The sequence below is a fragment of the Sceloporus occidentalis genome, unplaced genomic scaffold (assembly GCF_023333645.1).
Source record: "Sceloporus occidentalis isolate IW3139 unplaced genomic scaffold, rSceOcc1.0.p SCAF_10, whole genome shotgun sequence".
Lineage (NCBI taxonomy): Eukaryota > Metazoa > Chordata > Lepidosauria > Squamata > Phrynosomatidae > Sceloporus > Sceloporus occidentalis.
The window spans coordinates 14,207,288-14,777,500 of NW_028316990.1; the positions used below are offsets into that span (position 1 = coordinate 14,207,288).

At 42.1% G+C, this 570,213-nt stretch overlaps 24 protein-coding genes across 68 annotated transcripts; 16 read left to right on the top strand and 8 right to left on the bottom strand.

Annotated features, from left to right (window-relative positions):
* Positions 1-6,857: 6,857 nt before the first annotated feature.
* Positions 6,858-91,172, top strand: RIPOR1 (RHO family interacting cell polarization regulator 1). 9 transcript variants are annotated; one of them, XR_016271716.1, is made up of 23 exons: positions 44,913-44,977; positions 63,316-63,442; positions 66,315-66,467; positions 67,492-67,570; positions 68,251-68,274; positions 69,888-69,941; positions 71,045-71,197; positions 71,297-71,360; positions 71,718-71,761; positions 72,053-72,178; positions 72,275-72,423; positions 73,299-73,428; positions 76,907-77,620; positions 78,011-78,126; positions 81,376-81,556; positions 83,041-83,176; positions 83,307-83,468; positions 84,246-84,404; positions 84,975-85,171; positions 85,384-85,467; positions 85,919-86,009; positions 88,049-88,154; positions 89,553-89,629. XR_016271716.1 is itself a non-coding variant. In XM_089476849.1 (23 exons), exons 1-22 carry the CDS (start codon positions 44,959-44,961, stop codon positions 86,598-86,600), a joined length of 2,985 nt encoding a protein of 994 aa, XP_089332975.1. In that variant the 5' UTR covers positions 44,913-44,958; the 3' UTR covers positions 86,601-86,640; positions 89,553-89,638. The 9 variants fall into 9 exon arrangements, 8 of the variants coding, with proteins under 8 accessions (XP_089332973.1, XP_089332971.1, XP_089332975.1 ...); XM_089476849.1 differs by lacking the exon at positions 88,049-88,154 and adding an exon at positions 86,578-86,640 and having other exon boundaries at positions 89,553-89,638; XM_089476850.1 differs by lacking the exon at positions 89,553-89,629 and adding an exon at positions 86,578-86,640 and having other exon boundaries at positions 88,049-88,094.
* A 3,269-nt stretch (positions 91,173-94,441) lies between these two features.
* On the top strand, positions 94,442-118,751 carry CTCF (CCCTC-binding factor). 5 transcript variants are annotated; one of them, XM_089477017.1, is made up of 13 exons: positions 94,465-94,517; positions 103,662-103,808; positions 104,928-105,003; positions 106,932-107,721; positions 108,293-108,463; positions 109,231-109,364; positions 110,455-110,575; positions 111,053-111,202; positions 111,725-111,885; positions 111,990-112,172; positions 113,032-113,167; positions 115,753-115,923; positions 117,201-118,751. In XM_089477017.1, exons 3-13 carry the CDS (start codon positions 104,953-104,955, stop codon positions 117,380-117,382), a joined length of 2,250 nt encoding a protein of 749 aa, XP_089333143.1. In that variant the 5' UTR covers positions 94,465-94,517; positions 103,662-103,808; positions 104,928-104,952; the 3' UTR covers positions 117,383-118,751. The 5 variants fall into 5 exon arrangements, with proteins under 5 accessions (XP_089333144.1, XP_089333143.1, XP_089333146.1 ...); XM_089477016.1 differs by lacking the exon at positions 94,465-94,517 and adding an exon at positions 101,488-102,101; XM_089477019.1 differs by lacking the exons at positions 94,465-94,517; positions 104,928-105,003 and adding an exon at positions 101,487-102,101.
* A 6,455-nt stretch (positions 118,752-125,206) lies between these two features.
* On the top strand, positions 125,207-179,688 carry CARMIL2 (capping protein regulator and myosin 1 linker 2). Its single transcript, XM_089540800.1, has 36 exons — positions 125,207-125,312; positions 130,275-130,369; positions 131,525-131,575; positions 132,532-132,591; positions 133,530-133,651; positions 134,619-134,716; positions 136,604-136,674; positions 139,801-139,874; positions 140,598-140,673; positions 141,405-141,493; positions 141,913-142,007; positions 143,402-143,488; positions 144,029-144,138; positions 145,406-145,483; positions 146,598-146,674; positions 147,304-147,408; positions 148,725-148,794; positions 149,599-149,680; positions 150,323-150,419; positions 150,886-150,943; positions 152,096-152,271; positions 153,099-153,167; positions 154,018-154,111; positions 154,342-154,437; positions 154,815-154,937; positions 160,910-160,976; positions 163,679-163,950; positions 168,909-169,012; positions 169,990-170,395; positions 171,591-171,710; positions 172,944-172,980; positions 174,628-174,707; positions 175,277-175,625; positions 175,870-175,977; positions 176,751-176,855; positions 177,160-179,688. The coding sequence occupies exons 1-36, from the start codon at positions 125,207-125,209 to the stop codon at positions 177,321-177,323; spliced, it is 4,071 nt and encodes a 1,356-aa protein (XP_089396926.1). The 3' UTR covers positions 177,324-179,688.
* A 2,459-nt stretch (positions 179,689-182,147) lies between these two features.
* ACD (ACD shelterin complex subunit and telomerase recruitment factor) lies at positions 182,148-205,929 on the bottom strand. 4 transcript variants are annotated; one of them, XM_089476891.1, is made up of 14 exons: positions 205,718-205,929; positions 203,830-203,959; positions 203,249-203,373; positions 200,849-200,939; positions 195,704-195,783; positions 194,338-194,382; positions 192,675-192,709; positions 191,969-192,141; positions 191,559-191,646; positions 188,284-188,358; positions 186,579-186,656; positions 183,298-184,106; positions 182,907-182,986; positions 182,148-182,498 (listed from the first exon to the last, which is right to left on the bottom strand). In XM_089476891.1, the coding sequence occupies exons 1-14, from the start codon at positions 205,753-205,755 to the stop codon at positions 182,438-182,440; spliced, it is 1,908 nt and encodes a 635-aa protein (XP_089333017.1). In that variant the 5' UTR covers positions 205,756-205,929; the 3' UTR covers positions 182,148-182,437. The 4 variants fall into 4 exon arrangements, with proteins under 4 accessions (XP_089333017.1, XP_089333018.1, XP_089333019.1 ...); XM_089476892.1 differs by lacking the exon at positions 188,284-188,358; XM_089476893.1 differs by lacking the exon at positions 186,579-186,656.
* Positions 203,357-233,278, top strand: PARD6A (par-6 family cell polarity regulator alpha). 5 transcript variants are annotated; one of them, XM_089476899.1, is made up of 3 exons: positions 203,357-203,398; positions 222,785-223,007; positions 232,058-233,278. In XM_089476899.1, the coding sequence occupies exons 2-3, from the start codon at positions 222,812-222,814 to the stop codon at positions 232,849-232,851; spliced, it is 990 nt and encodes a 329-aa protein (XP_089333025.1). In that variant the 5' UTR covers positions 203,357-203,398; positions 222,785-222,811; the 3' UTR covers positions 232,852-233,278. The 5 variants fall into 5 exon arrangements, with proteins under 5 accessions (XP_089333025.1, XP_089333022.1, XP_089333021.1 ...); XM_089476896.1 differs by lacking the exon at positions 203,357-203,398 and adding an exon at positions 216,816-216,948 and having other exon boundaries at positions 232,061-233,278; XM_089476895.1 differs by lacking the exon at positions 203,357-203,398 and adding an exon at positions 216,817-216,948.
* Positions 233,279-237,451: 4,173 nt separating this feature from the next.
* On the bottom strand, positions 237,452-246,249 carry ENKD1 (enkurin domain containing 1). Of its 2 annotated transcripts, XM_089540801.1 has the most exons (9): positions 246,142-246,249; positions 244,932-245,105; positions 243,083-243,264; positions 242,455-242,679; positions 242,180-242,352; positions 241,768-241,932; positions 240,815-240,984; positions 240,220-240,356; positions 237,452-239,218 (listed from the first exon to the last, which is right to left on the bottom strand). In XM_089540801.1, exons 3-9 carry the CDS (start codon positions 243,165-243,167, stop codon positions 239,058-239,060), a joined length of 1,116 nt encoding a protein of 371 aa, XP_089396927.1. In that variant the 5' UTR covers positions 243,168-243,264; positions 244,932-245,105; positions 246,142-246,249; the 3' UTR covers positions 237,452-239,057. The 2 variants fall into 2 exon arrangements, with proteins under 2 accessions (XP_089396927.1, XP_089396928.1); XM_089540802.1 differs by lacking the exon at positions 244,932-245,105.
* Positions 246,250-246,332: 83 nt separating this feature from the next.
* CUNH16orf86 (chromosome unknown C16orf86 homolog) lies at positions 246,333-253,343 on the top strand. Of its 3 annotated transcripts, none has more exons than XM_089540474.1 (6): positions 246,333-246,403; positions 249,301-249,420; positions 249,880-250,037; positions 251,075-251,283; positions 252,093-252,254; positions 253,013-253,343. In XM_089540474.1, exons 2-6 carry the CDS (start codon positions 249,304-249,306, stop codon positions 253,171-253,173), a joined length of 807 nt encoding a protein of 268 aa, XP_089396600.1. In that variant the 5' UTR covers positions 246,333-246,403; positions 249,301-249,303; the 3' UTR covers positions 253,174-253,343. The 3 variants fall into 3 exon arrangements, with proteins under 3 accessions (XP_089396600.1, XP_089396599.1, XP_089396602.1); XM_089540473.1 differs by lacking the exon at positions 246,333-246,403 and adding an exon at positions 247,631-247,722; XM_089540476.1 differs by lacking the exons at positions 246,333-246,403; positions 252,093-252,254 and adding an exon at positions 247,631-247,722.
* A 983-nt stretch (positions 253,344-254,326) lies between these two features.
* Positions 254,327-261,067, bottom strand: GFOD2 (Gfo/Idh/MocA-like oxidoreductase domain containing 2). Of its 3 annotated transcripts, none has more exons than XM_089540470.1 (3): positions 260,982-261,067; positions 259,336-259,680; positions 254,327-256,102 (listed from the first exon to the last, which is right to left on the bottom strand). In XM_089540470.1, exons 2-3 carry the CDS (start codon positions 259,592-259,594, stop codon positions 255,204-255,206), a joined length of 1,158 nt encoding a protein of 385 aa, XP_089396596.1. In that variant the 5' UTR covers positions 259,595-259,680; positions 260,982-261,067; the 3' UTR covers positions 254,327-255,203. The 3 variants fall into 3 exon arrangements, with proteins under 3 accessions (XP_089396596.1, XP_089396597.1, XP_089396598.1); XM_089540471.1 differs by lacking the exon at positions 260,982-261,067 and adding an exon at positions 260,658-260,724; XM_089540472.1 differs by lacking the exons at positions 259,336-259,680; positions 260,982-261,067 and adding an exon at positions 257,178-257,271.
* Positions 261,068-263,290: 2,223 nt separating this feature from the next.
* RANBP10 (RAN binding protein 10) lies at positions 263,291-305,006 on the bottom strand. The gene is made up of 14 exons (XM_089539803.1): positions 304,757-305,006; positions 304,407-304,518; positions 295,369-295,421; positions 288,024-288,191; positions 281,114-281,136; positions 276,952-277,136; positions 275,627-275,739; positions 274,447-274,555; positions 272,949-273,097; positions 271,426-271,621; positions 270,780-270,904; positions 269,990-270,135; positions 268,240-268,351; positions 263,291-267,503 (listed from the first exon to the last, which is right to left on the bottom strand). Exons 1-14 carry the CDS (start codon positions 305,004-305,006, stop codon positions 267,373-267,375), a joined length of 1,872 nt encoding a protein of 623 aa, XP_089395929.1. The 3' UTR covers positions 263,291-267,372.
* Positions 305,007-306,161: 1,155 nt separating this feature from the next.
* On the top strand, positions 306,162-320,399 carry TSNAXIP1 (translin associated factor X interacting protein 1). Of its 3 annotated transcripts, XM_089539829.1 has the most exons (17): positions 306,162-306,262; positions 306,909-306,941; positions 307,277-307,382; positions 308,433-308,530; positions 309,192-309,321; positions 310,510-310,603; positions 311,136-311,332; positions 311,677-311,812; positions 312,322-312,491; positions 313,404-313,563; positions 313,827-313,957; positions 314,338-314,466; positions 315,431-315,592; positions 316,637-316,746; positions 317,066-317,183; positions 317,929-318,035; positions 319,393-320,399. In XM_089539829.1, exons 1-17 carry the CDS (start codon positions 306,234-306,236, stop codon positions 319,652-319,654), a joined length of 2,172 nt encoding a protein of 723 aa, XP_089395955.1. In that variant the 5' UTR covers positions 306,162-306,233; the 3' UTR covers positions 319,655-320,399. The 3 variants fall into 3 exon arrangements, with proteins under 3 accessions (XP_089395955.1, XP_089395957.1, XP_089395956.1); XM_089539831.1 differs by lacking the exons at positions 306,162-306,262; positions 306,909-306,941; positions 308,433-308,530 and having other exon boundaries at positions 307,304-307,382; XM_089539830.1 differs by lacking the exons at positions 306,162-306,262; positions 306,909-306,941; positions 307,277-307,382; positions 308,433-308,530; positions 309,192-309,321 and adding an exon at positions 309,357-309,464.
* An 11-nt stretch (positions 320,400-320,410) lies between these two features.
* On the bottom strand, positions 320,411-330,803 carry CENPT (centromere protein T). Of its 3 annotated transcripts, none has more exons than XM_089539833.1 (13): positions 330,565-330,803; positions 329,982-330,072; positions 329,538-329,631; positions 328,391-328,524; positions 327,047-327,080; positions 326,115-326,260; positions 325,374-325,901; positions 324,830-325,051; positions 324,448-324,681; positions 323,900-323,996; positions 322,929-323,093; positions 322,422-322,526; positions 320,411-320,956 (listed from the first exon to the last, which is right to left on the bottom strand). In XM_089539833.1, exons 1-13 carry the CDS (start codon positions 330,637-330,639, stop codon positions 320,827-320,829), a joined length of 2,055 nt encoding a protein of 684 aa, XP_089395959.1. In that variant the 5' UTR covers positions 330,640-330,803; the 3' UTR covers positions 320,411-320,826. The 3 variants fall into 3 exon arrangements, with proteins under 3 accessions (XP_089395959.1, XP_089395958.1, XP_089395960.1); XM_089539832.1 differs by having other exon boundaries at positions 325,374-325,904; XM_089539834.1 differs by having other exon boundaries at positions 325,374-325,904; positions 329,982-330,124; positions 330,565-330,801.
* A 507-nt stretch (positions 330,804-331,310) lies between these two features.
* On the top strand, positions 331,311-335,470 carry THAP11 (THAP domain containing 11). Its single transcript, XM_089540441.1, has one exon. It carries the CDS (start codon positions 331,468-331,470, stop codon positions 332,311-332,313), a length of 846 nt encoding a protein of 281 aa, XP_089396567.1. The 5' UTR covers positions 331,311-331,467; the 3' UTR covers positions 332,314-335,470.
* A 2,373-nt stretch (positions 335,471-337,843) lies between these two features.
* On the top strand, positions 337,844-351,007 carry NUTF2 (nuclear transport factor 2). 3 transcript variants are annotated; one of them, XM_089540411.1, is made up of 6 exons: positions 337,844-337,952; positions 341,299-341,423; positions 344,133-344,204; positions 345,648-345,746; positions 348,548-348,701; positions 350,462-350,635. In XM_089540411.1, the coding sequence occupies exons 2-5, from the start codon at positions 341,325-341,327 to the stop codon at positions 348,656-348,658; spliced, it is 381 nt and encodes a 126-aa protein (XP_089396537.1). In that variant the 5' UTR covers positions 337,844-337,952; positions 341,299-341,324; the 3' UTR covers positions 348,659-348,701; positions 350,462-350,635. The 3 variants fall into 3 exon arrangements, with proteins under 3 accessions (XP_089396537.1, XP_089396536.1, XP_089396538.1); XM_089540410.1 differs by lacking the exon at positions 348,548-348,701 and having other exon boundaries at positions 337,845-337,952; positions 350,462-351,007; XM_089540412.1 differs by lacking the exons at positions 337,844-337,952; positions 348,548-348,701 and adding an exon at positions 343,171-343,291 and having other exon boundaries at positions 341,335-341,423; positions 350,462-351,007.
* A 5,132-nt stretch (positions 351,008-356,139) lies between these two features.
* On the top strand, positions 356,140-386,090 carry EDC4 (enhancer of mRNA decapping 4). 2 transcript variants are annotated; one of them, XM_089539502.1, is made up of 29 exons: positions 356,140-356,305; positions 359,389-359,545; positions 360,145-360,256; positions 360,901-361,000; positions 361,156-361,345; positions 361,915-362,062; positions 362,500-362,604; positions 363,214-363,323; positions 363,461-363,544; positions 364,090-364,185; positions 365,274-365,376; positions 365,728-365,908; positions 367,063-367,135; positions 368,405-368,496; positions 369,345-369,541; positions 371,109-371,197; positions 372,745-372,898; positions 373,752-374,215; positions 375,121-375,219; positions 376,606-376,758; positions 378,135-378,177; positions 378,993-379,173; positions 380,047-380,202; positions 380,837-380,952; positions 381,278-381,443; positions 382,003-382,189; positions 382,934-383,153; positions 384,521-384,684; positions 385,215-386,090. In XM_089539502.1, exons 1-29 carry the CDS (start codon positions 356,230-356,232, stop codon positions 385,405-385,407), a joined length of 4,209 nt encoding a protein of 1,402 aa, XP_089395628.1. In that variant the 5' UTR covers positions 356,140-356,229; the 3' UTR covers positions 385,408-386,090. The 2 variants fall into 2 exon arrangements, with proteins under 2 accessions (XP_089395628.1, XP_089395629.1); XM_089539503.1 differs by lacking the exon at positions 375,121-375,219.
* A 3,774-nt stretch (positions 386,091-389,864) lies between these two features.
* On the top strand, positions 389,865-406,151 carry NRN1L (neuritin 1 like). The gene is made up of 3 exons (XM_089540815.1): positions 389,865-389,965; positions 401,947-402,112; positions 403,944-406,151. Exons 1-3 carry the CDS (start codon positions 389,902-389,904, stop codon positions 404,227-404,229), a joined length of 516 nt encoding a protein of 171 aa, XP_089396941.1. The 5' UTR covers positions 389,865-389,901; the 3' UTR covers positions 404,230-406,151.
* An 8,773-nt stretch (positions 406,152-414,924) lies between these two features.
* PSKH1 (protein serine kinase H1) lies at positions 414,925-441,871 on the top strand. Of its 3 annotated transcripts, none has more exons than XM_089540218.1 (3): positions 414,925-414,972; positions 419,950-420,968; positions 435,207-441,871. In XM_089540218.1, the coding sequence occupies exons 2-3, from the start codon at positions 420,048-420,050 to the stop codon at positions 435,522-435,524; spliced, it is 1,239 nt and encodes a 412-aa protein (XP_089396344.1). In that variant the 5' UTR covers positions 414,925-414,972; positions 419,950-420,047; the 3' UTR covers positions 435,525-441,871. The 3 variants fall into 3 exon arrangements, with proteins under 3 accessions (XP_089396344.1, XP_089396345.1, XP_089396346.1); XM_089540219.1 differs by lacking the exon at positions 414,925-414,972 and adding an exon at positions 417,016-417,086; XM_089540220.1 differs by lacking the exon at positions 414,925-414,972 and adding an exon at positions 418,605-418,656.
* A 4,089-nt stretch (positions 441,872-445,960) lies between these two features.
* EXOC3L1 (exocyst complex component 3 like 1) lies at positions 445,961-460,222 on the bottom strand. Of its 5 annotated transcripts, none has more exons than XM_089539573.1 (13): positions 458,583-460,222; positions 456,151-456,311; positions 454,074-454,155; positions 453,169-453,844; positions 452,726-452,843; positions 451,497-451,622; positions 451,235-451,335; positions 450,015-450,125; positions 449,770-449,911; positions 449,030-449,164; positions 448,191-448,346; positions 447,643-447,767; positions 445,961-446,460 (listed from the first exon to the last, which is right to left on the bottom strand). In XM_089539573.1, the coding sequence occupies exons 1-13, from the start codon at positions 458,623-458,625 to the stop codon at positions 446,274-446,276; spliced, it is 2,163 nt and encodes a 720-aa protein (XP_089395699.1). In that variant the 5' UTR covers positions 458,626-460,222; the 3' UTR covers positions 445,961-446,273. The 5 variants fall into 5 exon arrangements, with proteins under 5 accessions (XP_089395699.1, XP_089395698.1, XP_089395697.1 ...); XM_089539572.1 differs by having other exon boundaries at positions 449,030-449,149; positions 454,074-454,293; XM_089539571.1 differs by having other exon boundaries at positions 449,039-449,164; positions 454,074-454,293.
* A 1,393-nt stretch (positions 460,223-461,615) lies between these two features.
* Positions 461,616-473,237, top strand: LOC149305956 (transcription factor E2F4-like). Its single transcript, XM_089539575.1, has 10 exons — positions 461,616-461,833; positions 463,571-463,680; positions 464,440-464,597; positions 464,932-464,979; positions 466,723-466,784; positions 467,932-468,214; positions 469,240-469,431; positions 469,932-469,979; positions 470,890-470,934; positions 471,234-473,237. Exons 1-10 carry the CDS (start codon positions 461,705-461,707, stop codon positions 471,347-471,349), a joined length of 1,191 nt encoding a protein of 396 aa, XP_089395701.1. The 5' UTR covers positions 461,616-461,704; the 3' UTR covers positions 471,350-473,237.
* Positions 473,238-474,587: 1,350 nt separating this feature from the next.
* LOC149305957 (engulfment and cell motility protein 3-like) lies at positions 474,588-500,086 on the top strand. Of its 2 annotated transcripts, XM_089539880.1 has the most exons (21): positions 474,588-474,712; positions 476,470-476,583; positions 476,997-477,037; positions 477,315-477,387; positions 478,186-478,236; positions 480,825-480,994; positions 482,277-482,376; positions 482,947-483,098; positions 484,640-484,718; positions 485,922-485,972; positions 486,399-486,521; positions 487,493-487,624; positions 488,597-488,701; positions 489,314-489,422; positions 490,401-490,537; positions 491,616-491,779; positions 492,789-492,901; positions 494,308-494,412; positions 494,950-495,032; positions 496,718-496,795; positions 497,209-500,086. In XM_089539880.1, the coding sequence occupies exons 2-21, from the start codon at positions 476,506-476,508 to the stop codon at positions 497,419-497,421; spliced, it is 2,157 nt and encodes a 718-aa protein (XP_089396006.1). In that variant the 5' UTR covers positions 474,588-474,712; positions 476,470-476,505; the 3' UTR covers positions 497,422-500,086. The 2 variants fall into 2 exon arrangements, with proteins under 2 accessions (XP_089396006.1, XP_089396007.1); XM_089539881.1 differs by lacking the exons at positions 474,588-474,712; positions 476,470-476,583; positions 476,997-477,037; positions 477,315-477,387 and adding an exon at positions 479,348-479,486 and having other exon boundaries at positions 478,189-478,236.
* Positions 500,087-501,794: 1,708 nt separating this feature from the next.
* On the bottom strand, positions 501,795-511,127 carry LOC149305958 (putative RNA-binding protein EEED8.10). The gene is made up of 7 exons (XM_089540660.1): positions 510,991-511,127; positions 508,176-508,277; positions 506,119-507,102; positions 505,503-505,718; positions 504,774-504,986; positions 502,897-503,114; positions 501,795-502,734 (listed from the first exon to the last, which is right to left on the bottom strand). Exons 1-7 carry the CDS (start codon positions 511,009-511,011, stop codon positions 502,560-502,562), a joined length of 1,929 nt encoding a protein of 642 aa, XP_089396786.1. The 5' UTR covers positions 511,012-511,127; the 3' UTR covers positions 501,795-502,559.
* Positions 511,128-514,062: 2,935 nt separating this feature from the next.
* LOC149305959 (uncharacterized) lies at positions 514,063-523,637 on the bottom strand. Of its 2 annotated transcripts, none has more exons than XM_089540965.1 (7): positions 523,527-523,637; positions 520,819-520,920; positions 518,540-519,517; positions 517,567-517,782; positions 515,991-516,185; positions 514,612-514,829; positions 514,063-514,449 (listed from the first exon to the last, which is right to left on the bottom strand). In XM_089540965.1, exons 1-7 carry the CDS (start codon positions 523,545-523,547, stop codon positions 514,200-514,202), a joined length of 1,980 nt encoding a protein of 659 aa, XP_089397091.1. In that variant the 5' UTR covers positions 523,548-523,637; the 3' UTR covers positions 514,063-514,199. The 2 variants fall into 2 exon arrangements, with proteins under 2 accessions (XP_089397091.1, XP_089397092.1); XM_089540966.1 differs by lacking the exon at positions 523,527-523,637 and adding an exon at positions 519,999-520,139 and having other exon boundaries at positions 520,819-520,900.
* A 72-nt stretch (positions 523,638-523,709) lies between these two features.
* On the top strand, positions 523,710-531,447 carry LOC149305960 (transmembrane protein 208-like). Its single transcript, XM_089539644.1, has 6 exons — positions 523,710-523,787; positions 525,197-525,292; positions 526,586-526,645; positions 528,214-528,350; positions 530,290-530,374; positions 530,954-531,447. The coding sequence occupies exons 1-6, from the start codon at positions 523,782-523,784 to the stop codon at positions 531,089-531,091; spliced, it is 522 nt and encodes a 173-aa protein (XP_089395770.1). The 5' UTR covers positions 523,710-523,781; the 3' UTR covers positions 531,092-531,447.
* Positions 531,448-532,858: 1,411 nt separating this feature from the next.
* ZDHHC1 (zDHHC palmitoyltransferase 1) lies at positions 532,859-548,209 on the top strand. Of its 3 annotated transcripts, none has more exons than XM_089539642.1 (13): positions 532,859-533,017; positions 535,498-535,597; positions 535,837-536,055; positions 536,538-536,713; positions 537,609-537,710; positions 538,357-538,481; positions 538,766-538,924; positions 540,447-540,559; positions 541,783-541,868; positions 544,171-544,264; positions 544,415-544,489; positions 545,266-545,386; positions 545,810-548,209. In XM_089539642.1, the coding sequence occupies exons 3-13, from the start codon at positions 535,837-535,839 to the stop codon at positions 546,346-546,348; spliced, it is 1,809 nt and encodes a 602-aa protein (XP_089395768.1). In that variant the 5' UTR covers positions 532,859-533,017; positions 535,498-535,597; the 3' UTR covers positions 546,349-548,209. The 3 variants fall into 3 exon arrangements, with proteins under 3 accessions (XP_089395768.1, XP_089395767.1, XP_089395769.1); XM_089539641.1 differs by lacking the exon at positions 532,859-533,017 and adding an exon at positions 533,780-533,939; XM_089539643.1 differs by lacking the exons at positions 532,859-533,017; positions 544,415-544,489 and adding an exon at positions 533,783-533,939.
* Positions 548,210-554,860: 6,651 nt separating this feature from the next.
* LOC149305962 (tubulin polymerization-promoting protein family member 3) lies at positions 554,861-567,584 on the top strand. Of its 4 annotated transcripts, XM_089539960.1 has the most exons (6): positions 554,862-555,017; positions 561,003-561,122; positions 561,538-561,601; positions 564,122-564,315; positions 565,798-565,951; positions 566,723-567,584. In XM_089539960.1, the coding sequence occupies exons 4-6, from the start codon at positions 564,128-564,130 to the stop codon at positions 566,909-566,911; spliced, it is 531 nt and encodes a 176-aa protein (XP_089396086.1). In that variant the 5' UTR covers positions 554,862-555,017; positions 561,003-561,122; positions 561,538-561,601; positions 564,122-564,127; the 3' UTR covers positions 566,912-567,584. The 4 variants fall into 4 exon arrangements, with proteins under 4 accessions (XP_089396088.1, XP_089396086.1, XP_089396085.1 ...); XM_089539959.1 differs by lacking the exon at positions 561,003-561,122; XM_089539962.1 differs by lacking the exons at positions 561,003-561,122; positions 561,538-561,601 and having other exon boundaries at positions 554,861-555,017.
* The last annotated feature ends 2,629 nt before the right edge of the window (positions 567,585-570,213 follow it).

A 570,213-nucleotide genomic window follows, 5' to 3' on the forward strand; every position in this document is an offset into this window, starting at 1 on the left:
AGAGTGTGTCTTGCCTAAAGTCATCCAATGGGTTTCCATGGCTGAGCGGGGATTCGAACAATGGTCTCCAGAGTCCTAGTCCAGCTCTCCAGCCACTATGCCATGCTAGCTCCAAATTTGTACAGTACTTCAATAAAGAATAGATAGATTCTGTAGCGTAAAACATAGTGGGAAACACCAAACCGATTTTGAATTAGTGCAGAGATGCTAAATAAATAAATTGAGCTACTTATAAATTAATTTTGAGCCAGGACTGTAGAGGTTGGGGGGGGGGATGAAGGAATGATAGCATTTACATAATATTTGTTTCCAAATAAATCGATTCAGCCCAAAAAAGCACCCCATTTTACCAGCATCTTTTTGACGAAGGTTAAATGGGTAAAAATGGGCAAAAAGCATGGCTTTCTGAATTGATTTCTAAAATTGGATTCAGTAGGAACCATGCCCATTTAACCCGGATCCCAATCCCAATTTAAACATAGTGGGAACAAGACCTAAATTAATTTAGAACTTGCTTCTGGAGATCTTTGGGTTTGGATTTGGAACAAATATACAAAATCTCAACTTTATGTTACCAAAGCTCTCTCAGTATTTCCCATTGAGCTAAATTAATTTCCCCATTGAATATAATTTGTGGGTGACCTCTTGGGACCCCCTGCAATTTATGGAACAAAGGTGTCCCCAAACAAGCGAAAACTATACAGGATTTGGTTGCCTACAAGTGAAGAGCTGAGGTGAACAGCCTTCAGAGAGTATATTGTGCCAAACAAGCCTCACCTGCAATTACATAAGCTTTGCACATAATCTTCCTGAGAAAATAAAGAAAATACAAAAGGAGAATTCTCAAGTGGTAACTATAAACCTCTCAGTGGTGTTTGTGGATGTATTTCAGAATATTTAATCTGAATTATTTCCAATATTATATGCGTCATGCAGTGTAAAATAATCTCTGCTCCCTAAATGAACCTCAGTTTGACGGGGATAAAAAAGAGCCCAAAGTACAATACACAAAGTACATTGATCTTTATTTAAGTATTCATCTTTACTTCAGTGAAAAAAAGATAAACAGGCTTCTTGAGACACCTTGACATGCCTGGGCCAAGTCTGCAAATTGTGACTTCTTCAGTCTTCCCTGCTAAACAAACTAATAAAAATATTCCCGCATCACTGTGAAATGGCAAGCTTTAAGGAGAAAGCAGAATTTGTGTTTGCAAATGATGAAGGGTCTGGAAACTATGCCTTATGAGGAGAGACTGAGGGAGCTGGGGATGTTTAGCCTGGAGAAGAGAAGGTTAAGAGGTGATATGAGAGCCCTGTTTAAATATTTGAAGGGGTGTCACATTGAGGAGAGAGCAAGCTTGTTTTCTGCTGCTCCAAAACAATGGAACAATGGATACAAGCTACAGGAAAAGCAGTTCCATTTAATATTAGGAAGAACTTCCAGCCACTCTGTTATGCTTTGGTCAGGCCCCACCTGGAATACTGTGTCCAGTTCTGGGCACCACAATTCAAGAAGGACATTGCGAAGCTGGAGCATTTCCAAAGCGGGGTGACTAAAGTGGTGAAGGGTCTTGAAACCATGATCTGAGAGAATATGACTTATCCAGTGGGTTTCCAGGAATTCAAACTCTGTTCTCCAGAGTCACAAACTAGTGCACTGCACTGGCTCTCTTCTTTTCTATACCTTTCAATATTGATCCTCCTTGTGTTTCCATAAATTTGTGGGATTTACCTGCTCTCTTTGCCATCTGACATATCAGATTCCAACTGAGCTAATCCTGGCCTTACTCTTCAGTTTCAAAAGAAGAACCTTTTTCAATGGTTTAAGCTTAAATGTAGCCCACGCTTTCAAAGTCTGCAACTAATGCTACTGCATACAGAAACGTTCAAATTGCTACGTCCTGCATGCTAAGTCAGTTCTAAACTTGGCTCTCTTTAAATGTTTAATCTTTTTGCCAGGTGTGGAAAGATTGGCCTGAAAGTAGAACTAGTTTCCTGGGTAAAAATCCTGGGTAAAGCATCTGAATAAGAGAGGGGAAAATTGGAGACCAGAAAAAAGAGCAAGCCACCTTGAAGGCTGTTTGTGTTAATAAAATGTTAAGATGCCGTCTACAAACTCGCCACATGGTGGCACCAAAGTATTATTTTTATAGATCCCCCAAATAAAACCCATTTCACTAACTTGGGCAGTTACTCTGTATACTTGACTATAATTCGACCTCATGTATAAGCCGAGGACAGGTTTTGGGCCCAAAATTATGGATCTTGTGGATAAGTGGAGAGTAAAACTTAGAGGTATGTAACAAAGGATCTAAAGGATGAAGCAAAAGAAAACAATGCCAAAGAATGTACAACATTCTTGTGTTCACACTAAAGGCTGGATGGATGAGAGAGTAGAAGGCATCAGTGCTTTCAGGATCAATTATACCAGGGGTTGGCAAACTACGGCCCATGGGCCAAATCCGGCCCGCCGAGGTCTTGGGACCGGCCCCAGCCCGGTCCTGCCGCTAATTACTGCCCCGCCGCAGCTTCAGCGCCATTCCGGGCACCTGCGGGGCCTCGCTGCCCTCCTCCTCCTCCACCACGCATGGCCGCGCGGGGGAGGCGGAGGAAGAGGAGGGCAGCGAGGCCTAGGGTGGAGGAGGCGAAGGTGGAGGCAATGCCTGCTGCGTGCAGCCGCGCCACCCTCCCCGCCTCCCCACTGCCCCCTCCCTCCTTCTTGGCGGTCTCCTCCCTCCGTTTCAGCCTCTGTGGAGGCCGAAGCCTCCGCAGAAGCCAGGAAGGAGTGTGAGGGGCTGCCGGCGATCACCGCGATCACCGGCAGCCTCCTCCCTCCTTCTCAGCCTCTGTGGAGGCCGAAGCCTCCTCAGAGGCCGGGAAGGAGCCTACAGGGCCACCACCCCCGGCCTCCTCCCTTCTTCTTGGCCTCTATGGAGGCCGAAGCCTCCGCAGAGGCCGGGAAGCAGCGTGCGGGGCTGCTGGCGATCGCCAGCGGCCTCCTCCCTCCTTCTCGGCCTCTGTGGAGGTTGAAGCCTCCGCAGAGGCCGAGAAAGAGCCTGCAGGGCCACCGCCGACGGCCTCCTCCCTCCTTCTCGGCCTTGTGGAAGTCGAAACCTCCGCAGAGGCCGAGAAGGAGCATGCGGGGCCGCCGGCGATCGTCGCGATCGCTGGTGGCCTCCTCCCTCCTTATTTAATTATTTATTTTTTGGCTTCGGCTCACCAGTTGTCTGAGGGACAGCAACCCGGCCCCCGGCTCAAAAAGGTTGCCCACCCCTGAATTATACTCTTCCCTTTCACCAGGGAATGGTTCCTTTTTTTAAAGAGTTAATAAGGTACAGCACTTTCATTGACCTGTGGATAAGTTGACTCATGTTTTTTGGGGTCAATTTTTTGACCAAAATTTATAGACATGAATATGTACAATAATTCCTTGTCAAGGTTTTTGTTTTTGTTTTGTGTCTGGAAATTCTGAGTTCAAAGCGGCAGTAGGAGACTGTTTTTAGAGAAATAATAATTTCCAAAGGTCTTTGTGTTCATCCAGCTTTCTCTGCAGATGCTGCTTTGGGACCTGCCAGGGTGCCTATGAAGCTGCTCATGTCCACTACCTTCCTGTTCTCTTTACCCCCAGAATGCCATCAGCAGCAGCAGCCTTTATTGCAGCTAACAAATCATAAGGCCAAACAAAATCATTAAAATACATTTTAAAAATAGAATTATCATGTATACTTAACTATAAATCAACCTTCTATATAAGTTGAGGGAAGGTTTTGAGGACAAAATTATGGATTTTGATATGAACCATAGATATGTCAAGGGTAAAACCTAGGGGCATGTAACATATAAAGAGGGGGAAATAAAATGAACAAATATAATAACATGGCCAACCATTAGCTAGTAGTAAGATGATGCTCTGGTTCCTAGAGCATCATCTTACTGCCTTCAAGTCACCTGTCTACTTATGGTGACCCCCATTAATTTCATATAGTTTTCTTAGGCAAGGAATACTCAGTGTTCTGTGATTTAAAACTGTGTATGTGAACAAATGACATGCTGATGCTGTCTGTAACTTATTGGGAGTAAGATGATGCTCTAGGAACATTACTAACACATAGATTGTGACTTCCTGAACTTCCCAGTCTAGACCTGCCTCTTTATTGCTTTAGAAATTTTTCATTTTCATTCATATTGGTTCATTTTAGAAGGAAAGGTTAGGGCATTGCCTGTGAGTTCATCACTACTTTGATTCAGTCCAGCAAGTCATGGAAATGGATCTAAGCACCAAAGAGGAGCCATTGCTGCCAAAGCCCTCTGCTTCTCCTCTCTCTCAGATTCCTCCTATCAAGGCAGTAGGCTGGCTTGGTCTCAGCTGGAGAATAGATGGCATGAACTCTTGGTTCTTCTGGTATCTTTGGGTGATGAACTTTCCAAAAATTCCTTTTGAGGCCGTTTTATCCATCCATCCATCCTCTATGTCAGGAATTGATGCTTAAACATACCCAGTTCTCCACACCGCCGGCAGTCCTCCTTGCTTGCAATAGCTACATGTTGTCACTGGGGACTTTCCCATCAGAGGCCAGGCTGTTGCTTATAGCCAGGGCCAGCTGTCAATTGTTTTTGCCATCCGAAAAGCTGGAGCGGAAATGGCTCTATTGTTTGCGGAACTGGAAAAGCAGCTTCCCGCAGGACTTGATCTTTTCTGTGTACAAAATGGTCAGAAGATTTATACAGTTGGCCCTCCGCATCCACAAATTCAACCATCCACACCTTAAAAATATATTTTATTAAAATATTCAAACATGGTAAGCATCTCTAAACTTGAAGAAGAGGTCTGGAGAACCTTGACAATTCATATTTGTTCATTTTAACATACACATACCCAAAGAAACCCTATTACTGTAAGATAGCAGTGGGAAATATGGGCCTAAATACTTTTTAGAAGCTAACCAAGCTCAACTTGGTTAGTACTCAGATAGGAGACTACCAACAAATAGCAAGTGCTGAAAGTTACAATTTCGAGGAAGGAACCGGCAAAACAACTTCTGCATATTCCCTGCCTAAGAAAACTATATGAAATTAATAGGGGTCACCATAAGTAGCCAGGTGACTTGAAGGCGCATACAAATTACTGGGCCTTATTCAACTTTGAGTTTTGTTCCTAATGGTCACACATTCATAATTTTCAAGGGCTGTTTGTATTTTAAGAGATCACACTACATTTTAGTCTTGTTAGAACGTTTCTTCCCACTTCTGTGGTTTAAAACTGTGCATGTGAACAAATGTCAGTCTATATAGCCTTCAGGATTTTTTTTTAAATGTTTTTGGAACATAAGGGTACATGAAGATATCCAAGGGCTCAGCAAACATTATTTTGGGGGGAAATTTCAAATAACACTAGGTACAATGGCATCACTAGGGGGATGCAGGGGGTTCAAACTGCACCAGGTGACACCCTGAGTGAAGGTGACACCACTGCTCCTGAAACACCTGTGCATCCATCTGCTTCCCTTTAAAATGTTTTAAGAGATGGTGGGAGTGGGGTGAAGCTCAGTGGGAGGAGAAAGGAAAGGCCCCAGGTTTCTTTAAAAAAATAAAATTAAAAATTAAAAAAGTATTTTTAATTTTTTAATTTTTTTTTAAAATTGCAATTAAAGAGGACTTATCCTGGGAAGAACCAGGAATGCTCCAGCAACAAATCATTCACGGGATTTCCTTGTGAATGATTTGTTGCTGGAGCATTCCTAGTTCTTCTTGGGATAAGTTATACTTATCCCAATACACTGGGGATATTGTATTGTATCTTGATGTTGATGTGCAATTTTAGCAGAAGGAGGGAGGGTTAAGGGGATTAGGGAAATGTTATTATTGTCTGTATATCTGTTTTATTGGACTGTTGTTACCTGCCTAGATCCCGGAAGGGAGAGGCAGGATATAAATAAATATTGTTTTATTTTATTTTATAAGTTCTCTTTAATTGCGACTTTGTGGGAACATCCTTCCCACAATTGCGTGAATGTCCCAGGAAAATGCCTGTTCAAATCCCCAGTTTCCCCTGTGTGATAAAGTCCTATGCCTGACAAGAGGGCCAACCTTGCAACCAGTACAGTTGGACCTCCACATTTGCAGCTTTGGTTAGTTGCCGTTTTGATTAATATGTTCTCTCTAGGAATCTCTTGATCCTCCAGTGCAGTTCTGCTGGAAATTGACCACAGAGTTGTGCTGGAGAAACTAGAAGTTCCTATAGGAAAACCCTTCTTTAGGGTCCTCCAGCATGGTTCTGTGATCAACGTCTGGCAGATTTGCGCTGGAGGATGTGGAGATTACTAGAGAGATGTTCTCTTAGGTTAAAAGAATAGTGTTGTTTTTCACTTGCGGTTTTTCCACATTCATGGGGGGCCCTTCTCCCCTAACTCCAGCAAATGTGGAGTGATCACTGTAACCCTAGTAGAAGGCATGGCTCTCTGCAAGCCATATTTTTTCCTGCCTTCTCTGGTTATCCCCTTTATGTGTAATAAATAGACTTGTGTACTACAAGCATTAAAAATCTGTATCTGACATGCGTTCTAATAAGTTAAATCTGCTTTGAGGAACAATCTGTAATAAAGCTTGATGAAGACTGTTATCAGTTGTTGTGCGGTGGTGTTGTCGTTGTTGTTTTAAAGGGATGGAAAAAATGTGGCCTACTTCATGCACCGTCCTGGGAGGAAATGTCCCTTTGATTTTAACACAGTTGTAGCTAAAACTACTCTGTGGGAGGTGGAGCATCAAGTGAGAGGCAGGTCATAAGTGATCAGAGAGAGAGTAAGGAAACTCTGAGCCTGCCCAGTTTAAGCAGGAGAGGCGAATTCTTCACTAACACACCCAGCTGGAGAAAGAGTTTCAGCTGGGCAGCCAAGGCAGCTGATCAAGGTCAGATCAAACTGGATTTCCAGCCTCTGGACTGAACTTTGGGGATTGGTGAGTATGTGGCTAAAGGTGCTGAGTCTGAGACCCCCCTGGACAGGGAGTACATTGTGAAGCTGAAGTCTTTCATGGCCAGCATCCATAGTTTTTTGTGGGGTTTTTGGGCTATGTGGCCATGTTCTAGAAGAGTTTATTCCTAACGTTTCATCAGCATCTGTGGTTGGCATCTTGAGCTGAAGATGACATACTTTGGCTTTCCTCCTGGCCTTTTTAGCATTTTTTTAACCTCATGAGGTGGGTCAGGGCAAAGGTCCCACACTGTGGAGACTTGAAGCTAAAGCTAAATCGAAAATCTAAATTGAAACTCCCAGCCCAGCATGTAACCACTAAAGTACAGTTGCTCTTGTTTTCTTTGCCAAATGTTGGTATATATTTGAGAGCATGCCCTGAGCTTGAACTCAGCTCCGGTAAATTCACCATGCTGTCAACTATACTGCCCCAGTTTTATGGCTGAAGAGAGGTCCCTACTCTCCAACATTTCAAAGATGAACATTGGGATACATATGGCCAAGCAACCTCAGGTTGGTCAAGATGCTGGTAGTCAATGAGTGGTCCATTCAGTCATGGTCAAGAGTGGTCAATGCTGTTCGGTGCTGAAAGTTATTAAAGGGAAGAACAAACAATGTAGGAGCGGCTGCAGCAATTTACCTGATTCTACTGGAAAGGCAAAATTTTGCCCCTCCTCACTTTCATCCCTTGTCAAATGAGTGCAAACTACTTTTGCAGTTTGAACTTATAAGGCCCCATTTGCACTACGAAAATAATCCAGGATGAATCTGGATTGAATCCTTGTTGTTCACACACATCCTGAATGCACTCGATGCACTTTTGGGGATGCTGGCAAAAACATTTATCCCAGGATATTCAATACTGTTTTTTCTCCCTGGGTTTTCCTTAAAGATCTGCATCGATCCACATCTTTGGCAGTGTGAATGAGCTTCCGAATTGATTGGATCGCACTGTATCATTCAAAATGATAGCATGTGTGAATAACAAAGGCGTTACAATGGACTTTATCATACAGGGAAAATCGGAGGTTTAAACAGTGATTATCCTGTGCAAAATGCAATATCGTAATTAAGATTTTCACATGACATTGCTATTAGACAGGCAATAAATAGCAACAAATCATTCACAGGGAAATCCCGAAAATTATTTGCTGCTGTTTATTGCCTGCTTAATAGCAATGTGTATTAAAACATTAATTGCAATATTGCATTTTGCACAAGATAATTGCTGTTTAGACCCCTGATTTCCCCCGTGTGATAAGGTCCAATTACTCAAAGAGATTCGCAAACCCAAAACAAAATGGGAACGACAAACCCAATATCCATCAGCATGGCAATCCACATCTCCTCGGGACAAAAAGAATGAGTGTGAATGTAGGCAATAGAAATGCAGAGGTATGCCTCTAAGGCCTGTTACAGACTGCCAAAATAAAGCTGCTTCGGGTCTCTTTGGAGGTATGCTATTTAAATGATGCATGGGTCCTAAGAGTCCGGAGGTCGCGCCAAAACCACACTCCATTCCTAAGCACTGGAGTGCAGCTTTGGTGCAGCTTCCGGATTCTTAGGATGCATGCATCATTTAAACAGCATGCCTCCAAAGAGATCTGAAGCAGCTTTATTTTGGCAGTCTGTAACAGGCCTAAGTTTGCAGCAGTTGATGTATGCTGAGAACAAAGAGACTGGGAGGTGGAGAGAGAACTGGGACATTTTAAAAGACACAGAAAAAGTGGGACATCAGAGGGTTAACCAGGACATTTGGAAGATGTGCAGTTCTAGAGATGATATTTTTTTCATAAAAGGAAGCACAGGGTGTAAAAATGAACCTTTTTTTAAAACTACACCTCCTTGCTGGGAATGCTGGGGGTCTGGGAATTGTACTCCAACAAATAATTTATTTCCACGCTCTGAATCTGAAGTGTGTGTGAGTCCACCTGGCCTCCTCTATTGCAGTGCAAGGAGGGGCGGGAGTGTTAGAATGGTTGCCACAGCAGAAGTAGACCTTGGAGAGATTTGGCCTTGTTTGGGAGGAAGCACATCTTGAAATTTGCAGCCGCTGTAGATTGAGAGCCTGCCAAGGAGACCAAATGGGAATGGCAGATAATGTGGAGGCTTCCTTTTAGCTTGGCCTGGGTCACCCAGCCTCTATCTGCTGCCATGGATCCCACATGCAGTCCTCCTCCTTGTGGGGGTTTTATTATTGTTAGCTGAAAGGAAGTGTCTCATCAAATAACAAATTCCTTGCTCTCCCAAATGTTAACTCTGCCCTGCCCAGTTGCACAGAGAGGGAGAGAGAGGAGAAATATATGCACACCTCTGCATTTCTATTCCCCACATGCACAGAATTACATACTAGAAAGAAGTTGCAGAAGGTAAACATACCTTCAAACAATGCACAGATGAAAACCAGACAAAAAGTATTAATGAAGCTAGGAAAGGCTACAGCAGTTTGCTTTTGCTTGAGCCTACTTGGAAGGCTAGGATTCTGCCCTTCTCCTTGCAATAAGCAAGATTCAAACCTGAAATTTTTACAATTCAGACTTTATCTTCTTTACAATTGGGTACACGCCTTTAAGTCAGCTCCAACTTGTGGCAATATAGGGTTTTCTTGGCCAGATCTAGTCAGAGGACCTTTGCATTTGCCTTTCTCTGTGACTGAAACAGTGTGATTTGTCCAAGTCACTAGGGTTTTATAGCTGAGCTGGAATTTGAATCCTTTTCTCCTGGTTTACCAGTCCATTCGAATCTAGTCCTCTCAAACCACTACAGTACATCACAGTGGCCCTTTACTATTATGCCCTTTACTAGAACTACAGTTTTAGTCTTTTGCCGTAGCCACCTGGAAAATGCAGCTGAATATTCCCACCATCTCGATCTCAGTATTCACTGAGTGAAGTTTGTCACATTTGACTGTTGTCCACACCCGCAATATCTGATCTGCTTCCTGCTTTGAGAAGTCGAAGGCTTTCATGGCCAGCATCCATTGTTTTTTGTGGGCTCTTCAGGGCTATGTGGACATGTTCTAGAAGTTTATTCCTGATGTTTTGCCAGCATCTGTGGCTGGTGTCTTCAGAGAAAAATGCCAGCCACAGATGCTGGCGAAACGTCAGGAATAAACTCTTCTAGAACATGTCCACATAGCCCGAAAAACCCACAAAAAACAACAACAATGCTTCCTGCTTCATTGACCCACCTAGTGTTTTGGATACTTGCTTCTTCTCACTTGTTGAAAAACTATGCCTGAATTAATAATTCAGTTTGTAGCTATCCACAGAGCAAACAGTTCTTATGTGAAAACAAACTGATCTATGCAACTAGTGTTATCAGTATCAAGACCATGACTGAGCCTACAGTTGAAGATAGACTTTCTGTCCTTTTGATGCCTATGATAGCCTAATATGTCTGTAGGCATAAATATATTTGTGACGTAGGGAAGGGATTTTATCTGTCCCTCTTGATAAAATATTTCCCCCCAAAGCATACAGTGATTAATAAAACTGCAAGAACAAATTTAAAGAACAGCCATTTAAAGTCAATAAATTCCCAAAGGCAGTGAGAAATGTGTCCCAAGCAATACTGCAAAAAATTAACCATCAATTATAAAAAGTCTTCTAGAATGAAAAGGAAGCACACATACAATTATTTAGAGGTTGTAATAATTGAAAGAGGGTATTTTGGCAGACCTCTCTGGGAAAAGAACTCATCTGTGAGGCCACTGTTCAGAAGGCCTCATCCCTATGTTGGGGATCCTTTCATTACTTCTTTCTCCATTCATCTTATTGTGATGCTCTTCTCTGCTTACAACACAGCACCATGTTTTGAATTGTGGTATCATCATATATGATGACAATGGACTGCTAAATGACTCTACTTTTTAAAAGACACTTTAACCAAATAGGCCATCATCTAATGCAGTGGTTCACAAACGTAGGTTCCCAAATAATGATTGACTACAAAATCCTAAGGATTCTAGGAGTTGTAGTTCAACAACATCTGCAAAACTTAGCTTGGAAGCCACTGTATATATCATCTCCAACAGTGGTTTTGGATGTATCACATTGTACCACAGAAAAATAATGGGCTATGAACTTAATGCTATTTACTCTTCATATCTAGTGCTACTGGTCTAAGAAACTGAGGAGTTGCAGAAACATTTGACCATCTTGTAGCACTTTAAACCTAACATATTTGTTGAAGTATAAGCTTTCATGGACCAAATGCCATTTCATCAAAGCTCCTACAACAATAAATCTATTAGTCCTTGTTGGCTTTGCTATAACAGATACATTGAGGGTTTAACACATTGTTTTAAAGTCTTCTAGATTCATTTGAATATTTTAGTAGATCTGATCTTTGTTCTGATAAGGTTGTGATCTGCCTTGAACATTTATATTGTTTAATGTGGCTACTTTTCTGCTGAAAGACTATAACAAATGGAATAAAGATGTGTTTGAAATGTAAGTGCCTTAAACGAATGCAGTTAGTGACCAGTAGATAGTGAGAATTGTGTTTCTAGAAGAACAAAATGAGATGGAATTCAGTTTTCTCTGTTTTATAACATTTTCCCCCAATGAGAGACAATGCTGGAAAGCAGCAGGTGGCAGCATCTGCAATAATATTGAGATTCAAATGTTTATGGGTAGTAGTTCTCTAACAAAAGAGGACTTCTTAAAAATTCACCAGAGCTCTTCCCTGTACATCAAAGTGAACACATGTTGACTGTCTTTGCTTTCAACATTTAATTTTCCCCACATGAAAATTCAAGAGAACCTGTGAGCAAACCAGACTTCTTCATGAATAGTTGATACATAGAATCATAGACCTGGAAAGGGCCTCATAGTCCAATTCCTGCTAAACTGTTCAACTCCAGCCAGAGCACCCCCAGCTTACCAGCCTCTTTTCTGAAGACATCCAGAGAAAGAGACCCCATCACTTCTCTAGGTAACTGGTTCCATTGCTGCTTTTAATGTTCAGTCGAATCTATCAAGCTATTACTTAAAACCATTAGACCTGCTCCTACCCTCTGGGACAGCTGTCACTTTCTATGACAGCCTGTTAGATATTTAAAGAGTGCAATCATGTCTCTCAATCACCAGGGTGAACATACCTACCTTCTAAAGTAAATACACTGAATAATAATAATAATAATAATAGTTGTTGTTGTTGTTATTTTTGCTTAATGGTAACTAAAATGGGTTAACCCTTTGCTGTGAAATTTCCTGCCTTTGGGCAGAAGATGTCTTTTTATCACAGCAGCTTTCCAAGTGACTACATTGGAAAATAAACTCTGCAGAGCAGCTTCCCCAGTGGGTTGGGTGTATTTCATCTAGGGATATATAACTTACTTTTTGGCATGGTTAAAACAACCCACCCAAGCCATGCCAGACTGCGTGGAATCTGGATGGAACACATGGATTTCTCTCCCATGTTGTGAGCAGCCCAATTTGCACAAAGCATAACATTGTAGACTGGAAGAAACAGACCAGAGTGGAAATATAAAATATGGGACCTTGGGGATTGGGTGCATTTGCGCTGGGCTTAGTAATGTGCCAAGCAGCAAAAAGTTTTTTTCCCTCCATTGGTGATAGATGGAAATTTGCTAAAAATGAATGCAAACATTCATAGAGAGAGAGAGAGAGAGAGACTCTGAAGCAGGGTTCAATTCCCCACTTGACTATGGAAACCCACCTTGGGCAAGTCATACTCTCTCATCCTCAGAGGATTGCAATGGCAAACCTCTTCTGAACAAAGTTTGCAGAGAAAACGCACTTAGGGTTGCCATGAGTCAGAAACTACTTGAAGGCACCCAGCAGCAGGAGGAGCAGCAGCAGCAGGAGGAGGCCTAAGTTGTGTGTGTTTGTTCTAAGTAGAGTTGACCCACTGAATCAATAAGACTGACTGTTTGCTCCCCATCCAACAATTGATTAAACAGGTCCGTGTTAGCTGGGACGAACCAACAGGATTCCAGGTTAAAAACTGCTGAACTAAACAAAAACAGATAACCATGCCCTCTGGTTGTTAGAGTGCCAAGAGGTGGAAACTCCAGACCCACCTTATTAGGGATTGCACTACCTATTAATTTCATTCATGGGACTAACCCATCTTGCAGGAAGCAGTGGGGAGAAAGTTTATCTCTCAGCCAATGCCCCTGTTCTCTGCTCCTGCTGTTTAGTCTCATTCTTCTTGATTGCTCAGCCTCCTATCCTTGCAAGCTGCCCAGCTGTTATCCAGCTGACATAAATCTCTTTTGTTTTTCTTTCTAAACTGTCCATGCCAAAAGCTGCTGGGCATCCACATGTTAGGTTTTGTGTCTCCTAGAAGCTGTTTGGCTTACCATATAGCACATTCCACAAGCAGTGAGTTCATCCCAGCTGGACTCTGAAGTGCTCCAGGTGATGTGAGCCAAGGCAGGTCTGCGTTTTTTAGTCTTCCCCAACTGTACAACAGCATTCAGAGAGTTGGGCTTGCAAACTTTTTGCTTTGCAAGACCTAGTTTCTTCGTACGCCCTTCAGTACAGAAATGCATGCATGACAAGAAAAGTGTGGATACATACATGCACAACCCTATGGTGATGTACATGCTTGCATGCTCAATTATGCCATGCAAAAATATTTATTTAATAACACAGATTTCCTTTTTATTTTATTTTATTTTTTTAAAGATGCTAACAATCAGGTTTCCAGACTGAAAGCTGGAGAAGGCACCTGTACCTTTAATGGCTGTGTAGAAGAGGGAATTTCCAAGTACAAGCAACATCTGCTGAAACTTCCTCTTCTACACAACCTTTAAAGGTTCAGGAACCCACTCCGGTTTTTCCTCTGATAACCCTAGAAATTTGTGGTGGTGGGGCTGAAAAGTTACTTATTTGGATTGTAACTCCCCAAATCTCCCAGGGATTCTGGGGGCCATGTTCCAGCCCCACCAGAATCCCTGGGAGATTTGGGGAGTTACAATCCAAATAAGTAACTTTTCAATAGCTGCATGTACTTTATGGCAGTGTGCATTAAACTACAGCACACCGCATATGCACATACCCCACATGTAAAGAAATACTGTGATGTCTACATGTCTGTAGATGTATGTCCTGCAGCATTGTCCATGGAACATGCGCAGACTGTGAAATACAAAGCTGCTTTCAGACAAAATGATGGACCAACTGCCTATGCAACTGTCGGCAGAACCACTGGGCACAGCTGCTTCTGTCACTCTGATGTTGGGAAAGAACCACAGTATGGCCAGCAAAGGGGCTGAGTTAAGTAAGAGCGTGGGAAAGTCATTTTGGATTATGTTTTCCAGCCAGTGTAGCCTGACCATTGTGACTGGGCTTCATGAGCTTGCAGTCTCTCTCAAGCCCTAGGCCAAAAGAATTAAGTGAGCATGTTTTTGAATGTGCAGAAGCCATGCAACCTTCCAGGAGAGACTCATCTTGCATTCTAGCAGGGCTTCAGCACAGGAGGATTAGCAACAGCTTCCTTCCTGGCAAGGGCCTGTTTATTGATAGAACATCTCTGTCCAGTGTCCCTGCTGCTCCTGAAGCTCCCTGCCCTGGGGAGCAGCTGCAGTCCCAATGCTGCAGCTGCCAGGCGCTTATAACAAAGTTCAAAGAAGAAGAGACATTCCTGGAGGATTGACCTAGCCAATTTTCTTAGCCAAGACACGCAATATATACAACCTCCTGAACCCCCCCACCTCATTTGCTGGAATGGGCCTGTTGTTTCTCTGTACTGTACAGTACTTCTGAATCCAGTGCAGTATTCATCTCTGTTGTGCATCTTTTTGTAATGTGTAGTACCTGTTTAGTTTCCAATTTGCACACTTTTAAAAAATTTGTGAACTATCTTTGTTGTAATAGAAAATATTTTGCGGTTTGGTTTTGGAAGAGTATTTGAGATTTGTTAGCATTGCAAAATACTTGGTTATAGTGGAACTGGTCTGGTGATACAGATCAACAACATAGAGCGTGCATTTTTGGACCTGTGGATATTATCTTCACCATGCCATGATTACCATGCCAGGAAGGAAGCTGTTGCTAATCCTCCTGTGGGACTCTGGTGTTTCCCAGGCTTTTGATGTAGGGCACTGGCAATTTATTTTTTTTCCTACTCTGCCGGGGACTGGTACCATCTTTGTGCCCATTAACTACCACTGTTTCTTGCTTTCCTGTAAATTCATCAGGGACTGGCAGCCAGTGGCTTGTGGACTAGCACTGCTCCATGGACCATCCCTTTGTATAGCATTATTCTAGGGGACTGGAAGAGCCACTAGTTGCATAGAGGGGTACAGTCATTACATTGCAAAGTTGTTATTTCCACTATGCAGAGTTAAAGGTTGGCAGATCCCTAGCATTCTCAGTGCTGAGACTGATGGGGTGAGGAACACTGCTAACTCTTAAAAGGCACAATGGGTTGTGGCTTTGGCGTGGCTTCTGGACTCTTAAGACGCATGCAGCACTTAAACAGCATACCTCCAAAGTAGCCTGATGCCACTTTATTTTGGCCTGTCTGTATGGGGCTAAGGTGTTTTTGAAACCTTATTTAATAGATGTGTAAACTTCTTGTCCCATGGTTGCCTGCTGAGAATTAAAAGAAAGAAAAATGTCAAAGGAGAGCAAGAAAGGGAGCATGACTCATTCAGTTGGAGGAATGGGAATGGTAAATAAAAGGGTTGGAGGACTCAGAGGACAAAACAGAAAAAGAAGAAACACTGGATTGTGGAGGCAGAGAAACTCCTCCTTTCTAGAGAGAAGGAATTTATTCTCTGAGAGGAGTGAACTGCTAGCAAACAGCCTCCACATTTTCCATCCTAAGCGAGTGAAACAAAACTCAAATACCATGTACCAAATACCAAACGCAAATACCAAATACTATAAGGCAGCCTCATGTATAAGGCGAGGGCAGGTTTTGGTATAGGTTTTTGATATGGCCCATGGATAAGTTGATGGTAAAACTTAGGGGCATGTAACAAAGGATGTAAAGGACAAAGGAGAAGAAAAGGTTACAAAATTCTGGCAGGGATAAATGTTTGTGCTCACCCTAAAAGCTTGATGGATGAGAAGGAAATTGTGGCAAACTGTCTGTCGCTGTGCGATGTGTGAGGGAGGCAACTTCATTATAAGCTCTAAACAACAATTCACATGTTATTAGAAAATGCAAAAGTCTCTAAACGATGAAGTCTCTAGATAAGCTTTAAAGAAAAATCCAGCAGCCAGTTTTTAACTGGGTTCTGATAAGTCCATGAAAGAACCAAAGAAGAGCAAAAAAATCCCCTGCCCACTTTAAGTAATTTGTAAATGTACTTATCAGTTTTGATAAATCAAAAGTATCATAAATCACTTGAAATCACAGCTATAGCCAAGACAAAAATAAGTAAAGACACGATGTGCGGGAGAATGCGGATAGGAAACACTGGGAGGGATTGCTGGGACACCTGTTCCCGGGATAGTTGTTTCTACTCTCCATTGAGCTTAATGGCGGTTGCCTCTCTGCGGATTTTCAAGTCCGTGGATTTCAAGTCTGCAGACTTGGAGGGGCGACTGCTTATCGAAATGCATCTGAGGAAGTCGACTGAGGTCTAGCAAGGCTCCAGCTGCCAACTTCAATGAGTCTCAAAGGTGATAAAAGGTCTCTACAGTTATTATTATTGTTATTAGTGAATCTCCAAGGGGCTACAAGATCTCTCTCCATTATTATTATTACAGTGGATCCTTGTTATACGCTGGGGTTTGGTTCCAAGATCTCCCGTATATAACAAAATCCATGTATGCTCAAGTCCCATTACATATAATGACATAGCAAAATGGTGTCCCTTATAAAAAATGGAAAATCAAGGTAAATTTATACTTTTTTGTAACATTTTCAAACCGTGTATGCTTAAATCCGTGTATAAAAAATCTGTGTATAAGAAGGGCCGACTGTATTATTATTATTATACCCAAATGCATCTAAAGAAGTAGACTTTAGTCTGGGAAAGCTCCAGCTGCCAACTTCCTCCTTTTAGTGAGTCTCAAACATGCTACAAGATCTCTGTTATTGTTGTTGTTATTATTATATCCAGATGCATTTGAGGAAGTAGACTGAAGACTACAAAAGCTTCTGCTGCCAATTTCTTTCTTTCAGTGACTCTCAAAGGGGCTACAAGATTATCATCATCATCATCATCATCATCATTATATCCAAATGCATCTGAGGAAGTAGACTTCAGTCTAGGAAAGCTCATGCTGCCAACCTCTTTCTTTCAGTGAGCCTCAAAGGGGCTACAAGATCTCTCTAAATTATTATTATTATTATTATTATTATTACACCTAAGTCTGTGAAAGCCCCTGCTGCCAACTTCTTTCTTTCAATGAGTCTCAAAGCTCTCTTTTCCCCCTGAACCCAGCCTTGTTCTGAAGAGGCCTACACAGGCAACGTCTGAAAGGGCTGCTGCTAACGCGTGTCTGCCTCCCAAAAGGGAAGCCTGGGGCGCTGGAGGCCGGCCAGTCAGTCAGTCAGTCAGTCCCCTCCCAAAAAGAGGGAGAAGGAAGGGCGGCCTTAATCCCAGCCCAGCTCTGCCCCCTTCCTTCCTTCCCTCCTTCTCCTCCTCCTCCTCCTCCTCCTCTTTTCCCTCTGCTTTTGCCCGGAGAAGGAGGTGGGCGACATGTAAGTCCCGGGGCTCTTTGGGCTTCTTGTGGGTGTCTCTCTGGGGTTTCCTCCTCAGCGCCATTCTCCTTCCCCTCCATTTTGAGGGACCAGCTTCTGGAAAATGGGGGACAGAGCCACCCCTTTCCTCGCTCTTTTTGGGGGGGCTGAAAGGCTGAAGGTGCCCCCAAAGTGGCCCCATTGCTGCATCCAGACTGGAGAATTAACCCGGTTTGGTCCCGCTTTAATTCTTTTCTTACTCAAGGCTATGGGATTCTGGGAGTTGGAGTTTGTTGTGGGGCCCAGAGTGGAGCTTTGCTCCGCTCTGGGCCCCACAACAAACTCCAACTCCCAGAATTCCATAGCCTTGAGCCAGACAACAAAGTTAAAGCGGGGTCAAACCGGGTTAATTCTCCAGTCTGGATGCAGCCCAGGCTAACCTGCACAATTTGGGAAACAATCTGGGTTTGACACCGTTTTTAACTGCCTTGGCTCTCCATGCTGTGGAATTCTGGGAATAGTCCTGAACACACTGCAGGAATAATCCGGTTTGAAACCGCTTTAACTGCCCTGGCTCCATGCTAGAGAAACCTAGGAATGGCTATTTCAGTGATCCTGAACACACTGCAAGAATAATCCAGTTTGAGACCGCTTTTACTGTCCTGCTTCCATGCTATAGAATCCTAGGAATGGCAGCTTTAGTGGTCCCAAACCAGACTGCAGGAATAATCCAGTTTGAGACCGCTTTAACTGCCTTGGCTCAGTGCTAGGGAATCCTGGGAATTGTAGTTTATTGTGGTGCCAAAGCTCTTTGAGAGAGAAGGCTAAATGTCTCACAGAACTACAGTTCCCAGGATTCCCTAGCATTGAGCCAGGGCAGTTAAAGTGGTCTCAAACTAGATTATCTCTGCAGTGCATCTGAGGAAGTAGACTGAACTCTATGAAAGCTCCTGTTGCCAACTTCTTTCTTTCCGTTAGACTCAAAGGTGCTGCTAGATCTCTCTAAATACTGACCCTAAAGACTAACACGGCTATAGCTCTGAATTCTGTTTCTGCAGTGTGTTTTTTGGACCAAACTTGTCATTCCCAAACTTATTGTCTTCTACCATAAAGTCACAACAAAAACTGAAAACAAACTGTTGTGCTGAACACAGTGTGTCTGTGATAAGGAACAAGATAAAGTGCTATTTTGGAAACAAGACTGAATATATAATACATGTAAGTTGATGGGAACGAGAAACTGGGATGAGCATTTTTGCCCCCGAAAGTAGGGAGGTTTTATTCTTAACGTAGGAAGCTGAATTGTGTTTGAAATGTGATGCGTATAGAAAGACTACAGTGACTAAAGAAAGAATCACAGAATATAGTCAGCCCTCTTTATCCACAGACTTTTTATCCACGGATTCAAGCATCCATGGCTTGAAAATGCTTTTTTAAAAAAGGATAAATTCCAAATAGCAAACCTTGATTTTTCCATTTTATATAAGGGACACCATTTTACTATGCCATTCTATTTAATGAGACTTGAGCATCCATGGCTTTTGTTATCCACGGGAGATCCTGGAACCAAACCCCCACAGACAACATGGGCCCACTGTATGTGTCACTTTTGATGTTCTAGATTGGACTGCCATTCCCAAAATTCCATAGCACAGAAGTTAAAGTTATGTCAAACTGGATTATTTCTGTAGTGTGGGTGCAGTCCCAGTTCACCTTTCAGACGTCTCAATGGAGGAGGAGTACTCTCCCTGTCTCTTTCTCTCTCTATCTCCCAGTTGGAAACTGGGGTTGCCAGCATGCCAACTGGAGAAGGCTCTTGTCCTTGTGATGGCTGTATAGATGCTGCAGGCTCTCTTTCAAAACCACCTCTGAGGATTCCTGGCCTAAGAAACCCTCACAAAATTCCCAGGGTGGCCACCATAAGTCGGCAGAGGACTTGAAGTCCCATCCACACACACAAGAGGGAATTTCAGCAGGTGTTTTTTAGTACAGTGGTCCCTCCACTTTCTACCAGCTCTATGCATTTATGGTGTTTATAGATGTGGCGATGCAGTGTGTCCTTTTATAGCTGTGCTGAGTAGGGGAGAGAGGGCAGGAGCCCATCCTAGTAGCAAAAAGTTACCAAGCGGGCATTGACATTGTCACAGCAAGAAGAACTGAAAGGCTTTGCAGAGCTGGGGTTGTGGGTAATGATAGCCAGCATGTGAATGTAGGTTCTGGAATGTGAAAGAAGAGGCGTGCACATGCGCTAGGGAATGTGAACTACTGGCACAGTGATGTTTCCCACCCCCCTTTGCACCCATTTTTCTGGTCTGTTTGTTGTGGGCAGTCAGTGCCTTAGTAATACCAGGTAACCTTAGTGTTTTTCTTTCTTTCTCATTTCATGGCTGAATAGCCTTTCCCTGCAAAATGCCCGATTACATTTCCAATTCTTGAGTGCTCTCTCTCTCTGGTTCTCAATTGGCTGCGATTTGCCTGGCCACTACCGTCTGCAGTCCATTACACTATTTGTGTAATTTGCAGTGTGGGTTTCACAGCCGAGGATTTTAGCAGGGTGTAATTTTCAGATGAAAGCCTTCTGCTACCTGCCACTTGCCTTCCCAGCCCCAAAACTCATGCTGCTGAGGCTGTTTCTTTTCTCTCTCCTCTTATGCTTCTTCTATTAACTTTGGAATGGTGCAAGGAAAGGACTGCTTACTTTGGGAAAATGTCTGGCTGGGTAAGAAGGGGCAGCAGTTCCTTCCCTTCTAGGTTCCAGCATCTGAGACTGTTTTTCTTTTCCATTTTTGTTTCGATTTGTTATCCTGACTTATATCCTACCTTCCAGGGTTAAACTTCTCAAGGCAGTTTGCATATTAAAGCAGGTAAAACAAAAATCACTGCAGTATAATTAAGATCATATATGGAGATAGTAACAGAGACTAGTTTGTAGTTTATCCTGTGTTTGTTTTTACAAAGAATGAGTACTTAATATTTACATGATGGGAATTCAGGAGAAAGTGTGGTGGTTTGAAATGAAGAGAATACATGTTGACTTTGCACTGTTTGTGTATTCCCTAACCAGTATGCATTTCTTCACAAGATGGATTGTGTTCAGTGAAGTCATATGGGGTTATCCCAGAGTTCACTTCTCCTTTCTAGAGAGGAAGTGGCTTTTATTCTAGAGAGGAAGGGGCAGAATCGGCCTTGTGCTCATAATAGTTTCTGGTGCGAGCTGTTCAGTAATGGGTGGCACACTCTTCTGTGACGTGAAGTGTATGCTCCTGTGTCCTGTTCAGTTTAACTCTCTCTTTACTAACCAGCATTAAGGCTTGTTAAACTCCTTATCCAAACGTGGCTTTGACATCCACCCCTATGTCAATGGATGATGTGAATAATAATTTTTGCTATTATATTCTCCTCCCCCCCCCCCCCCCGCAACTGTCCTTCAAGGAGCTCAGAGAAATATACATTGGTGCAAAATATGGTAACTGTCGGGTTATTTAAGTTTCCTAAGGCTTCAACGTTTCTGAAGGAAACAAAAATATTTAAACACTGTACCAAAAATGTCACAGCCAAACCTGTTAGGGTCTAGCTTTAAATCAACAGAGTGGCAGAAATGTGTCTTTATCTAAGTGGGGTGAAACACACTGCCCTGAAGGGGTGGCTTGAAGCCACCCCTGACAAAGCCACATTGGGGCCATGGCATCCACACGCTTTGACCCCAATCTGCTGTGGTGCAGACCCAAAAAGGAACAGTCTTGAACACACCTTTTTTGACCATGGAAAAGATGCCTTTAGAGGCTCTTCCATGCCCCCACAGCAGCTTCCCTGCACGTTTGGGGCTTGCAGCATGTAACTGCCATGCCCCCAAGACACCAGAAGCTGGCCCGCTTGTGGGCAACCAGGCAGCTAGAAGCCGGCTTCCAAGTGGCTTCAGAGTATGGGACTTCAAAACGCTACACTATTAAGCCACTTGGATGGCAGCGCAAGGGGGCAGTCTGATTCGCCCCTATGCTTCCCTAAGAACTGAGACTGATTCAAAAACAACACAAGTAGCTTGAAATTCAAACAAAAGTTTACTAATGGCTTTAATCTACAGTGGAGCCTTGCCTTACGCAGGGATCTGTTCTGGATCCCCCCGCATAAGACAAATACTGTAAAAGCTCAAACTCGTGCTTGCGGCGGTGCATGTGCGTCATGGGTGCACATGTCATTCAGTAGATTGCAGCGCGGCTTCTGCGTAAACCGGAAGCCACATATGGTGCGCCCACGTATGATAATACAAGAGTGAGGCATGTCTGCTCCTCTGGACATGGTTGGACCGCATCTCTCATCATTCCTACTAACAAGGTCAGAGAAGTAGGATCATGGAACTGCAGACCAGCAAAATGTGGAGGGTCACCTTTTCCTCATCTCAAGTGTGTATTCCAGTCCCAAGAATGTATTCCACCCAGAAGTATACGTTGCAATAATATATTTCTTAAGTCCTTCACCTTTAATGTTCTAACTTCAATCTTTTATTGCAATGTAACTGAACAACTCTCTATGTGACATGCTGTGCTAAGCTTATTAATGACTTCAAACAGAAATACTAAAAGGCAAACAAGAGCCAGTGCAGCCTAATTCCTAAGCATATTTACTCAGAATTCAGTACTGCTAACTTCAACAGGGCTTATTCCTTTCTCAGCAGTTCAGGATTTCTGCAGCCTTAGAGCTAGATTTAATATGCATTAAAGAGATGGGAGATGGAGGCAGAAGGGCAAGATTGCATCACAGCTTGTTCTAAAACTTGGTTTATGAACTTATTTGGGGCTATTGTTCTCCAAGTGTTACTTGGAATTAAAGTGTGGCTGCTAAGGTAGACTAGTGTTTATATGGCTATCTCTCACATTTCAGAGAGAGAGAGAGAGAAATAGCAATAGCAGCAGCAGCAGCAGCTGTGGATAGATTTTCTCAAGTTCATTCTGTTGTCTGGAAAGTTTGCATGACTCCTAGGACTGGGCTTGCTACAGGAATGTGTGCACACAGCAAGGGGCAAGGTTTGTAAATGAATTCCATGAGAGTCTGTATCTCTTGTCTTACTTCTTTCTTGCTAAGCCAAATGTGGGAACTTACCGTATAAACTCACAAATAAGTTGAAAAAAATTGTTGAAAAATTGACCCCAAAAAACCTGGGTTGACTTATACACAAGTCAATATGGTATTTTCCACTGCCTGGCTGTCTCCTGAAGGGTCAGTGGGACTGGAGAGGAGGAGGCAGGGCAAGCACCCGTCCTCCAAGCCTTGTCCCTACCAGTGTGATAGACACAACAGTCAGTACAGTTTAATTCAAAAACCTCTCTGTCCACAAGGCAGCCCTACTGAGTTCAGTAGGAACTTCCTGCTTCTTTCAGAACCTGCTGCATTGTTGGAAACTTCTCCCATTTTTTTTAAATGTGTGGATTTTGTTCCATGACATCTTTCCTGATCACATGACTTCCTTCTGAGTCTGCATTCCAGGCATCTGCCATCAGAAGAAGCTGGAGGTTATTAAGAGCCACTTTGCATTGCGATGTTGCTCCTTGATTATCTGGTTGGAATGTATTCATTCACACATTTATAGCAGTTTGATGTCACTTTAACTGTCATGGCTCCATAATCTGGAATTCTGATATTTGTAGTTTATAGCATTTAGAATTCTCTGCTAGAGAGCTCGAGCCAATCACCCCTGAACTGCAGTTCTTTGTCGTGGTCTCTATGAATCACACAAATGGGTTTGCCTGCACCTGAGCAGAATAAATAACTAGGGAAGACTTTTTGGTGGTAGTCCCACCCAACCTATATATAACCCTAGCATTCCTGTTCTTTTCTCGCAGTTCCTTTTTGTCCACTGCACTAGCAGCAACAAAGGAACATTCTTAGAATTGCTCTTCAATTTGATTTATAACAGTTACTTGGCTTGGATATAGATTTTGGATGTTGGCTTTTCTACTTGGTTTTGGCATTGGCATGGTGTGTTTCTGGCTTTGGACTTAATTTGATCTTGATTACTCTCTGCTTTGTGATGTGGACGTTGTTTGATTTCCCGGACTTGACCTTGGATTGTTCTTTACGCTTACATCTTCAGTAAATATGGCCTCCCAATCCATGTCTTTTAAGCGATGTGATGAGTGTGGGGCAAAAATCCCATGGCAAGATAAACACCCCCTTTATTTGCTCTGCCTGGGTGAGGTTCATAATATGCAGACTTGTGCCCTTTGCAGAGCCTTTACCCCATAGGCCACGAAAAATCAGCTCTCCTGCCTTCGGTCTTTGTTATATGAATGGACTTCAAATCTCATGTGCTTCTGACTGCTATGGTCTTGGTGCCTCCACCGTCATCGTCTCGCAAAAGACCATCAATAACCGAATCGGGCCATCAGGGTGATACTGCTCACCTGAATCCCTTGACATCAAGCCATGAGCCCGCATCAACAAAGCGTCAACCCGAATCTGATGAAGCTGTGTCGACAAAATGTTGAACCGAACCCGGGCGTTGACTTACTTTCAAGGCCACCGAATCCAAGGATCCCCTTGCAAAAAAGTGAAAATCCTTGTAAACTATAACAGAGTCTACCTTCGAGTCCCTGCTTCAAAACTGAACAGTGCTGCTGCTCATGGACAACACCACAGTCATGTATTATCTCAACAAACAAGATGGCCCAAGGTCCCAAACGCTGCTCAACCTCACTCTTTGAGTCTGGGAGTGATGCATTGCATGGCACATCATTCTGCAAGCAATTCATTTACCAGGCGAAGAGAACGAACTGGTAGACCAACTCAGCCGGTCCTCGGATTCGTGCCACGAATGGAGGCTGCATTCCAACATGACAAGGAAACTATCCCATCATTAGGCCTAAATTGGCCCACAGGGTTTTCACAATGTTGTGGAAATGCACCATGGCCTCTAGTGGACATTTTGTATCATTTCAGGGCAAAAAAGATTCTTTTGAACAAATTTGTAAAAATTGTTTTAACTTTTGTGGGGCTGTGGAGTAATGTTCTGCACAGCCTAGACTACGTTTGGGGGCATTCTGGGGGGAATGAAAAAGAATTATGCAAAAAAAAAAACCCAAAAAACCTGGGGGTGCTGGAGGCCACAAAACAGCTCTGTGGGCTGGGGGTGTGATGTGGCCCACAGACCATACTTTATCCAGCTTCGGCTTAAAGTTTCTATGATCTTGGTTCAAAGCTTTTTCAGACAGAGTCAAAGTACTAGTTGGTCATTGTCTGGGGTGAATTTCATATGAAACTCCATTTGCACTAATTGAACACAAAATGGAAAGTACATATACATTGACGCACATGCTCCCCCCTCCATTCCTATTTCCTGGGTGCTTGTTGCATATGATTGCTTTGGAGCATCTCAGCTGTGTTCAGTTGGGAGGATTGTGTTGAGAAAGTTCCAGGAAGCCTGGAACGGCCTGTGCTCTCCAGGACAGACAGGCCTCCGCAGAGTTAATGTTTATCCAGCAAGAGTTGACAGCTCTGGAGGGGTCTGGCCCTGTTCATATGTGGTACAGTACTGGATTATTTGTGCATTGTGTTTTGGACCTAAGACTTCTTGCATGCAAAGCCTGTGCTCTATTACTGAACTTTATATGCTTATTTTAGTAGGATGATTAAGCCACACCAAAGATAAGTTTTTCCTTCTGATCAGGTGTAGCGCTGGATCAAAATAGCTATGTTCTTGAATCCTTTACATGTCCTCATATTTGAAGAGAGCTGCTAATTGCAAAAAGGGAGCAGCTTCAGTAATGCTGTACTGATGCCCACAGACTCCAGCTGCCACCGTCTATTCACAGGAACAGTGGGCACACTATAGCCTCCTCCAGAAATATGTTCAGCCAAAACTTAGCCAAAGTTTTAGGCAGTAGACTGCTCAAACTTTCAATTTAATTTTGCATATGTTTCAGATTGAAAAGAAAGAAATTAGCATTGGTCCTGTACAGAGGAGAGATGTATCATAAGAATTGGATTCTTCTCTTATTCAATAAGTAGTTTTTTGTTGCATTTATGTCTCCTCTTAAAAAGCTGAAGGGGTGTGCGTGGCTCTGGTCCTCTTTACCGTGTCTTCACAACAACACTGTGAGGTAGGTCAGACTGACAGACAGTGATTGGCCAAATTCATCTAGTGAATTTGGGTCTCCCCAGTCCCAGTCCTGTCTAGCCACTGTACCACATTGGTCTTTATCATTCTGTTATTACTCAACTTTGGTTACATCTGCACTACAGAAATAATGCAATCGTGACACTGCTTTAACTTCCATGGCTCAATGCTGTGGAATTCTACAACAACAAACTACAAATCATGGCAGCTAAAGCAGTGTAATTTCTGCAGTGTAGATGCAGCCTTTGTGCAAGTTGTTGAACTGATCTTTTCCTGGGTACATTTACTTGTTCCTCCAAGTCTCTGGGAAAAGAGAGGAAGGGGAAACCATACACACTCAAAATACTTTCACCCTGCAGTGAAGTAGCCCGTGTTCTTGGACTGAGAACAGCTTTGCACAGAAGCTCATTTTTAAATAATGGTATTATCATTACTCAGCCAAGCTCTGCATAAGGTAAATTGGAAAGTGTTTGCTGTGCCAATTGTTCTTATTGATTTTTCTCTCCTTTGTATGCCCTTAAAGATAGGTCAATGTGATAAATGAGAAAACTGTCCTTTCCCACAACATTGACCCAGCCTGGAGAATGCTTCGCAGGGAATAGGAACCAGGCTAACTTTCTTGAATATTGGGTACTCCCACACAAATTGGAGAATGTTGGTAGATTGCAACTCTCACCAGCCTGTGCCAGCTAACTATGAAAGACAGACGATGAGAGTTGCAATCCAGTAATAGCTGGAGAGCCTCATGCTCCCCATCTTTTCCTGAGTGGAATAGTGAAATGAGTTGTGCATGTGTGTGTATAGCAAGGTGAGAGGGACCCGTCATCAATCCTTTATTGCATCCTGCATGTAGCATTACTCCGGAGCCTCCTGGTATACATGGGTCTTAAGCTGATATCCAGACTGCAGTTATTTCTGGTTCTCAAATCTGTAGTTGCCTTTTTTTACTATATCAAAACTGTGGATAATACTCCAAAAAGGTTCCTCTTTTACTTCACAAATCCTAGTTTCCAATGTTGCTCTCACTTGATATGTCTGTAGTGAGAGTCTGCTTTATAAACACTCAGAGGGGAAGTGGGAAGGGCTCACCTTATTTGCGGGTTTTCCACATCCGCAGGAGTCTTGTTCCCCTAACCCCTGAGAATGTGGAGAGCCAACTGTAAATGCATCCCAAAGTTCCTACTGGTGTAATACCATTACTGGGTGAACCCATAGGTTAGAATGAATGTGCAACAGATTTCCACATCTCTTCATCTGACAAAGTATTACAAAAAGCAGGCAGGGGAGGCAGTAGTTAGAGGGGGGGAAGGAAATCTGGCTGGATATATTGTGTCAATTCTAGAGAAAACAGCTAGTCTGGGAGTACCTCACAAGGGAGAGGCAGACACTTAGGGAATGGGAAGAATGACCAAGTCATAGTGACTCATGGCAACATTGGGAATGATTATCCTGAGCCTTAGTCATGCTGCCTCCATGGTGTGTCTGTTCAGCTGCCCCAAACCTTTGCTGAGGATCTTTCGTAAGAAAGCAAGAAACTGAGGTGGGGGGATTGTATAGCCTTCTGCTTCTTTGCTAGACCTTTATTATTGTTGGCTCTATGGAAGCTTCTAAGCTTTTAGTGAATCAGAATGGCCCTTCTTTTAAAGGAATGCTTAGACCACTACACCTGAAAGATAGGAGGGAGCTAGGTCATGTATGGCTTTCAAAGTTAAAACAAGCAGTTTGTCCTCAATCCCCAAAAGGATAGGTAACCAATGAAAAGATCTCAAAAGTTAGGTGGTTCATTATTATTATTATTATTATTATGCTTTATTTATATAGCACTGTAGTTCAGTTTCATGTGTGTGAGAAAACATTTATTGGGTCAGTGCTATGCCTGATCTACCTTATAGGGTTGCTAGGGCAATGTGCAGAAGGTTAGTACGTGGCCTTGAGCTCCATGGACGAAAGATAGGATATAAATATATCTAATGGATACATAGCACCCATTAACCCTGCATGGCCCTGGTGCCTGCCCCAGATCTCTGCATACATTAAACACACAATAGGTGCACTACTGAGAAATTCTAATCATAATAATAATAATAATAATAATAATAATATAGTTTATTTATACCTCCTGTCTCTCCCATGGATCGAGGCGGGATTACAACCTTAAAAGACACTTAGTACAATTTACAATCAATACAAAAGTAAAATACTAACACTGAATTTACCAAGAATTCCTATTAGTTCCTATTAGATTGAATGTTTCAAAAGGAAGTAAGCCAAGTTACATGCTGTAGTTGAGAGGCCCCACCACCACCACCACCCCTGGGTTCAATTTGAGATGGCAGCACCTCAACCATCCATTGAGAATGGTCCATCTGACAAATCTCCAAAAGAAAACTTGGCTGCAATAGTGCCAAACAAACTCGTGTGCCTCAATAATGTGCCCAGATTTCTCTTGCATTGTTTTCCAGAGAGATGCAACGTGGGGTGTCAGATTGCCACAGCTGAAAGGACAGTTTGCCCAGTGGATGGTTAGGAGCCCTGCCTGCCTTTGTGTGAGATGGGGACCCACCTTACTGCAGCCTTCTATTGTTATGCCATTGGAGCTGTCACAACATGGGCACAGGCCCTCCCCTCGTCTCCTTCCCATGAAGATGGATGGGGAGGGATGTGGGAAGGAGGCACTTCCCCTTAGTTTCCTGTCTCAATCACATGGCTTCAGATGGTTTCCATGGCAAGGGCAAAAGAGGGAGGGTGGGCGCTCCAGAGCAAGCGCCTTGAAGACTTCAGTGTTTTTGCTCTGTCCATGGAGTGGAACAAAGGAAACACCGCAAGCCGGACACATTTTCTCTCCCTGCTTGTTCTGCACAGGCGCCTGGACATGTAAGTCCCCAGGGGCTCTGTGAACAGTTCTGATTGCTGAAACCTAAAAAGAGTGTGGCAGGCAGTTCTGGGATCGCAGAGTTCTTTGCCTCCTCTGCTCTGCTTTCATATCAGGCAAAAGAGGTGTGTGTGTGTGTGTATGTGTATGTATGTATACACAAACACACACATGTATATCCATAAAAATAAAGCTTGGAACAGGGCGGATTGAGATGCCGTTTCCAACTAGGCACAAGGGAAGGATGCTTACATCTGGGACCCCAAAGAAGCAGTTCCTAGAGCCCTGCTAGCTATATAGTCATGGGAAGAAGTGGCCAAGGGTTTCCCTTTTGTGAGACTGGACTGCTGCTGAGTGAAAGGCTTTGTTGTGCTCCTGATGGCTCTGGCAGGAGGGGGCGAGTTCTTCCTGGGTTTTTGCTAGCCAGGGACACAGTCAATTTTCCTTTGTGTTTGTTGTCTTCTAGGGCTTTGTGCTTGCACATGCTCCTGTAGCTAGTTTTCCACGGGAATCAAAGAACCTTGGTTTATGTTTTAAATCCAGTTTTGCAACCAGTGGGATTTTTATTAAAAATAGCATTCCTTTCTTCCCAGGTCGTTGTCTGCACTAGCTGGTGAACATGATTTATGTTTCACTAAAAGGCAGTACAGTTTTCAGTATTATTTTACTAACAGGTTGAATATGCCTTGGCTCACGTAGACTTCCCCGTTTTTTTTACTTGCTGTTGTGGCAGAAAATTGGCAAGACAAAGTTTTTTCTGTTTTCCCTATGACATGTCCGTGGGAGACGTGGTTTTTTGAACCAATGTGACTGTTCCTAAATTTTTATTTTTGTTTTTGGAAATTACTTTTTTCTCTCTTCTTCAGGGCAGTGAACTCAGGGTGATGTACATGAAGCTATTCCATTTTCTTTTCTCAGTAGTCTTTAGAGAAGGGTATTAAGATGACATACGGTTGTTTACCAAGAGACTTCCCTTTATTGAGTTCCATGGTGGCCTAGTGGGATTTAAACCCCAATCCTGATTAAAGAGTGTAGCCATGTTCACATGTTATGTATATTTTGTTATGGATGTGTTTAGGAGTCACTCAGGCTCATATGCTGCTCTTTCTGGTGTTTCTGCAGTTAAGCATTGAACACCCCCCTTTCTTCCCCCCCCCCCCCCCCCATTTTTCTTTTTGCTTAACCACAGCTTGTTGTGGTCTACAAGCTGACAAACTGTGATTAGTTCTAGCTGGTTTGTTTCAAACACGCTAACTTGAACCTAAGGCTCATATATGTCACATTAAACCATATATTAAGATGAACATGGCTTCCCTCTGTTGAGTCCAGTGGCTGTTGAGTCAGGCCTGGGGTACAGCAGAGCAAGGTTATGGCACTCTGAGGTGGCAGCATGGACTAGACCCATGTTTCTGGAATAAATAAAATAGGAACTACGAGGGGAGAACTAGTCGAATAGCATTTCCTATGACACTACCTTTTCTTTCTTTTTCTTTTTTTGCTTGCAAGAAGGATCTCCCTCCCCCCCCCCAAAAAAAAAAGACTGGGCAGCATTTAGAAATGACACATCCTATCTCCATTGTAAAGTGGTGCAGTCTACCTCACTACCCTTTCCCTTTTGCTGTGTTTGTAGATGGTGTAGTTTCCAGAGTGTAGTAGGATTATCTGGTTCAAAGAGTGTTGTCTGTGTTTGTGTATACAGTGGACCCCCATGTTCACTGGGGTTAGGGATGAAGGACCTCTGTGAATGTGGAAAACCCTCAAATAAAAAACACTACTATTTTTACCTGAGAGAACCCTTTTCTAGGAATCTCCAGGTCATCAGGTGCAACTCTGTGGTCAACATCTGCCAGAAGCTGATCATAGAATCATGCTGGAGGACCTAGAAATGTCTAGAAAAATGTTTTCTCTAGGAACTTGTAGGTTCTCCAGCACAACATTATGGTCAACTTCTGGCAGAGTTGCACTGGAGGACCTAGAGATCCTTAGATAGAGAAGGTGGAGGGCCAACTGTAATAGAAGTAAAAGGAATGGAAATAGATTATTTGGTTGAACCAAACTATGGAGCAGTAGAGCTGGGGTGGGTGGGTGGTGGATGTGTAGGGACCAACGAAAGTGTTGTGTTTTGGACATATACTGTTGAAGTCACACTTCAAAGTCAAGCTATAGCAAATTTTGGTAGGGAACAAAATCACCTTTCTGGCACAGTAGTCACAGGTATGCCAAAACAAATGCAAAAGCTACCAATCTCACTTGTGAGGAGCCGTCAGTCAGTTTTGATGATGATGTTTTGTGCCTTCAAGTCATTTGTGACTTACGGCAATCCTAAAATGAACCTATTCACAGGTTTTCTTGCCAAGATTTGTTCAGAGGGGGGGTTGCCTTTGCCTTTCTCTTGAGGCTGAGAAGATGTGATTTGCCCAAGGTCACCCAGTGGGTTTCCATGGCTGAGCAGGGATTCGAACTCTGGTTTCCCAGTCACCTTGCGGTTATATTTAAAACCTTTTTCATTTGACCCCAGCCTCTCAAATATAGAAAGACCTTCTGTCACTTTCTGTCAAAATTATGTTGATGGAGGGTGGGGAGGGGGAAAAGAGCATTCTGTTGGCAAAGGTTTGCTCTGCAGAAAATAAGACACAGATTTTCCGGACAAATTCTCTAAATCCAAGAAGGCATTGGATTTACAGTTTACAAAATCATGATAAAAGTACAGTCAGCCCTCCACATTTGCAGCTTTGACTTTTGTGGGTTTGATTATTTGCAGATTTGATGAAATTGTTCTCTCTAGGGATCTCTAGGTCTGCTGGAAGTTGACCATAAAGTTCAACTGGAGGACCTGGAGGTTCCTAGAGAGAACAGTTCTCCACAGAATCCTCAACACTCTTCTCCAGCTCCACATCTCAAATGAATTGATTTTCTTCTTAACCGCTTTCTTTACTGTCCAGCTCTTGCATCCATACTGGGTAATAGGGAATACAATGACATGTACGATTCTAACTTTTGTGCTCAGTTGTATATCTATACATTTTAGGATCTTTTCTAGTTCTTTCATAGTTGCCCTCCCCATTCTTAATCATCTTATGATTTCTTGACTGCGGTCCCTGCTATAATCAATATTTGATCCCAGGTATGAGAACTCTTTTACTATTTATTTTTCCTCATTGTCTAGGTTGAATTTGTAAAAATTCTTGATGGTATTATGGCTACAATGAATGTATTTGCTTTGGGGCAGAGCAAATGTTTCTAACACCCTTGGATTACATTTTGTCTCACTTTCTTTCTTTTGTTTGAGGTTGTTGATCGTAATACCAGCATACTCTGGACTCCTCTTTTGATGTTTTGCCTGACTATAGTTGTCTCACAACTCGTTTTGTTGATATAATGTGTTGCAGATGCCAAAAGAGATAACTTTCCAGCATTCTTACGTACACTGCTTGGCTTTGAAAGGGCTGATGCATTTTGAGGCTCCCCAAGAGAGGGGAACACAAAGGTTTCAGATGAGTTTGTCAAAGCCAAAGCTGGCTTAGCAGTGCTTCCAGTGAAACCCTTAATAATCCTGGTCTCAGGCATGTACACATTAAGGATCAGAAGAAGCCAGGGCATGGTTGTGTGTCAATAGAGCGCATGGAGGTAGGACAGGAAAAGTTTCTTTGGCGCATTACAGACGGGCCCATGGAGCGCCATCGTTACGTGCGAGGGGCAGTGCTTCCTGACGCGCCTTGCCCCTATACAGATGGGCGCCACCATTTTGACATCATGGACGCATAGCGTCCGGACGTCGCGCGGCGGAAGTAACGCCATGAGTGCGTGTCTCGCGCCTTGCGGTGCCACTTCCAGGGTGCAGAAAGAAGCGCCATTTTGGCGCTTCATTCTTGCTGCGCCTGGGAACCACGCGGTTTGGCTGCTGCGGTTCCCGGACACAGCAACCGGCAGCATGCCAAGACCGCCCGTTTTGGGTGATCTGTAATGCGTCTTTGTCTCATAAGTGGATTGGTAAAAACCATACAGTATTGCTAGTTTGTTGACCTCCTGTTCCACTGTAAGTTAAACACGTACAAAACATTCTGAGCTATGTTCCGAAACATCTTGACTTGTTTTGCTGATAAGATAACAGCTCGAACACTAAAATAAGATGCAAAGGACAATTGTGATATACATTATTTGGAAACAGTGTTTGCTCCTTATTGGGTTTATTTGGACAACTACGATAGACTTTTGTTGCTCAATTGCTGCCATTGTATATTTTTGTAAGAATTCTACATTTAGTTGGTCTAATTGCCCGCTCTGCTAGTTAACCCTGGGCTTCCAAGCCAGAATCCACACAGTGCTGCATCATGAAATAAACTGCTGAGTTCAGTCTACTACCATCCATTCACGAAACTTGAAAGGGTTAACAAAGAAATCCCCTTGAGCTGCTGTCAGGTTCCATGGATTTTGTTGTTCTTAAATAGGCTGATCAATTAATAAACCAATTGCATAATTCAGTCTTTTGAGATAGGTAGCAATTTAAAGTTAATATGCACCATAGATTGTGAAGCTCTTCTGTGAGTCTGAGGGGTGGAAGGGGGGAGATCTAAATACAGAGCAGTGCATGTGCTCAGATCCACTTTTCCTCTTGTGCTGTTTCTGATTGTGGGAGGAATTAAAAGGATAGACCTTGCTTTGTTCCTCAATTGGATTCTTCCTTACATGCCTGCCTGCCAAGAAGACAGCTGTGGGGGAAGCCGAGGGTTGGTTTGCCTGAGCAAATGTCTATTTCCAGTTAACCAGTTAAAAACAGTTAACCAGTTCGATCTCAAGTGACATAAGTCTGTCTCACACTGGTTGCAAAAGTAGGAGAGTTGTTGATAGAAGAGAAATTATTATCTGAAGCTTTGGGAAACGAATAACTCCCCCTCTAACAGCTGTTAGTGGAGAAAGGGTTTTGTGCATGTGTGTGTGTTTTGTTGTTTCATTTCAGTGTCTTCTGGATAACAGCCCAGTGAAGGTTGAAAGAGCACATACAGACATGCACACATACATCCGTCTGAAAAAAGTTGTTTTAATTATTATTTATTTAGAAAATGTGTTACTGCCTTTTGTAAGACACCAGTAATAAAACCCAGGTAATTTACTTTAATATAAAATTCTAGTGATAAATACAATGAAACTGAAGCATGGGTCTCCATTCATAACAAAATCCTTACAAATGTTTTTGTTAGGATAGCCATGGAGAGGTTTAGTTAGCTTGCCATGGAAGTGGAACAAAGAGCTGGGAGTGAGAGATCAAACCAGATATCAAGGAAAGGTTGTCCAGGCAAAGAGTAGTGTGTGCGACTTCCACAGGAAAGGAAGGGAGGAGACAACAAAAAACGCTAGAAGTGGTAACCCTCTATTCTGCTTCACATTGCAGGGGGCAGGATGGGAGGTTACATGATTCAGTGATCCACTTTTTGAAAATCACTGTGAATAGAAAACCATCATGTCAGGAAGAAGGCTGCCTATCATATTGCTCTTCTTGCCTATCGTACTGCAATTTACAAAACATTCTTTCCATATGGAAAATCTGATTTCAGGGATAACAGTCCTATTGTACCCTTCTCTCTGGCGCACTAACTTTCTAAAAGCATGGATTTCCTCTTAGATGGGTGTTTACTGTACACCACATCCACCCCAGAACCTTCCAGACACAGGTGTACCATTTCAGTGAGACATCAGCCTCTGTCTAAGGTGTTGGAAAGGATAAAAAGGTGAACCCTTTGGCTTATGTTTGTGTGTATAGGTTTAATCTGAATGTTCCAAGAGGGGCATGTCCCAATGATCTGGATAGGAAGAGGTCTGGATGAAGGGGAGCAATTGTTTACATAGGACAGTGATGGTGAACCTTTTAGAGACCCAGTGCCCAAACTGCAACCCAAAACCCATTTATTTATTGCAAAGTGCCATGTCCCTCTGGCTTTCTAGTAACAAACTCTGGCGCAAACTGTGCTGGGGTGATGGCACGTGTGCCTATAGAGAAGGCTCTGAGTGCCACCTCTGGAACACGTGCCATAGGTTCGCCATCACTGACATAGGAATACATGGACAAGTGTGGGCAAATACTGTACACTTGGCAGTCTGGATTTCAGTACATTTGGCAGCCTGGATAATTAAAGTTTGGACAACAGTGGTATATTACCAAATTGAATAACTAAACGAATAGGATCAACAGAAGTTTAATGCAGTTTTGGAGAAATTGTGCAACTGAGCAGAGACCATGATGATGTAATTGAAACTATTTTGTGTTTAATAGAGAAGGCCATCTGTTCTGTCTCTTGGCATCTTGAAGGCTGCTTTTAAGGGTTCTATTAATCTCTCCCCTCCTTAATGGGAGGTCTCTAGAATAATTAGGCTGCCGTCAGTTCCTGAGTCCTCAATAACAGACAATGCAGTTGCTGGCTGGTTATGTAGAAGAGCCACGTGGATTCTGCCAAATGACAGCCTTATTAGCTGGAATAATTGCAGCAAAGCTGTTTGTGGGCTGGGCTGGAAGTGGATACTGAAGTGAGCAGTTTGGGAAAGAAGAAACAATGTGTGCCTGTGTGGTTGTGTGCAGCACAAATTTGTATTTAGGTCAAGTTTTGTAGAGTTGTAAGCATTTCATAGTTGGATGATGCAGATCTGTAAAGTCTGTCTCTGTAGACTTGTTCCTATACCCATAAATAGTTTCATCAGGATTCATTCCTTTAAAAGAAGAAGAGACAAAATATTTTTGCACCCTCCCCCCGAAATTTATACTTATTCGTAGAGATTTTTTAAATTGCATACATTGCTCTACTGAATTGCCCACATCAATGTCTAAGCAGTGTCCTGCATACATTTGACAGTGCATATTTTTCTTGGTGCACTCAACAGATGTACACATTTTCCCCTGATGCATCCACAGCTCTCCTTCAGTGTGAGGAGTCCAGGATGCAAAATGTGTCTCACTTGTGGTCACTTAGGGAGAAACCTATCAAACATCAGGCTGAAATTAGATTCCTCATACTGCCTTTTAAAGCAGCGTCTCAGGTCTGTTCTCTGCAGGGTGTTCCAAATTAAAATGCTGTTTATTTTGTAGGTGCCAAGTCACTGAATGTGCTTCCAGGATATGGGCCACCTTAATTTCAGAGCGATGTTTTAGAAACTTGCTTGATGTTTACTTTCTCCTTGTGTCCCTCAGATCTGTTGTACTGCACCCAGGCAGAATGGAATGATGCTTAGTAATTATGGTTGTCTGTCACTGTGTGACGGATGTGTTACTTGTGGCAGTCATCTTGGGATCTTGGGGCTGCTGATAGGTTGCACTGGCAGCTAGCATTGACTCTGGTTCCAAATTCTGAGCAACCCCCCCCCCCCCCCAACGATAAACATTCTGCAATACAAGTCCTCAATGGACATAGCCCAGGTTAAGACCAGAAATAGCTTCCCAGCTGTTTTCATATACAGTATTTACCACGCCAAAATACAAGAACCATTTTCTTGATGATGGTGTGTAAGGAGCTTTCCTGTGCAGCTATTGCCAGCTATTAATTTAATTCGATTTGAGCTTTCTGTTCTTTCCAGAGCATTAGTGGCAATTTGGCTCAAGCAGCCCTGTTGTCCCTAGTTCCTTTGCCAAGAAGGCATCTTGCTTTTGGCAGAGTCAATGTTAATCAGTGTTTGGCAGAATGCAAAGACCCAGTGAGCTCATAAGCTTGCAGCCTGCCTACTGCGGACTTTGGGCATTGCAAAATCAGTCGTGTAGTTGAACCAGGGCTCCCAGCTTAGAGCTTTAGGACTTCTTGATTAGTAGGGGTGATGATATTATCTGCCACTTTGCTTGGGCTCCCTTGTTACCTCTGAGCAATCCTTACATTAGGTGGAAGTGAAATATTTTTCCAACCATGAGCTGTTGCTGTTCTGAAGAAAACAATTTAGGGATAGCTTGATCTTGAATGACTGCTGTGAACTCTTAACTTTGCAGAAGACCTGGTTCTGGTGGAACTGAAAGCTAGAACTGTTCTCTTGATATGAATCAGCACAGCTTCCTGAATTTGGGGGCTATCTTTGTGAGGGGGTAGCTGTTAGGATGAGCAGTTGCACCTCAAAAATTTCAACCATATCACTGTTCAAAAACGGTCTTGAATTACTCGCGGAAGCAATAGAAAGCCCCAGATTGCATGGAAACTGAGTAGGAACCTTTTTTAGTTGTGCAGAGTCATCAGATTTACGATTTACAAGTAACATTATTGCAAAAAAACTCAACAATGCATGACTAAGGATTCTGTAGGGTGTGAAATGGGAGGGTGACACCATGAGTTACTGCACCAGATGACAGCACTGTCCTGAAGCATTTTAAAGGGAAGCAGATGAATGCCATAGCCCCTTTCTACCAAAAGATAGGTGTTTGTGTAGATGTGGTGTCACCCCCCCCCCTTTAGGGTGTCACCTGGTGCGGTCTGCACCCCCCGCAGCCCCCTAATGACGCCACTGCCCTTACTGTATAGTGAGCTGGCTGGTCTTACACCAAGAGCACAACACTGGCTGAGGCTTTTGGGAGTTGTACTCCAACCCATCTGGAGGCTGTGGTCCCCAAGCTGTGCTCTTTAAGGGATTTTGGACTTCAGCTCCCAGAATCCCAGACTATTGGCCAACATGGCTGAGGCTTCTGGGAGCTGAAGTCCAAAATCTCCTGAAGGGCACAGTTTGGGGACCACTGAGGTAGAAGATGAATGCACTAAAAGCTCAGAACAGGAGGCAGGCGGAGAAACTGGGGAGGGGGCTGGGAAAGATTGCAGGACTCTCCTCATTTACCCATGAATAAAGCCTTTCTTACATTCACAGTGGAGTTTCCAATTGAAATGAAAGCTTTTAGCATCAAATGATTCTTCAGAGAGAAGTCTTTTTTGTGTGTGAGGGCTTCTGTGGAGTAGAGGAGGAGGAGGTCAGAGCCAAAGGCATTCTCAATTTAAAGGGTTGTCTCCCACTGAAGACAAGTTGGGAGGGAGCGGTGCAAGGCCAGAATGAGCCCATTAACCTTAGTTGCATCTTACAGAGGCACACACACGCTTGTCACTGTGTTCTCCGGGGAGAGATGGCATTTCCTGCTCCAGTTCGAGGCTGTATTCTGTGGTTGGTTGCAGTTGGAAGAGAGAATAGATTATAAAGTGCAGCATGAATAAATGGTTAATCAGTTGCTAGTCCAAGGAAGGCATGAACAAATTCGGCACTTAAAAATAAATTACGCAAATAGAAATGCTATATTGGCATCATTAGTTCTGATTTTAATTGTTGTGGTCTCCCCACCCGACCCTAATTTTTGTTAAGCCAAAAGAGGCTTTCAAAAGAGTAGTCCCTCCCCCTATTCTGCACTGATATTGTGTAGTTGGCTGGCTTTGGTTTGTTTTCTTTAAAGGTAAGGCTAATGAGTACTGGTAGATCAGATCCTATGCTGCCATCCTGTCTTAGCTTCCTTACTTGGGAATGAGTGCTGCTGAACTCAGCGGAGATGTAATAGCTGCATCATCTTGCTTTCCCATACCTTGGATCAAACATACAAAGGAGACTACAGTCAAGAAATAAGAAGACTAGGAATGGGAGGAGCAGTGATGAAAGAACTAGAAAGAGTACTAAAGAGTAAAGATATACAACAGAGTATCAAAGTTAGAATTGTCCAATCCTTTCTATTCCCCATCACCATATACAGATGTGAGAGCTTGACAGTGAAGAAAGTGGAAGGAAAGAAAAGCAACTCATTTGAAATGTGGTGCTGAAGAAGAGTGGTGAGAATACTGTGGACAACCAAAAAGACAAGTGGGTTCTAGAAGTCAAGATGATTAAACTGAGGCTGTTGTAATTTGGTTACATCATGAAAAGGAAGAACTCATCAGAAAAGACAATAATGCTAGAAAAGGTAAAAGACAGTAAGAGGATGACCACATGCCAGATATCTGGATTCTGTTAGGGAGGCCATGGGCCTAAATCTACAAGATCTAAGGAGAACAGTGGATGATGGGGGGGACTTGGAGATGTCTCATCCACAGGGTTGCCATGAGTCAAGGTCGGCTTGAGCACAGCTAACCAACAACCAAATAATTTTGTTTAAGACTGGACTGCTTATAATGAGTGGCCCACAGAAAGGATCATTCTGGAAGTAAAATCTTATATGGCAATATTTTATCACAGCCTTTCTAGGTTTGGAAGCCAGCCTTTAAACATTCCCCCCCCCCCCTCAAGAATAGGCTTCAAAACAGAAGAAGGAGGGGAGACAGGTTGCATTGTCAACCAGTTGATTACCTAGCAGAGCATGCTGTTTGTTAGACTGTTGGATATTAATTAAAATGAGGCTTCTCAAATTGGGCACTTCCTAGACACATCGGACAAAACTGCCATAATCACAGCCTGGTTGGATATGCTGGGTCCAGCACATTGGCAGAGGGCTCACTTGGACATTGATGAAACGCAACAGCATGCATATCAGCCTTCATCATGCTCTCTTCTGCCACATCTCCTGGGTCTCTTAACCATTCCCTTGATGGTTTCTCTAGACTGAGCAAAGTGGGATTTTGTGTGCCTTGATAGCTGTCCCTTTGACCATGCGTGACTTACTAAAATCGGTGAAGCTGATTTGTGGTTAAGTTTGAAAAAGATTTTGTATAATTGTAGAATTAATTACTGTAAGCTGCATTTGGGACACGATGGTTAAATGTAATTTCCATGTTCTATAATTTTGCTCTATAATGAGTGAGCAATACACAGAGGAGGCAGAGATGGACCACAGCACATGCTATCACTGGATTATTGAATACCAGCTTTTCCATCCATTATTATAATCCATTTTGACCTTCCATTTATCCAGGAAACGGTTTTGTTATTTCATGGTTTTGCTCTTGGAAATAGTGGTTTGTGTACATCCCTAAGTATTGAGAGAGAAGAAGGTACTACCATCTTGTATTTGGAAGTGTTGTAGCAGCTTGGCTTATCCAAACACTGCCCTCTAGTGCAAAACTTGGGTTTAACTCCATTTCTGGAGTTTAGGAACATAGGCTGTTGTATTGTACTACTCAGAACATTGTTTTATCTGTTTGATAGCTAAGTATTGTCTACAGTTACCATTGTGATTTGGGACAGATATATGTGCATTTAAACATTTAAATAAACTTTTGAGCCATGCATGTATGCAGAGGTACCTTGTTCCTCAATTCTGCAGTTGCATCCCTGGACAGAGGAGGGTTTTATACTTGGCTTTGATTATTGGATCTTGGTATTCTCATTGATCCCACAAGCCTTAAGTTTGCCTGCCTCTTATATACAGGACAAACAATTCTATGTATACAAAAGCCAGTGAGTCATAAGTGGTTAGAGAGATAGACTGGGGCTGAGAGATACAGGTTCAAGTGCTTACTCAGTCATGAAACTCACTGTGTGACCTTGTGCCAGTCAGTCTTTCCCAACCTATCAGGAATGTTTATGAGGAGGTGAGCCATGCATACCATGCATACCATGTTGTGTTTATCAATAGAAAGAGGGATATAAATGTAGCCAATAACTAATCATTCTAGTCACTCTAGAGTCATAAAAGTTGCATGGTTCTTGGGCCATTCAGCCTTGTGAGGATAAAATGGGGAGGAAAGCCATGTGCACTGCTTTGAACTCACCAGGAAGAAAAACAGGAAATAAATTTAAATAATAAATGAATAATAAATAAATGTTCTTTATAGACTAATGCATAGTGCTCTACCAGTTTAGGAAGTGAAGGTAAAAATAACCACCAACAAAGAAACATGACCAACTTGTCCATGAGTGTCTGATGCTGCAAGGCAACAATAGGCATCCCACCTTGATTCATCAACATGGACATTCAGAAAAACACAACTGAATTTTGATTTTTTATTTGGTCTATTAAGATACATCACATTACTTTCATCTTATTTCTTTACCTACTCATACCACTTCACCCTTAGACTGTTGGGGGTTGTTGTAGTCTGTCTTTTTCTTCACCAGCAGCATTCCCACTCACCTCTTCTCTCCCCCTGGCACTACTGCCACCATCAAAGAGAGAAGGAGAGTTCCTCAAATGTTTCAGGATGGCTTACCAAATCCGGATATAGGTGGTGGTCTCCAGGCTTTAGGGCTCCCTCCTTGATGTCATGTTATCAAGTGAAAACGCTTAAGTTCCAGCACCCTTTTGGAAACTGACTGCAAAGACTGTGCACCGTTTTGCTAATTCTATCGTGTTTTAATGAATATATTTTAAATGGTTTTAATGTAACAAATCAATTAATTAGATTTTGACAATTCTTATCTGTATGTTTTTATCTATTCTTTGTTTTAAGTTTTATAAGTTGTCCTGAGTTCTGAGGGGAAATGTGGGATACAAATGAACAGAACAAGAGCATAAATACAGCAAGCTTAGTATGCCTTATCCAAAATGCTTGGGGCTAGAAATGTTTCTGATTTTGGATTATTTTTATTTATTTATTTTGGAATATGTAGTGGAGATCTAATGCAACTAGGCCAAGAAGTGGTCCCAGAGCAGCAGTGGAGGCAGCAGCAAGTCTCAGCTTCCAGGAACATATTCTTTAGGCTTTCTCACCCGTGAGGAGCGCACCAGCTCCTTGTGAATGAACAAGCAGGAGCCCCACAGCTGCTGCCACAAAGGTGGAAGTGGATAAAAAAAATGTGCACCTGGTGGCTGGCGCTTATTGCCCCCTTTACTGCTGCCCTATGCAATTTTATATATAACGGTCTGTTGCATGCCTGTATTTTGACTGCAGCGCATTGCATGAGGTGAGGAAATCAAACATTTTGGATTTTTGGAGCATTTCAGATTTTAGATGTTCAGATACGGAATATTCAGCATGTTATAACTATTGCTTCTACTGCTACCTGTTATTGGTTGGCATCCTGATAGTAACATACACAAGTGCAAGTTAATCTTATGCATATGTGTGTGTGTGTGTGTGTGTGTGTGTGTGTGTGTGTGTATTGTTTGTGTGGAGGTTGGTTTTCCTTTTCTTATCCACAATGACCAAAGGGCATCCCACAAGCCCACTGTAGAGCTGCTGAAGTTCTCCAGCAGCTATTCTGCACCTGTTGGAGAGAAGGGAGAGGATCATATATAGGATTACATCAGCCACTGAGACCTTTGAAGGAGCCTAGTGGATCTCAATGCATGATATACTCACTTTACATCTGTCTACTGGGATGTAGCTGGATGCTGCTGTGATCCCTCCATTCTTTATCAGGCATGAAATAGCCATGGCTGGATGGGTGGGTAACAATTCTCAAATAGGTCTGGGGGATGATAAGTGGCACAAAATAAATGTAGTTCTGTATGGGGAGCTATTACATGACACTGAGTTGTGCAGGGTTGCCGCCATTCTCAGCTAAACAGGGCCAGACCTGCCATTAAGGAAAATGAAGCAACTGGCTGGCAGCAAATTCCAAAGGGATATTGAAGGCTTCTATGCCATGTGAGGCCAGAGTTTTCTCTACCCCCTAATGTAGTCTATGACCCTGAGGGAAGTAGAGGATGCAATTCAATCTCCGGTCTTGGTTCAGCCACCAGTCTGGTGAATAAAAAATGGAGGGGAGAGGAATGCATATCCTGTGTTCCACCTCAGGCATCAGAATATTAAGAGCAGATCCCACCTCCAAAGCCATTAAGTCCAGGGACTAAAATTATACATCTGCATCACCTCTCCTTTCCTTTCTTTTGTTTTGTCTAACAAAGATTTATTGAAAACGTGCTTGTGTGTTATTTCATTTTAGTCAGTCCTTTAAAGAGAGAGTGAAATGCTGCTGTTATGGCATCCAGCTGCCTAAAGATGGTGCCAAAAGAGAGAGAAGGAGTGTTCTTATCTCTGACACCTTCAAAGAGTTGGTTTGGGACTGCTTGAAATTGTCTGAATGCAGCTGTGTCACTTCCGGATGACAGTGTGGTTTCTGAAGCCTTCCACCCTATTCTGGGGGAGACCACTGTTCATAAACGCCGAGCTTGCACAGAAAAAGTCTGTGTTGTGGAAAAGGCACTAGTTGGCTACAGAATTCAAGACTGAGAGGTTTGTTGATGGTACTATACATACCAGCTCAACTGGAAACGTGGGACATGGGTGTGTTTGTGCATCTGTAGGGTGATGTGGGTTTCAGCTCAAAAGGAGCAGTCTGTGTTTTCTTCCGGTTTAGTGTACTGGACATTAACAGGGGTTGCTCTAAGCTCCAGGAGAGGCTTGCAGGCTTGCAGTTTCCTAACTGCAGAATAATTGCTCAGGGATATTTGTTGAAATTTTTGAGGGCAAGTATACAATTTCAACATTTGGAGGAAGGACCCACACCCCTGGAGGCACCACCAAGAGGAGGATGCAGTCACTGTCGCTGTATGTCAGGGGTGGGAATTTTGCAGCACTCCTGATGATGCTGAAGTGCAGTTCTGAGCATTCCTCAACATTGGCTAGGGGCTGCTGAGAGGTGCAGTCAGAAAACATCTGGAGGCCCACATGTTTCTCAAAGAGCCAGTATGGTGGTTAGAATGTTGAATTAGGACTCTGGGAGTCCAAGGTTCAAATTCCCACTTGGCCATGGACACGCAGTGGGTGACCTTGGTCAAGTCACATTCTCTCAAGCTCAGAGGATGGACAAATTTTACCAAGAAAACCCCATGAATAAGTTAGCCTTAGGGCCACCTTAAGTCACCTTAAATCAACACCATGATTTCTACCCCTGCTTTATGACATTCAGTTAGGAGCCTCCAGTGAATTGTTTCAGTAGTTCTTCCACATTATAGTATGCAGGATAGCAGGCAAGCAGGAAACCTTTTCCTTTTACAGAATGACAGAAGCTTCTACTTGAAAGCATTGGGTTGTGTGCCAGGAGGCATTTGCATGGTGGTATTCCCCCACCCCTTTCCCCCTTTTTGCTTTTGCTTTATGCCTGGGACAGAAGTGGAGCCCCTTGGCTTTTGTCCTTTCCCCATGAAAGCTACAGTTTTAACTGCATGTGTTTTTTGTTTTGCCTCATTGCAAAAAGACCACCTCTCCCCATGGTGCACCACAACCTCTTGAAGTCTTTTTAAAATCAACTGAGGGCACTGTTTTGAACAGTTCAGAATATAAAGCCTTTGACGTATAAAGCCTTGTAGGCCTTGGGCCCAGGTTATTTGACTGACAGTATCTCCCTGTATGAGTCCATTAGAGTACTAAAATCATCTGGAGAGCCCCTTCTTTCTGGGCTGCATCAATAGAAGTACAGTGTCGATCAAGGGAAGTGATAGTGCCACTCTATTTTGCTTTGGGCAGGTCTCACCTGGATTACCATGTTCAATTCTGGGCATCACAGACAAGACAAGATGGGGAACTTAAGTTGTGAACAGACAGGCTCTGGAACTCATATCTGGCTGGCTCCTGTGCTGTTTATCTGGATGCCCTGCCTCCCTGTTCAGGGTAAGGCAGGGGATGGAGAATCTGTGGCATTAGAGCTGTTGCTCTTTCATTTTTTTGCAAGAAGGTGTTTGCTTGGGGTTGTTCTTAAACTTTAAGTCTTTAAGACTTAAAGAAATGGAAGAGGAAGAGTTATCTGAGTACAAAATTGCTCTCTCTTTTAAATTATTGAGCAGAAGAGAATGTTGTGCTAGGTGTGGCTTTTTCAACCTTGTGTGACAAGACGCAAAACATTTTTAATGACACACACTGTTTTATGTAGCACTTTAAAATATAGCTTCTCTGCACAGCTTCAGGGGATGGGGATGGAATGCAGGGAGACAAAAAAAAACCACACACACCCAGGTATAATGTGGTAAGAAAAAATTGCTTTGACACCAGTATAGCAGTTTGGGAATAAAAGTAGGCATTGTGGCTAAAAAAGCAAAAGAAGCACTTCCTAGTCTTCAGTCCCAAGAAGCTGTTGGACTACAACTTCCAGAATCCTCACCCTATATTAGCAGTGGTCAAGGATTCTAGAGGTTTTAACCCAGTGGTATCCGGTGATCCAAGTTTGGAACAACTGGACCAAAGGCCTCAGATATTCTAGCTCAGTTGACCTTTAAAGGAAGAAGCATAGTTCAGCCGTAGACAGCGCTGGATGCCCTCGGGCAGCTTCCCTCTCTCTTTCTGAGGTCTCTGTCCTCTTTTTTCTCCCTCTCCCCAGCCAGAGACAGGGATCCCTCCTCTTTCCTCTCCACGGCTGTGTGGCTTTGACTCAGCCTGGGAGCAGCAGGAACTGATGTGGTGATCTCAAACAGCATGCAGGAGTGTGGGAGGAGACACACTGCCCTGTCTGGCTGGCTAGCTGGCTGAGGAACTGAAACTCTTGTCCCTGCCATAGACCATAAGGCAAGGATGAGAGTCAGAAGCACTGGCCACTGGCACTTGAGACTTTGCCTCACTCCTCTGAGAGAGTAATGCTCCAACTCCAGCTTCAGAATGAAAGGGAAATACAAAGGTAAGGTTGGTCTTTGTATATGGCTTCTAGATCGATGTGCTGGCATCTCTGGGATGCAGGTCTTGGAGAAGTGACTTCTGAGCTGTTGTGGCAGAAGGGCTTTGAGCTATTGAGTCCAGGAGGTTTTCCTGGTCCATACTTTACTTCTGCTGGGAACCTGGGAAGGCAGCCTTAGACAAAACATGGTGTTCCTAGTTGTCCCCAAATCTGCATAGTGGCATAAATATTGACCTGCTTGACACAATTCTCTTTTTCAGGCCCACTGCTGCGAAGTGTTAATACATACCATCCAAAGAGACTCCACCACTCCTCAAGGGAGTCTGTTCCAGTGTAAAACAGCTCTTACTGTCAGGAAAAGAGATTCCACCTCAACATCAGGAGGAACTTTCTGACATTAAGAGCTGTTTGACAGTGGGACATATTCCCTTGGAGACTGCCACAGTCTCTTCTTTGGAGGTTTTTAAACAGAGGCTGGATGGCCATTTGTTGGGGGTGCTTTGATTTTGTGTTTCTGCATGGCAGGGGGTTGGACCTGATGGCCTTGGTGGTCTATTCCAACTCTATGATTCTACTAAGTCAGGCACTTGAGCCTCAAATGAGGGCAGCTGGTGTGACATGAAGCTACTTGGCTTATTAAGGGGAAGAAAAGCTTTGAAAGCAGATGGGCTCTCTGCCATCCAGGATGTTCTGAGGACTTTGGGAAAAGATAGGGGGCTTTGTGGACTACCAGTTCCCCCCACTGCACAAAAGCTGGCTGCAGGATCCTCAGTGTTGTACCAAAAATACATTGACAGGGCCTTTTTAGTGATGTACAGTATCTTCAGTTCTAAAACTCACCTTTCCAGATTAGTTTCCTGGGTTTCAGTATGTTTGTATGCAGGATTATAGCATCACTTTTCATGGCATGCATGCTATTAACTTTGCTTAATGATTTGTGGATTTGTCATATTGTAACTTATTGTGTTTTAATTCCCCCCTCCAAGTTGCCCTGGGCTGAAAAAAGTGAGTATAAAATATTATAAAGATCAAACGGTCGGGGAGAAATAAGTTTAGGCCATGGGGAAATTCTACCATTTTCTCATTTGTGCACTCTGGATCTGGTGCTCAAAAACACTCATCTTAGTGTGAGACAAGGGATGGTCAGTCTGCTTAGACTTTTATTATTTTATAAGTACCATGACAAGAGAATACTAACACACACACACACACACAGAGTCCAGTAAGCAAACCTTAATTATGCCATATTATATAAGGGACACCATTTTACTATGCCATTGTATTTAATAGGACTTGAGCATTCACAGATTTTGGTATCCATGTGAGTCCTGGAACCAAGCCCTAGCAGATACCAAGGGCCCAATGTACTTGCTAGGGAGTCAGCCAATAGGTGTTGGATCATGTAGCAATGATAACAGAATGCGAGCGTGGCACTATTGAATAATAAATGTGTTGGTCTCTGAAATATGTCACAAGACATTGTCCAGTATTTTTTGCCTGATCTCTTTGTGTTATTCACTGCCTAAACTCTTTCCTCTCATCCTTCCTTAGTTATCTCTAGGGCAGCCTTCCCCTACCTGGTACCTTACACAGCTGCTTGATGGTTTCTGGGAGTCACAGTCCAAATCTTGCAGGCAGCAGGTTGGGGAAGGCTCCTGGATAGGTATGTAGCTGAGCTGCTTTGAAGTATCTTGGGAGTGATAGTGATACTAGCCAAGTCTCATGGCTGGTATTGTCAGATACCAGGCAGGTCACCTGGAAGGTTGCCAGATGCAAGGACTGATGAATGCAAGAAGGGGTGTGGCACTGTCCCGGAAATAGTTAGACAGGTGGATGTGCAGAAATGTAACAGTAGCAGAGTGGAAGAAGTCAAAGTGAGCCTTGCACTGTGTTGCAATTTATCCCCAGAGGCTTGGGTTCAAGTCAAAGTTTGGAAACTTACTTTTTAAAAAGTAACATGTCTCATTATTCATAAGGCTTTTAAAAACAGTTCATTGGTGGGTACTCATTGCAATGTTAAAAGAGTAAGTCATTGCATTCCTTATTGCATTGCTGTTTACTTTTATGCTAACTGTTCATTATACTTTTCTAAGATGTAAAATTGTGGATTGATAAATGAATGGCACAAAACTAGGAAAATCCCTATCAAAATATCTCTAACGATGCCTTTTATTACTCATTACACAAATAACCTTGTCCCCACTTTGCTGAAAATATACAGGGGTAGCTGTTTTGGCCATTTATCAAGTTCAAACAATAATCCACCAAACAGTGGTACCTTTATTGGCCAACCGTAACGCACAATATACTTGTTGCAAACTTTCGAAGCTCCACTGACTTCTTCGTCAGGCAAGATGTTACAAAACAAACAGGACAAAGAAATTGGAAATGTTAGTAAGATGCCTGCAATGTGTTGTTCCTGTACTTAGTTAAGATGGTACGAAGAGAGTCCCACTTGTTACCTTATTCTTGAAATATAAAGGGGGAGGCTTACGCCTTAGACAAATGTGGCACTTCCAAGTTCTGTTATAGGTCCCTGCTCAGTTTCAAAGCTGATTGGGTGGCCTTCAATACTTATCTTACAGGGCTATAAGAACAAAAATACACTTCCCTGAACTCTTGGGAGGAAGGGAGGGGTGCTAACGTAATAAATGAGTATTTTAAAGAACCATGGTGTATCATCTTGCACAGGAAACTGAGTGCCTTAGACTACCATAGTGTTTCTGGTGGCGAATGATGCCAGAAAAAGGGTGTGGGGCTGAACAGGATGTTAGGGAAGACAGGGCCTCTTACTAGTGTCAGCAGTGAATGGTGCCTGGTTTCTACAGAACATTTTTTTTTGTTTTTGCCTTTGCTCATTAGCTAACCCCTGGATACAGTTGGTATCCTTCCTGGATGCACAGATTGCTGTATGGAGCACAGAAGCCCTCTTACTAATAGAATCACAGCTTTCATTTGAAGAGAAGAGCAATTTTTTAGCCCAGAGCTAAGTGTGTGGCTTTCCAGTTGTTGTTGGGCTGCATCAGCCGTAGGAGGCATAACCATTGGTGAAGGTGGCTGGGAGCTGTAGTTCAAAAGCATCTGGCAGGTCATACATGCCAAACTCTGTTCTAGCCATTAAGATTGTTGAAAGGATGTTGCCAGCCTTTGGAGTCATTATGCCAAACATTTAACTCTGACTCCATTTCCTTTGTTTTTTACTATCCGACTCAGTCTCCTTTGTAAATGACAAATGTATATTAATGAGCGGTAATAGATTGTACTGTAGTAAAATGATAGCACAAGACGTTTCATCACCACAACCTGGATCACCAGGCTACTTAAATAGATAGAACATAAGATGTATTTATTTGATAAGTATAAAAAATATATGCAAATGATATATTTTCCATTTATATTATATTAATATAAGTTATTTTGGAGCTGCAGTCCGTACATATCTGCCCACTCTGGCTCCATCTAGAATTCCTTCCAGCTCCACAGCCCTGGGAGCTAGTGGTATTCAGAAACTGTTGAATTGTAGCTCCTGTTATCCCTTTATATTGGCTATTCTGGCTGGAGATGATGGGAACTGCAGTCCAATTACAAATGAAGGCTCTCGGGTTCTCCAGCCCTGGCATATAAGCAGTGCCCCATGATTTGTTGTGTGCCTTCAGGTTGTTTCCAACCTATGGTGACGTTAAGGCAAATCTATCATGTAGTTATCTTGACAAGATTTCTTCAGAGGGAGTTTGCCTTTGGCTTCCTCTGAGGCTGAGACTTGTTGAAGGTCACCCAGTGGATTTCCATAACCAAGTGGGGATTCAAACCATGGTTTCGAGAGTCCTAGTCAAACTCTCAAACTACTACAGCACACTAGTTCTTGTGTGTCATGATATTACACATTAAAAAGAAGGAAGTGCTTCATTGCCCTACATCTATTTATTTAGCATATTTTCATCTCACTGTTGGTGTGGAAGCTCCTCCAAGGTAGCTTACCAATGAATATTTTACCAATAACAATAATAATAATTCAGTGAGCCCTCCACATTCACTGGAGTTAGGGGTGCAGGACCCCTGTGAAAGTGAGAAAAGGTGCAACTAAAAAACATCTGAGAGAACACCTCTCTACGAATTTCTAGGTCCTCCAGCACAACTCTAAGGTCATTTTCTGGCAGAGGACTAGAAATTCCTAGAGAAAACATATTAATCAAATCCGTGAATAATCAAGTCTGTGAAATTCAGAGCCACAAATGTAGAGGGCCAACTGTGGAGTCATTATGCCACTCATTTAACTCTGACTCCATCTTCTTTGTTTTTCTACCGTCCGACTCTGCAGCAAAGCAGGAAGCACACTAAATAAGCATCAGCACCAGCACGGTAACATAAGATATGGCTACTACATTCTTACTGTGCTAACTTCACTGTGTAGGTGCAGGTATTGGGTAAGTGTTCAAAACCTTGAAGCATGAGTTTCACTTGACAAGTGACCCAGTGTTGACAGCAGGCAAGTGCACATGTTTTGAGGAGCACTGAAAAATATTCATAGTCAGCTAAAATCTGGGATGAACAAAATTAGAATTAGTATATCTTTCTTGGTGAGAGCAAGTGTGGTGTAATGGTTAGAGCAGTCCCTATGATTCTGGAGATCAGATTCAAACTCCACTTAGCCATGGAAACCTACAGGTTGACCTTGGCCAAATCACACTTTCTCAGGCTCAGAGGAAGTAAAAGACAAATCCCCTCTGAACAAATCTCGCTAAGAAAACCCCACTTTAGGATTGCCATAAATTAGCTCTTTTAAATTTCTTGGTCTTCCTTGTCATCACAGCTAGAGAAAAGAATGCAAAATTAGTATTTAACTTTTAAAAATTAATATTTTTAAAAGCTGTATAGTCTGGCCATTTATAGAGATTGTGGGATTCAGCTCTTCTTCAGATTTTTGACTTCATCTCTGTATATGAGAGAGAGAGGGAGAATGAACAAACAAACCCAGTCCTTGCTGTGCCCTTTCTTTGCTTTGCTTTTTAACCACAACCCTTCCTGCTGCCGCTTCTCTTGATCTCAAGCAGTGCTTGGTTTCAGCTCTCATGCTGCCAGTGCCAGCTGTTTGGTAATGACCAGTGTTGTACTTTTTGGCTCTGAACCTGTCTTCGGTCAAGTAACACATGCTCTCTTTCTCTCTCTCTCTGTTGGCACACAACCTGCTTTCAGGGTTAGAAGGAGGACTATGGCAGGGTCAACAATACATCCAGGCAAGTGGGAAAGTGATTTTCCTTAGTGCACCATCCCACATCTCTATTGCTTGCATTACCGGGTAATTCTTGTCTTCTGAGCTGATCTCTTTAAGGTTTCCTCCCTGCTACACTCCCACGGTTTTTCCATTTTAAATTGCTACTTACTGATAATAAGAACCCAGAAATAAACACTGCGGATGCAGAGCAGCTGAGGAGGCCTCTGCAAGGGTGCTTTAGCGCTGACTGCCTCTTTGGCAGGGATTTCTTAGGGCTTGTGCCCAGCCTGCCTGCAAGGGAGCCCAGCCAGCTTCCTTGCAAGGAAAGGCTGTGGTTAGTAGTTCCTGCCCAACTGCTACATATACAAAATCAGGTGTGCTTTAAAACATAACCAGATCCCTCTGGTAGAATTGAAAGACATAGCTGTGTTAGTCTGGAAAAATCAATATGCAAAGGGATCTTGCAGGATAGACCAAGTGAAAGAGAGAAGTTGGTAGGATGAGCTTTCGTAGACGTGAGCCTACTTTATTGGATGCATTTGGTGGAGTGGAAAGCCCAAGGACAGACCTATATAGCAGTCTTTGTGTGAGAATGTCCAATACATTGTGGTAGGGGAAGTTGCCCATGATAATTTACCAGTCTAGTTCAGAACTCTTGATAAAAGGATGGTTTGTATTTCAGTGGACCCTTAGTTTCTGTTGAGGTTTAGTTCCAGGACCCCCCCCCCCTCCCCGTGGATACCAAAATCCATGCTCACGTCCCATTATATGCAATGGAATAGTAAAAAGGTGTTATTTATTAAAAAATGGCAAAATGAAGGTTTGCTTTTTGAAATGTATATATTTTTAAAATATTTTCAAGCCATGGGTTGTTGAATCCATGGATAAAGACTCTGTGGATATGGAGGGCCAACTGTATTACAACAGTTAATCAAATTAAACATCAGTTCTGTTAAAAACAGTTTAAAATACCTTGAAAATACATTTTAAACATAATTAAAAGCATACAAAATAAAAACAGAGCACACTTTTCTGCCATATGATTAAGATCAGTCAAAGGCCTGCCTAAATAAAAAGGTCTTAACCTGCTGGTGGAAAGAGAGCAGGAAGGGAGAATTGTGAAGATATTATAGAAGTATAAGAGTGACTGTGCGGAATGGTGGTTTGAGTGTTGGACTAGCACTCCAGGAGACCAAGATTTGAATCCCTGCTCAGCCATGGAAACCCACTGGGTGACCTTGGGCAAGTCACAGTCTCTCAACCTCAGGAAGACAATGGCAACCTCCCCCCCCCCCCAACAAATCTTGCCAACACTGTGATAGGTTCACTTTAAGAGTATCATAAATCAGAAACGATGTGAAGGGACATAACAACAGTAACAAGGGTGATGGGATAATGTCCATGCAATGCTGTGAACATTTATTTTTAGGTCTTAGGAAGACACAAGCATTAAGCCCAGGAAATGAGAGTTTGTTTCCCAGTCAATAGAGGTATCTGAACTTGGAAGAGCAGTGGGATTGTGTACAGTACTACCCTGGGGAAATAATGGGGCTGGTGTCCAAAGGTTGTAATAACTCTTTTAGCTCTTTGTCCAAATTGCTTTGCAGTCTCTATTTCCTGCTTGCAACACCTGAGGCTGCTCATTGTTATTCTAATTTTAGGTATGGGGAAAATTTAACTGAGACAAAGAAGTAATGATGACTTAACTAAGAATCATTTGCTGAATTCCTGGCTGAACAGGAGTGCACCAATTCACCATCTGGGAGTTCAAATCTCCCTGGTGGAATTCATTTACTTTTGGTCTAAAACAAGGTAGTGTCTGGGAAAGTGGACTGCAGGAAAGAAACTTCAGCTAATAGAGCAGCTGGATCTAGCTGGTGTGACTATTGCTTGGCATGGCAGGAAAAGCCCGTCCCAGGCACTAGAACTCTGCACACCCTTCTTTGAAATGCTTGAGAGGTAAGCAACCGCTTCCTTCCATTGTTTCTGCTCTTCCTTGCAAGGATTTTGCCAGACAGGAAGGGGGAGGCTTCGCCCTTTTCTTTAAAAAGTGCAATCACTCCTCTTCTAAAAGCAGTCTTGCTTTTCCTCCAAGGCATTCAACCCATTTTGGTTTACCTTTATCAGTGATGTCACTGCCCAAAATACTGCTCTTTCAGGAAAATCAAATTTTGTGACTGGAAATGGTGATCTAGATAGTCTTGGATTTTCCCACATTCCAGCTCCAGAGTGCGGCTCCCATTATTTTCAGTCATTGACTGGAGCAGGGGAGAAGGATGCCAGAGCTCATAGGCAGCATAACCCATCATCCAGTATTACAAGCAAAGCATATGCATATTATCTAATATAGGGGTCCCTATATAGGCTGCTACCCCTTCCTCTTGAGTGATAATTCTAGGCCCCCATCTACTTCTTGATATTACCATGCTACTGAAAATTCAAAACAACCAATCTAACACTATAACATTAAAAAAAGTGTATGTATTTCACAAATAAAACTTAACTTTGTAAGACAATTTACAGTATTTAATATATTTATCTAAGAGCCCTGGTGGCACAGACAGAGGTTAAATGCTAGTACTGCAGTCACTGTTGTGAGTTTAATACCAGCCAAGTGCTCAGGGCTGACTCAGCCTTGCATCCTTCTGAGGTCACTAAAATGAGTACCCAGCTTGTTGGGGCAATTGTCTTACACATTTTAGACTGCTAGGGAGTGCTTAAGTGCACTGATAAGTGGTATAGAAATGTACTTGCTATTGCTATCTATTTGAAAAAAATACATTTACGTCTCAGTCTATAAAACATTGTCTTTATGGTTTTAATTGGATGGATGTGCTTTGGGCAAAGGTATTAGTTTTTCGGCATCAGCCTGGGATGCACTAAGGAGAAATTTGAGATCATATAATTTTAAGTCAGTTTCTTTGCTTGGAAAGAAGCTGGGCAACTGCATTGAATCCTTGCTCTAGTAAATATGATGTTGGGAAAGTAATACATTTTGATATTTGTTCTACATCATTTTAATGTTGTGTTCATTTTAACTTTGTGCTACAGATCATGGTAGTGGATATATTTTTTTAAAATCAAAAATCTTGATAATGAGTTTTTGAAATCTGGCCTCATATTCAGTGTTATTTTGGAGTGAAATCAGTTCTTCCTCCATTATTCCTATTTCCTCATTGCTAATATCTAGGAATGGATGGATCACCCACTCTGGTATTTCAAGCAAAATCAATCAATCAATCCTGAAATCTATCAGATATGTCTTTGTGCCGCTCATCCAAGGGTTCACAATAAACTAAGAGGTTATCATCTGATACATACTTAGAATCATAGAACTGGAAGAGACTGAAAGGGCCATCCCGTCCAACCTCCTGCCATGCAGAAATACACAGTTAAAGCACTCCCAACAGATTACTATCCAGCCTGTGTTTAAAAATCTCCAAAGGAGACTCCACCACACTCTGAGGCAATGTATTCCACTGTCAAAAAGCTCTTACCATTAGGAGGTTCTTCCTAATGTTGAAGTGGAATCTCTTTTCCTGTAGTTTGAATACATTGCTCCGTGTTCTAGTCTCTGGAGCAGTAGAAAACAAGCTTGTTCCAGTTTCAATACGACATCTTTTAAAAATGTAAACATGGTTATTGAACCTGATACAGAGATTACAGTTTCCCTGCAAATATTAGCAGGAGAAAAACAATCCTGTTCAGGGCCTCTGGGTGTAGGGTTGCCATAGCTGAGGACCTCCAAACCGGGACAAATGTAGGACAAGGTTTAAAAATGAAGGACCTTTTTTTAAATTTCCTGGCCAGGAAATTAAAAAAAAAAGTCCTACATTTTAAAACCTTGTCCTCCTTCTCCTTCCCGGCTTGGGAGCAAGCCTCGGCCTGCTCCCAGGCCGGGAAGGAGTGTGGGGGCCGCCTGTCATCGCGGCGATCGCGGCGATGGCAAGCGGCCTCCTCCTCCTCCCCGGCCTCGCGGAGGCCTTGGAGGACCCTGCGGCCGGAGCTCCAACTGCGGAGTCTTCCAAGGCCTCTCCGGGGCCTGGGAGACAGCGTCTCCCAAGCCCCACAGAGGTCTTGGGGGACTCCGTGGCCCTGGAGCCGCTTCCAAGGCCTCTCTGGGGGGGGGGGAATCCTGGGGGCGAGGCCAAACCGGGGCGGGACCGTGCGGACCCGCCCCAAACCAGGCAAGTCCCGCCCCCAGGCGGGATATGGCAAGCCTATCTGGGTGGGAAAGGTTTTAAACTACCGATACTCTCCCAATTCTAACCCTTAATGTCTATGGACAGGCTTACTCTCCATAACCCTGTATACTGTAGGATCAGTTGGGGTGGGTTAAGGGTGCAGGGAGAAATGTGTATGCCACACCACCCCAACAACCAGTATGGTATGTGATCATCAGGATCAAAAAGGTTGCCCATCTCTGCTGTAGAGTATGTCCATTTGCTGAGTGTGAGATTTTGTGTATTTCTTTCTCTCCACCCTCCCTGATTCAGTTTTTTATTCAGTCTTTCCATTTCTTTCTCTTGGGGCCTGTGGAGGGTGGAGTGTGTTTGCCTGAGTCAGCTTTGTTGGTATTGGGAGCTGATATGGGAAGCCCAGGATATGGGTGGAAATACACAGCTCAGTATTTCAATTTCACATGAATTTGCTATTATAGAAAGCTTTGTTCATCCCTCGTCCCATCCAGATATCCCTGAGTTGTGACTCATCACTTGACTTAGCAGAAACCTTGCCATATCCTATGAGCTGTTGAACCAGCTTGCTCTCTTTTAGAGGTTAGAGAATCAGCAATTAAACTTGGAACAGACTCTTTTGAATATCTTCAGATGGAGGGGGGGGTGCAATCTAACCCAATCAGATGTAGCTATTCCCTATTGAAATACTGTACCAATTTGGAGCCAGCATGGTGTAGTGGTTGAAGTGTTGTCGTAGGACTCTGGATACCATTGTTAGAATCCCTGCTCAGCCATGGAAACTCATCGGGTGACTCTAGGCAAGTCACAATCTTTCAATCTCAGAGGAAGGCAAAAGCAAACCTCTGAATAAATGTTGCCAAGAAGCCCCATGATAGGTTTGTCTTAGGTTTGTCCATAAATTCATAAATCAGAAATGACTTGAAAGCACATAACAACATCCAACTTGTTGGGAGGGCGACTTGTTTTCCCTCCTGGAGCTCATCTGAAACAGTCTTAACTTTGGAAACCTGAGCTGGATCTGCATATGAAGTGGCTGAGAATGTGTGCACATCCATATGTTGTTGGACTACCATTTCCATCAATCCTAGCCATTGATAAGGTATGATGGAAATTGCAATGAAATAGCATCTGGAGGACTGCACATTCTTCATCCCTTCTTTAAGCCAAAACCAATGTCAAGGAGAATGTATGTGTCAATGCAGGCTTTTCTTCATTTTACACTGAATATCTCTGTCCCCCTTATCCAATAATATGTTCAAGGTGACTCACAACATAACATTCATAAATGTATTTAAAAGATAAATCAATATAGCGTGAACAAGGAAGATGGAGGCAGAACAGGGGAAAGACAAATTGCTTAAAACCAGGGTTTTAAATATGCTATGCATCGTCAAAGCTTATAAAAAGGAAATTCTCCATCTTCTCAACATGTATCTTAATTTACAGTCAAGTTGTGTGTTGGTAAACACACCTTGCTGGTTTGACAGCATTCATTGTGAAAGGTGCTATTTGTCACTCCTCCTGATTTTTTGTTTGCAGTCCTCATGGAACAGGTTCTTTTAAACACTGTACAGGCTTTAGGTGTGCAATGACTTAATTTTTTTTTCATTTTGAAAAAACAATGTAATAAAAGAGTATGGAAGGTCTGCAGTTTCTCAGTTTTGAAACAAATAGTTAAGAATAATTGAAAGAAAAGCACATATAGGTTAAAGTCTCCCTTTTCTAAAATTCTTGGGACCAGAAGTGTTTATGGGTTTTTTTTTTAAAAAAATTGGTCTACCTGCATTTGCATATATGTACATGAGATATCTTGGAGATGGGACCCAAGTCTAAACACAGAATTCATTTATATTTCGTATATAGCTTATACTCATAGCCTGAAGGTAATTTTGTACAATATTTTAAAAAATTGTGTATGAAATAAAAATTTTGTACATTGAATCAACCGAAAGCAAAGGTGTCACTACCCCAGCCATCCATGAAATATTTTGTTTTTTTGAAGTATCATGGATTTCTGAATTCCAGATAAGGGAGGCTCATCCTGTAGCAGAAAACAGTAAAATGTTTCTAAGGTTCCAAGACCTCCGTGGATTATTAGGGTCTTATATTTAGGCTATATGTCAAAAACACACCTTTGGGGGGAGGAATTGCTGAGATAGTCCAAATTAATGATTTGAAAACTGACCTAAGAACAAATGGATGCCAAGCTCAGGAGAAAGGAGTCCATCTTGGATCACTGTAGTTTCTCCAACTATTGCAGTTTTAGAATATGGGAAAACCAGAATTTGATGAACTGGCTCCCTGAATGGGGAGAGGCTACTGCAATTGCATCAGGTTTCCCCTTCTTTGGCATCTCAATGTGAGTCCTGTAGAGTTATGTTTCTTGCCATTAAATGATAGAAGAGATGGTGGAAGAAAATGGTGGTGGTGGCTTCCTATGCCCAGCCTAACTGTTGAAAATGGAGCCCTGGTGGCGCAGTGGTTAAATGCCTGTACTGCAGCCATTCACTCAAGACCACAAGGTTGCGAGTTCAAGACCAGCAAAAGGGCCCAAGCTTGACTCAGGCTTGCATCCTTCCGAGGTCGCTAAAATGAGTACCCAGACTGTTGGGGGCAAATTAGCTTACTTGCTAATTAGCTTACTTGCTGTTCACCGCTTTGATCTTTGGAATAGCGGTATATAAATAAAACAAATTATTATTAAATTAAAATGAAGCTGAAACCATGGAATTTGTTTCTCTGTTAAAGGGCAATTCCCCTATCATCCTGGGTTACAGATGGCATTACCAGTACTTTAACTGCTTTTAACACAGAGGTTGCTGAGCAGTTTGAAAATGCCATTTTATAAAATGGGAAGAGTCCAAGCACATCTAGCAAAACTCACAAAGTCTCATAGACCTATTTTTAAATTACTTTCCCATAATGAAAACTCGCACATCATTGTTTTCTACTCATTTCCTGGGAAAGTACACATGACAGAAATATGACACTTTACCATGTTTGACCAAGGTATCAGCCCCATTCCTCCCTAGCATACTTCTGTTGCAAGTTGTGTTCCTGCTGTATTTGCTCACCTGCCTGTAGCCTGCCTGACAGCAGCACCTCGTGAACTCCCCGCCTCTGCTGTTGGCAGTACCAGTTGCTGATTATCTATGAAATGCCAGGAATGCAAGAGCAGAGCCCAGCCCTATAGGGAAAGCCCTGGGAAATGTTCTGGCTGCTATACAGTGAGTCCATTCCAAGTATTTTTCTAAACCTCAAGGACCTGAGCAAAACCACTGCACCCCTAGACCTTGTCCCTGAAGTGAGATTGATTTGGATTTTCAAATATTGCTTCTATTGCCTATGGCTCCAAGGATCTTGTTTTTCCCCCTCAGCACTCGGCCCTAACGTTGCTTTCCAGGTAGGTTCTTGGGATGGGCATTTCCCCTCTTATCCATACTTTTTGTTGTTGTTGTTGTTGTTATCCACCCTCGACCCATGGTGACCCTTGAAATATCTCCAAGACTCCCTATGCTCCACTGCTCTGCTCAGGTCTTGCAAATTCATACCCATTACCTCCTTAATAGAGTCCACCCATCTAGCATGCTGCCTTCCTCTCTTTCTCCTTCCCTCCACATTTTTTAGCATTATTGTTTTTTTCCAGTGGGTCGTGCCTCCTCATGATGTGTCCAAAGTATGACAGCCTCATTCTAGTCATCATGGCTTCCAGAGATTTCTGGTTTGATGCTCTAGGACCAATTTGTTTGACTTCTTGGTTGTCTGTCGTAACCTCAGCATTCTTCTCCAGCACCTCATCTCAAATTAATTAATCTACTTTCTTAACTGTCCAGTTAACTGTAAACTTGGTGTTTACATGGAATCAAAAGTCCCCATTTCATTCATCCACAAAGGTTGCATACAAGAAGATTGGTTCTTGGCTTTGTTACCTGGCCTTCTTTCTTGTGCCGGCCAGATGAGGGCATCCTTCTCCTAATTCCTGAGCAAGCCAGCCATCCAAACTGTGCCGACTTGGCAAGGGAGCTGTTGCCTTGTCACCCTAGCTTTCAATCCATAAATACCTGCTGAGGTCGGTGGGGGCAGCAAGACATGGCTCACTTGATGATCTGATTAAACAGCTCCAGCAGAGAAGAAGGTAATCTGCCAAGGCCCTTCTTGGGATTAGAGCTCCTTCGTAATGAGTTTAATTGGGCCAGTGTTGCCCTAGAAACCAGGGCTGAAGCTGAGAGAGAGAGTTAGGTCTGCCATTGTGGGGTTGGCTTCTAAACTGCATTGCGCAGTGCCTTGTACTTGTGTCTCGTGGACCTGGAGAACTCAGAGCACAGAGTTTGTCTTCTAGTGCCTGTAATTTTCTTCTGAGATGCTTATGGACCAGGACCCACCATAGAGAGGTTGGACATTGTGGCCACAATCCTGAGTGGCAGGGGAAATGCTGCGTTTCCTGTTGGCTGGAAGCTGACTCCCTAGATTGGCCATTGTTCAGGTCTGTGTAGTTTTAAGGGTAATGTGAAGAACTCAGGGTCTTTTCTATGGGTTGCTCTTTTGTCTTTTGCCTGTTATGCTGGCCAGCAAGGCGGCAGACAGGTGCGGACATACGGGCACGGTAATGAGTGTGTGCTTTTTGCTGTGTTCTCAGTTTCCTGCTTCCTCTCACTGGAAAGCATTTGTAAAGGAAATGGATATATAGGATTCCAAATGGTTCTTTGTATTACCTCTCCTTTCCAGCCAGATGTGTCAGTGGGGTTGCATGCTCTTGGAATCCACAAGAGGATCCTTCTGGCAGGAAAAATGTTTCATCTTATATTCCTCACTGGCAGTTTGCTATATTTTTCCCCACATCTCTGAAAATGTGTATGTCTTTTCCTGAATTAATAGCCTTTGTAGGTTGTTATGATGTCTGAAACTCTGCCTTGTTCCAGCCATGGAATGGAAAGTGTTTGGGGGATTTAACCAACATAGGACAGACTTCCTCCTCTGTTTCTGCTATAATCCTGTCAAATGCCAAACAATGATGCCAGTTCTGCCTATGTTTAACTAACTGAATTGGCCATGCTCCTTTTCTCTTTTTTCCCTATGATTACCAACTTTTCTTTTTTGTTCCTCTGACTAGCCATGGCCAACCAAGATGCAAAAAAGTGAGAAAGGGAGTTCTATACAAAGCTAGTTAAGAGCAACAAGTTAATTCAGTAGCAGCAGACTATTGGTTAACTAATATAATTGATGCACAGAATGTTGTTGTAAGCTGGTTAGCATACTTTCATAGTGTTTTCAGACTAGGATCAGCAATAAGCGCTTCAACTACATAGAACAGACAAAGGCTTCTCAAAGGACTGTGTTATTATCTGCGTCAAAGCTGGACACAGAATTTTATGGAATGTTATAGCCTCTGGAAACATATGTGAATATATTTTAATCCCTTTCAGTAGTATTATATTTAATTTTGTTGGATTTATCTTCTAGCTGAAGCAAATCTGGCACAGTGATCTTTTTATTGTTCTCTTGTCAGTTTAGTGCACATAATCAGGAAAGCATATTCTCAAGTGGATGCAAGAACTCTGCATATGTTTGCTAACATATATTGTGATGGCTCTGAGGAACGCACAGCACATGGTGTTGGATACAGAATCCAATTTAAAACAAAACAAATGTTTTTGTTAATTTTAGAGCCCCATGTTTGTAAAAATAAGTTTTCAGATGTGTGAGCAATGCCTTTGAAATCTCAGGATCCTGTCAGGTGGCTGAATAGCGTGTCCAGCAGTTGGAGGCAGGCCTTTAGTGTTCTCTCTCTTTCTTTTCCCAACTATATCATTCACAGTGTAGTAAATTGTGCAAAGTAAAATATTTAGGCAAACCTGTTCTTTTTCTATATTGTACAAAAGTTGCACAATTCAGCATAATCTGGTGCAGAAGTCAATGTTTCTCTATCTGTGTATGGCATAGATACACCTGGGTTCATAGAGTGCTAGAAAAGAACCGGTTACTGACAATCTGAAGCGATATATAAACCAATTATGGAAACAGCCACCATCTCTAGTCCTGGAGCCCCTGCCTTTGTGTGGCATGTTATCCCTGCCCATCTGTTCAGTGCCATCTGCTTCTTATGGATGTAGTAGTCCTACCTAGCAGATAGTCCTAGGAACAGTGGAAAAATCTAGAAATGTAGGAATGATGCTTGAGGTCAGCAAAGGGAAGATTGTTAGAAGTTCTTGGCTGCTTCTTCCCCAGACTACTCTTCAACCCCTTTAAATCTGAGTTTGCTGTCCAAAGTGAAAGTGTCTTTAGAGCTGGCAAAGTGTTTTCTCTTGAGCTTAGATCAACTTGGCATAGTATACCAATTTCCTCCCTGTTTCCAGTATCGTATTTTGTTGTATCACATTGTATCATATAGGCTTCAGCTACTGATGGTCACAGCCATGTTAGAAACAGCACTTTGGGATAAATGTGAGCAACTCTTAAGTCTTCACATTCAGTTTGTGCTCAGTATGTTGGTGTTTCCTTTCCATGAGTTGTCCCTCACTGTTAGACAAAATGAGGCAGCTATCTCAGGAAGCAAATACTCTCAGTGGTAGCATCTTGGCTATTCTTTGGTTGTTCCCCTCAGTTTAAAGGCAGAGTGAAGTTTGCTATCCAGCCTGCTTCTCATATGGTGGAGGACACTATCCCACTGCCAGTCTACAAGCGCACTCAACACTAGTGAGTGCCATCTTGTCCTTCATTTCAGGAAGCAAAATGTCATGGGCAAGCCATGTCCACTCCTTTACAGAAGATTTTCCTCTAATGTTGGGGGAGAATCAAACATGGCATCTATGCCACCACTTCAGAATTCAACCACTTCATGCAGCTGACTCTGTAAATCCAGCCCTAACCACATAGTTCATGGAGAGCAGTCTCAGTATGTGCATCTCTTGGTACTGAGCTAGACATCAGCAGTAGATTTGCGCAGGTCACACTCTCAGCCTCAGAGGAAAAGAATGGCAAACTCCCTCTGAACAAATCTTTTCAAGAAAAACCCAGATAGATTCACCTTAAACCAGAAATTATTTGAAGGCACACAACAACAAATGTTTATCGATTTAATTGTCCAGTCCTAGAAGCATTACACCAGAAGCACTTCCTAGTTTCGCAAATCCTTGCAAGGTAATCTGATAGTGTTCTAAATGTGTGGACATGGAGACTGAGAGTGCATATGTTCCTTACAGTATCATACATGAATTGAGACTTGAAATTATCCAGTGATTTTTCTCCTGCTGGTACATTCTTGAAAGACTGAACCAGTTTGAACTACCTACTCATTCTTAAAGGAAGAAGATCCCAGTATTCTTTGTTCTTGTTTTCACCTGTGATGGTTAAGAGAATCCAGTACCTCCTTGACCCTCCAGCAGGCCATGATATTGGGGTATCTAGCTCCTCATTTTTTGTATTGGTCTTTGATTTGCAGAGATTAAGAGCATTTTTTCCTGACTTGAAGATTCTGGGAATTCCAGTCCAAAAATTAATTTTTTTCAAAGCGTCCTCTGTGTATATGTATGTGAGAGTTTTACAACAACAAACTAAAGCACCTCTTGCTTTGAGAATTTGACACTATTGTGGGTGCTATTTTTGGCCAAGAATGAGATTTATAAATATTTAGATGAACTGGTTTGCAAGAAATAAGAATAGCTTTTGTGTGGGGCTAGGATTCTCAAAGGTGCAGTTATAATTAAATTAGAAAGCAAAGAATACGATATATTTTCCTCCCTATCTTTTTCCCCTCCCTGCTTTCAGGCATTTCAGTATGCCACAAATGATTAACACAGGCATATATAAATGAATGGGCCAGTAACTTTTGTGACTGATTTACAAGACTCGGTTAAAAATTGTTACTAGGATGAACAGGAGGATGGGTTTCCTCTCATTGACCCTAAAACCTACATTGTGTATTTTCTACAGCCACTGAAGGAATGTTTGGGTAGATTAATTCCTCAGTAATAGCCTTTTTCAAACCTTCATTCTATAGGCATTTTGTATACAATTCCCATCAGCCAAGCATGGCTAGTGGTCAGAGCTTATGGAATCTGTAATCCAAAACATCTAGAGGGAACCAAGTTGGGAGGCATAGAAGACAACTATAATGGAAGATGAGTTCCAACACAGACAATTTGGGAGTAGCTCTTACATGGGAAGTCTGTCTGTGTCGTCATTTCAGCAACAGAGCTCTAAAAGCCATTTCTTCTCAAGCCAATTGGATTGAAGAGGGACACCAATCTTTCAGTGAATTCCCATGTTTGATACTTTGGGACTGGGGGGCATCACTTGGGATGAATGTTTCACTTGTCTCAGTGGCTGTCATGACTGGGAAGGATATAATGTGCTGCTCAATGTCAAACTAGGGGATCTGTCTCTACTGTTCAACTTTGGTGTAAACATACACAATAGTAGAATGTGAGCTTGATATCTATGTGGTGCCAGCTTTAACTCCAAAGATGCTTAAGTAATGAACCCTGAAAAAATCTTTTCCCGAAATTGTAGAGGAATACTCCCAGTCAGAACAGATGATAGTCAGATAGGTGGAGTGAGGCTTTGATTTAGTAGAAGGCAAATATTGGAAAAGTTTGGACTGCATGCTGACTTGTAGTTTATTGGAGCTGTAGTTGAGAAAAATATTTTTCCAAGCACTGATATAAGGAAGACTTTTATGTTTTGATATTCAGGATTAGTAAGGAAAGTTGATATGGGGAAGTTACAGCGGAGCCCGGTGACTGTGTTCTCTCTTATTGGATCTTAACTGTGTGATCTCTGTTGCTTAATCAGTAAACAAAACTGTATTGGCATGTTGGAACTCAATTCTGCACTGACGTCCAGCTATTCATGTTGTGGACCATTAAACCCCACTCCTTAACCCTTGATGCTATATTCTGCCATGCAGCCTTACTCTGTTTTTCTCTTTACAGGGAGTCCCTCCCAGTGGAGTTCGATGATGTCGCTCTCAGTGCGGCCCCAGCGACGCAGTCTGATAGTCAGGATCAATAGGAGCCAATCTTTTGCTGGTGTCAACTCTACCCAGGACAAATCTTTCCGGTAGGCCCAGGAGATCTTGGTGGGAAAGGGGATTGGGATATATTTAGGATTTAGGTGCAGGGCTGTGTGATGATCCATTAGCTAGCTTTGCTATTACTTTTCTTTACCCACTCTCACTTTTCTTTACCCACTTCCTGCTTTAATTGAAACATTTGCAGCTTTAGTTATTGCGCATAATATATTTTGTTTCTATTGTTTATGAGGGAAATGACCAGGAATATCAGTCCCTCTGACAGATTTAAAGCCTTGCTCAACCTCTTCTCAGATTTCTAAGATGACTGTAGAGACTGATTGTTTCTTCTTGAGTGCCATCCCAAGAATTGTAAGAATCTGAAGTGTGTGCACGTGTGCGCATGTGTGTATGTGCATGTTCTTAAAATAAAGCAGGAACGTACATCTTTTTTGGTACAGCAGTGTGTTTGCCCTTCAAGAGCTGTTATGGGATTTTTAACTAGCAAGTGATCTGTATAATCACTCATTGCCTTTGCTCCATGAATCCCTCAAGAGGTGGTGCTCACTCTCCCACATTATCAGTGAAGATTACTGTTAGCACAGTGGTTTTCTATTCCTCCTTGTGGTCTTTCCCAGCCTTGTTTTCTCTGTCTTAATCTCCAGGGCATTCCTTCTTCAGTGTTCATAGTGGGAGACGTTGCTGTTGCTGTTATTGTTCAGGACTCAAAGCAGCTTACAACTGATTTTTTAAAATATCTAAAAATCCACAAAATACAAAAGTTAAAACAGGAGAGGGCCCTTCCCAGAGAAGTTAGATTGGCACCCTCCCTACTTTCTTTTTGTAGACAAGCAAATATTTTTCTCTTATTTCAACAGGCATTTGCTGAGTGATTATATACAGACAATCTTATCCAATGTGCTGGATAGTGCTAATTGTTGTGCTTTATGTGAGTCTGTGTGTGTTTTAATAATATGTTTTAATATGGTTTTAATTTTTTCTGATGATTTAATTGTATATTAACTTATGTATCTTGTGGATACTTTTTTAATCATTGTAAACTACTTAAAATCCCAATCTGGGGAAAGGTGGAATATTAATAAATAAATAGTGATTTAAGTAGTCAAAAAATATAAAACCAGTTTAAAACATAAACCGTTTAAAAATCACAACAAAGATTATAAATAAACTGCCTAGCACATTTTTAAGGTGGGATAGGCCTTGTATAATCAGTCTTCAAAGGCTTGTCAAAACAAAAAGGCCTTCACCTGCCTGTGGAAAAAGAGTCAAGAGAGTGCCAGTCTAGATTTTCTGGGAATGGTGTTCCAGAATTTAGGGACAACCACTAAGAAGCCCCTTTGCTGTGTTCTCAGTAGAGATACGGATGTCACAGAATCTTGAAACTTGGGATAATCTCTCGCACCATCTTCTGGTTTACGCCCTCCAGGAAGGAATGAAGCTGCTGTAAAACAGTTCCCCCAGGTCCCATCCTAGCAAAAGATACCATGGTCAATGTTGCTGAAAGCCACTGAGAGGTCCAGCAGAACCAATGAAGACACACTCCCCCTGTCTAGTTCCCAGGCCATCTACCAAAGCAAACAAGGCCACCTATGTCCCATATCAAGGCCTGAAACTAGATTGGAATGGATCTGGATAATCCATCTCATCCAGAAACCCCTGGAGCTAAGAAAAGAAGAAGAAAGGAAAGAAGAAGCAATATCTAAACAGCAAAGTCAGAGGAAAGAGGAGCATGGGGAGCAGAGGATCAACTCAGCAACACAGATCTGATAGTGAAGAGGATTTGTTGAAAGCTGATGCAGCTGTAAGGACCTCATCTGACTAGAACCGATTATGGATTACAAATTATTTCCTATAATATAAACAGAGCTAATGTTCCACAGAAGAAGAAAAACTTTCATTACTTACGAAAATTCATTTTGGATATAATTTGTTTATAAGAGACAAATCTTAGAAAAAAAGGATAGCAAATGTTTGCAGCACTAGAAATTAGGACAAGAGTTTATAGTGGAACATCAGAAGAAGAAAAATTGAGTGGTTTTGTATATTAATCCCAATTATTGCCCCTGAACTGATAATGGCCATAGTGGTTAGTATGTGGATATGCAGATTAATTTTCAAAGGGTTAAACATTGGTGGTTAGTATATATGCTCTATGTGAAAAAAGGGTGGCTTTTGGGTTGTTGTTTTTTTAACAGAACCTGGGGATAAATTGTTGGACCTGTCCTTTAACAATTGGTGTTTGATGGGTAATTAGAAGTAACAGGTATTCCCTGAAAAAGATAGAACTTTGCACAAAAAGATTGAGAATACTCTAGGTGAATTATCAAAGGTGTGCTTTCATTTAATGGAAAATTTAGGACTTGTAGATTCTTGGCTCCAAAACTATAGTCCAAAACTATACAGTGGCATAGTAAAATGGTGTTCCTTATATAAGATGTCAAAATCAAGGTTTGCTTTCTAGAGAGAGAGGGGGGGGGGCACCATGGATAGCTGAATCCATGGATGCAGAGGGCCTATGGTAGAAGGAGACTTCCAAACACCATTGTACACAGCTGCTGGTGCTGGATTGATCCCCACCACAACCACCATTGACTTTGTTAATTCCTGGCAGCCCACACTACGAAGGGGAGTCAATTCAAGCAATCTGTGTGAAGTCTGAAGCATAAGAAAATGTCTTCTCTGTACTGAGAAGACTTGAGAGCATTCTTCCTTGCTTTCAGTTTTACCACTACAGCAGTAATGTAGAAAGCTGCCCACTAAGAGCATGTGTTTCTGTGGTAGTTGCTCTGAACAGTGAGTCAGAGATCTTTCCCCAATCCCCCCACTCTCCAATTATTAAATATCAGCTCATTCTACCAGGTTCTTAACATCTTCCTTTATATGGGGATTTTTTGGGGATAGGAATTTTCCTGCATTCAGCACACCAACTGTCTCCAGGAAGTCTGGCTCCAGAGTCAGTAGGATGTTTTCGATGTCTCACAAGTCCCCTCCACCCAAGGTGCCCCAGCCAGAACGACTTGATGAAGTATATGAAGCGCTGAAGAAGGGACTAACGTAAGTAGTGATGCTGCCACTCACCCAACTGCCTTGGATTTGGGGGGGGGGGGTATTTCTGAGGAAATAGACTTAAATCTATGAAAGCTTATACTACCTACGTCTTTCTTTCTTTCAGTCTCAAAGGTGCTGCAAGATCCCTTTGTTTCTGATTGTTCATTCAAAATATTTAAAATCCCACTGTTCTACCATAGATTATTTCAGGATAGGGGGTGGGGACTGTAATGTATTTAAATGGTATGCAAAAGGATCATGTAGAACCTTTAAGACTACTGGTAACTGAAAGAAACTGAGAGCATAAGCTTTGTAGGCTAAATCTATTTCATCAGTATTTAATTGGTCAATTCCTGCTTTTGGAAGCTTCCAGAAAAAATAATTCACCCTAACTTTTCTGGCCAGAAAAAGGGCAGTGCAAGATAGTCTGAAAAGAATTTGTGAAATGAAGCCTTGGGGCACATGTGGCCGAAGGCTACACTTTGCCAAGCCCAACAGTAAGGGCTTCCAGGAACAGTAGCCCAAAACATCCGGCTTACCAAAGATTCTTCACCCGTGGACTAGGATAGTCTTAATGCTTCCTGTACTGTATAGCAGTATTTCTTTCCATAGTTTGGTGCACTATATGCCTACATTACCCTCTAGCTCCCTGGCCCTCCACAATCTCTTTTGGTTGAGTGAAGGCACATTTAGGGAGTTAGCACAGTATGTTTGCTTATGGTCTGGTCTCTACACCAGCTGCATTATCATAGAATCATAGAGTTGGAAGAGACCACAAGGGCCGTCAGTTAAGCCTGTGAACCAAAAGCTTAGAAAGATGCATCTCTCTTTGTTGTCATGCGCTGGGAAGCTGGAGAATTGAGCAGCATTTTATTCCTTGAAACCATACTGTCAAAGACAACATCATGCAGGATCTGCAGTTTGAATAGATGGCAGGGATACTGCCTACCTAAATTTCCACAGTAAGGGGAGAGAGAGGCTGGAGAGAGAGAGTGGCTTCTTGTTTGCTCAGCACAGTTTCTCTCTATAGGGCTTACGTAGAAGTGCACCAGGTGGAGCTTGACAAGCTGACCACTCAGATCCGTGAGTCCAAGAGGAATTCTCGTTTGGTGAGTAAAGCGTTGATGCCAACCACAACCACTGTATCTATGATTAACTTTCCCCAGAGTGTAGGACTAGTGACTGCAGAAAAAACAGCATAAGCTTGTGGATGGAGGGAGCAGTCTGATGAGAAGGGCTGGCCCTGCCATCAGGCAGAATGAGACAGGCAGCTCAAGTAGCAGGTGCTTAGAGCAGGATCCAGTCCTGTTGACAAGGGCCACAGGGCTTCTGCTTAGCGATAACTTCTGCCCTGTTGGTACTCCTGCAGTATCTCTGACCTTGTGGGCATTTTCCATGTAGCACTGTACTAGCATTATACAGTCCCCTCCAACACTCAACGGGCTCTTGCCTTGTGCATGGCCTTGAGTGATAATTATACAGAAGCTGTTAGAGTCACTGTGGTGTAGAAGTTTGAGTGTTGGGACAATGACTCTAAGGAACCAGGGTTCGATTCCCAGCTCAGCCATGAAACCTGCTGAGTGACCTTGGGCAAGTCACACTCTCTCAGCCTCAAGGCATTGGCAAGTCTCCTCTGAACAGCTCTTGCCAAGAAAACCCCATGACTTCAAGGCACACAATAACAACACAACAATGTTGGTGGTGTACAAGATGGCATCATACACTTAGTAATAATTTCCTGTTTCTGAGCCCAACCTAACACTCACTATCCTGCTTCTTTCTTTTCTAGGGCTTTCTTTATGATCTTGATAAGGTAAGGTGTGATGGGATGGCATTTGGGTGAGATTGGTTTGACTGTCTACTTCATTTTCTGTCTTGGCTGACACAGAAGGCCAAGTTAGCTGGTTTCAGTTGTGCTGCCCAATAACACTGCTGCTTTCCTTGTGATTACATCCAGGGTTCTTTGTTTCCCTGACCAAATGCATGAGACAGAATCTAAAGGCAAACACAATATGGCTTTTTAAAAATTGAAAACATCCCATGGATGAATCTCTGCAGTGAGACAAAATAGTTGGAAGAAAGGGGACCATTTTGACCTATTTTTAAATGGTAAAAGGCTAGAGGGTCAAATAGCTCCTCACCACTGGCCCTTCAATGCAAAGGAGCCTGACAGCCTCTCAGGCTGCTTGTATTATTTAAAAAGAAGAAAGAAAATGCTGAAATGTAGAGTAGCTTATTCCCTTTCTCAGAAGGGTTGAAGATTGTTCAAGAGATATATCACTGCTCATCTGTTTGCTTATCTCACTTTTTTGCATCTAGAAAACAGGTTGTGGAAGTTTTTGTATTGTTTTGAAAACATGCAAAACGTGTTCAGTCAGACGTGACAGTGGGAAAAAGGAAATAGTTGAATGCTATAGGAAGCTTCTCTTAATCAACTTGCAGCTCTTTTATTAAAAAAAACACAACCATTGTCTATTGGTTGAAGTTCAGCTGCTGTACACCAGTTAGACAGAGTTAGATCAGGGGAAACCAACCCTTGACTACCTATATAGTCTTCTGTGACATTTTTGACTCAACAGTCGTTTGGACCTTTGAAGAGTGTGTATGGCTCTATAACAAGCCAGATGCAGAAAGATCATGATGTTGGTTTCAGATGGATGAAACTCATTGGGGTTGGGAGCTGTTTTTTCTCCTGTTTGAAATCTACTCATGAAGCTAGATTTCATATGTGTGCCATAACCTGCCATAATCAGTGAAAATCATAGAAAATAATATTTTCTTAGGGCTGCCTTTGCCTAGCTGAAAGGTTAATAGACATATAAGCGATTTTGAAATTTGCAGTATAGGAGAGCCCTTCAAGACCTTCATTTTCTTCACATGAGATGTTGTTATTTTTCCTAAATATCCCTTTCAAAAGGACAGAGAAGTCAGGCAACATGGACTTCGTAGCATAAAATAGCATCTGTGTAATAAGCAGTCCAACTCTATTCTGTTGATAACAGGAGCAAACAAGTCAGCTTTTAATCTGGTGTATAAAGGAATGCATCTGTGCCAATTCCCTTTTCAGCACTAAACAACTTTTACCCTCAAAATAGCAATGAAATGGGAAGAATCTGGCCAGATGCCCAATGCTGCTTTATGATCAAACAGATCTAAGCTTTGGTTCCCTGGTTAAAATCTTTTCCTTATACCAACAAAGATTCAAGTCAGAAATTTGTCCCTTCAGACCAGATCAGCAGAAGAGTCTGATACATTTGTGAACATTTGTGCAAGCTTTTGCCATCTATATCAAATGAGGTTTAGTGAACCTTCCCTTACATAGACAGACAGGGAGCATGGAGAACTTAAAATGTCTTTAATCTTTTTGTCCAGTTGGATTTCTGCTTCTAATCTAATGTAGTTTTCTTTTTTAAAATTATTTCACAGCAAGTCAAGTCAATTGAACGATTCCTACGCCGTCTGGAGTTTCATGCCAGCAAGGTACCTGCTACTCCCGGAACTGGGCATGAAAAGGGGATTTTTGCAGCAAAAAATACAGCACTCTTTGGAGGCCTTTGCAAATTATATACAGTTGGCCTTACACATTCATGGAGGTTAGGGGCTCCTGAAAGAGCATCCAGAGATGGAAAAAAACACTTCTCTAGGCCCCCAAAAAATCTACAAAAATTAAACCTGTGAAAGTCAAAGTTCAGTTGTAGCTAGAACAGATTTTCATATGTATATTTGTTATAGCTTAGCCAAAGGGCAGGCAGCTACTCTGGAAACAGGACTTCAATCTGGACCTCTAGGTTGGCAGAGGACAACTTCACCTCTGACTTCTTAGGCATCACAAGCAGAAATTTAAACCATAAGTGCTAGAAATCTTTCTTTTTAAAAATTAGTGGGAGGAGGGTAAATTAAATTCTGGGAATTGTCACTGTTCTAATTTCTGCTCTTGCATGGTACAGTTGTGAATCTATACAGCAGTTCCTTTTCTCACTCTCTAGCTTTGTTCAGGGTCCATTAAATGAAAGTGCATATTTCCCCCATATATTCTAGTTCTAGCATTGTGAAACCAGGGTATTTTAAAATTTCTTATCCAAATTCCTAACCATCATAGGCAGGTCAATCATCTTTATTATAATTATAATTTGTTGTGCCTGTATATGTGTGTGTATACGCACACACCTTATTTTCTTGGGAAGAAAGAAATTCATACAGTGTAAAGGAGGAAATGCTGAAGAACATAAGAAGCTATTCTTTTACCAGGTCAGGCTATTTGTTCATCAAATGTTCTTGATGCTCCTTGAGTCACCCAAGATTGAACCTGGGGGCTTCTGCATACACAATGCATGCAGGTGCTGTTGAGTTCTGGGCCCTCCTCAAAGAGAAGCGGGGAACAGAAGAGACGAGAAGAACTGAACAAGACAGGGAGATTGGCCTTGCAGGGAAAGTGGCCTATTTTGTTCAGTGACTTACCATGTGGCATGAAGACAACATGGCCCTGATGAATGCTTCAGTTGTTATGGGTCTAGGACCACCAGCTTTCTGCTAAATTCTTCCTAGAATCTCTCACCGTAGCTCTCTGTGCCTCTTTTTAACAGATAGATGAGCTCTATGAGGCTTACTGCATCCAGCGACGGCTCCGGGATGGAGCCCACAACATGGTTAAGGCCTACACAGCCGGATCACCTGGTAGCAAGGAAGCACGTGAGAGCTTGGCCGAAGCTGGCAAGGGCTACAAGGAGTACACAGAGGTGGGTCTGGATGGTCTGGTACTCATGAAGAGGCAGTGCAGGGGAAGTAGGTTTCTTTGTTGGTGCTATTGACAGGTTATTGTTGGATTTCTCTTCTAGAATATGTGTCTATTGGAGAATGAACTTGAGAGCCAGTTGGGAGAATTCCACATCAAGATGAAAGGTACCAAGGGGCAAAACTACATTTACAAAAGCCTGCATAAGGTAGCTCTGGTTGCCATTTTTAGAACTGAAAAGAAGCTGTGAGAGGCTAGATTTTAAGCGGGAGAAAGGGAGAAAAGAAAAGTGGGTAGAAGGCTGCTTAACCCTTTCCCAGCCTACTGATCTTTTGCTCTATAGGAGCTCTCCTAGGAAGTCCTCAAAGCAAGTTTACTTCAAAAGACATGCACCTGGAACCACATGGGTGGAAATTGGCTTGGATCCACTCCTACTTCCTGTTATATATGTGCATCAGCAAAACCAAGGTGGTTCTGGTAGATCATGAAATAGACACCTACATTGACTCTTGTTTCTCCTGCAGGATTGGCTGGCTTTGCTAGGCTGTGTGCTGGGGACCAATATGAGGTTTGTGATGGGGTCATATCATTTTGCTTCATGGTTTGGGGAAAGGGGAGGGGACTTGGGTTCAAGAGTTTGGGGGGAGCAGACCAGAAGACTGGGCTTGGCTGATGTCTGAATTAATGGGGGGTGTCACTGGTAATGTTAGTATGTCATTCCTTCTCTTGGTCTTCTCTCTCACATGGCCCCCACTTGCTTCCTGAGAAAAATTTCAGGAGCTGAGCTGTCTGAAAGTGAGACACATCTTGTGGGTGTCCATCCAGTCAATAGTGACATTATCTTAATTCCGCCTGACAGATCTTCATGAGGTATGGTCGCCAGCGATGGAAGCTGCGGGGTCGCATTGAGGCAAACAGCAAGCAAGTGTGGGACAGTGAAGAAATGATCTTCCTGCCTCTCATTACAGAATTCCTGTCTATCAAGGTAACTGAAGCCACCCTGACTAGTAGCCCACCTTCACAGGAAAGACCAGGTCTTTCCTTTCCATTCACTGGCCTGTCTTCTTCATTCTCCTTGCAGGTGACAGAGCTCAAGAGCTTGGCCAGTCATGTGGTGGTGGGGAATGTCTCCTGTGAGACCAAGGACCTTTTTGCAGCACTCCCCCAAGTGGTGGCAGTGGATATTAATGATCTGGGCACCATCAAGCTGAGCCTGGAGGTGAACTGGAAGTGAGTGATTACTTATTTGTAGCTCACCTTTTCTCTAGTGTGGTCAAGGTGGTGTTTCCCTGCTGCCTTCTTTTATCCTGACAATAACTCTGTGCAGTAAGTCAAGGTGGGAGAGGGGAGTTGCCCAAGGTTACACAGGGTGTTTCATGGGTCTGTATGAATAAGCCCAACACTATAACCACTCCACTCCAGTGTTCTCTGGCTTGAAGCTTGTTAAAATTTTGCTTTGGATTTTTTGTTTTGTTTTGATTTGATTTTTCGTCGTGAAGTCATGTAGAAGGCTTTGAGAAAGGTATGATTATTACAAATGAGATCTGTGATTCTTGACTTTGGACTGTCAGATGTCATTGGACTATAATTCTATGATCACAATCCAGCATGGTCATTGTTCAGGAATGTTCAGTGTTCACAAACTCCAACATGCACAAAGGCTCCATATATCAATACACCATCAGTTTCTCTACAAATAATGCAAGAAACATAAGAACTTACAAAACATGTGATAGGTTCATAATAAAATAACAGTATTACACAAATAATATTTTATTATTAATACATAGGATGTTTTATAATACATGTTTCTTGCAGTATTTTTTGAGGAAATTGATCATTGCTTGCACTGGTTTGGGGTCTCAGTGAATGTTGGATTTTGTGCATTTCTAGGACTCACTGCGGTTGGGCTTGCGGTGGTTGTGAATGACAGAGATTGCAGTTGAATAGCATCTGGTGACCTAAAGGTGGAGACCACTGCTCTAGGTGTCACCTCTCCAGGAGAGTTAAGGAAAATGTAGCCTGCCTTTTTCCTAGGCTTTGTCATATATCACCAAACAGAAAGAGTTCACTGTTTGTCATGACTCCTGTGCATTTCTTGCCAGCCCATTTGACAAAGAGGACCAGCCATCATCAGCCAGCACTGTAAATAAGACATCCACAGTCAACAAGAGATTTTCTACATACAACCAGAGTCCACCCGACACACCTTCCATGCGGGAACAGGCGTTTTATGTGAGTGTTCTTTTGAGATTATTAAAATATGGGAGTAAGATAGGGTTTTATTTTGTCACCAATCCATTCAAGGAGATATATTCAAGGATATAAATTAATGTGGCTATTTTAGGCTATTTTAGCACACTTGTGATCCATTCTTCAGCAATGAACTTACTTTATGTTTCCTCTAAATTCTTAAATGTAGTAGAGCCAGCCCTCCTTAATGCCTCAGGAACTTCCAGATTATTCTACAATGGGAACATTTTCAAATATAGTTAGTTAAATTAGTTGGTATTACTTCTTCTTGGATCGCAATAGCAATAAAACTGTAGAATAAGTCAAGCAAAATATCACAGAAGACTTTTGAATTGACTTCATCAGATTAGAAGATACAAGGAAATTGAGGTGCAGTAGAATAACAAAAATAGGACAAATGCTGTGGACATGAAGTCTGTATTTTAAAATAATCATGATCTGACTTTAGCCATGGTTTATTGTTCAGAGAATAAGCCTTGTGCAATCCCTCCTCTCTTCTCTCTTGTACCTTTAATTACTTCTTGGTTTATTTCACTGGTTTCTTGTTTCATCCTAACTGGAGAAACCAAATGTAAGGCCTTGAACTCCTAGCTTTCAAACCTGATGTAATACAGGTGACTCCTGAATTACATTTTCTTGATTTGAGTGTCACAGAAGACTGGTTTAACAAACCTTAAAAATATCACATTAAGCATGTAAGAAAAGAGAACGGGTGCAAAAAGTCCATGGGCTCAATATTTGTTCCAGTAGGCAACTGTGGTGGATGCAGGAGGCATTTTCTACTTCTGGGGCCCTCTTGACTGCCAAACACACATGCACGCACGCACACACACATTACCCCAAAATTAAAGAGACCAGGAAATGACCAGAAGTCTACTTCTGGCTTTGAAAAATTGACTTTTTCACAGGGTAGAAGGTTGCAACCTCTTTAAAAGATTAATTCTAAGTTTCCAAACCAGATAATTCCCCCCACCTTTTTTTTTTTTAAAAGGATAGGGTTAAAAGTTGCAAAAACTGGTTGGGGAGGGGGGAGTGCAGAATGCTGTAGGACCACACTTTTCCATCTCTGTAATGAACCTTGGTTTTCCAAACTGAGATGTTACATCTGAATTAGTCCTCTGTCTAAGAAACTAAAGAAATTAAGGAAGGAGGGAGAGGTATCTAGAGCTGTTGGTGAGATCAAGATCCTGACCTGTTTGCCAGGGAGGCTGGAGAGGAGTGATCTGCCTGACTGCCTGCAAAACAAGTGGCATGAACAAATGATCAAACCGGAACACTAGCCGGTGATGGTGAACCCTCAGTGTTGATAAATGCCTCTTTCTCTGCTCAAGAGCCTACCACAGAAGGCTGCCCCCAAACACAGATGGGCCTTGCTGGACATTTTCCGGGAGACATTCCTGGAGAGGCTGCCACGGAGCTGCTCATGCAGCGACGTGTCCTCGGTGCAGCTTGGGACAAGGGCACCTCGGGGCTGTGTAAGTGCTGGCTCCATAGATTAGCCTAGTCTGCTGAGGTAGAGGTAGCTGCATTCTGTCTCCTGTACACTTGTCCGTGACCCGTTTTTCAAAGCTTGATCCAGAACTGGGGCAAGACATGTAAAGTAACAGAGACTTCTTGCATATCCATTCTGTGGCCATTTGGCAGTAGTGAGCAATGGGTTTCCTTTGCTGTGCTAGTTTGTGGTGTTCCATAGTGGTTATGTATTTGCTTTATGCTGCCTTTATAGGCAGTTTAGGATATTAAAAGCTTTTTGTATCTACTGTATTCCTTTTTGTATCTGTAGGTATGTTGCCCATGCTGGTTTGTGTTTTTTTTTTTAATTTTTCATGTGTTTCATACCTTTCATATCCAGAGTTTAGCCTATATTCATAACATCGTTGGGGTATGCAGTAGTGTTTTGAGAGCTGCCCAGGGTATAGAACTTCTGGCATTATATCTGCTGTTGAACTGCAAATCCTATTGTCCCCTGCTGTAGTCTTTGCAGGTTATGGATAATGTTGATGTTCAATAGCATCAGGAAGGCCACAGGTTACTCATCCTTTCTGTAGGCCTTGCCAAGCAGACTTTGAAATTCATGTGAGAATGGACATGTAATAGTAACTAACAGAACTAAAGCATTACTTGATATATTTATTTCCACACTACAATCAGCATCTTAAGGTGTATGCTATAAATTGCACACTCTTGCACATTTGTCCATCTAAAATGGGGGTGGGGAACTACGGCCCTCCAATTTCAGGCAAACTACCATTCCCATCGTGCCTCACCACCAGCCAAGTTGAAGGAAGTTTTAGCCAGGCTCATGAGGGCTGGGTTGTAGCTCTTCCCCTTATGGTGATGCTTATGAGTCCTGTGCTATTTATTTATTTATTTATTTATTTATTTATTTATTTATTTATTTATTTACTTACAGTTTTTATACCCCACTCTTCAGCTGTAAAGGCTCTCAGAGCGGCTTACAGATAGTTATTCAACATCTTTATCGATGACTTGGATGAAATAATAGAGGGAATGCTTATAAATTTTGCAGATGACACCAAATTGGGAGGGGTAGCTAATACCCCAGGGAGAGGATCAAAATTCAAAATGACCTTAATAGATTAGAAAGCTGGGCCAAAATTGACAAAATGAATTTCAACATGGAGAAATGTAAGATATTACACTTAGGGAGAAAATAGTGCCATTCTGTTCTGCTTTGGTCAGGCCTCACCTGGAATACTACATCTAGTTCTGGGCACCACAATTCAAAAAGGATGTTGAGAAGCTGGAGCGTGTCCAAAGGAGGGCCACCAGTGGTGAAGGGTCTGCAAACCCTATGAGAAGTGACTCAGGGAGCTGATTATGTTTAGCCTGGAGGAGAGAAGGTTAAGAGGTGATATGATAGCCCTCTTTAAATATTTGAATGGATGTCTTATTGAGGATGGAGTAAGTTTGTTTTCTGCTGCTCTAGAGACTAGAACATGGAGTAGTGGATGCAAATTACAGGGGAAAATATTCCACCTCAACATTAGGAGGAACTTCCTGATAGTAAGAGCTGTTCAACAGTAGAACACATTCCCTTAGAGTGTGGTGGAGTCTCCTTCTTTGGAAGTTTTTAAATAGCCATCAGGATCAGGGGAAGAAACAGCCCTTCAGTGGAATTGTATAACAATGGGAGTGCATTACAATATGTCTTCAGGGGGCAGTGTCACAGAGACATTTCAATATGTTGTCTGGAGAGAGAACAAGGTTGGGGGGCATGGGAAGAAGTGTGTGTGTATGTGTGTAAGCAAGAGTTTTCCATTCATAGCATCGAAAAATTCCCTTTCTGGAGTACAGCTCCTTGGATGCCCCAACCAGCAGTGCCAGTGGCCATGCTGGTTGGGTGATTCTAGTACTTGTAGCCCCCAAAGTAATTTTTACAGGCTATGGCAACTCATTGTAGCCCAATTGTGTCTCATCTGTGCTTTATGCTTTCCAGAACATGCTGCGGCAACAGGAGGAGCTGGAGAACGGGGCAGCATGGTCCATCTCTTCAGAGTCATCAGATGATTCCTCCAGCCCTCAGCTGTCAGGAAGTGCCCGCCACTCCTTGCCAAGGTCAATTGTGCAACCTGCTGTGCAGGCCACTGCACCCGCCATAGAAATTGCCTTTACTCAGCCTCAGGACAAAGAGCCACCAGTCCTTCAAGAGGAGGTGGCTGTGGCTGTGGCCAATGGGCATGTGCCCTATGCCCGGACTCTTAGCCAGATCAGCGAAGCCAGCGTGGACCTGCCTGTGGCTGAGGATGGGGAATGCCTTGTCCCCAGAGACTTTAATCCTAGGGAGCTGCCTCCCATGGAGACGAACTCTTTGCCTCAAAGTGTGGCCTTGATGCTTAATGCTCAGATCAGTGAAGGTGGGGAGCAAGAGGCTGACACAAATAAGGCCAACCCTGTTGCAGAGCAGAGTGAAGAGACAGCCTGTCTGGCCCAGGATGTTCAGCAGCCCAAGTCCTCATTGACACTCCCAGCAACCCCAAGGGAGCTTCAGCCAACAGGAGTCTCAGAGGCACCAAGACCCAAGCCTGTAGTAGATTCTGGACTGGAGGAAGCTATCAGCTCACTGGCCTCTGCTCTGGATGACTACCGAGGACAGTTCCCAGAGCTGCAGACCCTAGAACAGGAGCTCAAACATCTAGAGGAGATTCTTCTGGTAAGTGTGCAGGGAAGGGTCCCCTGCAGCCTGGTAAACAGATGGTATTCTCAAAGCTTTGTATACTTGGTGCTGAAATAAATATTGTAATCATATTGCACCAATGTAGTGAAGACTCTTAGATGCCAGAATACAGCCAACCAAATTTCTGAGAATCTGTACATACTGTAGCTTGCTTTAAGTTTTTGTTTGCCCCCCTTCCCCCAGTTTTTGCCAGTGTTGGGACAAAATGTCAGGTGAGCTCTTGAAATCCCACTTCCTGACCATTGAAATGATAAGAGAATGCTAATATGACTCTACAGGAGATTGCCTTGTAGAGAAAAGGCAACAACTCTGAGCGGACAGAGAAAGGGTATCTGTGTGATGTTTTTTCCCTCTCTTTCCCTACAGCAAAAGCAGGGTGTATGCCTGAGCCGGGCTTCCAGCACTAGCCTGACAGTGGAGCATGCCCTTGAAAGTTTTAGCTTCCTCAATGCTTCTGATACTGAGGATTCAGATGATGACGGGTGAGTGAAGCTGGAACACACTGAGGCAGTTCACCGGGGATGTGATGGTAAAATACTGAAATCTGAGCTAGAGAAAAATGAGAAATTACCTTAGGGCACCTGCCTTGAATCCCATTGTGGGAGAAAGGTGGGATATAAATCCTTGAAAAAATATTAGTAGTAGTAGTAGTAGTAATAGTAGTAGTAGGACAGGACAGACAGCTTCACAGCATTAAAAACAGTACAATTAAAAACATAGATAGATAGATAGATAGATAGATAGATAGATAGATAGATAGATGATAGATAGATAGATAGATAGATAGGTAGGAGTGGAATACTACTACTATTACTACTACTACTACTAATAATAATAATAATAATAATACATTTGCATAAAGTGGCTTATAGCTTCACACAGGACAATTATTTTTAACATCCATACCTGAAGAAGCAGTCTGTGAGCTTCAAAAGCTTGTATAAGGCATTTTGTGATTGGTTTATATTTTTGGCTGGCCTAATAAAAGGTATCACTACAATATATTTTTTGGCTTTTCCTGTGTTTTCCTTCATGACCACCATGGCTACCCCTTACATATATTTACTAACAGGTAGCAACTCTCTGGCATTTCAGGAAGAATTCTTTCCTATTCTTGCCTGGAGATGCCAGGAGCTAAAGCCTTTTACGTGCAAAGCAGTAGTTCCATTGCTGAGCTCTAGCCCTGCTGTTCATAATCGCAAAGCTTTAGCATTAAGATCTAAGAAAGAACACAGGTGTCTACAGCCCAACATGAAGATAGTGTGGGAATAGTGAGAATTTTCCTAGTAGCTGCTATCAGGTTGTGGAACTATGTTGCCAAAGAGACCAGGATGAACCTTTCCCTGTTGTCCTTCCACCAACAGGCAGAACTTTTCATTCAGGTGGGCTTTTGACAGCTGACTAACTGCTGCGTAGGGTTTGTTTTAAGGTGGTATTGCATGTTTTTATTGCTGTCCTTTTAAGCAGCTTTTAATTCAGTTTTTTAACATTTTAATTTGTTTAATTCTATATTAGGAATTTTGTTGTTAACTCTTGTTGAGTTGGCTTCAACCCATGATGTCCGTATGAATGAGAGACCTCTAGGTCATCTTGTCATAAACTGCCCTACTCAGATGTTGCCCTGCTCATAGACATAGCTTGATTGAATCTACCCATCTGACGTGTGATCTTCCTCTTTTCCTGCTGCCCTCTAACTTTCCAAACATTAATGTCTTTCCTGGTTAGTCCTGTGTTCTCATGATACAGTCAAAGTTTGACAGTCTCAGTTTAGTCATCCTGGCTTCTAAAGACAGTTCAAGAACCTATTTCTTCGTCTTTTTACAGCATGCAAAGTTGCTATATATCCCAACAGGGTATGATATTTTTGGCATACAAATTAAGCAGATAGGTTGACAACATGCAACCTTTCCTTACTCCTCTATTAATTGGAAACCATTCAATTTCTCCTTAACAAGACAATAAAATGTTGTGGCACATGAAAAATGAAGAGAGCCAGCATGGTATAGCAGTTTGAATGTTGGACTAGGACTCCAGGAGACCAGGGTTTGAATCTCCTTGCTCTGCTATGGAAACCCACTGGTTGGCCTTGGGCAAGTCACACTCTCTCAGCCTCAGAGGATGCTGGTGGCATTCTCTGACATCTTGCCAAGAAAATCCCATGATAGGTTTGCGTTCAGGTTGCCAGAAGTCAGAAACAATTTGAAAGCACACATAGAAGCAGCAGCTACAAAAACAAAGATTGTTTTGGAAGAGCAAAATGTATGTTAGATATATAGATAGACAGAAACATAAATCTTTGTGTCACAACTCTTTGGAAATCTTTTCTATTTATAAGGAAACCTTTTTTTGTTTTAAGTGTCCATATTAATTAAATTTTGGGCTGGCTGTTTCCTGTTAGTGTCAGCTTAGAATAATAGAATCATAGATTTGGAAGAGACCCCAAGGCCCATCCAGTCCAACCCCTGCCATGCAGGAACACAAAATCAAAGCACTCCCAAGAGATGGCCATCCGACCTGTTTAAAAAAACCCAAAGGCGGAGACTCCACCACTCTCCAATTGGTGTCAAACAGTTCTTACTGTCAGTTGTGTTTTCTTGATATAACTTCAGATACCTTTTACAAAGGCCTGTTACAGACTGCCAAAATAAAGCTGCTTCGAGTCTCTTTGGAGGTATGCTATTTAAATGATGCATGCATCCTAAGAATCTGGAAGCTGCACCAAAGCTGCACTCCAGTACTTAGGAATGGAGTGTGGCTTTGGCGCGACCTCCGGACTCTTAGGACCCATGCATCATTTAAATAGCATACCTTCAAAGAGACCTGAAGCAGCTTTATTTTGGCAGTCTGTAACAGGCCACAGCAATTATTATTATTATTATTATTATTGAAGAGTTCACTTTTTTAAAGCCTGCTTTATTCTTTAAGGGAGAGTGACGGGGCAGCTCTGGTCACACGTCTATGCCAGAATGAAAGGGAGGCTGGTCTTGCCCTGTGCCTACATCTCTCGGGCTTTCTTCCATTTCAGTTTACATCTGTACCTATTTCTAGCATTAATTTAAAAAAGAGCTAGAAGGAAACGTAGAGGCATGTTACTTCAGGGTAACCACTGATGGTTTTTCACTGGCTCCTGTGTCTGGCTGGGGTTTTATGTTTGCTCCAGGAGAATGTCTTTGCCTGGCACGCTAGGAGATGCAGATGGCCTTTCCCAGAATCCTGGTGCAGCAGCTGCTGCCAGAAAGACACATCAGACCTTGTGCCTGGCCTGGCAGGTGGCTCCCAACAGGATGTGCTGCAGCACTGCCACTTGGTGGCCAGTGGCTGGTATTGCCTCCAGTCCTTGCCCTCCCTTTCTGCTAGCCCAAAGTTACCCAGTGAGTTTTATGGCTCAGTGGGAACTAGGACCTTGCTCTTTCAAGTTCCAGTCCAGCACTTTTAGCCACTATACCACACTGGCTCTCTGAGATCTGAGTGTTACTGGTAAGCCCAACTAGAGTAGGCCCATAGAATCACTTGTTGCATCTGGAGTCAACACATAGGTAAATCCCACTGATTGAATGGTTTAATCTCTTTCTGGTACTACCAACATAATGTAGGCCTCTATGTTGACATACTGCATATGTGTTTACATACTGCCCTTGCTATGTATCATGTTCATCGCTACAGTTGAAGAAATGTCAGCTCACAAAAGACTAAATGCTTTCTTGTATCTTGCTTACTGCTTCTCTTCACAGGAGGACAAGCAATGTCCAATCTGCATCCTCAAGTAGATTTCCAGCTACTGGAGAGACTGTTGCTGAAGAGACCGCAGGGTCCGTGAATTTAGAGGAGGGCTCAGAGCCCATGAGTACTGGCAATGAGTTCCTTGACCAGGCCTTAGTCCTGCATCTCAAGCACTGCAACCATTTGCTGCTGGTGAGTGGAAAATGAAGAGTTATAGCCTAGGCTGGGTATACTTTTATTCATTTAAAAGGATTTGTTGTTTAATAGCCTTACTTTTCCAGTGAAAAAAGATGTGTGACACATAACAATAAAAATGCTAACAGTACAGAACAAGGAATAACACTAAAATGCAATATGTACGGTCCAGTGATGGCAAATCTATGGCATGCGTGCCAGAGGTGGCACTCAGAGTCCTCTCTGTGGGCACACACGTTGTCACCCTAGCACAGAATTTTCCAGAGTTTCTTACTAGAAAGCCAGAGGGACATGACACTTTGCAATGAATAAGTGGGGTCTGGGTTGCAGTTTGGGCACTCGGTCTGTAAAAGGTTGGCCATCACTATGCATTCAGAAGCAGTAATATAAACAAATGAAGGTAGAGTAATGCAACATCCAACAGACTTCCACAATTAGAATTCACCAAAGATTTTACTAAATACATCATTATTTTTTTTACTTCCCATCTGAAAGAACTCCCAGGAAAATATTGGGAGAGGATCTTCTACAATGAGAGCACCACCAAAAAAGATACCCTAGTAGATAAACAGCAGGTGGTCAAGCTGTGCTTTAGTAGATACACTCACTAAATGGGCAGCCCTTCAGTATTTAGGTTATTTAGGGTTTGTAGCCTAATCTAGCCTAGTACAGTACTCTGAATGTATTTATTTATTGTATTTATACCCCACTCTTCAGACATCCTCTCAGAGTAGCTTACAAATAAGTAATTAAGGCAGTTCCCTGCCATCAGACTTAAAATCTCAAGACACAACATGCAAGGAAAGGGGATGGCAGTGGGGAAGGGGATTTAGTCCAGCAGAAACTGCCTCTTATTCTCTCCCTCCAAGGCTAGGGTGATGGCAATTGGAATGGAGGGAATGCCTTTCTTCTGCCTCTGGACTAGGCATGGTGGAGCTGTGCCTGCTTCTTATAATTTCCCTCTGAGGCCAGGACAATGGCACTTGGAATGGAGGGCCTTTGCACTTGAAATCAAATTGTAATCCTGAAACCGTTTACTAACCCTGATCTGTCTGTCACAGTGATAGAGAATATAGACCCTTTGAATATTGTTGGACAGCAGCTGCCATCAGCCCTAGCCAGAAAAAGTGGGAGTTGCAGTCCAGCAACATGTGGAGAACCACAGGTTCACATCCATGCTGTCCTGGAAACCTAGGAATTGGCCCTTTCCTTGCCTTGTATTGCTTTCTCTTTCCCACTTATACCTTTCCACCTTCTTTACGTTTTGCCTTCCTGACTGTCATGGCAGTTTGATCTCACTTTAAAGTTGGTTACTTTGCTCCCCATCCTGCCTCCCTTGTGCTTCATGCTACCTTGACCTGTTGGAGTAGCCACTTATTCTGCCATCCTAGTTTAGAAATACCTCCCTAAATACTTTGTACAGTATGAAGTGATGTCATATCCCCTCCCAAGACTCTTTGCCATGTGTATTTGACTTCTAGAAGCTGGGCAATTTTGGACCTCTCCGCTGCCGGGAGATGTATGCACTTGACAGGCTGGCAAGGGAAGTGCAGGTCCTGGAGGTGGTTTGTCGCCTGGTGGAGGAGCAAGCAAGGACAGCCAACTCTGTCGAAGAAGGTAGGAAAGAAGGCATCCCAAGGTTGGCACTAATCGAATCCTAGCAGAGAGTGATCGAGAGCAAAATCCTCTCTTCAATTTGGCAGTGGTAACTTGAACTCTAAATTGACACTGTGTACTCTGTTCTCAGTGGTCCAGTTTTCCACATGGAAAGAGGGAGTACTGCCTTTCTGGGACAGTTGTGTCACCACCCCTAACGTGTACACCTGCCCTGTAGAAAAGTTCCTGCAGACTCTTGGTTCCCAGTATGGAGCACGAATCAATGAACGGCAGCAAGGCCTAGCAGATCCAGGTGTGTGCTTTTCATTTCTACCGTGTTTTATTATCGTATTTATTTCATTCCATTTATATCCTCCCTTTGGGACTTCTATGAACTAAAGCACAAAACAACTAGAAGTTGAGAGCCACTACTCTAAGGCACTTTGGGGCTATTTTTGCTTAAACGTGGCTCAATATTCTTGTATTGAGACTCCTTCAAGACTGGCTTCCTTCACAGAACAGTGATGATCTTCTCTCCAACCAATGTCTGTGCCTTCATTTATTTTGTTGGTGGCTATTATTGGCCCTTCTTTTGTTGGACTGGATTACTTCTGAGGCATAAGAACACACCATACTGTCACCCTTTCAAAGTTTTTATCCTAAGAGAAGCCATTCTACCACAAGACTGTTTCTTTTCTTCCAATCATCATTATCATCCAATCCCATATAGAAGACCAAGCGTGGCTGCAAGAAATCTTTTTGTTGATGTACTATTTGGAAGTGCCCCCCCCCCCCCCAAAAATGGTCATTTAAAAGAAAGTGAGAATCAGATAAAATGGTTACCAGTTGTCTTGGAGACTCACATTAGTGCTAATGTGAATTTATTGTTGGCAATTCTGAGTGTTTATATCTGATGTCTGTAACATCATGAGTTAATGTTTGTAATGCCTTTCTTGCTATATTTTGTATACTCTACACTTTTATATATCTTTAATGTATTTATCATGGCCTTTGACTGGTACAATAAACTCATGTATTTAGAAGTGTTTGGAAGCCATTATAACATGTTCTGTCCCCCTCACCCCAACAGTATGTGTGAAACTGGCAGAGGAGCTTCTACAGCGCAGGCTACCCAGACGCCAGGGGAGCTGCCAATCTGAACAAGTCACCCTCTTCCAGTACTGGAGCCACTTTGAGGTTCTGCCCATCTTAACACTGGACTCATATATCTTGGAGTTGGCAGAAGAAGGTATGTGATACAACTGAGAACACAGGGAGTGTGTCCACACAGGGACAGCTTAACCATTAAGTAGAGTGAGGCAGCTGTTCCAGGGCGCAGATGCAGGGGTCAACAGTGGATGTTGCCAGCCTATTTTTCCTGAGATTTCCACAACTCCTTTCCTCTCTTGGAGGACAGAGCTGTGCTTGTATGTCATATGGCCTGTGCTGATCCCAATCATGTTATCCTCCATTGTGATAGAGGATGCTGTCCTATCCCTAGTATTGAAGTGAAACACAGTTGCCATTCCACTCAGCCTTTCTATGTATTATATATGACACTAGATGGATGCTTTGTCAAGTGATGACTTCCATGTATTAACAGCTATCACAGATCAAAGGACAGAGGGGGGTGCTATCACCACTCTGCATCTTCTCCAGAGTGTCATTTTTAATACTGGAAAAATAAAAGCTTTTCAAAAGGCATTTTAAAGGGACCCTTAACTGGCTTTCCCCAGTTGGAATACCATTTTCCCCTGCTGAAAATGGCACTGTTGCTAACAGCAGTGCTTTGTTCTGTTATCCCATCCCTGCCCACCAGTTTTGCTAGCACAGAACCTGAACTCTGATGACCAAGATGTGGTATTGAAAGCCCTGAAGCGTGTTCCTGAGAGCCGGCTCCGCAAAGATGGAATGAAAGCTTTAAGCCTGCTTCTTGTTGAAGGAAACAGCAAAGTTGTTGGGGCTGTGTCAGCACAGCTGCGAAGCCTGTCAGAGAACCCTGGCTTCAGGGAGCGGGTAAGTACCTACTAAGCCTTTGAGAGCTTGGGGGATGGCAGGGGCATGTATGAGTGTGCTTTGACTCACAACTAAGATATAGATTTTTAAATATTTTGGAACCACTTTTACATTCTTTGATTTCCACCAAAGAATTCTGGTAGTTGTGGAATACAGAAGGGTGTACAATCTTCTATTAGGTACTGGCAAGCTGACAGATTTGTCTTCCTCAGGCCCTGCTTTGCTATCTTGAGCAGCTGGAGGATGAAGAGGTGCAAACACGGATTGCTGCTTGTGCAGCCTTGGGATGTCTGAAGGTGAGGCCTGGTTATTTGGATAAAATTAAATGAAACTCTTTTCCAAGGTGGCTATTTTTGCCATATCTACTGGCATTTCAGAAACTTCCAGACATGACTTTCACTCTGTGCCTACAAAAAATTATTGAATTCAGGAAAATACCTGAAGACAGACATACTCCTGAATCCTACTGAATTCTAGTTACTGTAGACCTACTGAATCAATGGGGTTTACCTCTCTGATTGTGTTGACTTACCATTTGTCAATTGATTCATAAGGTCTACTCTGGTTGGGATGCACCAACAGGATTCCAGCTGTGTTCTCCACCTGCAGTGGGTTTCAAGACTTTGTATTTCTTTTTTAATCTTTGAGCTTGTGCTATCATTGTAGTTTGAGGTTTTAAGGTTCAGTAAAGAAAAGAAGCTAGAATCTCATAATGCAAGCTTCTTTTACGTTTCTCATCCAAAATAGGCCAAGGAGAGTATTGAGCAGCTGGTGTACCTGTGCCAAACTGACAAAGAGGCTGTGCGAGAGGCAGCCAAACAGAGCCTCATGCTGTGTGGTAGGTGTCTGGTTTTTGTCCCTATCCCAAATGGGGTTTTCACCTTGCCTTGCAAATGGCTCCCTTTATGCTTTGCCGGAAGTGGGTTATGTTCATGGAATGCTGCATAAAGGTCCCTTTATTTAGGTATCCAGGCAAAGCTTCAGCTTGCTTGTCTCAGCCTGGGGTATAAAAAGATTTGCTCTGAATTTTGTTGTTGTATGCTTCAGGACATTTCCAATTTGTGGCGATCCTAAGGCCATGGGGTTTTCTTGGCAAGATTTCCTCAGAGATTTGCCATTGCTTTCGCCTGAAGCTGCGAGTGTGCCTTGCCCAAGGTCACTCGGTGGGTTTCATGGCCAAGTGGGGAATCGGACCCTGGTCTCCAGAGTCATAGTCTTAACACCCTAACCACTATGCCACAATGGCTTACCCCACGGCTTGTCTCTTGATGTCTGCTGGTATACAATGCTGAGAGAACAGGATTTGGTCTGGAATTTTTCAGACCTTACTTTTCTATCTCAAAATATGCACACATTTAAGAGAGTAAAGTGTAAAGCCATTGTTGTTGTTTATTATCCTTTGTTAGATGGCACTGAGAGAACCATCTGATTGGCTAACTAGACTTCGGTTCATGACAGCAGCTATACAGGTTGGGATTTGTTAGTCAGTCTGTTTTTCCCCCTCCCCATCCTGCTGCATGTCTTGCCAATGTCTTTTTTGTCCTGGACCGTTAGCCTTTTATGTTATTGGATTTTTGTCTAAATTGTGGCAACTCCCCACTAGTGCACTTGTTTCTGGCTGCATGTGTCTATGTCACTATGACAAAAGGAATGGCATTCCTGTCGAGGGGCTATGTTATGAAAAAACATTGTCCATCTAGCTCAGTATTGTCTATTCTGACTCACAGCAACTCTTTGAGATGTTAAGCAATAAGAAGTCTTTCCCCTTCACCTTCTTTCTGCCTTGAAGGCAACAGAGACTAAACCTGGGCCATTCTGCATGCAATACATGTTACTGTTTTCTCCACACCAAACCCTTTTGTTCTGGAATTTTGCAGACCTTACATTTTGATCTCAAGATATGCATATATCAAAACAAGGTTAGCTGTGTTAATCAGTGAACACATCTTTATTAGGGTTTGCTAAATTTCCACAATAGCGTGAAAGTTTTTGATTCTCTAGAACTCTTCATCAGGTTAGGCTCTTCAAAAAGAAGTACATGGAAGTACAAACATTTGGCCAGATGATGTAGCTGTGAAGTCAGCAATTAAACTCAGTCCCAAGATGAAGAGTGCAGTACCAAGACATATTGGGACAGAAAGGAAATGGTAGGGTCCCCATCTCAGGAAACTTAAGATAGGCTTTCCACTAAATGATAACCTGTTTTACCCGCTCTATTAGTTTTGCATTTTTAAGAAATCTGGAACTTTTGGCAGATTAAGGACTCTTCAGGGGCACTCTATCCACGTTTCTCTTACAGAATCATAGAGATGGAAAACTAACGTCTTAAGACCTAAAGGATCTACTGTACACCCTACTGTAGAGTGATGACCACTTGACCCAATTTGACCAGTGTAATATATTGATGAGTGTTCATGAAAAAGACAGCTTCCTCCTTTGTACTGCACCCTCTGATAGCAAAGGCTGGGATGTAGGAGTAGAGTTACAGGGATACTCTTCACTGAAGATCAGGGAACCAGCAACTGTCCAGTTTTTGCAACCAAGCAACATGGCTTGACTTTTTCCACTGGCTTGGCTTCTTCATATGTGAGAATGGCAGATACTTCAAAGCAGGAAAACAGTAGTTCCAGAGGAAAGTTGAAGCAAACAACACAGGCTGTTACCACTAGGACTACTGCAGAGCTAACTGTATTTGTTGTGCAGAGGGTAGTTTCCATATGATCTGCTATGTAAGTTTGTAAAGCTTAACTTTCAGCCCAACTCTAGTTCTAATAAATTAATTTTTTCTGTGCTTAATACTATTTGACTATTCAGTTTGATTAATGGTTGTACTTTAACCAGATAGCAGTTTTAAATTGTGACTCCCTTTCATCTTAGGATTTGCCATCTCTATGATCAACTGGCTCCTGGCCTAATGATGACCACAACTCTTTTTAAAGTATCCCACATCCCAAGGACCAAAGACATCTGCTAATGCATCTTGGTGCTGCACAGTTCTATGCAGAGGGGTTATGGGGGTTGGAGTCATTGGCAGCTTCAAATGTCATACTTTTCCTATCACTAGCCTATTCCTAGTGACAGCTAGGAGATCATTGTGGTTGGCATACTGGGTCATAGCAAGTGCCAAAGGATGGCTGCATGAAGCTTACTTTCGTTCATGCTGCAGTTCGCCCTATCTATACGCTTATGGGGAAAAACACATAAGCTCAAACCCCATTGGCTGCAATGGAGGAGCGCTTCCGCGTTTGGCACGTCTGCGCCATGGGCGCACACACCATTCATCACCCAGCGGCTTAACCCGCGTAAGGTTAAAGCCGCGTATGGCACATCCGCAGACGGCATGGGCACGCTGTACTTCTTGCATTACTGGTTGTGTTCTAAAATATTCAGAAACTGCTATCTGGGCAAAGCTTGAGAAATCAGTGAAAACTGGACAGTTGCCTACAAGGCAGCCCAAAGACACCTTATCCCAACCGCCACACATCATTCATCCCTGCCTTTCAACTTTTCTGATTGGAGAAGATTCAGTGTTTAATATGGCCATCAAGATGTCTACAGAGTTCTGTGTGGCAGCAGAATGAGTTAGCTTTTACATAGTAAGCATTGCTTTTCCCAGGGATGGGCAAGGGCTGGCCCTGTAACCCCAACCTCCAATTTTTAAAAAACTGAGCATAATTTTGGGGGGCCCTTTGCCCCAAATCATGCCAAAAGCCCCCCAAATGTTCAAGGACACACAAATACCCACACAAGGACTTCACAGTTCCTCTCAAAATGGCAACAGTGAGTGAATTTCCAACATCTCCTGTTGCCATTTTGAGAGAGTTTGCAAAGGAAAATGGATGTTTTGGACTTGCTGTGGGAGGTGAAGCCCACAAAGAGCTCTGTCAGGCAGAATTGGCCCCAGGCTCCCACAGTTGCCCACCCCAACTTATCTCTAAGCAGCTAATGTTCATATAATGAATAAACTAGCAACTTGGTTTATATCAAGGAATCAGTATCCAAACCCAAATAGTTCAAAAACTATTACTTGAACTCACCATTCCCAGGATGAATGTAATAGTTATTATTCAATAGGAATCTGGGGACCTAATTCCAGGAATGCTTAACTGCGCAGCATCAGATAGTGTTATTGATTACAGATTGGGCTGAGAAGGCTATAAACAGTCATACGATAGCTACTCGCCAGGTTTTCCTTTGCAAGTGACAACCACCCATAAGCAGTAAAGCCTTGAAACTTGATGATAGCTGGTGTTTTCCCTCCCATATTAGTCTACCGTGTGTTGCCAGTGTAAATTTTGTGGCCTAACCTTTGTTGACTTGCATGCACCGTTGTGGGCAAACAGTATTCTAATTGGCAGCTACTTGTTATTTGTGTTTGCAGGGGAAGATGGGAAATCTGCTCACCGGCGGTTGGAAGAGTCCCTCGACAGTTTGCCACGGATCTTTGCCCCAGGGAGCATGGCCAGCACTGCATTCTGAAGCGTGTTGTATTGATCTGTCTGCAAATCCTTTGAGGGCATAAACTGTGCATGTCACAGATCTTTCAACTAGCTCACACAGACTGGGTTCAAATCAGTGTGCCACAGACTGGGCAGCTTTTACCTCTCAGCGCATGGACACACAGCAGTATTAGTACCGCCCACACACTGCCTTATGCAAAGGATGCCTTTTTCCAAGCCCCGCTGGCTGCTGCACTCTTGAAGTTGATGTGGGCACAAAAGCATTGAGAGAGTCTCCTGGTTTTTGTTTTGTTTTGTAGGAATTTGGGCTTCTTGTCATTCATTCGCAGAACTAACATGCCCCTGTTGAGAGGGAAGAAGATGGCAACAAATGAGTGCATAAAAGCTGTAGCAGATCAATTTTAGTTGCAAAGGCCGTCTCTTATTTGAAAGAAAGCTTGGAAAAACTCTTGTGTGTTTGAAATCCCAATTTAATGTTTAGCTTGTTCTCATCTTACCCATGCCACTTTCTGGGCATATTGTGAATACTGCAGAAAATTGGGGCCAAGGTATATTCTGCTAGTGACAGATTGCCAATAGCTCTATTGTTCGTGAGCAAAAGCAGGCACAAAGACTATAGGAGTAAGTTCTGGTTCTCCCAGCGGGGTGGAGGAAGAAATAGTTTTTAATGTGATGCTGTGGAGAAGACAGAAGTCACATTGGATAGGCAGAAGCTGCCACCTTTTGAGCTATTTTATTATTTTTTATTTACACATTTGTGTGTGCGAGGAAGGGGAAGCTGGAGACAAAGCAAAATGTCCCTTTTCTATAAAATATCTATAAATTTATCTGTATATCTACATATATATATATAAATATAAATATATATAATGTAATTATCAAGAGGTTTGGCTCATTTTGACTTTAAGCCTGAAATTAAAAAAAAAAAAAAAGTTGGAACAAGTGAAGTTTTTGTGTGCCATTTTGTACATTGCTGCTGTGGAATTTCCCTCACCAGCTGGGAAGTGAAATATATTGAATTCTAAAGTCTAAAAAGCTCAAAGCCACCTTGGATGAGTCAGGTTCAACAAAGCACAGCACTGAGCCTTGGGAAGTTTTATTTCATTGTTAGGAAAGGAAAGATATGAAAAGCAAAGCAGTACAGGGTAACATGAAAAGGATTGTTTTTAAGTGTTATAATATAAAACATTAAATAATACACAATAGTAAAAGCAAAAAAACAAAAAAAGCAACCATTTTAGATTTTAGAAATTAATGAGAGGACTGAACAACACAAGTATGAGAACCTAAATAGGGTTGCTGAAATAAAACATCCTTTACTACCCATCAACAAGTGGTCTTCCATTGCTGTTCCGGGTCTGAAAAAGGCTTCGATGCAAAAGAGATGCTGGGAAGTTGAGTGATTGCGTTTGACAGGCTCATAAAGAAGGTGATTCTTGAGATATCTCAGATGAAAATTCTTTGTGGATGGATCCTAAAATCGGGGGCACATTAGTACCTGAGAAGACCATGAAGGGCTGCACCACTCCCCCAATCAATCAATCAATCAATCAATGTTTTGCCCCAAAATGCTTCTAGGGGGCATTTTCAACATGTTTTGGTTTTCAAAAACAAACTGGCTAAAGTGGCCCAGGGAGCCTGCAAAATGTGGAAATGCATCCCCTGCACTCTAGTGAACATTTTGGAGCATTTCAGGAAAAAAAACCATTCTGAAAAACATTGCAAAACTTGTTTTTGACCCTGATGGGACACAAGGGGGCTCTAAATATGGTGAACATGCCCTCCATACCCTTTAGAGTGCATTTCTGGGCATTCTGCAGCAAAAACACATGGGGGGGGCACAAAAATAACCCTCGGCTACCGTATGCAGCCTGTGAGATGAGCTTTGACACTCCTGCATTATCATTGCCTCTCTTGTAGATGCAAATGCACACTGACTTAATAAAAATACCTATGTGCCAGTGACATCCCCTGTGCCATCTGTAATTCTTGAAAAGCTTCTGCTCTGCAAAACTAGCATGAACAAGAAGGACTAGATTGCATTTTCCGTGGCACTTTGACCAAGTAGATGGCAGAATCCCCTTGAGCTACTACTGCTCTTTTTTACTGTTCTGCTGATTCAGAATACTCTGAGTTGTGGACCTCCTTGAATCCTTACAAAATACTGAAGAGACAGAGTCATTTGGCTCTGTCTAGGATTTTCAGCAGCATTTCTTTGACTACATGAATCTTATTTTAATTTAGGGCAAAACAAGTAGATTAAGCAAATCATGGGATATGCTGGCATTAGACTAGAAAATGCTAAAGACTTGCACATACACAAATCAAGAAGGGTGCTCCTAAACAGACTACCCCTGAGTTTGCCATATCAGGATGGTGATGTTTTAGGAATCTCAATTTGAATAGCCAGTAGAGAACCTTTACTTCTAAAGGTTTGAGACTCAAATTCCAGAATGCCCAAACAGCAGGGACAATGATAAAGGATTATGGGTGTTGCGGACTAAATAATCAAAGTTTCCCTATTTCTGGTGTAGAATCTTTTCCTCGAGCGAAAGATCCAGCCACTCTCATATGGTGGAGATAAGAATTCCAGCAGCCCTAGCCAATGGTGAAGAATACTGGAAGTTGTAGTCTAGCAACATTTGGAGATACTTGATACGCACTCCGGAGTTAATTGGTAGCAGTTAGGACATATTCTTTGTGTTTTGTGATATGATAGCCCTGTTTAAGTATTTGAAGGGATGTCATATTGAGGAGGGAGCAAGCTTGTTTTTTGTTGCTCCAGAGAACAGGTCCCAGAACAATGGATGCAAGCTACAGGAAAAGAGATTCCACATCAACATTAGGGGGAACTCCCTGACAGTAAGAGACATTGGAACACACTCCTTTCTCGGAGTGTAATGGAGTCTCCCTCCTTGGAGGTCTTTAAACAGAGGCTGGATGGCCATCTGTCAGGGGTGCTTTGAGAGTTCCTGCATGGCAGAATAAAGGGGTTGGACTGGATTGCCCTTGGGATTCTATGAAATTAATTTCAACAGGGAGAAATGGAGGCCTTCCAACTGGGGCTGGATGGCTATCTGTGGGTGTACTTTAATGGTGAGTTCCTGCATGACAGGGTTGGACTGGATGGCCCTTGAGGTCTCTTCCAACTCCTATGATTTTATGAAGTGCTTCGTTGGAAGCTAGACTAGCAATGTGCTCCACAAATACTCACTGACAACTGGACAGCATGCGAGAGAAGAAGCAAAGCAAGATGTGAACATCATTGCTGCTGCCTACCTTTACAGTTTGAAAATGGACCACAGATATTTGCTGCTTGAGGCAGAGCATTAAATGGCACCCCACACTCACCCACCAGCCCAAGTCAAGGTACAAAGCACACAAGCCAAGCACTGGAGGTAGGAGAGCCCATAGACATTTCTCCCTCTCCCTGGGAATCAAAATACAATGGTAGCATTCAGTGACCAGCAAGTTGTGCCCATGTCCTGAAACCTTAAATCTGCTTGAGGCAATGGTAAATTTAAAGGGTCAGAAAAGGCAAGCAACTCTCTGCCTAAGCAATTTGAGAGAGAGTGCAGTGTAGTTGGTGGTTTGATCATAGGACTACAAATTTGAAGACCAGATTTCAAATCCCAATGAAGGCATGGAAACCCTCCAGTTGATCTTGGGCAAATCACAGTCTTTCCGCTTCAAAGGGTGGCAAAAGCAACCCCCTCCTGAACAAATCTTACCAAGGAAAACTCATAATAGGGTCGCCATATATCAGAAATGGCAATGATAAGCCTGGCCCTGTGATTTGTGATTTCCATGAGACCCAGCAAAGATAATCTGGGCACACAGCAGCAGATTTAGAAGCAGATTTGGGAGAATTGCTTTGAACAATGCAAAAGCTAAGTATTACGGCCTGCGCTCAACATCTACGTTTTTAACTGTACTGGACCCTTTAATACTGCCAGCCGCTCTGAGTCCCAGTTCTGGAGAAAGAGTGGGGTATTTATTATTATTATTATTATTATTAGAAGAAGAAGTAATGTCTAGAGAAGTCTTTTCTCTATCAATCTCTATGTCCTCCAGTGCGATTCCATGGCCAACTTTTGCCAGAAGCTGCACTGGAAGACCTAGCAGTTCCTAGAAAAAATGCCTCTCTAGGCACTTCTAGGTCCTCCAACACAATACTATGGTCAACATCCAGCAGATGTTGACCACAGAGTTGCTCTGGAGGAGCTGGAGGTTCCTAGAGAGAGGTGTCCTCTCAAGTAAAGAGTGTTTGTTTTTATTTATGGTTATTCCCACATTTATTTATTGTTGTTGTTTATTGTTTTATTGGTTATGGTGGGTGGGTTTATGGGGTCTTGTATTTTACTGCATTTTAATGCTTTTTAATACTGTTGTAAGCCGCCTGGAGCTCCTTCTTCTCCCTTGAACCTCAGTGAATGTGGAAGAGCACTGCTTTCCTTCCCAGGGCAGAAGTGGGCTGCATTTCCAGCTCCGCCTGAAGGGGGAGCCCGCGCGCACAGAGAGGGAGAGCGAGCGGGGGGGCCGTGACGTCACCGCCCAGCGGTCTCAGCAGCAGCAGCCTCCTCCTCCATTTGAAGTTGGCGCCCAGCGGCTCTTCCCATGATGCCCCGCGCGGCGGCGGCTTCTCCCGCTCCCTCCCTCCCTCTTTCCGCTCTGCCGCCGGGGCTCCGCGCAGGCGCACTGGCCTCCCCGTCCGCCATTTTGTGTCCGAGGCGGCTGTGGGAGCGATTAAACCGCGAGCCGGAGCTGGGCGCTGGCGGCCGGCGCTAGCGGCGAGGAGGCGGCGGCGGAGGCGTGGGGAGCGTCGCGGGGCCCGTCCGGGGCGGGTCTCGGGGACGGAGGGAGGCCCGGAGGCGCCCCCGGGGCAGGTGAGCCGCGTGGGGGGTTTGCAGTCGCTTTCTCCGGCCTCTAGGTGTCACGATGGGGCTCGGCGGCGGCGGCGATGACGACGAGGAGGAGGAGGACGGGAGCGGAGAAGGCGGCGGCGGCGGAGGAGAAGGGGCTTTGTCTCCCTCTACCGCCGCCCCGAGGCCCAGGGAACGCCGCGCCCGGCCCTCGCGGCGCCCCAGGGAGGGCCTCCCTGGCGGAAGGGCTGCTTCCTCCCTCCTCCTCCTCTTCGGGCGCCATTTCGGGCCTACAGAGAACCCCTTCGGAGGCCGAAATGCAGCCCTTGAGGCGCGGTCCCCAGCGAGGCCTTTCCTCCCCAGACTCCTGGGCCTCCTCCCCCTTCCCTGGGCTCTCCTCCTCTGCTCTGCCTACCGCAGCTCCCGGGCCTCGCTCCGTCTCCGCCGCTGCCTCCCTCCCTCCGTCCAGCCGCCTGCCTGCCTGCCTCTCGCTGGCGGTGCGCGCTGCGGACTGAGAGAGAGCAGAGGAGGCGCAAGCAGAGCGGGACTCGAGCTCCCTCTTGCAAGGCGAACGGCGAGCTGCAGCAGAAGCAGCAGCAGAGGCGCCAGGCGGGGACGCCCCCGAGCTCCCTCCCTCCCTCCCTTCCTCAGGGAAGGCGAGAGTCGGAAGAGACCCTCCAAGGGCCACCCAGCCCCAGCCCCTTCTGCCATGCAGGGACTCCGTCAGAGCAGCCTCCCCACAGATGGATCCAGCCTCTGTTTGGAGACCTCCAGGTTGCCTGGCAAATACCTCGAATCCCAAAGGCCCGTTGCATTTAGACACACATAGGATCATAGAGGGGCCACAAAGGCCATCCAGCCCAACCCCCCTTCTGCCATGCAGGGACTCCCCATCAAAGCACCCCATTGACAGATGGCCCCCAGCCTCTGCTTCAAGGCCTCCGAAGAAGGAGACTGACTGCCCCACTCACTCTCCAAGGGAGTGTCTTCCGCTGTCAAACAGCTCTTGCTGTCAGGAAGTTGCTCCTAGTGTTGCGCTGGGATCTCTTCTCTTGTGCTTTGAATCCACTGCCATGCCTTGTATTCAGACTTGTTTTCAAAACAGGTGCTTTCTCTCCTTCCTTCTCACAAGGATGCCGCCGTCTTCGGTTTGCATTGTGACTTTATGGCGGAGGGCCAAAAGTTTGGAATGACAGTCTGGCCCAAAAGACGAAATAAACCCACTGGAGACCTCTTTCGCTGCCCTGGCTCAGTGCTAAGGGACTCTGGGAACTGTAGTTTTGTGAGACATTTAGTCTTCTCTGTCAGAGAGCCCAATAAACAACAGTTCCCAGGATTCCCTAGCGCTGAGCCAGGGCAGTTAAAGCGGTCTCAGGATGGATTATTTCTGCAGTGTGTTTTGGACCCCAGCGGTTGTCCATGATGGAGTCAGGATTCGAACCCTGGTCTCCAAAAGTCCAACACTCAAAACCTCTCTTCTGACTCATGAACCAACCCGTTTCTTTGGGTAATGCTATTTCTCTTTAAGAGCAGAGTACCATCTGTTCTCCTTCGCCCTGTCATTATTCGTGCTCATTGCCTTCTTCTTCCATCTTTCCTCTGGGCATTTCTAGAAAATTCAATGGGGTTTTGGGGTTTCTTTTTCCCAGCACCTGTGAAGGCATTGTGTTGTTGTTGTTGTTGTTGTTGTGGAGGACGATGGGCTCTCCTAGTTCTACAAGAGAAGATCCTGCTGTAGGACCGTCTGCTTTTATTTCAAGGGAGCAGAGTGACCTGAATCATAACATTAAGCCACCAGAAATTCAGGTTTTTGTTTTGAATCTCCTGCTTTACAGTACCATTCCTTTGGGATCTGTACACAGTGGTGCCTCCACATTTGCTGGGTTAGGGATGGAAGACCTCTGTGAATGTGGAAAATAAAAGACATCATTCTTTATACCTGAGAGAACGCCTCTCTAGGAATCTCCAGGTTCTCCAGTGCAACTCTGTGGTCAACATCTGCCAGAAGTTGATCATCGAATCATGTTGGGGGAGAGTTTCTGGCAGAGTTTCACTGGAGGACCTAAAGATTCCTAGAGAAAACATCTTAGTCCAAACAGCAAATAATCAGATCTGCAAAAGTCAGAGCTGCAATGTGGAAGGCCAACTGTATAGGAAACAGGCCCCAAGAAAAGGAGCTATGTCACTGCCATACAAAATTTCAACCAGAGAATTTCACCTAGAGAACATATTAGTCAAAGCCATGTACTAATAATCTAAAGCGCAAATGTGGAGGGACAACTGTACAGTAGTGACAGTTCAGAAGAGAGCATATGCTAGCCGTCTTTCTAGCTGGCCATGTAAAGTTGGTAGGCCTATTAGCTGTACCTCTCCCAAGTAGGCCAGGCCAAAGGGGGAGAGAGTCAGTTTTCTAAAGCCACCCTTTTTAATCCTAGTCGATCAGCAATACTTAAGCTTTTTCATGCATTCATTGAATCACACCAGTGAACTGCCTCATCCAGAAAGGGAAATTGGGGTGGGACTTTTTTCCTCCCCTCTTTAACAGTCACCTACATGGCAGGACAGCTGAAATCCTGAACCTTTGCTGTTACTTTTAGAATGAAGTGCTCCATTTTGAGGTACAGTGGGCCCTCCACATTCACTGGGGTTAGGGGCACAGGACCCCCATGAAAGTGGAAAAACCACATACATACATACATACATACATATTAACCTGAGAGAACACCTCTCTGGGAACCTCTAGGTCTTCCAGCACAACTCTGTGGTCAACATCTGTCAGTCAACTCTCCACATTTGTGGCTTTGATTAATATGTTCTGTCTAGGAATCTCTGGGTCCTCCAGTTGACCAAAGAGTCATGCTAGGGGAGCCAGAGAGTAATCAAATATGTGAATTAAGCCACAAATGTGAAGGGGCGACTGTAATTCTAAGTAGAATTCTATACCATTTTACATTGAATATATTCTCCTACCCCATAGTTGGCCACTGTTGCCGTTTTCCCTTAATGTTAAAAATTACACATGTAGTTTTGAAACTGTAATAGGTTCTCCTTGCATTAGAATTTTATAGAATACAGCCATGGTTTCAAACCCTGCCATGGAAACACTCTGGGCAAGTCATATTCTCAGAAGAAGGCAAGGGCAAACTCCCTCTCAAACAAATTCTGCCAAGAAAACCCACTAATAGGGTCGCAAAAGATGACAGTCCTGAAGTATCACCCGCTTGTGGTCTGTTTTCCTGTGCCACCATCTACTTACAATTCATCACCGAATGACCACATTAACTGTTGGTTTTGTTTCAGGCTCTCTTACTACTTTTTAAACTCTTTGCTGCTGTGAAAACAGGTGGTTGTCATGTGCCTCTTGCATTACTCTTCTGCAGCCTTTGGTCTCAGTGGTAAACTGAGAAAGGCACAAGGAAACAAAGAGCATTTTAGAGTAGCTCAGCCTAGACTGCTTTTATATATATTTGTAGATACGGTTTTAGAAAAGTGAAATTTATTTGATTCCTGTATTGAAACTGGTGGAATTTAACTGGGCACTGTGTTTCTGTTGGTTTTTGTGGGGCTTAATTTTGACTACATTTTGCCAAATTGTCCCCAGTTATCAGATGGATTTCTTCCAACAACCTGATGCTAGGAGAATAACATGTAGATGTGACAATTGTTTGTCCCATATATTTTTTTGCTGTGCCAGCAGACTTCAGCTTTATATCTTGAACTTTCAGTTCTGAGTTTTTATAATCTTAAACTGCTTCTGATGTTTGGGATGGGTGCATTAACCATGACTTTAAGCGATCCATCCCCTATCTTCAGAGGTCTGGATATGTCTTGTATCAGCTGTTACAGTTATGTTGGCTGCATAGTACTGCTAGGGACTGGATATACTCTCACTGCTTTGAACAAAGTTGGGCCAAAAGAAGAGATTTAGGAATTGCTTTGTAAATATAGTGCATGCCTTGACTGCCAAGTCAGATGAAATGTTGTAGTTTAAAAGATTTGTAATCTGTAAATCTCTGGTACCTGAGGAATTACTTTTTATGCATCTCACCTTTCCTATTGTATGACATAGAGGCCACTGCAAGCCTGAAGAACTTGAGACCATGTCAAACTCAAGATTTTTGTTGAGGTTAAGATGAGATCGAGAGTAGCCTCATTAATCAGCTACAGCTGTCCCTCTATATTTGCAGCTTTGCCTTTTGTGGATTGGATTATTTGCGGTTTTGATTAATGTGTTCTCTCTAAGAATCTCTTAAGTCCACCAACACAATTCTGCCGGACGTTGACCATAGAGTTGTGCTGAAGAACCTAGAAGTTCCTAGAGAAAACACTTGCCTGGCATTTGTAGGTCCTCCAGCATGATTCTATGATCAACTTCTGGCAGATGTTGACCACAGAGTTGCACTGGAGAACCTGGAGATTCCTAGAGATGTTCTCTTAAGTATAAAGAATAGCATTTTTATTTGTGGTTTTTCCACATTCACGGGGGTCCTTTACCCCAGTAAATATGGAGGGACCAGTTTATTTACAGCTGTAATTACAGCCATGATTCTAACATTTGATGTAATTGGAGCATCTACGATAGAACTTTTGAACTGCCCCACAAGCTGCTAGCCCTCGTAACTGGTGAAATACACGATGCCATATATTCACATTATATGATCATATAAGCCATGAATTTCCCTAGTGTTTTAGTTTTTTGTTGTATTTTGTTGGTTGTGTAGTTTTATTAAATCTGGTTAGTTTAGGCTTGAATGATTTTTTTTTGGGAGGGGGGTGGTAAAGTTTGATCCCTTCCATGCTTTTGAAATTTAAAAAAATATTTATTTAAGGATTGTTCAAAGTGTTTAGTTTTTTTCACTGATAGACTTGAAAGACATGGCCGCTGCATGCACACTTCTGTTGAGAGATGCTTTTTGTAGTGATCTGAGTGGCAACTCGGGATGTCTCCTTTTAGCTGTAAAACATGGCCATGGGTAAGTCAGGCTCTAACTAACACATCTAACAAGTTATTGAAAGTTAGACAACTGTTCTGAATTTTCAGCAGAAAAAAGTAAGACACAAATGCAGTCTCACAATTTGTGCCCTGACACAGTGTTGCAATTGTTTGCAATAATAGCTTGACAAAAGATAAAAATCACTTTCCAGATTTTAATTTTAGACTGCAGATAAAAAATTGTTCTGTCTCTCTCCATAAGTGTGTCTGACAGTCATGTGAATTGTGTTGACCTTATTACTTCCCTAATGCAGTTTGGTGTAATTAGTGTTGCCGAAAACAACTTGGTATGTAATCTTGCCCTTACATATATTCCGTGGAACTGTCCTCTGAACAAGCCTATGAAGGATTGAACTGGGAAGAACATAGGAAGATGGCTTATTTTTGCTCTCTTTCAGTATTGTACTCCAGTTGGCAGGAGCTTTCCAGAATCTTAGGTCAAGGTTCTTCCCATCTGTTGACTCTAGAGTTATTTAAATGCAGGTGACAGGAATGAAACTGAGCTGTGAATCCTTATGTGGCTTTTGAGTCTAATTAAATAAGGATGACTTTGGAACCTCACTAGTGTGAAATCTTCAAAACTTCTTACTTAAATAATCTATCCCTATAAGTTAACCTAAAACTCTTCTCCAAAGTTGTCCCTTTGCTGATTCAAAGTGTGACTAAGAACCGGAACAGACTTGAACTAAAAGCTAGCTTCCTGATGGCTTGAGAGTGTGGTGTTTATACACCGCACACCCCCAAGTCATCTTGAAGTTGCCCAGCTGTTTACAAGTGGGTGGCTTCAAGACATTTTTACACCATGCGCCACCAGAGCACCTCCCAGATGCTGCAGGGTGTGAAAAGCTGGCTTTTTGCCAGAAGAAAAAAGAGCAGATCTTTGCTGGTTCTTTTTCAGCCAGGGAAAAGGTGGGTTGGGGCAGCAGTGTGTGTTTGCCACAGTCTCAATCCATCTTCGGAAGGGGCAGCTTCAAGCTGCCCTTTCTGCCCATTTATTTTGCCCCAGTCTGTATTTTGTCATCTACCTTGACATCATTAGTACTTGCTGATAAGTGGCTTAAGCACCAAGATCTCATGAAAATTTGAGATTTTAATTTTAAAAAGTGCTGTGGCCTCTCATTTCTCCTCCCACTGAGCTTCCCCTGCTCCCTCCCTCTCTTCTAGACTTGTCGCAAATCCTGGAGATGGCAGATTTAACTGTTGAAAATACTGCTTTACTATTTAACATGTATGCATGGAAGAATGTATCTGATGCATATATCTCTGTTTCTCTGGATGTATGTAGAAATTCAAGTTTTAGAAGTACTTTTTCTTTTTTCTTTTTTTTTAATTTTTTTATTAAGCAAACAATATAAACACATATAACATTCATTTATACAACAACTCACCTTACATATAACAATTCATTCCCCTCCCACCCCCCATATCCGGCCCCCATCACTCTCGTAGTCATACTTTCCTTCTTCCTTCCCTATCTTCAGTCATTCGACAAATTAAAAAGATTTCCAAAGCAAACCCAAACTGTTTCATTATCTTAATGTTTCCTTTCCACTTTTCCTTCTTTATTTACTTTAAATATCTGTAATTTCCAATTATCTATTTGATACCATAACTTGTATATCCATAATACCCAGTAGCTTAATTGTGATATTTACCTAAACTGTCTTTTCTTATTTTATTTTATTTTCCTTTAAGGAAATTATTATATCAATTTGATTGGATATACATAATCAGTTCTCTTTCAAAAAGCCTTTGTCAATTTTATTTTGGATGTTTGGCCATTTCTCAGAAATATAATTCTTTCCCAGTCTTCTTTTTCTACATTGCCTTCCTTTCTTTCCTGATCTGAATAATGTTGAGTGTATCCTCTGTCCTCCAATTTTTAGAAGTACTTTTTCTGAAAAGCACTGTTTCAATTCTAGCAAAAAGTCATAGCCCTTACTATCTATATTTGCATTTTCAGTCAGATCCATCACACATTTGTACTTGTGATAGGACAACAGTAAAGAAAACAAGAGGATAGGAAGCCATGCCTCTAGAAATAATTGTATGTTATTATTCAGTTATGAGAGCACTGTAAAACACAGTGTTTGTGCTGCAAAGTGATTGCAAAACTTTGACCTAGATCTGGAGGAGATCTGCATGTAGAAGTTCATATTTAATACATTTCATGCAGCTTTTACTTCAGAAATGGGGACTGTCTTCCCACACACACAAACATTTTGCTGTCTTTCATAGTTGTTTGTGGCTGTGTGTGTGTGTTTGTGTGGTGCTCATCAGTTGTGAACCCTGAACATTATTGGCTTGATGCTGTACCCAGCTGGTATATTCATCCTTTCTAAACTGTAAGGCACCCCACAGAACCAGCATGGTTTAGTAGTTTGATCATTGATCTATGATTCTCGAGACCAGGATTCAAATCCTCACTCAAGCATAAAACCCTGGGTGACCTTAGGCCTCAGAGGATAGCAGCAGCAAACCCTCTCTGAAGAAACTTGCCAAGAAAACCCTATGGGTTGCTGTAAGTCAAAATTGACTTTAAGGCATACAACAACAACACAACAGGCTACAAAATCTTCCCTAAACTTGGCTGAACAATAACCAAAGCTATGTTGGTATGTTTTGTTTTATTTTATTCTATTTGAGTCCTTACTGAGTTGGGAAAGTTATAGAATGAGGACAAACCTGGGAGGCAGTTATGTTTTAGCAAAGTGAAAGGAGTGGCCAGAATCACTCTTTGACTCAGTTGCATTCTCAACAAATGGTTGCTCCTGGACTTTTGTGTTGTGCCTAGGCTTGAGTGCCTTGTAAATGGATCATTAGCCATGCTTGAGCTGTATTATTTAAAGAACCAAACAGAAGTTGTGAAGACAACGTACTACTTTTAAGACTATGTACATCCGCAGTTTCTTGGGGGTTTGTATTAAAATACAGTTGTTATAAATCCATTTTGAGTCATTCAGTCTGCTTTTAATCAGTCTAACCTACTAATTGAGTAAATATTCCTGCCCAATTTCTTAAGAAAACAAAGGCAATTCATTGATGTCTCCTTTGGAGTTCAATGCCAACCTAAAAGTGCTTAAATTTGGCTGGAGGGTGCATTCTGTTACAGTAACCTGGAGGTGGGGAAGCTGTGTCCCTCTGGAGTTACTGGGCTCTAATTGATTTCAGCCAGTATGGACAGTGGTTGAGGATACCATTGTAACAGCATCTAGTAATCCATAGGTTCCCTTCCCTTGCTTTAACCAGTGTTCAGCCTGCCCATGTTCACCCCCCCCCCCCCCAATATGGACCTCCGCAAGGGTTAAGATCAGTCTGTGAGGCCTTGCTTCAAATTTTGTCTAGTTTGGGAGTCTAATTGGATTCCCAGGGAGCATTGTCTTTATGATTATAGTCCCAGAGGTCTGGAATAACCTTCAAAGAGCTGTCTGCATATCTCCCTCTTTAATGTCATCTTCTAAATAAGTGAAGATTGTTCTGCTGTCTTTTGCATCTGGAAATTAACACCTGCTACTATGTTTATTCTGTTCTTGCTTCTGTTGCCCAAATTGCTAGGCTACCAAGATGGTGCCACAAATTAATATATAATAAGGGAAATTTAATAGCTCAAGTCAATAGTAGTGAGAGGACTCCAGGTAACTTCAGAGATTCAAGATGCCAGTCTGTGTTTAACAGGTACTAGAACAAGTGCAAAGTGCAACCTAATTTTATTGATTAATAGCAAAGGGAAAAATCACCATTCACACAATAGCATTTTACATTCACATAAGAACTAATGAAAGTAAAGATAGTAGCTTGTAGCAAGGTTGAGGGAAGGCAATACCTTACCAGTCCAATCATTGGATGATGGAAGTCACAATAGCTCAACAACATTCCTGCCTGATTTAGACTGAGCCAACGTATCCGTGCCAAGGTAGACTTTTTATAGAGTCTTGAGGCAGTTGGGTGGATTTCCCAGGCATCTCAAAAGTAATGGGATCCCCAGCTAGTTGATGGTTTTAATTTCAGAATTACAAAAGGAATATTTTTGGTTGATAACAGTGACACTGATTTAATCAAGCAGAAATAAGATCAAGACAACCCCAGTCATAAAGGTCATCTGACTTTTCCAGGTTTGCTCTCTGTAACTGCTATTATAATAAAAGGTAACAAATCTCTTCCCTGCTCTGTTCCAGAAGTTATGAGCAGATGGCTGAAGTTGAAACCTGTTTGAAAGCATCCAATAATCTACATAACCTTAAAGTATTTCAGAAGGGACAGCTGTGTTAGTCTGCCTTTTGGAATCAGTGGGACTCCTGAAGTACATTTTGTTCCAGATCAGGGTACAAAATTTCTAATTCTTAATCATTCTGTTGATGAAATCTGTCTTGGGAGGCTGCGCAAAATGTGAGATAGTAATATAGCAATGCGATATAGTAATTTAGAGGGAATATGAAGTGGATGCATGATATATTTAATGCCAGGACACTTATGCATCAGGGTAGTAGGGTGAAAGCAGTTGTTTACATTCTTAACACAAAGAAAGCTATGATCCTCAAGGTTTGCTGGACTTGACTTTTCATCATCCCTGACCAACGATTATACTGGCTGCAGCTTCTTGAAAGTTGGAGTCCCAACAACATCTGGAGGGCTCCAGGTTCCTCATCATTGATTTACAACTCATTTAGTTAAATGCAAGATAGTGCTGCTCACTATCCCTGGCAGCCAATCTCACTGTTACCTCATTGAAAGAGACTAGGTGGATGATGCCAAGACGTAATGGTGGCCTGTAAAGGAGAAACCAGTGTCGTGTATACACTTGAATTAAGCCTCTAATTTACATATTTGTCATGATGTATTCTAAGGATTTAAGATTAATTAGTATGTTCAAAGCAAAACAGTAGTAAACCATAGTGCTCTAAAATATCCCCCCTTCCTCAGTGCCAGCTACCAAATAGTGGGTTTCCAGAACTTATTATTTCAGTGGTTCACAAAGACTCCTCCCTTTTTAATGAATGCAATGTTTGTCTTTTATAAGTAAATTGGAAGCATAACTCTGTTAACAAAATCTCTGACAGCAAAGGTCCCTTTTAGACAGTCTTTTAATGCCTCCCCACCTTCTTCTTCATCCTGAGTTTTATCAACATCAGGAGCATACTGATACAAAATTATAAGATCTGTAAGATTGGCCACCAAAATGGAAATCATAAGAAAAACAGAAGTTGGCAGAAGAAATACCGTAGTCAGTCCTGGGTGCATTTTGGAAGAAGGCCTCAAGTGGTCTCTAGAAGGTGCAAAACGTTTTTGTTTCCTTGTGGAAGATTTACCTGATCTTGTGGCTTAATTTCCCATGTGTGCTCTTTGGAATGAAAGATTTGTTGACTTATGTTGGAAGTGCTGATCTTCTTTTTGAGATACAGAAACCCATTTCCTTTGCTTTCTGTTTTCTTCCATGCCTCTAGGATCAGATTTTCTGTTAAAGCAGTAATGCCCGGAAACACAATACTCTTGTTAACTGAGGCCACTGAAGCCATGCAGGTTAGAGTTTTCTAGTATCTTAGGTATATAAAACAGTGACGGTAACTCTGAATCTCCTTTGCCTTCTGGATTCCTTCAATGACAGCAGTTGGACTAGGTGCCTTTCCAGGTACCTTCCAACGCTATGATTCTAAGATTCCTATTCTCTACTGTTTACAGAAAAGGTTGGCTCACTCCACTTATATTGTCAATATGTCATGAGCATAAGGGGCAAGAATTTCTTATATAGATTTATTTGCAGGACAAATCATTAAAATAACTCTGCTCAGACTTTCATATCCTGTTTTTTAAAAAAAGACTGTTCAAAAAAAACCAAAACCCTACAAGTGTCTAGGGTATTCTGACCTGGAACTGAAAATTGTAGAAATAAAGACAGTGTTTGAAATCTCCCCTGGACACCACTTTTCGACTGTTTGCTTTGGTCATTACATTGTGTGTTTTGTTTTTCTCCTTGGCCTGCCTTCTTGACCTCCACTTGCTTGTGAACAGGCATTTACTGAGTATTTATATAGAGAACATATGGTTTGTTTTCTCTCTGCCCTTGATTCACCCCTCCCCGAATAGCATGGAACGGACCTGTCTGGTCTCATCCCTCTGAGAGTGGCATGGGATGGTGGTTGACCTCTAGGCAGCTGCTTCCTTTCACAAGACAGGAAGAGACCTTAAATGAGAGGGAAGCTCTTGTAGTTCTGTAGGGAAGCCCTGCTCTTAAGTACTGTGGTATCACAGTAATGACCCCTAGTGGCTAGATTCTGTCCATGCAGAAAGCGTTGCACTCAGTAAATGCTTTTCTGCTGTGTTTTTATCTAGTTAGCAAAGCTATTAGAACATGAATCTATCCACAAGCATCCCTTCTTCCCTTACAGTAGTGAAGCTGCAGGAAAGTATAGTCCCCCCCCCCCATATTTTTGTATCCACGGATTCAAGCATCCATGGATCGAGAATATTAAAAAAAAAACATAAATTCCAAAAAGCAAACTTTCATTTTGCAGTTTTTATATAAGGGACACCATTTTACTATACCATTGTATATAATAGAACTTGAGCATCCACAGATTTTGCTATCCACGGGGGTTCCTGGAATCAAACCCCAGCGGATAACAAGGGCCCACCATATTGGATGTGCTGGGCAAAAGCTTGACTGGAATCTACTGGTAGATCTTTGCATAACTGATACTAGACCAGCAAGGTTTTCTGTCTTGCAGTTATTTAACATTTGCATTAAGAAAGCTGTGCATTATCTTTTGTTTGAGCCACTTGCAATCTCAGAAAGCCCAGTCAAGCTGGAGAGTCTGCCATCTCTGTTGAGTATCTTGCTTCTAACTTTTTTGGACAAGGGGATTGTGCTAGTCTCATGTGGTCCACAGATAGCTTATCTGAGATCAGCACATTTCTAGAGCTCTCTGGAAGGCCGCAAACATTGGGCCAGTTAGAATGGTGTATGCACAAATCCCTGCCTCTGTCCTTGCCCACCAGACCTTTAGAATTTAGGTATTCAAAAAGAAGCATAAAGTCCACCTGTCTTTTCAGCTCATTAATATACCTTAAATTCTACCTTAGAATAAACTGGATTTTTTTTCACATTCTGGGCCCACCAAGAATTAAGGGATTCATTCTGTTTTTCTCCATACTACCATGAAATGCTGCTTGAGATGAAAGTATGGTTTATAAATTCAGTTTATGAGAGAGGTATATATGTGTACACACATAAACATACAGATACACATAAAACTCTCATCTCTTGAATTTTTTATCAGTTCTATTACAAATCCAATTTGTCATATTTGTCTGATGAAATTGCTGAAGGGATGGAAATCTGTCCCATTTGATATCTTATAAGATCTTGTCATCTTGTAAGATGCCAAGATGTCTTCCTAAACAGAGTCTTTTTTTCCCCTCTCAATTTCTTTCTCTCTGTTTCCTACCAGAAAGGTGACATGGAAGGCGAAGCAGTTGAGGCTATTGGCGAAGAGTCTGAAACTTTTATTAAAGGCAAAGAAAGGAAAACCTATCAAAGGCGCCGGGAGGGTGGGCAGGAGGAAGATGCTTGCCCAATGCCTCCCAACCAGGCAGATGGAACTGAGGTAGTACAAGATGTAAATACTGGTGTACAGATGGTCATGATGGAGCAGCTAGATCCAACACTGCTTCAGATGAAGACAGAGGTCATGGAGGGTGCCGTGCAACAGGAAGCTGATGCTACTGTAGATGACACACAAATAATAACCTTGCAGGTTGTAAATATGGAAGAGCAGCCTATAAACCTTGGTGAACTCCAGCTTGTCCAGGTACCTGTTCCAGTGTCTGTACCTGTTGCTACCACTTCAGTGGAAGAACTTCAAGGGGCCTATGAAAATGAGGTCTCAAAAGGAGGCCTCCAAGAGGGGGAGCCCATGATTTGCCACACACTCCCTTTGCCGGAAGGCTTCCAAGTAGTAAAAGTTGGGGCAAATGGTGAGGTGGAGACTCTGGAGCAAGCTGAACTTCAACCCCAAGAGGATCCTAATTGGCAGAAGGACCCAGACTATCAGCCCCCAGCCAAAAAGACAAAGAAAACCAAAAAAAGCAAGCTCCGTTACACTGAAGAGGGGAAAGATGTGGATGTGTCAGTTTACGATTTTGAAGAGGAGCAGCAGGAAGGCTTGCTGTCAGAGGTCAATGCAGAGAAGGTGGTGGGCAACATGAAGCCTCCCAAGCCAACAAAAATTAAAAAGAAAGGTATGTAGTGCTGTAGATTTTGGGAGTTGTGGAATCTTTAAGAACTGTGCTCAATGTGAATTACTGCTGTATGTCTTCCTTGCACAAAGGATCTCATAGGTCTAAAAACAGGGCATGCTTAAGAAAGTGGCTAAACTGACCCACCAACACCAGAAATGACTTTTCACCCTCACACCTGAAAAATCTGGTATTGCTGCACACTAAGATATACATACGGGGTGTTTGTGAGATGAAATCCAGATTTGGCACTGGGCAAGTGTAAGACTGGCTCACTATCCAGACTGGGGGAATTGCCCTCCATTATATTGAATAGCTCAGTTGATAAAAATAAATGCAAATGGGTGAGATAAATGTCTATTCTTTGACTTTCATTGGTGCAGTACATTTTGTGTCTTCCCATCCACCCCCTTTTGGTAAGGTATGGGATGGGAGAATAATGTGGAGCCTCACTCAAAGTAGGGTGTTGGATTGGATTATGCTTTTTGGTACTCCTAGCCATATGTCTTGAGTGTGCGTTTATGTAGAAGAGCCGCCATTTTTAGACTTCTGAAGGGTCTTATTTTCTGAACAGGGGTGAAAAAGACATTCCAGTGTGAACTGTGCAGTTATACTTGCCCACGCCGATCAAACCTGGACCGTCATATGAAAAGCCACACTGATGAGAGGCCACACAAGTGCCACCTTTGTGGCAGAGCTTTCCGAACAGTCACGCTGCTGAGAAACCACCTCAACACTCATACAGGTACCATGCATGACTTATGTGTACACATAAGCATAGTTCCTGGCAAATGCTTTTATGTAACTTTTAGTTGGAGGGGGCACATTTTAAAGTTCATCCACCTGAGCTAGCATCAGTCCCAGATTCTGCAATTTGTAGCAATACTAAATGGCTTTCTTTTTTGGATGAGTCTTACTTCTTAAACTAAACTTTAGGGATACAGCTGTAAACAGTTGAGTCTAATAAGGATGGGGAAGGAATTAACTCCAAGGAAAGGGATCTAATATTTTTAAACTTCTGCAGAGTCCCAAACCATTTTTGCAGCCTTCATATTGTGACAGTTCCTTTTGTCGATGGGGACTAGAAACCTGGTTAATAGCCATACTATTATTATTAGATTTTTTGTTGCTGCTAACAAGTGTTCTTGCTTCCACTGAAGCTGAAGCTTCATAAAAATGCCATGCTTCAAAACAAACAAAAAAACCCTGAGACTTTCCATTTCTTCTGTGTGGGATAGTCACATCCATAATCAAGCAAGAAGTATTCCTTTACGGTCAGGAGGAAATATAAACTTGTACTTGTAACTATGTGTACCATATTTAGCTTTTTTAAGCATTGGAGCCCTTTGGCCTGGAATGTTTTGTTTTGAATTTTTCTTGGGATTTTTTATGATTCAAGTTTTCAAAAGAGATTTTGTTAGAGGTTGTTTCTTTAATTTTAAAGAATGACAAACACCAGCTGCTTACCAATTAGATAGTTCTTAAACATTCTTTGTCTGCTGGATTCTTCAGGTACTCGTCCTCACAAGTGTCCTGACTGTGACATGGCCTTTGTGACAAGTGGTGAGTTAGTTCGGCATCGTCGCTATAAACATACCCATGAAAAGCCATTCAAGTGTTCCATGTGCGACTACGCCAGTGTGGAGGTATGTTTTAACTCTATACTTGCTCTTAGCCAACATATTTTATTGGGCTCTCTGTTAGGAGTTTTAGAAAATGGCTGCTACTTCTAAGCATGCTTACTGCTGGAAACATTAGCCATGTCCTCCATCCTGTCTTGTCCTATAGCAGAAAGATGATGGTTATATAGTAGGGACTGAGGTTGATGTGTTAAGATGCCCATTTGCCTTTGAACAAAGTTCACCTTTCTGTAGCCTCTCCTCGGGACCTCTTTGTCACTTCCCATTCACTTAAAATCTGTTAAATGCCACTATTGGCCATCCAGTAGAGGAAGAGCTTTTTGCAATGTATGTATGGAGTAGAGAGAAATGGGGGAAGGAACATCCCAAGGTCCTTCTGGCCACATTTATGTATAGAATGTAGGTAGGTAGGTAAATGTGTATGTGCGTGTATATGATGTTTATATGTGTGTATGTATATGACATCTATTAATAAAATTTTAAAAAGAAAGAAATTACCACTATGGCCATGGTCCAAAGAAGTGAGCCACTAGTTCTGGATGCCTAGGAGAGCTTGTGTCAGTTTATCCTCAGTTTGCCCAATGTCACAAGGCAAAGTTGGGGAGGTTTTTTAAAAAATGGGTTGAAATCACAGTACTTACTTAAGAAACATATTTTACAGTAATTACAGTATACACCATTAAGTTTGGGCGCTAAATATTCTCAGTCCCCCGTGTTCTTTGCTTTTATGTAGCTGTCATACTACTACATCCTCTTCCTGCCTCAGGTCATCAAATTCAAAGACATGTCTCTTCTGAAATTAAAGCTTTGCAATTATTGTTTAATAAAGGATGGAACTCTGCTCTGAATTTGCAAAAGCAATTTGGGAGTTTGGTGCAGGAGGCCTGCTTTTCACAATGAAAACTAACATTGGACAGATACAGGAACTTTTGCACTCCAGCAAGCATTCCAGCATTTCTTCTTCTTCTTTTTCTATCTCATCATATAGTTCAAGAAGTGCATATATCAGAATAATAACATGGGTACTTGTGTGGGATATGGCTAGAAATTAACTTCAGAGCTATCTTTGCTAATCCAATCCTGCCTTGGGTTTCAGGTCAGCAAGTTGAAACGCCACATTCGCTCTCACACTGGAGAGCGTCCATTCCAGTGCAGCTTGTGTAGTTATGCCAGCAGAGACACTTACAAACTGAAGAGGCACATGAGGACCCATTCTGGTATGAACTGTTCTCTGGCCAAGGTGGTAGTATGTGCTTGGCATTCTTTTTGTATTGCTCCTTTGACATGAAAAACTTTTGCAGTTTCTGAATTGTTTTGGAAATATGGTGGATGGCTTCCACATTATTGCTTACTTGATTTTGGTAAAAAGTGGGATATTGTAAGATATGCTGTGTCTCTTAGCTGAACACCAAAAAGTGGATGTTCTCTGACAACATCTTCAGACAGCTCTATGGGTAATAGCAATTGCTTTGGTCAGAAGAAAGAAAACGAGATGCATTGACACTCACCCAAACAGAACCCTAGTTGTATCTGGTTTACAGCAGTTGGGGAATTTTGGTCTTTTCCCTAAATTCTCTTTATCTTATCTTTTGGCTTTAATGGGAGATAGTTTTTCCCAAATCTCCTCCTCTAACTTTGTTTCTTCCAACAACTGAGGCTCTTGAGCTTAATTGTCTCTTTCCCCATTCTGAAAGGTGAGAAGCCCTATGAGTGTTATATTTGCCACGCTCGCTTCACCCAGAGTGGGACTATGAAGATGCACATCTTGCAGAAGCACACAGAGAATGTGGCCAAGTTTCACTGCCCTCACTGTGACACTGTTATTGCACGGAAGAGTGACTTAGGTAAGTATCTTACGGTTTGAGGAGGAAAAATAATTTGATAAAATAGAACAAAAATGCAAAGTTAAATGGGTCATCATCGCCAGTTCCTTTTATGGGAGGCAACCTAGGAACCATATGGATTAAAACAGGTATAGATTCTACTTATTTGATTGCCCTTGTGGTCTGTCATCTTTCAACACAATCATGAAGGTTACAAATTAAAATGCAGGCTGTCTCAAAGTGTTTCAAGTATCATACTAGTTACAGTGCTGTGCAGATCTGTCTATATATTAATTTTAGCTCTTTATCTCAGAATGTCCTGAAGAAAGCTCGGAAAAAACAGCATTACTAAATGGAAGGAAAAATACAGAAGAGTTGAAATCTAGGATGCTGGGACTGAGAATGTTTGTTTAGCAAAGCAGAGTAAGAATCTGGCAGATTATTTTCATGCTAAAATAGTCTTCAGGAAAGAAGCTTGGAGTGTTTCAGCATATTCCACAAGCTATGTGACAAAAGCAGAGCATTCTTTGTTTCTGTTATCAGGTGTCCATTTGCGGAAGCAGCATTCCTACATTGAACAGGGCAAGAAGTGCCGTTACTGTGATGCTGTATTCCATGAGCGATATGCACTCATCCAACATCAGAAATCTCACAAGAATGAAAAGCGCTTCAAGTGTGACCAGTGTGACTATGCATGTCGACAGGTGAGGAAATAGAGTGAAAACTGTTGGTTATACAAAATCATTAAATGAGACTGCTGAGGCCTTCTTCCCTTTCTACTGATAACTTGTTCTTTGGCTTTTCCTAGGAGCGGCACATGATCATGCACAAGCGAACCCACACTGGAGAAAAGCCTTACGCCTGTAGCCATTGTGATAAAACTTTCCGTCAGAAGCAGTTGCTTGACATGCACTTCAAGCGCTACCATGACCCAAACTTTGTCCCGGCTGCCTTTGTCTGTTCCAAGTGTGGCAAAACATTCACACGCCGTGTAAGTTCATTTTTAGGCCTGTGGGATATACTTTGTTTCAGTAGAACCCTCAAATCTGTAAACTGGCGTGAGATGAAAAAGAGTAGCTCAGGCAGATGACCACTAACAAGGAAAAGGATGCCTGTGAACACATGTTTAGAGTATGTTACCACTACCAGGACCAAGGTCTCAAGTACTTCATGCAAAAAATCACACTTTGCAAGTGCTCTTTTCCAGCAGTCTAATAGGGCGAAGGAGTTTTTTATTGCTATTTGTAAGAAATGCAGGAGACAAAAAAATCTATGCTAATCTTCTGCTGATTTCTCAGATATCAAGTAGTAGATGTCTATCCCTAGTGCAATTGATCCAGAGTTGTTACATGGAGTACTGAGGCACAGATGTATAAAATAAAGTTTTGGATACAGCTCCTGACTGTTTACCTGTCAGTAGTTTGATGGTAACAACCCTAGGCCAGCCTGAATAGAGATTATTCTGCTAAAAAACAATATTCTGCTAGAAATGTATCCCATTAAATATGTGAACTGTTAGAAGCACTTCAAAATTTAATGAATTTGTTTTGCTCCATTAGTCCACAGAAAGTGTTTTGGAAACCAAGAATGGAAATCTGGCTGTATTAGATCCTGGAGTGTATGCTTTCCTCACCTTTGGGTAGATTTTTCAGGAAAGTTTTCTTAGTACACTTTGCTTATCAGCACTGGCTGAGAGAACGTAACTTGCCCATGGTCACCCAGTGGATTTCCATGGTCAAGCAGGGATTCAAACCCTGGTATCCAGAGTCCAACATCCAAACCATTACATCACACTGGCTCTCCATCGGATTGTGTTGATGTCTAATATTTGCTTTCCTTCCTCTAATCAGAACACTATGGCCAGACATGCGGATAACTGCACAGGACCTGGTGGTGTGGAAGGAGAAAATGGAGGGGAACCCAAGAAGGGGAAACGCGGTCGAAAGAGAAAGATGCGCTCCAAGAAGGAGGACTCCTCTGACAGTGGTAAGAAATGTGCAAATCATCTGGGAGATCCTAACTTTACATTTGAGCTTGCAAATCATTGCAGGTGCGCTATTGCATACTACATGGTTTACCTCCCCAACCTTGCACTTAGTTCAGAACAAGGACCTTGCTATTGGCCAAGAATTATGGCTGAATTATGGAAAATCCATCCACACTACAAATCTAAAATTAACTATTTCTACAAACTATACAAACTAACCACTGCAATAACAAGTGGGAAAGGGGAAACAAGAATGACTCCTAACTTGCCAGCTAACAGCTGTAATTATTAAATTATTTTGTTTCATACACACACATATCAACCAGTGGTCTTGTGAGGGGAATAGCTGGGACTTTCCACTTTGGTACATAAAATATTCTAGCAGCTGTAACCATATATACGACAGTTCACCCATGTTTCTTCACCTTCTGTTCATCCATCAAGTCCAATAGAAAAAAATTCTGGTTTCTATTAAAATTTAAAATGCAGAATGTCCTCCATCATAAAATGTGTCTGTGCCTTGTATTTTCTTGCTTTTAGTACAAATCCATCAGATATGACAAAAAAGTTCCTTCTTTTTTATTACATTTCCAGCCTATATTGCTGGTATTGTTGATCATCTTAGCAAGTTTTTCTGATGTCAGATACCATTGATATATAACATTGTAAAAGTTCTCCGTAATATTATGAGTTAAAGTAACTTTAAACACTTCATCCCCATTTTCTCTTACTGAGCCATCTGTATATTATAACCTATATGTTATCATATGTTCTTTTTACCTGTTGGACTTCCATTTCCATTTTCAGTAATAATGTATACATTTAATCAATTAAATGCTTAGCATCTGTACACAGTTGTATTTTAAATTCTGATTTTGTAAATTCCAAACCATATAAATTTCTCTCACTTAAATCACTCAAATATCTGTCTGTAAAAGTTCCATTAAAAATTATAGCCCTCTGACTCCAAATCTCCTCTTGTTTTCTTTTTATAATGCCCCTCTTTAAAGATCTAGATAAATTACCCATTTATCTCTGAATACTGTGGTCCAAAACACACTGCAGAAATAATCTAGTTGGAGAGCACTTTAACCACCCTTGCTCAGTGCTAGGGAATGCTGGAAATTATAGTTTATTGTGTCACCAGAGATCTCTGACAGAAGGCTAAATGTCTCACAAAACTACAGTTCCCATATTTCCCTAGCAGTGAGCCAGGGCGGTTAAAGCTGTCTCAAACTGAATTATTTCTGCAGTGTGTTTTGGACTTTTGTAAAGGAATCTTGTAGCACCTTTGAGAATAACTGAACAAAAGAAGTTGTAGCATAAAGTTTGGTAGACTTGGTCTAGCTCCTCAGACGCATGTGTGAACGGATTACCAGGAAGGACCTTTATAATCAGACTGTATGCCTAGCCATATAGTCTGTTTATAATGGTCCTTCCTAGGCATCAGTTCACTCCATGCATCCGAGGAATTTGACATAGGGACTGTTCACATGAATGAAAACAGTTTTGCCTCATTTTGAACCCTACCTGTTTAAATTATGTATGTGGCCTAAATGGGAGGAAACTGGAATGAAGTCATGCCCTGAGACTAAACATCAGAGCAAAGTAATCCCAGTTTGTTCCGAATCAATCCAGAAAGTGTGAACTATCACACCAACATGGAGAGTATGTGCCAGTGCAGAGATGACGGAAGGAACTAGTGAATCCCCAGCACCATTGCTGCCCGTAATTTTTTTTTGTTGCCTACCCCAAATTGATTGTACATACACACAAGAGGTCATCTGCAACATTGTCCCATTGCAACACCCCATGAAGCGAAATGGTGACAAACACAGCAGTTTGTCAACAATACCATGTATTTAATAAAAACATTAACAAACTGACTGGTTTGCAAGGGAGGAAAAGGGGTATGTGCAGTGGACCACAACAATTGTGCTATGCCAATAGCACACTGGGCACATGAATGCGCCGAATGTGCAAATGATCATTTGTACAATTGAATAGGCTGGCGCTGGGTGGGATGAGGGAAGTGATTGGTGGCTGCTGGCAGTGCACCTGTACACACACAATGTGTTTGGGGTGGAAGAGAAAAAAATAATGGTGTGATACAGCTTATACCCGTGAATAACCCGTTTTGGCCAGTCCTTCCTTGCAGAAGGGGGGACGGTGCAGACTGCCCATGGGTGTTCACCTTGTGGTAGCTAGTAGTGCAGTCAGCAGGTTTTCCCTTGAAATCAGGAGACCCCTGAGGTTAGCCAGCTTTTCTTCTCCATCCACTCAATGCCCAAGTCTACAGAAACCTATGCTAATTGGCTTAGTTATGCTTCTTTGGCTCACTTAGTCTCAAAGGTGATATTGTAGTATACTTTACATCCTGTTATTCCAGACTAACATGGCTGTGTTTGAACACTGTACCTCTTCTGTATAAAATGTCATGGTGCGAGATCCATAAAGACATTTTAGGCATAATCTCATTTTACATTTCTTCCATATTCTTCACAGAGATATTCAGGTTATTTTCCTTTTGTTGTCTTCAGTTATAATTGTCCTGAATTTACTGATTTATTTCTCTATATTGAAGAGGAAAATGCTGAGCCGGAGTTGGATGAAATCGAAGAGGAGGATGAGGAGGAGACAGCAGTTGAAATAGAGGCTGAACCTGAAGTGGAACCTGTGGCTCCAGCACCACCACCAGCTAAGAAGCGAAGAGGAAGGCCACCAGGCAAAGCCAATCAACCAAAACAGCCCCCATGTAAGTGTTGGTTTCAGGGTGGGGACAGGAATGGAAAATGTTGCATACCTTATTCAGGGGCTGGGTTTTATCAAAGTTGATAAGGAAGTGAGGAAGAAGTGAGAGCCCAGAATAAGATATAGAAACAAATTCAACTGGGAGTCGTGGGGAAGGAAGAATAGCCCATCAGGGCATGGCAGAATTCTTGGCATCTTTTGCAACATGTTTTCCAAATACAGTATCTTCTGTATAAATCTAGAAACTTGGTGGGACAAAATACGCTAAACTCATAGGGAATTTGCACCAGATAATAAATCCTAGGTGAAACATTGTGTCAAGGGAATTCTTGCTCAGTTTTCATCTGAAACTGAGTTTGTGTAATTTGATTAGTGGCCCCAAGACACATGAGCATCTTGATCATGTGAATTATTCAACTGTTCATATTCTAGGATTGGAAACCCTAAACCTCCTAGAAACATAGTTCAGGGATGTAGTGGGCAAGGATGCAGTTCCTATTCTAGGAAGTGATGAAGAACATTTCTCCCTGTAGACAGAGTTGATGAAGATGCAGGGAAGAGTTGTAGCTCTTTGCATGCTGATTTGAATACTGGTATCTCCAGGGTTGGGACTAGAAAAAGGCTTCAGTCCGAGATCCAGGACAGCCACTGACAGTCAATATAGACTGTATTGTATGAGTACCAACTGCAACTGTAAATTGTCACAAAATTCATTTGCTATTAGTCTAAGACTGATAGAAGCAAACCAACTTCAAAACCACAATACTTAATGAATAATCAGAATTGGAGATTCAAGTTCAGACACTATACGTGTCTTGTTAATAACATGATTGACCACTAAAACTGGGCCAGAGTTAGATGTTCCACCTTCCTTTGGTGATTTGAATTTACCCTTAGGCAGCCATCCTTAAAAAACATTTCCAAATGCAACTTAAAGAAGTGTGAGTAATACACATCAGTGTGCATTTTCTCTGATTTTGTGAGTAGGGCTCTATTTGCAATGCCTAGGCTGGCAGCCATTTTCCTTTCCCTGCCGTCAAGAAATGTATATTAGTTTGAAGAACCAAAGTCAGAAATCAGTTGAGCCTGGTCTCTTGGCAATTGTTAAATTTTAAGGAGGTCTTTACCAGATATTGCTGAACATTTATCAGTTGCTATATTCTCCAGCCTCTTCTACACTCTCAAAAATTCAGTTTTACTGTGATTTCTGTGGAAGGGGTTGAGCTACTTGGAAATGTTATCTCCATAAAGTTGTGACCTGTCCACATTCTCATTCCTTAGCAACAGCAATCATTCAGGTGGAAGACCAGAACACTGGTGCAATTGAAAACATTATAGTGGAAGTCAAGAAGGAGCCTGAAGCAGAGACTGTAGGAACTGCAGCAGGAGCCCAGCCAGCTGCAGTGGAAGCGCCCAACGGAGACCTCACCCCAGAGATGATTCTGAGCATGATGGACCGGTGATGGAGGAACAGTTGTGCTCTGACTTAATCTGACCTGGGCTCTTTGGACGTGACTCAATCCCTATTTTGTTGTTCTTTTTACTTTATTTTTGGCTTTGGAAAATACATCATTTTTTACACCATTTTACAAAACAAGCCAGGAAGCAAAACTTCAAATGATGTTAGAAAGTGATTTGCCTAGAACACTCTCTGTTTAATGTTAGCCTAACCGGATCATGGAACATGGGGCAATTTTTAAGTCTTCAAGGGTCGCCAGCAAGTCACTCGATTCAGTTAGCTCTGAACGGCGTAGTGACAGGCCATGGACAGCCTTCACACATACAGTGTCGGGGGAAGCAGAGGCCCAGACTCCAGTCTCCACCAACTGCTCTGGATCTGCTTGCACGTTCCTTGAAGCCCTCTAGCCTCGTTTCTCACTATAGAGATTTTTAATTGTAAATGCAGACTCGGGAGAGTTGTAAAACTTTTATTGCATTTTGGTTTTGCCTTTTTCTCTTCATCCCTCTCCTCACTGGCTCCCTGTCAGCACTATAGGTTCAGCATGCTCCAGCTGGTGTCTCTTTCCAGTTGCTTTGCTTTCTGCAGGGCATCTCTGTAATGATCAAGCTTGTAAATAACTCTTTTTTTACATTTTAATCTTTTTCCCCATTTGATTAAGAGGTTTGAAGGGTGGGGAGGGGAAAATGCAGTTTAAAAAAAAGAAAGCCCTGTTGTTTTAAACTATTACAAAATGAAATTATGCAGGAATTGGTATAGATATACTGGGAATTTATCAAGTTGGTGGAATAATGCTACCCAAGTGTTAGAAAATCCACATCCTAACTCGGTTTCTAAGGACATGGACATGGTCTTGTAATGTGTCATTTAAACTCTCTTCTTGAGTTTCACATTTTCACAGCTCTTGCTTTTCTTTGCTTTCATTTTTTGTGTTTATTAATTCTGTGTTAAAAGCCAAGGTGTTAATTTGTAATAGGGCTTCCATGCCCTGGAAACCTAGGGCAGGAAATTTTACTAGGTCAGTAATTATAAGATTTGGGATCTTTAATTAAAAAGAGAAAAAAAATAATAATGTGAAATACAAAAATGATGCCTGTATATGAACCATCACATGTTCAAAATGCGTAAGCTTTTTATAGAGCCTCAGTCTTGCTGATTTCAAAAAACCTTTCTTCTATGTATCGCTTTTAAGAGAGCTATCAGGTTAGCTATCCGATTCTAGGTTGATGCATTTTTGTACTTAGCTGTACTGTGTGATATTTTTCATTATTTTAGGAAACCAACATGAAATAAAATGTTATAAAGTACATAAGGGGGTTTGGACTCTGGGAAGGAGAATATACTGCTGTACAGCTAATAAATAATAATGATTATTCTGTGTGTGTGCTTTCTGCCTCCTCAAAACCTCCTGTAACTTGTGTGAAAATCCAAATGGAGAAGGCTTGAGAAGGGTTCCTCATTACTGTATCATCCAACTTTAATTGCATTGTTAGGCAGAACTTGTTCATGTGTTGTACAAGGGAGGCCAAGGTATATCTCCCAACAAAAGATTCATATTGTACGGAAGTGTTCTTATTGAATGTTACGCATGCCAAAGCCAGAGCCACAGAAGGAATAATTATTCTGTTTTCCTGTGTTGCTTATAATGGGTTCCTTGCTTGTTCTCTTTTGAGTCTTCTGTTGCTATATCCTTAGTTTATGTCCACATTCATTCAAGTAACCAAAGAAAAAAATTGAAGAAATGTGGTTTTCTTTAGAAATCTAGAACATTTTAAAAAAGCAAATGAAAGTCATGTTACATACGATCTATCTTCTAGTTATCCTGAATCCTGTTCACCTCAAGTATACTTTTCCTCTAACTGTTATTAGGAATCCATATCAGGCTCAAACTGGATAAGTTTTTTCACTGGTAATATCAGTTGTCTTCTGAAATACCATCAGTAGAGTACCATCCAATCCTTTGTGGTCTCTTGATTCAGACAAATGGGATGCCTGTGCCTATGCAGTGCCTCAATCAGAACATGCTAATGCATTTTGAAGCTGCCTTAAGAGAAACCATGTTTGCATCATGGATTGAGAGATTCCTTGGATTCATACTTTGTTGGCATTGGATCTAGAGCCACCCTGGCCCTCTGTCTTAATTTGTCTTAATTATTCATGGTTTGGTGAACCTCAGTGGCATCACTAGGGTTGGCATCACCTGGTGCAGTAACTCATGCAGTCATTCCCCCCTCCCCATTAACCTCCTCCCATCCCTCACCATAGAGAGTCCTTAGCATCCTTTTTGGTACTAATACTACTCATAAACTGTAATCTCTGTATATCACTAAATGTAACGGCAATAGTTGTGACATGACTAGCAAAATTAAAAGTATAACTTGAAACAAATACATTTCTATACCGCTTGGATTCAGAAGTCCCAGTTTTTCTTGCTCAGTTGGATCTTCTGGACTCCTGTCATCTGCTGGGCTGGTTTCATTCAATGTTGTTTAGCTTTGGATAGGTCCAAGAACAACAAGCAAAACAAGCTATCCCACTATATTTTCTGTATTGTGAGCTACCACATTGTAGCTGCAACAGGGGAGCCATGAAGAGTAGCCTGTGGACTGGGACTTCAACCAAGGTAAAACAATGTTGTTGTTCTTAAATTTGGACTGAATTTGCTTGTTTTACCTCTACATCACCAAAATGTTCCTTGATGGAAAAGATGGAGACTTCTTGAGGAATCCATTGTTCTCTGCCTACAAAGAGGCCCGTGACCTCACTGGAATGGAGACTTGTTGGATTGCAAAAGAGGGGTCCCTGTTGAATCGTAGAATAATAGAGACCCCAAGGGCCATCTAGTCCAACCCCCCTGCTGTGCAGGAACTCTCAATCAAAGCATCCCTGACAGGTGGCCATCCAGCCTCTGTTTAAAGACCTCCAAGGAAGGAGACCCCACTACACTCCCAGGGACTTTGTTACACTGATGAAAAGCCCTTACTGTCAGGAAGTTCCTCCTAATGTTAGCGTAGAATCTTCCTGTAGCTTGCATCTATTGTTCCGGGCAGAAGAAAACCAGCTTGCACCATCCTCAATATGACATCCCTTCAAATATATCACCTCTTACCAGTCTCTTCTCAAGACTAAACATACCCAGTTCCTTAAGTCTCTTCTCATAAGGCATGATTTCTGGACCCTTCACCATTTTGGTTGCCTTCCTTTGGACACACTCCAGTTTCTCAAGATCCTTTTTAAATTGTGGTGCCCAGAACTAGGTGAGGCCAGAGCAGAATAGAGTGGCACTATTACTTCCCTTGATCTAGACATTATACTTCTATTGATGCAGCCTAGAATCGCATTGGCCTTTTTAGCTGCCACATCACACTATTGACTCATGTTCAACTTGTGATCCACTAAGACTCCTAGATCCCTTTCAAACATATAAATCTCGTTCAGCCAGGTGTCGCCCATCCTATATCTATGCATTTCATTTTTTTTTTTTTTTTTTGCCTTAAGTGCAATACTTTACATTTCTCTGTGTTGAAATTCATTTTGTTATCTTTAGCCCAGCTTCCTGATCTATTAAAGTCATTCTGGAGTATTAGCTACTGCTCCTAATTTGTGTCATCCGCAAATTTGATGAGTATGCCCTCAATTTTGTCCTCCAAGTCATTGATAAAGATGTTGAAAAGCACTGGGCCCAGGACAGAGCCCTGTGGGACCCCAATGGTCACTTCTCTCCAGAATGAAAAAGAGCCATTGTTGAGCACCCTTTGACTTTGGTCAGTCAACCAATTACAAATCCATGTAACATTTACTTTTTCTAGCCCACATTTTACAAGCTTGTTTGCAAGAATATCATGGGGAACTTTGTCAAAGGCCTTACTGAAATCAAGATATACTATATCCACAGCATTCCCTTCATCTAATAAGCTGGTAATTTTATCAAAGAAAGGGATCAGATTTGTCTGGCATGACTTTTTTCTCTGAAACCCGTGTTGACTTTTTGTGATTATTGCATTCCCTTCTAAATGTTCTCAGACTCTCTGTTTAATGATCTGCTCTAGAATATTTCCTGGTATTGATGTCAGACTAACTGGACGATATTTGTTGGGATTCCTTTGCTAGACCCTGCGCCCTGAGGGGAAACGGTCTCTTCAACTGGGTACAAATTAATACCAATTTTATAATTTCCCTCAATGATTGTGCTGAATATTTACATGCAATGGGGGGGGGGGGGGAGATGCAAGGTGCTTCTGAGAGCAAAGAAATCCCAAAAGATTTCAAAAGAGAGACGACAAGAATCTTTCTGAAGTTTGGAAGGAAGAGGAGGTCCATTGGGAAGGGAAGGGATGGATTTGGGATAATGAGAGAGTTTGCAACAGAAGGAAACTGAGGACAAAGAGGGGAAGTGGAAAAGAAACCAGTGCATTATTAAATGCAGCTGTGGGACAGTGGGAAGTTAGCCGTTTGGAAGAAAAAACACAGCAAAGGGCATGAACACACAAGCTACTATTTAACATAACTGTTGATTATTATAAAAAGGCTAACAGTGATACAGTCTAAATATTAAAAATTACAGTAATAAACTCCACGATTGGATTCTCTGCTTTTGCTGGCCTTTGCCTCTTGGGAGCTGGTTCCTGCCATTCTCTGCAGGCTGCCAGGCGGAAGGAAGGAAGGAAGGAAGGAAGGAAGGAAGGAAGGAAGGAAGGGGACATTTCTTCCTGAAGCTGGGGCTGGCTGGTGCTGGATTGAAAAGGGAAGCCGCCTGGGCAAAGAGGATGGCAGCAGCAGTGTCAGGCCAGTCTCCTGAATTAGGAGCCCTCCTTTTCTATGGGGCTGGCTTTCATGGGGAGGGAGGGAAGGAGAGAAGGGGGAGGATGGGGGGAAGGAAAAAGGGAAGAGAAGGAGAAAGGGGAAAGGGAAGGAAGGAAGGAAGGAAGGAAGGAAGGAAGGAAGGAAGGAAGGAAAAGGGGAAGGAAGAGAAGGGAAGGTAGGAGGGAAGAAGGGAGGGAATAAGGGAGGAAGGAGAAAAGGAAGGAATGAAAGAGGGAAGGAAGGGAAAGGAAAAGAAAGAGGAAAGTCGGAAGGAAGGAAAGAAGGAAGGAAAGAAAAAAAAGAGGGGAGGAAGTAGGAAAGGAAGGAAGGAAAAAGGAAAAAAAGAAAGTGGAAAGGAGGGAGGGAGGGAATGGAAAGAAAAGGAAAAGAAGGAAAGAAGGAAAGAAAGAAAGAAAGAAAGAAAGAAAGAAAGAAAGAAAGAAAGAAAGAGGGAAGGTAGGGAAAAGGAACAGGCAGCTTGATCTGGAGGGGACGTTTTCACCCTGGGTGGAACTGGTGGGATTTTCCCGCCCCAAATGGGAAAATGTCCACACCTAATGTCCAAGTGGCAGTGTGGAAATGCAATGGAAGACAGGGCGCTATTTCATGCAGGCCATCATCTTGGATACCAGGTCCAGCCTCAGGAGGAGTGTTCTGCAGATATCAATTATTTCTCTGCAGAAAAGAGAGAGGAAGGCCAGAGATGGATGACAGAAACGATTATTGGTCCAGAAATTTGGATTCTTATATCTAGACCCCCTGGCAACCTCTGCCCCCAGCCCTCCTGTCTTTTAACCAACTTACCCTGGGACCGTGTATATTTTGAAGTGTGTGTCCATCCCCTCTTCCTTGGAATGGTTCACCAAGAAGTACATCAGCGCTGTCAAGATGTATGGGAGCCAATACTCCAGATGCTTGGTATCACTGTAGTCTGTTACAATGGCCTCAAGCCCTTTGACTGCCTTCACCTGAGAAGACAAGGAGATTTTCGCCTCAGCAAGAGGACCGCTCTTGTAGACAATCCGGAAAGAGGGAGGGTCACCCACAGATGGAAACCTACCTTGGATTCCTACCTTGTAGATGAGTCAGGTGAGGGTCAGCCCCTTACCTTGGCTAAAAGATGTTCCTTACTGCCCCGAAGCAGGCAAGAGCCTTCACTCATTTTGCCCAGGAAGCGATTTAGACATACTGTATGTCTAGTACAAGACCTCATGCATCAGCTCATCACAGACGCTACAGAAAGGGAAGGAAAGAGAGAAGTGGCATCCTTGCTGGGCTCTCAGCCCCTGAGAGCACAAATAGGCATGTGTGGGAGGAATCCACCTAATTTTCAGATGATTCCATGAAATGTTCCAACATCAGATACAAATGCTTGGATGCGATAGTCTCGACCATGTACCTCTCCTCTTTTTCAGACAAATCGGAAAACATCTTGCATAGACAATGCAACCCTTTCTTTGTCTGACACAAGGGAAAAAGAGAACAGGGGGAAATGAGATAATGCCACTTGCTGTATTATATGGTATTAACTGCCTTGGGTCCCACTTTGGGAGAAAGGTGGGACAAAAATAAAATAAATATGTAACAAGCCTTTAAAAAGTGTCAACGAGACTCTCTTTCCTCACCGGAAAAGAGTTGAATTCCCCCATGACAGATTCCTCAAAAGTGTCCTCCAAGTCAGGAAAGGTCCTCTAAGATGCTGGGACTCTGAAAGGGGACAGGAAAAGAACATTAAAGAAATGAGGCCAGGTTGATGCTATGGAAAAATCACTTGTGGGAACATGTGCCACTCATTCGGTCTGCTGTCAGGACCCAAGGTAGAAGAATTTACCTGTCTGTTCCAGGCCCAGGATGAAATTCAGCCTGTGTGGGACACATATCTCTGCCTAAATCCTATAAATGAATGAAGAGGGGTGAGAAGTGAAACAGGTACAAGCAGATGGTCTTGGGGTGACCCTTCTTTAAGAGAGGGGAGAAGGGAGGCCCTCCTTTCGCCTTTTTTTACCCATGAGTTCACAGAGCATTCATCATTCATCTCTTTCTCGTCTTTTTCATTTTCTCTAGCTCCTAAATGTGCTTCCTGAACTTCCTCAGAATCCTATTAAACGAAAAGAAGAAGGGATTTAGGCAGTCCTCCAATGAAAAAGACAAAAAAAAAAAAAAAGGGGGGGGGACTCTCTTTCATTACCATCAAACAGGGAATGTCCTCCTCCACAAGTGCCTCAGGGATTCCCTCCTCCACATGCGTTTTCTGCGGTCCTGGGAAACTGCAATATACACAAGAATATTGTTATTATTACTATTATTATTACTACTACTACTACTACTATTAATTATTACTATTACAGTGGGCCCTTCTTGTGGGCTGCCAGATCCAATGGGAGAGCAACAGCGAGGGTATGGGCTGGACTCTCTCTCTCACCTCCACCCAGACCAGGCCTGCACAAGATACATCCTGGGGGCTGCATGTGGCCCGCCAAAGGATTTCAGGTGGCCCACAAGGATGTGAGACAACTTCAAGGCTCCTCTGCCGCTCAGCCTCCTACTAAAGGCAGGGCCAGGTGGAGGAGGAGGAGGCGGACAGGCAAACACTCACCTTGCAAGGCTTCTCCACTGTGAAGGCCAGGCAGCAGAGGAAGAAGAGGGGCAAATGCTCACCCTTCAAGGCTTCTCTGCTGCTCAGCTTTCTCCAATGGAAGTAACTCCGTGGTTCCCATGGAGTGAGGAGGAGGCTGACCCCGAATCTCCCCAGTGCTGAGAGCCCTCAAGCCTCTTGGCCATAGCAAAGAGAAGAAGGCAAGGGAGGAAGAAAATAGGGACTTACCCTGGATCCTCGTCCTCCTCAATGGGGCACGTGCGACATGTGAAGAGCTTCTGGAAAGGTTTTTCATCCCCTGAAAATGTTTCTTCAACGCCTTACAAGGTTTCATGAGCCCCTACAAGCAAAGGAGAGAGAATGGATGGGTGCCGAGACCCATCAAAGCCAAAACTGATCTCTCACTCGCTTGACCTGTCCTCACTCACTATGAAGAAGAGCTTTGCCTTGCAAGACATAGTCAACGGAGGACCTGAGTGGGTGCCACCCAAGGAGCCTGCTGGAAACATATCTGACCACCAACTGGAGGGAGATGGTCAGCAACCACCAGCTACAAGGCTTCTGTTGGCTTTCAGAATGGGCTCTACATTCCAGAACAAAGATGGGACCTTTTGGAAGGTAAACAATGTTAGGATTCTCTTGGAATCTGGCCAAGTGGGCATGTACTTTCCTGTGGTATAATAGAGAAGAGGTGGATATACGGTTGTTGAAACAACAGGCATACCTCAGTTAACAAAGCCCTCTGACAAGCAAAGCTCCTTTGTGTATGTGTAAAAGCTTTCTTTTCCTGCACAGCTCTCCCTTTCCTTCCTTGCCATCTGACTAGCTGGAAGGTTTGTAGGAGCATGAGCTTTAGGAGGACTGGAGAAATAAAGAGTTTGGATGACAGGTTGCAGCACATAGTGCCATAAAGCTTGAGCTTGGAAAAGAATGGGGTCTGCTGGGGCCTAACCTAATGCGATCCTGTGTGTGCCTGCCTACAACAGGCAAGGTCAACAGCAGCTGTCTCCAGAATCCCTTACTGAGCGTGAACACAAATAAGGGAAAGGGGGGAAAGCAGATACCCCTGTCTCTCCAGACACCTTGCTTAAAAATGGGTACAGATTTGTAGTAATCATAAGAAAAGCGGAGGCTGGTAAAGAAGGGGGAAAAAAACCAAATAAATCCCTGGATGCATTCTGAAGGAAGCTTTTACACGATCTCTAGAAGGTTAAAATTTTTCTTCTTTACTTATGCTTGGCTTGCCTGAATTGGTTAGCTTACACATTGTAAACTGCTTAGGGAGTGCTTAAGTGCCGTGATGAGCGGTATAGAAATGTACTTGCTATTGCTTATTTCATTTTGTGTACACATCTTGTTAGTTTTGACTGTTCTTTTTTGTGGTACAGGAATCTATCTCTGCTCTTATCCTGTTAAATCTGCATCAGGTACAGGCTGAGTCTCCCCTATCCAAAAATCTGAAATATCCCAAAATCCCAAATCATCCACATCAGTGGCTGAGATAGTGACACCTTTGCTTTCTAATGGTTCATGCACAAAATCATTGAACGTATTGTGCATAAACTTACCTCCAGTCTATTTGTCTCAGGTGTAGATGAAACACAAATGGATTATGCTTAGACTTGGGATCCCAAACCCATTATGTATATGCAAACATTCCAAAATCTGAAAAACTCTGAAATCCAAAACACTTCTCGTCTCAAGCATTTCAGATGAGCAAGACTCAATTTCTGCTAAAGCCCAGGAATACATCTGCATTGTTAACTGAATTATACATGTAATGGCTTGAATTATGCGTTAATGATAAACCAGCTTTTTCTCACCCATCTATACTGTAGAAATAATGCAGTTTAACACCACTTTATGTGCTCATCGAAAGGAATCCTGGGATTTGTTTTGACTGCTCTTTTTTGAAGTGCAGGAACATAACTCCGTTCTTATCATGTCTTTAGCCTTCTCTGCCAAAGCACACTGGTGCCTGAGCAAACGACAAATCCCAGGACTTTGTACAATGGAGCCATGGCTGTGGTGTCAAACTGTATTATTATTTCTACAGTGTAGATGCACCCTTAGTGATAGGCCCTGAAATGTGGCACATCGATACGATGAGGCATCTTCTTTGGGAATGATGCCCATGTGGTTACCTGACTTGATGCCAGTTTCATTTCAGTGGGTGCTGAAAGTCTTCCCGGTCTCTCCAAGCCCCAGCTAATGGGGCCCATGGATCTTCTCACTGTGATGCTCATAAGAAGAGATTAGGGACCGTTCTTGGAGAGCCTTTGGAAACCAGAACCAAACAGCATCTAAGCACTCCATTTGGAGACTTTCTCATTGGCTGCGCCTTTCTTCCACAGCCCAATGGCTCATCCCTAAATCGCCCAAGCCAATGACGCCCACATTCCTTGGCAGGCAGCTCATGATGGCAGAGGCTGCAAAGGATATGCTGGATGGTTCGGAACACCTTAGGCTGCAAATCTTCACCGGGGATTCTGAGATCTGGAGTTCCCCAAAGTAACTTCTCCAGGAAGGTGCCCGGCCACATTGGCTCAACACTGATCTCAAAAATGCCCTTTAGTTTTAATGGGACACTAATAAGTGTGTTGTTGTTGTGTGCCTCCAAGTCATTTCTGACTTACAGAAGCCCTAAGGAGAACTTATCAAAGGGTTTTTCTTGTCCAGATTTGTTCAGATCATTTGCCTTCCCTTGAGGCTGAGAGAGTGTGACTTGCCCAAGGTCTTTCGGTCTTAGTAGGCGATAACAGACTGGGAAAATTGGACCCTCCGTGATTCAAATTCTGTTACAAGGAATTGGTATTATCTGAATAATGTGGTGTTGTTATGCACTTTCAAGTCCAAATTATGGTGACCCTAAGGTGGCAAACCTATTATGAGTTTTTCTTGGCAAATTCCTTCAGAAGGTATTTGCCATAATAAATATACACATGATTGGAAACCAAAGCCCTTTTGCTTCGCTTCCTGCGCAATCTTGATTGAGCATGCAGGCATCTGACTAACATCTCCAATTGTTGTTGTTTTTCTCCTGTTTGGCTTGTAACATCTTGCCTGATGAAGAAGCCCATGGAGCTTCGAAAGCTTGCAACAAGTATATTGTGCATTTCGGTTGGCCAAGAAAGGCATCACTGATGGATTTTTGTTTGTATTTGTTACCCAGCAAGCAAATGTTCAGTGCAAGTACTGAGCCATGCCCTTGGCTGCATGGGCTAGGCATTGGCCTTTTTTGTTTTTTCTTTCCTTCTTCTGCTTACTCAGTATATATTTCTTTTAGGTGGGTGGAAGGCAGGAAGAGGCACCTTGAGATGAAGAGGAGGTAGGAAACATGAGCAACCGCCACCTCAGTTGGTAACCTACAATGCTTAAATCTGATGTAAGCAAGGCTTTGTTCTAGCAGCGTTTGCAGAAAGCCTTGGGCTTCTGCCCAAGCAAAGTCCCAGAAGATGGCTGCTTTCATCAAAGGGAGTCCAGCAGCACTGCATGGTAAGCAAAGGCATCCATAGCACATGGTACTAGTCAGATTAGACAAAGAAACCCTTTGGGTCACCTCCGTTCTGGATATCATTTTTGACAACAGGATGCTTCTGTAGAAACTTCTCACCATTTCCTCAATGCCTCTGCATTTTTGCAGATATAGGATCCTGGTATGGTTTGAAGAATTCTCTCTCACCCCCCAAATTTTAAGACTTTACCCGTGATGATGGGGGAGAAATAAGACCATATAGCTGAGTCACTTGAGACTGATTTTCAATTAGCAGTGACTTTGACTTCAGTTGTATAACAGAAATGGTTATCAACTCCTTCTCTAGAATCACAAGGGATGATACAACTCTGTTTTTGAAAAAATAGGGATTTGCTGGGCTAAATCCAAACATTAGATCCATTGAGATGAATGGGATTTGTTAGTCGCAAATCTAACTGCAGGGATCTCAATGGGTCTACGTGAGGTAGGTTTAAAGTTGGATTTAGCCCACAAATTGCATAGACCTCCATCTTGTAGACAGTAATACAGTATTTCCCCCTCTTTCTAGCAGCTTCCATATGTAGGCATTCAAATGGGCAAAGTACAAAAGACCGGAGACAGACAGGAGCTCCAAAAGCTACCTTGAAATCCCAGATCAATCACATCTGAACAGAAAATGGTGTATGTCAATATAATAAGTAGCAGCTGACAAACGTCAGGGAGCACGGGAGTTTAATAAGTATGGTTTCCTTTGACCCGCAGTGGTTAGGATTTCCTTTAAATTTAACATTCAAACAACAAAACAAAACTAGCTACATTGAACAAGAGAATATATTTTCCAGCAAATTATATATATATATATATATTATGGAGCACATCACTGATGGTGATAATAAAGGAATTGTAACTGAAAGAATCGATAGATCAATCTGCAGGTAGCAGTCTTGCTTCTTCAGTCACCTTTCCTGTTACTTGCACAAACAAAAGGTGAAACTCGGCACTCAAAAAGAAGAGATTTTATTGCAGATATAATTATTACATTGGATCTGTGAGCCATATGAGATGTGATGTTACATGACTTCACATTTAATGTGCAGTTTTAAAAATTTTAAATAGCGACAGCTTGTGGAGAGATGGATAATCATTAGGACAGAAACAGATGTAGAGGGGAAATATAATACTATCTTCCCTCGCCGTGATACAAATAGAATTTGCATTAGATGTAACTGATGAAAGTGTTTCCATCTCATACAACAAATGTCTCCGTAAACAGTTTTTGTGTATAGTGAAACACTAAGTGTGCCAACTGGCCTCCTGAAGCCAAGAATTCCACAATCTTTTAATTTCAGTTGGGAAAAAATGCAAACATCACCTTGGTGCCATTTTCTACTTTCATGCCTACTGTGAAGCCAACCATTCATAGCAAGCCCAAGAGAATGTTATTTACATTCCCTAAAATGTGTAAATGACATATAAAGATGTACTTAACATAACACTACTTTGATTTTGTAAAGGGTTTATTTCTTGCTGGAAAGTTATCTTTGTTGAAGACAGTTTTAGCCAGTTCCCAATGCCCCTGGTCTCTACCCCTCCCACCCTTCCTCTTTCACAACAGATGTTTTCCTTTCTCATGTGTCTATGAGTAAAGGTTCTGGATGGATGCTCAAGTCCCGTTATATACAATGGCATAGCAAAATGGTGTTCCTTATATAAAATGGCACAAGCGATGTATGCTTTTTGGAATGTATATATTTTCAAACTGGATGGTCGAATCCATGGCTAAAGAATCAATGGACTGTATGACTGCTTAATTTTATTCAAGCACACAATTTGTAAATCTCCTAATCTGGTGGAATAAGACAGATTTCAGTAAAGATGAGACATGGTTATTTTGCTTATCATGGTCCTTTAGATGGCTGCAAAGACCGTCTTCCCTCTGAAGGGGCTATTGGAAGTGAATGGCTGGGGCCAGTCAATATCCACTCAGTCAATCCACTTATTCTATGCTGTCACTTTTTTCAGAAACCATCCGTGATTTCCTGGACCTAGGGACTCAGGAATGTGATTTACTGGATGCTCAACTCCACGTCAGATCTAAAGTTGAAGACATTGTCTTGGTATGTATCAGTGGCTCATTCCCACCACTTTGATGATTTTGCACATCGTGATCATGATGTTTCCCAGATCCCTTGCACACCAGATAACACTATGGTGCTTAAGGTCTCCTAGGCCACAAGTACATAAACATGTTGCAGTGCTTGCATTTTTTTTCTTGCTTTATAGTAACTACGTACACCCATATTTTTATATCACATGCTTGGAGACCAATCTAGTACTGTTGCGTGCTTGTTTCTGCACCCATGTAATAAGCTGTACATCTGCAACTAAACATATTATTACATAAATATTCAGTGCTCTTTCATCTATGAGGAAAGTGGTCCTGAAAAGCATATCCTGGAGCTAAGGAAGTACAAAGCAATAGCTACCTTTACACCCTTAATCTAAATATAGGAAGATAACACACATAGTATGCTCTTTGTTTTCTTCAATCTGACAGTCCCGGCAGGCTGACTTGTTATTTCCCCCTTATTGTGCTGTGGAGCATGCTCAGAACATTCCCTGAAGTTAGATAGTAACCTGGCATCATGATGCAGGACTTCCTCGGAGACAGTTCTGCATTTCTCGCTGGCCCACAAAGCTCTGAGCATCTTTCCACCGTTACAATGGTTTATTATGTGAGATGGGCACCCTTTATTTGACAATGGCGGAAACCCAGGCTTAGCTTATCTTGCATGAACTGTACAGTGGTACAAACAACAGAAGTAATTAAGGCTACTAACCCATATACACTCACCCATGTTGACTTTTTGTGATTATGGCATTCCCTTCTAAATGTTCACAGATTCTCTGTTTAATGATCTGCTCTAGAATCTTTCCTGCTATTGATGTCAGACTAACTGGGTGATAATTATTGGGGTCCCTCTCCCCCTTTTTTTGAAGATGGGGATGTTTGCCCTTCTCCAGTCTGCTGAGACTTCTCCTGTTCTCCAGTAAAGTAAAGCTGTTATTTTGGGGGGTTGCACCATTCTTTTTGAATCACATGATATCTGTCTGTCTGTCTGCCTGCCTGCCTGGTAGTATCTGCAGGAATAAGAATAATTTATTAATTTATATTTCACCCTTTCCCCAATATTGGGACTCAAGGCAACGAAACACAACTAGGCCTTAGCTTCCTCATGACTGCTGCTTCTTCTGTTTGTCTTTCTCTGCAGGTTTTGATGCCTTGGCGAGCACTTGTGATATTGGCAAAGCTCCCAGTCAAGGTAAGTCCTGTTCTGTCCATGGATCTTGTAAGCTCTTCAAACAGACCTGGAAATCCCAGCTAGCTATGGAAATGCTGAAACACTGGCTGGGATTAGGAATGGGTTGAATGAAGGCCAACCAAGTGGCAGGGCCATTGGGAACAGAGCTGTGAAACCTACCAAGAAATCCATGGGCAATAGTTTTTCCCTTATCTGAAGGGGCTGCATCCTCACAATGTTGGATGGCCTTCCTTCAGTTAAATCTTGGGGTGCTGAGGAAGAATATGCTGCTCTTGAAATTTACTGAGATATTTATATTTATGCCTGTGATGCAGTGTTGCTTTTGAAAGTGATGAATGAAAAAAGAGATGCAAAGAAAAGAACATTTCCAAGTAATTTTCTTTTTAAAAAGGTTAAACATTTTGCAGCTCTGTTTCTAACATTTTTGCAAGCATCCATTTTAATAATGAATGGGAGTTGTAGTCCAATTTGGGGGGGGGACTTTCCCAAAGTATCCTTTCAGTGGGCTGCTCCCTTTAACTAAATGTCCTTCACTGGCCACATTTATTTCCATAGTTGGGCTATCTCTCATCCCTAAATCATTATGGTGCTACTAATAACCAGGTATTTTGGTGAGAAAAGTCTTCCACAAGACAAGAGAATTCAAAGGAAAGTTCAGACTAAAGGCCAGAGTGTTCTATGAGAAGAAGGGGAACATATTATAAAACCAAGAAGAAATAATGAGATATTGGATACAATACACAGAAGAGCTATATAAAAGAGACGGGGGTTGAATGACACATAGAATGAAGAATCATACGAAGATGTACACAACATTCTACAAAATTAGAAGCTCCAATAAGAGAAATTGGGAAGAATAAATCACCAGGAACAGGTGATACCAAGGGCCCACTGTACCTAAATGCCTGATCTCTCCATCTAAAGAAGGAATTTATCATGCTTGCTTCTATCTTCAGGTACAAGTGAGCTTCAGCTTCCTGGCAATAAAGACTATCAGAATGGCAGAAGCAAACCAGGTGAGCACAAGACAGGTTGGGATCAGGCCAGATTATGTCCTTCTTGCTCCACATAGGCATCACACTCTCCTTTCATCCCCTCCATACAATTCTAGGGTCTAGCATCATCCTGGGACAGATCAACTTATCTCAAAGTTAATGCTGCAAAGATGTCACATGTAGACAAGGACCAAAAGGTCATATATCCCTGGTCCCAAATACTCATTTGTAATGAAATCCTTAAAACTAGAAAGGGGAATGTATATCCCTCCAATTGATGTTGCATTTCCTCCGCCATCATTTCTCACCATTGTCTATGCTGGATAGGGCTGATAGTGGTCAAAGTGCAACAATATCTATTGGAGGGTCACCCATTCTTCATTCCTATCTTAAAACTAATAAACAGTATTACGTGGTTCTCTTTTTGTTTGTGGGTTTTTATTAGTTCTGCTCCTGTGCATTTTACAACAACAACAAGAAATGGCCTGCAGAAACCAAGGAGAGGAAGTTGTTGGCAATAAATGTTGAAAATAAACTAATAGGAAATCTTTCATCTGCCTAATTTACGTGCATCAGACCATTGTAAAAGGCATAGGAGTGGGACCAGTACACCTGTTAATGGCCCTGACATTAAACAGTTAGTTGAATGTCATTAAATTATTTCTGTCCAGCAGTCAAAGGACAGTAGACAATCTCTCTTTGAATAAAATCCTGTTTCTGGTCACTGAGGGAATAAGGGAATTGAAAAACAGAAATAGCACCACCTTCTATTTATAATTTGGTTCATTAATATCTGGACAGTAGTCCCCATCTCCCAACCAATCCATAATTAAAATATGAAAGGAGCAACCTGAAATAAATTGGTTTTTAAAAGGATTTATCAACAATTAAAATGTTATCAACAAATAGAATGAAATATCTGTTCTCACATATTTTTCCATCTTCTCCAATCTTTCCAGTTTGTTATAGAAACAGATACATCTTGTTTTGAATTCAAGTTCTTCTCCCCGGATGATTTGGAGCATGTAGTCATCCACATGGTTGCATCTCTTAAAAAGATCTTTCCAGATTCTTCACCTGGGTAAGGAGATTATACAGTTCATAATACACTGAAGTGCACACTTGGCTTTAGAATAGGGATGGGATTAGTAAAGTCTTCCCGATCTTCAACTACAACTTCCAGCATTCCTCACCATTGGCTGTGCTGACTAGGGATGCTGGGATGTGCCGTCTAACATTTGGAGGGTGCCATGATTCCCACCCCTATCCTAAATGCCTTGTCCAGTAAAAAAATCAAAAACTACTCAATAATTTCTCCCTACAACAAATAATTTAGACTGCTGCTTGTTGTTCCTGATATAGAAGACAGTTATTCAAGCAGGCATAACCTTAATATCAGTCTTGTGCTGTAATTCCCAAAGAGATTGTACTACAGGTGGATTGATTCAGTTAAGCAAGCCGCAAGCCTAGATTTGAAATACTTGAACTGAGTTGATGACTGGGGCTTTGTCCAACTGCAAGTCCCAGCAACTCTAGCAATGATAGCCAATAGTGAAGAATTCTACTACTTGCAGTCCAACAAGAACTAGAGGACTGCAGGATTCCTGCCTTGCCATAAAACAGTGCTGCTCAAAATGGAGGTCTCTGGGCCAGTGCCATGAACCATCAGCTGCTGGACATTATGGAGTTTTCAGAAAAGAAAGAAGAATTGTAGCCAAAGGACACAAATATGGTACTAATCCCTGGCAGCCTGTTGGGGGGAAACTGCTGGTCTCCCACATCAGAGAGTTTAAAAATCACTGCAATAATGGGCATCTGGCACCACCAGGAATTCGCCCTGCAGGGCATTAGCCAACCGGGTCTAACTTTGCAAATACTCACAAAATTGTTCCATCAGAATTCTTCTCCCAGACAGTCTCTCCTTTAAGGAAGAAGTTCAAGTGTGAAAGATCTCTATAGTATTTTAAAAATAAATCTGTCTTCATCATGTTGTGTTTTTTATTAAATGCAGCAGTAGTTTAGCTGTTGTTGTTTTCTTTGTGTTGAAGAATTATACTCCAGAATGCATCACCCAGCTTGCTTGAGGAAATTCAAGGGACAACCGAGTCTTTGGAAGCGCTGCTAAGGGAAAACCAAGGCCCCTGTGGTAATCTCTCTCTCTCTTTCTCTGTATCAATGCAGGGGTTGGCAATGGAAACATGTTGTATTTATTGAGGCAAATTCCACTGGTGAAAGGCAAGAGTGTCATCTGTCTTGGAAGCACTGACCCCACTCCACTCTCTCATCCATCCAGCCTTTAGTATGAGCACAAACAGTTATGTCTGTTGCAGTTTTGTTCTTTGTTTTCCTTTGCTTCGTCCTTTACACCCTTTGTTACATGCCCCTAAGTTTTACCCTTGACCTATCCATGGGTCATAACAAAATCCATCATTTTTGGCCCCAGAATCTGCCCTCGACTTATCCATGAGGTCGACTTATAGTCGAGTATATACGGCGATTGTCAGTAAACTTGGCCTGTAAAAGATACATATCATACCTTACAGTTCTTGAGATTTTCACAGCTGTTCACAAAATGGAGATAATGAAATCAATTTTTAAGCATGTCGAAATACAACATAAAATTAAAAACAACAACACTAAAAGCCTCGCTCAGGCAGTAAAACAGGCGATAAAACTGCAGATAAAGCTAAGCAGCAGCATCCAATTAAAGCATAGGAAAAACACATTAGAGGCTTAAGCAAAGAGGCTGCTGTAGGCATGAGTTGCATATTTGATTATGCTGGTTGTGCATCTTTTAAGAGTGGTCCAATGCCAAGGAGGGTCGCTGTGTGCTGGTCCTTCTTAAGTAGCTCCACAGAAGATAACATTTTAGGAGCTATATTGTTTCTCCTGTTCTCATGACCAGAAGAACCATTATGGCACAATGAGTGAGAGTATTGAGTTAGATGTGGTGAGATTCTGGTTCACATGAATCTATACTTAGCTATCAAATTAACTGGATAACATTTGCCCACTCATATTAGTCAAATCAAATTAAATCAGTCTTTATTTACAGTCAGTAGACCCAGCGAGAGGCATGTCTGACGGTTCCCTTTTTTAAAAAGGAGATTAAACTGTAATAACTAAGCTGCTCCTTCATAAATTCACCCTTGTGTGTGCATATATATTAAGTTGCAGCCCTGCTTTCGATATGCTCATATGAGAAGATGGCCAAAGGCACACATGTTCAATAAGGGGTCATAACAACAACTTTAGTTCAAATATTTTCAAATGTTTCAGTAAATTCATTTGCAATGAATTCTGCTCAGTATGCTACTTTTTATGTAGGTGGTGTGTGGGTGTGTGCAGCAAGTACTATTGATTATCTTAATCAAAATATATCAAAATATATCATCTCGGCAAGTGATCCTCTATCTTGTAATTTTCCTGCCCTATATAAACTTCAGTGAATAATTGTTTCTATATGGTGCTTTCCTATCATGTTTTGGAGCTCAAAGAGCATCATATCTTCAAGGGTTGCCTTCATCTTGCCCCTGAGCCTTGAATTCCTGCACATTTTTCATCTCCTCAGTTTTATCTTCACAACAGGCCTGTAGTGTATGTTAGTCTAAGAAATTTTGATCTCTGATCACCCAATGAGCTTCATGGCTGGGAAGGGTGGCTTGAACACTGATCTTCCTAATCCTAGCGACTCACCTGAATGGTTTTATCCATGATGCTTTTTAATGAACAAAATATCTTCTTTTTCCTCAGGCTAGCTTTGTGAGGTAGGTTTCTATGATCCCCATTTTCCAAATAAAAAGGAGAGCTGGAGCTCTTAGAGTAAAATGTTTGCTATGCAATAACTCACAAGGGTGATGCTAGGATTTGAATCTTTATTTTCCTGGTTTGTTGGCCACTGGCTAAAACAGAACATCAGTCTTAACTACTTCTTTTTTTTAAGATTCATGTTCATGTTAGTAAATGCTATTTTTAAAAGATTTTACCCATCCCCTCCTATAATTTATCCACTAATACCCACTTGTGCTTATAGGTGGGTTTTCAGAGACATACGCTGCCCTCTGTGACTACAGTGGCCTCCCGTTCCAAGAGGAGATCCAGTGGGTAAGGCAGAACAGAAGGTAGAGATTAGTCATTCACAGCAAAGCAAGAAGCAGAAAAATAACCTGTGAGTCTTTGGAGCAGTCACTGTACTCCATCTAGCTGGTCTGTATGTCAGCATGCAATTCAAAGAAGGGCTGTTTTTGTTGAGAGATGGGAGTTTTGCTTTGGAAACCTTATTGCTAGTTTACTGATATATGCAATCCATTGTTTTGGTTGGAAAAGCCTTTGACTGAGAATGAGTGTCTGCTTCACTGGATGAGTCCTTTGGGAAAGTTTAGGAATGTAAGTGTGAAAGAAACTGAAGACAACAGGATGGTGAACAAAGATAGCCCAGTTACAGCCAGCAGTGCGTACTGTTGCATGCTCCCGATTTTACTGTCACAAGATGTTCCAGGGACAGTAACACTGTTTGGTTTCCTTTCAAATGACAAGACATTCAACACATAAAGTGTCATTGTAATACTTGATTAGTTGACAGATAGTCCAACCAATCACAAGTGGAGGCAAACAGCAAATTCCAGTGGAGATTGGTGACAACCTATGTCAAAGGGGTACGGGATCTGCTCCAGTGTTTATAGTCTACATTTTAAAAAAAGTTATACAGGGTACTGAACCTAAATAAGTTCAGCAACTTGGACAGTTTGATTAAAGCTACCAAACTCCAGAGGGAATTCTCTGCCTCACTATGTCCGGCTGCCACTAGCAAAACTACCATTCCACATCTGGTCCTCAGAGGCAGACCTGAGCCACTTTCATATCCAGTTCCAAATTGCAAAAATGACCTTCTATTGGATAGTGATTTGGAAACTCAGCCTTCCACATTTGTGGCTTTGACTTTTGTGGATTTGATTATTCATGGATTTGAATAATATGTTCTCTTGAGGAATCTCTAGATCCTCCAGCACAACCCTGCCAAATGTTGACCATAAAGTGACCAGTGGGGTCCCACAGGGCTCTGTCCTGGGCCTAGTGCTATTCAACATCTTTATCAATGACCTGGATGACAGAATTGGGAGCATACTTATCAAATTTGCAGATGACACCAAATTAGGGGGAATAGCTAATACCCCAGAGGACAGGATCAAGATTCAAAATGACCTGAATAGACTAGAAAGCTGAGCCAAAGCTAACAAAATGAAATTCAACACAGAGAAATGTAAGGTATTGCACTTAGGGCAGAAAAATAAAATGCACAGATATAGGATGGGTGACACCTGGCTGAAAGAAACTACGTGTGAAAGGGATCTAGGAGTCCAAGTAGACCACAAGTTGAACATGAGTGAACAGTGTGATGCGGCAGCTAAAAAGGCCAATGCTATTTTAGGCTGCATCAATAGAAGTATAGTGTCTAGATCAAGAGAAGTAATAGTGCCACTGTATTCTGCTTTGGTCAGGCCCCACCTAGAATATTGTGTCCAGTTCTGGGCACCACAATTCAAAAAGGACATTGAGAAACTGGAGCGTGTCCAAAGGAGGGCGACAAAAATGGTGAAGGGTCTGGAGACCATGCCCTATGAGGAACGACTTAGGGAGCTGGGGATGTTTAGCCTGGAGAAAAGAAGGTTAAGAGGTGATATGATAGCCCTGTTTAAATATTTGAAAGGATGTCATATTGAGGAGGGAGCAAGCTTGTTTTCTGCTGCTCCAGAGAACAGGACCCGGAACAATGGATGCAAGCTACAGGAAAAGAGATTCCACCTTAACATTAGGAGGAACTTCCTGACAGTAAGGGCTGTTCGGCAGTGGAATGCACTTCCTCGGAGGGTGATAGAGTCTCCTTCCTTGGAGGTCTTTAAACAGAGGCTGGATGGCCATCTGTCAGGGATGCTTTGATTTGAATTTCCTGCATGGCAGGGGGTTGGACTGGATGGCCCTAGTGGTCTCTTCCAACTCTAAGATTCTATGATTCTATGATTCTATGATGGAGGTCCTAGAGATTCCTAGAAAAATACTTCTCTGGGCATGTGTAGGTCCTCTAGCATGGTTCAATGGTTAACTGTGAGTGGATGTTGACCACAAAGTTGTCATGGGCCAAGGGCTGCAGGACTGTGACCTGGAGGAAGAGTCTGATGAAGAGGTGGAGGAAGGGACCCAGGCAAGTCTTCCAGGCAGGAAACATCCTGCAGCTCTCCTTGTTGCAGAGCAGCCAGCCCTCCCTGGTGAAGATCTTCAGCCAGCTCCTCCTGTGGAACTGCAACTTCAACCAGCAGGACAAGGGCAAGACTCACCTGCTGATGAGGCAGAAGACACAACTGGGGTCTTAAGTCCTCAATCAAGGAGGGACAGAAAGATCCAACAAAAGATAGAGCTAAGATGCTCAGCCAGGCTGCAGGCTAAACAGCAAGCAAGCAAGCTCTGATTAGAACCAGCTGGTGTCAGGCTATTGAAGAGCTGAGTTTGCTTAAGGAGTTACTGGGAGCAACTTGTCTGTTTCCTGGCCAGCATTCTTGTTTCCTAATTCCTGCATTTCCTATTTTGGATGTCTTGACCCTCGGACTGTGTTGATCTTGATTCCTGTTGCCTCCCTTGACTCGGACTGCTTGACCAATGCCTTTCTCTTAATGGACTCTCCCAGGCAAGGACGCTTTCTATCTGCTGGTGTTTAGCTGCCTCAACCTGCATTACCAGTCACACTCGGTTCCCTCTCAGCCAGTCTATGTGGGTGTTTGGTGAACCAGGACAAGAGGTGAATTGGAGGCCCTACAGATTCCTAGAGAGGTGTTTGCTCAGTTTAAAAAACAGTTTTTTAAAAAAATTGTGGTTTCTCCACTTTCATGAGGTTCCTGCACCCCTAACCCCAGTGAGTGTGGAGGGCCCACTGTAGTTGTCAGACACAGGTATTCCAAGAATCTGGGTCAGCATACTGATTTGCAGCCCCTTATAAGAGAGGCTTGCATTGTTAAGTAAATGCACTGCTCTGAGTTGCTGTTAACAATAAAAACATTAGACATGAGAAAATCAGGATGGCTGAGCTTCTCTATAAACAGTGTGCTTTTCTAGGGGAACACAAAGCAGACCTTGGAAAGGCCAGAGAGTGCTACTGTCTGACTAGCCTCTGTATAATTTTGTGAACCAACCAAATGATATCTCTCCTGCTCACAATGTGGCAATCTGTTTCTTTTGCAGGATGTGGACAATATTTATCACAACCAAGGATGCAGAGAGTTCGATTTACGGGATTTCAACCACCTGCCCAGCCAGTGAGTCTACAGAGAGGGATATAGTCTGTTTAGGGATAATGGGGAGTGAGCACACAGAAATCTGCACAATAGAGAAGTAACAAATGGAGATTTAGAGCTTCTGGGAAGGAGAGAACAACTGTATGTAGATCCAGTAGTGGTATGTCGTCTGGGAGCAATTCCAAACAACTTGACAAATAGCGTATTGTATATGCTCATGTATAAGTCTAGAAATTTAGATCAAAAACTGACCCAAAAAACCTGAGTCGACTTATCCATGGGTCAATGTAAGTACTGTATCTTAACTCTTATTTAAAAGAAGGATTCATCCCCTGGTGAAAAGCAAGAGCATAATCTGTGCTGGAAGCACTGGGTCCCTCTACTCTCTCATCCATCCAGCCTTAAGAGTGAGCACAAACAGTTATGTCTGATGGAATTTTGTAAGTTCTTTGACATTGTTTTGCTTTGCTTCATCCTTTAGGTCCTTTGCTATCTGCCCCTAAATTTTACCAGGCCTCGACCTATCCACAGGTCATAGCAAAAAACAAAATTTGCCCTCAACTTATACATGAGCTGCTGTTAACTTTGCCTATTGTAGACAAAGATATAGAGCTCCTGTAGGATCAGCTATGGTACAATCCCATTCTTCTCCTGCTCAAGTTTATTATATTGTTGACTGCAGATATACTGGTAGTGTTTTTTCCACACTGACTGTGACCACAGTGCTCCTTTGTTCTGTTGCAGGGATGTGGCTCTTAGTGTGGCTGTCTTGTCTTCTAATCAGTGGTTCACAGCCCTGAGTTGTAAGGACTGCAAACTGGTGAGTGCAGCAGAGTGAGGGGAAGAGACCAAGAATGCCCCAGTTGTGCTGGTTGCAGGTTTTGACAAAAATTGTTGTAATGTGTAAATGGTAAAAAGGAGCTGGTGTGAAGGGTAGGACTACTGGTGAGGGGGCAGATTATATGCTTTTCATGAAGAATAGTTCATATTAACCCCTGCTACCATTAAGTGAAAAGTTCTATGATTCCAACTCTATGATTCTATGATTCTAAGTGGAATGGCCCAATCTCTGCGTATTAATGGAAACTCCCATTAATACAAAGTGACGGGGCCATTCTACTTCACTGATGGGAGAAGGACAGGATAAGTGCAACATCGTCTGATAATCTTTGCGCAATTGTGCAATAAGGACAGCATAAAGATGGAATAATGACACAATAAGTGTGATGTTGTATGATAAAGTTTGTGTGGTTGCGCGATAAGGACAGGAGCAATCTGTTTCAGTCCCCTCCTTTTCACCGTGTGATAATCTCCCAAGAAAGAAAGGGAGAATAAAGAGGCAGAGATAGTATCTCATGCTGAGATTTACTGCAGGTTATTAACATTTTATATGGATTATTGCTTAACAAGAGGTCTATGGTTTATTATATTTTCAATAGCTATTTATCAGTAATTTGAGAAATGCCCATGTCTCTTTCCGTTATCTGAAGTAATGTTTCTACTTGAACCTATTCTTTCAAGGCTTGACAGTATCTTTTTCTCATGTTACAGAATCTGGATGTTCAGGAGCAGATCCTTCTTGTGCTCAGTCACTCAGTGACTTTGGAAGAGTTGGTGCTGGAAAACTGCAACTTGAAGTTGTAAGCAAAGGGCCCTGGTGTTTGATCTGTTTCTAAGGCACATTTATATCCTATACCTTTCTACCATGAGCTTTAGGTGGTCTTCATAGCTCTCTTTCTTCAGAATGAGATGAGATATCTCACAGACAGAGGAGCGTCTTTTATGCTGATTAGCCCAGAGGTCCATAACATATTGATACAGATTATGGTGGTAGGGTTCTGCTTTTATCCAGTGTAATTTGAAGGGATTTACAGCTGTAAAACTCAAAAGAGAACAGAGGTATCTCCTTGACAGCAGACTGTGCTTTAGAAATAAAGCGCAAGTAAGGGATTGATCCCTAGTAATCACAGAGTTGTGTTGAACCACAATATCTGTACCCTTTGTCTTGCACTTCCAGAGGGTGGTGGGGCTTATTGTATGACAACTTTTTCCCTTGCAGTGAGTTTGCTGAAGAGATGGCCCAGGCACTCCATGATCATCCAGACTCTGCCTTAAACACCATTAATCTCTCCAGAAATCTGCTGGAAGACCGAGGTAGTGCATTCTTGATCTGTCAGCCAATACTTCATGTAAATCGGTTCTCTATAATCATGAACTTGTTCTATTAGCCCTGTTAAAGCATTCAACCCACTCTTGACTAGAACCACGCGAAGGATGAAACAAGACCTATTCACACTTCTTCTGCGTTCACATTGGTTCTCCACATGTTGGAAGGCAAAGGTCTGCAGGAGAGAAGCTACTTATTTCTACTCAACTACTTGTGAAATATACCCAGCACCTACTCATATACAACCTAGAATCTTGTGCAAGCAGGGTTCAAATAAGTTGCAACAGGCATAGCAATTCCAAGTAGACCAGACTCCCTGCTGCAGATTCTACCTCTCCAGTGTGTGGGTGATAATGGAAGAAAGCAGAGGGAATACGATGGAAGGAGGAAGGGTTATCAAGCACAGTCCATATCTTTACATCATGTAATTCTGTTTCCATGGAGTTGGGTAAAAAATGCCCAAACAGGACTGTTTTTGTTCTGGGTTGATTCATTTCATCTCTATACCCTCTCGCTGTGGTTACCTAGGTGTGAACATCTTGCTTCTCTCTTTAGAACCTGCAGTTGCTAAAGCTGTTAAGTTCTGCCTTCAGAGATCTTTGCTCAATTGTTATATGATTGGTGGGAGGATAGGGAAATGGAATTTTTTAATCTTGATTGCTATTTTAACTGTCATGTGTTTTAAATATCTGCTGTAATCCACTTTGATTCCCATTGGGAAAAGGTGGAATAGAAATCAATTATTATTATTGTTATTATTGTTGTTGTTGTTGTATCACAGTTTGTTTTGTTTCTATTAGTATATATATCAGTTTCTATTTGTTAATAATTTATTTTTGAATTAGCACTCACTTCCCCCCCCCCATATATATCTGTAAAAAAATATTTTCCCAGTGGCACTTAATTAGAGAATGCGTTATCGAGTTTCTTTTAATTTTTTAAGTACCCATGGCCTTTTCAGTCACTGCCATTTTGAAAACATGTTATTCCCCCATCCCAATCACTTCTAATTAAAGTGTTCTTAATTTTTTTAAAAAAATGGAAATATTTATTTTAAACATTTTAAAAAAAACATGAAACCATCAGGCAGTCCCTTTTAAATAAATCAGCACTGTAGTGCAAATCAAATTATTGGGATGGCTCACATTTCCCCAACCATACGGCTATATCACATCCACTGGTGTGAATGATACATGAAGGATGTAGAAACAGGGAAAGTCAATTGCAATTTCACCATTAGTTTTCAAGGGAAGCATAATGTTAGGTAGCACTGGGAGCTGCCTAGCTGGAAAAATGTCAACAATGTTGGTGTATTTGTGATTTGGTTGCATCCCACAACTACTCAGGTTTGATTACTTTGGTTGCTTTATTCTCTCCTTAGGCATAATTGCTTTGAGCCAAAAGTTTGAGCAACAGATCAAGAGCCTCCAAAGCTTGAACCTTGCCAAGACCTCCTTGACTCCGAAAGGTACAGAAGAAATGACTGCTTGCATTCTGTAGAAGATTTGGGATGATAACACTGAACAAAAGTGACATGAAGTTGCAAAGAGGGCTGTCAGTTGGTGCAAAGCTGACATTTCAGATAACGGCTCCTTCACAGGGCTACCCAGCGATTGCTGGTAGCTCCTATGGCTGCATCCACACTGCAGAAATAATCCTGACTGACCCCACTTTAATTGCCATGGTTTACCCAGACCAGATGTCTAAGGTAGTATCCTCACTTTGGCTAATGGTGGAGTGGCTGGGGGAAGTTCTTGCTGGCCCAGTTAGCCTCTGACACCCATTGCTCATATATTTTGCCTGTGCCCATCTGTTTTCCTGCAATAGATGAAATGTTAGTTCTCTGCTACATACTGAATTTTATGAGCCAGAATACAAGCTAAGCAGGACCAATTCTGAAATGAAGGAGAGTGGCACTGCTCTGTATCTGTATGTCTCACTCTCTTGGACCTCCACATAACTTGGCATTTGCATCCCCTTCAATTCCATCTTCATTTCTCTTTCCCAGGAATGAATGCCCTTGGCCTTTCTTTAGCTTCCAATGGGTTATTCAGAACCACTCTGTGCCACCTGAACCTCTCTGGGAACCCAGGTAGCTTGACCACCGAAGGCACAAGTGTGAGTATAAATAACATTGAGGGGCCATCTAGTATGTATGTATGTAGGTATGTATGTATGGCTTCTGTGCTCCTTAGAGTCAGACACAGTCAGGGAGTCAAGGGCATACTCCTCAGTCTCAATACTGCTTGTCTTCCTAAAATGAGGCCTCCAGTTCGTCTTAATCTTTCCAACCATACGCTGCTCCAAAGTGCCATTCTTTACTTTGCAGAGAGACTTTTTAAATATTTTGTCTACTTCCTGTCCCAGAACTGACCTTATTTTGCTGCCTCCAAAACCCTGTCATGGTGGCCTGGTTTACCCATCAGTTGGTGGAGGTTACAAAGTTATTAACAGGTCAAAGTGTAAAGATTTAGTACCATTGTGAGCTTGTGAAGCTGCTTTAGTTGGTGGTGGTTCATGCCGCTAACCAAGAGCCACTTGGGATACTGAGGATGCCCAGTTAAATTCCATTCAGTTATTTAGAGCTAGTAATACAGATCTGGTCTACTTAATCAGAGCTGGATGTTCTCTAGATATTATATGTATATATTTAGAATGGAACTACATCTACCATATGAAAAATGTACAGAGAAGGGCAACAAAGATTATTAAAGGTCTGGACACCAACCTTATGAGGAACAACATATGGAGCTGAATATGCTTAGCTTTGAGAAGTTACATGATAGGCATCTTTAAATATCTGAAGGAAAGTCATGTAGAAGATGGAGTAAGCTTGTTTTCTGGGGATGAGAACATGAACCAATGGATTCAGATTATAAGAAAGAAGATTCCACTAAGACATACTCTGGTTTGCCTTCAGATTATATAACATTAGGGAGAACTTCTTCACTGTAAAAGCTGTTTGACAATAGAATGGATTGCCTCAAAGGGTGCTGCACTCTCCATCTTTGGAATCTTTTAGCCGAGGTTGGATGGGCATCTTTTAGGCGTAATAGTTTCTTTATGGTTGAGAGATTGCTTTGGTTGTATCCATAAAAACGGCAATCCCTTCAGTTCTTAAAGTACCCCCACCATAAACTATTTACAGCTTTAAAGGTAAGACAGAGCCTTGGACTGAGGTTAGAAGAGGAAAGATAACCAGTAAAGATCTAATAGGTATGGTATCACATACAACAATCTAGCAATGATCTTTTAGACCTGTAGAAGCTTCCATGTGCTTTTCAAAGTCAATTATAGGCTAGGGTGCATTATAGTAATCCTCATCATCTATGAGCCACACTAAATTTCCTCTCAACAAGCTGAAGGTCTATTGTCTCTTTTCCAGGGCTTGTTTTCTTTCCTGACTCACTCAAATGCTTTAGGTCACCTTGATCTTTCTGGGACAGGCTGTGCTTTGGATGTGGTGAGCATCTGGCAGAGGTTGCTTTCTTACACTTCTCAAACATTTGGCGGGGGGGGGGGGTAACTGACAAACACCTGGGTTTTAAATGTGGTAAGACTGTAACATTAAATCTATTAGACACCTGTATTTATCACCTATACATACCTGAAGGAGGCACTAGATCCAGTTTGATTTTGGACACTAAGCACATCAGACCTGGTTAGTACTTGGATGGGAGACCATCAAGGAATACTGATATATCACACACAGGGAATATCGATATATTACATGCTATATTTAACGGCTGACAATAGTATACTACTTTTGAACAACAATAATAATGTCAATACCAACAACATAACGATATCCTGGCTTTCCCCCCAAAAGTCAAGGACTCAAGGAGGTTTACCTTTTTTTAAAAAAAAGCTAAAACCACACCAAAAAGTGAACATTAAAATGGAATTAAAGTATTGACAGTATTAAAGTGATTTAAAACAAATCTTAACAGGAAACCCTTATGATAGAGCTGAAATAAGGTGATGTTGATTTTAAATAACATAACAAAAACAACAAATTTATCACCTGGCTGTTCTATGGGAGAGGGTCTTTTTGCCCCTCACTACAATACTTCTGGCTCCAAGGCTTGGATAGTTAATAAGGTAGGGGAGGAGTAAGTGTGTCTCTAGCACAGATAACATAATATTCATAGTTTTTTGTGGGTTTTTCAGGCTATGTGTCCATGTTCTAGAAGAGTTTATTCCTGACGTTTCACCAGCATCTGTGGCTGGAAAAACAACAGGAGTAAACTCTTCTAGAACATGGACACATAGCCCAAAAAACCACAAAAAACTATGGATGCCGCCCATGAAAGCCTTTGATTTCACAACATAATATTCCTTTGGAACTGCAAGAGAAGAGAGGCCCCAGGCAAACATCTCTTTCCCAAAGACATACTAGCTTAGAGCTTCTGGGAGTTGTAATACCCAAAAGTAACTTTTCCAGGCACATGATATGATGAAACGATGCTAATCTATTGGCTAGGTTTCTTATTTGAGCTGCTGCTTCGTTTACAGACTGAGGTTTGCTTGTTTCCTTCACCAACTTTACTTATGGCTGTTTCGTCTTCTGTTCCCAGATCTTTGATGCCTTGGCTAGTGGATGCTGCGAGAAACTTGTCCATCTCAACCTTTCCAAGAATGTTTACTCTCACAAGTAAGAGCTTGGAATCTTGAAACGTACTTCTTGGAGAGTGGTGGAGTCTCCTTCCTTGGAGGTCTTTAAACAGAGGCTGGATGGCCATCTGTAGGGGATGCTTTGATTGTGAGTTTCTGCAAGACAGATTGGGGTTGGACTGGATGGCCCTTATGGTCTCTTCCAGCTCTATGATACTATTAGCTTGCAGGCAGAAATTGTAAGTTCACTTACCTAGCCTAGCTACCTCCACCTCTTCTGCTTGTACTAGTGGGATCTGATCTTCATTGTACGTACTATGGTTCCCAAATAGGCACTGTCAAGTGAGTGGTTCAAGCCAAACATCATTTTGGACTCTTTGTCTTCATCCACTTTGAGGACCAGTTTGCAATTGTGGAGAGTCCAAGATTGGAGGGATAGGTCCAATGTAAGGGGGGGGGGCACGAAGGCCTCCCAATTTTTCTGGTACTTTGATTAGGAAATTGTCCTTGATGTGATTTGGGTGTTTCCTCTGTATGGCTTATCTCTCCTTGGTCCTGATTCATTCTGAGAGCTTTGGTGGAGTTATCTTTTAATAAACTGACCCATTTCCAGAAGTTATGTATCACAATACCTCCCTGCAATATTTAATAGCCTATCTCTCTTTTCAGGAAGAACAAGGTGGTTCCTCTTGCAATTAGCAATTTCTTCAGCAAGGTATCTGCCCTCCAATATGTTTCACTGGCTGGAACCAAACTACCACCTGAAGCTTTGAGGTAAGAATTGGAACAGACTTCCATGGGACATAAAGGGAGAGAGAGAAGAATAGGGATCTGGATGCAAGTCCCATCTTTGCCATGGTCTGATGGGGATATTTGTGAAAATAATTATCTTCTCAGCCTTTATTCCTTCTTCACGAGTGATCAGTCTCAAAGGGTTTCTTTGAGATTGTTTAATGAACAGAGAATTCATAAATGAAAATTAAGATACTGTATCAGATTATTTTTTAAAAAAAAATTAAAATGCCAGAATAGAAGTTTGCTTGCTAGACAACCAAGAAGGGTATCTATGGTGGGATACAGACCACCCAAAAAGGGTGGTCTCCCGCTGCCCTGGTTTGCTCCGTGGGTAAGCCGCAGCCTCCAGACCGCAGGGCTTCCCTGCGGAGCAAAAAAACCCCACAAAAAGCAGGTTCTTAATGCGGTGCGTTTGTGATGCCTCAATGCACCAATAGTGCACTTGCGGCATCAGACGCATCAAAATGGCGCCACCCATGTGTACAGGGCGTGGCCATTTTGGCTCCCCCATCACATGCTAGGGGTGAGGCCAATATGGGCAGTGCGCCCTCGGCCAACCCCTAGCAAGTGACGGGGGCGCCACAAAGGCCCATCTAGATCGAGCCCTTGACCGTCTCAAAATTGGGATGCACACAGGGAAGAAACCTTGTCAGGATGAGTTCCACAACCTGCGGCCCTAGGCTACATATAGCCCTTGTTTTGGCTATTTAACAAATATTTATTGCACTTCATAATGTCACATGTCAACTTGAGTTTCTTAGAAACAAAGAGCCGGCATTATCTATCATTATCAATGTTGGCTTTGGCTTTATTTATGACAAGATATACATGTGGTGCAGTGGTTCTCAACCTTTGGTCCTCCTAATGGTTTGCACTACTTCTCCCAGAAGTCCCAAACAGTATGGCCGATACTCAGGAATGGTGGAAGCCTCTGTGAATGCAGATCTTGGCAGAAAAAGCTGGCTCACTTCAACTTTGAGAAGCGACTGTTTGTCACTGAGCACCATTTACTGAAAGGCAACAATGGGGTGAGGGCCTTCATGCCTCATCTGCAGCCTTCCAAAGAGGCTCCTGGCTGGCTGGTATTAGACATTGATGCTTTACTAAATGATTGTTCACTCCAATCTAAAGAATACTGTGAATGTTTTAAGCATCCAAGGAGGCAGGATGATAAACTTCAAGGGTTGGTAGAGAGCATGTGAAAGAGATCTGAATTTTTCAGAGGGCTGCAGAGCCATTCTCCATCACTGGACTAAGGCTGACCCTGCACTCGCTATCTTTCTGGTTTATTACAGAGCCTTGCTTCAGGGTTTGGCATATAATGTCCAGTTGAGTGGCTTGAAGTTGGACCTCAGTAGCTGTGAGGTAAGAAGTGATTTTCCTGAAAGAGCGTCTAGTGTGTGTTGTCAGAGAACATGAAGGGGAAGGCACAGATATTGTGTCTGACATGACAGAAGTGTCCAGGCATTTTTGGCAAGGTTTAGCTACTTCAAGTTGAGAACAGGTGGAACTGTCCAAAGGGAAATACAGTATCTGATAACGTTGGTGTGAAGATCAGAGATGTGAGATTTCTGTTCGCAGGCAGCATTTTTCAGAACATAACACAAGAATGTTAAGCACCATATTTACGGTAGATGAATGGAAAAAGAAAATGAATTAAATGATGTTCATATAAGTTGCTTAAAAGTGCAAAAACATCATTAAACCTCGTATGTTTTTTAAACAAAGTTTGGACTTTATCACACAATCCTCATTCTCATCACATTTGCATCAATAAAGGCATACATACTGGACTGGGTGCACTTCATAGCATAAATGCCTTCATTAGTCCAATAGGACTGTTGCACCCTCTTCCCCCGCGTCCTTAGACCCACCTTTGTTCACTATGCCCTATCCAGCGTGTCTTGTGTGTATGTGCATTTGGTTTTTTAAATGCAATTTTGGAGTTGTATTAATGCAGTTTAACAACAAAAAAGGATAAGAAAGTAAAACAAAGGAAAACCTAGTTGTTCTGGAATAGCAGAGAGAGGAGGAGACATTGACGCCACATGTCTCAAGATCCTAAAGGAATCTGATTGTCCGTTGTGGGAAACAGGACTGTTGATATGATCTGACAGGGATCTTCCTGTGGTCTTACAGTTTAAAATATCTCTTGTCTTCTCTGCAAAGTTGCGATCGGCAGGTGCTCAGGTGATCCAGGATCTTGTGTCAGATGCCAGTTCAATCAGTGACTTGAATTTATGTGACAATGGTAAGTCTTTGCAGTTCCTTGTCATGACAGTTCAGCTTGATTTGGGAATAAGAGAGTCCATGAGCTGTCTAGCAGTTTCCAATCTGCTGAGCCATATCTGAATTTTTGGAACTAATATATACCTTGATTGGCCTGAAGATGGGATATTTACTTATTTAATTACTTGGTGAACTCATGAAGTCTGATGCATAGTGGGTGTAGTAAACATTTAAAAGGCTTGCCAAATGTGGGTCTAGGATTTCCAAAATCTGGCAGTTGTTATCCCAAATGTAACCTACCTTTGGAGAGCGGGATATAAATACCACAATAAAATAAAATAAAATAAAATAAAATAAAATAAAATAAAATAAAATAAAATAAATAAATAAAAATGTAAGCTCTACTAAACTTCTGCTATTCAAAGTGTCAGTTTGTAAGTCATTGGCCTCTAGTACTCAGTAACTGTTCAGGAAAGAATCAGTTCTAGCCAAGGGGAACACATACAGTACAATCCTAGACCCACGTTTGGCATGCCTTTTAAACATTTCTCTACCTTGTTGGAGGAGGGAGAATTGCCACTCTCCCACACCAAGTAGATTGAGAAACACTGGTATAAGATTATGCATGCATTGTAGTTCTTGCATGAACAATTGTTTTCTACAGGGTTTGATTCTGACATGGTGACATTGGTGTTGGCTGTCAGCAGAAGCAGGTCCATCAAACATGTTGCTCTAGGGAGGAACTTTAATATCCGCTCTAGGTAAGCATTTAACTCTCCATTGGCATTTTTTGAAAATCCACAAAGTTTTTTTTAAAAAAAAACCACAAATACAGTCAGCCCTCCATATCCATGGATATTTTTATCCATTGATCCAAGTATCCGTGGTTTGAAAATATCTTTAAAATATATACATTCCAAAGAGCAAATCTTGATTTTGCCATTTTATACAAGGGACATCATTTAAGGAGGCCCTTAAATTTGAGGGCAGAAACAAACCGGCTTCCAGAGCAGATTGCATAAGATTGGAATGATTTGTTCTAATTGCTTGGGCTCACTCAACAACATGAGGGTAGTATTCTGCAGCAGTTAAATTTTCTGTTTCATGTGTTTTGCATATGTCCAGTGAGCCACTATGAGGCAGCCATCAGGAACCCACTAACCAATTATATGAACCCAGATTTAAAATAGGAGAACCACTAGCCTCTCTAACTTCTTTCCCTTCTAGGGCCACCTTGGCTGATACTCTGCATCGGATTGTTCAGCTAACTCAGGATGATGACTGTGTAAGTATGAACTTCCAGAACAGCTTCAGCACCTGTGTTTCAGCCTGTCTGGGGCAAAATGGCTTCTCAAATCTCTTTGACAGCACACAGTTATAGCACATGTATCCCAGTTTAACTGCCATGGTTACAGAATATAAGGACTTGTAGTTTAGTGAGGCACTAGAGTTTTCTGGCAGAGAATTCTAAATACTGTATATACTTACGTATGAGTCTAGAAATTTTAGTTAAAAAATTAACCCCAAAAACCTGGGTTGACTTATCCACGGGTCAATGTATATCAGCACATAAGTACATGTATACAAGTATATAACTATGGAAGTACCGTACTTTAACTCTCTCTTTTTTTTAAGGAATTCTCTGAGTAGAGTGGCAAAAAGCAAGATCTCAGTCTGTCCTGGGACCACCTAAAAGAAGCACTGCCCTCCCTCTACTATCCCATCTATCCAGCCTTTATGGCGAATACAAACAGTTATGCCTGCCAAAACTTTGCAAGTTCTTTGGCATTATTTTCCCTTGCTTCATTATTTACATCCTTTGTTACAGGCCCCTAAGTTTTATCCTTGACGTATCCATGGGTCATATCCAAATTCATAATTTTGACTCCAAAACCTGCCCTCGGCATATTTGTGATGTCAATTTATAGTTGAGTATATACAGTACCTCACAAAATTACAAATCGCCAGCTTCCGTAGGATGGAGTCAGAACAGTTAAATGTGCTATACTGTTGGCCCTATCAATCCATGAATTCTGGATTAATGGATTAAACCATGAATTATATATAATTCCAATAAACCTTGATTTTGTCATTTTATATAAGCAACACCATTTTACTATACCATTGTATAAATATAATGGGACTTGAGCATCCACAGATGTTGGTATCCACAGGGGTCCAGGAACAAAACCCCAGCAAGTACCAAGGGCCCACTACAATTGGGCAATATGAAATACCACAGTTAACTGAAAAATAATGTTTTCTGTAGCTCAGTGGCACATCCCAATTGGCACTGATAATATCCTGGTGATCCTTCCAGAGTTTCTGTGTCTCAGCTTTAGCGCTGTGTGTCTGTGTTCCATACCCTCTGCGAATGACTGAGATTATGGTTGGCATGCGGAAATCCTCACTACGTTCTCTCCTGATTTTGTTTCAGTCTGTTGAATCTATATCGGTGGCAGATTCTCGCCTGAAACTGGGAACTGGCATCCTTCTAGATGGCTTGGGAAGCAAGAGCAGTTGCCTTGCTATGCTGGACATCAGTGGCAATGCTATGGGAGACTTGGGCGCTAAGATACTAGCAAAGGCTTTGTCAGTAAACACAACACTGAGGTGTGTAGGCCTTATTTATTTCCTCTTAATCACTTGTCTTTTTCTTTTTTGGAGGGAAGGAGTACCTGGCCTACACATTTCACTCTAAAATTAATGGGATACTGCTCAAAAGGGCTCCAATATTCTCAAAAATGTCACAGATGAAAACCGAGATACATGTAGCCAAGCAACATCAGCATGTGGTCAAGATGGCAAAAGTTATTAACATAGAAGAGCAGACAAAGTAGGAGAAGCTGCAGTAGATCGCTTTTGCATGAAACTACTCAAGTGCTGAGTTAATAGAGCGCAAACTGTTTTTGCACTCTGAAGTCAATCTGCTTCAATTAAAGTAAACTGAGAACAAAGGAGGAAAGTGGGGAGAGCAGGGAGAAACTGGGACATTTTGATTTCTAAAATTCCTTTGTCATTAAAAGGCAAGATTCAAGTATAACCAATGAAAAATAAAGATTACATGCACCAGGTTGGACCCTTCAGGAGACCTTGCAGAGCCACAACCCCCACTGCCTCACTTGCAAAAACAAATAAAACACCTGCTCTATATCATCATGTTTTTGGGGCTCCCATGGACCATTTTAGACCCAGGAAAATCCCTTTCTAGTAACTGGGAATTGTATCCTGTTTTAGAAAAAGGTGTGTCCTGGGCCTAAAATAGTGTGGGGTAGCCAAAACCATTGCAAAAATATTGCTGTGCTCCACAGAGGACATTTGGAGGGATTCTTGACCTGGGAGATACACATTGCTTAGCATTGACATAGAAATACTTACTGTCTATGTAACAGAACTGATATACTTTGACTGATGAATCCTTTTTTCTCATGTGTTCTCAGGACTTTAATTTGGGACCGGAATAACACAACATTGTGTGGATTTCTTGATTTTACACACGCTTTGGAGAGGTAAGTACTTCATTACTTTGGGTTGCAGCAGTGTGCCTGCAGTAAACAATGCAATAAAGCTTGACCTGGGAAACAATAGGTTTCACATGTCCATAGTAATAGTTTTGAATAAGAAGTTTGCTGCAACATGTAGAACTGAGTGGAGGGTTTTGTGATGTAGGAATCTATCCATATTTTTCCATGTTATTTCTACCTCTGGTACCCAGGAACATTTATACTTCATGAACTGAGGTATACTTGTAGTATGAGCCAGCATGGTGTATGTGGTTTGAGCACTGGACTGTGATTCTGGAGACCAGGGTTCAGTCCTTGTGCAGCTGTGGAAACTCACTTTGGCAAATCACATTCAGCCTCAGTGGAAAAGCAAATCCCTCTGAACAAATTTTGCTAATAAAACCCGTAATAGGTTCATTTTAGGGTCGCCATATGTCAGAAACAACTTGAAGGCACACAGCAATAACAATACCTGTAGTAAAGTTCTCAAATTTGAGGGAAAGAAGTGTGTGTGCTATAAATGTGTATGTCTGTGTGTAAAAGGTAGAGATTTCTAGGATTTCTATCTCAGTTCCTTTTCACCCTTGATACCTGGAAAATTATTTCCTCTGAACCCAGTATTAGGCATAAAGCATTATTATCACAAAAATGTGCTGTGCTTGCACTGGCGCTGCCAAAGCTGCTTCATATGCAATAATTATTTGCTACATACCACTCTCAACAGGGAGAAAAATGGCCCATTAACTGGGCATATATAGTTTCATGAGAGAAGCAAACATACTTCTTTCATGTGGAGTGGCCTGAAGAAACTACTGTAGCTGCAAACTGTTTCATGGAAGCAATGCCTGTTCCACAGGAATTTTACTCTAAAGGTGATGCCATTGCCAATGAGTGATGTGACCCAGGCTTGCCGAAGCCATCCAGAGAAAATGGAGGAGGTTGTGCACAAGGTATGAGAAGGGTGGGTTGGGAAGGGACAATCATTTGAGAAAAGCTTTTTTACTGAGCCATTGGGCTTTGGCCAAGAGACCTATTCAGCATGCATGAAAGTATGGTGCACATGCTGGTACATGCCAAGTATGTGTTAATTTGTTTCTGGCCAAATCATTGCAACCCTTTTCTTTTGGTGGTGATGGAAGTGGGAATTTTGCAAAGCTGTGTCTATTTTGGGTGCTTGCAGATACAATCTTACCTTGCGAGGAATCAGATTAAAGAGACGCTGGTCAAGGAGAGATATCACCTACCATCAAACTCTACACCCAACACTTCTGAACAGGTGAGGACATCTGGGTATCTTTGTTGCTCATGGTGAAGTATGCGGAATATATTAATTTGGTTTTGGTGCTGATGGTTGTGGATTTGGTACCCATCCATTTCCACCATCTTGTCTACCTGCCTCTTCCAAGGAGACACACTGGAGAGGATGGAAGGGCAAAATGCATCCTCTAAATCAGGAATTAAGCATTGTTGTCCTAAGGATAGATCCATCCTATGGGAAATTCCCATTCATTCCACTTGGTATTATCCCAGGCTCATTCCCATCCTTCTAAAGCCCACTCCGGCCAGGGTTTGTGCTACAAAAGGATCTCCTTCAGTGAGTTCAGGCTGAAATCATTGGGAATTCCATCCCATTTCTACCTCTTTCTGTGATAGGCAGCAGATACTTCCCAGTCTCTGCAGAGGTATACCAAGGGGCTGAACTCTGTCCAAGATGTGGATGTTAAAGCTGATATCTTGTGTGCAGAGGAAATCATCAAGGATGGTTTCTCAGCTGATGTGAGTTTTCTTCTTTCATATTCATATGAGTTAGTTACTCAATTATGTCAGCTAATAATTTCACTTTTCACTTGAGTATGTTTACTTATATCAGTGCTGCAAACCACGCAATATTTGCCAAAAGTAAGTATGTTCTGACTAAGATTGTATTCAGACACAGGACTCTGGTGTGTTTTTTTTAATGGGCATTCATTTTAATTTATTTCTATGGAAGTGCTCTTGATTTATCTGGACCCCTCTGAACCTGAACTAAGTTTACTTTTAACAGAGCAAAGAGATTTAAAACCAAAAGTGTTTTTGGTTTTCCCCACCATTACCTGCGGAGTTTCTGAAGTGAACCACCATCTCCCTGAACTCTGCATTCTTTTTTGCAGTTGGATTGTTCTTGTACATAACTCTAGGATGCATGTGCTATGATGCATGTGCTGTGAGAATGTTGATGTGATAGAAAGAGAAATCAAATGAGCATTCTAAAACAATATAGATTTTGGATTTGAATTATAGATTGAGTTTGTCTGGTTGATGACTGAACTGTGAAATGTCCTTTGGGGGCTCTCCCTTTCACCAGATTTTGCCCATTTTGTATGAAGCTGGAAGTAGTCCCCACCAGAATATCAACATTCAACAAAAAATTGAAAACCTCATTGAAGAAGTCTCTCAGACCTGTTGGAGGGAAATGCAGGTAGGACAGGATTCTGTAGTCAACAAATAGTGGGTGAGGACAAGGACCTTTCTCTGCTACCAGAGGTTTTGGAGAGCTTCTGGCCACACTTGGACTGTGGACAGATGTTCTGACTCAGTATTGGGCACTTTCCTATGAACCAGATTTGCAATCTTGTGTCATAAAAGCATTGAAATTGATACATCCCCAGATATTCTGCAAGAGATAGCTATGTCCTGGGGGTAGCTTGTCACAACAAACAAACAACACCTTAAAGACTAATAGATTTTATTTGACATAAGCTCTCATGGGCTGAAGCCTACTTACATCACATGAAATGGGTTGCAGCCATGAAATCTATTGCCAGAAACTATAGATACTATGCATTTATTTATTTATTTATTTTTAATATCCTTATTGTGGAAGGACTAAGCCCAAAATGTGTCTAGGGGATCCACGAGGTCCTTTGTTCTTGAAAGCTCATCTTGGTAAGTGGTGAGGCTCTGCAGGTCATGAACACCCTGACCATGACCTTAAAACTGAGTAAGTAATAGAACTGTAGGCAAATGCTTAATGGCCATAATTTATTAATATTGCTATTTTTAATAAGTGACTTTTGCCTATTCTCTCTCCTGCACTAAATGACCTCCAGTACATGTTACAGTAGTGCTGCAGTTTTGTTTGTTTGTTTTTGTTGTCTCCCTTCAAGTTGTCTTTGACTTACTATAAGGTTTTCTTGGTAACAAATGTTCAAAGAGGGTTTCCCATTGTTTTCCTCTAATGCTGAGGGTTACTTGCCCAAGGGTCACCCAGTGGATTTCCATGGCTGAGTTGGGTTTCGAATTCTGGAGCTAGTGCAACTAGTGCAGTGTTATAAGACAAATAGGAGATTTGAATTCTCCCCCTGGCATTCCTGTCCATTGGCTAGACTCAGGGCTGACAAAGGTTAGCATCATTGGCATTCACCCATGCCAATAGGCTTCAAAAATGGGTGTCCATTGCCAGCTGTTAGAACAGTGTTGGAAATAAGGTAGTCCTCTAGATTATTGTAACTCCCAGCAGCCCTAGCCAGCACTGCCAATAGAGAAGAGTGCTGGGAGGTGCAATCCAAAACCATCTGGGGGGCTGCATGATTCCAACTTCTGTCCTACAGTCACCTGGCTATGCCAGGGACTCTGGTCTTCACCAGCCCTCTCTAAGATTGTAAGCAGTGAGTAGAGCAAGGAAAAGGGCCAGTGTGGCATCCCTCTTAGCAGTGGTGTGAATTGGGCACTGAAAGACAGAGCAAGTAAATGGATAGTAGCAGCAGCAACAATGAAGAGGAGGTAGGGCTACTCAGGGAGTGTCTTTCTAGAGCCAACACAGCTTGTGTTTTCTTTGTAGTCCATCATGCAAGCGAAATTAGATGCCATGTGGAGCCTTTGCCCCCAAATCCTGCAGAAAGCTGACTTTGGGGACCATCTGATCTGCAACCTGCCAGAGAAGACTGTCCTGGACCAGTTGCTGACAGACATGAATGGCAAGCTCATGTGAGTGAGTGAATGACAGACTTAATCTGTGTCTTCAAGTCAAACCAAATTGCTTGTTTGGGTTGGAAGCAGCTGAAGGAGAACGCTTTGCTGCAGGCTGCATTTCTCCTTGAGTCTTCAGCTTGTCTGGTGTGCAGTGTCTCAGCAGAGAGACATGTAGAGGAGAGATGACATTCATTGTACTGTCATTTTGGGGTTTGTGTGACTGTACTATTGTTCAGCAATTTCAAATTTTATCTGTAAGATTCTCATTTTGTCTGGTGTACGGGCCAAGAGAATTTTCTCCAATGCTGTGGCAGATAAGACCTCTTCTCTGCCTACATGTAAGTCTCTTCTCTGCATATACAGCTTTTGACAGCTGTCTGTGCTCCTAGGGCATATCCACACCAAAGACTTAAAGTGATGTAACAGGCATTCCCTGTTCCCAAGTTTGGGACCATAGTTTGGAGAGGATCTGAGCATGTCAATGGGATTCTGTCACTGAACAAGAACTCTCAGCATGCTCTTGAAAAAGCAATTCTGTCTTCATTTTGTTTCTTATTGCTAATATTTTATCTAACTCATAATTTTCAAATTTTCATTAAATGTATTATATGACCATATTCCATTCTTCTATATTCTGCTTTCTAAAATATTTTGACTTGCATAGCCCTGATAATCTTTTGGAGGGATGAATATGGGGCTGTCTGCACAGGTTAAAATGTGCTGATGTATATTACTGTTTGTGTCAATGTATTTCAAGTGCATGTGTAGGTATGCTGGCCACATCCACTAGGGCTTTGAACTCATACATTACTAGCATGTGGACACTAAATTCTACACACACACACACACACACACACACACACACAGAGCATCGTATGCCTTTACAAAATAATGAATGGAGGAAAGAAGAGTTTTTCCTCCCATAATATTAGAAGTCAAGGTCACCCAGTGAAATTGATTCGTGGTTCATTCAAAACAGACAAGAGGCAGCACCTCTTTACACAGTGGGCAAGTAATGTGTAGATTTTGATGCTGTGAGATACAGCAATGGCTGTAGACTTGAATGGCTTTAAAATGGAGTCAGGCAAATTAATATAACAACAACAACAAAACACGACTTCTAACTGGAACTTGCAGGTTCAGAGGAGTCTGAGTTGCCAGGGTGACAAACAAGGACTCTTGCCTTCACATCCTATAAGAGGGCTTCCCAAGAAATATCTGACTGGACAGTCTGAGGATTTTATCACATGCAGATTCGAAACTGCAGTTGCAGCAACCTGACCCATTGCTTCTCTGCCTCTGAAGCATTCTTAGAGGGCATCTTTTCATTGACAGGAAAACCCGTCAATAAGTGGCCAATCGTGCTACCACCCCATTTCTGCACAAGTATGATAAGTGACAGATATAGATATAGAATGGCAGACATCTGGCTTAACAAAACTACATATGAATGTGATATAGGAGTCCTAATAGACCACAAGTTGAACATGAGTCAACAGTGTGATATGGCAGCTAAAAAGCCAATGTGATTCTAGGCTGCATCAATAGAAGTATAGTGTCTAGATCAAGGGAAGTAATAGTGCCACTCTGTTTGCATTTGGTCAGTTCTCACCTGGAATATTGTGTCCAGTTCTGGGCATTCAAAAGGGATGTTGACAAACTGGAGCATATCCAGAGGAGGGTGATCAAAATGGTGAAGGGTGTGGAAACCATGCCTTATGGGAAGAGGCTAAGGAAGCTGGGTATGTTTAGCTTGGAGAAGAGATGGTTAAGAGATGATATGATAGCCCTGAGCTTGGCTTCTTGCCTTCCATCTTCCCCACTTTTTACTAGCCAGCTTACCAGCATCAAAGTCTCCATTGACAATGGGAACCCTACAGTGATTGCTACCTTGCGCTGCTGTGGGATAACAGTCATGCTTTATCCCTTTACTTCTATAGGGAGATCCAACTGTCAGTCACTGAGGCTATGGCCCATGGTATCACTGACAAGGCTTTGAAAGAATTAACTACCATTGAAGACACGCTGGTGAGTGCCAGGAAGAAAGTTGGTCACCTTGCATAAACAAGCCTGATCCAAAAGAGGAGTTCTGTTACTGTGCTTCCTCGATATTTCTCTTTCCATTTATTTAACATGTTATTATCCTACTTTCTCACTATAGGTGTCAAAAGTCAGGCTGAGTACAGTATCTCTTTTAGCAGATGGTGTTCACAATGGATATGGTGTATAAATACTTTATTAGAATTTAAAGATATAGCCGTGTTGTCTGTCGAATCAGTACCTTTCTTGGGTACCCAAAACCCTTTCTAACTGCTACTCAGAGACTTCTGGAAGTCCATCAACTCAGACAAATGTTTCATGCAGCCGATCGGCCAAAACATCCAGAAATATCCACATTTGGGGGAGGCATGATATTGATGGGAGTTTATGCCAAAACATCCGGTAGGGACCAAGGATGGGGAAACCGCCTTTAGAGGGAATAATGGAATTTATATCCAGGCTGTTTTCTGAAATTCATTTCATGTCTGAGCACTGCGTTATACTGCTGGGCATAGTGGCTTTCTTGCTATGACATTGCCTTCATCTGACAAGACTTTTGAAAGAGCAGCAGTGAAAATTGCTTCTGATCTGTTGTTGACATTTATAAAATTAGGCTTACCAACTTGGTTCAATAGAACAAATGGAACTGTTAGACCTTGCCATTTATGTTTTCTTTCAGGAATAGTAGAGGTTTACTCTGCTTAAGCAGCTCAGTTCCATATAAATATCTGCCTCTGTTTTTGGATATTGCTTAAGGGCAGAGTGGAGTGGGGTGGAGTGGAGTAGGAAGCCAGTAGTGGTTTGAGCACTAGACTATGGCTGTGGAGATCAGGGTTCAAATTCCAACTCAGCCTTCAAAACCCACTGGGTGACCTTGGGTAAGTCACACACTCTCAGCCTCAGAGGGAGCCAAAGGCAAAAACCCTTTTGAACAAATCTTGCCAAGAATAATAAATAATAATATAAATAAAGTTTTTATTTATATACCGCTTTTCTAAAAATCAAAGCGGTTTACAGCATATACATAAACAACCATAAGAAAACCCAGGAAACCTTAGAGTCACCCTAAGTCAGAAACGACTTGAAAGTACACAACAACAACAACAACAACAACAAGGGCATATATTGACCACAGATTTAAAATAATTCCATAGTTGTTTCCTCCAGGAAACCCTGGGAGCTATAGTTTTCTGAGAGCAAGTAGTAATTAACCTTCAGAGTAGAGTTTTCAGTGTCTCACTGAACTGTAATTTGGGGACATTTTCAGAGAAGCTCTGACAGGTGGTATAAAATCAGGATAAGGTTGTCAAGGACGTGCAGGAATTGTGTAGAGTTCCAGATATTGTTGGACTACCAGTTCCTAGCAGGACTAGCCAGTACAGCCAATGGTGAGGAATGCTGGGAGTTGCAATCCAAGAATATCTAGAGAACTGCATGATTCCTACCCTATTGTAATGGGTTGCTCTGTTCATCCATCTCTTAATAGTCGAATGAGACCCTCTCTGGATGAAGTGAGATGTAAGATAGGTTCCTTCATCAGCACTACTTCCATATGAATATACTGTCCAAAAATGTTTTAAAAGGAGTGGAGATGGATCCCAGGTGTGAGGTCTAAGCAAAGAAGCAGCCAGGCATACTTCTCTCTGCAAAGACCCTACTTTGTGGTCTTTTCCCAGAGGGCTGCTTCGGCCTTGTACTTGTCTTTGAATTCATACAGCTCCATTGTGATTTGAAGTATTGTTTCCTCTCTCTTTAAGTATAAGATGGCTGTACAATGGAAACCCAGTAACTCTGTGAACATGCTGCTGACACCTGATCGAAACAGTAAGGCTTTACTATATCTAACATGTGGATTTGCAATTGATTGACTGGCTGAACCCAAAGGGTGCTCAGCAATGGCTCCTCTTTATCTTGGAAAGAAGTGACCAGTGGGGTGCCACAGGGTTCTATTCTGTGATTTTTCCCTTCCAACTCTATGATTCTGTGTATTTCTGACCTAAACCACACTGCTCCCGTTCTAAAATCTACAAGGCTGGAAAGTTTTTTAGCTGAAACAATTCTTTAAAAATCAGAATATGACAAACATGCTTTAAAGTAAACATTGTCATTTGGGAACTAGTGTCAAAGAGTTAGGATTGGATTTGCCTACCTGTTGAGTATACAGTTTGTGTATTGTGCCGAAATGTTTTGAATCAAATCCAAAGGAACTAAGGCAGGGTACAGACTGCCAGAAAGAGGTGCCAGGGAGGCGCCTCTCTTTGCTGCGCAGGAACACCTCAGCATACAAATTGTGCGGCACTGCTGCGCAGCAGAAAAGGAGCTCCAAAAAGCGGCTCCTTTTTGTGGCTCCACAAAGCGCCAGAGACGGCGCAGTTACGTCGCAGCTGTGCAGCACCGTTTAGAGGTGGTACAGCTGCGTTGTCATCGTTACATGCGCTGTTTGTATGGCGCTGCATAATGGCGCACGTGCACGATGTGCTAGGGTTGCGGGGTGTGTGCACGCACCGCCCCAAGGCAACCCTACCACGTCGTGGACACGCCGCAAAGGGCCCATCTGTACAGGGCCATTGTAACACAAAAACTACTGAAATTCATGGAGTCATAAATGAATCATGACTAACTTCAGTGGGGCTTGAGTTGACTAGTTCTCTCTGGATGTTGGCCAATGTTCTTTCATTCCTGTATACATCTATCTCAGAACTTGCTCGATTGACTGATTCATTGATTCCAATGCCCCCTTGGAAGTCCTGTTTGCTTACATAATTCTGTGTACATCAGTTGTAGAATATGTTTGGACACCCTAAACTAAAATCAGGACCAGCAGGGTGTAGTTGTTTGAGCATTGAATTAGGACTCTGGATCAGGGTTCAAATTCCTGCTCAGCCTTCAAAACCACAGGATGTCCATGAGCTTCTCAGCCTCAGGGTAAGGCAAAGGCAAACTGACTTTGAACAAATCTTACCCAGAAAGCCCCATGATAGGTTCACCATAAATTGGAAATGACTTGAAGGCACACACAACATACAAATGCACAAACTAAAATCACTGGTCTCTGTGTACTAGTGGTTCCCAAAGGGTGCCTGAGCACATCTGGAATAAGTGATACAAATCCACTCTTGCCTCTTAGTTTTTCCATGGCCAGTTTTGCAATAAAGAACCTCCTTCTTCTCCATAGATTATGGTCCAAAACACACTGCAGAAATAATCAAGTCTGAGACTGCTTTAACTGCCCTGGCTCAATGCTAGGGAATCCTGGAAACTATAGTTTTGTGGGACATTCAGCCTTCTCTGTCAGAAAGCTCTGGTGCCACAATGAACTACAATTCACAGGATTTCCCACCACTGAGCCAAGGTAGCTAAAGCAGTCTCAAAAACTGAACTATTTCTTCAGTGTGTTTTGGACCAACATAGACAATATCAACTTCTGACTTCATCCTTTATTTGTTTAGAAATTAAGAAAAAATATGGGATGCAAACATATACTTATTCATAAGGGCCCAGGTTCAAACCCTGCCATCTCCTGTTAAGAGTAACATGTGTGTGTGTGTTGTGTGCCATACCTATCTGAAATCTTGGAAAGCCAGTATCACAGTATTAGATGAGATGAACAGGTGGTCTGACCCTGACATTTTAAGCTGCTTGCTGCTTTCTTATGAGGAGTGGGTGGGATCTAGGGAAAGGTACTCTAGTGACTGGAATGGAGGTGGCAGCTAAAAAGGAAGGCAAGATCTGGACTCCACATGCCGCATGGGACTGAGTAACTGAAGCCGTAAGAAGAGGTGAGTGGGGAGTGATTGAATATACAATGCAGAACGTGGTATTGTAAGAACTGTCTCTTGCCTGTGTGAGTGGGTGGCTGGATTCAAGGAGTCAAAGCACATATTTGCTTGGTTCCTTTGCAAAAGAGAAGCCAGAGGAGATCGGTTGGAATCCTGCTTTCACCACCATCGCCTTGCACAAAAGCAGACACCCACATGACCAGATTTCCAGGCTCTGCACAGAACCACCCACCCGTGTCATTTTCATTTTCCAGAGTAGAAAATGAAATAAATCTGTCGTCACCCCAGCTCCAGTTCCTAAAAGCAAGAGCTGGCCAGGAAATAACACCCCGGCAGCTCTTCACCTGGTGTGTGTGTGTGTGTGTATATATATATATATATATGTGGATGCCAGTGGGTGCTGAGAGTAGGAGTCCTGTGCTGCGCAAGACCCACCAAATCAGTCCCAGCCAGCGGATGCACAACCAGCTCCTGCTCCTCCTCATCCTTCCTGAGGCAAGTTTGGTTTTTCCCATTGGTGGACCAGGAGCCCATGAACAGCAGTAGCCAAGTCGGCCTTGTCAGTTGAGTCGCCTGGTATGTAAGAGATCTGCCTGTGTGACAGGAGAGGCTGCTGTGCTGCACAGTGGGAGCCTGCTGTCCGCCTGGCAACGCTGAGCATCTTCTCTCTCCCTTCTCCTCCTCCTCCTCCTGCATCCTCCTCTTTCTCCCTCCTCCCACCCCTGCTACCCCCCTCCTCCTTTCCAGGTCTTTTGGACCTTGATGTGAAGGTAGAGGCAGAAGATAACAAGATTGGGGCTCCCCAGGCTGAGCTGTCACTCAGCTGTGCCTCCTCCGCAAAGTCACGCCCTGCCTCCACAAAGGATGCTGAGGCTGGGAGCAGGCTGCTTCCTTGCACAGAGCCTGCATCCCAGGAATCCCTTATGGACCTGCCGACTGCGGGAGAGAAATTGGAGCATTACACCCGAGACAGGCCCAGGCCCAACCGCAGGAACAGGCAGCCTCCCAGCAGGCCCAAGGTAAGGCATCCCTTGGCCTTTGTGCCAGTCCTTTCTGCAGATGCACCAGGCGTGTGTATGTGTGTGTGTGATGGGCAAAATGCCTTAGTGGGTGTTTATTGTAGCCCTGGAAGATGAAACCAACAGGGCAGCAGCTGTTCGATCATGCACTTGTCAGCTGGGCACCGGCCACCACTGCGTACAGGACAAGGCTGTTTATGTATGAGTAGATGCAGCATTTGGAGGAGCTGGAAGCAGATCTGGGCTGCCTGTGTTTATTTTCTGAGTGTTGGGGGATGGAAGGGGAGGGAATTCCTAGGGGTGCCTAATCTGGGGAGGAAAAATCGCTACAATCTACTGTGCCAATTCCCTCTACATGCATGCCTTGGCTTTCTTGTATATATTTCTCATCATTCAAGCATTTGTGAGGATTTGTAACTTGCACCCTGGTGCCTGGGCTATCTATTTGCCTTTTGATGAAAAGTGATGGGTTTGTTTGTTTGTTTATCCATTTGTTCGCTTCATTTTCACTGCTTATTTATCCCGAGGATCTCGTGGCATAATCCCTACCAAGCGAGGCCTTTGATTGTTGGACATTTGGGGGTATTTGATTTGTTTCCCAGGTGAAGGTGGAAGATGGGATTAGCTCCAGGAGATGGCATTTCATCAGGAAACGGTCCATTTATGGAATTATCGTTGAACCTCATGACTATATTGGGAAGTAAGACAAGAAAAAGCACTTTGTGGTGCAACCAAGCTGTATATTTGAGGATTAGATGGAAATCAGTGTTTGTTTCCAGCAGGGAGGGTACATGTGGGGTGTATTTCATGAACAGTATTTACCTGTGCATATAGCAATATAACGTCTCAGAAGATGTTAGGTGGAAAGTTAAGATTTGAGGCCCTGAAAAGGTGATCTTTATTTTATTTTTCTCAGAAACCATAGCCTTTGAAGAGTCAGGCTTGAAGGCCTTTTTATTTTTTGCCACTACTTTTGATTTAAAAAATGATAAACAGTGTAGCCAACACAAAGTGACCTTTGCGTGTGGTGCAGGTCTTATGAATTAGGTTTGATTGCTATTCACCGTATCCTTGTACATCTTTAAAATGTAGGTTGGACCAGGCAGTGATGGCGTGGGAGGTGTGATATCATGGCTTGATAATTAATATTTATACAAGTGAGCACTCGCAAGGAATTCCAAGGGGAATGGCATGGAGGAGCAGAAGGGACTGGATTTGTACTTTCACCTGCTTCCTTTTCTCGAATGATGAATCTGTTCCTCTTGGTGACTTGAGTGCCTGAGGGAATTCATTTATTTAATTTCTATCGTGCCTTTCTCCCAGCAAATGGGAGATTCCAAGGCAGGAGTAAATTTCCTTTTTGCTTCTGAGAGGACTAGCTCAGAAATAAGACTTTGGCTACTCTTTTCTGGCCATCTGGCACTTTTTACAAGGATGGAGATCTTGACTTACTCTGCCAGCCCTGACTGAAATACCCAGAGTACCACTTTTCTTCGCTGATTGTTATTTTTGTAACACATCAGCCTTGTCACATAACTTACTGATAAAAATTGTCATGAGAACTTGACAAAATAAAGTTGAAATATACAGTTACCCCTCCGTTCTTGGGCAATTGGGATCCGCGGTCCTGAATATTCACGGAGGGGTAACCTCCATTATTTTCACTGCCCCCCCCCCCCCGTGTCGCACACCTGGCATGCACCCCATTAAAGCCTATGGGTCTTGAATATCGGCAAGCCTCTGTTTTTGCCGGGGGAGTCTGGAACGGATTCCCTGTGAAAACGGAGGGCTGACTGTAGATATAGAATGGGGGACACCTGGTTTAACAAGACTGCATGTAAAAGGGATCTAGAAGTCCTAGTAGACCACAAGTTGAACATGAGTCAACTTGTGCTATTCATATGATCCACATATTAAAGATATTCGTTACTTTCACTTTTCACATACTGAATTCATGACTATCAGAGGCGGCAAACAGCAAGCAAAGTTGCTGTTTTGTTTGTTGTTGTGCCTCTGAATCATGTTTGACTTATGGCGACAGTATCATAGGGTTTTCTTGGCAAGTTTCTTCAGAGAGGGTTTGCCTTTGCCTCCCTTTGAGGATGAGAGAGTGTGACCTGACCAAGGTCACCCAGTGAGTTTTTATGCTCGAGCGGAGAATCAAACCCTTATCTCCAGAGTCATAGTCCAATACACAGTTCATCACATTAATTGAGATGGAGATTTGTGAACAACTGTTGCTCATGAGAGCCAAACAAAGCCTACATAGTTTAGAGACAATGTAATTTAGATTAATTTATTTATTTGATTTTTATCTCACCTTTCTCCCAAAACCTGGATTGAGGTCGGCTAACAATCATGCTAATACAGTACATAATTTAAAAATATATAATATTGAATCACTATTCAATTAAAAGCAATTGACCAGCACATCAACAAAAAAATATAATAGCCTTCTGTTAAGTCACTCTTCCTTAGCAGCCAGTGGCTTCTCCAAAATCTATCTACATTTTTTAAAAAGTATTTGTGGGCAATCTAAATTTTCCTTGGAAGGGAATTCCACAGTTGTTGTTGTTAACTGCCCTCAAGTTGGCCTCATGGTGATTCTGGGGTGAAATAGTTGGGCAAAATGAAGCAGTTTCCAGCCATTCTGGGGGGTTCAGAGGACACATGCCTTGAAAGTGGCTGGAAACTGGACCGAAGCTGTGCTCTGCGGCTAAAATCCGAGGCGCCAAGAAGCTGGGATAGTCCAACTCAAGGCGGAAAATGCATATCTTCGCTGCTGCATATAAACACCCCAATGTGAGTGCAAGTGTGAGGCAAAGCAAAGCAATGAAAGTGTGATAATACCAATGGATGTAATTACAACATACACAAACCTGCCAGTCCAACAAGGGGGCATGGGGTGAAGAGGGGCCCCTCTATGATTGTGCTTTGCCAATGAATCACTCGTACATCAATGGCCTGTACTAGTGGAGCATCACACATGCAACTGTGTGGCTGATCAAAGGGGCTGCCTTTCAATGGGATATCATCTGGGTGGACTTGGGAGGTACTTGGAGGTCGCAGGTTGTGTGTTTGTACAGCAGTGTTCATGTATGGTGGGGACATAGCAACAACAACAAATATCCAGCAGCACAGCTTGACAAGATCGGCCCGTGCTTCTTAGGTCCGCCTTGGAAATGGACCATGTGGACAGCGGGTTTTTCCCCCCACATCCATTTTGCCTCCCTGTGAATGAAACATCTCCAAGTTTCCCTATCCTCAACCACTTTGCTTAGGTCTTGCAGGCTCAGACCAGTTGCCTTCTGAATAAGTTTAACTATCTGGCATGTGGTCTTCCTCTCTTTCTGCTTCTCTCTGCCTTTCCTAGCAGAGAGTTGTGCCTTCTCATGATGGAGCCAAATTACAACAGCCTCACTTTCATCTTTGCTTCCAGGGAGAGTTCAGGTTTGATGTGTTCTGTGGCCCATTTGTTTGTCTTTGTGGCCATCCATGGCATCTGCAGTGCTCTCCTTCAGTGCCACATTTCAAATGAGTTTTATTTTTCTTCTTTCTTCACTGTCCAACTCTCACATCCACACATGGCGATGGGGAATACAATGGATTGGACAGTTCTAACTTCAGTGTTCAGTTGTATATCTTTACACTTTATAATCTTGTCTAATTCCTTCTCGATTGCCCTTCCCATTCCCAGTCTACTTATTTCTTGTCTGTAGTCTCTGTTCCAATCAATGTTTGATCCTAGGTATAGAAAGTCTTTTTAACTATTTCGATTTTCTCACTATCTAGGCTGGTTTTAAGTAGATCCTCTGTAGCCATTATTCTTGTTTTCTTTATGTTCAGCAGTAAGCCTGCTTTTGCACTTTCTTCCTTGACCTTCCTTAGTAATTTTTTCCAAATTCTGTGAAGATTATTGCTAGTAGTATGGTGTCATCCACATATCTTAGATTGTTGATGTTCCTTCCTCTTACCTTCAATCTTCCTTCTTTGAGTCCAAGCCTGCTCTTTGTATGACATTTCTATCACAGATGGGGTGATGGAATGCAACCTTGCCTGGCCCTTTTGCCAATTGGGAACCATTCTGTTTCTGCATGTTATGTTCTAACATTAGCCTCTTGTTTTAAGTACAGATTCTTCATCAGGACTATCAAATGTGGTGGCACTCCCATGTCCTTAAGAGCATTCCATAGCTTTTCATGATGTATGCAATCAAAGGCTTTGCTACAGTCTATAAAGCACATGACAATTTTCTTCTGGAATTCCTTGAACAAGATGTCCTAAAAGATCTCATCACAAAGTGAACCCAGACATGCACACCAGTGTTGCCATAGTCATCACCCCTTTGGTTGCCTTCTCTCTCCTGGGCTCAATCCATGCCATTATAGCATCAGTGAGAGCCAGATGCAACAAGTGGAGTTTTCATTGCTTGGAGACAACAAATGGCCATGCAACCAGAGCAAGATGAATATAGCCAGAGTGCTTTGGGAAGTGGGACCCTGCTGAGGTGAGGGCTTCAGCAGATATCCAAATATTCCAGCCCCTGAGGACTTGCCCTGTTATATATCCCTTGATTATATGATGCCAAAAGAAAGCAGCAGGATGGCTTTCTCCATTATAGAACTTTCTGAGGGCATTTGGTTGACTGCTGCCAGAAACAGTGTGTACTAGATGATTGTGAACAGGCAGTACTTCTGTTCTTTATGTGGATGTACTTGGGAGACCAGAACCACATGCTTTTTTAAAAAAAAAAAAATCGCTGATGATAATATGTTTATGTGGTGCACATAATACATGATGGCGGATAGTGTATCCGAGACATAGCAGTGAAAGGAATTAGTATGTGGGTTTAGCAAAGGAGGAAGAGGAGAAGGAGACTTTTTCCTAATTTAATGCTCCCATTTATTTATTTATTTATTTGGCCTGCCGGTTGCTCTGACTGCGGTGCTTGGTTCTAGGTGCAGCCACCTGTGCGTGAGAACGATGAAGACAGAAGTATTGCTAGGCTGGATGAAGGGCTAGATGAGTTCTTCACAAAGAAGGTGATTCACGAAGCCTTACTGTAAGTAAAGTCTTTCTCTCTCAGTCTTATCAGGGTAGTGGGGAAGGACCTTGTCTGCTTCTCTTAGAATATGGGTTGTCAGCCTTTTCAAATGACTGAGGTTTAATTACTGTATATATTCATGAATAAATCTAGAAATTGCAGTCAAAAAATTGACCCAAAAATCTGAGTCGACTTATCCATGGGTCAGTGTAAGATCTGTACTTTACCTCTTACTAAGAAAAGGAAACATCCCCTGGCAAAAGGAAAGAGTATAATCTGTCCTGAAAGCACTGACCCCTCTCTACTCTCTCATCCATCCAACCTTTAGCATGATCACAAAAGTTATGCCTGATGAAATTTTGTAAGCTCTTTGGCATTGTTTTCCTTTGCTTCAATCTTTACTTCCTTTGTTACATGCCCCTAAGTTTTACCCTTGATTTATCCACGGGTCATATCAAAATCTATAATTTTGGTCCCCAAACCTGCCCTCGACTTATACATGAGGTCAACTTACAGTCAAGTATATATGGTAACATTTGTAAACCATTTCACATAAGGCACATTTATTGGATAAAAAACATTTTGTGGATCATTTTGCTTGCCACAGTCCATTCCAAAATGAATACAAAAGCCGTTTTTGAACACATAGTGACAATGCAAAGGCTATCTAAAGGCCCAACACTTTCCCAGGCAGAGTGGCCCCCCTGGATAATACCCTTTTGGCCGCCATATCAAAAGGTCATTTGGATCTGAGGTTTTCATGCTGAGGTGCATTCACAACTGGTATCCCCCAAGCTCTTGTCAGGTTCTCTAATAGGTTGATCTTGCTGGCAACCAACACGATTCATGTGTTACCTGACAACATTATGGGCATGTTTGTACCAAGGATGTCCTGCCTGCACAGATTTACTGACATCCTGATCATCCTGACTCCATCTTAAAGCTTTAGCCTTGACAAAGCTCTTAAAGTAATCCTGTTCTTCTCTTTATTGCAGCCCTGTTTCATTGGAAACTCTCCCGGCAGCAGCTACGTCAACACCTTCTGGCTCTCGGACCTTCAAAAAGAAAATAGGACACTTCTTTGCCTTCAAGAAGCCAAAGTCGAGTTGGAGTGCCAGGCCAGAGAAAGAGCCTGAGGGCAGTCCCTTGGCAGCCAGGGGCAGGAAGCTTATGCTCAGTGACATTTTAAGGACCCCTAGCAAAGCCAGCGAGTCAACTAAAGGACTAAGCAAGTCTGAGGAAGGAGGTCTGGCTGGGGAAAGCAGAGGCTGCTTGGAGCAAAGCCAAACTCCAGATAGTGCTCGCAGGGCCAGGCCAAAATACTCCAGGGAGGGAAAGTCCCAATCCTTGATACTCCTGTCAGGAGAGGATGAAGAGGGACTTGGTGTGAGACAAGAAAAGGTATGTACTGCCTCATGTGTGGTTCACAATTTGTGATTTATATCCTGTTTTCCTGCATTTATAGGACTCAGGGTCATGCAGATGGAAATCTCGGAGAGTTTTTCATCTGGCATTCACCAGATCTTGACAGTGGACCTGCTTGGCTTAAACAAAATTGCTGCATTTGGGCCATGCTCTGTGATGACACCATTTTGTCTAATCAGGGATGTGAACATTCAATTTTGCCTTAAGGGGGAAGATTATAATCTTATGTAAGGATGAATTGGCCAGGCCCCCTTTCAGTGACAGAAATCAAATAGCTTTTTATTCACTACAGTTTGCCTTAAGCTGGTCCTGTGGGTTTTGGTGATTCTGCTTCCAGACTCACTGTCTCTGAAAGATGCCTTTGGATGGCTACAAGCTTCTAGCTGTGTCTTTGTCTGAAGGCAAATATCCTGAAATTGTTAGCCACTGCATGGTGAAAGGAACATGATAAGGCTACTATGCATCTTCTTTTCCTTGCCTTATCAATCCCAGCAAAATGGCAGAAATTCCATTCATCACCTCTGTCTCTACTTGTGGATGTTTGCTGTGGAGCTAGATGAAATATCAGTTATATTTGAGCTGTGGTGAACAGTGGTAGAATGGGATGGTGCAATGTATGCTTAATGTTTGAACTGTCTGGGTGAGAGTGAAGATCAGATAGCAATATTTGAAAGAAGACACAAGGTCTAGCTAGCTCGCCTGCCTATCCTGGCTGTGTTCCGAGCAGGTGATCTCAGAAAAGATCTGCACACATATTGTAGGGAAAGATAAGACTACTCCTACCATTAGGCAGGTAGCAGGTGGTGAGAGCCAACAGGTACCACTCCAAGTAGCAAGTGCTGGAGTAAACAGCAAGGTTTGGGAGTCAAGAGTAGTGTGCCATACAACCTCTCCTAGGCCCTGTAAGTTAGCCTGCTGCCTTCATCCACGACCCATTTTGAAAAACTGGACTGCGAATCAAGATAGCTGTTTTTGCATATGGAATGGGTCACCATCATGTTCTTCACAGACAGCACAATGTCTTGGGCCAGCCCTGCTGAAGGGGGTAAGCAAGACAGCAATACTAGGAGGTATAAGCCAGGCTGTGAGTCCCAGTGATGAATCACGGAGTGAATGACATTACAGACTGAAATCTTTTTGAAGTGGTTTTGTCATGTGCTTTGCTCTACAGAAGAGACCTTTTGAGAAAAGTGATGGTGAGATGCCTGGCTCCTTTGAGCACCGTGTCCATGTCATGCTGCAGCGGATTGGTGTCACCAAGGTGTTATCCTCTGAAGGCAAAAATAAGCAGGTGAGCAACTCTGATGATGGACCTCTTGTACTGCAGCGCTAGCTACCGCTGTGCCAAGACACTGCCCCACAGGGATAGCCAAGGAAGGAGAAGGCAGAGTTGTGATAAGATTTGACAGTTGGCCTCTCGTGCTGAATTGAAAGACCGCCTCTCCCCGTACATTCCGCCTCGCACCCTCAGAACATCTGGGCAGCAACTCCTGAAGGTGCCTGGGGCCAGGTTGGCTGTTACTGTCAGAAGATCTTTTTCCACAGCTGCCCCAGCCCTTTGGAATACGCTGCCCACGGAGCTCCGCTCATCTACCACCCTGGCCCAATTTAGGAAGGGTCTCAAAACCTTCCTATTTAATCAGGCATTCCCCGACTAAAATATCCTATGGGCCTCCCACCTCTCTCGTGGCCGTGAGGTGGGGCCAGGGGGCTTTTTATTTTATTGTTTTTAAGGATTGTTTTTATGTTTATGCTTTTGGCTGTTTTTAACTTTGTTGATGTTTGCACTTTGGTGCACTTGTGAGCCGCCCTGATCGTTTGGAAGGGCGGGGTATAAATAAAAATTTTATTATTATTATTTATCTTTTCTTGTCTGTCCTGATTTGCTTTTTAAATCAACTGTAATTGTCACCCATATTGTCATAAGCTGAAAAACAACTAATATTCATTGACTTTTATGTCAGTCCCATAAATATGTATGGGACTGTGCAGCTAAAATGGAAATACTGTGAAAAGTGTTAAACTTGAGCCTTTGTTGAAGTAAATCCATATTCCAAGTAATCGGCTATTGCTGGTTCTGGTGGTTTTGGTCTTGCATATCTATTGTGGGAGTGACTATGTAGAGCTGCCTTCACCAAAGTGGAGCCCTTCAGATGTGTGCATTCCAACAGGCTGGTAAAGACCATCCTTTCCTTTGGCAAAAAGTCAAGTAGTATGGTCATTAGGTCCACTCCAGTTCCAAGCTATAATTTAGTCTCTCATCACAGACGAGAGATTGAAGTGTAAGGTTGAAGCATTGTCCAAGACAGAGCAGAAATCTCTAGAAAAAGCTTACCAGGAGCATAATACCTTCATGTATTCACAAGTCCCTGTCCAAAGAGCATATAAATTCTTGGTTTACCACCAGATCCTCTGCATTTGATGCCTGGTTATAAGATTTCCGTATTTTTCCTGTCTTCATGTACCCTACTCAGGGTGTTTTGCAGATTCTTGACTCAGTTTCTTTCCTTGCACGTTTTTGCAGAGCAAAGATGGAGAGATCAAGAAGGCTGGTTCTGATGGTGAGTAGTAATTATTGAGCCTATTCCTTCCCCTGGCTCTTCCTTAGTATTAATCACTATATCAGGATGGGCAACTGGACCACAGGAAACCTTGGAGGGCCACACCAGCTCCTGCAAAAAAAAATTTTTTTTAATGTTCCTGAATGCTTCTAGGGGGTATGTTTCACCATGTTTGGGTTTCAAACATGACCTTTTCTGGGCCTAAATTGCCCCAGGCCCCCACAAAATATGGTGGAAATACAACCACGTCCACAGTGGATGTTTTGGAACATTTGGGCCAAAAATTGTTTGTGACCCTGGATTGGGGTTGAGGGCCTCCAAATGTGGTAGAAATGCCCTGCGCACCACCTAGAATGTATTTGGGGCATTCTGGAGCAAAAAAAGGACCTCTGAGTGGCACTAGGGACCACAAAATCAGCCCTGGGGAGCATGCAAGCTACACTTTGCCCACCCCAACTGCTTCAGCAGTTTCTACATGGCAAGGAGTCTTCGGTGCCTTCCGATTTTGCCTGTGTCAGGACAGTTCAAATTATATCAAATGCCTAGGTTCTTGAATAAATCAAGAGCATTGTCTTAGAATCCCGAAAATTACAAGCACTAAGCATTCACCTCTCCAACTGTATTACCTAAAAAATACTTGCTTAGAAAGTCTCCTTGGCTTTATAAATGAGCTTCTGGGCAACACAGATGGCTCATAGCTGCAGATAGTTGAAGAACACAGGTTTGTAGCCCTCTTTGAAAATATGGAACTGAGTAACGTAGCATATCTGTAATTTTGAAATAGGAAAAGAGGGTCCAGAGAATGTTCCAGCTTGATAGGAAGCATTTAAGTGAGCTGGGAGAAGACGGCCATTCCTTGCTTAGAAATGTCTGTGAATAGATGACATCTACTGGACCTGAAGGGAAAATCCCAGTCGATATAATCTCACAGCAGAGCTCATGCCCAGGGAGTCTCTCCACCTACTCATCTGTTGTTTTTCTTGTTAAGAGAAAATTACCAATACAGCTGTGTTTGTTTTTGGTTTTGCTACCTCTTTCTATCCTCTCACATATCAGCTCGTGTATGGGCCTCAAGCTGTTTTCTTGCAACTTGAATAAGTACTCCAGAGGAAACCTACTTACTTACAGCCATCTGAAGTATCCACAGCCAAAATTTAGGACTCATGAGATACATAGTATGGTTCCCAGATCTCAGGTTGGACCAGGATAGGAAGGAAACCAATTTCCTTAATCTACCATAATGAGTTTACTGGACTGTCAAGAAAGCCCAGTTCTCATTGAAGTAGTCAAGTTATTCATACTGTACTACTTTTGAATTCAGGTAGCAGCCCCTAGGAAGGAATTTATGTGTTAGTAAACTTATACTCTGCAATTCTTGCATCAGCCACTGAGCAGGTTAGCTATCCGCCATATACAAATATTCCTTGCCTGTTGAAAATGAGAAGAGTTCAAGATTAGCCATCTGCCTGTCATACTAGTTTTCTATGGCACATGAACTCCTAATATGAGTTCTGAAATAGTACAACCATCTAGTAAGATCTGTGTATAATGTTTTTTGCATGATACAGACACACTATTTAAATGTGCCCAAGATCCACTCCTGACTGTATTGGGCCTGCTTCCTCAATCTTGCTGTTTGATTTCTAGGGGATATCGTGGACAGTTCTGCAGAGTCTCCTTCTTGCTCCTTGAAATCTCGCACACACTCCATGTCCACAGGTAGGAGTGTTTTTCAGACTGGGGAGTTTCTGTATCTGAGTGCTTTAAATACTGTTTTCCTCCCATTCTTGCCACTTTTCGGGGCCAAGTCTCACTTTAGTTGTTTACAGACCTGCCATTGCAACCTACTCATCAAACTTAGGTCCAAACTAGTGGGCCACTAAGGGAATTTCCTCCCAATGCAAAAAGCAACCCCAAATCAGCAATTTTATTTAAGATCATAGCAGGGCAAGAAGGAATAAACCTCCCTTTTCTGTCTCTTTCCCACTCTCCACCTGCTGCACTCCCAATAATGACTAGCATTTGCAGTAACGTTTAGTTTGGCTGTCCCTTTCCTATGACAAAACAACATACGCTATTTTCAGCTGCTCAGAGGAAGGAAAAGAATGACCATGAATATGTAACATAATGAAACAATTCCAGGATAGATAACAGAAAAGGAATGTGCAGAATTCAGTTTAGAAAAAAGCTGTTTTGAGGTTGCAGTCACCCTAGAAGTGTGTTGTTGTGGTAAGGAGGAGGAATGGTGCCCCATCTTTTGATATGGGTCAGTAATATATAATACTCTGTTGTAGAGCCTTCTGTGCGAATCAATACCCTGGATGTTGTTGGCAGAACAGGCACAGAGCCAAGTAGTGGATCATCTGAGGGAAGGCTTTCCTGGAGAGCTCTTGGGAGGCAACTGAATGCAGAGTTAAAGGGCAAGTGTTCAGAACTCAGCTCTTCCCCAAGAAGGGCATGTGCCATTCAGGAGCCAGCCAGCCCCAGAGAGCAGAAAGGGAAGGAGAGATGGAGCAGCAGTTTGCCCAGGATTGGGAGAGGCACAGCAGGCCATCTTCCTCACAGAAGGACAAGCAATGCTGGAGAAGGACATTCACTTCCCGAACTGCAGCATTCATATGCTGATGTAAGCACGATTGCTGGAGGTATGTAAATATGTAGCTAGTGGTGCTAGGGCTCAGTACTAAAATTCTGCTCCAAAACGTATTGCTACATGTTTCTCCATAAACCTTCCTCATGTCAACAGAGGTCAATGCATGGAGCAGCAAATTCTCTCTCAGATCCTAACTCATTAACAAAGCCCAATTACTTGCATTACTACCCCCAGAACTGCTCTCAATTTGCCAAGGCCTGCTTCAATACTATGAAATTCTATTCCCTTCTTTTCAGACAATCAGCTCAAACCCAAACCTCGTCTGAAGCCTGTAGCAAGCCGGAGGGCCATGTCTGTTCATGAAGAACAGCTCAGGGATCAGGCCTGTGCGGCAGAGCTGCACCGTAAGTAAAGGCTGAGAAAAAAAGACCAAGGAGTAGGTGATGGTCTAGATCAGGGTGGGGAAACCTGTGTCCCTTCAGAACTACATCTTCCACAATCCCTTATCACTGGCAAGTTTGGTTGGACCCAATAGGAAATTGAGATTGACAATATCAAGTTGTTTCCAACTTATGGTAACCCTATCATAGGGTTTTTTTTTTTTTTGGCAAGTTTTAATCAGAGAGGATTTTCCATTGCCTGACTCTGAAGCTGAGAGAATGTGACTTGCCCAAGATCACTCGGTGGGTTTCTATGGCTAAGCAGGGATTCATACCCTGGTCTCCAGAGTCATAGGCCAGTGCTCAAACTACTATACCTTTTTGGCTCTCAAATACCAGGTACTGTTAAGCCCCTTCTTTCAGAGGAAAGAACTGGCAAAACCATTTCTGAATATTCCTTATCTAAGAAAACCCTATGAAGGCAGTAGGTGACTTGAAAGCATATACACACACTGGACAGTGAAGCATGCTTAGAGGGCAGCTAGCAACAACAAAAACACACACACATACATACACCTTAGTCCAGCTCTCCCAAGCTTAGGAATGGGACAGCCTGTTGCCAAGAACCTTAGAGCCAAACGGTGTCTGCTAAAGCTCATTGTATAGTGTTTTTTAAACATTATTCAGACAGTGTAGCAATGGCATTTACAGAACTGCCATCCTCATTTTCTGTCTCAACAGAACCCTGCTTCCTTCTGAGTTTTGTTAACATGTTTACCTCTCATCAATCTCTGCAGATGCAAAAATCCCACTTTGTTTGCAGCGCTCGCCTATCTTGAAGTGGAAGATTAAACCCAAGTCACTGTTGGAACCTGAAACATCTGCACCAACTGATTCCCCACGTAAGGATGGCAAAAATCTATATAATCTTTGCATACATACTAAGCTAATTAAAGTCTACTATTCTCACTACTGTGTTGGTTGAGACAGAACTAGTACAATCAATAATTCAACGACATCCTTGCCCCTATTAATACACTTATTTTAAGCATATTAAAGACTACTGGTGCAAGGTTAAATATAAAATACTCTGCAGATTTCCTTAAATCTAGCTCCTTTCCAGTACTGTGATCTAATGTAAGGTCTGCCGACCAGACCACTGTTAATACAATGCTGACAAGATGTTTGTGGGGTCTTTTTTTACAGGCAAGCCATCCCAAGAAAGGATGGTAGCCACAGAATCAAAGCCAAGAGCGGAAATGGAAGAGTTGGAACTAGCTCTGGAACAGATTCTAGAGAACACAGAAAATATAGCTCTAGACCAAAGAACTGCTGTGCCACTCTCTAAGTCATCTACACATGAGCACTGAGTCTGTAGCTGGTGCTTCAACACGATGGCAGCTCCAACACACGAGCGCAGAATGAAGGCTTATGACTTGAAGCAGCAAAGCCTAGAGCAGCAAAGAAGCAGCAAAGGAAGAGTGCAAGCAATTCAGCCCAGGGCCAAGCAGATGCCAGGCCCCTACCATGGCTCTTTGGTTGGCAAGACTGGTATTTCCAGCGAGGATTGGTGACGTCTAAACTCCTGCACGTCTTCTGGGTTGTCCCCTTTTCATCTTTCACCCTTGTATACTCCCATGTAAGTGGCCAGTGTTCTAATGGTTCAGGTGAAAGAAGCCAAAAACTGAGTGTGCAGGAAACTGGCTATTTCCGGCTGCCGTTGTACAGCTGGTAGCTGGTATAGATGTGAAAATGTATAGTGCCAGAAACTGAGAACCACCAGCAGAAGGGTTGGGAGGGGAGGGGGTAACTTACATACACTGAACTTGTCTGCCTTGCATCGTAATGGAGGATGGTGCTTGGTCAATGGTATGGTTGGGTGAAAAAGCTAAATACAGGCTTGCAGCTGAGCCACAAAAGCCAAGTGGCCTCTCTCACATTGACAATCTTACTCCTTCTCTCAGCCTTCATCGTCTCTGTTCCTATGGCCCGACTTCTTTTGGCCACATCCCTTCATAGCTTAATAGGAACAAAAGCGACATTTTAGGCAACTATCCACCAATACCGAAGAGGCGTTTGGCATGAGTGAGGCAGGAGCAGAGTGTGTGTGTGGCCACTTTCCCTGAGTTAAAAACTATTAATGAAGTCCTAGCCCCTCCGTTCCACAATTAAATGAGGATAATTCAAATCAGCAGAATTGTTCTCTTCTCATTTACTGTGGTACTAGGACTGTTGTCTTTGCTTCCCTAATATTTACAAGATCCAGCAGTGCCTTGCTGTTATACAGGGATAGGAGAATGAGATGTTCAGGTTCCTGCAAAAGGAATGGGCTGGAGCTATCCTGCTAAGTTTGGTGCTTCTGTTCAAATCTACTGTAAGATTATTGATCATGGACATTCAGATAACTAATAACTAATAAATAATAATATCTTTATTTCTATACCGCTTTTCCAAAAAAGATCAAAGCGGTTTACAGCATTTCATCAAATTACAAAACAATATACAATCAATAATACACTTACATAAAATATTATATAAAAACAGGTTAAAATCTCACTTTTTAAAACGTTATCTTAAATTAACCATTTGCTCCGGTGCATTTGCTTTAAGAAGGATGTAGGTGATCATTAGGATTCACAGCATAGGTCACTTAAAAGCACTATGTTTCCTACATACAAAGCACTTGTGTTCAAGAAAGGGTGAATACACATTTTGCAGCACTGAGACTCTACAGCTGATCAAGGCCACTGAGTGCAGCTCTACTGTGTGTCCACACTCCAAAAAGAAATGCAGCTATCACACAAGACAATCTACGTACGCTTTCATTTCCATTTCCTGCAGCAAAGTGCTTTGGCTGTAGGAAATTCATAATACAAGTGGCTTCAATTAACTTTGTCTGTTGTTGTTGTGTGCCTTCAAGTCATTTCCGACTTATGGCGATCCTGTCATGAGGTTTTCTTGGCAAGATTTGTTCAGAGGGAGTTTGCCATTGCCTTCCCCTGACGCTGAGAGTATGTGACTTGCCTAAGGTCACCCAGTGGGGTTCATGGCCAAGCAGGGAAACAAATCCTGGTTGCCAGAGTTATAGCCCAGCACTCAAGCGACTACACAACGCTGGCTCTCTTTCAGTTAACTACAGTTACTGAAATTCAGGGAAACCTTGGATCACAGCCCCTCTCCCCTCCCCAAATAGGGGATACAGCTGCAGCCTGAACAGTAGTTGCAGGAATCTCTCACAGCACCCTTTCGTATTATCAGTAATGGAGCTCCACACATCCCCAAACGTATTTCTGCACAGATCAAGAGTAATCGGGCATAAGAATACAACTGCCAAACTCAAACTCCTATTGACCTTGATAAACATTCAGACCCAGAGGGAACCCAGCTCTATGTATTGTTCTTGGGTATCTGCCATCCATTACCAGGTTATTATTGCATGTGTATTTAAGAAATATCCTAGCACAAATTGCTGATCTTCTTTACTTTAAGTCATTACCTTTTTTTAAAAAAGCAAAGGGTCACATAAATGTTTTCTTCTTTCAACTTCTGAACCATGTTTCATTTTCTGTGCTCAGCTATGGAAAGGGCACAAAGGTATATTTTCTATGATAGCTATGTTGTTTTTCTAATTTGTTTGGTCTCCAAAGCATTTTATCAAGCATGTAAGCTATATGAAGTATTTTGTAATTAAATGCAACAGGGAAATGATCAAAACAATTAAAGGTACAAGCTATCCAACAGATGATTTTGCTATAGTCTTGTTGAATCTTTGATATTTTGGTATCCTGACATATGCTTAACAGCAGATATGATCTGTGACCACTTGCAGCTAGGATATGCTTGCCCTTTGCTCCTTTGGGGCAGGAGAGAGCATGGCGCAAGGAGTTAGGGGTTAGTTCCTTGTATAACAATTATAGAGGTAAAGGTTTCCCCTTTGACAAGGTTGTCAAGTTGTGTCTGACAGTAGCGGGTCATTTCTGTTACTAAACCAAGAGAGTCAGCATTGTCAAAGATGACTCCATAGTCATGCAGCCAGCATGACTGCACAAAACAGATACCTATTTATCTACTTGTACTTTTACAAGCCATCAGACTGTATTAAAATAACTCAGCATGGTATGGAGAATAGAGGAAGAATGACTTCTCCCACAGCAGAACTAGGTAGTCATCCAATGAAACTTATTGGCAAGAGAATGCAGACAAAAAAGGACTTCTTCAGCCTCTTCTTGTACTTATTGTAGCATGAAATGCCACTATCATTGTATGACTATGGTTTGCCATTTTATGCTCAAAATATATCCACCAACATCACTGCAGTGTGTAGGCAATGCATAAGCACAAATAGGGCTAGCGGAGCAATGTGGAGGAGTGCATCCCTCCTCGTTTGTTTATATAAAGAACTATTGTTGAATTGTCAGTAGTGACTTGGACCGTCCATTCCTGAAGCAGTCTTTTGAATGCTTTGAGGGTGTCAGGTGCCCTTAGAGATCCCCTGCCATGAATATGAAAGGTAGTTAAATGTGGTTATAGGTATTAGGGTGGCAGGTTCCATACTGTTATGGTTCATGCCTTCAGCCAGAGTCAGAGCACTCTTGGAATATAATGGGGAGTATATGTATTAAAGGATTATTATTCGAACAAGGGGTTATGTCTTTTATGAATGCTCATATGTTAAACCACTGTTATACTTGTTGTGGTTTACCTGCTATTATGATATTTGCTCATTCGGATGCCTGGAGAGTTAACTGTTTTAAAGGTGCTGTTTGTTCTGATGATTAACTGGCTTTGGCTTTTAAATGCTGGATGGTTTAGATGCATTTGTATAAGACTTGGTATATGACAGAAGTGTATAATGATAGTGGTTATTAATAGATCAATGTTGGAATATGTTATAGAGTTTGATTAAAAGAATGGTGTGTGTTAAGTTAACCCAGGCCAGGGCAAAGCCCTGGGAAAGGGGGGATTATTTGTGAGACAGCAGGTAGGGTACTATTGCTGTGTGAAGAGGGAACTGTTTATGGTTCCAGGCATCTGGAGGCTAGTTTGTCTGAGAGAGGATGAGAATAGGGAAAACAGTCTGTGTAAAAGAATGTGATGTTTGGAATTTATAGTAGAAACAAAGCGATGGTAAAAGTGTGATATCAAAGTTGGTTGAGCGGGAACTTCTGGATTGAACTGACCAATGGTTGTGTGGCTGTGGGGTGGGACCCCCAAAAGAACTGATGTACTTCAGAGCTGACAATATTCTGTTGTCATTTGGTTGCTGGAGGATCCTGAACTTCAGGTGAGCCAGGTAAGTGACTGCAGTAGTGTTGTTGAAAAACCTCAGGGCAGTTGAGGCTGAAAAGTAGAATCTGCCATCAAAAGCATCAAGGGGCCTGCCCTCCTTATCTATTGCTGCGGACTGTGTTTTTCCCAAGGATCTGGATTGTGATGCCTCCATCACTATGGAGTTGGGAACAGGGTGGCTGAACAGGCAAGATGCACCTTTGGGATACAATCAGTACAGATTTTCCAATCTTTTGGAAGTGGGGAACAATGAAGAACTTTCTGCCAGGAGTGTTTCACCCTCCCTGAAGTTGAGGGAAGGGTATTTAGGTAGAAAGCTCTTAGGCGTCACTGAACTACAAACCTCAGAATGCAACACAAGGCAGCTAGAGCAGTAAAAGTGAAATAGCAGCACTATAAGAGTGCAGTGCAGTAATCTGGTTAGTCTACTTCTCTAGTTATTTCCCTATTCCAGAGATCAACCAGGGCTTCAACAGGATCATCTGCCAAGGCAGCAGGAAACTCGCCAAGAGCCATCAGGAATCCTTCAAGATCCAAAAGCCTCCTGGGATGGACTATTTTAATGGGTTCCCTCACCCTTGCAGATATTCTAAGCCCCAGCAAGTCTAAATCTGACAAAGTGATCTGTCCGTGTCAACAGAGCAGTAGAAAGTCCTTCCATTCACAGATCACCATCATCCTCTCCAGTACAGAAAAGGTCTAGACTGTCCAGCAGCGTTAAGTGAGGCCAGATACCAATTGGGACAGACCCATGGTTGTCATGGTGGACATGAAGTCCTGAACCACTCCCAACATTATAGACTGTTAAAATCAAAATATGTATACAATACAACAGATTTCTGGATAATATCCATCTCAACCAAAAGGGAGTTTTACAAAGCATAAATAATATTAACAGTAACCAATTCAGAAAGCAAACTTTAATCTTACTAACACATAAACATTCCCTAATTATTTAACAGGAGAAATAATCTCAGAAGTGAGTAACACAATGATAAAATACAAATAAGTAACACAATATAATAATAAAAAGTACATGCAAAATAAAGAGGGAAAAAAGTAACCAAACATCGAAGTTCTTCACATATACAAATAAGATAAAAAGGAGAACAATATTATTAACCATTAAGAAAAGACAGAGGCAAAGGTGTCTAGGCAAATCACATCTGAAATGGACAAGGCTCATGCGTGAAAGCTATTGGCCCTCCAGATTGCTGAAAACCCAGCGTGCCCATCCCAGCAATGCTCTTGATATCCTGTAAAACAAAAAGAGGAGAATGTATGAAAATGGGAGCACTGTGGCTGGGGATAAGATGGCCATTTCTGACTGTCACATCCTATGTTCAGAAAAAGACTTGGTTAGCCTTTCTACACTTTAAACTTCCCTTGCAATCTCCCTATTTATTCATGCATTCAGTATCCCACCTTTTTCCTTGTACAGGATCTAAAGCAATTTACAAGCAATTAAAAAATGGGTACAGCTTAAAAAATTTTAATACAATAGTTAAACTAATGGCAGCGAAGTTAAAGAACAAAGTTATCCTGCTCTAACAGCAGCTGACACTGTTCTTTGAGCAACAGTCAAAGAAACACTTCTGGACACCATTAATTTATAACCCTTTCCCACTACACTTCAAATTCAGCCACCTAGGTAAGGTACTAACCTTGTAGAGCGCACTTGAGAGCAAATTTCAGGTGTTGGTGGCTCATATGTACCACGAAAAGGAGGTCTTCTCACACGTTCCTGCAAGCAAGGCAGGGAAATTGATCACATTTGCTAACATGTAATATTTTTGAAACTTTACAGGAGGGATGGGGAATGTGTAGCCCTCCAAGATGTTATTGGACTGTGACTCTCATAGCCAATGGCAAGGGATGATGGGAGCTTCAATCCAAATGAGCTGAGATACAGAGGCTACATGATAAACTCCCTTTCAGTCAATGTAATTAATAAAACAAAGTGCGACATGTTACAGTAACCGAATCCTAAAGTCACTGTTGGCAAAATAAAACATGTAAAACTGGGAGTGCAAGGGTTAGAGGTCAGAGGTTTACCTGCTCTTGAACTCCAATTTGTTGTTCTGGATTTCCAGTAGTACCTTCTGCTGTCCCTTGCTTCATCTCTTTTTCCCGGCGTGTCTCTGTATATTTGTAGAGATGTTGGACTCTGTTGGACTCCACTGTTGGACAATGCTGGACTTGAGTCTTCTCAGTCCGGCTCTTCTTGGGGGTGCTTACAAATTCTAAAGGCAGTTTCCAATCCCGGACTTTATCTAATGTGTTGGATTCTACAAATGCTTTGGTAGAAGGGTATCCCACAGATTCATGTTTACCCTCATCTAGAATAATCTGTTTCCTTTTCACTGCCACACCTTTTCTTCCTCTATCCAGAGTTTCTCCCTTAGCTTCTGTCACCACCATTTTATTCTTACATAAACAATGCATATTATCTTCCAATGTATTTTCAAGCAAGGGTCCAAGAGAGGAGTCATTCACCATGGGAAGGTTGACAGGAGAGAGACCAGACACAGTGGTGTGGGAATGCGAATTCTTTAGTTGCTGACAACAGGGAATGCTCTCATAAGTACCTGACATTTTGCTGGTGTTATGTGCATTGTTCAGTTCAAGAGGAATGGAATCACAACAGTCAGGTTCCTTGGGTGATGCTTTCTTCTGAGAGGGAAACAGTGGTGGAGACACTGCCTTTGCTGATTTAATCTGCTCAGAATTACAATGGAATCGATGAGCACAAGACTCCAGGAAATCTGGGGTGCAGCTGCTGGAACATTGAGTCTCTTCCTCAGCAGTTCTGGCCAGAGGCATCTCCTGTATGTGTGGAAGGCCAGGTGGGGTGCCAGATATGTCTGTCAAAGTACAAAAAGGGAAAAAATATTTTTAAAGGTACACATGAGTGAAAGACATGAAAACATACCTAGAAGCAAGCTATGCTAACCTTAGCAAACATGTAAGAGTATTTGTGCCACAAAGTCAAATCTACAAAAGAAGACTGCTATTTGTAGAAACCATCCAGCATAGTGTAGTGGTTTGAGTGCTGGACTACAACTCTGGAGACCAGGGTTTGAATCCCTGCTTGACCATGAAAACCCCACTGGGTGACATCTGCCAAACGGTGACGGTAGAATTCTGCTGGAAGACCTACAGAGGCCTAGAGAACTGTTCTCACTGGAAATCTCTAAACCCTCCAGTGCAATTACTGGCAGACATTGACCATAGTCATGCTGGACCTAGAGAATCCTATAAACATATTAATCAAATCCGTAAAAGTCAAAGCCACAAATGTGGAAGACTCACTGTATTATCTAATAATGGCATGCCAGCCACGGCTTCTTGGGATCATTGCTTCTGGGAAGCATCTGTAGATTTCTCTAGCTTGGAAAAGATGCATTCTGATATTTTATGCTTTAAACTGCTTTAAAATTGGTGGTAGGTTGAGTACAACTGCTAGGTCTGTGCTACTACAGGTTCATCAGAACACATCTCCCCAGTCTCCAATGATTCTCTGTGGAACTGGCTCTTCTTCCCCCTTTATATCAGTCTCTATTTACAGCACAAGTCCAGAAACATAACTTCGACATAAACTAAGACCTGCCTTTATGTATAACTATTTGTAAGGCTATATATTTTTCCCCACTTTGACACTCTCTTTCCACAATGGTGTGATTGTATGCTCCTATGGGAAAAGAGGCTAAGCTGATGGTAGCAACTCGAATGATAGCATCTCCCACGTGTCACAAGCTTTTGTTGAGGAGCCAGACTAAATGTGCAAAACAGCTACTGGCCAGTAGCAGTGACACTGGCAGAGCATTTCTCAGACACAATAGCAGTAACTTTAAAGGAACTAGTATTGTGCAGAAAAAGCAATGGTAAACCACCCCTGAAGCCTGTTAACTTGAAAAACCTATGATGAGACAATCCAAAATGAAACAAGAGATAGTTCCAGAAAATGCAAGTCCAAAGCCAGAAGGCAATGAAACAAATATAAGGGATAAGCAGAGGATGAGTAAAGCTGTCTCTAATTATACAACTGGACTCAGCTGCTGACATGAGAAGAAGTGAAAGAAAAGTTGGATAACATATGTAGTAGGACCATGGAATGTGAGATGAATGGATCAAGGAAAGTTTTTTGTGGGTTTTTCAGGCTATGTGGCCATGTTCTAGCAGAGTTTCTTCCTGATGTTTCGCCAGAATCAAGGAAAGTTGGAAATCATAAAACAAGAAATGGAATGCACAGCTACAGTGTTTTTATTTCCAGAATAAAACACTGTATAATTGTGTGATTGAAAAATGTCCAACTTCAGCTAGTTGGACATTTTTCAATCACACGATTATACAGTGTTTTATTCTGGAAATTAAAACAAAAGAAGAAATGGTGTGGTGTCAATCATAGAATCTGCCAATAGAGTAGGAAGACACCACAATGGCTATCAAGTCCAACCCCCAGCCAGGCAGGAATACACAATCAAAGCACTCCAAACAGATGACCATCTAGCCTCTGTTTAAAAACCTCCAAAGAAAGGAGATTTCCACCATATTTCAAGGCAGTGTGTTCCACTGACAAACAGATCTTGCTGTCAGGAAATTCTTCTTTATGTTTAGGTTGAATCTCTTTTCCTGTAGTTTGAATCGATTGCTCCAGGGTCTAGGTCCAAAACACACTGCAGAAACAATCCAGTTTGAGACCACTGAGGAAGAAACTGATCACGCAATTTACTGAATTTTTAATTCTCACCAGGAGCAAAGATTGACTAAATTGAAGCTGGTGTATTCTGGACATACCATAAGATGGCATGAAAAGATAAAAATGTTTGGTAAAGTGGAAGGTAGCAGGAAAAAGAGGAAGACCACACTAAAGGTGGATTGATTCAATCAAGGAAACCACAGCCCTAAATTTAGAAAATGAACAGCAGTTGGCAACCAAGGATTCTGAGGGTCTCTCATTCATAGGGTCACCATTAGTCAAAGTAGAGATGACAAGCAAATTATAGATTCATTTTTAATAATAATAATAATAATAATAATAATAATAATTCCCCCTTCAGTCCAAATGTCAGGATTGTATGCCACATAAAAATTTTCACTCATAAACCATTTGAGTAAGAAAATGAGACAGTTACTAATAATGACTTTAAAAATGCCCTGGGTTGAAAATGAGAATCCAACTATTTTTTTCTCCATCCCTATACTTGTCCAGGCCAGAAGAGATCTAATTTACTACCCCGATGATCTTGATGATATACTTCTATTAATATGGCTTAAGAATGCTGTTACTATCATTTGCATCACTCTGCTCACATTCAACGTGTGATATTACTCACCACTGGAAGAGGTCAAAGTCATTGCTGGACATATGTCCCAAGGATTTCCTAAGGAGCCATCCAGACTTTCACTTTCCGCTAGCAAGAAAAATATGGTAGTTAACTCTCTTCACAAAAACCACATACCATGGTCCAGTCACCATTGTCACTGAATTGAGCAGTGGATATTCAGGCATTGCAAAAGATCTGGTGAGCCATCTCTTGCACAGAGAGAACCTTTGTCATCAAAATAGGACAGAACCACCTTCCCAACCTAAACTTCACTATGGTACAGCATGGAAAGGCTTTCAAAATCAAGAGAATAATTTTGTTAAGATCACCTGCAATTTGATCTGATCAGGAGGTCTTCAAAATGAGTTTCTGGAAATGAGTTTCAAAATACTGAAAAGCAAGGACAGTGCTAGATTCGGGAGCTAGTTACAGAGAATGACCACAACCTACGTTGGGTGTAAGACTCCACTGGCACAGTTCTGTGATGCTCCTGCTCCTAGAAGGCAGCTTTCAAGCCCCAAGTATGCTGACCTGGCCATTTACTGGCCCAAATTTGGGAGAGCAGTGTGTGTGTTCTGGAGCTAGATGAAGATAATTTTTTTACCCTCCTAGACTACCAGCTACTCAGTAGAGATCCAGAAGAGCCTCTTTCTCTGGTTTCAGAACTGCAGCTGGGATGGGTACTGTCTAAATGCATTTCCTCCTCCCTCCCCTTCTGGACAGTGTTCCTGAGACTATAAAGCTGTGTTTCAACATTGCACAAGGAGGTAGTGGACACCTCCTTGTACAACATAGCCTCTCAAATAGACTTGAAATTAAGTAACCCTGGTATGCATATGTAACCAAAACAATTCCCACCAATGAATACTTTGAGACCACAAGCATAGCATGGATGCTTTTATGTGACTGATGGCCTGTTCACACACGCACACACCAGAACTCACATGACGTTAAGTTCAGCCATATGTAGTAACTAACTATTTGCCACTGTCCTCTATCTAAAAATACCTATGACCAAATCTTATGCTGTTCTAGAAAGTTAAATAAATGTAGTTCTGAATGTGTTCATCAAGGTCTTCATCACATAAGTTTTCATCCCAAGACCCAAAAATAATTGGGTTCCAGAATGCACCTCACTTACAATAAACTGGTATGAAACATGAAAATCAGCTGATTTTGAAATGTTTTACAGAGTATCAAAATACTTATAGTCAGTTCAGTACAAGCAGTGTTAAAACTTGCGTCCTACAATTGGATAAAAAAACCACTGGTCGCTGCTTGATTGGCTGCTTGCTTGATACTTACACTGAGTAAGTTAACATTGTTAACACCAAATGCAATTATTATTATTATTATTACAAAAATGCTGACCAGTGGATATCATGATTATGAATAAAGTACCCAGTATCTAGAACAGGACTGGGAAACTTTTGAGTTGATAAATGACTACCCCACCATCAATGGCCTGATTTGCTGCAGTTGACAACAACTGAAGTTTAACAACCCCAGGAAGGCAACAGTTCCCTAACCCTTGATGTAGTAGTCTAATCGTTTTGTTTTCTCTGACTTCAGGAAAAGCTCAACAGAAAATAGCAATGCAGAACTAAAGAAACTTCTGAATCATGCTCTTTTCCTTTACAGAGAAATTTCTAATTGTGCCATCAGAAAAGCTGCTCTGCTGGCTAGACCACAAAAATCAACTACTTCTACTTACCACTGAAAAAGGACACAGTACTGCGGTCATCATCTTGGGTGCTATCATTAGTGTCAGGAACAATATGACAAGTCTCTGAAAAAGATTATTGGAGTTTCTATGGTTGCTCATCCAGAGGACATGCTCCAGAACCATCAATTTCAACAACCATCTTGGTTTGCTCTACAGCTGTCTAACAACCAGCAAAGGAGCGCAAGATGCAGAGCAATGCATGAAGTCCAATTTTCTCTTTCTCACATGGAGATTCAAAATCCAAAAGAGAAAAAAAAATCTGCAATGAAATAATATAGCTAATCTATCTAATGTGTGCAACAGACAGCTCCGAAAGTCTGGCTCTATGCTGCTCCTTTGAGAGCTGGATCAGGGCTGCGGCAACCATATGCTGCGGCCCTGAACTGGTATTTTTTCAGCCCAAAAAACCCCCAGTAAAATGCCACTCCTTTTGGGGGTGGAAAAAATGTGTAATAAAGAAAAAATGTAATAAAGAACTAGGCATATTATATCATTGCTTATGGGCATGCAAATTAGTCAAGAATTACTGTTAAAAGATAAATCAATTCTATATTAAAGATGAAGTTGCAGGTCCATCCAGAAGCCTATTTATTAAATATGCGGGAAACAAATTTAGATAATAAATTTGGTAAAATCCTATTTTATTTAATTACCACCACGAGAATAGTATTAGTACAAAAGTGGAAATCCAAAAAGACTCCAAGTATAAAAGAATGGGTCATAAAATTATATGACACTATAGAAATGGATGCACTAACCCAATTTTTAGGTGTAAAGTGACAAAGAGCAGAGGAAATGAATGGACACCAACTTTGGCTTATTTGGAAAAAGAGTGGGGAAGTTTAGCTACAATTAGCTTTTAAAATGAAGAAAGAGGTCTATATGTAGGAGATACAAAGGTTATAGTAAAGTAGAGGGTGAGGGGAAATGTGAAGAAGTGAGTTACTTGAAGAAAGTATTTATGTGTAGTAAAGTGAGAAGGAACTTAACATTGATTTTGAAATGAAATAGCAAAATGATAGGTAATTTGAATACTATGATAGATCAAGATCCAATAGTAGGAGAGCACTGTAAAGGTATATAGATAAGAAAGATAATAAAATAGGATATATAAAGCATAGAGAGAGTTATTTGAAAAAATTATAGGATTACACAAATGGATCAACTGTATAAAAGATATGAGTTATTATAAGGTGATAACAGGAAATATTGAATACAAAGACAAGAAGGTCATCGTACAATACTAAATAATCCAGCAAGGGCAAGAAGGATGTGTGGCAAGAATTAAGACTGAAGAAGAAAGTATGGGTTGAAGTGAGTTAAGAAACTGAAGGTAAAAGTAAATTAAAGAAAGTGAGAGAATGTAGTATAGATACAAAAGTGACATAAAGGAATTTTGGAAAGGAGATTGTGAGGTAAAAAGAGAATAACTGAAGGATACGGATGGAGAATAAGGTTTGAAGGGAAAGTAGGAGATGAGACAGTAGAGAGGTAAGAGGTGAGATCCTTGTACTACAGATAAATATTTTTGTAAGATATTAATCCACTGGAAGAAATTTCTTCTTACCCCGAAATGGTTTAAGGATGACACCGTGAAGAAATTATCTGTTGTATTCAGTATGTTTAAAATGTGAAGGTATGATTGTAATATTTTAAATTTTAATCAATAAACTTTTAAAAAGGAAGAAAGAAAAAAGGTGCCCTTTCTACTGTAGCTTTTCGGCGTTTCTGCGGCATGGCGCATGTAAATGCTGTGCCACAGAAACATCATGATGCCGCCCGCTGTGTGGTCAGTAAAGCGGCATGACACCAGCTTGGGGGCAGCACTGGGGCATGCACCATGCATACGTCATGCCCCCATGCCACTCCGAATCCAGCATTTTTTGCAGGTCTGTTTTGGCCCCAAGTGTGGCTTTGAAAATGCCAAAGAAAATAATAACATAACCCAATGGCCCCCAAACATTTTTGGATTACTGACCCCTTTTCTCTTGGGCAACCACCCTATGGCCCTCCGACGTGTGCCGCCTTGCAGCAAAGACTACACAGACAAAAGATGTCTTGGTTGCTACTTGACTGGCTGCTTAGTCTCTGCTCCCTTTGCACCCTGTTACTCTGGAACCAGCAACTGAGCAGCTGGCTGAGCAACAATCAAGAACCCTCTCACCCATGTCAGCCTTGTGGCAAATGCCAGTGCAAACAAGAGGCCTCTCAGTCAGCTGCTCAGTTGCTGCAGGGTGACCAGTTGCAAAGGGAGGAGCAAGGAACACTCTCAATCCTCTGTTGGGGCAGAGGAGGGTGCAGCCAATGTGTGTGTAGGGATTAGAGATACCACATCCTCTGGACTGCAGACTGGTGTGGACAGAGAAAGAGAGAGATTTAACTATAAGAGCTGCACCAAGATGAAAGACTCTTTCCAAGAATTGACCCCAGATACTCCTTCCCCTGAGATGTGTCTTTCCCACACAGCTTCAAGTGCCGCCACCCCCCAAAAAACCACTGTTTCCTCTGCTACCTCTTCTCTCAGCCTGTCCGATGAAAGAAAGTAGGAGTAGCACCACACCTCCAACCTGCCAGCCAAGTCCCAGTAAAGCTCACAAAGCTTAAGCAGGGCCCCAATTTGAACACTCCCGTTTGCCGCCACTTCTCCCCCACCATCATGTGCTCTAACTCCTTGCTCCAGTCTGTCCCAAAATGGGGCTGCTTTGAGCCAAAGAAGCAATGCCTAGGTTGGGAATTCCTGGCACAAAAGGATTTCATCCTGTTCCCATCACCTAGCATCAGCGAGTGTGCAAAACATTTACTAGCATAAGTAACTGTGATCTTTTAATGACAGCAAGATGTTAGAATTCACAGGATCCACATAATGGAAATACCAATATCTTTGTAAAGCCTAGGGACCAAATATAGCTGTTTCTAGTAGCCACAAAAACAAAAAAATCTCCACTTCATAAACTCTTTGTGAACTCAAAAATGTTTTTATAGTTTGCAAAGAAAAGTATGGTATGGAGTTCTATGGATTGTTGATACTCCCAGCATAAATAACCTTTCTATGAAGATCACTGGCAGATCATCTTCACCCATGGACTAGAGCAGGGATGAAGAATTTATGGCTATTTATGTTGTCACACAACTCCTATGGTTTGGGGCTACTGGTTTTCCTAGCTTGGGCTTATGTGAGTTCAAAAGTCATCAGCATCTGCATGGCCACTGATTCCCCACCCATAAAACAGAATAATCTTCCTCATGGTTACTCCAACACTCACTTTGTGGGTAACACTTGCGAAGTATTTCCTCATTTTCTGCACTGATTACCAAGTGTTTTGCTGGTACTGTAAAGATGTCCTGGTGCACCTGAAATGAAAAATGCAAATTGGTTTCTTCATTACACAATCATAGTACACACATTCTCAATCGATGTTTAACAAGACTTTCTCAACTCCCCAATAAACTAAAAATGAGTGAACCCTGAAGAGCAAGTATAAGCCAGTTAGTGGCATCAAAATTTCCATCAGCTCTATTGATTTGAACCAAAGAAAGATCCAGCATCAACTTCATTGTCAAACATAGAAGCATTACCAGTTTTGATACTTAAGCTTCTTAGTCTACCAGCATTTAGACACTTCCAGAGGGTTAATTTCAGTTAATATGTCACAGCTATAAACAACTAACAGACCTTATCTTGTTTGCGTTCCACCTGCCATTTGGTTTCAGGATATACAGCCAATTGCTCAGAATTAAGCTGATTGGTAGAATCCAATAAACTGAGGCAATCCTTGACATTTTGTTTTAAAGTGTTGAGTTTATCCTCCTTCATCTCTTGCAGTACTGTAGAAACAGATGATGGTGCTTAAAAAGAAAAAAGACAGGCATACAGTAAACAGTTCATACATACCTTATGGACAAGAATTTCATAAAACTAGACGCCATCAGAAATAAACCAACTTAAAAACTAAACAGCAGAAATGCGTTTCCATTCAGCTTTTTGCAACTGCACTGACCTAAAGGTATATAGCTTTTCATAGAATAATAGAGTTGGAAGATATCCCAAAGGCCATTCAGTCCAACTCCATTCTGCCATGCAGGAAATCCAAATCAAAGCATCCCCGACAGATGGCCATCCAGCCTCTGTTTAAAGACCTCCAAGAAGGGAGATTCCACTACACTCCAAGGGAGTATGTTTCACTGTTGGACAGCCCTTAGTGTTGTTTTAAAGTGTTGAAAAACAAATAAAAAAAACCACTAAAGCATAAAAAAGAGAGAAAATGGGCTTTTATTCAATGACAGAGTTGCAGAAATTTATTTCATATCAGTGAACCCCAACCCACTCACTCAACTGCCAGTAGTATTTTATCAAAAACCCTCAGGCACTCACTACATACCAGAATTATGCAAGGGCTGCAAGGCAAAGCTTTTCCTGAAATATGCAAACAAAAGAGAATCTGGAATTAAACACTGTAGTAGACTTGTAAAACCTTCAAACCTACTTCTTATTTCCTAGTCCTGGAGTGGTAAGCATGTAGCCCTTCACATGCTGGTGGACTGCAACTCCCAGCATTTTCACCAATGGCTATGCTGGCCAGTAACAGAAATTGCAGTTCAACAACATCCGGAGGACAACCTGATTCATACCTTTGTTCTAATCCTTGAATCCTTCCTGCACATCTCAATTTATTTTTCTTTTTTCCATTAAAATTAATGAGAGAAATATACATGAAATGAGAGTGATTACATGAACACTGGAAAAAACTATCAGTGGACACCACAAAGAAATTGGTGTCTCTGTGTGTGATTGATGGAATATGATGACTACTGGTGGAAACTAAGCAATATCTATCAGTTAAAAAGTCTCGTTTTGGTATTGTGTAGGCGTTTTTTCCTTCCATATCCTGTACATTCACTTAATGCTGAAGCAGGATCAAGAACTCCAAAAACCATCTCTCTCTAGATGGGAAACTATGGAAGGCTGGAGGGGGGTGCACTATCTTCCCCATGAGATCCTGAAGGGCCATACTTTTCCACTGCACTTGCTCCCATACACACAGAAAACAAAATATATTTTTGCCCAAACACCCTCAAGGTTGTATGGGGGCATTTGGGGGCTTTCCTGGACAATTTTATGGTCAAGAGAGGGTTTTTAACAGCGGGAAGCAAGCAGAATTTCTTGTTCACGTCCCATTTCAAAACAGGCATAGGGAGGCCAAAAAATGTGGTGGAAATGTGCCCAGTGGATACTTCAGGAGATTTGCAAAATTTTTGCAAGAATAGCTTTTGACCCTTGGGAGCTCCAAGAAGGCTCCAAACATGGTGGGAATGCCCTCTACCCCCCTTGAGTGCATTTGGGGGGGCATCCTGAAGGAAATCATATTTTAAATTGACCCCTAGGGGCCACCAAAATGGCCCTGTGAGGAACTACACTTTGCTGACCCTGCTCTAGACACTCAGTTGTGGGAAGGCATATTCATATATATCAAAACACTTCTTTCTCCCTGGGGTTCATTCATCCCCAACCTAAACTATCTGGTGCTGGTTTTTTAGGACGTTTCCATTGTCCAAGCAACAGAACAAAATTGAAAGCAACTACAATTTATCCAGCTGCTTCCATAATTACCCAAACCACTAAAGCAGTGGTTCCCAAACTTTGGTCATTCAGATGTTTGATACATCAGCTCCCAGAATTCCTGGCTGTTTGCCAAGGTGACTGGGACTTCTGGGAGTTAAAGTCCAAAACATCTGGAGGACCAAAGTTTGGGAATCACTGCACTAAAGGAAGGAAGGAAGGAAGGAAGGAAGGAAGGAAGGAAGGAAGGAAGGCATTAGTTTTCCCTCCAGCCCTCCCTGTAGGCACATATGTAGTATGAAGTGAGAACTTAGAATATTGTATACTCTGAATAAAGGCTCTAAAAAGCTTTTGAAATCCACAAAATGGAAAATGGAATGTATATTGCCTCCCACAATAATAGCCACTATTGCTAAAGTTATTCCTAACTTTAAACTTACCCACATATCAAGCATAAAAAAAACATTATTGAACCTCATACTTACTGCCACACTTCTTTGATCTTCTGCAGCACAGATGGCTCCCGATTGCTAGAAAGAGATGATAGCTTAACATTCCCAACTTTTCACTAGAGTCAAATGTCAGATAACACAACATCTGCCACATAGGATCACACAGTATTTTGTAAGAGAGGCTTTACAAACAGAGAAATATTACGATTAAAAAAAATTCTAGAGTTTCTCTAAGGAAAGTGTCTACATACCCAGCCTGAAATTAGTTTATTCTCAGGTTTGAAAGTGACTGAATTCTATAGATGACTTACTACAGGGAGGGAGGGATGATGGCCTTCAGGGGAGGGGAAATCTTACGCTAATGCCTAAATCTTTTAGTACAGCACAACATTTGAGGAACTTCAGGAAGGGGAATGTTCTGGTAATACCTATTTCTTTTGAATCCAGCACAACAAACTGGCAAACAATTAATGGGACACTGGCAGAGGACCCTTTAGAGACAACCACAGTGACTCCATAGGTGACTCTTAATAGCACTGTGCAGAGGGAGGCAAGGGCAAACCCCCTCTTGAAAGTCTTCCACTATGCAAACCCTATGATGAGACAATCCAAAATGAACCAAGACTTAGGGACAGGATGCACACAGTGAGATAATAGGGCAGAGCAGAGCACAATTATGAGTAGAGATGTGGCTAATGATACAACTGGACTCTAAGCTAGGATGCAAAAAGGAAAGTCCGAAGCTGCACAACACAAATGATAGGAACATGGAATGTAAGATGCATGAATTAAGGGAAGCTAGACATGGTAAGATATGAAATGGAATGCCCCTAAACCTTGCAATACCTGTGGTGAGAAAACTAAAATAGACAGGAACAGGACGCTTTGAGACAGATATGTACAGTGTTTTACTTAGGAAATGAAAATCTAAGGATAAATGGAGTGGCATTTATAGTGAGAAAAGATATAGCAAAAGCAATCAAAGATATAATGTAAAGTCTGACTGAATTACGTTAATAAGACTTCGAAAAAAACCCATCAATATAACCATAACCCAAGTCTATGCACCAACCACCGAAGCAAAAGAAGACGAAATTGCAAGTTTCTGTGCTGGAGTCCAGGATAAAATTGATCCCACAACAAAACAGGACTTCTTGTTAATAACACATGATTGGAACATAAAAGTAGGAAGCACAACCACAAATCTTGGTGCTTTCTGATGTCAGTAAAATGTGGTATGGGTTCATATAAATTCATTTGAATGTCCTTTTGGGTTTCCTACCATGAGCTCCCTCTCTCTCTCTTTGTATGTGTCTTTCTGTCTGTCTGCCTACTTGCTGTCTGTGTGTGTTAGAGAAAGACAGATAGCATGCATAACAAAGATAAGAAAAGGTCTTACCAGTCCTGTTGTTTCATTTCCTCCTTCTTTATGGGTATCACCCGGAAACAACTAAGCGTGAGGTAAAATTCACAATCCTCCTAAAAGCAAAACATAGGCACAGTTAGAGATATTGTGCCTGGATAAGGCCTCAGCCCAAACAAGACAAACCATATTCTCCTCAAACTTGGTGTAACAGCACTGAAATTATGGTAGAACTCCACAAGTCCATCTCTGACATCCTGTATTTTAAACATATTATGTCCCCCATAATACAGTGGGCCCTCCACATTTGCTGGGGCTAGGGGCACAGGCCCCCCGTAAAAGTGTTAAAACTGCCATTTTAATATATATATTACCTGAGAGAACTTCTCTGGGAATCTCTAGATCGTCCTAGAAGGACCTACAAATGCATGGAGGAGGATTCTCTCTGGGAATATCTAGGTCTTCCAGTACAACTTCTTGCAGACATTGACCACAGAGTTGCACTGGAGGAACTAGAGATTCCTAGAGAGAACATATTAATAAAATCCATGAATAATCAAATTGGCAAAAGTCAAAGCTGCAGATGTGGAGGGCTGACTGGATATACTTCAAGGGCCAGAGCAAGATGACAAAGGAGTTAACCCAAGCTGCCTTGATGCCAATGACTGGTAATTCTCCCCAGCCCCAAAATGGAACAGGGAAAATATTTGTGCCCACTGACTACATTTTTTATTCTTTCCTGGAAAGCCACCACAGACAGGTCCTCAGGGTCTCAGTGACCACCACCAGTCTGTGGACCCTCACATTGAATACGACTGCATTAGAACATTTGTGTACTTTTAAAAGTCAAAAACAGGAACTTCTTTAGAGTTTCTAAAATCAAAAGAAGGAACTAATTATCCTGGCTGTCCTAAAACATGGTTGAATTCACAGAGATGCAAATCTAAACAGGAATTAAGCACTCCAAACTCCAAACCCAGATAAATGGATGTGTCAAGTTTTGGTTTTGCCTCTGTTTAAATATACATTTAGTTCTTTGTGTCCCTAGATATGAACGTGACAAATTTTGGTTAATTCTTACTACAAATTAACTAAAATGAAGTCCTCACCTGTCTCTACCTGAGAGGCCCTGAAGAATGCTCCTTCAGGAAAGGCAGAGATGTTGGGGGAAGGAAGGCAACCTTCAATCTATTAACCTTTCGTAATGTAAAAAGTGCTGGAAGGGAGGGGAATTAAAGAATTGGCTTTCATTAACAGAGGGAAAAATATACACCTAAACGGCTTCTTTTGTGTCCTGAGTGACACAGCCTTGCTCTTTAGCACAGAACAGCTCCTGTTCTCTGCTAAAGACCAACTGGGATCTGGAATAATAATAATAATAATAATAATAATAATAATTATTATTATTATTATTATTATTATTATTTATACCCCACTCTTAAATCTTGTCTGTGAAACACCACAGCATCATACTGTCCACCAAGAAAGACTCCTTTTTAGAAATGCAAGGGCCATCGCAAATTACCTGCCCTCCCCCACCAATTCATAGAAGAAATACGGGCCCCAAATTCGGAGTGGTTTAATCACAAATTATTTTTTAAAGGGAGGATGGGGAATGATTTTGTATTATTAATTTTCATCCTGCCTTATATCAAAAAAAGGCATGCATAGCACTAGCTAAAAACATTCCGATAAACCTGTGAACAGACTGGTTCAGAGACAATGGTGCCAAACACACTGCGGAAATAACCCAGTTTGACTGCCCTGGCTCAGTGCTAGAGAATCCAGGGAATTGTAGTTTGTTGTGGCACCAGACCTCTCTGGCAGGGAAGGCTAAATGTCCCTCAAAACTACAGTTGCTGTTGTTCTTGTTCTTGTTGTTGTTATTATTATTACACTGGGTCCTTGTTATCTGCTGGGGTTTGGTTCCAGAACCCCCCATGGATAACAAAATCCGTGGATGTACAAGTCCCTAGTAAAATGGTGTGCCTTATATAAAATGGGGGGAAAAAATCAAGATTTGCTATTTGGAACTTATACTTTTTTTTAAATATTTTCAAAACTGTGGGTGCTTGAATCCATGGATAAAAAATCAGTGGATAAGGAGGGCTGTATTATATAACTGTATATAATAATGTAATATAACTGTATTATATTTATTTGTACCCTGCTATTTTCCCAGAGCGGCTTCATAATATTAAAAAAAAAGCCAAACCGTTGAGCCAGGGCAGTTAAAGCGGTCTCAAACTGGATTATTTCTGCAGTGTGTTTTGGACCAAGACTATCTGATGACATTCTTGGTTGATATATGAATCTGGGTTTCACAAATCCAAACCTCTCAAGGATTTCTAACTTTACACTTTCACAAGAAACAGCTGCCATGTGTCCTTTTTGTAAGAGGAGAGGAGAGCCTTGACTCTTCTTCCTTAAAGATGGCGGACATTCAGAGTTCTAACAATCTCCTCAGCAAACGTATTCTCTTTGTACAGAAAAATAATCCCCATCTGGGACAAGGAACAAACAAAATCCGCACCCAAAAATGGTGCCTGAAGTCCTAGCACAAGTCCTGATAAGTAAATGAATTTAACTACCACAGATCCTAAACACACCAACAGAGCCCTCAGGCTTCCCGCCATTTTGTGTGAGGAGCTGCAGAAGCTACATGAGAAGCCTCTAAGCGCCTCTTTTCTGGACCAATATCAAGCCAAAATCTGGATTTAATTTCTGGAAATGAAGAAAACACTAGTTCTAGCCAAAGGCTTCCTTTGCCATCATACTCTCAGTCTGTATTAACGTGGAAATATAGGAATTTTTGGGATTTAATTTCTGGAAATGAAGAAAACACTAGTTCTACAAGACAATTAATTTTAAAATTCATTAAGCATATAAGGTTCATTGTTGAACTAATTTGTCTATTAAACATGCATCTATCTGCACGTAAACAAAGCCGTATTTCTGAAGCAAGCTTTTAGATGGAAATATATGTTGTTGCAAGCCTCCAGTACCATGCAAAAGGAAGAATGCCATTTTAAGATGGCACTTGCCAGCTTCCATTTTTATAACCTGGATGATGGAATGGAGGGCATGCTTTTCAAATTTGCAGATGAAACCAGATAAGAGGGGTAGCCAATACATTGAGAGTCAGTGTAGTGTAGTGGTTTGAGTGTTGGACTGTGGCTCTGGAGATCAGGGTTCGATTCCCTACTCAGGCATGAAATCCACTGGGTGATCTTGGACAAGTCACATTCAGCCTCAGGGGACAGCAATGTCAAACCTACTCTATTAGTATTATTATTATTCTTTATTTATATAGCGCTGTAGATTTGCACAGGGCTGTACATAAAAACAATAAATATAAAAGAGTAAACCTGCCTATGACTTACAATCTAAGAAATAATAGGATAATACATATAAAATACATAGCAATAGAGGAAATGCTCTGAAGAAATCTTGTCAAATAAACCCCATGATAGGGTCATCTTAGGGTTGCCATAAGTCAAAAACAACTGGAAGGTGCACAACAAACAACAAGCCAATATCCCAGAGCACAAAATCAAAATCCAAAATGACTATTGGCAGAATTGTATCCATGGATACAAGCATCCACGGCTTGAAAATATTTTTAAAATATATGTTTTCCAAGAAGCATACCTCGATTTTGCTATTTTATATACGGGACACCATTTCACAATGCCATTGTATTTAATGGGACTTGAGCAACCACAGATTAGCCTGAAATATAATCTGTCCCGTGTCCTCTCAAATGAAAAACATACCGATTCAACCCATGAACATTAGAACTCAATATGGCAGTGTAACTATTAACTCAAGCTATTAAGACTATAAATTCCATTAGAGTGGGGAAAGTGAATGAACCCTTTTTGTGACCCCCATGATATTCCCCAAAAACCTTGGGATGTGGCAGGGGGATATTTCTCCATATTTTGGACACCGTGAACAGGTCTTTTTATCCAACAGGAAGTGGCCTAGGGGTTGACTTTCAAGTTACCTGCAATTACACAAAAAAAACAACCCTCACCTAGCCCTAAAACGGGGCATTGGGAGGAATGGCTCCCCCGCTTATACCAAGGGCCTACTGTATTTGCATTTAATTTTAAAGAAATAACTATGAAATTGTATTTTTGAAGCATGTATCTAACAAAGAAAAGTATAATGTAGATGGTGGACATAAAACACATCTATCTTTCTCAGAACAAAAATCCATTCTGATAGGGATCAATGACACACACTTCTGAATTCCTCTTTTACCCAAACTAGTGCACCTCATCCCTAGAAAAATATCAAGAAAAGAAAACAAGTGGGGAAATAATGTACTGTATTTTCTGGCGTATAAGACTACTTTTTAATCCAGGAAAATCTTCTCAAAAGTTGGGGGTCGTCTTATACGCCAGGTGTCATAGGGCAGGTCCTGAAACTTTTGAGCCAGACTGGAGAATTTGTGGTTGCCGCATATTGCGGGGGAGAGCTCAAAAACGGCCGTGGACGCATCCCCACCATATGCGGCGACCGTATGAAAGCAGCTACAGCTCTGATAGTCTTGGAGACAGGGAGGGCTGGGCAGACAGGGAGAGCTGACCAGTCCAGGCAGGCTTTGTATACAACAAGGTTTCCTGCTAAGTACCTGCATGTCATAAGCATTTGAATTAAAATTACCATACTGAGATCAAATCTGATGTTGTTTTTTTTAATTTTTATTTGATGTGCGTTGGAAGAGGGGTAGTAGTCTTAAACGGCGAGTATATCCCTAACTCTATATTTTAACTGGAAAAGTTGGGGGTCGTCTTATATGCCCGGTCATCTTATACGCCGGAAAATACGGTATGTAACATTTTAAAGGAAGGAGAAACTGTGTTAGAGACAGGGAGTTAATAACTAGTTGAATTTGTCTTGCCCACAAAATTCCATGTTTCCTCCATCCCTGCACATCTAATAGATACATCAATGATTGCCCTTCTACAATTCCAGTACCATACAAGTTAACCAGTCTATTCAGTCTCCAAACTATCCTGAAGGTCCAGCTTCCTATTATTACTGCATAATCCCCTAGCAGGTATTAGAATTTCTTTAATATGTAAGATCATCAAGACACATTACTAAAGTAACAGAATAAATGCACTTGCTCTCAAAAGCAAGATAACAAAAAAAAAGCATATGCCTTACCACGTTAGTTGCCTCTTTAAAACACACTGTATAATTCTGTAGGATGATGAATTGGCCAACAATATTGGAAAATCCGGCCTGTGGTAGAGAGCTAAGAGTCAGAGAGAAAAATTAATGGTACTTCAACTCTAAGTTGAACAGCATACATAACCTACAACGAGGGGACAATCAAATAACTCATATGTTTCAGAAGGATATTCATTTAACTTAATTTTCTGAGCTATGTTTTCTGAGCTATGTTTCCAAGACACATATACTGCACATATTCATATATATGTCTAGAAGTTAAGTCCAAAAATTGACCTCCAAAACCTAAGTCAACTTATCCACAGGTTAATGTAAGTATAGCAGGCCCTTCATGTCCACTGGAGTTTGGTTCAAGAATCCCCACGGATACCAAAATCCATGGATGCTCAAGCCCCATTATTATTATTATTATTATTATTATTATTATTATTATTAAACTTTATTTATATAGCACTGTAAAATTACACAGCACTGTACATCAAATCATTTAATTAGACAGTTCCCTGCCTTCATGCTTACAATCTAAGAAGACACGACACAAAAGGAGAAAGGAATGGTGGGGGGGGGGATGCAATTGTATAGTAAATTAAATGCAATTGTATAGTAAAATGGTGTCCCTGATATTAAATGGCAAACTCAAGGTTTGCTTTTTGGAATTCATATTTTTTTTAATATTTTTAAGCTGTGGATGCTTGAATCCGTAGATAAGTAGGGCTGACTGTACCGTACTTTAACGCTTATCAATACTTATCAACAAAGGGACCATCCCTGAGTAGACTGGCAAAAGGCATCTGATTCCATCCTGGGAGCACTTAAAAGAACTACCAATTCCCCTGCTCTCTCTGCCAAGGAGCCATTTCTGCCCTTTTTGAATGTGGTGAAAAGGTGGCAATGGCAGCTTTTTGGCACGTCCCCTCAAAGGAGCGCCAAGAGGAATCAGGCTTTGAAGGATCTGAATAAGACATCTGTATATATGTGTCAGCTTTTCTGGGTTAAAAATCAAAGTTATTGTATTAAAGGTCCAAACCACAGCACAAAATAAGGGAATTCTGGGAACTGTAGTTCTGTGAGACATTTAGCCTTCTCTGTCTGAGTCCTTGGGCCACAATAAATTACAATTCCCATGATTCCATAGCTTCCAGCTGGCTTGAGGCATGTGACGTCTAAATGCCATGCCCCCAAATCGCCCCAAAGCAGTCCGGCATATAATTGCTGGCTTGCCATCCATGATTTGAACTTCTGTGGACAACAAAACCTGGCTTTCTCATTGGGCATGTGGCAGTGCAAATGGGAGTGTGCATCCACTGAAAAGAACAGGACTTAAGGTCCTGCGGATAGCAAGGGCACACTGTAACTTGTTTTTTTGTTTGTTTTTTTGTTTTTGTTTTTATTTATATACCGCTATTCCAAAGATCATAGCGGTGAACAGCAAGTAAGCTAATTTGCCCCCAACAGTCTGGGTACTCATTTTAGCGACCTCGGAAGGATGCAAGCCTGAGTCGAGCTTGGGCCCTTTTGCTGGTCTTGAACTCGCAACCTTGTGGTTTTGAGTGAATGGCTGCAGTACGGGCATTTAACCACTGCGCCACCAAGTGATGGTTTTTGTAGCTCTTCTGATTTTATGCAACAAGTAATTCACTTCCTGATCCACTAATGAAGTTCCTCAGATAAAACTGCAATTTTTTTTTATTTTTTTGGCTTTGACACGCTTGAAGCAATGGCTCAAACCTCCAGTAACTGTTTCCACACAAAAAATAGATTGTATTTCATGAGCAACATGTTGTATTTTTCATGCACTTTGGATAGCTTCTTTAAATTTTGGACTAAAATCCAGAGATACAGCAATTCTTTACTCCACTGACAGTGAAACTACCAGTCACCACAGCAAATGTACGTGCATAAAGGGACCCCTGTTTTTGGAACTGGTCCAAGGTCCATCCTGGCCTAGCTAACACAGGGCTGAAATCGAACTCCTGAATACGCCCGCTTCAGGGTGCCATTGGCGTGTGGATCGTGATGATGCCTTGAAACTGTTCAGAAGCTGGGCAGCCCCCTAGACAAGGGCGGCTTCAAGGTGCTTTGGCAGTGTGGCGTTTATACAAATTTGTAAGAATTATTATAACTCCTGTAGGAAGCATTTTCTCACTAAATTAATTTAGGGAGGAGATATCTCATCTTAAGTGTGATCCAAAGTGCAGAAAAAACAAGAATGGAGAAGAATCTAAAATCAGCAATATATCTAGACACAATCAAGTTTCCTTACAAAGACCTGTTTAGACAAAATGCTAAATTTCACCCAATTTCCCAGGTACACAACAGCACCAGAATTACATCTGTCTCATCTAAGAACACAGAGCAAAGCTTAAAACTGACCGTGTTGTCATCTGAAGAGCTCTGGCTTCAACAACTACCCGGATGTAGTGGCTCTTATCGGCAATGCGCAGAACAACTGCTGCACATTCTTCACCAGGAAGTAAAGTTTTTCCATCATTCAAAACCTAGTGGAGCATTTGCACAGAAAAGGTAAACAATACCATCAGACATTTTGAACAAAGTGAAGAAACATGGGCCAAAACTAGTCCAGAATCTTTTGGGGTTTTTCTTAAGTGGTGGTGGGGAGAAATTTGTAAATTCAGAAGCCACGGTAAGGATCATATAAAATAATCGGCCAATTGACTAGCCTATTACCTGCTGGATTGCTATCTTTTTCTTAGAGGCAGGTTAATACATTGTTTTCAACTGAGGTTTTTATTTGATAAAATAATGTGATCACTGATCTTGTTTTGTGTTTAAACTGTATTTTTAATATTTAATATAAATATTAATTAATATTTTACTTTTACTTAACTGTGGTAAACTGAGTCCAATAAACAATAAATTAATACACCTAATAATAAGCAAATGTTTTAAGAGTTCCCTATTCATCCCCACTGAGAAAAATCAGAGCAGCCCACCTTCAGGACATGTCCAAATTGCCCATCTTCTCTGGCTTGAGGCGCTTTGTACTCTTGCAGAAGATTCACAATCCAAGGCTCCACGTAGTTTAGCCAACTTCTCTTTCTCTGGTTATCCTCCCTATCCGAACTGGAAACAAAATGTCAGCCATATCAAATGATGGCAGGAAATAATAGGACTGGAATGCAACAGAAGACTGTGCAAGATACCACACTTGCAACCTTAGCTCTGGTTGCCAATCTCTATGGCTGAGTTGGGAGTCATTCAGCCCTTCAAGATGTTTCTAGACTGCAGTTCCCAGCATACTATACCATCAGGCATGCGGGCCAGGACTGGAACCTAAAGCCCATCAACATCTGGAGGGCCACCATCCATGATCTATAAGAAGCGTTCGTGAATATTTAATAGCTTTGAACAAAAGACGTTGCTTTCTGTATCAGAATCCGGACTGAGGATTCAATAACAGCAATACAGTGGTCCCTCCACATTCAATGGCCCCTGTGAACGTGGATAATTGCAAATATTCTTTTTACCTCTCTAGGAATCTCCAGGTCGTCCAGTGAAACCCTATGGCCAACATCTGCGAGAGGCTGATCATAGAATCATGTTGGAGGACCTACAAAAACCTAGAGAAGCGATTTCTCTAGGGATTTCTAGGTTCTCCAGCCCAACTCAATGGTCAACTCAATGGCAGAGTTGTGCTGGAGGACACAGAGGTTCCTAGAGAGAACATCTTAGCCGAAACAGCAAATAAACAAATCCACAGAAGTCAAAGCTGCAAATGCGGGGGGCCAACTGTATAGGAAACAGGCCCCCAAGAAAAGGAGCTAAAGGTACAAAATTTCCCCCAGAGATATTATTCCTTTCTCAAACTAGGCTTGCTGTGTTGTTGTGGTTCTTCATTTGCATTGGGGACTCAGACAAAAGGATCCTGTTCTCTCCCAAGCAGAATAGAAAAACATGTCCAGGCATGGATGCCCAAAGGGGTCTCACAGATGTTGTCATGCATGGTGCAACGGTCTGAGCCTTGGACTATGACTCCCAGAGACTGGGGTCCATGAAACCCATTGAGTGACTTTGGATGAGTCACACTCTCTCAGCCTCAGAGGAAGGCAATGGCACACCTCCTCTGAACAAATCTTGGCAAGAAAACCCCATGATAGGTTCCCTTAGGGTCCAGAAATGACTTGAAGGCACACAACAACAACTAACAGCTGCCTAATTTCAGCATGGCTTAGTCTTACAATTGTCTTACTCAGAGCAACCCTGTATTTCCCTCCAAGCATCACATCTTCCTTGTGAAAATGGGTCAGCCGACTTGCACACTAAGGAGAACTTACAGTTTTCGATGCCACTTTAAAGCTTCCCATATACAAACTGAATACCCTAAAAGCCTGATCTTGGAAGCTAAGCATGGTCAGCACTGGACAGTACTTGGATGGGAGTCTGCCAACTAAATCCGAGGGGCTGTGGGCTGGATTACAGAGGAAGGGATTGGCAAAGCCACCTCTGAGTAACATTCCTTATCCATGAACACACCATGAGACCCATGGGGTTGCCATAAGTCGACTGGCGACCTGAAAGCACATAAGAAGCATTTAGCCTTCTCTGCCAGAGAGCTCTGGTGCCACAATAAACTACAATTCCCAGGGTTCCCTAGCGCTGAGCCAAGGCAGCGAAAGCGGCCTCAAACTGGACTAGATAGAATCAGTGGTCCCCAAACTGTGACCTTTGAGGGCTTTTGGACTTCAACTCCCAGAATCCCAGACTATTGGCCAACATGGCTGAGGCTTCTGGGAGATGAAGTCCAAGAGCTCTTAAAGGAGCGCTGCTTTGTGGATGTTGCTGTACTTTGTGTTCCTGGAGGAGTTTGTTGGAGACACTCACCTCCCCCCTGGCAAGGCCCTGGGCGGCTTTGGATTCATACGTGCGCCTCAAAACCCGTGTCGAGCCGAGACTCCGTCGCTCTCCTTGGAGGCGAAGCATAATAAGGAGACAGAGGCGGCCTCACTGGTCATTTCCCGCTTGCAGCTTCGACTTCCTCGGAGTCCCCTGCAAAGGCAATGGGGCGCCACTAGGGGCGCCTAGGAGCCTCAAAATGGCGGGCGGAAGTGCGGCTCAGAGTCCCGCCCCCGTTGCCATGGCGACGAAGAAAGAAACTACTAGGCCCAAGGAGGCCTTGGCCCACTGTTGCTACTTAATGGCGTCACTCTGGGGGTGCAGACAGCACCAAGTGGCACCCAAAAGAATGGGGTTTGACTCCACTTCTCCTCAAGCGTCGACCTTTGGGCAGAAATGGGCCGTAGCAGCATTCATCTGCTTCCCAAACTGTGGGTTTTGGACTTCAGCTCCCAGGAGCCTCAGCTATGTTGGCCAATAGCCTGGGATTCTGGGAGATGAAGTCCCTTCAAGAGCACAGTTGGGGGGGCACTGATTCTATACCAGTGATCCCCAAACTGTGCCCTTGAAGAGGTTTTGGACTTCACCTCCCAGAAGCCTTCAGCCATATTGAACAACAGTCTGGGATTCTGGGAACTGAAGTCCAAAATCCCTCAAAGGACACAGTTTGGGGACCGCTGATTCTATGCCAATGGTCCCCAAACTGTGCCCTTGAAAAGGGTTTGGACTTCAGCTCCCAGAAGCCTCAGCCATGTTGGCCCATAGTCTGGGATTCTGGGAGCTGAGGTCCAAAATCCCTTTTAAAAGAACACAGTTTGGGGACCACTGATGGGTTTAAAAGACGGTGGGAATGGGGTGATGCTCTGTGGGAGAATCACAGGACTCCTATGGAGTTTATCACTCCACAAAGGAGATTGGGAGTTTATCCGGTGAATATCCCTGGGGAAGATTGCATAATTACGCAAAATGATTTCACACAAAAGGCTTTTTTATTTGTGGTTTTTCCACTTTCAAGGGGATCCTGTCTCCCTAGCCCCAGCAAATGTGGGGACCCACTGTAATTCATATTTCCTATGCATCTGGGGAAGTAGACTAAATTCTATGAAAGCTCCTGCTGCCAATTTCTTTCTTTCAGTGAGTCTCAAAGGTGCTACAAGATCTCTCTATGTACTGATACTACAGACTAACACAGCTATATCTTTGAATCATATTTTCATTGTTCAGCATTAACCATAATGGGAAAAGACGAATTCAGAAAAATTACAGGAGTGTTATGAATAAATACATTACATTAGTATTTAGTTTTACTGTATTGAGCTTGTATTGATCATAGGAGTTTACACTCTTAGGACTCTTTGGACCATTCTAGATAAAGTAACATACAGAAATGTAATCAATCACTGGGGCTGAGTCCATTAACAGAGCAGTAGCCGTGCTGAGCTGCCAAAAGGGATGCAAATGCTGCAGCTGCCTCCCATTTGTCCAGGTGCCAAAATGATATTAGTGGATTACACTACAGTGTGCGGGTACTGTGAACTGGTGTGTATAATTGGGCCTGACAGAGCATGCATTGTGTAAAGCAAGGCAAAAGTGTACAGTATTAGCAGAAGAGCTGAAACAGAAACAAGACAGTGGAGTCATGTTTCAGGAGCTGCCAGACAATCTGGCTGAATTGCCTCCAGCGCATCACCCTGAGTGCTCTCCAGGATGCAGCAATCTGTGGCACCGTACGCATTTCGATTTCCCCTCCTTCCTGTCCACTTGGCTCCGACAATCAAGGCATCAGTAGAGAAGAGGCTAGAAGTTTTATAAAATGCTCACGCGAAAACAGGGTTAGTACCATTTGGGACTACTAACTTGGGAAGAGGGGGAGCTGGACTGATCTAAGATCAGAACTAGGAAAAGTTACTTTTTTGTATGACAGCTGCCAGAATCCCACGCTGCCTGTTGAATTTTGGAAGTTCCTATCCAGAAAAACGCCTTCTCTAAGATCATCCCAGGTCATCTTTAAAATGCTTTAAAAGATTGTGGGAGTGGGGTGAAGCTCAGTAGGAGGAGAAGGGAAAGGCCCCAAGATTTTTTTAAACTCCAATTTCAAAATTTTAAGTTAAAAAATTGAAAATTTTAATTTTTAAACATGTTTTATTCTTTTAAAATTTTCTTTAAAAAACATCACATTTTAACCAAATCTTCACTGTGCATATGTAAACACATTTAGGTTGTGCATATGATATTGTAATTTGAAGGTCTAATTTTAATGTTGCTAGTTGTTCGTCACAACTATTAGCATTGCACTCAGTGCTATATGGGAATTACAGTTTACGAGTGACATTAGTGCAAAAAAGAACTGCTAAGGCTTCTGTATGGTGTGAAATGGGAGGAGGTCCATGGGGCAGTGACACCATAAGTTACCGCACCGTGTGACACCAACCCTAGGGATAGCAATGGGCTCTGCAGCACCACCTAGCCTGATCTGCCACAGTATGAAGCCTGTCATAAAGAGGGCTCTGCTTCTGTAATTGCTAACAGAATTATAGAATCACAGAGTCGGAAGAGACCACAAGGGCCATCCAGTCCAACCCCCTGCCATGCAGGAAATCTCAATCAAAGCATCCCTGACAGATGGCCATCCAGCCTCTGCTTAAAGACCTCTAAGGAAGGAGACTCTATCCAGAAAGTTTAATCTGACCTTGCCTACAGATATGCTTATGTGGCATACAAGGCAATATGACTAAATCCGTTTCAGCCCCACCAGACAGCTGCCTGGTGCTGACTTCAGGCAGGCAGAGCAGCTAACAGGGCAGCAGATACACTGAAGCTCAGCACCACCCTGTGCAGGAAACATAGCCCCGGGACTTTCTGACATTCACATTCTGGGCAGAGGTGATAAGGTGCTCTGCAAGTAGCCAAGATGAAATCACAAGGCTTGAACCCAGCCTGGTGTGTAAGCAGTTATCAGACTTCAAGCAACATGCAGAGGAAGGCTTTTACATTAAGCTTAGGGCAAGCTTCTCCCACTGCATCTATCCTGCAGCCACCTGCTCAATGCAGCCGAAAAGCTGTAAAGGAGGGCAATTCTCTGAAACCAGGCATTTAATGCACCATAATTCAAACTGCTTTGAACCCAGGAAGATATTGAAAATACACATCTGGTCCACTACAGATCATGACATTCTCTGGATCATTGGTCCATCACAATGTAATGTACAGCTCACCCATGGCAAATCACAGAACACACATAAGGCTATTGTACATCACTGTGCAACCAAGGTTAAAACTATTTATTCACCCCTGTGCAGGCATAGCCAAAGGCCCGACTTGGGAAATCAGCATGACCCATCATCTCTGAATCCTGAGACAGATGGATTCCCTCTGGGGAGCCACCAATTTCATAGCTCATAAGCCAGGAATGTTTCTATCAGCCATAACCCAGGGCAGTCAGCTTGCTCTAGCGGCACCGTATGAGAGACTGAAAACCTGGGCTACGCTGTATATCAATAGATGTAACTTCTTTAAACATTGAAAGGCTATGGATTTTGTAAAGGCAGAGTTTGCACATAGAATGAATTACAAGGAAAGCTTAACTACTTATATATTAGAGCTGGATATCATGAACACAGCAGATTCACCCTCTTTGCCTTTACCAAATCATACAAGAAGTGTTCATGGTTGAGATTTGGTAAAAATCTGTGTAGCTTTCCTACAGTGTTCACATCTTTCCCCAAACATTTGCTTGCTCTATTTCATTCCTGCCTCAGTCTGCTTTTTTTAAAATAGTAAGTCCATATGAGAAATAATCTATACTTTCAAGCACATTTTTGGATCCAAAAATGTATCCAAAAATGTAGGACAACTGCACTCTACATTCAGAGATGTGCAAAAACCAATGTTTCCTTATTTATTTTTAAAAGTGTAAATTATATTGGTTAAAATGAAAACCAAACCAAATTTGACTACATCCACATTGGAAATAAGTCTTAGGTTCAGCATTTTGGACCTGGGAACTCTGTTCAATGCTGGGGCTTAGGTCTGGTGTATCTTGTTTTAAAAAAGAGTATGGTTTTTAGAAGTATAGGGAAAGCACTTCCTTTTTACCATTTGGTATATCTGCTAGCTGCCTTCAACACATACTTCATACTCTGCCATGGTACTGCACCATGCACCTGTTTTCTCTCTCCATTCTTATATCCCAAATATAACTTTTCTCCTGCATCATCAGCCATCACTAGTGAAGACCTCCTGTTCTCTAATGACTCCACCTCTAAATCTATACTTGATGCTTCTTTGGTACCACTGATGCCCATCTTTGCCTGTGTGGTGTGAGCCATGCCAGCCAGCCAGAAGGAGATGAGAATGCAAAGGCAAGATAATCAGAAACCAAAATTATGGCCATAGCTCATTTCTTGCACCTGGTCACTGCATCAGCACAATCACAGCTTGCAATAAATCCTGCAGGGGAACAAACCGAAACGTTCCCATTAATATTGAATGGCATATTCACTCCCTGATATTCCCCTCATCACCACCTCACAAAACCACTGTGCCTCCTTTGCAAGCAAAGAGCAAACCAGGCAAGGTCACTGAGCGAAAGTGCAGTACAGCAAGGCTGCACACTAAACACAAAGCAGTTGAGTACCAAGGGCAAGATAAAGGAACCCCATTATTTATCAGCTCCTCTCAAAAGAGAGTAGCTAGCCAGGGCTGGTCCTAACATTAGACAGAAAGAATGTGACTACCAACGTAGTAGGCAGCTAATCTGGGATGTTCTCAAAGAGCAGAGTTGCTGGATATTTCTTAGATTTTGTGTTTACTGCCAGAGACAGAAAGAGGTGCTTGTGCGGTTTGTGCCAAAATAATCTGAGTGGCTTTAATGGGGTGTCAGCAGCTAGATCTCATTCATTTCTTTGAAAGGAGACAGTCTGCTGTATCTCTATTACTAGCTGGGGCAGAAGGTTAGGAAGATGAAGCTTTGTGGGACAAAGTTCTCTCCATATTTCTCCACCATGAAAATAGAATGGAGCAGTCTTACATATGCCTCTTTCAAACTGCAGTGCCACACCATTAGAAAGCAAGGGGCCAATGTGGTGGATCTGTATTCTATCACGAAGTCTCACATCTCCAATTTCTGCAAAATTACTTTTCCCCCCAGGCATCCTTTATTTCAAGGCAGGGGAGCATGTTGTTGAATTCCAACTCCAGCAAAGCTATTGGTTGAATAGGAGAAAATAGTGGTTCATCAACAGAGAGCCAAATGTTGCTCACTCCTGCTCTGTTTTAAAGGCTGTCCAAGATTGAAAACCTGAAGATAGAAAACAGAGGCCTCAGTGTTGCCCATCATTATGTTTACAGTTGCCAACTTGGGTGAGAAATACAGTATTTCTGTGAAAAATATAACAATTATTTCTCAATTTGAATTTACATTCTTCAGAGGTTACCTCCTGATGAGAGTTCATGCCATAATTTTGAAACAATGGATGAAATTCTCATAGTGACTTCACACACATATAGGTTCACCTGCAGAAATCATTGGACATTTTGGCCACATTGAAGCTGAGTGGAATTGCAGATGCAGTGCAGTTGTGTACATGCATTGTGCATATAAGTGCATTTTGCACAAATGCCCATGCATATGCACATATGACTGGTACATCTGGAGGACTGATTCAGTTGTGTAAGGTTGTCACAGCACAATTAATACAGAAATACATGTGCAGAGATTCACATTACACCCCCCCCCCCAAAAAAAAACAACCCATGACCAACCTCTCTAAAGTGTTACAGCATCTATAGTCTTCTTGCTAGCATAGACTAGGAGTCAATGCATTCAACCATGCAAACTGCATTCATCATTGTTCCTTTGTCCATGGTGGCTCTTTGGTCGTGACAAAGAACTCACACAATTCATTTGCTGTGAGCAGAAAGTGCCAATTTATTTATACTTATGTATTAAATTTAAGTCCATGGTATAAATGAAGGCAGAGTACATGAGATTCCAAGAACAGTCTTCCATCTTTCAAGGGCCAGCCGAAGGTATGAACTGTCTGAAGCGGAACAGCAAATGTCACCTTCCCACTGCACACTACACAAGTTATTTTGCCACCAGACACATTGGCTGGCATCCAGCTAGGGACATAAGCATGCATAAGTCACATTACATATGCAGCACCAAAAAGTCACCATTCCACAATGTTATGTATTCTGTTGATAGCGGCAGAAGTGGAGTTCTGCAGACAGCATTCTCCTCTGCATCTTGCCTTTCCAAGTTGCTATTGTGCGCTGCAGTTCCACATCCTACATTGTGCACGTTGTGTATTGCACATTGCAAATTATACAATGGCACCCAGTCACTAGCATGTGTTGCACAAAGCTGCTTTTCTGCATGGAGGCTGCATAGCAAATGTACATGCAAGCAAAGGTAACATATCTCCACATGTGGATATTTAAACGATGATGAAGGGATGTTGGACTGCAGTCAAAAACCCTGCAAGTGCTTTCCTCCAAGAATAAAAATATCATACAATTGAACTCAACAACTAAATATTTGCTGCTTTTTCATGATAACCAAAACCAACATAATGCTAAAACTCAAAGAGTCCCCCAAAGAAATTAATTGGTAATAGTTTCAGAACAGACAATGCTTTGACCTAGAAGAGATTGTCTTACATTTCTTATGTTTCAGAATCAAGGAAATAAGCTATGGAAAAGCACATTGCACATTGTTACCAAACTGATATGTAAACAGAGAGCAGGAAAAAATACTGGCAGGACTGCTGTTGCCATCTCTTGCAAATTTTATTCCAAGTCTAGCCAAGCCTGGAGCCTTCTTTTAAAGTGTAAAATCAAACAAAAACAAAAAAAAGTGAGAAAAATCCCTTTCATGTCTAAAAAGCCCATTTCAAACCCCTGTGGTGATAGGAAAACTTGGCAAATATCAACGTGACAGCAGAAAGATCTAAAGGCTTTGATCCAAAAATAAATAAAGGAAGAGCATCAAGGACTTTTTTTGCCCAATTTTTATTTCAAGTTAAAATTCATGACATTAAACTTGTGCGGCTAAGAAGGGGTATGTTGACGGGCTTTTGAAGGCTTGCCACTGGCAACTCTGTTTCGTTCCTATTTTTAAGAACTGTGAAGAATGAGGCATATACTGATTTTATATTTGGAATGGGTTAGGGGAATATCCCCCCCCCCCCCAAATCGATGGAGACAATACATAGAAGAACTACATAAAAATATGAAAGGTCAGATAACACACGGGAAGAAGAAGCTTACAAAAATGAACCCCAAATTTTGGAAAGCAAAAGGAGGGCTGCACTCGAAGCAACTGGAGGAATAAATCCCCAGGAACAGATGACATACCAATAGAACTACAGTTGGCCTTCCATATCCGCAGATTTTTTTTTATCCACGGATTCAAGCATCTACATCTTGAAAATATTTAAACTATATAAATTCCAATAAGCAAATCTTGATTTTGCCATTTTATATAAGGGACACCATTTCACTGCTCCACTGTATTTAATAGGACTTGAGCATCCACAGATTTTGCTGTCCATGGCAGTTCCTGGAACCAAACCACAGCAGCTACCAAGGGCCCACTGTACTACAATCCACAGAGACAAATTCAAGTATAGTTTCAACTAAAATCTGCCAACAAATATGGAAGACAAAGCAGTGGCCCACTGATCGGAAGAGATCGGTATACATTCCCATCCACAAAAAAGGAGACACAAAAGACTGCAGTAATCACAGAACCATTGCACTAATTTCTCAAGCAAGCAAAGTGATGCTCAAAATTCTGCAGCAATGACTCCTATCATATATGGAGTGAGAAATTCCAGAGGTGCAAGCTGGATTCGAAAAAGTAAGAGGCACTAGACAAGCTAAACATACCCAAATCGCTATGGTTTCCAGACCCTTCACCATTTTGGTCTCCCTCCTCTGGATATGCTCCAGGTTTGCAACATCCTTTTTAAATTGTGGTTACCAGAACTGGACACAGTATTCCAGGTGAGGCCTGACCAAAGCAGAATAGAGTGGCACTATTACTTCCCTCAATGTAGACCCTATACCTCTATTTATGCAGCCTAGAATTGCATTGGTCTTTTTAGCTGCCGCATCACACTGTTGATTCAATCATGTTCAACTTGTTGTTTACCAAGACTCTCAGTTCCCTTGTACTGTTGTTAAACCAGATGAAAGGGCTCAGAATACAGGGAGGATGGAGAAGAGAGAAACTTTATAAGGGTGCTGGGCAAAACATGACACATTCTCTGCCCTGAAAAAGAACTTCAGGTTGATAATATGTTGTGCTACTCTGAAGTGGAATTTCTACCTCCAGCTAGCCACTCTCCTCTCCTTTATATCTCACCTCCTGTTGTCAAATATTGGGGACTAGTCAACAAGAGAAAAGACCCCTGTTGCTGTAAACTCTTGAGATTGCCCCCAAAGAAAATATCTGCCATATGCCACAGTAGATAATGTACAAAGTCTCTACTATTGATTAAACCTGATTGCTCGCTCCTTTTAAAAATCCATGCTCTTCTCTTTTCATGAACTCCCCAGTGCATTCCTGGTCTCATGACCCCTTTCTCTGGAGTAATGATTTATAATTTAGAAAGCTGTTATAGTTCTGCAACATCATGCCTCACTGTCTTCTTAGCTATGAAATACAAAGTATGGGTCCTAGTCCAGCATAGAATATCATTGTTGCTTCATTGGGGGCCTGAACAGACAGGCCAAAATAAAGCTGCTCTGGGTCTCTTTGGAGGTATGCTGTTTAAATGACACACACATCTTAAGAGGCCAGAAGTTGCGTCAAAGCTGCGCTCCACTCCTTAAGACTGGAACATGGCTTTGGTGCCGCTTCCGGCCTCTTAGGATGCATTCATCATTTAAACAGCATACCTCCAAAGAGACCCAAAGCAGCTTTATTTGGCCTGTCTGTTTGGGCCCTATATTTTTTAAAAAACCTTATTTCCTTAGGTTCTTAGCTCTCAGAATCACCAATAATCATTTCCAAATACCTCACAGTCACAGAGAAACCCCCCAAACGGATCAGTTACAGGCATACATATTGGTCTTTTATGCAGACATGTCTATTCAGATTTCTAATTTTGCATACAACTTTAGGGAGATCAGTATGCAGCACTTTGTATCTTTAAATTAGAAATATACATATTTTGTGGATTTCATTGACTGGACAAAGAAAAAAATTTCTTGAAGCACTATGTATTTAAGAATTTTAAAATATTTGAATCTTGGGTCTTTTGCAGTTGTTAAAGCCTTTCTACCCTTTAAAGATAGAGTCAGTCTGGTCTAGTGACCTGAGCGCTGGGCTAATATCCTGGGAAACCAGTGCTTGAGTCCCTACTTGCCCAATGGAAAGCCACAGGATGTCCTTGAATAAGTCACACTCTCTCAGCCTCAGAGGAAGACAATGGCAAACCCTTTCGGAAAACCTTGTGATAAGTGTGCCTTAAGGTTGCCATAAGTTGGAAACAAAGGCACACAACAACAAATCCTCTAATGGGGAAGCTGTGGTCCTCCAAGTGTCAAACTCCAATTCCCATTGGCCTCAACAAGCCTAAGCCAATTGTGAGGGATGATAGGAGTGGTAGACCAAAAAGTCGCCACTCCTGCCATAATTGCATCGACACATTTCTTTAGTTAAGATGCAATAGGTGCGCTAGTGCACAGCCAGACTTGCTTAGCCTACCACAATTAAGTAGACTCAAGACACCGAGTGTGAGCTAAGGCACTGAGTGTGAACTGGCTGATCTGATTTTAAAAAATGAACTTAAATCAGTTATAATTGCAACTTCAGCCCTACAAAGATGTTATGTGCATGGTACGCATGCACTACTCAATCCTCAGTCATGTTTTACTTGCATGCTCTCTGCTCATTCAGAAGGCACTATGTCTGTTGTTGTTGTTGTGTGCCTCCAAGTCATTTTTTACTTACGGCAACCCTAAGGTGACCTATCATAGGATTTTCTTGGCAAGTTTCTTCAGAAGAGATGTGCCACTGCATTCCTCTACAGCTGAGAGAGTGTGACTTGCCCACGGTTGCCCCTTTATGCTCAAGTGGGGAATCAAACACTGTATTCCCAATACTCAAACCCTTACACCACGCTGGGTCCCTTAAGTCATCAAAAAGGGTGGTCTTTTCAAAGAAGGAACAACCCATTTCTCTCCTTCCCAAGGAAGGAGACTCCACTGCACTCTGAGGAAGGAGTTTGTCCCACTGTCAAACAGCCCTTGCTGTCAGGAAGTTCTTCCTAATGTTGAGCTGGAATCTCTTTTCCTGGACCTTGCATCCATTGCTCCAGGTTCTGTTCTCTGGAGCAGCAGAAAACAATCTTGCTCCCTCCTCAGTATGACATCCCTTCAAGTATTTAAACAGGGCTCTCATATCACCTCTTAACCTTCTCTTCTCCAGGCTAAACATCCTCAGGTCCCTGACTTCATGGATTCCAGACCCTTCACCATTTTAGTCCCCCTCCTTTGGACACATGGCTCCAGTGTCTCCACATCCTTTTTGAATTGTGGTGCCCAGAACTGGAGACTGGATTATTCCAGATGAGGCCTGACCAAAGCAGAATAGAGTGGCACTATTACTTTCCTTGATGCCAAGGGTCCCCAAAGTGTGTGCTTTAAGAGATGTTGGGCTTCAGCTCCCAGAATCCCAGACTATGGGCCAACTATGGAGCTGAGTCTCCTGGGAGCTGAAGCCCCAAATCCCTTAAAGAGCAGAGTTTGGGGACGACTGACAGACAGGATACTTCTCCTGATGGAGTCTAGGATGGCCTTGGCCCTTTTTGCTGCAGCATCCCAGAGTTCCCCTCTGTCACGCCTTCCCTTCCGTCCCTTTCGCCCAATGCTCCTCCTCCTCCTCCTCACCTGTCCAGGGCTGGGTCCTCCTGCTTGGAAGGTCCCGGGCGGCGGTTGCCTAGGCGACGCCGGCATCCCGCTCGGAGCCCGCCCTCCCTTGGACCTTGCGGGCCCGGTGACGTCACCGGCGGGGAGCGCTGCCCGCCCGGCGGCCGGAGGAGCGCTGCTGCTGCTGCTGCTGCTGGTGGTGCTGCCTGGCTCCTGGCTGCTGCTGCTGCCGCTGGTCTGGGCTGCCTCTGCCGGGGCTCCCTCCGGGGCTCAGCATGGCCAAGCACCACCGCACTCCCGCCCGCGCCTCCGAGCCCGTCATCGAGGTCAAGAGCAAGGTGAGTCCCGGGGAAGGAGGGGCGCCATCCAGACCCAGACCCAGCAGCATCCCTGGCAGCAGCGGCAGCAGCAGGTGCACCGGGCCCAACAGCCTCCCAGCCTCCTTCCCAGCCAGCCTTCCTCCTTCCCCGCTCCCTTCCATCCTTCTTTCCTTCTTCCCTCCCTCCTTTATCTTTCCCTCCTTCTTTCTTTCCTCCCTCCATTCTTCCCTCCTTCCCTCTTTTTTCCTTCCTTCCTCTTTCTTTCCTCCCTCTCTTCCCCCTTCTTCCCTTCTATCCTTCCATCCTTCTTTTCTTCCATCCATCTTCCCTCTCTCCCTCCATCCTTCCTTGTGCCCCTCTATCCTTCCTAGTTCCTCCCATCCATCCATCCATCCATCCTCCTAGCCTTCCCTCTCCCTCCCTCGGGCCTGGCCTGGCGAGGAGGGCTGCCCCCTTGTTCTGCCCGGAGGGGTCTGCCTTTCCTCCTGGGAGCCTCCCGGGAAGGACGGGCACCTTCCCCGCGGGCTGGTTATGCAATGCTGCACCAGCGGAGCCGGGCTTCCCAGGGGCTTCCCGGCTGAGGAGGAGGAGGATGCCTTCGCTTGGCTGGCTGGCTGGCTGGCTGGGAGGGAGCCCCTGCGATGCCCCTCTGTGGGATCAGCCCCAAGGGCATCCAGCCAGGGGCTCCCTCCCTCATGATCCCCCAGAAGGGCATCCCTGGGTCCCTTGGGGCCCAGTCTCCCTGCCAGACAGAGATCAGCTGGGAACCCCCTCTGCCACCCTGGGGCCAAGCAGCCAGCAAACCCTGCGGCTCATTGCTACTGCCCTCCAGGCCCCCAGGACCCATGGCCACCCCCAACCCATGGCCTTGGTGCCAAGCAGCCAGGGAACCTTAATGTTAACGTGGTGGTGGTTGTTGTGAAGTCAGAGGCTTTCATGGCCAGCATCTATAATTTTTTCTGGGTTTGGGGGGCTCTGTGGCCATGTTTTAGAAGGGTTTGTTTTTGACGGTTCGCCAGCATCTGGGGCTGGCATCTTCAGAAAATGCCATTGCATTGCATCTTCTCTGAAGAAGCCAGCCACAGATGCTTGCAAATGGCCAGAAACAAACTCTTCTAGAATATGGCCACATAGCCCCCAAACCCCACAAAAACCAATTATTTTTAACCCCCCTCCAGGCCCCCTTAACTCATGGTGACCCTCAACTCATGCTCTTGATGCCAAGCAGCCAGTCAGCCTCGGTGCTAAGGTTGTTGCTGTTGTTTTTAACTGCCCTCCAGACCACTTTGATTCATGATGACCCTCAATTCATGGCTTTGGCACCAAGCAGCCACCAACCTTGATGTTAAGATGTTGGTTGTTGTTGTTAACTGCCTTCCAGTCCACCTCAAGCCATGATGACCCTCAACTCATGGCCTTGATGCCAAGCAACCAGCCAACCTTGATGCTAATGTTGTTGTTGTTGTTGTTGTTGTTAACTGCCCCCAAGTTCATCATGATTCATGGTGACCCTGAGGATGAGACATCCCCATCACTCTGTCCAGCTTTTGCAGGCTCCAGCCCCTGGCCTTTTTGATCGAGACCAACCATGGCATGTGGTCTTCTTCTCTTTCTCCTGTCCTCTACCTTTCCTAGCATCATTACCTTTTCAAGAGATTTATGCCTTCTCATGATGTGGCCGAAGTATGACAGCCTCAGTTTGGGCATCTTGGCTTCCAGGGAGAGTTCAGGCTTGATTTATTCAAGGACGCATTTGTTTGTCTTTTTGTCTGTCCATGGGATCCTCAGCACTCTTCTCCAGCACCACTTCTCCAATGAGCTTGGGTTTTGTTTGTTGCTTTTCTATCGCCTTTTCCCACTTCCCAGCTCTCCCATCCATTCACGGTGATGGGGAATACAGTGGCTTGGACTGGCCTCCCTTTAATGTTCAGAGTTACATCTTTGCACTTTAGGATCTTGTCCACTACTTTCATAGCTGCCCTTTCCAATCCTAGTTATCTTATTTCTTGACTGCAGTCCCCATTTCGATCAATATTTGATCCAAGGTATGGGAATTCCTTGACTATTTCAGTGCTCTTATTATCTAGGGTGCACTCTTGTAGATCTTTCATGGTCATTATTTCTGTTTTCTTAATGTTTAACAGTAAGCCTAGCTTGGCACTTTGCTCCTTGACCTTCTTGGGAATCGCTCCAAGTCAAGATGCTTTACTAGGCACCTGCCAAAAAAACAGTGGGAAACTGAGGCTGGTGGCTTCCTTTTCCATCTCAAAATGCAAATTCCACCACAAAGTACCACAGCTCCCCACTGAGGTTAAAGTGGCCTCTCTTGAGGAGCACAGTTTTCCCCCAATGAAATAGGATTTAGGAACCCCTTTCTCCTTGCCCCTGAAGCGATACAGCATTTGTGAGTATCCCATGAGTTAAGTCAAGGTGTGCAGAAACCCTCTTCCCATGGAAAGCCATGCAAATAATTCCAGGCTCAGTCCCTGTTGGGATCTCCAGGAAAAGAAGGCAGATTCGGTGGGACATCCTCATACAAACTGACATATTTCCCAAGTGTGTTGGACTACAACTTACATCATCCCCAGACCACATAGCCATATGAGCTCTGTGGACAAATAATCTATAAGGCAATTTCCTACATACTCCAGCTGAAAGATGGTTTGAATCTTCTTTTTATTTGTTTTCCTTTATTTATTATCCTAATTTATATCCCTCCTTTTAAGGAGGCAAACCCATCTAAGGTACCACAGAAGCTAAAATCAAAGTACAGTAACCCCAATCAGAACTCAAGGTGGTGGATAGTCCTATTAAGGGGATAAAAACAGCATCTCCTTACCCATTTTAACATTTGTCCACTTTGGTGTAGGACACTAGAGTTTGGCAGTAAAAATGAAATGCAGAGATGTAGAATGAATGACACCTGGTTTGACGGCAGTACATGGAAAAGGGATCTTGGAGACTTGGTGGACCACAGGCTGAACATGAGCCAACAGTGTGATGTTGCAGCTAAGAAAGCCAATGCAATACTAGGCTACATCAATAGGAGAATAGTGTCTAGGTCAAAGGAAGTAATAGTGCCACTCTGTTCTGCTTTGGTCAGGCCTCACCTGGAATAAGGCTGTGTCCAGTTCTGGGCACCACAATTCAAAAGGATGTTGACAAATTGGAGCGTGCCCAAAGGAAGGCCACCAAAATGGTGATGGGTCTGGAAACTGTGCCTTATGAAGTGAGACTTGGGGAGCTGTGTATGTTTAGCCTGGAGAAGAGAAGGCTAAGAGGTGAAATGATAGTCCTGTTTAAATATTTAAAGGGGTGTTGTATTGAGGATGAAGCAAGCTTGTTTTCTGCTGCTCCAGAGAATAGGACCCAGAACACTCCTAGACTGGATTGATCTCATACAGGATAGATCTGAGAGGGCACTGGAGAATTATGTCAGAGAAGAGATAACTGCTGAGTGGTTTGTAGTCTTTTGAAAGTTTTTGTTTCAAGTCTGGCCAGGGACACATTTTGCTTAGCTATTCCCCTGCTGCATCTGAAATATGTGTAGCAAACTCCTTGATGCCATTACATTTGTGTTCCCTTGTGCCTCTGCACTAATGAAAAATAATACATTTGAGTCTCAGGTGGAATATATGAAGGCACCTTATACTGAATCAAGCCATACGTCCATCTAGCTCAGCACTATTTACTGTACTCAGTCCAACTGTCCAGGATTTCAAGCAGAAGTGCTTTCCAGCGCTCAACTGTAAATATTAGGGATTTAACCTGGAACCTTTTGTGTGGCATATGGGCGGGCCCCTAGTTATTCCAGCATTAGACCAGGTGTTGCTTTTTATTTGCAACTTTGCCTTTTGAGGGACAGAAATCACCCACCTATGGATAAATAGTCCTATAGACAGGCAACTATCTTATACAAGGGCTTGGCTATACATATTTCCAACTGTAGAATTTTAGAACCTTTGTATCCCGCCTAAGAACTCCCTATGGCAGTTTTCTAAATTAAAAACACTTCACTGTGATAGAACTGATAAGTGCTACAAGGAGTAAATGATATTCAGTTTTAAAAAACAAATATGTGATTGTTTCTTCCCAAGAGAATAAAGTGTGTGTATGATTAAGGTATGTATTTGTAGATGAAGCGGACTGTACGTGAAAGAAAGAGACAGAGAAATCTGTGTTGTTGTTGTTGTTTCTGTCTACTTCAGTTATCATGTTCGTGTAATTGGCTATTTAAACATGACCATGACCATGTACACTGAGCAGGCAGGAAAGAGAAGCATGTTGCTTCTCTGTTAACAGAAATATGATGTACTTTCCCTTCCTGACTTGCTCAAGTCCCAAGGTTTTGAGCTCAACTAAGGAGAAGAACTAACCAGGTAGCAAAGAATGTCTACAGGAAACCCTGCAGATTCTGTTTAACAGTGATCCCTGGGATACAACACTGAGTGTCCTAAAAGTATTGGTAGGCAACCACAACTTTATTACACTGCCTCAGTGCAGAACAACGTCTAGTAAGATCCCCACTTTTAATACAATTATTTCATAAAAGGAGAACAAGAAATATAAAACAGTTATGCAAAACTATTTTTGTTGCGCCAAATCCTAGTATTTATGTCTAAGTGATTTGATCACACGGAATTCTTTGTTAGTTATATTGGTTACTACTACAGACTGTTTTTACTGCCTTCAGTGAAGTGCCTCAGACAGAAGTTGTCTAGTATGGTTTATTTTTGTTGAGTGTTCATTTTGGTAAATTAGCTGGAGTTGCAACAATCCCTGAAACCTTAGGATTTTACTGTTTGCTTTATCCATCTGCAATAAGGGATACTTCAATGGGGCTTTTATCATTGGCCTTCCTTCATCGTCTTAGAATTTTGCAGGAGAAGTGGTCCAGACTTTGTTGTTTCCCATATTTCCCAACCACTGTTGTTTTTATTTCTTACAACAACAAAAATGTGGTAAGGAATAATAGACCAAATACATATGCTATAATCTAAAATCCTAATGTTTCTTGTGGGTTTTTCAGGCTATGTGGCCATGTTCTAAAAGAGTTTATTCCTGATGTTTCGCCAGCATCTGTGGCTGGCACCTTCAGAGAACAAGATATATAAAACAGATATACAAAACTATCGTTTCTCTGAAGATGCCAGCCACTGATGCTGGCGAAACGTCAGGAATAAACTCTTCTAGAACATGGCTACATAACCCGAAAAACCCACAAAAAACTATGGATGCCGGCCACGAAAGCCTTCGACTTCACATTAAAACCCTATTGTTTGTGATGACTAGAATAGACCATTGAATCAATTTTATTTATCTACATGTTGGCTCCTTTTTCAGTGCATCTACTCTAGTGGAAATTAGCTACTGAGATTCTGGACAATGCGTTTTAATCGGTAGTGTCAATAGCTCTTCCTAGAAGCACCAAAAGTTTGTCTATTTAGCTTATAGACATACCCGGTAAGAATATTTTTAAATGTCCCAGTTTCTCTCTCTTCCTCCCACTTTCCCCCTTCATCTTCAGCTTACTTCAGTTGTTGCAAACTGAGCTTAAAGTGCAAAACTCAAAAAGGTGGAGAGGAGGGGATAGAATTTTCTTCTTCCCCATAGATTTGAGCAAAGGTAAAACACTGCAGCCCTTCCTAACTAGTCTGTTCTTCCACATTAATAAGTATTGCCATCTTGACCACATTCTGATGTCGCTTGGCCACATGTGTCCTGACTTTCATCTGTGAAATGTTGAAGGGTATGCTCTTTTCTGCTCTCGTGCTAAAGCCTATGCCAAAGAAAGCATGTTGGATTTTGCAGTGCCACAATGCTCTTCCTTGTTTTCTCCTTTTGTCTTATATAGTTTGATGCCGAGTACCGTCGCTTTGCCATGAAGCGCTCTGCTGTAGGTGGCTTCCAGGAATTCTACCAGCTGATTCAGAGAGTCCACCAGATCCCCTGCGTGGATGTCCTTCTTGGATACACAGACATCCATGGTGACCTGCTGCCCATCAACAATGATGACAATTACCACAAGGCACTGTCATCGGCCAATCCTTTGCTCCGGATCATCATCCAGAAACGAGGTAAGGAGGTTACTAAGGGACTTCTACTCACTCTTCATTTCACACAGCACATTCAATTTTACTTATATCAATGCTTGTTTCCTGTCCTTCATCCAAGGAGTTTAGGGCAGGCCAAAGTTTCTACTGGCAGATCACCAGGTGATTTATAGTAGGATGTACATTTCTTGTCTTTGTACAGTCTGCCCTTGCCTTATGCAGACTTTGCATACATTGCTTTGAGTGTACATGGTCTGCAGGTGGCAAGGGGGGAAATGATGCACGCTCCATGGGAGCGCACCATGATAACAATTAATGGGACTTGAGCATAGGCAGTTTTCAGGTCCGTAATGGGTCCTCCAGATATGGGGAGGGCAGACTGTAATTTACTAATAGCAACTAAAAATGAAAGTCAGTTTTAAGAAGAATTCCCTGCCATGGCTTGAAATGATGGTGAAAATCATTTGATTCACATCATAGCAGGCATCCACATTTCAACAGGAAACCATACTTCCTGAATAAATGGATGAAGCTGAATGCAATTATCCTTCACAGTTTTCGCACTTCTCTGAATTTTGTAATGCAAGTCTCTGATCCAAAAATAGCCCAAACAAATGGACATGTTAGGCAAGGATGCACACCAAAATGCATACCTTTAGAGAATACACTCACAAAAATGTGCCCAAATTTTTATACTGACCCTACCTTACCTTTTCCTTTGAATGTCACCTGGAGTGAAAACAGGATGGAGCAAACGTGTGCTTCAGAATTTTATACATTTCAGAAAGCAATACAGGCCAGTTTGCCCATCCCTAGCCATCCCTCTGTCTCCAAGTTCACCACTCTTCAGGCAGTTACTTTTGACCAGGCCTATGTTTTAGAGCTGTGTTTAAAGTCTTGGATCTAAAGTAACACAAGTCTAGATCCCTCTCCCCACGTTAGCCATGTTAGTCTGTTGCAACAAAATAGGAAAGAATTGTGTGGCATCTTTAAGACTAAGAGATTTATTATAGCATGAGGTTTTGTGAACACACAGTTCATTTCCTAAGATGCATTCTCAGGAAGAGGGCTGTAGGTCCACCAAAGCTATACTAACAGCATTATTATAGTGCTGTAATAAACCACCTGCCTTAAAGATGCTGGGTGACTCTTTATTATTCAGAATTGCATGTGCATATCATCCCAGTCAGTATATCATGTGTTGCAGTAAACAGGAATATCTCGGTTGCTCAGGGGCTGAATTCCAATTTGGGCACATTCCAGCATGGGCAGGGCTGAGACTGCACAGGGCAGAACCAAACCAAAGTGGTGGAGCAGATATAACTGTTATCAGTTTGGACATTTTGCTTACCACTCATACAAAGAATAACTCAGTTCAGTGCATATCTACTCAGAGTGCACTTCGCTGTAACAGAGTCTAGGCTATAAACCAGAGCTCAGTTCCATACATCTTCCTGGACTAAAAGCCAGAGCTCAGTTCCCGGTCTTTAAATAACCTCTTACCTATAGTTTGAAAAAGTTCCTTCTTTTGGATATTAAATCCAGAGTCCCCAGCCAACCAGAATAACAGCAAAAAAAAAAAAAAAACCTGAGCAACAGACAACATTCAGTGTGTAGACTGGAGGTTTCCCTCCCTGTAGCAGATAGTTGGCTCCAACTCCTTAGGCAGCATTTTGAATTTAGCTCCTTCTGAACTCTGCTACTATTTGACACCTAGGAGCTTATCACACTGGGAAAAGGATGCTGGCAAAACGTCAAGAATAAACTCTTCTAGAACATGGTCACATAGCCTGAAAAACCCACAAAAAACTCATTTGAGAATCTTTGCCAAATCGCACAATATTGATGGGAGCATCCTGCTATGCTCCCATCTTTTTTCCCCGTGTGATAAACTTCCTAGCTTTAGTTGGTGGCTCTTGAAAGAAAAAAGGTCAGGTAGGAATTTTAAAAAACCCACAAGACTTCTGCTACAGAATGCAAAAGGTCATTATGCATTTTGGTTTCTTCAGTACCACCACTTTATCTATATAGTAGCCCTGTAAGTTAGGTAAATAGGTGGGTTATGTATTTATGGACAGCTCCCAGACCTGCCAGGGCCTCCAAAGTGGCATACAGGGGCTTAAACATTTAAAACAGTAAATGCATGTCTAAAACAATTTTAAGAGGCTTCTTATTAAAATAATTTTAAAATCAGAAACATTTTTAAAAAGCCAGAGCAGCAGCCCCTCATTTTAATAGCAAAGTGTTAGCTGCCTTCCAGAAATTTAGATGGGATAGAGCCAGACAGTTCCACAGTCAGAGTGGTTTCCATTGTGGTACTGTTACTTCTTGTTGTAACAGTACCACCATAACTCCTGGTTGGAGTGACTGGGTTTAAGGCAAGAGTGGGCAAAGTGTGGTCCTTGGGACCCCTAAAAGTGGTCCAAGAAGCTCCCAGATCACCAAATGTTTTAAATTTGGGTGGCCAGTTTTTCACTTGAGTGCTGTCTCAAAGCCCCAAATATGGCATTTGGCTTCCTCAAACAAACCTCAAATACCTCTGCTTGATTTTCCAGGTTCCTAACCTGCATAGAGAACTCCCATGAGTCAAGCAGGATCTTCCTGGGTCAGAGGAACTCTTTCCAACTTGTAGAGGACAGCAAACAGGGAATAGCAGAACTAGCATGCTTTCCTCTATCAAGGATAGTGAACCTTTGGTCTCTCATATTTTTATACAAAAACTCCAATCATTACTTACCAACAGTCATGTTGGTCAGAGCTTCTGGAGACCAAAGTCCAAAACGTTTGGAGGGTTAGAGAGGTTCCTCGTGCCTGATCTACCTAAAGGAAGAAAAGGCATCTACTTTTATTCAACAGTTTAATTCAACCTCACCAATTGATAAGATGAGCCAGGATGGTGTAGTGCTTTGAACACTGTATTATGATTCTGGAGCCCAAGGTTCAAATCTCTGCTCAGACATGGAAACCCACTGGATGATCTTGGGCAAAGACAACCCCGCTGCCCCAAACAAATCTTGCCAAGAAAACACCAGTATAGGCTTGCCTTAGGGTTGCCAAAAGTTGGAAATTACTTTGAAGGCACCAATACAATTGGTAAGGTGCCTTCTGAAAACTGGAGAGCCTATGCAAATTTAATGAAATTTGCTTTTCTTAACCAACTAGAATTGTCCTTGCGAGGAGGTTTTTGCTCTAAACAGGAGAGATTTTTGCTCCCTTGAGCATTGCTTCCAACATGTAATCCACAGAAAACACCACCCAGTTTATCTCTGGGCTTTATAAGGCAATAAACATTTGTAGGAGAGGCTATTTTAATAGCTACTCAGAGTCCTATTTTTTTCTCTCTCTTTGTTTGCACTGGAGTATTTTTGAAAATCCAAAAAGACAGAACCTTCCCCAAACTGGTGCTCTCCAGCTGCCTTGGCCACTGATGGGAATTGTAGCCCACAGCTGCCTTAGAGATCTAATCCACTGTAGGCTTGCTGTAACAGTGCTTTCCTGCTTTAGAGTTCAGAATATAGATTTACTGTTTTCCTCTGACAAAATAATAAAACAAACCTTGCAAACAAACCAAAATGAAATGAAGCTCCTTGCAACCTGAAACCAGGACTGTTCAATAATCTGTTGTTTAAAGAAGCTGTAGAAATCAGGGAAGCCACGTGAAACCTATTTGACAATAGTTGCTAAATCTTAGCATTTGCATACTGGAAGCTTTGCTCTTGAAGATTAGATGGCAGGCAGGCGGGAAGAGATGAATGAAACATTGAGGGCAATGCTAGTCATGTCATACTGAATATTTACCTATGAGACTTTTCTTGAATCTTATTTGCCAGCTGATTCACCAGACAGAGCCATGAACCCAAAAATGAGGGGAAAGGGACTGGACACCCCCCAAGTTACACTAAAGATGGATGGACACCCCCCTTAAACAAAACCCGATCAGGCACCTAGGATCAGAACCACTTTACAGCCTTAATAGTATTCCCTGAACAGAGTCTTATATGTTTCCCTCTTTTCTTGATATACATTATTGTTAATACTTTAAACAATTTTATAATATTTAATATGTTATTTCTTTCATTATATTTATAGAAGTCACAAGGTTAACTGCTTTGTTGTTGTTGTTGTTGTTGTTGTTGTTGTTGTTTCTGTTGCTGTTGTGTGCCTTCAAGTCATTTCCAATGTACGGCAACCCTAAGGTGAACCTGTTGTGGGGTTTTCTTGGCAAGATTTGTTCAGAGGAGGTTTGCCATTGCCTTCCCCTGAGGCTGAGAGAAAGTGACTTGCCCAAGTTCATCCAGTCGGTTTCATGGCTGAGCAGGGAGATCTCCAGTCATAGTCCAACACTCAAACCACACAGTCACACTGGCTATCTAACTGCTTTAGCTGGTGGTATTATTGTTATTTTGTATTCTGAGTTTTTACTGTTTTGTGAAATGCATACATGCAAGTATGCATAATTCATAATGACCTCCCCTGCCATGAAGGAATTCAGAATCAAAGCATTCCTGATAGATGGCCATCCAGCCCCTGCTTAAAGACCTCCAAAGAAGGAGACTCCACCACTCTCCGAGGGAGTATTTCCACTGTCTAACAGCCCTTACTGTCAGGAAGTTCCTCCTAATGTTGAGCTGGAATCTCCTTTCCTGTAGCTTGCATCCATTGTTCTGTGTTCTAGTGTCTGGAGCAGCAAAAAAACAAGCTTTATCAACCAATAGTCTATGCCACAACATTACAGGGCTTGCAAACCTAGCCTGCTACCTCAGGTGTGATGTTGAGGTGAACTTCAGTCACCTGTTGTAGATGGACTGGGAAGGGAGTACCATCTTGTCCATCACCACAGGTAGCGAAAGGCCTTGTGCCAACCCTGAGTATATAATTGGTATAGTTACTTGGAAACTGGAGCTACACTAGGAGTTGTCATTAGTGGACACTTTGCCAGGGTGTGTTGTTCAAGTTGGCGACAGCCCTGTGTGGAGAAGACCAAAAGGAAGCAAACCATGATGGGCCAAAGGATGGGGGGCACTCAAGGAGAGTCTGCAAAATGATTCAGAATCTGGCATAGTTTGGATTAGTTGCTGCTGCAGGGGGGAGCAAGACGACTTCCATCATCCATCAGAGTCTCCCTGGGCTAAAAATAAGCTTTTGCGCCAAACCCACAGTGCGATATTTATAACTTAAGAGCTTCGTCTGAGAAGCCCTGTAAAATGAAGACTGTGTTGCTTAGGCACAGTGACCTGGTAAAAGCCTCTATTCCTTCCTCTTTGGGAGGTTTCTAATAATTGGTAGTACTACGGACTCAGATGAATCAGCGAAGGCCGTTCGGTCTGGGTGCAGGCTGTAAACAACACATACTCAGAGCTTGTGGCCAAGGATCCCTTCCAGGCAACCAGGCAGAATAAAGCCATAAACAGGCTCAGTATTGGTTATTCCTTCGTCCAGGCTGACTCTTTGCCAAAAACGACTGCTAAAACAAGTGGACTCATAAAATCTTTGGACGCCAGGACTGACTGCTTCTGTGGACTCACAGTTGCAAAAGATGGGTGGCCCAGATGGTGAAATGGGTCACACTCTTTAGGGTGTGTTGTGTAGGAGATTTCAAGACAATGCTAGTGTTGCCTTCTTAAGCTGCAGACAGACACACTGGTTTCGGTGCTGGCACCCAGTTGTTCCCAGCTTTTATTACAGCTGTGCTGCCAGTATTAAAGCACTAACTTGTTCCAACCCAGCAAGTCTTGTTTCATGATCATCCTGCCGCTTGTCACAGATGTCTGCAGCATCTTTAGTGAAGTGGATTAATCATCCCTTCTGCTAGGTACGAAGGAGAAGAGTGTGTTGCCAGCAAGGTAGTATAGATATTTGTGTTCTGAAGGTACAGACAGATGAAGCTATCATCTCCATCTAGCCAAGGCTACCTTTTTCTTCCTCTATTCTTGTTTCCATTCCAGTTAAATATGAGAAACATTCCCCCTGGTATAGTCATTACTATGTCTTTTGGGGAGGGGTTACGTTTTTGAAACAGGATCCTATTGACTAAACCATTTCATTAATCATTTAGGACTGTACACAGTGAGGTTTTTGTAAAAGTATGCCTCTTCCTTCAAAATTATTTTAGAGCCGCTTCTCCCTAGTCCTAATCTGACACTTTAACCACTGCATCAGACTTCATATTTAGATTCCAGTCTGGCAGCCTCTCACGTCTTGCCAGGGCCTTGGTGGTGGCATATATATCCAGCTCCTTTTGTAGCATCGGCACATGCTGCATCATTTGCAGAACAGCAAGGACTCTGAAGGCATTCTTTGGTGGTAGGAAAAATAGGAAAGAGCAGCCCTACTGAATTGAGTCAACCACTCAACTTTTTTAGAGCTGAAAGGGTGTGTTTTTTTCCTCCAGCAAGGCTGAACCAAAACGTTTTGCTACCTGAAGCAAAGGCCAAGATGGTACCCTTATCCTATTCCACATAAAGAAGCTGACTATGAAATCCTATTTCTGTACTAGTAATAGAACAGGAGCATTGTCCACCACATTACAGGTAGCAGACCAGTCAAGGCTTAGGACAGGCCATATGCCATGTACAGCGCTAGCATCCAACAGAGAAGAACAGATGGGAGGCTCAGCACTTATAGCTAGGGGATTGTTGTCACTCCAGAGACTGCTGCCAAATGCAGTTGCCTCAGTTTGCCTTTTGGACCTGCTCTTCAGTTAGTACAGTGGGCTCTCGGTATCCACTGGAGTTTGATTCTAGGACCCCTCCATGGATACCAAAATCTGTGCACACTCAAATCCCATTATATACAGTGGTGTAGTAAAATGGTGTCCCTTGTATAAAATGTCCAAATCAAGAGATGCTTTTTGGAATTTAAAACAAAAATATTTTCAAGGCATGACTGCTTGACTCCAAGGATACAGAACTGTGGATACTGAGGGCTGGTTGTGCTTAATAATACACCTTTCCTTTGTAGCTCTCTGGCCATAGGATGGTTTTCTCCTTCAGTGTCACACCAAGCTGTAATGACATTTTCTTCATAGTCTCAATTTTCCATTATATGAAAGAGGAGCCTAATCATTTTCAGATTAATTAATTACCTTTAATCCAGGTGATTAAAGAACAGATTTCTCTATTCCTCCCCCTTCCCAATATACATATATCTCTGGCTCTACCATTTGTAGTTGCCAATCCTAAATGTAATCCCAACTGATTTTTATGCCGCCTTCCTCCTCTGGACTGTGCATGTTTCATTATATGCAGCAGCGTAGTGGTAAATACTGTACTGAAGAGCAGGTATCCATCATGACAAGCCCCATAGGTTGCTGGTAGATGCTTGGTTTTGCTGTGGGAAGGCTGCAATCTGCCCTTTGTGCTCTGAACTGGCAGCTATTGAGTTAAGTCTGCGGGCCATTGCTCAAAGTGTGATTAAAACTGAATTATTCATATCCCTTTTAATCCGAGCCTGGCATGCAGTGTGTAATCCCAGAAGGGGAAGCTGGGTTCTCCGGCACTGGCAGGTACCACACGTCCGGGTCTGGGTTAGGATCTGACTTGCATAGAGGAGGAGGGGAAAAGGGAGCCAGGCCTGCCTAGGATTTTGAAGTGGTGGCCCTTTCTGAGGCCCTGGCAATGGCATCCTGGCCTCTTTTACATCACAAAGAGTTAGCATCTGTCAGGGATATGCTGATGACTTCCAAACATTGCTGCATGAGTGGCACAAGATACTTCATTGCCTGAGGCAAAAGACAAGGTGGCACTCCTCCCTATTTTAGATACAGAAGCCAACTGGACTGGCACTAGTGATGGGATAATATCCTCCACTGTACCTGGGCAGCCAGCTGGTTTAGGTGGTAAAAGAGAGGCTGTGTGCCAGCCATAGCTCTGCTTGCCAGTCAGGGAAATGAGTTTTCAGGGGTGACTGATGGGAAGGTGATGCCCCATGAGCTGCTTTACCCAATGAAAATATTTTTAAAGTATACATTCCAAATAGCAAACCTTAATTTTCCATGTTATGAGAGACACCATTTTGCTTTGCCATTATATTTAATGGGACTTGAGCATCCATGGATTTTGTTGTCCATGGAGGATCCTGGAACCAAACCCCAGTGGATAACAAGGACCCACTGTAAATTGATGTAACACACAAGGGGCTCATCCGAGTGTAGAGAGTAAGCCAGGTCGTGTGGGGCTGTTCTTTACTTGGAGGGTCTGTAAAGAGCCACATTTAGCTGGCTTCCCTTATCTAACTTTGGCACTCTCCCAGCAAGAAAGACACATCCAAATTCAGACAATGTGAATGACAACATTTCTGCCACTACATGATACCGATAATACTAAAGCACCCAGCGTTTGCAAATCCCAAGCTTGTGAAAGAAACAGAACTATCCCAAGGAAAATATATCAGCTGACAAAATGCAGATAGGTAAATCTGAAAAGGACCCAGCATGGTGTAGTAGTTTGAGTGTTGGACTATGATCTGGAGAACAGCCATGAAACCCACTGGGGGACCCTGAGCTCTTTCAGCCCCAGAGGATGGCAATGGCAAACCCCCTCTGAAGAAACTTGCCAAGAAAATCCCATGATAGGTTCAATTTAGGGTCGCTAAAAGAAACGACTTGAAGGCATGAACAACAACAAAACTGAAATGCCTGCTTCAATTCAAGGTGAAAATCTTAGCACCTGACAAAGATTTGTGCAAAGTAGCTACAAAACAGGTTCAGTTGGTACTGCTCTGGGGGGACCTATGGGGTGACAAATGCAGAATAAAGTGGTGGGGGAAGCAGGACAAAAACATTTTAGCAAATGATTAATTGGGTGGATGACCATCTGCTTTCTGTGAGGAATATTAGGGGAAGCTATGGATTTGTTTGGAGCAGGGTGATGGATAAACAGGGGATAAAGAAGAGAATGTTGTCCTTTGCATTCCAGTTCTCAGAACTGAACAGCCAACATTGACAGGGCCCAGTCTGACTGAGAATTCTGAGGGATTCCAAGACAGAAATCCAACAAAGGATGAATGGTTGAGTCTCAGCAGCACATACAGTAGCTTCACGTCTGACCCATGCTCTCTTTTCTTCTCCCTTGCAGCAGAAGCCGACACCAGCGTCTTTGCCTCTAACTCTCTGCAGCGGAAGAAAAAGGGGCTCCTCCGTCCAGTGCACCAGCGGGCCAAGCCCCACTTGCTAATTGGAATGCCCCAGGACTTCCGCCAGATCTCCTCCATCATTGATGTGGACATCCTACCAGAGACCCATCGGCGCGTGAGGCTACATAAGCATGGGTCAAATAAACCACTGGGCTTCTACATACGGGATGGGGTCAGTGTGCGGGTGGCCCCCCATGGGGTCGAGAAGGTGCCTGGCATCTTTATCTCTCGCTTGGTTAAAGGGGGTCTGGCAGAGAGCACTGGGCTTTTAGCTGTGAATGATGAGATCCTCGAAGTCAACGGCATTGATGTGGCAGGAAAGTCCCTGGACCAGGTCACGGACATGATGGTGGCCAACAGCCACAATCTCATCATCACCGTCAAGCCGGCCAACCAGCGCAACAATGTAATCCGCAGCAGCAAAGCGTCTGGCAGCTCTGGTGTGTCCACGGACAGTACCCCCAGCCAGCAGACACCCAGCCCAGCCTCCCAGTACCTGAGTAACTGCAGCACAGCAGAGGGGGAAAGCGATGAAGAGGGTGACCTGGTGATTGAGAGCGATTTGCCTGCCAGTTGCCCCAATGGTGGCCTCCTTGAGAGCCTGCAACACAGCCTGTCTCTGTATAGCTCTCAGGGCTCGCTGCCCTCACTGAACAGTCACAGCGGTAGTGGCAGCCCCATTCGGGGCAGCCGAGCAGGAAGCCTCCGGGAGGATGGCACGGTCTTCACGCTATAGCCCTGGGCAACAGCCTCCCCTATCATATGTGAAATCACCTCGCCAAGGTCAGTTTGGCAGTGGCCAGATAATGGAACTGGAATCTGGAGCCCATCTGGAACGGACTCCTCATGGATGTGCTGTCACAGACCCTTCTTTGCAGACTGCCTGCCAAGGCCAGCGGTGCTCTCTGCAGCCACAGTAGCAAAATGGCAGATGGGTTGGGAGCGGTAGGGGCCATCCCAACTTCCCTGGAACAGTTCCCATCGGGGGGAAAAGGCCCCTTCCTCCTTGTTGAGCCAAAACAATGGGAGTTTTATTACATTTGCTGTTCCTCCTCTTCAGCCCCTGGCCTGTGTTCCAGGCAGAACGGGGATCTATCCCCCTCCAGAGCCTGTTGTCCCTGCCTCCATCCACTGTTGGCACTCATAAAAGTGTTTTGATTTTAGTTGTTTGTTTTTATGAAAACATGCATCAGAGATTAATATAGTGCAACAGACTATTAAACATGGTGTTGTTGTTTTTTAAAGGAAAGTTCTCACGTGATTTTTTTAGAAGTGTATTGCAGGAGCAAAGAGGAGAAAAGGAAGACAAAAGTAAAAGGCCTGTGGTGCGTTCAAGTGATGGAGATGGGTTAGCTTGTGTAGCAGCTTACTCTTATGCTGTGGTTCCTAACTTCATACTTTACTCCTTTTTCCCTTCAGCAGTAACTACTGGGATCTTTAATTTCTGTGAACAACCAGCTTCAACTTACCCCACAGTAGTTCTCTGTTATTAGGACCTTTCCGTGAATCCTTGCTTTTCCCTTCATAGGAGCATCGTCATTATTAACAACAACTTTATACCCCACCTTTTCCTCAAAACTGGGACTCAAAAAATACTGAATTAGGTTATGGGCCTTTTAATGATATACATATACTGATGGTGGTGAAAGAGCAGTAGGCATTGATGATATTTTATTATAATAAAATCTAAAGATACTCAAATACATATCTTCTCCTAAAGCTTCAAGTACACTGTGGGTGGACAAAGTGCATGCAGCCTGTCAGATCAAAACTGTGCTCCCACCACCTCCTTCCACCCCTTCACCCTCTTCATTCCCAGTTTAAAGTTAACCACACTTTAAATAGCTGGGTTTATATTTTTAAAAATGAAGTGGTGCACCTCCTTGAGTAGTTCCAGATGCTAAAATGTAGCCTGCAGTCCTGGGCACAGTTGCCCACCCTTAGTTGCATTAGTTGCATATTTAATTGCAGTGTGTATTGACATAACAATACTGTACAGTTCAGTTTCATTGTCCAGAAAGTAGAAGCGGCAGCAAGAGGATCAACTATTTTAGATCTGATCCTAACCAACAGTGACGACTTGTCTACTGGGATGGAAGGGATAGGATCCTTATGTGAGAGTGACCATGTTCTCCTGGAGTTTGCTATACAGCAGAAAGGGGAAGCCAAGCATAGGCATGCATTCCAGACTCCAAGGGCAAGTACACATGGGCCAAAAGGCATGTATTCCTGCTGGCCTCACATCATCCTATCTGGACAACACAGGCCATAAGCCTTGGGCCAGGATAGCCCAGTCTGAATGCCAATCTGGTGGTCTCAGACAGCCCAGCTCAAAGAGGCTATAATCTGGTCCAAACAGACCAACTGTTTGCCATACACTGTGTCCACTTCTGGTCACCACAATTTAAAAAGGAAGCTGACAAACTGGAATGTATCCATATAAGGGTGACCAGAATTGTGAAAGATCTGGAAACCATGCCCTATGAGGAGAGGCTTGGGGAGTTGGGTATGCTTAACCTGGAAGAAAAGGTTAAGAGGTGACATGATAACCATATTTAAATAGTTGAAAGGATGTCATATTGAAGAAGAAGCAAGCTTGTTTTCTGCTGCTCCAGAGGCCTCAACACAGGACAATGGATTCAACTGCAGGAAAAGAGGTTCCACCTAAAAACATTTGGAAGAATCTCCTGATGGTTGGAGTTGTTCAACCGTGGAAAATGCTGCCTCCAGAGTGTGGTGGTCTCCTTCTTTGGAGGCTTTTAAACAGGCTGAATGGCCATCTCTTAGGAGTGTGTCTTCCTGTATGGCAGGGGATTAGACTGGATGGCACTGGAGGTCTCTTTTAGCTCTGTGATTCAATTCTTTTGTGATCTACTCTTATTCTCAGTTAATCTCAGATCTCTCACTATCCCCAAGGATCATTTTATTTTCTCGTTTTCCCACTCTGCATCCCACTTACTGTTCCTCCAAAGTGTCTCATTGCACCCTTCCTCATTGTTCATCACCCACTCTTTTCTTCTCTAGTAAGAAAATAATCTGAGTATCCAGCCCAATAGTATTTAATTGTCATAACCAAATTTAATTAATTACAGAAATTTTGGCTACAAAATGTACCTTTCTTTGACTTCTGAAGGAGAGCAGAAGGTAGCAGCAGACTCCCTCTGAGTCAGAAAATTGGTCCATCTATTTCGCTATCATCTACACTGGCTTCATTTGTTCTTTATTTTTGTTTATATCCCAGCTTTTTCCCAACATAAGGCCCAATGCACAGATAAACACAAAGCATTGCTATAAAAGCATTTGCAAAAACATACATTTCAAAAACAGGGGCATTATATAATGTAATACGCTATTATTTAAAACAGCATAAAAGCATTTTCAAAAGCAATAAAGTGGAGCACACATGCCGATTAAAAGGCCCTTCTGCAGAACCAGTTAATCACCAAATACCTGTTTAAATAAAATAGTCTTTAACTGCCAGCTGAAGGAGAGCAAAGGTGCGGTTTCCCGAATTTCATAAACAAGCTGTTAATGACACACAAACCATACATTCATATTATGCTTGTGCCTGTATTTTTCTGCTGTGACAGAGGTTGGTCTATTTCCCTCTGCAACATTCAAAGCTCTCCCAGAATTCACTGTTGTGTTGCAATATCCCTTCACCCATGACAATTTCATTCCTAAGGGGATCAGAGAAGCCTCTGGCCCTGTGCCCATACCAATTATATCATTTGCTGAGATGTCTGGAGGACCCGAGCGGATCTTGCTGGAAAATGTCCTCAGTCTGCATCTGGCTATGGGGACACAGCCAGATGCTTCTCTGCTCCCACTTTCCCAAAACAAGGAAAAGGCTGTGGGAGGACAACTATTGCAATGCAATGGTGACTCCTGTTGGCTCTCCTCTGTGTCCTGCAAGTGTGCAGCAACCAAAACAAACAAAAACTAGGCCCAAAACAGAGGTGCCAATGTTCAGCACTGTCTGAGGTGCTTGACCTCAACAGTAGCTCACAGCAGAGTGCAGAAGTACAACCCAGTATGCACTATTTAGCAATAAAGCACTAACCAACCTGAAATAAGGCACAGGCATAGCTGACTTCTTCCAAAGTCCTTGGAGGCTTTGATCTTCCTGTTGCAAAATATATACAAAGCATTTACAACAGAAGCTCTGACATCTGTCAACATACACAGTTTGCCACAATCCACTTCTCCAACAAACACATCTTCTCTTCAACCCACACCTGCTCTGGGTTTCAGAGTCCTTATATACATTACTAACCACTAAGGATTGACACCTGGTCTTCCTCACCATTTACAACCATGTAATTGTGAAGTCGAAGGCTTTCATGGCTGGCATAGCTTTTTGTGGGTTTTTCAGGCTATGTGGCCATATTCTAGAAGAGTTTATTCATATAATTTATATAATCTTAAAGTAACATTTTGCCCAACAAATCCTAGGAGTGTTAATGGGAACATGTGGAACAGCTACACATGGCTGCATAGATTCGCATCCAGAGTTCTTTCCAGATAAATCTAGAGCTTTGGTGGGTGTAGAATCTTTTGATGTCTAATTGTTGTGGACTACAACTCCCACAATCCCTTATCATTGACTATGCTGGCTGTATCTTCTGACAGTAGTTGAAGGCAGTAACATCAGGAAGGCCAGAAAGCATCCTCAACTCTGGCCTACCAGCACCTCTGATGCAGCGCACAATATGCCGAGTCCTTACCTTTTTCTCTAGTTCCGGTTTTAAGAGAGAAGCTGAAGGGTGCCATATTGCATAGTTGCCATATTGCACCTTGGAAGTGCTGTGAGACTATGGGAATCTGAACCTGCCCTCTTGGAAAGCTGGAAGAAGGTTCAGACTTCTCACATTCACAAGAGAAGGATAGGATACTTGTCACAGGGAACACAGTGCATGTGAAATTTCAAAACTCTTTCATTATCCCCAAACAAATTTGAATGTATTTGGATACATTCGAATGGGGTTTGTTGTGTGAGGCACCAAACTAATCACACCTAAAGTTTGTTGTAGAATTCAAAGATATAGCCATGTTAGTCTGTAGAATCAGTACACAGAGAGATCTTGTAGCACTTTTGAGACTAACTGAAAGAAAGAACTTGGCAACATGAGCTTTCATAGATACCACTACTTCCTCAGATGCATATAGTGGAGTGGAAACCAGGGACAGACATATATATGTCATTGGTATGTGAGAATGTCGATTCAAATTCATTGCTACTTCATTTCCATACACAAAGGATTTTGAATTTGAATTGACATTCTCACATACCAATGGCATGTGTGTGTGTGTCCCTGGTTTTCACTCCACTATATACATCTGAGGAAGTAGACTCAAGTCTAGGAAAGCTCATGTGTAGGAGGAATGTGAGCCACATTAAGTTATAGTACTGAAAGAAAGAAAAAAACTACGTTAAGCAATTTTTTTCTCTGCATTTCTTTTGCATTTGGCTGTTTTGTTGGTTTTGACGTTTCAGCAAAAAGAAGAAACCACACATTTTGCATGCTGGAGTTCTCCTGCTTTTGCGGTAGATGAAGAATGATTTTGTAAATCAGCTCAATGATATTTAGATTAACTGCCCTGTGCAAAATGAGAAGGGAGTGGAGCTTATCGTTCTCTCTCAGCACTGTCGGAAGAAAAGAAAAGCCAAGGCAAAGAAATATATAAGCCCTGCCACTCCTCCATCTGATGGTGGTAGAGAAATGCAGCTTGGACAAATCTGATAAGCCCACACTTAACACAGTTCATGCATCAATGTCTTGACATGACACCATCTCACATTATCCAGGTCCAAATGTCAACATTTTTCTGCCCCCCCCCCCACCAGTTTTTAGCGTTGGATAAGTCATTTCCTTAAGGAAAGACTGGACATTAGTTTTCACCAAAGAAGAAAATGTGCATATTTTGAGATGTAATGTGGGAAACTGCACATATTAAGAGTCTTTGTCCATCTGCATTCTTCACTCTTGCCAGGCAGTGGCCCCTTCTTAGATCTTGAGCAACATCTTTTCCCCACCTGATTACCTTTAAGGTAATATTTTGGGGTGCATACCTGGGAGGCCACATGCAGCAGAATGAACCAAAGGGCTTTACCATATAATTGTCTGAAGAATTACACATGAGATTTAACTCCAAAGTGAAACTACCCAACAGCACTATGGGGTGCTATGGACTGCATGCCATTCCCCTGCAGGCCAAGCATACGCTGTATCAATGAACTGTATCAATGCAAGACATGTCATTTGTGTTAACACACGTAGCAGTTATCAACCAAACTAAATATAATTGTTACATGCACTAAGCATCTATTAAAATTACACTACACAAATGCTTGTGAAAGTGCATAGGCTTTTGGCTTCTGTCCTGTGATAAATGTTTATAAAAAAAATCTGCTTTATTTAAAACCATCCATTCACTTATGTTATAATTGCACACACTCCTCTAAGTTTCAGCTGTTGGTCAATCTGATGCCTGTGGCTTTTCCTGCACTACCTCATAGAAAGATTAAGAGTTCCTATGATGCAAGTGATCGCTTCCTCTGGTACTGGCTCTGATTTATCTTAGCACTCATTGAAACTGCCACTGTCAAGCATTCAACCTGTGGCTACCAGGGTTTTACAAGTCACACTCCTAGGAACATGGACATCTTCTCTCTCCCTTCTCCATATCACTCCCCTGCATGTTTTTGAAAATCTAGCCCATTTGCTTGTAAAGTACGAAGCAGACAGCTATGGGGCCACAGATGTGGAATCTGTGGCTTTTCAGATATCGTTTTGCTACAGCTCCTGTCATCCTTGACTTTGCCCACCCCATATATAGATAGGGTGGAGGGTTCTCCAATGTAGGTGGCCATCTTAAGTTGTTGGTCTTCCTTACAGTCCAGAAAAAGAGAATGGGAAAGGGAGCACCATCTGCTTCCATCTAAGAATCCAGCTTAATGAAGACTTTGGGCCGGGAGAATATCTTGAGTGCCTCCTCAATCTGTGACAGCTTCTTCTCCAGAGCAAGACGTCGGTTTTGGACCCTCAGAGTGTCAACTCGCACTGGAAGCAGCAAAAGGTCTTTCAGGAGCTGCTCTTGGCCTAAGGCAGAGGGAAGAGAGAAGGAAGTAGGCAGGTTATAATTCAGACAGTGTTCAATCTGTATTGATTCATCAGATGCATTCACACAAAAAAGGAAGCCAAGTTGCTGCAAAATCCATGGTTTACCATGAGGAAATTCCCAAGTAAGCCAGGTACAAACCTGGTTGGCAATCCTAAATGGTCCAATAAGCCAAAATCATTGTTTCTTACATCTGGTTAATTTAGCCAGTTGTTCTAGTGCAGGGGTGGGAATCATGTGGCCATCCAGATGTTGTTGGAGTCTTAACTCCCAGCATTCACCATCAGTAGTAGTGCTGGCTAGGTCTGATAGGAGTTGCAGTCCAAGAATACTGGAAAGCCAGATGATTCTCACCCCTGCTGCAGTAGGAGGAGCCAAGAAAGCATGAATGAGTCTTATTTATGATCAGGCAGGATTCTGCAGAGGTCTCTAGCTCTTTGGCTTACCTTTCCATGCAATTGCACAATCTTCTCAGTATTGTAAGCGATTAACTGTGCTTATATAATATAACAAGAGCCCTGAAGGGGAAAGTATTCCTCAGCCCCTGTACAAGAGAAAATAGGAAATGCCTCTTTCTAAGGTAGCATCTGCCATTCATGATTTGTATGCAGTTTTAAAATATTAAAAATATGTTGTCCATTTAACTAGGGACACTGGTTTAATAATTAAAATGACTAAGCAATCAATCAGTTGAACATCCGTAACCCCTACAGATGCCATGGGTGACCCCATTGTACTTAGTTGCAAGGTATCTCCTGCTCCAGATTAAGGGTCAAGGGCACCAAAGGAACCGAGTAGCAGTAGGACAGAAACAAGAGTCCCATCCCCACAGAAATCTTTGTCTCCAGTTCTACGGACCTAACAAGGTCTTTCAGGGTTGGGGAAGACCACTGCTCAAGAATCTGCAGATCAGATACCTATCCAGAGACAACCCGACAGACACAGAAGCAGCTTGGTGTGTTCAACTTCCAGACCATCTTACTCTGTTTCAGGTTGTTCAGTGTTTCCAGCCGCTGGTTCTCTGGCATCATGTCATGGCCTGGAGGCATGGCTGGGTCAGGCATGTTGCGCTGGCGCTCTTCTGCCTCCTTGCGCCAGTGCTCTTTCCTCTCAATCAGGCTAATCATAAGGGGAAAAAACATCATCAGGGACATGGAGAGCAAGGCAGAGAAAGGTAACAGGGAATGGCATCCTAGAAAGTAATGAAAGGAACAGGGTATGGATTTTACCTTCTCTGCTCAGGATTCTGCAAAGCAGATACTGTACAACAAGCACTAAGCTGTTAGGAGGGGAGCTGGATGCAGGGCAGCAACAGACACTATGATACTGTGTCTACCTTGATTTTGCCATTTTATATAAGGGATACAATTTTACTATGCTGTTATATTTAATGGGTCTTGAGCATCCATAGATTTTGGTATCCATGGGGAGCAGAGGTCTTGGAACCAAACCCCAGTGGATACCAAGGGCCCACTGTATTTCCCTTCTCTCTCAGTACCTGTCACCTAATTTTTTTGGGGGGAGGGGTTTCCCTCCTTCCAGCTACTTCTTCACTGGGAAAGGGTTTTAATACATACTAGCGTGGGACATGGCCCTTCTGCTTGGTATTGTATTCTTCCTGCTCCTTACGCTTCTGCTCCAGCAATTCAGTCAGCGACTGTAAGGAGCGTGAACGCCGCATCTGAGCTCGTTTGGCATTCTGGGCATTGTGGCTGACAAAGTCCACCTCTTTGCTGCTTTCCTGGACCTGAAATAAGAGAAAAGCACAGAGCTAGAAGGCAGCAAGATTCTGATGCTGAGAGTCTGGAGACAATGCTTTTCCAAAGAGTGGGATTGGCTCAGAAGACAGACCACTGAACTAGGACCTGGAAGACCTGGGTTCATACGTCCACTTGGCCATAAACCTCATAAACACTGAACTAGTTGTTAACTTTATCTATCTTACAAGTATACCGCCCTGAGATCCTTGGAAGAAAGATGTGATATGGACGTAACTAAATCAATAAATATATAAGCTAACATTCTCTAGCTGATTTGCAAAAGATCAGAGTGTTCCTGATTCAATAAATTACATTATCTGCATCAAAAACAAGTCTTACTTTCTTTCACCTATACAATGCCCCAGAAATCCAGAAAACTTGGGGATGGGGAGAGAAACAGAAGTAAATATGTGCATGAAAGAATTGAAGTTCAAGCTTTGATGCTGGTATGGGGGTGCAGGACAGACCGCCTGTGTTAGCAAGTGATCAGGGCACCTTGTTCTGCAATTCTTCTTCCTGAGCCACTGTTTTGCTCCTGACACCATGTGTTTGGATCTTGGGAGTTCTAGCATAAAACAAAAAGAGATTCCACAACCCTCAAGGCCTGTTCACCCTGTCATAGATTTCCATTGCTTATTGCATTTTTAGAAAAGCAGCTAGGATCTGCTAGAGCACCAGCCATTTATGAAAAACAGAAAGCATAAAACAAATGACACCAACACTGGTGAGTATAAGCAGCATTTCACCCCCATCCATCCAGCTTCACACACCTTGGTACTGTTGTTTTGTGCTTCTGGTGCAGCTGCTGTATCCACTGTTGCCCTTGACTGGGTACGGTTTGGCGACATTGACCTACGTGGGTGAAATCCTGTGCCACAGCGAGAATACGCTCTCAAATACTTTTGTGCTTCTGGATTTGGATGAATAGGACCCTCCTGAAGTAGTCAAAAAGAGAAAAGTGGGTATGAGACAAAAATTAATGCATGAGCAGGAAAAGGTCCCAACTAAAACACTAATGCCCTCAGTGAATTAAGCTCAACTCAGTTTACTCCTGAATAATTGATTATCAACTTAAGTTTCTTTAAACTGGGCCACTGAGTGTCACTGATAAGGTGTGTTGCTTCATGCAACTGCAACTAAGTTGGGGAGAACAAACAAGGGACACAGCAGGCTGAGCACTACCTGCAACCTGGCCTTCACTTTGGACTCCACATTATCATACTTCTGGGACTTCCAGAGGGCTTTCACAGGCTTGGGCTGGTTGAGCTCCCTAGCCTGCTCCTTCTCTCGACACTTCCTCTGAATCTCCCTCATGCGCTTCAGATTCTCCTTCTCATAGTCCTTGTGATCTCTGCCTGTGCAATGAGAGGAATGAAGTATAGCAGCTTACATGCAACCCTGATCTGCTGGGATCAGTAGACTGGCAGCCATTCCTCAAATAGCTTCCCCAAACTTACATCTTCGTGTCCACTCCTGACAGAAGGAGACTCCATCCAGATGCAGCAAAGCACCCACCGTGCCCTTCTGGCCTATCTCCAGAATTTCCTTGGCATTCGGTTTAATTCGTGGAGGAGGGTGGAAGAGACGAGCACTGTGACACGTAGGGTAAAGGCTGTACTCTGGAGGAATGGGGCCAGGGAGCAGGTCTAGCTTCAGAGAGTTCCCTTCCAACCTCCCTCTGGCTAAGCATAAAAAGAGAATTCTGTGTCAAGTTCTTGCTTTGTCTGCAAAAAGTCCAAAATTCAATCCCTTACACCTTCACCTGGTATTCACTGGCAGTCTCCCACTCAGTTAGCTTCCTGGAAGCTATATTTCATGGAAGGAACTAAGACCACCTCTGAATATCCCTTGCCTAAGAAAACCCTATGAAGTTCATGGGGCTGCCAAAAGTCAGCAGACAACTTGAAGACACACACACTTCTCCAGCTGTCCACTGAGCAGAAAGCAGGCAGGGGGATGAGAGTTAAGAAGGGGATTGAACCTGCCCACTTTTAGTTCTGGGCCAGCATACCCTAGCATGTGCCCCCACCCAATGTATTACCTCCCATGACACATAATAACTCTGCAAACATGCAGCACACTCACCTGACAGAGGGTGCGTATAGTAATCTGGACACAGAGTGGGGTCTGGGGGAATTGGTCCTGTGATCCTGGAGGGCCCCTCTGACATTGCAATCTCAGCAACCAAAAATTGCCAGAACTCTCTTATGTAGGTCTTGTGCAGCAGAACTTCTCCTCCTTCTATAGCAATGACAGCTGGGAAGATGCTATAAAGAAAAGGATAATTTTAAGCATTTGTATCCCCTTCAAGAGTCAATGTGGTGCAGTGGTTTGAGTGCTGGACTATGACTCTGGACATCAGGGTTGCAAGGCTTGGCCATAGGTAAGAAAGCGACTGGTCCAGAGACAATCAATGACACAATGGTTCTTGAGCTTCTTTGCTGAGAACAAGACCTCACTCATTGATTTTTATAAGAGAAAAGCCATAGGCTGACTATATAAATTGGAAGTGGGAAGACCGCAGGCTTCTAGGCCATGTTCTCCTTTCTACTAGCACTGTGAGATCCAGTAACTGTAGCCTGATATCAAAGACGTACACTAAAACTTAGAAGAAATTTGTTTGAATATCAGAACGTAACTCAGCTAATAGTCCATCCATGCAGAAATCCATCTTCATGCTGCTACCCCAAACTTTATCTCAACACTATAATTTAAGATTGGGATGGTAAAAAGCAGATATCTTGTTGCTGTTATTGTTAAGCAACTGAATCTACTGCAAATCACCCAAAGCACTAGTCCAGTTCTACTTTCTGTTGAGCCCTGATAGAAAGAGCATGGCACAAAGGGAAAAGAGGATGAGGAGGGATGAAGGAAAACAAGCAACCCTAAAAGCATCTGTTCTTAGAATTTTCATTGGAAAGATGGTGAAATAAAGATTTCTTCTTTACCTGAACTCTTCATTAGCTAGGTTAGGTTTTGGCCTCTATGCATATGTTGATTAAAGTCATTAGTAAACTTTTGTTTAAACTGCTACTTGTGTTGTTTTTGAGTCAGTCTCAGTTCTTAGGAAAGCATAGTTAGACAAGGACAAGTCTGCTGATTTAAAGCTAGACCTGAACAGGCTTGGCTTTGATATTTTTTGATATTTAAATATTCTTTGCTTCCTTAGCAAAGGCTGAAGCCTTAGGAAACTTGAACTGCCCTACAATAACTTTTCCACCATTTTCCATGTGTATTAAAAAAGGCAACAACACACTCATTTCCCCACAAGGCAAAGCTGTACACAAAGCCCTGGAATTGTGCCTGCAACAGACAGGTGCAGCTGTCATGGCTCCAGTGCCATCAGACATCATAAAATCTGCCAGCGCAACCAAGCAGACACAGAGGCAGCGAGAACAAACACCTTTCCTCCCCGCTCAAGCTTTATCAAGATATTCTTAAAGTGCATTTTAAGCATCACTCATCCTACATTGCCTCAGGTAGGATAACACAGGTAGACTGTCGCTGGTTTTTAGAGGAGGGATGGCTTGAATCCAACGCTAAACCAGAAGCATTTATTGTAAATAGTAAAGCAGAGCCAAGTTTGTCCAATCGATAGGTCAAATGCCATCCTCACACCTCTGTTTTAAAAAGAAGAAAAGAACAAGCAAACAAGAAAAAGCACTTAGCAGGGCACTCTTGGCCTCACTCCAGGCCTGAATACAGAGCTGTTTATTCTGTTAGCTTGGAGGGCAAACGGCTGTTAAGAGCCAAGTACAAAACAAGCTGCAGGAAGACTGCTTGCCTTTTTTGTGTTCTAGCAATAGCAATAGCAGCTTCATTTATATACCACTTCATCATACTACCTAAGCAGTCTCTAAGAAGTGTACAACTGTAAGCTAACTCTAGTCTACGTTCTATCTGACTCCCACAACTGAATAAATATGCTTTATACCTGAGGCCTTAATACCACTCAGTACAGAATCCAAAGAAGTGAGTTTATATCCACAAAAGCTCATGCAAAAATATAAGAACAGTTCATCTTAAAAGTGCTGCCACATTTCTTCTTCTTTTTCCCCACTCTCCCTGCCTTTTTATGCTTGCATTACAATCAGGTAACGGCAAAGATCTGAAAGAGAAGGAAAGGAGAATTCTGAGATTGGATCTAGGACAGACCTGGAAAGCCTAAGGCCACCTGAAAGAGGGCAATCTTGATAAATTTTGCAAGCTTTAGCCAGTTGCTAAAGCAATGGGAATATGAAGAGCCCAATTGAGCCCCTCTGTACAATACAGTAAGAATGGAATAGACTGTGTCCAAAGGAAGGTGACCAAAATGGTGAAGGGTCTGGAAACCATGCCCTTTGAGGAGTGACTTGGGGAGCTGGGGATGTTTAGCCTGGAGAAGAAAAGGTTAAGAGGTGTTTTGGACTTCAGCTCCCAGAAGCCCCTGACAACTTGGCCCAAAGACAGGAACTCTGGGGGCTGAAGTCCAAAACATCTGGTGGACCAAAGTGTGGAAATCACTGATCCATCGGAGGTACACCTCACTGTGAACACAACGACAACTTATTAAGTAACACTTTAAATCAGATAGATTACTCTTATAGCACTGCTATTCCACTTTAACTGTTGCATTCTGGGATTTGCAGTTTAAGGAAGGGGATTTAGAATGCTCAGCCAGAAAGCTCTTAGGCCTCACTGAACTACCAACCCCAGAATGCAACAGGAGGCAGCCAGAGCAGTTAAAGTGGAATAGTAGCACTATAAAAGGGTAGTGCAGCAATGTGCTTTGTTTGTTTGTTTATTTATTTTCTATGGCGCCTTTCTCCCAATCTAAAAATGCATTAAAACAAGCAATTTTTTTAAACAAGACAATTAAAACAACCTAATTAAAACACTACAAAGTTAAATGTTAAATTTACAGTAGTCCCCAAACTGTGCCCTTTAAGAGATTTTGGACTTCAGTTCCCAGAAGCCTCAGCCATCCCAATAGCTTGGGATTCTGGGAGCTGTAGTCCACAATCCCTTAAAAGTGTACAGTTTGGGGACCACTGGTTAAAAACACAATCTAATCCCAACCCCTTCCAGTTAAATAAAGCCTCCTCCCATTAAGACCATTAAACCCAGTCTAAAAGACGGCTGGGAAAGGTGTAGCCCCCCCTCACCCCTTGAAGGACTGCAAGGCCTATCATCCACTGGCTCCTGGCCCCAGGCCTCTCTTCCCAGCAAGAGGCTCTCAAGGGAGAAAGGCACAGCCAGAGAGGCTCAGGCAGTTTGATTCTCCCCGCCTCCCGTCTCTAAGCAACCTACACTTCCGGTGGCAAAGCCGGAAGTGGAGCAAAGCCTCTTGGGAAATGTAGTTTTCCCCCTCTCTCTATCTTGAAGGGAAAAGCTATTTCTTGACATTTATCTGTAAATTCTGTTGAGGTGCAAAAATCATAATTTTTTTTAAATAATCAAACTATTTATGTATAAGTTGCAGGATTTTATAGCTGTAAAAAGGGCAAACAAACAAACAAACAAACAAGTGATTATATGAGTGTAGGATAAACAGAATTCATAATTAACATGCAGGGGTAGATGTGTTGGCCATTTAGCAAATTAAAACAGAATCCCACCAAACAGTGATGCATAGTTTTTTGTGGGCTTTTGGGCCTTGTTCTAGAAGACTTTATTCCTGATGTTTTGCCAGCATCTGTGGCTTTGGCATCTTCAGAGATATTCTGGGTACCAGCCATGAAAGCCTCCAGCTTTAAACAGTGATACCTTTATTGGCCAACCCAAATGCACAATATGCTTGTCACAAGCTTTCAAAGCTCAATGGCTTCTTCTTCATGCAAGGCATTACACACTAAACAGGAGGAAAGCAGTGTTACAAATCAAGGAACAGGAGAGGCACTGCAGATTGGGTCAGCTGGAAAAATCAGCGGTAGAAGAACACGTTATGCGCCATCCTGGGCATAAAATGCTCTTTGAAAACACTGAAAATCTTTACCATGCCAACATGAGGCCAGAATGCACAGGGAAGCCATTGAAGCCCACAAACACTTGGACAACTTCAACAGGAAAGAAGAAACCCTTAAAGTAAACAAGGTTTGGCTACCGGTCCTGAAAAACACCAAAATCATGAGCCAGCAAACGCAAAGGGAAACCACCCAGGGTCAGGGGTTTCCCCAGCAAATAATGGGTCCCCAATTAAATAGACACCCTGAGGCCTTGTCTTTCAGTGCTGGGGTTTTGTAGTATTCTACCATATCCTTTTCTTTGATGATTAGATTGTTTTTCTAAACAGACAACTGCTATATTAGAAACCTGGAGATTGCAGGAAAAGTTCACAACAACTGCTGTGTTAGCAATTTGGGGATTGCAGGAAAAGTTCACAACAACTGCTGTGTTAGCAATTTGGGGATTGCAGGAAAAGTTCACAACAGACAGACTTTTTATTTGGGTTACGCCATCCTCCCCATGATATACCCATGGTCCCTATGCTGTAGCTAGAAGCAAAGTTATGTCATACAGGATACAGTGACAACAATGTTGTACTGCACCATCACTTCTGTCTGGCCTACCAACCACCAACGGAGTGGCCAGAATGCTGTAGTCCTTGTGTAGCCTAGCAACTGGTAGTAAGGGATGGCAGAGCAATAGCTATAGGGCCTACCAATCACCACTACAAGATAGACCAGGCTCTACTTCCCTGAGAGACCTTACCTATGCTTCAGTCTAGACAGACTGCCACAGCCCTGGTAGGGATCACATCCTTTCCTTAACTCCGCTCTTTGATGCAAATGCCAGCTCCAGGTTGTTATTAGGAGGAACTGCAGGTCTTTGGAGATCACTGCAGGGTCCTTGTGTATAAGCTGGGAAATTGTTTTCCATCCTACTAGCATATTTTAACATTCAAAGATATAGCTGTGTGTTAGTCTGCAGTATCAGTACGTAGAGAGATCTTGCAGCCTTTTTGAGACTCACTGAAAGAAAGAAATGGGCTGCGTGAGCTTTCATAGATATCGCTACTTCCTCAGATGTACCTGGAACGTAGACTGAAGTCTAGGAAAGCTCTTGCTGCCAATTTCATTCAACTAGTCTCAAAGGGGCTCTCTCTACTTGTTTTAAAATTGTTCTTGTTATTTGCTGTCAAGCTGACTTTTGGCATACAGTGACCTTATGAATGGGAAACCTCCACATCCCTGGTCATCAACTATCCTGGTCAGTCTTGCAAACTCAGGCCCATGGCTTCCTTTTTAAAAATCAATCCACCTGTAATGTGGTTTCCCCCTTTTCCTACTGCCTCCCGCCCTATCAAACATTGCTCATGATATGTCCAAAATACAACAGTCTTAGTTTAGTCATCTATGCTTCTAGATATTTTAAGATATGCCTATATATTTCAGATATCATATCTCTTTGTGATTAGGAAAGAGAGATGTTCCTAGTGCATGTTATGTTCCCACTGATGATGTCTTTGTAAAACAGCACCAGACAAAGAAAACAGTGCTAATGAGGCATGTTTCTATATATGTACTATTTTCATCCTACTCACCACTGTAACTCCACAAACTTTCAACTGCTGTAGAGCTATCTATATATCTATTTTGAAATGGTGAGGAGGAGACACATCTTTATTTTTCAAGGCTGTAAGGATCTCAGATTTTACTGTTTTGTCAAATTCTTTGGGATTCTTTACTCAACAACAGGATGCAATGAGACAAACAGTAACCCTGTTGTCTGCCTTAATACTGGGTAAAACTCCCAACAAAAGTAGTTCAGTTGAAAGAGAGGAGGCACATCTGTTAAGGAAAAATCTGTACAAAGAAGAAACTGTTTAGCCTTGACAGATCAAGCATATGTAAAGTGGCGGGCCTTCTGTGCTTAGGATTCCCAGATCAAACTTGGAGCAGACTGTTGTGGTTTAATTCAGAATGGTGCTAACAAATTGTGTGGCCAACAGAATATGCATAGATGCAAATAGGTAGGAATGCAGTCAGGAGAAGCGAAGACAACTGAACTTCGATTCAAAGGTGCTGCTTTTGGAAGTTTTACATAGCATTTCTATTAAATGTAATAGCAGTTGCCATTAATTGCATCACATTTTTCCTGAGCTTGCTTGGATCTTGACAGAGGCCTTGGATAGAAGCAATAACAGTTAAGCAGAGTGGATCTCTTGTCTTTTTCATCTGAACTGCTGCGCAACAAATATAAATCTCAGCACAGTGCTGTCCAGAGGGAGGGTCTGGCTGGCCCTGGTCATGTTGCCTGTCCAGGACATGCAAAATCCAAGAACCATTTAGTTTGTACCATTTCTGATCTTTCCCTTTTCACAGACAATGGCTGCCCCTGCAAGGAGTCCCAATGAGAAAAAGTCTGGAGGGAAGACAGCACCTCCAAACTTCCTTTTCCAACTGGCTGCAGCTTTGGATAACTCCACTATCAAGTCACTGGAGGTAAAGGATGAGCACTATTTCTGAGAGAGTATGTGAAGGAAGAGAGGGCAAGATATCATACCCTCCAATTACAGTAATGATCTGCCTGCTTTTCCAGATACTTTTAAAATATCCCAGTTTCTCCTTCCTCCTTCCACTCCTCCACCTTGACATCAGCTTACTTCCATTGCTGCAAATTATATTCAAAGTGCAAAAGTAGTTTGCGCTGTGCAAAGTTATTATATGCAAGTGTTCCCAGCAGAACTTCCATAAAGTGGCAAAAGCTGCCAGGCTGTTGCTATCTCAATGTAAACCCAAATACAAGCTCTGCAGTTTCCAATGTAAAGTCGAAGGCTTTCATGGTCAGCATCCATAGTTTTTTGTGGGTTTTTCAGGCTATGTGGCCATGTTCCAGAAAAGTTTCTTTGTTGTTCGATTGGCATCCTCCACATGGTAATGGTTATGTTTCATCCATTACAGTGGCATGAAGATGGGAAGGGCATTCTCCTCCACACCAAGTTGTATGAGGAAGAGATCCAGCGGCACCAGGAACTCTTTCCAGAAGTCAAGCATCTGAAATCTGTTCCTGTGCTCCAGGCCTGGCTTACAACTTACGGTTTTAAAGCAAGAATGACAAAGTAGGTCACGAAAGATTTCTGTATGTTTCCCACAGTGTGGTGGTAGGGCACATGGGGAAAAGAAGTGAGGTCAGGTCTTGGCATCTTGCAAGTTTAAGGATATCAGTTAGCAGTACTGGGGTAAACCTCTGTACAACTAAGCAGGCAGAGGTGGCAAAATGGACGAACTATTGGCTTCAAAGCAAGACAGCTTCTTAAATATGTTGGCTTCACCGATAAAGCATTCTGGTGGTTCAAGGAAAGCAAAAGTTTCTGAGGTTTTGGAGAAGAGAACCAGTAGCCTTTAAAATCATCCCTCCAGCTATTTTTCCTATTGGTAGACAGTTGTCAGTGGTATACAGCCTGCCCCATATTCTCAAAGCTAGTCTTTGCCCTCAAGTGAGAATGCTGTCCCATCAACCAGTCTTATTCAACTTTCAGCCCAGTTGGCTTCAATATATAAATAGGAATAGCACAGAGCTTGCCAAGGAAAGTTCCTTTTTTGGACTACAGTTCCCAGAATTCTAAAACTAGCCATTTTGGCTAGGGAATGCTAGGACCTCTATTCCAAAAAATAAATGTTTCCAAGATTGAAGAATGTACCATCATGTCTTGTACCACAGGCAGCAGAGTGGCCTTGCTCCTATCAGTGGACTGAGAATCCAAGAGTTCCAAGTCTACAAATGTTAATGTTTGAATACAAATGTGTTATTCGCAACTGCCTGGTTCTTTTTCCTGCTGAAAAGTATTTGAAAGGAAAAGCAGGAAAGAGCAGCTTTTCTAGTCCATCTCTGAGGGAATGGCTACTTACCATTCTCCCCTGACAAGTTGATTGGACTACAATTCCCATTATCCTCAACCAGCTTAGTCTGGTTTAAAATTATGGGAGTTGTCATTCAAGACATCTGGAAGGCACAAGGTAAAGGGCAGTTGATTTAGCAAATGGTGTACCAGAGTCCCTAACAGGCCACCGAAGTTTTGCCGGAACGACTTCTCCTCTTCCTCCTTGCTTCTCATCCCTCTCATCCCTGCTATCTTGTCTTGTTTCCATCCCATAGAGCTGACTCTGACGTGCTCATTTTCCAACACCCAGACTTCAAGAAGCTCCCTATAAAGGCGGAGGAGACATTGGTCCCCAAGGCTGAAGTTCCACATTTACCAAAGCAGCCCAAGAAATCCAAGAAAAGGAAAAGCACGCTGGAAATCCTAGTGGCTCCATCTGCCAGTACTGGGAGTGTACTACCTCAAGAGTCTGCAGGTGTAGAGAGTGAGTGGAAAGAAACATGTGAAGATACAAGCTAGGTCTTCCTGGGCTGGGAGAGATGGGGAAGAGTATTTTATCCAGGGTGGGAATATGAATTGTAACTGATGTGTAGAAAATGAAAAGATTCTACTAGTTCCTATAAAGCACTAATGAAGAAAAGACAGTGAGACCTTTTGAGCTGCATATGTTACCCACAAACAGAGGCAATTGACCGCAGTGGTTTAAACACAACATCTTACCAAGTTCGTGTCAGATGCACTGGAGATTTCTTGTAGTTTGCAATCCCATCTCCAAAAGCAGCTTCCCCAACATGACCTTCTCTAGATATATTGGATTAAATACTTCCATCATTCCCAACCAGCATGATGAATGAGGGGTGGCTGCCACAAATGCCTCTAATTCCTAGTTCATTTGCAAAGCTTCCCAAAACCAGGTAGTTGTATTTCCCTGGTCTACCAGAAATATCTTCAGCAGAGGAATTCTGGTTCCAGAGACCTTGTGCTGCATACAGGGCAAAGTTCTCTCTTCCTCAAAAGGCATTAACATGTTCCTAGCAAACCATTCCTGCTCCGCTATCATATGGCCTTGCAAAACTTGTTGTTTGTTGGGATAACTGTCAAGTGAAAGCAGATTGGGTCAGGATAGGAGACATTTCTTGTTCTCAAGCACCTTCTATGATGGAGAAAAGGGAAGGATAAAGGATTCCCCCCCCCCGCCCCTCTTTTAAGTAGGCACAATAATTTTTACCCCAATAGCCTCATATGATTCAGAGACTGCCTGGCTTTTGAAAGCTGACTTCATCTTATTTCTAGGAAAGTCTCAGCGCCTGCGGCCTTTGTATCAATACATCAACTATGACAATCCAGAGATGAACAACCCATCAGACAAGGAAAGTGATCTACCCCAAACAGAGGTTCCTCCCACCTTAGAGAACAAGACAGGCCCTTTGGAACTGAGAATAACTTCAAATATAGGTAATAAGCTGGGAACCCACAAGGAGGGGAACAGTACACTTCTCCCTCCTCATCCCAAATCATCATGAGGATAGAGTGGCATAATGGGTTCGGCTTTGAAGGACCCATGAGAAATAGAACAAGACAAATGAACTAGCACTGGTGTAGCGGTTTGAGTGCTGGATTAGAACTCTGGGAGGCCAGGGTTCAAATCCCCCACTTGGACATGTAGACCCACTCGATATCTTTGAGCAAATCACTCACGCAGGAGAGCAACTAAATGGTGATGGGTCTGGAAACTATGCCCTATGAGGAGAGACTTAGGGAGCTGATTATGTTTAGCCTGGAGAAATTTAATAAGTGACATGATAGCCCTGTTTAAATCTTTGAAGGGGTGTCATACTGAGGATGGAGCAAGCTTGTTTTCTGCTGTTCCAGAGACTAGGACCTGGAGCAAAGAAATCAAGCTATAGGAAGAGAGATTCCACCTCAACATTAGGAAGAACTTCCTGACAGTAGGAACTATTTGACAGTGGAACACATTTCCTCGGAGTGTGGTGGAGTCTTCTTTGGAGGTCTTTAAATTGAGGCTGGCTGGCCATCCGCCAGGGTGCTTTGATTGAGAGTTCCTGCGTGGCAGGGGTTGGACTAGATGTTGTGGTCTCTTCCAACTCTATCATTCTACCATTTGAAGACACACAATAACAGCTCACCTTGCCTTTCTATAGCAATTCAAGAGACAGATGGATTCATACTAAGTTTTTAATTTTCTGTTGCAGTTCCATATGACAAAGGTAAAGAACTGAGAAGTCCAGTAAGTGCCACTTCAGGAGCTTCAGTGAAAACAGAGGTAGACAAGTCCACACAAGTAGACATTGATAAGATGCTCAGTGTCTGTGCAGCTCATCTTGTCCCACCACTGTCACCACAGAACAAATAGCACCATCCACTTGGATGTGGAGCTACTCAATGAGATAAGCCTAAGGGCAGCAGAGCTAGCTTAACTCCTCACAATTTTACAATGTTTGGATACAGTTTATTTTATTAAATGTGCCTTCTATCCCTACTGAGTGTATTTCCCCAAGCATTCTTTATTACATTCAAGTGTCAAGCCAGTGTCTGCCTTTGTCTCATTTGTAAAAGAAAGGGGAATTGAATGCCAGCTCAACTGGTTCCTGAGCAACTGCAGAAAAGGACAAAAAAAAGATAAGGACCTTGTACAAGACCAGCATCTGCAGCTGGAATTAAGGATACAGCTGTTAGATTTAAAAATAACTTCAAAGGCTCAGAAGAGAAAAACCGGGACAAGAAAACAGCTGATCAGTTTTTGATTCTTATCTGTACTTGGTTTCCCTTCCACAGTAAGTCATCACTTCCAAGCAAACACAGGAGGTTACTTATTAATGCTTTATATTAATGCACAGGATTAAAACTTAGTAGGAAAACATAAAAAACATTCAAGTAAACAATGTATTTCATATAAAAGTTAGCAACCTTTCTCAATTTCAACCCAAGCAAAGAACAGGTGTGCGATCTGATCATTGCACATTAAGAACTGTCTGAAAACAGCCCCTGTGTCCCACAGAATACAAGTCAAAAGGGGCAGTGAACACTATCCAGGGCTTGATTCAGAACATGAGTTGGGTAGTTCTGAGAGTTTCTGTCCAAAAAACAACTTTTCCAAGTTCTGTCTTGATTAAACCTGCTTACCTCACTAAAATAGTTGTTGCCTCTAACAATTATCTCGCCAGCACTCAGTGGAGGATAGCAATGGACTACTTTTTTCCCCATCCAATCTTCCATCACTTGACAGATTAAATACCTGCCTCATAAAAGAGAGCTTGATTACTAAGCTGTAAAATATTTGATTAGCAAAACTGTTTGTGGCTTTGGCTTCCATTCTGCTAAAGCAACCAATGTCAGAAGACAACCACTGGTGCAATTTGACAGCTCAGTGCAGGATAAGAGAGAGTGTCAGAGGAGTATGAAAAGCCTTCCACCTCTGACATCTGGCATGGGCGAGAAGCACATGAACTCCACAGCACACTTGTCTATTTCTAGAAAGAGGGCAAAACCTGTTAGTTAGAGCAGGATTTAAATTTAAAACATTTTAATACTGAAACCCAAATAAGAAAGATGGAGCTGTCATTCATGTGTCCATCCTGCTTGACATACAAAGGAACAGATACTATGTGTGACAGGTTTTCTTATTTTAACAGTAGGATGCTGACTACTCTCCCTACCAAGCTTGCTCTGAGCCAAGTGCTGCTAGGTATCTTTATCTACTCCCACACAGTAACAGTGTGAGGAACAGGAAGAAGCACTACAGCTCATGGCTACTGAACATAAATCATGGGGGTATTCAGTCTCCCATATTTCTTTAAGTGTTGTAATAAGGCCTCTACTGCTTTTCTATACAAATGGGAAAAGGTATGAAAAGAAATATGTGTGCTACCTAACCTGGCCCTAAACTACAGAAGCTGCTATCAGTTCCTTCTAATCTTAAAGACCAAATTTAATGTTAGTCTCATTACAATTCCCTGGAGGGAGTGTTCATCAAGAAATGTCAGAAGATACATCTTGCATTCCTACAAAAAACAGATGCTTCTCTACCAGTATATGCCATCGTGTGCAACCTGCAAGAATACATATAAGGGAGACTGACTTGCCCACAACGGCAGAGAGTCCACTCTTTTGTTTTAGCTATTTTGAGTGCAAAGGGCAATTCAAGTTTTCTTAATGATACACAGTTCAGTAAGTTTAGCTTTAAAATAACCAATGACACATAGATCCACAACACTTAAAACATTCTACATTAGATTAAAAAACCAAAAAGGTTTGGATGTTTTACCCACAAATACAACTGACCATTCTTCCCCCTCCTCCACACCCATCACAAGTAATGAAATGTATCCATCCTAATGATTTCTTCATCCTTCCAATTGGTTCTGCTCTCCAGGAGTCTTTCTATTATAGGTTATTTCGTTGTAGTGCTTCACAGAGGTTTTGATTGGCATCTGGTTCCTCAGTCATGACCTCCACCATTTCCCAGTCCCCAGACCGGCTGGATTTTTTAATAGCATCTACTACACTTTGCATATAAAGGCCATCTTCAAAAGAAGCTGCCATAGCCACTGGCTTGGGATCCCAGGTTCGCTGGTCTTCCTGTTCCTGGAAGGAGTGACGAAGTGCTTGCACTAAGTATACCATCCCTTTGAGATACAACAGGGGGATGTCTTTGAATCCTTTATCTAAAAGTCCTGCATGGACATTCAGAGAATCTGCAAACAAAATCTCCTCATGGGAAGCAGTGTTCTTCTGGCCATACAAATCTGTCCCACGCGCTATAAGGCGTCCAGCCGACCCAACGACCATAACCTCATGAACAAACGACCCAGGCATGTTGAAGTTCAAAGTCACTGTACTACATACGCCTCCTGTCATCAGCATCTGGAAAAAGCAAAAGTCATCACTGGTGACATGCCGGATGCCACTGATGGCAGAGTTCTGTTTCACAAAAGTTTTCAGCAAGCCATGCACTTTCTCAGCCTTTCGGTTTGTCAGGTGCGTGAGGAGGTCTATGATGTAAGTCCCCATTGTATGCAGGCCACCCCCACCCATCAATTCATCACAGATCCAGTTGTATTTGTGGCTGAGAAGGCTCCCCCAGTACACTCTGACATCGCAGACCAGGACATTGCCCACATAGTGTTCTTCTATTAATTGCTTCATTTTGACAAAAGCTGGTAGAAATCTCAGCACATTGCCTACAAGACTCATGAGTTTGGGATAATATCTGGCAGCTGTGACCATCCTGAAAGCATCAACAGAGGTAGCAGCTTTCTCACAGATGACATTCTTTCCAATACCTGCAAAAGAAGGATATTTTAATTCAAATTCCATGAGTAGGTCCAGACAACTCAAGCAAACATAAAGGTGTGGATCATTATCAACCAATACAACAGCATCACTAGACATGGGGATTTATAAAGAAACAAGGACAAAAACCTTTTATTCCATTTTTTCTGGGAGATCTGTTTTGATTTCACTCATAGAAGAACAAAGGAAGGAAGAATTCTGGAAAACTTCCAGAGCGATTTTTGTTTAAATAAACAAATAAACAAAAATAAAATAAACAACTATGAGCTTTCAGAAAACTAAAATAGTACTGAGACAGATGAATAGATTTCTACTAATACCAACTCAGTTTCACAGCTCATTAAATTACTTTTTAACTTTCTATATATTTTTATATATGTGTTTTTAATCTGTATCTGTTTTCGCTTTTGTAAGCCACCTTGACTGCTGGGTCTTGGAAAATGTAGGAAATGGGTTAATGAAGTTAATTTACCTTAAACTACCGCCTTAAATGTCACACTGCTAAACCCAAGATCAGAATAACCTGCTCTCTGTCTAAAAATATTGATGTACAGTAGAAGGCACATCTTGAAAAGCTATTGTTATCCAATGGCAGCAACGTCAACATGCATGCTTCAGCATGAGGGCATTCATGTCACCTCCCTTGGAAAATATGGGGTGTAGCGATCTGTGGGTGGTCAAATTTGCAGACTGGAAGCCTGCCCACAGGGGAGTCCCACTGTATATTCACTATTGTATCACAAGTGATTAATGCTTACAAAATGAAAATCAAGATTTGCAGGAGAATGTGCTTTGCAGAATTGTGCTTAGCCACATATAATATATGTGCTCTTCTTCTCACACTGCTATTACAAGATACAGAAAATCCTTGGTTCATATTATTTATTTTATACCCCTCCTTTCTGCAAGCCTGGACCTCAAAGTGTGTTCACAGCGTAGATCAGTACTTCCCAAATTTTGGAGGGCTACTGCCCTCTTTCCACTTAGGCAACAATCCTAGCACCCACCAACACTTACTTCCTGATATAAGGTTTAGTGTTCTATTGCAAACTCATAACAACCAACCTCAATAGTTGTTCCCTTTGCACTCAGTCACCTTGAGACCAGGAACTGAGCAGCTTGCTGAGCAGCAACAGAGAAGCCTTTTCCCATGCCAGCCTTGCAACAAAAGATGGAGTAGATAAGATGCTTCTCAGTCAATGCTTGACTGCTGCTTGCTTGTTGATCTCATGGTGACTGGGTGCAAACGGAGAAGCTCCTGCAAAAGAAGGATATTTTAATTCAAATTCCATGAGTAGGTCCAGACAACTCAAGCAAACATAAAAGCGTTGATCATTATCAACCTCACAATCCTTCCTCATTGAGGCAGAGTGGGACACAGCCAGCTTCCCATTCTTCTCCCTAGTGAAGAAGGTTCTCAGCCTGAGAGACACAAAGAACTCTTTTAAAGAATAGACCCTGGATACTCCCCTCTCCTTCCTTCCCCAGAAACGTGCCTTCTCCACACAACTTCAAGTTACCTCCCCCACTTACACACACAAACATTATTCCTTCTGCTACCTCCTCTCTTAGCCTGTCTGATGAAAGAAAGTAGGATCATTAGTGCAGGTTCAATCTGCCAGCCAAGTCCCAGAGTTTAAGGGTCTCAAATGTGAAAGCCCCTTTTTGCTGCTGCTTCTCCTCCTTCGCCACATGCTCCAACTCTTCATTGCCAGTCAGTCAGTCAGTCCCAAAATGGTGCGGCCAGAGTCAGCTCATGCAGGCAGGTGAAGAGCAGGATAAAAAAACAGCTACATAGTGGTTTTGAGGGACCCTGAAAAAAGAGGCTTCACACAACCCTCATTCCCACAATGGCCCTTAAGGCCACTGTTTCCCCTTGTCTAAACAACCATAATTATAACAAAAAGGTTTAAAACAATTAAATAAATTGTCTTATTAAAAACAGTGCTTATTTAAAACAAAAGTATTTAAAATGTAACAATGAGAATAAAGATACATCACACACACACTCATCATATGACCCTTCTGCAACAATATGTTAAATTGCCAAAAGCCAGACTAACTAAGCCACTGTAGTGTAGCAGTCTGAATGTGAGACTGCAACTCTGGAGACCAGGGTTTGACTCCTGGCTCAGCCATGGAAACCCACTGGGTGACAATGGGCAAGTCACCCTCTCAGTCTCAGAGAAGGGCAATGGCAAGCCCCCTCTCAAGAAACGTACCAAGAAAATCCTGTGATAGATTTGGTTTAGGATTACCATAAGCCCAAAATGACTTGAAGGCAAAAACATACATACACACAACTAAATAATATTTGTTTATCTGTACAGTTGAACAGCCCGGTATTTTCAGGTCGATGCTTTTAGGAGGAACTGCTACCAAATCCTCACCTGGCCATGAAAACTCACGGACTAACCTTGGGAAAGTCACACATTCTCAGCCCAAGAAAACCCTGTGATGGGTTCGCTTGGCTTGAAGGCAACAACAATAACAAAAACAACAAGTCAGTCTCTATAAAACGGTTCTTGTTTGGACATCTGCCATCTTGAGTCGGCATTCCTTATGGAGGAATGTAAACATTTCCCCAAGAGATCCCTTCACCTCTCTGTTTCCTGTTTATCAGGATCCTGAAAACATTCAAATCCTTGCCATACTTGCTATTAAAAAGGAAAGGTATCACACGGCTCAGAAGTCAGACTGCTTTCTACCTCAACAAGTACCCAACAGTTATTTCTTTTCCTAATTTCCATGGGTTAATGAGTAACACACAAATCCCCTCAGCATATATCAAAAGCTATCCTTCAACATCTAAAAAAGAGCTAGCTCTTTTTGAGATCAGTTGAAATACAGTGCTAACAGTATCTCTGGCTGTTTAAAATAAATCAAAGAATGATTTTTATTTGCCTTTCTTCCCAAAATTTCTGTCCGCCATTTGCATTGCTAAGCAAATCCGCTCTCATGAACACAGTTATTAAAAATCAACTGGCAACAGGAGAAGAAAAGCAAGGAATAACCTTAGATCCCAATTTATGTTAGCAGCACATACGACTTAATATTTTAGCATTCTTCAGTTCTATGAAAGAAACATAATGCTCCGAAATGAGGCATTCAATTTTATGGTATCAATTATTCAGCAACAGCCATCACCTCTCAGCTGGGATCTAGCAGAGAGAAAATGAACTGTCAATTAGCACCAGAACTACTGGCAAGAGGAAGACACTACCTAGAGCCTTCACTGCAATCTGCCGCGTTAGGGGTGGGGGGATGTTGATGCAAACGAGATCTACGTCCTGGTGCAGCAGAACATCATCCGTCCGACTTGTGTAGAAGGAAATGTCCATTTCCTCAGCTAGCTGCTTTGCCTCTTCTTCAGTTTTCCCCCAGAGAGCCTCAATGGAGAAGCCTTCTGCTCTCAGCAGAGGCACCAGCATCCGAGCCGAGCTCCCCGTCCCAAAGACCCCCACGCCAGGAAGCATCTTCATCTTGGGTTTGGCCCCTCAGTTCACTTCTCAAGGGCAGGACTCAGGCATAAAACCCAGGCTCTTCAGCATCTTAACTCATCCAGTTCCTAAAACACGAAGAAGAAAAACGTTAGCAAAAGGCACCTTTGGCATACTCTACAAAAGTCATATTTATTGTATATACTCATGTAGATGTTTTTAACTCTTATTAAAAAGGGAATCCTTCCCTGGTGAAAGGCAAGAGTGCAATCTGTCCTGGAAGCACTGATTTCCCTCTCCTCTCTCCTCCATCCAGCCTTTCATGTGAGCCAACACAGTTACGCCTGCCATAACTTTGTAGCTTCTTTGGCATTGTTTTCCTTGGCTTCATCATTTAGATCCTTTGTTGCATGTTGCAAGCTTTACCCTCAACTTATCCAAGGGACATAGCAAACTCCGTAACTTTGGCCCCAAAACCTGCCCTCGACTTATACATGAGGCCGACTTACAGTTGAGTATATAACACAAAAGCAGTCAAAGGCTGGTCATTTAAGTTCAGCTTCACACGAGTTCGATTCCTGGTTTGGCCATGAAACCCACCGAGAGACTCTCAGCCTCAGGGAAGGCAATGGCAAACCTCTTCCGAACAAATGAAATGGTTTTCTTGTGCATTACTAGTATTTGTACACACTACTATGGCCTTTAGCTCTGAGGATCAGATTTAACTTCTCCTTGAGAGGTTAAAGAGAGATAAATAGGCATATGTTGACACACAAGCATGTGTGTACATATATATGTGTGTATGTGTACGCTTATGTATGAATACATATGTATGTGTACATGTGTGTATATATATGTGTGTGTATATATGTATGTGTATATGTGTGTGTGTATCAAACAGCTGTGTGATGCTGAACTTATATAACCAGCCTTTGACTTTATACATACACTGTATGTGTGTATAGCTGTGTGTATGCATATGTAAGTGTATATATATATATGTGTGTGTGTGTGTATCTGTGTGTGTATGCGTATGTATGTATATATACGTGCATGTGTGTGTGTATATATGTGTGTGTATAACACACACACACGCACCACTCACCTGAACAACTCGCCCCTCCACAAAACGTCCCCTTGCACCAAACCCACGAGTTGTTAAAGACCCTCAGGCTCCTCTTTTGTCAGATCAGGAGCAACAGACAGCCAAAGGTTCAAGAAGGGGGCTGCCCGACCAATCCAAAGGAAGGAAGGAAGGAAGGAAGGAAGGAAGGACCGCCTTGGGCGTGTTTGCTGCAGCCAAACGGCCCCACCCCAACGCAGCCCACGTCGTCATAGAAATGTTACCCAGGGGGCACCCCTTCTTCGGGGCCCTACTACTCGCTCCCTTACGGTCGTTTTCGCCTCAGGGAGGCCTCCTCTTTCTTACCTTTGGCTTCCCGCCTCAGCGACTGAGGAAGACTGTGAGGGGAAAAAGAACAGCCGTCGGGTTCGAGGGAGGTGCGCGCGCACGCGGGGAGGAGCCCGAGGGAGAGGGGGCGGGGCGTTTTCCCCGCCCCCTCGGGCTCCGCCCCCGCGTGCGCGCGCACCTCCCTCGACCCCGACGGCACCCCTTCCCTGCCTCTTCCCTCTGCGCACGCGCAAACTCCCTCTCGCCTGAGTCGCCCCTTTCCCTTTGCACTTTTTTAATTCGAGTCCGCGCATGCGCATAAGGGAAAAGCAGCGCCACGGACGCCATTTTTGCCCGGTTTCTTTGTTTAAAGGCGCCGCAGGCCCTTTTTCCCCCCCTCTTTGTCTCTCTCTCTCTCTCTCTCTCATATTCCTAAACGTAGCTAAAAATAAAAGGAAACAACCCACTTCCTCACACAAGTTGAGCATTGTCAAAACCAAAAACTGTGGAGTCCCTAAGCATTCTGAGCTCTTTATATCCCTCTTTGTCCAGGCTTATAAGTTAAAATACACAACTCCATCTAACAATTAAACCATTCACACATTAAAACATACCTTAAAATAACAGATAATGATTTTGTTTATATATTTTGTGTGTGACTTGCTTAAGGTCGCCCATTGGGTTTCCATGGCTTACTGGGATTCGAACCCTGATCTCCATATTTGAATTAGAGCATAGGAGAAGTGTGTGGTGTTTTCCCATAATAGGCCTTCTTATGATGCAAGTGTTTTGTTGCTTAAATGTGCGTTTTGCAAAGTCCGAGGGCAGTCCTGAGGGAATGTAATTAAAGCAGGCAGCTATAGGAAACAGTTGGTTACTTGAAATATGTAAAATGCTTCAGTTACTGAGGAAGTAGTGAGTGTGTTGTTGTTTTCCGAGAGAGTCTGGCAAGGCAGTTGCCAATTGGGGATGTAGCAGCCAAAGGCCACTCCAAGCCCTCTTCACCTTATCAGACAAGGCAAACTGGAAGTATAATCCAATGGCAATCCAAATGCGATCATGGGCTTTCACGTTGTTGCGTGAGAGGTGATCACACACAATTTCGGGCAATGGGAAGCCAGTTCAAACGCAATTCGCATTCACGTAAATTAGCTGAATTAGCGAATTCAGGTGAATGTGTTTTGGCCCCACTTTCTTTTCATTCAAAATTAAGAGAAATTCCTCCCATGTGATAAACTCCTGACAAGAAGTGGAAGAAGGAGGCAGCATGCAAACATCCTTGCCTCCGCTTCCTCCATCATTCCTGGTTTCTTCAGTCTTCTTCTTCTTCTTCCCTCTTGTTTTCTCTTCAGGCTTTCTTTCCCCTTTTCTCTTTCTCTCTGCTTCTCTCTTGAATCCTGTGTTGGAAAAAGGAGCAAAATGTCAATTAAAAAACAGAGGGAAGAGAGGAAAGCCCCTTTCCTGAGGTAAAAGGTTGGCTTTATTGTCTCAGAAAGACACTTTCCCACCTTCCTTGTGCTTTTTTCTCCCCTCAGCTTCTGCTCTACTTCCCTCCTCTCTCTTCTCCAACCTATTATTCTTTTTCTCAGGCACTCCCTCCTCAGCTGCTATTATTATTATTATTATTATTGTTATTATTATTATCCCTCACTCTCTCCCATGACAGCAATCTCTGAAGATGCCAGCCATAGATGCCAGTGAAACCTCAGGAATAAACTCATATGCAACTGGCCTGCCTCATTCAGAGGATGCTGCAAGATATCCAGATGTTGTCATCTTTGTGTGATTTACTGCCTCGCCCCTTTTTCCCCTGCATCACAGAAAAATTCAAGTGAAATATGACATAGCTGGGCATCTGTTTCCTAGCATCTGCAGCAGTCTACCTGGAAATGTCTTAGTTTTGCATGTGACTTGCAATGACACATTAGCTTCAGTCACACATCTTTGTCTGTATCCTGTTTACAGCTGAACTTGGCCAGTTTGCACTGCAGGACACAATGACAATCTAACTTTTTATGCTTACCAGGGAACAGAGAAGTATTGAGTAGGAAAGTTATCCTGGTAGTTTTCTGTGAGTTTTCCAGGCTATGTGGCTGCATTTTGCCATTTAAAAAAAAAAATACAAGGATCTGACGTACTTCTCTGCACATTTCTTAAAATATTTTGTACACACTAGTGTATGCATGTTTCAATTTATACGCATGTTGGTTATCCATTTAAATACATACAAACACATTTCTGTATCATATGCATTTTCTGTACTCTTTTAAACGTGCAATAAAAGCATTAAAATGCACACACACACAGCATCAAAATGGAAAACAGGAGTGACACAGGACACCGGCAGCTGCACATGGATGTATATTTTAATAAAAATAATTCTGTCAAAATACAACAGAATGTGGGTTTCTTTACCATATTCCCAGTACATTTTTCCAATATTTTTATTTTCTTCAGTTAAAATTTCCTCCCCTCGGAAGGTTTCATGCTAGTGTTGGATAACTGAACCCACAAATACTAAGCAGAGACTGAACCACTGTGTGCATGGCTTGGCAGGATGTCCATCAAATCATCATCCCCAGTGAAGAAAACGTCCCAAGTAACGTCTGAAGCCTCATGGACCTCAGGTTCTGCTCAACCTGTCTGGTGACTGGGGTTTTTATTGTCATACAGTTGATGAAACTACCCATTAAAAAGGAAAAAAAGTAACCGGAAAATAAACCCAAGCGTCCTGACATTCAATGCTAGAGCTGGTACCTGAGTTTTGAACAACAGGAAAAAGGGATCAGAGAATAATTCAAATGTTAATCTATATTTTATTAGGTTGTTTCCTATTTTCATCCTAGCTTGAGATCCAAGATGAAGTCCAGGATCGTACTGTCAGCCACCCAACGTATTGCTGTCAACATACTGAAGATGAGAAAATACACCCCCCGCCAAAAAAAAAAATTAGATTCAAAGAAACAAAGATTTGAATGTTAAATATTCCTTTGCAATTCACTTCACAGTACTCACACACCCACGCACACAAACTGGTTGCATCAAAGCCCTAGGCAGCAACTAGTTTTGCTGAGGGTTGATGGCCAAGTGTGATAGACAAAGCGTCAATGTTAGACAGTAGCTTCCCAACAATCCCACTGCCAACACTTGTTGTTCCCTATACATTTTTAAAAAAATCAAGGTTGGCAACCAGCATCCTAGATACCCAACTGGAACCCACCCATCATCAATTAGTTTGGGATGAAGTCCTAATTTGAACTGAAATTATATTGGACTTTGCAGAAATATATGCATGGAAGACAAATGTAAGCAGAATGCTTCATGATAGGTTGATACTTCTCATTTTCTGATTCAGGGTTTAGTATGACTTTTAAATCATTAATCTTAGGAATCTGCTTAGGTCTCATCTTGCAAGTCATATGGGCTGGCTAAAAAATGCTCATTTGAAAGCCGAGCACTCTACAAAAGGAACTGGTTTGGATCAGAGCAAAGAGAAATGAGTCCACAACATCCAAGAGAGGTTTTGGCATGCCTCAGAAAGATGGTTTCTCACCCAAGTTCTAAACAAATGACGCCTTTCCCTCTACATAACTCTCTTGCCACTTCTGTCACAATTCCTGTTCCTTTGTGAGCTTTTTTGGCTCGTATGTTTATGGGCGGGGGGCAAGGGTAGGGTTGAGAGAGGTACTCTCTTGATTTGGGACCATTCATCAAGGTTTCAAACCATAGGCAATTTTAAAGCTATTGTATTAAACAGATAATTCCACTGTTGGATTGGAGATCAATCACAGAGAGACACCATTGGATTCTGGAGCTGAAAATTCCTAATGTAAATTTTACAGGCACCATAACAAAGGACTTTCCATCTATAGGATCAATGTCTACAAATGGGAAGATGTTACGAACTCTGCAATTTTACCCCACAACCCAAACAAAAATACTACCTATTACACTTGAATGCCATCTCTCTGAAGACCATTTATAGAAGAAAATTAAAATCTAGGGCCAGATGTATTGCAGTGAAATGGTATGAGAGAGGGGAAAAGAATCCACAAAGGCTGTCAAGAGAAGTGTCTGAATACATAAGGGACAATTTTGTTACACAAGTGTCATGGCTTGAATAAACTAATTTTCTTTCTGCATTCTGTAGTTTGATCTTCTAAAAGGAATTGTTATAAAAGGAATTAAAAATGTGTGGCTTGTTAGGGGATGAAATCCCATCAGTTCTATTCAGTATGACCAATAAGGAGTGATGGCAACTGCAGTCTGACCACTCCTGAAGGGCTACATAGCCCCCATCTGTGGATTGTGGGCCTTGACATTAAAAAAAATCACATTTTCTAGTGGAAGTTTCAAGTGTTTCTGAGCCTAAACATCACCTGCACTACAATAAAGAAACTTGAATCATGCACTGACTTATACTGAATGTTTTCCTATATTGTGACAAAGAGCTCCTGCAATTTCTTCAGGATCATGAAACCAAAACCCAAGCAGATTGTCTTAGATCAAGAACACATAGTAATCCTTGTTCTTTTCGAGGGACAAAACCAACACAGACAAGCCCTGGTGGGCTGCAGGCAGGTATAAACTGCATTATGCCCATTACTGTTGTATTGCGCTTGCATGTATACATCACTCCCATTCTAAGCCAAAGGCCTACTTCCCATCAAATATGTTCATTTGTCTCTATGTTACTTCCTGTTCGTGATATGAAAATTATCATATGATTTGAAACAATACTTTATGTAAATACTTTAACCTGTTGAATTTAAGAGAATTTCATTTTCCTCCAGGAAAATGCAAATGTTGAAATGGACCAGCAACCCAAAGATGATGAAGTTCCATTTATCTACCCACATTCTGGATAAAACAGTTTTTAGTATAGCATGCTTTTCCAGAATGCACACTAACATAGGTACGCACATCCTCACATACATTCGCTGATGTGTGGGTTTCCTAGCCCCAGTGTCTCTAATACTTTACAGGGGATATCATTTTGGAAATGGACAGCCTACCAGTAAATGAAGACTACTCCTTGAAGTAAAAATTGCCAATTAAAAAACAAGAAAAAAATATTGGCTTATGTCACATTTTAGTTTGCAGCTAATTAAATGAAGCTAGTTTTTCATCCTGTTGTCATAGAAACAATCAACAATCTTATATTCAATGTAAAACTCCAGACATGCAGGCAACGAGGGAAGTATAAGTTGCTTTCTATATGCCTGTCTCAGACTCAAAGCTAGGTTCATCAGCTACAGCTATCCTATTAGTCACAGGTTAATGAACAACATATGAAGAGGCAGATGTCAGCCAAAATTAAGGCCCCTAGGCAAGGGCCACTAGCCCAAAGAGGCAAAGAAAAGACTGATGTTATCGAGTTTCTGATTTCCATTTCATTTTAAATAAACCCTTTGGATGTCAGAACCATGCAGCCAACAAAAAGAAGACACTCTGTACACTGAACATGGCCACTTCTTTGAAATCTGCTTTATACATCTCTCCCTACACCTCTCTATATCTGTCTAGGGGGAAGCCCTATTTGTAAAACCAGCTACCTAAATTATTGGAAGTGTTTATGAAGCTCTATTGAACCTGGAATTTCTTGGTCTAATGTATGACTGCTAAGGTAATCAACTTAGTACAGTTCTAGTTGTTCCTCATAGCGTTTGGGGTTAGATTCCAGTAATACTTTTAGGGGACAACTGAATGAAGGGCAAATCAATGTGCTGGACACCTTTTGTTCTATTTCTTAACTTCTAGGATGGAGATTCCAATTAACTTTCTGTCAAGCACATGCACACACGCACGCACACATACACACACACACATTTGTACCACATGGCACAGAAGAAATAAAGTGGGACTGACTATTCTGAAACAGTAGAATTTTGGTTGGATGGGTCAGACTCAAATGAATATAGTAAGACCTCTTGCTCTTAAAAAGAGGACTAGTGCTAGAGAACAATACTGCGTAGGTAGGTTTGTATGCTGACAGTTTCCTCTTGTAAAAATGAAAACAAAAACAAAAAACTGGGCATCACCAACTCAAGATACACTTTTATCTCTAAATTAATAGAAACCAGCTCAGCACAAACTCTCCAGATATAAATACTGGTGGCTCAGTCAGAGAAATAAAATAAAATAAAGATAAAATCCTAAAGTCAGAAGGCGCTACACATCAGAACGACCAGTGAAAATACTGAGTGCTGCAGCAGCTGCAAGGCAGAGCAGGCTGTGGTGATGATGGAGGGTCCTGCCAAGCAGTTTCCATGGTAAGAAATGAAGGCGCAACATGGAAGCCCCCCCTTCAGTCAGCAATGTGTCCTTCTGCTGGGCAGCGTGTGGGGAGCCTGAGGGGGCAGTAGGAAAATGCGAGGCAGGGGAAGTGATGGTGGCAGCACCGGAGGGGTCACTCTGTTTCACTCAGTGGCTAGTGCAAATAGTCGTCCACTCTGGCAAAGGAGCAGGAGCCCAAGCCCACGCGAGCCATGAGCCGCAAGCACTCCGAGGCCTGGCCCAGGGCAAGCAGCAATGGGGGCTGCTTTGGCAGGTTCTGAGACTCTGAGGACAAAAGAAAGAGAGAAGACATTACAACATCTGATGGGACATAAAGAAAGTACCACTCATACAACTTACCTGCTTTTCTCTCATGCCCCCAAAGACTAATAAGATGCCTATTGCAGAGAGCTAACTCCTCTCTGCCAAAAAACAAGACATGTAATCTTGTTTTTTTGGGAGATGCCTTGCTACACAGCTGGAGAAAACAGGTTGCATATCTGTAACTGGAGTTTTTCGAGTGTTCCATACAAATGGGTTATCCTATGCCTGTGCAGTGCACAGTACAGAACCTTCCAGAATATCAAAGCAGCATTCTTGGCAATAGACCCACCCACCTCCAGTAACCTTATATAAGGGGCTTCCCACCAAAACCACTAGTCCTATGAAGACCAAGGCAGTAATCTATAGGACCAGCAGGACATGATAATGGGAGGATGAGCAGGGTTGTGTGAGTGCACAGATAACCACTCAAAGAACCACAGTTACAGGTATGCAACATGTCATTTTTTGTGGTCTCTGTGATTCACAACAAATGGGAGACTAGTAAGCAATACACATGAAGGAGGTTGGAGTGTCATCGTAAATGAGTCAAATGTTTACTGGACATCAAGTGAAATGCAAAATATCCAACATGAAAACATAAGTATAATGCCTCCCACCTATATAAGGCAGCAATGGTATAGAAGCATTTTCAAGAGACAGAACTATCCTGAAACATGACAGCCATGTATCCACTTACCCAATATAGCGCTATTGAGTGCAGCACACACAGGTTCCCTCTGGGTTGGATCCAGCTGCTGTCCAACAGGGCAGTTCCATGGATCAGAGTAGGCAAGCAAGCTGAATGCATCCTGTGAGAGGAGAAAGGTATGACCAACACTGTAACAAAAAGAGATTCTGGTTCTCAAAGCTGTTTCTTAGCCCAGTTAAAATAAATTATTCATTTTGCCATTGTAGAAAAGCATAGTTAGGAAATGTTAACTTTGGTTTGACGATTAGTTATTTTCACATTACAGCCTTCAAAGTCAGTTGCAACACCAAGGCTGGAACAATGAAGATGCTAAGAGGGCAGAAATGGAAATTAGTTACTCCAGTCCAGGGGTGACCAACTGGCGCAAGGGCCACTTTTCTCCCCCAAAGCAAGTCACACTGCTGCAGTTTTTGCTGAAAATACAACCTGAGTTTAACGGAAAGGAACTTCTAGTTTTAATTTCCTGCATATTTCTGCCAATATTCAGCTTTTTGGGGGGGTGAGTGGGTTGTGAGGCATAATAACACCAAACTATTGCATTTGAGTGAAGTTTGGTGACATCTGGGGCAATTTTCAGGCAGCTGTTTGCCAGGAAAAAAATGAAGGTATCCAGGAGACTCGGGGATGCAAAAAAGGAGTTGCCAATATGTTTTCCTTATGCCTGATCTAAACCACAGTTTGCTTGTTTTATCTTTAGTTCAGACAATGGTTTGTGTCTTTAACTATGTTTATGTTCAAAACATGGGCTAGTATGATCTCAGAACTGAGATCATGCAGCCCACAAGACCCCTAGGTTGGCCGCTGAAATGCCCAGAGCCTCCTCTCCAAATTTTGGGTTTTTTCTGAGATGATTTTTTTTGAGTGATTTTTCATCCCTAAAGCAAACCAAAGCCTGCAAACTCACCCAGAAATGTGACAGCTTGCTTCCCCCAACTCCTCAAAGCCCTCTAATTCTTCCCAAAAATGTGAAAAGAAAAGGTCATCTGCAAACCAGCCAAAATGGTTGCTGGAAGTGACTTTACATCACTTCCAGTATGTTTGAAATGTGTTGGTGCAAACTGATGGAATGGGTGCCCTAGGCAGGGAAATGGTTCCTATCCCTCTTGGCAGTAGTTGTTCATTTACATTTTAAACCCACTATAGTGAATGCTGCGGCATGGAGCAGAGAAGAAGGAAAGACTAGTTGAATGGTCTATGAAGCTGCCCACACCTCCAATTCAATACACTGTAACAAGTGTACATTTTCAATCACCAACAATGTGTAGAGGAGTAAGCTTGTTATCCATGACACTTTATTAATCTGCAAGCAAGACAGGCACAAGCTTTCCTTTTTCCATAGCCCATGTCAATGGAGCAATTCCTACCACCTTCGGATGAAAAATGGTAGACCCTCCCAAAATAGGGCCGTCTTGGTAGCTGTACCTCATTTGTGAATTCCTTCCTCTTATCTGTTCTCTTAGGTATCAGATATGATGTTTTTTACATGCTAGGTCAAAACAAGGGCTTTAAAGTGGTTTCTAGAGTAATGGAAAACTCTGATTATGTTGTGATCCTTCTATCATTTTTTAAAATTGCTTATTACAGTACTTCATTTTTGCTAATTTTACTGTCTTTTCTTTTCATTGTAAGATATTCTAAACAAACAATGCTGTAAGCAGACTTGGATTTTTTTTATCAAAACACAGGACAGAAATATTTTGAATGAATAAAAAATAGTAACAGTTGCTGTAAAACACACCTGTAACATTTTTTTATGTGTTGTATTCTTCCCATATTCTCTGCACAGCTGTTCACTCAAGGTCTGCAGCTCCCGTCCAAACTGGATCATCCGTTCAGTGGCAGCATGGTTTCCTCCACAGAGCTGCCTCTGGGGACAGCCATCCTCTAGAGCAGAAAAAGACAGAAGAAAAGTGTAGGTGAACTAAGGTGTTTCTACACAACAACAAGGCAATTACCACCGCCTAGGCCCCATAGAATTGTTCACTTTTAGTCAAAAAGTACTTTTAAAAAGGTCTTAGTTAAATAAATATCCTCTGAGGGTAAGGGACTACATCATGGAGATGCAGGTCTCTAAGGACATGCAGAGGAATTGATATGCCACCAAACATTTGGCAGTTACCAAAAAAACCAAAACATGCCCAAAGAGGAAAGAAAACATGGAAATGAAGAGCAAATAAATGAAAACAAGCACAAAAAGAAAAAGGAAGGAAGAAAGAAGCTTCCTTGATCAGAATTTGTCAAAAGAAAATACTCCTTATGTTACAGCTAGTGCAGCAGAGGAAAAGGAAGTAAGGAAACAAACTGGCATGCCTGCCTAAGCATGTGCACTGATGATGGCAAACAAGACTGCCATCAAATGCAGCTCAACTCTGGGACGATCTGTGTGAAGTTCCACACAGATGCAAGACCCACACGTGAATCACAGAGGCCACAGAAAAGGAAGTATTCTCATTCTCTCATTCAATATACACATATATTGCTGTTTTCTAGAAAGGAAAAGAAAGCATGCCTTCCACCATGCACCCTACCCATGCTGGAATCATCTGTCTGAAGGATCTCTTCATGCTTGTAAGTGCCATTCATTATCCTTGTAGCAGAATTTTCCAGAACTCCATTGGGGTAGTGTTCTGCCTCCATCTCCATCTCACTGTCACTGCATTCAGGAAAGAAAAAGGATACTATAAAAAACTGAAATACACAGAGAGTCCTGTTCGAACATGAAAGACAATCTCAATGGCTGAAACACACTGCAAGATACTGAGCATTATCAGTAGACTTTCAAAATGAAATTACTTGCACTGCTATGGCAGTAAAGTACAATTTATACTGAAAGGAGTTAAGTTGGCTGGAGGGAGCATTATTTGGGTGTGTCTGGGGCTTACACACAGCAAATTTACTGCAGTATCTTCTCCAACTTGACGCACTCCAGATGTGTTATAACTACAATTCCCATAATCCTACAGGCAACGTAGCTGGTCTTCGGTCCATTGCATCTGGAGGATGTCTATAAAGGCAAAGGATGTCCATTATGGGCAAAGGATACCCATAAGCATACAGCTTGAATGTAAAATACATAACCCAGTATCAGTTTCCAAACTCATTGTTGAACAGCTGGCCACTACAAAGTTTTCCTAGAAAAAGAGGTTCTCTGCTTCCTGGTTTTTCTGTGCTAACCTGGTTTCTTGGTTGCTGGTGCTGCTGTGCTGCTGGGACTTGGTAGAATCTGTGGAGTTGGACTCTGAGTAGTTCACTGACGAAGGGGATGATGAGGAAGAGGATGATGATGATGAACTCAGTGCAGGATATTTACTGTGGCTCTGTTTGTTTTTTATGGAAGTGACTCCATTACTACAGCTTGGGCTGTCTGCTCCTGAAAACAAAAGAAAAACAGTCAAGGCTAGAGGACCCTGCTCTCTTCCATTGTTACAAGTATCATCAAATAATAATAATGGGGAAGGACTTCTAAAAGAATCCTTTGAAATAGCCCAATGAGGACTGAGCATCCTCAGTAAACACAGAATGATGAATGCTGGAAGGAGAGGAAGAAACAGCTGAGACAGGAAAGAGAATTAGTATCCTGGGAGGGGGTTTTTCAGAAGAAAATGCATCCTTACAAAGCCTCAAATGACTGCCTAGTATCGTGTTACACTTTAAAACAACCCCCAGCCTTCTTGCTTTTTTCAAATATCTGCCAGATACATGCTGGAAAAACCTGGAAACAAGAACAGGAAGTGATTTTCATCTTCCTGTCTCCGTTCCCGGAACAGGCGGATTATTTTGCCAAGTCCTTCAATGACTCTCTTGGTGCTGCTGAGGTGAGAATGAATTGGAAATTGAGGACTCTGATAAATGAAAAGTGATTTCTCCAAGAGAGGAGGACAGGGAATGGAACTTTACTCAGAGAAAAGGCAACCAAAATGGCAGTAGCAGAAAGAGAGAGTTTGGACATGAGACAGTTGTACATCTGTATTTATTATTGATTAATCCAAGGTTTGTCCCTCACTGTATCCACAGTACAGACAGGCTGAATACATAGGTACAAAGTATGGGATAATACTAGCTATTCTGTAATTAATATGTAATTCCAAAGATGGATTTTTTTCTCATAGCGCAACATCATTTTAGAGACTTTTTAGCAAGCAAACTTAAGTGTGAAAACAAAAAAATTCTTCTTGACCGCTAATTCTTTGGTGGAATGGTGGTTCTTTATGGATGTGTAGTACACAAATAATTCCCCCGGGGAGTTTGAAAAACACTAAAAAGGTTCCTGCTATCTATTTCTGCCAAATTCAGCATATGCTCTAAGGCTCTTTACAAGTCTCCCACAGTGCTACATGGATACTAATAGGCCAGACAAGTTTAGGTACAAAGACTTTGGCATAATGCAACCATTTCCAGTGCTACAAACAGAAACTGATGTGGAAGTTGCTTTTAAAATACTGAGGGGATATGAAGTGAGAGAAGGAAAGATGTTCAGACTTGATGCAAAGCTTAGGTCATGGAAAATTAAGGGGGGGAAAGACTTGTTTAATAAGCATATTCCAGGCAAGGTAAACTGTACCACTCAAATTTTATTCCACAAATGACATTTCTCAGAATTTAGGGAAGATGTTGTAATAGTAGCTTCCAGAATAAGGACAAAATAATTAGAACAATGCTAAGTAACTGACTGACATAGCAAAGAAAGAAAAACTTACCAGTACTGTGAAGGTGCAAGTTATTAGAGCCGTGCCTGGGACTTAGGTTGGGGGAGTTGGGATAGCTGTCCTGGGATTTGGGGCTGCGGGCGCTGAAACAACGTACTTCACTGTCAGTTCCATTCACCATCTCCACAAACTGCCGGCACCTGTGCACAAGGGGAAAAAATAGGGGAGAGTTAAGACCAAAGTGGCCGTGATATATCAGAATGGGAAAGGATCCTCTGAAAAACGACTTTGAAGAGGTCAACATAGAAAGCAAGCCTCTGAGCCAGTGATGACCAATAAATAGTTAGAGCTCACAAGGATGATGCATTATGTGAATGCCCGAGTCAAACTCCTGTGGCAAGAAACTGGGCACAAGCTGTATGGACTCAGAACAAGTCCTTTTCCAAAACAAGTGATTCGTATGCCAAGACACGATTGCTTCCCCAATTGCTAGAATCCTTAGTAATGGGAGTGGATCTCTCTATCTCTCCTTTTACATAAGATAAAGTTAGGAATTCTGAACTATATCAACCATATCTCCTTATATAAGCCAGGGCATGTATTAAGATCTGCAAGGGGGGCTATCTCACAGTCCCACCATGCCTGCAGGAGAGGTTGGTGAGGAATCAGGAGACAGCCTTCTCTGTGGCTGCTCCCAGGCTGTGGAGCTCCCTTCCATGGAGGCCCTATTGGTCCCTTCTCTTCTGCCTTTCTGTTGGCAGGTAAAAACATTCCTATTTAGGCAGGTCTTCTGAATTTTAACTATGGAGTTATAATGTGTGGGTAATGTGGTGTGTTGTACAGGGTGCTCTTCTCTTATGCAGGGGATCTGTTCTGGACCCCTCTGCATAAGGGAAATTCCGCAAATGCTTTAAAACAATGGGGTCGTACATGTGGCACAACATGGCACACACAGCGTGGGCGTGCACACCATTGCCATTTATGGCAAGCCTTTTATACCTTCTGCCTTTTATGATGCGGGTGCACTGTACTTTTTAATTTTTAATTTTTTTAAAACCACGTTGGGTCTTAAATGTCCAGGGAAAACAGCACCCCCCCCAATCCTGAATCTTTATTAAGAATATTTTAACTGTTTTGATCATGTTGTTAATAAAACTGATACTTAATTCTCTTTTAACTTGTAATCAGTATTTTAAATGTCTTTCTTTTTTAAACTGCTGTAAGATGCTTTGGATTCCATTTTGAGAGATAGGATATAATTACAATCAATCAATCAATCATTTTTATTCGTCAGTTATGGATTATTGGCTTCCACTGTCCTGATTGTGCTATTGTTGCCAGGATTGCAAATAGATTGAGCAACCTTTCACTGAAAAAACTGTCACCTCTTATCTTTTCTGCGGCAGACTGGAACTTGGTTCGAGGAGGGTCACATATTCAGAACTGCACATTGCTAATAATAGATCTTAAGGTCTGATCTGGTTTCAGTCTCCAGCTATTCTGCATGTTTTACATTTTAGGCTGCCCTAACAGATCTGACCATACTCACTTTAACATGAAGAGAAGGTTAGGATTGTGCTCTAGAAGTCCTGGGTATATCTGCTGTGTGGCTTCAATGGCTTCCCCCACTCTCCCTGCCAAAACCAGCTTTTGTATTCCTACAGTTGAAAGAAGAATCACTGAGATGCAACCTGCCCTACTATTCCAATGGCAAGCAGTGCATAATTCCATATACAGACAAAGAATCAGAATTCAGTTTGTCTACCAGACAGCTCACCAAGGCAGGCACTTTTCTCACTCAAAATCACATTATGAAAAAATACACAGGATGCATGGAAGGGCACAACAGACATGAAGCTAATTTCTTCATAAGGTCATCCCATGGGCATCAATAGTTGGTACTAGATCCTGTCCCTGCTACAATTAATGAGAAGATATGGCAATCAAAGAGCAGGGCTTTCCTTATAATGGCTTCTAATCTCCCCAGATGTTACCAAGGGTATGACTGTTCAAATGTGGCTCTTTGGAAATGTCCAGGGAAAACAGCCCGCCCCATCCTGAATGTATATTATTTAGAAACCAAAGCCAGATATAGTAGACGATGTCTGTATCCCTGAGGAGGTAGAGCATCACCACATATGGGAAGCTAGAAAGTTGCAAATTTTCCTGATGCAGGGATACTTGAAAGTTCTGGGTCAGAGATGGGGAACCCGTGGAGTCCAATAACTTCCATTGTTGAATTCAAAGTCCTATCAGCCTCAATCATGACTAGTGATTGGGAACAATGGCGAATGTAGTAAAACAACATATGGAGAATCAGAAGTTTTCCCACAAATGTTTTTGTGGGAGGGAATGTTGCAAAATGTCCAGTCCCTCAACTTATCTGCTAGTGGTGAGTTGTGGGGCTTTATTTACAAATACATAGTTTGGACCTTGTAAATGACCTCTCCCTCCCTGTCCTGTGTGGCTTTACTCATCAGTAAAGCTGTGCTGGTGAAGGACAGAGGACCGGCCCTCTCCCTCCTTGATGCATGCTATGATGCACGTCAGGGAGGTGGGGGTCCGCTCGCTGGATGTCATTCCCCTTGTGGGGTGTCAACTGGTGCAGTCCATATCCCCCACACCCCCTAGTGACACCACTGCTCTCCATGTAAGCTTGCAGACATTGAACCAAAGTCACACAGCAGGCAAGGAGAGAAAGTAGTATAAATTATAAGAAAAATACTTACTTTGCCTATTCTTTATAGAAATCTGTTCTTCCTGGATTGTACTCTCTGTTACTCTGGCAAAGGCAGTTGCTGTGGCACAGTACCCATGATGAACCAGATAGGAGGAGACCATACTGGAAAACATAAAAAATGAACAGTACAATGGGCATCATAATCAGTGCAGATCCACAGCAACAATGAAAAACCTATCTCTAGGAGGATGGAATTAATGTGAGGTCAGCTGTGTGGGTCCCAGAGGTGCTCTTGCTCTGCTTCCTACACTAAAAGTAGGCTACATATTCTGTGCTGAACAAAGACATTCTGGGAAGGGAATGACAGGCCACACTGACATGACATTCACATAAATGAGCCACACAGAAATTCAACTATTGAAGAAGAACAACTGTGTTGCTTCTTTGCTTTAATTTCTATTCATATGAACAGTAAAGTTAAAGAATACTATGAGCCTAAGGAAAATGTGTATGGATTTCTCACACACATACAGAAAAAAAGAGCAACATCCTTGCATGGGAAAACCCAAAATAAATTTGTTTTAATATAAGTAAACAGCAAATGGCACTGGGACAAATGATTAGGAAACCTATAATAAACCAGGAAATATACCACTTGCCTCACTGAGGTCTGCAGCTGTTCTATCACTCTGTCTCATGCTTTCTACAAACCAGATCTCACATTAGACTAACCAGTGATTTACATCACCCAAAATAAATTAAAAGAATGAGTATAAAAACCTCAATAGATATACACTTTTATGCAAATCCCAAGCCAATAGATTCCAAAGAGAACATGTGCTAAAATAGGTTGCCCATTGATTTTGTCAGGCTTCATCTAGACTTGGTTTTATAGGAAGCAAGAACAATCAGATTTTTATCACTTCTAACTTTCTGCTGCACAACAATACGTATATAATGCTTTTTTCCCTTACTCCATTGCGGACACAGAGATAAGTTGTTAGTTTTCTCTGAACTACCATCTTCCCTTCAACATCTGGTTTCTTTGCATGCTAGTAACTTGTCCCCATAGAACCTAAAAAAAGTCATTGAGTCAAACAGGTTTCTGAAAGCAGCACATCACTCTGAAGGTGAGGCACGTATGGTTTTAGAAAACAGAACAATAATAAAACAAGTCCAGGGCAAGCAGCCAGCTCTTTTTTTTTTACTCATTGCCATCCTGATAGTTCTCAAACACCAGCCTACTCATCAGTGTAAAGATGATAAATACCAAGGGAGGGAGTTGGAGGATGTACTTTTACTATAGACAATGCTAAAGTAACAACTGGTTTAAATTAAAGTTTTCAGGCAAAAGCAACCAAAGCACCCACTCACTTCTGCAGCATGGTTTGCCATTCACCTAGCCGGTCACCTATGGGAAATCTCTTAATGGTGCCCTGAATCTTTGTTCGCCACTCTCTCATATAATCTTCAATGTCAAAAACAAATGGCTGCTGCCCAAAGTTGGCATCCACTATCTCTCCGGGTGTCTGGAGCCCGACAGTGGGATACAGATTGGCCTGCCAAAAGAAGAAACCCGCATTAAAATCCCAGGCCCTTTAGGGAAGGGAGCAACAAAACAAAGACAAAACGTTTTTCTAAGGGCAGAAGACTTAAAACTTTTTAAGGGAATCTTGAATGAAACCATCAGGCCAGATAGATGTGATGGATACTGTGCAGAAAGCACATTGCTGAAATCTATTTATAAGCAATCAACTAGCTAAAAAAACCGTTTAATATAAAAATCAGATTTTACTGGATCTTCTGTGATTTCCAGGACTAGTTTAGGACCAAATGATATAAGCACGTCCTTACAAGGGGGGGGGGGGGGGGAGAGGGGGGAACCTGCACATTTTCCTGGGGTGCTTCAGTTTCTAGAATCAGACAGGAGAAATGCAACAGAGAGCAGTATAATGGGCAAAACGTAATGTGAGTCTTGTATTTGGAGAAATGCAGGATAGAATTAAATAAATAAAATTTAATACATTTCTTTCCACTGACAGTTACAGAATGCATTTCATAATGTGTCAAGGCTGAAATGTCACTTTTCCCTTTACTAACCATTTATTTCCTTTATAAACTATTCTAGTTACCTGTAGCTAACATTTTTCATAAGCACACTCCTACACATCTTTGCAAGAGAAACAAGCATTGTGTGGGGTAAGCCTTCCCACCCATGACAGAAAAACAAGAGGACTGCTTAGAAAGCAAAGCTGGTAATGACAACTGGAAGAAAACTGTCCCCAGAATATGAAGACAGGAAAGATTTTGAAGTCCAATCCAAATGGAAATCCACAGTCATAAATGAACTTTCAAATCTCATATAGATATCAAATGCCTCTTGGTTGACAAGTGAAGAATATTCTAGCAAAACAAAGGAGTGGCCATGCTTAGAATCAGATGGCCAAAAGCAACCTTCTCCAATGTGCATTCCTCCAGATGTTTTGGAGTACAGTTCTAGTGGGGCTAAGAGTTGTAGTGCAAACAATCTGGAAGGACACAGGGTGGAGAAGGTTAGTTTAAGCTTTAAAGAATAATAGAGCTGCAAGACATGGTCTTAAGTGGATTAAGAAGATGCTATTTCCCCCACATTTACATGCCCTTGCTGTAGGAGTTATACCAGTTAATGAATACTGGTACTGTACTCTTCAGTGCATTGCCAGACCACAGAAGGAGACCAAAAAGCTAAATGAAAAGATTTAGGAAAACCCTTTCAAGCAAAAGTATGACTAATGAGAAGATGAAAATATTGGGGAGGTTTGGATAAAGAACATCTTAAAGGTAAGTGAAGATCAAGGACTTTTACTAAGTACTAAATAGCAAGGCAAAGTGTTTAGAAGTGAGAGATGATTTCTTGTGTTTAATAGGTGACCATGAGGGCAAAACAAATTTAATATAAGCAAGTATGCCACAGATTGCAGTCTAACTGTATAACATCTCATCAGTATATGATGAAGCTGAGGTGTTCGGAATGCTTTCCCCCGAAGAACAGGACCACTCACAACTATGCAACAATTTAACTTTTATTCTAATGCCACTGAAGAAGACAACATACATTAGTCTTGAATTTGTAAAAGAGTACATGTACTCCATGATATTCTAGATAATGAAGAACTCTATTTTTCTCACAGAACTCTGAATTATCACAGCAAAGAAGCTGGTCAAGGCAAAGATGAATATAAACAGAGTAAGTATGATACTCTACACACAGGTTATCTACCTAGTTCTCAGATATGGTAGAAGAGAGGGGAGTAAATCAGAGAGAAAATTAGCCAGGACAGCTATTTAAATTACTGATACTCAACTGAGAGTGAACACTGTAATGATCTAATTTGACATTTACATAGAGACTCTGCTCTTCCATTGGTTCCTGAACTCCTTCTAAAAGAAAGAAAAATAGTATTTACAAACCATCACCTGAAGAGCAGAAGACAGGTTTGCAGGCAACAACAATTAGAGAGGCATCAATGGATAACAGCAGTGGAAACCTAGTATCTCAAACCTTCAAAGCAAATGGAGACGTATGCTCTTCACTGAGTAGGAAAGTGACACTTATTGCAAATGAGAAAACTTTGTTTTTCCACAGTCAGAAGAAAAGGGCTTCAAAACCTAATTGGACTACAGTTCATATACTCTCAGGAACTTCAAGCACAAACAGAATTTCCTCCTGGGTTGCTGAAAAGGTGCCTCCTAAGTTAAGCAAGAGACACTTAATATTTGTACTTCCCTATAGGCTTGCTTGCTTTTCAAGACAACCTGCCATCAGTGCTTCTAGTTTCTATCTGGTGTATAATTCTGCTTTCCCTTCAATCATACCTGAACAGTAAGAAACAGTGTATTGGCCATCACCTGTGTCTATATGTATCTGCATTTTTTTAAAGAGGGAAAATAATTTACATGTACAGGGTAATGTTTCTGTCTGAACCAATAAATGTGTAGAACCTGGTAAGTCAAGTTTTAAAAATCAGTTCATTATGTAGCTCTCATTGCAAAGTCCCTCAAAAAGGAATCTCTTACCATTAATAAACATTTTTGTAGGAACGCATTAGGTTACTCACTGCATTACTCATTAGCCATTCTGTTTTATTTTGGGGGAAGGGAAAATTAGGATTGATAAAGTAAGAGTGAGAGTGTACTAGTTTGAGCGTTGGACTACAACTCTGGAGATTAGGATATGATGTCCCACTTGGCTCAATGGGTTTTCCATGGCCATGAGGCTGGCACTTTAATTTAATTTATTTTAATTTCCTGATCCTGACAACACACAAGATAATAGTGTAAAACTTGAACATTTCCACTCAAAATGCCATTAAAGCCAAGCTTTAAAAAAGTAACTAAAACGTTATTTGGTACCCTCTGCAAAAAAAAGTTGGTATCATTCCTATTTGTTACTTTTGAAATGTAATTTCCTTGTACCCTCATAACAGACACACACACACACACAATTTAATGAATCACAAATAGTTCTATCACTTGTCACTTATTACTTCCATATGTTCTGATGTATTGGAGCTTGAGTTTAAAAACATCAGTGAACAAGCAGCCATCAGATTAACATCTACAATAGAGGCTGGCAAAATATGACCCATGGGACACATGTGGCTTTCCCAGGTATCTTGGACTCCATGATGCATTTTTAGCAAATAAAGGTCCGTTTCTACATCTGAGGGCACTCCCCCACTTTCTTGTTTTCCTTTGCCCTTGAAGTCCCACCAAATGGACATGAAACAGATGTAACTTTTCCTTCTCTGATGTTTTTACGGATGTTGTAGAGCAGCATGAGTCCAGGGGAACAGAACTGGCTCCTGGCCTATTTCACCCATACATACTCAAAATGGCCCTAAACTGCTCCTGAGTAGTCTTGTTGCTCATGTTGAAAAGAAAGCCTTAGTTCACCATGTTCACTGAAGATCAGCTGCTCCAATTCGTGAGTTAAGGGGCTGTCCTGACTGCAATATATTTTGCATTACACAACATAGCAAAACATTTCAGAAACTGGGAATCCCCCTTTGTTTCCTTATTGAATTTGTGTTGCTCAACAATGCACTAACAAGTTATTTTTAGTTTGCTAAAGGGAGCCAAGGCAAAAATGTAACTGTCTGGGCTGTGTTCTTTTTTTTAAAAGGCTTAAGTCTTCCATTGTTTACTTTAAAAAATCAGGCCATATCCCTGCAAAAAGCTTCAAGCTGCAAAGGGATCTTCCAATACAATACGACTCCCATACAAGCATTGTACTTCCAATACTTCTGTTATCATAACATTTTAAGTTTTTTGTCGGTTCTCGGCAAATTCCAGGAAAAGCTTAATAATTGCCAGCACCTTTCTGAAACTGTTTCTCTAAGAAATATGCCAAGCCTGACTGCAACCGGAGCACATCAAGCACACAGTCTAATACCCTTCCAGATGGCATAGCAAAGGCAAAATGCCAGTACATCCCAGTCACCCCCTCCCTTCAATTTGTATCTTTTATTACAATACTGAAAACAGTTGTACTTACAGGGAGGTCTGTAAAGGCTATACCTGTGGGGGAAAAATATTAGAATTAAGACAACAAACTTTCCCTCCTTTCTTACTACTTCAGCTTTACACATACTACAGTGTATCAACAAATTCTAAGCTGGCCCCTAGTAGACATAAGTGGACGCGATATAACAGAACCTCCCATTCATTTCAATCTTCTGTGACAAAATGCCCAACAAGAAATTTTATACTATAATCCTATTGGGTTTTACTCTAGAACAAGCAGGGGAGAAATCAAGGGGGCCTTTGGTGGTGGTTGGACCATGACTATCTATGTTGGCTAGGGTTGCTGGGATTTATAATCCAGCAATATCTAAAATGCTACATGATCTCCTCCCCGGCTTTATAGGTTGCCATATTCAAAAGAAAACCATATAGGCCCACTTAAGCATTGCATTTTCTATCCTTAAACGATACTTCAAGGCACACCTAGAAAAAGACTTTTTGTGCTCTTACTGATGCAACACTCATGGACCATTTCTGCCTTATGCAATGTCCTCTGATGGTGCATGTCCTCTATCTGAGGCCAGTTACAGGCACATTAAGATGGTGTCCCTTGCATAAAATGGCAAAATCAAGCTTTACTTTTTGGAATTTATCTAGTTTAAATATATTTTCAAACCTTGAATCCATGGATAAAAAGAATCCGTGGATATGGAGGGCTGACTGTAAAAAGATGTCCCTTATATAAAATGGCAAAATCAGTCCCCAAGCTGACGACCACAGAGGCTGGCCTGGGACTGCACCGCTGTTTGGAAAATATCAGTCAGTTTGGCTCCTTTTCCCCCTCACTCAGTCAGTCAGTTGTTCATGGTGCTTTTGCGACTGTGGACAGATACACTGGGCCCTGTGTATTGGAGCATAAGGCACTTTTGCACATGGAAGTCAATAACTCTGCTTCCTGGAAGTGGAGGATCACGAGGCAATGTGCAAAAAGGGCTCTGCGCATATGGAAGTCAATAACTCTGCTCTCTGAAAACAAAGATCACAAAGGAGTGTCCAAAAAGGCATTGATGCACATAGAAACCAATAACTCTGCTTCCTGGAAGCAGGAGATCATCATGAAGCACTGTCCAAAAAGGTACTTGTGCACCTTAACTCTCCTCCCTGGAAGCAGGAGATCATGAAGCAGTATCCAAAAAGAGACTTGTGCACATAGAAGTCAATAACTGATGAAGCACTGTTCAAAATGTGACTTGTATACAAGGAAGTCAACAACTCTGGTCCCTCAATGTGGGAGATCATGAAGCACTGCCCCAAAAGGGATCTGTGCACACGGAAATCAATAATTCTGCTGGCTTCCTTTTTGAACAGTGCACAGAGGGTTATTCTACTTCTCTTGTGTTCTATTCAGAAGCCTCCTGCACACAAGAGCCTCAAGCTTTGGGGGCGGGGGGCGATGGCAAGCATGCTGCGCCCCTGCTTCTAAGGAACAGTTATTGACTTCCATGTGCAGAGTTACTGACTTCTGTGCCTTTATAATAAACATCAACTTCTTAACCTGGATTTGCAGAAGTCTCTACCACAATCTCCAAGTATATTTTTAAAGGCTTTGCCCCCAGCCTACTCCATCCTGCACTGTCTGCCTTCTGTGTTAGGGAGACACCTGGGAAATATTGCAAAGCAGACTCTCAGCTGGTCAAAATGTCTACCTTCAGAACACAGGAATAGGTCCCTCCACCTACCCGCTTCTCTCCAGGAAATCTCAGTGTCCCACCCATCCCCTCCCCCATGTTCTTAGCAAGCCTCCTCTATCTTCCACACATTCCTTTCAGGAAGCCTATTTTCTTCCTCCCCAGCAGACCTCCCAAATTTGCTGCCATCCATCCCTCAACTCCTCGTGCCTCTTCAAGCACAGTGCGGACCCTCCACATCCTCAGAAACTATTTCACTTCCCTGGAAGGAGGAGGCAGTGGCATTGGGAGTTGCAATTGCAAGTTAACATGGATACTTGAGACGGTTTGTGAAGGAGGAGAAAGGGAAATTCTCCCTTCTTGCCTCTGCACTGGCCAATGCTCCAAGGCTGCCACACAACCTTTGAGCAAGACCTGCCTCCTCACATGCACTGCTGTCCATGCATCCACCAACCCTTGACTGCAAGTGCCTGCCCCACTAACAAAGAGTGTCCCCCTTTGCACACTTCTTAGCCCAGAACCAGGAGCATGCTACATGTCTTTGTGTCCAGCTGGTGACTCCTTCCACTGAGCAGTTGGTCAGATGCACAGTCAGGGGGATGTGACCCGCTTGCCGCTCCTCTGGCCATGGAGGGCACCAGGCCAGACAGCAGAGAATCCCCTGCCTTGTCCCTCGCCTAAACTGCAGGAGCTCCCCTGCCCACCTGCTTTCTTCCGTTCCCTGCTCTCATCACTTTCTCTCACACTCAAAACCTGCCAGCTCCAACTCCTCCATTCCAGACAGAAGTTCCATCTGGGAGTAGCATTGGCTGCTGCAGCTCTCAAAGTAGAGACTGCACATGCTCCTCATAAGATAAGCCAGGACAGCAGGGAACCCCCTGTAAGGACACCTTAGGCCCTAGAGGTCTGTGGACCACAGGATAAGAAGTGCTAATTTAAACTATTTGTGTCAGTGCAACAGAGAAATCCAAGAATTGTGCATCTGACCAACTGCTTGAGTTAACCGATACAAGATACTGTTTGTCCAGACATTCTCAGACAAGATCAGCATTCAGATAAATCTTTTTTAAAAAACAGGACAGCACAGGTTCAGATGCCAGGAATTCATGCAAATGGCTTGTCTATAGTGTATCACTTTATTAGAGGGATTTCCATAAATATACAGTGGGCCCTTGGTGTCCACTGGGGTTTGGTTCCAGGGCACTTCCCCCACTAGTGGATGTTCAGGTCCCATTAAATACCATGGCATAGTAAAATGGTGTCTCTTATATAAAATGCAAAATCAAGGTTTCGTTTTTGGAATTTGTATTTTTAAAAAATACTTTAAGACTGTGGATGGATGAATGAATGGATATAAATCTGTGCATATGGAGGACTGACAAAAGCAGGCCAAGAATATGCTACAGATGTTTACATTACTAGAATGAGAGTTTACCCTATTTCTCTCCTCCTGCTAGAATTGGGGTTTGTTTGAGAGGCTATCCATCTCTGGTGACACAGTTGCTCTACAGGCATTTAGAATGCTGTCACCAAAACAGGAGCATGTCAGGACAGATTGCTTCCCATTTTAGCAAAGCACAGCAGCTTTAACACGTACAGATGAGCAATGCTGCATGCTGGAGAGGACAAGAAGCACATCATATAGGAAGGAGTGGTGTACTAAAACCACAAATGCTAGTGTGGTGGTAACACAGTATTTGACTGTTAAAAGAAGTCAGTTAGATGCTCCAAAGGTACATAATTATTCCTCCCAAGATCAGCAAGCTCTTTCAGAAACAGTTTGCCATGACAACTTTCTTCATTCGCCACAGTAAGAGAAAAGTTCTCCCTTCAAGGTTGCCAGAACTCTTAAGATCTTCAGAAGAAAGATTTCTCTTACCAGCCACCACCATATGTTTGCTCTTGGTGAGGACACAAGAGAAAGCCTTCTCAGTGGCTACTTCCACCTATTGAAACTCACTCCTGCAAGCTAAGCTGGTCCATCCCTGCAAACCTTTTTCTTTTCAAGCAGGCTTTCAATATATTTTAAGTACTTGGAAGGCTTCTTATTCTGGGGTGCTTGCTTTTGTATATTATTAGTGGTTTCATCTTTTTAACTTCGTATGTTTTTGTTTTATTTTTATTTATGTCAGTTTCACAAAGAATACTAAATCAACCACAAAATGTTCATAACTTAGTATGTTTTTAATTATTTTACATTTCTAACTTGTTATATTAATGTGATGTTTTTAATTCTGGTTTTAAAATTGTATTTTTTAAAAAAGTATCTCTTGCCTTAGGCCCAATTTAGGAGAAGGATGGAATATAAATAGCCCAGCATACTAGTTTGCACCCAGATGCTTAGTGGAATCCACCAGGAAGGTGCGATGGCAACAGGCCTTTTGCATTCTTCTGCTTTTAAATATGGTGGCACTTTGATTCCCAGCTTGGCCATGAAACTCATTGAGTGACCCTGGCAAGTCACATGCTGTCAGGGAAAGGCAATGGCAAACCTCCTCTGAACAAATCTTGCCAAGAAAGCCCCCTGATAGGTTTGCCTTAGGGTCGCCATAAGTCAGAAATGACTTGAAGGCACACAACAACAACCAACATATTGGAGGATCACATCTAAAGCAAACGCCAAAATTATTCTACATTAATTTCGCAACCTTCCTTTTATAGCTGTCTAACACATCTTGTGGCAGTGAATTTCAAATGATGTTAGATGAGAGGATGGATTTTCAATGGTCTGCCCAAATATACTGCCAAATTATTTCACCATGTATCACAAATTTTAGTGCTGAGAAAAAGAAAATAGCCTCTCTATATTATTCACACCATGCAGAGGTCTATCAACATATTATGCCTTAATTTCACCAGTTTAGGCTTCCTTTGTCATTTTTCAGTAAGTCAATGGTTTATTTCATTCTTCCCAAACTTGTTACCCTCTGGCTGTGTTGGACTACAACTCTCATGCCCTGCAACAGTATGGCATGATGGCAGTTTAATCCAACACAGCAGAACTGATTTAGCAATTTAAGACTGTACCCCAAATAGAGCTGCAAAGTCCCAGAAATAAATAGGGGAAAATTGGACTGGAGGAGTTGAAATTAAAAAAAAAAAAAATTAGGGGCCCAGAAACAAAAGCTGAATGCAACAGAAATTGTGGAATCAATAAAAAAGATGAAATCCAAGAAGATCCAAGGATTAGTTGGACAAGATATTGGAAGATCAACTGCTTTTACTGTTGCAGGAAAAAAATGAATTAAATTTTAAGTTCAGGTAAAATTCTAGATTCACGAAAATATGCAAATATCGCTTTGATACTAAAGGAAGAAAGAGATTTGACTAATTAAAGAATTAGCAGCCTATTTCTTTACTGAATAATTATTATAAGATTTTTTCCTGATATTTCAATCCATCTGCTAATCGAAAACAGTTTTGCAGAATTGGATACATTCAGATGAACATGTGGGGTTTTTTTTAACCTAAAAGGCAATTAAGAGATAATAAGATGTGTGCTAGATATTTTAGACTATCTAGATAAACTTAATGAAAAAGAGGCCATGCTGATTGTGTTAGATGCTGAAAAATCCTTTAATAACGTAAACTGGATGTTCATGTTATCTTTGATGGAAATAATAGATTTAGCTAAACATTTATTTCTGGATAAGGATTATAAAACCCAAGTGGCTCAAATTTTGATGAAAGGCAATAAGACTATACCTTCTGATATTCAAAGAGGTACATGGACAACTTCCAAGATTATTATTTAATTATCTTTAGAGGTTTTGATGGGAGCTATCAGAGAAGAAAAAAATTATAGAAGGAATTAAAATAAAAGAATTTGAATTTAAGGTTAGAGCCTTTGCTGATATCATAATTATTTTGTAAAATCCTTTAATGGGAGTAAGTTCCTTGACAAAAATATTGAAAGATTATGGAGAAGAGTTTGGCTTGAAAATAAACAGAAAAAGCAATCATGATGACTAAATATATGATAAAATTGATAAAAAATCTTTTGATGGAAATGATGAGATTTAAGATGGAGAAAAATGTAAAATACTAAGGTGGCACTCTGACTGACAGTAATACAAAAATTATTTTTGAATAATTATGTAAGAGTATGGAATCAAATCACTTTTAGGTAGGATCTCTTTTGTAAACAATTTACTAACAATAATCTTTTTGTTTCACATAATTCCTATTCTAACAAAATTATGTTCCTTTTAAGCAATTGCAAAGAGACATTTTGAGTTTTATCTGGCAAGGAAAGACACAGATTAAAATTTAAGGTCTTGCAAGATGAAAGACAAAGAGAAGGTTTAGACCTCCCAGATTTGAAACTGTATTTTCATGCTTCTACATGTGGTCTTGTTAAACCAGGTGTGTCCCTCACTGTATATCTATGAATTTCATTTTTTCTGCCTAAGTATAGTATCTTTCATTTCTTCCTTTTGAAATTCATTGCTGGTGCCTTTTGTTTCCTTGTTGTTGTTATTTTTGTTTAGTTTTTATAATACTTTTGTGTTACTTTATGTTCATTTTAGTTAGTTTTGTTTGTCATTTGAATCATAGAGATTCTATGGAAGAGACCACAAGGGTCATCCAGTCCAACACCCTGCCATGCAGGACAGGTTAGACTTGTTGTTGGGGTTTTTTTTAAGGTTTCCTTGTATGCCTTTTAGATATGAAAATGTACATGTATTTGTTTGTATGTTTTGTTATTTAATAAAAATATTATATTATATATACACCAACTGGAGGAAATGAACAAGTGAGTAGAGGTCTGTTTATGCCAAACTATGATTCCATCTTGCCTGAAGTAGACTGTGGAGAGACCACTGCTGAAAGATCCCTCCTTGAACCACAATTATTAACCATACTGGGTGATTTCCAATCTACATATGATATTCCATATTTTGGCAAGGCACAGACTAGTTTGGTGAGATCTCAGCTCTAACGTTTCTGTATATTATGGATAACATATCTGTTTCTATCGGACTTCAAGCTTGGCTTTAAGACAATGTTTTGGTGGATGATCTGCCCTGGGCATGCATGTCGCTTGGATCTCCCAGAAATTTAAGATACGCAAGTTATTCACACCTACTAGCATTAGTACAAATAATTATGCCAAGCTATTCTCTCTGGTTTTGCTTCATCCCAGAAGTTTTGTTCTTGACTGCAAGATAGAGCTTGAACAAGGAGGGTGGACAGTTGCTTGGTTTGAAATTTGAAAAGAAAAGTAAGATGGAAAAACGTCTGCTTGCCTACCTAAGCTGTGACCATTCTTTGTGTAGAAGCAGGTGTTGTTGATGAGGTTCACACAGCAGCCTATCACATCACCAGTTGTGAACGTAGGGCCATAGGGCTGCCCTGTTCCCGATGAGCAGAAAGAGTGTCCATCATCACCATGGTAGCCATAAGAATGCTTATCCCAACCTAAAAGAGAACATCAAGGGCATGTTTAAAGGGTGGCAGTGATGAACACAGGAACAGACAGGAATCACAGAATGTAAAAGCAGGAAATGCACATCACTTGTCTCATACTAATACAAAATGGCAATATAGTCTCATACAAAACAAGGGTGTATACAGCTGTAGTTAACATTTCTTAGAGCCAAAACACACTGCAGAAATAATCCAGTTTGAGACCTCTTTAACTGCCCTGGTTCAATGCTAGGGGATTCTGGGAATTGTAGTTTGTTGCAGCACCAGCACTCTCTGATAGAGAAGGCTAAATGTATCACAAAATGACAGTTCCCAGAATTCCCTCGCATTGAACCAGGGGAGGTAAAGTGGTTTCAAACTGGATTATTTTACCCTCAACTTATCCATGGGTCATATCAAAATCCATAATTTTGGTACCAAAACCTGCCCTCAACTTATACATGAGGTCGACTTATAGTCAGGTATATATGGTGTATGTATGTATGTATGTATGTATGTGTATACACACACACACACACACACACTCTCTCTCTCTCTCTCTCTCTCTCTCTCTCTATGTTAAATATGCTTTTCTTGTACAACAAATTTTCCCCATTCTCTGCAATATTTCTAGCCTCTTTCCATGCCTGCTTCCCCATGGTTTCCCCTTTTCTTTTCCCCAATTTCTTGTCATTATACATTTCTCTTCCCCATACCCTTTGAGACCATTTTCTTCTCTTCAGCAAAATATACTAAGTAGTAGAGCAGAACAGGAGTGCTTACTGTGCCTGCAAGATAAGAACATCTTAGCTGTATCATAAAATGTCCTTATATGACCCACTTAGGTAGTGTGCCCAACTCTGCTTGCAGCTAGAATAGCTCAGAGAACCATCATCATCATATAAAAGCTGAAAGGATCTTCTGCTGAATGTTCTGGTCTGGGGAGTTATTGAATGTACAGATTGACATTATACATTCTAGCTGCCATTTTTGTATACTGTCATTGTTTAAACTCAAGAGCTTGGTTGGGTGTGTGGACCGGGGTGAGTCAAAACGGCTGCTTAGTTCTAGTGCTCCACGAAACACCAGCATTTTTTTTCACAGCTCTCTTCACAAAGTGAGCACTAAATTTAAATTTTTGTGGTGACCTAATCCGGGGAATCTTCCAGTCACCATTTGGCAGCATGAGCCATGATTTAAAAGGCATGTTCCACCTAGAACCTGCTGACACAGAGTCTCTGCCACAAGTGGAAGAAGACAATATGGTGCATGACGCCCCCCAAAATAACAAGGCCATGACAGGCAAGACAGACCTCAAAATGGGCGACCATCTATGAGAAATTTTTAAAGAGTAGTGATTAGACTATAAGAAATAAATTAACAATACTCTACGTCTTAACTTTAACAAATTTACAGCTTGCATTTCTAAAATTGAGACTAGTGTGTAGGAAGTGTTAGATCTTGTTTGAAGCATGGACGTTTGTTTACTCAAGCAACTCCATATATGTTCAGATCTCCTCGAGCATAAGCTCAGGACGAAGAGAACAGAAACCACCGGCTTAACCTGAACTTTTGCGATATGCCTGAAGGCAAGGCAAATAATGGCAAGATGACCAAATTCACTATAACATGGCTTGCCCAACTCTGCCCAGACTTGGGATTAATTGTAAATGGTTTAGAATGTGCACATGCTGTAGGTCTCCAAGTATGCAACCCAAGCAGTGGGCATCAGAGAATATGGGATGCGATTGTAAGATTTGTATGCTAGCTCCACAAAATGCAAGTTCTAAGGATCCTTAATACCTTGACCAATCTACAATATGAGCATATTGAAGTGCAGATTTACCAGAAGAGAAAGGAACACAGACCTGTTTAGGTGTAGTGTTATTGGTTGCGGGGAGGAGGATTAGGTGGAAATGCACGTGAAACCCTAAGGGCTTCTCAGAGCACAGGTTGGAAACCACTGCCCTACAGAATTAATCCTCATGCTACCAATTTATATTTGGAATAATCCATTGAAGTAAAATGTTGTCCAGTAAGAGTCATGGTCTCTTACTCATGACTGCAGACGGGGAAATCAGAAGGTTTAGACATGATAAGGTTTAGACAACCTTAACTTAGGGTGCTCCTCTAAAACTCTTCATGGTCCAGGTGTAAATAAGGGGATGGGATAGCAACAGAAAAATGAATAGTACTACCATAAAATGTGAAGGCAGAAAACTAAAACAGTACCAAGAGTGGTACATTTTTGTCCAGCAAATGAGGTTCAAAGCAGATCTTGAACATTTTGCTAGAGGTTAGATACAGCAGTCAAAGTACATCATGCTCAATATCAACTTTCAACACAAGGCAGGCATTTGATCAAATGTGTTCACAGGTACTTCTACTGGAACCTAAACATGGTTAAGTGATACTGACAGCAAGCTACAGAACTATATACCTCTCCCTTCGCCATTGCAGCATACATTCCATCATTTTTTCCCCAACATCCCTAACCAGTGTTAGCTTCAAATACAGATTTCACGCTGTTACTAAAAAGAAACCCGGGTGGGGAAAAAAGGACATAAAAAGTAGCAGTTGTGTAAGGATTTGGGGTTTTATGGGGGGAGTGGATTATAGTTCTCAGAAGGATTGCAAGTCTCCAGACAACTCCAGAATGGGTACCTGTACATGGATTCTTGGAGTTGTTGCTTAAAAAAATAAATTTTATAGTAGATAAAGCACTAACACACCACAAGATTTGAGTCTCTCTGTCTAATTCTGCATCTATGTGAGGTGCATGAGAGAGACTGAGAGAGTGAGAAAATGAACAAGAGTGTGAGCAAGCATGTGTGAGAGAGAAAGAAAAGTCTGGTTGAAATGAACCAACTGCTAGGCACCTCTGTTGCATTTAGCACTATTTGAATCCTGCTGCTTGCCAAGAACCAAGTCCAGAATACGCACCTGCATCCCACAGGAAGGCCAAAGGATCCTGAAAGGCCATCTTTCAGCAGCTGCAGAGAAGGCCTCTTTGTTTTAATAGAAGTTCCTTGTAGTCATAAAACTAACTCTTGTCTAGCTTCCAGCAGATTTATGTTTGGCACCATACTGCAGACATATTTTCCATCTCTTTCTCTTTTAATGTAAACCACAGGTCCCAGTCAAGAAGGCACTGAAGCTTCATATTACACTAACCACAATCAGGTCATCATGGACTAAATATACTCTGCTGTTCCACAGGCACTCATGGGCTTGCAAAGGAGCCAGGTCCATTCCATGAGGAAAGCTACCAAAATAACCCCACACTACACGTTCGGGACAAAGAGTCCTGGCAACGCAGAGCCAAAATGACAAGGAAATTGTTCCGTGTTCCCTGGGCAACAGCTTGCCTCTTGGATTTCCTCTGAGAAATTAAACTCCAACTGCTTAAGCTGAAACTAGTTTATTTGTGGTTAAATCTATGTCATGTAAAGTGGAATTTGGCACACAATATGGTAGCTTGAGTGATGTTATTTCTCTTTTACAAGCAGCAAATTTCAGAAAAACACCACAGCTGTGTTACCTTGGAGATGCTGACTGAAGAAAAAGGATTCCTTCTCTTCTCGACAAAAATGAACTCCAAAAAACCACTCTAAAACCTCATGGAGTCTACAGATAGCTTCCAAACAAACAAACACACAAACACACGACCTAGGCACATGACAATATAAGCATTTATTTGTGCTCTGACACACTACTGTCAACATCTTTATTTAGCATGACTCAGAGTATGTACACCAAACATCTGCACCTGAAAACAGCCTCTTCTTTCCTAATTCAGAGGCAAAAAACAAAACAAAAAACAGAGTGACCTACTTCATTCTGAAAGCCACAAACTTGTAATCATCTAATTTAAGAAAGATGAACAACATCTGACACTTGCAACAATAGTTTCTGGAGTGAACACCCATATGACAACTCAGCAGTGGAATCCCCAGTATTTTCCAGAACGGCTTGACCACCACACCCTTGAATCACTTACCCACCCAGGTCCTCTGGATCTTGAACTGCTCCCATTTTCAAGTCAGGTTAAGTACAGGAAGCATGAATCGATAAATGAACCTACAGTAAGCATTTAGACATAAGATATTGAGCCAGCCACCTTCTAACCCCATTTACGATAGGGACTATTGCTACTTTCTATCAGTACCAAAGACGATAAGGAGGAAATTCTCTAATCAGGAAATTTTTAATTTGGTAAGAAAGGAAGTAACTGTACAAGGAGAGCATAAACCACTCTTCTCCATCCTGGTGCTCTCCAGATATTTTGCCCTACAATTCCCAAACTATCTGATGGTTGGCCATGGTGTTGCAGCTAAGCATTATTCTGGCAGTCCAGTGGTAGGGTACTTAAAGCATAATGTTGAATTGCATTGAATGACTTCTTTTAAAAAGTAATGTATATTGAAAAACCTTTGATACTCAATATTAGAGTCTTATTTGTATTTCTCACTTACTGAAACTGGCCCTCTTTGAAGTTTCTAAATATGATGGTAAGCCTACCTAGAGCAGTGATTCCCAAACTTTGGTCTTCCAGATGTTTTTAACTTCAGCTCCCAGAATTCCTGACTGTTGGCCAAGATGGCTGAGGCTTCTAAGAACTGAAGTCCAAGACAGCTGGAGGACCAAAGTTTGGGAATCAATGATCTTGTCTGTCAATTTAGGCAATATTTTTGCTTTCTGTTACATCTGACAAACCACCTGGACTCAGTAAACCTGTTTGTGTTTCACACTGGATACTAAGAAATCAGGGGGTGGGGATGAGTCAAGCAGAAACTGAGTGGCAGACTACAACACACAGCTGGCAAATGGTGTTCAACTTGACTGGCCACTAAAAGTCCCAGTTTTAGGCTCCATCAGCAATATTTTGAAAATCTTTCAAACTGGGTTTGATTCTAGATCTGAATCTTTGCTGTGAACTTTCAAATATCATGACAGGTACAATTCCTGTATTCGTTTCTGAAATGACTATACTTCAAAACTAAAAGCCAGCCTAAGCATACGCAAAGGAAAGTATTCAGCTTATAATATTGTGCAGATAGTCCCCGACATCTGTCATTTCTAGAACCTCTTTGTCAACATACGTTTGCTGGAAAAACACTGGCTACAATCCAACCCTCTGGTCAGATGAATGAGCATTCTCTTAGAAGCTGAAGCAGGATGCATTTCTAGCAGTTAACTGCAAGAGAGTTAAATGAAAAACAGAGCTCCAAAGCTCTGCATTTACAAGATCACATGAGCCACTCTCTAATAATGTGCACAGATCTCGCCTGACACGGTCATTTTCATGTGACCTTGCAATCAAGTTCATAAAAAACTAAGCATGTGCAAATCTGGGCTAAGCAAGAGGCAGCTATTAAGGACCGATCATTAAATTAGTATCACAGTGTAGAGGGTTGTTTTGTTTTTTAAACGATCGAAGAGCAGATGCAAAAATTAAGTCAAACATGGTGGCATAAAAAACATAACACTGTCTTCTCTTCTTTCTGCACAGAGGCCTAGTACTGTGCTTAAATAGCAGCATATGTTGTCTGCACATCTTCTTCAAAAGAGCACAGTACTATTTACTGGGGGCAGCTGTCAGGGTTTGAGAGGAAATATGCTTCCATTACCAAGGCACCTCTGCAGCCTTTAACTGAGATATGCATCCAAATACTATCATTGATTAGTCCGATAAATACTATAGATAAATGAGGAGTTTCAAGAGGCTTAGACTGGTTAGTCTCCTGCAGCAAAATGAAAAGAGTTTTGCAGCACCATAGGAGTCACTAACAGTCTGATTTAGGGCAAACATTCATTAAATAAAGCCCACTGTTGTCCACTTCATCAGATGTATCCAATGTAGTGAGCTACAATCCACAAAAGCTTATACCAAACTTTGTTAGTCTTTAACATTCCACAAGATGCTTCACTGGTTTTACAAAGGAGTTACCAGAAACATCCACCTTAAATAAGACTTCGGTTTAGAAACTTAATAGCATTTCAGCTTCATAGTATTAATGATGGAATGAAATTTGAGAACATATAACCAATACAGCACAAATACTGAAGTCTACATTGACTAAGAACAGCCCAACTGAAAAAGGTAGAAAAGCAGATATACCACATCTGGGAGAAACAGTGGACAACAGAAATGTCATAAAGAACATCTACCAGAGGACAGAATTTTTTAGCAACATCTATTTGCTGCCTCCTTCTCTTAACATAACAAGATATTCATGTGGTAGAATAAAACTGAGAGCAATCTTCCTGAATCTGATGCCCTCCAATTGGTCAGCAATACACCTTCCATAATTCCTTACCATATTGGCTTGGGCTGCTGGGAGTTATAGACTAAAACATCTGGAGAACACCAGATGTTGCACAGACTGAAAACATGTTTAGAATTACAGAAGGAATCAATCTTCACATAACTCATCAGAAGCAGGCAAGATATTAGGATATTTACCTCTACTTAACTGAGTAGCCTAGGTCAAGTCACACTCTCTCAGCCTGAGAGGAAGGCAAAGGCAAACCCCCTCTGAACAAATCTTGCCAAGAAAACCCATTGATATGGTTGCCTTAGGGTTGCTATAAGTTGGTAACAACTTGAAGGCATACAACAACAATCTCTGCAAAATAATGCTTTCACCTTTGTCAGATCAGGTGACAGTCTGTAGCTGAACAAAACTAGACTATATTCAAAGATATCTCAAGTTACAGAATAAATAGGTAGATGGTTTACAATAGGGGTGGGAATTGTGAAGCACTACAACTGCTGTTGAACTGTACATCCCGGCACCCTTAGCCTATGGTGAGTTACAATCCAAACTACCTAATGGGCTGCACTCCTGGTTTACAAGAATAACAGTAGGGAAAAACAAGTTTCCAGAACAAGTATCCACAAAGAAAAAGGCTAAAGCTTAGCATCATATTCAGTATCATGTATTTTCGGAGCAGATTTCTGTATGTTCCTTAGGCTCAAAAGTTTACTGTAACACAACAGGAAGATCAGATCTAGTTATGGAAACAAAGTCTCAACTCAGCAAAGGTTTCTCCAAAGAAAACTCAGCCTTCAGAGTCCATATACGGTGGGCGGGTTTTCCTCCCTCTGAGAACTGCATGATATCAATATAGTGATGATTAACATTCATCATAGGAAGAACTCCAACAATTCTTAACAGTGACTCACCAGGAAGTCTGTTCATGTTGACACCTTGGGCTGAGAGTCCTATCCCCATGTACCTTCAAACAAACAAAAGTCTGTTAGCTTAGCAAACATATTCAGCCAAGTTACATCACAGTGTTGCTCTTCCATATTGGAAGCAAAGTCTGAACAGGAGGAAGTCAAAGTTATCAATAAGCGGAGACTGTGATCAGATTCTCTCCAGAGTTAAGCATAAAATGGCTAGAACGGCAGCTTTTTTTAAAATCCATTTTTGGATTTTTGGCTGTGCCAACTGTTTCTAATTTTGTTAGCCTTTTATAAGCATTCAGATATAAAAACCTGTGCGTCATAAGGATGTACAGTACAATACACGGCTATTATGTTAGTCAATTGGGTAAGAATTCTGTCCAAGGACAAGCTGAATCCATCTTAGACCTGGCTGGCTATTCTAAAACAGCTGCTACACCTTCAAGACAGAATCATCACACAGCAATCTGGAGAAAGCAGCTGTACAGAAGCTCTGCATGGATGCTTCATCTTCATCTCCACAGAAGATGCTTCCTTCTTCAGTGACTAAGCAGGGTGCATTGTCTGCCACAGATAGCATGTCTGAATTATCTCTTGCTGGCAGGAGTGATTCTGTCACTGTCTCCAAGGTTCAAATAGCTGTTAGCATTTTTATTTTGCGATGCCTGACAGAGCTTTGTCACTCTGCTGGTGGTTTCAAAGCTAGGAAAAGTAATACATTTTCAAGAATGGATAGAATTCAATTGCCATTGCTGATATTCTTTTGCAGTAGACATTTAAGTCCCTGCTCCAAAGGATTTGCACAAGTGGACTTATGTTTTAAATTTTAATTTTAGATATAATTTCCTGTTCATTTTAGACAAGGGCTACTCAACCATGGTTCTCTGGAACTGGATTTCACAAGAGGTTGCTAGAAGTTCCACAAATGATCATGACTGGGGGGAAAAGAAAAAAGCTTTTTAAATCTGTATTTGTATTTTTATGCAGGGGTTCCTTGACATTTGACAAGTAGTTAAAAAGATTGAGAAAGGCTGGTATATAGACTAACTATGTATCTCTGGCTAACCTTAAGTTGTATAATGACTGACATAAAATGCTGCCAAGACACAAACAGCATAGTTCTATGCATGTTTACTGAGATGTCATTCTCACAGTGTACAATGGTCAGCATGCTTAAGATTATACTCTGAGATCAGTTTTGCAATATATACAGTATTCATATCCTGCTAGATTCTTAGGTGACTTGTTTAAACCCCAAGCCATTTAAGTATTATCTTTCTCTCTCTCTTTCAAACAAGGATACACCTTCAGAAACTCTCACAATAATCAATAAGGAAGGACACACATGTACATTATTTCAGTAGCAATTAGTCTGTTGAAATGGGACACTCTTGTCAGAAACAAGGGAACTCTATTGGGTTCATTTACTATGGTTAAGAACATCTGACAAGTTATCTGTCCAGAAAAAGTGATTCTGTAGTGACACCAGAAATAGCAAGGGAGTGTGTGTGCTTGTGCACAGTGTCAAAAGTTTGAAAATCCATACAAACGATATCAATTTAATGACTGATACAAAAATAAATATGTGAATTTTTACATAGCTTTGTTACTTTTTCTGTTTCTTTACTGTTTTTTCAATTGAAAACAATTCTGACATAACAGCATTCTAGACCTAGATCCAATGACTAGACCCAATAAGAGCAGACCTATTAAACAATTGTTGAATATTAAGTCAACATTTGCATAAACCCTATGGTTTCAAAAGGGGCTAGCAATTAGATGTGGGGTGTTGCAGAAACCCAAACAAAATAGTTTCCATCCACAACTGGAAATCCTTTCTTTATATGTTAGCATCTCACACAGGAAGGTTGCCAAAGATCCATGTGCCAAGGCACAGTAACTGTTGCTCCCACTCCATGTGAGAAAAATTAAAAGGCTGTCCAGTGGGCACTTGGCACCAATCTCTATTAGCCCTGGAGAGATGGCAAACATTCCAATCCTATTTTAAAAAATACCTGGAGCAAAGCATTTTATAAAGATATCGAATTTATATGAAAGACTTGAAATACTATATGAAACTGCATACCAGAGTTGAAGTACTAGTTCTGACAGTCACACAGTTCTTGCCCTTCACTGTATTAATAGCTCATCCTCTTTCTAAAGAATAGCCGCTCTCACAGTCTGGCATAAACATTCCTTTAGTAGAAGGCTGTTTCTACAGACAGCTAGGTTTCCACACACCAACCCAAGTAAACTATCCAGTCATATTATGCCACACAGCTTTATACAGAAATTATATCTAACTATCTCACTAACAAGAATGTGTAGCACCTATGGGACTAACTGAAAGAAAGAGGCTGGTAGCATGAGTTTTCTTAGACTTCAGTCCACTTTCTCAGAGGCATGGAGTGGAGAGTCCAGGATCAGACCTATATAAGAAGGCTGTCTGCTTAGTGATTTGAGAGTTGGACTATGATTCTGGAGACCAGGATTCGAAGACCAGCCCAGCCATGTAAAGCCACTGAAAGACCTTGAGCAAGTCATACACTCTCAACCTCAGAGGATGGTAATGGCAAACCGCCTCTGAAAAAACTTGTCAAGAAAACCCAATGATAGGCTCACCTTAGGGTCACCATAAGTTGGAAACGACTTGAAGGCATACAACAACAGCAAAAACAACAACTGGACTCTCCACTCCACCCCATGTATCCATGCATATGAAGAAATAGACTCAAGTCCACAAAAATCTCATGCTACCAGCTTTTCTTTCAGTTAGTCTCAAAGGGACTACAAGGTCCCTTTGCATACTGATTTCCCAGACTAATATAGCTATGTCTTTGAAGAATACTTTCTTAGAAGATTGTTACTATTATTCCCATTTTAAAGACAGAAAGTTTGACTTTCTTCACTGGGAGACCATGGCTGATTGTGGATAAAATGTCAATGATGCTACAACACCAGCACTACCAAGTACTTTGGTTAAAGTAGAAAACTTACCAGAATTAGTAGGCAGATTTGTGCATGGCTCCACAATAATTACAAATACCTATAGTGGATCCCTGGTATTATCTGAGGTTTGGTTTCAGGACCCCAGTGGATATCAAAATCTGTGGGTGCTCAAGTCCCATTATATATGTTGGGAAAGTAAAATGGTGTCCCTTATATAAAGCTAGTAAAATCAAGATTTCCCTTTGGAATGTATATATTTTTTTAAAAAATTTAAGACATGGATGGTTGAATCCATGGATACAGAGGACTGACTTTACTTATAAGACAGTATTAGAACATCACAGGATCCTTATATATGGTCATATAGTTTGTCCTCCCAAACTAGCAAAGAAATATAAGTACAGTATCAGCTCTATAGGTAGTGCACAAAATAGCAATATACTTTTTTAAAATGCTAATTATCAGATCCGTTGTCTCTTGTCATCATATTTGGGGGTAAGACAAGCACTGTGTTATATACTGACTTGTATAAGCATACTCAAACTGGAAAGCATGGGCACATAGAACAGCTTGCCTCTAGCAAGAGTCACTGAAGAAATTTAGCTTTTGGATGCCTGCAGGAACACAGTGTGAGAAGATTTGTCTCCTTCACTGGGAACTGTCTCTATACTGAGTTGCCCTAGCCTCTTTTTTCATGTCTTTTAGCCACTGCTTGATGTCAATGCCTGTTAGCTTTCCCTTGTCATTACAGCTAGCTGGCACTTGTACTGGCATGAACCTATCACTCTGTAATGCTCATTGGGTGCATAATCATCCATCTTCTTGCAATTCAGAAAACAGATTTTCAGCTATCAAAAGATGAAGATCCTTAGAGACGCTTCTTGCTCAATGAATGAATCTACAGAACTATACATATATCTATATATGATCTTCCTTTCTATGTTACTCCTTGGCATTGTATATTAAATCCCAATGAAAAATGATTTCAGATCCTTAGGCTATCCTGAAGAATACCTACAGGTTGAATTTCCTTTATCTAGATTTCCAAAATCCTAAATTGTCCACATGTGTGGCTGAGAGTGACACCTTTGCTTTCTGGTGATTCAATGAATGTAAAGTGGGTTTTCCCCCTGCACAAAATTATTTAAAATATTATGCATAACATTCCCTTCAGGCTATTTATAAGGTGTATACAAAACATGAATTTCATGTTTAGACTTGGATCTCAAATCCAACATATGTCATTACATATAAGCAAATATTCAAAAATCCAATATATCAAAAATCCGGAACACTTCTGGTCCCAAGCATTTCAGATGAGGGAAACTCAAGATGTATATACTAAAATAATAAAATATGAGCTGCACTGAGGGATGTAATTCCTGAAAACCCACTTAACATGTTAGTGGCATCTCATTTTTCAGTCTTCTCAAACAATTGTTACCTTTGTTTTGAAAGACATCCTGTAAGTCTCCACTTTGAGCTGGATTTTTAGCCCTTAATTCTTCAAAGTATTACAGCAGGGGACAGGTAAAGTTCAACCTGCATTTGCCCCCCCCCCCCCCAAGGCTGTTTTGCAGCCCCAGAAAGTTCCTCATATCGTACTTTCTTACTACCAAAAAAAAACTGGGCAAAAATGGTTTTTCTCCCAAAGGGACAACAGTGTCTCCCCAAGCCTGATATGCTAGAGAGACAGGAGTATCATTAAAATAGCCCCAAAACATGGCAAAAGAGCAGCAAATAGCCTAATGATTTGAAAGGCCTGGAGGAGTTGGACATTTAAGTGAAAATACCTTCTATTTTTTGGGTGAGGACAATAATGGAGGATGTGGCCTTTGATGGTCTCACTAGGGGACCAATTTCCATCCCTGGCAGTTGACTATCCTTGCACTACAAATATCAACCCTTATTTCTGTTCCCATGTGAACAACAGCCTGGAACTTTCTCCTTTTTATAATAATGGACATATGCTTTCTGCATTGCTAAGAGTGACTACTTAGATACTTGGAAGAGAAAAGGAATACTACATACAGACATTTTATTTAAGATGCTTTAAAAGTATGATCGTAGCTTTGCTAAATCCAATCTCTATGACAGAGACTTGACATGTCCACATTTAGGTTAATCGGTTGTGACTGAAGTCTGAGAGGTGCAATCAGTAAATAATTAATACGTTTGTGTAATCATAAACATGTATTAATTATTTCCTGATTGCACCTACCAAACTTCACTGGCAACAGATTAACCTATTCTCATCTCTTGAATAAGGGCAGTGACCCTTTTTGTGAGCCATAGTTAAAATTCAACCTCAGCTGACTGGATTTATGCAAGGACATTTGCCATGAATTTTATGGTCAAGATCTTAATCTAGTGTTCCTGGAGACAGTAATCTTGCCATCTTTATATGCCACAAAACAATCACAAGTACCCAAGGGAAAGCCTTTATTAACTCAGTTAATATCCAATAAAAACACCATGACAACCACTTAGGGGATTTCATGATGAATTTAATTTGTCCACTCAGCTAGATCAAACTAGTATTAAAACCAGGTTTTGTTCAAGATCATAGAATCATACAGCTGGAAGAGAGGCCAACCCCCTGCCAATGCAGGAATCCTCCTCTAGAACATCCCTGGTAGGTGGCCAACCAACCACTGTTTAATAACCTTCAATAAAAAAGACTCCACCATCTTCTGAGGGAGTCTACTCCACTGCCGAAGATCCCTTATTGTCAGGATGTTCTTTAAAACATTTAGCAATCTCCGTGACCCATTTAGTCAGTACATCACAAAGAAAAGTACATCTATCAGGACATCACAAAGACAACCTGGTCTACTCCCTCACCAATAACAGAAACCCTGACTTGTTTTGATCATGACTTGTTGCGATGACTGAAACTGCAACTGTCGATTGTCCCTGGCTTATTTCCCCAGCTGTCTGCCCTAAAAGAGGTATTAATGAAGGAGGTGGAAACAAACTAAAAATGGAGAAGATGGTATGTTCTCTGCCTTGCAATTTCTGAATTAAGCAATAAACCATGGTTAACACGATGGTTATCGTGACATACAGATGTGTTCTACAACTATTATGTAATGCTGGCATACGTGTTAAGCATCTTTAGAAAAGATAGAGATACTAGTAAACTCCGATCCTTGATGCCAGTGCTGTTTTCTAGTTAACTAAAGCACCTAAATAAAAACTTCTGAAGCACATTCCATTATTTAGCTATTGTTCATGACAACTTTCCATTGCTAACTATTTCCACATCCTTGCAGAGATTTCTTATACGTAAATGCATGAAAGTCCTTTCAAGTTTAAAAGCTGTTCAAATTTCATTGTCCCACTCTATATAACATCTGCAGCTTTCAGAAGGAAATTACTTAATTGCTTGGCAATGCAGCTTCAGTTTTCATGAAGCAGTAAAGGCTTGTCCCAAATTGAAAAACAGAGTCCAGATTAGTGTCTATGAATTGAACTTCCTGAAGGTCTGGAAGCTAAATTTCATGTGAAAAAATTGCTTCTCATTTTAGTTGCCCAGTTTGAAGGACAAAGAAGCATGAATTCTGAATAAAACTAGACTATGTGCCACAGGAGTTCTCGTTCTATTAAATGTTTTTTCAGGATCCTATGGAAAGATGGGATCAAGTAAACTCTGACATAAGACACAGGGATCCATGTTCCATATTTTGTTTGCCCAGTGAAGATTAATGAATACATCCAGCTTAAACCAGGAGAAGACTGGAATTAGAAGGAGGCAGAGTTTTTCTCTTGGACCTGTAAAGCACCATAGATGTTTCAGGATCAAGCTTCCCAGTTTCCAAAAAGTACTCTCTGCTTTTCACCAAATGATCAACAAACCTCTCAACTGTAGATGCCTAGGAATCTCACATTTGTGATTTATCTGCAGGAAAGATAAATGGAACACCTCTCTAAATTTACTACTGTTTCACCAAAACCAGCCTAAAGTGAGAACCAAGAGCTAGAAGACAGCATGGTTAGGAACTTGCCAAGGCCTGCAACTGTACAAGGGATTCAATGCCAGTTCCCAAATCTTGCGTTCTGCTCTTCTTCCATCATGCTGTTGCAGTCCTACTCATTCGCTTTCTCAAAGCATCGAAGCAGAAACAAGAATGAGGAGTGTGACAATTCACTTGCATTTTGCTATTCCTTCAGGCAGCTGAGGTGAATTGGCTCAGACAAGTGGACAACTTAATGTGCAGATGAGACACTGGCAAGAAGTAGCAAGACCCAATAAAAGCACTTTGCCCAAGAACCTTTCAAAAGGTGAAACCTATTATTAAAAATCAAAAACAAACAAAACAAAGCTAAACTGTATGTACTACTACTTGTCATTGTATGCCTAAGTAGAACACGCAAAAGGAAGCTATATAGGCTTTGTACAAACCCTGGTATAATTTAGCAATACAAAATGCAACTAGATAATTAAGATCAGATGATGCCTGATTCGCAAAATGCTGCTGTGGCACTAGAGAGAATGAAGAATCAGAATTAAGAGCTGTTCTCCGTTCCCTTGAAGAAACATTGGATTTATAATAACCTGGAGTTCACATTTATGATTTCATCATTAATATTACAGCACAAAAAATTTAAAGCATAACCACATCAAAATACATGCCAACTAAGTTAATGTCTCATGGCTAACATCTTATAGACACCATTCAACTATCAACTGCTCTTCATTGCATGGATGTCAGATGAGTTCTAGATCTGGCCTCTACTAGAACTCAAGCTCATTTTTCTCAGCTTTCTTCTCTCTCTCAAAACCCACCTCCACCACTTTTGCTTCAAAAGAACAACATAAATGTCAATTATCTAGTCACTGTCAAAATTACTCACCCTAACATAAGAGGTCTGGAGACAATGGGATTAACCAATAATCATGTTTTGAAATCAAAGCCTTTTCATGACGATGATTCAATAGAGCAAAACAGCCCTTTTCCTAATGACCGAGGACGACTGATCTTCAGTTTCCACTGTCTCATATGTTTTACTGCCTATTTACACTGTCAAATATACAGAAATGCCTAGCATAATTTAGCTATATCCTTTTTTGGGAAACTACTAACAATGAATCATCATATGAAGCTGTTTTCCATTACAAAAACTAACTATTGGCTCAGTTCCACTTGGGTCTGTGGATGGTTTCTCTCCAGATCTCCCTGCCATTGCCATATTGGATTTCAGTCCCAACACCCTAAACAAGCCACACTGGAATGTTAAGATGTCAGCTTGGTATAATTACACATAACAGCCAGCAAAGAGAGCAACATTATAAACACCCTTCATCTTAGTATAGATTACCGACTTGGCATTTGATGACAGGAAGTCAAACCAGTTTTTTAACTTGAACTAGCGCTGAACCTGAACCTTAAGCAGTGTTTTCCAACTGGACCTGAATCCAAACCCAGAAAACCATCCCAGCTTCTTATTTTAAATTGAAACTGGCAAGTCCCTACTTTAAAATTAAAGCGGAGCAATAGGTTGGGCTGCAGGGACACACATTGCTTTGTCCCAGACTGAACCTTCAAGGCATCCCTATCTAGTTTACAAGCAGAATCCAAAGACATAGCTGTGTCAGTCTGTAGAATCAGGATGTAGAGAGATCTTGTGGCCTGATACAGACAGGCCAAAATAAAGCTGCTCTGAGTCACTTTGGAGGTATGCTGTTTAAATGATACATGCGTCCTAAGAGTCCAGAAGGACTCCTAAGGACTGTAGCACAGCTTTGGTGCAGCTTCCCGACCCTTAGGACGCATGCATCATTGAAACACCATACCTCCAAAGTGACCTGAAGCAGCTTTATTTTGGCCTGTCTGTATAGGGCCTTGTGTCACCTTTGAGACTGAAGGAAAGGAGTTGGCGGCATGAGCTTTCGCAGACTTCAGTCTGCTTCCTCAGATGCATCTGAGGAAGTAGATTTTAAGTCTATGAAAGCTCATGCTACCAATTTCTTTCTTTCCGTTGGTCTCAAAGGCGACACAAGATCTCTCTAGATACTAGTCTAGAAACAAGCATTGAAGCCGAGCCTCCAGGAAGACAAAAGGATGACAGAAGCAGATACTTACCCATCTCTGCCTTTGCTGACTATCTTGACTTCGAAGTAATAAATGCCGCAGGCGGCAGGGATGGGATGAGTAGCCCTGACGGAAGCAGCATCCTTGTGGTTCTTCCCATGCCCTGAAAGAAAGGGAAGGGATAGATATATAGATGTTGGAGGAAGGTCAGGCTTTAAGGCTTTGTCTGGCTCAAGGCTATGGAATTCTGGGAGTTGGAGTTTGTTGTGGGGCCCTCTGGGCCCTACAACAAACTCCAACTCCCAGAATTCCATAGCAAAGGGCTAGACAACATAAAGCGGTGCCAAACCGGGTTATTTCCCCAGTGTGGACGCAGCCTTATCCCTCCCTTCCCTCTCTACCTTTGTAATGGACGCGGAGGTTGCCCTGAGAGAGGCCGATGTAGTTGTACTTGTCCTTGGGGCTCCAGGCGCGAGGCAGCGGCGTCTCGGCCAAGTTGACGGCCGGGTAGAGCCTTCGGAGCCTCTGGGCCAGCTCCTGCTCCTCGGGCGGCGGAGGAGGAGGCAACGGAGGCGGCGGAGGAGGAGGAGGCGGCGGAGGAGGCAGGACCGCTTCTCCCGGAGCTAAGCCGCTGGCACCCGCGTCCGCCATCTTGGATCGACTATTGTGTCAGCGCAGGGGAGCGGGCCTCCGTTTGGCCCCCGCTGGCCAATGGGAGGCCGGCTCGGCCACAATGGGGCCGCGGGGCGTCATGGGAAAGCGAGTTCCGCTCCTCGCTAAACCAGTTCAGCTCCAGGGAACAGAGACTACAACTCCCGAAAAGCACCTCGAAAGGAGGCCCCGCCCACTGCGTCGCGGAGGACGCCGGGAGCAAAAGTCCCCCCCTGAAGACTATTCTGTGGAGACGAAGCGAGTTTGTTCAGAGCAATTAAGTCCCCAAGGCAGACTGTTTAAGACAGCTTAAACTGCCCTGGGGAATTGTGGGAATTGTAGTTTATCGTGGCCCCAGAGCTCTATGGCAGAAAAGGCTAAATGTCTCACAAAACTACAGTTCCCAGGGTTCCCTAGCACTGAGCCAGGGCAGTTAAAGCAGTGTCAAACTGGATTGTTTCTGCAGTGTGTTTTGGGCCTGAGGCAGCTTTAACTGCCCTGGCTCAGTGCTAGGGAACCCTGGGAATTGTAGTTTATTGTGGCCCCAGACAGAGAAGGCAAAATGGCTCACAAAACTACACTTCCCCCAACATCTGAAGGCCTCAAGAGGAGAAATGCCAGGACCGCAGTTCTCACGAAGCACCCTCAAAACATTATTATCATTATTATATCCAAATGCAGTCTAGGAAAGCTCAATCTGCCAACTTCCTTCAGTGAGCCTCAAAGGTGCCATAACAATGGTTCCCAACCTTTGGGCCTCCAGGTGTTTTGGACTTCAATTCCCAGAAGCCCCAGTCGTTGTTTAGGAATTCTGGGAGTTGAAGTCTCAAAAATCTAGAGGACCAAAGGTTGAGAACCACTGCGCTGGAAGATCTCTCTGTGTATATCCTGATCCCACAGACTAACAGGGCTACAACTTTGAATTGTGGCCCTCCAGATGTTTTGGACTGCATCTCCCAAAATCCCTGACACTTGGCCACAGCGGCTGAGGCTTCTGGGAAATGGAGTCCAAAGGAACTTGAGGGGGGACCAAAGTTTGGGGATCCACTGCTTTAGGCCTTTCTAAGAAGGGACTCTGAAGGGAAGCTACTATTCTACTTCCGGGTGTTGCTCCTCCAGGCGCCTCTAGGTGGCGCACAGGCCTCGCAAGAGTGGAGCTGGTTGCTATGGCGACGAGATGTAAACATTCTCTGCAGGCTCTGCTTCTCTTCCTTTGGCTTCCTGGCCATGGAGAGCCACGCCTCCATTTTCTCAGGGTGAGTCCTCCAAGTCCTCCAGCCTGGAGAAATAATCCAGTCTGGCTATGGAATTCTGGGAGTTGGACCTTGTTGTGGGGGGGCCCAGGGTGGGTTTTCTTGCCAGGTTTCTTCAGAAGGATAATATTTCTTAGGAATAAAATGATGTATTTTGTAGAGAGATCAATACATAATAATGTGAGAGTGCAAAGCATTCAACCTTTTATAGTTTTGCCTTTGCTGTGTTTGTGGACATTAAATGCAAATTTACATGCAAATGTAAATTATATTAGTTATATAATAATAATAATAATACTTATCAAGGCTATCGAAGCGGATTACAATTTGTTAATCAGACAATATTGGAATCAAAGGAACTAGATAGATGGTGACTGTAATGAGTTCAGTTCATTTCAGTTTATATGTCTGCATCTATTTTTTAAATTTTTATTTATTAAAGATTTAAAAACACAATACAAAAAGAATTGCATATCTACAATGTTCAAACACATATACCCATTAAAAACAACAACAACAACAACAACACAACATTAGACAAACATGTCGTTGCTACACTATAATGTAGCAGGGACTAAAATGTGATGCGTTTGTGGAGTTCAGCAATGTCTTGTGGTCACACAGTGTTTCTTCCCCCTTTTTATTTTAGGTCCAGAATAAACTATCAGGAATCTGACAGAAGGTAGTATTTTTTCTATTCATACCCTATTCTTCCTCATAACAATTGAGGGTGACTAATAATCAGTGACTAAAACGAAAGCGAGAGACTTTGGGCTCAAACAGACAAACCAAAATGAAGCCGCTTTGGGTCACTTTGGAGGTATGCTGTTTAAATGACGCACACATCTTAAGAGGCCAGAAGTTGTGTCAAAGCTGCGCTCCAGTCCTTAGGACTCTTAGGCTGCTGCAAGATGGGTTGCAAGGGCCACTGGCTGTGTGTTGCAGTGATGTGAACTCTCCTGTTGCAAATCTTCTCAGTAGCATCACCATTTACTTCTCCTTGTTGCCCTTATTCAGGGTCGCATTCCAGCAATCCTTCCAGAAAACAGAAAGCCAGCTAAGCTTTGCCCCCTTGCACACATCATCTCAAAAGACATCATTTCAGAAGAAACCGAAAGCTTTGGTGAGTGGAACAGTGCCAGCAAAGAGGTGCCTTGGGACCAGAAGCAGGTCCATCTGATCTTAGTATCCTCCTGTGATTTGGGTAGCCTCTGTAGTTGAAGGTCTAAGCAAAAGGGTGCCTTTTGGGGTTGTTTTAATTGTGAGCATGCATTTTAAAGATGTCACCCAATGGGCTTCTGTGGCTTAGTGGGGATTCAAAACCTGGACTCCCACAGTTGTAGGTGAATGAACAGTCAAGCCAGTACCCTATGCTGTCTCCCCACCACCTGCAATTGCTTCCTTGGTTGTTCACACATCATGATTATGATGGTGTGCCTCATAGCTTTATTTTAAATATTTATATTTTCCATCCCAATACCAGAATGCCCAAGGTGGCTACCAACAACAAATTAAAACAGTGGTTAAAAAAAAGAACTGCAGATAAAACTGCACCTAAGAAAGAAAGGAGGAGAGAGATCAGTGGTGTTCTGAGATATTGAAATGGGAGCTTTATAGCCATGTCACGGGGGAGTCCAAAACCCAGAGGGAACAATGATTAATCTCAATGCTTGTGATCTTCTCTCTCTCTGTGTGTGTATGTATGTATATGTATGTGTGTGTGTGTGTGTACGTGTCAGTTTGATATTTTCAAAGAGTTTATTTCCCCAAATTCAGGGAGAAACACATTATCTCAAAGGCAGCAAACCAGTTCTAGCAATTGCCATCTGCACTAGGAGCAGATCTTTTGCAAATTTAAGCTTAAGTGCCGCTTACCCACCTATTGTCTGCCATCCAAGTACTAACCTGGCCTAACTCTGCTGAGCTTTCAGAATCAGACAGAGTATGTTCAGAGTGATGTGCTCAACCCTGATACAGGAGGAAAGGGAGGGCGGGGAGAGAAAAAAGGGGTCAAGCCCTTTCCCTAATGTTTTCAAGACTCCCAGGCTTGTTTGGGGTGCAGAAAGGAGCTCTTCTCTTAGGTTATGTGGTTACAGGTACTTTTCTAGGGAGTTTTAGCTATTGCTAAAAACAATAGCAAAAGGGGTTATCATTTTTCTTTTTAATTTCTTAGGTTAATTCTAGCAGCCAATTGTCATCATGGCCTGCCTATGCCCCAGGGCAAATGATCCTCCAGAACCAAAAACCTTGTACTCTTCCTGAATGGCAACGGTATGTGTGGGAAAGAGGTTTTAACAACACTGTTAAAGTATTGCAAGCTCAGGGTTGAGGTTTCCTTCCTTCCTGAGTCAATCCATCTGGGCAGTTGGTGACCAGAGCTATTCAAGGTCTTTCGCTGACTAGATGTCAGATAATAACAACAAACTTTCTTTGGACATCTGGACAATGCTGTCTACTCTGGCAGCAGATTCTCAAGCAGAGAAAGCATTTTCTTTTGTCTGCTTATCTGAGCCTTCTAGCTAGAGATGCTGAGACTGAGGCTGGGATCTTCATGGAACACAATATATTCTATCACTGAGTTATCCCTGTCCCCACTTGCCACAGGTGATGTTTCCTCTTTTTGTGTCGTGTTGACCAAGATTCATCTTCTGCTCCAGAGGACAGAAAGTAGTGATCTGTTTTTCATTTCTGCAAGGACCACATTGGTTAGAGTTATGGGAATTTTAGCTTAACACGTTTGACGGGAAAACCCCACAGGAAGAGGGAATGGATATTAAACAACCTTTCCTATTGTGTACCTATGGTTCAGAGCTTGCTGACCAGCTCACTATTAAATTCTCCTGCTTGAAACATTGATTTCTTGGTGGAGATGCTTAAAAATGTTATCAAACTGTGAAACAAGTAGCATATTATTCAATCGCCTATCTTTCAGCACCAGCAAAGGTCCTATTTCTGTGTCTGTTGCGAAGCCACGCTACCTTGAAGAACTGGAATCCTATTTACAGAAAGAGCTCCAAACTCTGGACCTTACTAAAGGAAAAGTTCAGGAACTGAGGCTCCAGGTCTGAGCACCTCTAAAACAGATACTTGTGACTATACATTCGCGATGAGGAATGTGTGACTCTCCCACAGTGGTGTGGAGTTGTGTTGCATCATACTAACACTATGAATGAAAAGCTTCTTCAAATCTTGTGCAGATAATCTGGTAATCCATTTTTTTTCATACCCTTGAGAGGGTTTCTTTTTAATTGTTAGACATTTTGGAATCAAAACCCCTTCTTCTCCTTGTCTCTCTTTTTAGGTTTATAGTACACTGTCATCACTGAAATGACATTTTGCACTAAGGCCGAAAACATACTGCAGAAGTAATACAGTTTGAGACCACTTTAACTTCTCTGGCTCAGTGCTAGAAAATCCTGGGAATTGTAGTTTATTGTGACACCAGAGCTCTCTGATAGAGAAGGCTAAATGTCTCACTGCATTCCCAGAATTCCCTAGCTTTGAGCCAGGGCAGTTAAAGCGGTTTCAAACTAGATTTTTTCCTGCTGTATGTTTTGGATTTATAACTCTAATAATAGTTTTTAAAAGACAAAATTTGCCCTTCAGAACACAGGACCATCTCAGCAAGCCATGAAGGTTTTTTAAAAGGAAAATAACAACAACTTTGGAACTTTCCAGTAGACATTTGGGAACTAATTGGTTTGTCTAATGGGCATTCTCTTCTTAGTCTTGTACTGTTTTAAGATATATTTTAATCCATGCTTTTAAATTAATGTTTTATATTAATTTGATTCTATAGACAGCCTAATATTGTTTTATACTTAACGTTTTGCATATTTTTAGCCATATGTGGTTTTACATTTCTCTCTTTTTTATTCCGTTAAGTCACCTTGAGTCCCACTTTTTGGGGAAAGGTGGGGTATAAATAAAATGGTTTGATTGGAAGAGCCCTAGCGCTGCTCCAAAAAATCACAACAGACAGTCCCCAAAAGAATAGAGTGAGTAGATGCAGAAGTAATGTCACCAAGCAAAATGCAAGGAGCTATACTGCAAGAACTCATGCTTCTTTAAATCAATCTGAAATAGCCCAGCATAACTTGATATACATCTTTTCTGTGTGATGAGAGATGGACTATATTCCATTGCTGTGACAGTGCTAACAATAGTGTTAATAGTCAAGCCTCAAGCATACAACAGAGTGGGGCGATACTGAATTTATTCTCTCTTATTTTCCTCTTCCATCACTCCAGCCTCATAGAGAAGTGTTTGAATTCTTCATGGAAGAGTTCAAAACATACAAGCCTTTGTTGGCTTCCATCAAGAATGAGTATGACCTGACTATAGGTAAGAAATGCTGCCATACTCAATATAACAGTAATTCTGAATGAGCAAATTTGCACAGCTAATCCACAAATACCAAGCAGTGTTCATTGGTAAAAATTATTAAGTGATCTTTTGGATTTAAACTCTGAGAAGTCCAAGTAGCAAGAGAAGTGGGAAGAGATTGTGAGAGTTGTAGCTTAAAAGAAATGGAAGGCCAAAGAGTCCTCATTCCTCCTTTAAACGCTCACTATTGTACTGTATGTTTTTAATTGTATTGTTCTTTTAACTTGTAAGCCACTTTGTGTACTAATTCTGGGGGGGATGTAAATAATAATAATAATAATAATAATAATAATAATAATTATTATTTGGTGTGTGCCTTTCAGATTTATGATAGGGTTTTCTAGGGCTAACAGTGTGTCCCTAGGCACATGCAGCAAAGCAACTGCCCAAAAACGAAGGATTTTGAAAGAGCAACATGCATTTTGACACTTTGTAAGACCACATTCATAAGTCTTTAATAACATGAAAACTTTTCTTTTATCACTTGTAGCACATCTTCAGGAAAAGCTCCGCTCCCTGGAAGCTGTGAACGGTATTCTGGTCACAGCCTCTGATCAATGTACCCGACAAATCCTGGCTATTCAGAAGCAAGAGAAAATTGAAATAACAAACCTGAAGAAGGAGAGACTCTACTTGCTGGAACGTATTGACAACATGAAGGAGGAGAAATGCTCTTTAGAGTTGCAGGTAACATGTGGCTCTGCCTATCCAGTTCTTATATAGCTGGTCCCCAAGAACCTAATTTTAAACCCTTGCTAATGCAATTGTCTTTTTCTGAGATGATGCAAGGACACAGTTCTTCCACAATCTCAACGTGAAAACTCAGTTTTTATGCAGTAAATGGCATGATATCATAAATTATTTCAGAAACTGTCACCCCTTTTTCAGTTTCTGGGGCCTATCAAAAGGCACTTACTTTGGGGATTCAGTACAGTTACTGTGCTTGCTTTCACCACAAACGCTGCAGCCACTGGCAATATGAGGCTGTCACATGCAGTGATCTCTGGCATCTTCTTTCTTACATGGCACAGGTGGCTAAAATGCGAAAGGCAGTGGCAGAAGAATACCTCCGGTATCTTAATGAGTGTGATGCCCGCAAACTGCTGCTCTTAGATCTCAATGAAATGTGCCGTCTGAAGGAAGAAATGAAGCTCACCAAGGTCCAAGGTAAAATAGATGTTTTTTTCCAATTAAGGCCATGCTGGCTGATGGATTTGGGAGTTATAGTCCAGAAAATAGCTCCTCCAAACTACTGTCAGGCGCACACCTTAATTTTTCCATCTAAAAGCAATCACTGCATAGGCAGCTTAAAATTTTTTGTTATGTATCTTTAATTGTTATCCAATCCTAATTTTCCTAAATTAAGAGTTAAACAATTTTCTTTCCTTAATTGTATCTCTATCCATGTTATTCTATTTTTCTGTTCCTTGAATGAATGAGAATTCCCACCACATATGTATATAAATCCAATCTACTCCAGCCCCAAAGCTCACTAGGTAGTGAAGAAACTTTATTGTAATTTGCCTGAGTGAGATAGCCTATGTAAGAACAGTCAGGGAACATTCCCATTTCCCATTCTGGTGAAGAATCTCATCCCACTAGAGAACCATGAGTTAAGCCACGGTTACATTGGTGAATTTGGGTGTGACTAAAGTTGAAACCATTTTCTCTTAAAGAAGAGAAAGGTGAGGACACGGTTAAGCTAACACTTGCATTAAAGATGGCACGGCAGGACCTCACCAAAGCCCAAGTGGATCTGAACACCATGAGAGCAAACTATGGAGATGTTGTGCCCAGGAGAGAGTTTGAATTGCAGGAACAAAAGTACATCAACTTGGCTGAGAAGGTACTTGAGTGCACTGTGCCCTTCTGATGCTTCCTGGGCTGCCAGGTTGTTTGTTGGTGGAATAGATCTAGAGTGGGTGTCTCTTCCTTTCGCCATCTCATAGAGAAGCTATGGAGGGCTTTTTGGAGCTAAAGAAAGTCTCTGAGATGCCCTAGGAGTCACATGCTGCCCATGGGTTTCAATTTGTCCACTCCTGCATCGTTGTGGGGTCCATAGCTCTAGTTTCTTCTTTGCAAATTGCCACCAGGAGTTGTCACACATCAATGAGCGTTGCACAGAATGGTCAGTTTTAATTGAGAAAAAATACCTTGAAGAGGGGAGTGCCTGGATCACAAAGTATCTGATAAGGAATAGTCAAAAACCTGTTTGGGGCACATGAATTTTCAGTCCTTATTCAGTTTACCGACTGACCTGTTTCAAACTTTTGTGCAAATAAGGAACTGAACAAGGAAGTAATGACCAGCTTCAGCATCATTATACTTTTTCAAGATCCTTCCAGCTTTTACAAGTCAGTGTTTCTAACAAGAGATCTGAATGTTCCAATTGCAAATCTCCCCACATCCCCCCCAAGAATTACGGGGATCACAGACGCATGTTGGGTCAGGGTCAGTACTATCATGAGGCAGAGTGAAGGAAGTGCTTCAAGTGGCAGAGGCCAGGGAACTGCAGTGGCAGGGCACCAAGTTCCTCAGTCATTCCTCTTTCTTGGAGGGCCAAGCAGTGTGTGTCACACACCCTGCTATTAACTGCCGTAGAGAACCCTTTGTTATTAGTAATGCTGAAGTTCAAGTGCCAGTCTAGTCAGCTTCCTTTTCCTCTTGAAGAAATAGGTCCTGGGATAACCCTGTATGGGATATGCTCTTGTACTCCCATCCCTTGTGCTTACTTTGCTCTCTTGTCTTTTCTTTTCAGATGGAAATTCTTCAGACAGACTTTGATGATCTCCGAAACGAATATGATACGATGCTAGATGTACACAAGCAAGTTTCTGAGGAGCGAGACCAGTTCTATAATGACCTAATCAATGTCCAGCGTTCCTCCACACCTCGGCCCCAGTGGGACAAATGTGCAGGTATACACTCATAGAACCATAGAGTTGGAAGACACCACAAGGCCCATCCAGTCCAACCCCCTGCCATGCAGGAAATCACATTCAAAGTATCTCTGATAGGTGGCCATCCAGTAGAAGCAGTATGATTTGAGATAATTAAGGGAGAACACTCAGTCATGAAGAACACATGTGTAATGAAAGCCATGCTAACTGTTCTTTTCATAAAGAGCTTCTTCTTGTTATTCAGTATGTTGTGACAGCTTTGCATCTTTCTGTTCCTGTAGATGTGATTGCTGGTGGGCCTGAGCGCTGGAGCACTTTGTCAGAAGGCAAAACTAGTGACCAGCTAGTAGATGTACTTTTGGAAGATCTTGGCACAGGACTGCTGAGAGAAAAAGAAACCTTTGTGGGAATGGTATGCCCAACAATGGATGTTGAATTCAGGGGAAAGTTCATTTATTGTTTTTTAGTCTTAAGAGCTGCATTCAAAAGTTTAGTGGAAATATAGGTACAAATCATACCGGTCCCATAGCCATGCCTTCAGGGAGAGTCTGCAAATGCGGTATGCTGTGTTGATCCATATGAACAAACCAGTTGTAGCAGTTTTCATCTACACTAGAAGCAGGCCTTTTGTAAATCTTCTTCCAACTTATGGTGACCCTAAGGCGAACATATAATGAGGTTTTCTGGGCTAAGAGTGTGTGACTCACCCAAGCTCTAGCTTGTGTCCTGACTCCTGCTATAGGACCGGTATTTCAATATTTTTCCAGAATCTGATATTCTTTCTCTACTTAGGGGAAAAATGAGAGGGTCCCAGTGTTCCTGAGGTGTGATGGTCAAGTTAAAAACAAGAAAATGACCAAAAAGGACGTTGTGGCCATTCTAAGGGAAATATGGCGAGAGAAAAATGCATTTGATCAACAGGTATCTTGGTTTTTCTAATTTCTAATATGGATATATCAAAGGCAGCATCCACAACAGAGTCACACAATACATCCAGAGTCACCATTAATCACAGCTGCCACACAATGCACCCTGTCTAATTCTTGCATTGGTGGGTGACTGGACTAGATGACTTTGGGGCACTCTCAACTCCATGGTTTTATGAAGCTGACAAAAATGCCACCATACCCTTGGAGGACCTTAAGGAACCAATTTTTTTGACAGCAACAACAGGCATGGGAGAGCAGGGTATCAGTTGTCACAGGGGATGTGGCACACATATTCTCCAACATTTCACAGTTGAGAACTGTGACACTTGTGGCCAAGATGGCAAAAGTTATTAAGGAGGAAAAACACAAGCTAGGAGATGGTGCAGCAGTTTGCTTTTGCCTGATCCTTCTGGTAATTTTGCCCTGTCCTCTCTCTTGCTGAGTTAACTGAGTTCAAACTGAGTTCAAACTATCTTTAAATTTTGAACATTATAGTGTGCAGCAATTGAAATAAGCTGAGGAAAAAGAGGGAAGGTGGTAGAAGAGAGAAGCTTGGACATTTTACAAATGGATTTAAAAAAATAAGATGGCAAGAGGATTAGTCAGGACTGTCCCTAATAAATCAGGATGGTTAGAAGTTTTGAGCATGTGAGGTTTAACCTCTTGCACTAGGATTAGCAGATAGAAAAAGCACCCATTGTTACCAGTGGGAGGGTTTTTTCCCCTTGAGACCTTTTGTGGACTGGAACTGGAGGGGTATTATTTAGGATTATAATCGGGGAACAAAGTGTTAAACCCACCCTTCTAGTGTACAGCAATCCCACTGAAAATCCTCTCTTCCATAACTGGTTGGCCCTGGGTTATTCTTAAACAAGAATAAGAAAAAGAATAACATCTAGTTTTGCCTTTACTCATAGCAGCTGAGCATTGTCCTGAAACCATGGTCTTTTTTACAGAAAGGAAAGCAATCCAACCTTGCAGAGTTCTTTCTAAACTACTTCCAGAAAAAGTATGGTGATATCCTTGCCTTTGACTGGACGTACAGCATCTATGAAGTCATCAAGCTTTACCGATCCAATGAAACGATGACCACGTTTTATAACATTCTGATGGGAACTGTGAGCCGTTTACCTTCTCATATTGGGTATTTTTAGGTGTGCACAATATGTAGCTCAGGAAATTGGGCCATTTTCTGCAAGGAGACACTAAAGAGGCAAGTGTTGGAACACATGGGACATGCTTCTGAAGTTTCCACCAACTAGCATCTTTGGGATGTTTTGGACATCATCCCCAGTTTCCACATCCTGGTGGTGGGAGTTGTAATCCAAAGCATTTGGAAAGCTACCAGGTCATGGACTGTTCTGCTTGACAAGAGTTCATTTTCCATTATTTCTTGGCTAGTTTTTACTATTGTTTTAGATCAAATGTGTTAAAGCTTTGCCAGCCTCCCTAAGTTGTGGGAAGGGAGTCAGGAAGAAACTGTTATAAGGATAATGGGTATTACAAAATGTTGTCAAAAGAGTATTTTTCTGGGCCGTTCCTCTGCAGGGGCATGTTGGGGTGAATTTAACATTGAAAGGCCCTTTTAATATAACCTTGTATTAAGTCCTAGCCTGGTAACCATAGGGAGCCTCAGGCATGTGAACAAGCCAGTGCCCTTAACATAAAATGCTGTCCAAGGCAAATTCCCTTTCCCGTGCCCAAAATGAAAATTCAACCTTCGATCCACCTCCCTTATTCTGGCTAGTAATTGTTTTAAACAAACAGGCTGGAATTGTTTTAGTACAAGGCTGTCTTTTAACACTTTGTGCTGGACCCCAGTTGCTAATATTGCAGCTGCTTTCCTTTTTATTTGTGGGAGTCAGAAGAATATGTACTGTCACTAGCTCAAACACAATACTGTACTTGAACTGAACAAACACACTGTGAGACCAAAGGGCATCTTTGCTGAGGATCTCAATTTCTTATGTATTAAACTAGGATATTTCATGTATGATGTTTGAACTGAAGTGATCTTCCAGACATTTGTGGACTGCAAAACCCATCATCTCTCACCATTCACTGTGTTGGTTGTATGTGCTGAGAGCTGTAGGCCAAAAACAGTGGGAGAGCCACAGGCACTTGTGTGCTTTAACCTAACCCTGCCACTATCACTTTTGCAGCTGGATGAAGGAGTATACCACAGCCATATCCGTGAAATTGGTACACTGTTAAAGGAACTGACTGATGCTGACACTGCAAATACTGGCCAGCTAACAGCTGAACAATTTATGTAAGCACTTGAAGTAGGGAAGTGTTAATTTGTACTGATGTGCAGAAAAATGGAGCAAATAAGCAGAACTGTGCAATAGTGATTTTAACAAACTTAAGTGCAGCTGTTTTGGATTGTGTGCATGTGTGGCTTTTTATTCGTTACTTTCAGAGTATCTTGGAAAGCAAAAAAGGGAGTCTGGATGTCTAGCACAAAAGTGTAGTGTGTGGTTCTGTGTGAGTTTAGTTACACACAGTTGCCTCTTTTGGGAACAGCTGATCTATGCAATGTTTTTAAAAAGGCACAGCTGAGGTGCTTTCTTTCTCTTCTCTTCCTACAGCCTTGCCCTGAAGGCAGCTTTCCCTTTAAAAACTGAAGAGGAGGTTCAGGAATTACTTGACGCAGCAGGCTACAAGCCAGAGATCGATGCTGTTATGTACAAGCATCTGTTCGTAGAGGTTAGTTACTTGTGGCATTAGAATAACAAATGGGGAGGGAGTATGGTAGTGAGAACATTGTCAACACATGGTTTTGAGAACACTTGCATTAAAATATATCCAGCCTTTTTAAGCAGTCCCTGCTCAAGGTGCTTTACAATATCTTAAGATGAAAATCAGAAGATGACTAGAAATGGGAAAGACAGCTATGAAAGAACTAGACAAGATCCTAAACAGTAAAGATATACAACTGAGCACTAAAGTTAGAATTGTCCAAGCCATTGTATTCCCCATCACCATATACAGAAGTAATAAGTGGAGTGACGAAAACTGACAAAAAGAGAATCTACTCATCTGAGATGTGGTGCTGGAGAAAAGTGTTGAGGATACCAGTGGACAGCCAGAGAGACAAACAGATGGCTCCTTGAACAGATAAAGCCTGAAATCTTCCTGGAAATTAAGATGATAAAACTGAGGCTGTCATACTTTGGCCACATCATGAGAAGGCATGAATCATTGAAAGAAGCAATGATGCTAGAAATGGTAGAAGCCAGTAATGATAGAGACAAACCACATGCCAGATGGATAGACTCAACCAGGTCGGTCACCCAGATGATGATATTGCCCTTTTGTAAACCTGGTAATGCTAAGAGTCCTCTATTTCGTAGCATTCCTAGGCTATCTGAATTTCTGCCCTTGCTCTTCCCCATAAAAGGAACTCAAAGGAACCAACAAGCAGTCTTAAAAGGCTTTTGTGGTTTTGCAGGATGAAGAAGGGAAATCAGAACTCTTGGTTACAAAGATCAGAAACCAATATGTGAATGAGAAGCAAACTTATCTACGGGAGCTACGTACTGAATTAGGAACCTTGTTGTGAGTATCAAAGCTCTGAAAGGTTCAGTTTCCTAAGGTTAGATCTTGACTAAATTGAACCTACTTTCGTGTCCCATTACCTTCAAAAAGGTCCAATGGCCAAACATACACTGCTAGTGCCAACTGGGATTATTTAAGCATATAGGCTTTTAAGATTGTTGAGCAAGGAAGTATGTATTCTACACACACACACAGAGGTTAGGCAGCTTTAGTGCCAGCATGTATACCTGCAGCCATTTAATAACTGGTGAGGAGGTGTTTGGAGGCACTAAATAGATGTGAGGCAAGTACAGGCAGAGAGAAGACCAGTGTGGTTTATGCTCACATAGTATAACAATCCTACCTGATACTTATAGTCCTTGCATGTCTGAGAAGTACTAGTTGAGTCTACTTTATCCAAACTGTTTTGGATTTCAGAGCTTTTGGGATATTTGCATTTGCATATATACATAATGAGGTATCTTGCAGATGGTGCCCAAGTCTAAATACAAAATTCATTTATGTTTCATATAAGCTTATCCACATAGCCTGAAGGCAATTTTATACAATACTTTTTATAATTTTGTGCATGAAACAAAGTTTGTGTACATTGAACCATCAGAAAGCAAAGTGTTATTGCCACCCATGAAAAAAGTTTTGGTTTTTGAAATATATTAGATTTCGGATAAGGAAGATTCAATCTACATATAGCTATACTCCAGCATGGGTACTGGATCATGCCTCTGGCCTGGAACCAGTTCCTGATATCTCTCTGTCAAAGCACACGTTTTCATCCTCATGTAGTTAGGCCAAGTTAAAGAACAATTTGGAAAGCAGAGCAGTAGAGGAACTCCTTACAATGGGATATTTTAAGTTAGAGGTGGGAATTTCTGCTTGTCCAGAGATGGCATGGCAACTCCCAGGATTCCTTGCTGTCTTATGCCTACTAAAGCTGCTAGGAATTTGAAGTCCAAACCCATCTGTAAGTGATTTCCACTGTATATGTGACTGCTCACCCCTATGAATGGTAGATTCAGATGAGAAGATATACCATCAAAGATAAATTAGCAAGTTATTCTTCTATAAAAGTAAAAGCAGATAGATACCACTTTGGTGGGAAGGTGACAGCATGTAGTGCAGTCATGCTAATGATATGACTGGAGACGTCTTTGACAACACTGGCTTCCTCAGCTTAGTAATGGAGATGAGCACTGCCCTCTACAGCAAGACATGACCAGACAAACTAGTCAAAGGGGAAACCTTTACCTTTTATTTTTCTGAGCTTATAAACTAATCAGAAATAGGCATGGCACTTTTGATTCTTTGTACAGTTGAACAGAAGACTTCTCATTGATTGTTTCGCCCTTCTTCCATACAGGGAAGTGAGGCCAGATGACCTAAGGGCAGCTTTCTGTGCAATTGACCATGGTCTGACTGAGCAAATGCTTGAGTCTTACATCTGTTGGGCATTCCAACTTCCAAAGGAGCAACTGGATTCTTCTGTCACCATGCCGATAGATCTACTGATGCAGAGGCTTATGGGTGGAGATATTAGATGCCAAGGGGCTATTTCAGGAGATCCAAAGAATTTGCTTTCAACTACCCCAGCAGAAGAATTGGAGGGCTCCACCAATACCTGAATAGCTCATATCCTCTTTCTCTGGCAGCATATCAGATTTATTAAGGTAGAGGGTGAATGGATGAGTTTCACAAGACTAAAGGTTGTTCACACAAAGTAAAATGACTTTTTTTCGACCCCACTTACTGAGTCTGGTATATAACCCCAATTGAAACCTTAGTGAATTGCTGCTTTATCCTACTGGATAATGAAATGTTACAGCTATACCATTTTTAAAATATATATATTTTATTTGTATTTTAAGTTTCAGAACCACCCTTACATCTAAATTGATCCCAGAACTGTGCACAAAATACAGAATTATTTAGAAAGGAAAAAATAGAAGAGAAGTAACTTTCATACTTGGCCCCATGAAAATCAAACAGGCAGCACAACTTAGGCATTTCTTTGCTAGAATTTCCACACAAAACCTATTCAATCTATGTCTCTTTACTAAACATAAGATTTAGTTGAATAGACCAAGGGTAGATGAACGAGTGTTTTAAACCAGTCAGTTCACTGTTTGAGTTTAATTTTTTTTTTAAATAGACTGAATTGCAAGCAGGCAAATGATGATGCTGTGAAGAGGCATTAAACTCTTACTGTCTTTGCGTTAATAAATAGACACTAAGTTTTAAGGAGGAAGGGAACAGCCCATTATTTTTTTCCAGGAATACTGTTAGTAAATACTTAACACGGAGACCTGTTACAAATATTTTAATTACTAAATTTAACCTGTAAAGGGTTTATAGTCATTTCCGTTCAATCAGTTAACAACTACAATTAAAATGTTTTCCAAGTCAAATAAGTTTGAATTGGATAGGAAAGCTGAGTCTATTAATGTTTACTGGTGGAGAAAAATATCCAGAAAGTTAGAGACTGCACCCGTAAGCCTCTCAGATTTTGCCTTCAAGAAGAGAGAGAGAGAGAAAATAATACTACTGTATATGTTTTACTCAAACATACTTGGAGAAATAGAGAATGATGTAACAAAAGTACAGGTATAGGGACAAAGCAGTTTCTGTATGACAAACTGAGGGAGGGACATCTAACATCCCTCCTTCCCTATATTTTCTCATAAGTGTCAAGAGCCTGCAGGCAGAACTAGTGTGTGTTCACTATTTCTGGGCCCATGTTCTTTCCCCCAAAATGGAGAACAGACTGTTTTCTGTATAAGAACGTTTCACCAGCACCTCATCGTAGTTTGGGAGGGATTACTTTGTTTCCACTAGTGGCAACAGGAATCAACAGCTTTCTATACTCCAGAGGCAAATGACGCTCTATCAGCACATTTAAAGGTGTCTTGTCTGTTATCAGTCCTTGCCTAGATAGAAAGAAGAGATTTGGGAGGGAAAAATATGAGTAGAAAACACAAAGGATATGTCTGACTTCAGTTCACAACTAACAGTAATTATATCTATAAATCAAAGCATTTACATTTTATTAAGAAACCCTGGCTACTAAGCAGAAAAACAGTTCCTGGCTAAATCTGCTCATTCTACACATTTGCAATGAATAACATGTAAATCAGAACAACTCATGGTGAACTACATTCATTTTTTAAGTGATAAGATAATTCAGTGTATCAGATTCTTTAAGATTAGCCAGAAACAGCAGGTCCGAATCTCACACGAAGAGACATTAGCCCACAAAATAGACATCTTGTTTGTATCTATTGGCCATATGTTCCCGGAAGCCAGGACAAGTAATATGCCCATACATGCAACCTGTTCATTCTACTCTAGTCCTCCCTACTAGTGACTCCAAAACCAGGGTTTATGAATTCTAGTTTACAGGAACAACGCACCAGGATCTCCCATTCTCTTAGCACACTAAACCAACTCCTCCTTGAATTGTTTTAATAGTCAGACAACAGGAAGGAACAGAATGGATGCAAACACATGGTATGCAGCATTACAGACATTTAAGCTGCTTACCCATAACTATGGTTCTTTGAGTGGTCATGTGACCCTTAGAAACTTCTAGCAAAGCAACAAAGAAACTTCTGAGCAAAGCAATTGAGCTTCCATCACCTTAATTCAGATGCATAAGCACCCTCCAATTTCATGTATGCTGTAGCTCCTGAATCCAGAAACAAATTAATACCAACTAATGAAGAAGAGAAGTGGTTTTTTTAATTCATAGGTGACCACTAAAGGAACCACAATTACAAGCAACTAACGAGTTCACCATAATTTCTGCAACTCATGCACATGGCTGATTAGCAAGCTAAAAGTACTGATGGAATACAAAAAAGTCAATATATGGTTTCAACTCGTGAGAGGCAACCTTTATTTGGCAGAGAGTGTCAGGCATCCAGTTGCTGATCCCTAGCAGATGAGCTGCAACCAACAAAATCTGTCTCTGCCAGTCCTACAGCTATAGTATGAGATTCAGGAGAGGACTGGCTGTGTGACCTCTGCATTTTTAATGTATGGCCACTGAATAGCAAACCCATTTAAAATGTAAAGCAAGATCCAGCAAACTAGCTATTTATCAGTCTTTCAACATCAAACGAAGTTTCCTTTTTGTTGTAATCTATTTGTATTCAACCACTTTTTTATTTCGTATTAACCGCAGAGCAGTGTGAATCCCAAGAAAGTTGAGGTTTTAATCCCCCCTCCCCAAACACATTTGCAGAGTGTTGAAAAAGAAGTTACGCCATTAACCATTTTTTCCAACTATCAGTTGCTTCTTTCTTTTATGCTTAGCTGGATAGTTTAAAAACTAGCTATGGGATCACTTAGATTTGTTCTGCAGCCCCCTGGAAATAATAAAAAATCCCTTACCGCCTCATGAGAAGCTCCACATCAGCAGGCTCTGTAATCTTTCGTCTAGCATGATTTGTATAGACTTCCAAGTCATCACTCAGATGCTTAAAGTACAGGTTCACACTGTAAAAGTGATGCCAATGTCAGTTGAGCAGGTTACAGCCCCCTCCCTCTGACCCAGATGGGCTATGCTGCATGGCCTCAAAACAAAGGGTTCCAGAAATACTTATTGCCTCAGGTAATCAGGAGGAAAAAGATTTGGGAACGAGAATCACAAATCAAGTTACGAGGATAGAAACTGACAGTACAACATCCTTCATGCTATGCAGTACTTGAGTCTGTTGGCCGAGTACTAAAAGGGGGAAACCTCTTCCCCCACACCATTAACTAAGACGCCTTGAATCCCTATAGTTGAATCCCAATACTGGGAGAAAGGCGGGATATAAATAAATGAGTAAATAATAATGATAATAAAAACAACAACTAATATTACTACTCATATGAAAGGTATTTGGCATTACTCACCACCTCTCAACAGCCTTGAAAGCATCCTTGGCAACTGGCATCCTCACATAATGACTAAATAATGTTTTTATAAAGCTGCTGGGGAGCACTGGGGAGCGTTTTGTTCTGGGCACTCTCTCAGGTCGTTTTGAAGCCTGTTTAACAGAATGCTGTTTGATAGGAGACCTGCACAAGAATACAATACATGTTAAAAGTATCTAAACAGAGAACTTTGCAATAGAGGTGAGGAACCTGTGACCCTTCAGATGCTGTTAGACTCCAGCTCTCATCAGCCCTAGCCTGCATGGCAAATAATTAGAGAGTATGGGAGTTGGGGTCCACCAGGAACTAGGTAGTTTTGTTATTATAACCAGAAATTTTGATCCTGATAGCACTAGAAAATCCATATCCTGCCTTTTTCAAAAATATTAGCTCAATGTTCAGATTTATTGGACTGTCAGTAAACCAAGTAGTGTGTGTGAAAGCTCTGAAACAACTCAGCTAAGACAACAGCCTGGAACAAATTGTTCCTAAGGTGCCAAAGTTCTTCTGTAGCTGCTATTGTTTGGACAGTTTGATAGGTAGTTAGCAGTTCAGAATTCCAGGACACATTTTAGCATTAACAGCTGAAATTTCAGGACTCCTGTGACAGGAAGACTACAAAATCACAATAGTTTCAGAAAAGTTTGAAGACAAGTTCAGCATGTGAAGGTGGCTTATTCTTCAATAATTAAGCCCACCCAGTTACCACATAATTATAATTTGAGAGAAGGACTTCTGGATCAATAGGAACGACTTCCAAGAAAAACACTAAATTCTGACTCCCCTTATGTTGGGAATCTGACTATTACAAAGGGCTGAAGGAAGCCTCACTGGTTCAGAAGGCCAACCACCCAAATGTTTGCCTTTTTTGATTGTTGTAGGCAGAATGAGACAAAATAGCAGTAATCTTGTTATACTCTCCTCTTATTTTAACTATAGTATGTATATACCTGGAGACAGACACTTTCAAAGTATGTGGCGTTGCCAACAACGGTGTACACTGAAAGGCTCTAGCATGCACAAATGCTGGTGTCTTCCCAGTTGGATCTGGTAGGGGGGAAAAACACATAAATCCTTTGCATGCCATCACCAGTAAGAATTAAATGTGAGCTAGAAAACTGTTGTGATACACAGTAAAAGTTACTTGCATTTCCCTTTGTGTAGATGACCTAATACCATCCAGCAAATTACTGAAAAACTGGATTCTGGATTAATTTAACAGCAACTCGATTCTCAAGACTGTGAATAAACCTAGCTGAGAACTCTAGATAACAGCATGAGTATGGTACACAATATGAAACATATAATGCCCTATGACAGAGCTGTGTTTTTTTGACACATTCCCTAAGGACACTTTCAAATGTGAAAAAATAATTCCCTCTCTGTTCTGAACAACTAAGGAAATATGCTGTACAGGCCAGGTATAACTTTTAATTGGCGCTGCTTTCATCTATAGTCCAACCCCTATAGTCCACCTTCCAACCACAATTCTCCTCACCAGTTTTTTCAACGTCTGTTTCAGCATCTGACATCTCCTCACAATCCCTTTCAGCTTCTGATATTACGCTGTGTTCTGTTTCCATGTCCAACATTTCTTGGGGTTCACCTCCTTTACCGGATTGTTGAGTTATTTGATCTACTATTTCCTTTGTGGGTGGCCTTTCCAACTTCTTAGTGTTCCTTTTGCTTACTGTTGGAGTTTCAGTGCTGATTCTTTGGGAGATCTGAATAGCTACAGACAAATAACAAATAAGCACACAATTTAATTCAATATCTTTTAGACATATAGATATTGCACGCCACATTTAGACCTTCTGCTGCATTCATGAAATTCCCAAATGTGACAAATTTTCCAAATATACATATCTACACACACTTACCCTCTTCATTGGGGAAAAGCTCCTCCTCCTTGTCAGCTTCTGATATACTCTCACCAGTCACAGTTGGAATCACACTCTTATCCAGCTCCTCAATTAATTGTGTCACAATTTCTTTAACTGAATACCTGGCAGGCTTCTCATGGGGCAAAATGGATAAATGACCTGGCTGTGCTTCTTGGACTTTGGCTTGAACAGGTGTAGATGATCTTACAGAGCCCATCCCTAGATTGGCAGAAGTTAGTTATGTAGAAGTTACAGACAGTACAACATATAAGCAGGAAAAAACATCCTAAGGTACTACACAGTGCCTTGAACATCTTTCCTCTGTGCACGGAGGGAGGAAGAATATCATTTTCCTTCTAGTCTTTCCCAGATGTGGTTCAGAAGCCACAGAAGGTTTTTCATGTGGGGAAAAGAATAAAGGCATTGAAAGCAGTGAGTCTTCCAAGCCACCTGCAGTACAGAAGAAAGATACTAGAACAACTGAAAGGCATAGGAGAATTTGAAGATATATTTCCCCCCAGTTATGCTGCAAATTACTTACCAGCGTTCAGATGCTTTGGGGTACTTAACAATTGTTTCATAAAAGTGTTTCCAGTCAAATTCTCTTGCACATTCTCAGGAGTAACAGGACTTTCTGGGAGAACAGCCTCCACCCTGCCAACTTCATCATAACCTTGTGTCAGTCTCTTCTTTTGGCTGCTGTATAGCAATCCTCCTGCAATATCCTGGAGGCTTTCTTGCTCCTCTTCTGCTGGACTATCAATCTTTTTCTTCAGCGTAATACCTGCCTCATCCATGGACTCTTTCTGAGCACTCTCCATCCCTTCAGTCTCTCCATTAGACTTTGCAAACTGCTTGGGTGCAAACTGCTTGGGTGTCTGATTAGAAGCCACAATGCTCTCTCCAGTTAAAGACAGCTGTATTGAGGCATGGTGAGAATGAGCAACAGAAACCTCCTCTTCATTCTGCCTACGGAGCTGAGGCTCGGCAAAGAGCTCTGTGGCAGCAGTGTGTATCTCTGCATCACTTAACAGGGTTTCAGTCCGAGAGTCCACACAGTAGCTTTGTGCTGCTGGAAACATTTCAAGAAAAGATTACTGCTACAAATGGTGACATTAATTCATGTACCTGAACCATTCTACACCCACATTCCACCATCCAAGAAGAACACCCAAACTCTTGTTTCGGTCTTTAGAAGAGAAGGGATATTCCTATTCAAACATATTTTGCTCACAAATTACTACTCAAATAGGCATGACAGACTAATAAAATACAAACTCACATTCTTTTGTATGCAGCAAGTTTTGTTCAATGCCTCCTTCGAAGTCCTTCACATTAATGCCTTTGTAATTCTTTGGCCGACGAATCAAACCCTTTCTTCCAGCAGACTGCAATGGTGCTGGGGTTCTAAAAGATACCTCAAGAGACCTGAGAACATAAGAACAGAGCCACCCACATTTACCACCTTTAGTATCTAGCATTAACGATTAAATCTCTAAGAGTGGCCATTTTCATATGCTAAATAAAGCCCTGTGTTTAGAATTATCAGATGGCACTTATACCAGCCTTAACACTGGTTTTCCCTTAGTGAATCAGAGCAGGCAGTTTTCAAATCACTGCACCAACACAGCTCATGTTTCTTAACTATGCTGAAACCAAGCCCAGAGTACAGAGGAATCTTGAAACACAGATGGTGGAAGATCCTTCCCAACCAGAGAAATAAATTGAACCAGAAGCAACGGCACAGAACATAGTGCCACACAATTATCCAAACAGAAATAAAACTAAAAACCCAAAACAGCAAAGGAACGAGCCTGACTAAAAGACATGGGGCAGGGCAGTCCTTTCTAATACTGTAGTCCAACTGTTGTTGTTTTTTTTAAAACTAAAACATTTAGCAATGTGACAATGAGAGAGAAAAAAAATGTAAACCAAACATTAATTTTAACACAAGCACAAACTATTTGTTGTTCCAGAGTGCAGTGTCATTTAAAATAAAAAATAATAATATGTGGATGCTCAGGGCTCACAAAACATTGGGAATACAGTCATACTGAACTGAGCAGCATGTAGAAAATCTGCCATCATTTGTAATGGTTACATTCATCCCTTCCTACAGTATACTAAATTCCAACTTTGATTTATGATGTTCAGTAGACGAGAAAATGATTTCACCCCAATCACAGAGCGAAGTGGTTCTATGTCATAACTTACTTTGTCAGGGATATGTTTTCCAATGATGGCTGAGCTGAAAATGAAGACAAAACACTTATTAGGTGGGGATGTCAAAGAATGCTTTTAAGTTATATGTCTAGCATATCTAATATGAAGTAACAAACTATGCCTTACAATCTAAGGCAAGAGAGAAACCAACCTATTTTGATATTGTGAACTTAATAATGCTTTATTCATTCTGCTTCTATTTGCTCTTTTTTACATAATTCAGAATGACTTCTATATAGGATTTCCAAGGCTAATTTCACTTGTAATTCATTTGATTTTATTTCAACAGCAGAACTGTGTTGTCTACAGTCAGGTCATTTACAAGGCATTGCAGAAACTGATATCCCAAAACACCATCTCAGAAAAAGGCTCTCCTGTGGTTTCGTAAATTTTAAGTATAGAGGAACACTTAGAAACAATCACAGTGCTAGTAATTTTTTCTGATTATCCTAAATGTGAATAGGATGTCTTAGAAACGAGGCGGCTACATTTAGTCAAGTGCAATACTAGACCTTATACAAGTAAGTGAGGATGGCAAAGAATAACAATGCACCAAAAATTAATTTATGGGACCAATGAAGAGCAATGAGAACAACTGAAGAATTTTATTCGGATGCATTTCCCACAAAATATGAGATATCAGAGGTGGTATTGGAAAGGGTTAGTGGGTCTCTCTAAATCATGGTGACTTCAGAAGCATTCTGGACATTGGCAAGTCTGTGTCTGAACCTCCTGAAAAATCTGTTTAGCTCTGCATTTTCCCTGGATGAAAACGGATCGAGGTGTAAAATTCTGAAGCAGATATATAACTAACACAGAATGTCAACATTCAGAGTCTTCCTATTGAGAAAATCTGCTTCTTTATTCAGATTTTTCAGAATGTGCTATGCTGACAGAGGACATTTTTGTCCACCAAAGTGAAAACAATGAATGATTGTGAAGGGACCGTGAACATGTTCCTGTTCACGTGGGGTATTTGTTATGGTATTGACTGAATAATCACATGTCAATTCTGCACCATATCATGAAATGATAAGACAAAAGGAGATCCATACACCCACAAAAAGCAACATGGCTAGCACAATAGACAACTTATACACAAAGGAAGACCAGGGATAAAGACAAAGGGAAGACCTGAGTCAGGTTCCAAGGAGAAGAACGTACACAGCTCAGCTTCCCTTCCTTGTTATCATAGAGTAGGGATGGGCAACTGCCAGGAATTGAGGGGCTGTGCCACTCCACACAGGAACCCTTATAAAGCAATACCTCCCATGTCCCAATAAAATTAATAACATTTTAGGATTTTCTGGTTCAGCCTGACTTTTCAAAACTCACCAGTACCTGAGCCCAGTTGGTTATTCACACCTCTCTCAAACTCAGACAGACGAATCTTTTTCGACACAGGTCTGACTCGTGAAATATGGCACTTCTCTTTTGGAGCAGAGTCAGGCAAACTGATTTCTAAGTTGCTAAAAAAATGACAAGACAGCTCTTCAGTAGAAGGAAACAGTAGAGTGTATTTTCTAGAGAGCATGCTAATTTTCCCTAGGCTAATTTTCCCTACTGAAACAGGAACTTGCCTACACAATGTTTGAAAAAAATGGAGGTGCTAATTTAAAACCACACGGTTATTGCCCCCTCCCAACAAAGCAGCATTTATGTTTTATTACAACTACTGACCTGTTTGCCTTCCGACAAAGAAGCCCCACATGCCAGCCAACAGCTATGGAAGTCTCTCAAAGTAGCAAGTAGTACACTTGCCGTTAAGTTTCTGATAGAATAGCCTTCTGCCTTTACTGATTCTCCCTAAAACTTCCATTATTAGAAGTATCTTGTAAATTGGATTCAGTCCTCTTTTGCAGTAACAAACAATTCAATCTTCCCATTCCTGCACACTAAGTCAATGTAAGACTTGCACAGTTTTGTTCAGTCTCTATCACATATCAGGAGACATCAAATAGCCATCCTTCAAACTGGTAAAAGGCTTTCACATTTAAGATTCTGTAGATTAATACCAGTGGGGATGTCATTTAAAGATGTAGGTTTCCTAATAACTTTCATGTTTTTATTTATGATTACATAATTCCACTTCAGACAGGCATAATTTCATGGAAACTGCTCTGTTTCTATTAGGAATAGAAAAGAACTCAGAATGGTCAACTACTTTTTGGGGGCTATATATAGCTATATAGCTTTCCAGGCTATATAGCTGTTTTTCAGGCTATATAGCTGTATTCCTGACATTTTGCCTGCATCTGTGGCTGGCAACTCTGAAGATGCTAGCCATAGATGCAGGCAAAACATCAGGAATACATTCTTCCAGAACCTGGCCACATAGCCTTAAAAAACCACAAAAAACTCTATGGTACTAAGTCTTTTTACCCATAAATTTCATTAATTTCAAAAGGATTTACTCCAAGTAAATAGTGTTAGGATTACTGTTCTAATATTATCTTATTTAAAACAGAAAGAAGCCACTTACCTGCAGGGAATATGCCTCAAAGACCATCGGCCGGCTGGCTCTGCTGGTTTGGGGGAAGTGGGTTCTTCAGAAACAAGAGGGGAAACTATTGGCTCTGTCAAAAGAATACAAGAGATTCTATTTTTACATAATCTCCAAATGCATCCAAACTGGGAGGAGAAAGAGGTTCAGCCAAGAAGGTTTAAATACGAACTCAGTATAAAAACTGTTGTTGCCAAGCCTTCATTATTATCTCTGTTTCCCTTTGTTTCCCATACAAACAAGAGGATCGCAGGTTTACAATGTTTTAGATGCCCCACGTTTTATAACAGACAGCTCTTTTGGGAGCGCTGAGTGTATGCGCAAGTGTGACCCTGTGCGCACAAAGTAAACCTATCCCCTCCTCTTTCTCACTTGGGTCTCCATGCCTCCTCTTTATCCACCGGCGCCCTTCCCCCAACTTACGCGTCTGCAGGACCTTCCTGAGTAGAGTCCGAGGTGTTGCGCTCTCCATAGCCATGGAGGTGGTGGGTCTTTGGTAACCGGACGGCAGGGTCTGTAGGAATGAGAAGTCACAGGTATTGAAGCCAGGCAGGAGACCTACGCTGCTGCAATGTAAACATCAGAGTTCAGTGAGTCTCAAAGGGGCCTCAGAATCTCTCTGCATTATTATTATTATTATTATTGTATCCAAATGCATCTGAGGAAGTAGACCTAGGTCTACAAAAGCTTCATGTTGCCAACTTCTTTCTTTATGTGAGTCTCAATGGTGATGCAAGACCCCTCTATCTCCTGATTCTACAGACTAACATGACTATGTCCTTCAATTCTGGAGACCAGGGTTCAAATTAACTTTGTCTGGGTGAAGGCTATGGAATTCTGGGAGTTGGAGTTTGTTGTGGGGCCCAGAGCGGAGCTCGCTCCGCTCTGGGCCCCACAACAAACTCCAACTCCCAGAATTCCATAGCCTTCACCCAGACAAAGAGTTAAAGCGGTGCCAAACCGGGTTATTCCTCCAGTGTGGACGCAGCCTTCCTTCAGAGGCTACCTTTTTGTTCTCCAACCGCAAAGAGAACCGCCGCGGGGTCCCGGGCTTCTTCCTCGCGGCCCTTCGCGCGCTCATGGCTCCCTTTTCCTCTCAGGCAAAGGCTAAAGGAGTCTCCCGACGACGAAAAGCCGCCTCCGCCGCTTTCTCTCCCGCTCAGATATTCAAGCTGGGGACAGAGCATAGGCTGCTCTCGCGATATTTCCTCTCGCGGGGCTGAGGCCTTTCCCGCGCTGCCTGCCGGGTAATGTAGTTCCGTGGCAACGGAGGCACAAAACACACTGCAGGAGTCGTCCAATTTGAGACCGCTTTAATGGCCCTGGCTCACTGGGGGGGGGGATTTTAGGGACCGTGTTTCTGTGAGAGATGGAGACAGACTGCCGCACTCCACTCTTACAGTGCTGCTATTCCACTTTCTGGCTGCCTCCTGTTGCATTCTGGGATTTGCAGTTTAAGTAAAGTTGACCATGGACTTGTACCATAGAGTTGCGCCTAGGCATTCCTAGAGAGAACATATTAACCAAATCCATGAATAATGAAAGTCGCAAAAACGGAGGGATGAGTAGATCTGATCTATATCTATATCTTTGAGTTCTAATTCTACGTCACGCGTCGTCACACGCGGACCGTGAGGAGAAAAGGCGGGACCCCTTGAAAGGACTCCTGCGCAGTGCCTTATGGGAAGCCAAGTTCGGACGGAGGCGGAGGCGGAGGCGCTGCCGCGGTGCCTTGTGGGGCGGGTAGTTCCGTTTCCTGTGGCGCCGTAGCGGAGGGCGCGGCGGAGGAGGAGGCGGCGTCGGCGGGAGGGAGCAGTAGGCCTGGTCCTGGGGCGGCCTTGTGGGAACTGTAGTCCGGGCGGAAGGCGGAGGGAGGGCCCGGTCCTTCCCCCGCGGGCGGCCAGGAAGGATGCCGGGCTTCACGTGCTGCGTGCCCGGCTGCTACAACAACTCCCACCGGGACAAGGCGCTGCACTTCTACACCTTCCCGAAGGACGCGGAGCTGCGGCGGCTGTGGCTGAAGAACGTCTCCCGCGCCGGCGTCAGCGGCTGCTTCAGCACCTTCCAGCCCACGACGGGGCACCGCGTCTGCTCGGAGCACTTCCCCGGCGGGCGCAAGTCCTACCTGGTGCGGGTGCCCACCATCTTCCCCTTGCGGGGCGTCAACGAGCGGAAGGGGGGCCGAGGAGGCGGCGGCGGCGGAGGGCGGAGGGCCCGGCAGAGCAGCGCGGCCCAGGCCGCGGCCCAGGCCTCGACCCCGGCCGCCCAGGCCGCCGCCGCCCAGGCCGCCGTCCTCCTCACCCTCCAAGAGGGCGGCGGCGGCGCGGCTGAGGCGGCCCAGGCCCTGAGGGCAGGCATGGGCAAGGCGGGGGCCGGGCTGGGCCTCGGGGAGGACGTCAAGCCCATGGACCTGACCATGCAGCTGGAGCTGGGCGGCCCCGCGGCGGCGGCGGCTGCGGCGGCCATGGTGGGCTCCCACCCGGTGGGTCTGGCCTTCCTGAACGGGCCCTTCTCCCCCGAAGGGCCCCCGGACCACTCCTACTCGCTCTCCTCGGGAACCACTTCGGAGGAGCTGCTGCGCAAGCTGAACGAGCAGCGAGACATCATCGCCCTCCTGGAGGTGAAGATGAAGGAGATGAAGGGCAGCATCCGGCGCCTGCGCCTGGCCGAGGCCCAGCTGCGGGAGGAGATCCGGGAGAAGGACCGCCTGCTCCACGCCGCCAGCCTGGCCGCCCGCAAGCGCCACGGACTCTGAGGGGACGGCGGCGGCGGAGAAGGACCCTGGCAGGGAGAAGGAAGGAAGGAAGGAAGGGCCCTCGCAGGACCCAGGCCTCACCGCAAACCAACGAGGAATAAGGACTCCACACTTGGGTGCCCTTTGCGGCAGAAAACCGGACACCAACCTGGGTTCAAAACTCTCCCGACGGAGAGACGGTGCCCTTTCTGTCACAGCGGGAACCACAGACTGACCCGACCCTGGCAGACCGGGCGTCGAAACTCTCCTGAGGGAGAAACGGTGCTCTAGAGCCTGGCCTCATAGTAGCCTTGACAGAAAGGAAGGCCGACGGACAGCCGCTCCCTGGCTGACTCTTTTCTTTCCCTGGCCAAAGTTTTTAGCCACTGCCTGGACATTACTCGCCTTTGACACTGTGTCTGCCCACAACGGAGGTTATCTCACACACACATCGCTCCCCGTCCTCATCCCGTCATTAAACACATCCACAACTGCGATGGCGCAAAAGGCTTTCAAACCCCACCAGTCTGCGGCAATAACGCAGACTTCCATTGATGCAAAATGCTGGCCGGCGTCACTTTGACGACAGGTTAATGGCGACAGCATTGGAGCAATGTCGTCCGAAAGGCTTTTGCGCCATCGCGATCAGACAGGTTAATGACGGGATCTGTGCGACGGCATCTGAAAGTCCTTTCCGCAATCGTGTGGTATAGGAACGGGACAAGGACGGTATAACCCCCATGTGATAATCCCCGATGAGCATCAACTGCCAAGGCTTGGCTAAAACGTTTTTTAAAAGACGGCCTGGGTTACTGTTGGCTCGCTGACTCTATACCCCTTGTATTATGTCCCATTAAAAGTATCGCTCTCGGTGGTGTTGATGCCGTTGAAACGGATCCATCTTTAGCCTCGCTGGGGAAGTCTCTCTTGTCAAGTGGGATGTTTCCACTAAATATGTGTAGGACTATAAGCTGCCGCTGCCGCCGCCACCAGAAGTCGATTTACACTTAGTACAAAGCTAATGTTGAGGAGAAATAGGTTCCTTTTTAGTGACAAGCACACTTGGGCTGTAAAGCATTTTGTTCTGGAGTAGTTTGACAGAAATCCCAGTGGTATCCATGGCATTGTACGATGGTTATTTTGCAGTCAGCGTCTTGTTGAGCTTAGGAAATGTAGACATTGTGTATTTTCTTCATCCTTCCATATGAAAGACGGGGGGCGGGGGGTGGGATTGTGGTTGTTTTCCTTCTGTCTCTCCCAAACCTCACGGAAAATCACTGATGGAGAAGACTCCAAATTACTGTGCCATTTCTGGTGTCCTTAACAGTGAGAGAGAGCAAGAGGCACATGCAGTTTATTTCCCTATGTTGCAGTTGTAGTTGCTGTTTTGCCTTTCTTTCTTTCCCAGATGTAGGGATTACTGTGGCTGTGCCATAGTTGGATGGCTCCATGCCTTTCAACAACTGCTTCTCGTATCACTTTTGCTCATTTTTCTTGATTTACGATGCAGTATATTTGCTTTTCACTGAAGTTGCAGTGCAGTCCAGCTAACGTAAAAGGAAAGAGATTAACTTCCAGTGACTGTGTAGATCTTCTCTGCTGTGGAGTAGGTTAGCAGAGCTAGTCTCTGACTGATGTTTGGTAAACTAATGGCACAAATGTGAACTGACAATTGAGTTTGGAGGAGTTAGTAGTATAGTCGCTCTTAGTATCTGTGCGGGTTCTGTTCCTGACCTTCCACTTCCATGGATGAAAAAAACACAGGACTTCAAGTCCCATGGTTTTCAATGATGATGCATGTGTGCGTGGTTGCTGTGCCATAGCTGCGTACATGTGCAACCATCAGGAGAAATGGGGCTCCCCTTCCACAGATGCTTAAATCCACGATGGCAAGCCTGTGGTTGAGACAAGAAGGCTGTACTCTTCAGATTCAAACAAATCTAGGCTCGATTTGCATGGATGGAAATGAAAGAGGAGCCAGTCTGATTCACTTCAGTCAGAAATGTATTGCACCCTTCAGGCTGTTACTGCATATGTGTAGAACTAAATAGATGCTTCTGTTTAATACTTCTAGGCCATTTGCTAAGAGTTCATTCCCATAATCCCCCGGTCTCCCAGTGTGTGCTCTGCACAGCTTTTTGAAGAATGTCAGGACTCCCTCCACTAAGAGGAAGGGAAAAGTAAAACCAATTCTCTCAGGTCCTTCTGCTTTAACTAAAAACCAGACTTAACTGAAGAAGCTTTGGTCATGTGGAATTGATGAGCTTCTCGCATTTCTAAGTGTACCTTCAGTTTGAATTATTGTGACTTGCTGGGATTGGCTAGTGTCAGGATGTCCTCTTTATTATTTTGGTTACAGTGTTTTTTCATATATATATTTTATCTAATAATCTCAAACAAAAAATACCAGCATATATTGCTTACGTATATTGTACATACCTAGAGCAGTGAAAATGAAGAAGAAGAAGAAGAAGAAAAAAGAGTGATCCTTTTATGCAAATTGAAAAGCTAGAGAACACACCATATAGAAAATATAGGGCTTACATGGGCCTTGGTTTTCCCCCCGCCATGTATAGATGAGAAGACCTGTGGACTTCTTTCCATGCTCCAGAGCTTGTGTAATTGACTGTGCAGTTTATTGGGAAATATAGCAGAATGTAAACCCTAATCTTTATGGATTTTGTGGATGCCCTGCAGTAGGTATTGGGGAATTGATCTGTTCTTTGAACAAGATAGTAGACTGTATCCAGTAATTTGAGTAGAATTTGCAAGAATATTGTCCATTATATCCTTTTATTTTTGGAATTAATTTCTAACTTTCTTTCTGCTTGCTGTCTTGTGCTTCTTAGATAGGGAAGGAAAATGTAGGCACCCGTTGTGTGCCCTTAGGTTATCCTCGGTCACAGTTTTCATTTTGCCCCGTGTGCATCTGTTGAAAGTTTAGAGGGCACACCGGCTTTCTCTCGTTGTAAATAAGACTGCATTCTACCTGGATGAAAGTGTTTCAAAGATGTATGTTGTGACAGTTGTGGTACTTTTCTACCATCATTATGCACTAAAGTATGTTCAGTTGATTTGATTACAGGACTGGTTATCTGTTGGACTGTTCTATTTTCCTGGTTATCCTGAGGTGCTAACAAACATGCTTAATTTGAATAAAGTCTATTTTGTTTTGTTAGGCTCTGGTGTAGACTTGATGAGTGTATACCATGATGAGTAACACACCTTCACATACTGCTTCTTCCTCCATGACAATCTTATTTGAACGCTGAAAATATTACACCTCATGCATTTGTCTTCTACCTGTCTTAGATAAGAGACCTTTGTCTGTTAAGATGTACTCCTAGATGTATGATTACAATGGATTCATGCCTTGATCTTTTTGATATCCATCGCAAATTGACATACAAGTGTCTTTTGCCCATGCCCATAATTCTTGGTATCATTTCATCACCACCTTTCTAATGTGAATCTGATGTCTAGTAGCTTGTAAATGTTTTTTTAAAGTACAAAATAAATACCAATCTTCTTACCTTTGCTGCAGCTTTTAAAGAGTTCGCAGCTATACAATACAATTTCAGTTAGTCTCAAAGGTGCTACAAGAGCTTTCCACATACAGCTATACAATAGTTATCTTTTACACATTTGTCTTGGGAATGCAGATAGTTGTCTGTGAACAGGACCTCCATGCTGTTTCGGGGATGCATATTCTCTAGGAAAGGAAGCATGGTGTAATGGTTTGGATGTTGGGACTGTGACTTGAGACGAGGATATGAATCCCTGTTCAGCCATGGAAACCCACTCTGGGACCTTGGGCAAGTCACACTTCTGAACATCAGAGGGAACCACACTCTCTTAACATTATATGAAGGTAAAGGCAAAATGTCTGGTCAAATTTTGGCCAGAAAACGATGTGAAAGTGTGTGCTGGATATACATATATGAAGGGAGATTCTGATAGCCCACCCTTTCACTTTGTTGTTAACTGCTTTTCTCTATCTGTATAAAGGATATACAGTGGGCCCTCGGTATCTGCTGTGATTTGGTTCCAGGACCCCCGGGGATACCCAAATCCGCGAATGCTCAAGTCCCATTAAATCCAAAGTCTTCCCAAAATCAAGGTTTGTTTTTTGGAGTTTATGTATTTTTAAAAATACTTTCAAACCATGGATGGTTGAATCTGTGGATAAAGAATCTGTAGATAAGGAGGGCCAACTGTATACATAGAGGAGAGGTTCCGATAAATGGCCTTTTCCTAGGCTCCTAAGACTTTAAAAAGATTAAATACTATGTGAGGTCAAAGGCTTTTATGGCTGACATCTAGTTTTTGGGTTTTTTTTGGGGGGGGGGGCTCATAACCCAAAAAACTTACAAAAACTATTAAATATTACTTTGAAACACCAAAAGGAAGAACATTTAGTAGTTTCCTATTAATCACTTTTTGTTGAATGGAATAGGGGTTTGGATATGAGCAAATCCACGCCAAGGGTGTCAAAATGTTTAGCTACCTTATCTTCAGTGGTTCCAGTCTGTAATTCCCTGTTCTGCAAAGTGCACAGGATTATAGGTCCAAAACAGACTGCAGGAATAATCCAGTTTGAGACCGCTTTAACTGCCCTGGCTCAATGCTAGGGAATCCTGGGAAATGTGGTTTATTGTGGCACCAGAGCTCTCTGACAGAGAAGGCTAAATGCTTCACAAAACTTCAGTTCCCCGAATGTGATAGCATTGAGCCATGGCAGTTAAAGCGGATTATTTCTGTGGTGCGGATGCAGCCATAGAAAAAGGGTGGACCTGGAGCAATGTGCTGAAGGAGATCAGACTGGCCTGAAACACACTGCAGAAATAATCCAGTTTGAGGCTGCTTTAAGTGCCTTGGCTCAGTGCTAGGGAATCCTGGGAAATGTAGCCCCAGAGCTCTCTGACAGAGAAGGCTAAATGTCCCACAAAAACTACAAATCCCAGGATGTCGTAGCATTGAATTCTGGGCAGTGAAAGCGGTCTCAAAGCGGATTATTTCTGCAGTGTGTCTTGGACCATATAGGCAGAGACGGCCTCCTCTGTGTGGCCCTTCCAAAAAGAGGGCACTGGTGGTCCCCAAACTGTGCCCTTTAAGAGATTTTGGACTTCGTCTCCCAGAAGCCTCAGCCATGTTGGGCTGTAGCCTGGCATTCTGGGAGATGAAGTCCCAAAAAACAATCTCCTTAAAGAGCAGTTTGGGGACCACTGCTCTAAGGGCCTGTTCCCACAGAAACCCAGTATGTGCTATTCCTCTCTAGCCAGCTTGGGAAGAGTGCCACGGAGGGAGGCCCTTGCCTCCTTTCCATCCTGAGGCTGGAATTGGTACCCTGAAGAAGGGCCAACGCCGCCGCCTTCTTCTTCTTTCCCTCAGGGATGATGGGCAAGGGACCAAAAAACATGATCCCACCATGCATTGCGGCCGCCTCAGCTTTTTTCTCTATGAAGAAATGCATGCCGGGAGTTGTAGTCCGCTCGCTGGCTTCCCAAGCGGGCGGGACTCGCTTTCCCAGCAGGCGCGCGCGTCATGACGCACGGCGCGCGCGGTCGAAGGGGGCGTGGCCGGAAGGGGCGGCGCTTGTGAGCGCTGTGAAGGGTTTGGGCCGCGCTCGGTGCCGCCATTAGCCGAGTTGGGGCTGCGAGGTGAGTGGGGCTTTTTCTTTCGCGGGAGGGAGAGTCATGGACTAGGCCTGCGTCCGCATTGTGGGGATAATCCGGTTTGGTACCACTTGGATTGTTAGGGCTCCTGGCTATGGAATTCTGGGAATGGGGCCACAACACACTCCCATTCCCAGAATTCCATAGCCAGGAGCCCTGACAATCCAGATAGTACCAAAGCAGATGATCTCCACAGTGTGCTTCTTATGCCGCCTTTCTCCCAACACAAAAGGGACCAAGGCGGGTTACAAGAGAGCTTCCTCTTTCCCACGTGGTTCGTTGACTCCTCTATTTCGCAGCGCGCGAAGAAGGGCTGCTCCTCTTTGGGGAAATGGGGGCTTCTTTTAGGAGCCTTTTCCTTTGTCTCCCAAAGGTCTTGGTCGTATGAATACTTGGCAGTGGCCATAGTACTAGCACTTGGTAATACTAGGCAGGCTCATGTTCAAGGAGGAGATGGTTCTGAAAGCCTAGAGCCCAAGGGTCCAAAACACACAGCAGAAATAATCCAGTTTGAGACCGCTTCAGCTGCTCTGGCTCAATAACAGGGAATCCTGGGAAGTGTAGTCCTGTGATAGAATTCAAAGCCATGACAGTAACCGAATCCTTCCAACGCACTTGGTTTGGCTTAACTGAGTGCGTGGGTCGTGATAAAGTTCCTTGTGGCCCCATTCTGTTCATGTGGAAAGATATTCTGGGTTGATGTGACATTTTATATTACTGACCGATGTACTTACTATAGTCTTCAGTTCTAGGATGGATTTGTAAAGATGTTGCCTTGTTCAATGTTTTTATGGCTGCTTATCCATTGCAGTTGTCTTTTTCATGTTGTGGATTAGTGTACTCTTTGAGATACTTTCAATAAAAAACTTGGAAAGGAAGAAAAAGGCGTATTTTCTATGCTGTGAGATACACAATTCCAGCTCTCCTCGATGGCACAACCTCAGTGTTTGAGACGTGGGAATTAGAGCTCCTTCTCTTCCTTGGTGTTGGCGTAACTTCATTTGAAACTTGATTTACTAAATTGATTTCAAGGTATTTGGCAAATGTTAACAGGCGATGGTGAAAAAATGTCGATTGGTGAATGAAATAAAAAGGCTGTGGAGTTGTCTTTGACAACGCTGGCTTTTTGGCTTAGTAATGGAGATGAGCACTGCTCCCTACAGATGACATGACTTGACAACCTTGTCAAAGGGGAAACCTTTACCTCTGTATTTGGGGCCTAAATGCCTTAAAAGGCACCAGATACTGTCTGATCTTTGAAGCTAAGCATGGTCAGCCCTGGTTAGTACTTGGAGGAGTGACTGCCAACAAATACAATGTGCTGTCGGCTATATTTCAGAGGAAGGAAATGGCCAAAATCCCTATGAGTAGCCCTTGCCTAAGAAAACCCTATGAAATATATAGAGTTGGCATAAGTTGGTAGCTAACTTGGAAACACATGCACACACTTACCTCTGCTTTTATGCTCTGCCTGGAAAGGTTTGCCTCTAACCTTACTCTCCTGTTAACTTTGATGATGAGTCCTGGCTTCCTTTACCTTTTGGAACTATTGTTAAATATACATGATTTTAAACTTAGAAAGAAATATTTGTGCTGTGGTGGGGAAAAAAAACCTCAGGCATCCGATTGCGTAGCACCTAAAAATTTCATACTGATTTTCTAAAAACTAATTTAAAACGGGTGTTTTACTGTATGTATCATGTCAAATAATAGCCTCGTTCATAAAGTTTTCTGAACTGACTGACCAATCATGTTTCCATGGCTACATTAATCTCCGATTAAAATGAACGTGCCGGTCATGCTGTGTGTACTTGCTCTTGCAAAACCCGGGACTGAGGAACTGTCTGCTCTGAGCTTTCCCTCATCAGCATCTCTTAGCTCTCTATCCTTCTATCTTGTTCCTTTATGCCTAAAACATTTATCACTGTTAGGAACTGCCTCCACATTGGCCACTAGTCATTTTCTCTGACATTACTGCCAGGATGGAATCGTAGAGTTGGAAGAGACCGCAAGGGCCATCCAGTCCAATCCATTCTGCCATGCAGGAAATCCAAAGCAAAGCAATCCTGGCAGATGGCCATCCAGCCTCTGCTTAAAGACCTCCAAAGAGGGAGACTCCACTGCACTTCAAGGGAGTTTGTTCCACTGTCGAACAGCCCTTACTGTCAGGAAGTTCTTCCTAATGTTGAGGTGGAATCTCTTTTCCTGCAGCTTGTATCCATTGTTCTGCGTTCTAGTCTCTGGAGCAGCAGAAAACAAGCTTGCTCCCTCCTCAGCATGACATCCCTTCAAATATTTAAACAGGGCTATCCTATCACCTCTTAACCTTCTCTTCTCCAGGCTAAACATCCCCAGCTCCCTAAGTCGTTCGGCTACTAAGCAGGGGTTAGCTCTGGGTAGCAATTGGATGGGAGATCCGCTAACAAATACCAGGTGCTCTGAACTGTATTTCGGAGGAAGGAACTGGCAAAACCACTTCTGAGTATACCTTGCCTAATAAAACCTTATAAAATTAATAGGACCACCATAAGTCAACTGGAGTGCGCACACAGACACACACACACACACACTCTTCTTATTGCTGATTAGGCAGGCCTTCTTACGAGGATATTCTTAGAAGAGTTACTCTGATCTCTCTATGAGATCTATCTAGCTTTTCTATGATTGTATTATTCTGCAATAATGTGGATTTCTGTCCTGTGTCACAAGAACTCTTAGCTTCACTTCTTATGTTAGTTTTCTCTGAAAATTGATGTTACAAGAGGTTGTTAATATAAATTCACAACTACTCTCGCAGTATCTGCATTGTCTACATTGTCTATTTCATTGAGGTTCCTCATACTTTGCTAGATACTGAGAAAGCAGTGAGACTTCTTTCTGTTTTCTAAATATGTGTGAAGCTCTTCAAGAGTCATGATCAACCACTTGCTGCTAGGAAGAAGAGATGAATTCCAGTTTTGTTGGACCTTGAGCTTAATCTAGGTTCAAGTGATCCTAGTCTTTTAATATGACTGAATAGCTTGGAATCTCCACCTTTCCACTCAATGGAACACAGTTTCAGATTTCAAACTTCAATTCTGATTTCTGGATGGTGACCAAAATGCTAATCAGAGAGTGTTGTTATAGTGCTGGAGTCTGTAAGCAAGCTGCAGTTAGCTTCACTGCAGCAAAGCAAATAGGAGAAAGTTCTCTGCAATGCTGATGGCTAGATCCCAGGGGGGAAAGTTAGCTATGTGAAAAATATGGAAGATTCTGGGAAAAGACCAGTCTCTTGTACTTGTGTTGTTGCTCTGGGCTTGTTATATTTCACTCCTGTCTCTTGTACTTTCAGTTGCAGCCTCCAACTAAGGATTCAGGATGGGAGACAAGCCTATTTGGGAACAGATTGGTTCCAGCTTTGTACAGCATTACTACCAGTTATTTGATACAGACAGGACTCAGTTAGGAGCAATATACGTAAGTAGCTACTGGAACAGAATTCTTGTGTTATTTTTAGTTAATGTTTGCTTACCTCCCCTACCCCACCCCATATAGTTCCTTAAAATCATTGGTTGTCTGTCATAAACTATGGAAGAATGGCTGGCAGTTATAAGTTAGAGAAGCAGAATCACATTCACATTTATGTCACTGAGGTCTTTACAGTTGGTACTGGTGGGATGCAGGTTGCTTTAAAATCTAGTCTTAGACGCCAAATGACTCTGTGAAGCATTATTTTATTTTACAAAGGGAGAACTGAGCCAGGGAAATAATGGCTTTTTAAATGATATCCAGTAGCCTTTCCCAGTCAGAAGCGCAGCAGGGTGAGGAAGGCAGTAATAAATGTCTGGAATGTTTAATCAGTTTATTGATCAGAGTAACACTTGAAAATATTTTGATCAACTAAAACGGTGCCCCTGGTTTAGTTAATTAATTGAATTTATGCCCTGCCTTTCTCCCAAAATGAGATTCAAAATAGTTTACAGTAATTTAAAACATGATTGAGTTAAAATGTTATTTTACAAATGTTAAAAAGGAATTAAATAATGACATTATTAACAAACCACAGTTAAAAACACATAATTATCAATAAAAGATAAAAAAGATAGCACACCACTTCTCACACACTGCTGCTGCATAATTAGATTTAAAAAACCTGCCTGAATAAAAAGGAATTCATTTACTGACTTAAAGAGAGCAGGGAGCAAACCAAGCAGAGCTTCTGTGAAAGGGATTTTCACTGCTTGGGAGCAGCCATGGAGAAGGCTTTTGCCTGTTTCCTTACCAAATGCACCTACAAAGGGGGTTCGACAGAGAAAACCTTCCCATACAGATTTTAAACTCCAAGTGGCTCATGTAGGAAGATGCAACCTTTCAGATAGTTCTGGACCCAAGCTGTGTAGGGTTTTAAGGGTTAAAAGAAAACACTTTGAAATCTGCCTGGAAATGGCCAGTGAAGCTATTTCAACAGGGGAGTAAGAGACACCATTTTACTATCCATTGTATAGAATGAGCATCCATGCATTTGGAACTAAACCCAGCAGATATCAAGAGCCCACTGTAGTCCAAATGGGAAGTAATGAAGACATGTATCACTGTAGCTAGACCTAACTTCTCAAAGAACAGGCTCACCTGGCACACTAATTTTAACTGTGCCAATGCACTCCTGGCCACAGCTGAAACTTGAGCATCCAGGCTTAGATCTGAGTCCAAGACTACACCCAGGCTGAAAACCTGACATTTCAGGGGGAGCGTAACCCCATCCAGCACAGGCTGAATCCCTGTTGCTTGAATTAAGTTTCAGTTTATTTGCTCTCATCCAGTCTATTACTGACAGCAAACACTGCTTTAGTGCAGAAGCAGCGTCCTTGGAATTGGATGGAAAGGAAAGAGAGAATTTGGTAGCTTCTGCTTTTCAAATTACAATTGCCTGGATGCCTTCTGAAAGTTGTGTTTTTTAAAAATGAAGTGCCTTTAGAGATTGCTTGAGCCTGAGCCTATCAGTATTCAGATGTCATTGTGAAGAACTATAAACTTGGTTGGAAGAGAAGAATGCATTTGACCTAAAGACGTAAATACAATAGACATACCATTGTATATAAAATAAACTGAAAGGCATGTTTCATTGTCTGGAAGTAAAGAAAGCCAGGGAATAGAGTGGAAGAAATCTGCCTTTACCAGAATGATGGTGTATGGAGGGAATTAAAAATGGCACTCTTTGTTTTAGAATTTGACTTCCAGCATGACTGAAATGCATGGAAGATTGTTGCCCTTATTGGACAATATGTCTAAGGATGAAAGACTTCCCAAAATGTGTATATCCAGAGCAGCTATGTAAGTTCAGAATGGTAGGTGCTTTTTATCACATTCCACTCTCAGCAGAAAATCTAGTGCTATGTTAGCAGGTAGTTTTGCACTTTTGGAAGTTCTGTTGAAAAATAGCAGATGGTGGCAACTGCAGTTAAAAGAAAGATCAAAATTCTCCTGGACAAAAGAGCGAAATCAGCTACTTATAAAAAAATTATGTTTCTTTCCTCTGTGAGTGTAGAATGACAGTTTATATCAGTGGTCCCCAAACTGTGCTCTTTAAGGGATTTTAGACTTCAGCTCCCAGAATCCCAGACTATTGGCCAACATGGCTGAGGCTTCTGGGAGCTGAAATCCAAAATCTTTTAAAGGATACAGTTTGGGAACCACTGGTTTACATAATTCTGTGTTGTTAAAACACTAGGAATGGCTCCAACAACTGCCTCTTCTGCATCTTATGGACGCCCATTGAATTCAGTGCAGTTATTGGAAAGAAAACCTATTCCTGCACCACAAGGGAAATAAATATATAATAATTTTGCTCAGGAGCCTCTTGGCTGCAAGAGAGGTCAGGTCAGAGTGTACAAAAAAGGCCTAGGCAGCAAAAGTTGGAGACAGTGGTCTTACAGCATGGGGCAGGAGTAACAAGCACCCAAGCTGAGTTGCTGGGATGTTTCTTGAGGTACATTTATCGGAATCCAGCTGGCCAACTTTTTTCGGTTATCTGTGTTAGCTGACTCATTGTTCTTACCCTATGGCTGCTGTTCAGGAATGGTTTGAGTAAAACCATTAAATTTTTTATAAGAGTTTAAGAATAGTTTGCACAAAATGAAATCTTCCAATTGGACTGTGACTGTCTTTTCTGGTTGTTATTATTTTCAGATAGATGCCTCATGCCTTACGTGGGAAGGACAACAATTTCAGGGCAAAGCAGCTATTGTTGAAAAACTCTCAGTAAGTATTTGCACTAGCATTGAATGTCTATTACATTTTTATTCAGTCCAGTGCTTCTTTCAGAACATTCTAAAGCATTTTGGCAATAGCCCTGCCCACCACCGGCTACCCTATAGGTGTCTTCTTTTCATTTGAACCAGGACATTGTACTGCCTGCCCTGTTTCAAAACCCTACTTTGGACTGTGATAGTCGGTGACACCTCCTCAAAGAGCGGAGGGCATTGGCCTTCTGTGTGGAGAGAACCACATACCTAAGCTTGCTAGTCTCCCAGTTGTGCGAGTCAGAGAGAACACGAAGGAGGACAGGTTGCATACCTGTAACTGTAGTTCAAGTGGTTATCTCTGTACTCACACAGCCCCACCCATCCTCCCCTCGTTGTGTCTTGCTGGTTCACACGGATGGCTGCATCAGTGTCCATTGGACCTGGTGAGTTTCAGTAGGAAACCCCTTATATAGGGTAGTTGGAGGTGGGTACAGCTACTGCCAAAATAGTTCAAAATGCTGTAGAATGTTCCAAAAGGTTCTGCACAGGTACAAGATAAACCAGTTGTGTGAGTTTATAGACGACCACTTGGAGAACTACAGTTACAGGTATGCGACTGTTCTTCTCTGGGCAAGCCACGTTCTAGCTTTACATCTGCATTGCATATTCTCTATATGGTACAGTTGTCATGTCCTCCATTGTGGTTTCAATACTGTTTTTTGTCTACAAAGTTTCATTCACAACTTTAGCATCTCATGTAAGTAATACAATATGCTAGCAAAATGCCATACCCCTGCAGTTGCAAGGCTGAGAGGAAATCCAGTTGCATGCCAAAAAGCGGCAGCATGCAGTGGCATCATGGTGCAGTAGTGGTACCTTCAGGATGTGGGTGATACCCGGTCGGGCCCTCCCTCTACGCACACTCCACCCACGATGTCCCCACACTCCCAGCCCCACACTCTGGAAGGCCACAGATTATGCATCCCACAAAAAATGATTTAGCAGTTGAATTTAATGCCTTTTAGGGGCTTGAATTTTCAGTATTCATCACAATATACTTTCTGAATTACAGTATTTCTGCATCTGAGAAATAGCAGTCTATCAACCAGGTATAAGTTAAATGCCATTAAATGTTTGATTTTTTGTGGTTTTAAGAGCAATTAAGCATGGTATAGCATTGTAGCCACTTGTGTTTTGTAACCATATATCCAAAAGAAGCGGAGGTGGTATTCTAATCTTATTTGTGCTCTAGTGTAAGCAGGATATTCATTTTTATTTTATAGAACTGTTTCTCATAATTTGAAATCTTAATCCTGAGATTTTAATCAAAGCATACATTTGCATCATTGAATACCACATCTCCTTTTCTTAAACTTACTGAATCAGGTAAATAATTTTTTCAGATGCAGAAGAAAAATTGTGAGAGAGTGAGTAATAGAATTTCTTGTTTCTATTTCAGAGCCTCCCCTTTCAAAAAATACAGCACAGTATCACAGCGCAAGACCATCAACCCACACCTGACAGCTGTATACTCAGTATGGTAGTCGGGCAGCTTAAGGTATGTGCTGTTCTCATCCTTAGACCCTTTGAAATTGCATTTTAGAATTCTGTTGTAGCCCAGTTCAGGTATAAATGATAGCTTGGATGCCACAGATAAGCAATGGGCTTGCATCCGTCCCTTTCACTATTCCATGGGTTGTTCAATCTACATAGAGAAAAAATGAGTACCAAAAGAGAAACAGGCCAGGTAGTACAATGTCCTGGTTCAAATGAAAGGGAAACACTTATAGGGTAGCCTGTAGTGGACTGAGCTCCTGCCAAAATGCTTCAGAGTGTTCCAAAAGAGGCACAGCCATGTTCCGAAAGAGGCAAGCCATTGTTTTCAATTTAAACCTTTGATCAATCTATAGTCAAATATCTAACTCCAGTACCACAGATGAGAAAGTCTACTCGTTATTAGATCATGGAAGTTGAATGGCTTGCCGTTCCCTTTCCCTATAGTGTGACTTAGAAAAAGTTAAAATAAAGTTGGAGTACACTTTTACTCATTTAGATGCAAAGGCCCTCATGACTCAGTTGTAGTTGTTAAATAGGTACTGCAACTAAGTCAGGCCAGTGCTTTTATATTCAGCTGTTGCCCTATCGGACAGTAGATTTTAATCAGAAACCTTTGAATTTATATTTTAAGGTCTTTGGTAACAATATGTCATGTGATAAATTATGTGCCCATGTCACAGACTGTAGACAACAGCCATTGGGAGCTTTGGTTTGGAAGGGTGTGTAGTGGCTGAATCACATCCTCTCACCATGTCATCCTGTTTCAAGGAATGAACTATGGAGAAAAGTGTAAGCAACTGAGAGCCTTGTTAACACCTCCAAGATCAATTTATTGGGGTCCACAAAATTTATGCTGATAAGTCAATCTTCAAGGTATTATAAGACTGATTTTGTTGCAGTAGACTAACACGTCTGCCTCTTCAGAAGTTCTTAGGAATGCAGCACTGCAGTGAATTTTGAAGATTTGAATGTTCAGATTATTATAAAAAGCAGTAATACAGAATGCACCAGAATTAGTTTTTAGGGGACACCACATTTAGCTGTATAGAGTAGTAATATGTATTGTAATTGGTACAGGAAGAATCGAGAGGAGTTAGGATAGACAGCATCCTTAGTACACAGAGCCTTGTGTGGTTCTACGATGTAGGCATTTTTAGCTGACAAAGTAGGTCTGTTGCATAGATTCATTGGTGCTGAGTAAGCACGGCTCTGCCTGTGAACAACCTCACAGCTCCCTCATTCTGCTCACTGCTAATCTCATCGCTCTGGTAGTGACAGCTCTGGCTGTCCTGTGGAAAACTGCTACCTCTTCATCATCTGGAGAAACCAAGACCTCTTATTCTAGGGAGAGTAATTTGCTTTCCAATCTTCCTTCATTTCTCATGGCAGCTTCTGGGTTTCGGGAAAAACCAGGAACATGTGCTTTAGTTGGGAGGCGCACAGAGCAGTGACACTGTACGTTTTGATAACTGACAGGATCACATTTGTGAGAATTCTTATCCTCCAGCTAAGGGATGTATATAAGTTTGCTTTTGTATTTATTATTTGTAATTTACATTCGTTATTGGGGTATAGTCAATACAATCTATGTTGTTCTTTCACACAAGTGGTCTTGTTTCATCTTGATAATTTTAGAATCTCTACTGTCTAGTGCCCACTTTTTTACAGAATCCTGCAGAAGGATATGCAGAGCTTATGTACAGGAGCTGGATGGAAGTTAAATAAGTTATGTTTCTTAGAGTTCTTCCAAATATAATGCAGAAGGAAAGGGATTTGCTTCTGCATCTTGTTAGAAATCTATTTTATGCATTTTTCCAGGCAGACATAGGTAGGATGAGAAAGCAGAAGGCATTGGCTCTTCCTATACCTTTTGAATATTCCAGTTGAGAATGGCTTATAGTACAATATCACACTGACAGCTTCATTATGCATGGCATATTAATGCATTACTAAACCTATCTGGTCCTGCAGATCAAATCACTTAGAAGGTGCATGGATAGCCACTCAGAATGGGAAACCAGAGTAATCTCGATATAGTAGAACAGAGTGCTGTCTAGTGTGTTGTCACACTATACAGTATTTCACAGATCAGCAAAACTTTTCTAGTAGACTTTACTCACTTTTCAGGGTGTTTTTTTTTTTTAATTTCTTTTTTTAACTTCAGTCATAAAGGCTGATAGCTCCATGACAGAGTATCTGCTTTGTATGTTAAAGGACCCAGTTTCCCTCAATGGCATTTTATGTTTTAAAGATTCCTATATGTGAGGAACTATGAAATATTTTGGAGAGTGTCTGCCAAATGAAGTAGACAGCATTGGGAAGGAAGGAACAACAGTTTGACCCTGTGTAATAGAACGTCACATGTTCAGAGTTTTGTGGATGGAAACAACTAATTTTTGCAAGGTTTAATTATTAGCTGACGAAAGGATTGTTCATTTATTTATTTTTTGCAAGATTTACTAAGTACTGGTTTGAAATAACAAAAATTACCTGCTATAGTAAAACCTCCAGCAAAAGAGTTAAGTAAAAAAGATGGGCCTTGTAGCTGTGACCTTGTAACTTATGGGGTAATAATGAACTGAACAAACTAATTTTCTTGTTTTTTCTTACTACTTATTATATTGTTTGCTGTATATATATGTATGCATCAACAGTTCAGGTATCTGTGTTTGTTAACAGACCCAGACTTGGAACATTCTGTGTAAGCACAGTAAAGTCACTCACAACAGCATCTCAAGTGACACAGGCATTCTGTATTTTCAGATCCTGTCCCTTTAATGGTTTCTTTCCTCTTCTGCTCAGGCAGATGATGACCAAGTTCTAGGTTTCCATCAGACCTTTTTGTTGAAAAACTTACAAGGTGCCTGGGTGTGCACCAATGAAGTCTTCAGGCTAGCACTCCACAATGTTTAGCTTCTGGCTTCCTCCTACCTCTGAACTTCGCAGTCCTCACTGAGTAAGAAGCATTCTGCTTGCCCCTGTGTCCTAGCTGACCTTGAAAGCTGAAAAGCATGGCCATTGCTTGTGTGTTATCAAAGCAGGACTGCAGAATGAGAACTCTGCTTGTCTCAGAATTGTGGCTCCCAAACTGAGCAGGGAGTTGGTGTCTATTAGCAAGCTGATGCTGCAAAATTAATTTAAGCATAACTGTATTTATATGCTAACCAGTTATTTGCTTAACGTATCCCAGACCTTACAAACCTGGACTTATGTGTGGCATGCGATGAGTGCTTGCCTCCTGTCTGATACTGTGTGTCTTAGCTAAGTTAAAGCCCGTAGGTGTATTTGTGTAGTTTTTCGCCCAGAGCAAGGTAACGCCCCACAACCAAGGGTAGGTTACTGTGTAAAGCACCATCTGCTTTAATACTACAAAAATCAGGTCTCTGCTCCGAGAAGCTTGCAGCTAAAATCACAACTCTGCTTGGGAGATGGGAAAGAGAAATGCCCAGGAAAATGAAAGACAAGCACAAGTGGCAGAGCTGCAAATATACAGGCTTTGTTTCAGTTGAAGATGTGGATTAAAGGATTAAGCCAAAGGCTTCACAAAAAGTTGGGTTTTAAAGAAGGATTTGGCCAAGTGTTTTCAAATTGCAACTCTAAAAATGTTCTTGGAACATGCAGCATGGTTATGTGCATATGCTACATTCATCTGATTTAGTTTTTAATTTGTAAGGCAAGAGCCAAATGTTATCACGGTGTGAAATGCTTGCTTGTGAAAGGAAGCAGTTTTATTTACTCCCCCCACAGCCCTATCAAGATGCATTTGTAAAGCATTACCTCTCATTTCGATCTTAGAGGAAGCATTGCATCTGTACTGTGGAGCAGAGCAGGGGCAGACCATGGATGAGCATGCAACAACTAAGAATTGTCATGGAATCCAGATCTAGTTTTATATTTACATTAGTGAGATTTTGCAGATGCAAGACAGAAGTTTCCATTTCAGCACGGGAGGCAACCCACAGTTAACTTGGTACAGCATGACAGTCAAGTGCCATATGAAACGTGGGTCATAGCTAAAGATTCCCCCATATCTTTTCCAAAGTAAATTTGCAACTTACTATCCTAGTAACAAATGTATTGACTTGTTATCAGCTCTTTGTTGTTATGCAGAAACTATGGGACCCAAAAGTGGTTTCATGTGCCCTGTGTATTCTTGAAAACAGTGTAACCTTTCCATTTTATGGTGGCCTTGTTAGAAACCCCATTTCATTACATGTGGCGACTTGATGGCATCTTCTTCTATCTCTTGTAACATATCCTCTTGGACCTCCTAAAACCTTATGCTTTTTGTGTAAGCAAACCTGCTTGAATAGGAAATGTTCATTTTTCTTCAATCACAGTCTCTTGTGGAACCTGTTGCAATCTCTTGCACAACCATAGGGCTGAGAAACTCTGTTCTCAAGCATGGGTTTAAATTCCCAAAAGAAAACAACTTTAACACTTCCAGAAGGATAGATGATTTCTGTAGTGCAGTCATAATTGATGCTATGAGAGTGAACCACCTCTCAGTTTCCTAGTAGTTTGATTATTGTCCATGACATAATAAATCTGCACCATTCAGACTGAACAATGCATGTCCCAATCTTAATTGTTAAGTAGCCCAGGGATGAATTCTCAGCTGTATTGAAGCTGTGTGAGTGTACATGTACGTGTTAGTTTTGTATTGTTTGCTGCAGTGCAGAGCTTCTAAAACGTGTATTTATTCTGTTTTCACAGGCTGATGAAGATCCTATTATGGGATTCCACCAGATATTTCTATTAAAGAACATCAATGATGCTTGGGTTTGCACCAATGACATGTTCAGGCTAGCATTGCACAACTTTGGTTGAGACCGCATCCCTGAGGCACCTGTCGTTTTCTTTTCTCCTCTCCTCTTTACAGATATTAATCACACTCATGGAACATTCCAAATATCATACACAAACTTGCAACACTACGGCAAGCCAGCAAGACCTGTGATATGCCCTTCCGAAGAGTTTTTGTTGTATCACTAGAAGAGTTCCTTGTGCATGATGTTTGGAAGTTAGACTTAGCTGCATTTGACAAGGGAAATGTGTGTTTTACCAGCATGCCTTGGGAAGAATCCATAACACAAAAGATTGTGTTTCTGTACTGACAAGTTTTCTAATAACCCAAAGAAACAAAAGGAAAGGAAAGAGCAGCAGCCTGAATCCAACTCAGATATTGATATTTTTTTTGTTCAGATGTTTCAGTGCTACACATTATACAATAAAACCATGCAATTTTCCTAACACTTTAAATTGTTGGAATTGTTCAATCTGTAACTAGAGTCTTGCATCTCCAACTATATGTCTGAATTTGGAGCACATGGGTGAACATAAATTTGAAGCTGTGAAAAGTGTCCATAGCTGTTTTGTACTACTATTTTGGCAGTTGTTGAAAGGCTTAAATGTATTAATTGATGGATTTTCCAAATACTGAACAAGACATTCCCCCCCCCCCCCTTAAAAATCATAACCTGGATTTATATTAATTATTTATGTGCAGATCAGATCATTATACTGAACCATTAATATTTTATTCTGTTTTAATACAAAAATAGAATGAACACATGTACTGCGGACAGACTTGTTTTCTCTGCACTGACCTTTCCAGATTAGCATATTGGCTTTTGGTTCAAGAACTGGGTTTTGAATTGTTTACAGAGTTTTGCCCTTCAAGGGAACCTGTTTTCAAAGTAAGGTGTTGCCCCTCAAGACATTGTTAACTACATTTTTTATGTTTTGTGTCTTACTGAGTGTAACCTGAATAGCCAGATGGAATTTTTGTTGCAGTTATGCAGCAGCTGCATGCACCAGTAGCAGCATCTTGATTAGTTAAATAGTCTCAACATTTACTATCTGCTGAAAAGCATCTCTAGAAAAATATGTATTCCTGCTGTGGAAAGCTTGGAATAGAGACTTTTTTAGTTCAAGATGGCTAGATCCTGGTATGTTACTTATTCAACTGTTTATTAATGTGAGCTGAGCAATCTTGTATTCACAAGCCTTATGTCATTCAAATATTTTCTACACTTAACAAAGCAGTTTCAAGCATACACTGGGGACTTGAACAGGTATATTCTTCAATTCCAATTGCTGATGGTAGCCAGAACAAATGTGCAGTTCTCGGATGTTTTCGTTCTCAACTGTAGAAAGGAATTTATTTGATGTGTGAATTGATGTTGCTGCACCTGCTTAAGGGCAGCTGTTGTCTGGACCTGCACAGATACAAACCAACAACAGCATTTTGAAGTTTATCCAAATGAACTAAATTTATAAAGCCCCCAAATAACCCAGTTTCCAAGAATTCACTTTTAGCTTGAGTGTGTCATGTAGATTCTTTGCACTGATTCTTCTAGCTCCTTATATTTTCATAGTCTTGTTTCCTTACTTAGAAAAGATCCAGGTGATTGCTGCTTTTCCCAGAAGGCCAGCATTTCTGAACAACTGTAGCTCAGATCACTAACCCTGCTTACCAGCGGTATTGCTGTTTTATTGCAAGGACTTGGCCAGTTATAGAAATGTAATTAGCTTGGGCAGTGAGACTTAGGCTGGTATCTGTGTCTTAACGTATGTGTACAGGTTTCATTTCATATAGTTCCAATGCTGGATTTATTTCCAAGTTTGCTAAGGATTACAGCATTTGGCCTTCAAAGCAGGTGACAATACGAAAAATGTTTTCTCCTTGCAAAGCTGCTAGTAGGAAACTGATGTCTCCTCAATATGAAGTATAAATCTCACATGACTTCACCTTATCCAGCCCACTTTGTAAGAATGTTGGAGGAAAGGGGGTATCACATTGCTATAGAATCAGAGAGTTGGAAGAGACCACAAGGGCCATGTTTTAAACTTAATGATAATGATGTCTAGGCCTTAATAAGAGCAGTGTTCAGTAGCCATATAAAAACAAAATGCCTTACAAAAATTACTTAAATGTGAATTTCACAGGGATCACACTTTACTCTTTGATTAAGCGTATCAGGTGAATGCTTTTTGTCTCTGTCAGAGGGGACTGACTCTCCCATATCGTATGGTTCATGTGGTCTTCAGCCTCCTAATATTAGCATGTACCACTGTCTTAAGAATAATTTTCCCACTAAAGGAAATATGAAGGACTGTAAATGAAGAGACAGTTCAGAGCATCAAGAAAGAACAAGTTATATTCCTCCATCCAAGTCTGAAGAAGAGACAAGTTAATCCAGCCTGCTCTGCTTAATAGAAACCATTGCCTTGTAAACTGTATGTTTTGCAGGGAGAGGATAAGTGTTGGGTCATATAAAGTTTGTGCAGTTTGTGTCCCAGCTTGTGTGAAATACCGGTAGTCTACTACCCATATATTGACTTGCCATAAAATGCCAGTTTTTGTAATTCAGGGCTGCTTTTACTCCTTGTAGGACTGTATTAAGCTTGATGAGTCAAAAGTTGTATATGTCTTAGACTCATATGAACCGTTTGTATATCCTCTACTGCTTTCCCCCTTTTGACTATACAAAAATGCATCAAAAACTTCGTTTATGACCATTCATGGACTATTCAGTGTGGCAGCCATAAACTGAAAATATTACATTCAGGTAAATACATCACCTAACATACTCCATAATTGCAGGTATTTGTACATGGAATAGAATATAAACCTTTCACTATAATACAGTATTGTAGAGTTTGGGTTGTGGAAGAACACTGGCTTTGCCAATAAATAAGCTGAGGTTATGTGGAGTTAGACTACCTACCTATTCCTGTATAATTTTGGTTTGTTAAGATTGTACCTGTAGCAAATGTATAAATAAAGACTCTAACTAATAGTGATGCTTAAGTGTTCTTAGCACTTAAGAACCTAGGTAATAATGAAAACTAAGGTAAGGTTGGGATTGCCCTTCAAAAAAACAATAGATAGGAATAGGCAACCATACTCATTTGTCCCTATTTGAATCTTTGTATAAGGAATATTTAGTCTCTGGAACCACATTCTTATGGCTGTTTGTAGTAATAAAAGGGATAAAACAACTTTTAAACCATCATACTATCAATATTTGTTTACTGGAGTGGTCCTTTCCCTCTCTTCGCACCTTAAGAGTACTTGTCTGTTATATCTTGGAGAGAGGTTGGTACTCTAGAACAACTAGTCCACCTGGATAAAAGTTAATTCAAATTAACTTCACATCTTAGTGACTTCTGAAAGGCAAGTGAAGTCTTGCTAGCCTATAGAAATATTTTTTTCTGTTTTGCCATTGATGTACGTAAACTACACATAGGTAAAGGTTTTCCCCTCTCATCATATCCTTTTGAAAGCTGGTGTAGTGGTTTGACTCTGGAGACCCGGCTTAAATTTCTGTTTTAGCCATGGAAACCCACTGGGGCTGCATCTGCACTGCATAAATTATCCCACTTGACACCACTTTAACTGCTGTGCAATTCTGGACATTTTAGTTTTGTGAAACACTTAGCCTTCTCTGTCAGAGAGCTCTGGTGCAACAACAAGCTACCGTTCCCAGAATTCCATAGCATTCAGCCATGATAGTTAAAGTGGTGTCAAACTGGATTATTTCTGCAGTGTGGGTGCAGCCTGGATGACCTTAGCTAAGTCACACGGCCTCAGCCTCAAGGAAAGGCAAAGACAAACCTCTTCTTGGACCCACTATCAATAGTCTTTGAGAATTCCTGGAGAATAGATGTCCCAGTGAACTGGAGTAAAATAAATATTGCCCCATCTTCAAAAGACCCCCAAAAATTACCTCCCAGTTACTCTGACATCAATACCAGGAAAGATTCTAGAGCAGCCCATTAAACAAAGTCTATGCATTTAGGAAGAAATGCCATCATCCTAAAAGTCATGGATTTCTAACAAACAAATCATGTAGCACGGTAGAAGAAGGGAATGCTGTGGATGTGGCATATCTTGATTTCAGTAAAGCCTTTGATTAGGCCCCCCACAATATTCTGGCAAACATACAAGTAAAATGCAGGACAGACAATGCAACTCTTAGGTGGGTTTGTCAATAGTTGACCTGCCAAACTCAAAGGCTGCTCAGCAGTGGCTCCTCTTCATCCTGGAGAGAAGTGACCAGTGGGGTCCCACAGGGCTCTGTCCTGGGCCCAGTGCTTTTCAACATCTTCATCAATGACTTGGATAAAAGAATTGGGGGCATAGTTATCAAATTTGCAGATGACACCAAATTAGGGGGAATAGCTAATACCCCAGAATGACCTTAATAGATCAGGAAGCTGGGCAAAGATAACAAAATGAGTTTCAACACAGAGAAATGTAAAGTATTGCACTTAAGGCAAAAAAATGAAATGCATAGATATAGAATGGGTGACACCTCCTGGCTTAAGGAGACTTTCATGTGTGAACGGGATCAAGGAGTCCAAGTAGGCCACAAGTTGAACATGAGTCAACAGTGTGATGTGGCAGATAAAAAGGCCAATGCGATTCTAGGTTGCAGGAATAGAAGTATAGTGTCTAGACTCTAGATCAAGGGAAGTAATAGTGCCACTCTATTCTGCTTTTGTCAGGCCTCATCTGGAATAATCCAGTGTCCAGTTCTGGGCACCACAATTAAAAAAGGATGTGGAGACACTGGAGCCATGTGTCCAAAGGAGGGGGACTAAAATGGTGAAGGGTATTTAATCCATGAAGCCCTAGACTCAGGGACCTGAGGATGTTTAGCCTGGAGAAGAGAAGGTTAAGCGGTGATATGAGAGCCATGTTTAAATACTTGAAGGGATGTCACATTTTGTAGACTTATGTCCACTTAATATAATAATGATAATAATAATAATAATAATAATAATGTCGAGATCTTGTAGCCCCTTTGAGGCTCACTGAGAGAAAGAACTTGGCAGCAGGAGCTTTTGGAGACTTCAGTCTGCTCCCTCAGATGCATTTAGCAATAATAATAATAATAATAATAATAATAATGTAGAGAGCTGTTGTAGAAGCTTTGAGACTCACTGAAGGAAAGGAATTGGTAGCCATGAGCTTTTGTAAAGCCTACATTTGGATATAATAATAATAATAATGTGGAGAGATCATGTGGCCCCTTTGAGGCTCACTGAGAGAAAGAAGTTGGCAGCCATGACCTTTCCTAGACCTCAGTCTACTTCCTCAGATGCATTTGGATATCATAATAATAATAATAATAAAGAGAGGTCTTGTGGCCCCTTTGAGGCTCACTGAGAGTCTCCTTCCTCAGATGCTTTTGGGAACAGAGTTTATTGGGAGCCACTGCTCGAACCCTTTGGTTCTGAGGCAGTCTCTTGAGCGAAACAGCGCCCTCTGCTGGGCGGAACCATAGTGAGGGGCCCGTGTTCCTGGGCGGAGGGAGCGGGAGGGACGGACCGGAAGCGGAAGTGGGTGGCGCGTCGCAGTGCTGCTGCTGCTGCTGCTGCTGCTGCTGCTGGGCCTGTCCGGCGGGTGGGCGACGAGAGACAGAGCGAGGCGGCTGCGCTCCCTGCGTCCCTCTCCTCGCCGCAGGAGCCCCATGGCCTCCGCCAGCATCGACATCGAGGACGCCACGCAGCACCTGCGGGACATCCTCAAGCTGGACCGGCCTTCGGGTGAGGAAGGACGCGGCCTTTGCTACTGTAGATCCAGAGGCAGCTCAGGCTGCGTCCGCACTGCGGAAATAACCCGGTTTGGCAGCCAGCGCTTTCACTCTACCTGGCTCAAGGCTGTGGCATTCTGGGAGTTGGAGTTCGTTGTTGGGGGGCCCAGAGCGGAGCTCAGCCGGGAGTTGATATATAATAATAAGAACAACAACAATAACATATAATAATAATAATAATAATAATAATAACAACAATAACAACAACTAATAATAATAATAGTTTATATTTCATCGTGCATCGATAAAAATGGTAGAGAAGACGCAATGAAGATTCATATGGGGTTAAATTCAATTTAAATTCTATTAAAGCAGTTGCTCTTTTAGTTTGAGGCAGCAAAAATAATGAATATAATAATATAATAATAATAATAATATTGTATTTGTATTTCCTGCCTCTCCCTGAAGAATCCTGTGGGATCTTTAAGGCTAACAAAAGCGGTGTTGCATATATATATATATATATATATAGTGGAGCCCTTCCCTGTATGCCTTTCTCTTGCTGTCTCTCTCCTTTGGGACTTTGGGGGCATATTATACACTCCTTTTTCTCTAATGGACATTCTTTGCCAGACACGACTCAAGCCACATTCTTCCCATCCACAAGTCTTCTCTCTATAGCAATAAAAACACCTTGGGGGTGATATTCAATAAGCCGTTTCCTTTGAGCGCAAGCGGGGGAATGATATGGGTATTAAGTCATTTGCAGCAGGAGAGCCCTTTATTCTGCCTCTTCTTCCGTTTACAGTGACTGTTTGTAAACCGGTGAGCAAAGGTGATTTCAAAGACCTAGTGAAATGTTTTACCAGGTTTGCTTGAACGTCATATAATTAAAGGCAAACTTAATTTACAATTTCTAAAATAAAACCCTAATTTTATACCCTTTATTCCTGTGGAAAAGGAAGACTGAGCCTGGAGCCAGTTCTGGCAGTTTCATTTCTCTGGGAGACATTGCCTTTCAGTTTCTCTATGACTGGAAATGAAATGAAAGCAAAATGTATTTCTTAGCATGCTTTCATATTTAATTTCATATTCTTACTCCCATATATTAACACAGTTGACATAAAAACAACATGCAAAGATCACAAACATAACTCCCCAACCCACGCAACTAAACTAAAAATCCTCTACACCCCCCAAAAAAAACAACCCTCCACATACAAGAGAATATAGGAGGCTTCCAATTTACTATCTTATTGTTATTATTATGCCTTTATTCCTACTCCTTCTAATGATAATTCTTAATAAACACTACATGGTTATATTTGTAATAAGTATGCCAACATCACACTTCTGTTAAATAATATATTCTATTACAGTCGTCCCTCTGGATCCACAGATTAATAATATCATAATAGAATATACTTTATTTATATATCGCTCTTCTGGGACGATCAAAGCAGTTCACAGAGTCTTTAAAAACACACACATCATAAAAACATGCGTCAAATATATCTATACAATTAAATACCAATAAAAAACCAAAGCAGCGTATAAAACAAACACAAACATGGAATCTATCAATCGCAGTTAGCCATTTCTTTCAGAGGACATCTGCAGCTTGAAAACATTATTAAGTATATATACATTCCAAAAAGCAAACCTTGATTTTGCCATTTTATATAAGGGACAGCGTTTTACTACACCACTCTGTTTAATGGGATTCAAGCATCCCTGGATTTTGGTATCCGCGAGGGCCCTGGAACCCAGCAGATACCAAGCTCCCACTATGTTTCTAACCCTAAAACTAAAACATTACTTTGGCTCTTCTTCATAAACTCCGCAATGCTTTCTTAACCCTTTAAAAATACAAATCTATAGTTAAAGTATTGAGTTTATCAATTTCTGCAAGCTCAGATATTCTAAACAGCCGCTCTTCCTGTGTTATCAGTTTCCTTGTGTTAGCGTTCTTTCCATTTGAACATCTTTTCTGCTCATTTGGGTTGAGACTCCCATAACCGTTCAGGGTTTACTTCCTGGTTCAAAAAAGGTGTCTTCTAGACCTAAACTAGCCCAGGTGGCCAAAAACAGAGAAATTGCCCATCTCCTGTGGGGTTAGTTGTAGTGGAAGAAATATTTCCCCCAAAATGGAGATTTGAAGGGCTCAGAATTGTCCTTGGAGATCCCATGCAGTTCCTTGTTTCATTTTCTCACCCATCTATACCAGATGAAAGATGCCCCATGAAGTTTTGGCCTGTCTTTTCTCTAGTTCTGTATTTTTTGTTGCTTCCTATACACTCAGTTCCCCTCCTGTTTGCAGCAAAAAATAACACAAATTGCACAGCCACCATTTACTGTAGTTCCTCCTCATCTATCCAGCTTTTAGGGTGATTGCAAACAATAACGCCTGACAGATTTCCCAAGTTCTTTGGCATCATTTTCCTTTGATTCATCCTTTACATCTTTTGTTACATGCCTCTATGTTTTAGCCTCGATTTATCCGTGGGTTGTATTAAAAATCCATAATTTTGGCCCCTAAACCTGCCCTTGATTTATACATGAGGTCAACTTGTAGTTTACTATACATGGTATTTTATTAATCTTCTGATTTTCATTTGTACATTACTCATTAAGTGGAGTAAAATATTCTGAAAATATTCCAAATAAATACAATTAGCCCTTCATATCCATGAAAAAGAATAGTTTTGCTAAAGTGTTGTAATAAAGTCTGTGCTAAATTATACATTCAGGGGCTGGAGTCATAGACTGAGTTATGGCTGGCATTGGTTTGGAGTGATGTCTGAACTGCCAACCCATAGCTAGGGTTAGAAGCTATGCCCAGAAATGTTTTCACAAACATTTATTTATTTATTTCCCATCATTTCCCCAAACTTACAAAACTTAAAACAGACACAGCTAGGGGAAAAAAAATCTCTACACTTTATACTAAGTATGGCTGTGCATTTCATTCCATTAGTTGTAGCCTTGCAAATAACTTTAAAAATCCAGTGCAAATGAAAGTGAAAGCCCAGATAATTCACATTTTAATCCTGCCCTTGATGCCCATATAACCTTTCTTTTCTTGTTTTCATTCAGGTTCTGTGAATGAAAACCAAAGATCATCTAGTTCGTACAATGGAGATCTAAATGGTTTGTTGGTGCCAGATCCCATTGCAACTGGAGATGGAGTTTCCTTAACCAAGCCTGTTCCTCAAACAGTTCCCCTGGGAGCACTTCAGGAGAAGCAAGTCATGTAGGTATCTTGGTGGATGGAAGGCAAGCAAAGTGGAGAATACAGCATTTGCGTAACATAGGTCTGCTGAACTTAACTTGGTTGATAGCCACCTCTTCTACAAATACATCATTTCAATCAGTATTCTACCAATAGTACAGTGAATTTAATAAAAACATTAACAAGCTGGCCAGTTTTACAGAAAGATCATCTGCCACAGGAAAGGCAGATAGTAAAATAGTAACATCACAGTGGCAAGTACGCTTGTTCCATTTTGAGCCTTTAGTGAGTACAGCCCTATTTTTAAGCTATTCATTTATTTAGTATAGTTATTTGTAAATACTTATATACTCCTTACACTCACATATTTCAAAGTATATGAATAAAACATATACACACAGAGAGAGGGAGCACACAAGGCCCATTCTGAGGTCCAAGAAACAAATGTTGGGTTGGATTAAATCAAGAAGACTTGCTCAGATAAACATGTTTTTAACATGCATCAAAAACTAGGGGCAGTTGGAGCATTGAAAACTGTACATATCAGAATGGTTTCAGCCTTATGTTTTGATTTGACTTTTTCTCTGTCTTCCTCCTCTCTGACCCCTGTCCCCATTTAGTTGCCTCTCTGGAGATGATAGCTCCACCTGTATGGTTATCACTGCTAAAGATGTTGAGATAGTTGCCAGCAGTGACTCCAGCATCACCAGTAAAGCTAGAGGGAGCAACAAGGTAAAAATAAAAACATCAATCTCATCAATATACAAGGTAGCTTTCCCCAGCCTTCTACCAGGTTTGTTGGGCAGGCAGTTTAGATTTTAGGTGCTATGAACCAATAATTTATGAACTAAAAATTTTGAAGGAGCAAGATTGTTTTGATTCTTAAGGCTCCAGTGATCACATTAAGTGATACATGCACCCACCCTCAGTTTCTTTTGTATACCTTCCTCCTTTGTTATCCGAACAACTTCTACAACATATTTAATTCCAATAATACTAATTAGACAGGATATGTTTGCCCAAATCTATAGTTTTGTGTTTGAAGCTTTCCACATATCATGGGTGAACCATTTCCTCTCTCTTCAGCCACTTGCCCGTATCACTTTATCTTCTCTATGCTGTCTTGGAACGCATAGTGGACATTTTATGACAATGAACAGGAAGACATGACTCTCCATAAAGTTTTTAGACAGTAATTCCCATGAGCCTTAGCTAGTGGTGAGGAATGGTGTGAGCTGCAGTTTATACTCTAGTAAGCCACATGTTCACCCCACCTATCTTAAAGCTTTCTCCCATACAATAGCTGTTCTAGTTTGGTAAATGTTGTATTTATTTCCACACTTCAGTTGGTTTTTGTGTTCCTTTTCCCCACCTAGGTAAAAATCCAGCCAGTAGCCAGATATGATTGGGAGCAGAAATATTACTATGGAAATCTGATAGCTGTGTCAAATGACTACCTGGCATATGCCATTAGAGGTGAGCTGGTCCTCCCACTGATTACTGTGCAACATGATGCTTTGAATTCATCTTCCTTCGCATTGTGTTCTCTTGTAATAGCCTTGTCTTGGGCTAAGGGCATTGGTATTGCCTTCTTCATGTTAACCAATATTTTTCTTGTTCCTTCACAATAGGTGCCAGCAATGGCTCTGCCATGGTGCGAGTCCTCAGTGTCAGCACAGCTGAGCGGACGCTGCTGAAAGGTTTCACTGGTGGTGTTGCAGACCTGGCTTTTGCTCACCTTAACTCCAATCAGCTGGCCTGCCTGGATGAAGCCGGCAACCTTTTTGTGTGGCGCCTGGCCATGGAAAATGGAAGAATCCAGTATCCTATTGCTCAAGATTATACTTTGTGGGAAAGTGTTCTAGTGCTGGTAGATACATGGGTCAGAATATGGCTGGCTATAAAATTAGCTAGGAGCAGAAGATGCTGAGTAGTAGGAGGTTCTGGCAGAGCATTGGAGGGCAGAGCTGTATGTGCCATGCAACTTACCTTGGACCTCTTTAGCTTGCCTGATCCCCTTAGCTATGGGGGTGACAGTTTCTTCACTACTTCTGACTGGTCAGCTTCAATACATGGAAGTGTTTGAAATTGCTGTTTTAACTGTTTTAGTTGGCTGGTGCACTTGACAAGCTGGAAACCAGCAGAAAGGAGATGCCAGGTGCTTTCCACGTGTGGTTGTAGTTTTTGGGATTTTTTAAATAGTACAATGAATGGACCATCTAGTGGAGGCCTAGGCTTTATGAATTTTGTTGCAAGTAGGGAAGTGTTGGAATTGAGCAGTAGAGACAAAGTTGTGTTTTTGTGGAGGTTTTTTTTTTTAATATGAGAATCTTGTTGGTGGAGGCTTTTATCAAAGAGAACAATCTGTAGCTCTTTAACATGTTACTCAGAGAAGAGATTTTAGTGAACATCAAGCGACCTGATGGGACTCCTCTGAACAGCTTCAGAAGGATCATATGGTGTCCTTTCATCCCTGATGAGAATGAGGACAGCTGTGAGGAAGGCAGTCAGACTGTGGCTCTGTTGCATGAGGATCGGGTAAATAGTTTTAATTTTCCTTCATCCTGAGGTAGTACCTCTTATTGGAATACTGATAAGTATATGTCTGCATGACATTAAGACTTAATCCATGCTCAGTCAATTTTTATCTGAGCAAGTCTTCTAAAGTCTTTTAAAAATTGTGTTACTTAAAATGCCATCCCACACCTCTTAAGGGTCACAGAAGGCAATTTTAATATGAATGTGGGGTGAGGGGCTTCCAGGCTGGGTTAGTCCCAGGGGAGTTCTTTATTTACTTAGGAAATAAACCTTTTCTATCTGGTTTACTTCCTTGTTTATGAGCACACATCTAGATTTTAAAAAGTGTTAATAATATAACAAAACAAACCAGTGCTCTGTTTGGCAGACTTGAACTATGAGGAGGAAAACACAAGAGTAGCATGTGCTTTGTGTATATACTGTTCTCTGTTCTGCAGGCAGAGGTCTGGGACCTTGATATAATCCGAGCCAACCACAGTTCTTGGCCAGTGGAAGTGACTAACATCAAAGAAGGCTTTATTGTGGTGAAAGGTCACAGCACGGTAAGAGCTTTCCTAGTGTATGGCAGGTTCTTCATTTCAGAGGTTAAAAACAATAAAAAGGACTTTTTTGTTATGTCTGTTGCAAAAGGGAGAACAAGGAAATGGTAGGACCACTGTGTGGAGAAGATGGAGAAATGGTAAAGGGGGACCAAAAAGGCAACATTACTCATGTCTTCTCTTCATTGGTCTTCTTCCAAAAGGAAAACAGTGCTCAACTTAGGGGAAATGGAGCAAATGATGTAGCAGGGGAAATGCAGCCACATTAACAATGTGTACCACTACTAAAGTAAAACGAGACTGTTAGTCTGTGAGACAAATTGTGTGGTTTAAACAAGTATGATTCAGCGTTACATTCAGTATGAATCCTCAGATTTTTTAGTCTTTCTAGATTGTAAGCCTGAGGGCAGGGAACTGTCTAATTAAAAATAATGATAATTGTAAGCCGCTCTTGGAGCCTTTAGGGCTGAAGGGTGGGGTATAAATACAGTAAATGAATAAATAAATAAATCAGATTGCTTTCTTCATTGCAACCAATTGCCTCCTACTTCAGTGAAGTTGAATTTCTTGGTTAAAGGTAAAATCTTAATTAGTTTTTCTGTTTCTTTCCAGCGCCTCAGTGAAGGAGCCCTTTCCCCTGATGGCACTGTCTTGGCCACAGCAAGCCATGATGGCTTTGTCAAATTCTGGCAGATTTACATTGAAGGGCAAGATGAACCAAGGTAACTTCAGAAGCAAAAGACAGGGTGGGCCTCTGGTCAGCATGCACCTGACTTTCCTTGAGTTGCAGGAGCCTTTCAGCTCTGTACCCACGAAGCAATAGTCTTGTCAGTCATTGATTCTTTTGTTTCTTACCTAGGTGTCTCCATGAATGGAAACCCCATGATGGCAGACCCCTTTCCTGCTTACTCTTCTGTGACAATCATAAAAAACAGGACCCAGAGTAAGAAGTGATCCTGGCTTTTTGTTCCATTTTTAGTGAAAAGTGATAGTGGTCTGCATGGGAAAGTAGCTGCATGTGACTTATATTTTCTTGGGGGTGGGAGGTTGTTCACTGTAGTAAAAGAACAGAACACTAAAAAGTGGGGTTTGCAATGATGTTGTCAACTATCTATTCAACTATTTTGTCCAAAATATCCACCTTTACTTGACTGATTGCCTACAGTGTGGCTCAACATGATCTAGTTGTTTCTGTACCATAAACCTATAGCTACTTACCCGTCTTTCCTCAGTAAAGCATCAAATGGAAGATAGAGGGTGACCACCAAGCCTGACTATGTCTGCACCAGGTTGGCTGACCCTGCTTAGCTTCCAAGATCAGCCAGGATCTGGTGCCTTTAGGATATTTAGGCCCTATAGAGAGTCACATAGTTCATGCCAGGAAATCTGCAAGTTAGAATTCTGAGGAAGGCAGAGAGTTTTGAAGTAATCACAGTTTCTTTTCCTAGTTTACTTCACTTCTTTCCATACATCTGTTCATTTCTACAGAGTTCCCTTTTGGAGGTTTCTCATTACAGGAGCAGATCAGAACCGAGAGCTGAAAATGTGGTGTACTGTGTCATGGACTTGTCTGCAGACTGTCCGGTGAGAATTACCATGGTCATCAAGCTACATGTTATTGATGGCCTTAATTTGGGAGGAGCTTTCAGTGGGCAAGGCCTTGGTTGACATTCCCCCCTTCTGTGCCCTTCCCCCCCCCCCCTTTATGCTCAGTCATAGCTTTGACCAGAATGAATATCCATCTATACAAGTTCCTTCAATATAATCAAACCAACTTAGCCACTCCTTTTAAAATGTTGCTCTGGGCTGTTTTTAGTACATCTAAAAAGATGTGCTCCTGGATAAATTGAGTCCTTTTCTAGCTTTTTAGCCCTATGTTATATAAGAGCTAATGCAATACAGTGGCTACAGTGTAGGAAATCCTCAGTTCAAACTACAGTTCGCCTTTAAATTCATAAAATGGTCAAAGAAGAGCACATTTTCCCCCTTTCTCCATAATGTTGTTATCCCAAAGTGTGTGTGAAGTATGGCATTATATCTACCTTACTGGTTGTTGATTAGGAAGCAGTTTGAATATTCAAGAAGTGCTGTTTAAATGTCAAGTAGTATTGTAACTCTGGTTTCAAATGTACTGGGATGTGTATTTGTTCTGTTTTTAAACAAAGGAATAGGATTTCAGGATCTCCCTTCCTGTACTAAAATTTTAGACTGAAACATGACCAGGGCTCATATTATGACCATGTTCGCACAAAATGTTAGGGTTTTGCATAATGTATAAGAATTGGAAAAAAAGAGAAAATTGGTTTTCTCTGTAAGACTAGAATTTGGAGATTTAGAGACGGAAACTGTTCCCTACTCTTTGCTACTGACATTCACATTCTGTTATGAATGTAATCTCAACTCATAAACACTGTAGATATCCAGACTTTGTAGCAGGAAATGGCAAAAAAAAAGTACAAGATTACCGGAACGTCTGTAGATTATTCACTTATGGGATGAAAGCTCCAAGGTTGAGAGAAGGGACAAGGTACAGTTTTCATCTCTTCTGGACGTTTATTAAAAGTCTGAAAAGGACACATATGTTGACATTTTGACAGTAGGCATAATTGTTTAAATGAAAAGTGATTGCAGACAACCAGAAATAACTTGTGTGTATGCTTTGTCAATTTCAGATTTTCTCCAGATATATTCAGCTCTCTGAGTGTCCTTCCTAGCCTGAAGGCCTGCCTGGATCTTTCTGCTGAGTATTTGATTTTGAGCGATGTGCAGCGAAAGGTGGGCATTGACATCTGTTAACTTATTGCAGCATGTCTTGGGCCAATAACAACAGCTTGATTAATGTAGATACGTGTATTATTTTTTTTACACTAGTTATGTTTTAAGCAGTAAAATTTATTCACACTGTAAACTTTAAAAAGTTCAAAGAAAGATATACGAATCTAGAATTCATTCAGATCTCCTGGGCATCTATCCTGCTGGTATTGAGGAGGTAAAGCTATTCGTTTTGTTTTGTTTTAACATATTTATTGGCCCAAGGTGGGGGTGTATGTGTATGTACACTTCCTGTTACAGGAAACCTGTCACCATATGTTTCTACTAGATGCTTTCCTGATGCCTTCTTTCTAGGTATTGTATGTGATGGAACTTGTCCAGAATCAAGAGGAGGGTAAAGCATTTTTCAGCTCCATTTCAGAGTTCCTGCTGACCCATCCAGTCTTGAGCTTCGGTATCCAGGTGGTCAGTCGCTGCCGGCTGAGACATACAGAAGTCCTGCCAGCAGAAGAGGAGAGTGATGGCCTGAGTGCAGGTGAGTGGCAGAAAAGGTTCCATTCCTAAGTCAGGAAGGTGAAGAGTGAAACAAGGAAGGGGCTATAGCTCAGGGGCAGAGCACACACTTTGTAAGCAGGACCCCAAATTAGTCTCTGGCATATTCGTAAAGAAATGGATGTCTTCCTGTTTGAATGCTTGGAGAATTGCTGCCAGTCAATACTGGGCTTGATGAACCACTGTTCTTAATAGTATAAACCAGCTTTCCATGTTCCTTACTATGTGGTAGCTAGCCAGATTCCCCAAACACTGTGTAACATTTGGTCAACACTTCTTGGCCTCAGCCATTGTAGAATACCTGCAGTTCCTATTTTACTTAAAACTCTTTACAAACTAAGCTTAAATCTGTTGAGATTTCCAAATTGGGATGTGCTGCCTGCTTGTTAAACCATTATTGTTTTTGTTTGCAAAGTTTAAAAGCTCTTCCCTATCCTTGGTTTAAAACAGATGAGAATTGTCCAGCCTTCCAGAGGATATCAAATTGCAAGTCCCAGAAGCCCTAACCAGCACAGCCAGTGGCTAAGAATGCTGGGATTTGCTGTCCAACAACATATGCAGGACCACATGATACCCACCTCTGCTATAAACCACAAATTTATTATATATATATATATATATATATATATATATATATATATATATCCATCCCACTCTTTTCCTAGGACTGGGACTCTGAGCGGCTTATTTTAGCATCAGTAACACACTGTGGTTTGTTACAGAAGTACAGTTTTCACAGTTCACAGCTGGTGATATGTTTAATCCAGTCATAGGAGTAAATGTAATGCTAGTCCTATACTTTACTTCCAGAAAGAACAATCTGAATGTTTTCTTGCAATATGCCCAGCCCTGTCTTACTATGCTCAGGGGAGACCAGGTTAAGTTTGATTTACTAAAATGTTTGAAGGAAGTTAAGCTCTTGAGAGAACAAACTGGGTTCCTTTAAATATCATCCTGATTGTTCTTAGTTTGGCGAGCTTGTATACAAAGGGTCACATCTATTTTTAAGGAACTATCATTGTTTGGGTACTCGGGGTCCTGTCATCATCACCTGCAGTCCTGGCTGGTCCTCATTCTGCTGCTGACACCAGGCTAATTGAGGAAACAAATTACAATTCTCTATTGTTGTTTTTCCAGAAGGCACCCAGGGTACGGGAGCTGTAGAATCAGCTGCAGGAGTGCTGATCAAACTCTTCTGTGTCCACACTAAGTGAGTGTTTGATACCAGCTTCTTATTTCTTTGCTAGACTATCTACATTGACTTAATGCAGTTCCGGCCTGCTGGTATGTCTTAATTTGGCAGCTCTCCTTCTCAACCCCTCTGGAGTTTTCCTCCATGCTTTCCCTCAAAAAATCAACCAACAAACAGATGACCACCCCAACAGAGGATGTAAAGTTGGCTTCCTATAAAGGAGAGGGATCTAGCTTTGTATATGTGTAGAATTTGCATGTCTGAGATCACATCCCAAATTATGGCAAATCATTTCTAAACTACTGAATGGCATAGGGTGCTATGAAACAATATTCACTTTCATTCAAATGAATATATCTGGTGAAGGAATTGGAATTCATAACTAGCTCACAAAAAGTAAGGTAAAAGCAAATATTCCCATTTCTAGCCAGGTGAAAATTTTTAATTATTTTTATTCTTTTAATTGTACTTTAAGATTTTTTAATATGTTAGATTCAAACATATGTTTAAGTATGTTTTATTTATTATACACGTTGAACAAATATTTTGTCATAGCTTTCCAAATTTCACCAAATCCTCTTCTCTCTGATATAATACTAGTGTATTTTTTTTAAATCTTCCCCACCTCAAACTTCTCTTTTTAGTCTTCCTTTAGATTTCCACATATCATTTTTTGCTGCTGGTATTAAATGCATAATGAATTCTTGAATGTGTTACAGTAAAGATTTGGCAGAGTTCTCTGGCTAAAAACAGGCACAGGTCCAAATGGTCATAGTCCTGCTTGTTAGCATAACAATGGTGGTGTTGGTGCCAGTGGAGTAGCAGCGGTAAAATGGGTGAGGCAATAGGAGAGCTGGCATAGGAATAGATCTCTATCCAGATCTCCATTCCTAGGGATGGAGGTAGAAGAGAAGGTTATCTCCTCACTGCTGCTGTGCACTGTGTTAGAATAACAAAATACTGTGCCAGTGTAAGTTGTAAGACACCAAGAAAATTCTGGCTTATGAATGAACTTAAAATGTTTGTTTTATTTTATTATAGCATTCAGTTGAGGACTAGAGTCAGTAGACTAAACAGAAGTTTTCTCCACACTGCCTTATGAGGCAGTATACTACAAATATTCTATGAGGCAGACATCCTAGTAATATTCAAATATGCATTTAAACTGAGTTTGCTTCTAGCCTCTCCTTTCATGAAATAGCATTACAGATTTAGCATAGTACTTGATTCAACAGATTGAGGTGAGGTCTTTAAACTGATGATACATGCCTGTTTTGTTTTTTACAGGGCCCTTCAGGATGTACAAATCAGATTCCAACCTCTTCACAGTCCAGACACAGCTGCTCCAATACCCTCTCATGGCTCCCATGAAGATTTTGGTGAGCATTTTCTATACATCAACTTCTTTCTGCCTCTTACCCTCCAGATGTCATGGACTATCATTCCTATAATGCATAGCTGCTGGCTAAATTTCCTGAAATGTTTGGAAACTATAAACAAAATCATGTGAAGGGGAATGGGTTGGGCAAGGCTGCTGTACACACTTATCCAGGAGCGTGTGTCTGTCTGTAGGCCCCATGTAATTCACTGCAGCCTACCCTTTGAATAGATACATACAGGCTTGTACTTTAAAGTTCTCATTCTAGACGTTACAGCCACTTTAGTGGTGGTATTAATTTCAGTATCACAGATGATGGCACACTTTAACTGTCTCTTTAAAATGACATTTGACATTTTTAGCTGTATTTGAAGACCTCCAGATCATAAGTCTTCTGGCTTCTGTTGCTCAGTGTTCTAATTACTGGAAGATTTCTGGACTCCTGATTGTGGCTTTGTTAATTGTAGGACTTCGTTTCTATAGGAGGGATCATAAGTTCAGTGACAAGGGTACATATACTGCATCCAAAGCCTCCCAAGTAACTCCACTTGGGAGGCTCTGGATGCAACACATGTACTCTTCAGCATCACCAATTATCCATCATCATCATCATCATCATCATCATCATCATCATCATCATCATCCTATGTTTAATATTTCGCTTACTTGACCCTGACTTCAGCTACTGAGCATCTAGTAACAGCCAGGGGACTTTGGCGTCTTTTTCACCTTATGTGTTCAGCACAATTTCAGTTACATGCCTGGGGAGGAGTGTGATTGTATGTGGCTATAATTTCTCTCTTTGCTCTTGGCTTGAGTTGCTATTAATCCATATTGTGTGTTCTGAAGCATTCCCAGACCACATGGCTGACTTAGGTACAGAAGGGCTGGGATCAGAGAAAGGATCCATGCATGGCTCACAGCCAGATTTACGCCGCATTTCAGAGCTATCTGTGCCTGTGGATTTCCTCTCCCCATCCAATGATACAAAACCGAAACTCATGACTCCAGATGCATTCATGACTCCCAGTACATCTCTGCAACAGGTAACTGCCTTGAATTGATTGTGTGACAGACTTCCTGCATATTTTCCTTGCTGCCTTAGTTAAGAGAGTATAATGTAGAGGGTTTGAAAACATTTTCTACATTGAACTCCTAAAACTGAATATTTTATTTACTTTATGAGTAGCACAGACAGGATTCTGACTTCAAGAGTCTGTGCTTGCTTTGCTAAAGGCTTTAAGGGAATCAGCTTGTTTCTTTCAGGAAATTAGTAGTTTCAGCTTGTTTAGGGGAGGATATTGATCCAGTTGCTGCAGTACATTTTAAATGCAAATAGAGAGAGAAAATTGATTGCAGTAAAGGCAGTGTTTGAATGGAATTTGCGAGTAGCATTTACCCAGGAAAATATGTTCTGAATAAATTTGTTATTATTGGTACAAAAGTAAGGACACCAGAGTTATAACAATGATTTTTACAAATTAGACTAGTTGTGTGGTTAGTGATGTTTTAAAACAGATGATTATGAATTTATTTAAACTGAAGCAGTGTCATGATTTCAAATTTTTATTCATTACATTTTTGCTGCCCAAAGCATTCTTGACAATTCACAAAAGAAAGATTGTAACCGTATAATAAAACTTAAATCTAAGAAGCACAAGCACATTGTTAGAATGAAAAAAATCTGTGAGAATTGTTCCAAACTAATTCTGGACTAATCACAATACTATCGAGCTCAATTTCAGGTTTCTCAAAATCTTCCTTTGGGCACGAAGGTAGAAGAAATGGGGAAAGAAAACTTGGTTGGTGGTTATATAATATGTAGTACTGTCAGACTTGAGCTAATCCTGCCATGATATAGTGCTGGGGACTCCAAGTTTTGTTTATGGAGGTGACATATGTTATATGATATTATACATGTATGGTCAATTGTTATTCCTATAGTTTATATAATATACACTATAAGGGTTGTGATTCTTTGGGAAAATATATACAAATAGTTATTTGGGGTTTAACCAACTATGGTTTGATTGACTTTCATATGGGTAGTTAAAATGTGGAGTTTTATAAGTTTAAAACAAATCTTTAACTGCATGGACTAAGGCAGCTTTAGAGGGAGCTTGAGATAATTGGGGACTAGTAAAAGGAATGTATGGGAGTGTTTTTTCCTTGGCTGGTTCAAAGACTGCAAGGATTTAATTATCACAGGAGTGCCTGGTTATAACCCAGCTAAGACACAGAGAAAAGCTGTCCTGGTCAAAAACAGAAAATGCAACAGAAGTTAATTTGATATATGGCTAGCCTGCCAATAGGATGCGGTGGAGCTAATAATTTTCAAAAACTTTTATTAGATGTGTGGGTGTCTTGGACAGAATTCTTCAGTTCTGTCCAAGGTGCCTTACTGACAGCTTCGAATCCTCTGTGACTCCAGCAATAAACATCTTTCTGATCATCCACCGAAGACTGATTGACTGTATCTGGGGGCAGAGTATACAAAGTTCTGACAAATACAATTAGAGAAGCTAGTGGTAGACATAATAGTGGGGAAAGGTGTGCTTATCTAAGTAAAATAATAGCAAATTCTCTTCTGATCTCATGTATTCTTTATGCCAGATCACAGGATCACCTGGAAGCAGCATCAGTTCGCTCACAGCTGTCACTACCATGAGCAGTTCTTCTGTTAGCGAGCCCCCAATTCCTAGGTAAGTCCAAAGATTTCTTCCTGGTTCCATCCAATTTTCTGCTTTCATTCAGAAGCATCTATCAAATGAACTAATTCTGCAGGAATTCTCAAGGGAGCTGATTAATGCAGATTTTCTTAGCCAAGAATTGCCAAATATCCTACCCTGTTCCCAGGGAGTAGTAGCCTTTCTATCAGAAACTCTTCTCTCTCTTCCCTCATTCTCCAAAATTTTCCTAGAATGAGGTGGGAATGGACTTTATGGCAGGGAGGAAGGAACATTATTACTTGGAATACGATTGTAATGTGGAGAAGAGAGCATGATTAACAGGTGGGCAACTTCTTGTTGAACTACACCTCCCATTAGCTCTAGCCAGCAGAGTCAGTACTGAGGGGTTATAGCAGTTATAGACCAATGTCTGACACAGTTGTTAGTTGCCACATCCGATACAGAAGAACAGAGCCAACAGTGTTATTTATCAGATAAGGAATTTGTGGACAATGATTTTCTGGTTTCTTATGTACAGAGAGTGAGACGTGTTCATGGTTAAGACCAGTAATGTAGACTTGAACTTAAGTTAGATTCAGGTCACTTCAGTGACTTTACTTGGATTTGAGCTTGAAACAATGACAGACTGACTCAACTCAACTTGAGACTTGTATATTTTTAGTGACTGACTTACTAGCGCCATTCACTTTGAGCAGCAGGCAAGACTCACCTCCAAAGTGCAGGATGCTTTTCTTGGAGGGGACCAGCAAATGCGTTAGGCAATAGAATTGAGGTGGCTTGACTTGAAATTTGACTTAAAAGTATCTTGCAAATTCATTCTGCACTTTAGCTTTTCTGAGTTTACCCCTTCACATGCTAGCTATTTATTTGAATTCCTCTTTGGTGATTACCCCCCTTTTCCATTTCTTAGACATGTCCCTTTTAAAACTTAGCTCAGTTTAAAGTTTAGTCACCCATCCTGGTTTTTTGAGACACTTCCCATTTTTCCTCCTCATTGCAACTGTTTGAAATTGTGCCTTCAGTGTCTCCCTTTTGAGAAACTCCCATCCATTCTGAATTCCCTTCTCTTTTACTGTTCCTCACCATGGAATCACACCCAGTATTTTCCTAAATTTACTGAAATCATCTTTCCCAAAGTCTAGAATGTATGTCTAGCTATGCTTGGCTTTCCCTTTCCACTGTATAAAAAAACTCCAGGAGAACATGATCACTCTCGCCCTCCCTCAGCATCAGTACCACTCAGAATGTCTCCCAAATCCATTTCTTCTTGAAAGCCAGCAAAAAATCCTGCTAATCCTGGAGACTCTTTCTCTGAACGTCTATCCAATGTGGGGTCAACTATCCTTTTCCAGTCACCCATGATTATTATGTTTTCATAAGATTGCTTTAATATCTCTTGTAATAATTTTTGGGGGGGAAATCACTCTTGTTTTTTATTGCTATATATACTCCCACTATTAATGTCTTCACATCTGCCAATTGAATTTCCATGCCAACACACCAAGAAAATGCCCCCTTACTTACTCTCTGTAATTTCTCTGGGTTTCTTTCTGCTATAGGCCAGCTGAAGAGGTATCTCCAAGCTCAAAGATGCAATTGGATGGCAGCCTTGGACTGAGCAGCAGTAGTGGGAGTCTCCAGACAAGCCCACGAAGTCATTCAGTTCTCCTCTCTGGTCTTCCTGATAGATTGACCCCAAAGGTTCCCATCTCGGTAGGGTAACTTCTTTTTCCTAATATTTAAGCTTTCTCTCTGCCTTTGCTGCCATCACCCCTCTTTCTCTGGGTAACATCTGCTCCTTCACTATTGACTCTGCTAGTCTCCATTTAACCCACTGATTTCTAGCCCATTAATCCTCGCCACCTGCTAGTGTTGCATCCGTAAAGGAGCATTTTAAAGCATTTGGTCACTGCCTACAAAAAACCCCAAAATCACAGCTGTCCCTTGGCATTCAGTAACACCAAACTATAAGAAAAGTAACATAGCTCTTTGCTTCCTGTGATCTCATCAGTCCCTCGTTTCTTTGCCCCTTTTGTGCACATGTACTTCTATACTTCACTAGCTACTTATTCTTTCATCTGTTCATTAAAAATAAGCAACCAAAGATAATATTCCCTATACAACACATTTAATATGGTGAAGTATTGTGATTAGAGTATTGTACTAGGTAAGTGGACACCTGAGTTTAAATCTTTGCATATCTGTGAAGCTAACTGGGTGAACTTGGGTGAATCACTAGCTTGTAGCCTGAACAATCTTGCTTTGAAGATAAAATCAAGCAGGTATGCACACTGTTCCAAGATTCAGATCACAAAAGCTGAATAAAACCTGCAAAACTGTCTCATATGCTTAAAGTGTATAAATCTTTAAAGTATTTTTGTTTTGTTTTTATTGTGTTTTAATTATATATCACTTTGGAGACATCTGCCAAAAAAGCCAGTTTTAGAATAAATATGAACAGTGGAGAAAAAGGTAAAGAGAACAGACAAGAAAGTTGGGTGTATGATTCCTAGGTACTCAGACAAACAAATTTGTTACAAAAAAAGCTTTTCTTTCTTTGTTGAAGATTTCCCCAGAAAACCCCACGCATGTGCTGGAGCGGCAAGAAGTGGAGCCTCTGGTGGTACCTCAGTCTTCCCCTACCCGTGAACGCTCCCCAGACGTCATTTCCTCGGCCTCGACTGCCATGTCTCAGGATATCCCCGAGATTGCTTCAGAGACCCTGCAGCGCAGCTTTGGTGCAGCTCCTTCAGGGCTCCCCACAGAGGTCCTGGATTCTAACCATCACACAGACAGCATGGCTTCTGCAGCATCAGCTTTGCACTTGCTGTCTCCCCGGAATCGACATGGTTCTGAGCATAGCCATCACTCCTTAGACATGGCTCCCAATGAGGTGGACATGTTAACCGCACCCTCCCTGCTAGAGACAGCCTTACCTCAGGAAACTGCGACTTCTGACACTAATGTGAGCCAGCCATGGCCAGCTGCTCCTGACATCACCAGAGAAACCAGGAACAGCATGGCAGACAGGTAATCTGTTCTCTCTCCTTCCTTGTTGGGTAGGGCAGGGTGGGATGGGATGAAGAACCATCTTAACCTTTCCTTACTTGGCTGTCTATCTTTTTATTTTATATCCTGCCTTTCTCGCAACATGGGAGCCGAGGTGGTGTAGAACCTTTTAAAAAAACAATACAATTAAAAAGCTTTTCAGCACAAAAGTTAAGACACAATTAAATCAAATTTCTATTTAAAAAGCACTGGTTAAAAATGCAGGTAAAAAAGAGTTTTTAAAAACACATATAAAACATAAATCAGAAACAACAACACTAGCCCCAGTTAAAAGCTCAGTCCATCACATCGTATTAAAAGCCAAAAGCCATTATTATCTCTTAGTCCTCTAGAAATAATACTGTTTGAAAATTAACTCCTTTTTTTCTGCCTTCTATCCCAGTATTCAGAGTAGGGAATGGTGGTGGTAGCTCTTCAGGATCTCAGATCTTTTCCAGACCTGTTAGATTCTCTCTCTCTCTCTCCCTTTTTTTTTCAAAATAGAAGTGGCAGGAATTGAGTCTGAGATCTTCTGCTTACGAAGTTTGTAAGCAGACACCCCTTCTGTGAAGCACCACTGCTCTGTGTACACCCAGCCGTATCACTAGTAGAAGAATTGCCCTTGCTTCTCTTCCTAACGTCAGCACTTTTCCCCAAATTGCCATTTGAAGTCCATGTCCAGGTTAGGCTTCAAAAACTCACGTTTGGTGAGAGTCCATTGAAAATAAGATCTGAGTTAGGCATACAGTACACACACACCAGGTACTTTACACAGAAAAGAGAAAACTCCACAGGTTGTTTTATATCTGAGTGATTGGCTCTTGCCACTTGCATGAATGAGGTTGAATAAATTTAGTCTGATGCAACGATCCCTTCTTTTTTCTTAGCCCCAGGAATGAAGTTGAAGAAAAACACAAGAGCTCTTATCACAGGCATAGTTACCATATGCTGCAGCATGACAGTCAGGATGCTAGTGCTGAGCAAAGGTATGGAGATGTACATCTCTCTTGCTCTCTCTTCCTCCCTCTCTGTTGCAATTTACTGAATTCATCTGACACTTTTGGATACAGCAAGCCAATGAACTTCAGGGCAGTACTATGCAGAACTGAATACATATGCTTGTACATACTCAGTTTTTTCCCCAGAATCATGAGTAATAAGAACTTGGATTTTATTTTTTAATGTAACTTTCAAGTTTTTCCTATAGAGATGGGCACCATCTTCCATAAAGACCACAAATGCTCTCATCTGCCATGCAGCAGTGGCCAGGGAAATTGTGACCACCTGTATTAAGTGATCCTTCTTCATGGTATCTGTTGGGTATTCTGCACCTGTGCAGTGTATCTTCGGAATCTTCTAGAATAGTTACATAAGCTATATCCCACCCCCAGCTTTATCCCTCACTGTTTCCACTTATTAACCTCAGTTCCTTTTTGTCTGCCATATGAGCAAGCATTGGAGGAACCTCTCTGATGTGTCTTTCAATTCAGATATATTTACAGTTTTGATCAAATTTGGCTACATTGTGGTTCAGACTTCACAGTCTCATCCTTGGCACCAGATGATAAGGAAGACCAGAATCTCAGCACAGTGGTAAAAAGGCTCTACTTCTCATCCATTCCCAGCCTCAGAATCACTAACTACATGGATTGTATGGGAGTTTATCAGCAGAATTTATGGGAAAGGATCCTACCTCCCTGCGAGGAGAAAAAATGACTTGTGAATGCTATTCAGACAGAAACATTTTCTTTAGTACATCAACAAATGGCTCTGCAAAAGTTATTTTAGGGGCTGTTATAGTTCACTGCCTCGCGTGGTTTCTGAGGTAAATGAGCAGGAACAATGAGAGGTAGAACTGGAGGTGGGCAGAGCTACCGCCAAAATGCTTATATAACTATTTTAGAAGTTTCCAAAGATGTACTATGCATGTGCAGAATGCCCAGTTGTGTGACTCACAGATGACCACTTAAAAGAAATGCAATTAAAGTCATGCAGCCTGTCCATCTTTGCTCACTGGAGACTCATTATGAACGCTAGATAGTTTGTGTTTACAAATGCAAAGTGAGGGTATTTGTATTAGTGTACATTTATTCTGAGTGTAGTCCTTGTACCACATCTGATGGTATTGAATTCAACTCCGGTTTCTATAGAATCAGCTTCCTTCTAAGAAAGGAGCCATCCAGTGGTTTCCTTGAGGTTGGTGTCACCTGGTGCAGCTCTGGCATGGCTGCAGTTGCACCAGACCCTGAAGATAGTGTTGCCACAGTTCAGTGTAAGTGACTACTCTATTCTGTTGCTGCTGAGCATAAGGTTGTGAGAAAGTGTTACTCAGTAGTGCTAGTTTCCTGACTTCTGCTCTTTTCCTTTTGCAGTGATCATGATGATGAAGTTGCAAGCTTAGCTTCTACGTCAGGTGGATTTAGTGCCAAAGCGGCTGCCCAGCGGCTGCCTGTGAAGGATTGGAAAGCCAAGGTGTCTCCTCGAGCCTCCCCAAAACTTAAGAGGAAGGGGAAGAAAGATGATGAGTAAGTACATATCCTGTAAGTTTGGGGAGAAATCCAACTCTACAGAAACCCAATGTTTTACTTTACAGCCAGAAGAACAGAAATGCCTTTGTTAAACTCTTTTCTTTCTCCTTCATTGTCACAACATGATGTCTCGGCACATTATGCAAGACAGTGATTGAGAGATGGGAGTTGAAAGTCCACAAGGTCATAGCTTGATATTTTACTTCTGACATGAGCTCACTGGTAGTCTTGAAGAAGCTATCATCTTTTGGCATCAGATCCATCCCTTCTCTTTATTGCAGACAGGAAAAAATAAAAAAAATGAATAGCTTTGGATGTTGCATCTTAAATATGAAATAGAAAATAATAATAATAATAATAATAACAACAACAACAATAATAATAATAATAATGGGATTTATTTATATGCCGCCCAATCACTGGGAATTCAAGCGGTTTACAACAGGGGATAATAGACAGTTCCCTGCCTTCAGGCTTACAATCTAAAAAGACACGACACAAAAGGAGAAGGGAATGGTGGCAGGGAGGGGATCAGGTCCAGCATTCTTCTCTCCCTCTGAGGCCTGAACCAAGGCAGATGGACTGGAGGGAGGGCTCTTTTTCTTAATATAATTAATAGTCACAAATATACATTTTTGTGTCATTGCTGTACATATTTCAAGTAGAGATTGAGTTGTTTATATCTTGTTGATTATGAAAAGAAAATTAAGAAGACTTCATTATTGATAGAAGCTTAGAATTACTCAAACATTTATTTATGTAATCTGAATCTGATTCTTATTGGTAATACCACCTAATTGGTACTTATTGTTGAATTATGAATCAGTTATGAATCAATGCTCATATTAGTCCCAGTGACTCAGTAGATCTACTCTATAGTCAGGCCTCAGTTTTGCTTTAACTTCAGTAGATTTGATTATTGCTGAGTTTGTAGCTGTTGCTCACTACCAGAGCTAGAAAAGGCCCTAGATATGGAAGACCTCACAGGACCAGGCCAGTGGCAAGAGTAGCAGCCTGTCTTTCTTGCCCTCCTCCTGCCTGTCATCTTTCCCACCAATAAACCCACCCTGTACCTCTTACCCACCTTGGCACCACAACACATCCATCTCTCTCAGAGGCTACCTCTGCTATACTCCTGTCCATCTTCTCCCCCACACCCAGACGGCACACTGAGAGACAAAACACATGAATGAGGTTGTACAAGCTCCACAAAAGGCCAGCTGTAGTTGAGAATGTCAGTAGTATTCAGACGTATGTATATTTCTTTTTTGTGTAGTTTTTTTTTGGTAAGATTTGTGATATTTTGTGTTTTATTGCTCTTGGTCATGGTGGTGGTGATGATGGTGGTGATGATAAATACACTTTCTCTTCAGTTCCAGGGATGTATCACAGTCCCCAAGATCCTTTGATCAGCAGGTTAGTGTCTTTCTTCATGAGCCTCCATGCACGTCAAGATGTTCAAGTCATCTTCTTCATAAACAATGCACTTCTGTTCTTCTAGAATTGCACAGGCTCAGGGCTCAAAAAGGGGAGAGGAGCAGGGAGAGGGTGATTAAGATTATGAACACTAGATTTTGACAAATGGCTCTAGTACATTGTTTGAATTTTGTTTTGGGAATCCAGAAATGCAGAGATTATATTAAGAAGAGATCTTTTCACATGGTCAAAATGCTTTCGCTGCATCAAAGGAAGGTATGAGCCTGTGTTTGCTTGCCTTTCTGAAACTGCAGTGATGTCACACTGAAACCTCATGTGACCTGAATTCTAACCTCTGCTTTATCATCCTGACAAACACAGTGTAAACCTGAAAATACCAGGCTGGGGAACTACTTAGTAAACTAGATATCCAAAATGTTAAAATCCACACAAAGGGAAGAATTTGATCAGTTAACTTGAACATTTTGTGATGCTTTTCCCTGGCTTTAGACTCGCCCAGTATTGAAACAGAGTACATTGATTGGGATTGATGTTCCTTCCCAAATGATTCTATGGATATTGGTTTCATGTAGTTTGCTTGCAGTTTTCATGCTGTAGAACTCATTTGGGATAAATTAATAGCCTAGGGTTAGCCCATTGTTTTTAAGCATTGCCATATCTTTGCCTTGGGATAGTCAGTTCCTTGGCAATGCTTTTGATTTCCTATGTATATTTTTCTCCTACATACTTATGTAGAAGTAGGATGTGTCAGAATCACAGAGTGCTGCTGTTTTTCCTGTCTCGCCTTCTATTAGGTTGCTCCAGAGTACCAGGATGAACTGATGTCATTGCTGAGGACACAGCAGAGGGAAATTGCGGAACTGAGACAAAACCAGATGGAGCTAATGCAGAGGTTAAGTGATCACTTGGACACTGTGCAGAGCTCCCTTATGGGCCACATAGAAAGAGTGGCAGAATCTCAGCAAGAGCAGGAGCGTATCCTTCCTAGGAAAATGCCTTCTGGCATCTTCTTTCTTTGCAGTTTGTCCCATTCAGTTGAGAGTCTTGGGAACTGTAGTGTGCATTCTTTGTCCATGTCCCTAGCAGTCTTCCATGTCTCCCTTTTAAAGTTACTGTGATTAAATGTTTCTGGCAGCCTTGTTTAGGGCATAATATCTGATTATTGATAGTTATATTTATTCTTCTTCCATTGCACTCAAGGTGGTGTGTTCCCTCTTTGGTCTCCACAACAGCCCTCTAACATTGATCAGAATGAGAGAGAAAGAGAAACAAACCCAAGGTCACCCAGTGAATTTCATGACTCCTTGGGACTAGAATCTGGATCTTCCAAGACTTTGGCCAATATTACACTACACTGTTGCAGCGCTATTAATTCTACTTTAACTGCTGTGACTGCCTCCTGTGGAATTCTAGGGTTTGTAATTTAGTGAGGCTTAAGAGCTCTCTGGTTGAGAATTTTAAATGTCCCTCCCTAAACTGCAAATCCCAGGATTCCACAGGAGGCAGACGTAACAGTCTTATCCTCACAGCAATCCAGTGAAACAGGTTCTAAAGCACTTGAAATGTGGTATACGCCGGTTTGCACACATACACATTTATTGCTGATTTTGGTTGTGATGGTGCTTCTATTGGATATCAAGAGAACATCCTCCTTATATTCTCTACTGTATTTGGCAGTAACTCCTCATAGTGTCGGGCAGTGGTCCCTTCCATTACTTTTCTACCTGGTCCTTTTTTCTGAGACCCTAAGGTAGAGTTTGGACCTAGGACCTTTTTTCTGTGAATCATGTGTGGTACCTTCTGAGTTCTTGCCAGTTTCTTTGTGTTCCTTAATTCTCTTGTTTTCAGAGCGAAGGTTGGAACAGGCCTTAGCTGAGGGACAACAGCGTAGTGGGCAACTGCAGGAGCACCTATCCCAACAGCTTTCCCAGTCCCTCTCCACAGCTGCTTGCAGCCGGCTGGAAAGGACCATCCGTGAAGAGATGAAGAAGACGGTGCCTCCTTGTAAGTTTCACACTTCAAATTTGCCTAGCAGTCCTCTTCAGAGATTGAAAGTAGAGGGGATCTCAGAATGCTCAGAAGACATTTGGTTTCAGAATGCTGAGGCTGCAAAGAAGATAGAGTCAACTCAGTGAACATCCTGGTTATCAAGTTCTGTTTAGAGAGGAGTCTGTGATTCTCCTCTGGTGCACTAGTGACTCCTCTCAGTTTCTCTCTACTTCTGAGATGGTTAATCAGGCAGAAAGGATAAATGCCATTGTTTCCCAACAGACAAAGTGTGAAAATCCTGAGATGAGATGGCTTCTTCCTCTTTCTTGCCCTGTTAGGCAGGAGTGGTAAAGATGGTACCTTGAGCCACTTAAACAGACAGGAAGGATAAATGCCATAGTTTATAATAGGAGCAGCAAATGTGGGTCTACACATTTCAGTGTGGAAGTTGCACCACAGCTTCCACCAGCATAGCCAGGGGTGATTGATGATGAGACTTGCAGTCCATTAGTATATAGAAGGTTACATGTTCCCTATCTTAATTTACAGGAATAGCCCATCTGTTTCTGCTCCCATCATCCTACAGCTTGCCATTTATGGGGAAAAGAGGGGGGCTGATAATGTTATCTTGCTGTCTTGTGCTAACCAGGCATTTCCAAGACCTTGGATCCTATCACTGGGCAGCTGAGTAACACCATTGCGAACAAGCTTACAGCTGTTGAGGGGACATTGAAGGAGAATGTCACCAAGCTGGTGAAATCAAAGGTAACAATGGACCTCATTTGCTGGGAGCAGGTTCCTTTTATCTGTCAGCTTGAAAATAGAAAATGTAGCCCATAGACCACATATGACCCTTCAGTACCTTTTTTGTGCTTCCTCATGCCCCTGCACATGTGTACCAGTTTTTTTCAGGTGCAAAAACGCCCCAAAAATCTTATAATCATCACACTTGCAAGCTTTCGGGAGTGGCAGATTTTCACAAAATACCTCCAGCCTTCAAACCTTAAACAATCACCTTCCAAAAAACTCAGCATGCTGAGAAGTTTAAACTATCTTCAACTTCCAGGCTGTGCCTGTGCTTTAATTTCAGAATCTAACAGATGCTATTGCCCGGGCAGCTGCTGATACCTTGCAAGGGCCCATGCAGTCAGCGTACCGGGAGGCGTTTCAGAGCGTGGTGCTGCCTGCTTTTGAGAAGAGCTGTCAGTCCATGTTTCAGCAAATCAACGACACCTTCAAGCAAGGCACACAAGAATGTATGTCATTCACACACTGTCAGCCTGATTTGTTGCACTGGATGATTATTGGTTGTTAGAATAATGTAGAAAAGTGTCTTCTTAGTTATACCATTTAGGAACTGTTTCAGCATTCTCAATAATTGTTCCATAGCTATGGGATTTCCTCTCTTTGGGAGTTTGCCAGAGCATTTTTGGAAATCTTTGAAAGTCCTTCTGTTTGGGTTGGCTTTTAGGGTTCACAGTTAAGCTGGCAGCTCAGGAGTCCTACCTTGAGGGGATTTTGATGACATTTTTTTAAGGGACACTTTCCTGCTTCTTACTGTCCTGAATCTTTGGAAATGGAGCAGGCCATATAAATGTGTAATGTAGCACTTTGTAGGAAATGTAGGTGAGAATACACTACTGGGCTTATACTTTGGACAGTGTTACAAAAGCTTTCTAGATGGGTGTTACTTGTTCATCCAGATCCATGTGCAGAATAGTAGAAATAAAATGAAACACATTATATTAAGCTCTTGTATGCCTGTTCTATTTTTATTCCCTCCTATGGATTGAGTGTTTGTGAATCTTCCAATAGATATTCAGCAGCTGGAGACTCATATGAAGAATAAGAAAGCACGAGACCAGGATGCCCGGGACTCACAGCTGAACCAGCTCCGACAGCTGGTCACCTCATTTCAGAGCACCACCGATCAAATGGCATCCACCATTGCAACCAGTGTGCATACTGAGGTGCAACATCAGCTCCATGTTGTCGTGGGCAAGTGAGTTTGGAAGGGGGGTGATATGCATATCTCAATATAGAAGACATTCTCACTACATTGGTACCATGCGTAAACAAAGGCATATTACTAGTCATGGGCTCTTGCCATATCCAAAACCACACAAATAAACTGAACCAACCCTTTGCACATATGACATTTGTAACTGGCTGGTTGGACACAATGCTCTTCACTAGTGCAATGTTGGGAGCTGCCCTATCTTTCTACTAGTTGAGAATTGATATATCCATCTGTGCCCAGTTTAATGTAATGTATTTATAAAGCATAAGTGATATAAAGCAGGTACTAATAACTGTGGCCCTCTTGTTGTGTTTGGATTTTAGAGTATGTAGTATATCTGTTAATTCCATAACTTTGCCTACATGAGTAGGAAATGAAGAAACAGTTCAGACAATTAAAATGCAGCAGTCTGGGTCTGAGAGGAAGGGAAAAGAGGCTGCAGTCATCTGTGAGCTCATCCTTGCTTCTTTTCCTCCTCACTGGTGGTCAGTAGCAACAGTAACCTGCTGACATGATAGGAGGGGGACATGAAATTGCACAAACAAATATTCACGCTCTCATGCTTGTAGGATGTAGGATCTTGGCCTTGTTGTGTTATGGGCAAATTAAGTGGTGCCATCCTTAAATGGGTGCACAATATACATCTTTTCTATTTGTACATTACAGACAGAGAGAATGTATTATAGGATCCACACACAACCATTCTCATTTCTCTGTTTTCTTCAGCATGCAAGAATCCATCCTGGCCCAGGTGCAGCGAGTGATCAAAGGAGAAGTGAGCATGGCCATGAAGGAGCAGCAGGCAGCTGTCACCTCCAGTATCATGCAGGCAATGCGCTCTGCTGCAGGCACACCTATACCTGCCACTCACCTAGACTTTCAGTCTCAGCAGGCACATGTGCTGCAACTGTTACAGCAGGGACACCTGAATCAAGCCTTTCAGCAGGTATTCTTCCTTCCAACAAGGTTGTCTCTTCAGCTGCCCACTGAAAGACCTGAGCCCACCAAAGAAATAATGGTGTTGAGTGGGAGTCTCATATTAAAGGATTTGTAATGCTGTGCTTTAAGCACACCCAGTGGTGTCTTGCTATTGGCTGTAGCTTTCTGAAAGTTACCTTTAAAGGGGCTGCTGTTCAACCAATAAAAGGGAACCTAGAGCACTAGTTTTATATTTCACAGTCTAAAATTGAAACAGGACTACACAGTCAGGCTGATGCATATATATCCACCTCACCACCCTGTATGCTGTGTGTTCAGAGAAACAAATAGGTTGGTTATTTTTGCCCACTCTTTTTTATTTGCATGCAGGGCTTGGAAAGGTCAATCTCCACCTCCTGTTTTCAGGAGTGCCCAAAGCAACTTGCAGTGTTTACAGTTGAACAGCAGATGACATATAACAACACAAGTAACAACTACAAATTACTGTAGTGTTCATAATTAAAAAGTACTGATTTATTTACAAACTTTAGTATGAAACATTACAAATACACTTACCTAATCCAATAATTTAACTCTAAATAGGATTTCAATCTAAATAGGAGAGAGACTGAAGTCTAACACAGGACTAAAAATACACCATGCATTTACAAAGTCAAGTAGATCTCCATTTTACAGAAGTTATATGGAGTCCTAGACCCCATTGGTTGCTACATACTTCTCACCTGTGGCAGCTTTCTGGCAAGATGCTCAAGAAACCAGATTTTGTCAACTCTCAGAGCTGTGGGCAAGGTGAATGTAAATGCCCACGCCTTTGTATTATTCTCTGCACAAGGTTATTAGCTTCACAGCCCATTTGGCAGATTTCCTGGAAGAATGTTTGCTCTTACATCTTTAGGGGAAGAGATTTCATATCCATGCTGGCGATTTTGAGCATAGGTATAGCAAGTGCTCCCTGAACTGTAACATATGAAAATGGCCTCTTACATGCACCTTTTCAGAGTCTGGAAATGTTACGTTTGGTTTACAACTTCCAGAAACTCCCAGGCAGTGTGATCACTAACCCTGCTAGCGAGGAGATTTGGGGAGTTGTAGTCCAAAACATAAGATTTCCAAGATTTTAATGGTTCCCCTTTCATTTGCTCTACGCTTGCTGTCCCAATAAGAGTCTGATGTTTGTGTCTGTCCCTGGCATGGAAGGCCTACAATTATTTGGAAGAAAAGATTAAATAAATATAATGTATTAGCAGAAGTAGGGATGGATGGACAAGAGTGCCCAGTCAGTTATTGTGCCCAAAGGCTTGTTCATCTAGTAAAGCCAGAGGTGCAGCTTTCCCATCATGCCATAGTATTGTGTGACTGCTTTTCTTCTTGCAGGCTCTCACCGCTGCAGATTTGAACCTGGTCCTTTATGTTTGTGAGACGGTTGATCCTCAGCAAGTGTTTGGGCAGCATCCATGTCCATTGTCCCAGCCCGTCCTCCTGTCTCTAATTCAGCAGCTTTCTTCAGATTTAGGAGCCCGGACAGAACTTAAACTCAAGTGAGTATGGCGAAAGGGTGAGAACTATTTCTCTGTAGGTAAAATATTTTCGTGCATTTCTCTAATTTGGTGTAATTTTGCTTTTGCTGCTTATGGATATATAAGAGATCTGTAATGGATGTTGAAGTCTCAGTGGAGATGTTACTCAGTAGACTTTGATTTTGGAGATTAATAGGCATTGCTACATTTCACTTTCAAGCACAACTTTGCATTCATGAGAAACAATTTTTTTCTTTCCTTTTTTTAATAAAACACCCTGAAATATTATTGCTTTTGCCTTTTTCCTGTACTTCCATAAAATGATAGTGACTTATTAGGAGACTTAGTGCTTCCAAATGTTTTGGATTACAGCTCTCTATAATCCCTGACTTTGGCCATTCCAGATGGGTCTGATAGGAGTTATGCCTTTTGACATGGCACCAGACTCCATCCCTCTCCTTTCTTTCTGTGGCCCTGAGCTCTTTGTGTGGCTTCTATAGCCACATAACTAAAACTTACTAAACATGTGCTTTGTGCTCTCTTTTATACAGTTACTTGGAAGAGGCAGTGATGCATCTAGACCACAGTGACCCCATAACCCGTGACCACATGGGCTCGGTTATGAATCAGGTGCGACAGAAGCTCTTCCAGTTCCTGCAGGCAGAGCCTCACAACAGCCTGAGCAAGCCTGCCCGCCGGCTCATGATCATGCTTCAAGGCCTGGTCACTCCCAGCATGTCCTAACAAGGCTTTGACCATCCATCATTGCTAACCAAATGTGGCTGCTTTTTCTTTTTAGTTATCTAAAAATTCATGCAAGAAGAAAAGTGCATCCACACAATATGTGTGAATGGCTATAAAGGGCTGTCCAAGCCCAGCTGTGTTACTTATATAATCTGAAATACACTTATTTTTCTGTGCAAGCAGACCCCCAACCCACTGTACATCTGTATCCCTACAATTTAAAGTGGGGAGAGAGGAAGAGAAAGAGGGAGAGAGACTAATCCCATCCTCCTCCTATTTTATAGTGTGGAAACCCCCTTAAGAGTTTGGGAAGTTGGGAGGAGCGTATTCTCATATTATGGGAAAGGGGGCTGTGTGCCCAGCTAAAGTAAAAAGATCACAGAAGTACCTGTCCATAGTAAGGACAGGTTTTAGAATTACACAGCAGCCCTGGTAAGGCTTTGTTTCTACTTGTGCAGCTTTGGAGTTGGGGAAGTGATATGAAGCACACCCATCATGCAAAGTAGTGCTGGTTCTTTGTGTGATGGAACATGTTTGTGGCTCAGACAAGTCCTTTAGGTTTGGTTTTGGTTTTGCCTTTTACACCATGTTACTATTTCCCTCCTACTCCTTTTTATCTAGAATCTTAACCTTTCATTTTTGAATAATGTTTAAAAAAATAAATAACTTTTTGGAAGAAAAAAGTTGCTGCTTCTGTTCCTTGGTAGAGTCTGATTGGGACTAACCAGTTCACTGTCTTAATTGGTGCTGGCTGTGTTTATAGTAGTCAAGCTGAATGGAGACATTTCCCACAAAGTGAAATTTCTGGCATCATGCTGGCATCAAAGAGGAGAGAAGGGACACTGACTGTGCACAGAAAGAGAGAGAGAGAGAGTTAGGACTGTGCCACCTGCAGCCCTTGAACCCAGAACTTGGGCAAGTTGATTTATCATTGCTGTTGTGTGTCTTCAGATCGTTTCTGACTTATGATGACCATGAAGTGAACCTATCATGGGGTTTTCTTGGCAACATTTGTTCAGAGGACATTTGCCATTGCCTTCCCCTGAGGCTGGGAGAGTGTGACTTGCCCAAAGTCACCCAGTGGCTTTAGCACAAAAGGGAGTAATTTTGCCATGACTATAACAGAGTCAGAAATGTTTGCCACTGCTTTGACTTTGGTTAAAGGCACTCTTGGTTGGATTTGACTGCAGAAGCCACAGACTGAACTCATGACATTTTGCAAGCACTGATGGAGTTCTGGTCTTTCCTTCTGAATTCCTTAACTCAGAACAGAGGCCAGGAGACAGCAGGGAAGTGGGTAATTCCAGAAGAATCTACCCTGGCAGCTTCCCTCACAGACCCATGGCTGGTTGGACCACCAAATGGCTCAATTGTGATAACTCTGTACAAGGTAGGTTCATAGGTACTCCTTCCTCCGTTCTTCTCTGGTAAAGAACTCTGGATATCCCAGTGGGTTTCATGGCTGAGCTGGTCTCCAAAGACATCCATCACTCAAACCAGTACACCACACTGGCTCTCTAATTTATCATTACAGCTCCCAAAATCAGCCAGTCAACAGCCTTGCTGATAAGGATTTTTAGACCCACTTTGTGAGCAGTCAGTTAACTTGTTTTGCAAGAGTGGTCTTCACCTTCCTCCACTGGAAGTGTTCCTACCTGGGGAGAGAGAACAGGTGTAGTCTTAAAACACACACCCTTATAAACACTGGAATATCAATGAGAATTTAAATTTTAATTAAATCCAGTCCCATTTTCTATAGCCCTCTAGACTTGGTCCTGTTTGCTCCCAACCAAAGAGCAAGAAAGCCATTTAACAGGCCTTAGAGCTGTGACATCCCAATGAGATTAATCTTCTTGCCAGGGCATCAGGCTTTTTGGGCACTGAGGCAGATGTGGCAACATCTCACATCCCTAGGCTGTGCACTTGTCACTGGTGAATAAGAAAGCTTCCTGGGTTTCACCTGTATTTTGTGACTGGTATAATCGCAATACTGGGTTGTCTTTTTCTACCAACTGCTTTTAAATTTGCATAGTGGCAGCCGCTCAGAGCCTTTTGGCTGAAAAGTGGGGTATAAATACTCTAAATAAATAGTACAACTGCCCCTCCCTGGGCACATTCAATGCACTCTGATATAAGGCTCACAGGGAATTTCATGCCTCTCTCACAAGCTGGAAGGCACAAACTCAGCTTGCAGCCCAGCTCCTGTAGCAAAAGGTTTTGGCACACACATATTGTATATAGCCCCTAGGATGCACACTTACTTTTAAGTTAACTACAACTATCTGAGCATCTTAAGCATTAACCCTTACCTGATCTGATTGTTCCATTACACATGTGCATATTATTTAGTTTTAAATACAAATTTTGCTGAAACGAATTATCGTGCTCATTTTGCACAATAGGAACCCTATTCTTTCCATGTTATTCCTGACTCTGGTACTAAATTCTCTATTAAAGAATAACGGCCAGGGATGCATCTGCTTTGTTAACTGAGGTATATCTATACTTAGTGTGACTGTTTCAGTGTTTTGCAACTCATCTCTGGTAGGGATCATTACACTCGTATAAAACTATCTCTGCACAGGCTAAAGAGTGTGTGTTAAATGTTACACATAGATGGTACCATAATCCACAATGTATTAGTAATTCAGAAATTACTCTGCTGGAGAAATTATATCCAAATGGGTACATTAAAACATAGTTGGTTAAAAGGTCCCAGGATCCATATTTGGGGGAGGAGGGAGTTGTTTGGCTTTCGTTTTGTTTCTGGTCTCAGACTGGACTTGACTGAGAAAACAACAAATTACAAGAGATGGATTGATCCTTTTATCTATCTGGAAAGATATTAAAGGATTAACTTTGAGACATTGGCTAGACAGGTATATAGTGTTAAATGGCAAACTTGCAAATAAAAGTAAAAGTTGCAGAGGGAAGAATTAAATACTAACAAATTTGAGGTAGTTTGGTATCAGTTTATAAGTACAAGGAAAAATCAAAGGTATAGATTCACTGCCATCTGCATCATGCTGTTTTGGACTACAGTAGTGATATTTGGACTACAAGGCTTTGGACTACAGTAGTGATAGTTACCTGAGGTTTACAATAGGGAGGCATCTCTACTCAGATCATATTTTGCCATTCTGCTTGAGAATATTACAGTCCATTTTCAGTAAAGAGGGCTGCAGGGAAGAGGGAGGGAGAAACCGTTGCTGATATTATGTTGGATTATATGCTTTTATCAAATACAATATTCAAAAATAAAAACAGTAAATGAAAAAATACACACACACACCCACATTCTCCTTGTGCACTGAAACAACTGATAGAGATTACACCTTTATCTGTGACTGATTAAAACACATCCTGGGCATGAGTCAAAATGTGCTTTTGTAAAACCATTACATTGAACTGGGGAGGGGGGGTCCATGCTGTCTGGAAAGGAAGGAATGAGGTCTGTGCACAAATGGGTTGCGCGGCGGTGTATCTGATTCCAGTTCCAGTTGTGACTCAATACCAAAAAGGGCTTTAGAGATTAAAGCATTTTGAATTGAAATATTCCCTTCCCAGCTGGCTCTTGTGCCGAAGGGGGGCAGATAACCCCATTCTCTCAGAGGCCGGGCTGGTTGTTTTGTTCTTAGCAATGTCAGAAAGGAGATTTGTTTCTACAGGTGCTCATCCTCCTCGCTGATGGCAAAAGTAATAATTGGAAATAGTTGCCTTTGCCATAATGTTATCAAATAATTTATCATCTATTGGCTGGATCCAACCCCATCCTGCCATGCAGGAACTCTCAGTCAAAGCATCCCCATTGACAGATGCTTAAAAGACCCCAAAGAAGGAGACCCCACTACACTCCAAGATTATATATTCCACTATCAAACAGCTCTTACTGCCAGGAGGTCCCTGCTAATGTTTAGGAGACCTTAGGCATCTCTTATCCTGCAGTCCTAACCCCTTGTCCCATGTTCTGTTCTCTGGAGCAGCAGAAAACAAGCTTGCTCCCTCCTCCTCCTCCTCAGCATGACTTGCCCAAGGGGGGCTCTATGGCCAAGTGGGGCTATCTTTCAAAGGGGGGTTATTACAGTGGCTCTTCCTTGTTCTCTATCCACCGGGGTTTGGCTTCAGGACCCCTGTCCCCTCTCAGCCTCAGCCTTCCTGAGGAGAATGGCCAAGAAAACCCTATTATTATAAGGGGGCCATAGGGGCAGGTCACACTCTCTCAGCCTCAAAGTGGCCATGTTTATGAGTTTGTGAGGAGGAGGAGGAGAACCGCCACCAGGGCTGCTCTGGCTCTGAGGAGGGCGTTTCATTCTTTCCCCGCTTCCAGAGGCGGAGGGAGGGAGGGAGGGAGGCGCCTGGCCAAGCGGGGCCCTCCTCCTCCTCCTCCTCCTCCTTTCCCTGAGGCTTGCTTTGCTGCTGCTGCTGCCTCTTGCTGAGGGGAGACTCTTCTCCTTCTCCTTCCCCTTCTCCTCCTCCTCCTCCTCTGGGGCCAGGATGGGCTGCTGCTGCCGGGCGGCGCTGGGCTCCTTGGCCCTCCTGCTCCCTGCTCTGCACCTGGGTAAGAACTCCAGGGCGTTGGGGGGATACGTGTTCGTCTGGATGGGTGTGTGTGTATATACATATACACGTGTTTCTGTAAACAGGACGAGGAGAGGAGCCCTCCTTCTCCTTCTCCCCAGAGAAGGAAAAGTTGAGAGGGAGAAATGTCTGATCCTTGTAAAACGATCCTGAAGAGAGAGAGAGAGAGAGAGAGAGAGAGAGAAAGACTGAGGGAAAGAAGGTGGAAAGAGGAAAAGCCCCTCCTTCCTCTCATTTGAATCTATCCATCTATCTATCTATCTATCTATCTATCTATCTATCTATCTATCCATCCATCCATCTATCTATGTAGATATCTAGATATAGGTATAGAGAGAGATCTAGATAGATAGATAGATAGAGGTACATATATAAGCACACACACATATATATGTAGGTATATGTGTGTGTGCTTATCTATGTAGGTATCTAGATATAGGTATAGAGAGAGATCTAGATAGATAGATAGATAGATAGATAAGCACACGCACATATACCTACATATATGTGTGTGTGCTTATATATGTACCTCTATCTATCTATCTATCTATCTATCTATCTAGGTACCTATCTAGATATAAAATTAGATACATAAAGAGAGAGGTGCCTATCTAGATCTAGATATATATAGATACACACACACACATACACATATGTCTGCCTATATATGTACCTCTATCTATCTGTATCTATATAGGCACCTATCTAAATGGTACCTATCTAGATATAGACACACACACATATGCATATACCTATATGTGTGTGCATGGCTATATATGTACCTCTGTCTATAGATACCTATCTAGATACAGATTTACCGTGTCAGCAGTGTATAGTATGTTCACCCCATCCTGGTTCGCAAACATTGAGGGGGAAAGTTACCAGATGTAGCTTCTTTTTCCCATCCTGGCAAGAGAGGAAATTTGTCTAACTATCTCTCATATAGCAAGAGTCCATCTCCTTTGGTTTGCTAACACAACTCCATAGTAAATTTATACAAACATGCTATTTATAGTATATTCACTCTGTCCTGCATTTAGGTTCCTAGGGTGGTTTACCAAAGGAATGAAACAACGAAAATGTGAACCAAGAGAGTGACCAGATACAGCTCTTTTATCCCATAGACCACCCTGGCAGCAGAGGAAATTTATCTATTGTAGCTGGAATGCATCTCCTTCGATTTGCCAACACAATTTAATAGTAAATGTATATACACACGCACATACATGGATATAGATGTGTAGATTTACCATGGAGTTGTGTTACCAATCTATAGTATGTTCACTTGGTATATAAATGGGATAAAGGAATTTTATCTGCTAACTTTTACGATTCACATTTTAGTTCTTTTATCCCTTTGGTATACCAGCCTGGGAATATGAATGCAGGAAAGGGTGAACATACTATAAATTGCTAACACAATTCTATGGTAAATGTACACACACACACACACACACACATACATATATACACATACATATTGTGCGTGAGTAAATTTACGATGGACTTGTGTTAGCAAAATGAAAGAGGTGGACTGCTGCTTAGCATTTTGAAAGATATTTTTACAATTCAAGTAGCAAATGGGTTCATGGGAAAATTACACCGGGCAGATAAAGAATCAAGGGCCAAGAAGAAGAAAAATCATTACTGCTAGTTGCTTAGTTGCTTTAGTTGCTTTTATAATATTTTATGTTATAAAATGGAAAATGAGATCCGGTGTTAAAATCATCAAGTAGAACCAGTTAATAAGTATATAGAACAAAAACCTATCATGAAGAAGTGTGATTTAGTTGTTGTTTTATGAATAAACACCCCAATGATTGCAATGGTGAAGGAGAGATGAGAAGCATACATGCATATATTTGTTATACGTAGAGGTATGTGTGCTTCCCCCCCTGCGTTCTGTCCTTACAACAGCCCTGTGGGGTAGACTGGCTTGGTTCAGGGTCACCTAGCAAGCTCCAGTACCATTTGAACCCTGGTTTCCCTAGTCCAGCGTGATCCACTCCGATCTATTCACTTTCTCTCCTCTTCCCTCCCTGCATCCAGTAAATCTCTCTTTATCTGGAGTTGTATTTTGAATCAGTTTCAGGAGGGTAGACATGTGGCATACAGAAACATACCCTGAAAAACTATCTAATTGTGGTCTTTTCTTTAAAGAGAAAAGACCACAATTAGATATAGATCGATATTAGAAAGTATTTTTATAATGGATAATGTATAGAACATATCACAATCACAAGCTAGGTTGTAGCATCGGGTTTAATGCGCATGGCATGGTGTCACGGTTTAGATTAATCTGGAATGAAGGAGTATGCAACACTGCCTCCCACAAAGAAGAGGTTCCTCATTTTTTCTTTTCATGTAGATTTGGGTCTAGTCCCTGTTTAGGTGGCTGAGGTTATTATTAGCAGTGTGGCTGCATCTGCACTTCAGAAATCATCCGGTTTGACACCACTTTTAACTACCATGGCTCAATGCTATGGAATTCTGGGAAGTGTAGTTTGTTCAGGGCACTTCCCTGAATTCCATAGCATTGAGCCATGGTGTCAAACTGGATTATTTCTGCAGTGCGGATGCAACCTGAGAGGCATGGAGGAAGAGCATTTTCTTCCTTCTCAGATGTTTTGTGGGGCTTGCATGCAGAGGGCACAGGACTCCAGGCAGTCCATGTCTGGGGTTTTTTAATGGGGATTTTTAAATATGAAACCTTGCAGGGGAGCTATACCATATTTAAAAGGTGAATCGCTGCTCTTTCTAGGAGCAGCAAATCCACCCCTTTTCTTTACTGAAAAAAGGGGGTTCAAACTGTCTGGAGGAGTCATGAGACATGAAAATAGCATTAGGGCCCCATAGCTTCTGACAGCATTCTCTGTTTTATGTTCCAGAGCTATGACTCTTGCTCTGAATCTTCTCAGACTCCAACTAAGTATTGGGTCTCCTTTCTGCTTAGGTTCTTTCCTGTCCCCTTTGTCAACTTCTGTTTCAGAGTAAGAAGCTGAGAAAACAAGAGTGAACTGTAGCTCCTGGTTTGGAGAGTAGGAAAAGCCAAGATATAAATCAGCATTTATAAGCCAGTAATGATTGTGATTTGTGGCTAGTTGAATAGTAAAAGTTGGAAGTAAATTGCATAAACCACGATTCTAACTGTAACTCATCACAGTTTGGATTATAACTTGATGACTGTCATTCTTTTAGCGTAAGGAGTAGTATCGTCTTCTTACTCCTAAACCTTGTCAAAGGAGTTTTATTTTGGAGCAATTTTGTATTTTTAGAAATATATTTTTAAAGTATATAAAAGTGGCAACATGCTAGTAATGAGCAATGCAGCTCATTAGTAATGAGTAATGTTAATATGCTCCTTTCTTAAAGCAAGAAGTAATGAATCCATTTTAAAAAAATGTCCAAAGCTCTGGAACCATGGCTTGTTAACCTGTCATAAAAGACTGGATTAAAGCAGAGGTGCATCAGGGATTGCCTTTCATGCCAATATGGTCTAATGTATGGGCTTACATCAGTTTAGCTGTCTTGGTAGGATTCCTCCAGGGAATCCTGGGAATTGAAGTTAGGTGGGAGTGTAGAAAATGATCAGGTTGGGGACACCTCACACTAGGGTTTCCCAAAAAGGGTTCTGTGAAACCATAGGGTCCCTTGAGATATCTCTAGGGGTTTCAGAAGTGGTTGTGATTTTACAAAATCAATGTTTTTTTCCAGGGTTCCCTGAGACCTGAAAATTATTTCAAGGATTCCTTCAGGGTAAAAGGGTTGAGAAAGTGTCCTTCACATTTTGCCCTGTTAGAATTAGAATGCCAGGCTTCACCAGGAACAGGGGATGATAGTTAATATATGATGCAGCTATATGAGTTCTTTCGTTCCATCTTCCTTTTAAAATGAAGTTTAATATCATGCTCATGAGCTTTCTGTTCTTTTTTCAGAGCTCCTGCCTTTTCTTTCATTATTACACATAATAATAATAAGCCCTGAAAGAGCACTCTCAGCTTTTTATAGAGATGGCCGGCCCCAAGATCTTTAATAAAGGTTTTTTTTTCTTCTTCTTCCGAGTGTAGCTCAGGGACTGGAATTAATAAATAGGTGACAACAAAGAAAGGAGTGGACATGAATGCAATCTCAGCAACAATTGTCTTCTTCTAGCTTCAGCTATTAAAATGTTTGCTTTTTTTTGTCAGCGCAGTCTTGTGTTTTCCTCTTGTTGGGAGATGGACTCTTTAAAAGGGTAGGAGAGCTATATAGTTTTCTATTTTATCTATTATCTCCCTCCCATCTATATATTAATGTGTGTGGTTCTGTTCTCAAAGGTAACACGCCCTGCCATTAGGCACAGTGGGATGGCCACCTTAGAAAGCAAGGGATGGGAAGGTGAAAATGCTGGCAAAATTCTGGAGGCTAGAGAAGTGTCCTGCCTTGGGTCACTAAAGCTAATTTCCTGCTTTTGGTGTATTGGAAGATGTTGTTCCGTCACTAATGCTAATGTAAGTTTCAGCTCTCAGTCTGTACATGTAGCAGGAGAAGAAAGTAGTCTACTTCAGACAGCAAAATTTCTCAGGCCAGTCCTAATAACACCTAGAGCAAGCTCTTCATGCATCTCCTTTTTGGAGACAGTGTTCTGTTTTAATTATTAATTTAACCATATTTAAATTGTTCTTAATCCTTGTGGGTAGCAGGCATCATACAAATATAACCGAAACAATAAAAGCCTCCAGAAATATCATCATCATCAAACAGACAGGATCAACCTTGGCAAGCAAGAATGATTTTGAGCTGGTACTGTCAGGAAGCACCTCCTAATGTTGAGGTGGAATCTCTTTTCATATAGCTTGCATCCATTGTTCCGGGTCCTAGTCTCTGGAGCAGCAGAAAACAAGCTTGCTCCCTCCTCAGAGTGACACCCCTTCAAATACTTAAACAGGGCTATCATATTACCTCTTATTACCTCGTAATCATCTCTTTTCCAGGCTAAACATGCCCAGCTCCTTTCCTCATAAAGCATGGTTTCTAGACCCTTCACCATTTTGGTGGCCCTCTCCTCTAGACATGCGCCAACTTGTCAACATCCTTTTTTAATTATGGTGCCAAGAAATGGGCCCAGTATTCCAGGTGAGGACCAAAGCAGAATAGAGTGGCACTATTACTTCCCTTGATCTAGAGTTTCTAGACACTATATTTCTATTGATGCAGCCTAGATTTGCATTGGCCTTTTTAGCTGCCGCATCACACTGTTAACTCATGTTCGACTTGTGATCTACCAGGACTCCTAGACCCCTTTCACATGTAGTCTTGTTAAGCCAGGTGTCCCTCATCCTATATCTGTGCATTTAATTTTTTGCCTAAGTGCAGTAGTTTACATTTCTTCCTGTTGCAGTTCATTTTGTTAGTTTTGGCCTAGCTTTTTAATGTTAAGGTCATTTTGAATTTTGATCCTCTCCTCTGGGGTATTAGCTGCTACTCCTAATTTGGTGTCATCTGCAGATTTGATGAGCATGCCCTTTATTATTTCATCCAAGTTGCTGATAAAGATGTTGAATAGCACTGGGCCCAGGACAGAAACCTGAGGAACCTCACTGGTCACTTCTCTCCAGGATGAAAAAGAGCTATTGCAGAGCACCCTTTGGGTTTGGCCGGTCAGCCAATTACAAATCCACCTAAGAGTTGCATTATCTATCCCACATTTTACAAGCTTGTTTGCAAGAATATCATGAGGGACCTTGTCATAGGTCTTACCAAAATCAAGATGTGCCACATCCACCTCATTCCCTTCATCTACCAAGCTGGTAATTTTATTTTTAAAAAAGAGAAAGAGAGGTCAGATTAGTCTAGCATGACTTCTCTCCTATGTTGGCTTTTTGCAATTATGGCATTCCCTTCTAAATGTTCACAGACTCTCTGTTTAATGATCTGCTCTAGAATCTTTCCTGGTATTGATGTCGGGCTAACTGGGTGATAATCTTTCTCCCCCTTTTTGAAGACAGAGACAATATCCCAGTAGTGTTGGCCCTGGTTGTTTTGATACTGGAAATGGAAACTCCCACCACTGTACTTTTGAGCAGTTTTTTTTTTAATTTAAAGGTATGTTGCTCACAATAGATTGCACTATGTTTCAAAAATATTTGTTTCATGGTGGCACTCAAATTGTAACCCCCTCCTGTCAAATGTTTAAACTTTTAGAAGTGCTTCAAATAAGTATTTCATTATATCATCTTATTAATTCTGGGATATACAGGCTTTTTGAAATATCCAGAGTTCTTTATCGGAGAAGAATGGAAGAAGGAGTACCTATGAACTTACCTTGTGCTTGCTTTCCTTTCTGGGCAAAAATGCAAATTGGTCTCAAAAGTGGAAGATGAGTCACACAGAGTGATAAAGAGGTAGAATCATTTTATGGAGGGAGCCTTATGGAAAAGCAAGTTGCCCAAGGACATATCAGAATCTGAAACGACGCTGCTAGGAACCCATTCCTAATCTTATGGATACTGCAATACAGATGTGTTTAAATGTAGAGTCCTTGAGTGTGACTTTCATTTGTTTGATTAATTCTAATCCCATGGTGAGCCTATGGGCTTGGACTAACATATGGCTTGCCACCTGCGGGTGCTATGGCCTTCTCATCCTAGGTTGGCAAATTGCCCTGGGTGACCAGGATGTGACCCTGCAGAGCCTCTGACAAGGTTACTCGAAATGTGAGTGACAAATGTAAAGATCCAAAGCCACCAGCTCCAGGAGCACTCTGTGTTAGGTCGGTGTGTCTTAGTGGTCTCATGTTACAATCAAGAGAACTTGGAGTTTAATTTGAAAACAAAAATGCTGTAGGTTTCTAGTTCTCATTATTGTGGAAATGGAACAAGCCCGATGATAAGCCTAATGGAAACATTTTGAAAGGATCAGAAATGACAGCATGTGCTAGTGACAAGGAGCTAAAATCTACAAATTGTGTTCTACAGGTTCACTCCTCATGTTGCAGACTTGGTTCCTTCCCCACTTGAACAACTATTAGAGTCTACCAAGGCTATCCAAGGGAGTCAACCAAAGCAGTCTGCCTATATGGCAAGTCATTTCCATTCTCATTGCACGTGGAATACATAACTTGTCACATGATTTTTGGCCATTTTTTAAAGAGCTGTTACTGACAGTGCAAAGTGAATGTATGATGTGGAGTTTTGAAGCTCTCTTCTTTTGAGAAAGTTTTTTCTCCATTGGTGTGATTACTGAGGGGAACACTGCACATCTTGCTGTGGGATTCTTGGACATCAGAAATGATTCTAGAAGGAGTTGTAGGGTTAGTGATGGGCAAATCAGTCAGTTTTGGGTTCATGTCAGTTTTTCATCTGTCACTTGTTTTTTTCCATATCAGTCTGGGTTTTTTCCATTTATTATCATACACAATTTCCCCGGATATTGTGGACAATATTTGAACTGTGGTGTGCACTATAGAGTTTGGATAAGTATGCAGCCAAAATGATTACTCTGTCATGATCTATATATTAGTCTGAGTAGTATGAATTAGCTTGTTTGATAGCTTTAGAAATGTGGACCAAATGGACTTGTATGAAATGCCTGTGATCTTCGGATCTTAACTCTGTATGTGCTTTTCAGAACATACCCAACAACTTCTTACATCTATATTGGAGTAGGCAAAGGGAACCCCTGGTTGTTGTTGTTGGTGGTGGTGCCTTCAAATTGGTTCTGACGTATGACAACTCTAAGGCAATCCTATCATGGAGTTTTCTTGGCAAGTTTTCAGCTTCTTTCTACTGGGTCACCTGCCACTAAGCAGTGTCCCTGTTCAAGGGCTGTCCATCCCGTGCCTACTTTAAATAATTCCCAGATTAGAGAGCAGGGAACGTCAGGTTTCCCATAAGTGCTTGGTCAGCTGTTTGAACAGGATGACACACAGATCACCTGAAGCCCATTCACACTGCACAGTTATAGGGGTATTATTCCACTTTCATCGCAATGGTTCCATCCAATGGAATCTTGAGAGTTCACCTCTCCACACCACAGATCCCATTTTCCCATAGGATGGAACTGTGGCAATTAAAGTGGAAGAATATCATAGAATCCTAGAATTGGAAGAGACCACAAGGGTCATCTAGTCCAACCCCTTGCTATGCAGAGACTCACAATCAAAGCACCTTCAAGAGATGGCCATCCAGCCTCTGTTTAAAAACCTCCAAAGAAGGAGACTCCACCAGTCTCTGAGGGAGTGTATTCTACTGACAAAGAGCTCTTATTGTCAGGAAGTTCTTACTAATGTTTAGATGGAATCTCTTTTCCTGTGGCTTCCATCCATTGCTCTGTGTCCTATTCTCTGGAGCAGCAGAAAACAAGCTTGCTACATCCTTAATATGACACCCCTTCAAATATTTAAACAGGGCTATCATATCCCCTCTTAACCTTCTCTTCTCCAGGCTAAACATCCCCAGCTCCCTAAGTCTCTCCTCATAGGGCTTGGTTTCCAGAACCTTCACCATTTTGGTCACCCTGTCTTTGTGTAGTGGGAATGGCCCCTGATCACAGTTTTGTCCACAACAGTGAGATATGTTCTTCCGGCAGGCCTTTCCAGACTAACCATCCCGGCCCAGGTTCCCTGATTCCCTCATTCCTCCCGTGGCCCCATCTTAGTGATGGTCGAGGATCAACAGAGGGATATCAGGGTTTTTAGTTTTAATTGCTGTTTTTATGCTTGATATTGTGTTTTAATATGTTATACTGTTTAATATTGTCTTAAGGGGGGGAGGGATAAAGTGTTTTTAATTGTTATATTTTATATTTTACTGTTGTCAACCGCCCGGATTGGTTTGCCACAGGCGGTATATAAATAAATATTATTATTATTATTATTATTATTATTATTATTATTTGTAGTATTTCTGTTCAAATTGCAGCAATTGTTTCCAAATTTACAGCTAGACAGGTGAATTATCAGATGGAGATTTTGTACATATCTCTGTCCTCTTTTGTGTCCTCTCTTTTTGGCAGTCTGTAAGTGGCCACCTAGCCAGCGAGGTCCTTATTGATGATGAAAAGCTCCTCTCAGATAATGGGGCTTGAGCCTAATGGCAACCCCAGTTTGAGCCAGTACAGGGATTAAGGGGCTGGGATCATGCTGGGAGTTTAATGGCTGGCTAAGAGGCTCTCGTGGGTGGCTCTGTGTGACGAGTGAGAAAAGGGGGAAGGCTCATATTCAAGGCTTCTTCTAAGCAAATGTTTCAGAAGATTCCCATAAATTATTGCCCTGCTGCCTTGAGAGGAGGGTGAAATGGGGTGTCTCTGGCATGCCCAATTTGGACAGTTTGCCCCACAGTCTATACAATTGGCCTGGACTGGTTGGCATCCAGGACAGATATGGGAGCAGTTTCTAAGGCTACACCCACCGTACAGAAATAATGCAGTTTGACACCATTTTTTGGTTCCACAACAAGCTACCATTCCCAGAATTCCATAGCCTTGAGCCATGGCAATTAAAAATGGTGTCAAACCAGATTATTTCTGCAGTGAGAATGCAGAATCAGCATCATTTGACCTCCCCTGAGGGGATCCCATCATCTCTGGCTTGGCACTACCCATCTGACTTTTTCCTCTTCCTGCTGGGGCATTCAGAGGAGCTGGGAAGCCCAGGGATGTGTTTGATCAGACTGAACTAGGCCAGTGCCTTTCAAATATTAATTGTTTTCCTCCTGTACTGATGCTAAAATACCTTCCGGTGGTTTTCTGTGTCTGCCTTGCGTAGGCGCACATCGCTTCCCGGACAAGGCTGGGCCAGCTTTAATGGCATGAGTACGTGCACACATCCATGCCTTTGGATTGTTACATGTGCTGAGTCCTACCAGTCGTAAATGTCAACATTACTGGGTTAAGATTTTGACAGTAATAAATGACAAGTAATGCAGTTTTCTTCAGGTGGGGTAGGATGTTCCAAAGTAACATACCAACCTATTTTATGCATGTCCACTCACACAGACAGGTGTGTGTGTATGCATGTGCATCCAAGTGTGCACATCATGAGTGGTGTTTTCTACTTCATTGCTTCTTAAGCTGTCTGATGTAGTCCACTAGCATTTCCCTCCAGTGTGTCAGGAACCAGCACCATATTTGTGTTCATTGGAAATGATTATTTCTTTTTTCTTGGAAATGTTCTTTGAACTGGCAGCTGGTGGCTTGAGAACCAGCATTAGTCTTGGACCACCATTTTGAGTAGCACTGCTCTAATTACTACTTCTTGCTACTTTTAAAGAGCATTTTAAAGCATTTTAAATATATTTCCCCTGATTTTGTATCATACTGTTGTTGTTGTGTTCCTTCAAGTTTCCAACTTATGAGAACCCTAAGGCAAACTTATCACGAGATTTTCTGAGGCTGAGAGTGTGTGGGTTTCCATGGCCAAATGGGGATTTGAACCAAGTCTCCAGATTCCTAGTCCAATGCTCAAACTACTGCACCATGCTGGTTGCCACCATACTGTTATTGATCTTAATTTTCCCCCTAAAAATGGAATAGGAAGTAACATAACATTTTGAATAATATAATTAATAACACTGTGACTTTTCTTACCACTGCATTTTTTAATGATAAAGGAATTGCTTTCCCACCACTGGAATAAGCAAAGTAAATTACTTTTTTAAAAGTTACTTGCCAAGCTATACTGTGGTTTCTAGTCCAATAATTGTATTTAAACAGAAGTGACTTTAGTAGAATGAGCTGTAGTTTTGACTTTTAAATTTTAAAAAATAAGAGGGGGGAAATAAATATTAAATTAAATTAAAAATTAATGGCGAAATCAGGGGTGGGTAGACCTTTGGTTCTCATGGGCTACATGTAGAACTATTGACAGGTTTCCAAAAAAGAAATCAGGGACAATCGGAGTTCAGATATGCAGGGTTGACAAGCGGAGCTATTAACAAGTTTGAGTTCTACTAAAATACCAAATGAAAGTATTGATTTCAGTTAGTATAGTCATGTGTTTCTCTATGAAATTAAGGTGTTGAAATTGAGAAATGGTTTCTGCCTTTCTGGAGGGCCCACATTCCAAAATACATTATTTTTTCACATCTTAATCTATATGAGAAGGAAAGCTTTCCAACCTTCAAATAGGGGGACATCCCTTACAAAAAGGGACACCTGCCAGTCCAATAAGAGACAAACTTTCCAGCCCACAAATAAAGTACATCCTTTGTATAAGGAATGCCTAGCCACTCTAAGTGCTGGACAGTGAGTTGATTCCTGATATATGTGTACATAAAAACATATGGAACTGGAAACATCCAATGAGATTTGAAAGAGAGACTGAATCTTAAGATGTACACAAAAGGTTTCATTCCAGAAGTGGAATGGCCTTCTTCATACAGAATGCAATCATTAATAAATAATATGTTGAACCAAATAAAACTGTATATATATAAAAGGTTACTCTTCATATACTTGCAAAGTAGTTTGAAAATCAACCTGCAGGGATTTCAGAAAAAGTGTATCTCCAAAGTAGCATGCCAGGCAACTGATAGCCTTTGGAATGGAAGGCAGAACATTATAGTTTTGCCATTTATTTCTATGCAGTTTAACAAGCATGAGGCTTGTAATTATTAATGCAAATGTACAGTCCCCTGTCCTTTTCTATTACTGGCCCTTGAAGAAGACAATACAACTCTTTCTTAAAACATGTTGAGCTACTTTGTGGAATAAAACCTTCTCCATACATCCTGAAACTCAGTCTCTCTTGTTTTCATATTTATGACACATACTGTATATTGTGTCCTTCCTCTCTAGAGATGGCATATGTGGCCCTTTTCTCCTCAGAACAGCCCCGCAAGGTAGATTAGGCTGAAGAAGAATGGACCCAAAAGTTTAATTGTGACTGTGCTTGAATTTGACCCTAGACGCCATTCTAACTGGTACACTGTTGATGCTGGCGATGATATGAAGCTGAGTTTTGCTATTTTCATCTGCTTGCAGTGCTATCCGAGGAGCCCATGAGCGCAACTAGCCAGAAGTGCAATGCCATCTACAAGGGGTTTGCTGAGTGCCTGATCAGCCTTGGGGACAGCATGGCTCAAAGCGTTCAACAAAAGCAGGGTGACGACAGCAACCAAGAACAGCAGGAGTTGGACACTATCTGCAAGTCAGTGCAGGATTCTTTCTCCTGGGTCATCTGTAAATAAGAATAGAGCTTGGGGGAAATCTCTCTCTCTGTGTCTCTGTCTCTCTCTTTTAGACTAAACCCCTATAATTCCTTGGCACAGGCACTGGGCATGCTTTCAACTTGGCTTCTAGGATTTAAGTCATGGATCTCTTTACAGGTGTTACCATTCTTGACATATAATGCTACTCCTCCTCCTTTCTTGTTTGGTCTGTTTCTTTGAAACAGGTTATACCCCTCTATTACTCAACAACCCTGTGAAGTAAGTCAAGCTGATTGAGAATGACTGGTCTTGGGTTGTCAAGTTCATGGCTTGGTAGGAACTCGAACCTGGATTTGTCCTACACTCTGACCAACATGTGAAAGGGGGTGGGAGAAGATAAATTGGAGTGCAAGGGGGGATTGGATGAAGGGAAGGTGTGCTGCATCCGGCATAAGGCATGAATTTAATAGAAGGAGGCTTGAAGCAGGAAGAAAAAATAAATGGAACCAAACACAGGTAAGACCTTGCAAAAACAAGTGATGGGAAGGAAAGGAAGAGATGTGGATGTGATGTGATATAGAGTCAGGCATCTGGATGTCACAGTATAGTCACTCAACATCAAAAACAACAAAGAGGCTTGTGGCATCAAGACTAACACATTTTATTTGGCCTTTTAGAAAGTATCCCACTACATTGGATACAACAACCTAATTAAGCAGCTGGTCCCTATGGAACCTGCAGCTCCAGAGGTAGGATACTTCTGGATCAGTCACCAGGGAAGACAAGTGAGTGTGTGCTTGTGAGCTTCCCAGAGGCACTGCCTGAGGCTTTGTGAGGTAGCAGGATGCCAGACTGCATAGATCTTCGGTCTGATCCAGCAGGACTTTACTTATGTATGAACATCTTTAGTTTGCCCTTCCCCTGGAGTACATTGAGTTCAATGCCCTCTATTCCTCTATGACACACCATCTTTTTACTCTCACAACAATCCTTTGAGCTGAGAGAATGTGACTGGCCCAGGATTGCCTGGCAGCTTCCATGGTGAATGAGAATTTGAACCTGGATTGCTCTGGTCCTAGCCCTTTTCTAACCCAGGAGTGACTAATGGCTACTGCACTGGTGAGGTGGTGAATACATTCCAAGTTTAATCCACCCTTCAAAGGAACTGCCCAAGGTGCTATTCCAGTTTTGAAAGCAAACTTTTGTGTCTTACATAACTCTTTTAAGGGACAGGCATGAAAGCAGCCCCAGTCTAATAACAATACAGTACTGGTACTAGTTGTTGTTGGTTCTTCAGATACAACTGCAACCTTGTGGGGAGGTGGACATCAAGCTCAGTGTTGCTGGATTTCTCCACTGCTTGAAAATCTTTTTAATAGAGGTGGAGCCATGTTTATTGTGGCCTCCTTTTTTTTGCTCCTTCAGTCAAGTGATGCCTCATGCAAGCAGAGCCACCCCATCTCATTTCCCTCCTTTTCATTTTTCTTTAACTGGGGAGGGGATAGTGGAGAGGCTAAATGAAAGGGGACCTCTGGCCCTCCAGATATTTTGGGCTGCAATTTCCACAGTGCTTTACCATTGGCTAATTTCTGGGAGGTGAAGTCCAAAACTGCAGGAAGTTGCAAGGCCTAAAGAAAGATCCCTTTTATTATTATTATTATTATTATTATTATTATTATTATTATTATTTATAGCCCACCCAATCACGAAGAATCCGGGCGGGTTACAACAATAAAATACATCAATTACAATAGAGTTAAAAGTCAAACCTTTTCTGCTTGTGATGTCAGAGTCTGACTTAATCTTCACTTTTCATTATTTTTCTTTCAGATCCTGGGATGATTTCCATATCTGTGCTACCCAGGTCTTATCCAGCTGCCCTGAGGAAGCAGCCAACATCTGGGAATCCCTTCGGCAAGAATCTAGGAAGATCCAGTTCCAGGGGAACCTTCATGACCTGTGTAGCTCCCGGTCTCAGCCAGCGGGCAATGGGAGAGCTTCGGATATAGATGAAACTAACAAGGAGACTTTGCGGGGAGCAGCCTGGCTTCCCCAGCCCAGCCTCATGGGCACGCTGACTCTTGTGGCTCTTGTGGCTTTAGTACCCTTTGCCTAGCCTGGGAGCAGGGGGGAGGCCTCCCTCCCCTCCTCCTGTCCACTGTAAAACAGACTGGTGGCTTGGCACTGCCTCCTTCCAGGAAATTGGATGAAGGTGGCAGTGGTGCTTAGTGCATTCTAGTAGCAGGAACAGTGTGGCCCACTGGGTGGAGTAGGCAGAAGGTGGGCTTGCCTGTCTTGTACGTGCCCTGCCAGGAGAAGCCAGGTTGTGTGAAAGGTGCTTCTCCTGTCCCTATGCACTTTGTCTGGCCAGCTGGCACCTCTGATAACTCAGAACCCTGCTCTCCTCTTCCCATCCTTCCCCATCCCTTCATCTCTACCAGGACCAGCCCTGCTGTCCGTTAGAATGGGGCAGCCACTTCGTGCAGCAGAGTTTTAATCGTAAACTATGAATTTACCCTCATTGGGTTGGATTCAAATTGATATAAATCCTATTAATATCAGTGTGTCTGCTCTAAAAGTACCTTAATATGGATTCAATTAATTGCATTTTTAAAATGTATGTTCTACTGCCAGGGCAGGGAAGAGATGCTTGTGAAGTTTTCTACCCCAGGTGTTAAAATAATTTAGTTGGCCTTGGGTACTTTGCACCTTAACTGTTCTGCCTCACATAACAAAATACCTTAGGCCTCCATTGCCCACATCACTTTCCAGTATCCCTGCTCTGTCATGCTGTACCTCCCTGCCCCCCAGAGACTACCCAGGATTGATTGATTGATTGATTGATTGATTGATTTAAATTTTGTGCCACCTTTCTTCCAGAAAGGGACCCAAGGCAGCTCACAACATAATTTTTTTAACAAAAAAAAAAAAACCCTTTACAATAAGAATTTTAAAACAATTAACATCATTTAGGGCTGAAGGGCGGGGTACAAATACCATAAATAAATAAATAATAGTTAAAGCAGTATAAAATTAACATTAAAACATACAAAAGTTAAAATCATAACTAAAAAACACCCCATATAAAAACCACCCTGTCATGACTATATATTTAAAAGCTTGCCTAATAAAAATGTTTTTGCTTGCCGTTGAAAGGGAGGGAGCCAGCCTAGCCTCCCATGGAAGTTTCAGAGGGTGGGAGCAGCCACCAAGAAGGCTCTCTCTTGTATCCTCACCAAGCGAGCCTGCAGTGGTGGTGGGACCAAGAGAAAGCCTTCTCCTGAAGATCTTGGGGTTCTGGCTGGTTCATATGGGGAGATATGTTCTCTCAAATAGATTGGACCTAAGCCATACAGGGCTTTATAAGTCATGACCAGCACTTTGAATTGTGCCGAGAAACAAGCCGATAGCCTGTAAAGCTGTTTCAACAAGAGAATTATATGCTTCTTATAAATGGCCCCGGCCAGCATTCTAGCTATGGTGTTTTGAACTTGCTGAAGTTTCTGAACAGTTTCCAAAGTCCCCCTCAACACCACCTTCTGGGTCCACCCCTCTAGGAAAGATCAGAACCAGTGCATAACAGTGCCTCCAAGTCCCATCCCCGAGAGACATTTCAGAAGGGTACCATGGTCAAAGATATTAAAAGCTGATGAGATGTCCAGCAGGGCCAACAGTAATCTAATGTCAGTTGTACTATCTTTCTCTGGGCTCTTAGAAGAATTTGTTTTTTTGGCTTCGGCTCCCAGATTCCCATTAGCCAGAATCCGATTCAAAATCCAGAATCTTGCATATGAATATAGGAAGTGACCTTATACTGAGTCAGACATTGAGCTCAATATTGTCAACTCTGACAGGCAGCAATGGTTGTTCAGGATTCTTTCCTAGCCTTACCCAGACATCTCCTTGGTAGTTTCCCATTTAAGCACAAACCAGGCCTGGCCCTGCCTAGTTTCTCAAATCAGATGAGGTCACGTGTGTTCAGGGCAGTACAGTTATTTAAATTTTGGGAGCTGCAGTTCCCCACCCCAGCCCCCCCCACCCCAAAAAAAGCTCTGACAACCGTTCTAAGAACTGGAGTCCCAGAAAAGGAGCCAAAGGTGCTGAGTGTGACTGAAAGAGCATGAACAGGAGTCACTTTGCCTGTATCTTGCAACATTTATGTTTATGACCAGATGCAAACCCAGATGTACCTAATGAACTTAAGGATCAGCTCGAGTTAAGTGCTCAGCCACTTCTGCAGGATTGTCTTCCTGCGTGTTTCTTTGGCATTTGGCATTCCTTTTTGAGATGTCCTGGAAGGGTAAACTGCCATTTGTGTTGGTTAGCATCCGTCTCCTTTTTATCTGCTTCTCTGCTCTGTGTAGGGCTCTTTCATTTGGAGGGCACCTTGCAGCCTTGAAGGGCCACATTTCTGCAGTGGTGGGAACACTTTCTGTGTGTTTGTTATATTCAGGCATGGTCTCCAGAGCTTAGAGATGTTATTTTTGGGGGATTACAATTCTCAGACTCTACTGCGTGAATCTGAGGATTGTCATCCAAAATGGGAGGGGTTTTTTTTCAAGCTCTGGTGCTTTCTGCCCACTGGATTCCATAGACAGGACAATGGACTTGCACAGAAGATGAATGAAAAACCTACATCCTCAGCTGGCATCTTCTCCCTGCATATGCTCAAAGATGACTCCTACACACACTTTTGCACCACCCTTTTCCTTGTGGAGATGGGCTGGTAGTGGAAGGGTGTGAGAACGGGGAGTCTAGACCATCCAGGAAAGACCTAAGAAGGGGAACCTTTCTAGAGTTGTTTGGTCTTCAAAGCAGTTCTGTTACTGCAACACAGGTATCTGCTGGAAAGAGAAATAAGTGAACAGGTGGGAGTCTAAGGTTTCCTGTTCATTGGTGTCAGCTGTTCAAATGTATCTATATCTATATTTCTATTAAAAGGCACTTTTACATTTCTCTTGCCTTGTTCAGTGTTGTATGTCACAGGCCACACTTGGCGTTGCCAGTTGCAGTTTCCCATCACCTCAAATGTGTTCCTAATCACATTTACCTGAAAATCAGTATTGTTAATTTAAATGGAGGGCAGTAGAAGGAGAGGAAGAGTGCACACTGGATGGATAGCTTCAATTAGGCAGGTTAAGGATCTGAATTTGCAGGATCTGAGCAGAGGAGACAGGGAGTCTTGGAGATATCTCATCCATAGTGTCACCATGGGTTGGGGTTGACTCAAGGGCAGTTAACAACAACAACCAAACTTGCCAGCTTCTCACTTCATAGGGAGAAACCCCCAGAACAACCTAGCAAGGACCAAATGTGCTCAGGGACCATGCAAAATACTCATGGTTAGAGAAGTTAGTAATGGAAAATTGGGAAACAGGTGGAATGTTGGCTGGAAGGAACCTTTAAAAAGCATTCTACAATTCACTGTTTTATTGCAGATCCCATTGGTTGCACAGGTTACATTCTTTTTACTTAAAATCCATGGTTGTCCCTCTTTGTTTCCATTGCTGAAATGCCAAAGAATAAAATAAAAAAGGTAAGATTACTTTTGAACATACTTTTACGATATCAACTTGCAGTGGCTTTGGAGAACATGGCAGAATTTCAAGGTCACCACAGCAAAAAGCAGTGTTCATTGTGGCACTCCAATGGGTCTGTCTCAAACTTGGGATATGAAGATGGGACTCAATCTCAAGTGGTATTGCGGATTGTATGGATGAAAGTACTTCCTGAGAATAACCATGGTTTGAGGCATCTGGAGGTTCACTGGGATGACCAGAAAATGAGCTGATCTTTGTGTATTACACCCATGGGGAACCTTTGCCCTCCAAGGAGGGACTCTAACTCCTGTCAGTCCTGGTCAGCATGGCCAATAATGGCAAATGATAAAAGTGGGGAGTGCCAACAACATTGGCAAGGCCACAGGTTCCCAGTTCTTTTGAATGTTATGCTTGCCTCCACAGACAAACACAGCACACAAAACCTCTTATGGGGAATGAAAGAAAAAATTCATTTTTCCGTTTTGCCCTGGATGCAGGACAAGTCAAAGATGCATCCAGCACTGGTTTGCAGGGAGGAATGGGAAAGAGGAGAGAGGGTGTGTTAACTGGCACATGTTCTCCCCTTTAAGGGTATTAACGGCTTTGCTTGGATTTCAGCTTGGTGTTCCCAGTGCTGCTTGCCCATAATGTAATTAATCTGCCTTTTTGCTTAAAGCATCCACTGAGTGCTCAGCACCACCTCTGCCTCAGCCCAATTAAGCCCTTGCAACAGGTCTGCGACTAGACTGTGGAAAAATGCTCCTTCCTTAGATAGATAGGGATTTCCTGCATGCAAACTCTCATCTCTCTCATTCAAACTAACCATGTAATTTAAGTCACTCCCTCTTTGGGACTAACAGACTTTTTCTCCAAAGATTTTCCTCCTCTCTCAACTTTCTTTGGAAAGATTGTGATATAAATGTTTTTTTTTCTCAACCTGAATTATTCAGTAGCTAGATTAGGATGTAGCTTTTATGTATGCATATAGATGAAAGCCATTAGTAAACTTTTGTCTGACCTACAAGCTACTTGTGTTGTTTTTGGAGTCAGTCTCAGTTCTTATAGAAGCATAGTCACTAGTCAGACAAAGGCACATTTTTGCTACTCTCTCTGATTTAAAGCTAGACCTTAACATGCTTGGCTTTGATATTTTTGATATTTAAATATTTTGTTTCGTTACAAAAGGATGAAACCTTTAGGAAATGTAAATTACCCTACACTTGGATCAATCAAAGCATGAGGGGAAATGACTAAATAGGATGTGACAGGATTCCTATTCTTTCCTAGAAACATAAACAGCAACATTTTTAGCCAGTCTCCTTGTGATTTAAAATTAAAATATAAAAGCTGTAGTTTTGTTTGTTAAAAGTCAGCATGTTTTACAAGTTGAACCCATGGAGTCAGAAGCCAGCATTACAGTGTAGAGTGGAGCTTACAGTACTCCTAAATAATTGTGCAGGATCAATTGCAGTCATTCCTGATCAGCTTAATTTTCCAATTTAAACACTGGTTTGCTTACCTCTTCATTTTGTAGAGGTGTCTGCTTTGTGATGGAGATTTGAACCAGAGTGTTAGGTCCAGTGAACATAAGCAACAGGGAAGAAAAGAGTGAGAGTGAGAATGAGTGCATATCTCATGGGGAAGTGACTATGGATACTCTTTGGATGGGAGCAGCTGAAGGGGGTGACAGAGCTATCGTGGAGATGCACAGATGCTGTTGGTGTATGCAAGGTTGCATCAGAAAAGGAGGCTCAATGTAGGGGAGGCTGTTGTGTACGTGAAGCATCCTGGATTTTTGCCTCTCATCCGTCTACTGTTTTTGGATCTGAATTCAGTAACAATCTGGGTTTACGAGCAAGTTGTGCTCCCTGCCTCTCCAGGGCAATGAGCTCAGCATTTTCTGAGACACAAACAAGAACCAGGAGCCTCCTGAGAGCCTTTGTCTCTAAGGCCCATCACGTGCTTATTTCCATCTCCTACTCTGTACTGTTCTCACGCTTTGGGGAGCAACAGTCTCTTCCTTGTTAAGTCCAAATATAGGAGCAGGTGTATTAGGGTTAGTCGCACACAGCATCCGGTTAGGTGCAGTTAGATTGTTTTAAGCAGAGCTTGGTGTTGCTTTTGGACTACATCTCAGAATCCCTGAGACAGTATGGCTGCGTGTCTTCTCCAATGTGATTCCCTTCTGGTATATTGGACTATAGCTCCTATCCTCAGGGTAAGGTCTGCAGAAGGCTTTCTCCTAATTCAAGGAAAAGGAGAAAAATGCAGTCTGGACGCTACTGTATCATTAAGTACATATCTAGCTCACATTTAAGTACACGTTTATCTCAGTGTATGAATGCATGTGCTGTTTCTCCACATAAAATACAAGTGGGATAGTTTACATGTCTGTCACCCGCTCTCTCACCTTGACTACTACAGATGTCATCATGATGAACAGGTCAACAGTTTGGAACAGGAGCTGCCCTTTCTAAATGCCAATGGCTGGCGGTTAGTGCAAGGTCCCTCGGCATTTAAAAGCAGCCAGCAGGGCAGATAAGCTGCCTATTCTTCATTTACAGTTTTGACAATCCTGTGTTTAAGAGTGAATTAGTGCTGGATCTCCGCAGGATTCAGCTAAGAGGATAAGCCCAGCTGCAAGTTATGTGTGAATAACAGAGGATATGCAGCTCAGCCCGAGTAGTTACTGGATGCATAATTTAGGCACATTCTCAAGATCACCTATGCTTAACATTAAGTAACTAAACTGTGCCAGTTGCACTGCAGAAGGAGTGAAGATATGAAGTTAACAGTTGTGAAGTAGTGTATCTATTATACCTATTTTATTATGCAAGGAAAAGGAAATTGATTAAACTTAGCTCATTGTTTCTAAATGTTATATACAAATTATTTACACTATTTGATAATTTGGGGGCTTATGTGATCCTGTGGTGCTAAGAGGGAAACACGGGGCCTGTGGAACAAATCTGACACTGTGCCCCTGGAAAGGAAAAAAATTACCTTCAAAGGTTGCCTCTTTGTGGGTCCATCATGCTCTGCGCTCCACTATCTTTGCTGCCTTAGCCATCCATGCCTACTCTGATAATGCTAAAAGCAAAATGATAACAGCATTCCAGAGGGGTTTTGATCTCTGAGATCTAAAGCTTCCTTGCTCTTCTGAAATGGAAACTGGAAATGGAAAAGTACTTCAGCCTGAGAACTGACCTTATTTCTTCTCCCACTCCTGCCCTGCACTTTCTGATCTGTCAGTCTCAACACTATTGAGTCACCTTTCCCTTCCCTGTTTGACTTCTTTCCCTGTTTGGGTACTTTTGTGCATGCTGTTGGATGTTACTAAAATGAAATGTATGGAACAGTCCTATGTCTCTTTATTTTGAGATATATCCCACTGTGTTAAGCAGGGCTTGTGTGTGTTTGTGTTTGTGTGCCTACAGGCCACCTGTCCATTTCTGGTGTCTTCATTAATTTCATTGGGTTTTCTTAGGCAAGGAATACTCAGAGATGGTTTTACCAGTTCCTTCCTCCAAAATATAGCCTACAGCACCCAGTATTTATTGGCAGACTCCCATCCAAGTACTAACTAGAGCTACCCCTGTTTAACATCTAAGATCAGCTGGGGATCTAGTGCCTTTATGTGTTGCTCTGGCTTATTTTTCCTGCAGCTGTATTACAGTGCAGCCTCTGAAGCAAGGAAAGAGCCTCTGTGATGTTTCCCAAACTGGTGCATAGAAGGAAAACTAATGTCTTTAGGATGAGATCTGTGACTTCTTGGTACCATATAAAACTCTACTGAACCCACCTACAGTCTGGACAAGACACAATTCTAGAACTACAGACATCAACATCAGATGCACTCTTTAAAATAGTGGCCAAGATCCTGCATCATCGGACATAACTATAGTCGGCTCTTGATATCTGCTGGGGTTTGGTTCTAGGATGTCCATGGATACCACAAATCCATGGATGCTTAAGTCCTGTTATATATGCAATGGCATAGTAACATGGTGTCCCTTATACAAAACAGCAAAATCAAGGTTTGCTTTTGGGATTTAAATACACACACACACAAGCTGTGAATGATGAAATCCATGGGTGCATAATCCATGGATACAGAGGGCCAACTGTATCACCAAGACAATGTTCCTAAACAACCTTCCTGATCAGTTATTAAGGGCTTGTTTCAAATCTAATCAATACATTGTCACTAAAGCCACCAGCAATTCTAAATCCTTGTGTCAGTCCTCTGGTAAAGCCATCAAGGTCTTTGTCATAACAAATATAACATAATGCATCCCTCAGGGTATGAAGTGGGGTATAAATCCACCCTTGCCCTCCTAGCCACTTCATTGGCTGGGCTGTTAACAACAGGGCGTCATTCATAAGATTGCTATAGGTCAAAGCCAATTTGGCAACAATTAACAATACAAAATGTCTCTTTGTAATTGGCAAGCCCCCTCTGAACAAATCTTGCCAAGAAAACCCTGGGATATGTTCACCTTAGGGTTGCCATAAGTCTCAAACAACTTGAAGGCACACAACAACAGCAAGTTTTAATGGCAATAGACCAACGTGTCTACCTCTCTAGGAACAAGCACTCCAAAGTGTTATCACTAATATAGAAAGATCACAGATAATCGTTTCAATGCTAATGAACAAGAACAAAAACTCCAGTCATCAGAACATTCTGTCAGCATCTAAGTTGACAGACAGGGCCAGTCCATGATATTTTGCTACCTGTAGCAAAGTAGCAAATGACATAGGCTCTTCACTTCACTCAAAGGCTTATCCCCAGACAGGAAAAAGTCCCTGGAAGAAGTGTTGCGACCTCATATGCATGGTTTTGCATCCAAACTCTTTCTCTAAATATTCTGGGTTTGTTCCTCCCCCCCCCCCCCACCTCCACCTTACTACCAGGGACTTTTTTCCCTGTCTGGATAAGCCTTTAAACTGATCTGGAGAGAGGGAATGAAAAGTCTTTGTAAGTGCAGGAGCTCCCTGGGAATACTTCAGAACGGGGCAAATGTCATGTAGATGTCCAAAAACAAATAAACAAAAATGGAAATGACAGGAACAAAACCAGAGACTTTCTGGGTTTCCGGTCCATCCAGATGGGCCCCAAATCAAGAGGCACAATAATCAACGCCAGAAAAGATATTTTGGCACACAAGGTAGAAAATCCCACAAACATATCTTTTGGACTATCTTTTTTTTTATCATAACAGCATTTCTAAATCTGTGGGTGGTGTTTTGTGTCTGTCAAGAGAAATGCACTGGGAAAAGAGTAGGAGGAGAGCCTACATTCCAAGAGCAAGACCATGGCAAGAGGCTAATTAACAAACCCACTTCTGGTCTTCTCTGGCACTGCAGCAACCACTTTCCGTTGCTCATTCATCGACCTGTTTGGTTGTGTGCTCCACATCTCCATCAAGTGCTATTCATAGGCGACCCAAGAGTTCTCTTGCATTAGCTGTTCTTGTTTTGTTTCATTTCGGTTTAATTTTATATGGACATGTGCAGAATGAGCTGCGTGGGAGATAAGAGGAACCCTACTGGAAAGAGGCTGCTGCTAGGTATAGAAATCATGCATTGTCTCTGGCAGGTGCTTCATTAGACAATTGGAAGGGGGGATATATATGCCTAGAGTGATGAACTTTAGTTTCCGAAGAAGCTGGGAATCCACTCAAGCAGTGTGCTGTAGCTACGATTCAGTCTTGTTCTGAAACCTTAGTCAACCTGCGAGAAAGAAAACAGTGGAGTTTATCACACTGGGGCTAATTTCGGCATTAAAGAGAGATTAATTTGTAATTAAGATTTAAAGCATCCCAGAAATAAAGCAAAAACGGCGAGTAATTGCGGAAATGATTATCACACGCAATTGCGCGAATAAAGTGATATCGGGATGCATTGTCACTGAAATCCTGACAATAAAAAGATGCATGTTAATGCTTCTTTGTGACCACTTTAATGGTGGGTTTTGTGCGACATCGTGTGAAATTGTTTTGCGTAATTATGTGATTTTTCCAGGATATTCACAGGATAAACTCCCAATCTCCTTCGTGTGATAAACTCCACAAATTGTTGTTAAAAGACTTCTTGAAAAGGGAGAGAAATAGGAGAGAAAGACCATCAGTCTTATGTACTGTATATTTACACTGTTCTGCATGTAATTGGTCTTTCTGCCAACTACGCATAGAACTGCAACCTCAAACGGCTTCAGTGTCTGTGCATTTAAAGTTTCTTTGCATGCGCCAGTCCAGTATTAATTGTAATAGCATCTTCTGGAGAAAAGACACATGCCTATCTTTAGTTCAGTATTATTTGTTTGAAAAAGAGCGGTTTCTGTCTCTTTAGGTTCCAAGAAGAAAATAAACCTGAAAATGCACTGAACAGCTATTTGCCAGTAGCCCAAAATCTAATATCCTCCAGCGTGGCAGGGACAGTCCCAAATTAATCCTCTGTCATCCCACTTTGGAGCTGATGGGCGGGGTATAAATACCGTAAATAAATAAAAATAAAAATAAAATGGTGCAGTTCTTGCAAATTGAAGCTGTAATGATGCTAGGAAAGGTAGAAGGCAGCAGGAAGAGAGGAAGATCACACGCCAGATGGTTAGCCTCAATAAGGGAGGTCTCAGGCCTGAATTTACAAGACCTGAACAGAGCAGTTGAGGACAAGGGGTCTTGGGGATGTCTCATCCATAGGGCTGTCATGAGCCAAGGACAACTCGAGGGCTTAACAACAACAACAACAACGTGATTTCATAATGAAACTGGGGATCTAGTCCATGTGTGGATTCAGCCCTGATCTGCCACTGTTTCTTTGCCAATATGTTTTTTTGGTTGGACGACTGACTCCTCCATTAGGGAAGCCGGGCACCTTCAGAGCATCCTGCAGATACTCTAGCAAGCATCCCACTTCCATTATGAAACTCTCCAGTGACCTACTTTAGGCTCCCTGCCTTTGTTCTTAATTCCTAGAAATGGCTCCACTCCAGATTTAGCCCATCAAGGCAAATTAATTGGAGTCAATCCTAATTTGCTCTCTGCTGCTTTTCGGGCAGAAGATTAAATGCTTTGCAGACATTATCCCTCCCTCCATCCCGACTCTGACTACTGCCACTCTCGCTTTCTCTTTTTGAAGGGACAAGTCTCCCTGGATTGGGAGGGGCAAGGAGGGGAAGAGAGAAAGGATAAAAGAAGGGAGGGTTAAAAGGAGATGATGCTTTAAAATCACTCTTTGTAATCGTGGGCAGAAAGGAGGGAAAGAGGGAGAGAGATGCTGCACTGGACCATTGTTGCAAAGCTGGGCACCAGATGGTGAGCCTATTCTGGGCAGCTGTGTGGCAGCAGTGGGCACACGTGGAGTAGGGATGTGAGGCTGAGTTTGTCCCTACAATAAAAGCCTGTCTGCCGCAGATAAAAGCCAAAAGAAGTAATAGTGCCAGTGCCATTATATTATGCTTTGATCAGGTCCCACCTGGAATACTGTGTCCAGTTCTGGGCACCACAATTCAAAAAGGATGTGAAGAAACTGGAGCGTGTCCAAAGGAGGGCGACCAAAATGGTGAAGGGTCTGGAAACCATGCCTTATGAGGAAAAACCTAGGGAGCTGGGGATGTTTAGCTGGAGAAGAGAAGGTTAAGAGGTGATATGACAGCCTTGCTTAAATACTTGAAGGGATGTCATATTGAGGAGGGAACAAGCTTGTTTTCTGCTGCTCCAGAGAAAAGGATCTGGAGCAATGGATGTAAGCTCCAGGAAAAGAGATTCCACCTCAACATTAGGAGGGACTTCCTGATAGTAAGGGCTGTTTGTCAGTGGAATATACTCCTTCCTCGGAGTGTAGTGCAGTCTCCTTCCTTGGAAGTCTTTAAACAGAGGCTGGATGGCCATCTGTTGGAGGTGCTTTGATTATGAATTCCTGCATGGCAGATTGGGGTTGGACTGGATGGCCCTTGTGGTCTCTTCCAATTCTATGATTTTATGATTCTATGATTTTTTTAATTTAAAATTTTTATTGATTAAAAAAACCAACAAAAATATCACACACTGACCAGATGACCTGAAAAATTATACATCCATTCTTATCTAACATATTACAGTTATTGCACTTCCAGAGGCTATTTCTTATCCATCATATCTTGTCTTTTTCTTACTTACTCTTATCTCTATTTAATTACCATCTTAAGATTCACTTACTACCTCTATATATTTGTATCATTTTCTGTCTATATCTTTCTAATTTCACTTTATTTTTCTATAATTTTCTTATACTTTTTCTTATAACTCACATTTCCGTTTTTATACAACAAAATAGTATTAATCCCCCCAAAATTGACCTCAGTCCCTTTCTGAGGGGGAAAGGCGGCATGGAAATTAAATAAGTAAATGATGAATAAAAATTTTGTAGGATGTTGCCAAATAAAAGCTTTAAAAAAAAGCCACAAATTCCTACAAATGTCAAGCCATGCTTATTATAGTCATGCTGAAAATGGAGGACGTTTTGAAACCCTTCCTGGAAGGAAGGCTGAAATGTAGGAAAAGGATTAATAATAATAATAATAATAATAATAAATTTAAAATTATTATTTAAATAATTTTTTATTTTAATAGTATAATAAAAACGTATAATAATAATAAATTTAATATTATTTAAATAATTTTTATTTTAATGATATAATAAAACATATAATAATAATTTTAATATTATTTAAGTAATTTTAATTTTAATGATATAATAAAACATAATAATAATAATAATTTTAATATTATTTAAATAATTTTGATTTTAAGGATATAATAAAAACATATAATAATAATAATAATAATTTAAAATTATTATTTAAAATAATTTTAATATTATTATTATTATTATTAGTAGTAGTAGTAGTAGTATACGGCTCTTTTCCCAGAACTGGGGCTCCTCAGAGCGTCTGGAAGGAAAAAATGGTCATTTTAATTTAATTTTAATGTACTGTTTCAATGTGTTTAATTGATATTTTAAGGGAGGGAGGGAATAATTGGGACACTGGGTATTTGTATTTTTTCTTTTTTAACTGTAAGCCGCCTCGGTTGCCTTTTTGACAGAGAGGCGGGGCAAAAAGAAAGCTTTTATTATTATTTACTAAAACGAAGGCGGCTGCTTGGGCCTAGTTTCACTTCAGCCTGCGTTTCCATAGCAACCACAACCCTCTCTCTCTTCCCCCCTCCCTTCCCCCAGGCCTTGCCCTTTCAGCGCTCTGATAGGTCGGCCTGTGGCCCGCTTCAGCCAATCAGAGCCGGCCAAGGCTGCCGCGCGTCCTGTGCGCCGGGACGCGCACTGATGACGCGCGACGCCAGCGTCAGGTCATGACCCCCGTTCTCCACAGAGACACACACATACATATATATATAAACATATATATATCTATACCGTTTGGGTTGGAGCGAAGGTGAGTGCGGCTCCGTCTTCGAGGGGGCCAGGCCCGGCGTGGCCTCCCTTCGCCTTTCGTAGGCCTTGGGCCCGGAGTCGCGTTGCTTGGAGGGGCCTCGGCCTTTCTCTTTCTCACACGGGAGAAATAACCCGGTTTGGCACCGCTTTAACTGCTTTGGCTCAAAGCTATGGAATTCTGGGAGTTGGAGTTTGTTGTGGGCCCAGAGCGGAGCTCCAAGCGGTGGGATCCTTTGGCTGTGGCCCCAGAGTTTCGAGCTTATACTTATATGTCCCCAGGAGGACAAGAGGCTTATGTGCCAGCAAAGAGTCACTAATGAAGGAGGGTACAGTTCAAAGATATAGCCGTGTTAGTCTCTAGAAGCAGTTATAGAGAGGACTTTTAGCACCTTTGAGACTCACTGACAGTAAGAGGCTCTCACCAGGAGTTTTCCTAGGCTAAAGTCTGCTTCTTCAGATGCATTTGGATATAATAATAACAAACGTAGAGAGGGGCCTTGCAGACCCTTTGAGACTCACTGAGAGAAAGAAATTGGCAGCAGGAGCTTTCCTAGACTAAAGTCTGCTTCCTCAGATGCAAGGACTATTGGCTGTTGGTCTAAAATACTGGGAGACTGGGGTTTGAATACTGACTTGGCCATGGAAACCCACTGGGTGACCTTGGGCAAGTCGCACTCTCTCAGCCTCAGAGCATGGCCATGTGAAAGAACCCTTTGAAGAAACTTGCTAAGAAAACCCTGTGATGAGTTGGCCTTAGGGTTGCCATTAAGTCAGAAACGACTTGGCGGCACACAACAGCAACAACAAAGTGGCTGCAGAATCCTGGTCCTGCTACCTGCTTTTTATTTCTCTAAAGGTGTTAAACATCCCAAACCCACAAAACAGGGATACCTTTAATCAGCCAACCAAAAGGCACAAAATACATTTTGTGCATTGTACTTGGCTGATTAAAGGTCTCCCTGTTTTGTGGATTTGGGATGTTATTGTACTTCGCTAAATGGCCAAGACAGCTGCCCCTGAATGTCTTAGGTATTGTGTCTGAGAACAGCTTGTGAAGCTTATGCGTCTTCATTAAGCTTTGGTCCCTTCTTTAATGGCTGGCAAGTAAGCATTTTTGAAGTATTGTTACTATGCTGGTAGAACATAAACTTGGATTCACTATTGACTGAAACCCCTTTTGGAGAGAGAGAGAGAGAGAATGGGAGTTAGCAGATTGTTTCCTAACAGTTTTGACCAAGAGAGTCCTTTGTATTCATTGCACCCTGCTGCCCTTGTTTTGGCTATAAATGTTAACTTGGATGTGAGAATGAGTGTGGCTTTAAAAGAGATGTGGGCACTTGGCTGGTTTCACATCTCAGTGTACCAGGCAAAAAATAGCTGTATAAAATAGGAATAAGGGGAAATTGCTCTTCTTTCTTGTGATGAAAGATTTCTTCCCACACATTCACTCTTTCTCTAAGTCTTCGATGAAATCTTTAAGAAGCTTTAACAAAGTTTCAGGAAACAAGATGTGATAAATTTGCTCAGTACAAAGAATAATAGGTTTCACAAAAAATCAGGTTTCAAAGTGGGTAAGAACCTGTCATTTATTTCCTATATGCACAGCTATGCATGTTATTTCCAGTTGACATTTCGTACACAGTTAAGTAATCCTGACTATGGCTTTGGTAACACAACCACTTTGTATATTCATTTGCCACAGAGGAACAGATGATTACTATGTCTCAAGCTTACACAAGATTGGAAAGACTGATGTGCCGATGAACATAAAGAATGGTGATATTGTTATAGGCAATGGTCTAGTGCAGTGATACGGTACTTTTGATCATTAGTGATTGTTTGCTGGCACATCCGTCTCTTGTTATCTTGGATCTAAACATATTTGCTTGTATCTTTAAGTAATAGTGCTAAAACACATTAAATCCCAGAATGATTGTATTATTGGCTGATATGATTTGTGCCATATAATTTTCTTTACATTTACACTACACATAGTTTTCTTTACATCGAGAAGCAATAGAAGGGCTTGGGGAAGGTCAGGATTCTAGGCACTTTTAAGCTGAAATTAAGTCCAGAATCAATGAACGCCATTATAGATTTAAGACAAAGGAGCCTTGAGTACAGAAAGGGAAGCTTTTTGCTTCCTCTTCTAATATTTTTAGCATTGTCAGCTTTATCTAAAAAAGTTCTGCAAAACTGAGAGAAGATGGCATTGCTACTGTAAAAGCCACTGTTTTACTGTCCTCTTTTGCTTGCAGAGCAAGTAGAGCTCTCAGCAAGAAAGAGTGCCAACAGGGCAACTAGTGCAGCAGATGCACCTTCTCTCAGTGACTGATGTTACAAAGTAGGGGCATAATCTCCTGCTTCCAATCTCTTGCACGTATCTGCCTTTAAAACCAACACCAAGAAACATCTTACACACTGACGTATTTTAAGAAAACAACTAGCCGTGCTGCTGTTTTCCTTCTCTCTCACCTTGAGATTTATATAGGTTAGAAGGTGGCATATCTGAGCTGTGCTGAAATAGTATTGAAAGCACTTTCTTTGGACAGATTGCAGCCTAAGAAGGGTTTGTGCGTGAAATCTTTTTACATAATGGAAAAGATTAAAAGGCATTTCAAAGAGGAGCACAGTTTAGATACGGCAACAGGTGGCAGCCAAGTAAAAACAGGAATGCTCAAGGTGTAAAATTTTCTCATGAAGGAGAAAGACATATCCAGGCATAAATTGGACATATGCCTGCATATGTCACTGACACAACGCCAGATGTAATATCATATAAAGTCTTAATTAATGATATACTCAAAAAAGGGGCATTTATTTGAATAAGTATAAAACTGATTATACTCTCTTTCTCCCTCTAGCTTCTTGGGATGTTGCAAAGGTTGGAGTTGTTCCAGACATGGTTGCTGTGGTGTTGCTCTGGGAGAACACCTTGATGGGCGATTAGTACCATTCAGTGATGGGCTGTGGTACTAGCAAAGTACTCCCTGAGCCTCCCAAGGATGTTCATTTGGATCTTGTTAAAAAGGTTGAGCCTTACACTGGTTATAAAAATGATATATATAAGCACTTCATCAAAGGGGATGGCGATGCCATCAAATCTGCCATCCCTTCTCCTCCCTGTCACACCAACCCACATGTGGAACAGCCAGAGCCTCGCAAGAACAGAGTGGCAAAATATCGTGCGAAATTTGATCCCAGAGTGACAGCTAAATATGACATCAAAGCCCTGATTGGCCGAGGCAGCTTTAGCAGAGTGGTTCGAGTGGAGCACAAGGCCACCAAGCAGCCATATGCAATCAAGTTGATCGAGACCAAGTACCGTGAGGGGAGAGAAGTGTGCGAGTCGGAGCTGTGTGTGCTGCGCCGTGTGCGGCACACCAACATCATCCAACTTATTGAAGTATTTGAGACTCAAGAGCGTGTCTACATGGTGATGGAATTAGCCACTGGAGGAGAATTGTTTGATCGTATCATTGCAAAGGGCTCCTTCACAGAAAGAGATGCCACCCGGGTGCTACAGATGGTATTGGACGGGGTTAAATACTTACATACATTGGGCATAACTCACAGGGACTTAAAGCCAGAGAACTTGCTGTACTATCACCCAGGCATGGATTCTAAAATAATGATCACAGACTTTGGGCTGGCGAGTGCTCGGAAGAAAGGAGATGACTGTTTGATGAAGACAACCTGTGGGACACCAGAATATATTGCACCAGAGATCTTGGTCAGAAAGCCTTACACTAACTCTGTAGACATGTGGGCACTGGGTGTGATCTCATACATCCTCTTAAGTGGGACAATGCCTTTTGAGGATGACAACCGCACCCGCTTATACCGGCAAATTCTAAAAGGAAAGTACAGTTACTCAGGGGAGGTGAGTGTGCCAGAGGTTTGGTAAGAAAGTGTGTGATGTACCAGAGTACTTTATGATGTTCTCAAATTGGGATGCCTCCCATGACCCTTAAATCTTGATCCCTGCTGGAACCAGATTCTGAAAAGTTAATGTTAATTGGAATGTAGTATGACTTTTGCTTCAGGATCTAGATACCCTTTTTGTGAAAATGTTTAAAGAAATGGTGGTTGCCATCTTTGTTTAAGCAGAGATAATAAATTATTTCTGAGCAATAGGAACCTCTTTCCCAGCTCCTGGAAAGTGAGAGACCCAGGTCTTTTCAGAATAGGTATTGAAAATCCCCAGTGCATATCTTGATTAACTTTTACTGCATTTATTCTGTCTTCAGAATTTGTATTTCCTTTCATCTAAGAAAAGATTTACACAGAGAAAGCTGTTGAAGAACCATTTGAACAATACAGAATATTCTTATCCTTGCATCACTGTTGCAGATTGAGTCTCCCTTATCTGAAATTTCAAAATCTGAAATGCTCCAAAATCTGAAACTTTTGGAACTGCAACACAAGTAGTGTAGTATGTACATTTGCAAGGCTCGAGAGGGATATGAGGCTAGAGATAGACGCAAGTGTATAATAATGAGCGCTACTGCCAGCTCACAGGCAAAATGGGTGGCTGCAGGACTCCAGTACAATAATCTGGTCCTTATTCAAAAGAAAATGGTACAGTATGTATGAGCTGTGGAGAAACATGAGAGACACAATGCTGCAGAGAGTCGTGGCTGGAGAGAGAGACAGGAATAGATTTCAAAAAACTGCTTTTGCATGAAAAATAGAGTGAAATTTCAGATGACTGAGGCAGTAGGTGATAAGAACCAGGAAAAGAGATGTCAGTGGTGGCGGCAGCTTTCTCTAACTGTGTCTCTCTGCAGCCCACAAATACTGCACTATTTATTTTATACAGGGGATCTGTTTTTGGAATGTTTGCCAGCCACCTGCTTTTGCCTTGCAAAGAAATGACCAGGAGCTCTGCCACTGCTAGCTTGAAACTGGTAGAAGATGGCTGGAGGGCTCCCTGGAGATCACCTGTACAGTAATTAGGTCCCTTATATAAAATAAAATGGTGCAGTTTTTGCAGGCAGCAGAGAGACACAAGAGATGTGAGTGTAGAGAGACGCAGTTGGAGAGAGCAACTTGGATTTCAGGCTGCTGCTACAGAGGCTGCTTTTCCTGGGTCCTAACATCCCCTGCTCCAGTTGTAGAAAGTTCACTCTGTTTTTCAAGTATTTTTTTTAAAGCAGGTTTCTGAAGTCTCCTCATGTCTCTTTCTCTCTCTGCAACCCACAAATATTGCACCATTTTATTTTATATAAGAGACCTGATTATCGTACAGGAGATCTCCAGAGAGCCTTCCAACCAGCTACTTCAGTCTTGGAACTGGCAGCAGTGATGCTCCTGTTGTTGGTTTGCATGGCAGAAGCGGGCAGCTGGCAAATATTCCAAATTCAAAAACATACAAAATCCCAAACACTTCTGGTCCTGAGCATTTCAGATAAGGGAGACTTAACACGTATCATTTTTAGCAGCAGTACAATTTCCAAGGCAGTTTCGGAAGCCTTATTTTATTAGCTCTGCTGTAAGAAGATAGAAAACTTTTCAGTTTTGCGGCAGCCCCCGTGAGGATGGCAGCTTCTTGAACAGTCGGGGGTAACCTGCTGTTTCTTAAGAGTTTGCCCTTTCATCCCCTAAAATGTTCAATCTAGGAATCTGCATTATATCAAATGAAGCTGCTGTCAAGATGCCTTGGAGTCCAGTTCCATGAAACTTTAGCATGTATAATTTCAGTCAGCCATTTTAGTGTTCATTCTTTGCACTGTTGTTACAGTATAGGAACAGGGAACCTTTAGTCTTCCAGAAGTTTTGGACTTGAACTTTCCTAACCCTTTACCATTGATCATGCTGGCTCACATTTGTGAGTTGAAGACTGAAACATCTTGGAGTACCAAACTCCTGTTCTAGGAGAAGTGGTATCCAACCATGGAGTCTATCCCATTCAGGATCTTACTCTCAGAAATAGAACTACTTTCAGCACTTTTCCTAAGTGCATCGTAATAAGATTGGAGCCAAATATTATATATGACTAATCGAGTAATTTTTCAGTTGGTGGATGAGAAATGACAGTAAAATAACTTTCTGAATAGCAAACAAGATGCTTAATATTTTTGGCATTTTAGAAAGATGAGGCTCTGGTGGCATTTTAGTAATGGATGATCTTTATGTAGTGTTTAAGTTACAACATTTCTGATGCTAAATCAGGATGAAGCAATATGGAAAAACAAGTTGCCCTTCTTTAAAACTTTAAGAAAGTTTGTGGCTAAGCAAGACTGGAAATGTTTCCCAAATAATGCACTGTTGTTAATTCTTGTGTTCTATGTTTTCATCCTTTGGCTTCCATATTCTTGTACTAGGGTCTGTCTTGCAATCTAATTCAGGGCTTAGGTAAGACTGCAACTTCCAGATTGTAGGATTTGTTCCTATTTAGCTTCCATTTAACTTGCATTTCTATTTTGAGTATACAGCCCATGAATCTAGATCATTATATGATCTGATTAGCCTTTCCCATTGTGAATTGTGAATGAAACTCAGTGTGTCATTTGTCCTGTTCTAGCACTGATTTAAACAGTGTGCTGCACAGTGTTTGAAATGAGTGATGGGCTACAGAGACATGAGCTTCTAAGCTTCCACCTAATTTTCCCTGAGAATCATGGATTTCTCAAAGAGATGATGTGTTGGCTTTCTTAAGTATTATTGGAGAGCTGTCTTTTCTTTCTTTCCTTTTCTAGTATGGGAAGAGATTAGCAATGATAGCTTATTAAACTTATGTCTGACCTTCCTACATAAGAGTATTCTACACATTCTGGACACAGCTATCTCTGACAAATATAGGGTAGAGAATGCCAGAAGAAGTAAGAGAAAGGGCTGGGGGGATTTACTGGATGTTTTCTTCCCCCTTGTGTTTAACTCCAGCATTTGAAAAGAAGTTGCCTTACCCCCTCTTCCATAAAACAACTCTGTGGCGCATTGATTATAGAGTTATGGCAATAAAAGTTGTTTTTGAAATGGTGATCAAAAATGTCTTTTAACATAGGCTCTAATAGAATTTCACAGTTAGGCAGTGTATGCGCATCACAGAAGATTCCACAGAAGTAGAGACTTGCTTCCTCCCAATCTCTCCAGGTGTATTTTCCAAGAAGCAGCTGAGCTCCTGTGGTAAGAGAAATGAAAATTGAAATTCGGGCTGACTTGGGAAGTATTCTCATTTTCTTGATGAGAAATGAGCTGACACACAACTAATGTGATGGCTGTCTGAGAGAGCTTACTGTTGGGGTTCTATTCCTGGAGCGCAGGGTCTGTTTTCAAGAGGCTATTAAGCAATCGATGGGCCAGCTGTACCATAATAGCTCATTCAGGTCCTGCTGACCTCAACCACTCTAATTATCATTCTTTGGCTGTTGCGTGGTATTGATGGCAAAGGCGTGAAGTTTAAGACAGCCTAGGGAGAAGTGACTTGGCAGGCACTTCTGATGATGTTAGCTCCCTCGGTAAGGGTTACACTGCTTATCAAAGCTGGATCAGTGCAGCCTATCCATCAGGAACTAATTGTGTTTCCTCCCCTTCCACATGGCGTCCTGCAGCTACTTCTTTGCTTGATCAGGGTTTTGCTAAACAAGCTGAAGAGCTAATTTTACTGTGAGCAATCCTACAGGTTACACAGTGAAAAGCTTTCTACTGTTTTCTGGTGATGCCAAAACTGTTGTCGTTAACTGCTGTCAAGTCAACTTCAACTTATGTCAACCTCATGAACTGGGAGACCTTCAGGTCACCATTTCATCAACAGCCTTGCTTTGGTCTTGCAGACTTAGGGCTGTGGCTTCCTTGACTGAATCTATCCATCCAGAATGGGGTCTTCTTCTTTTCCTTCTGCCTTCTACCTTACCCAAGCATTATTGTCTTTTCTAGTGAGTCATGTGTTCTCATGATTTGGCCAAAGTACGGAACAGATCCCCCACGTAAAGCAAGGGTCCACTATATTTTGAATCATGTTTGCTTTAATTTGTTGCATGTCCTTTTGCGTCCTCTTTGGGAAGTCATAAATCATTCCTTTAGTGGCCTTGTTTTTTCTCCTGCTGAGTAAAGAGCAAGACATTCTTTGTTCAGAGCAATGCTCGAAGCTGAGGTTTTTCTTCTTGTAGCAGTGGAGTGTCACCACGTTCTTTCTTTTGGCATTTCCACTGCCACCTTTAGGGGCATAAAACAGGATCCAGAATGGGCTTGACATTAGAGAAGCTGACTAGGGTTAGAGAGTCCTTGAGCTCACATCCCCACTAAGCAGTGAAGCTTCTTGGATGGGCTTGACTTAATCAATATTTCTCTTAAGCCATGCCCGCTTCTTAAGATGGTTGTGAAGTTCTTGTGAAGTGTTGCAGGGAGCAAGGGTCACATATGCCATTGAGGGAACTGAGTTTTTTAGACTTCAAAATCTTAGTTTTACATAAAGCATGAAAAGTGACTGAGAATTGTTTCTCAGGATATGCATGAAATGAACTGGAAACAACATAAGCCTGCAAAAGTACATCATAAACTTTTCAGCAGCATCATTTTAAAAGTGTAGGCTGCATCATCTTAATGGGTGGTTGAAATCTTGTCATTTATATTTCTTGGCTTTCTGGGGAGAATTGTCCACCAACGTCACCCTCCCTTCTTGTTGCTTTGTGACTCATGCCAGCTTTTATTCTCTGATGAATACCACCTCCAGATGGTATGAATCTTAAAACACCTTGACGCACAATGTGAGTCTTGGTGAAAATGTTGTCCTGGAACATAGAATTGTGCATCATCATGTTCTGCTTCACACAAGCTTGAGGCAGTGTAAAATGGAAGTGTGGCTTGTTCCAAAAAATTTGGAAAAGAGACTATGAAGTTAACACAAAGAGTGCCTTATCATTTAAACTTGTCCACCTAAGAGACTTAGGTGTACGGTGATGAGGTGCAGTCAGCTGCCAGGGCACACACTCTAGTCATTTAGTGGCTGGCTAAGATCGGGGGGGGGGGGGGCAGCCTAGCCATGGCTGGCTCTATTTCACCAGCCATTCATAGAAGAGGCCACTTTCTTCCTGGATCAGTAAACTTCTGGGTTACTTTCTGTTGGAGGAAAACTCTATCCGGAGATGCTGGTTGGCATTTGGTGCAAAATTCTTGTGTGGGGAGCTGCAGTAGTGGGAGGGGAAGGAAGCAGTCTTTCTGTCTCTGCTTGGGAGCCAACACAGTCCCATAACAGTTGCCCACCCCTTCTCTAGATACTGCATTCCTTGGGACATGCACTGCACAAGTTCTTGTGAAGCTCCAATAGAACTCCTAACTAAGAAACTGCTTTTCCACTGTACTTGTGGTCCATTGTTTATAGAATAGCAATAGCCTGTACTTTTCTATACTGCTGAACTCAGCACTCTCTAAGCAGTTTGCAGTCTGTAAGCTTATGGAAGGCAAACTATTATTACTCACTAACTGGGCATGGAAGAGTGTTTCTTTTTGTCTGCTGTTAAGTGATGTATCTAAAGGGATCTTCTAGCACCTTTGAAACTAATTGAGAGAAAGAAAGAAGTTGATAATTTAAGTTTTCATAGACTTTGAGGTTGTACCGATAAGTGACGGGCAACCGCACGCTGTGGCCTCTGCAGGGAGCAAAAAGAAGCCCCGAAAAGGGGCTTCCTTTTTGCTCCCTGGAAGGTGTGTCATAGCTGCCAGGGGGAGGCATGATGATGCCCATTCCGCACTGCGCCATGATGTCATGCGCCGTGTAGAAGGGCATGTGGCATCATGGCGTGATGGACTGGAGTCATGGTGTCAAGTGTGCAGGTGCTACACCATAATTCCGCCCACAGGCCGGATGTATTCCCCCTTTATCTACTTCCTCAAATGCTTGGACTACAGTTTGTAGGAACAGACCTTTATAAGTAGGGTGTGTGTGAGAATAGCAATAGAAATGCAAAACTTGTGGGCATGGTGTTGAGGTGATAAGGTCAGTTGTTGGGAGATAAAGGCAGGAGGAAGGATAATGCCTAAAGTCAAGGTGAGTAGATAACTATTTGAATAGTAGTGGGGGTTATTGGAATGTAGCGTGATGCTGGCTGGGAACAAAAAAGGAGATGTGATGAAGTGGCCAAGAGAGCCCTCACAAAGCTGGGGTGTTAACTAGCATTATCATGTATGTAATGTGCCAGGAAACCATTGTCTCTGTTCAACCCACTGTCAATGGGCTGGAGTTTGTTGATATATTCTATTTCTGCCTTGTCTCTGTTTCTGCCTTTTGAAAGTGGTAATTTGCTGGTTGCATATCTTAAATTATTATTCTCCATCCCCCCCCCCCCCTTACCTATAGAAAGAGTGTTTGAGGGCAAGCTGTGATATACATTTATATTCTCCATACTTGATCAAATTGTTTGGTTCTAAAATGGCACAGAAAATGGAATGTGCTCCAAGGTAGTGTCAATTTAAGATCCCTTCATCAAAGAGTGTTACAGACCTTTCAGAATATGAGTTTTGGTGGATATAAAAATCTGTTCCACTGGAAGGTTCTTTTCAGTTCTTCCGATTATTGCCCTGGTGGTCTTTAGAATTTTATTTACTTATGAGCTAGATTAAATGTTATTGGTATCTTGCACTGCAGCCTAGAATTGTAAGTGTGGGTACGAATGAACAAACAAATCCATGAAAATCCTGACTGGAAGAAATAGTGACTTGAAAAGTCAGCTTTTAAGTGTACCTGAGAGTTACTCTTATCTCCTGGAAAAAGAGCAATCAATTTAGAAAGGAATGTGCTCTTGCATCCCACATGTGAAGAGCACATTGAAGGGGTGTAGATGAGGCTACATGTGTCCTGAGGGGCTCTCTTGAAGAGGCAGAGTGTTCTGCTCTCTTTCTTTCTGTTCTTTTTTCTTCTTCTTCTTTTTGGAAGGGAACATTGAATGGGGCCTGAAATAGGCTGCCTCCATGCCTGAGGTATAATGCTGAGGTCAGCCTGACAAATGCACACTCTCTAGTGAGGCGCTGAACCTTCCTTTGCTTTGCTTCTTATTCTTCTCTTCTTCCCCTTATCCTTAATGCAACTATTCAACTAAAGGCTAGTGCAGATGCACTTCAGTGGCTTTTGTGCTAGCTTGATGAGCCAAACTGTGTCCACAGCCCTCTTGCAAAGACAGCCTACTGAGTCAACATCCTGCTTGCACACAAGTCCAGGCTTGGAAATAACTGCACGATTTATTTCCCGTGGTGAGTGAAAGTTGGTTCCAGGCAATCAGAGATGATGTACAAAAGATGTATCCTGGGATGTAAGGGTACGCAAAAGAGTAAGAGAGGGATATCTGGTCTCATAATTTTTGCGGACATATATTTTCAATGCACTTGAGACTGTTCTAGGTGTAAACACACTGAACATGAAAACAGTATTAAAGACTGACAAGTGTTTCCTTTTTTTAATCAATTTGTTAGTCCTGAAAATATTGCAAAGTTCTTGTTTTTGCCACAGATTTCCCCTAAAGTTGTTAACATTGCACTCAAGAGGAGAAGCTGACTACTCAGAATTAACTCTGAGAACCAAATTCTGGTTTTTGCTTCCATCTCTATTGGAGTCACAGTTGAGGTTGGCATGTACAGTACTATAGGCCTGAATCTGCTCACTTCTCTAACAGTAATTGAATAAAGTCAGCAAAATACATATCTAACTTCTATTGATTTTACGTCTTTGGTTGTTTCAGAAAGTAATAAGGTATTGCCAGTTTTAATACATTTATGTCTTCAGCCTGTCTTTTGAACTTAATAATTTAGGCCTTGCTAGCACAATCAATATACTTTTGTATTCTTTTGTAGGTGCAGCCTTATTAAACCATCACATAAACATCATATGTTATAACTATAAGCACTCTAGGTTCACCATATCTATAACCTAATACTATATGTAATAATTTCATATTGTAGCCATTGCAGAAGCAGGAAAATACATTGACCGATTAAAACAAAATGGAACGGATGTTTCCACCATGTTTGTTCAAATATGTGTCTTGCATTTTGACCAAGTTCTGGTTTTCTCCCCCTGCCCTTTGTGTGTCTGTCTCTTGCTGATGGGAATAGATAGCTTTGCTCCCTCTTGCTTCCTATTTTCCCTCCTGTAGGTGCCATTCTGGGCTTCCCAAACACGTTTTCCAATTAGTTCTTTGTTAGAGTATAAATTCTTTTCTGAAAGAATTGCGGGATTCTCTTGAAACCTGAGAATTGGCTCAAGCCAGTGATCAGTGTTGATTGGTAAAATGGTAAATTGTGCAGACAGTTGGCCATGGAGAGGAAGCTTCCTGCTGTTGTTGACAGTTTGGATTCATCCCCAATAGTGTGTAGCCTGCAGAGTTCCCACACTATTGCTTAGAGTATACACAAGTCTTCTATCTCCTGGGGAGTCATTATGTTGAGGCTTTTCAGGTGATTGGTTTCAGAGAGTGATTTGGTAGCTAACCTACAGCTTTGCTATCCGTGTTCAAAGGGAGTTACAGTCTAGATGAATTTATGATGAATAAATTGTCTGCTTTGAACTTTAGGGAATTGGTTCCTCTACCACAAAAAAGAACAATTCCTTCTTTAACAGGAAAAAATGGTACCAGAAAATTTGGTATCAGAGGCAGAAATAACATGGGAAGAACAGGGAACGATTCAACATGTTTCAGCAAACTATTCTTTTTTAACAGACTGGGAATAGCTGGTGAGGAGTAGCTCATCTGCTCTTGCTTTTTCTCTCTGTTTTGCTGTTCGTTTGTGCCTAGTAAGGAATTCCAGAGGCAGCTACTCTTCATCTTGCCTGTTAAAGACAGGCAAACACAATACAGTATGATTGTCTAGAGCAGAAACCCATTTTCCAGGTCATGCTCTATAGCATTATATACAGCAGAGATGCTGCTGCAAATTGACACAGCCCTTCTACCTACGATGGCTCTCCATAGGAACTGGAAGCCAGATTTTCTTGCATTTTGGCTTGTTGGGAGAGTACATCCCTTTCATATGGGCAAAGTGATAATGGAGTGAGTGGGTCTAGACAGCATGACTTAGGATTGTCTGAATAGAGATCTGAGCAATAGAGGATAGGCTCATAAGAGCGCCCTGACAAATTCATGCCCCTTAACCCACTATAAATGACTCCTTCAGGTTCAGTCTTCATGTACTGTTTTAGATGTTTTCAGGCTATTCAGCTGGTTAACAACCACCAATGCACTGGCAACCTGTTCTCCAAAATCCATTAATTCCCCCCCCCAAGTATTGCATTCCTGGCACAGGTTGATACTTTTCTACCTGTGCTCCCCCATAGCTTGGCTTAAAACATGGTTGCTTCTAATTGTACCTGTTGTGACATCACGCAACTCAAAGTAAGAAAGGTTGTGCCAGAGTTTTCTTTTTGTGTAAATAAATGAAGAAGCAGTTATGTCCCTTTCTGGGTACGTGTGACTGCAAGGGGAAACCATATTTTCATTTGAAAAGCAAAACAAAATACTAGGTTATAGGAGGTGATGGCACCAGATGGCCTCATATCTTTAGTATTGCGGGATTAGTAAAGAGGTTGTCCCACTCTTATCCTTTTATTCTTCCTCCCCACATTTGCATGTGCCAGACGGGGCAGAGGGGGGAAAATGTCTCCATTAAGAGCCTGGGAAGAATCTTAGGAAGGCAGAATAGCATATATCTTCACTGAAACCTGCTTGCTCATCCACATCCAGGCCCGGTTCTAGCATGCAATCTCCCCTTGCTCTCTTCACCCTGTCCTCTTCTGTTGCCTTTTTGTGCTCAATGTAACGTTCACACTTTTATGCACAGTTTACTGCTAGGTTCTTAGTTGTTGACTTTGTGAGTCCAGAAGTGCTGAAAGTAATTTCTTCCAGCTTGGCTGGTTATGGTCAAAAGTATTGGCAAGAGACCAACATTAATGTCCCACAAGGATGTCTGGCCAGAGCCATACATTGAAGGACATAGGGCATGACCCAACCCCTCTGAACTGGACTATAATATAAATCACAGTAATTTCACAGTTTGGAATGTCTTTGGACCTTTGTAAACCTCTTTTGGAGAGGTTTACAGTGGAATCCAGACTCTGATTTGTGTTTCAGATGCATAGTCCAGGCAACTTGCTTGCCATCATATTTGTTTTAAACTGTCTGTTACATGAAGAGTGATAGTTTGAAAAGGCATCCATGATTATGATGAGGTGGGAGGCAGTACAACCGTGTGGTGCTGAAAGCTTCTTATGGGCCAAGAACCTTTAGCCGGGTTTTAGAGCTAGATGAGTGGTCCTTAATCTTCCTTAATGTAAGATTAAAAGCAAGATTAGAAAGTTCTGGTGGGATGACCAGCTCCTTGGAAGCTTATTGCAGGATTAAGAGTGTATTTCTTCTTGCTGTCCAGAAAGCTGCCTTGTACTATAGCACACATTAACTCATTTGTTTTGCTGTGCAAGGTTATAATCCACTTTCTTGTAAAGCAACCCTAGTATTTAGTTCACAGCAGAGCTTAGTGCTGCATTGAGCTGCCACACCAAGAAATCGGAGAATGTGTGGTTACAAAACTTCATTTCCCATAAGGTTTCACTCTGTGAGCTGTGTTACTGCCTGTTGATCCCTGTTTGCTTGTCTTCACACTTGGACTTTAGTTAGTGGGCTATGCAAAAGGAAATAGCAATCATAGGAAACCAGTGACAACCCTCCTCTGAACAAATCCCACATGATAAGGTTGCCATAAGTTGGAAACAACTTGAAGGCACACAACAACAACAAGATTTTGGGTTTTAGATGGTTTTGCTACTCCTGTTGGTGGAATGATAAAGCAGCCATAAACAGGCTGTATGTACCAGTATTCTCTGGCATTCAGGCTTCTTTTTGCATGCAAATGTGATCTGTGATAACCTAGAAACATCTCAGTGGTATTATCATGTAAGAATAAGATGCTTACTGATGCATTTGCTTCTCTTTGTAATCAGTATTGGGATGGAAAGAGCATTTAAATGGAAAAAAAAATCATTTTAAAATGTTCAGGATTGCCATACAATGAGCTTGAATCCTAGATTTTGTGGGTAAAGCAGATATTTTCAGTCCGTTTCTCCTTGTTTGAGTTATAATTAGCCTTTGATTATTGCAGGGATGGGAAACATGTCCCCAGAAATTATTGGACTGCAGGTTCACAGAACCTTTGCTAGCATAGCTAATAGTGAGAAGGAAGTTGCAGTCCAGCAACACATGGAGGCCATATGAGTTCCACCCCAGATTACTGATATTTGTCCTGGGTAGGTCATACTTCAGGGGCCACACACATATTTTGGGTCGGTGCTAGCATCTCGAGTTAAAAGAAATTTGGTAGCAAGGCTGTGAAACACCTCTGCCAGAGACCTTGAAGAACTGTAGATGGTCAGAGTAGACCCTACCAGCCTAGAGCATCCTTCCCCAAGCTGGTTCCCTCTAGAGATGTTGGGGTTGCATCTCACATGAGAGCCAGCAGCCTGGGCAATTCTTTGTTGTAGTTGGGTGCCTTCAAGTTGTTTCCAATTTATGGCGACCCCACGATATCACAGGAGTTTATTGTTAAGATTTATTCTGAGTCTGTTTCCATTGCTAAATTAGGATACAAACCCTGGTTTCCAGAGTCATAGTCCAACACTCAAACCACTACACCATGTTGGCTCTCAGCCAGTTTGTGTGCTTCAGACCAGAGAAGACATTATACTACTTTAAATTATGTGCTTGGTAGTAGCTGTAAAGGAGCCTTATTGGGACCATGGAGTGGGGAGCTGAAGTCTTTTAATCTGCTTTTTTCCTTGATCTGTTTCCTGCTGAACTGTAATCCCCGCCCCCAATATTTGCTGCAGTTTTTTCCTCCCATTGTTTTGAGGTTAAGGAGAATCCTGAATACGGACAAACCACGTTAAGCCTCAATATCTCCTTCAGGATAAAATGGTTATTAAAAGCCACAGTTAATGTCTACAGTAAGGCGGGGATTCTCTTGTGACAATGTCATTCCCTTCTCCTGCCGCTTTTGCTTGACCAACATTGCTATCCGTTCTCCACCCTGGTTCAGCATAAGGGCTAAACCGTAGTACTGTAAAGTAGATCAAGTTTGCCAAGAACTAAACAAGGAAACTGGTGAATCCATCTCACTTGTAAGCTGGGCAGGGCTTTTCTTTTCTTTTTTCTTTTCTTCAGGAGGGTGGCATAATTAAATCAAGCCCAAGATACATACAGTACAGCAGGTGAAACATCAAGTAGCATAAACAGATCAATAAACTGATTTGTGTTTGCTGACCAGAAGAGATTTCTAATTACTAGTGCTCTGTCCTCCCCATTTCTGATGGCGGTGGAGTAATTGAAAGGATAAGAAATCCAATTCCCTCGTCTTTGGGCGTTTGTTTCTGTTTAGCTCCACTTAAATGGGCTAGTAATGCTGACTTGCCTGTCGAGGCTGAAGGTGGTAATTTATTTCCACTTGTCCTAGTTCTTTACTCAAGAGCTACTTGAAATTTTTGGTAGGAGTTTGTTTGTTTCAACATGATTAAACTAATGTAACTAATATTTGTTATTGCTAAAATGATATACAGTCGGCCCTTCTTATACACTGATTTTTTATACACGGATTCAAGCATACACGGTTTGAAAATGTTCCAAAAAAGTATAAATTTACCTTGATGTTCCATTTTTTATTAGGGACACCATTTTGCTATGTCATTATACTTAATGGGACTTGAGCATACACAGATTTTGTTATACACGGGGGATCTTGGAACCAAACCCCAGCGTATAACAAGGATCCACTGTATTTGGGAATTGACCCAAGGTTTATAGTTCAGTTCTATACTGAAATAGCCATCCTAAATGTAAAATGGTCCTCCAGTTTGTGGATTTAGGGGAAACAGATCTTTAGAATGGAAGCGAATACTGCGGTGGGAGTGGAGGTGTGTAGCTGTAATGTTCAGGATTATCGCGTGGAGAATCCAATTGTATAGCAGTCCCTGCATGTTTGATGGGGCTAGGGGTGAGGGACTAATAAACAAACACTATTCTTTTTACCTAAGTAAATACCTCTCTAGGAATCTCTAGGTCCTCCTGTGCAACTCTGTGGTCAACATCTGCCAGAAGTTGATCATAATGCTGGAGGACCTACAAATGCCTAGAGAAGTGAGAACTCTATGGTCAACTTCTGGTAGAGTTGCACTGGAGGAACTAGAGATTCCTAGAGAGAATCAAAATCTCAAATAATCAAAGCTGCAAAAGTCAAAGCTGCAAATGCGGAGGGCCAACTTTAGTTGTGTAGCACCGTTGTCAAGATTCTTTATGTATGAGAAAGAGGCCTACATGTGGTGCTTTCAACTCCTTCTCCCCTGCAGCATCAACTGATTTTTAAAGCTTCCATGGTAAGAACTTTGCTGAAATGTCAGAATAGGAATGGAAAGTCCTACAAATCCTAGTATTAATTTTTAAAAACTCATTTGATTTTGCACATAAAGCTTAATGTAGAGAGGAAGAAAAGGACAGGAGACTTTAGTCATCCCAGGTGGAAATGCATGCATGCACGCGCACACACACATGTAGCTATCAGGTGAATTCTGTGTTTGGTGTGGTGAAGGGCCCAAATATACATTATGTTAACTGCAACATGTCAGGAATTTAAAACTGAATCCTATATGTGTGTGTGGTAGTGATGGGATTTTCATTGGAGCCACAGTGCATGGGGCATTGATGTTTAACCCTTCCCTCCCCAGCTGCAGTCCTCTCCATTCCTTTACCAGCATGTAACCAGTGTAGATAGGGAACTCCAGTAGCTTTCAGCCACATACATAAGCAGATGTGGTCAGCATCTGTGTCGCTTTGTAAATGTATGGATGAAGGAATAACATGAGCAGGGCAGAGGTTGGTCCTTTCTTGTATACATTACCAGAGCAAGTACCATGGAGCAAGTACCATTAGCAGAGCAAGTACCATATTCAAAGGCTCTAGCTAATGATAGGATAACTTGGAGGTCTCTCATTCATGGAGTTGCCATAAGCTGAAGTTGACTTGCCAGAAGTTAACAACAACGAAAGCTTATTCACTGTCTCTCTTAATCTAGTGATGGATGGCATGTTTGTTAATAAAATTGTATTTCTCCCCCCCCCCCCCCCCATTCCTTCCTTTCCCTTTTTCTTCTTCAGCCATGGCCCAGCGTTTCAAATCTTGCTAAGGATTTCATTGACCGTCTGCTCACAGTGGATCCTAATGACCGGATGACAGCACTTCAAGCCTTAAAGCACCCCTGGGTGGTCACCATGGCGGCCTCTTCTTCCATGAAGAACCTACACCGTTCCATCTCTCAAAACCTTCTTAAGAGGGCATCATCTCGTTGCCAAAGCACCAAATCAGCCCAATCCACCCGCTCCAGCCGCTCTACCAAATCCAACAAGTCCCGGCGGGTGCGAGAGCGGGAATTGCGAGAGCTGAACTTGCGTTATCAGCAGCAGTATAATGGCTGATACCTCAGTGGGAGGCTTCCTGCTGCCCCATTCTTTCTTTTGTCATTGGGATGTGTTCTGCACTGCATCTTCTTAAGTGGGTGGCATCCAGGGTACAGCTGTCCTGTTAATCCCTCAGATACCCACACCATGTCCACTTTCCTATCTAGAAAGAGATGGAGCTTTTGGGGCACCTTGCCTGGGTAGGGTCACCTACAGTATCTACCCAACACCTGAAAACTCTGCTTCTTGGCCAAGATCTTGGAAAGGTTAATAGTTAGTTACCTGAAATACTGGAGCCACATAGAAGAGAAGAATCTGTACCAGAGAGTCCCTGCTACTCTTACCTATTTATTAACTTCAAGCTGATAAAAGCCGGACCAGTCACTGTTGAAAATGGTGGATGACTGATGTAGAAATTTACCCACTTACTGGGAAGTAAACTCCATTTTACTGCTATTAGAAGCAGTTTTGTGGGGATCCAAGGCACTAGGATGGGGGAAAAAATTAAAACCCCATTGTTGAGTTGGAATACTGTGTACAGCTTTCTGGATCCTGACCTGTTCCTTTGAAGTCACAGTTAGAGCTTTTATTTGGTCTTGTACTAAATGGCTTTTTACCATTTATCTGCACAGCTGTAAAATAGGGACCAAATTTTTCTCTGGGCTTGGTGGAGGAAATTACAGACCAGAAATAGTATTCCTCCTCTTCTATTTCTCTCCCCACCCCCAAACCTCTTTTGTACCTCTTAGGCCAGAGAGACCGCTGTGCCTTAACTGCACTAGTCTGATATGAGATGGGAATGGCTTGGGTTAGGCTTGGTCCCTCCTCCTGTCTTCCCATGTATGTTGGAGTATTGTTGCTGGTCTTCCATTGTATTTTTCCATATAATGCCAGGAAAAATTATAGCCAACCCAGTCATCATTCTGACTCAGCTGAAACTCCAGTGTGTTACTCAGTACCACAGTGTTCAAAGTGGCCAAGGGAACCTGAGGCGGCTTTTCCCCTTCTTATGACATCATATGCACACACCACTTGATCTCCCAACAAAGTGATGATATCAGAGATAGATATCTCCCATTAAAAGTTAGGGTTGAAAGCCTGAGTAGGTTCAAACAGCTGTTCCACCTCTACAGCTGGCACAGTGGGACACAAGCAGTGCAGCTTAGAATTATAAAATGAGATAGCTTAAAGGGACCCAAAGATAATCTACCTTGCTCACCCCTCTCTATGGATTAACCCACTTTTTCCTGGTTTTAGTGTGCCACTAGAAGATAGCCAGAGAGCAAAGAGGCAAATGCCAGAGCTGCCTCTAAAGTGAGTAATATGAAACAACCCACATGGTTGTAATGAAGAAACCTGCTACATCCTGCAGCAGCAATTCTCCAGAGTCACTAGCCCCTCTGTTCTCAAGGAAATACCACCATCTTGAAATTGTAGAATTGACTATGTCCCATCAGACAACAGATAAGGGGTTATGTTTGTTTTGTTGTTGAAAAACATCTTGGTGCATACAAAAAGACAGTGCATCAGGGAGCTGGATAGGAGAGAACATTTGTCACAAGCTTGGGGTTTGGTTTTAGTTTTACTTTGCAGAGTGTGTCATGCAGGGGTGGATTCAATAATGGCACCCCCCATCTGCAGCGTAAAATGGTATGTTACTTCTTCCAACTGCTTGTGTAAGTGGCGCTTCTGGCCTTAAGTTGATTTTTCTCTGTTCTGAGGACATCACACTAGCCATGGAAGGCAGGTGGCCTCAGCAGTTAAATGCTGTTAAGTTTTATTAGCAGTGATGAAAGCTCTTCCTGTTCCACTGGACAGTGATTCAGCAGAGGCATTAAAAATAAGGTGCAGCAAGTATGATTCTGTTATATCAGGTTAGGTCCTGTGTGCTGCTGACTGTATTCCTCTGCTGTGCCACAAGACGTGTCTGTAATACACTAGCTATGATTTTGAGTTGCTTGTTAGCAAGGATCTAGTTCAGCCTTCATTTTGCTGAGACATCACTTGTACATAGGAAAGGTAGATGTAATACAATGCTAGTATGCTTAAGAAGGTTTAATCTAATTCTGTTACGGTGGGATTGATTCATCTTTGTATTCCTGCTATATTAATAGAGCCACATTGTGCAGAACCAATTTCTCAGGCCAGGAGGGACATCTAGTGGTTCAGAAGATTCTTGCAGGCCTTTATTGGTGCTTGGCTTTATGCTGCATCATTATTTTCATCTGGTTTGGTTGGCAGTTAGTTGTACAAGTTTAATTATGTAATACAGTGGATCCTTGTTATACACTGGGGTTTGGTTCCAAGATCTCCCATGGATAACAAAATCCGTGGATGCCCAAGTCCCATTAAATATTAATAACATAACAAAATGGTGTCCCTTATAAAAAATGGAAAATCAAGGTTTGATAATTTGAAATTTATATTTTTTTGAACATTTTCAAACCGTGGATGCTTGAATCCATGTATAAAAAAAATCCATGTATAAGAAGAGCCGACTGTATCACCATGTATGCCCTGGGTTTCTTTTTTGGCCTTTGTAGGGTATCTGTGACACATGTGGATATGGGTGGAAAGTCTCTCTTTTTCGTATGTCCTACTGCTTATTCTGAGTAGAACACCAGTTTGGAAGAGGGTAATTGCTTTTTAGTCCATGGCGCAGAAGTTCCTGTTGCCGAAAAAGACAGTGGTAGGGGTTTGTTGTATGGGCAGTTGTTATCTGCAACATGCCAACTGACCATACTGACAAGATAAACTGGTGATAACTTGGAATCTTTAAAACTACATATACACATTTCTAGGCCAAGAAAAATTACAACCATCTTTTTTTTACCCCAAATTCAGCATCACTTTGTTGCCTATAGTCCCTCCATTCCCATATGGAGCTGTGAACTAGACGGTTGTGCAAGTTTATTAATATAATTGACAAAATGGCAACACTTGGGTACTGAGTCCTCTCTCGATGTTGCAGCACTTCTTCCTTCCTGTTGGAAAACTAAAGTTGTACAGTAAATATATTGGAACTTAGCAATACTGTGTTTTCAAAGTAAAATATAAAACTGGGTCTGGTAGTGTGAAATCCACTTATCCTTTGGGGAACAGGATGTAGGCAATGCCATTTTTCTGTTTTGTGCTAATTTAATAATAAGGGTGGTCTCCAGAGACATAACTGGAAATTGGGAGTTGAGGTGGACTAGGGACAGGCTCTGTCCAGATTGTGCCATTGGAAGTGTCTGTCCATTGTTTTGGGACTGGGCATCAGCAGATCCTTTGTGCCAAATACTTTACAAAGTGGTCATCAGACGGAATGCAGAACTTGGAAGCACAGTGATTTGGGTCTGCAAGTTCCAGAATCTAGCCAGTGTGGTCAACAGATTCTGAGGTTTGCCCCAAATAGTCATGGTTGTAAGCTGTGGACAGGTGATCTCTCCCACCCTATCCTTGGATAATATCTTGAAGTATCATTATGCCTTAATGCTAGATAACAGAAGTAGGAAGCTTTTTTACCTCTGGGGAAGATACTTTCAGACAATTTAACCAAATGAGGACAGGATGGCATCTAATCATCTCTCTGTCCCATATCAGTAATGTCAGGAAATGGAATTTGTAATCTTGACCAAAATGATATCTGTAAGGATGATGTCTCTGGTGTTTTGAAGCTTTTCCATTCCTCAGTCCATGATTCCATTCACAGAATCTCACTTTCTAGTATGTTACCTCTCCAAGACCCAGTTTCTCAAATTTATGGAGGTTTTCTTTTCTAATACCAGATGTGACCAGATGTTGATTTGCAACTCCCATTAGCTGTCAGCATGGCCAGTGTTGAGGTGGAATGAGAGTTGCAGTTCATCCTCTGAAAGACCACAAATTGACTGCTCTTGCCTTACAGCCACTAAACAAACTTGGTGATAGCCAGTTGTAACACTCCCAAGCCCTGCATTATTCCAAACCCACAAGCTGCTGCTGTTTCAGGGTGCATCAGTATACAGTTTTGCCTACATCTCAAATACATACCTGAGTTGGGATCTCCGAATCCCTTGTGCTAACATTAGTGTATCAGCTTTATGTTAATCGTTTTTATATTCACACCAGATTTTATCTCCTCCATCTTCATCTCTTTTTTCCCCTATGAATGCCGCTCCTTATACTGCATTGAAGGCTTTTGCCAAGATTCCACTGGCATTTTGAGGAATTGTGTGTTGCACAACACATGGGTCCCCAGTCAAAAGAGGAAGCCTTCAAGGGCTTGTATCGAGTATGCTGAAAACAGGCAAGCTAGATGAAAAATGTGCTGCCCTAGTGCTGATTCCAAGCTTGGGCAAATGTGTATTATGGGGTTGCCACAGATAATATAAACAGCATGAAGGAGCATTTTCCAAAATTTAACCCCCCCTTTTCCCCCTCTTTCCCCCTTTCTTCTCTTCCCTTCCTGTCTTCCTCTTCTCCTTTTCCGCTCCCTCTCCTTCCTGCAAGGTGAGCTATATGTTCACCTTCAGGTGTAGCAGTGGTCACCACTTCTGGTTTCTTGGCTCCTTTCTTAGAATGCAAATATTGTTGCTGCTGAAATATACTGTGACTGCAGCTCAGACTCCTGCATGAGCTGTCCTTTATGCTCCTGACCCAGTTACCATCCTAAGGAAAGAACTTCTTCTAGACTCCAGATCCCCGTCACTGACATTGCAGCACAAATGTCTTCCCTGTGTCGGCTCACTAGTGCTACTAGTAATGTGGGAAAGCTGTACTCAGTTGCATAAGTCCACATATGCGCTCTGCCATACACTTCGGAAATTTTTCAGTGCCACTTGTTTTGGATAGATTTTATTATGCTCTGCTAGCCAGCGCCTTATCTATACCACTCAGTGCCCATGAAAATCCAAGATTAAAGTTGGAGCCCCAGGTCAACATCCAAAGAACCGAAGTAACCAGTAATAATATCTAATGTGTCTTTAAGCTTGTATCTTTCTCACACATATGTCTTCTCTTCCCTCTGCACCTCCTGCTGTGCTACAAACTGTTTTTTGAAACTCAGGGGAGTGTGTCAAAAGACATTTGATATGGCATGAAGACCTGCTGTTCAGAGTGAGGGGGATAATTAAATGCAATATCTATCATTGAGCATCCCTGAAGCTGCTCTTTAGACACTGTCTCTAGTATTTGTCATGAACAAGAGACATTGCAAAGAATGTGAAGTGCATTAATTTACCAAGCGAGCAGATTGAAACATTGAAGACATCCTGCTTGCCACTCAATATTAATGTGTAGATTCTCAGCTGCCCTCATGTTACGTGATGAAGGACTGGATAAAATGTGTGAAATCACTGGCTTCCAAACTTTCAATTTGTAGAGTCCCTTTCTGAACCAATTTATCTGTGAAGGATTTAGGAGCTTGTTGAAAAGTGGTTGCTGGTCAATCCTGATCGTCATTTACCTGGTACAAAAGTAAGAGCACTCTAGAACATTCCTACTACTTCCTGTGTGTTGTTGGGGGAAATTGGTAAGGAAGGGCAAGCTGTCTTTTAAGGGAGTCTGCTTAGTCTGTCTGATTCTCTCACTGATAATTTTAAAGGCTTTGGAAGTTTTTCAGGCATTCCTTAAATTCTCTGGGATACAGACGGAAAACCACTCTTAATTAACTAGGACACACTGTTACTCTCCATCTAGTAGCAGGCTACTTCATACTCCGGTGACCTTTGGGCTGTGGAACACCACTCTTGGCATCCTCCTGCCCTTACCTTCTCCCCAGTCTGTGAATGTTTCAGTTTTGACATTTGACGTTAAGGAGCCCTTCTGGTGCAGTGATTAAATACAGGTCCTGGGGCCACAGTGTTGTAAGTTCAATCCTAGAGGAGGGCTCCAGGGTCCACTCCATCCTTTCGTAGGTTGGTAAAATGAGTACCCAGCTTGTTGGGGACAATTGGCTTACACATTGTAAACCACTTGGGAAGTGCTAGTTCACTGATAAAAGTGGCATAGAAATGTACTTGCTATTGCTATTACAATGTCTCTCAGAAGTTCTCCATTGCAGGTTTTCAGAAACCATACTTCAGGAGTGTAGGCAGTTTTTTGCCTTCTCTCACAACATCCAGATCGCCAAAAGGGAGTATTCCATGTCTCTCCTTCCCTCTTCCAAGGGGGACAGTGGGCTTCCCCCTACTCTTTTCAATCTCAAATACTTGTATCTGTGATTTTGCCTCTGGTGCCTTTTTTTACACTATGGAATCTACTTTTTTAGAGTGTGATTTTGATACATGACAATTAACCTGTAATGTTGAAATTAGTGTATAGAATTATTTATTTTGTATATTCAGTTTGTTTTTAAATTTGTAAGTGTATCTTGTTTATTCAGTAAAATGGTGGTCCTCGTTTCTGTTGGTGAATTTCTTTTGGCTGGGTGGATGAGTTTGCTGTGGCTGCTTTAATGCATGTGTGGTGAATGAGGAAACAAGGGGTGAATTCAAAGATATAACTGCGTTAGTCTGTAGAATCAGTATGTAGAGAGATCTTGTTGCACCTTTGAGACTAACTTTGAGACCTTTGAGAAGGTAGACTGAAATCTACGAAATCTACGAAAGCTCACACTTCCAACTTATTTCTTTAGTAAGTCTCAGAGGTACTACAAGATCTCTATATATACTGATTCTACAGACTAACATGGCTATATCTTTAAATTAAAGGACAGTCCTTTAAGGAAAAAAAGTACCGGTTTAATCACCAAATCAAATGATTTGTGGCCAGTTATGGACAAGTGATGGCAATGGCAAAAAAAGGCCATCCATAGCAGCCTCCCTAGAAAAGAGGCTGTATTTGCAAACCATTCCAACTCCTAGGTGAGTACTTCTCTGTTCATATTCTGGCACGTTCAGCCATTTATTTAAGCAACCAAGTAGAGCTGTCATTGTTTTGAGATTTACCTCAGCCAGGAATCTCACCCAGTGGCTATACACAAGCTGCTATCTCTGCCTTTCCCTAATCTGCAATACATAGGTAATAATTCTGTCTCTCCTTGCATTTTAAGGATTAATGGGATAATGTATGTGGATACATGGTGAGCTTAAGCAAAGCTGTGTGTAAACGATAAGGCTTAACATTAGCAATGCTGAGTTTGCAGCATTTTGGAGGGAGCTGCCAGACGAAGACCCTGCTCAGTTGCTCTGTTGCAGGAGGGCCATTTGAGCTCTGCCATCCATATATTTAGATATTTACAGATGTGAACATGTGAGCCAGTCAGGCCATTTCCCACTAAACCCTTGAGCTACTGTACTCTCCACAGGGAGATGAAGAGATTTCTGTTTTGAGAGGACTTTGAGGCCTAGTGGAGTGCCACAGGTGTCTGTCCTGGGCCCAGTGCTATTCAACATCTTTATCAATGACTTGGATGAAAGAATAGAGGGCAGTCTTATCAAGTTTGCAAATGACACCAAATTAAGAGGAGTAGCTAATACACCACAATAGATGATCAAAATTCAAGATGACCTTAATAGATTAGAAAGCTGGGCAAAAGTTAACAAAATGAATTTCAACATCAAGAAATGTAAAGTACTACACTTAGGGCAGAAAAATGAAATGCATAGATATAGGAAAGGGGACACTTGGGTTAAGGAGACTATGTGTGAAAGGGCTCTAGGAGTCCTAACCTAGTAGACTACAAGTCAAGTGTGAGTCAAGTGTGATGCAGCAGCTAAAAAGGCCAATGCAATTTTAGGATTCATCAATAGAAATATAGCGTCTAACTCAAGGGAAGTAATAGTGCCACTCCATTCTGCTTTCGTCAGGCCTCACTTGGAATGCTGTGTCCAGTTCTGGGCACTACAATTTTAAAAGGATGTTGAGAAACTGTAGCATATCCAAAGGAGGGCGACTAAAATGGTAAAGGGTCTGGAAACCATCTCCTATGAGGAAAGACTTAGGGAGCTGGGGATGTTAAGCCTGGAGAAGAGACAGTTAAGAGGTGATATGAGAGCCCTGTTTAAATACCGTGTTTCCCTAAAAACAAGACACTTGTCTTATATTTATTTTTCCTCAAGGAGACACACTATGGTTTATTTTCAGGGGATGTCTTATTTTTATTAAGTATGGTACAACAATCTACATTTCTCTTTCTTTTACTATTTGCCTCCTGTTCCATTAGTGCAAATATGTTGACTAAGATGGCCTGTGAACCTGTTCAAATGGTAGATAAGGTAAAGGTAGTTTTCCCTTGACATTAATGTCGTCATATCCAACTGTAGAGGACAGTACTCATCTCCATTTCAATCCAAAGAGCCAGTGTTGTCCAAAGATGACTCCGTGGCCAGCATGACTGCACAGAACGCTGTTTACCTTCCCACCAAAGAGGTACCTATTAATCTACTTGCATTTGCATGCTTTCAGACTGATAGGTTGGCAGAAGCCGATACTAGTGATGGCAGCTCACTCCGTCATGCAGTAGTTGGGCCTCCAACTGCCAGCCTTCTGACTTTATGATCATCAGAACTGGCATCTTAACCACTAAGCCACCAAGTGGTAGTTACCTCATAGTTATTGTGGGAAAGGAACTGCAGCCCCCAGCCATCTCCACTTTTCCTGAACCAAGGCGAGGAAGTAAGCAAGCTAAAATGAAAGCAAAAACACTGGGTGGCACAGCCCTGAGTTGCTTGTGGGTACGCTCCTGCTACTCACCACAGACACTGGAAGGAAGACTAGGTAGGCAGCAGCTGCCCACAGGAACACCACTTCAGTTAGCACCCCCTGGGAGTTTCACAGCACCCAGTACCACTTGCTTTATACTGACATGGCAGCTGTGCCCAGGAGCACGTTGGCAGCTGGACTTGCTTTCCCCTCCTGTCTCTGAAGGGGTTGAACTGATAATAGCAGCAAACCAAATTTAGCCTTGCGTTGTGGGCAGGTGCACCTGTTTCCCATAACAGCTTAAGGGTTAGGGCTGAAAAAGAGAAACAGCATTCAGAACTTTTCCCCCTCAAAGTTCAGTCTATTTAAGGAAAGGATCAAGGGCTGAATTAGGCAATAGTTTGTCTACATCGGGGTGGAAAAAGTGGCCCAAGGGCAGCATGTGACCCCCTTAGGATATTTTTTGTGGCCTGCAAGGGTCCCTAAGGGATAAAAAATGAAAGGAATTAAGGTACAGTGGTCCCTTGGTTTCAAGACCCCCCCCCCCCCGGTGGATAGCAAAATCTGTGGATGTTCAATTCCCATTAAATAGAATGGCATAATAAAATGGTGTCTCTTCTATTAAATGGCAAATTCAAGGTTTCTTTTTGGAATTTATATATTTGTTACTATTTTCAAGCCATGGAATCTTTTTGGATGCAAGCATTAACTCAGCCAGGATGATTGGTGAAGCAGCGTTGCTTCTACTTCATATGGTCTTTGTAAGGAGATAGAGCCAGTGTGGTATAATGTAGTGCTTCTAAAGCTATCTGCTATAGGGGAATCACACCCAACGTGCCAGGGATCTGCATTATATTTGTGCTCAGTGGCGCAATTGTTTCTTTCTTTCCTGAGAACTATCCAGAGACTGGCACCTGATGGCTTGTTGTTTGACACCAGTCCAGAGACCAACACTTTGAGTAGCCCTGATGTTGAACTAGAACTTCAAGAGACCTAGAGTTTGCTCAGCCAGGAAACCCAGTGGGTTACCTTGGGCAAGTCAATCTATCTCAGCTTCAGGAGAGGGCACCAGCAAACACTCTCTGAATAAATCTTATCAAGAAAACCCTATGAGAAAGTTGCCATAAGTCAGAGTTGACCTGGAGATATATAACAACAATAAAAACAGACTTATATAGAATTCTGGTGCATGATTGCCTAACCAGCTTAATACCTAACTAGGTTTGTAGTGTAGATATGCTCTATAACTGAGAAAGAGGTTTTTTATGTTTTATAGTCTGCATGATTGGGAACATTTTCATTACAACAGTAGTCTATTATCTTGCCTATTTATAATACCAGTACAATAAACAAGAGGCAGTCTAGGAGAGACAGGCAGCAAGTGAGCTTTCTGCTGTCTTCTTTCCCAAATGCTACAAGGTACTAACAACACTTGAGCTAGTAAGGTGCAGTGGTTTGAATATTGGACTAGGACTCTGGGAGACTGGAGTTTAAATCCCTGCTCAGCCATGGAAATCCACTGGGTGAGCTTGGACAAATTACACTCTCTCAGCCTCAGAGTTTGCAAAGGCAAACATCTTCTGAATAAATCTTGCCAAGAAAGCCCTTTGATGGGGTTGCTATAAGCTAGTCAGCTTGAATGCACAGATACATACACACACATACACGCTACATCAAACAGCTTCCCTGTCACAAGTGTGTGTGTGTGTGTGTGTGTGTGTGTGTATACATACACAGATATATACAGAATTCACTAGCATTGAGGAACAATACATTTGTGAATGCACTGTATTGATGCCACAGCCACAGAAGAAAATCCAATCCAATTGTAGAAAGCAGGCAATCACTCCTTTGCATAACCTTTATAGAATACTGAAATAGTATAAAGCACTTGTGAATGCAGGGAGCACAGAGTATCAAATGAACATAACATAAGCCTCCGTAACACACACAGGCACAGTGTGTTTTTAACCACTGCAGTGGGGATAAAAATGAGTTGTTTTCTATCTGGTTTCTACGCAAACAAAAACAATTCAAAACAGCACACTCTCACTCAAGTGCTGTGTCCGAGGGCAGTGGCTGCAGTCCTGCAAGATTAGGATGAAGCCACAGCTGTAGAGAGAACCTGGTTGGCAGTCTGACAGCAGCATCTAGACAATGTCAAGCACATTTGGACTTGCCAAGACAGAAGAGTGGCTCTGGAGGAGAAACCAAGATGTGGCTAAAAACGTGCTCATAGTTCTCAGGAAGGACTTGAGGATTCTGTGCCATGATCTCCAGCACGTTATTACGGACTTCTTTAGAGATGTCTCCACGCAAATCTAGGAGCATGGAAATGTGATCATCGCTGGAAAAATGATAGGAGGAAAATTGATTACACCTTTCCCTTGGTTTCTTGTTTCTAGGACTGTCCCAACACATTACGCAGTCAGAGGTGAAGGACAACATGACTCCCTCCCACATTCCACATATGTGAGACTGACAATAAAATAGCACCCTCTATCTCCTTCAAATTACTATAACATAGATATAATACTTGACAAGTGAAGGGACTGCAATTGTAGCATCTCAGCTTCTGCAAACCAGAAGCAGTTGCCTTGCTCTGCTTACTGGTAAAATTGGCCCTCTTTTAGGCCAGTTCTGCAAAATAATGTTCAGATCAATAGAAATACAGTCTCTCTGGAATGACCTTTTTACCATCCTGATGGGAAAGAAGAGAATAATAGAATCATAGATTTGGAAGAGACCACAAGGACCATCTAGTCCAACTCCCTGCCATGCAGAAAGACACAACCAAACCACTCCCAATAGATGACTATTCAACCTCTGTTTAAAAACTACCAAAAGAAGAGACTCCAGCACATTCCAAGTCAGCGTATTTCACTGTCAAACAGCTCTTACTGTCAGGAAGTTCTTCCTAATCTTTAGGTGGAATCTCTTTTCCTGTAGTTTGAATCCATTGCACTGTGTCCTAGTCTCTGGAGCACCCAAAAGCAAGCTTGCTCCTCCTCAAAATGACATCCCTTCAGATACTTAAACATGGCTATTGGCATTCTCTTCCTCCTTTCCCAATGGCCAAAGCACCCCCAGGACCCACTGTTTTACTGTGATAGCTCCCCCAACTGTCATGTCATTGCTGGTGGAGAGCAGAAAGTATTGGGAAAGCATCTGACTATGAGGACATAGCTAGATACAGACCAGTGACATCATCTCCTGAGTCCGCTGGAGGCCTCCAGTTGATGTCTTTGGTCTGCATTTGGCTGACAAACCTAAATGTTTCTCTGATTCCCTATCCTCACCCTGCTCTTCATAGCCACATAATGGGCCTTCGAGTGGGGATATCATAGCACCACTTTGAGTTCTGAGATTGGTGACAGGTGAGGTGTAGCTACATTCTGTATGCAGAACTGTTATGCTCACACAATTATGTAGAATCCTGTTCTATGAGTGGCAAAATGCAGATCTGATAACTGGGGAACGCTAGTGCAAGATGACAAATGCTAGATCTTGCAAGGTCTGGATGCCTTACCTGACATCAGGATATTTTAATACAAATCCCAGCACTTCCAGGCTAAGGATGCTGTGGTCTTTGAGAGAGATGAGCTCCTGAAGATCAGCAATTACTTTGAAGGTCTGCTTGTTCTCCTTCAAGCCCTGGGAAAGGAAGCAGGAGGAAGTTTAAACAATGCAATAAACATAGTCTTCTGGCCCTTTGGCTGTTAGGACTGTATATCAGAGTTTGGAAAAGTTATGTTTTCTTAACTGCAACTCTCACAGTCCCCCAGCCAACATGGTCATTGTAATCCAAAAAAGTCTTACAACCAAAGTAAAAGCTTTGTTGAAGATAGTAACAACTGTGGGCATACTGATGAATTAGGTTGGTATAACATAGCTAACTCGTTTTAAAAGGAATGTGATTTATCAATGCTGCACTGAGCTGGGAAATCCCTTGTACATGTGTGTCCTTGCATAAATATGAAACATTTACTTGCTGATTGGCCAGTAAAGTCAGATGGCCTTTCCTCAGTGATCGCCAGGGCTATGTATGAGAAGCCATGATAGTTTTTGCCTTCTCACCAGGTTACAGAAGAGCTCCTTGAACTGAGAGGCATCCTGCAACATCCGCCTGGCCATTTGCCTCCTCTCCTCACTGTGCCGGCACACCATCCGTTTCTGCAATAAGGCCCTGAGGTACTGGCTTCTGACCAGATGCTCTGTCTCTGAAAGAAGGTACTAGACACCAAGGAGAAAAAACAAGGCATGGTTGTTCTGGTTATTCTTAATCAGACACTATGCTCAGACAGAAACGTGTCATGCATGCAAAATGGAAAAGACTACAGGTTCAGTCAGCCTCAGTTTCTTTCATATCATTTAATTTATGAAACATTCAAATATTGTAAGTAAAAGCAGTACATGAAAAGACTGTGAGCACAGATTTTTATGTCAAAATTGTGCAGTTTCTCAAACCTCTGTGCAGTTCTCACAAACTGTGACATTTATGTTGTGCTGGGAACAAAATGTGTCATTTTGTGCACAAGTTTCTGAAGGGGTTGGAGGCTCCAAATTCAATCCTGTTGGGAAACTGAGGAATGGAATGCCCAGCCCAGCCCAGCCCAGCCCAGCCTTATTCTGAAGGGTACTAAATGTTCACTCAATAAGACATCAAGTATTGAGCATTAAGACATTGACAATGAGCCCTCCCAGGAACAATAAGGCTCACTGTCATCTATCCTATGTGTATTTACTTGGGAATAAGCTACACATGGAGAACACTTTTAAGTATACATTGTGTCTGTAAGAGCTTTCTTAATTAAGGATATCTGAAAAATAATGGATGGGAAAAGTAATTGGCCCTCTTCTTGCAAGCACCTGCCAATGTTGACCCCATGCTATCCCCAGCTGTGGAGAGATCTTACTGATCTTACTGTGCTGAGTGGTTCTTGAGTTCGGCAGAAGCGATTTGCATGCTTGTCTATCACCTCACATATGCTGCTCATCAGCTGGGTTCCATCAGACAACCACTGACGGGATGGTAGCTGTATGAACAGAGGCTGAGATAAAACAACTTAATGAGCAATTCCTTTTTAAAAACATACATCTTATATCCTCCTCCTCCTTCCCAGAAAAACACTTTTAATGGCTTAAAAAGCTGCAATAAAATACATGACAAACTTCACCAAAAATGGCATAAACTCAGTTATGTAAATATAACATTATTATAAACCCAGAAAAGAAATATGTAGAAAGGAGTATGCAAATACACAGCCCAAGAAGGCCTATTCAAAATCTAGTTTTACCAAAACATGGTTGGCATGTAATATGCTCTTAGCATCCCAGACTTTGGCCAGCCCATCGCTCAAGCTTAAGATGGCTGTGAAAGATACTTTACACCATTGCTGCTGCTCATGTTGTGTGGCTTCATGTCATTTCCGAATTACAGCAACCCTATCATAGGGTTTTCTGGGACTAAGGGAATATAACTTGCCCAAGATCACTCAGTGGATTTCCATGGCCAAGCAGGGAATTGAAACCTGATCTCCCAAGTCATAGTGCAATGAGTGAATCACTACACCATGCTAGCTTTCACTTTATCATATTGATTGGAATTCCTGCTTCATATTCCCTATGCTGTACCAGGTTCCCAGCAGTTGTATACCTTCAGATCTACCAGCATCTCCTCCAGTAGCATCCGACAAGCCTTCTTTTGGGCTTTCTCCAGGGCTATGTCCAAGGACGGCGGCACCTTTGTAGGCTCAAGTGATGATGCCCCATCTGTATACAGAGCTGGGATGGAGGTGCTGCCAATAGAAAGAAAAACAGTGAGGAAGTAAGTTTGTGGCAGATATTCTAGCAATGAGAGTCTGAGTGCAGGATGGATATTATCACAGCCTTTGCAAATACCTGAGGGCCAGACAGTTGTTGAGAGTTGACATCAAGTATGGTGCATAGCATTTGGATGCAGTGGGCTCTTGTTGGTGCTCCATGCCAAATTTCACCAGATCCTCATACAGGCTGTAGAGAAGTATAATAGTTGTCAAAACCCATGCAGTAGTTCTGTGGTATATTGTGATTGAAGCCATGCTGAATGGCAGGGGGATTATGTGTAACTACATCTGCACCATGCGCCAAGCTTGCAACTGATCCTCCTTTAACACATGGCTACAAAGGTGGAACTACTGGTGCCAGGGTAAATGTGGACCAGGTTGTGAGTTGACAACTTGCTAAAGGGAATGTGTGAATATGATAGATTCAAATTATACTCAGTAAACACAATTCCATTCAACCTATTTGGTCAGCATATTTAAAAGAAGGCTGGTTTACAGCCACTGCAGTAGAGGGTACAAAGAAACATATAAGACATAACATTCTGACAGTGATTGCCTTTGTGACAGAAAAGTTCTCAATGGTTTGACAGATTATAGGAATTGGCAATCTTGTAAAACTATTTGCAGAAATTAGGATTACTTTGCTCTCCAAATTCAAGGATGAGATCTCTGGAAAATAATTCCTGTTTCTCACCTGCATTGATGTCCTTAAAACCTAGTCTTATATGAAATTGGGATATTGAAGCTGAGTAACCTTTATTTTATAAATGAAGTTTTACTGATGTGAGAGAAGATCATGGACTGTTGGGATTGGAAAGGTCACAAGAGTGGGCACCTCATGCTGCAGCTGGAAAGGACTGCTCTAAAATCAAATTTACATTTTTTTCTGTTTTAAAAGTGCAATATCTGCATGGGCCACTAAAGATAATTTTTTTCTCAACAGTATAATACTAACAGTGACTTGTTAATAACAAGTATGTCAGTAAATTATCTTTCTGTAATAAGTAGCTTGTTGGGTGAACAGGGCAATTATTAAAGTATTTAGTTCCTTTTTAAATGCAACATTCCAGGCTCTGGACCTCTGTAGATAGCAAATGAATGTTATAGTTATACTGCAAAGAGAGTGCTGTGCTCTCTTGTTCAGTTACAATTATAATGTAATATTATTATACCTTAGCAACTGGGAAACAAATTAATTATAGGTACATAGTTATTTGTAACCAGGTACTTTTAAGCACTGTCCTTTCCTGACTCTGACCCTTCATTCTGAAATAGGAATACATAGGAAGAACTGACCTGCCCAGAAAGATCTCCAGCTCTTTCAGAGTCATATTGCACATCTTTTCCCGGAGAGTATCAGAGATGATGGATGCTACCCGGATGTTTTCATCCAGCATCTGAGATAGGCAGAAAAGAAAGAAAAGCATTTGTGTGAATGAGGTCAGACTTGTTCCTGAGTCTTGTTCCTGAATCTTAAAGAATATATTGTGTAGAAATTAGATAGCTCTCCTTCTATACTGTGGGATGGGGCCTCCTCTCCTATTAGACTTGTTCTGACCTTCATAATAATATTTGGCAGACTGGTCTGAAAGCAGCCTTGATAGTCTGATTCTGGTTCCTCTTCACTGAACCATTCTTTAAACTCCATCTCCAGGGTCTTTTGCATCCATTCAGCAATACTGGCCTAGAAGGACAAAACAGGGTTACAGGGCAATGCTGCTCCTTTGGGGGACCACCCAAAGATCACAAGCCACTCAACAAATTAACTCCAAATTCATTTACCAAGTTTCTAGATAAATACTAGCAGAGAGTCAGTAGTCATATGCATAGTGTGTGCTCCCCCCTGCCACTCTTGGCCTTGCTGTGATCTCACCATTCCTTGTCCCTGTTCTCTCCTCTATCTACTGCTACAAAGAGACAATGAGGGTACTACATTGTGGCCACATGTTGTTGGACTCCAACCACCATCATCTGTGACAAAGAGCTATGCTTTCTGAGGTTAATGGGAGCTGGCCAAAAGGAAAGACAATATTTCTCTTTCAAAACTAGAAGGCAAACTGCATAGAACTGCACATTACACAGCTTTGGCAGCTGGGTTTGCCCTCACCCCAAATCAAACCTTTAGGCAGGGGAACTCATTCGCACAAAGAAATAGGTGATGTGGAGGGAATGCATAGCCTATTTCCCACCTGCATTTGCTGGGTCCTGAACTTAGTGTCCTCCAGGACTGGTAGCCAAGCCCTGCCAACCTTAAGGACTTTCTCTTTCCTGCCAAAGCTGTCCAACTGCTTAAGCTTGGCAGGGTCTGACTATCAGTCCTGGAGGACTCATCAAATGCAGATGGGAACCACCCAGGGTCAGCAAACAATGGATCTCTAATTAAACAGATACAAATCCTCTTTGCATGTCCTTCCGCCCTGAGGCCTTGCCATTCAACAACAGAACAATACACAGATCAACATGGAAATCACTCCTCCCAACAGAGGGTCACACAGTGTGGGTATGCACCACTCACTTCCATGCCAGCATTCTCTGAAGATACCAGCCACAGATGCTGGAGAAACATCAGAAACAAACTCTTCTAGAACATGGCCACATAGCCCAAAAAAAACCACCCATGGATGCAGGCCATGAAAGCCTTCGACTTCAGTATGGAAAAACTTTAGAGAGTTTCAAATGAGCATCTAAATTTCTACTCCATTCAAGAAGTATACCTAAAGACACTGGTGTTTCAATATCCATAGCCATTCTGATTTGTAGTATCTTAACCCTGGTCCACCCACTCACCTGTACTTTCTCCAGATAGGTTTCCTCCAGATATTTTATTCTTTCCAATGGAAGTAAAGGGCCTAACACTGAAGTGTCCACTTCAGGGAGAAGATCTGGGTGAGCCATCATTTCTGAGCTGTAAAACCACAAGAAGAGTCGAGGCCAACATATACAGAAGTTTCCAACAAGCTCCCACAGAATGCCTGATTGTTCAACTATACCAACAGTAAAATTTTGTGTATGTACAGTACACAGTATTTATTTTACTCAGGCATACAGAACAATGCTGGCCAGGTAGGATGCACAGCAGGAAACTGGAGCAGAATAGCCAAGCTTAGTTAGAATCATGGAGTTGGAAGAGACCACAAGGGCCATCCAGTCCAACCCTTCCCTTATGCTCTTCCCTTATGGACCGCAATCACCAGCTGTGATACTGATCTAGGGTAAACATGGATACTGACCTAGGGTAAACATGGACTGCCCAGTGGAGAAGAGCAAAGATCTCCTGCTTGTCCAGATCCCAAGTGAGAATGTGATCCAGGTGTTTGGCAAGGCTTTGGTGATACATAGTAGTGAAGGCCATGAGGATGTTATAGTGAGGTGGGCAGCACTGGACCATCAGATCTTTCACGATATGCAGCTCTGCCAGGATGTTGCTCTGTAAGGATGCTAAATGCCTAGTGAGATGACGGTCTAGGGTACTGCTTGGCACAGCCTGGAAGTGTGCAGCCACGATGGAGTCCTGGATCACTCGAAAGAACTTCTGTCTCCAGCACTTTGGGCGCCCAGGAGGGAGGAAGCCAGGAGGCTGGGTTCTTAGTAGCAGGGCATCATCAATGTTCTCTTCTCGCTCAATAATTCTCACAGCAGATACAAAGAGAGCAGGGTCTTCAGACACCAACTTTGTGCTGTGGCCTACAATGTGCCACAAATGCTGGGCCAGGGCATCATTCAGTTCCAATAGACCTCCAAAGTAGGACTCCAAACTGCCCAGATGTAAAGGGCTAAGCAGGTTGTGATTATGCAGCTGGGAAAGGATGTCATCCCGTAAGTTCTCCAGGTCCATGAGTCTGGTGTGGGCCTCCAGGAGATGCTTATTCTGCAGAAGCTCAAAAGTCTCAGAAAGTAGCTGATGTACTATTGCAAGAGGTGGAGAGAAAAAGGCAGAAGAGATTTAGGATTTCAAAAGCTTAACCTAGAGGAGGAGAAAAGAGAGACATTGTTGTGTATGGGTTACAGAGCTGGACTACAACTGCGAAGAAGACCCAAATTTTAGTTCCCACTCAGCCAAGAAAGCTCCTCAGGATTTATGTACCAGATATGAAGTTCCAGAGAACCTGGATGTGGCCACACAGAAGGCTCTCACCTGAGAAAAGCTTGGGCAATGTCTGGACAACTGAACTCAGCTGGGCATGCTCTACCACCATCTCCTGGATCCTTTGCAGAGTCTGAAAAGAGTTGACACTGGATGTCAAGTCCTGTCGTACGCTCCCCAGCTCTTTCTGCACTTGCAGGATATCTGTGATGGCTGAACGTAGCTGCTCCAAGCCCATGCTCACCCCCTCCAAGTATGACTGGACAGTTGACTAAGGGAGAGAACAAAGTTGTACTGTTGTGAAGAGGTCAAGAACACTTCTCAGGCAGCAAAAAAGACTGGGTCTTCAAAACTCAAGCCTGCAGCCTAGACATGGGGTGCAATTGCTTAAAATGGTGGGATTTAACCAGCTGGCTTTATGAAGGCGGACTACAAAATGGAACCAATAAGAGGAGGAAAGGCCAGAAAGGTTCCTATTCTCATTTGTGGTGAGGTTATCATAAAAAATGGCAAGCCTTCTGTAAACTGGTTCTGGTTATATAAATAAAATCCAGCCTTGCTGGATGAGGCGAAAGACATTTCTAGTCTGATATTCTGGGAGAATAAAAGAAGCCTACAACTCTCTTGCTCCAGTAACTAATCATCATGGGCAGCCTGGCTCTGACCTAAGGTCCCAGACCTTTGGCCTCTGCCTGAAACCTCCAGTCCCTGGGCCCTGCTCCCTGTATTCTGGATATCTTGTTCAGTCTTTGAGTGGTGGGCAAGGTTCTAGTGGCAATGCCATGATGGCAAAAGAGGGTGATAGAGCAGCAGTAGCAGTAGGAGCAAGAGGAGGCTCCAGCAGGCTTATCTGGCATCCTCTGCATTGCTTGTAGCCTAGGAAAAGAAGGAGGGTTGGCATCACCTGTTGTGGGTTGGCAGCAGCAGCAGTAGACTTATCCCCTGGCCAGACCCGGAAAGGCCTAGGTGGCTGTGGACTGCCCTGATTCCCCTTTCCTATCGCTGCCTTGACTACCCAGCAAGACCAGGAAAGCTAGTCCTGGAAAGAACTGGGTGGCTGGCTGGCCAGGTGGTTGAGACAGCAGAGTGCCCTTCCTTCCCACAGCCTCCTTCACCCACTCAGCCAGGCCTGGAAAGGCGTAGCAAAGCTCTGCAATGGCAGCATCCTCCCCACTTTTGCAGAGGTGCCCTGGCTGGCAGCAGGGAGCAATGGCAGCAGGGGGGGATTTCAGACAGACATCCCACTTCAGGGTTTCACCTGGTGTAATCTGCATTTCTCAAACCTCCACAGTGATGCCCCTGGAGGAAGTTGAGGGGAGTCCAGGAGGACAGAATTGGCAGATTGGGCTTTTTAAACACTGAATAAACACTGGATAACAGTTGACCATCATAGAGCACACGAAGCTTGTCTCCTTTCTGTTTGCTGCTTGGCTACTTGCTTTCAGTTCCTTATTTATATTTGACTTTTAATGCCCTTCATAATTTAGGATTGGGGTGATTCAAAGATAGCCTACTGCCAAATATGTCTGCTCCTGTGTTAAGAGAGGATTGCAGAAAATGTGGCCCTGAATATGCTGTTAGACTCCCATGGTCCCCCACAAATAGCTATGTCGGTTAGGATTGATGGACATTGTACTCCAATTAAAAACTTCTGTAGTGGAACCAATGCCAGTGGTAATTTGAGTAAACTTTCTTAGCGACAGTGCCCTAACTGTGGAATACTATCCACAGAAAGATCCATCCGGCACTCATGTCACTGCACTTGTGGCATCAAGCAACTACCTGTGTGTTTTTTCAAAGCCTTTGGATACACTTCTGACCCTGCCTTTTTCCTTTTAAAATTTTTAACATTTAAAATCTTATAAAGAAATGACTACTTGGATCTGGTTTTGGTTTTTGTTCTATTTTCAATTGCTTTTGTACTTTCCTTGAATGCAAACCTCTGGGAGTTTTCCTTGAATGATAGTATAAAAACAAGACTAAATCAATAGGTAAGTTAATAGCCAGAGGAAGACCATGACTGGAGAACAAGAATATACCGAGAGGGCTTGTGTTTTTAAACATCAGTGTCTTGGTCAGAGTCAACCCTAGATGTTTCGGGAGAAGGGTCCATGCTGTGGCCACTCACCTTTATGCGAGACTGGATGGAGCCGTTGCGCTGCATCTCCCGGACCCGATACTGCTCAAGGCCCTCCAATTTGTTTGCTCTGTAAAACACTCCAGATGCCCATTTTAAGGCAGCTCCTCTTGCTAATTTTTCAGCCTTTCCCACTTCAGGCCATTCTCCATCTGAGCCAGAGAAAAGAAAAGTCAACCAGTACATCTTTAACCAGACAGGAATACCTTTTCCATCCCATCTGTTTTCCTGATATGTAGGAAGCAAACAGGATGTGACTGCCAGGGCCTGATTTAGTCAAGAAAAGATGCAGGCAGAAGCAACCAACATTTTGCTGGAGGGGAAATCTTTGGTGCTTGGAGGCACAATGGCCCAGCACTGGAAGACAGGCTGACTTCATCAGGAAAACAGGAAGCTCTATCAGTGTGAGAGAGATGGAGGGTGTTTTATTTCATGCATCATTCATTTGGATTCCTGGAAGACACATTTTAGTTATTTAAAAACAGTGGCATCATTGGGGGCTGTGGAGAGTGCAGACCACACCAGGTGACACCATAAAGGGGGTTGACACCACTGCTCCTCAAACACCTACCTTTTGGTAGAAATGGTCTGTGGCATTCATCTGCTCCCCTTTAAAATTCTTTAAGAGATGGTAAGAGTAGGGTGAAGCTCAATGGAAGAGAAAGGAGAGGGCCCAGAATTTTTTTAATATTAAAATTTCAAATTTCAAATTTTTCATTTTTTAAAAACATATTCTCTTAAAAATTTCTTTAAAAACATCACATTTTAACCAGATCTTCATTAGGTATGTGTAAATACATGCAGGTAGTGTGTATGATAATGTAATTTGAAGGTATAATTTTAATTTTGCATGGCAGGGGGTTGGACTGGATGGCCCTTGTGGTATCTTCCAGCTCTACAATTCTGATTCTATGGTTATGTATGTCACAACTATTAGCATGATATTCAGTGGTATATGGGGATTATGATTTACGAGTAACATTGGTGCAAAAAAACATTACTACGGATTCTGTATGGTGTGAAATGGGAAGTCAGTGGGAGGGTGACACCAACCCTAGTGACACCATTGTTTACAAACTTTCTGTCTAGAACCTAACAGTATGGTGAGTGATGGGTAACCGTAACCTCCTGCAATGCATGTTCACTTAGGTAAGTGGTGGGTGCCATTTGTTCTGTTTCAGGCACCAACATGTCCTAGGATGTCTGCATGCACCATATAGCAAACACAACTATGTGGTTTTCAAGTGTTGACATAAAGCATTAGACGTCTTCTAAGTTTGGCATGATTTATTTATCTCACCAATCTCCCAAAATACTCTCCAACATTTTTCAAAACAAACCAGGTGTGGCCAAGCAACATCAGAGCATGGTGAAGATCGCAAAAGTTATTAATGAGGAACACCATACAAGCTAGGAGTGGCTGCAGCAGTTTGCTTTTTCCTGAGCCTCTTGGGAAGGGCACGATTCTACTTTTTCTTCCCTCTATTAATTGGATGCAAACCAGTTTTTAACTCTGAACCAAGTTTGCAGCAATTGAAGGAAGGTGGGAGAGGGAGGAAAGAGAAACAGAGGCTTTAGAAAGCTGGAAAAAATAAAATAAAACATCCTATATTGCAACAGATTAATTGGGAGTGTCTTTGCCAAACTGGAATAGTTGGAAGGGAGGAACCATGGCTCAGCAGAATTGTCCAGCCATATTTGTTGTCTGTTTCTCACAGAAGACCCTGATAAATTAACCCTAGAGAGGCTAGGCTGAATGGACCCTCTCTCATAGAGATCCTTCATGACTGTGGACCTGCACATTCTCCGACCTCTGTTGCTGTGAGTTCAATGCCAGAAAATGAAAGAACATGGTCTTTCATGTGGCAGGCCCTAAAAAATAGGAAGGCCCCAGGAGTGTTATTCCACCCAGCCAGCCAGCTCCTGGTGCCCACAGAGACCCACATTTGCACCTTTAGGGTCATAACTGAACCTCTTTTTAATACCTGCTGGTTCCCCCCAAGTCGCTTTAATCCCCTCCAAGCTTATTAGAACAAGTTTATTTCCAAAAAGACCAGTTCATAACTACCACATGCAAATCGTCTCTTTCAGACTGCTTGCTACCTTCTCCTTTAATTGACAAGGTTGCAATATCCAGAACATTGCAGTAGCTGAAATCTGAACACAGATTGTAGTGAGAGGGAGAGAGAGGAAAAAAGGGTTTGTTTAAAACTGTTTTTCTTACCTGGGATGTAATTTGCAAATTTGATAAGAATTCCATAGCACAGAGTCAGAGTACAGTAGGAAGTTACTTCTTCCCAAAGGGTATGGAGAGTAGGGGGGAGAGCTACATAGATGGGAGGCATGCTTTACTCAGTGTTCACATCATGGGACATCCCCCCCCCCTCTACTAAACAGTTGGGGTCCGGTTGCATTTCTATTACCTTTGGGGCTGGTGGGATCATCCTCCTCAGCAGACATGCCCATTGCTTCAATTGCAGCGCACAAATCCAGAGCTTAGGGCTGGGCCAAGCAGAGCCAAGGAATAGCAATTTCTGCCAAGGATACTACTCACAGTTCCTCAGGGGCTTGTTGTGCAAATACTGCAGATATACTCAGGATGCAGGAATGGGAGGGCAAGGGAAACGGGAAATGTGCTGGATGCTTTTATTATTTAGGAATGCAGAGGAAACCGGCCCAGAACAATGCACTGTGTGTGTGTGTGTGTGTGTGTGTGTGTGTGTATGTATGCACCTGTTGGCACATGTCTGTACCATGCATAGACATGCCAACATTTCCCAGATGAAAATAGAGACACGTGTGGCCAAGCAACATCAGTGTGTGGTGAAGATGGCAAAAGTAATTACAGTAAGGAGAAAGAACATACAAGTTAGGGCTCCATTACACTTCAGAAATAACACTGCTTTGACTGCCCTGGCTCAGTGCTATGGTATTCTTATCAAATTTGCAGATGACACCAAATTAGGTGGAGTAGCTAATACCTTGGAGGAGAGGATCAAAATTCAAAATGGCCTCAATAGATTAGAAAGCTGGGCCAAAACTAATAAAATTAACTTATACTGGGAGAAATGTAAGGTACTGACTGCACTTTGGCAGAAAAAAATTAAATGCGTAGATATAGGATAGGGGACACCTGGTTTAACAAGACAACATATGATTCATGGCAGTTAAAGTGGTGTCAAACTGGATTATTTCTACAGTGTGGTTGAAGCCTTTGTGCACTACGCACCTTGCCTTAGGTGGATGGATAGTAAGTACCATTTCCTATTCTGCCTCAAATAGCAAAATGTCTTTAGCTATCACCGCTCATGAGCATAGTTTGGTTCAGTTTAAACCATGTGCCTCCCACAATGATTTGCTGGAGCACTGAGAGATGCATATTGATCAGATAGTTTTTATTTCATTTGGCCAATCCTATGTGGTTATTACTGTCTGTACTGTGTGTGGAGAGGATATGCTGACACAAGTCCCAAGGATTTTGGAGTCTACACAAATTCAGTTCCCACCCAGCACTGCATTACAAGATATTTTCACAGTGGATTGTGGTTCAGCTTGGAACAACACAGCAGTTACAATGGACTACGGCTTTTGCTATCCAGTAAGATAACCAGCCCTACTTGACCCCCACCTCCAGAACAATTTGCAACTACAGATTCCCAAATCAGCAGGAAGCAATCTGTGTCTGAGCACAGAGATAACCAAAAGACATGACAAGGCCGAAACAGAAGAGAATAATATATAGCATAAGTGAAAAAGCAATATAGTCGGCCCTCCTTATCCACGGATTTTTTTATCCACAGATTCAAGCATCCACAGCTTGAAAATATTCCAAAAAAAGTATAAATTCCAAATAGCAAATATTGATTTTCCATTTTATAATAAGGGACACCGTTTTGCTCTGCCATTATATTTAATGGGCCTTGAGCATCCATGCATTTTGTTATCCAGAGGATCCTGGAACCAAACCCCAGCAAATAACAAGGTCCCACTGTAATTGAAATTTTTATACTTTGTGCTGTTTTTATGATATGTATTTTACACATGATTGCCTGTATGGAGATTTTTGGTTGTAATCCCGCTTCGATCCGTTAGGAGAAGCGGGAAAATACAAACAAAACAAATAAACTTATTATTATTATTAGAGGAGTAATTTGTGGCAACTATAGTGTGTGCTATAGTACACTCAGCCCTTCGTATCCATGGGGCTTCTTTCCTGGACCCCCCATGGATGCCAAAAACTGTGGGACCTCAAGTCCTGGTGGTTTCAACTATGCACATGGCATAGTGGTGCAGCTGCATGCATGCACCACCATTGGGTTGAATGGGGCAGGGCCATCTGCGGATGCTGAGATCCATTGGTGGCAAACCTGTGGTTGGCAAGAGCCAACTGTATATGTATACTGCAGGGCAATTTAATTTTCCCAAGGCTTCAGCCCTTGATAAGGAAACAATATATTAAAATACCAAAGATATCAAAGGCAGTCCTATTAGAGTCTAGCTTTACATCATCAGAGTAGCATAAATGTGTCTTTGTCCAATTATACCTCCCTAAGAATTGAGGCTGACTGCAAAAACCACAACACAAGTAGCTTGTAGTTCAAACAAAAGTTTACTAATGTTTTTCATCTATATATGCATAAAAGCTATATCTGAATCTAGCTGCCGAATAGTTCAGGTAGAGAAAAAAAGTATTTATCTCAGACAGCTCTGGGGCCACCGTACACTACAGTTCCCAGGATTCCCTAGCACTGAGCCAGGGCAGTTAAAGAGGTCTCAAACTGGGTTATTTCTGCAGTGTGTTTTGGCTCTGAGACCTCTTTCCCTGCCTGGGCCTGGCTCAATGCTAGGGAATCATGGGAACTGTACTTTTGTGAGACATTGAGCCTTCTCTATCAGAAAGAGCTCTGGTTTCACAATACACTACAATTCCCAGAATCCCTTAGCAATGAGCCAGGGGCAGTTAAAGCGCTCTCAGAGTGGATTATTTCTGCAGTGTGTTTTGGCTCAGGCTGCTGCTTTAACTGCTCTGGGCTCAATGCTAGGGAATTTTGGGAACAGTAATTCTGTGAGACATTGAGCCTTTTCTGTCAAAGAGCCCTGCTGCCACAATACACTACAATTCCCAGAATCCCCTAGCACTGAGCTAGGGGCAGTCAAAGCAGCCTCAAACGCTTATCCCTGCAGTGTGTTTTGGACCAAAGTGGTGTCTATAACTATGTCTGCTGCAGTGTGGATGCAGCCTGAGCGAAGCTTTGCTCCCCAACTTCCCTCAGGAGTGACTGAATCCCCTTTTGGGCCTAGCAGAGCGGGGCGCCTAGGCTCGAGTAGTTTCCCTTCGAGGCGAGGTGGGCGGGGCTTGGCCCAAGAGGGCGGCTCATAGTCCCTTCATTTCCCTTCCCAAGATGGCGCCTGCCCCTCCTCCCGTCGTGCCCCGCGGCGGCCGGAAGCGGTGTCGGGACGAGCGGGCGCGCAGGGGAGGCCGCCGCACCAGCAGCAGCTGCAGCAGGAGAAGCAGCGCCGGCGTCGGGGCGCCTGATCCGGGCGGATGGCGGAGTCCGGGCCGCAGCCCCCGGGGGGCGCCCCCAGCCGCCACGAGAAGAGCCTGGGCCTCCTGACCACCAAGTTCGTCTCGCTGCTGCAGGAGGCCAAGGACGGCGTGCTCGACCTCAAGCTGGTGAGGGAAGGAGGGAAGGCCCTCTGCAGGGGAGCTGGGGGATTCTGGGAGTTGTAGTCTATGGTGGCACCAGGGCTCTTTCTGACAGAAGGCTCTCAATGTCTCACAGAACTACAGTTCCCAGGATTCCCTAGCATTGAGCCCAGGGCAGTTAAAGCGGCCTCAGATCCAAAACACACTGCAGAAATAATCTTAATTTGGGACAGTTTTAACTGCCCTGGCTCAGTGCTAGGGAATCCTGGGAACTGTAGTTCATTGTGGCACCAGAGCTCTTTCTGGCATAGTAGACTCAATGTCTCACAGAACTACAGTTCCCAGAAGCCCCTAGCCTTAAGGCAGGACAGTTAAAGCAGTCTCAAACTGGATTATTTCTGCCATGTGTTTGGGACCCCAGTCTTGGCCTGTCTGTCTCAACCATCCATCTCTTTGCAGAGGAAGAGTCTCCTTTTCCCTCTCCTCCCTGAGCCAACCAGCCCCAAAGGCTTTGCTTCCTAGGTCCTGCCTTCTCCCCAGCCCTTCCTTTGTCCTCCAGCTTCTCGCTCGGCCCTCCTTTCATCCCACCAAAATGAGGTCCTGATGGGGAACCTCACCGTGTTGAGTTGGGAAAAGAGGGCAGTTTGGAAGCATGATCCCCAGTTTGCATGGCAGGTAGCCATGTGCTTTGCATGGCCTCCTCATAGAGCCATGAATCAGTTGCCTGCATGCAGCATAACTGAAGGTGCAACCTTTTTGTGGGCCAAAGACATAATTGCAGCTGTTGTCAGGGCTGCTGCATTACTACTGCGTGAAAAAAGACTGCATGAGGTCTTAACCTTTCCTTGAGCTGGCCTTTGCTTTCTTGGGCTGCAATGCAGGGGAAAAGAAAACCCACTTTTTCCATTGGCAAACAATTCCCATAGAATCATAGAGTTGGAAGAGACCACAAAGGCCATCCAGTCCAACTCCCCTGCCATGCTTTCTACCCAGGCCAAACGTAGGAAATTCACAGCAGGAAGAAGCTCCTGAGACTTTGAACCACAGGCTGTTTTTTAGCGAGGCGCCGCCAAAGTGATACCGGATCCCCACATGGCTGCTTATGTCAGCATTATTCAACCTGCCTGCTGCCCTCCAGATGCACCGGACTACAACACCCACCAGCATGGCCCTGTTGTTTGCATGGCCATCTGAGGGATTTGTTTCTGAACTAAACGATAGTAGGCAGGTTGGGCTGGATATGGTTGCTGGCCTCATGATTCAGGGGATTGTAGGTGGATTAACAGGGGAGTCTTGGGGATGTTTACTAAGCAAGTTCAGCTGTGTTCAGTGGAGCTTACTCCCAGGTAAGTATACAGAGGATTACAGTTTGAGAATTTTATTATAGAAACCAGTATCTTGTGAAGCCGAAGGCTTTCATGGCCAGCATCCATAGGTTTTTGTAGGTTTTTTGGGCTATGTGGCCATGTTCTAGAAGAGTTTATTCCTGACGTTTCGCCAGAGAACACCATTGCGTTGCATCTTCTCTGAAGAGGCCAGCCACAGATGCTGGCGAAATGTCAGGAACAAACTCTTCAAGAACATGGCCACATAGCCCGAAAAACCCACAAAAAATATGGCCTAGTAGCATTTGGAGGGGCTCATGAAGTGATCAAAATGGTTAGAGGTAGCTTTTTTGCTTTGTTGCTTTGCGGTAAAACTAATGTTATGTATACTGGTTGGCTTAATGCTGCTTTTGTAGTAATATGTGTGCTCTTTACACAGGCAGCAGATACCCTTGCTGTGCGGCAGAAGCGGCGTATTTATGACATTACGAATGTGCTTGAAGGCATTGGGCTGATTGAGAAGAAGTCCAAGAACAGTATTCAGTGGAAGTGAGTGGTGTTTTTTCTAGGAAATGGGCAGAAGTTCTGAAATAAGGTTCTGTACATAATAATGCAATTAGTAGCAATTGCACAGTTGGGTCTTGTGCCTGATGCATCCATCATCTGGACTTAACACAGGTGGAACTTGTTGTTGATACTGAAGTTGTATCATATTTACCAGCTTTGTTTTAGGACTCCCACTGGCCATGCTGTGCTCCTATTTGTTCAAGGGCATCCATACCACTGACTTCTTTCTGGAGGGTTTTGGTGTCAGAGTCGCCTCCATAGCTCTCTGTCATGATAAAGTTAGGCTTGCTTAGCTGTGCTGTGGAGTTTGGGTGTGTGAAGAAGGAGTGAGCACCTGTGACGGAGTGTTGTGTGTGAACCAAGGTCATACTGTGGGAAAAAATGTGGATGGGAGGAGGGAGGAATGTCCAAGAGGATTATAGAAGTGAAATGTAGCTTGTTAATTCAAATCTGGCACAAAGGATGTGCTTTTGTGCTGACCTTTCCAATAAGCTCTGGTTTCATCCATGAAGTGTGATCATTGAGTTAGATAGAGACAGGGCATTACATTTGGACCTGAAAGCAAAGAGCAGAGGATTTGCTTTCCTTGTGACTGAATACTACTGGGTATCAGGGAGGGTATGTATTGAAGAGGGCTGAATATCTCTGACCCATTCATGCTGCCTTGATATATTGTGAAAGAGACAGCCCAGCTGATTCTTCTTTCTGGTTCCCATGTATCCTGATATTTCCTCCTTTCAGAGGTGTAGGCCCTGGCTGCAACACCCGTGAGATTGCCCACAAGCTGATTGAGCTGAAGGCAGAGATTGAGGATCTGGAGCAGCGGGAGAGGGAGTTGGAGCAGCAGAAGATGTGGGTGCAACAAAGCATAAAAAACGTTACAGACGATGTGCAGAACAGCCAATATCCTTTGAGTATGCCCTGATGCTTTACCCTTCCCCTCTTTTGCTTTGAGTCTTAAAATATCTTTTTTAACTGAACCATCAGCTTTCAAAACAAATACGTGAGTTTTGAAACAGCCTCATATCACTTATATATTTTAAAATACCAATTCACTGTGAGAGCAGGGAATGTTAACCAACACGTAAAGTGGTAAAAACAAAGTGGTAAAGACTGATAATAAACTATTGGTTTTCATTGCTTGCAATTGTCCTAGCTTCTTAAAAGTGTCCCTTCTTTGAATGAATGGATTTGTTGCTTTTTGGATCCAGCTGGCTTTTCCCTTAACTCCAGGAACATTAGCCTACGTAACTGATGAGGACCTCTGCAAATGCTTCCCAGGTGAGAATGAAGTGGCTTGTTTTAGTTTGAGTTCCTTCTTGTTTGCTGACATCCTTTCTTCCAATCTGCCTGGCATCCTCTTCTGGAAATTATTCAGGTTTTCCAGAATATAATACCCTTTTTCTTCTTCTTCTTAGTAGGCTGCATATAAAAGAGAGTTCAGTGTATATGTATGTTTAGACAGAAAATGTGTAATACTGTTTCCTCCCAATTCCTGAGCATTCATTTCATGTTATTTTATAACCCTTTGTGATGAAATCCCTAGGATGGGTTTAGTCACTCTGGTACTTTTCAGGTATTTTGGACTGCAGTTCAAGTCATCCCTGATCACTAGTCATTCTGAGTGTGGTTGGCAGTCCAGCAATATTTGGAAGGCACTAGACTGGAGAAAGCTGCTTTAGAACCTCCAATGGCTTCACAGTCCTTGAAGATCGCTAGATTTGTTAGAGTGACACTGGCCTTCCTTTTGGACCTTTGGGTTAATGCTGCCTTCCAGGTCTTAAACCCATGCTTGCTTCAAACAATGTAATATCTTGGTATGGTCCCTGGAAACAAAGACCTTTTTATTTATGCAGACTTTTGGCTCTTAACTTACTGTGGTAGAAAGGTCTTTTGAAGGATGTGTTATGTTGCATCTTTTTAGTATGTTATAATTTGTATTTGTTTTAACTTAGGGTTTTTAATGCAATTGGTTAGGTTTTTAAAAAAACTTTGTATCAAATAGGTTTTAGTTGTACACTCAGCCCTCCCCATTCACGGAGGTTAGGGGTGCAAGATCCTCGCTAATGTGAAAAATGATGACCAGCTTCCCCCGCACGGTAGCCAGTTAAAGGGAGGGGTGGGTGGGTGGGGGAAGAGAAGCAGGCACTTGCACTCCTCTTCTTCCTCCATTCTCCCATCCCTTTAACTAGCTCCCCATACCTTTTCAGGGTGAATGTCTTGCCCAGGCACCAATCCATCCGGGAAAAGGGCTGAAAGGGGGGGATGGATGTATCCTTCTAAACCTCTTTCCCAGGCGGATGGCTGCCTGACAGGCAGTATGGTGTAATGGTTTGAACATTGGAGTTGGACTCTGGGGGACCAGGCTTCAGATCCCCTCCAGCTATGGGAACCACTTGGTGACCTTGGGGAAATCAGACACTCAGCTTCAGAGGAAGATCATGGCAAATCCACTCTGAACAATTATTGCCACAAAACCCCTGTAATAGTGTCACCATAAGTCAGAAATAACTTGAAGGCATACAACAACAAAAAAACCAAGAAAAAGATGGGATAATAATAAAATATGTGGCCAAAGTGAAGTCGAAGGCTTTCATGGCCGACATCCATAGTTTTTTGTGAGTTTTTCGGGCTATGTGGCCATGTTCTAGAAGAGTTTATTCCTGACGTTTCGCCAGCATCTGAAGAAGCCAGCCACAGATGCTCGCGAAACGTAAGGAATAAACTCTTCTAGAACTTGGCCACCTAGCCCGAAAAACCCACAAAAAACAATGTGGCCAAAGTGGCCTACCCTCCCAAGAAAGAAGCACCCTTTAAATAAACAATTGAATGCCTTCTCTGGCTGGGAACGTCAGGCAAGTATGGGAGATCTGTTAGGCAGGATGTCCTAAAAATGATCTTATAGGCCATTAGAGAATGAAAGTGTATTGATCAGGTTGGGGTACAAAGGAGAATGAATGTCACATGCTCCCTTTCTGAACCTCATTCAGAACAGTAAATGCTGTTTTTGGTCTCTTGTTTCAGGTGACACACTACTAGCCATTCGAGCCCCATCAGGCACTCAGTTAGAAGTTCCTGTCCCTGAGGTAGGTAGCATACATGGTTAGCATTGCAAAGAGGGGTGCTTGAAAATTACAGAGGCCTTCTGGATGTTTTTGGCTCTTGCTATTTTTTCCAAGGTGGAAGGAACCTTTGACCCTTTGGATGTTTCAGACTACAAATACCACAGTGCCTTACCATGCTGGTTGAGGCTGGTGAGACATATAAGCCAAAATATCTGGAGAGCCAAAGATTCTGTACCTGACTGAGATAAATCTCATGACTTCTAAGTGTCTCTGCTTGACCTAAAGCAATGCAACCATGACTTTAAACATTCTGGGGAGAGTTTAACATGGTTTATCCCAGCTGGCTTGTTTTGTCATTACTTTTCACAAACAATTACATAAAACTTAGAGAGAGAATGTTCCCAACACCCAGTTATTTATACTTAGCCAGATTGAGTCTCTCTTATCCAAAATGTTTGGGATCAGAGGTATTTTGAATTTAAAAAAAATTGAATATGTGTGTTTGCATATAAGTACATGATGAGCTATCTTGTAGATGGGACCAAAGTCAACATAAAATTCATCTATGTTTCATAAACACATGCAGACAGTCTAAAGGTAATTTTATAAACTTGCATAAGGTAGGCTGCTGTGTTCCTCAGGTTGTGTGTTTATGCAAAGCCTGGAGAAGTTATGTCTTTATGAATTGTAGTTCAGACAAGTAAGTTTTCAAGGCTTTGGTTAGCTTAGTGAAATACAATATTTTGCAAGTCAGTCCCCTTCCACTGCACCTTTAGTTAAAATTTCCTTGCTTAAAGCTGAGGGAAACCTCTATCTGAAAGTGTGGGCAGATGTTTTCACTCAGAATAGACAGTATTGTTCAACTTCATAGATCAACTTCAGTCATAAAGTGAGCTAGAATTGGGAGTATTTGGCTAGATCTTGACAAATCGCTGGGTTGGGGAAGCAGGGAGGGGGCTGGGGTTTTGAAAAGAGGGAAATTGTAAATGGAGAGGGGACAGCTTTACAAGCATGAATGCATTGTTTAAGTCCTCCTGGCAGGCTTCCCATAGGCATTTGGTTGCCTGCTATGTAAACAGAAAAAAGTGGACTTCACAAGCCTTTGGCTTGATGAAGCATGGTTCTTATGTTCTTTGTAGCAGCCTCTGTCTTGCTTGACTATTTGCAGGGCTTAAATGGCCAGAAGAAATACCAGATCCATTTGAAAAGTACAAGTGGTCCAATTGATGTTTTGCTAGTCAATAAAGATGCATGGAGTTCTCCTCCAGTGGTGCTTCCTGTCCCTCCCCCTGAAGATCTTATTCAGTGTCAGACGGTCACACCTTCTAAGAGGCCACCCATTGCCCACTCCCGAGAGGCGTCTGTTCCCAGCCGTACACAACCATCTGCACCTGTACCCAGCAGCACACAAGACCACATCTGTGCTGCCCTGAAAACAACCTGTGCCACAGGTGAGTCTGAGTGGAAGTCCTCCTTCTTAGTAACCTCTCCATATTAGCTAACTTGCTGAATTAGGGGAGAGCTGCATTCCATATCTGTATTTGTATAGAAATGGACATTTTAAGATCAGCAATGCCATTTACACCCCTCCCTCATTGTAACCCCTCAGATAAACAGACCTTCTCCCATTTAGCTCTTCCTAAATATGTTTCCTTATGTATTTTTCAAAGGAGATGAAAAGATTTGTTTGTTATGTGGCCCTGTGCTTTAACCTTGATTTATCGATGGATCATTTGATTTATTTGGCCCCAAACCTGCCCTTGACTCACACATCAATTTATAGTAATAATCTGAAAGGTGTGGGGACAGCTTATATGATTCCCTTTCATACCAAAATGTTGCTTCCACAAAGAAAGGAATCATCCTTTCCAGCCTAGTTGTATCCCTAACACACTACTGTCCATGTGCAAGAGAATTTCATTCTTTTCTAAGGCAGAGCATTCTGCAATTTGGGATTTACAGCCCAACCTCAGATAGACCATTTCAGTGATAACCAGATCAAATTGGTATGTAGTAATAAGGTATAGAGCAGGAGTGAGGGAACATGTTTCTAGACTGCAGCTTCCATCAGTCCTAGCCACTGGTGTGGGATGATGGGAGCCCCAGTCTGACAACCCATGGAAGGCCCCACATTCCTCATCACTTGTGTAGAGAGTATGTGAAGCAAGTCTTTTGGCAAACAAACAAAAACTGCAGAAGTTATTTTGAGGGATGAAGAACTGCTGTTTTAACAACGCTAGAAGTTGAGAGGATGATAGAAGTCAGGCTTTTAAACTGTGGGGTACCCTGGAGTAAGAGGTGCTTCCTAGTAATTTTCACAGGAGGTTTATTTCCCCTAGGTTACAGGTGCTTGTTGTGGGTTTTGTGGATTTATTTACAAGGCCAAAAGAGTTCAGATGTTCATTAATGCAACTGTGTACTCATGACTGTGAGTCACTGCCCTGAGGTTTTCTGTCTCTGACCCTTTCCTCCACAGAAAGTGGCATCTCAATAGCAGAATCCAAAAGCAGTGGGGAGTTGGACCCACTCACCCCCTCGATGGCACCAACCAGCCCTCCTGCTGGGCTAGACACACAGCCCCTCCAGTCCTCTGCCTTGCTGGACAGTAGTTCTGTCCTGCCTAGTCCCTCTACCTCGTTTGAGCCGATCAAACCAGACCCTACAGAAAGTGAGTATTCTTACATTGTTGATTTTGGGGTTGGTGATTTTAGTTAGAGTTTTGGGTAAGTTCCCTTTTTGGACTACATCTCCCACAATTCTTGACTGTGGTCCAAAACACACTGCAAAAATAATTCAGTTTCAGACCTGTGTAACTGCCCTGGCTCAGTGCTAGGGAATTCTGGGAACTGTAGTTTTGAGAGCTCTCTGACAGAGAAAGCTGAATGTCTCACAAAAGTACAGTTCCCAGAATTCCCTAGCACTGAGCCAGGGCACTTAAAGCATCTCAAACTGGATTATTTCTGCAGTGTGTTGAGTACCTTAGTTTCAGAAACATTTGTAGTTGAATTAGTTAGAAAATGTGGTTTCTTGCCAGTTCTGATGTTTGGTGGATCAGGGGAACAGAATTATCCAGGCGGATTAGCCAGGTAGGTGAGAATGAAGCATATTGATGGCACTATTTCAGGAGGTCTTTGGGCAGCATGAAAACTAATTCTTTTTCTTTTTCAGTACTGGAACTTCCTAAAGAGCTTTCAGAGATGTTTGAACCAGGCAAAGGTGTGTTACTAAAGCCTGTTAGCAGAATTCTCTTTTCTTTTATCTTTTGCACCCTTGAGTATACAGAGGCCAGGATTTGCTTGATCTTCCTATTGTCTCCCATGTGTTCAGGAGTCTAGGACTCTGGTATTCAAGCAGAAGCCATTGATATTTGGTGGTCTAAGACAGCAATCCTGTTGTAGTAAAGTGCCCATCCTTCTGGTTATATATGGAATAACAATCAAAACTAGTTATTTCATATTGTGGTGCTGAGACTGCTTGGCTGAATCAAGGCTGTCTGTGTCTATCTGTTTGTCTTTCATTATATTATATATTGTGTTCAGGCCAGCATTGCTTCATAAGCAGTTGCCCTAGTTTTCTGTTCTCTCTTTTTGAGCCTTTTTCAGAATGTGGCTATGGAGTAGCCAAGCATTTTTAGAGAAGAGGTCTGTATTGACTAGTCAAGATACTTTTTCGTCTGCCAGCTGTTGGGGTTCAGTCCATTTCTATTACTCCAATTTGCAAAATACCAGGGGAGAAAGCAGCTGCTACCAAGTGGATCAGACCTGGCCTAAATCCACTGTTCCTTTCTGATGGTTATTATATAAGAATTTCATCCTTTCAAAATTGCTCAGTTGTTTGTATGTAGTCAAGGCATCTGGATATGAATTAGGCTTACACCAGCCATCCCCAACCAGGCACCCGTCAGGCCAGTTGGACTACTGGCCACTAGTCATGCTTGTAAGGGTTAGTGATGATAAGCATGTTGGAGAAGACCAATTTGTTTGAAGAGAGAATTGAGACATGGAGCAGAGTGAGAGGGAAAGGGTGATGTTCTGGACTGGAAACAAGGATCCTACCTGGGGAGCCAAAATCTGTGTGGGTTTGTGCGTGCACACATGCACAATGCAGTTCTTTCTCCTTTTCACAGAATGCATGAGTTCTGAGCTGCTGGAAGAACTGATGTCTTCTGAAGGTAAGGCTACAATTTTTGCCACTTTTGGGATGGAGACAAGTAGGTGAAAGATAAGACTAAAAAACTAAGATGAAATGTGCTCCAGTTAAACTGTAACTTAACTGAATAGGCTAATACACGCTTGGGTACAGACATGGCAGGAAGTGGGTGCAGCTAGTATCACTGCCCCACTTTCAACATGGTTTTTTATTCTTCTTAAGGTCGCAGGTGAAACCCATGCCTCTGCTACACATTTTTATTGGTTTTGTTTTAGTTTAATTTCAGGGATGTACTAATGGTAAACTTTTCTTGTTCAACAGTGTTTGCTCCTTTGCTCCGTCTCTCCCCACCACCTGGCGACCATGACTACATCTACAACCTGGATGAGAGTGAAGGGGTGTGTGACCTCTTTGACGTGCCTATCCTCAACCTCTGATTCCTGGTGTTTGGTTGAATACTTTGAAGTACTGTGTTTTTCCTTTTAAAAAGCCACCCTGTCTTTGGAGAAAACAAACACGTCCCTCCATTTTTAGGATTCCTTTTTTGCTTGTGCTTAAGAGGCACACTGACCTGCTGCAGGCCTGAGACTTCAAGACAAAGAGGGATGGATTTCCAAACTGGCTGCCTTCAGCTCCAGCTCTCTCCTTCCCATGTTGCATAAGCCACGTCCTCTATCCTAGTTGTCCTGTCACTGGATCCTGGGGCCTCCTTCCCAGAGGCCTGTTGTTGAAACTTCCTGAACAGCAAAAGTGCTTCCTTGGGTCTTCAGGCCTGCTTGGGCTTCAATGCACTGCTTGGAGGCACTTTGTATCTCTTTATAACACCAGAGCTGGATGCTTTGGGGCAAGGGCAAGCAAAAGTACTGGGCCAATTCAGCCTGAGAGGTGCATAGGGGAAATGACATTTCAAGTCTCAGTCTCCTTTGTGTATCCTGAAGTACAATGATTGTGCAGGCCAAAGGCTTTTCATCTGCTCTATTCTAGCATTGTAGTTAAAAACAAACAAAAACTAATGAAACAAGTGCCAGTTTTGCACCGTCACTTTCCTCTCAAGAGTCAGGATCAAGAAATGGATTGCCCCAAATGCCAGCTATGTCACTGTATCAGCCAGAGAAGGTTCCTGTGGGATGATCTGCTGTGCTGTGAGGCTCCGAATTGTCCTTCATGATGAGAGGGACTTTTGTGAGTAGATGAAGCTGCGATTGGGTAGCCCTTTTGAAATTAGATGCTGGCAGTGAGATTTTTTCAATGCACAGGCACCACAGGTTCTTTTGTTAAATTGCTGATTACATTAGGTTGCCAGTTTGTGCAAGTGAACATGCCTCCAGAGCTTACCCTTGACATGTCATCTTTGTTTTCCACTATCAAGTGTTTTTTTACCCTTCCTCTGCCACCCAGCCATTCTTTTCTGGTCCTTGATCTGGGGAAGGGTGCACCACCGCCATTGCACCTCCTTTGCACTTCTTAAATTCTTGACAGCTCTATCCATATGCCTCATGGTCTGCACTTGTGTATTTACCAGATGCTGACACTTTACATGGACTTGATTGGCTTTTGCCTTTGCACACTGTATAGCCCAGATGCTTCTTAACTCCATCATGAGCTAGGAAGGGCTGGGGCTGAATTGCAAGCCACCCTGTATCCCAATTCTAAACTTTGCTGCTTTGGTGAAAGCCCAGTTTCATTGTGACAAGTGTGCTTAGCAATGCAAATAGCTTTGCATGAGCTGCCAAGTCTAAGCCAGCCACATAAACAAGGAATGCTTATCTTCTAATGAGCACATGGCCAGTGAGAACCAGTTGGAGCTGGCAAGGTCTACTTTAGTTTCAGGGTTTAGTAACCTTTGGCCTCTTGGTGTTTTGGTCGACAAGTCCCATGAGCCCCAGCCTGTATGGCCAAAGGTGGGCTGTGGGAGTCATAGCTCCACTTCTGCTCCTTTGGTTCCTCCAGGTGGCACTTGACACCTGCAGTTTCTTCCCATTCCCTCTAGGATGGCAAGATGCCTTTAGGAAAGTAGAAGTCTTTCCCACCTGCTCCTGTGTGCCAGCTCCCTGGTTGGGGTGTGTGTATGTGTGTATATATGTGTGTTTGATTGGGAGAACTCCTGTTCAGCATCCAATCTTTCCCTCACCTTTGTGTCGACTTCTTACCCTCTCTTAGATGACTTCCTGGAAAAGACACATAGAGGAAATGTACAATGGGGGGAAAATGAGTTTTGATTCATATATGAAGATTATTTTTATACTTTTTTGCAGCAACAGAGACTTGACTGTAATATTTGTACAGTTTTTTTTTTCTGAGTGAATAAACAGGAACCTTTTCAAAGCTGTCTCCTGTCAGCCTGTTGGAACAAGACGTGTCATGCCTTTGTGGCAGCCTTTGAAACGCCAAATGAAGGGATTTGACTGTAGCACCTCCTGGAGTGGCTCTTCTGCTTTCCCTTTTTAAAAAGTGTCTTCTTTCCATCCAGGGTTAGGCTATATCTGTTTGAAAATGTCAGATGGGTAAATTCACAAGCCATATCTGCATTGCATATTCTCTTGGGGATTGCTAAATTCCTATTTTTAAACGTTTGGGGTCAAACTTGAAAAGTGCTCCTAAGTTACTAGCTGTCATTTTTGTATAAATAGCAGCTTTTCTCTGTTTACTACAGGAGTGAGGCTTGTGTGGCTCTCCAGGTGTTGCTGGGGAATTGCATGGGTGGCATAGAATTAACTTTGGCAGACAGTGCTGATCGGTCATTTGGTCTCTAGCTGGGCTGAAAGTAGTGACTGCATGAGAAGCATATAGGCATCCTAAGAGGCGAGTGTTGTGTGTGCTTCTTGTGGGTAATTGTGGCACGCATATATATTTTTGTTGTGTGCCTCCAGGTTGTTTCCAGTGTATGGTGACTCTCAAGTGAGCCTTTAGTGGGCTTTTCTTGGCAAGATTTGTCCACAGGAGGTTTGCTTTTGCAAGGCTGGGAGTTACAGTCCAACATACCAGAAGGGAATCCCATTGGAGAAGACCCACAGCCATGCTCAGGGATTGTGAGAGATGCTCTGCTTAAAACAACCTCCATTGCCCTCCTTCCTCCCGCCGTTTCACACCATGCACCATATTAGGAATGCTTTTTGTACTAATGTCCCTTACAGCAATAGCAAGTACATTTCTATACCACTTTATTAGTGCACTTAAGCACTCCCTAAGCGGTTTACAAAGCGTCAGCTAATTGCCCCCAAATAAGCTGGACACTCATTTTAGCAACCTCAGAAGCATGCAAGACTGAGCCAGCCCTGAGCCCTTGGCTGGTATCGAACTCGCAACCTTGTGGCTTGTGACTGAGTGGCTGCAGCGCAGGCATTTGACCACTGCGCCACCGGGGCTTTTATAAATCCTAATTACCATCTATTACTGAAGAGAGTGCTGCTGTATGCTTTTACTGTGCTGGTAGTCTACCTTAAAAGCTCTGTGTGCCTCCTGTTGCATGCTGGGATTTGGAGTTCGAGGAAAGGCGTTTAGAACCCTCAGGCAGAGAGCTCTTAGGCCTCGCTGGACTACAAACTCCGAAATGCAACGGGAGGCAGCTAGAGCCATGAAAGCGAAGAGCAACACTAATGTAGCATGAGAGATAGGCCAGCGGCCGGAGGAAGAGGCGGGGACGGCGTCTTAACCCTCGGCCCTTTGGGAGGCAGGGAGAGCCGGGAGAGGACCAGGGACCGCCGCCGCCGCCCCGGAACTTCCCTCAGCGGAGGAGCTCCTTGAGGCCCGGCCGGCGCTGCTGCTGAGGAGAAACGGAGCAGCCACGGTCCCTGCCTCGGGTACAAGCTCCTTCCTTCCTTGGCTGAGGCGGGGAGGGAGGGAAGGCTTGGGGTTGGTTCCCTCAGAGGCTGGGGCTCTCTCTCTCTCTCTCTGTCCGTTTTGGGGAGGAGGAGGAGGAGGAGGCTGGGAGGGTCTTTGGGGGACAGAGCAGCTTTTGTGCGAACGAAGTCTGGCCAACAGCTTCTGAGGAATGTGGAGACATCTTTGAGCCTCACTGGGAGAAAGGAGGTGGCAGCCATCAGCTTTCCTAAAGTCTACTTCCTCAGATGCATTGGGAGAGAAGGATCATAACAATAACCATCTGTCCCTGTAGCGCTTTTACAGCTCACTGAGAGAAAGAAGTTGGCACCAGGGGCTTTCCTAGACTTTAATCTGCTTCCTCAGATGCATTTTGATATAACAACAACAACAACAATAGAGACCTTGTAGCATATTTGAGACTCACTAAAAGGAAGAAGTTGGCACCAGGGGCTTTCCTAGACTTTAATCTGCTTCCTCAGAGGCATTTGGATATAATAATAATAGTAATAATGATAATAATATAGAGAGATCTTGTGGCCCCTTTGAGACTCACTGAAAGAAAGAAGTTGACAGCAGGAGCTTTCCTAGACTTTAATCTGCTTCCTCAGAGGCATTTCGATATAATAATAATAATAACAACAACAATAATAATAGAGGTCTTGTAGCATATTTGAGACTCACTAAAAGGAAGAAGTTGGCACCAGGAGCTTTCCCAGACTAAAGTCTACTTCCTCAGATGCACTTGGATATAATGATAATAATCATGTGATCCTGTAGCACTTAAAACTCACTGAGAGAAAGATGTTGGCACCAGGGGCTTTCCTAGACTTCAGTCTGCTTCCTCCAATGCATTTGGATATAATAATAATAGTAATAATAATAATAATATAGAGAGATCTTGTGGCCCCTTTGAGACTCACTGAAAGAAAGAAGTTGGCACCAGGGGCTTTCCTAGTACTCACTCTGATGCATTTGGATATAATAATCATAACAATAACAACAAGAGATCTTGTATCTCCATTGATACTCACTCAAAGAAATTAGTTGGCGCCAGGAGCTTTCCTAGACTTCAGTCTGCTTCCTCTGATGCGTTTGGATATAAGATTAATAACAATGTACAGAGACCTTGGACCCCTTTGAGACTCACTGAAAGAAACAAGTTGGCAGCAGGAGCTTTTTAAGACTTCATTCAGCTTCCTCAGATGATTTTGGAGCTTCAGAGAAGATGCCAAAGCCACAGACGCTGCAGAAACGCCAGGAATAAACTCTTCTAGAACATGGCCACATGGCCCCCAAAACCCTCAAAAAGCTATGGATGCCGTCCATGAGAGCCTTCGACTTCACATGATCTAATATTTGTTTATAGTATTTGTATCCTTACTCTTAGTCTCAGAGCAAATTACAAAGTATGGAATGAGGATTCCTGTCCGCAAGATGATAGTGTACTTTATGTGACCATGGGGAAAATGAATGGGTGGGGAATGAGAGGGAAGGTAACCCCAAGTGTAAGCAGGCCTCCCTCAGTCTTTCTTCTACCCTTCTGTATACTGTCAGGTTGGCAGCTGATGGAATTTGGGACCGTTTCCCATAGATGTAGTTGGGCAGGTAAGTAATACTTTGGTCACAGGCTCCTGTGGGATTGCAGTGATGAAACAGGACCATTGTTCATTGAGGGACTAGGAGGATCACCTCCATTGCTCTTTCATGATGCTCTTTTTAACTTGTTCCATTTCAGGAGCTGCTTCCAAGTGGAAGCAGCAGGGCCAGGACCATGCCTCCTTCCAAAGATGTTGTGAAAATCGCAGTCCAAATGATGGGGGCAATCCCTCAACTCATAGAACTCAATCAGGTAAGTGCGTTCCACCTTCTCATTCTCTGCCTGGGGCTGGGAAAAGTTCACCAGCTTAACTCTAAGTATACTTTGCAATAAGGGATCTTGTAGCACCTTTGAAACTAATTGAGGGTATGAAGTTTGTCTCATAAGCTTTCATAGACTGGGTAGTTAGTACTTCATCAAACCTAGTCTAGAAAAACTTATGCTATAAATTTCTTTCTCTCAGGTAGTCTCAAAGGTACTAAAAGATCCTTTTGCATACTGAAACAGATTAACACAGCTGTGTTTTTTTATATGTACTACAAAGTCAGACTTCTGGTGATTCATGTATCTGGGCTGGAACCAGTTGGCTTTGCTGGCAAGTGTGCACAGGTCTGGTGTTCTACTCGTTGCTGAAGTATTTATGTGCTGTTTGCTTTTAATTGCAGGCCAAACCATTGTCTGCAGTTGTGAAAGAGGTTTGCGACGCGTGAGTAACTGTTACTTTTCTCTGTCATCTTCAAGCTCAAAAAATAAGTGAATCCCTGGTCATTGCATAGACCCTTTCCAGGTGAAAAATTGCACCTTTGCTGTTTGTGTATATAGTTCCTTCCTATGACACGTAAGGAGCTTCTTTGCTCACCTTTCCTGTGGGGTGGAAATATATTATTAGACTATTACCATGTTGCCTGAGGAGCTCCAGCTTTGTTGGCTTTTCCTCATTTCTGTCTCACAGAACTCTGACTGGTGATTGATCTCTTATATAGGTGGAACCTGAATAATTCAGAGCGTTATGCTCTTCAGTATGTGGACGGCCAGCAAGCATACATCACAGAATCGGTGAGTGTGTATGGTATATTGTTGGGTGTAGTGTTATATTTAACAATTAACTTTGTCCCTGGAGATAGGTGTGGGCTGGCAGAGGAGAAACTAATGTGGTCAGCATAAAATCCAAGTTGACTGCTACAGGAGGGAAAGAACACCTACCTAAGAAATACATCTCTCCATCCTTTCTCTGTCAGCCACCAGCAGGTTAATCCAGTTTACAGTGGGACCTTGGTATCAGCTGGGATTTGATTCCAGGATGCTTTGTGGATAAGAAAATCCATGGATGCTCAAGTTCCATTATATGCAATGTTGTAGTAAAATGGTGTCCCTTAAATATAATAATGGCAAAATCAAGGTTTGTTTTCTGGATTTTTTATTTGTTTGTTTGAATATTTTCAAGCCATGGATGGTGGAATCTGTGGGTGCAGAATTCATGACGTGAGCGGCTTACTGTATTTGCAAGCTAGCAACTTATCTACAGTTTATCTACAACCTTATCTATGAGTTTGATCTAGACTCTTTAAGTAGTTCACTTTCTAATTTATTAGTTATATTTATATCCCACCTTTTTTCCAATGAAAGTAAGGTGATGTGAGTTGCTGTTCTCAGTTCATCGCCACAACAAACTTAGAAGGAGAATTAGGCTGAGAAAGAGTAACAGGAACAGGCTCACAGTGTGTTTTTATTGGGGACTAGAACCTGGATCTACCAAGTCCAGCATTGTATCTACTATACCACAATGGCTATTTGCACATTATGTCAGATGCAGAGTTTTAATGGTGCTATTATTTTCATTTTTATCCTTCCTAGAATCGTGGCGAAATAAAGAATGGGAGCATCCTACAACTGACCACTGCGCCAGTAAGTTCTGTTGTAGAATTGTAAGACCACAACAATTTTTCCAGTTCTTCAATGATAGAAGTATCACAAACACATGAAGATTTGATTCTCTTAATATCATTTTTACTCAGCCATATCTGCATCTTGGTACTGTTTTACCACTGTATGAATTAAGAAATACTTCTTATGTTTCACACTATAAGAGTTTTCAAACAATACAAAGAACGTTAATTTTGCAGATTGTTTTTCAATCCTTGTATCAAAAGGAAATTAAAAAACATAATACTAAAATAGCACAGACTCTTTGTCATAGTTTAGCTTTATTAACTTTGGAACTTGTTTTCTTTAAATATTTGTCAGATAAACAAGTATTAATTAAACATAAACAGAATAGCCATATTCTTGTCCAAGTCTGAGTTAATGGTTAACAGTAAAACGTATCACATGTCATTGCTGAAAACACTCTCCTTTGGAAAAAGACATTGAAGTGTTTAGAGGTTCAGCCTATTTGTAGTTGCATTATTTCTTACTATTGCAGGATGTCAGTTCTTGCCAGATCTTAGTGGCTTCAGGCAGAGTTGTCTAAAGTGGTTCATAAATGCCAATTTGAGTTTTAGCTTGGTGTTTTAGTTGGTGGTGAAAGTTCTGGTTTTTGGAAGATGGCTTTCTTAACATATTCTTTGTATACTGCCCTTCTGGATGGAATTAACTATACCTTATTCCTATTCACAAATAGCTTTTTTCTTGCTTCATCACATTTAGTATGATCCTTTTCTAGTTAGTTCATAGAAAAGTTTAATAGAATCATAGAACTGGAAGAGATTTCAAGGGCCATCCAGTCAAACCCCCAGCCGTACAAGAATACACAATCAAAGCACTCCAGCCTCTGTTTAAAAACCTCCAAAGAAGGAGACTCCACCACACACCAAGGCAGCATATTCCACTGCTGGAACAGCTTTTGCCATCAGAGAGTCCTTCCTAATGTTGTGGTGGAATCTCTTTTCCTGTAGTTTTAATCCATTGCTCTGTGCCCTAGTCTCAGATAACAAACTTACTGGTAATTCTCAATTTGACACCTCTTCAGATATTTAAACATGCCTATCATATTACCTCTTAACCTTCTCTTCTCCAGGCCAATCATACTCACCTCCCTAAACCGCTCCTCATAAGGCATGATTTCCAGACCTTTCACCATTTTGGTTGCCCTCTTCTGGACACACTCCTGCTTGTCAATATCCCTCTTGAATTGTGGTGCCCAGAACTGTACACAGGTGAGGTCTGACCAAATTAGAATAAAGTAGCGCTATTACTTCCCTCAGTCTAGATACTATACTCATATTGCTGAAAGATTTACTAATCATAAATCTTTCAGTACACAAGAAAACTTTTTCCGGTGTAGTGTTTGTTTTTTCAGTCATTAGTAGTCACTGCTGGGCATTTTGAAAAATGGCTACTCATAGTAGGGTTAGTGGTCAGAAGTACCTCAGATCCTGAGATTTTTGAGTCTACACCTAAGACTTTTGGATAGTCCCTAGTGGCATATGGAAGGAGAAAGAGGGAGGGAAGAAGTAGGATAGATGAACCCCTAGATAGCCATCATTCCAAAGCAGTGGTTGGAGTGTTGGACTACGACTCTGGAGACCAAGGTTTGATTCCCAGCCTGGCCATGAAACCCACTGAGTGACTGTGGACAAATCACAATCTCTCAGCCTTGGGAGAAGGCAATGGCAAACCTCCTCTGAACAAATCTTGCCAAGAAGACCCAATGACAGTGTCCTCTTAGCGTTGCCATAAGTTGGAAATTACTTGAAGGCACACAACAACACCAACAACACACACACACACAATTAGTTACAGTATTTATAACTAGAGACTTCCAGATTCTGATTTTCAACTATGTTACACTATGATGTGGCTTCAATTTCCACTTCCTCTTTTCTGTTAATGCTGTTTGGCGTCTTGGTTTCTGTTTCTGCTCATGCTTCTAGCCTAGTGTCACACCCTTTCTTCCCCCTCTGTGGCACATTTATTAGATAAGAACCAAGGAAGCCCTACTTTTTGCCAGCTTTACCAGTTAGCTTTTCATTTTATACTTTGAACTGTTCTTTTTTTATACTTATAAATGTGTTGTTATTGAATAGTTGTAGAAATTTGCTTATTTTTCTTCAGTATCTGAGGTATTCCCTTAATTTGTTTTATTGTAAGCTGTTTTAGTTGTCCTACATAGATGCAGCATGTAAATATTAAACTTAGCACTGTACCCAAATTCCCTAGGGCTGCTATACAGTCAGCCCTTTGGATCTGGACCCCCCCCCTGCAGACAACAAAAACCTCAAATCCTGTTCTTCCCTGTTGTGGTAGACATGCTTGTGACTGCGCTGGTGCAGATATGTGTACGTGCCACCATTGGGGAGAGTGGGGCGGGGACATCAGCAGATGCTCCAGTCCATGGATGGCAAGCCCGCAGTTGAAGAGAGCCGACTGGAGAATACATGTAGAACCCATAGCTCTTGGACTGGACCACTACAGAATAGCAGCTTTATTACAAATGTGGCCATATAATCACGAAACACGAGTGTAAGTTCATCTTTAAAATTCTTCTCTCATAGGATCAAGAGGCAGCAAAGTTACATGGTGGGATTCAAAGCAACAATCTGGATGTAAAATCTGACTCTTTGAAGAAGTTGGCAAGTCTATCCCGGGACGTTGCTTTTGCTCAGGAGTTCATTAGCAGGAATGGTCTCAACCAGCTTTTTCTCATTGTGGAAGAAGATAACATGTGAGTATCAGGGGGGAAGGAAAGCTTTGAAGGCACCAGTCTCTCTGTAGAAAGAGCCAGATTGTTCTCTTTGGCTAAGTCTGATGCTTCTTTCTTGCCTCTTCTCAGAATCTTTTGTGCAGTGTGCCTTCCTAAGCGATTACCTAGTATGTCCAATTCAGAACCTAAGGGGTATTGCCAGACAGGGCAGCCAAGCAGATCAATCATCATAGCAACAAGAATTGCTTCTTCCAAGCAACTTGCTCCTTCCATGTTTGGGATCTGAGTGAAATCTTTTATGCCACAACTTCCAGAATTTTCCTCGCTTTAAAAAATGAAAGGACTTCAAAGAGAAGGCTCACAATACTGTCTTTCCTCCATGAGCTTATTCCTGTGTTGGTCTGCTGGTCTGTGGAGCATGAGACCTTTGGAAGCTCCTGCTAGTTTTAAAGTTTAGGGACAGCAGATTCATAGGTTCATGGGTCTCTTTGTCTGGGACACTGCCTGACTACAGAGTTGGTGGCACAATAGTATCTACATGACATATAGAACAGTGTATAACTTTCTTGTAACCAAATGGAGGGATATCATTGTTTTGCTCCATCCATGATTTAATTTGTTATTGTTGTTGTTCTTAATGTTTATATCCCACCTTTTTTCCAATGAACTCAAGTCAGTGTACACATCTCTTCTCCCCACTGAAGTCTTCCAACAATGTAATCTGCCTTTTCAGGAAGTAGCAGGGTTGTTGTGTTCATGAGTTTCACTAATAGCCCTGCACTTTATCCCAGAATTTGTTAGTATATGGCATTCCTCCTTCTCTTCTTCCATTTTAACATCACAACAATCCTATTTGGTAGGCTAGACTGGGACTGCAAAACATTAATAATAGATGTAAAGGAATACAGGTGTTTTTACTGACAAGAATAAAGCATGCATATTGTGTAAATAAATCATGGACAGTTTCCTATTGTATCCACTTGCCAAATTTAAGATTTCTGGTCACAAAAGCAAAGGATTGGCTGAGCAAAATTCTATACCTTCTGTTTTTCTCAAATCTCTCTTCACCTCTTCTTGGAATTTGAATTTATACAAAACCTTCCTTTTCTCCACTGCTCTTTTTCTCCCTCCCTCCCTTTCCTTTTTTCTCCTTCTTTCTTTCTTTTTCTTTCCCACTCTCTTTTTAGGTATGTCTAATGCATCATTCCTGTGATTTCTGGGTGTCTGTGTCCGAGCTGCACTTTGGCCCTCAAGGGTAGCATTTCTGGGACTCTCTTACCCTGTTTGCTGTCTGTTGCTCCAGTATAGGGGAGATTCTAGCATATGCTCTGAAGGCCTTCGTGGAGCTGATGGAGCACGATTTTGTTTCCTGGGAGACTCTCAGTCCAGCTTTCATCAAAAAGGTAATAGCTACCTTGGTATATGGTTCCAAGTAGACCTTGTCTCTAGACCTGGAGCTAGGAGGTTGTTTAAAACAAAACAAAACAACACCTTCAGAATGTTGCAGCCAGCATGCTCATGCTGACTGGGAAATTCTGGCATTGTAGTTCAAAAAGTAACTTTTCTGGGCTCTGTTTTAAAAGATATAAGTGGTGCCATATATGATAGGTTTATTTTGATTCTGAGCATGGAAGAAAAAGGGGGCTTAAATATACAGGGGTAGTTTTGCATTTCTGTTAAGGGGGCATATTTAAGGTGACATCAGATATTTGACAGAAAACAATATTGTGCTTTGCCTCAGACAGCATAATACCTGGAGCAAACCTGAAGCAGAGAACTGCACTTTTCCATTGCCTTCTGTTTACAGTGATAATTTACTGTGATGGCTTCCCACCAATTCTTGGAAATCACATTTCTGTCCTTGGGGAACCTATAATCCCCAAGATTCCATGTGATAGGTTAGAAACATTACAAGATGTAACTGTGGACAATGCTTTGCTTTCTCCACCCTTAATCTGTGTTCCTTGTTGCAGATTGTCAGCTATGTCAACGTAGTCCCAATGGATGCCTCCATCCAGCAGATTTCACTGGCCATTTTGGAGAACATGGTGCCAACCAGCCGTTCTCTGTTTGAACTGGTCAAGCATCAAGTGACCCTTGAGCGCCTCATCTCCCTTCTGCAAGTGTAAGCACAGAACAACTGTCCTGTTTCCAGATGCCATTTTTAGCCTCTATTTCTATCCTTCTGATATTAACTGAATGGATGTAAGAAGAAACATACATTCCATCACAGCATCTGGGTCTGCAATACATATATATATCCCACTATGGGGATGGAGAACCTGTGGCCCTTCAGGTATCGTTGGACCACAGTTCAAATCAGTCCCATCCTGCATGGCTGCTGGACAGGACAGATGGAAGCTGAAGCCCAGCAACATCTGTATGGCCACAAATTCAACTGCCATGCCTTAGGAAATCGTTGAAAACCACTGTGGTGTAGGGAGTAAGTACTGGGCTTGTACTTGGGAAATCTAGTCCTCACTGAGTCATGAACCTCCCTGGACTAATTATTACTGCCTCACTGGGTGGTTATAAGGATAGATGAGAGAGGAGAGCCACGTAGAACTAATTGGAGGAGTGATGGGAAAAATATATAACTGATATTAAACATGTAAATAAATAGGCTTTATAAATTTGATTAACACAGCAGGTACACAACCCCATTCAAGCATCTCATCTGATCATGTACAAAACAATGATGATCTCATCTGCTCTGTTATCTTTCATAAGTTTGGTGCTCCACTGCCTGTTCTCTCATCCTTTGGTATCCTTCTCTTCTGTTTTCTGGCCCTGAGATACAGGTATCTGCTGGTTTGTTGTATCAAGGTTCTTGTGGGTCTGTGGCAAGCTAGACAAGCTGGTGCTGTCCAGATATTGTGTACTGCAGCTCCCATCCACTATAGCAGCCATTGCTAATTGTGGCAATTGTAGACCAAAATTTGGAGAACATAGGCTTCTCTCTGTCCTGGGAATGTATGAAGAACCTGATTAGATCATACCAAATGTTCATCTAGTCCAGTATCCTGTTTCCTAGAATTTGGAAAAAATTATTGTTTTGGGCTGCTGTTCTGGGAGCTGTAGTCCAAAAGAATAACCTTCCCAAGTTCTACTGTTTCTTCCAGTGACCACCAACATATCTTTAGGAAGCTTACAAGCAAGATACAAGTATAGCAGTCCACTCTCATTGCTTTCCTTCAAGGGCACATGCTACATCTGCAACTGAGTATTGCAGGGTGGAGGGCTCTCCTCCAAATTCCAATCACCCCATTCCATTCTCTTCCTTTGTACCACGGCTCTCAATTCTGTCCCTGCATTCTGTGCTGATCCATGAGCACATTCAGTTCTTACTGGGCTGTTTTAACTCCCTCTAAAGATCCCCCCCCCCCCCGAATTTTGGGAGATATTTCTCCATACCTTGCAATTCCCAGAAGATAACCACCTTCTTAGTATGGGCGGATGATGCCATCTCGGCTCACAAGCAACAGTACTTACTGGCTGAATACTATAAATAGAGAAAATGACCATTGCTTTTGGAAACTGAGGTTCCATTTGGCTTTGACACTGAGGGGCCTGGGTGAAGGTCACAGGGGCTGTGGTGAGATACCATAGTCGCTTCTGGTATTTGAATGATGCTCATCCTTTGCTTGCTTGCTTTTTTCCTTCTAGAATGAATCAGCAGCTGCAGTTAAAAGCCACAGCTCTTCTTATTGCTCTGCTTCTTAATGCCAGCGAGTCAGAGAGGAGGGTAAGGGGGATCCTTTGGTCCCATGCATTTGTTTGTCACCAGGAGGGATGGAAGAACTGGGAGCCTTGACTAGGTGCAGAACAGGAGTGGTAATCATATAGCTGTCTAGCTACTGTTGCACTGCAAGCCCCATCAGCCCTAACCAGTAGAATCAGTTGTGAGGAATGCTGGGAGTTGCAGTCTAGCAACATCTGGGGGGGCTGCTTGAGTCCCAGACTGAGGAAGGGTCTGACTTTCTACATGAGGTGGGTGGAGCCATCTACATCTTCAAGGTGTGTGTATGCATATCCACATGAGACAGAGAGAGAAAGAAACAAAGCGACAAATAGCTTCATCCTTCTGTCCTCCCAGTCTCTCCCAAACAGTCCTGTAACTAGAATAGGTGTACTTTACTTCCACCTATCCCATGACTGTGTGTACAGGAGCTACAGGATTGTTGGTAGACAGGAGGCATTTGATTGAGAGGGAGAGAGCGGACACCAGTTGAGTCCCAGCACCCTGCTTAAGGGATGATTGGGAATTGTGTGGCCCACCAGATGCTGAACTGTAACTCCCATTAGGCCTAGTCAGACTAGCTAGTGGTGAGGAATGTTGTATATGCAGCCCATCATAGGCTCCATACTGAGCATTATAACTTGTCAAGAACAGCTTCTTTTTACCTTGTCTTTGTCCCCAATGAGTGTCCTTGGGTCTTCATTTGTTATTCCCTATTTACAGAGGGGGAAATTGAGACTGAGAGATAGTGGCCTGGAAAGTGGAAAGAGGCTTATCTGTCGCATGCACACAAGAGGCTTACCTGTTGTTTCTGAGAAGAAGAGCTAGCAAGCACAGGGGCTGGTAAATAGCAACTGACCAATTTGTTGGGGAAAAATAAAGGTTTAGATCCAAACCAAGCTAATTGAACTTAGGTCCTAGTACAACCAGTGACTCTTACATTAATATATAGTTAACTTTTTCTATTGATTTTAGGAAAATCAAAGTTAATCTAACTTGGTTTGAATTTTACCTATAATAATAAAGAAGTAAGGGTGCCAAATAATCTGTGGAATTCAAGGACCAGTCATGGTGGGAAATGTTGGCAATTGCATTCAGAATTTAAAACTTGAATGTTTGCACAGGAACACATACACAGATTCAGCTTAGATAAAAGGAATATGGTGCAGTAGGAATGAGACTATCTTATTGCCTCTTTTCCATTTCTAGGACATGATGGAATATCTGGGGGAGAAGAATCTCAGGCAATTTATCCATAAGGTGGGCATGCAGGTGACATGTGTGTGCATGTGTATGGGGTTCCTTGGTATGCATGTTTTTGTCCCAGACTCTTTGTTTTATGTGACTCATGTAGCTCCAGCGTGCCCTTTACTTTGATTGCACATTGCTGCCTACAGCTGCCCTCCCACTTTTACCTTGGCAGATGGACAGGTTGTCTGTACTGTATCTTGTTGTGGGGAGCTGGAAGATCTTATCAGAACACAATAGTGGAATAGTGCTGGTACCTGACTGATAGAATCAGCCAGAATTGGGAAAAGTTTTTTTCTTGGACTAAAACTTCCTGAATTCTCCCAGCCATGTTGTAACTGACCCTACAGAGGAAAGGGTTTTCTGGGTGCTGTTGCCTTTAAAAAAATAACTTGTCTAAGCTCCGGAAACACCTGTGCTTCTCTGTGCCTTCTGTAGAATATTGTCCATGCATCAGAGCCAATTGGAGATGAGATGGCCCACTATCTTTATGTGCTACAGTCGCTTACGTTGAACCTATTAGAGCGCAGGATGAGGACTCCAATGGATCCCTATTCACAGGTTCTATTTTCGTTTCCCTTTTTCAGGTTTATAGTTGTGTGTGTGTGTGTGTGTGTGTGTGTAGTGGGGAAAGTACTAAAACCATAGGATTCCACCACTTTGAATTCCTGGCCCAGTCCATGGGTTTGAGATTTTCTGAAGTACTGTGGTGGTGGGGGGGAGGAAATACACCAAAGCATGTTTGATATGTTAAGCATATCAATTAGCTTACTTGCTGTTCACCGCTATGATCTTTGGAATAGCGGTATATAAATTAAAAAAAAAAAAAAGCACTGGCTTGCTTTCTTTCCCTTGAGCATCCTTGACTTTTCCTTTGTATTAAATCATGATGGGACAGGAAGAGCCATTGTTCCAGTGCTGACCCTACCATTATCCAGAGCAAGGCAACCACTTTTAGCTGTTCCCTGTGAATTTTCTAGCGGTTCCCTCAGGTAGAGGAGAGAACTGTACTAGCCACACAGTCTATCTGGGCAAATTAACCTTCTTCATTATCCCATCTTCCAGCTGAGTTACTCTTTGTACATGAACTAAAAAGCAGGTGCCATCTTGTCCTTTGTCTCGGACAACATAATGCCTTGGGGCAGGTCCGCATAGCTCTGTGGAATATAGATTTAGCTCAGGCTTCAGAGAAGCCACCAAAAGGGACTGGTCTTTTAAAAATTGGGAAAGCCTCCTGACGTCTAGCAGAGGAAAGAGAAGGAGTAGTGCTTCTACCTCCACCCCAAAAGCCTGCTGCATATCTTTTGTGGGTGCAGAGAAGGAATCTTCCCTTTTCTGGCAGCCTTCCTAGTTTCCATGCTTGGAACTGAGGAGGGATAGAGCAGTCCAGTTCTCCCAAGACAGTCCAGCCTGTATGCTGTTCTTTTTCACTCATGGCTGTCAGGTTGAGTGCTTTGCATCCAGGAGATCCTAGGTTCAGACCCTGGCCTTTCCAGCTGACCAGATGTACTTTGACTATATTCTTTGCACAGGAACAGAGAGAGCTGCTTCAGTCACTGCGCCATGCGGCCTTTGTGTCCGAGAATGATTCTTCCACTGGCAGTTCAAATACTGAACGTCGGCATTCCCTTTGCTCTAAGGAGTTCCGCAAGCTAGGCTTTGTGGTGAGGTTTTTAACTTTTGTGAATATTTTTATTGAAATTTTCTGCTTCATATTACAAAGAGAAATAGCGTAGTCTATTAACAATAACATAATGCAACATTCAAAAAGATAAACACAAAACAACAAAACAAAACATAATTTCACTATACATTTCAATAACATAGTACTGAAGAGTCCCATTCAAAAAGGATTTGTCTAAAATCTCAGCAGGGAAGATGAAGGACAGCACAGAGGAACCTTCATGTTGGCATATTCAATAAAGTTAAACCATATGTGTTCAAAAGTATCTTTTGTTTTTAAACCTCTGACTTGCTTTAAATTATAAGTACTGTATATACTCATGTATAGAAATTTTGTAAGCTTTTCTGCCAGTGCAATTGACCAGACTCATTCTGGCCATAAATGTGTGGATAGCTTTGCTAAGTGTCTTCCAGTGCTGGGCTATTTCTATACATGCTGCCAAAAGTAAAAAAGACATTACTGTATATACTTGATTATAAGTTGACCTCATGTACAAGTTGAGGGCAGATACTAGGACACAGAGCAATGGATTCAGGCTATAGGAAACGGGATCTACATAAACATTAGAATAACTTCCTTGCAATAAGAGCTGTAAGGATGAGGAGTGACTGTTAGTGGGACTACAGCTCATATATCAGAATACATGAGCTGTAGTGGCTCTAACAGTCACTCTTTATATTTCCTGTTTATGTCTGCAATTTTAAGGGCTAGAAGCATTTTCCCATAAAGTAAATGCTGCTGTTTGCGTGCCATTGCCATTTATAAAAGTCTGCAAAGTACTATGCATATAGAGGTTCATTAACATTTTGCCTATAAATGTGTTCATCTGATCTTATGTCTCCAGATGCTGCATTTGCATTGTGTACTTTCATTCTGAGAGTTTTTCTATTTCATTTGAGTTTTTGCTCAAAATACAAAAGACCTAAAGTTGTATTATATTTTCTCCTTTCAGAATAATAGTAACCCTGCAATGGATTTACACCGCATTCCTCCAGGACTACTTGCTCTAGACAGCATGGTCTATTTTTCCAGACACTTTCCAAGTGCCTACAGCAGGGTAACTTAAGGACTTCTTTTGCTTGTGAAGCTGTTCTTCTTTTCTGATTAATTACCACATTCTGGGTTCTTCCAGTTAGCAAATAGGACAGTATATTCATAGCACACCTTTTGAATTTTTCCTGAAGCTTTATTTCTGGTTGCCATTTATAGGAAGAATTCTAAACTAGACAGAAAAGTGTTATGATCTAACATTGTAATTCTTACATCCTAAATACAGTTGTTAGTCCAAACTAGAAAAGACTAGAGAAGACCCATTGGACTTATGTATATTTTGATTTCCAGATGATTTGGTTTAAATTGGGACTAATTCAAGTATATATTCCCAACACTGTCGTCATTCTGCAAATCAATGAACACATTCTCCAAATCTAGATCGTTATGTAGCAAAATGATACTACCCAGACACATTTTTCTCTGCAAAATATTAAGTGGGTATGAAGCTTCTCTGTTTTTCTAATATGTAGAAGACAAGACTGGAAAATGACAACCTGTTCTGGAATATGCTATCTGAAACAATTGCTTTGTGTCACATCATGGTTGGGCCATTTTCTGAAGCTTCTGGTGGCCTGAGAAGGTGATAATATTGTTTTCCCCCCTTCCTCTTTCTCAGTTCATTCTTGAAAACAGCAGCCGAGAAGATAAACATGAATGTCCATTTGCCCGGAGTAGCATCCAGCTTGCTTTCATGCTCTGTGAAATCCTTCATGTTGGGGAGCCTTGTAAGTATTTTTATTCTCTCTGTATGCAGTGCTCTTTCTCTGTCTAACTCAATGAACACATTGCAACCAATCAGCACCATAGCACTTCATTTTCCAGATCTGAGTTATTAATCTAAGAGCCCATACAGACAGGCCAAAATAAAGCTGCTTCAGATCACTTTGGAGGTATGCTGTTTAAGTGATGCATGCGTCCTAAGAGTCCAGAAGCTGTGCCAAAGCCAAGCTCCAGCCCTTAGGACTGGAGTGTGGCTTTGGCACGGCTTCCAGACTCTTAGGACACATGCATCACTTAAACAGCATACCTCCAAAGTGACCCATAGCAGCTTTATTTTAGCCTGTCTGTATGTGGCCTTAGTTTTACTTCTGTACTCACTCCAGATTCACTCCCTCCTTTCACATTCCCATTCCCATGAAAAGCCAGACAGTGTATGACTTTGGCTCACACACAACAATTCTCTGCAGATGCTTATCCTCCCTTATACCTCCCAGGCTCCCAACATGGCTATAGCATAACTAAGTAGAACTAACTCTAGCATGGCAGAGGAAGCCCTGACGTGCACCTCTGACATCCACTCCCGAATATAGCTTCTCCCTGCCCATAAAGCTTCAGATTTCAAAGCTAGTGTTTTAGGTTTAGGAGTTCTAGGTTACAATGCCAGTCCTTAAAAATAGGAATGAGAAAAAACAAGGCACACTTGAAGTTCTCATGAATTCAATTGAGATGATTCCAATGCAGAGCTGGGTGTTTAAATTAACTGCCTGGAAAGACAGAGGGGGTATTTTTCTAGCTGACACAGCCTTTAAAACTAATCTTGTTCTGAGAAACTTCTGAGTGTCTAACTGCTCTGAATTTTATTCAAGAGTACTCTGGGACCTCTTGCTTTACTTTCATATTTGGAAGTCCAGAAATAAAATGAGGAAGAAGAAGAAAGAAAGGGGGAATAACCATACAGCCATTATGTTGCTCCATTATTACAGGCTCTGAGACAGCCCAGGCCTTCTATCCCATGTTCTTTGGACAAGAACATTTCTTTGAGGAACTCTTCTGCACCTGCATCCAACTGTTAAACAAGACCTGGAAAGAGATGCGTGCTACACAAGAGGATTTTGACAAGGTGAGGCCTAACTATGAATGTCAGTGTACTGTATTTTAAAAAGAGGGTAGCTGATCCCTTTAGTTAGATTGGTCAGATATGGTTTCCATCTGGTTGGAATTCGTTTCATCACGAAGGTGTATTTGCTATGTAAAGAACATGAAGGGATGTGATTATTGAACAACTAGACACTGAAGTCAAATGTTGTATGTATGCAAAGAAAATATGCCAGTGCTTGAATCATAGAGGAACAGCGTAGACCTGGGCTGCATCTGCACCGCAGAAATAATGCAGATTGGCATCAGTTTAACTGCCATGGTTTAGTGGTATGGAATTCTGGGAATTATTTGTTGTGGTGCCAGAGCTCTTTGACAGAGAAGGCTAAGTAGCTCACGAAACTACAGTTCCTTGAATTCCATAGCTTTGAAGCATGGCAGTTAAAGTGGTGTCATACTATATTATTTTTGCAACATAGATGCAGCCCTGGTTCCCTTAGCTACAGGTTATATATGGCTAAAATATAATACAATCCAGTCCAAGCTGGGGTAAATCAAAGATGAAACATGCAATTTTTATTACAGGGCCCCACTTTGCTGGGGTGAGTGTCATTGGCGGAGCTTTCAAGGATGATGTTACATTCAGGGTTAAAGGATGTTTAAAGGATGTTGTGACACCTCAGAGTAAGCAACTTGCATGAGGAGGTATGAGAGCAGACTCAAGATTTTTTATGCCCCAGTCTTGGAACTCCCTCTTGAGATTCCATCCTGACATCAAAATGGAACATTTTAAAGGCAGGTCTTTGGTCTAGAACTCTCCAATAACTCCCCAAGTTCTCTCTACAAACTCACACTGGAGCTATAGCTGATGTTGACATGTCAGCTTTTATTCATTGTGGAGTTGTTTCAGTGCTGGAGCTAAGCTCAAGCTGTTGTTGGTGTAGACTTTGGCCTGGTTTCTCCTTGGATAATAAATCTGTTGGTTCTTCAGCCTGAGTCTATATCCAGAACCATGACACTGTTATGTGATAAAAGAAAGGCATTTGAGTGGGCTGAAGAGGACACTGCTGTCTATTTCTGGGATGACTCTGTGATTTTTGCAGGTGATGCAAGTAGTTCGGGAGCAGATCACCAGAACCCTGGCCTTAAGACCCACTTCACTGGAGCTCTTCAAGAGCCGAGTGAATGCTCTCAACTACAGTGAGATTCTACGTCTCCGGCAGACAGAACGAATGCACCAAGAGGAGATCCTTGCTGCACCAGTCCTGTGAGTAAGGAATCTTACTGTTTTGTGTATGCATGTGTGACCCAAGTGCTGAACTTTATGCAGTCAATATTAGCCCTGTTCAGGAGTTCACTGCAGATAAGCTTTTGAAATTTTAGTTTAGTATTGTTTGATAGTCTTCTATATTTTTATTACGTGTTTTTGTCAGTTTTCTTTATATTATAATGTTGTTGCTGTTCGTATTTTATTTGGATAATTTGTTTTACATTTGTATTGATTAGTTTTATATTTGTATTACTCCTTCCTTTACCTGTATACATATTTTAGAGTCTATGTCATCTGGCAGGGCTCAGTGTTTATATGTAAAGCACCATGTACAATGATTGTGCTATATAAATAAATGATAATAATAACAAAGAGAAGGAGTAGTAGTAGTAACAGTTACCAGCCAGTGGATTGCAAAGGCAAGCTCTGGCCTGGCCAAAGATCTCACATAGAGAATATGAAGGGTTTCCAATCTTGAGAATGATTCTAAATAAATCCAGTTGAACTTCATTATATTTTTATCCTTTAATTTGTTTTTGAACTTGCTTAATTGCTTGCTATGGTTATTTATAATTTTTGTTATGCCATATCTATATATATTTGTGCAAATAGTTCTGTTCACACTTTTGTGTACTACTCTAGAATTCTTTGAGTGAAGGTGCTTAATGGCACTTTGCCATTTAGTTTCTGGATATACCACATTGTACCAATTATGTGTCTATCTCCATTTCCTAAAATTTGGAACAGGTCCTACTTAATAGTGGTTCCTTTCCTATTGAATTTTCTTGGTTTAAAAAAAAGTCCCTGCAGTTGTCACAAGCATCCAAAGATTTACAGAATTTATGTATTATTATTAATAATAATAATAATAATAATAATAATAGCTAAAGATCATTCAGTTTCATGGCTGAATGTGGACCTGAATCTGGAATGTTTTGCCAGTATACTTAACCAGTATACCACCATAGAATGTACTGTTACTTCTTCCATTATGTTTTTGATCCAGAGAGCTGAGGGAGCGGCTGAAACCTGAACTTTTCAAGCTGATCCAACAGCAGAGACTCCTGCACCTCTGTGAAGGGACACTTTTCCGTAAAATTAGCAGCCGGCGCAGGCAGGGTAAGTCATAGTGCTGCAGACCAAGTGGCCCACTCAGCTGGGGCAAGGAAAGGCATGTTTCTGAATATTACGAATTAAAAAAATATTAACCCTGAAAGGTGCTCATTTCTAAGCACGTTGAGTGATTTACAAGATGAAAAGCAAGCATCAGGGTGAGAATTTAGTTCAAGAATAGGGAGAAAGTAAACCATGACCTACTAGTAAACCAATGGGTAATTTTCAAGAAATTGACATGGATTTCTCATTCCCAGTTTTTAACAACAGCTCCCCACTCTTACCTGTACTATTGAAATGAAGAAACCTTGGGGATTTTGTGTGGAAGAACTGTCAGTTCCATTTAGCTTTGGTATTCAAGACCACCTTTTATACTATATTACTTTTGTACTATGTCTGGTTGGTGGATTATAACTGTAATCAGTTCTAATAGCAAACAAAGTAGGTCCCTCAAGCCTAATGGCTGTCTATCTGATAAACCTCATGACTATCTAGCTCTAGCATTGATCCTTGGGAGGTTTCCCAGTGATGCTCTAAGACTCTGAGTTAAACTCTGCTGATCAGAAGATAACTATCCCAACAACCATTTCTAGATGATCTTTGGATTAGCTTTGGTTCCCATATGAGAGAAAAGTGAGATAGAAATTGATTAAATAAATAAACCTGACTGCACGAGAAGGGCAGATAATTTATTTATTTAGAATATTACACCCTTCAGGCAACAAGGCTCCCAGGATGGCTTATAAATAATTAATCTGACAGTTCCCTGCCCTTGTGTCTAAGTAAAATATGAAACAATAAGGAAGAGGAAATGTCAATGGAGGAAGGGATTAAATACAGCAGATGGTGGCTGCCCTTTTATCCCTCATAGACCAGAGCAGTGACAGATGGAATGGAGGGAGCGTCTCTCACTAAAAGCAGCCAGTGTCTGGCTGCTTTTCTCTTCCACAGAGGGCAGAGCAATGGCAGTTTGAATGTGGGGAGAGGGCTCTCACCAGCTGCTGGAGCCAGTTATCAGGTGCACCTAGAGTTGTGTCTAGCTTCTCTTCCCTGCCTCAGATGCCAGAACAATAGCAATGGGAATGTGTAAAAAGGAGTTCACAATGAAGGTCTGCCTGGCTGCTCCTCTCCCTCAGATTTATAAGAACTCTGTTTTGTCTCCACGCTTGGGGCACAGAATTTGGAAATTAGATTCCAAAAATATTGCTTAGACAATTCAAAGGGCAGAGAGGCAAAAGCTTGAATGTCTCAGGTTCCTTACACTTTGCTTTTGGAATGCAGAATCTGAGGAAAGTTTTGTACTGTCAGCAGTACAAACTAGAAGCAAGAATTCCATACTGCATCTCCTGCTAGAGGGGCTCTTGCGTTCATCATCTATATTCTGTGACTGTTGTCTTGTTTCTTTTTGACAGATAAACTCTGGTATTGCCGTCTTTCCCCCAACCACAAATTTCTTCACTATGGAGATATCGAAGAAGGCATAGAAAGCCTGCCCATTGAGAGCCTGCCTGAGAAAGGTACATGGTCCCATCCTGTCTGTATTCTTCAATATTCAGGAACAGCTGTTTGAGGTGGAACAGCAAACAATGGTGCCAGAATCTGCCCAAGTTAAGTTACAGGACATACTGCCTAAAGTCTAGTTGTTTTGGCAAATGAGGCTAATTTGTCTTTCCATCTTGAACTGTGAAAATATAGTAATAAGAAATTAGATAACTAACAGATTTTGCCCTGTCATTACATTCAAAATTCATTGCTTCATGCATTTCATTCTGCCTTACAACAGGGCCAGCCTTATCAGTTTTACAACTTCTAGGACAGTTGGCAAGATTGCTTTTGTTTTCTGAGTTTCCAGTTACAAGAGGAAAGAAATAAAAAGAGGGAGATATACATGTGTAGGAATGAAAAGAAAGAATCTGCAAAAAGACAATTTGGTTGTTTTGGGTCCTTGTTTAGTATTTAGTGCAGGAAGGAGCATATTTGTCAATGTGTAGCTCTTTGTATGCTAAGGGAGTATTAAAATGGGCACATTATATTATTATTATCTATGTTTACAGTTCCTGTGGCAGACATGAAAGCGTTGCTCATTGGCCGGGAATGCCCACACACAAAGGAAAAGAGCTCTGGAAAGCAGAACAAGGTCAGCCTCTGTTCCAGCCCTTCTTTCCAGTTCAATCCTATCCAAATGGAGATCCTCCAGACTCCTTATTATCTTCAGCCAGGGATAATGCTGGCTGCAGATGATGCTTGTTCCCATCCATCACATCTGGAGGGTTCCAGGTTGAGGAAGATGGCTATAGCCCTTGAAAACAGAGGCTTGTTCTGTGTGTATGTATACATACACAATTACACACATATATGAGCTCCTCCCACTTCTTGATGTTATATGTCCTTGCAAATTCTTCCATTGTTTTAAATTCCATTTGAAAATGTTAGTGTTTATGGTAAAATGGAAAAAAATTAATTAAAACATTCATTTGTTGATGTAAATAATTTCAATTAAATTTGTCAAATTGTAATCCATTATATTAATTGGTCATGCATTAGAAACTTTAATTTTAAATTTTAAAAGCCTATAATTGCCCAAACCACACACACAAAGCAAAAAGTGTTAATTATTACATCATTAATCTTTAAGAATTAAAATAATTGCTTTTAAAATTAACATAAAATTTCAGAAATTAAGAGTAACCAATTCATTTTAGCACATTATTTCCAGGCTCTGATTTCTACAACCACATGAGCCATTCTCCATTAATGGCCTTACCTTTCTGTGGTGGAAGGACTGTGTGCTCCTGTGAGAAAAGGGCCATGTTAATGGCAGCAGTGCTGCTGGTAGGGTCTCCCATGTCAGACAGGTTTTTGCTGAGGAGCCAGACTAAATTTGCCAAACAGCTACTGAACAGCAGTAGTAGTGAGAGGTTACACTGGCAGAGGAGCTTTAAGAGACAACAGCAGAGGCACAGTAACTTAACACTTATTAGTACTGTGCAGAAAGAATGCAGGATCAGACACAGAGAAAGGAGGCATAAAAATTGGAGGGAGGAACATTGCCAATTTAAGATATGCAGATGACACCATATTACTACCAGAAAATAGCAGAGACTTGTTTTTGTTGTTGTGTTGTAAGCTGCTCTGAGTGTTCCTTTTACAAAGGCAGGATGGAATATAAGCATCTTAAATTTAAAAAGGAAATAAATAGCACAGGAACTACTTTCATTTCTCAAAAGTTGGCACTGAGGCTATGATACTGATGGGCAACATTTAAAAAACATGTAGCCTGTCCTATAATATTTGGCACAATGTTTTCCATGGAAGATTCCTTAGCTTCTTAGTGGTAGGAAACCGAGACGCTTGCTGAGCAATAAGAAAAAATCTGAGGAAGCCAGATAAAGAACCAGGGTTATGCAAGGAAATGGCAGCAATCCCAGCCTTGGATTGTTTTTATTTCCTGAGAATTCTGTACAAAAGTCAAGTTAAAGTTCCATGTGCCAAATTGAACAGGCCTTTATGCTCTGTCCTCACAATTGCCTTGTGAAATGAGTGAAGCAGAAATGGGTGATTGACCCAATGAGGTTCATGGCTCTATGTGGAATAGAACCTGGATTTCCCAGGTCCCAGTCTAATACAGCAGCTACTACACCACACTGGCTTTCAGTAAATAGCCATCATGGGTAGTACCTAGTGGTAGGTTTATCCTCCATAAGATGACCTAATATCCTGTAAAAGCTATTAAAGTGAACATCCATCATTACATTTTGTGGTTGTGAATTCCATTTGCTAAAGTAGTATCCTTTCCCATCTCTTTTTTTGCCTTCCTTCCAGGATCTGCTGGACCTTGCCTTCTCCATAAGCTATGATGTTGGGGAGCATTTGAATTTCATTGCTCCCACACGGTACGAAGTGAGTAGACTCTCTGGAACTTTTCTATCAAGAAAACATGGAGGGGTTTTTTTAATTGAAAAAAAGTGCATGCTCAGTAAAACTGAATTTGGGACATAAGAGCAGGGACCACATTGTTGTTATCTGCTTTCAAGTTGATTCTGACTTATGGTGACCCTAATGGGGAACTTATTATGGGTTATTTTTTTACAAGATTTATTCAGAAGGGTTTTGCCTTTATCTTCCTTGGGGCTGTTGGATACCTCACTGGGGGCTTGCTTCCCCACATGGGAACCAGAAAGTCTTTCTATAGTTTCCTGCCTAAAAGGAGCAGGTGGGAGGAACAACTTGTCCTATAGGATATTCAGCCCTCCTCTGCTCGAAATGAAAATGTCATGGGGTAAATACCAATGTTCCTTTTTCTTGTTCCTCAGTTCTGCTTGTGGACTGACGGCTTGAATGTCCTGCTGGGCCGAGAAATGGTGAGTGAACGGACACAGAGTGACCTGGATATCTTGCTATCAATGGAACTCAAGCTGCAATTGCTGGATCTGGAGAACATCCCCATCCCAGATGCCCCGCCTGTCATCCCGAAGCCCCCCAGTAACCTAAACTTCTGCTATGATTTCACCCATATAGAACAATAAGGGCTGCCTCTGGTTAGCATTTCCTGCCTTTAGTCTCGATCACAGGGTATGCTACTTCTTTAATGCTCTAGCACAGTTTGGGTGACGCTCCAAACTGGATCAGGAATGTGCCATGGGCTTCCCTCTCTCCTTTTGTCTACCATTTCCAAGTTTTCTCTAACCTTTTTTGTCATGACATCAGAATCAGGCCAGTGATGATAAACACTAAGCTACCAATCCATTTAAAACTCAGATCAGGTTTGAGATCCGCTTTGACTATAGAATAACTAATTCAGACATCACAGCAAAAGAAATTGCAGCAAACCACGCTTATCAAAAAGTGGGGAGAGAAAGAATTGTGCTAACCTATGGCACATTAAGCCTTGGTGTGGGCATTATTTCAAATCATAATCCGAAATCAGAAAGTTTGATTCTTTTTTAAAACAGACAAATGTGCATATGTGTATATAGCCTTAGATTATCTTTTTTCTTGTAGCTACACAATTTGAGATAATCACAGAATTTCTAATAGTTTAATCTGAATTGCCTTTTCAGCCCCTTGAGACCATAATAAGAGATGGGGAACAGAGTTTAATTGCTATCATCTACCCCTGGCTCTCTACAAAGCCACATCTGTGACAAGCATTAAAAAGTTACAGGGAGCAAGAGAGTGCTTGCCTTCTACAGATCCTGGGTTGTGCTCTAGAGACCTTATTCCAGGAATGTAATAGGCAGTCACATAGATGCTTCAGCCTGGTAGGGAAAGCTAATGCTTTTACCAGCAGATTTCACTGTTAGTTCTTTAAGGAGGCTGTTTTAATCATATAGCTCACCTATTTTATGCCAGTTAAGGGAACTTGGAAAACATAGGTAGGTTTCTGTCTGCTGCCACATGTGAGACTGGTAATTGTCAGAAGTGTTGCAAAAGATGAAAAGGGAGAAACTTTGTGTTGGTAGCATATCTAGTTAGCCTGAGCATTGTTCTGGAGGATGGTGAAGACTCTGCATCTTACTGTTGGCTCTGACTTCCTCAAGACAGAATAGGAACACAAGAAGAGTTCTGCTAGCTCAGACTGAGGTTCCAATTGTTCCAGTATCTTTTTAGTCACAGAAACCAATTAGATGCCTCTATTCACTTATAATCCTTTAACTTGTTAACCTTTGACCGAAGACTCTACCAAGACAAAAGTTGTCCCTGTGCTTTTCCCAGGAAGAAAAGCAATCAATCTTCCACCCCAGTTGTTTTGTCCCCAACCAGTTTTTCACCCTTTCCTTGATTTTATGTAGCCTGAAATTCTGTTGATACTTTCCTTGCCTGTTGCTCTGTTTTGCAAGGCAGAAGCTAGCACTTTACATAACTGGCTCCTTGCTGTATGGGAAAAGTGGGCCATATAGGTACATTTCTGATCTTTATAAGTAACAGGAGAACTAGTGAAGCAAGACATTTTGTTCAAAAATTGTAGCACCAGCTTTCAGGGACCTTTCTTTTCATTATCGCTGCAAGCAGCGTATGGAATGGGAAGAGGTTTCTGATGGCTTTTCTTCCAAGAATGCTTTTCTTGGTAGGCTCATAGAAGCCCTTATTTTAGGGAGAAGAGCTCTGAACATGAATCAAACTTTTCTTGAAAACTTCTTCAGGATATGTTACTTGTAATGTATTCTTTATTTTGAGTGATTTCCTAAATCCTTTCCAAACTGAAGGTGGATTCTATGACTATCCAAATAATTTTTCTTGCTGTCATATTTACTATGCCTTATACTTTTTATTCTGCTCTTGCCAGTCATAAGGAATAACAAGGAATTGTATAGGCACTGAAGCTGCATCTGGCCACTGGCCACCGGCTACTTTCTTGTGCTCCCCAGCCTTAAAGACTTTACCTGGTATTGCTGACATACTTTTAATATTGTCATCCTCAGAAGAGGAGGTAGAAACTTGTTTTTTTAAAAAACATGAAAGCCAAGAATCTCCAGAAAAGGAAACTTTTTGCAGACACGCTCCCCCATCCAGTGATTAAGCAACTCATGATATGCACAGTGTCTGCTTGTAGTACTGCTGAAGTAACTCATGGAGTGAGTGGTGGTAGCAGTAATGTTCAGTATCCAAGAAGGAAGTTTGGAGGAATGTGTATCAAATGAGTGGGAGATTGGCTTAGATTATTTACTGGGCCCCTTCCAAATCTGTGATTTCACACAGTAAAATGACTTGGGCCACTACCAGAATGTGACTGTTCCTACCAGCTTCTTGTAAGATGGACTTCCAAAGACATTTCTGCAGTCATTTGGGAGCTATGATGGTTTCAGATAATACTCTCATGAAGAGCCGTTTTCTTAGTTCCTGGTTAGCCACTTGGGAAGGCAAATGTGATTGTTGTTTTTCATGTGAAGTCTCTCTATCTGTGCGTGTGCATACACACATACACACACATACTACTTTTTTTGTACTTGTGGCAGTATTTGCCTCTTTCGAATGAGTCCATAGCACTGGATTTACCATTTTCCTTACCTCCCTTGTTGTGCATTAATTATTCTTGCACCGCTGTAAATGCCCACCGACTTAAAAGGAAACCTCAGTTTCTTTCTGTAAAGGGACTTCCTTCCTGCTCAGGTGCTTCTACTGTTAATTTGTTCACTGTGGTACTGCCGTTGGCAAGAAGACCTTAATAATTAAAAACAACATTAAAAGGAACAGTTTTCACTTTGGTGTTACTTTGAATGGTGGAACCTTTGGGATGGCTGCGTCCATGCATTGGAAAGGGGATTTCTTTGCCTGCTGTGGCAGATTGAAGATACATGATGTTTAGCATGTCATAGCTAGGCTCAAGGAAGGCCACTGAAGATTTTCCCCAGGGGTTACAACTTATGGCCCTCCAGAGGCTGTTGGTCTGCAGTTCCCAAGAGCCCTAAGTAGAATAGCCAATTGTGAGAGGTGCTGATGTCCATATCTCATTTCCCTATTTTTGATTTTTAGAAATATTTTTCAAATCACAGCAGCAACTGCTCTTGGAAATACACTTGAATGTCAACAGCAGCAACTCTTGAGAGATTACTGCTAGAGTAGCCCAGCTGAACACATGGAAATTGATAGGAGCTCAGAATGTTACGTTTGAAAATGAACTGATAGTGTTAAACTGTAGAAAGTGGGACATTTAATTCATTTATCATCAGCACTAATATTTGCAATAATTTAATTAGTAAATTATCATTTGTAAATTCAATATTTAAGGTGTAACATTAGGGAAAACTGTATGAGAATGGCATGGAAGTTGTTACTCTTGAGCATAGGGGCACATTTTGTCATTGATTCCTCCAGAAAGGGTTTTGTTTGTTGATCCTTTCCAAGTTACTTAATTCCAGCCTAAAAAAAATTCTACATGGACTACTAAAACCATAATATGATTGTTGCTTACAAATGTTGGGGATCCAACATGTCTGGGAAAGGTTGAGGATGAAAGGCTGTCCTAAAGCACGAGATCTCATCTTAAAGCTTCTTCAGTTAAGTGTGTCATTCATCTCCATCTGTCCATTCTTTCCTCATCCTCCACCACCATCTCTGTGGACACTTCATTCACTTTTCAAAGGCCCTGTTTGTTGAAGGTTAATAAGGAATGAGGCATTCTTTGGATTGGGGAGAGGAGGAATCCACCCAACTTGGGTTTTCTCCCATCACCGGATAGAGACAGGCAAGAAGAACAAGGCTCACAATAGCAAATAAAAAACTTTGTTGCCTCCCCCCACTCAGCCATCTTAGGAACTATTTCTTCTCCCTGCTTGCGCAGAGCTATCTAATCGGTCGTTCCTGTTCTCTTTGGCTCACTTTATCTGACTTTTCCCAATATAATTCTGTTTCTCTCTTTTTTCGTTCCACTTTCCCCCACTACAGACACTCTAGCAAGGTTGTAGAGACCATCCTTGTGTCTAGGTGTTCCTCTGCCAAGAGGATATACAGTCATCCCTCCATATTTGCGGCTTTGATATTTGTGGATTTGATTATTCACGGATTTCATTAATATGTTCTCTCTAGGACTGTCTAGGTCTTCTAGTGCAACTCTGTGGTCAACTTTAAAAGTTGCACTGAAAAACCATTTGTAGCTACTCCAGTGCCATTCTATGGTCAGTGTATGTTGGACATTGACCACAGAGTTGCACTGGAGGACCTAGAGATTCCTAGAGAGGTGTCCTCTCAGGTAAAAACAGGGTTTTTGTTTTTTGCGTTTTTTCCATATTCACAGGGGTCTTGTTCCCCTAACCCTAGCAAATATGGAGGGACAACTGTAGGAGTAGTTTACTGTTCTGCTTAAGCATACATTTTGCATAGTGGAGCCTGGCATCCCATATTCAGGCTTCAGTTTTGATGATTGGAAAGGTAATTGATCTCAAAATCCAGTGCTTTTAGAACAGGTAAGAGTCCTTTATTAGTGCAATGGCAGTGTATGTTAGTAAAAAAAGACAGCAATGCATAAGCAAAATTATATAAAGAATGAAGAATGACAAGAGTGGTAGAACTCTTACATTGTTCAAAGGAAGGAGCTAACCTTGACTCTTTCATTATAGAAGCATCTCTTCATTGTTCCCTGAACATGCCAAACATTACTTTGGCATCAGCGGAGACAGCAGTCCTCTCAGTGTGACGCTGGCAGTGATGTCTACAGAACAGGCAGTGATATATTGAGGGGTGGCTTTGAAGGAAGAAAAGCCAATGGATGTGGACTGGCAGTTGAATGTAGCTATCTCTTGTCTACAGAGAAGTCCCAAATAATTAAAGCAGGGCTCAGCATAATTACTCTGGCTGTGTACATTTTACACTAATAGTAGCTACCTTAAATAGCAGACACTGTTTTGCTTATTGTTGATGGTTTCTGCCACTGCTATATTTTACCTTGCACCAGAAAATTTATTTCAGGTACAAGATGAAGTTCCGTATTGAACTTGGGCTCTGGGGTGATGGTAGCCTTGCTCAATGGCCTGCTCTAGCAAGGAGGGTTTCTGAGGCTCACAATCTTGTGCAAAGGACTGGTTGATTTATAGAACCACCAACTGGCCAAGGAACAACCAAGACAGAAGCTGTTTCCCAAGGATACTTTGTCATTCGCAACAGGAGCTGGCAGGGGGAGTGAGGAGAGCCATGTTGATTATCCATAACTCTGGGTCTACATTGTGCCTCAGAGAGTAATGGAAAGGTCTGCTCCACCCACAAAACGAGACTGAATGCTAGTCTGACTCTGTGGTGGCAGGTATGATTGGAAATGTTCCACATCCGTCATGCTAATCTTGCTGCACATGGAGACATCCAAACCTTTTAGTTGCTGGCACTCTTGACCAACAGCCTTCAGAGTCCTGCAAGAGAAAATCCAGTCATTTGGTGCTCATTATCCCTTTGTCCCCAACATTACCCTGGCTTTGCAGCAGTTACAAAAGTGTAACCGCTACTCGCATCATTTCCTCCATCTGCTAATAGGACCCATGCTCGCAACCTTTGGATTATGCCTTGCTTCTTACCGGGGTGTTAACTGATTACAGCCGGAAACAACAAGATGTTGAAGTCTGTGTAGACAGCCAGCTGCCTCCACAAAGCCCTTATCGGTCAGGTTCACACAGTGACTCAGGGACAAGTGTTCCAAGCTTCGGCAGTTGCGAGCAATGGCTAGAAGGCTATTGTCTGTGATGTTGGGAATGAGGCTGAGGGACAGGTGTCGGAGCTCAGGGAAGCAGATCACCTGGGAGGGAAAGACAGAACATTGATGCCAGAGAAAACAAACTAATGGTGGGCCCTCAGGCACGGTGAAGGAGGATACCTGAAGGAGCATGTTGCCAACTAATGAAAAGCCTTCTGCTTTGAACTGACCGTGTCCCCATTCATTCAGAACTAAGCCAGATGTTCAGATATAAATTAATGCAAGGATAGCGGTGATGCATTTGCAGCAGAGGGAGAGGTCTTTTTTGAGGCATAGTGGGACCAAAGTGCATGTTTTGTAGTGGAACGGTAACAAGTTACAGGCTTTCTGCAATATACCATTCCAGACTGGAGGGAGAATGCATGTGAAAACCTCCTCCTGTGGAGAAAAAAAATCCAACAAAAAAGAGGCTGGTTAGAGTAAACGTTCAGATTCATTTGCTCTAGTAAGCAACCTTTTAACAAACAGGGAGTTTGAATTTGGCCCTTCCAAGTGCTCTCCACCTGCAGTCTCTCCATCTGGCATAGCAATAGTAATAACAGCTTCATTTATATACTACTACATACTGCCTAAGCAGTCTGTAAGCACTTTACAACAATAAGCTAATTGCCCCCAACAAGCTGGGTACTCATTTTAGCGACCTCGGAAAGATGCTGAGTTGAGCCTGAGCCCCTGGCTAGTATTGAACACACAAACTTATGTTTTTTGTGAGTGAGTGGCTGCAGTACAGGCATTAAACCACTGTGCCACCAGGGCTTCAGTTGCATGTGAAGTGGTAGGTATAGTACCCACAAACTGTTAGTCTGAAAATGTAGTCCAGATATGAGTGCAGTATTTTTAAAATCTCACTTTGATCATATCACTCTTCATTACTGAGGTTTCAGAACATTTCAACTGGGCCATGAGTGTGCAGTTTCAAGTTTTCCCTCCCCTCAACCTAGTTGCATATCCTGTCCTGACTTTCTTTTCATCCCCCCTTTTTTTGCTTCTTTGGCTGCAGCAAACTTCCGTTCTGTGCCCCAAATTGCTTCCCCTTCCTTTATAACCTGCTTTCTTTAAAAAAGGGTGTTCTAAACTCCACTTATCTAACCACTGCTTCACTTTCCACCATCTTGCAGACATCCCCTTGACTCATTGCTAAAGTAAGGCATCCTCTCACTACCATCAGCTCATTTGCTTAATGTCAGTCATCACTGCAGTATTATATTGCTTGTTTATTTTGTCCTTTCCATGTTTCATGAATGCTTAGGATAGAATCTGGTTGGTTCACTATGCTGGCAGTTGCACTTCTTGCAGACTTGTGCAATAGTGGCAAGGGAAGGCAGACAATTGCCAAAATTCTGTTAGAGACATGTGTGTAAGTAAGTATGGCTTATGCATGTGTATTTTGGATGGAGCACAATGTGCTATTCTATAGCCTTTTGTGCAACATTTCCCCAGTGCAGATGTCAAGCTGAAGGAGGGGCCACTGCTCCTTAGCGATTGAGAGGGGAGGAAAGGGGAGGCAGTTTAGACAATGTAGACCTGAGGCTAAGAAGTTCTTAGGAAAGCATAGTTAGGAAGAGCACATTTCTGCTAATTTAAAGCTAGACTCTTAACAGGCTAGGCTTGGATATTTTGGTATTCAATGTTTTTGTTTTCTTAGCAAGGGCTGAAGCCTTAGGAAACTTAAATTACCCCACACAAATGCAGTGTGCAAACCTTGGCTATGCTCATGTCCGTCAGCTTCCCACATGCTGTGAGGTCAAGTTCTTGCAAACGGGTCAGGGCATTCAACGAGGCTTGGTGCTTTTCTTGGACCGCTTGCTTGGTAAGGTCATTGAGAATCTGACCATCTTGCTCCAGATCTTGTGGAGGTGGCTGGAAGAAGCCCATATTGCCAAAGTTCCTGCTGAACTTTGGGCCTGCATCCTTCTGTCAAGGCAACAGAATATTAAAAAAAATTATTTTAGAAAATACATAGAATAGAGCATTTAACTTAAAAACAAAAAAGCCCAATATAATTTATAATACAAATTTGTAGTAAAATATAATAAAACTAATCTTAAAAAAAAACACTGAAACAAAACAAAAAATGTTGTACATTTTCCTCCCTAGGTAGACTCCCAGCCCACAATAAAGCTGTTGGGAAACTTTTCTCCTGGCAGAGAGGAAATTAATGCACTGAATTAGGAGAGAGCCGATTCTCATTACGGACTTCTTTGAAAACAGGGTGGAAAATATTCTTATTTTCTCTAGCACCTCCATGATATAATTACCATTAACACTGTGGCTAGGGATGTACTATTTCACTATGTTTCTTGTTGCATGGAGGAGGGAGAAATGTTCTTCCTCTTGCAAGAAAGTATTTCCAGCTCTAATTCTGATTGCACAGTTTTTCTTCTCCTCACTATTTCACAGTTGCCAAAAAAGCACATGTGTTTTTCCCACCTCTGTAGCACGTTCGCGGTCCTCTTTGGGTTCCTCAACCCCCAATAGGCCCCAGTCAGTCAGTTCTTTGCACCAGGCCAAACGCAGGACTGTCAAGAGCAAGAGGTGAGAAGCAATAGCTTGGATACTTCTGTTGCCAAGAGAGACACAGGACGAGAGATCCAGAACACGAAGGCTCTTACTCAGGGCTTCAGCTAGTGAGAGGATTGAACTTTCCTGTGGAAGGAGAAAAAAAACAAAACAAGCTGTTCCATTTCTTCTGTTTAGTTCAATGTACTTGATCCTGAGGGCTTGTGGGATGGGTCAGTACTTTCAAAACCAATTGCCTTTGTTTTATATCAAGGCAGAATCTGACCCATCTAGACCAGTTCTGTACACTTGGAATGGCAGAAATGGGACAGAGGACTAGGCACACCACTTTGAGCCTTTTGGTCAAAAGGTAGGATATGGTCATACATTCACCCTATCAGACTTAAAACAGGGCCAGGGAAGTTGCAGCCCTGCTTTTGATTGCAACATCCATCATCTCTGACCACTGGCTATACTGGTTGGTTGATGGGAACTGCTGTCCAATAACATCTGAAATCTACCCATAGTAATTTGCCCTGGAATTTACCCGTAGTAAAGAGCAGAAGGCAGCATTCAGGGAGACCAGTTTGGGCTGTTTCTTGACAGCACTAAAAGCTTTCACCAATTCAATACAGCTCACAAGACTGCATTCAGAGACATCCAAGTGTTGGAGATGCTTCAATTGCGAAATCCTTTGAAAGCCAGCTTCAGTTACACGTGGGAGCTTCCCCAAACGCAGGCATTGGAGGGCTGGGAGCCTGGAGCAGATGGTCAAAACAGCCTGGTCAGACAGCTCAGAGCAACCACTCAAGTCCAAGGTGGTTAAGTGAGACTGGTGCTGACATAAGATGCTTACAGTCTCATTTGTCAGATCTCGGCAGTTCTGCAGCACCATCCCTTCCAGGCACAGGTTTTCCACTTGGGCCAGAGACTTCATTGCCTGGCTTGAAATGCTGGTCCCACTCAAGTCCAAAACTTTCATGCTGCTGGATTTCTCCCGAAGGAACTGCAGGAGGTTGCGGAAGGACAGCAGAACCGAAGAGTTGTAGTTGTTGGAGCCATAGTAAGCATCAAACTCAAAGGCAATGTGGCAGCGAGCAAGGGTGAGCATGGTCAGGCATGGAGAGCAACTGGTCAAGCGATTGAAGGTAAGGTCAGACAAGTATCGCACACCAGACAAGTTCAGCTCCTGCAAGTTGCTCAGAGTCTTACGGACTTGCAGGCAAGTCTCTTCTTTGGCGAGCAAGGCCCCTGACATAAAGAGACTGTTGCATCCAGTTAGATCCAAGGCTCTGAGGCATGGACAGGCCAAGAGGAGCTCCTCAAAGCTAGTTTCTGTCAGGCTGCTCCCATGGAGGCACAAGCTGCGCAGATGTGGCCCCAGGTAGCGAGCAACGTACTTGATGACATCCCGAGAAGTGGTAGAGCCATCCAGGTTTGCCATCTTGACATTGCACACATGCCTTTGGCCCAAAGTCTTGATGGTCCTGAGTGAGGTGGAGCTAGCAGGAATGTTGTAGAAGAGGTTCTCCTAAATTGAACAGGGGTGGGATTGTTATTAGGGTAATCATTTATATCCTGTCCTTTCCCCAATAATGGGGCTCAATGTGGCTTTCTAATTATTAAAACTTATTAAAATTGTAGATGACACCAAATTAGAGGACTAGCTAACACCCCAAAGCACAGGGTTAGAATTAGCATTAGGGTTGTTATAAATTTGAACAACCTGAAGGTACACAACAACAACAATGTCTAAATTCACATCCTTGAAGACACTATTGAACCTTCTACAGGGGAAAAAAGTAAATAACAGAACAGATAGCTGTGTTGCGCCTGCCTTTCTCCTTCCCCCCCTGCAGTGAGTCTGCCAACATCTTTGGGAAGGATTTAGATTAGAATAAAACAATATTGATCATCTGATTGATCAATCCAATTGCAAATCTCTTGCATCATGTGTGCTTTGGCCCTTGGGTATATTGAATGTTCCAGCTCCACTGCTCTTCCGTGATAACCCACTTTTAATAGTTGATCACTTTGTAGAGGGATCAGTCCTACTGCATTCAATAAGAGAAGCAGGTTGGTTGGTCATCATAGCATGGTGCAACACTACTGCTAAATCACTATGATTCTAATTATTCTAATACTGTACCATAAAGTTTCCTACTTTATGTGATCTCTTTATGGATTCTCCATTTAGTCCTCTGGCATCACTGTAAGATCATAGAAAGTTTCACCTCTTAATTTGAAATAATCAGAGTCAGTTATTATATCCAAACAGAAGGATATCTGGCTAGTGTGAGCTATGGTTTGTTAACAAGCCAGGTTATTATATTGAACCTTGGCTTGTTAGCAAATCACTGTTTAAACACTTTCTCATAAGGAGACACTCTTGCGGGTTCAAATCAGGAAACAAAACTTTGATGTTTCCTCATAGCCATCCTCAAAAAGAGTATGTGATCCTCCAAGGCTACAAAATTCCCAGCTTCTCATTCACATAAAGTAGTGTTCAGCTTTATGTCTGATGGAGATCTACAACTTTCCAGCAGAGCAGCCACACAGAAATACAGAAATCTTGAGTAATCTGGCAAGACAAGAGTTTCTTACCTGGCGAAGGGAATCCTGGGCTGCCAAGTACCAGGTTTGGTTCACCAGAGAGGCCTCTTTCCTGTCGGGGATTGGCAGGAAGCCTAAAATGTAAGTGATAATCTGAAAAAGAAAGAAAGAAACTGAAGAGGAAAACTGACAAGAGTGATTTGACCCTCTGTCACCAACTCACTGGGCAAAGACTGAAAGAGGCAAACAGATCAAAAGGCGGGGAGAAAAGGAGCGACTCTACCCACTTTTTGACTTCAGTCCCACCCACGGTCAGCATGTGGCCCCCAAGACATTGCCTTCAAATTATGAGAGGAACTGGGACTCTCAACAGGAAAAAAGAAGATTTTTACATCATGGATTTAAAGTAAGGAGGCTTAGAGCACCAAGAAAACCTGAGTAAGAACTGTGGATCCACATCAAGATTTCCACGTTATTTCCAGAACATGCATGGATACTTATTGCAGTATATACTCAACTATAAGTCAACCTCATGAATAAGTTGAAGGCAGGTTTGGGGGGCTAAAATTATGGATTTTATGATAGGAGTCGAGGGTATAATTTAGGGGCCTGTGACAAAGGATCTATAGGATGAAGGAAAGGAAAATGATGCCAAAGAACTTAACACAATTCCAGCAGGCAGGCATAACTGTTTGTGCTCATGCTAAAGGCAGGATAGATGAAAAAGCGGACAGCAGAGGATTAACTGGGGCTGACCCTGACAAATTGGGACAGTTAGCATTGAGGAAGAGGAGAACTTGTGAAATTCAATGCCAAAAGTTGGAGTAAGGGAAGTGCTATTCATTGCTCTGCTTCAGAAAGTACCTTGGGCTCTGTCTTTTCTTTCTCTTTCACATCCCTCTTCTTCTTCAGCCACGTTTCGCCTATGACAAGCGTAAGAGTCTTGTAAGCCTCCAAATGCTGAAGTGCAGCTCCCAGCAGTCATCTCTGTGAACTATGCTGGCTAGGTCTGTTGGGAGTCGCAGTCCAACAAAAGGCCATGTAATCCTCACCCCTGGCCTAAACAAAGGTCATTTAGACCTAGAAGGACTTCCTAGATATGTTTACACCAAATAAAAAAGCCACCATAAATTTGTGTTTAAAAAGCCTGTCCCTTCCCAGGCGCTGTGTTGCTGGTCTGCCTTTGTGTACAAAGATTATGTTTTGTATGTTGTGTGATTTATCTTCTAGAAGTCTGTCTAAGGCTTAGCCAGAGGAAGCCACAACCTGAATGAGGAAGCATGGGGAGAGCTCAGAGAAGGGGGTAGCGCATAGTTTTTTTGGTGGGGTTTTTGGGCTCTGCAGCCATGTTCTAGGAGAGTTTATTCCTGACGTTTTGCCAGCATCTGGGGCTGGCATCTTCAGATGCTGGCAAAACGCCAGGCATAAACTCTTCTAGAACATGGCCACAGAGCCCCAAAACCCCACAAAAAACTATGGATGCCGGTCATGAAAGCCTTTGACTTCACAAAGATTTACGTTTATGATTCATGTGCTGGTGGTTCTTCAATACGATGTACATGAAGCTGCCTTTGGAGACTCTTCAAAAACATCCATATTTTGGAAGTCTGGCATTATAGCTGTCAGACATTTGACAGAGCTGGACATCTGGAAACATGTAAGACTGGTTTTTAAACTTCTTCATCCATCACCAAGCATCTATAGCTATAGTATATACTCGCCTATAAGTGGAAAAATGTATGCCCAGACAGACATTGACCTAAAAGCCATGGGCCAACTTATACACAGGGCAATATGGCAATAGGCTTGATCCTCAAGCCTTGTCCGCAGCCCAGCTGCCCTTTGATGGCGAAGAAGGGATACCCAAGACTTATCCGTGGGTCATATCAAAACCACTAATTTTGGTGCCCAAACCTGCCCTCTACTTAAACATGATGTCGACTTATAGTTGCACGTATATGGTATCTTTTGAACCCCATTTTATTTTCCTATTCTTTTAATTGCTGTAGACCAGCAGCAATCGTAGTGACCCCCCCCCCCAAAGCCTATTTCTTGGTAAACTAATGCACTCATCGAGTTGGAAGAGAGCGCAAGGGCCCCGTTCTGCCATGCAGGAACTCTCTCTCAGTGAAAGCATCCTGCCTCTGTTCAAAGACCCCCAAAGAAGGAGACTCCGCCACTTTCCAAGGAAGGAGTGTCCTCCACAGTCGAGCAGCCCTTACTCTCAGGAAGTTCTCTTTCCCTTTCCCTTGCATCCATTGCTCCATTGTGTCCCAGTCTCTGGAGCAGCAGAAAACAAGCTTGCTCCCTCCTCAAGTATTTCAGCAGGGCTTCTCTGCTCCAGGCTAAACACCCCCAGCAAAGCCCTGGGCCTTTCCTCAGAGGGCTCCATGGTCTCCTCCTCCTCTTCTTCCCAGGGTTTGTTTCTTCAGGGCCCAGGGCTGCTCCTCTGCCTCGCCTGCTGCCCTGGCCTTTCAGCCACAGCAGGAGGAGGAGGAGGAGGAGGAGGGCTGGCTGCCTCCTTCGGCGCCGTCCTTGGGAAGAGTCCTGCTTAGGATGGAGCCCAACCGAAGCAGAAATACAAAGCGGGGGGAGAAGGATCAGGGCCTGCAGACAGGGACGTCCTCGGAAGGTGAGCCAGGCTGCGTCTGTGCTTCAGAAATAACCCGCTTCGAGAGCGCTTTAGCTGCCCTGGCTCAGCGCTAGGGAATCCTGGGAGCTGTAGTTTATTGTGCCCTCGGAGCTCTCTGTCTCACAAAAGTACAGCTCCCAGGATTCATTCCCTAGCGCTGACCCGGGGCAGCTAAAGCGCTCTCGAAGCGGGTTATCTCTGCAGTGCGGATGTCAAAAGAGGGGCCTCGCTTACCTCCACCGGCAGCGCCTCCATCCCTCTCCAAGGAGCCAAAGCCGCCAATCCCTCGCCTCAGAGAGGCCCAGCTCCTCCTCCTCTGCCCTCCTTTCCCCTTTATCAGCAGCTTCCTCCCGCTGCCATGGCCACGGCGCGGGGCTTTCTGGGAAGTGTAGTCCCTCGGGAGGGAAAAGGCTGCGCGCGTCTCCTCCTGATGACGTCACTGCGTCCGCGCCGGAAGTCTTTCCCTGTGCTGCTGCTGAGCCTGAGTGGCTTTGGCTGCAGCTGAAGAGAGTCCCTTCCTTTCATCTCTTATTACTCTTCAAGATTGAAACAGGTTGCTGGGTATTGTTATTGTTGTTGTTGTTGTTGTTGTTGTTATACTTTATTATTATTATTCTTTATTATTATAATACTTTATTGTACTTTGTTATTTTATATTGCCTAATTGCGGTAAATGGTTTATTGTTGTTATTATTATTATTATACTTTATTATTTTATAGTGTATAATTATGTTAAATATTTTATTATTATTATTATACTTTATTGTACTTTATTATTTTATATTGCCTAATTGAGTTAAATGTATTATTGTTATTATTATTATACTTTATTATTTTATATTGCCTAATTATGTTAAATATTTTGTTATTATTATTTTACTTTATTTTTTATTTTGTATAACTTAAATATTTTTATTATACTTTATTATTTTATATTGCCTAATTATGTTTAATGTATTATTATTATTATTATACTTTATTGTACTTTATTATTTTATATTGCCTAATTGTGTTAAATGTTTTGCTATTATTGTTATTTTACTTTATTTTTTATTTCGTATAACTGTTAAATATTTTTATTATTATAATTTATTATTTTATAATATATAATTATTTTGAATATTTTATTGTTATACATTATTATTTTCTGTATAATTCTCTTAAATATTTTATTATTGTTGTTATTATTATTATATTTTGTATAACTCTCTTAAATATTTTTATTGTTATACTTTATTATTTTACATTGCCTAATTATGATACATGTTTTATTATTATACAGTACTTTATTGTACTTTATTACTTTATAGTGTATAATTATGTTAAATATTTTATTTTATTTTATTTTTTATTAATTAAAACAAAAACAATAGAAACTTGACAAAGAAAAACATACAAAAAATATCTGTATATACATCTGTATATATTAATGATCTTCAATATATCTCGAACATTACACATTTTATCGATATCTATTCATAAAATACTTCACATCAGTTTTTCTCTTCTTTTAACTTCCTAATACGCTGATCCTCTCCACTGATCATCTCTTCTTTACTGAACTCTTACAAATATCTAGATTCCATTACCATTCACCTTATTTATCTTTATTACTTTCTCGCCATTTTATAGCTTCTTAGAAACTTTCTGGTATTACCTACAACTCTTAGGCGCGTTACAGACTGCTGAAAAGTGGCAGCCTGCACCCGCCCCTTTCCCCGCCAGATTGGGGCCTCAGCGGTCATAGCGGCATCTGCTGAGGCCCCGATCCACCGCTTTCCAGGCCGTGGGGAAGCGGCAAAAGGCCCCTTCTCCAAGGCCTGGAAAGGGGTGTCCTTGGGGCTTCAAGCCCCAAGGACACCCCGCGGCGGCGGGGAGGAGGAAAAAGGGGCCACTTGGCCCTTTCTCCCTTGCGTCGCTGGGCGCAGCCATCTAAAGGCTGAAAAGAAAAGAAAATGTAGTCATGTAGTCACGTCCACGCCACCTCTTTTGGAGGCAGCGCATTTGTGATGCCATCATGGCGGCCCCCATGTAGATGGGGCGCCGCCATCTTGTACGTCCTCAGGACGTATTAGGCTTGGGGGCGTCAAGAAGTGACGCCCCTTTTTAAACCTAGGATGTCCTGAGGACGTCCCTTATGGCGGTTTGTAACGCGCCTGTGCTTTCTAACTAAGTCTTATTAACATTAATCTTACATTTCTGATAATCATATCTCTATTTTATCTATTTTATTATTTTATTTTGTATAATTCTGTTAAATATTTTATTATTATTATTATTATTTTGTATAACTGTTAAATATTTTTTATTCTTATACTTTATTATTTTATAGTGTATAATTATGATAAATATTTTATTATTATTATACCTTTTATAGTGTATAATTATCCTGTTCTTCCATGACTACATTTTCTTTTCTTTTCAGCCAAAAGGAAATGTGGGAACCAAAGGTAAAAAGCAGATATTTGAAAATGAATTGATAATGTTAAACTGTAGAAAGTGGGACATTTAATTCATTTATCATCAGCACTAATATTTGGAATAATTTAATTAGTAAATTATCATTTGTAAATTCAATATTTAAGGTGTAACATTAGGGAAAACTGTATGAGAATGGCATGGAAGTTGTTACTCTTGAGCATAGGGGCACATTTTGTCATTGATTCCTCCAGAAAGGGTTTTGTTTGTTGATCCTTTCCAAGTTACTTAATTCCAGCCTAAAAAAAATTCTACGTGGACTACTAAAACCATAATATGATTGTTGCTTACAAATGTTGGGGATCCAACATGTCTGGGAAAGGTTAAGAGGATGAAAGGCTGTCCTAAAGCACGAGATCTCATCTTAAAGCTTCTTCAGTTAAGTGTGTCATTCATCTCCATCTGTCCATTCTTTCCTCATCCTCCACCACCATCTCTGTGGACACTTCATTCACTTTTCAAAGGCCCTGTTTGTTGAAGGTTAATAAGGAATGAGGCATTCTTTGGATTGGGGAGAGGAGGAATCCACCCAACTTGGGTTTTCTCTCATCACCGGATAGAGACAGGCAGGAAGAACAGGGCTCACAATAGCAAATAAAAAACTTTGTTGCCTCCCCCCACTCAGCCATCTTAGGAACTATTTCTTCTCCCTGCTTGCGCAGAGCTATCTAATCGGTCATTCCTGTTCTCTTTGGCTCTTTGGTTATAGGAGTAATATATTGTTCTGCTTGAGCATACATTTTGTATAGTGGAGCCTGGGGTCCCAAATTTAGCCTTCAGTTTTGATGATCGGAAAGGTAATTGATCTCAAAATCCAGTGCTTTTAAAACAACTGAGAATCCTTTATTAGTGCAATGGCAGTACATGTCAGTAAAAAGAAGACAGAAAAGGCCTGGTTGATTTATACAGCCACCAACTGGCCAAAGAACAACCAAGACAGAAGCCGTTTCCCAAGGATACTTAAGTCATTCACAGCAGGTGCTTTCAGGGGGAGTGGGGATAGCCAAATTGATTATCTTTAACTCTGGGTTTACGCTGTGCCAGAGAGTAAAGGAAAGGTTTGTTCCACGCACAAAACGAGACTGAATGCTAGCCTGACTCTGTGGTGGGAGATGTGGTTGGAAATGTTCCACATCCTTCATGGTAATCTTGCTGCACAAAGAGACATCAAAATATTTTAGTTGTTGGCACTCTTGACCAACAGCCTTCAGAGTCCTGCAAGAGAAAATCCAGTCATTTGTTGCTCATTATCCCTTTGTCCCCAGCATTACCCTGACTTTGCAGCAGTTACAAAAGTGTAACCGCTACTCACATCACTTCCTCCACCTGCTAACAGCACCCATGCTAGCAACCTTTGGACTCCGCATTGCTTCTTACCGGGGTGTTAATTGATTACAGCCAGAAACATCAAGATGTTGAAGTCTGTGCAGACAGGCAGCTACCTCCACAAAGCCCTTATCAGTCAGGTTCACACAGTAAGTCAGAGACAGGTTTTCCAAGCTTCGGCAGTTGTGAGCAATGGCTCCAAGACTGTTGTCTGTGATGTTGGGAATGAGGCTGAGGGACAGGTGTCGGAGCTCAGGGAAGCAGATCACCTGGGAGGGAAAGACAGAACATTGATGCCAGAGAAAACAAACTAATGGTGTCATTGCCCAAGTGCCATACTGTTGCACATCGCAACCATAGCGTGACAGCCATGCTGCATGCGCCGCTCTCACAGTGAATCCAATAGTGCAGCTACGACAAAATTCCCCTTCTAGGAATATGACTGCTGTGTAATGATGCAGTTATAAACTTCACAATTTTTCATTTGTTTATGATGATGTAAAGTCACAACAGGATGCCAGCCAACAACACTAAACTTTGCCACTGAGATGATGCCTAACAGAAATTGGAGAAATTACTTTTTGGACTACAACTCAGAGACCTTCTCAGCTAGCATGGCCAGTGCGCATGCTCACTGGAGGATTCTGTGCACAGTACTCTAGAAAAGTAACATCCCGAAGCTCTGGATCATAGGTGACTTTTGTGCCTTCAAGTCATTTCTGCCTTATGGTGACCCTAACATGACCCTTTCATAGGGTTTTCCTGGCAAGATTTGTTCATAGGGGGTTTCCTCTGAGGCTGAGACAGTGTGACTTGCCCAAAGTTACCCAGTAGGTTTCCATGGCCAAATGGGTATTCGAACCATGGTCTCTAGAGTCATAGTCCAATGCTCAAACCACGTCGCTATGCTGACTCTCCAGGGGTGACTGCTACTGGCAAATGGTTGGAAGATTTTTGCATTCTCTTTCCCCCTCCTTAGGTAGATAGGGAATTCATGCATGCAACCCATCTCCTCAGTTCAAACTAACTATGTGACTTAGGTCACTTCCCCTTTGGGACTAACTGACATTCTTTCAAAAATATTTTCAACTGAGCTGTTGTGTTTCCATCTTCCTGCTCTCTCAACTTTCTTTGGAAATACGGTGAGATGAATATTTCTTTTACCTGAAGTATTCACTAGGTAGATTAGGATATAGCCTCTATGTAAATATAGATTGAAGACATTAGTAAACTTTTCTTTTAAACTACATGTTTGTTGTTGTTTTTTTGGATAGTTAGACAAGAGCACATTTCTGCTACTCTGCTAATTTAAAGCTAGACCCCTAACAAACTTGGCTTTGACATTTTTGATGTTCAATATTTTTGTTTCCTTAGCAAATGCTGGAGCCTTGGGAAACATAAATTACCCCACACAAATGCAGTGTGCACACCTTGGCTATGCTCATATCAGTCAGCTTCTCACAACCCGTCAGGTCAAGCTCTTGCAAACGGGTCAGGGCACGCAAAGAGGCTTGGTGGTTTTCTTGGACAGCTTCCTTGGCAAGGTCAATGAGAATCTGACCATCTTGCTCCAGATCTTGTGGAGGTGGCTGGAAGAAGCCCATATTGCCAAAGCCTGGCAAAGCCTGTAGTCAAACAAACAAATATGTCTTTATTAGTTGGTAGAAACGGTCCTCACTAGCAGCCTAATCGCAAAAAGGAGCACATTCTAGATTCTGAGTGCCACAGTGGCAAAGGCCATCTTCCACAGCAATACCAAAGGATAGGCAATGGTAACCTAAACAAGGTCTTCCTCTCTGAATGTAAAGGCCGGAGCAGGTTAGATGGCAGAAGGAAGACTCAGAAAGTTGGAAGCAGGAGAGAGCTAATCTTGAACAATCATTTCACCCTTTGGTCAATTATGCCATAGCCTTTAGCTCTAGCATAACAGTCAGTCAGTCATAATTTATTATGGTTCACAGTCCCATAATTTAGATATCGAGTCAAGATATATACATTCTCAAAATTCCCCACAGTAAAATAAGAAGAGAGGAAGTTGCTAAATAGAACTCTGACTAACTCTAATTCGACCTCTAATTGTCTCTTTATACATAGTGGGTTTTGATCGTAGCTGCCTCAGACAGAAATTTGGCCACTACAGGAGTGACATTCAGGCATTTATCTTCCAGCAAGAGTTGTTCATAAAAAAGCTTCAATGTGCTTCTTTGTGAGTAAAGTAAGGCTCCAAACACCTAAAAGTGTCAAGGAGTGGCAATCGCCCCTTCTTTTTTGGACACACACCATCTTTTTTCAGCAGGAGAATACAGGAGGATTTGGGAAACATTTTTCCCAGCCTCTAAATGCATAAAATGAGTAACTGAATGTGACATGATGCTCCCCCCCCCCCACCTCCCTTTTAATGAACCAGTTCCTCTGCGTGAATTCATTTTTTGAAATATAAATTTGGGGCAAGAGGGTTGAGGAGTGATGCTAAACTTGCAAGGAAATTGAGCCCATGTTTCTGCCCAATTGCTCCCCCCAAATTCCTCACTGCCACTGAAGCCTCCATGATATAACTATCATTAACATTGACACCAATACAGTGTGCAGGGATGTAATGTTTCACTAAGTTACTTGTTGCAAAGAGGAATGAGTAAATTTAGAAATGTTCTTCCTCTCGCAAGAAAGTTTTTTGCTATCTGCAAATTGGGACTTATTCTATGCAAGATTCACACATGGCTCCCACCCAAAATTCTGCATAGAAATATTGTTTTCTACCCCCTCAAAACGCTTTCCTCAAAGCAAAACAATCACATGCAAATTTTGTGCAGAATAAGTCCTGAACTGGGAAGATTTTAATGATTCCAAGATTTTTCTTGTCAGGGTTTCTCTAAGCTCAAAAACATATTTTTTCAACAATTAAACAAAATATTTTTGAATATTATTTCCAGCTCTAACTCTGAATGCACAGCTTTTCTCCTCCTCACTATCTCACAGTTGCCACAAAAGCACATGTGTTTTTCCCACCTCTATAGCACATTCGTGCTCCTCTTTGGGTTCCTCAATTCCCAATAGGCCCCAGTCAGTCAGTTCTTTGCAATGGGCCAAACGCAAGACTGTCAAGAGCAAGAGGTGAGAAGCAATAGCCTGGATGCTTCTGTCGCCAAGAGACTCACAGGACGAGAGATCCAGAACACGAAGGCTCTTACTCAGGGCTTCAGCTAGTGAGAGGATTGAACTTTCCTGCGGAAGGGGAAAAAACAAAACAAGCTGTTCCATTTCTTCTGTTCAGTTCAATGTACTTGATCCTGAGGGCTTGTGGGATGGGTCAGTAACTCCCACTACCCCCAACCAGCACTGACCAGTGATAGGAGATTATGGACATGTGTAGTCTCTGTAAATCTGGAAGATCAGGGCTGTGCGCTCCAGATTAGGAGGTCAGACTTGAATGATTATGAGGTCTGAGTTCAAATCCCCATTAAGAGAGCACTAAAAGCTGACAGCTATGTTTAAATATTTGAATGGAATATGTTCCTGATGATGAGAGCTGTTTCACAGTGGAATATGCTGCCTCAGAGTGTGGTGGAGTCTCCTTCTTTGGAGGTTTTTAAAAAGAGGCTGGATGGCCATCTTTTGGGAGTGCTTTGATTGTGTATTCCTGCATGGCAGGGGTTGGACTGGATGGCCCTTGTCTCTTCCAACTCTATGATTTTAAGTGATGGACTTCATTAGGTAACCTTGTCAATCATTACCTCACCACCTAACCTATTTTATAGGGTTGCTGTGAGGATAAAATGAAATGGGACAGAGGTACACCACCTTGAGCCTTTTGGCCAAAAGGTAGGATATAGTCATACATTCCCCCATCAGACTTAAAACAGGGCCTGTTTTTGATTGCAACATACATCATCTCTGACCATTGCCTATACTGATTGTTTGATGGGAACTGGAGTCCAACAACATCTGAAATCTACCCATAGTAATTTACCCTGGAATTTACCTGTAGTAAAGAGCAACAGGCAGCATTCAAGGAGACCAATTTGGGCTGTCCCTTGACAGCATTAAAAGCTTTCACCAGTTCACTACAGCTCACAAGACTGCATTCAGAGACATCCAAGTGTTGGAGATGCTTCAATTGCGAAATCTTTTGAAAGCCAGCTTCAGTTATGCGTGGGAGCTTCCCCAGACGCAGGCATTGGAGGTATGGGAGCCTGGAGCAGATGGTCAAGACAGCCTGGTCAGACAGCTCAAAGCAACCACTCAAGTCCAAGGTGGTTAAGTGAGACTGGTGCTCACATAAGATGCTTACTGTCTCATCGGTCAGATTCTGGCAATTCTGCAGCACCATTTCTTCCAGGCACAGATGGTCCACTCGGAGCAGGGACATCATTGCCTGGCTTGAGAATGTTGTTTCACTCAAATCCAAAACTTCCATGCTGCTGGATTGCTCCCAAAGGAACAGCAGGAGTTTGCCGAAGGACAGCAGAACCGAGGAGGTGTAGTTGATGGAGTCAGTGTGAACATAAAACCCAATGTGGCAGCGAGCAAGGGTGAGCTTGGTCAGGCATGGAAAGCAACTGGTCAAGCGATTGAAGGTAAGGTCAGACAGGTATCGCACACCAGACAAGTTCAGCTCCTGCAAGTTGCTCAGAGTCTTACGGACTTGCAGGCAAGTCTCTTCTTTGGCGAGCAAGGCCCCTGACATAAAGAGACTGTTGCATCCAGTTAGATCCAAGGCTCTGAGGCATGGACAGGCCAAGAGGAGCTCCTCAAAGCTAGTTTCTGTCAGGCTGCTCCCATGGAGGCACAAGCTGCGCAGATGTGGCCCCAGGTAGCGAGCAACGTACTTGATGACATCCTGAGAAGTGGTAGAGCCATCCAGGTTTGCCATCTTGACATTGCACACATGCCTTTGGCCCAAAGTCTTGATGGTCCTGAGTGAGGTGGAGCTAGCAGGAATGTTGTAGAAGAGGTTCTCCTAAATTGAACAGGGGTGGGATTGTTATTAATCATTTATATCCTGCCCTTTCCCCAATAATGGGGCTCAATGTGGCTTTCTAATTATTAAAACCAGTACTGATTAAAAACCATATACATACACATACAAATAGCACACCATTAAAGCTCATGACTGTCCTAAAAGCCTGAAAGAGTTTACTCAATGGTAGAAGACAGCATGGAGGGAACAAGCCTACCCTTTGGGAGGAAGTTCAAATATCTACATGGCAACGATCTGGATAAAAGTTAAGGGGGAGAGAAACAACAATTACGTCACTGTGAGGGGTCTATTACAGATTCTCCCAAGCCAGACTGAGGACTTGGATGATGCCTTCCTGGGAACAGATGACTACACATTCAGAAAAGAGAAATGTTTTGTCAATAGGGGTTTTCAACTATCATGATGATAAAGTAAAATTTGGCCAAGAATATAAAGTACGTACAACAATTTTTTCACTTGCCTTGCAGACCGCTTCATTGTCCGGAAGATGGAAGAGGCAACAAAGGGACCAGCTATTTTAGATCTGATCCTAACCAACAGGGATGACCTGGTTAATGGGGTGGAAGTGGCAGGATCCTTAGGTGGGAGTGACCATGTTCTCCTAGAGTTGGTTATACAATGGAAAATGGGAAGCCAAACATCGTCAGACATATATTCTAGATCTATGTATAAAGAATTGTCAGATGAGTTACGATTTAAAAGGGACATGTACACGAAGCGGGGGAATTACCAGAGGAATTTCAAACAAAATAGCCAGCATGTGTAGGGAAAGTCAAAAAAGCTAAAGCGCAGAATGAGCTGAGGCTTGTTAAGAGGTTAAAAAGAATGAAAAGTCTCCTTTTTTTGTTATATCTGAATCAAAAGGAAGAACAAGGAGATGGTAGGGCCATTCTGTGGAGAAGATGGAACAGTGCTAACGGGACAGAGAAAAGGCACAACTATTTGGACTTTCTTTGCCTCAGTCTTCTAAAAGGAAAACAGTAGTCAGTCTGGGGAAAATGGAGCAGATGATGCAGTAAGGGAAATGTAGCGCAGAGGAATCCTTGGCCACTGTAAATGAATTCAAGTCCCCAGAGCCAGATTAATTCCTGAGGGTTTCTAGGAACTGTAGTCCAAAAATACACTTTTAAAAATCTCTGGCTAAGATTCCTTGCTTCTCATTCACATAAACTAAAGTAGGGTTCAGCTTTATGTCTGATGGAGATCTACAACTTTCCAGCAGAGCAGCCACACAGAAATACAGAAATCTTGAGTAATCTGGCAAGACAAGAGTTTCTTACCTGGCGAAGGGAATCCTGGGCTGCCAAGTACCAGGTTTGGTTCACCAGAGAGGCCTCTTTCCTGTCGGGGATTGGCAGGAAGCCTAAAATGTAAGTGATAATCTGAAAAAGAAAGAAAGAAACTGAAGAGGAAAACTGACAAGAGTGATTTGACCCTCTGTCACCAACTCACTGGGCAAAGACTGAAAGAGGCAAACAGATCAAAAGGCGGGGAGAAAAGGAGCGACTCTACCCACTTTTTGACTTCAGTCCCACCCACGGTCAGCATGTGGCCCCCAAGACATTGCCTTCAAATTATGAGAGGAACTGGGACTCTCAACAGGAAAAAAGAAGATTTTTACATCATGGATTTAAAGTAAGGAGGCTTAGAGCACCAAGAAAACCTGAGTAAGAACCGTGGATCCACATCAAGATTTCCACGCTATTTCCAGAACATGCATGGATACTTACTGCAGTATATACTCAACTATAAGTCAACCTCATGAATAAGTCGAAGGCAGGTTTGGGGGGCTAAAATTATGGATTTTATGATAGGAGTCGAGGGTATAATTTAGGGGCCTGTGGCAAAGGATCTATAGGATGAAGGAAAGGAAAATGATGCCAAAGAACTTAACAGATTGCAGATTTCAGGACAGATTGCATTTTTGCCTTTCATGAAGCGATGGCTCCCTTTTTATAGGAGTTAAAGTACACCACTTACATTGACCCGTGGATAAGTCGACTCAGGTTTTTTGGGTCAGTGTTTTGAGTAAAATTTCCAGACAGTATATACCAGTGATGGTGAACCTATGGCACGCGTGCCAGAGGTGGCACTCAGATAGGGCTGCCATAATTGTCCACTTTTACCAGGGACAAAATGTAGGACAAATTCAAGACCAAACTGTAGGGCAACTGCAGGACAAAACTCAGCTCAAAATGTAGGACATTTAAGGTCCACCATTTTTCTTCAATGTCCTACATTTTGGGCTGAGTTTTGTCCTGCAGTTGTCCTACAGTTTGGTCTTGAATTTGTTCCACATTTTGTCCCTGGTAAAAGTGGACAATTATGGCAACCCTACCCTCAGAGCCTTCTCTGTGGGCACATGTGCTGTCGCCCCTGCATAGAGTTTGCCAGAGTTGGTTACTAGAAAGCCAGAGTGACATGGCACTTTGCAATAAATAAGTGGGGTCTGGGTTGCAGTTTGGGCACTCGGCCTCTAAAAGGTTCACCATCACTGGTATATAGAGTAGCTTCATAATAAATTAAAACTTACTGTTTGCAGCTAAGCCAGAGGAATTTTCTTCTCTGGAAACATAATGGAAAACCTTTTAGTCATGTTGCCCTTGTGCTTTTTCCACTCTGAGCAACAGTTAACAATTATGTGGGCAGAGGACTGTTTTCACATGGCATGCTCCTTGGTTACTAGTCATTAGGACCAGTAATTTGCCCTAATAATAAAATGATAGATAGTCTACACTGTCATAATTACAGCTGGCTTCCGAGGTTGTTATTTTTCCTGTGTTTGGCTCACAGAGAAAAGCTGTCTGTCGACATCAGGACAAACTGATTTCAGATTTTAATTAGATTTTAAGAGTCATTTGCATTGAACACAAATTCCATTTTAAGCCAGGTTACTCAGAATAAATTACAATTGAAAATATCATCCTGCTTTCCAGTTCATTTTTGAAAGGCCAGCTGTTGTGGGGACAACAACATGAATAATCTCTCCATTTCCTCCTATTCGGGGATTCTCCCATTATAGTTCAATTATGGTCACATTTTGGTTTCAGTATCCCTTTTCTGAAATGTTTGGGACTAGAAGTGTTTTGGATTCTGGATTTTTTTTTCCTTTTTTGGTTTTGGAACATTTGCATAAACATAATGAAATATTTGGGAGACGGGACTCAAATCTCAACATGAAATTCGCTTGTATATCGTATACATCAAGTTTGTGTATGTTGAACCTCCAGAAAGCTAAGATGCCACTGTCTCAGCCAAACCCACAAACAGTTTTGGATTTTGGAGTATTTCAAGATTTCGGATTTCCGAATGAGGGAAACTCAACCTGTCGTAGTCCAAGCACCTGCTGCGGGTCTCCTGTGAAAACGCAGGGGCGGCTGTATAGCAAATAAAGAAATGATATAGCTGCCCAACCAGAGGATCTGGAAAAACGGTTGTTATTGTCAGAGAAAGTGAGGAAAGACTCTTGCAGCATATTAAGTGTTTTAACAGAATTACTGTGGTTCAGTCTCATTAAGTGCATACAATCCACATACACACTAGATAGGTAGATAGAGGATAGGTAGGCAGGTAGGTATGTTTTATTCGGCCAATGACCAGCAAGATTTGAAAAGATACAAAACATGATACATAAGTGTGACAATAAACGTCAAGTGATATATACTATATATGTGTGTGTGTATATATATATACTATATACAATTCATATACACACAATATATCTCTGCTCTGACGAAGCCAAGTCCAAGGCTTTCAGGGCCTGAATCCATAATCCAGTTTGAGAGCACTTTCACTGCCTTGGCTCCAATGCTGGGGCATCCTGGGAACTGTAGTTTTGTGGGACGTTGAGCCTTCTCTGTCAGAGAGCTCTGGGGCCACAATGGACCACAGTTCCCAGGATTCCCTAGCACTGAGCCAGGGCAGTTGAAGCAGCCTCAAAGCGGGTTATTTCTGCAGTGCGGATGTCCATCCAGGGAGGCTGGCTTACTTCTACAGGCAAAGCCTCCATCCCTCTCAAAGGAGCGGCTTCAAAGGAGCCAAAGCCACCGATCCGCCTCAGAGGCCCAGCTCCTCCTTTTCCCCTTGAGAGCAGCGTCTCTCCGTTGCCAAGGCGACGGCGCGGAGCTCTCTGGGAAATGTAGTCTCCTTGTGATGACGTCACTGCTTCCGCGCCGGAAGCCTTTCCCTGCTGAGCTGGTGGCTCTGGCTTTGGCTGCTGCTGAAGGGAGCAGAGTGAGTCGCCATGGCGGTGAGTGGAGCTTAGCAGGAGGAGAATGATACTTGATATTGTAATGTATATGTAGTATATAATAATAATAATAATTATTATTGTATATATAATAATTATATTGTAATATATATATATATATATATATTGTGTATATAATTGTGTGTGTGTATATATAATTGTATATTGCATATATATGTATATCTATATATCTATATCTATAGATATACATAAAATTGCATGTCTAATTTAAAACAATGTAAGCCGCTCTGATACCCTTTTGGCTGAAGAGCGGGGTATAAATGCTATATATAAATAAATAAGTTGTATTATAGTATAATATAATTGTATATATACATATATATATAATTGTGTGTGTGTATATATATATATAATTGCATAAATTATAATATAATTATTATATATACAATTATATTCTATATATAATTGTATATAGACATACTGTGTATATATATATATATATATATATATATATATATATATAATTTTATATAGACATATGTATAGAATTGTATATAGACATATATATAGAATTGCATATATATGTGCATAATTATACAGATGTATAATTCTATATATACAGAGCTCCCTCTGACAGAGAAGGCTCAATGTCTCACCAAACTACAGTTCCCAAGATTCCCTAGCACTGAGCCAGGGCAGTGAAATGTGTGTGTGTAAATATATATATATATATATATATAATCATATAATTATGATTATATTATTTTTATATCCTGCTCTTTCCCCAAAACTGGGACCCAGAGCAGCTCACAACATTAAAAGAACCATACACTTAAAAACGTAGAAAAGCGAGACGTTAAAACAGAATTAAATTGTTACAGTCTTAAAGTAGATTCCTTATTTTTATTGTATTTTATTATTTTATGTTTTATAATTATATTATATTATTATTACTGTTACTACTATTATATTCATTTATATCCCACACTTTCCCCAAAACTGGGACCCAGAGCGTCTCATAACTTTAAAAGAACCATACAGTTAAAAGCATAGAAAAGGGCAAAAAACTGTGTTGCTATGTAATTGCCTTAGTACTGATTCCTATCAGGCTACCTGTTTGTTTCAATGGGATTAAATAAAGAAGACTGGCTGACTAACTAGGCAACACTTGGTCTCTTTCCCTGGGAGGGAATTGAGATTGGAATAAAACACTCCGATTTTGGCTTTGTAGAAATCTGTGTTCAAAACTGGCTTTCCTGAGACTGGCTTACCCATAAAACTGAGTCTGTTGCTGCAGGTGATATATTAGTTCTAGTTCTATATTTTCAGCCTTGCTCAGTTAAAATACAGTTGAATATCAGTGAATTTGGGATATGCATGAACGTCTTAAGCCAATGAGACTTTCATCCTGTTATTGCATGACTACATTTCTTTTTCTTTTTTTCCAGCCAAAAGGAAAAGTGGGAACCAAAGGTAAAAAGCAGATATTTGAAGAAAACAAGGATACCCTCAAATTCTATCTGCGGATCATTCTGGGGGCGAATGTGAGTGTGTGATATTCTGCTTCAAAGACTTCTGTACAATGAACAAGGCTTGCTTGGGTATTTTGAGCAGAAACAGCCTCCAGGACTGAAAAATATTTTTGTCCTGAATAGCTTACCTGCTGTGGGCCAAACTTTCTTGCCTTTCATCAAGAGATGGCCAACATCTCTGGGTTTGGGCATGGATGGATAGTAGACCTTTCCAGGACAAGCTGTTTGAGCACCAGTCCCCAGTGACTTTGGCACTGGGCCTGGGAAGAGGGGAGTCCTTGCAAATGTGACATCTCTTCTTGCAAGTCAGCTCACATAGTGCAGACGTGGCTTCTAGTAATAGGAGTGCCTTGTGAGGTGAAGTTTCAGGATGCCTCACGTATGTGATAATGTTGTTGGGAATAGTGTCTCACTTGATGGTAGTAGCAGCGAATGAGCTGCTGCTTCTGTGTTGTGAGCACTTTTGTGTGGTGCGTGAAGAAATGCTCCCAAGGAACCATATGTTCCCATTGAGCCTTCTAGAGTATCCTGATTTTCATGTGGGGCTTTATTTTATGTCTTTGGGAGGCAGTGTTCAGTTTCTTGCTTTCAACACATTCCTTTCCAGGAAAAATAACAGCTTTGGGAGGCTGATTTTTGGTAGTACTGAAGCATAGGGTGGGGGGGAATTCAAATGCTTCTTCAGTTTTTAGTCCCATCCTTGCTTCTGTCACCCCATGGTTGCAATTTAGAGGGAGGTTTTAATTAAAAAAAAAGGTTTAACATTTGCATATGCAACATTTAAGATCTGTAACCTCATCTGTAGCTTGATCTTCTGTTGTAAATATCCATTACGCTTAGAGACAGTGGCTGACCTGTGTCTCAGGATTATTGTAGGTTAAATGGGAAAGAGGTTGCAATTGATACAACTCTAGAACAACAGACAGGATAACAAACATCAAATCCCAACTAGCTACTGTGGTTTTCTGAAGTACTCACTCCATAGGCCTTTCTCACTTTAACAAAACAAACAAACCACTAATAGCTTTCAGTAGCAACACAAACAGCTGTGTCCTTGTGTCCAAGAAGAAGGAAATTTAGTATGAAGTTGCCACTTCATAAAGTGCTATGTCTGAAGATGAGAAAGTTGCTTTACGTTTCGTTAGCATGGCTTTTTCATGTGGATTTCAACCAGATTTTCAGGAGAGGTGCAGTGATATTAAATGAGATTCAAATAGATCTTCTATTTCTTCTTTTATTTAGTTTGCACCTATTGTCATCTTCTCTTTTTACTTGGTTTTTCACTTTTGTTTCCTTCGATTACAGGCCATTTATGGAATTGTAAACCTTGTGGTTTTCTATGTATCGGCAACTGTCTGGACTTGGGTGAGTCTTACATAGCCTTAGATTTTAACTACCTTAAACCCTGTTTGAGGTGCTTATGCTGTAAATTACTCTTTCACTGGCATGTTACAGACCGCCGGATTGCGGCGGTCTGGCTCCGCCTCCGCTTTCAGCGTCCAGGAGCCGCAGCGGCCAAACCGCGCAGCTCCCGGACGCTCTGAGGAAGGAGCGCGGAAATCGGGCTCCTTCCTGGGCCCCGGAAGAGATGCCACGAGGCGCTAGTCGCGCACTTCTGGGGCGCTACGTGCAGACGCAGAGTGTCTGCTATATCAATATGGCGGTGGCTGTGTGGAACGGCCGCTGCCATTTGTCACGGACTCTGTCTGTGATAGGGTTAGGGACGTCTGGAAGAGATGCCCCTTTTTCAAACTGGGACGTCCTCAGGACGTCCCTAATGGCGGTCTGTAACCCGCCACTGATATGTAAAAAAAAATGTGATAGGAAAAAAAAGACCCATTTGTTTCTTCCTGAAAGGAAAGGAACCTTTTCTGATATGGTTAAAACACTTTTCCGGCTACTTTTTGAAATAATTTGTTCATTTGGTTATAAGCAGAGCTTATAAGTAGTTCAGCGGCAGTCAAAAAACAACACTTAAAGCCAAGAGCTGCCCCCTACTCTTATGTCCCCACTTCCTCTGCATTAAGATAGGTGTGTTTTTGTAACCTCCTGTTTCTAGAACTGGAAGTCCTATATAGCTCTCAATCAGTTTTCCTGCATGAATTTGTCTTAACCTCCTTTTCTTGTGAAAGAGTTTTTTGTAAAAAAAATTCTTACTTGTGTGTTCCATTGAATGATTCTAAATTTCAGAAAGTAAGAGAGGAATGCTCCACTTTCTTTCCACCGTATGTAATTTTGTAAACTTTTGCTCCTCCTCCTTGCACCAGCCCAATACGTTTTCCAAAACCAAAAAGCTCTAAATGTTTTATCTTTTCCTGATAGGGAAGTTGGTCCAGTTTAGAGCTTAGAAATATTACTTATTTGAATTACAGCTACCATAATGTTTGAACGTTCAAGGTGTTTTCTTGTCATATTTGCCGAAGATGAGTGTTGCAACCGTGAGATATTAATTTATTGACAGCTGACACTGTCTATTTCATAAATCTATAGCTGGGATGGGCAATTTGTGGCCCTTCAGATGGGGGGCTACAGCCATGTCATCCTTCACCATTAGCTATGCCGACTAAGGCTGAAGAGAATTTAATTCCAACAACATCTGGAAGGCTACAAGCTGCCCTCCAATGATCTGTAAGTTTCTGAGCAATTTATATATTAGAAAGTGATTTATATACTAGAAAGATATTAGACCCATTGTTATAGACTGCTGAGTTTTATGCATCTTGTGGCTTTTTAACTTTAATTAAACCTAGCGATTGGGAAAGTTAGTTTTAGAATATTTCCCATCAGTACAGTCCAGCATTCTGGTTGGAAAATTGTAGGAGTTGCAGTCGGGAAAAAAATCATTTTTTCAAGCTCTTGTTTTTAAATATTCACTGAGAGTTGGGTGAGAGTTCAATTGCTTTTCATGGCTGATCTCCATGTTCTTATTGTAGATTGCATTTGTGTTCAGCTTGATTGTCTATGGGGCCAGTTACCGCTCCATGAGCTCCATGGCGAAGCCTTCTTTTGCGGATGACGGCAGCCTTGCTGATGGTGGAATTGACCTGAATATGGAGCAGGGGATGGCAGAGTGAGTGTCTACCCCACACAAGTCCAGGTGAGCAGGACCTGCTGCCTGAGCAAACACATAGACCCCCCTTTCCACTGCCTATGAAGCAGGAGAGCATAGGAAGGTTGCAGCATTTGTTTCAGCAAACTGCTCTCCTTAAGGGAATACTATCATTCCCTCTGTGTGCTCTCAGCTATAGAGGGGCTGTTCAGGTATCCCACTAACTAGGAAATGTGGGGCTACCGTGTCCTTAGTTCTCATTTTGCCCCAATACCTATTGCCTTTTATTCCTGTTAATCCCATATTTTGTTATTTTTGCTGTATGTCTTTGTAGCTGGTGCAGACAGAAACATGATAATACACAGATTTGTCTCTTTGGCAGGGGTGACTAATGTTAAACCAGATAGGGTTAAACCAGATGACTTCTTTTAAAATTGCTTTTTCATATTAATTTTTTAAAGTCTGGCTATTACTACTATTTTCCAGTCCTCTTACTGGAACAACAATTACCATTTGAATTTAAATATTTTAGTTATTGGCGGTTGTTGATTGTTAGACCCATCCAGTGTCAGTTGCTTCTTCTTAATCACTATATTTTTATAGTGCAAGAAATGGCATTCAGTAACAAATCCATCAATTAATAAAAATCAAAACAACTTGCTTATAAAGAGCACTTTTCTTAGACCAGTTGTTATTTAAGCTAGTGGCCATCACATCTGAACTGCATTTTGTGATTTAATTTTCCGATTCTATATTGGTATAGTCCTACACATTAATGGAAAAAAGCCCATTTAAATCAAAACCAAAAAGAAAAAAAAATATTTTTTTTAACTGCTTTTTTCCAACTCTGCTTTTTAGCAATGGAAAAACCAGTGTTCAGTTAATAGAAAGTTTAGAATGGAATTTATGTCACACAGAATTTAGATTTTGGTGGGTCTGAAGCTGACACATTTCTGGGCTAGCAGGAGGAGAGATTTTTCTTGCTGTCTTAATCATTTCAAATATGTGTGTTATTACTGGATTGTATAGAGGAGACTGGAAAAGGGAGCAGTGAACAAATATCTTTACAGAATGATATTTAGAGGCTAGAAGGTTTTGGAATTATTGTTTGTAAAACCACAGAATTTAAAGTTGGAAGGAATCTTGGAAGTCTTCTAATCCATCTGCCTTATCAATATAGGAATCATGCAGCTACAGGATTCCTGATAAGTGGCCATCCAGTCACTCTTTCATATAAATTGAGAATTGAAGGCCCACTCTCTCCTAAGACAATCTGGTTCACTATCAAGCTCTTACCATTTGGACATTTCTGCAAATGGTTAGCTGGAATCTACTTCCCTGCAGTTTCTAGTCATTTGTTAAAATCCTGTTCTTTTGATCAACAGAGAACAAGCCTACCCCCTCTTCTAAAGCTTTACGTGCAAGAGACGTTTCCTAGTATTATTGGGAAAACTGTTTCCTGAAACCTTGGAGAGCTGGTTCCAGTCAGTATTGACATTACTAGGCTGGGCTGACCAATAGTCTAACCCCGTATAGAGCAACTGATTATGTTGTTACATAGATATTTAAAGAGCAGTCATGTCTTTTCTTAAACTTCTCTTCTCCTGGTTAAACATACTTTCAGCTGTTCCTCACAGAACTTGGTTTCCAAACCCTTTCACCAGTTTGCTTATTCTCATGGACATACTCTAGTTTGCGCTCCTTAAAATGTGGCACCTAGAGCTAGATACAGTAATGTAGATCAGTGAGTTCCAGATTTTTCAGCGTTATCTTGCATCCATACGTTTAACCCTAACCCTAACCCCTTTCTCCTGTTAGAATTCCACATCCAGACCAGGTTGGCTCTCAGTAGCTCTTCCTGCTCATTTGCATTGAATTGAAGGTTGGGGAATCTGAAATATAAGTTTAAGCTTTCTGCTCAGTTCTACACCAATGAAATATTTCTCGTGTGTGTTCTTAGGCATCTGAAGGATGTGATTTTGCTCACAGCCATAGTCCAAGTGCTCAGCTGTTTTTCCCTCTATGTGTGGTACTTCTGGCTCTTGGTAAGTCCTTTTCCTAGTTCATTTATTCAGCATGTAATGAAACCCTAACTTACCTTTCCTGGTCTTGTTTGTCTTCAAATTCTAAACATGTGTTGCTTATAGGCTTTGCGTGCTGATACCTATTTGTGGGAAAATCCTGCAACATTTATTTCATTTATGTACATTCTCAACCAATCAACATTTTAGCCTTCCCTTCTTTGCAGATAGCAAATTCCTTGAATAAGGTCACGGTCCTCTTACACATTCCAAAGACAGGGAAATTGTCCTGTAGAGAACAAGAGATTGATAACTTGTTAGAAACGAAGAGAACCTGTGCAGGACGTCCCTGTCATACTGAAGAAGCAAAGAATCTCCCGCTTAAAACTGTTTTAAAATTGTAGAAAAAGTTTCCTTTACTTTTTGAGATTGGAATAAAACAGGAGCGTAATGGTATAAAATTTATACTGCCTACATCAGTATAAACTTTAATTTAGTGTCCTCCTCCAAATCCTGCAAGTCTTTTGCCAATGCCTAGTGTTTTTCTGTAGTGAGTTTGCTGGATGCTTAGAAAACCTGCCAATTCTTGTATGCTTCTTGCAGGCTCCAGGGCGGGCGCTCTACCTTCTATGGGTTAACATTTTGGGGCCATGGCTCACCGCAGATTCTTCAGCCCCCAACCAGGAGCCCAATGAGAAGAAGCAGCGCCGGCAAGAACGCCGACAGATGAAGCGTTTTTAGCACAGCTCATAAGCATGGATGTCATGCCACGTTTTGTTTTTCTGTGGCTGTTTATCAGGGATGATTTTTTTTTTTAACCAGTCAAAAAACATCAGGGGCTTCTTCTCTCTCCAGCTCTCCCCATATCTCCCTCCACCATAATAACAGTACAGGCTAAGACCACATTACTTTGGGGGTGGCATCACCAGGCAGATACTACGCCTTCCATCTGCTTTTGACAAGGGGTGGGGACCCTGGAAGACTGAAGGTTTGTAAATATCTATAATGTAAAGATGTAATATGGACATGAGAATGGACATATTGGAGGTTTAAAGAAACGACACATTAAAAACAACAACAAATCTACAGAATCTGTGTCAGAGTGCTTGTGGATGATACTGATTTTATATTAGCACTGTTTTATTTTCACAGCATATTTGCCAAATCACACTCTAGGCAGAGTTGTTATATAAAGCCAAAATACAAAACAAGTAGTAAGCCAAACAGTAATTGAAGCCAGCACTCATTAAAAAAGGTCACTTCAGGGAAAGAGAATAATGCAAGGGTGTTGTAAATTGATGTTGAAAGACTGAGTGATGTTTGGGGCACAGTAGAACACTAGTAGAATGGGGATGTAGCGTATTGTACATAGTCCCCCAAAAGACTGTATATATTGTCTGATTCAGCTCAATGGCAGAAGGAGCAAGTGCTAGTAATGCAACCCATTCCCACAATCACTATGCTTTCTTGGCTTAACTCAGTAAAACATTGATCTTCCTGCTTAAGGAGCAATGATCAATGCTGAACTATGTAGAAAGGGTTAAAAAATAAGTGTTCAAAGGGAGGAAATTAACACCAGGAAAGTTTCATCCTTGTTCTAAGCCTGTATTTATAATACAGCAACATTTTGGTTGTTGCTGCTTTTTTACTTCCTGGAAAGATAGAGGCAGCATTGCCAACAGCTTCAAATCCTTTATTATGTGTTGTTATGTGTTCTTTTAATGCCCAATCATTTTCAGTATATTAAAAAAGATTTGTTCAGTGGGGTTTGAGGTTGAGAGAGTGTGATTTGCCCAAGGTTTCGATGGCTGAGCAGGGATTTGATCCCCTGTCTTCCAGAGCCTTTGCTCAGCAGGTGGTTTTACATCATGCCGGACACCAATTCTGTAAAATCTCCCAACTTGGCTAGCCCACTGTTCCAAATAATTGTTGAAGCTTTGTCTTTCTTATTTTGAAATAGATTATTGGAACGTTTGCTTGAAGTAAAGTTAAGAGAGAAGCACCATGTGGGTTGAGAGTCGTGTCGGAAATATTTGAGAGCGAAGCAGAGGAAACCAAAGCCATCTCTAATGAGAAAAGCATGTGAAAGGGACTTCTCTCTTTTAAAGCAAAGCCTTTTGTGGGGAGATGGTGGGAAAGGGGAAAATGGACCCAAGTGTTTTACCTGGCCTGTCGTCTGATCATGACCCTTTCAATGTCTTTTTTCTTCATTAACCTCATCTTCCCGCAAGTCAGACACTTCGTAATGCGTGCATGGATTTCAACTTGAGCATGTGGTTCATTGCTATGGCCTGACAAGGGCATGGTCCCTCTGAGCCTTAGGCCAGAAGGGGAGTGTGAACCACTTGTTTTTAACATATTTTTCACATTAGATTTCTACCAGCATTTTTTGGATTACCTCCAGCAGTTCTATTTTGAGATTTGTTAATGTTTGCCAGGCAGCGGTTTCCTCCAGCGCTGCTTAGGTGGGGTTGAAGGAGTTGCCTCTGTGTTCCTGAGTCTAGGAAGAGCAACAGTCAGGGAAAGGAAGGGTTTTCCCACTTTGGCTTTTGCTGCTGCCAAAGAGATGCAACGAGTTCGATTCTGCCTCCACAGAAAAACAAAGCATCTCTGTGCGTCGTGTCACTTTGCCGGAGCATCGAGGAAGCTTTTGAGTAACCTCAAGATGTAAGTATGACCAGATCTGGACACAAATGTTGTAAGAAAACAGAACTCCACTAGGAAAATGGCGTTTATTTTATACTTATTTTTAAATCTTGGTATGCTTTTCAGTGGAGGGCTTTGAGCATTGGACTATAACTCCAGAGACCAGGATTCGATTCCCGACTCGGCCACAGAAACCCACCAAGTCACAAATTTTGGGATAGAAACAGAGGACGGACATAAACGTATTCGCTGGTATATGCTGGCGGATGTTTGCCTTTCCGCTCTTCTTGCTGTCTGCCTCCAAGCCATTTCTGACCCGTGGGGACCCTAAAGCAGGCCAATAGGCTAAACTTCTTTGGGTCACAGATAGGTTTTGATTAAATATTAATTAATTAATAATACTAATTAACATCAATTAGAATTAATAATATTAACTAGAATTAATCAATTTTCCTTCCTCCTCCTCCTCTGCCTGGCTTTCTTCTCAGGAGGAGGCTTGAAGTCCTGTCACATCCCTTCAGGCCACCAGTGGTTCCCTAACCTTTGTCCTCTGTTTTGGACTCCATTTCCCAGAAGCCCCAGCCACCTTGGCCTACAGTCAGGAATTCTGGGAGCTGAAGTCCACAGTCTGGGAATGGCTTTAGGCCCAGAGGAAGCCATCTGGTGAGGAGGAGAGGCATGCCATAGCTGAGGGCTGCCAGCAGGGGGCGGACGAATTCGGCCGCAGAAAGAGGCGTGGCTTATGGGGAGGGGGCGGAGCCGGGCCGCTCTCCTCCTCGCGGTCGCCATGGAGACGGGCCCCGCGGCCTACTCCGCCCCGAGGAGCCTTCGGTGCCGCCGCCGCCGCCGCTGCCGGGCCTAAAGTGAGGAAGGCTCCCCCTCAGCGCCCTCCCGTTCCCGGGCATGAGGCGGCACGCGGGCCCTTGGAAGCTGGGGAGGGAAGGTGAGCAGGAGGGACCATTGAGGGCCGGGGAGGATGGGTTTTATAACCCTCCAGAGGAGGTGGGGATGATGGGTCTTTGGGTGGCTTTCCATAGAAGTGGGGAGGCAGGGAGGCGAATATGGGGCTTTGGTTGCGGGAGTTAACCCGGTTTGGTTCCTCTTGGAAGGGTCATGGCGCCGTGCTGTGGAATTCTGGGAATGGTAGTTTGTGGTGGCTCCTTCGGAGCCACCACAAACTACCATTCCCAGAATTCCACAGCACGGCGCCATGGCCCTTCCAAGCTCCAAAACACCCAGTTTGGGGCCGCTTTAACTGCCCTGGCTCAAGGCTGGGGGATTCTGGGATCTGTAGTCTTGTGTGCCACAATATATGGCACTTCCCAGGATTCCCTGGCACTGAGCCAAGGCTCTTAAAGCGGTCTCAAACTGGGTCATTTCCGCAGTGTGTGTTTTGGAAGCCACCGAAGGAGAGCTTGAATTGCCGTTGCCGTCCTCTGAGGCTGAGAAAGTGTGGCTGGACCACAGTCGCCCACTGGGTTTCCAAGGCTGAGCCAGGACTCGAACCCAGGTCTCCAGAGTCATAGCAAATCAGTACGCCACGCATAGCTCTCCTTGAGTTGCCTCTGGCTTTCTCCCTCATGCTTGGTGGGCAGCGAATACATTTTATTGAGCTAGGACTTGTCTCACTTGTTCTCACCGCAATCAGGCAAATCAATGAAAATGCAAACACACTGGTTTTGTGAGCATCCCCGGTCGCACGTCTTCGCAATTGCACAACCGGGGCTGCCACAATCACACTCAGACTCCCCTTAACCAAAATCCATGCCCCGTCGATGAAAAAGGAAGCCCTAACCGCACTTGGAAGGCGGCACAGGAGCCATGGATTGGAAGAGAAGTGTGATAAGTATCGCCAAAGGCACTGTTTGGTATTTATAGTGGATCCTTGGTATCTATCCGCTGGGGTTTGGTTCCATGACCCCCGTGGATAACAAAACCTGTGGATGCTGGAGTCCCATTAAATACAACAGCCTAACAAAATGGTGTCCCTTATATCAAATGGAAAGTCAAGGTTTGCTATTTGGAACTTACATATATATTTTCAAGCTGTGGATGCTTGAGTCTGTGGATAAAATAATCTGTTTATAAGGAGGGTCGACTCTGTAACCATTCCTTAGTTTCACTTGTTGAAGGCACTTATTTTACAGGTCATACCCAAATGTCTTTCCTTCATAGGACTAAAATCACTGGGGAAACCCCCCCAGAAACAGAACTCCAGTCCCCAAACTCAAATTTGAGTAAATCATACAGATATGACTGGGCTGCATAAAATTTCATGAGCTTATGAATGCCACGGAGACAATGTGTGTCTCAATATAGCATTTCTCTTTGCTGTAATAAAAACTTTAATAAACAAACAAGCAAATAAGCATCGCTGAGAGAGACACTGCCGTCTTAAAAAAACGTAAAGCAATTGACATTCGTTTATTGAAAGCATTTAAATCTTTAAATTGCTTTGTAAAAACACCCTGACCTTAATGTTATTTTCATTTTATGCACAGAAAACAGAACTGTGGGCCTTATGGGAACACTTTAAGAGCTGCATGATTGGATTAAAGGACGCCAGAACTGTGAAACTGAGGCTATCATCCTGAGGTTGGGGTAAGGGAGGCCTTCCTTCGTGATTTCTGGAATTGTTCTTGTTTTCTAGCTGGCTTGAATTAATATAGATCTAAATCTTACATTCACCTCATGGTGTTTAGTCCTTACATGGAGAACTTGGCGATTACTAGAGAAACCATTTCTCTAGGCATTTGTAGGTCCTCCAGCATGATTCTATGGTCAATCTCTGGCAGATATTGACCACTGACCATAAAGTTGCACTTTTCTGCTTGTGGTAGATGAACATCTGCAATAAGCCACCTAACAAGACAGCACCAGAGAAGAGCGATGAAGCAGTTCTTGAGGTCCGTTCGCAGCACGCCCGGAGAAACGGCTGGAGCTGGCCCCCGCACCCATTCCAGTTCCTTGCCTGGCTGTTGTACATCTTCTTTGCTCTTGTCGGCTTTGGAATCCTTGTGCCACTATTACCTGTTCACTGGGTCCCTGCTGGGTATATTGTATCCTTGCATCCTGATTTTTCAGGGTTGTATTGCTAACACATTATTTAGTGATGACACTTTAATAGTCATTTCTGAATGACGGAGCACTTCTAGTAAGCAAAGTCATTGACTATGTCTGTTATCTGCTAACACTGTCCTCCTTTCAAATTTGTAGGGTTTTTCCATTTGAACAATATTTTCTGCTTTCATAAAGGCTGTATTTACAGTAATATTCTTTGCTGCAATGGCCACATCAGCTTTGTTGTTATGCTTTTATCATGCCTGTGCTGTATTAATGTCCATTTTAATTTTCTTCTACCTTTCTGCATGAATAATTATTTGTATCTCTAAATCCAATTGATGGCAAAAGGGATGGAAGTTTGTTTTTTTAACCGAAAAGATTTTAAATTGATGTTATGTTCTTTTAAAGAGATCTTTGAAAGGTCAATGAATATGGTCCATGAATTTACTAAGACAGTCCTTAATTGTGCCTTCATCAGTGTCCTGGAGTGTTTTTTCTCTGCCATCTAGTTGTTCACCTTACAGCAGTTTCCATTGACCCAGCCGATGACAGTGTGAGACAGAAGAATTACAAGGGACCACTTGCTGCATTCAGTCGGAGCCAGCATGCTCATGTCATTGAAAACCGTCACTGTCACATCTGTGATGTTGATGTGTAAGTATTGTTAGTCATACCCTTCCTTGTTTGTTATGTGAGTTTAGAGAACAGTCAATATTGAAAATATCGCATGAAGCATGCAAGAACTACAATAGTTGGGCAATAAGACCTTGCCATTGTTTACTTACACCTTGAGCAGTTAGAAAGCTAGGAGTTTTCTCAGCTCTGTGCCATAAACATGTTGACTAAATAGCTCTTGTGCTTTATTAAACAGTTCACATCCAATCCTTTTTTAACTTGCACAATTATAGTTACACAAATAATATTGCCATAGCAGCGATTCTTCTCATGTCAGAAGGGTTCTGTGGCTCTGCTGCTTCTTTCCTTCATTGGATGTACAGAACTTGTTTATACTATGTCTCCCAGAATCTTCCAGCCAGCAGGGGTACTTCCAGAAAAGAAACGTTTCCCAAGCTCTGTGCCAGTGGCACCACTCTGTCATACTGGTGGCAAGTGGCATTGATATACTGAGAATGACACTTTAAGGTTTTTGGTTTACAGCTCAGATGTGGGCTGTGTACTGTTTTAGTGTTTAGTTGTGGCATGCATCGTATAAACACCCCACCCCAAAATGGCTGGAAGTCACTCTTTCCTGCCCATCTTTTTTGAGCCAAAGTCTATCAAAGCTTTTGCTACAATTTATTTCACTTCATTAATTTCAAGGGTGCTACAAGATCCCTTTGCTTAATATAAACAGAGTTTGGAAAAGTTACCTTTCGGATTGCAACTCCCAGAACCCAGCCAAAATGATCTGTGGGAATTATAGTCCCAAAAGCAATGTTTCTAAGTTTGGTGTCTCAACTTGGGGTGGTCAGTTGCAGACTGTAATTTGTTCTGCTTTGTTATTTTTCTTAAATTCTGCATTAATGTGAACTTTCCATTCTTATGTTAGGAGCTCCAAATCAAAGCACTGTGGGACCTGCAACAAATGTGTGTGCGGATTTGACCATCACTGCATGTGGCTCAACAACTGTGTGGGAGAAAGGAACTACTGGTAAGAACGATTGATGTCCACTTACTAACTCATACAAGCAAAGGTACTGTGGGACAAAACCATCCCTGTGTCATGTTTTAGGGTGTTTCAGTTATTACATTACAAATACCCATGTTCTGCTCCCTCCCTTTATGAACTGCAGGCTACTGTATCATTCAGGGAATATGTTTGAAATCACAGTCAAAATTGTATGTACAATTAAGGGGAGCACAAAAGCCATATAATTGGGACTTTTTATCCTTGGTCCTGGCTAGGACAAGTGGATATAGAGTTGATTTTCTTGTTCTGTTATATCTAGCTAGTGAAAACTAAGGTTTCGTGTTAATTTAGTAATATTGGAGTAGGTTATGCCTGTTGTGACTTATCTTGGCCTGAGTATCATAAATCAAATACAAAATATGAGCAGGTGCTGCAGCACATGCATGGCCTTGTGGGCTTAGTGATAGTTATTCTTTTCTCCCACCAGCAATGTAATAGTGAAGTCAGGCAGGAATATAGGCCTAACTCATATTTTAGTCAGTCATATGGGCCCTACATCTTTATGCGATTTAAGTGTCCCTACATGCATTCATGGGTATAAGCTTTTTTTTTTACCATTGAGCAGTCTGGTAAGAAGGTGTTAAGAGCTCTTCTGCTCCCTTGACAGGCTCTTTCTGAACAGTGTGATATCTGCCATCCTTGGTCTTCTCCTAATCCTGCTCGTCGCTTTCTATGTCTTTGTGGAATTCTTCCTTAACCCCATGAGGTTGCGCACTGACCAGCATTTTGAAGGTATCAATCTGCACCTCTGCTAATAAGTATTCTAACAATCAGGCACTGTTGTAGTGCTTTCTAAGCACAAGACATGTTTTGTGTAAATCCTTAGGAGTTAATGCCTAAAAATCACATCCTTGTTCAAAACTTCCTGGATGTTACATCCCATGACCTGTCAACCCACTTGTGTTTATTTAACAGAGAAGCATTTTCCACATCTTCATTACCACTGCCTTACTTCAGATGTTTCACTGGACAGGCATGGCTTGAATTACTGTTCTTTTAATCTTTCTGTTTCCTAGGCTTGAAGAACCAAACAGATGTATGGTTTGTGTTCCTTCCTGCTGCTCCTGTTGAAACCCAGGCACCTGCCATTTTGGCTTTGTCTGGAATGGTGATTCTCCTGGGGTTGCTGACTCTTTTCTTATTGGGCCACTTGCTGATCTTCCACATTTATCTCAGTAGGTATTACAGTGTTGCTTAGACTCTTCTCTCTCTCTCTCTCTCTCTCTCTCTCTCACACACACACACACACACACACACACAGCACTATATAGACACAATGGAAATGTTATCTCTCATCTGAAGTTACAGATTTTCTGCATTATTCCCACCTATCTCTGATGTGATGGTGATGGTAGTAGAACAATATTTATTTATTTATTTATTTATTTAGGTATTTATATCCCGCCCTTCAGCCCTAATGGCTCTCAGGGCGGCTTACAATTATTATTTTTAATCAGACAGTTCCCTGCCCTCAGGCTTACAATCTAAAAGACACGAAACAAAAGCAGAAGGGAATGGTGGAGGGAAAGGGGATGAGGTTCAGTGGTTCTTCTCTCCCTCTGAGGCCTGGACCAAGGCAGATGGATTGGAGGGAGGGCTCTTCCTTCTTCCAGGCTAGTCCTGATGGAGCTGGACCTGCCTGATGAACTCCCTCTCAGGCCGGTGGATGGCAGTTATGGAGGGCGGGAATAATTAGTACAAGAATGTATATAGTACTTTAGAATTCTTCCTTTCTCCTTCTGGCTGATGCCCACTGTGGCCCCAAACCTCCACTACAGAAAGTTTTTCATTCCTTCAGAGCAGGTTTTAGGGTGCATGGGTGGCCGAAGGTAGGAGGGGTGTTGTTGATCTGTGTGGAAGGAGCAAGATCTAGAGGAAGTGTACTGTAGACAAATTAGAAAAGAAGTATGTCCTTACCTGTAGGTTTTTAATTCATCTAGACATCACTCAAAAGGGAAAGACGGAAGGAGAGAAGGCAAAGACAAATTTTTAAAGTGACATCATTCATCTTGCAGTGAACTGTTGGAATGGCCAGTGAGAAAAATGCAGTTTTTGGAGAAAAGGAGAACCCAAGTGGCTGGTGTTCCCACTTGGGTGATAGACCACATTTATATTCTGTCTCAAATAGCTTGTTTGTGGCTTTTATATAAATTTTATATAAATCCTGTCTCCAGTGATAGGATGCATATCTGTCCGGACTTTCAAACAGTGAGGTATTAATAAGTAGCATGACAACTCTCCTCAATCATGTATTATGCCTAGATTAAATGTCATGCTATCTTGCTCTTGAATTGGACCAGATATATAGCTGGGTGAAGGCTGAAATGTGGTCGAGACAAGCGTTCAGTGATTGTTTTGATAAGCTTGGATAGGCAATGAAACCTAGTCAGAGTTCACTTAGACTTTTCCAAAGGCCATTTAAGGCTCTTGTCTGGATGACTGGGTGGACTGGATGAATTTGTGTGTCAGCATTCACTCAATAATTTCACCTTTTTTCATTTAGCAATGTATACAGTCCTGTTTTAGAACCAGTAGATTTTAATTTGTCTCATTTAAAGTACTTTTAGGCTGGGGTTAAAAAGGCTCCAGAAGCAGTTTATTCAAAATCTCTGATTTTGAATTCTTTAATCATAATAGTTTTCTTCACCTGATAAACGAAGTGGCAGCATTTCTTTTCTTTTCTCTCCTCCCACTTAGTGTGGCATCGAATGACCACTTATGAATACATTGTGCAGCAGCGTCCTCCACAAGAGATGAAAGATCCTGACAAGCAGCTAGAATCCTGCCCTCCCCAAGTGAGGCCCATTCAGGTAGTGGTTACTTTCAAGACCATATATATTGGGTTGCATCAACAGGTTCACTGTCTCTACTGAATTTATGTGGGTGGGTGAGGTTTAGGGCTTTAGCAGGCCACTGCCAGTTTCTTTGAAAGGCTTTTGAAGGTGGGCATTGAGAAAATGAGAAGGCTTTCCCTTTCTTGCCCTCCCTTTCCACCAGGTGTGACTGGAAGAACATCAGTTTTCTCTGTCATAGGTTTATGATTTATTTCTTGTTTTAAGAATTCTAGCTTTTCATATTCTGTGTTTGTATAATACATGTTGTCCAGCTTCAAATTTTTCTTTTGCCTCTGAACATGTCAACAACTGAATGTCTTTTCAGCTTGAGTCCATATGCATCATTAGCTACAGTACAACTCGTACTTGTCTTCTGCTCTTCCCCAGTAGCTTGTTGAGTGTCTTTTGACCTGGGAGTGTCATATTTTGGCACAATCTCTATTTTCCTTTTGGATTGTCTCATAGGATTTTTATGGTAAAGGACATTCAGAAGAGGTTTACCATGCTTCCTTCTGCACAGTACTAACAAGTGTTAGCTGTGGTGCCATTGCTGTTGTCTCTGAGAGAGCATCTGACAGTGTATCTCTTACACACAGTACTGCTGCTGTCCATTAGCTGTTTGGCACATTTTGCCTGGCTCCTCAGCAGAAGCTGTCTGACGTAGGAGACTCTGCCAGTAGCACTGCTACTGTTAGCATAGCCTCTTGCCTCACAGGAACACACAGTCCCACCACCACAAAAAGACAGTGCTATGGCCGGAAGCAAGGGTGATCGCTCATTATTAATTGCAGGAGTTGTAGCACTGGTCCTTTTTCAGCTAAACACACCCAGAATGTTTATATCATTCTTAAACTGTTACTATCCAACTCTTTCATTTTTATCAGGTAAAGTAAAAATGCAAAAATCTAGCCTATGTGTAAATTGGCTTTTTTGAAAGTCTCATCACTGGCTGGAGTTGTAATCTGTGCAGGATTATCTAGGACCAGGCCCCATGGGAAAAATGGGACCTATTGTTGGGGAAAGTATAGAATTGCTATTGAAATAATGATGTGACATCACTAAGTATGTGTGCTAAAGTATTTGGTATTATTCCATTGCCTTATGATGGGGAGGCAGTTGCAGAACCAGGTTTTGTAGTAATTCTGAGTTGTGAAATGATGCCCTGTCTTTTCATTTAAAATTACTCTTCTTTATTTCAGGAAATGCAGTTTTATACAGGAAGTCTTGGCTATACCAATCCTGAGATTCAGGTAGAGGACTCTTCTGGATTAGCATCTGGAAAAGAGTGAGTAGTTTGTTCTTGTTGTATGCCTTCAGTCATTTCTGATTTATGAGGACCGTAAGGCACACCTATCATGAGGTTTTTTGGGGCTGCATATGTGTGACCTGCCCAAAGCCACCCAGTGAGTTTCCATGGCCAAGTGGGGAATCGAACCCAGAGTTGTAGTCTAATGCTCAGACCACTACATCATGGTGAAGCAGACCAAATGCTAAATTGTTTTTTCCCCTGTAATCCAGAAGCTAATCTAACTCCATATTTAACTTGTGAAACATGTTTTTTTGTGTTGTGTCCTGTTTATCAATTTTAACAAAAGTATTTCAAAAGACAGAATGACATTACAGTCGGCTCTCTTCTTCTGCGGGCTTGCCATCTGTGGATTTGAGCATCTGCTGATGTCCCTGCCCTCTCCAGTGGTGCATGCAGCCACATCCTCATTGAAAACAATGGGACTTGAGGTCCCATTTATTTGGCTATCTGCAGGGGGGTCTGGAATGGAATCCCCTCAGATATGAAGAGGTGACTGTACAATCAAACTAGAACTGGCATAGCAAGAGGATGTTAGAAGAACACTTTTATTACTATAGTAACATTCCATTGTATTTATGTAATTTTTTCTAGAATGCTTGAAGCATTACATATCTTAACCAGACTATATCCTTAGTTAATCTTGTAGGGCATAATGTTATTACACTGTTATTACAGGTGTGGAGCTGAGGCCTTTTTCATTGTGACTGAATTTTTAGTTAATCTGAGATTCAAATATATAAAGGAGATATAAGTGGATGCCAGTTACATGCTGTCTCCTTTTATAATTAGCACCTGAATGATATGATAGGAGGCAGGCATGCCAGAACAATCAAGGTCATGTTATTGGCAGAATATTCAAAGCTATATGTGATACTTCATCTTTTGAAGAGCATTTTCTGAGGAAAACAGCAAAAAGAGGGTGAACATGATGTTTTATAAAAAGGAGGGCTGAGGGTTAACAGACTGCAAGGAGAGGGGGATGGTGAGGGCTAACTTTTGGTTTGTACAACAACAAATGTTAAAGATACTCAGGGCTGATGACCTCCAGGAAGCACTGACTCCCCACTTTTTCCCAGACATGCAAAGCCATAAAACTGATAACAAAAGTTACACATTTTCTTGTCAGTTGAGAACAAGGAGGCCTCATTGGGGCAGGGGGAACATTATGTGTCTTAACTCATAACTCTCTAGAATTAGAAATAACTAAACTTCTATTTGACAATTAGCCATAACAAAGCAAAAAACATCAAGACAGCATACTGTCCAAGAGTTTGTTTTCTGTCATTTTCCTCATTAAAATGGTCCCATTGTTATTCTTACAAAATAGTATCATAGTTCATGCTCTGCAACAGAGTGATGGTACACTTTGAAAGACTCACAGCATGCTCTAGGATTTGTATAGAAAAAAGTTCCTTGCTATCCATCTCATCTCAGGTTAAACAGGAAGAGCTATAGTTAAGTGACAGAGCATAGGCTTTACTTGAAGAATGACCTGGGGTCTATTTCTGACATCTCCAGTTTGAAATATCAAGTTGTAGGTGATGAGAAATGGTTCTTCTAAGACCCAAGAGAAGTACCGAGCATAGATTATGCTTAATGAAATACACAAATAAAATTCTAATGATAAATGGATAAAGGACAAACGAAAAACCTTTTAAAGGCAGAAAAGGAGACACAAAGGGTGTCCTGGTCATTGGCCAATTGCTAATGTTAAACTCTTTAGTTGCAGCTTTTAAAACATAGATTTTAGCTTTTAAAACTCAGTCCTCCTGGCTCTAGATTCATCCACTTTTACACATCTATTCATGCCCCTTACTATTAGTGCTCATAATGCCCTCTTCCATTATATGTACTGTATTCATGTGTGCATGCCTTTGAGACACCTGCTGACTTATGGCGGCCCCTTGAAATTCATAGGTTTTTCTTAGGCAAGGATCCTCAGAGGTGCCTTGGCAATTCCTTCCTCTGAAATATAGCCTACAGCACCTGGTATCCATTGGTGGTCTCCTATTCCAGTATGAACCAGATCTGATCCTGCCCACATTCCCATCAGATGGGATCTGGTGCCTTTAGGGTATTTAGGCCAAGTCTTCCATTATAGGATGTGTGTTTTGTCTGTGCAAGATTGTGTAGAACCCCTGACAGTCAAAACTGACAACACTGGGCTAGGTGGACATGTCATTAGACTTGCTATAAGGCAGCTTCCTATGTCCATATATATGAGCCAAAAGCTGGTTGGTATGTGAGCAACTGACATCATCCACTTTTCTGTTTTTAGCCTGCCAAAGTTCTGCCTCCGTAGTGATGGCTCAGAGTCCAGACTCATCCCATCCCCTGAACAGTCTGAAGCACAAGCCAGAGACCAACCACAGGTGAGTGAAAATATCACCATATTAGACTTCAATTTCACTGAAATCTTTTGTGGCTAAAGTTGTTTTGCTTTCTTTCTTTCTTTCTTTCTTTCTTTCTTTCTTTCTTTCTTTCTTTGTTTCTGTGACTACTGTTTTTATTTGCATATACAGGTTGAGTCTTCCTTATCTCGAATTCCAAAATCCAAAATATTCCGAAAAACCAAAACTTTTTTCATGGATGGCCAAGTCAGTGACACTTTTGCTTTCTGATGGTTCTGTGTATACAAACTTTGTTTTATGTACAAAATTATTAAAAATATTGTATAAAACACTTCCCAGCTATGCTGTAAGGTATATATGAAACATAAATTAATTTTGTGTTTAGACTTGGGCCCCGTTTCCAAGATATTTAGAGTACAATTGTATTATGTATGTGTATGCAAATGTAGGTGGCCCAAAATCCAAAACGCCTCTGGTCCCAAGCATTTCGAATAAGGGAGACTCAACCTGTCTTTGCTTCTGTCTGCAAAATTACAAAGCTTTTTATAGTTCAAGGAACCAAATTCTGAATTCATAATGATCTGAGATTTTAATTTGTTTCTCGTGTCTTCCATATTTTAGTGGAAAATCATGCCCACTCTCCCCCAGTCAGAGGACTTTTTAATTTGTCTGTTATTATGGGATTGGAGGAAATACTGCTTGCATTTTTAAGATTTCATCTCATAGCCAGCAGTTATAAGATATATACACTATTTTCCATATGTCTCTAGTAGCATTTTTAATTCATTTGTTAAATTTATATTTTGCCTTTTCTCCAAGAAGCTCAAGGTGAAGTATATAATGTATGTGCAGTCCCCACAAACCTATGAGTTAGGTTAGGTGAAGACCTTTGCATTGTACAGGGTCAGTGAGTTTCACATCTACGTGCACATTTGCATTTAGGTCTCTCTGCTCTTTTTCTGATACTTTAACCTATTGCACTCACACTGTCTAAACTGGAGCTACTTTATCTTGATGTGTAGCTGCAGAAAAAGAAGAAGAAGAAAAAGAGAAAAAAGTTGCATAGGACCTCTTCAGTGCCGGAAGAAAAATCCAAGATGAGCACAACTCCATGGTCTTCTCCTTTTCCAGCCTTACAGCCAGGTAAGAAGAGGAGGCATATAAACCCCTAATCCCAGGAAAGTTAAGAGTTCTATGGAAGCATTATTATAGGACTTCCACAGAGGAGGAAGAGCTTCTGAGTATTGTCTTCCCTTCTCTTCCTGAAGAAATTCATCTGAATAGAGCAGAATGTATTCATAGCAGCAGAAAGGTTACAAATTTTATAATCACATATGATCACCAGCTATCCAGTGAGCAACTTCCACATTTAATAGACGAGCTGTCAAGCGTCCTGTGTGTAGGACATTTCATTCTACAAATCAAATAGTTTTCTAGTAATTTCACTTTCCAGAGACTGGGGAGATGCCACTTTAAGGTCTGTTAAGTATTTGCCTGGCCATCTCTCAACAGAAGGAGGGGGAAAACATTTCCTAAAACGCTCTTCCTCATTTTTTTAATTTATAGAGCTCTCCATCACAGCTGCCATCTCTTCAACTTCATCGTCCTCAAGCCTACACCTCTCTGTACCACCTATCCTTCCTAAAGTCATCACCCCTCCAGGCATCAATGGTCCTGTCCAGGCTGCGGGTCCACCAGCAGATTACCATTCTGAGTCAGCCGAATCCATGGAAGAGATCCCCGTGGCTCAGACACGTCTGGGGAGCAGTGCCCCTAATGCAGCTTCCAAGAGCAGTGCTCGGCGTCTTCCTTTCCCTGCAGTCCACTTCCGAGGGGGAGGGGAGAAGCACCAGAACACTGGGCCCAACGCAGAAAGCAAGAATTGTCAGACAGCTTCAGGGCAGCAGAGGGAAGAGCTAGAACTCTCTCCTAAGATCCCAGCTGTGTTCGTGAGCAGAAGTAGTGGGGAGCCGCCTGTCCTTAATCCATGGTGTGACGAAATATCATCTGAACCTTCTCACAGAAAATGCTCCAGCAAACGGCACATAGTTCCTGATCAGGACAGCCACATTTGGGACTCAAGTGCCAGTTCAACAGCAGCTTAAACACTGGTGTCCTGGAAGCCATAACATCCAAGGAGAAACAGGAATATAGGGATTATTCATTCTCCAAATATATTTCTGTTCAAGGAGTTAATCTTGAGTGTTATGTCTTACTCTCTGGAGCTGACTGGTCTTGGCTCCTGGGTACCTGCCTTTTTGTGATAGGGAAGGGTTTTATTCCATAACTTACATAGCTCCTACAGCCAAGCAGGGCAACCAATGGTAGAAAGCTGCCTAAAGGTCCACAGTCTTCCTTCATAGTTTGTACCAGGAGTTTGACGATTTTATGGCTGATTGGGAGATGCTTCTTTTTTATCCCAAGCTGTTTTGTTAACCTGATCATGTGCTTTGCTTAGTACAGGCATATCTCCATGGGGTAAGGTGGGGTGTTAGAAGCAGCCGTATTGCACCTACTATGTAAGGAAAGGGTTTGACAGAATGCTAGTCCTCAAGTGGCAACTCCTCAAGTGTCATTAATTTACCGTATATACCTGACTACAAGTCGACCTCATGTATAAGTAGAGGGCAGGTTTTGGGGCCAAAATTATGGATTTTGCTATGACCCGTGGATAAGTCGAGGGTAAAACTTGGAGGCTCCTTCAGTGTGTGTATATCATAGAATCATAGAATCATAGAATCGTAGAGTTGGAAGAGACCACTATGGCCATCCAGTCCAACCCCCTGCCATGCAGGAAATCCAGATCAAAGCATCCCTGACAGATGGCCATATGTGTATGCAGCAAGAGGGATTCTAATTGAGGCTTTTTGCTTCAGCATTTTAGCTTTCGTTTCATCCTTCACTCCCCAGACAGCGGCAGTGCAGACAGGAGAGGGACTCCATTTGTTTGTTTAAAAGCAACCATTCACCCAGGACTCTTTCTGCCTGGCTCAAGAGAGAAATAAACTGCTCTATCCACCACATAGGGAAATCTGAAAGAGCTGCTATCACAGTGATGGTGAACCTTTTAGAGGCCGAGTGCCCAAACTACAACCCAGAACCCACTTATTTATTGCAAAGTGCCATGTCCCTCTGGATTTCTAGTAACAAACTGGCAAACCCTGAGCTGGGGCGATGGCACATGTGCCTACAGAGAGGGCTCTGAATGCCACCTCTGGCACGCGTGCCATAGGTTTGCCATCACTGTTCTATCACATTACCATACTGACCCATAAATAAGTCGATCTGGGATTTTGGGGTCAATTTTTAGACATAAATTTCTCGACTTATAGATGAGTATTTACAGTAGTTATTTTTCACATGTCTGAATGGGAAGCTGTGAAGAATGTGACGCCCCATACAGTAGATGTGGGATTCATGCAGCTCTGTTGTTGGACTACAACACCCAGCACTTCTCAGCCTTGTCTGACTAGAGTTGCTAGGATTTGTAATGATTTCCACCCCTTGCCATACAAGTTTTAATTCCTCTGTGATGGTTTATTCATGCTTTGTGATACATTTTTATTTAATAGGCCTGGTTTTGCAAGGACCACTTGTACCAATTCCTAAAGCAATGCTTGAAAAAGTTAATTTTTGGACAAAAACATGCTGGCTGAGAATTACAGTCCCAAAAACTAATTTTTTCAAACTCTGGTTTCCCCCTTCTCTGTTGGAGAAGGACTTTTTGGTAGGAGCTATGCAACCAAAAGATATTGCTGATATTTTTAGTTTAAAATGTTTTTAATTTTTTTAAAATTAAGGAATCTGGTTGTAGATGATGATGGAGACATCTTCCTGAGTAGCTGCTGGGCAGAGCAGACAATATTGGACTAGGATGGTGTTGTAAGGCAGCTTCTGATGTTCATGCAGCAATATCTGAAAGCACCTTGGACAGCTCTGATCACAATAAAACATTTTCTACACTTTTTACTAAATACTGTTTTTCTGTTTTGGTACCTTGCCATTGGTGAGGACAAGACCAGCAGATTACCATTCTGTTGTCTCTCTAGATGCCCAACATGTTTCACTGCAAATCTGAATATTTAGTACAGTATCCCTCAGGTGCTGACGTGTTCTGCAAGGTCCAACACTTAAATCTATCTTCAAATCCCCAATATACCCCTCCTCTGTCACCTCTCCATATTATTGTCCAGGTCAAATTTCCCTTGTATCTAGTTGTCCTCTCAGCTCAGGTATCCAGTAGAATGTGAAGGAATGTGGGTATACAACATAGTTTGACAGCACTGCTGATTGCCTCTAGAGGGCACAATCTGAATAGCTGTGTGGCAAAGCCATGACACACCACCTGACTCAACCAGTTAAACCAGTACAGGTTGAGTCTCCCATCTTTGGGACAAGAAGTGTTTTGGATTTCTGAGTTTTTGGGGTTTTTGAATATTTGCATATCTGGAAGGATGCATGAATGGGATAGCTTGGGAGATGGGACCCAAGTCTAAACATGAAATTTATGTATGTTTCGTTTACACCTTATACATATAGTCTGAAGATCATTTTATACAGAACATTTTAAATGCTTTTTTGTGCATGAAACAAGTTTTTGTGGATCTTGAATCATCAGAAAGCAAAGATGTCACTATCTCAGACACCCATGTGGACAATCCTGGATTTTGAAATTTTTTGATTTCAAAACTCTGAATATGGGAGACTCAATCTGTACACTGGCAGCAACAGGCATACTCCTTCTCTCATCTTCTAAAGACAACTGGCCCTTCTAGGCTTTAAATGCTTTCTGTTGTTCACCAGATTGTATAGGTTGAGGAGAGTGGGAGTAATACAGCCTTCCACATGTGGTTGAATTGCAACTGCGAACAGTCCCAGGCAGCATAAGCAGTAGCGAAGGATACTAGGTCCTGCAGTTCAGTCATATCCGGAAGGATGCATGATTTTCACCCCTGAGAGGGCGTGCTTTCCAGAGGACCTAGAGCATAAAAAAGTTACTTTTTTTGGACATCAACTGCTGGTGGAGAGATTCTGGGATTTTGAGATTCTCAAAAAATAGCTTTTCCAAATGCCCTCTAGACTTAGTAGACATGCTTGAAGCCTAACCTAGAGTGGATATGGTTTACTATCCAAACTTCTGTCTACTGACTCCCTGCTTTTTTCTGTTGTCAGATTTCTGTGCTCTCCTCTCCTTCACTTTGAATGGTTCATTCCAGAGCAGGATTTATCCAGAGACCTTTATCCCTTTCCCTGGGTCACAGCCTCTTAGGCCCTGTTCAGTGGATGGTGATATTGTTGGGGATTCTTCTGGTCATATCATGGCTATTATAGCAAGTTGGAATGCTTTTGCCAAACAAAAAAGAGGAGCCCTAAACAACCCTCCTGGGAAGAGGTGTTTCAGCCAAGAGAAAAGTGAAGTGCAGAGTTGGCTTAAACCCTACAAAACGTGCCAGGAGGTGAAAGTGCAGACCTGAGTACCACTGAAAACCAAAGTCAGGACGCCTTGCGCCCAGCTGGCTTGTTGCCCTCAAGGCTTGTTGCCCTCCTGCTGCGCGCCCCTTGCTTGCCCCCTGAGAGTGGCAGTTGCTCCTGGGTCTCGTTTCTTTCCCCCTGCTGTGCTCAGCTGCTGAGAAGAATGTGGCAGCTGTCCTACAAGGTTGCAGGATGCCAGTTGTGTAGCTTGCATCAGCTCCTTTGCTTTCAGACCCTCCCCAGGGGTGTCCCATACCCCATGGCTCCAGGAGCTCTCTTTCTTAACTCTCAGTGGTGTTTCCTTTCAGACTTGGATGTCTCTGACTCATCTGAGTGTTGCAGAAACTTGTTTGCTGCTATGGCCTGTCCAGACTACCTTCCCCATCTTTTCTGTAGAGCTGTATTTAATGATGTTGGGAATCACATGGCTAAACCATTAATGGGAATTGTGAAGAGTCACCAGCAAGTTAATACTTTTATAGAGCCAGGCCCTAAAACTCTATTTTCAAGTTTCTGAACGCTAAAAAAAGGGAAGCTTTGTGCTCTTTTTGTATCTCTATCTAAGGTGGCACAAGAATATTCCATTCTTGGTCCCTTTCCATTATAAATAATTGTCCTTGTATCTGACTATTTGCTTTTTTAAAACGGTGTTTAATATTTAATGCTGTTTAATGGAGAGTTTGGCTTCTCTCCCAGTGCATAAAGCTGCAATGTAAAATTCAGTCCTGTTAGCTTGTGACATGGTGGTGAGAGAAAAGGGCTACAAGTTCTGAAGTGATGGTGATGAGGGCCACAGCTAAGGATAGCAGTATCCAGCTGGGCAGATTTCTTCCCATAAGCAGTAAAACACTGCAAAGCACAACATGCAAGGATATGAAACTCAGGTTTCTGCAGAAAAATAGGCACAGGTTTAGTTAGGAGAGGAAGCCTTCACTCATACAAAGCCAGCTCTGCATTGGGAGAGTTCATCCGAAGGCCACGGCCCTGATTTTCTAAACTGGGAACAAGCTCAGGAGAGCCATTATACGGGAGCCGTAGTGTCAAGGAATGCCTTTTTCTTGCTTTCTGGTACAGTCTTTAGGTGACACCTTGGGGACCGTAGGACACTTCCGGATGGGCTGGGGCAGATTGGCTTGGTTGCCGATGCTGCCATGGTTGCTACTTGTACAGAGCTGGCTGCCCTGGAGACGCCTTTGCTTTCACTACAGCTGAAAACATTTCTCCTTGCTCTGTTGTGCAGCCTGTTTGTTCAGTTCTTGGCATCCTTTCCATTCTGAATGAAACAATGCTGCATGTGGAAGGCAGTGACGGGTTGTGCTGTCCATTGACCTCTCCCACCCCACCCCCAGTTTACCACTTTCTTCCCAGTTCCCCTCCCCACCTCGCCTTTTGCCTCTGTAATAGCTGTTTCATCTTGTATGTTTCCTGACACCATGGAGATTGCCTAGATGTGTGCCTAAAAAGCATTCTTGGACCTCTTTCCTTTGGGTTTCTTGAACAATTCTCCAGATTCTTTGTGGCGTAGGTCACCATTGACCTGCCATGTTCCCATTACTGCTTGAAGGCTGACTGGAAGTGTGGGCAGCAGGTCCGTTGCATGGAATGATAGGCAGGGGACAAAGATGAGGTGGAGGGAAGAAGTTACTTTTTGGGAGGACAATTTCCAGCATTTTCCCAGAATTGTTTGAGTAAATAGTTGTAGTAGCAGTAGTCATAACAACAACAACAACAATAACAACTCTGCCTCAAGGCTCAGGATGAATTGCATTACATGGAAGAAGGTCACAGAACTGTGAGTTTTAGCTGCATCAGATGGGGATGCCTCAGCTATCTAAATGTGGGAACGGAACAAGAGAGTTAAATGGGGAGCTCTGATATCAGCAGCAACTCCAATGTTTTTGCTTAATTTTCTGGTCCCTAAATACATGAGTTAGAAAGCTGGGCCAAAGCTACCAAAATGAATCTCAACACAGAGACGTATAAGGGACTGCACTTAGGACAAAAATGAAATGCATAGATATAGGATGGAGGGCATCTGGCTTAACAAGGAGTCCAAGTAGACCAGAAGCTGAACATAAGTCAAAGGTGTGACGTGGCAGCTAAAAAGGTCAATGCGATTCTAGGCTGCATTAACAGAAGTATAGTGTTTAGATCAAGGGAAGTAATAGTGCCACTCTGTTCTGTTTTGGTCCTCACTTGGAATACTGGGTCCATTTCTTGGCACCACAATTAAAAAAAGGATGTTGACAAGTTGGAGCATGTTCAGAGGAGGGCCACCAAAATGGTGAAGGGTCTGGAAACCATGCCTTATGAGGAAAGACTGAGGAGCTGGGCATGTTTAGCCTGGAAAAGAGATAGGTAAGGGGTGATATGGTAGCCCTGTTTAAGTATTGGAAGGGGTGTCACACTGAGGATGGAGCAAGCTTGTTTTCTGCTGCTCCAGAGACTAGAACATGGAAAAATGGATGCAAGCTACAGGAAAAGAGATTCCACCTAAATATTAGGATGAAATTCCTGACAGTAAGAGCTGTTTGACAGTGGAACATATTCCCTCAGAAAGTGGTGGAGTCTCCTTCTTTGGAGATTTTAAACAGAGGTTGGATGGCCATCTGTTGAGGATGCTTTGATTGTGAGTTCTTGCATGACAGAATTGGATTGGACCAGATGTCCCTTGGGGTCTCTTCCAACTGTAGGATTGTAGGATTACAACAATACAAAAGAAAAAGGTGGGGAGAGGAAGAAGAAATCAAGCACATTAGGGCAGCCAAAGAAAAGAAAAGAAAAGTTACATAATAAGTAGATTGGACGTCCGTGGAAGAGGAAGCTTTGAGAAAGGAAGTAGCAAATAGCAGTTAGTATGAGCTAATGGAGAAGGCCATGCTCTCCTCTCTCCCTTGGCTTCAGCCCTTTCTGGGATGAACTGTAGGTTGCCAAGTGAGTTTTGCCTAACAACGGGGCCATGGCCCAAAACAAAACAGCCACACAATAGATAGCTGGAAGCATAACATCGAAGCAGAAAGACTCCTGCAAACTTAGCCGCAGCCTTGACTGCATAATTGCATGTTGCCATGATGCGGGACAGGAATTGTGAAAATCGTCACAGAAAGTTCTGAAAATCTGCTCAGGCTAGGCCATGGCTCCATGACAATGGAGATTATCACACGGGGATGGGATCGCTCCCCATCCATATCCAGTCCTTGACAGCACAAATGACAGCTGGAGCGAAAGGCTTTCACACCGGAAGTGCCGATCATGTCATTAAAGCGGCATTGCAATAACAGGAAATTCTGTTAATACAAAATGCCGGCCAATGTCGCTTTAATGGCAGGTTAATGATGGGTTATTGACAGGATCAGTGCGACTTCATGTGAAAGCTTTTGGCGCCATTGCTGTCATTCACAAGGATGAGTGTGAACAACATGTGAAAGTCCTTCCCGCGATCAAATGGGAAGGATGGGACAATGACGAGAGAGGGACAGGGAGTCCTTTGTGTGATAATCTCCTATATCTGAGGTGTCAACAGTGCAGGGCCGCTGTACACTACATTCACTTAACTTGGTGGTTTTCAAATTTCTTCTCACGATATGGCGAAAATACAACAACTTTAGTAATCTCTGAGGATGCGCCAAGTGTATTGTTCTTTGGTGCTCCTCGGGTACAAAGAAACAAATGTTTTGCACATATTCAGAGGTTGCTACCTGCTGTCGTGAGCACTTTTTGAAATGGAGGTGTTATATCTGCGGGAGGACAGTAACAAAGACATGGTGTCAGAGCACCTGTTTTCCACGCAGAAGGTCATTGATTCAGGCCCTGCCATCTCCAGTTAAAAAAAGATCAGTTGTTAACTGGGAAAGGATTCCATTTCCCAGGGGACAACCATGCCAGCCAGATGGGAGACAACGCTGGGCAAGGTGAACAGACTGACCTGGCACCCATCCACAGCTGTACCTTTAAAATAAAACAACAGGCAGGAATTAAACACAGTGCTTTAAAAATAACAACCTCAGCATTGAAATGGTGTAGGAGAGAGCTTGGAAAAACTGATTTTTAAAAACTAACTCTCAGGCTCCCCTATCCAGCCATGGTGAATGAGGGGATTCTGGAAGTTGTCATCTTAAACTTTTCTCTTTCTGTGTGTATTTAAGTCGCCTGGCAATGCACAAGGTTTTGTTAGGCAAGGGTGGTTCTGCCAGTTCCATGCTCTTAAATATAGCCTATTGCACCTGGCATTAATTTGGTGTGTGTGTGTGTCTTCCATCCAAGTACTAACCAGGGTTGACCCTGCTTAGCTCCCAAGATCAGACAGGATCTGGTTATTTAGGCCCTTTTCTCATCTCATCAAGGCTGCAAGGCGAAGCCGGGTAAGGAAAAGAGGAGGAATGAAAGGGGAGATTTGGACCTGGGGGTTCAGGGTACTGAGCAACATGTTTCCAAGTTGAAAACATTCATGTTGGCCATTTAACAAATACAAAGAAAAATCCATCAGTGATACCTTTATTGGCCAACCGAAATGCACAATACACTTGTTGTAAGCTTTCAAAGCTCCATGGGCTTCTTCATCAGGCAAGATGTTACAAACATGGGAGGGAGGATTTGGATCTGCTTGGCAGGATCTTCCATAATGCTTAATATGATAGCCTTGTTTAAGTCTTTAAACCAGGGATCCCTAAACGGTGCCCTTTAAGGGATTTTGGACTTGAGCTCCCAGAAGCCTCAGCCATGTTGGCCAAGAGTTTGGGATTCTGGGAGCTCAAGTCCAAAATTCCTTAAAGGGCACAGTTTGGGAATCACTGCTTTAAACAGAGGCTGGATGGCCATCTGTCGGGGGTGCTTTGATAGTGAGTTCTTGCACAGCAGAATGGGGCTGGACTGGATGGCCCTTGGGGGTCTCTTCCAATCTATGATTCTATGATTCTAAGCATTTGAAGGGGTGTCACATTGAGGATGGAGCAAGCTTCTTTTCTGCTGCTCCAGAGAATAAGACATGGAGCAGTGGATTCAAGCTACAGGAAAAGAGATTCCACCTAAGCACTGACTGCCCTGGCAATGGATCCAAGAGCTGTTGGACAGGGCCTCTGGCTCTTGGCCAGCTGTTGCTGTTGCTGCTGTTGCTGCAGGGAAGGGCGGTGCCCAGAGAGAGAGGTCTCTAAGCCTAGAGGCTCTTGCTCTGGGATGAGGATGATGCTGCAGTGTGTGTCCTTGAGGTCTCCATGGAGACGCCAATCAACAGCTGGACCTCGCCCAGGGATCTAGCGCTTGCAAGAGGTTAGAGAGGCACTGCAAGGCTGCAAGGCGAAGCCGGGTAAGGAAAAGAGGAAGAATGCAAGGGGGGATTTGGACCTGGGGGTTCAGGGTGCAGATTCGCAGGTGGGAGAGGGTCTGGAGAGTTCTGGTCCTTCTTTTCCCACCGTCACACCCATGGCACCCACTCAGCCCACTGGGTGGGAAAGAAAGGACTCCAGGAGCACTGGGGATGTTTAGCCTGGAGAAGAGAAGGTTAAGAGGTGATATGATAGCCCTGTTTAAATACTTGAAGGGATGTCATATTGAGGAGGGAGCAAGCTTGTTTTCTGCTGCTGCAGGACCCTGAACCACGGATGCAAGCTATATGAAAAGAGATTCCACCTCAACATTAGGAGGAACTTCCTGACAGTAAGGCAGTGGAACATACTGCCCTGGAGTGTAATGGGAGTCTTCTTCTTTGGTGGTTTTTAAACAGAAGCTTGGGTCAGGGATGTAGCCAAGGGGGGGCACTTAGTCTGGACCCCCCCCCTTCCTAAAATCCTGGCTACGTCCCTGCTTGGGTGGTCATCTCTTTGGATTGCTTTGATTGTGTGTTCCTGCATGGCAGAATGAGGTTGGACTGGATCATTCTTGGGGTCACTCTGTTTTGCATTGGTCAGGCCTCACTTGGAATATTGCGTCTAGATTTGGGCAGCTCAATTCACAAAGGATGTTGAGAGGATGGAGTGTGTCCAGAGGAGGGCCACTAAAATGGTGAAGGGGCTGGAAAACATGCTTTTTGAGGAGAGTCTTAGGGAACTGGATGTGGTCTCTTCCAGCTCTATGACTCTATGGCTTATGATGACCTGAAGAAGAGATGGTGAAGAGGTGATATGAGAGCCCTCTTTAAATATTTGAAGGGATGTCACATTGAGGATGGAGCAAGCTTCTTTTCTGCTGCTCCAGAGACTAGGACCCGGAACAATGGATGCAAGCTACAAGAAAAGAGATTCCACCTCAACAGTAGGAGGAACTTCCTGAAATTAAGAGCTGTTTGACAGGGGAAGACACTCCTGCGGATTGTGGTTGAGTCTCCTTCTTTGGAAGTTTTTAAACATAGGCTTGATGGACATCTGTTGTGGTGCTTTGATTGTGAGTTCCTGCATGGCAGGGAGTTGGACTGAAGGTCCTTGGGGTCTCTTCCAACTCTAGGATTCTCTGTCTTATGGCGACTCTAAGGGGAACCTAGCATAGGGCTTTCTTAACACGTTTCTTCAGAGCAGGGTTGCCATGGCCATCCTCTGAGGCTGTGACACTGTTTCATGGGGTTTTCTTGGCGAGGTTTCTTCCAAGGGTTGTTTGCTTGTTTTGCCCCTGAAGCTGAGAGTCTGTGACTTGCCCAAAGTCACCCAGTAGGTTTTTCATGCTCAAGCGGGGAATCAAACCCTGTCCTCCAAGCTGGTACTCAAACCACTACCTCAAGCTGGCTTTCATCATAATTTTGTTTGTTGTTAATAGCTCTCAATCTTGTCCCATGGTGACCCTGTGGATGAGAGATCTCCAAGACTCCCTATCCTCCATTGCTCTGGTTCGTTCTTGCAACTTCATATCCATAACCTCATTAATGGAGTCTGTCAATCTACCACGTGGCAACAGAAATGAGGATATCTTAAAGCTAAATGTGAAAAGCATGGGTTCATTTCTTATATCTATGTTTTCCCCTCCATTTACTATTAAACAAGAGCTGTCTGTGTCCATGCACATCTGTGTATATGCATTATTTATCCCTTTCCATTCACGTTGTGATCTGAACAAAAGACCCACTCCACTTTCAAGCTGCAGTTTGTTACGGGAAGGAAGCTAATTCTCTTCCTCCTAGGCTTCATTTGAAATAAAATTAACCTCTGGTCATTAAATGGAATAATATCTCAGCATATTAGCTAGCTGAGTGCTTGCTCCTCAATGCATTCCAGTGCCCTTTGGATGTTTTTTCTGAAATGTAATGTGGTGCCTATGGATTCCTGACCATTTCTAGGTATGGCCTTTGTTTGGATACATTTGTGGAGGGCGGCTGTCTTTGTCACTGGACCATGTACATTGCCTTCAGGTATGAGGAAGAAAGATGGGATAAAAAATTAATAAAGGAAAATAAATGAACTGACTTGTTCTGAAATGAAATGAGTCACCCAGGTATACACAAATTCTGTATCTTCCCAGTTTTCCTTTCACAATGCCCTTTCCACAATAACATTCAGGCTCCCCAAAAGAGGCAAACTGCCGCTGAATGGCAGATGGAGGAATACCAGGGGTGCCGCCCCACAACTCTGAAAGCATTCAGTTGTCTTGTTCAGCCCAGCCTTGAAATGCACACATTTATTTTTAATCATTTATTAGCAATGTGTTCATGGCACCCCATAAAAGAGAATTTTCTGGGTAGCATGCCAACGTCGTTAAAAATGCAATATAAGCAATAGAAAGATAATTATATAAACCAATGTATACAATCTACCACTGCAGGGAAGGATGATTAAAATCAGTACAAATAGGTCTTAAAATTTTTTAAAGCCAAGGAATCTTATAATCCCAATAAAAGCCTCAGATATGTTCCACAGGTTGAGACTGGCTGGCAAGCCAGAACCAAAAACCATGTATTGAAGCAGATCTTGGGAAAAGTTATCTTTTGGCTCCCAGAATTCCACAGCTGGCATGTTCTGGGAATTATACCTTGGGGGAAAAACCCCTTTCAGCTGGGTTTGCAAACCATGGTTTGTGCTAACTGTGGTTTGGCACAGTGTTTGAATTATCAAGGTATGCCTATGGACATCCTCCTGCCACCAGAGGCTGGTGCACCTTTGAAGGAATGATGGATTTTAAAAAGCTGACTGCTGCCAAGAAAAAAGGGAGGAAAGCAGACAGATCACCTCATTAACCCCGATTTGCCTCTTGTAACTTTGGAAGTTGAAAACCTGCCTTGTGTTATTTTAAAAACTGCAGTTAGTCTACATGATGGATTTGGTGTGATGTCTGAGTAGAGTCAGGGTGTTGCATGAACATGCCTAGTGTTGCCAGTGCAATGTGTGTATGTTTGTTTGTGTATGTATCCAAGACCTTTGGGAAGGGTGCAACTGGCCAACTGTGTGTAATGCTTGAGCTGGTTCTGCATTGTGATGAAAGAATCCCTACAATACTTGTTCGGTGCTTGAGCAAATACCTTGGGCAACTGCGGGAAGGCAGGAGAGAAGAAATGTTTTAAATAAATAGGAGGATTAAGCGTTGCTGCCCTCTACCTGGCTGCTTCACAGTTTTGGATGTCAATCATGTTTGCTGTGGCTACCATGGTGTTGTCTGCCATAAACATGGGCAGAATGAAGGGCATGCGAGTGCTCCAAAAAGTCAAAAGAGCATCTCTTGCCTTGACTATAAGGGGTCTCTGACAGCAAACTGCAGATAAAGTGACACAGTTTGGAAAAGCTGCTCTTTCGGTCTGCACCCTCTAGATACCAGTGCGGATTCTGGGAATTGTAATCCAAAAAATAACTTTCTCAAGCTCTGCCAAATTCTCAGAGAAACACAGGTGGGAGTCTCGATTGACTGCAAGACATGAAGCCACAGCCAGTCAGGAATCTTTTCTATTGCATAGCCAGTCAGGGCTCCCGTGATCATGTGGCTGAGTTTTTAGGGGCACAAACTTAATGTGTAAAGTGAGAATCAAATGTGAGATTACTAGAATCACCGAGCTGGAAGAGACCCCAAAGGCCATCCATTCCAACCCCATTCTGCCATGCAGGAACTCACAATCAAAACACCCCCAACAAATGGCTATTAATCTCTGGAGCTGCAGAAAACAAGCTTGCTGCATCCTCGATGTGACATCCCTTCAATCCCTTAGTTACAACTGGATCTGCAAAAATATAATACAAAACGTAAGCTCTCCTTATCAGTGTGTGGGGGGTTCTGTTCTTGATTCCCACCCTACCACCACTATAGATACTAAGTCCCATGATTATCAGTGGATGCACAACAATAATGGTGTGGGTCCACTGGCAGATGCTCCAATTCATAGATGGCTAGTCCACCAATACGGAGGGCTGACTGTATTGAGCATGATGGAGGTGACTTATATTTGTCAAGACCACAACATATAGGGAGAGGACGTTTATCTCATACCTTGTTAGTTGTGATATTGACAAAAATTGTCCCACTTTATGTGGTGATGCTGGGGTGGGGAGGGAGGCAGAAATCCCATTGGAGTCAATGGCATTGCAATTTGGGAATGAAGAGTTCACCTTCCTTCCTCTGTGCCACATTAAAAATCCAGAATTTGTAAAATTAACTTTCTTTGATTACATCTCCCAGAATCCCCCAGCCTGGGATTTTGGAAATTGCAGTTATTGTTTGTTGTGGTGTGGCTCCAAATCTTTTTATTTATTTATGATTATCTTAAGGCAAACCTATCCTAGGGTTTTCTTGGCAAGTTTCCTCAGAGGGGTTTTGCCATTACCATCCTCTGAGGCTGAGAGAGTGGGACTTGTCCAAGGTCACCCAATGAGTTTTTATGCTCAAGCGGGGAACTGAACCCGGATCAACAAACCATTACACAAAAGTACATTTTGAAAGCTCTGAGACGGTATCTGTATATACACAGTCAGATTATTTGTCTCCCCAGCCCAGTATTGTTTCTCTATGAGGAGTATGCCTTAGGCTTGCAAGATCTAGTTTTGTTTTTTATTTAAAAGCAAAACACAGACTGGTTTATGAGGGCCATACATACTTACATGTATGTGAAAACGAAAGAAAGGGACATTTCACTGCACAGTATGTATTCCTGTGCTGCAATGGTCCCAAATTTGCAGGGACAATCCCAGTTACTCCTCTGTCATCCCATTTTTCAACTGCATTTAAAATGTCCCAGTTTCTCTCCTCCCTTGGTCCTCAGCTTTCTTCAACTCCTGCAGACTGAGTTCAAGGTGCAAAAATAGTTTGCACTCAGTTAATTCAGCAGAGGGAAAGGAGAGGAGAGAAGAGAAAGTATTATATTGCTCTTCCTAGTAGGTTCAGGCAAAAGCAAACTGCTTTAGTGTCTCCTATCTTATGTATTCTTCTTCATTTGGCTATCTTGACCACATTCTGATGTTGCTTGGTCCAATTTCAGCTGTAAAAAATGGGAGAATATTCAAATGTGTGTATTTAATAGAGTTGTTTAGTTTAGCCCTGAATTGTGCTAGATAGTCCAGTGACAACGTTTTACTTGTAATGCAGCTGCTGTGGAAAAAAACCTCCGCAACAGATTACTCACTAGGGAATATTCAGGAAAAGAAAACATCCATTATTGAAAGGACTAGGCTATTAAACAGAGCTGTAGGATAGTAAGAGAAGACATAGGCGGCAGCCAACATTTCAGTCCTTAATATCATATAGCATTATAACCTGGATGCCTGTAGGAAGCATGATTTATGAATTCTGTCTGTGGAATATTTACAGTACATGCGGCCTATCATTAACAGATCGTTTCCAGTGATTGATTTAACCATATATTATTTCTTTTTTGTCCCCCCCCCATCAGTAATATATTATTAACTTAAAATTACACAAGCAAAATGAAATGCAAAGAAACAATAATACCGTAAAAAAAAAGATTTGAACTATCACTTTCACTCAGGTCACGGATGGGATAAGGACGCTGGAGCGATCCTGTCCCTGTGTGAAAATCTCCAATGACTGCAGGGTGGCCATGGATGCTATTCCTTTTGTGGAAAGGGTGTAGGACCCCAACCGCATCAGGGCCCACTGGGGGGAAGGAGCTGCTTTCCAGGGGAGCTGTTATCTTCTGGGTCTGGCAGAGTTGCTGGTTGGAAGGGAAAGGGATTCAGTGGCAGTAGTGCTGGCCAGTCAGGGTTCCCAGGACCATGTCCCTGAGGATTTAGTGGCACAAGCTTTATGTGCAAAGTGAGAATCAATCCAGATATGACTTGAAATCAGTCACTGCTGGGAACAGGCTGGATTCCAGGGCTGGTGATGCTGTTGGCTCTCTCTCTCTCTCTCTGTGTGTGTGTGTAACTGAAAGGGGTGGAGGAAAAAAAGCAAGAGAAGCAGCAGCTCATTCATTGCAGCAGCAGCCAGCTTATTAGAAGTTGTTGGCCAAGAAAGCAGAAGTTGGGCAAGCCAGCGTTCATCGCGCAACAAGGTGACTCTCTTTCTCACTGGGTCAGCAGCCCTGCCAGGCATGGAAAGGGCTGATGGATGGCAGGAGCACCTCACCCCCACAACAGCAGGATGGCTTGGTTGGCAGAGGGGGGTGGCTGGGGTGTGTGCCAGGTAGCCTGGAGGTGACACCAAATCTAGTGATGCTAAGAGGGGAAACCGCTCAGACGAAAGGGGATGTGCGGATAAAGCAATCAGAGAATGAGGATGAGGGGAGAAAGTGGCACACACCTAGCATGCCAGAACCAACCAGTCCTGTCCATCAAAAACTTCTCCCCTCCAGCTCCATACTGAAGCTGCCTTGGAGCACCTGGCCACACACAGGATTATCCAGATTTGGAGGGGAAGGTGAGTTTTTAAAAATCAGACTAAAGCCCTCTGAACTGCATTCCCTGCAGATTCCCAGTGGATTCCGTGCAAATCTTCCAGAACATCGTGTGAAATCATCACAGTGACCACTAGGTAGGTATGCGGATTTTTTGTTTTTAGCATGTAGACAATCGCAGAGTAAAGAGGTAATCTGAAAATAGGGTTAGAGGTTTGGGTCTGGATGTGGGAGACTCAGATTAGAATTGCAGATCAGCTGTAAAGTGACAATACGTTTACCAAGATTAACCCTCAGGGTTGCTGTAAGAATGATGCAAAGCCATATGTATTGATCTGATGGAAACTGGAACATAAGTGTGTAGCAAAGAATTGTCTTTAAAGTACAGAAGATAGACAGTTGTCTGTGTATTTATGAATGGGCATTCACACAAATCCCAGCATATATGACTGGGGACATGTTTAAGGTTAAAGCATATAATGGCTCCCATATTTTGACCTACCTAGTGAAAAGTCAGGATCTGGATAACTGAATATTTCCTTGGTGGATATGCATTCAATGACATCTCTTACTGATGGAATGAATTAATTTGAACCAATAATATCATACAGCTGGGTTTTTTTAATGTTAAGTGTAGCCCTTAAGCCAAAGGTTGGAAGAGTTACTTTTGTGGATCAGAACTCCTAGAATTCCTTTAGACAACCTTTTAGTTTACTGTTCCCATAATCTCCCAGCCAGAATGAGCAGTGACTTTTCTAGTCTCTGCCTGAAAAGTAGAGGCATGCACAGGATGCTTTTCTTTCACCAGTAAATAACTATAGTTTTCACACTGGGATTAGAGGCCCAGCATGTGTAATGGTTAGAGCTGGGACTTGGGAGAGAAGCTGCACCTTCCCTCACAGTGTTTTTCCCCTCTCTCTCAACTTGACCTACTTTACAGGTTGCTCTGAGGATGGAGAGGATGAGAACCATGTATACTAATTTGACCTTGTTGGAGGAAAGGTGTGATGCATATGTACTCAATAAAAAATAAATTAAGGCTTCCAAACTGGCCTGTCCTACTGTATATCTTTTCTTGGAAATTAATCACTGATGCTCATACTATGGAGATTATCAGAGAGGGGACAGATGCAAAACCCATCCGTGACAGTTATTGTGGAAAAGACATTCTCCCATGTTGCACTGATCCTGTCATGAACCTGTCAGTGAAGTGGAATTGCATTAACCGTTTCTTCCAAAATGAAGGACAAGGATAGGACAATTCCACTCCACTGAGGGAACAATGGCAGAATCAGTGCAATGCCATTTGAAAGGCTTTCGTGCAATTGCTGTCAGTCATGCTTCCTGGACGAGACAATGACAATGACAGGATCAGTGCAACATTGTCTGAAAGTCCTTCCCATGATGGCACAAGAAGGATAGGACAAGGACAGGAAAAGGACGGGACAAGGACGTCCCATCCCCCGTCTGATAAACCCCTTCGTATTTGTGTCTAAACTTTAAAAAACGCTCGTGCCTTTACTGTAAAAGTCTAAACTTTAATAAATGCTCATGTCTGTACTGTAAAAGGAAACTTTATGTAGCTTTGTGTCCAGAGGCATGCCCATTTTCTTCCTTACACAGGTCCATGGAAATCTATGCGTTCTCATGTTCTCAACTATCAGTACCTTTTTGTATGTGGGATTTAAAGGTTTGAGGGTAATCTGCTCTTGCTTACAGTTGTGTACCCACACATATTTGCTGCAGGTACTTCCATGCATAGGAATGGCACAATTCCACCACTGTCTTCTTAAATCTGTGATTTCTAGTCTCCTTTTGTTCCTTTCCAGGAATGGTCTTGATTGACCAGAGAAGTTTTAAACAGAGAAATAAACTTATACACACGCGCGCGCGCACACACACAAAGAGACGAGTGTGTTTCTGCTGGTGTGAAGTATACATGCTAATCCTGCCATCCTCCCCACAGCAACAGCGTCCAAGGAGCACAACCCTCCCCTAGCAACTGTCACCAGGCAACACAAACTGTGGCCACCCCAGCAGCCAAGCCCACAAGCCTGTTTGTGTTTAGTGTCAGTCCGTAACTAAGGTGGACCTGGCAAACCCCCAGGTTGGCTGGTGCCCTAATAGCCTGCCCTTGGCATGGGTGGAGGCGGGCAAGGAGCCAGGAGAAGGGGAGAGCTAAGGGCACATGCCCACGAGAAACGGACAGCGTTTCCCAAGAGCAGTGCTTGCTAAACTACAGCTGGAGAAGAGTACTTAGGATCCCATGGACAGCCAAGAAGACAAACACATGGGTTCTTGGACAGATCAGACCAGGGCTCCCCCAGGAAGCAAAGATGCTCAAGTTGAGACTATCGTAGTTTGGCCACATCATGAGAAGACATGGATCACTAGAAAAAACAATAATGCTAGGAATCATGATGCTACAGTTGCATAGTGCGGTGTGGCCCAGTGCCTTGCCCTTTGCAATGCTAGAAATTGGGGGACTGAAGGGAAATTTCTTCAGTGAATACAGATTGTTATTCTGGGAATCAGTACTATCTTTTTGCCACTCCGCATAGCTAGCCCCATCCCTAGCCTTTAGAAAGCATGCGTATGGCTGCATGTTTAACCTCCATTGCCTACATCTGAACCTTTGCTTCCTCTGTTGTTTACAGAGCATCATGGCAGAAAGCACAGACATAGCTTCATTGGAGGAGAGTTTCCGGAAATTTGCCATATATGGGGACACCAAAGCTACTGGCCAAGAAATGAATGGCAAGAACTGGGCGAAACTATGCAAAGACTGCAAAGTCATTGATGGCAAAGGGGTCACAGGCACCGATGTAGATATCGTCTTCACCAAGGTGAAGTAAGTATCTCTTCCTGTCCCATATCTTAGAAGAAAGGTGAGTAAAGTGGTGGAACGATAGAAGACTTAGGGCTTATTCTTGGACTGTGACCAAGATTCCCCTAAACAGAGCTGTATAAAATTATCTGCAGTTTGAAGAAGGTTGATTCTTCCTCCCCAACCCCACATTAAATTTCCTAAACTAATTCACTGATCTTTTGCCTTTTGACACAGGATGGTGGTAGTGAAATTCACTCATACTGTCTTTTTTTCCCCCCGGCCAAATAAAAAATAGAGAGAAAAAAATGAGAGAGAGAGAGAGAGAAGAAAGAGAAGGAAAAGAAAAAGAAAAAAAGTAAATTGTTTCTGCTAGAAGCCTTTGGGAGCAGCAGTTTGCCTTTAAATCAGATGCCTCTCTGCATCATTTAGCATTAAAAGGTCCCCGTTTTTCAAATCTAGAAATAGACATCCAGTTACTTCATCTGGTTGTATTTTTTTTTCTTGGCATTTTTAGCAGACTGCAGAAGGTTTTAATGGAAGAAAAAATTGTCCCTAGTTCTGTCCCAGTTGCCCATCCTTTCACAAGCTTATGTTTCTGCTCCAAATAATAGCTTCAAAAACAAGCAAACAGACAAAACAATATTATGTCAGTGCCAGCTTTAGTTTGGCACTGCTGTGTAGCACATCTGTGCTTCTGGGGCAATGGCTCATGCTTTGCTCAGTGGTGCTGTCGCTGTTTGATTCAGCAATATTTGCTTTTGCATTGTTTTGTACTGTTTATGGGCAACTTTTTTTAACCGTAAGAAGGTGGCATGAGAGAGAATGAGCCCACCTGTTTGCACTTTGACACTGCAATGAAAAGTTGGTTGTTTTGCAAACTAATCTCTTGTGTCCTAATCCTAGTCCACAATCCTAAATCACCACAGCATAACATAAATATCTGCTGGTGGAGTTACACCAGGCTAGCACTGCTCAAGTCCCATACAGGAGAGCAACACTGAACAATGCATGTTCAGGAATGGGCCCTGATGCCCAATGTGTGATGCGTAATGACAGGCACAGATGAATGCCCTCTTCTTGTGCATCCACATGTGAACGAGTTCCATATGTGTTTTTCTTATTTCTCCTTTTAACTTATTAGGGTTACCATATCCCCTCCTTTTCCCAGACGTGTCCACGTTTTTAGAGCTAAAATGTCTATCCACAGTAGAGAAAGGGAAAAGGAACACAAAATTGCTGTTATTTACATACAATGAAGGTTAGGAATATTTCTAGCAACAATCGTCACAGCTTATTCAGTACGGCTTTTTAAAGCGAGCGTCCTCATAGCAATTGGTAGTTTGAAGTAGTTGATGTGCGTCATTGCTTTTTGGTTTATTGTTTACTTTTCAAAATATAGTAACCCTAAATTTATTCATTTCAACACTAGTCTTAAAAGGTTTATTATGAGCTCATGCAGCGAAGGCAGCCAACTCTGAGCCCTTTGCGCCCCTTCTATTCCAGGGGGAAGACGGCCAGAGTCATAAACTACGAGGAATTCAAAAAGGCTTTGGAAGAGCTGGCCCCAAAGAGGTTTAAGGACAAAGGCAAGGAAGAAGCCTACGAATCTATTTGCCAGCTGGTAGCGGGCAAAGAGCCAGCCAATGTGGGAGTCACCGTGAGTAGATGCTGTGGAGATTGGGGCTAAGAAGCTGGGCATGTTATGTCTAGAACTGGCACTTGGAACTGTTGTCAAGCTGATTTGGATAACCTGTTGTAGTTGCTATTATTATTATTATTATCATCATCATCATCATCATCATCATCATCATCATCATCATCATCTTATATCCCACCTTCATCCCAGTATAGGGACCCAAGGCAGCGAACAGCAGATTTATAACAATACAAATTTAAAAACAATACCTCGTTAAAATGTATAAATATAAAATTTAAAAAACAGTTAAACCATTTAAAAAGTTAAAACGGTTATGAATTAAAATAGAATATCTTAAAAATACAAGCCTCAAACATTATAGTAGTAGTAGTAGTTGTAGTAATGATATTACAGTTGGCCCTCCATATCCACGGTTTCTTTATCCACAGCTTGAAAATATTTTTGACAATACAAATTCCAAAAAGCAAACCTTGTTTTTGCAATTTTAGATAGAGGACACTATTTTACTATGCCATTGTATTTAATGGGACTTGAGCATCTATGGATTTTGGTATCCATAATCCTGGAACCAAACCCCATTGGACACTAAGGACCCACTGTATACTAATTTCAGGAGCAGAGAAGGTCAAGAGGACAAAAGGCTTTTAGGAGGGGATGGTCACCGATGGTTTGAATGTATTTATTTATTTTATTTTATTTATTTATAGTGTGGTGGGCCATCAAAGAAAGAATAGCTCTGAGCCTCCCTTGTGTTTTTCTTTCCGTCGGCAGAAAGCCAAGTCCGTGGGGGCCGTGGAGAGACTCACGGACACATCCAAGTACACAGGCTCCCACAAGGAACGCTTTGACGAGAGCGGCAAGGGCAAAGGCAAGAGCGGGCGGGAGAACATCGTGGACAACAGCGGCTACGTGTCAGCCTACAAGCACGCCGGCACTTACGACTCCAAAGTGAAGAAATAGGAGCAACCACCTCCTTCTCGTATCTGTTTGGAGAGGGGCCACCCCAATGAGATGCCTGCCGTTTGGGGGTTCAGCTTTTGTTAGGCCTGCTCCAGCCTTGGAGATATTGCTGGGAGGGGTGCCTGCCCCCAGGAGGTCGATGTGGCTGTGGCCCAGTCTGGCCATGTGTTCACCTCCCAATGTTATGCAAAGTCAGACTTATATTTACTACACTTTCCTGCAACACACTCCACAAAGAGCTTTATTACCTCAGATCCCCTCCCCTTGCCTTAGCCTGCCCTCTTCTGCTTCTGAAGCTTCACCCCATGTTCCTGCTCCATTCATTAGTCTGAAAGATGAGCGTTCCAAATGACAAAAAAGCTTCATGTGTTGAATTTCTGTCTGCCTGTAGCTGTTAAATGTGCTGAGCTTTTGTCAAGGAGACAAGATGGAGGTCTTACCTGGGTTTCTGCAGGTATCTCATACTGCTCTTCCCAACCCACTTCTCCAGCCTTCTGCCCTCCAGATTTGCTGGAGAACAACTCTTATCACCTCCAGCTGCCACTGGCTGGGCATCTCAGGAGGGCACACATCTGGAGGGCATCAGGTTGGAAAGGAGTGCCCTTTGGGCATCATTTCTCTGCTTCTGAACTGTATTTTTAAAAGCTGTATATAAATAAAGTGCTAATTATAATCCTTGTGTCAAGGCAGCTGCTCCCTGTTAGGCAGGGGCTTTATCACACTGGGAAAAGTGGGGATTTAAGCAGGCATTTAAGCATGGCTCCTCTTCATCTTGGAGAGAAATAACCAATGGGGTGCCACAAGGTCCAGTGCTATTCAACTTTGTCAGCGACTTGGATGAAAGAATAGAGGGCATGCTTATCAAATTTGCAGAGGGCTGGGACCCGTTCACACACACCCTTTTGCTCCACTTTCACTCCATTTTCTCTTCCTCTAAATCTGATTTCAGCCTGGGAAAGCTTCCATTCAATCATTTCCAGTTGGGGAGGCTTCCTAGCACTCTTGGGACATACAAGCCAACTTCCCCAATTCTAGCAGTGTTCTGTTTCTTCCGGCAAAGTGTTGCTGGTATCTCCCCTCCTGGTGTCCCTGTATTTTTCCAAACAGAGAGAGACATGCCATCTGAGCAGTTTTATGGCCAGTGTGGAATTCCTTGCTTGCAATGATGGGGATGGCTTCCTGCCAGGGCTCTTAGAATCTATGTGGCCCTATCGCTCAGCCATTGATTTTTTAATGACCTTGTTGCTATTTCTCCCCTCACATTTGTCTCTTTTTATCACTTCTCCTTGCACTGGTTCCCATATACTCTTGCTTGTCTCTCTTAGTTATTAGTCCTCCTGGTAGGAATGCCAGGCAGCTGTAATAGGTCCTGCCCAGGCCAGCTGACATGGCTGCTCACCTGCTGCTTGCCTTCAAGTGGAAAATATGAATATCATTCTCCTGTAGCAAGAAGGACATCTTGGCATAGAAATTCAAGGTAATATACAGTATGTCCATTTGCCAAGTCCTGTAAAATGCGGAGGGCGGCAAGTTCATGCCTTCTCCTTGTCACAATTTGGCAGGGACAGTGCCTATTAATCTTCTGTTGTCCCATTTTTCAGAGGCCTTTAAAATGACCCCATTTCCATGTCCTTCCTCTCATTTCCCCCTTTTGTTCTCAGCTTACTTTGATTGCTGCAAAGTGCACAAGTAGTTTCCATTCTTCAAGGCCTGGATGCCAGAGTCTGGATAGGCTCTGGAAAAGGTACTTTTGAGACCACTATATTCACCATGTTGGGTATGGGCTCGTGGAACCGGACAGTCCATAAAACATTTCCACTATGGAAAAGGGTAGCGGTGGCTGGACCACTGACTCAAGAGCAATCAACACACACTGACAGCTCTGTTGGCAAGATCTCAATAGCCAGAGGCAGAGCACAGATGTTTGCCAGCAATCCATGCTACTCATCCAATTTTCTCCAGGTATGCAATATCAGTTGGGGAGTGCTCCAAGTGTCCCAGTGTGGCAGGGACAGCCCCTATTATGGGACAGGGATACCAATATGCAGATGACTAGTTGCTGATATGGTGGACTCATTGTAGAAGCATTAGGGATGGAGCAGCTCCACTGGAGAATAGAGGAGGGCGTAAACTATGAGATGAACTGGACATGAACAGGACAAAGAGAGGCTAGGAGTTTTCACATCACAATAAACCATGGTTTATCCTGAGTTCTGAATACAGGATAATAAAACGTATAGCCCTATGTGCCTGTTCACATCACCAAATATAACCATACATGTTCTGAATCTGGAAAATGTATACAGCTAATGAAGGTCTACTATACAGGAAAAGAGATTCCACTTCAACATTAGGAAGAACTTCCTGACAGTAAGATCTGTTCACTAGTCGAAGAGTCTCCTTTTTTGGAGGTTTTTAAACAGAGGTTGGATGGCCATCTTTCAGGGACGCTTTGATTGTGAGTTCCTGCATGGCAGAATAGGGTTGGACTAGATGACCCTTCAGGTCTCTTCCAAGTCTTTGATTCTACTTTTTATCTATGCTACAGCAAGTCCGTGGAAGTGTTGCTTACATAGGCAATCTGCCCTCCAGATGTTTTGTACTACAGTCCACCATAATTCTCAACTGTTGTCCAGGGCGCACAAAACAAGAACATCTGGAGAGCACCTGGTTGTCTACCCTTTAGCAAAGGGAACAGAATATTTGGCTCTCCAGATGTTTGGTCAAAGGAAGGATGACCGGACAAGTAGTCCAAAAACATATGGAAAGCCACACAGCCACATATGGAAAGACATCTCGGCTTTTGTTGGGCCTGCCAAAATCTTTTCACTTTTAACAATAAAAATAACCATTATGTCAACTGGCCAAATCACATAATAATTTAAACCAGGAGCCAACTTAGCATAAATTATTAGGGGAATAAATGTCCTTACCTACATTTAGGACAACAAATGTATTTACGAAGGCAAGACATCAGACTCTCCATTTCTGTGTTGAGAAGCAGACTTCGGCCAGAAAGTCCTTCTCTACAAGAATACTAGGCATCAGCCAAACTCTTACTCTGCCGCCAAAAGAACAAGAAAGGACCACCCTAATCTCTCTGAGGATGCACTTCCAAAGTGTGGGAGCAGCCACCAAGAAAACTTGGTCCTGGGTTTCCATCCAAAGTGCCTGTGAAGGCAGTGGCAGAGACAGGAAGGCCTCCCTTGGAAGTCCCTGAAACCTGTGCTTGCCAAAAGTGAGTATCCAAAAAGCAGGAGAAACAAGACCTTGAACATGTTTAAGAAAAAGTGGCATCATGC

What these genes read in the sequence shown, in the direction of transcription:
- EXOC3L1 (XM_089539574.1), bottom strand. Translation starts at nt 458,625, where the DNA reads ATGGGCATGTCTGCTGAGGAGGATGATCCCACCAGCCCCAAAG. An exon ending in ATTGCCCAAGCTTTTCTCAG is followed by an intron (nt 453,845 to 454,073) that starts GTGAGAGCCTTC and finishes CTCTTGCAATAG; the next exon opens with TACATCAGCTACTTTCTGAG. An exon ending in GCAGTCCATGTTTACCCTAG is followed by an intron (nt 452,844 to 453,168) that starts GTCAGTATCCAT and finishes GTGGTTTTACAG; the next exon opens with CTCAGAAATGATGGCTCACC.
- NRN1L (XM_089540815.1), top strand. Translation starts at nt 389,902, where the DNA reads ATGGGCTGCTGCTGCCGGGCGGCGCTGGGCTCCTTGGCCCTCCTGCTC. An exon ending in GCTCCCTGCTCTGCACCTGG is followed by an intron (nt 389,966 to 401,946) that starts GTAAGAACTCCA and finishes ATCTGCTTGCAG; the next exon opens with TGCTATCCGAGGAGCCCATG. An exon ending in GAGTTGGACACTATCTGCAA is followed by an intron (nt 402,113 to 403,943) that starts GTCAGTGCAGGA and finishes TTTTTCTTTCAG; the next exon opens with ATCCTGGGATGATTTCCATA.
- ENKD1 (XM_089540802.1), bottom strand. Translation starts at nt 243,167, where the DNA reads ATGTCAGAGGGGCCCTCCAGGATCACAGGACCAATTCCCCCAGACCCC. An exon ending in AAGTGAAGGCCAGGTTGCAG is followed by an intron (nt 241,933 to 242,179) that starts GTAGTGCTCAGC and finishes TGACTACTTCAG; the next exon opens with GAGGGTCCTATTCATCCAAA. An exon ending in CACAAAACAACAGTACCAAG is followed by an intron (nt 240,985 to 241,767) that starts GTGTGTGAAGCT and finishes CTCTTATTTCAG; the next exon opens with GTCCAGGAAAGCAGCAAAGA.
- CUNH16orf86 (XM_089540473.1), top strand. Translation starts at nt 247,690, where the DNA reads ATGCTTCAGTCTAGACAGACTGCCACAGCCCTG. An exon ending in TTTAAAGCAAGAATGACAAA is followed by an intron (nt 250,038 to 251,074) that starts GTAGGTCACGAA and finishes TCCATCCCATAG; the next exon opens with AGCTGACTCTGACGTGCTCA. An exon ending in AGAGTCTGCAGGTGTAGAGA is followed by an intron (nt 251,284 to 252,092) that starts GTGAGTGGAAAG and finishes TCTTATTTCTAG; the next exon opens with GAAAGTCTCAGCGCCTGCGG.
- PARD6A (XM_089476895.1), top strand. Translation starts at nt 216,886, where the DNA reads ATGGCCAAGCACCACCGCACTCCCGCCCGCGCCTCCGAGCCCGTCATC. An exon ending in TCATCGAGGTCAAGAGCAAG is followed by an intron (nt 216,949 to 222,784) that starts GTGAGTCCCGGG and finishes TGTCTTATATAG; the next exon opens with TTTGATGCCGAGTACCGTCG. An exon ending in GATCATCATCCAGAAACGAG is followed by an intron (nt 223,008 to 232,057) that starts GTAAGGAGGTTA and finishes TCTCCCTTGCAG; the next exon opens with CAGAAGCCGACACCAGCGTC.
- GFOD2 (XM_089540470.1), bottom strand. Translation starts at nt 259,594, where the DNA reads ATGAAGATGCTTCCTGGCGTGGGGGTCTTTGGGACGGGGAGCTCGGCT. An exon ending in GATTGCAGTGAAGGCTCTAG is followed by an intron (nt 256,103 to 259,335) that starts GTAGTGTCTTCC and finishes CTTCTTTTGCAG; the next exon opens with GTATTGGAAAGAATGTCATC.
- LOC149305960 (XM_089539644.1), top strand. An exon ending in GGATCATTCTGGGGGCGAAT is followed by an intron (nt 525,293 to 526,585) that starts GTGAGTGTGTGA and finishes CTTCGATTACAG; the next exon opens with GCCATTTATGGAATTGTAAA. An exon ending in ATGGAGCAGGGGATGGCAGA is followed by an intron (nt 528,351 to 530,289) that starts GTGAGTGTCTAC and finishes GTGTGTTCTTAG; the next exon opens with GCATCTGAAGGATGTGATTT.
- LOC149305956 (XM_089539575.1), top strand. Translation starts at nt 461,705, where the DNA reads ATGGCGGAGTCCGGGCCGCAGCCCCCGGGGGGCGCCCCCAGCCGCCAC. An exon ending in AAGAACAGTATTCAGTGGAA is followed by an intron (nt 463,681 to 464,439) that starts GTGAGTGGTGTT and finishes TCCTCCTTTCAG; the next exon opens with AGGTGTAGGCCCTGGCTGCA. An exon ending in AGAACTGATGTCTTCTGAAG is followed by an intron (nt 470,935 to 471,233) that starts GTAAGGCTACAA and finishes CTTGTTCAACAG; the next exon opens with TGTTTGCTCCTTTGCTCCGT.
- ZDHHC1 (XM_089539642.1), top strand. Translation starts at nt 535,837, where the DNA reads ATGAACATCTGCAATAAGCCACCTAACAAGACAGCACCAGAGAAGAGC. An exon ending in GGGTCCCTGCTGGGTATATT is followed by an intron (nt 536,056 to 536,537) that starts GTATCCTTGCAT and finishes TGCCTTCATCAG; the next exon opens with TGTCCTGGAGTGTTTTTTCT. An exon ending in CTTTTTTCATGGATGGCCAA is followed by an intron (nt 544,490 to 545,265) that starts GTCAGTGACACT and finishes CTTGATGTGTAG; the next exon opens with CTGCAGAAAAAGAAGAAGAA.
- RIPOR1 (XM_089476843.1), top strand. An exon ending in GCTACAAGGAGTACACAGAG is followed by an intron (nt 71,198 to 71,296) that starts GTGGGTCTGGAT and finishes TTTCTCTTCTAG; the next exon opens with AATATGTGTCTATTGGAGAA. An exon ending in CAGCCTTGGGATGTCTGAAG is followed by an intron (nt 85,468 to 85,918) that starts GTGAGGCCTGGT and finishes CATCCAAAATAG; the next exon opens with GCCAAGGAGAGTATTGAGCA.
- LOC149305958 (XM_089540660.1), bottom strand. Translation starts at nt 511,011, where the DNA reads ATGGAGGCGCTGCCGGTGGAG. An exon ending in CCTTCTGCTCTTTACTACGG is followed by an intron (nt 505,719 to 506,118) that starts GTAAATTCCAGG and finishes CTCCTTCCACAG; the next exon opens with GAAAGTTCAATCCTCTCACT. An exon ending in ACCGCGAACGTGCTACAGAG is followed by an intron (nt 504,987 to 505,502) that starts GTGGGAAAAACA and finishes TTGCCTTGACAG; the next exon opens with AAGGATGCAGGCCCAAAGTT.
- LOC149305962 (XM_089539962.1), top strand. Translation starts at nt 564,128, where the DNA reads ATGGCAGAAAGCACAGACATAGCTTCATTGGAGGAGAGTTTCCGGAAA. An exon ending in ATCGTCTTCACCAAGGTGAA is followed by an intron (nt 564,316 to 565,797) that starts GTAAGTATCTCT and finishes CTTCTATTCCAG; the next exon opens with GGGGAAGACGGCCAGAGTCA. An exon ending in CAGCCAATGTGGGAGTCACC is followed by an intron (nt 565,952 to 566,722) that starts GTGAGTAGATGC and finishes TTCCGTCGGCAG; the next exon opens with AAAGCCAAGTCCGTGGGGGC.
- CARMIL2 (XM_089540800.1), top strand. Translation starts at nt 125,207, where the DNA reads ATGAAGAAGAGCTTTGCCTTGCAAGACATAGTCAACGGAGGACCTGAG. An exon ending in CTACCACCTGAAGCTTTGAG is followed by an intron (nt 147,409 to 148,724) that starts GTAAGAATTGGA and finishes GGTTTATTACAG; the next exon opens with AGCCTTGCTTCAGGGTTTGG. An exon ending in CTTGAATTTATGTGACAATG is followed by an intron (nt 149,681 to 150,322) that starts GTAAGTCTTTGC and finishes TGTTTTCTACAG; the next exon opens with GGTTTGATTCTGACATGGTG.
- LOC149305957 (XM_089539880.1), top strand. Translation starts at nt 476,506, where the DNA reads ATGCCTCCTTCCAAAGATGTTGTGAAAATCGCAGTCCAAATGATGGGG. An exon ending in ATTGTGGAAGAAGATAACAT is followed by an intron (nt 480,995 to 482,276) that starts GTGAGTATCAGG and finishes CTGTTGCTCCAG; the next exon opens with TATAGGGGAGATTCTAGCAT. An exon ending in TCCGCAAGCTAGGCTTTGTG is followed by an intron (nt 487,625 to 488,596) that starts GTGAGGTTTTTA and finishes TTCTCCTTTCAG; the next exon opens with AATAATAGTAACCCTGCAAT.
- CTCF (XM_089477017.1), top strand. Translation starts at nt 104,953, where the DNA reads ATGCCCGGAAACACAATACTCTTGTTAACTGAGGCCACTGAAGCCATG. An exon ending in TGCACGGAAGAGTGACTTAG is followed by an intron (nt 111,203 to 111,724) that starts GTAAGTATCTTA and finishes TTCTGTTATCAG; the next exon opens with GTGTCCATTTGCGGAAGCAG. An exon ending in TCAACCAAAACAGCCCCCAT is followed by an intron (nt 115,924 to 117,200) that starts GTAAGTGTTGGT and finishes CTCATTCCTTAG; the next exon opens with CAACAGCAATCATTCAGGTG.
- EDC4 (XM_089539502.1), top strand. Translation starts at nt 356,230, where the DNA reads ATGGCCTCCGCCAGCATCGACATCGAGGACGCCACGCAGCACCTGCGG. An exon ending in CCTGGCATATGCCATTAGAG is followed by an intron (nt 361,001 to 361,155) that starts GTGAGCTGGTCC and finishes CCTTCACAATAG; the next exon opens with GTGCCAGCAATGGCTCTGCC. An exon ending in ATCTCAGCAAGAGCAGGAGC is followed by an intron (nt 379,174 to 380,046) that starts GTATCCTTCCTA and finishes TCTTGTTTTCAG; the next exon opens with AGCGAAGGTTGGAACAGGCC.
- PSKH1 (XM_089540218.1), top strand. Translation starts at nt 420,048, where the DNA reads ATGGGCTGTGGTACTAGCAAAGTACTCCCTGAGCCTCCCAAGGATGTT. An exon ending in AGTACAGTTACTCAGGGGAG is followed by an intron (nt 420,969 to 435,206) that starts GTGAGTGTGCCA and finishes TTTCTTCTTCAG; the next exon opens with CCATGGCCCAGCGTTTCAAA.
- RANBP10 (XM_089539803.1), bottom strand. Translation starts at nt 305,006, where the DNA reads ATGGCGGACGCGGGTGCCAGCGGCTTAGCTCCGGGAGAAGCGGTCCTG. An exon ending in GTCAGCAAAGGCAGAGATGG is followed by an intron (nt 295,422 to 304,406) that starts GTAAGTATCTGC and finishes GTTTGTTTGAAG; the next exon opens with GTACATGGGGATAGGACTCT. An exon ending in AACCTTCTCTTCATGTTAAA is followed by an intron (nt 273,098 to 274,446) that starts GTGAGTATGGTC and finishes CCTTGTGCACAG; the next exon opens with GTGCCGGCAGTTTGTGGAGA.
- LOC149305959 (XM_089540965.1), bottom strand. Translation starts at nt 523,547, where the DNA reads ATGGAGGCTTTGCCTGTAGAA. An exon ending in CCTGTTGCTCTTTACTACAG is followed by an intron (nt 517,783 to 518,539) that starts GTAAATTCCAGG and finishes CCCCTTCCGCAG; the next exon opens with GAAAGTTCAATCCTCTCACT. An exon ending in AGCACGAATGTGCTATAGAG is followed by an intron (nt 516,186 to 517,566) that starts GTGGGAAAAACA and finishes GTTTGACTACAG; the next exon opens with GCTTTGCCAGGCTTTGGCAA.
- TSNAXIP1 (XM_089539829.1), top strand. Translation starts at nt 306,234, where the DNA reads ATGGAGAGCCACGCCTCCATTTTCTCAGG. An exon ending in TGAGTATGACCTGACTATAG is followed by an intron (nt 310,604 to 311,135) that starts GTAAGAAATGCT and finishes TATCACTTGTAG; the next exon opens with CACATCTTCAGGAAAAGCTC. An exon ending in CTAACAGCTGAACAATTTAT is followed by an intron (nt 316,747 to 317,065) that starts GTAAGCACTTGA and finishes CTCTTCCTACAG; the next exon opens with CCTTGCCCTGAAGGCAGCTT.
- CENPT (XM_089539832.1), bottom strand. Translation starts at nt 330,639, where the DNA reads ATGAGCGCGCGAAGGGCCGCGAGGAAGAAGCCCGGGACCCCGCGGCGG. An exon ending in TTGAGGCATATTCCCTGCAG is followed by an intron (nt 328,525 to 329,537) that starts GTAAGTGGCTTC and finishes TCATTTTTTTAG; the next exon opens with CAACTTAGAAATCAGTTTGC. An exon ending in GAAAACATATCCCTGACAAA is followed by an intron (nt 326,261 to 327,046) that starts GTAAGTTATGAC and finishes TTATGTTCTCAG; the next exon opens with GTCTCTTGAGGTATCTTTTA.
- THAP11 (XM_089540441.1), top strand. Translation starts at nt 331,468, where the DNA reads ATGCCGGGCTTCACGTGCTGCGTGCCCGGCTGCTACAACAACTCCCAC.
- NUTF2 (XM_089540410.1), top strand. Translation starts at nt 341,325, where the DNA reads ATGGGAGACAAGCCTATTTGGGAACAGATTGGTTCCAGCTTTGTACAG. An exon ending in CTATTGTTGAAAAACTCTCA is followed by an intron (nt 344,205 to 345,647) that starts GTAAGTATTTGC and finishes TTTCTATTTCAG; the next exon opens with AGCCTCCCCTTTCAAAAAAT. An exon ending in TGGTAGTCGGGCAGCTTAAG is followed by an intron (nt 345,747 to 350,461) that starts GTATGTGCTGTT and finishes CTGTTTTCACAG; the next exon opens with GCTGATGAAGATCCTATTAT.
- ACD (XM_089476891.1), bottom strand. Translation starts at nt 205,755, where the DNA reads ATGAATCCAAAGCCGCCCAGGGCCTTGCCAGGGGGGAG. An exon ending in GCTCTTCAGATGACAACACG is followed by an intron (nt 200,940 to 203,248) that starts GTCAGTTTTAAG and finishes TCTGACTCTTAG; the next exon opens with CTCTCTACCACAGGCCGGAT. An exon ending in TCGCAAGTGTTACCCACAAA is followed by an intron (nt 188,359 to 191,558) that starts GTGAGTGTTGGA and finishes AATCTTTTTCAG; the next exon opens with AGACTTGTCATATTGTTCCT.